General features: G+C 42.9%; 14 protein-coding genes, 1 long non-coding RNA gene and 1 pseudogene across 56 annotated transcripts; 11 read left to right on the top strand and 5 right to left on the bottom strand.

Moving 5' to 3' along the window:
• The first annotated feature begins 3,818 nt into the window (after positions 1-3,818).
• On the top strand, positions 3,819-72,873 carry ABCC9 (ATP binding cassette subfamily C member 9). Of its 15 annotated transcripts, none has more exons than XM_079303006.1 (43): positions 3,866-4,003; positions 5,378-5,421; positions 10,504-10,571; positions 12,079-12,241; positions 15,312-15,453; positions 15,818-15,939; positions 16,824-16,990; positions 17,253-17,495; positions 21,517-21,711; positions 24,230-24,394; positions 25,911-26,066; positions 27,898-28,032; positions 29,327-29,489; positions 30,121-30,161; positions 31,173-31,315; positions 34,780-34,888; positions 35,993-36,103; positions 36,665-36,737; positions 38,614-38,719; positions 40,295-40,333; positions 43,641-43,679; positions 45,502-45,603; positions 46,958-47,042; positions 47,518-47,598; positions 47,981-48,118; positions 48,606-48,731; positions 49,347-49,443; positions 50,364-50,611; positions 51,519-51,667; positions 52,425-52,494; positions 53,246-53,403; positions 55,505-55,597; positions 58,182-58,284; positions 60,506-60,607; positions 63,422-63,542; positions 64,474-64,604; positions 65,171-65,249; positions 67,609-67,717; positions 68,554-68,657; positions 69,400-69,533; positions 69,803-69,865; positions 71,000-71,179; positions 71,943-72,132. In XM_079303006.1, exons 4-42 carry the CDS (start codon positions 12,097-12,099, stop codon positions 71,135-71,137), a joined length of 4,725 nt encoding a protein of 1,574 aa, XP_079159132.1. In that variant the 5' UTR covers positions 3,866-4,003; positions 5,378-5,421; positions 10,504-10,571; positions 12,079-12,096; the 3' UTR covers positions 71,138-71,179; positions 71,943-72,132. The 15 variants fall into 15 exon arrangements, with proteins under 15 accessions (XP_079159127.1, XP_079159132.1, XP_079159129.1 ...); XM_079303003.1 differs by having other exon boundaries at positions 12,076-12,241; XM_079303004.1 differs by lacking the exon at positions 5,378-5,421 and having other exon boundaries at positions 3,875-4,003.
• A 7,589-nt stretch (positions 72,874-80,462) lies between these two features.
• KCNJ8 (potassium inwardly rectifying channel subfamily J member 8) lies at positions 80,463-86,395 on the top strand. 2 transcript variants are annotated; one of them, XM_079304277.1, is made up of 3 exons: positions 80,463-80,510; positions 81,265-81,711; positions 85,195-86,395. In XM_079304277.1, the coding sequence occupies exons 2-3, from the start codon at positions 81,347-81,349 to the stop codon at positions 86,093-86,095; spliced, it is 1,266 nt and encodes a 421-aa protein (XP_079160403.1). In that variant the 5' UTR covers positions 80,463-80,510; positions 81,265-81,346; the 3' UTR covers positions 86,096-86,395. The 2 variants fall into 2 exon arrangements, with proteins under 2 accessions (XP_079160403.1, XP_079160402.1); XM_079304276.1 differs by lacking the exon at positions 80,463-80,510 and adding an exon at positions 80,517-81,027.
• A 48,275-nt stretch (positions 86,396-134,670) lies between these two features.
• Positions 134,671-135,540, top strand: LOC306801115. The gene is made up of 3 exons (XR_013773992.1): positions 134,671-134,836; positions 135,124-135,207; positions 135,487-135,540. It is a non-coding gene; the product is annotated as an uncharacterized lncRNA (long non-coding RNA).
• A 901-nt stretch (positions 135,541-136,441) lies between these two features.
• Positions 136,442-146,785, top strand: LDHB (lactate dehydrogenase B). 2 transcript variants are annotated; one of them, XM_079303820.1, is made up of 8 exons: positions 136,442-136,615; positions 137,884-138,015; positions 140,803-140,920; positions 141,410-141,583; positions 143,301-143,474; positions 144,663-144,780; positions 145,614-145,737; positions 146,440-146,785. In XM_079303820.1, the coding sequence occupies exons 2-8, from the start codon at positions 137,890-137,892 to the stop codon at positions 146,605-146,607; spliced, it is 1,002 nt and encodes a 333-aa protein (XP_079159946.1). In that variant the 5' UTR covers positions 136,442-136,615; positions 137,884-137,889; the 3' UTR covers positions 146,608-146,785. The 2 variants fall into 2 exon arrangements, with proteins under 2 accessions (XP_079159946.1, XP_079159945.1); XM_079303819.1 differs by lacking the exon at positions 136,442-136,615 and adding an exon at positions 136,806-137,129.
• Positions 146,786-156,234: 9,449 nt separating this feature from the next.
• GYS2 (glycogen synthase 2) lies at positions 156,235-197,526 on the top strand. Of its 2 annotated transcripts, XM_079303781.1 has the most exons (17): positions 156,235-156,428; positions 156,820-157,045; positions 165,366-165,547; positions 168,052-168,243; positions 168,722-168,907; positions 177,249-177,393; positions 181,482-181,599; positions 182,008-182,128; positions 184,784-184,890; positions 186,853-186,912; positions 187,561-187,639; positions 188,294-188,407; positions 189,928-190,054; positions 191,331-191,426; positions 193,745-193,908; positions 195,018-195,098; positions 196,618-197,526. In XM_079303781.1, exons 2-17 carry the CDS (start codon positions 156,925-156,927, stop codon positions 196,837-196,839), a joined length of 2,115 nt encoding a protein of 704 aa, XP_079159907.1. In that variant the 5' UTR covers positions 156,235-156,428; positions 156,820-156,924; the 3' UTR covers positions 196,840-197,526. The 2 variants fall into 2 exon arrangements, with proteins under 2 accessions (XP_079159907.1, XP_079159908.1); XM_079303782.1 differs by lacking the exon at positions 156,235-156,428 and having other exon boundaries at positions 156,463-157,045.
• Positions 197,527-200,743: 3,217 nt separating this feature from the next.
• Positions 200,744-204,874, bottom strand: SPX (spexin hormone; the record flags this gene model as incomplete). Its single annotated transcript, XM_079303096.1, has 6 exons — positions 200,744-200,802; positions 202,051-202,134; positions 202,767-202,829; positions 203,680-203,737; positions 203,871-203,951; positions 204,869-204,874. 6 exons carry the CDS (start codon positions 204,872-204,874, stop codon positions 200,744-200,746), a joined length of 351 nt encoding a protein of 116 aa, XP_079159222.1.
• Positions 204,875-209,046: 4,172 nt separating this feature from the next.
• Positions 209,047-245,161, top strand: IRAG2 (inositol 1,4,5-triphosphate receptor associated 2). 2 transcript variants are annotated; one of them, XM_079304202.1, is made up of 40 exons: positions 209,047-209,215; positions 210,757-211,354; positions 212,112-212,222; positions 212,749-212,929; positions 213,130-213,206; positions 213,285-213,363; positions 214,313-214,471; positions 215,562-215,679; positions 215,989-216,039; positions 217,090-217,167; positions 217,717-217,773; positions 219,514-219,573; positions 219,658-219,722; positions 219,809-219,908; positions 222,435-222,548; positions 222,805-222,906; positions 225,496-225,659; positions 227,028-227,121; positions 227,532-227,694; positions 229,444-229,505; positions 230,431-230,496; positions 231,289-231,394; positions 232,533-232,680; positions 233,446-233,527; positions 236,924-236,970; positions 237,054-237,118; positions 237,209-237,325; positions 238,731-238,813; positions 238,933-239,005; positions 239,715-239,769; positions 239,851-239,878; positions 240,424-240,564; positions 240,946-241,080; positions 241,498-241,645; positions 242,492-242,535; positions 243,111-243,188; positions 243,297-243,361; positions 243,789-243,890; positions 244,028-244,132; positions 244,504-245,161. In XM_079304202.1, the coding sequence occupies exons 2-40, from the start codon at positions 210,778-210,780 to the stop codon at positions 244,745-244,747; spliced, it is 4,344 nt and encodes a 1,447-aa protein (XP_079160328.1). In that variant the 5' UTR covers positions 209,047-209,215; positions 210,757-210,777; the 3' UTR covers positions 244,748-245,161. The 2 variants fall into 2 exon arrangements, with proteins under 2 accessions (XP_079160328.1, XP_079160327.1); XM_079304201.1 differs by having other exon boundaries at positions 209,048-209,215; positions 231,286-231,394.
• Positions 245,101-498,356, bottom strand: LOC306801299 (dynein axonemal intermediate chain 7-like). Of its 2 annotated transcripts, none has more exons than XM_079304249.1 (7): positions 498,345-498,356; positions 248,273-248,460; positions 247,469-247,613; positions 246,999-247,213; positions 246,257-246,424; positions 245,967-246,080; positions 245,101-245,445 (listed from the first exon to the last, which is right to left on the bottom strand). In XM_079304249.1, the coding sequence occupies exons 2-7, from the start codon at positions 248,330-248,332 to the stop codon at positions 245,170-245,172; spliced, it is 978 nt and encodes a 325-aa protein (XP_079160375.1). In that variant the 5' UTR covers positions 248,333-248,460; positions 498,345-498,356; the 3' UTR covers positions 245,101-245,169. The 2 variants fall into 2 exon arrangements, with proteins under 2 accessions (XP_079160375.1, XP_079160374.1); XM_079304248.1 differs by lacking the exon at positions 498,345-498,356 and adding an exon at positions 262,091-263,359 and having other exon boundaries at positions 248,273-248,427.
• LOC306801301 (lactosylceramide 4-alpha-galactosyltransferase-like) lies at positions 258,814-276,293 on the top strand. 3 transcript variants are annotated; one of them, XM_079304251.1, is made up of 4 exons: positions 261,609-261,839; positions 269,737-269,842; positions 273,944-274,052; positions 274,524-276,293. In XM_079304251.1, exon 4 carries the CDS (start codon positions 274,560-274,562, stop codon positions 275,649-275,651), a length of 1,092 nt encoding a protein of 363 aa, XP_079160377.1. In that variant the 5' UTR covers positions 261,609-261,839; positions 269,737-269,842; positions 273,944-274,052; positions 274,524-274,559; the 3' UTR covers positions 275,652-276,293. The 3 variants fall into 3 exon arrangements, with proteins under 3 accessions (XP_079160376.1, XP_079160377.1, XP_079160378.1); XM_079304250.1 differs by lacking the exons at positions 261,609-261,839; positions 273,944-274,052 and adding an exon at positions 258,814-261,320; XM_079304252.1 differs by lacking the exon at positions 273,944-274,052.
• LOC306801300 (lactosylceramide 4-alpha-galactosyltransferase pseudogene) lies at positions 279,088-283,944 on the top strand (annotated as a pseudogene). 2 transcript variants are annotated; one of them, XR_013777935.1, is made up of 4 exons: positions 279,088-279,112; positions 279,143-279,392; positions 280,343-280,451; positions 282,303-283,944. The product of XR_013777935.1 is annotated as a lactosylceramide 4-alpha-galactosyltransferase pseudogene (transcript). The 2 variants fall into 2 exon arrangements; XR_013777936.1 differs by lacking the exons at positions 279,088-279,112; positions 279,143-279,392 and having other exon boundaries at positions 280,196-280,451.
• Positions 283,971-293,640, bottom strand: LOC306801305 (poly(U)-specific endoribonuclease-A-like). Its single transcript, XM_079304258.1, has 8 exons — positions 292,586-293,640; positions 291,876-292,004; positions 290,396-290,507; positions 288,013-288,134; positions 287,812-287,924; positions 287,369-287,522; positions 284,443-286,943; positions 283,971-284,030 (listed from the first exon to the last, which is right to left on the bottom strand). The coding sequence occupies exons 1-7, from the start codon at positions 292,595-292,597 to the stop codon at positions 286,686-286,688; spliced, it is 900 nt and encodes a 299-aa protein (XP_079160384.1). The 5' UTR covers positions 292,598-293,640; the 3' UTR covers positions 283,971-284,030; positions 284,443-286,685.
• Positions 300,819-315,583, top strand: LOC306800912 (NADH-cytochrome b5 reductase 3-like). Its single transcript, XM_079303395.1, has 9 exons — positions 300,819-300,907; positions 303,489-303,620; positions 306,606-306,678; positions 307,979-308,085; positions 308,888-309,022; positions 309,886-309,964; positions 310,089-310,174; positions 311,937-312,036; positions 313,609-315,583. The coding sequence occupies exons 1-9, from the start codon at positions 300,887-300,889 to the stop codon at positions 313,779-313,781; spliced, it is 906 nt and encodes a 301-aa protein (XP_079159521.1). The 5' UTR covers positions 300,819-300,886; the 3' UTR covers positions 313,782-315,583.
• PPFIBP1 (PPFIA binding protein 1) lies at positions 336,013-457,847 on the top strand. 15 transcript variants are annotated; one of them, XM_079304212.1, is made up of 30 exons: positions 336,013-336,167; positions 364,457-364,530; positions 412,382-412,542; positions 414,368-414,573; positions 424,449-424,535; positions 425,736-425,849; positions 426,388-426,519; positions 430,358-430,450; positions 430,933-431,025; positions 432,737-432,851; positions 434,054-434,086; positions 435,381-435,442; positions 436,195-436,279; positions 437,380-437,534; positions 438,450-438,580; positions 439,868-439,921; positions 440,544-440,604; positions 441,682-441,711; positions 443,480-443,648; positions 447,212-447,353; positions 447,610-447,738; positions 448,286-448,436; positions 449,665-449,776; positions 449,907-449,995; positions 451,753-451,875; positions 452,588-452,713; positions 453,508-453,696; positions 454,209-454,388; positions 455,003-455,068; positions 455,513-457,847. In XM_079304212.1, the coding sequence occupies exons 3-30, from the start codon at positions 412,479-412,481 to the stop codon at positions 455,597-455,599; spliced, it is 3,078 nt and encodes a 1,025-aa protein (XP_079160338.1). In that variant the 5' UTR covers positions 336,013-336,167; positions 364,457-364,530; positions 412,382-412,478; the 3' UTR covers positions 455,600-457,847. The 15 variants fall into 15 exon arrangements, with proteins under 15 accessions (XP_079160338.1, XP_079160341.1, XP_079160331.1 ...); XM_079304215.1 differs by lacking the exon at positions 430,933-431,025 and adding an exon at positions 445,050-445,082 and having other exon boundaries at positions 336,014-336,167; XM_079304211.1 differs by lacking the exons at positions 336,013-336,167; positions 364,457-364,530 and adding an exon at positions 445,050-445,082 and having other exon boundaries at positions 412,378-412,542; positions 436,195-436,270.
• On the top strand, positions 458,688-459,447 carry REP15 (RAB15 effector protein; the record flags this gene model as incomplete). Its single annotated transcript, XM_079304270.1, has 1 exon — positions 458,688-459,447. One exon carries the CDS (start codon positions 458,688-458,690, stop codon positions 459,423-459,425), a length of 738 nt encoding a protein of 245 aa, XP_079160396.1. The 3' UTR covers positions 459,426-459,447.
• BMAL2 (basic helix-loop-helix ARNT like 2) lies at positions 468,883-498,895 on the bottom strand. The gene is made up of 17 exons (XM_079304231.1): positions 498,743-498,895; positions 490,624-490,771; positions 489,370-489,405; positions 486,719-486,757; positions 484,211-484,368; positions 482,896-482,975; positions 481,812-481,904; positions 479,803-479,920; positions 478,832-478,975; positions 476,993-477,233; positions 475,973-476,079; positions 475,274-475,424; positions 474,022-474,077; positions 473,112-473,220; positions 472,584-472,671; positions 471,207-471,315; positions 468,883-470,221 (listed from the first exon to the last, which is right to left on the bottom strand). Exons 1-17 carry the CDS (start codon positions 498,801-498,803, stop codon positions 470,085-470,087), a joined length of 1,875 nt encoding a protein of 624 aa, XP_079160357.1. The 5' UTR covers positions 498,804-498,895; the 3' UTR covers positions 468,883-470,084.
• Positions 498,896-504,282: 5,387 nt separating this feature from the next.
• On the bottom strand, positions 504,283-548,417 carry STK38L (serine/threonine kinase 38 like). Of its 5 annotated transcripts, XM_079304241.1 has the most exons (15): positions 548,335-548,391; positions 540,167-540,328; positions 521,995-522,139; positions 520,309-520,360; positions 518,980-519,102; positions 518,356-518,439; positions 516,802-516,925; positions 516,108-516,262; positions 515,123-515,225; positions 514,462-514,523; positions 512,851-512,968; positions 512,565-512,688; positions 510,375-510,470; positions 509,438-509,529; positions 504,283-508,267 (listed from the first exon to the last, which is right to left on the bottom strand). In XM_079304241.1, exons 3-15 carry the CDS (start codon positions 522,126-522,128, stop codon positions 508,140-508,142), a joined length of 1,395 nt encoding a protein of 464 aa, XP_079160367.1. In that variant the 5' UTR covers positions 522,129-522,139; positions 540,167-540,328; positions 548,335-548,391; the 3' UTR covers positions 504,283-508,139. The 5 variants fall into 5 exon arrangements, with proteins under 5 accessions (XP_079160367.1, XP_079160365.1, XP_079160369.1 ...); XM_079304239.1 differs by lacking the exon at positions 540,167-540,328 and having other exon boundaries at positions 548,335-548,417; XM_079304243.1 differs by lacking the exons at positions 540,167-540,328; positions 548,335-548,391 and adding an exon at positions 547,710-547,733.
• Positions 548,418-572,799: the final 24,382 nt, after the last annotated feature.

Raw genomic sequence — 572,799 nt, 5'->3', positions numbered from 1 at the left:
TAGAGATGAACTCTGAGGTCTGGGATTTTCTCATACTTCTCCATATAGAGTTCTTTGCTACTTAAATGGCTCTGTTGAGATTTTGCTGTATATATTTTCCACAACACTTTTCCCCATAGAAACCAGGCATGATAACTTTTAAAAAAAGCTGTGGAAAATATTTCAAATAATACTAAGCTTCTACTGCTTCCCCCCTTCAAGCTTAATAACAATAAATATTTTAAACAGATAGAGAAGTAATCCAAAGACCAGGCTGCATTTTCTATGACATTAAAAAAAAAAAAAAAAAAAGTCTTTGGTACTTCATTTCAATTTTCTTGGTAGATTCATCAATTTTTCTTTAGAGAGAAAGAACAATATGCAATTAAAAGAAATATAGCAAACTTTTTTTTTTTTAAAGTAGGATTGTAAGTGTAAATAAAATTTATCTTGAAATCTGTCTCAGTCTGATCTTTTTATATGGTGGCATGAGTTCTGACACAGCACTGTGGGGATTCTGTCACTGTGACAAATTTAGAAGCAAAATAAAGGCCTGATAGTCCATAACTTATAATTGACTATGATTTTTTTTGTATTAGCATAAAGCTCTGGTATAAATTATGCAAGTTGGTTTAAAATCAGTCAAAGGATTTATCCAGCTCAGCACAATGAGAGGTTTTCTCCAAAACATCTACTTTAGTGTCAGCCTGCACAAGTGGATGAAATGATAGTGATTTCAGCTCTTCACCTAAGAAATGGAAAAGACAAGGAGCCTGCAGGCATCTCCCTGAGTTTGGGTAATGAGTGGAAATCGTTATGGTCCAGTGCTTTGATTGTTAGTGTTGGACTGTCATAAATGCTGTAAAGGGGGACCCATGGATTGGCCCACAATAAGGGAAATGGCAGAGAGAGCTGATGGCAGCTGACATCAGAACATTTTGTTGTGTGGACAGGGTCCAGAGTGCAGCCACCCTTCCTTTCCTGGTTAGTGAGTTAAATAAACCAAGACACTTCAGGTGGAGAGTGCTCAGCCAGGACCTGTGGCAAATAAATCCACACTGCAGCACCTGTCAGGCTATTTTCCTCATGTTAGTGAGTCCTAATTTATGAAAACCTTTTCCCACACATGCTATTCCTCTACCATTTTGGTTCTTTTGGGCTCAGCTGGTCAAGCTGATGGAAGCCCAACAGAGTGTGGAAATCAGTGCCAGCCGGGCTGTGGATTTCACAGAACGAAGGAGCCAAAACTCAGCGGTTTTGTTAAGATCTGTTTAGAGCGTTGTGCATTGTGCCTCTCCCTCCCCAAAGCCATCAGGTGAAGCAGCTTCTGCCTTTAAGCTGCCCATCCGCCATGGTCAGGCACTCCCCTCGCTCCGGGGCCGCGGGGCCGCCAGCCCGCGGAGGGACCCCCGCCGCCGGTGAGTGCCCGGGGCACCGGCGGGCGCCCGAGGGGATGGCGCATCTTTCCTGCATCCTTCCCTGCATCCTTCCCCGTATCCCTTCCCACATCTCCCGCTGCATCCGTCCCTGCATCCCTTCCCGCATCCTCCACCCCCCCTCCCCCGCATCCTTCCCTGTATCCCCTCCCACTTCTCCCCCTGCATCCTTCTCTGTATCCCTTCCTGCATTCCTGCTTGCATCCTCCCCGCATCCCTTCCCACATCCCTCCCTGCATCCCTTCCCGCATTCCTCCTACACCCCTCCCGGCAATGCCCCCCCTTCCCTCCCCGCCCCATCCGCTGCCAGGGCGGCGGTCCCGGTGCTGGCGGTGCCGTGCCCGGTTCGGTCCCGCGGTTCCGGTTCCCGGTTCGGTCCCGCACCGCTGGCACCTCTGCAGCTGAATCACCCCCGGCCCGGGGAGATGCCGGTACCAGATCTCGTCTTCTGGAGGCTGACCGGGAAAACTGGTGACGTGCGGGACGTGGCGGTACCTGAGGATCGGCCTGTGGTTGTTTGCATTCATTTAAACGTCCAAACATTCCCTGAAACGTTTTGAATTTCTGTAATTACCATTTCCCCCCACTCCTTCCCCCATCCCTACCTCCCTCTGCCTGAAAATCGAAAAGCCCTGATATAAGATCAGCCCCTGATCAGGGCTGATTCTTCTGACATTTCAGAGCTTTTCATTTTTCCTAATACTTTTAAAATGCATTTCAAAACACTTTAGCTTGTCATGTAGAGAAATGAAAGTGCCCCATTTAGAAACAGCAAAATGAAACGTGCTGGCTGATTCCATGTTCATTTTACCTGATTTTTTTCCTTCCTTTTTAACCAATTTTGTAGAAAAGACAGAACTGAGTAACAATGAACTAAATATTCATGTTTTGGTGAAGAAAATTGTGGCCATAAATGTTACACAGTTCTGTCAGGAACTAAATGTATTTTCAAAAATATTGCATGACAATGCTATTTCAGATGATTTGATGGGTTAAAACTTTTTTTATTTTAAAAAAAATCTTCTTTAACAAACAGAAATATATGGCAGAACTCAGAGACCCCTAATCTGTAATCTTTTTTTTTCTAAAACATTTCATGAAAAGGGAAGAAATAAAAGGAAAAAGAAAGTAATCATAAGTCAAAGATTTCATGTGCCTTGGAGAACTGATGTGGTCTGTCTAAGCTGTGTTGATATTTCAAATCAATGGGAGATAACAAAATATACTAATTATCTCTAGCTCTGAGGTTTCTGATTTCTTATTCCTACAAGAGTGAGGTTTGAAACATCAGAGAAAAAGGAGCAGTCTGGGTTTGCCAAGGTTTTGATAAGACCTGCAGTGTTTGCTCTCAGCTATTCAAATCCATTCTCAGCTCAGCATTCTCTGTAACTCCATTAATGGAAACATGGAAACATTTTTGACCTCAACCCCTTGGAAACCATTTGTTCTCTAATGATCTAGATGCAATCCCTGGATTCTGCAGGGTCTAAGCAGAATTCTGTCCCAAGGCCCTCCAGCTCTAGTACCAAATGACTGAACAGGACAATCCCTGTCTGGATGATCCTTGTGTGTCCCTTCCAGCTCAGGCTATTCTGTGATTCCAAAACCACCCTGCACTGCCACATGTCCTGTGCTGCACCACAAGTCCCAGATCTTTGCAATTTATGGCCTCAAGTTGTAGGGCTCAAGTGAAACTGTCACGGTGGAAAAATCCAAATATTGGTTCATCTTTGTTTGATGGCACTGTGAGAAAATGAGCAAACAAACCAACTGGCCACATGTGGGGTCTCTTGGGACTCCTTTACCTCTAAGTAAACATATACAATGGATTTTGCAACTAAAAAATGTTATCCCACGTAAATAAGGGCTATTGTATTGAAAACTATATTCCTAGTACAAACATCAAATTAGTTTAGAATTTTATTTCAAGTATTAAAAACGCCATTTCACAAGAAGCAGACCTGTGTGGTCAAAAAGTGACATTTGGTCTCTGTTTTAGGCAGAAGTGCTGGAGGGACTTAGGTAAGCGAGTAAAGTAAAATATCTGAGTAGACTTTTCTGCTTAATATGGTGGAAGACATGCAAAATCATCTTGTCAAATTCTAATTATCCAAGATTAATTACAAAGGAATCAAAAGCTGAATCTCTGCAAGCCTGCCAAAAGTTAGACTACCTCATCTATAAATCAATTACTTCACAATAGCCATCTGCTAATAGTCCATGTGCTGCAATGCAGCTTCTTGGAATCTTACTGCTCCAGAGAGGGAAAAATGAAAATAAAAGCAAGCAGAAGAAATCCCAGGGGACGGTAGCTTCAGGAGGCAAAAAATTGGTGCTTTTTGCTTGCCTGTCTCTTCCCAGTTTCCTGCCCCCTTCAGCGTATGAGCAAGGCAAGAAGAGTTTGTGCACTTTGGAAACTCGATAGGAGGCAGCAGCTGATCTTCCCATCACCAGCCTAAAAATAATCCACTCCAGGGCTTGGAGCGGCTTCACTAAGTGGAGGAAAATCCTGCCATCGGGATGATATTGATCACATAGCACAACCGAGTGACACTTTGGGTTGGTATTTTGGGGTTGTGTTTACAAAGGTAAGCTGCAGAGTTTGATCTAACATTCAGCAACCAAACGGGGCATGCGATGACCCTCCCCCCATTATCTCCCACTAACCACCTCCTCCTCCTCCTTCCCTTTATATCTGTGGGACAGGGCTGCTCCTCGTTCTTTCCTGGGATTACAACTCCAATCTCTTTTTCCTTTTCCATTCGCAGGCATTCTCAGCCTTTACCGTCCCCTCCTGCTGATGTTTTCTTTGCTGCTGTTCACAGGGTTATGTTTCTTTTTTTAAACTGTCCTGTCTTGGCAATGTGAAGTCGAAGGTTTTACAGCAGGCAGCGTAGCACGCTGGTGTTGGGGATCGCATTGTGTGGAGAAGCTTTCCAAAAAAGAAAGAAAAAAAAAAAAAAAAAAAAAAAAGCGATGCCTTTAGATGTGTGAGACCACTGCAGATGTTTGTGTGAAATGCTTTGCAGTGCCAACAGCCTGTTTAGCACCACTGCCGTTGTGATTTTCCCTGTGTTTGGAGCCTGATCCAGAAGGCTCCCGAAGTCAATGAGATTCTTTGCATTGACTTCAGCACCGTTTGGATCAGGCTGTGGCGCACGGCAGTTAGCGCTGCGAATGCTGACAAGCACCAGAGGTAATTCATCATCCTGAGGCCCAGGGCAGCTGGGACCGTGCTTAGCAAGGAAGAGGGGTCTGTGGAGCATAGGTGGTCACAGCTTAAATAAGGAATAAAAAGAAAGTTGTGTTTTGTACCGGGTCATTTTTGATGAAATAGATTTGAAGGGCACAGTGTTTTCTGCCGCTGCCTCAGCAGAGCTCTTTGCAAGGCTGTCGATGACATAGGTTGGGTGAGAGTGCTTTTAGGAAAGTAAGAAGAGCAAACTAGAAAGGTTAAACCTAGAAAGCAAAAGGAAACAGAGCACTAACCTAATATCTGTGGAAAACCTCAGACTTAGGCCTTCAATTCAAAGCTATAAATTAACCATTTGTCCTTAGTTAAAATTTACTATGGAAAATTTACTATGGAAAAGTCTGTAAGGAAAGACTTTTGTGATTTATTCAGAAGATAAGAACTAAGTACTTTTGTAAAACTCAGAGTATTTTCTTCATCCTGCACCTATATGCATACACATATGTATATACATACATGTTTATATGTATATATGGGCATATAATGCACAGTATATATAAGACGAAAATGAAATTTAATCTGAACTGAGACACAAGTACGCTCTGTAAACAGATATATTTCAATTAGGAAGTGCAACTATCAATCTATATCTATATTTTTTTTTTTTAAGTATGGACAACAGAACTACTGCAATAAATATTTTCAAAATATTCTTATTCCCCCAAACAAGCTCCACCTGAGGAGTGTACTTATACTCTTTTTTTTGTAGTCATAAGTACCTTGCAGAGCATGACGATCAGAGTGATAATTCAGGTAAGATGAAACTCTTGAATATGAAGATTTTTAAGTCCACTTTAAGAGACCCTTAAGGTAGTTAAAATGTCTTAAATTAGGATTCTTATAGTTTTGTACTTGGTGAGGATGTTCTCATAATTTTAATGGAAATTTAGCTTATCTACCATTTTCCCATTGTCTTCTTCAGAATTGCTTATGGAAAATATATCTCATGAACTGGCTTAGTGCCCTGAGAATCCCCATTTATGCTTGTTAAAATGAGATTTGTGAGTGTTTAGGTTCAGTGTTTTGTCATTTCCATGTTTACAACTTTGACCTATTTTCTTTCTTCCCAAAACTTCTCTCCTCTTCACAGTGAATGTTTGTTCATGAATGACTTTTGTGCTGTTTTCTGTTTATTCTCTTATGACTATGTCTGTCCACCTTAGCCTAAAACCAGGAAGTCTCAACTTGCCAGTAATGGAGATCTTAGCATAAAAATTTAAATGCTTAAAGGAGATGAGGGTTTTTTTGGCTATTTCATTGAAGGATGAACTGCTGTTCAGATAGTTCACATCCTCATTAAAGTAAACCAACAGGGAATCAGATTCCCAAATGATGCAAAGGAGAGCTGAAATTTGCCTTCCACTGGTACCAACATGGGCCCATCCTCCTGATTGTTCTTTCCATTCCCCTCCTCTGTGGAGTTTGGCTGATGGCTTTAGCTCACACTGACTATTCAGCACAGGTCAGTCTCAAAGAGAAGAGGAAAAAAACACCTCTGAAAATCTCTGATGAGTTGTAGAGTTCATAAAGACAGAAGCTAAAGGGGTAATTTGACAGTAACTAAGACAGACAAAGGCCTTCCAGCCTACCAGTGTTAAAAAATTACCTGGCACTTGGCACTCCTGCTGGGTTTCTGAATGTAGCTGGTGTCCTCAGATGGCACATGCTTGTTATCAGGTGATCTTTGTCCCATTACTACATTTCCATGTCTGAAATTATAGATTAAACCTAGGCTTGCTTGGTAACTTTTTATAATGTGTAACATTCCTGCTATAATTCACTGTGAAGCAAATTGTGATGTGCCCACATAGGTGCAATTACCCCAGCATAACTTGTTGGCCTACTGTATTCAACAGCAAGTGAAACTTTCTCTGGGAAATCCATTTTTTGTAATGACTATGAACAACATTGTTTTTTAAAATGAGTTTATGAGCACTTCAACAGTTACTCTGAATGGCTTCTGCTACCTGATGAGAAGTAGTGTTCATGGCTGTGGATGAGCAACAAATTTCAAAATAACTTGCTACCCCTTTGTCTGTTTTCTCCAGAATATTCACTTTTAGGTTACACAATTTCTTTTTTCAATGTGGCAGTTAGACTTGCTCCCATTTTGTTCAGATATTGTTCCAGTCACAGTCATCTTCCTATAGAGAAGCTTTCAGGTCAAAAAATTCCAACCTGAGTATGAGCTTAGAGAAAAGGTCGATCCATAAGGGAAGAAGAGGCCTTTGCTTTCCAGTGCCTCTCCTTCCTTTACCCACAGATAAAGTTTTGCTAAGAGGCTGGTGGACATTTCTCCACTGATATGTCCTTGAGACAGTCCTGCATGAGCCAGGGAACTGAAGTAGGGCAGCTGCAGCAGTTCAGCCCTGATGCTGAGCTTGATGTGAGCAGGGGTTGTCTTGGGAACAGCACCCCAGTGATTAGGACTGTTAATTGTGAGACTGAACTGTGTTTGTGTGGCTCTCTACTGGACTGTGAGCCCACAGCAAGGCAGGCAGACTGCTGAGGGTGATAAACCCACCTGGCTTTGCTGCTTAATTCACCTGTGTACCCTTCCAGGCAGTGCTGTTTCCAGTGTTCCCAAGGAAGGGTCCTGGCAGGTGTAGGAGGGCAGCTGCTGCTGTGCAATGCAATAATCTCTCTGAGATGGAGGATTAAAGGCTTTAATCTCTTCCATCCCTGTTACAACAGAAATATCTTTGAATTTCTCCCCCTGTGGCTCTGCAGCCACAGTTTTACCTCCTTGCTCTCTCCCCACATACTTACTGTGGCCTAAAAGCTCTGTCTCCTCATCTTTGGGAAGGAGAAAATGACCCTTGGCCACAGGGTGGGAAAACTTGAGTCAGCTCTGTATTCTGATTTGTTTAGGTCAAATTCAAAGACCTTCAGCATTACAGGTTTTGCTTCTCTGTGATCAACATTCTGTCATTCTTTTGTGGGAAAAACAGAATAAATATTCAGTGTATTTAGTGTATTTGCATAGTGTGGAGGGAAACAAACTGCACTTCCTCACATGAGCAAGATACCTGTTTTTCCCTCTCTACAGATGTAGTGCTGACTGAAGCCCTGTATTTGCCTACTAGAAGAGTAAAAGCCAAGGGAAGAATAATTTAATAGTTTAATTTTTATTCAGAGAAACAAATTTGATCAGTAGTCAGTCATAGAAATGTTCCATCTTCCTTTCCTACTGCATTTTCCAATGAGTTACAATAGTAAGCACAACAGCAATTCTTCACTTCTTAATGTTTTGGCTTTGTTGGGCTTTTGTTTTGTTTTGTTGGGGTATTTTCGGTGGTATTTTTTTATTTTTAATTTATTGGTCTTAATTTTCATATTTTAATTTAATTCCATGAAATCTTATGGTTGTACAGAAAGAAGGGAATGGTGTACTCATTGAAAGCCAGTGTAGCTGAGGCCTTTTAAAACTCTTTAGAATTCTTAGAATTATTAAAGATCTCTTTAACTTTAACTTGCAATACTGAAATACTGTTAAAATGCAACCTTGATTATTTAATTAGTGTGAAGCTTACATTGTTTGCTGCCCTAAAAATGTGTCCTTCTGTAGCTACACTGAGTTTTCCAAGGATGGGATCTGAGCATGGGCACAAGAAATTTTGCCATTATATTGTCATATTTTTATTTGAAAAAGATTGAAGGCTGCACTGTTTTCTTGAATGAGAGACTGCATCTGAAAACTTGTCATGGTCCAACCCCTGTTATTTTTAGTTGAGCTGCAAAAGTATTGTTGAAAAATGCCCTGTACTGTCTAGAGAAATTAAGGATTTGTTCATCTACCCTAGGGGCTTTTCTTTCTGTCCTCCTTTGGAGAAGAACACAACTTGTTAGACTTTGAGGTAATGAAAATGAAATTCTGGGGGGATGCCCTGATACTGCAGAAAGTAATGGCTAATTTCAGCTTCAAACCAAAGGGCACTGACTGTAAATGCAAAGCATCCTCCCTTTGATATCAGCAAAACTTCATCCACTGTATTTCCCTTATCTAGGAAACTTGAGCCAAGAGGTAGGAAGTACATTACATGTTTTATTCCAGGGGGTGATGGATCTGTGCATCTCTCCAGCTCCAGAGTCTCCTCTGTATCTAAGTTTTCCAAAAACCAGAGCAAGGTCCAGCAGTTTGAGACACAAAACTGTGGAGGGTGTGTGAGATCTGCCTTCAGAACCAGAAATGGATGGGAAGGGAAGGATGGAGTGGTTCCTGTCTCCCCACAAGGCACACTGGAGATGACATTATTTCTCTCTTTATTAGAGCTCTAAGGTAGTTCAGGGTGTTTTCATACACCTTTCTTGAAGATCCAGAGAACTGCCAGCAGCAGAAGGTGTTATGAAATTTGGAATATGCCGACAGATGCAGAACATGAGTCCTCCACTTCCAGCCACAGCTCGTTCCCAGACAGTGGAGATGGAAAAATGGGTGGAAGGAGGGAAGAGAGGAAGGAAGGATCACAGGACTATTAATGCTTCCACAGTTCTTATCTCCTCTATTCCCTAGCAGTGCCAAACTGTACTGGATATGAGTCCTGAACTGCTAAACAGGGAAGTTTATTTGGCAATTTATGACACCAAAGTTGCATTGGGACAGCACAGCATCACAGCACTGATCAGAAGATTTTTATAGATTTTAAGCCTGTGGATGTTGAATGAGCATGGTCGCTGGATAAACTGATTCATGATGAAGCTTTCTGATCAAAAATCTTAGAAATTTAGTGTCAATTATCCTATCTCATTTCATTTGCCATACAAGCTTTTTTATTTTCTGGGAATTTTTACAAACTAACCAACCTAGGCTTGATTTTTCTCTTTTAAGAGTAGGCAATGAAAGCCTAGTTCACTTTTTTTTTTTTAATTAACAGAAATATTGTAAATAGACTGTGCTTACCTTCTCTTGAAAAATATCACCTGTATCCTGGGCACTGTCTCTATATATATTAACTAGTAGGACCAGGCTATTTTCTCAGTCCTGGCAATGCTCAAAGGACAATTGATTTTACGTGTGTTACTGGACATACTCCATCACAAAACTAGGCACAGATTCTTGAGAAAATTCAGATGGGATTCCTCAAAGATGCATCTTGCACTAGAGGTTTTAGCAACTATTGTTTGAGGTGTGATAGGAAACCTCTGCAAAATGATGGTGGTCTTTATTTGGGAGAAAACACTTTTTCTGCAGTTAATAGTCCTTCACTTGAACATTTGCTGCCTCCATTCTATTTTCCTCCTAAAAAAATAGGAAAAAAACCCAACAGTTTCTTTAGCTTCCCTTGGATGTGGTTTTCATTCTTTCTCCCAGATTGATTTTTGACTAGAAGCCAAAAGCTACACAGGGAGTCAATGATTGAGTGCTCATCTGAACCCAGGATTCTCCTGCCTTTCAGTACCAGTGCAACCACTAGACCACAACAGCATCTTGTGCTGGTTCAGAAGAGAGTCATCCTTGTGGGAAAGGGAGGAAAATTCCCAGAAGAACTCCCTTGGACTTCTGACCTTCGATAAAAATGAGGAAACAGCACTTCTGATTTTCAAGAGATTACCATTACCATTATGTTTCCCTTAAAGAAGACATGTCAAGCTTTCACAAATTAAACCCAAACAACCTCTGTGTAGTTTTTTTTAAAGTTCCTTATTTGTTTTGCTAATAACTCCTTGATATATTCAGACAGATCCCACATTAACAGAAAGTTTATTCTTTGTTACTAGCCTTATGCATTTATGAATTTGTTTTGGTAGAAAAATAAAAATTATAGAATGATAGAGGTCATATCACTCTATTCATTATAGAGAATGGGCCAAAATCTCCATCAAATTGTGTTACAGCACATGGACTGTTAGCAGATGGTGGGTACTGGAGTCTGAGTCGGTTGACCCTCAGCTTTTGCCTCACAGTGAGTACATGAATGCAAATTATGCCTAACTGCTGGTAAATCTCAGCCATAAACTGCTGATATATTTGGGAAAGGTAGCAGATTTATCACACTCTTTCCAAAGAAACTCCTCTTTGCTGATGTGTTTCAATAGGGGCTGTGCTTTTCAGACCCAAAAAGAGCTTGGTTAAAAGCTAATGGGGATTTAGCAGAAGTTCAAAATGCTTCTTTGAATTCTGTGTTTGTGTGAAGATCTGCATGTTTATTCTGTCTCCAAGGGACTACTTGTGTAGTTTATGCTTACCTTGTTATGATTACCTTGTTTAAACTTCAGAACTAATCTGAACTATTTGAGGAAAGAAGGAAACCTTTTTCTCCCCATTCATCTGACTTTTCTTTTTGTTTTTAAGCTGCATTTATGCATTTTCTGCATCCCTATCTTGTTCTGGTTCTGAAAAAACTATGAATGCCAATGTTCTTGCAGACAGATGCTTAACTGGATTAAATATATTCCTTCTATTTTAGAATGTGGAATTTGAGAAAAGAAAAAGGTGTGGATAAATGAGTTTCCACAACTTATTCTACAGCACTATGTTGCTCTGTGTAAGTCTTAAGCAAAGAGATGAGCAAGGAAAGACTTTGTTTGCAGTCCTGTTTAATCTTCTTGTAAAGAAGACTGTAAAAATAAATGATGCACAGGTTGATTTAAGCCAGAACCTGGCCATAACTCTGTGTTGCTTTATGGCCCACACTCTGCAAGCAGGAACACAGGAACTTATCTTGGTGTACAAAGAAAATCTCACAAGAAATCATGGAAGTCAGAGGCTGCTGGGATGAGTCTAAGCACATGTATAAGGGTTTTCAGGATCAAACATAAATGCTGATTTACTGCCTAGGCAATCTTCAGTACCACCTACTTTGGCTAAAAGTTCCTTATTTATCTGTAATGTCTGGTGTGTGTGGCCATTGTTCTATGTGACAATGAAGAAATACAAAGTATCAGTGGCAAAGCTGCCAGATCACAAATACCAAAGGTTCAGAGCTTGCACTGGGAATGCAGTGAAACAAATTGTTGGAGATATTGAACAGACAGTGTTGGCTCACCAAAGAAACGGCAACACACAGGTCAATTTATGTCAATTTGGGTTTTATTATGAGAAATGGAAATGTTAATTTTTCAAATCTTCTATTTTCAAATCTTCTACCTTCTTTATATTCTCACAGAGCTTTTGCAGCATAGTGTTTATGCCTATGAGCATTAGAAGTTACAGCATAATGTATTTAAAAATAGCACTTAAATAATGAATGCAGCTAAATATAAACAATATTACAAAAATATAAATAATACTAATGTCATATCAACACAGCCTTCTAATGTACTTGTATTTGCCTTAGCCAGAATAACTTCCAAAATACAACTGTGTTATTCTCTATGGGTTCTTCAGTGCGCTCCTTCCACGTCTCTTTATTATATTTATTTTGTCTTTAGCACTCTTGGTAGTCAACATTTCTCTCATTTCTGTAGTAGCCAGACCCTCCAGAAGAGATGAGACTCGCCTTTTGTGGCAATGACAATGCCTCAGCCTACAACATCAGTGCTGGTGTCCTCAGGAACGTCTGCTTTGTGGATGCCCTCAACCTGGTCCCTCATGTCTTCCTGCTGTTTATCACCTTCCCAATTTTGTTCATTGGTGAGTTATTCCCTGGAGCTCTGCCATCCTACAAGCACTCGAGTGTGTGTTTATACTCAGTCATGTTTGCATGGGCTTGGTGAAACCATTGGATGCTTTGGATTTATGAATTCTGGAAAAGAAGAGGCAGAATGGCTTTACCCAGAGGATGTGAGACCAACCTGCTGAAATGTGGGAATTTTAGATGTAAATCTGAGCTAATCAGCAGGAAGAGATGGATGAGAACCAGAGAAGTCAGATCCAAATGCTATGAAGCTTCTCTTCACATTCGAAATTGGCAACTTGCAACCTCTGTTATTATTAGATATTAGAAGACCTAGAGTAGTGGGTCTGAGTTACCTTGAAGCCACATGAATTACATAGAATATCCAAAATGTTCACCTTGGATCTAAGGCTGGGACAGGTGTAGTAAATATTTCAAATAGAATAATTTCTTCTTTTGCCAACATTTGCGAACAAAAGTAGAGCAGAGATAACAGAGATAATTTTTTTTCCAAACAGGAATAAAAAATAAGAAATGATAAATCACTCCTGAGGCATTTAGGACAGTGGAGGGGCTCTAACTCACATAGTCTTGTGAAAAACCCCATTTATGCTAGTACTAATGATAATTTTTTCTACAGTTGTGTTTTTATCCCAGTGAATTTAGAGTGGTGAAATAAATACAATTTAATACTTTTACAGATAGGTCAAACAGTGGCATTCTAACTGATCATAAGAGATTAAGAGACTTGAATTACCATAAAAAATATTAGTGAAAATATTCTCTCAACAACTGCATGAGAAATGCCATGTCAGTTCTCCCATGTTACCTTCCTGGTGTTGCATGTGTAGATGGTAATGCATTTCTTCCACAAGGAAGATTTGAATTTAGGACTGTATTTGAATATGAGATTTAAGGGCTTTTATCATGCAAAAAGACTCCAAAGCAGTTGAATAAAATGCTACAGGAATCTGTGGGCTAAGACACTCTGTACCTAACTGTGACATGATCCAGTGACTAAAAACTAAATAAATAATTAGCAAGAGAATAAGAAACAAATTCTAACAAATTATAAAGACTAGAAAGAAACCTCAGGGTTATGGAAACTCTCTCTAACAGTGCTGGATTTTTACCTCAGTGCTGGCTTTTCCTTTGAGGTGAGATGCAAACTGTCCTTGAGGTACAAGGCTTTGTTCAGAAGTATTTGATAAAAGTACAATGTGAGGTCTGAGGGCAGAGAAAATATTTTAGAACACTCTAACATCAAGTGCTGCTTTGATTTTTTTAGAGTTATTAGCCAAATAATTTTGAAATAGTATTGCAGCTGCTGAAAATTCCCTCTATTTGGTAACAATCTTAGGAAAAATATAATATTTTAAATTGCATGTTATTTATGTAAGTATGTAATTATTTTTTTCTATTTTGTATGTTAATTATCAGGGCAAATAGTTGTTGAACAGAGCATTAAAAACTAACTGGAGTCCATGGTATAGACTGACTCCAAACCAGAAATTTGGTGATGAGCTGTGTTTGTGCAGATGTGTGGGCAAAGGAAAAATGAAAAGCAGCTTGGGGAGAGACAAAGACAGGAGCAAGGTCAAAGAAAACCACATTAGATTAGGAAAGCCTTAGAGAACTATAGAAAATGCTTGAGATAGCTATGGAGAAGAGAGAATAATTTGCTCTTGCAGTATTTTGTGTCTTAAACAAGGATGAAATGGTGGCATGCTTACAGTTTGCAAGCATGAATAAACTTAGGGTTTGGTTTATGTGTTCCTGAGCCACCGGATGAGCCTGTGAGCCCGATGAGGTGCTGTGCCCTTGTTAAAAACACATCCTGGCTTTTAAACCCATCAGAGGGGATCCTGCCTGGAAAGGGCAGGTGACACAGGAGGTGATGCCATTATTATAAATGAGAAACAAAGTCTCCATATTCAGCAAAATTGGATTGGTTTATTTTATATAGACAGAGCAAGCAGCGCTGGGGAAAATGTGAGGGATCACCGCCCACTCCACGCTCCACCAAACCTGGTCTGCAGCTCCCTTTTTATAGGATGGTTTTCCTTGTAGTAATCAATAATTGTTATTGTTTTGTTGTACTAATTCTGCAAGTTAAGCAGTGGTGGTGAAAGAAACTTCCAAACTTCTGTGGGACAGCTTTGGGACAACTGGTCATGTAACCATCTGGTCTTGGTAGATAAAAAACAGAAGTGGGAAGTCTGATCTTTAGCAGAGTTTGTGATTGATCACACAAAGGCAAGAAATCAGATTCTGCAAAAAAACCTTTCAGACTTTTGGAAAACCCTTTTTTTTTCTTTTACAAACTGGTATACACACTATTCATAACAGGGGGAATTAAACAGAGTGGGTTTAATCATATATTTCCCTTTATCTTTTCTTAAGTATTCTGGTTTATACAAACTCCAAAACTTCTATGATTAACACGAATCATTTATCAATTACCACACCATGGAAATAGGCTTCCAGTTTAATTAGTTGATTAATTAGAGTCCTGGCGCCGTATGGGAGCTGTGCAGGGCCTGCGAGGCCTGAGGGAGGGAAGCTGTGATCACCCCTCAGCCTCCACACAGACTGTGCTCCCAAACAGGCCTGAAACAGATAATAAATGTTTCAGTGTTTCAAATGTTTACTTGTTTCAAGTAAATGCATCTCTCCAAGGCCTTATTTGAGGATGCAGCTTTTGTATCAGTTGGGAATTTTTCCTGTTGTTGTCTGTGACTGTGAAAGATGTGAGGACTCTGTCACTTCAGATCGGTCAGTCCATGCTGTCTGAGGGTGTCACTTGGGGTGGTTTTATTGTTGTTGTTTTCTTATCGTTTTTCTTGGCCAGGAACAACTTTTCCTTGATTGCAATTTGGAAAAAGTGTTGTCTCATTGTCTTCAGGGCTTGATTTAAATTACAAGGCAGCTGAGACACACCTGGCTCATCTTTTTAATATCAACATCCCCTGTAGTCTGTAGGGGGGTTGTATCAATTGCATATAATGTGGCTCAGAAAACTGATAACCAGATCAATCACTGATTTGCTGTGTGATAACCTTTGTCTTTCCTTGCCATCATTCCCAGGCTGGGGAAGCCAGAGCTCCAAAGTGCAGATTCACCACAATACCTGGCTGCACTTCCCCGGGCACAACCTGCGGTGGATCCTGACCTTCACCCTGCTGTTCGTGCACGTGTGTGAAATAGCAGAGGGCATTGTGTCTGACACGTAAGTGGCAGAGTTTGGTGGATAACCATGCTAATTGCATTTGTTAATGAACAGTGTTAATGTCTAATGGGCTGGCTAGTGATGCATGAGGAGGGTTTTCCCCATAAAATTCACAGAATCTTTTCATGAACTGTCTAGGTTTTAGTGGGATGAAGGTGAAGCTGTTCTTTGCATTTCTTCTTCTCTCAAGCTGTAATGGCAAGCAAATATTGATCAGAGTCAAGCACTCATGAAGACAAAAATCTTTTCATCTCTAGGAAATTGTTGTTTGTCCTCTTCAATAGATTAGTAGAACACCTATACTTTCACACAATGGTGAAAGAAAGGCACCAAAATCACTAATTTATACCTTATTTATTATCAGGCAAATGAAATCTCGCCATCTGCATCTCTTCCTACCAGCTATAATGGGATTTGTGGCTGCCACTGTATCCATAGTCTATTACCATAATATTGAAACATCCAACTTTCCAAAGTTACTGCTGGGTAAGTCTAAGTCTGATATTTATGTACTCTTAAAAATCCCAGTAATTTAGCCAAAGTCAGCTTGTGTAGGTTGAGAAAGATGGTGGAATGTGTGAGAATATTAAAACAGAGAGGAATAGCTCTCTGATCTTGCAGCTGGTAGTCTCATAGGAATTACTGCACCTTTCATAAGGTACACACTGACAACTATTTTTAAAATTATTATGAAAGAGAAACCCTTGCATGCCTTTTGCATTTCTATAACGAGTTTTTTTAACACTGCTGAGGAAAAACTTGTCTTCATTCAAAAGGGCTATTTCAAAAGGCCACTTTGAATAGTGATCTGATAGTAATCTGACCACAAACTCTCCTGTGCAGATGCTGCTCTTTTTTTGCAGCTGATTCTGAGATGATCCCATCTGCTCTCTCAGTCAGGAGATGGTCAGACCAGACATTGCAGAATAATGTTCCATACAAGTATATTGTCCAAATTGCCTGCAGTTGAACCATCTGAACAAGCCCCTGACAGATACCAGTCAGGATGCAGGATAAGACTAAATTCCATCAATTCTTTTTCAAAATGAGCACATTTCTATATTCTCACTTGGGATGCATCCTGCTTTTTCTAGGAGGCAATATGACTTTTGTTAAGTTTTGTGCCTTTTCCTTCACTTGAATAACAAAGTTCCCCTTCAGATTAAGTCCCCTTCAGTGGATTTTCATACCTGAGTGAAGATCTGCCATTGTGGATCTGTTTGAAGGGTTATGGCTCAGGAAAGAAAACAGTGGCAGGTGACATCGAGGATCACTGTGCCTGCATTGTATCAATCTGTGGAAGCTAAACTTCTGTAGGTACACTTATTTATTAATTATTTCTAAACTATGCATGTGCACCTGTTCTGCAGCCCTGTTCCTTTACTGGATAATGGCCTTTGTCACCAAAACCATCAAGCTTGTCAGATACTGCCAGGATGGGGTGCCCTTTTCTCAGCTGCGTTTCTGCATCACTGGAATCATGGTCATCCTCTATGGGCTGCTGATGGCTGTGGAGATCAATGTCATCCGAGTCAGGGTATGTGGCTTCTTCCTCAGGATCTGGAAAAATATCAGTGGTACCATGGGGCTGAAGATGGTTCCTTAATCCCAGGAACTCTGGCTTGTGTCAAGTTTAAATCTTTTTAAATGACTACTGATTTCCACAGAATTAACCAAACCTTTATGGCTAAGCCAAACTTGGGCCTGAAACTGTGGTTGTCTTGCACATTGTTTTTGCTAAAAAATTACTATCAATAGCTAATTTCTGAGCCCATGTTTGTCTGTTTTCTCCTCTGCAGAGGTATGTGTTTTTCATGAATCCTCAGAAAGTAAAGCCTCCAGAGGATCTGCAGGATCTGGGGGTGAGGTTCCTGCAGCCATTTGTCAATTTGCTCTCAAAGGCAACTTACTGGTGGATGAACACTCTCATTATTTCTGCTCACAAGAAACCTGTGGACCTGAAGGCCATTGGGAAACTCCCAATTGCAATGAGAGCACTGACAAATTATGTCTGTCTCAAAGAAGCCTATGAGGAACAAAAGGTAATAACAGGTGTTCGTGTCACCGTTCAGCCTTAGAAAGACAAAGTGTCAGTTTGAATTTCTTCAGCTTTCATGAAATCCTAGTTTTAGGAATTTTTGAACTTAGAACTGTTTGTTCCAAGGTGAAACACTGGTGTAGGAAATTACAACCCAATAGTCACTGTTTGGTTTTAAGTGAATTTATAGCAGGAGAAAGTTGCCAAACTGAGTGCAACTGGAAACTAAAACCACAACGGAATGATCACTTGCCAGATTTTAATAATGGAAGATTTGTTTAAATCTTAGCTACTTATGAAACTGGAAGATATTCTGTCCATAGTTTTCAGCTGGAAACACTCATCTTCCCCCCCTTTTTTTTTTTTTTCTTAGACAGAGAAATAACCAAAACCACACATCGAGAGTAGCCAAAACACTGGTGTCTTAGCAGTGATTTAATCACCAATCCCAAACACAGAACCATACAGGCTGTGGTGAAGAAGATTAACTCCATCCCATCCAGACCCAGAACAGAAAGCATGGTTGGGAAAACTCACTGGGTAGGGCAGGATTTTCCAGGGTAACTTCTGGATGCATTTAGGCAGCTCTTTCCTCCCAGCTGCTAATGGAGCTGCAGGCTTCTTTCTGTGCTCTCTGAGATGAAACAATTATCAGTACAATTATTTGTATTTTAACAGATATAGGTTGCTTCTCTTTCCTTCTGAAGTTGAGGATTACAGAGACCAGAGATCAAGATCTTTCTGCTTTAGTCAGAAAGCAGCTGAGGTTTTGGAGCTGAGCTTTTCACAGCAGCCTGGGAGAGGTACATCCCTTAGACCAGTCCCTTAAGGTGCCCAAACCCTACTTAAGGAGGCCAAAGAGGAATATGCACTTACTTGGCCCAAGGACCTGAGTCTGTGCCATTTTTGATGACAGGCATGACTGCTGGGTGCCAACATTTGTCTGTAACTCATTCACATCTGCAGGTACTATCAGTGGCTGCACAAAAATGCAGTTCAGATGCCAAAAAGGCAAGTTAAATGTGCATTTCTCATGTGCATGAGCACAAACTTTCAGCATGTAGCTTCCCTCAGTGTATGTCATGAACATATAAACAAACACTTGCATAAATGTTACACATGCAGTTACACTCACCTACATTTCTGATGCTGCCTTACATCAGATATTTTGTGTTCTGTAGCTGTCTAAAGTCTTGAGATTACCACGGCCTGTAGCACATTTGTGCTACTATTCCAAAACAGGCTGCCACCCTGAAGTAAACTGGTATTTTGTAGATAAAGTTAAAGTAAACTGAGTGGCTAAAGCAAATCCAAGGAGCCAGGCAGTGGGACTCACTGCAGTAATTCCTGTGGAGAAATGAGTTAGCTTCTGCCTGGTTGGGCTAGAAAACAGCCACAGAATTAGGAAAATTCTTCAGACTGGAGTGTGGTCTGCAGTCTGGAGGAGGAGATATGCCCCTGTCTCTGCTACCAAATGTATATCTTACACTAATCTCCTGCAACTGGGGAGGGGAGCCCCACAGCCTCCTCTGGATTACCCCAGCCTGTGTCTGGAGACAGCTGATCTCAGCTGTGCTCCATGGCCCTGCAGAGAGAAAACTCCTGCTCCTTCCCAAACCCTTCTCACACCTTGATGAAAGATGCTGAACATGACCCTGAATACTCTGTATTGTGAAATGCCTTTGAGATAGCTCACATGACATTGTCTTGCTATCTCTTCTGCATGCTATGAAAATGTAAATAATTGTATCAATTCTCACCTAATTCCATTAACCCCCCTAAAAAAAAAAAGTGATCTTCTTTCTGTTGTTGCTTGGCTTTTGTTTCAGTTTCTATTGGAGCAGTCTAGATGTTTCATATCACATATCAGTGCATCATATATCATGCATCCAAAAATAGATTTACTGCATTGATATTACATTTGGCTTACCCCACCAGCCTAAATCCTATATAATTTGTCCTGATGGTCAATAGCAGGCTTTTCTTTTGGGCACTTAATAGAAAAATCAATTTTTAAAGTCAAGGACCATTAGTTTCCTATGTCTGCTATTCATGTGCCACTATGGCTCTTACCTGTTAGGTAAGAAAAGGAGGAATGAAATAGTGTGGACTATCAGTCACAGGGACAGGACACTGCTTTCAGCAACAGGTTTATACTGCCAGCTCCAGAGCTATGGGAACAGTCAGGTTTCCATATTTACTGAGGCAAACCTTATGGGTGACTTGATTTATCAGCAAGCACTGTCTTACTGCCCTTTATTCCAACTGTGGCATGCCCAAGGTAGAGAAAATTACAGGAATTTGAAAGGAAGTTGGCAAAAATAAGGAAAACCTAATCAAGTGGGAAAACTGAAAACAGCAGCCCAGACTGGTTAATTAATACCACAACATTCTATGCAAGCCCATAACACTCAAGGACCATTCTGAAAAATAAATTATGATTAGAAAAAGCTCTTATTTCCTGTTACATGCTTTAGCTAATATGAAGTTCTGATTTAAAAAAAAAAAAAAGAAGAAAAAACAGTGTTCACCAATAAATTAGATAATACTATTTGTATTTTTTCCAATTAAAAGGAAACAAATTTCATATAGTGATGATCAATGCATGAATTGCAGTAACAGTGAAAATGCTTATTAATTTGTTATAGAAATAAAGATTTTTGCCATTTAACAAATTTACTATTAATTGGATGCCCACAATAATATAACAATTTTTTTTCCCCAAAAGATGGCAGCCATTTACCCAATAAATTAGCTTAGGTCCTGTCAAGCTGTTAAAATTATTAATCATTTATTTGAGGAGGGTGATCAAGCTCAAAACCCATTAGGCCACAAATTCAGAGCCTTTTGTCTGGGCAACTCACACAAGGCCCTTGTGCTCTTTCCCTCCTGAGAGGAAGCAGTTTCATTCTCATCCCTTTCTGAAATGGTAGCTCTAATTCAACCCCATGGTGCTTATTTCTCCTTCCTAAGCTCCTTGGCATTGGCCTGGCCTTGTCTCTGGCAGCCAGCTGATCCACCTGCACACTTTTGGCACCATGCATGTAATCCATCTCACTGTGGAAATGGCATAAAAGGGAAAAATTGAGAAAAGAGGAAAATTAAAAAATACATGAGGCAGCCAGGCAGGTTACAGGCACGTCTGCTCTTTGGTGAACTTACTGGGGCAGGGGGTGGTTGTTCCTGGGCTGTGCTTAAAATGTCTCTGTGCATGCTCAAGAGGGCTTGGCTTGGCTTGCAGTTTGCAGGCATCTGTGCTACTTGAGAAGTGACAGATGCTTGTTTAAAGTGTCAAAAGCTGCTGCCTGAAGTGCAAGAAAGCACTCTGCAGAGCACAGCTCTGGTCAGTAAAACCCTTCCTTTGTTAAACTGAAAGGACGTCAGAGATATCAGAACTCCTCTGATTACACAAATCTTTATCTGCTGGTTGGTGTTTTAGCCAAGAGCTGTGATACTGTGTAAATTCACAGAGCTGAAGGCTAGAAAGGACCCCTAATTGATTTAATCTACCTCCCATCCTGGTCTTCTGCTTTCATTTTTTGAGAACAGTTATCATTAATTGATTGAAGTGTGTCACCCTGGAAGGCATCCAAGGGATGGAAAAAATTCCAGGCAAATTAAACAAAACTATATTCTTGTAATTGTAATGTATTTTTCCTGCAATCAGAAGCCTTTACAGCTTGTGAAACCAGGATTACCCATGTGAGAAAGGGCTGAAAGGTCAGACTTTCCCTGAGCACACGTGTGACAAGGAACAATGGCTGCCTGCTGGGATGATAATCTGTTAGCATTCCTGTGTTCACATGCTGGGGAAAGTGGTGGGATATAAAGATGAGAAACCACAGTTACCAATTGGAATTTGCTGTGAAGAATGTCTGAAATCTGTCAATAATTACAACATGTTTGCTGTCTCACCTGGTCCAAACCACTTTTCAGGAAACTTTTGGGCATCCAGACAGGAATGTTGCCATATAAAGCCTGTGAGGCTTCTCTTAATGCACTGTGTACCTGTTTCTGTTTTCCAGAAAAAAGTGGAGGACCATCCCAACAGGAGTCCCTCCATTTGGTTGGCCATGTACAGCGCCTTTGGACGGCCAATCCTGCTCAGCAGCACCTTCCGCTACCTGGCTGACCTGCTGGGCTTTGCTGGGCCACTCTGCATTTCTGGCATTGTCCAGGGCTTCCAGAACACAACCAATAATACAAATAGCACAGAAAAGGTAACCTGGCAATGTGGATTGAAAGGCTCTGGTACTAGTTTTAGAGTCATATGAGGTATTTAAGCTGACTGCATGCTTTGATAGGTGTGTGGTCATCACTGTGATATTTCATGGTGTCTCTCAAGCAAATTGAGTATGTCTGTTGTGAGAGACAGTCAAGTTATAAACCTGAGCAGAGGGAGCCCTGGGTAGGGGTGGAACACAGCTCATGGAGGCTTGCCCCAGCTCCCCAGCCATCTGTCCTGACGGAGTCATCCCAGCAGTTCTGGGAAGAAGGAATTACTTTTTCTGCTCCTCTTCAACTGTGCCTGTTTCTTTCAGGCAGGACACACACTGGTGGTGCCTCAATGATGCATCCAGCCTGGGAATTTTCCTTAATTCCTGTCCATTTGTCAGTTATACTTCACTGGCAGTTTTGAGTTCTCTCAAATCTGCTCTTTTACTGTGAACCTGACAGTAGCCAGTCCCTGTTTGTGACTGTTTGTATTGATGGCTGCTGTGAACTGTGCTGGCACATATTATGAAATTGAAAAGTATCCACTTTAGTCAATGGCGTTCTTGACACTAGAGATGTAGAAGAGATGACTGATAGTGCTCATTTCAAGTTTCACTGAGACTGAACTTTCAGGGATCACCTCTAAATGCTGAGCAAGCCTCTGATACAGAACATTTTTTATCACAAGAAAAAGAATTTATGAGTAACTAATAAGATACAGGTAAAATTATTTTACTGACAGCAGAGAAGAAATGACAGACATTTTCCTGCATTTTTATTCTGATAGAGAAACATCTCCATAGATGTTTTGAAGTGTTTTATCTCTGAATAAGCAGATAGGTATGGAATAATGGAATAACATTTTCCTCTCCAGATAAAGTATTTGACTATCATCACTGTCCAAATATCTTTTTCTTGGCTGCTCACTCCTGACATTAATTTTCTTGACTGATGGTCTCAATTTGGCTTGAGGCTTTCTGTACTGAACAAGATTTTAATTGTACAGCTTATTAAATAAAGCTTTTTATCATCCTTGAACCTACACGTGCTGGATTTGAGCCACACAGTTAAAAGACAAAGTGCATGTTTTGCCTGCAAAAATGTTGGAGTTTTTTGCATGGTGAACAAAGAGTATTTAAACTTGAAAATAATTTTTAGATCTCAGATTTAGGAATCTGTACCTTGTCTGCTTCCTTTATCTTTTGTTCTCTTCAGTGTAGTGGTTTCAGTTGTGACTTCTTTAAGTTTTAATGAGCATTGGCTAAAGGGAAGATTGGAATAATTGGAGATCTTGAAAGCACTTGGCTTGGTGACAGTCACTGTTTCTCTTGGATGCATTTCAGAATATATTTGCCTTTCATTTATGGTTTTTAATAAACTTTCTCTTAGTTGTTCTTGCTATTAAACATTTCTCCTTTAAATTCTTTCTAGTTCCAATTGATGTGAATACATTTAGTTTTATGCTTGTTCTGCCTTAATTCCTGAGAACTCCATATACATTGAAAAAAGGTATCAAAAAATGTCATTTTCTTATTGATATCCCCACTGTGAAAACAGGGAGAATTTAGATGCAACAGAACATTAAGAGAAAAGTTTTCAAGTATATTTATCTCACCATTTATTCACTTAAGCAACCTTTTTTTTCAAGGAGTCTTGGGCAGATGGCTTTCTTTCTTATATTGCCTATACCTGTCATCTCAGAATCAGGCTGGATATTTCAGTAAAATAGGCTTTTTCCTTCTTTTTTTTTTTTTTAACTTCTTTTTTTTCCCCTGTAAGAATTCCAGTACATCCTGCTTCCAGCTGGGTCGGAAATACCAAAGCAACAGTCTTCCTTGGACAAATGTATTTTGGTACATTTGTTTCCTTTTCTGCCTGAAACAGAGCAGAGCAGTGAACACAAAAAGTAGAAAATGAAAACAAAGGGCTTTAAACAAGATTTTTTTTCTCTTCCATGTTGAGGTATTTAAATCTCATTTTGTGCAGAATACTGGAATGTATAGTCATATATTATTCAGAATTTATGGGTATCACAGACTACATTTGTGGAAGGAATTGTTTCCATAATATGCAAATGCAACATAAATAACTAATCCCATATAATAAAAAGTATTTTCTTGCAGCTTCTCTGTGGAGCAGGTATAAACGAGCTTTAATTTCTACTGAGGAGCAGTCAGTAGAAAATATCCTACTATCCTACAAGTCACCAGAATTTTATGGGGCAACTAAAGACAAGGCAGATATGGTGATCTTACTGTTCCTTTCCTGCTATAACTAAGTAATTTTAGAATTGCTAAAACATCTCAGTCTTCAGTCTTTGGAATGGGAATGGAGTTTTAAATTTGTATCCAAATGATTTTGGTATAGAGGTCAGATGAGAACTCTCATTTCTGTAACTTTCTCATAATGGAATCAGTATGTTTTATTCTATCTAATGCAATGATTATATTTGCTTGTTTCTAGCTTCTTGGGAATATGCAATCCCTCCTATGGCACTTGCATCATTTTTTCCTTTCTTTTCAGGTGAAGGATCCATCAAACTCCTACCTTTCATCAGAGGAATTCCTCAGGAATGTTTATGTCTTGGCAGTCCTTCTCTTCCTGGCCCTCATCCTGCAGAGGACATTCCTGCAGGCCTCCTACTATGTGACTACAGAGACTGGCATCAATCTCCGGGGTGCCCTACTGGTGAGCAAAGATCTGCCAGGAGATTCACTAATAACAGCTCCAGCTTTTTGCTTTCATTTGTCTCGTTCTTTACCTGAAGACTGACTTGAAATGATGGTTTCAGAGAAGATGTGTGCTGTATTTCTGTATTTTTATACAGAAAACTGGACAAAGTAGTGCTGGCAAAGTGCTGGCAGCAACTCCTTTTGCTAAAAACTAATCCCATCATTCTAACCTGTTGGAAGTTTAACACCAATAAAAAACCCATGCATATAAAAATACATTACAATCAGAGATAGGTGAAGATCAGCTGTGTCATTTTGGCTCTGCATCTGCTTCATTCATTTGCTTATCAGTTTGCTTCTGCTGACTGTGGACAGAGTCATCTGCAGAGTGTCCTTGTTTTATGGGAACGCTGTGCATGCGTCGGGAGTGATGACTCTGGATATTTATGCCCTTTAGCACAGAGCCCTGTGGGATGGGATGGGAGTGATTCATCTGCAGAGCTGTGTCTGTAACCCCAGCATCCCTTAACCCTCTGTGAGAGCCTTGTTTATGAACTGGAGCCAGCAGCTCCAGCCCAGCATGTTGAGGGGGGTGTAGCAGGGCTCTGCACAGACCAAACTCCACAGGCAGCAGTAGCAATCCAGAAGCTGGAACTGATGTTTTGCCAGATGTAACTAACCATGGGAATATCATCTCAGCATGGAAGCTTCTTTTTTTTTGTACTTGCTCTGATTGATGGAGCTGCTTGAAACATTTTCTGCCTTCTCCCAGGATAGATGGTACAGACTTGGGGATGAAAGGGCACCTGATTATTTCCTTTTTGCGACTCCTTTTTGTGATGCCCACTTACCAAAATTGGGAATGTTAGGTCCATATGAAGCTGGTTTAATTCACCAGGCATTTCTGATTAATTCTACAGGATATACTTTATTATTAAGAAAATGGGTCAAATAGACAAATTCTTTTTAAATCTTCCTTGGGGCTGCAGTGTGTGATGTCTCATCATAGCTGCAAACTTGGCTCACAAAATTTGTCTTTAAAATTGAGTAGGTGTAAGCCCTGATTAATTTTAAACCATGTTAAACTCCTACAAATTTTATGGAAAGGAATGGACAGGTAAGGAAGAGAAACCCAAAGGAATACATATCCACTCTGATGAAGCTTCACAGCATAAATTTATCTGCCTTATCAGAAACAAGGATCTCTTAGACAGAAAAGCAACTTCACCAAATGCTTGTTAAAAATATTCTTCGGCTTGTTTCCTAAATTTTGATATTTTGTTGTCATTTTTTGTTCTATTTTAGGTCTGCATTAAGCAACAAACCTTTTAAGAGGAATTGGAGTTTTTTAAAGTCAATTCTCTCTCTTGTGCTTTCTCTCACTCTGTCTCCACCTCTCTCTGTCTCAGGTGAGAGACTGGGAGAAGGGCTGCCCTATGTAAAGGCTGATGATGCAGTTTGAAACATCCCACTGCTACTCTTCTTTCATAATTACATCATTTAATAACTTCCTTTTTTCCCCTTTCTTACAGGCAATGATATATAATAAGATCCTGAGGCTTTCTACATCCAACTTGTCCATGGGAGAGATGACACTGGGACAAATCAATAACTTGGTTGCCATAGAAACCAACCAATTAATGTGGTTCTTGTTCCTGTGCCCAAACCTGTGGGCAATGCCTGTTCAGGTAGAGCATCCAAGTGGGGGCCTGATTTCAGAGATCCTCCAGCCTGGCTGAGGAGAGTGCATGTCTGGGACACTGCCACAAAATTCAGAGGGGAACCTGCACTTCTCACTAAGATTAACAAGCAGAAAGGTGGCCAAAGGGCTGACAAGATGTCTTTCCAAGGGCCAGTGAAGAGAGAGGGGTCTATTATCAGGATTTCTATGGCTGTGACTTGAAGAATGAGGACCTGCAATCCTTTTCCTGCTCATATTTCTTCCACTGTTGACATAAATCCATTGCTTTTACTTTGCCACCTGGCATCAGCACTAAGTATTGCTTCTGCAGTGTCCACTTGTAACTGGGTTTTGTGGCAGGACCAACAGCAATTGAATCCTGCTCCATGACTGACATGAGCACTGACAATGCTCAGAGGAGCTCTCATCTAAGCAAACTTAGTCACTGAACACACCTGCTTCTTAACAAGGCTGGGAAAGAAATGGAGGCAGATCTGTAGGAAGGAGAGACTGAGATTATTTAGCTCAAAAGAAATCTTAAAAAGTACCAATGATTTAATGACCTGAGACATGCTGATTTTCCATGAAGCTTGGACTCCTGTAGCCTCTTCAGAAATTTAGCTCAGGATGTGTTTGGCATGGTTCTTACCTTTCAGTGATCCCACTGAAATTAAAGAATTTTTAAGGGGGTAGAACTAACTATTAAAGTAGATCTGTTGTGCTGAATTTCCTGAAACTGTATCAGTTATCTATTTTATTAGACAATAATTACTACAACTAATGGATTGGGTAGGGTTTAGAGTGTCATGAAATAGTTTAGGAAAAAAAGGCTATCTGGAAACAGAAATTAGAAATAATATATACAGTTTTATTTCACTGTTTCACATCCTGTGAAGTGGATGAAAGTGTTGCTATCAATACTTTGAAAGTTGTTAAATGAACAGGTGATCTGATTGCTGTGGCTAGGTATGGCAATTTGCAGTACAGGAGCCTGAAAAGCTGAATGTTGCTTTAAAAATGCTAAACTCCGCTGATTCTTATTTCTGATGTTGTATAATAAGAAGGGAAATTTAAAGACAGACTTGTTTCAGAGATGGAAGTATGAGATATGCAACTAATTCTGTATGTCCTCTTATCACTAAGGACATCTCTCTACCACAAAACAGAGCTTTTAATAGAAATATTTATATAGCAGAGCTTGAATTAACTCAGGAACCAGAATCACAGCAGCCACATTCAGCCATTCCCAGGTAACCTTCTGTGGGAAATGTTCCCAAACCCTTTGCAGGGCTAAGGCAGCATTTTCCTCCAGAGCTACATGGAATTGATGCCCAAGTTCACTTGGTGTCAGTCCCAGCACATCTGCCTCATGCTTCAGTGCCTGTCTGTGATGTCCCTCTGCCTGCAGTTGCACAGGGACACTACAACAGAATGCAACTGTGATCCATGACAGCCCTAAGACCTCTGAATGCTTCCAGAGTGAGGTAAGGAACTCTAGTGTAAACAGGACTTGAGGCCAGGAGCCCTGTAAAATGCCTTGGGGCAAGCACCATCATTTTAGTGCTCCTTTAGTTTTATGGAAACTCAGACAGGAATTAGAACTACCAGGCACTAACACAAACTATTTAGTTAATGTCAAAAAGAAAGGCTTCTGGGTTTATTTCCCACACTTTCCAAATGTGACCTCCTGAAGTATGGGCTCAGCTGATTCCTATGAACCATTTAAGGGTTTATTAGAAGAACAAACATTTTTCTCTTGGTGTGGTTCTGGCATATTGAAATCTAACTTTTTTTTTTTTTTTTTTTTTTTTTCTCTTGTGTTGCTTTTCTCTTCACAGATAATAATGGGTGTGATCCTCCTCTATAACCTGCTGGGAGTGAGTGCCTTGGTTGGGGCTGCTGTCATCGTGCTCTTAGCTCCCATCCAGTACTTCATAGCCACCAAGCTGGCTGAGGCTCAGAAGAGCACCCTTGTAAGTGAATTATTTCAGTGACATTTGTGATCCAGAAATGAGAACAGGATTTCTGGGTTCTGTTCTTGTAGTTAGTGAAAAACACTGTGTGCATTTGGGCAGGCCATCCCTCAGTTTCACTGTCCCTGTCTGTTTTTCTGTGGCTCTGTGTCTCTTCCTTCCTCACAATTTGTCAGAAGAAAATATCAAAAAAGTATGTGGGCCTTGACCTGCCTTTTCTGCAAAGAGTCTTTTTAATCCAACCAGCACAAGTCTGTCTGAATTCCACTCCATGAAAGGGTGTTATTCCCACATGCAGATGGTGTATTTCATGGGATGTTAACAAACAGTGCAAATGACTGATAAATTATAGCAGGAAAGTATTAAAGAATGTGCACAACCTCCCACAGTAAAGTCTAGAGATTTTTTACTCTCAGCCCAAGCTTTGGTATTCTCTAAAAATCAGTTTGCATCGCTGGATTATTATCTATTAATATCTAAATTCTTCAGTGCTGTAAGTTTATTTTTCTTCCTCATTTAGTTCACCAATTAGAAATGTTTTCTGATCCTTTGTCTAATTTTAAACTTTATTACTGTGACCCTTGAACTTTAAAAATAAGCCTTTGATGTTTAAATTGCCAAATATTTAGAGATCCTTTTGATCTTAATAATCAGTAAGCAAATTATTGATGCATGGATCTAATTGCCAGCACACTTCAATCCTGTTGAGTTGTAACAGTTTTTATAACCTGTACGAATTGTACTGAGGATTTACCTTTGCATAATTTTGGGAATACTCTCAGTCCTTCCTGCTGCTCTATTCTGACTTCCTCTGACTCGTATATCTTTTGGATTATTTTTTTGCCAAAACTCATGATTTTACCAAAACTTATGATTACTGTTTTCTGATGAGGGGATATTAGCTAAATACATTGATAAATATCTCACTTATTTTCACAACTGTATCCCAGAATGATTCTTGCATCAGCAAATGCACACATTTAAGTTTCTGTCAATTGTTGTGGACACCATTGGCCTACTAATGCATCTCCCTGAATTTCACCCTCTCTTGAAGGGTTGGGAAGTTTGGAGTTATTTTTCTTTGCAGAAAAGGGTCATATGGTTGTATATACTTTAATTTCTCCAAAGAAAATGAAATTTTATATTTTTTTTCTCTGTATGGTACCTGTACAAAATCACTAATGAACAAAATTATTTTTTAATTTAATTTAACGACAGAAGCAAGGAGAAAAGAGGGTTGTCATTAATACTACCAATGGTTACAATTTTTCCCTGGTTTTCTCTTGAAATAAAGGATTATTCTACTGAGAGATTAAAGAAAACCAATGAGATACTCAAAGGCATTAAGCTATTAAAGCTGTATGCCTGGGAGCACATATTTTGTACAAGTGTGGAAGAAACAAGAATGAAAGAGCTCACCAGTCTCAAAACCTTTGCACTTCATACATCTCTTTCCAGTAAGTAAATGTGTTTTTAGTGCTCAGAAAAATGTCCTGTTTTTCATGTCAACATTCCTCTCAACTTCAGCTAAAGAGAGATACAGCTGTGCCTGTGACACTTTTGTCTGTGTGTAATGTCATTAAAATAAAAAGGCCTGATAAATTGCATAACACAGAAATTCAAAAGGGTAAAATACATATTGTTGGGTTTTTTTATTGCAATAAGTTTTCTGTAACCTTCATTGTGACATTACAGTTAGGAGTTGCTCTATAGTAAGAAGGCTCCAGATAATATTGTCAGCTCTGAATGCAGCAAAGATAAATTATATTTTCTGCATATAAATTGTGTTTTCTGCAATGTAGAAGGGTTGAGTAATGTTATAGTATTTTGTATTACTTTTGCACATAATGATTTTTATCCCAGTTTAGTAGAGTAGACAAATGAGAGAATTCCATGGCTTATTTGTTGGTGTGTTTAAGATCTCTGACTATCAGGGAAGGAAATTTCTTGCTGCAGACTAATTTTCCTTTGGGAGTTTTAATTACTTGAATTGGACGTAACTGGATTATTTTAGTGTCATATACTTACTGTAAAATTGTTTTTGCTCATTTTCTATAATCTGATGCTTGTTTTATTTCTCTTTCTCAGTTTTTATGAATGCAGCCATACCAATAGCAGCTGTTCTTGCAGTAAGATATGGCTTTTTTCAGTTTTCCTTATAAAAAAGGGAGAGGAAAGTGGGAGGAGGGAGTTTAAAAAGGATAAAAGGTCAGCATTGTTATTGTAGGAGCTATTCTTCATAAAATCAGCAGATGAATTAGGGTGCCCCTGCTAACTGCAGGAAAGCATGACACTGAAAATTTTCATTCCCAGAAAGTGGGTTGGTAAAACCAAAGAGAAAAATATTTTTTTAATATAAGAAAGAAAAATCATTACATCTTGAATTTTTTACTGAAGGAAGGAAAGAAAGAAAGAAAGAAAGAAAGAAAGAAAGAAAGAAAGAAAGAAAGAAAGAAAGAAAGAAAGAAAGAAAGAAAGAAAGAAAGAAAGAAAGAAAGAAAGAAATACCATTACAACTTGAAAAAAGGCCTATTTTGAAAAGGGCTTTGAGTGTCTTTTCTTGTCTCTTTAGCAGCAAAACTCATTCCTATTTCAAAATGCATTATGAAGCACCATTAAAATTTTCAAGAAAGGGTACTCTACAGTTTAAAGAGGAATAAATTTTGCTTGTCCTCTAGCCAGATTTAAGTCTCAGCCTCATGCACTAGAGGAACTATGCCATACTGGTCAGTAAACTTTGAGGGCAGAGTATACTGAGACTGTGTACAAGAACTGGAACATTTATTACCAGAATTCTACATCTGTGAAAAAAACCCCTAAGATTTGTTAGATTGTTAGTGGGCTTTTTTCTAGGTTGTGTATTTCCTGCAAAACTTAAAGTCAATTACAAAGTTGTAATCAAACGCTAGATTTTACAATGAAAACTTTTTCACTCTTTAATGTGTAAACCTCTTGAAATCACTGGCAAGATTTTAAAATCCATTTCAGTTTAACAGAACACATCTTTCTCTTCAGTTTATCCTGATTCCCAGTGAACTGAGATAGTTATTAGCCTTACTGAGCAAAATATTTTGCTTGCTGTCCTTGTCCATCTTGTTCAAGAGTCCTTGTCCTGACATGTTCTTTCCCTGATGTGACAGACCTTTGTGACTTATGCATACACCAATGACAAGCCTCTGCAGCCTGCCCAGGCATTTGCATCCCTGTCACTGTTCCACATCCTGGTCACTCCTCTGTTCCTGCTCTCCACAGTGGTTCGGTTTGCAGTCAAGGCCATCGTGAGGTAAGTGGTCCTTCTCCATCCTCCAACTCCTGAACACTCATGTTCAGTACCACAAAAGGTTGTTTCTACCTGCCCATGTGTAAGAGTGTTATGAGGTGGGACTCTGATGCTGAAGATGTGTGAGAAATTAGAGTGAGCTTTTCTTTTCATTGCATGACACAAGAGACAAAGAAACACAGCACAGAAAGGACAGGGACCTGCTGGAGCCAATCCAGAGCAGGGACACCAAGGGCATCAGAGGGATGGAGCAGCTCTGCTGGGAGGAAAGGCTGAGGGAATTGGGATTGTTCAGCCTGGAGAGGAGAAGCTTTGGGGTGACCTCACTGTGGCCTTCCAGTCACTGAGGGGAGCCACAGAAAAGATGGAGAGAGAGTCTTGACAAGGGCCTGGAGTGACAGGACAAGGAGGAATGGCTTCACACTGACAGAGAGCAGGGTTAGATTGGATATAAGAAAGAAATTATTCCCTGTGAGGGTAGTGAGGCCCTGGCACAGGGTGCCCAGAGCAGCTGTGGCTGCCCCTGGATCCCTGGCAGTGTTCCAGGCCAGGCTGGATGGGGCTCTGAGCAACCTGGGATAGTGGAAGGTGTCCCTGCCCCTGGCAACAGGGTCAGAATAAGGTGGTGTTTGAGATTCCTTCCAACCTATGCCATTCTTTGATTCTGTGATTCCTAATGATCTATTCATTTTACAATTTCACTAACTTTGGCAGCTTGGATTCAGAGCTGCACTGTCCTGCCTTGGGAGAGGCTCCTCCTCTCACACTGTGGCCACTCACCACTGCTCTTCCCTTACACTCTTTGGGTTTTTGTCAGCACTGAGGGGGTGAGAAAGCCTGGTGTGAAGCTCTCTAGCAAGACCAGCCCTGCTGAAGCAAGGAAGAGTAACTGGCTTAACCCTACCTCCACATAAAGTATACTTGGTTATAAGTGAGAATTAAATGAAATCCTGCATCCTGGTGCAGGTGTTTAAACCCATAAAACAGCCCAACAGAGCAGCTTCCTTCATGCTGGGCTATACAGCACTTAATCTTGAAGGAGCAGATTGGTATAAATCAAATTTCAGGTTTTTGGGTGTTGTGTCAGTGGTCTGTATGGACAGAGTCACAGCCAGAGGGTAGTTATGCGAACCTACACACTGCCAAGGTGTTCCAAGAGGTGCAAAGTGACACCTGGCTGGCAGAAGAGTGTCAGATGCCAAGCACTAGCAGGATGTGAAGACAGAACTAACCTTCCCACCCAGAAACATCATTCTTTCGTGGCACATTGGCAAGATACTGCATTGCTGCTATCACTGCCTCATTTTGGGTAATGGGTACCAAATTGTAATGGTAATACCAAACAGCAGCCAAAGGGACTTCAGGCTCCACGGCTGTCATTTGCCAGCACCACACTGACTTTAAAAACAAAAATAATTAAACAGAGTTTATTTTTATCAAAGCAGCAGGAGGAGCAGGGCCACATGAAACGTTTTCCCTAGATTGAAAATGATTTCTGAGTAGTGGAAAATCTCCAGGCTCCTCTATAAATCATTCAAGCCTCTACATCTCTGTACTATGTTTAGCACAGCCCTAATACCAAAATGGTGTGTACATTTTCTTTAACACTGCTAACCACCTCTCAGGGCAATATTTAAAGACCAGATTTGCCAAAACAAACTGCATCCTTTGTCAAACTCATTTCCTAACATCTTTCTCCCATGAACATCATGTCCCCCAAGTGAAGGATCAAAAATAAGTGTTTGGCCACTCCATGGCTCTATCCTCAATCAAATACACATACAAGTATGTGCTTATTATTTTTGTGATTAAGGGCTTATATTTTGGTCAGAATCTCAATTTTCTGTTCAAGAGTAGTTCTAGTGCCAACAAAACTTCTGAGGGTACCTCATTCAAATGCAAAATAAAGGCTGATGTAATTTTAGATGCATGATCAAAACAAGGTCTTGTATCTTCTACAAGAAAATAAATTATTGCTTAGCCCCCTATGTAAGACTGAAATTCTGATGTGGAAACATATCAGAATTTATGAGGCACATAAATTTTCTGTTCAGGAGAGGGGATAGGAACAGGCATGCTGGCAGGAGGAAATAATGACAATAGTAGTGCTTTCTTGCTAACTTGTCTCTCTGTGGCTTGAAGTTGTATTAATAATTTCATACAAAATACACAGGCTTGGAGATGGACTACTTTCCCATTTGCAGATTAATGTTCAAATCACTGATCTGAAGGCATATGTCCTTCTGCTTTCCCAGTCTCTGGCCCAAAGCACCTTGATTTTAGTTTTTGCAAGGTAATAGCTTCACCATGACTGGTGTGTGATTTTGTTCATCTCTTCTCCAAAATGATAAAGACCCAAATGCTTATGGCACTCTGAAAGAAATGGGGACAGAAAGGGGATCAAATCCTCATGTGGTGAAAAATGAATTGAACCTGTCCACTTTATTTCCTAGTGGACAATTTTAAGAGGCAGGCAAAGAGTTGCCATGGCTGTGCTAGGGTGTGTAGTACCCAGCTCCTGAGTGCATGCAATGCATGGAACCATGGAATCCCAGAATATGATAAGCTGGAAGGGACACACCAGGATCAAAGAGTCCAGCTCCTGGGCCTGCACAGAACACCCCAGGAATTCCACCCTGTGCCTCAGAGCATTGTTCAAATGCTCCTTGCACTCTGTCAGCCTTGCAGCTGTGAACACTTCCCTGGGGAACCTGTTCCAGTGCCTGACCACCCTCTGGGTGAAGCACTTTTTCCTGATATCCAACCTAAACCTCCCCTGACACAGCTTCATGCTGTTTCCTTGAGTCCTGTCACTGGTCACAGAGAGCAGAGATCAATAATTGCTCCTTCACTTCCTGTCATGAAGAAGCTGCAGAACTTTCCCCTTCACTTCCCCTAGTGAGGAAGCTGCAGAATTGCTGTGAGGTCTCTCCTCAGTCTCCTCTACTCCAGGCTGAACAAGCCAGGTGATCTCAACAGTTGCTCATACAGTTTCCCCTCCATACCCTTCACAACCCTCATGACCTCCTTTGTACAGTCTGTAATAGTTTTAATGTCTATTTTTTACATTATGCCAGAGCTGTGTCAGGATGCACCCACTGCCCTGGCATTTCCAGAGGATGGATGTGGGTGAATGACTTATTTCTGCATCCTGACTGCACCAGCCTGAGAAAGGCACAGCAGAGATAAGCCTGCCAAGAGGGACCCATTCCCAGGGAGCTCCCTTGGCACCCTCATGACTTGTTCTGCTCTTCATTCCCAGCTACCAGTACAATGCCTAATTATTTTCATCTGTCCTTCTTCCACACACATAAATCTTCATTTGCCATCAGGGTGGCAGATAAAAGTATCCCATGAACTTCTTTTGGAACATTTCTGATAAATCCTTCTGGCATGACTGCACAAAAAAGGAAATGTATTTGTGGAAACCTGGGTTTATGTAACTCACTGTCCTGCTTTCTTTCAAGTGTACAGAAGCTGAATGAGTTTCTCCTGAGTGATGAGATTGGAGATGACAGCTGGAGAGGGGGGGACAGCTCTGTACCTTATGAATCCTGTAAGAAGCACACAGGACTTGTAAGTTTTGCTTTATGACACTGAATTTCAAAGCAGAGAGGCCATATAGCCCCTTACAAGGCCAGTGACCAAGCTGACAGAGCCTGGAAGCTTTGATTTCTAGCCTGGCTCTAGTATTGACCAGTTTTGCCTCTTTTATGTCCTAATCTCTGTGTTTTTTTGACATACAGGGTCCTCAAACACACTTAAGCATTGCTAAAGTGTCAATAGTAAACAAAAACAAAACCTAAATCAATCATAATATAACAACATATTTAAATATAACTAAAATTCAACCTGCTTCATTTTTATAGAAGGCCCAGGTGGATTTCTTGTGGTTATGGGGTTTGTTCTGTATATTTCCTCTACATTCCATCTTATACTGGACATCCTTAGGGAGGAACAATTCCTGCTTTGGGAAATTCAGAATTAAAGGTGGGAAAAAGCAACACCAAACTTTGTGCAATAGGAATTAATTCCAAAATGCTGTTTCTGAAGTACTAAATATAGAGTGAATTTGAGTAAAATTTGAAGACAAAAAACCACAATGAAGATGATTTGGGAAATGGTGTTTTTTTTTTCATTTTCACATTTTTATAAAGCCATATATTTCAACAGTTTCAAACTGACTGTACAATTTGAAATATGATGAAACTTGAAGATGGCAACAAAAAGAAAGGATTAGCACAAAATACTATTTTAGCTTTCCAACTTGAAACAACCTCTTTCTTGTTTTTCTGGGCTAACAATGATAATAAAAGAAACAAAAATTAGATTGTTTCAGCTTTTATTTTATTTGTCTTGTCCACCTTTTGCTTAGTCCTACAGAGACTGTAAATGATGAAGAGAGAGTTTTAGAAGGATGGTAGAGATGAAATTTGGGATGGTTATGTATGGGAAGCAAAAAATCCCAATATTTTCTGTGCTTCAGTTAAGGGTGTTTAAAACATTTAAAATGTGTGCATGACAGTGGTGTATCTGTATTATCACACACTGAAAAACACTGGCTGCTTCTCCTGAGTGGGAGTGGTGGTAGGAAAGGGAATGGATTGTTTGCTTTACAGGGCACCAAATGCTGTCTCCTTGTGAGGATTCCAACTTTTCTCCTGTTTTCTCTCTGTGTAGCACACCAAGGCCATCAACAGGAGGCAGCCCCTGAGGTATCAGCTTGAGAGCTACGAGCAGCCAGCAAGGAAGCAGACACGGCCCGTGGAGATCGATGATGTGGCCATTAAGGTGGTTTGGAAAATGTTTTCCCTCATGAAAATAGGGAGCAGGTCCTCCTGCAACAGTCCCTGATGGTGCCCAATTGCTGCTCTAATTTAAAATTTTCCAGAGCAAGAGCAAATCCTTAAATAAGTTGGCACTTTAGCCAAATTTACAGAGAAGAGTGAGCTTCAGAGCAGTTTTTACAGTTATTTGGTGTCTTCTCAGGAAACAAAGAACCATCATTAATCTAACATCCAAGTCTTTAATCTCATATTTAACAGAATGAAAATATTTGGGAAATGGAGCTCAGCTCAAGATCATTCATTTATTGCCTTACAAACATTATGTACATTTGTATGTACATATGTACAAGCATTATGTACATTTTATCTTTTCTTATTGACACTTTTTTTGGGTTTGGCAATCTTTGCAAACTTAGCTTGCTTTTTTCTCTGTGTGTACAACCATACCACAACACGTCTATTAATCACAGATTTATTTTATGAAGGTATTTTAATTCTAAATTAATTATTATAATTTTTTCCCCTCCTGTGTTTAAATGTCTGATTTGTGGTAATTGTTTTGTAGGTGACTAATGGATACTTTTCATGGGGAAGTGGTTTAGCTACACTGTCCAACATAAACATTAGAATCCCAACAGGTAGGATGAAAGCACACCTTAAACATGAAATATGTAATGTCAAATTATTATTAATTTCACTTCTTGATGTTTTGAAATGCACAAAGGTACACATTTAAAATTTTATAAGAAAAAAGTAGAGGTTAAAATTGTATACAAGGTCAGGAGCTCTATTGTTCATATACTAATATAATTAGATAAATTATCTGGCTTTTATATATCTATATAGTTTATATAGTTCCATAGGAGCACAGACTAAGTAAAGAGTTAGAATAAAAATGAAAGATTATTTTAAAATATCATTATTATTTTTAACAGAGAAGTTGAAAATAAAGAAAGAGGGAGAGCTCCAGACTCAAACCAAGGGTCCATCTAACATAATATGTTATTTTCAGCAACACTCATGTATTATACTTTTCCTGCCATTTATCATCATTACAGTCTTCCAGTTCACAACTATTTTCTTTCAGAAGACAGAGTTTTTCTGTCAGGAAATCTTTAATTATTTTGTCTCTCAATTAATTCCTCTTTATCAAGCTGAGTGTCTGTAATTCCTTGCATCTTCAGTGTCTCTGGATAGAGATTCTATAGGTTTACAAAATGCTGTTTGTTTTAGAATATTTATATAAAAAATGTGAAAAGTAGCAATTATTATTGATAATAACAATGATAATTTTATTTTTTTGTTTAGTCAATAATGCTGTCGTATTCATAACACCATCTGCTGGCATTTCATGTTGCTAAATAGTCTCATGCTTTATTTTGATGTTGTATCAAGGGCTTTGTTTTAAAATAGAGTATTACTGTATGTTGCTGCCACGTGGTTATTTAGTAACCCCCCAAGCTTGTATGATTTGTTTCCATGTAGCATTAAGTGCAACCAACAGGATGTCTTTGCTCCAAGGAGTTTATAGTCTGAGGCCATGGATTCCCAGGCTGGGTGAGCCATGATTTGCCTCCTTTGGAAGGAATAAGACCCTTGGCTTCCCAGCTGGAGAGAAGCTTAACTGGAAAATTTCCAGTACCTAAATGGGAGCTACAAGAAAGATGGAGAGAGGTTCTTGAAAGGGCTTGGAGTGACAGGACAAGAGGGAATAGCTTCACACTGGCAGAGTAAAGGTTTAGATTGAATATGAGGAAAGAAATCTTCCTTGTGAGGGTGGTGAGGCCCTGGCACAGGGTGCCCAGAGCAGATGTGACTATCCCTGGATCCCTGGCAGTGTTCCAGGCCAGGCTGGTTGGGGCTCTGAGCAACCTGGGGTAGTGGAAGGTGTCCCTGCCCATGGTAGGAGGGTGGAATGAGGTGATCTCTAAGGTCCCTTCCAACACAAACATTCTGTGAGTCTATGGAAGGCACTGGCCAGCACAATTAGTGAGTTCAATCAGTTTATGGGAAGATCTGAGAAGCATTGTTGTCACTGCAGTGGAGGACTGGAGGAAAGGAAGTGTCTGGGGAGGGGGTGAAGGAGAAGTACAACAAAGCAGAGAAGAGTAATGGGTCTTCTTTCAGTTTATTTATTATATTGGCCCAAATTCATTTCAGTTCATTTATTACATTGGTCCAAATTTTCATGGAACTCCAGGCTGAGTAATCACTCCTCACCATATATCATTTGACTCTAAATAACTTTCATAAAGGAACATAGTCCCGTAAAACAAATGTTAATATAGATGAGAGCAAAAGTCTTATTCCTTTGGAGATTTAGTGTGTTACTGCAATCCATTAATGTTTCCATAGATGAATGCATGCAATATTGCCCATTTATGTAGTGGAAAAAAATTATTGAATCTGTTCAAATGGTCTAGAGCTGAATCTAGCTGGGCCTTGTGAACTATAGTGTAACTGGCTTTTTTTCTCTTTTTAAAAAGCATTTTGTTGTTTTTACTATTACCATAGGTCAGATGACAATGATTGTGGGCCAAGTTGGCTGTGGCAAGTCTTCACTTCTCCTTGCTATATTGGGAGAGATGCAGACCCTGGAGGGAAAAGTTCACTGGAGCAAGTATGTTTATATAGCTATTAATTTCTGTATTCATTTAAGGAGGAGGCTGAGATTTGCTGTGAGAAATGTAAACTTCATGCCTCAGAGCTGCATGCTGAGAGATTACCATCACCCAGATCCTCTCTGGAATGCATCACCTGCAACCTCAGGAAGGATTATTTATTATTTTGTCACTTTCAGAGCAGGCAGAGCAGAGTGCCCCAGGAAAGATAAGAGGCTAGTCTGGTGATTAATATCTAATATACTGGCCTAGCAAATGATTTGGATAGAAAGCATAGGCTATTCCTTTTATCAAATAGGCTTCAGTACTCACTGTAATTGAAGTCAGCATTGTCACCCTGTTCCTGTACCCACCAACGAAAATGTGGAGCTTCTCCAGCCCTGTGGGATGTGTGGGCTGCCAGCCTAAAGGAAAGGTTGTATGTCCACTCAGAGCTGCTGCTACTGCTGGCAGAAAAAACCATGTAATTACATGTGAGCAATGCTTTTCTCCTTTCCTGGTACCTACCCAAGCCTCACCTATGGAACAGTGTCACTCTTCACAGAAATATACTCAAAAAGCAGCCTGAGAACACCAAATACCTTAAAAGTAAAGAGTGGAAAAAAGCTGTTTCTGAAAGGAGAGCTGCCCATGAGGTCAGGCCTTGGATCCAGAACAGTGAATGAGAACTTCCCACAGAAACTAAAGTGGGGCAGTAAGCATTCTTCAAGCCTAGGAAGGGCAGAGACAGTGGAAGTGATTTGCTGTAACCCCAAGAGCTGTTCTTTGGTTTTAAAGATCAGTTCTGATTCTTTAAAACTACCAAGTCAAACTCCTCTCAATTATCTTTTTGCTGAGAAAAGAGGGAATTTTGTCACAGAGACCAATATTTTTTGCCCCATCCCTTGACTAGTAACCTCATTTGTCGTATTTTTCTTACAGCAATGTTGTAAACTGGATGATTTTTGCTTTTCCTGTGATAGTATCCATGGCATTTTTCTCTCTAGCTATGCTTCACTTTCTGCTATTCTAAACATATGATCTCACTGGAGTAACAGGTACAATTGTAGCCAAGGCTACACTAAATTTAGTTTAATTATATATTAATTTAGGCTTTGAAGGAAGAAGAATATGGGACCTACCACAGTTAATTTCTTTGAGATATGCAATTAAGGTTTTTATACCACAACCGGGCATTGTTTTTCTCAGTAGATAAAAAAAAAAAACAAAAAAAAAAAATAGGAGTAAGTAGAATGTACCTTGAAATTATTCTTAAATTTGTTTTGAAAGAAGTACTTGAGAAAGACTCAGATTTTTTCTAGATAAAGATATTGGAAACCTTGGAAAGATTAGAAAAATGAGAAATCTTAGAAACATAATAGATACAGCTTATTAAATGTTTCATAACTATGAAAAAATTAAGTTTAATATTGTTCAAGAGATAGAATCATGCTTTTTCAGTTGATTAGTAGTCTGTACATCACCACAGCACCAAGAAACTCAGGTTTTAGCAAACACCTCATATATTTTTCATTGCACACTATAATTATGATACAGCTGATGCAAATATGGTTATATTTTGCTGGTAATTTCAGACTGCCTGGCAGACAGATGAATACAGAAGGATACTTCAGGTATTTGACTAAGTGGCTCCTGTATTTTGCAAAACCATAATAAAGGTCCTATTTACTCTTTTAAGTCCCTTTCCATGTAATTCTCCATGCATGACTAACGCAGCTACTGATCCAGGGATGAAATGCAGGCTAGGTGAATTCCTTTACAAATTCAGTTGTAACAATACAGGAATTGTAAGCATAGATAAGATTGCTGCCCCAGTTGTATTGGGACAATCATGCTAGGCATCACTGGGATTCAAATACCCTGTTGCTGTGGAGGCTGACTGCAGTGAGAGCTGCTGTGTCCTACCAGGGTTGTCACTGCTTTTTGGCATCTCAGGGAAATACAGCATGGCAGTGTCTGTTTCTGTAAAAGATCTTGGCCAGGGCAAATCTTATGGCTGGGTCTCAGTTTTTCCCACTTATGTGATACATGGCCCAGAAATGTGACACCTCCTTAGACATGGAGGTGGGTTTTTGTTTTCCCAGTGAACAATCATCTTGAGAGGCTTGTTAGACACTGGTGCATAGGGGTGTCTGGGTGTAGTCATATAGCCAAGCCTGTTTCAGATGAGATCTATTTATTATGAAGTTATTTCTTAATAATTTGTGGGAATTATGCAGAGACATGTATTCCCCTCATGCACATCAAGCCAAACAGTCAGAACCCTATTAGATTGACAAGCAAAGAGGGGCTAAGTGGAACTCTTTTACTTGTTATGTGGGTTTTTGAACATTGAAATGGTTTCTGTGCAAACATCTTGTTGTAGTCTCAGTGAAAAGCTCAGAGAACACAAGAACTATTAAATAGATCCTCAAAAATGGCCTGTTTTGTCCTCAAGCATCTAGAAGGATGTGACAAATACGAGAAAAAGTCAGTGATCCCCTCAGAAGGATTGCCAAGTATAATGCTCACCCAAAGATTACAACCACAGGAGCTCACAGAAAGCACTGAGGGGCATAATGAGCACTGGAGGGATAAAAAATCATTCACATAAATGGTAGTGGCCAAACCCAGCAGAACTAGCAGTTCAGTTCTGGTTGCAGGGATAGGCATAAATTCCTCTAAACTCCTGTATGGAATTTGTGTAGATGCTTGGTCCTCATCTTGCCTCAATTTCCTGCCTCTATTAGAGGAAATGGTTCATTCTGTGGTTGCAGGGGTATCCCAGAGATTTTGTGCACCTTGCTTCTCCTCTCTCATTAATTTGTAGGATGAGGGAATCAGGGCCAGGCTAGAGAACCTTTAGTTTCTTTAAAAGAATTATGAGTGACCATAAAAGTGTCTAAACCTCAACAAGAGGTCTTTTTTACTTTTTCTAAAAACCTTTATTTCAATTGATTTCTTCTTCTTCCTTTTTTTTCCTTGTTCATTTTGGACAATATGTTTATTTTATAGTACAGCTGAAAATCAGTATAAATAGTCACATTTCAATAAATGAAGTAGAGGAAATAAATGCTAATCCCCGCAGGCAAATAAAATACCCTTTTTAGAAATCTCAGGAGCTTCAATTTCAGCCCACTCCCATGCCCTGAAATCACATCACTCTTTCAGATTCAGCAGGGTAATAAAGAATAAAACCAAATACTTAATCCCCTTGCTTCTGAAGGCCCCAGCTCACTAAAGGTCTTCTCTGTGTTTATTCATGGGATTATTGGTGAATATGGGTTCTCACAGAAATCTCATTCATAATTTGGGAGAATCAAAGTCAATTTGTCAAGCTAAGCCGGGAATGAAATTTCTAACCAAGAAAAAAGAGTTTAAGACACCAAGCTCCTAGAACTAGTCCTTGCCCGTTGAGAAACTCTGTTTGGTTATCATGGCAAGCATATTAAATCTGGTATGGAATTACAAGAAGTCTTGCAAGGCTTGTGCCCAGTTATTTTTAACTGGTAGTTCAGAGGGTACTCCCAAACTTATACATGTAAATATTTTCTCTTTCTCTAACACTGCAGTGCTGTCCTGACAAAAGTTTGAATAGAGCAAATTTTAGATTTCTTCTTGTTTGCTTCACCTAATTCCTAGCGCCTTTTCAATCTCTCCTTAGACTCCATCTTTTGCTTTCTTGTAATTTTTCCCATTGTAGAGAAGACCAGAAGGTTTTGCTGAATGAGAGACCAAGATTTGTGAGGAGCTGTCTGTTTTGAGCCTCAATGTGTGGCTCTCTGACACTTCTGAGACTTATTGCCCTCTGATGCAGCACTTTCTCTGGCAATTAGTGTATGAAGAAAACACAGACTGTGTATTTTAGGAGGCCTGAATTATCCAAGTCCTCAGCTGATGTGCAGCACAGAAAACAACATATCTCAGTTCAGGCATTTTGGGAAGATTCTTAATACATGAGTCTGGCATCAATCTGCTTGCTATTAGAATTTTTATGCCCTTTCTAGACTTGGATATCCTGCTAATGAGTGCAGCTGCATTTACTGGTATCCCAGCAGTCAAGCAGTCATTTATGTCTAAGCATTAAAGTGTTTGATCTGGAGTGTTCATAGGCCTGAGATAAGAGGGTTTGTTTGTTCATAGCTTTTTTTAAAGTCAGGAAAATAATGTTTTAGCATGACTTTTTTACCCCTTCCAACGCCTGTTTCTATTTATAGTATAATCTCTTTAAGGTTTTGCACTTTGCAAAATGCATCACCATGCCTGAGTGAGCACCATCACTGGTCCAAAACTGCTTTCCCTGACATTCCAGGCACTTGGTACTCTTAAAAAGTCAATTAACAAACAGAGGGAGCTGCAAAATCATTCCTGTCATTGCTGCCATTTGAATGCTCTTCAGAATGTATTTCTTAAGGATTTGATCCTTCAGAAGTGGAGGATGACAAGGAAAACCTACATGTTGTAGAGCTGTGCACAGCTTTATGTGGCCTTAGTACTACCAAGATATTTAAAATCTGTTCTGATCCTGCAGTGTGGCTGCAAAGCTCATCTTTACTCCAGGGAAAATTTGTCATTAGTTATCAAATTCTGCAGGCCACTGGCAGAACTGTGTGGAAAAACTAACTTATTGCTTACCTGGCAATATTAATATTCTAATTTTTAATAGGTTTTATGATACAATTTTCATGTTTAATACATTTTCTAACTACATAATTTTCCTGTTTAGTCCCTATGCCTTCAGATATGAAACTGTCACATTTTAAAAAGTGTTATGGTTTTGCTTATACCTTGTTTGTTTTCCCTTCAAGAACATAAAAACCCAAATTTATGTTGAGTTCTTAAAGTGTGTAATTAACTCCAGGTTCACTGTATGTAAAACTAGCACAAAATGTTATTCTTTATATTTCCTGCTTACTAAATGTCATTTACCATAACTTACAGTGTAAATGAAACTGAACCTTCTTTTGAAGCATCCAGAAGGTATTATTTCTTTCCTAGTGTATCATAAAACATTAATTTCTTCAGAATTTCCCCAAATCCTCATCTTTGTGCTCTTCAATCATCTCCATGTTTCCTTACCATGTTGATAATTGTTTACTGTGGGATTAATTGATAGACTGCAAACCCAGTGAATCCCACACTTCTCCAGCCAGTGAACCACTACCTCTATATTGTCTGAAAGATGCTCAGCTCCCATCTGACTTCAGTGGGAGTTCAGTGTGCTCCTTGTCATGCAAGACAGGATCTCTAGGTGTGAGGCATCATTAGGTGTCTCCTCCCACCTGTTTTTGAGTTTTCTGCCCAGCATTGGGTTCCTCGTGGTGCCTAACCTGGGATGGGATGGAGCAGGGCACAGAGGGAGCCAGCTCAGCTCCAGCTGACACCAAGCAAGGACTCCACCCTTGGCTGCAGGTTTAAAAAAAGGACAAGCTCCACTAAAAGTATGTCATAAATGACCGAGAGGTAGTGGCACACAGAGCTGTAGTTGGGAGCCACACCATGGTTTGCTGCCTCATAATCTTGAGGGTGTATTTCATACGAGTGCATATGAAGAGCTAAAACTCCTGGAAGTTTTGGGATATTGCTGACAGCTTCTAACCAGTTGTTTCTCCTACCTTGGCACCCCCTCTCTCAGTAGTAAATCCTACATGCTTGCAAATGAAGCCAAGCAAATGTTTTGATGGAAGCAATACCATCAAACAAACCAAGAAGGAACCTCATTGTGGTTTTCCAGAACTGGTAGGGAGCCTAAAGGAAAGATAGAGAGAGACTCTTGACAAGGGCCTGGAGTGACAAGACTAGGGGGAATGTCTTCACTCTGACAGAGAGGAAATTTTAAAAAATTCATTATTGTATTTGTATGGTACAGGTTGCCATACATATACAATGCAGGTTGCCCAGAGAAGCTGTGGCTGCCCCATCACTGGAAGTGCCCAAGGCCAGGCTGGGTGGGGCTCTGAGCAACCTGGGTTGGTGGAAGGTATTCCTGTCTATGGCAGGGGCTGGAACAAGATGATCTTTAGGATCCCAAACCACTCCATGATTCTATGATAAGTGTTCAGGTTCATGAGCTGGTATCTGTTCACACCTCCTTCCTCACATCATCTCAGGCATCTCAGAAAAATGTCTGAAATTACATGACCGTTTTTGCTGCTGTACATTGGCAAAACAGCCAGAAGTAAAAAACATTCATGTCCCTATTGACAAATGTCATTAGGCATTTAGACACATTTAAACTATGTCTAATAATTCCTTGGGAGGAGGCCTCAGTGATTCTTTCCCAATCTGTATTAAACTGTCCTCTTTTCCAATATCATTGAGGATCTAATAAACTGAAAGGAAGAAAAGTATTCACTGAGAAAAAAGTGTTTTATATACTTGGCCACATAAAATAATCTCACACTTCAGAAAGCAGCAAGTCAAGTGTGCCAATGCCATTTGAACAGTGCCTTTTCACTACGTGTTTTGATGTTAGAGAAAATAATGCCAAGTAACTATTCCTGTGAGAATTTAATATTTCTTAGTATCATTTATAATTTGCCTTTGGATTTGAATTGCAATTACTTGATTGAGGTAGGTACCAGCCTTATTGTAGAATAGAATACAACCTAGCTATCAGGGGAGAGAGTGGGTGCTGTTCTAACAAAAGCATCAAATTTAAAACTCTTCACTTTGTTTTGCTTATGTGTTTCCCTGTGTTTTTCTGAATGCTCATTCATGAAATTAACTTTAAAAAACCTGAATACCAGACATTTCATAGTGTGAGGACTTTGTTTCTTACTAAAGCTCTGTCTCTCTGCAGTAGGAACAGGTACTCCGTGGCTTATGCAGCTCAGAAGCCGTGGCTGCTCAATGCCACTGTGGAGGAGAACATCATCTTTGGCAGCCCCTTTAATAAGCAGAGGTAAATATCCAACTCCTTGCAAAAACACCTGGTAGCTCCTTTTAAAGAAGGCTTGTTGATATCTTCTGGAGGGAGCTTGTAGATTCTGGAAAATATCAATCAGTGCATGCTAAACCTGGGGTGGATTTAGCCAACCTTTGTTCACCTCAGAGGAAGGTTTCTGGTTTAAGTTAGGTTGCTCCTCTAACCAGAGCACATGTCTAAGATGTTTGTGACAAATCCCACACTGGCAGTGGCTCTCCATGGAACACAGCTGAAGCCATTTTTGTCATCTCCAAGGTGTGATTAATCCCATCTTTGGAGACTACTTCAGTATTCTTCTTTTGTTTAACGGAGCCCAAGATTGCCAGAGGACTCTGGAAACAGGGATTCTAGGCATGCTTCCACTGAGTTATGTGCTAATCCTGCTGTGATCAAGTTACTGGAGCAGCCACTTTCCAAAAACAGCATTTATGAAGATGGGGTGCCTCAAGGGAATGGCCTCAATTCTTCCTTTAGAAATACAGGAGAAGGAAATGTGAAAGCTGAGATACACATCTTCTATTGTGCTTACCCAGCTTCTTCCATCCTTCTAAAGAGTCAATTAACAAATTTGGGAAAAGTGACTGGATGTAAGGAAAATGAATTGCTGATGTTTTCAAAGGCAACATTCTCTCTGTTTTCAGTTATTGAAAATACACCTTGTTCCTCTCAGTCTGTGCTGTGTTAGGATGAATGACTCCATTAACAAAACCTAACCATGACAAAATGCCTTGAAATCCAGAAAAGCACCAAAATTTCAGGGACCAGATTCTTCAGCCACTGCATCCATCAGCTTGTCTCACTAGCTTCAAAGGGGCAAGGCTGAATTTCATCACTCAAAGAGTTTGATCACATCTGCTCATCAGCAGGTCACCTGCTACAGACTCAGAAATCTCACCAAAAAAATTTCAAAATTTTGCATGTGGTTTGTTGGTTCTGGTAAGACCAGAAACACTGTAAGGATCCTTTGTTCTGTAATATCACTCCAAAGAAAATGAAGAGGCACTTAAAGGGGGAAGAATACAAACTCAGTGGAAAGTAGCTTCAAACACTCTGGAGTCCCATAAAACAATTCTATGATAGAGAGGAGTGTACTCAATAATTGACATAATTAAAAAGCAGTCTTGCAAAAAAGGTTTCTAATAAAGATGTAATTTTTACAATGCTTTATTTACAGTATTCCAGGATAAGTTCTCAATAATCATTTTTTGCCATACTTATTTTTACAATTATCCAACCATCACAGAGAAATAAAAACTTTGTGGTGACATCTACCTGGAGGTTTTTGTGAGCGGCTGAGTAAACAATTGCAATGACCATGTTGTTTTTCCAGATACAAGGCTGTTACAGATGCCTGTTCTCTGCAGCCTGATATTGACTTACTGCCATTTGGAGACCAGACAGAAATTGGAGAAAGGGTAAATAACGTGAATGCTTTTATCTCTTCTTGGCCTTTGTATTAAGAAGGCACTCTCTGATGTCATTCAGACAGTTCTAGTCTATTTTGGGCTGCCAGACTGGTAAACAATTGTAATTCACCCAAGTTCACTACAAAAAAAGTTAACATTTCTTCTGTTTCTTCAGCTATTTCTCAAATGGAATTTATAAGCCAAAGTCTCCCATTTTTTTCTTGCAGAATTTGATGCTATTATTGCTTACACTTTTCAATCTAAAAAGCCTACTGCGCTCAGAGCAGCTCTTCATAATTTAGACTTATCATGAATAATAACTTTTCTGATATTATATAAGGACTATGCTTTTTATCAATAGAATTAGCATTTTAATGCAGTTTTTTATTTTTAATGGAACTCTATAATTGTAAAAATCACGTTTCCAGAGGCCTGTCATAATGTTTTTCAAAAATGCCTATTTCTGATCTATTTGAATCATTAGGGGATTAATTTAAGTGGAGGCCAACGACAGAGAATCTGTGTAGCTCGAGCACTCTACCAGAACACCAACATTGTCTTTTTGGTAAGAATTTTCTTTTTCACATGGAGCGTGCAAAATCAGTAATTAAAAAAATAATAAATAAATTGGGCCCAAGTTTGGCATTGGATCCTGGCATTTTCAAATTTGGATGGGAAATTTCAGTTCTGGTGTTCCTGCACTCTGTCAGTGAGGCACCTGCATTACACACATCCAGACACAAAAACCAAAACTGAGTCCATTGCTATGAACTGAAGAGCAGTGGATTCCACCTCACTGGAGTGTAGCTCTCTGACTGGGTCCTAGTCACTAGAGAGAGATGAAACTACAGTAAAGACAGATGCTTTCTGTTTTAAAAATGCTATTTTAGGAATAAAACTCACTTTTGCATCCTGTTGTAATATTTTTCAATTTGATGTGGTTGCAGGATGACCCATTCTCTGCACTGGACATTCACTTAAGTGATCACTTAATGCAGGAAGGGATTTTGAAGTTTCTGCAAGAAGACAAGAGGACTCTTGTTCTGGTGACACATAAATTACAATATCTGCCTCATGCTGACTGGGTAAGAGAAGAGTTAGTGGGGGAAAATTTGCTTAGGATGAATGTACACTTGGAGTTAACACCATAACATTTAATGGGATTATAACTTTTCTCTACAATAGAGTCTCTCTTCAATTCCATATGCCATGTGGCTAACTGCCTCTTTAACTAACACAGATTTTACAGTGGAAAAACTATTTTATTTTTGCATTATTTAAGTAGATTATTTTTTTGTTCATTGGAAGGCCTGGAGAATTTTGATTTAATTGCAACTAAGTCTATCCCTTCTTTTCAATGCTTTTTAATATGTTCATGCAAGCATGACTTTCATGAGTTTCAGTTTATGAGCTGTGCCAACAAACTTAAGAAGTTATTAATGAAATATTGAATAAAAGGAAGACAGAAATTTTTATAATTGTATTGTCACTAATGGTGAGACATATCTTGCAGGATCCAGGTCAGTGATTTTGGTATCTGTGTTGTTGAGTTCTGGGTGCTTTCTCCCCTAGATCATAGCAATGAAGGATGGAATGGTGCTTAGAGAAGGTACATTAAAGGATATCCAAAACAAGGATGTTGAGCTATATGAGCACTGGAAAACTCTGATGAATCGCCAAGATCAAGAGTTGGAAAAGGTAAATAGGAGCATTTGGACAAGGATGACTTTTCTGCAAAGAAATATTTGTTATTCAATTTCAAAAAAACCCAAACTATGTCTGAAGCAAGTTTTCAACTTGACTTTAGGGAAAAACAACATGACCTGTAAGGAATTTTAGGGGCTGGAATAGATTGTCAAGTAAGTGTGTGATATATCCATCCTGCATGGTTTGTAAGGACATCTTAGCCAAGAAACCCTTGGAAATGTAATGCACAACTAATCCTTTGGTGGGGCAAGGGTTGGACTCAGAAACTTCCTATGGTATCTCTTATCATTTTATTCTTTATTGCCACAAACATTTAGGATTCTTTAAAGACTATTTTTGAAGTTTTTACCATTCTAGAAGAGCAGGAACAAAAAAATGGCAGAGAGAGGGAAGGAAGTGGATAAATTCTTTGAAATTTAAATAGATAAATACTGTGTTTTTCCATTCTGTGAGTTAAATGATCCATCCACATAAAATCTCTTTGAGGTTACTACAAGCACTACTACAATTGGTGAAGAGCTAAGATTTCAAATTAATACATTAGCTCTCAAATTAAAAACTTATTATTAATTAATAATAATAATAATTATAACCTAAATATTTCAGGATATGGAAGCTGACCAGACAACTCTTGAGAGAAAGACCCTTCGAAGGGCCATGTACCCCAGAGAATCCAAGTCACAACTGGAAGATGAAGATGAAGGTTTGTTTTACAATTTCACTTTATTTAATACCATTTTTCATTGCCTTTCCACCTTTATAGCTGGCAGCTCTTAGCAGCAAAGTATGACTCTATTGATGGCACTTGGTAATAATAGTGGAAAGTCCAATATTCTGACCTGTTTACAATAGGATTTGTTTAAGGAATTCTCCATATATTTCCCATAACATCATGCAGAGATAAGGGTGTATCAAAACAAATTAATTTATTTGCTAACTCACAATGCCTGGAGTTATTAAGGGATGAGATAGAAGTACAACAACAGAAAAAATTGTAAAGGAAAAAAAATGAGGTAGTTGTCAAAAGCATGTCAACATTTCCCTTCCTCAAGTGCAGCCTGTAGGCTATGAGATATATGTTTTTATTATCTGGGATAAAAAAAATTAGATTGCATGTTTGTACACCTCTGAAATGTATTTTCCACAGCAGAACTCATCCACCATTTGTGTTTCAATAGAATGTGATCAATTATCATTTTAGTACTCCTGATTGAAGGGAAAAATCTAACTTTTTCATGCAAACATGATGAATAGTTGGATGGAAAGGTTTGGAGGGTTTTCTAAAATCTTCCAAATTGCTCTGCTGACTATATAATAAAAGCTGATGAACAGATTGAGAAAGACATGGTCTCTGCTCCAAACAATAAGTAGTGAAAACTTGGTTTATAAAATTTTTTCTTAACAAAACTGTGACAAGATTGGCAAACTATAGAATTGCTTAGAGGCACAGGGGAAGTCTTATGAAAATATGTCTGAAGTATTTGCTGTTCTTAAATGACAAATCGAATTTTGACTTTAAAATTTAAATTCAAATCAGAAGAAAAAATAATCCAACAAATCTGGTAAAACAAGGTATAGTTATTATTGAATTCAAGCTAACTTGATCAAATGTCTGAGTCACAGAGGAGGAAGAGGAAGAAGATGAAGATGATAACATGTCAACTGTCTTGAGGCTCAGGACAAAGATGCCATGGAAAACCTGCTGGAGATATCTAACCTCTGGAGGATTTTTCTTGCTCTTTCTGATGATTTTCTCCAAGCTGTTAAAACACTCAGTTATCGTGGCCATAGATTACTGGCTTGCCACATGGACATCCATAGACAATGCAAATGAAGCCAGGAATACTGATGAGGATAAGGGCACAGAGAAGGTGAGCCAGACCTTGGAGCCTGATAGAAGAAAGAATGAAAGAAAACATGTTCTAAAATAATTATTTGCTGTTCATCTAGAAGTAGCTGGATTGAAATGACAGATAGATTATTATACAGGATGGATGTATTCTTAATGTTAAAAGAAGGCAAATCGAATTTTATCAATCTTTCTGACTATTCAAAACTGAAACAGAAGCATATTCGAGGGTAGAAAAATAACTGGCCTTTCAAAGTAAGGAGTCTTACACTAAACTTTTCCATCTGGATTTTACAACTGGTCTTCTAAGTCAATGACCCCACTTTCTTAAGTACTGGCTGTCAAGTATTGTGTGGCCAGAAAAAAAAAGGAAGTCTTCAATTGTACTACTTAAGTAAAGTCTGCTTATAGCTGTAAATTTGACTCAAGTACAATATCTCAATGGAACCCACAATCCACTTGCTAGACTTTCAAAAGGTTTAAATGTGCTATAACCCTGGCAAGTCAGTTTAGGATTTGCTCTGGGAATTTCATTATGCTTGAACTTAATGAAGTGGAACTTTCCAACATCTCTCAAATTCTTGAGAGGTTCTACTCTATTTCCCTAAGTTTCTTGGCTAACAATCCTTTGTGTTTGTCCACATAATCAGTCTTCACAGTTCTAAGAGCTACCATTTCAAGATCTTAAGGGGTAGAATAGGATGAGGGATCTTAGAACTGCCAGAACTTCTAATTATGTGGATTTAAAGACTTGCAGTCCATCACTGCAGTTCCATCATAGTTATTTTATTTCCCAAAGATGATATATAATTATGTAATACAAGAGGTATGATATAGTAGCTGATGGACACCAGGTATTTTGGGAACTTCCTAGCAGAAAGGAAAAATGGGTGTTATTTCTAGGACTGATGTATTTGTTATTCCATTAGACTTATCATGTAGCTGTATTCAGCATCCTCTCGGGAGCTGGGATTGTCCTTTGCCTCATCACATCCCTGACTGTGGAATGGATGGGCCTCACAGCAGCCAAGAACCTACACCACAATCTCCTCAACAAGATCATCCTTGGTCCAATCAGGTACTGTAAAAATGATGTCCCTGAAAAGCTACATGGTCAAATCCTCTTTGTAACAGCGAGGGTACTCCTAGGAAAATACTCTTGTATTTTACCTGTTTCCTCCAAGGACTCTAAAAGGGAAAATAATTAGTGAGATAATCATGGGGGGAAAATATTCTGTGAAATTCTGCCCCTGATTTTTATCTGGCTGAAATGTTTCAGAAAGCTGACACCCCTTCAGGGGTGGGGGATCAAGGACAGCTCTGAGGGCAATTCAGGCTCCAGGGCACCCAGCTCCAGCTCTGAGCAATAGCTATGGTGTCAAAACATTTGGACACCAAGATTTCTTCTGTGCACAATACCCAGCATCTCACAGGCAGCAGGATAGCCAAAAGGATGCCTGAATAACAAATGAATTTATCACAGTGCTTCCATGAAACATCTGGGGTTGGTGCCCATTAGAAGGAGGCTGAGCAGCAGCCAGGAACAGGCTGTGATCTTTGGAAGGGATCTTAAGTCCTGATGGAGCAAGAAGGAAAGATCAGGACACAAGACAGCAGGTTTTTGGAAGAGGAGACAACATTTTTTTCAGAGGAAAGTGCCAAAAGAAGCATCTAGACAGCCAGGATGCAGATAAGATGATCTGGGATGTTACTCATATTTATTGCTTGGTTTTAGGCAATGGCTGTACACAGCTCTGTGTTCTGTCTGACTGGAGTTGAAATCCAAAACTGAAATTCCTCTACAGGTTACTTTTTGGTTTTAATTTGTCCAACAGGTTCTTCGACATGACTCCACTGGGGCTAATTCTAAATCGTTTCTCTGCTGATACAAATATCATTGATCAGGTAAATGTATCAATCTATTCTGTTTTATTATCCTGACTTTACAAATTTTCATGTCAAATCTGAATAAGATGATGTACTAAAATATTCAGTAGATAAAGGCATAGAAAAAGGCTCTGGGAATGATAATAGGGACACTCAAAGTAAAAAGTACACACATTTGTAATAATGAGGGCAGGTAACCATCAAAATCAGCATAGTGGGAGGTAGTGGCTCTTAATTTCGTCATGTGTAGACTGGTTGATTCTGTTGGAAGATCTGGATTAAGATAATATCAGATTATGGGGTCAAAACTGGAAACACAGTAGAAAATAATAACTTTGAATATATGGGAATAGGAAGGGCTTTCACTCTGACTATATATTAAAATTTTTGGATGAACAATAATCCTGAATGTAAGGTTGATGGGAACATGGAATAAAAGTCCATGAGACTCTGAAGCAGAGAATTCTACTTCTCTAAATGTCTGGCATATCAAGAACAATTTTCTCTTCATTGCCTGATATATAAATGAGGTTGAAATGGCTTCTATTTCTCCATCTTTGAAATGGTGATTTTTAGAAAACAAAACTTTCTGATTCATTTTTTTAACCCCTGTACTTTGGTCTATGAGACCCACAGAAACAGAAAGACTCCTGATATTAGGAGAATATCAATGAGTGCATAGTAGTATGATTCTACTTTTCCTATAGGAAAAGGTTAATAGTGGTGCTATCAGGGATTTTTTTCCTCATGGATGTTTTTTTCTCTCTAGCACATCCCTCCCACTCTGGAGTCTCTGACCAGATCCACCTTGCTCTGCCTGTCAGCCATTGGGATGATCTCCTACGCCACTCCATGGTTCCTTGTGGCCCTTGTGCCCCTGGGCATAGCATTTTATTTCATCCAGAAATACTTCAGGGTTGCTTCCAAGTATGTATTAAAGAACCATCCTGAAAGTTTCCCCCATGAAATATTGTACATAAAAACTGTGGTGGAGTGTGAGGAGCCAAAAAAGGGGGAAATGGCCGTGGCATCCTGCTTTTGATCCTGAGGCATGAATTAGAGACATGCACTAGGGAATATTTGACAACTGACCCAGCTATAAATGGGATATCTGGGGAAAGTAACACCAACTGAATCGATTTTTTTGGCTCCAGAGTCAGATGAACATGAAGTTTGTTAATCAACTGAGCCTGCATCTGGTCAAAACTCCTCTTTGACATTTGAGGGTTAGTAGAGAACAGAAAATAACTCCCTAGATTAACATCAATCACTACTTTTTCTTCATAATGGGGGGAAAAAACTCCATAGGAAGTAATTTCCACTGTGCAGCTTTTCAGGGTGGTTTGTCTGGGTGTAAAGAGTACAATTTTTTTTCAGCAAAAGGAAAGTCATACTTCTGGTGCTAAATTAATTCTATAATGTCATAAAACATCTTCAGCAAGCCATTTGAAGTGTTTTCTTAAATTCAATCCATTAGTCTTTTGTTATCAGTCAGAATCTTCCAAGAAGATTTATTTATAGGAAAACTCTGTAATCAGAATTCACAAACCAGAAATGTTTAAATCTGAAACAATTTGCTTAACTTCTCTGAGATTTTTCAGAAACCTTGTTCTTGCCCCACCAAACCTCCAAACTGAAGCTGTGTGTGGCAGTACACCAGATCTCAAGGTGGCTGACAAATCAGGAGACCTGGTTTTCACTCTCAAATTATTCTGTTAAATTAAACTCTTTTAAATCACTCGAGATGTGACTTGTGTTCTTTTGATGGACAATAGAAATTAAAACATCCAATTTGTTTCCCTTGGGAAATGTAGGATGAAGGAATAGATTCAGTCAGTATTTGTAACTCACTTGCATGCAGTCCTTTGCAGGCATATAAGCCTCACTAATTTTTAGAAATGCAAATATTTACAGTATTTCTTGCAGCACTTTGACTCTTTGTTGGATTTTCCATTACATCTTTCAAAAACTTCTGTGTGTTTTCCATCATAAATTTGAAAGATATTTATCATCAAAACATCAGCAGCAAATTCAGTTCTGCACACTGCAACATTCAGCAACATCCAGCAGTTGTTCCTCCTAGCCTATCTAATACAGTATGCCAAATTAGTAGGATTTTGATGAGAAATTTTAATCTCTAATGATCTGGACTTCCTTCTGTTTGTACAACTGGCTGCTATGCAAATAGCAGAGTATTACAGAAAGATGTAATTTTTCTTTCTGTGGTTTGGAAAATGTTCCTATTTTAAAAGACTGGAACTTTTTGGACTTAGATATTGTTGCTCCATGCAGGTCTTGGAAGTGCCATTGCTGAGTAATTAGGGAAATTTATCACTTATATTATTTTCTCTGTCAGTGCTGTTTCTGCTACAATCAATGTCAACAGCACAAAGAGAAGATCTGCTGTCATCTGAAACATTTTACTTTTAACATATTGTGGTCCTTCCAGATATGGAAAATGAGGCCAGGTTTATGTGGAAATACAGCTTTTTTTTTTTTTTTTTTTTTTTTTTTTTTTTTTTTTTTTTTTTTTTTTTTTAGACCAGCCTTTATGATAAAATACATAAACTTCCTGATACACAGACCCTATTATATATCTGACCTAAGAGTAACAAATAACTTGCCACAAAGTTTAAAATTAATGATTTTGAATTTAAGTTAATTTTATTAATATATCAGAATCTGTGAGAGTAAAAGTTAATTAGGATCTATCTAAAATGGATAGCAGGTCTTTATCCAGGAGAGACATGATAATGTCATTTTCCCTGGGGGGCACACAGAAGCTTAAAGTAACCAAAAGTAGATGGAGAGTGCAGCAGGGAGATCATTCAAAGGCTTCTGTGGCAAAAAAAAAAAAAAGAATGTTATATTCCCATGCCGGTGTCTTTCTGTTCTGTAGAAATATTATTTTGTGTGATCCTGAAAAGAATATGTGCAATACATAAATTCTTGTCTGCTGTGCAGCAGCATTTTTACAGACAGAAATGTTTACATTATAATGGACATCTGTTGTTTTTTGTACTCCCAGGGACCTCCAGGAACTTGATGACAGCACCCAGCTCCCTCTGCTGTGCCACTTCTCTGAGACAGCTGAAGGCCTTACCACCATCAGAGCATTCGGGTAAAATTTGTAAAGCAAATTATTAGAGGGAGGGTTGGGGGTCAGGCTGGCCTGTTGAGCTTCCTTGGAGCATTTCTGAGGGCAAACAGCTGAATTTGAAGAACTTTATTAAGCTAGTTCTAGAAAGGAGAATAGACATTTTTTCCTGTTGCTTTGCCATGCCTCTTAAACATTTTGCAAATTTTCAGTAACGTGTGTTGATGTTCCACTGAATTAAAGATTATTACATTTTTAGGATATGATATTTAAACTTTTAATGAGTATATTTTAACCATGCCTTTAACCTGGACATCAGGGAGCTCTGTTTTGCCAAGCAGGCAGAGTCACTGCCCCTTCAAAGCCCCAAGTGTCCCTGAATCAGCTCCGTGTCTAACCCACTTCCCAAGCAGGGAGACATCATTATGGCACTCTCCAGCTGAAAGGCAGTGTGCAACTTGAGAGACTTTCCAAGAAAACTGCAGCAGAACAGGACTTGATCTTAATATTGTAAACCCTCCCTTTGTTAATCAACTGAAAAATTAATTCTGTAAGATTCAGAGAGTTTTGCTAGCTTTCCATGCATATATTTTCTATCTACTACATGAAATATAGACCAAATGCTATGTTCATTCAATCATGGTTACTGCTCTGTCAAAGTACCAGCTTGAGGTTTTTTCCCAGTAAGTGCACCTTGCACTCATTCTGCACTATGTAGAATTCCGAACCAGATCAGATCCCACTGCAGTGTCATTTCCACACCTATTTGATCAGCTTAAGGCTGTTTCCTCAAGCTAAGCTTTAGGACCTCAGCTAATAGCACAGAGTTTTGCAGTAACACCTGTGGAAGAACAAGCAAAAACGCTGTTGTGTTGAAGAGGTGTGAGCCAGTGGTCAACAGGAAATGCTTTAATTAGCTTTATCAGCAGAATGATGTATTGAAACAGGAAGTCATCATTAGGGCCTGATGCTGATGTATGCTGAGTACTTCTCAAGAGGTTCAGAGTGGCCTTTCATCACCTGAGGAAGGTTATGAACTCAGGTTATAACCTGAGTTATCTTCTGAGGGTATAACCTGAGGTTGTCTCCTGAGGTAGATGAAGGAGCTTAGCACTTTCTGAGGGGTTCAACTCTTGCCTCACAAAAAGGGAATGTGGACTTGGATGGCAGAGAGCAAAATCCAAGGGCACCACAACAACTGAGGGTTTTTTTTTATTTCTGGTGCTAATTGAAGCCATTTCATTTCCCCGCCTGTGCTCCACTGCCCACCAAACCTGAAGTCTCCTGCATTTATTGTCTGCAAGCTTGTATTTACTGATGATCCTGTTAGTCATTCTCTCAGTTTGGGTTCAGCATGTTCCAGGATAAAATTGAACAGCTCCTCACATAACTTACTGCAAAGCAGTGCAATTGGACCAGGGAGCAATCTCAGTGACCTTTGCTGTTCGTCATCTGACAGGATAAAAGTCTGAAAGTGCCCAGAAGATGAGCTGAACGTGGATGAAAACACAGATTGAGCATGTCAGATTTTCCATTAGGAGAGGAGCAGTTTTTCTGCCAGGAAAGCAGAAGAGCAGAGTACTCAGATAGATCCTTGTTCCTCTCCACATCATTACTGTTACCAGTTGTTCTGGGAGGTTGCTTGTCATGTTTACAAGCTGCTCAGAGAGAATATCAACAGGTAATAGCAGGCAGAAAAAGAAAGATTCTGGAAGAACAGGATTTAAAGGTGCTTCACAGCAGGGCCCTGAGATTTTGAAATGGAAGGTAAAACTGATACTGAGCTGCTGACTGAAGTTCAGCTGGTTTAATCAAGTGAAGTATTCACTAGGCAATAGAAAATGGAACAACAAAATGATTTCCATCTGACTGTGCAAGTCACCATCAATTTAATACATCTGCACCAATAGAGACTTCCCCCTTCCTCTCCTCCCAAAGTGCTCCTTTGGCTCTTCAGTGCTCTGACATCCTTGCACTGGTTTCTAAATGTGATGTGCATTGTGTGGGGGAGAGAGGAACGAGTGGCAGTGGAGGTAACACCACTCATTTTTTCAATTTAGAGGTAATCTATAGCTCTCCCTGATTGAAGTTTCCCAGTTGTTTAGGCAAAGTGTGACTGACTGAGAAAACAGCTGAGCTGAGTAGCTGAAAGGTTTGATTTGCATATCACTCTACATCCACATTAGGGATGTCACCCCTGTTGAAGAGCCCTGCAGCTGGACAGGTAACTTCTGAAATCAGATTTCAGCTAACAGGTGAGCCCTCTTCCCTTGTTAGTCTGTGAGGAAATTCTGAGGGGCTGCAGCAGCACTCACAGCACTGTGGCAGGAGTGGACTACAATCCACAGCTATAAAAAATACATCAGCTCCAGGAAACAAAATCTGTCCCAGTACCCTGGCACTGCAATCTCTTTGGGGCAGTCTCTGGTCCAAACCCTAGTCCAACAGAATTGCTTGTCAAACAAATCCAATCACTCTGGCTATGGGCAGACAGAAGGGCAAAAAGTTTTGGGCTGGGGGGGGAGGGGAGAGAAAGCAGAGTTCATGCTTCACCCTTTTGTATGTGAGTGCCTAATGTGTTGTAATGTAACAACTTTGGTCTCGGCAGGCACGAAGCCAGATTTAAACAACGTATGCTGGAGCTGACGGACACGAACAACATTGCCTACTTATTTCTGTCAGCTGCCAACAGATGGCTGGAGGTCAGGACGGTACGTTCAGTTTTGTTCCAGCTATGGTTTTGAAACCTTGGAAGCAAACAGAGACTTTGCCTGATGCAGAGAAGATAATAATGAGTATTAATCTCGCAAGGAGATTATACACAGAGGTCCTTAAAATAGATCAGGATTGTTATGTTAAACCCAGAGGGTTTTTTCAGCTTTCTTGGCCAGGAGTAAGAAAATGCAAGTCTGCCTCATCTTCTGCTGCTGTGCTGTCTAATGTCTGAAGGGAGTGCAAGAACAAACATTTACATAACTTCAAACAAGACTTTCTCTACTACTGTTCAGCATGCACAGACCTGCTACAGCAGGAACTGCTTTCAAGGCAGAATGTGGCTTTTCAGTGGCATTATGAACTGTGCCATCCTTCTTCCAGGGTTGTTTTAGGCACACTGATATTCCAGGTTTTGGAATATCTCTCTAGCAGCAGATTTAATCCCACAGCTGCAAGCTAAACCCTTGTAGGGCCATACTGTTTGTGGTTTTATTGTTTGATATCAGGAAGGATAGCAGAGCTAGACTCCAGTAAGAAAATGGTAGCAGGGCACAGTGCAGCCACTGGCAGTGACATAGGCTCCTGGGTTTTGTGGGAGCTCTCTATGAGGGATTTTCCTGATCTGTGAGGCACAAAGAAGAAAGCAAAGTAACTGTGATGCCCTTATTTATCTGAAACATAAAGAGCAGTGAATAAACAGAGCAGTGGCCTGATTCTGTTGGACATAAATAGCAACAGGCATGAGTAATCCTCACATCAAAGGCTGTAGAACTCACCTTCTTTTCCTGTTGGAGCAACAAAGTCATTCTCCATTTTTTATGATGGCAGTGCTTTCCCTTGTGCTCAAAGCTTTCAGTTTCTTACAGCATTCAAGATCAGCTGAAATTGCTTCCATATCTAAGGCAGATAAATAACAGAGCAACAGCCAATCCTGGAACAAGTCTGTTAATGTCTCACATTCTTAGACTTGCTTGCATGCAGAATAAATTTGCTCCAAGAATACATCTTCCCTGATCAGAGCATTAGAAATAATGTGGTCTTGCCAAGGAATAGTTCATCTAGCTCTGACTAATGGCACGGTGGTACTAAGATCACCAAAAAGTCTGCAGGACTTAAGAGCAGCTGTTAAGTCCTGTTCAAGCTGATGATGGAAACTCAAGACCATTATACTCCATAGGTGTGAGTCACAGAATCCCAGTATGATTTGGGTTGGGAGGGCCCTTCAAGCTCATCCAGTTTCACCCCCTGACATGGCCAGGGACAGCTTCCACTATTCCAGGTTGCTCAGAGCCCCATCCAGCCTGGCCTTCCAGGGATGGGACAGCCACAGCTTCTCTGGGCAGCCTGTGCCAGGACCTCACCACCCTCAGAGGGAAGAATTTCTTCCTCATAGTCGATCTAACTCCCCCCCTCTGGCAGTTTGAATCTTTTCCCCCCTAAAATTTGAGTGTCTATTCTGCTCATCAACACATTTTTTAGACAGATGAACTAGGTAGCCCTCATTTCAAATCTCAGAAGAAAAGATTTCTGATAAGGTATTATCAGACAGGAGGAGCAAAATGAATGAAAAAGGTGATCCAAAGTAAATGTAATGCAGTGGGAAAGTGGGAATACCAACTATATCCCATTAATCAACATCTTGACTCCATGAAATGACATGTGGCAAATACTTTAAGCCTGAGGTAGCATCAAGAAAATGGATTCCAGCTCCTGCAAAGCTTCTGCCAATAAATCATGTACATGACCTGTATAAATTCTGCCAAAAAACTTTCCTGGACTTTGTGAAGTCTATGATACTTCCTTTTTTGAGAAGGCAAACCCATATTTGAGAAGACCTGAAGAAGAATGGAGAAAGTGGGATTGATTTGTTTTAGTGGTGGGAATTAGAGGTGTCACTGTTATATCCTTCTCATTATTTTTTTAGAATATGCTTATTAAATTCTTTGATCCCTGCTCTTTTTGGGGTGGTCACTATATAATGCCCTAGCCCAAATGAATTTGCAGCAATTACTGGCCTGTTTCACTAGTGTTCAGCAAGCTGCTTTGAGTATTTCAGGTTGAGCATCCCAACCATGATGTCTTCCAGAGAAAAAAAACAAACCAAAATTAAGGGCCAGGTGTCATATAAATAATATTGGTAAAGCAGAACTGCACCACAGGTAAAGAAACGCTCTGGTTGCTGCATTTTTTTTCCTCTTTTGTCCTCTCTCATTCCAGGACTACCTGGGTGCTTGTATTGTCCTGACTGCTGCCATCACTTCCATCACTGAAGGGCCACACTCGGGGTTCGTGGGGCTGGGTCTCCTGTACGCTCTGACGGTACGTGCCAAGGCCAAGTGTAAGAACTTCCAGACCAACACATTAATTTTATTATATTTTTATGTGTGCATGCTCATCTCCCAGCTTTCTTAATCTTGAAAAAAAGAATCATGCAAATAATGGACTCAAGCCAAAGTTGAGAGAGTTCAGGGCAACTTGGACTTGCTTCAGGTTTTATGAGCCAATTAAAAAAACACAACCATTCCCAGGCCCTGCGTGCTCCCAAGCAGAGCAGGAAAATTAAAAATGCGTAAGAGGACCTGCTGTGCACTCTGTTTTGTACAACATAGTGCTGGTTCCACCTCTACATGGCAAAACCTGCCAGGAAATACAGATTATTATCTGGGTCATCTTTAACCGACCAAATAAAATAATTACCGAAGAAACAGAATTATCAGTTTTGCCCTTGGAGGGAAATTACTGAGATGCCCAAGATTGTCCATGCAATTATGAATGGATTTGGGATTGGGATCCTTGTAGGCATGGTTCATCATGCCAGGTAGCAGTAGGAATGCAGAGGAGATGGACTTTGGGATGATAAGGTTGTGGTGATCCAGTAGCTGGTTCATTTTGCCACTGTCATTAGCAGTGAGGAGAAGGAACAGTATTTTAGTGTACCTGGCTGCAAGAGAGGCTGAGTGTTCATCATGAGCACAGAGCAAATGACAATTACCACAGAGAGTAGAAGTATTCATGAATTAACCAGGAGAGGGGGGACAAAAATGTTACTGGGTGAACCACAAGAGTGGGGACAAAGGTAGGATGATGGTAGCGGCTGGAAGAACTTTTGAAACCATGGCTGGCATGGCAAAAATCTGTCTGCTTTGAAGCACTGGTATGAGGAAGAGAGAAAGATGTGGGTCTAACCCTGAGATCTGGCTTTGAACAGGAATGGCTTTGCTGGTGAGCCCGTGGCTACAACAGAAAGTCCTCAGCAGCTGCCTTGGGGTGACCTTAGATCCCCCTCAGTGCTGCTGTTGCAATAGTGTGAGAATCTGTCAACAACTGAGAATCAGTCCCAGGGCTGCAGCTTCACTCTGAAAACATTCCTGGTAATGCTGCTTCATTAGCAGGGATCTGGAAGTGTCAGGATGTCTGCATCATCCTGAGCTTCTTTGATTTTAGCCTGTTTGCAAACAGTTCATTCATGTGAAATAGGCATGTGCTGAAGTCTGGCACAACAAGTGAAGAAGAGCTGTAGGCACCAAGTGATCACCTGTCTCTCTCCTGCCCCACAACAACCCTGATGAACTTCTGAAGGCAGCTGGATCATTACCTGTGTCCCCTGACAAAACTTCTTTTTTTTGTTTTTTTTTTTTTGGTAATTACTCTTTGAAGCTAGAAGAAGGCTGATGTTTGGATCTGGATGAAAGCAAACTGTTTGTACTAATGTTGTGTTTGCAGTGGATATCCTGAGCTTATTCTCTCCTCTTCTACAAATGCTGCCAACTTCTTTGCACAACTGTGATGAAGCCTGAATTAATGGGAAGAGCTTTCTGGGTACCAGGCTGTTACCAAATCTGCCAGATCTAGGATAGCAGCCTGTCACTGCAAGCAGAAGTTTCACAGTGTTTTGCTTATCTGCAAACTTTCCCATTTCTCTAACTTCTGACTCAAAAGCTGGACATCAAGTAAGCAGGTTTCTGATCAAAGCAGGTTTCTGAACAAAGAGGAGAGAATGCCCCATCAGGAACTCTATCTAAAGGATAAAGCAAGTAGACAAGTCCTCTAAATTTACAACAATTTTTGCTGAATGTCAGTGAAAATTATTTTCTGTTTGCTTACAGCATCAGTATTAGGTTAGTGGTAAAGAAGTGAGGCAGGTTGATTTATTCTTAATCAAGTTCTTATTTGGCACTCACCAAAAAAAATGGCAAAGCCTTTTTCTGAATATGTTTGTGCATAGGGTGTTTTTATTTCAAAGTTTCTAAAACTTCATTCAGGTACATAAAATATCTCAAGTTTTAAAAGTTCTTAGCAATCAACTCTTCCTAATAAGATCAGTTCTTCCTTATTACAGAAGCACCTAAATACAGACTTAGGAAACAGATTTACAATTTTCAACCTTAAATAGTAAGTGCTGCCTAGAAAAGTGTTTGTCTAAGCTACCGAGTATAGTTAGAAAGCTTATAATCAACAATTATCTATTAAAAGTAATACCCTTACTATTGATTCAACTGTTGATCAAATCCTTTTCATTTCAAATGAGAATAAAAACCAGGAAGGAAATATTGCTGAACTGATAACACATTTTTTGCTTCATTTATTTCTATGCTAAAAAACTTCTCATATTTTGCACAAAGAGAAATGGAGTATCTAAATATGCAGAAATGAAATGATCATAAAATCTTTTCAATATATTTGCAAATAGTGAATTTTCTTAATCTTCAGTTGCAGTCTTTAAAGGATCAGAATATACATAATACAAAATATTACCAAGCAGCACTTTCAATTTTGATTATTTTCTGTGTTTGTGTGCTGAAAGAAGACATCTGTTAGCACTGGTTATTAGATGCTGAAATCAAGAGATTCCCTCCGTCAATTTATGTGCAACTTTTCCATGTTTCTTCAGAAAAACAAGGATGAGAATACCAAGCAATTGCTGTCTTAGGGCTAATTATGTTGGAATATGACTGGCTTCTTGTGGATTTGATGCTGTTGCAGTGAGTCTTGAATTGTTGCAATGTTAAAAAGAGACTCACTGGGCTGAGTCAGGTGAAGGATTTTCACAAATATATTCAACCTTTATTTCCAAATGGCTAGATGAACAGAAAGAAGGCTGAACTCTGTCCTTGTTTTCATTTTGTGATGCAGATAACCAACTACCTGAACTGGGTAGTAAGGAATCTGGCTGATCTGGAAGTGCAGATGGGTGCAGTGAAAAAAGTACACAGCTTCCTGAACATGGAGTCAGAGAACTACGAAGGCTGCCTGGGTATTGCTCTTAATCTTTTTGGGGTTTTACATGGTAATGTGAAAGAATGGTGGACTTGGTCATGCAAAATGTACACACCTCTCTGCCCAAAATCTGTTCTCACTGAGGTGTAGAAACTGCCACTGGTGTGAATGACAAGGATATCAAAAAAGCAGCTATGAAAATATGTTGCTCATGTTAGTCAACATGAAAAAAACCCTATCAAATGCCAGGGAGACAGACCAGGACCCTGTAGTACAATCAAAAATACCACAGTTATAGGCAAGAAGAGTAAAACATCCATATAAGTTATTTAGAAAACAAAAATAAGGATAAAAATTAGAAATGTTACATGCTCCAAAATCTCTGATCTTTCTAGCAGATGTGGTCTAAAGATAGGCCCACTTTGGCAAGCAGACCTCAGCAACCCTTCTCTGAGCTGCACATTGGAATTTGTGCTCCACACACTTCAAATTGGCTTTGACTGTTACTTTAGAAGTGGTTGGTCAAGAAGCTTCCCTGGAAAGCCAAGCTCCTCAGTCCAGAGACAAAACCTGCTGTGTATTTGCTAATCAGGATGAAACTTGAGCTGTGATAATGTCAACAGCTCACACTGTGTGTCAGTAACAACTTCCTTCCTCAAGCTGCCCTTCCTGTGCCGGCCACTGACCCAAGGCTGTGCTAACACTGCCCTGACACCACGTTCTCTGCTCCTTTGGCTTCCCCTGCTGCAGTGCCAAGAGATGCTTTAGTGTCTCCCTATGTGTGCAGATCTGGAAATGCCTGCCAGGCAGTTCCCAGCTCAGCCTCCTCTTGGCAGGGAACTGGAACTCCATTTCTCCAGTGGCTTAAAGGAAGGTGCCCAGGCAGGAGAGAGGGGGAAAGGGGACTGTTTTAAAGGGTGACCCTCTGGCAGCATTCATTTCAGTTTGTTTTTCTGTAACTATTTCAGATCCCTCTCAAGTCCCCAAAGACTGGCCCCAGGAGGGGGAAATCAAGATTGAAAATTTGTGTGTTCGCTATGAAAATAACCTGAAGCCTGTTCTGAAGCATGTGAAGGCCTATATCAAACCAGGACAAAAGGTACCATGTCAAGCAATTGCCCATCATCCTCATTCTGCTGCAGATCCTTGGTTACTGTGTTTTCCTCTCTAAAGTGGCAGAACAAGATCAACAACTTGCAGTGGCAGATATATACATTTGTCTCTCTCTGAGGTCCCTGAGCATAGATCAAGAACTTACAGATAAAAGCTTATTCTTGGCTGGGATCAATTTTTCTTCTGAATGTCTCATGTCTTTCCAAGTTCATCTTCCTTGCATAAGAGTGAGCCTAGATGGCAGATAAATTAGAGGGACACCAGACTGTGTAAAAACACAAGAGTGTCTCACATTTCAGCATAGTGTGTCATTGGCATCTAGGCCAAAATGCTGAAATGCTCCAGGGATAAGTCCTTGTGATGAGGGGCAGAAAGAGGAGTGTGCTTGCTGTGCTGTTTTGTGTTTTCCCTGGTGTGTCACCTGCCATTGGGAAGGACCTTTCTACTCACCAGCAGCACAATCCAGTGCAGCTTTCCCAAAAGAACTGCAGGTGTAACCAAGGAGTAAATGAGTAAGAGTACTCTGTAAGTGACATCCTCCATTTTTTGCAGGTTGGGATCTGTGGTCGCACTGGCAGTGGCAAGTCCTCTCTGTCCTTGGCTTTCTTCAGAATGGTGGATATTTTTGATGGTCAGTTTTTCCTGGAATACGTTGTCACTCCTCACCTGCTTCCCCCTAATTTCCTCAGAAGTGAAGAGCCTTTTTGATAATTTATAACCTGGCTCTCTGGTTCAGGAGATATTTGATTAAAAGTGTTATACCTGATCCTTCAACACACAAAGTGCCCTATTGTGAATAACAAATGGTTTTTCCAGGAAGTGTTGTGCACAGATGATATTTCTAATATTTTGTTTTTTAAAATTTGCATATGGTCTGACAAAACAATATGCAATTTTTGAGACAGGACAAAAAATCTGTAACTCTCTAGAGCGTCTAAATGTTTCCCTAAAGAATAACTGCATTAACTTATTATAGCTGTCAAAATACTAGCAGAGTAGAAACTAGAAATCAACAAGTCCATTTCCTTGATTTTGTTTTTATTTTATTGTGTTTTCCCACAACTGCAGCAGGATCTGACTTAAGGGTTGGAAAAATATTGCTGTTTTCACCCCTGCAGCATTTAACTGTCCCAGCTAACTGGCATGAACACCTTTTCAGCATTTATAATACAGAAACATGTGTGCTGTTGAGGGAATATGGAAAACCACTAGAAAGTCATATTTTTGTTTCAAAGATTTCTATGTTTCTAATTTAGCCATTGTGCATGGAATGTTTGCCAGGGAAAGCCCAGTAGGATGTGGGAGGATAAGTGAGTCTGATACAGCTAATATTTGCTTTTTTTGTGGTTCTGTGCCTATATGTATCTATGGTCACAGGCTTCTGATTCATGACCATGATTCCTGGATATAAAAATATTGCAAAGAAATAATAACCATGCTTATGACCAGCTTGAAGTTTCTTTCTACTTAAGTCCTCTTTCTGTATATTTTCTTTGTCTGCTTCTCCTGTACTCATGATTTTTCCCAATGGGAATGTCTAAGCCTCTTCTAATCAAGCTCTGTTTATTCTTTGTGCACATCCCTCTCCCAGCTGTACCCATATTTGGCCTCCATGCTGATCCACTTCTGGGTGGGATCCTGACTCTAATGAAATTGCATAAGTTTTCTAACAACTTTACTAGAACCAAAATTTCATTCATGCTTTTCCTTAGGTCTTTGTTATTACCTTAAATTTTTATCAGTCACATTTTATTTCCCTACTTTTGCTTTGTTCTTTAGCATTTCCTTTCTCTTGCCCTCTGTGCAAACAACTTCTCATTTCTCTTGTGTCTTGGTTGATCACTCCTCAGTCCTTTCCCAGTTACTCAACTCCTCTCAAACTTACTTTTTTCTTTAGGTCCTCTCATCTCCTCTTTTCCTTGAACACCCTGCTTCTATGAAATAAGCATTTCCCTATTCCTCAGGCATGCCATATTTATTTTTCCCTCCTTATTCTACCTCATTTTCTGCTAACCCACTCTAATGTCCTTGTTTGTGAAGAAAAGGAATTGCTTAAGTTTATGCAACCACCAGTGTCTCAAGCAGAAGTCTTATAACCTGATTTGGAATTTCTTGAAGTGTGAAAATAATTGAACTTTGCACCTTACAGATAAAATCTTGATTCTTCTGGCCATATAATAAAAAACATAAAGCTACAATAATAGAAGTAGTCCAGCTAGGGGGCTGATGAAATCTTCCACTGGAACAGGGTAACAGAGAACAATCTACAAAATGCAGCATCATGACAATGGGAATGACAGAAGGGGCACATGCACAAAGCTCTGAATATCCATGTACCTGCTGGTTCATGGTTAAGTTCTCACTGTTGGGAGAGAGAACTGATGAAATTAATGCTAGGTATATCTCAGAGAAATGCAGCTGCCTAGTGAAGCAATCCACCTGAAAACTGCAGAAATACCTGAGGGAAATAGCCCTTACCTCATATCCTCATTTGGTTTGCCCTGGCCCATCCCTTTCCCACAAACTCCAACCCCCCCATAATATACATGCATCTATTATGAAAAAGAAATTGTGCCCCTTCTTAGAGGAAATACCTTCAGCAACTGTTGAATTCAAGGGGAACAAAGAAAGGCACAGCAACATAAGTTGCTCTTGTTCTTGCTCTGTTTGGCTGTAATTGACCCAGAATAAATTATCCTTCTGGTGCTATCATTAATCACATAGAAGGGAAGACATGTAATTTCCCTTAAGGGAGGGTGAGGGGAATAAAATGGAAAAGAGCAAGGTGGCAGTGTCATTGATAAGCTGGCTCTTGTGACATCCCTGGATTGTGTTATTAGATACATTCACTTTCCCCATGTGTCTGACAGAGACAGTGTCCCATCATCCAGAGACCAGCTCAGAGGGGCTGTTATACCTTCCCACCTGCTAGCTGTGGATCACGTGCTTTGTGCAATTCCCTCACATGTTCTGTGTGTTGTTTGGCACAGGGAGGATAGTGATTGATGGGATAGATATCAGCAAACTGCCTCTGCACACGCTCCGCTCCCGGCTCTCCATCATTCTCCAGGACCCAATCCTGTTCAGTGGCTCCATCCGGTAGGTGTATGCCAGCTGTGGGACAGGAGAGCATGGAAAAGGCAAGGTGCTGGATCCCAGAAACCTGAGATTTTTCAGCTTTCTGTGCTTTCTAGCACAAACCCCCTGAAAAACACTGCTTTTGATCTAAGGCCTTAGAGAAAGCTTCCAAATTTAAATGATGAAGTTAAAATCACGTGTGTGTAGTTAAATAGAAGTATGTGCTTTCACATAGTGAAGGGTTTTAAATTTAAGGTTTTTTAATTAACTAATAGGTATGGAACAAGATGGAGGATTTTAAAAAGTGTCTTTTCTGGTGCTCATCTTCCTTCTTCCTTGCAATTGCTAGTAATAGTTTCTGGTTGAACAATTAGTGCCACACTGAAGGTTAGAGAAATTTAATTATTAAATTAAAAGTATAAATAATTTAGGTGTTATTTCTCTATTAAGCTGTTTAGCTTTAGGAGACTTTGTAGCTAGCTAGATTCATCTCAGTTTTGCTCGCTTCTAACTAGGGGCTAGAAGTGTTGCTATACTTGCTGTACTTTTGATAAGATTTAATAAACATCCAAGCCCAAACACAAAAAAAAATCAGTTTCCTTATTTTTTAATCCTAGCTCTGAGTAAAAACAAAGCAAAACAAAACAAAACAAAACAAAAAAACCCCAAAAAACCCAAACAAACCGCTAATTAAGTAGTAGAAAAAACTCCTCCACCGTTACAGCAAGGAACCTTCCTAGCTCAGTCCAATCCATCTGCACAGCCTGCTGAGTGACACACAATACCAAGGGTGTTAATTTGCAGAGAACCTCAAAGTAATTGCAGTAACAAGACTCCTGTTATGGTTTTCTTTGCAGCTTTAATTTGGATCCTGAGTGCAAGTGCACTGATGACAGACTCTGGGAAGCTCTGGAGATTGCTCAGTTGAAGAACATGGTCAAGTCATTGCCAGGAGGCCTTGGTATGTCTGAACCGATCTCTGGGATCATGGGCCAAAAATGGAATCATGTATGCACACAGATAAACAGATCCATCCCATCTGACACTCTGGATCATCATGTAGGAGTGACAGGCACATAATGAAGAGTCTCTTTTCATACTAGGGAGAATATTCTTATTAAAAAGCTGAAGAAGAGTCTGGTTTCCCATGCACCATGGAAAATCCTGCAACACCTCAGTGTCATGGTGTGATTCTTGGGGCTGTCCATGTCTTGGGCCAGGAGTGGATTTTGATAATCCTTGTGGGCTCCTTCCAATTCAGTGTATTCCATGATCCTATGATCATAGTGAGATAATTAGTAAGAAGAAAAAAGAACAATTTTTCCTTCTTTAGCAGAAGCTGGCTCTGCCAGCAGAGCTGTAAAAACACTGTCAGAGCATTTTCTTACCATTTCAGATCCATTTAATGAAGGAAACTCACACATTTATTTCTATATCAAGTATATTTCATATTACTAAGATATTATCCTGCAGCCTACTAGATTTCCTAATAATTTGTGAAAACTGTTTGTTTGGTAATATATTTCTCTTTTCCCAAGAGGCTGTGCTCATTTTTCTTGGTATCCCTCCATCCCACTGGTCAGTCAAGGTTATGGTTATTGGCTTTTATGGGGATTTTGCTTGGCCCTGAAGTAGTGAACAGCAGAGCTCTCAGGGGCAGCATTTCAGGGATGCAATGTTCACAGAAACTGGTTTTGTTACAGATGCCATGGTCACAGAAGGAGGGGAAAACTTCAGTGTGGGGCAAAGGCAACTCTTCTGTCTGGCTCGAGCCTTTGTCCGCAAGAGCAGCATCCTCATCATGGATGAAGCCACAGCATCTATTGACATGGCCACAGTGAGTACAGCAATTAGTTAATTAAGGATCTACCAGGAGAAAGGCATCTTCCCTAAGTGTCAGCCACAAAGCTGTGAGATCTCTGTAGCAGAAAAAGCTGGCAATGTTTTTGTTTCTCTTGGGATAAAATGAAACACTTTAGGGAACTCCTGCATCCACAGGTGTGGCATTTTCGTGTTGGGAAAGAGCTAGTGTTGAATATTCTTGAAAACATGTGAATTAGAATATAACAGGGTGAAGTAACTGGAGTGAGCCTTTTTCTCTGACAGGAAAACATCTTGCAGAAGGTTGTGATGACTGCCTTTGCCGACCGCACTGTTGTAACAATAGCAGTAAGTATTAAGCCAGAAAAAGTATTTTTTCCTCATTCCTTAGTCAGCTAACCTTGCCATTCACCAGCTAAACACCACTATATAAAACTAAAAGCATCACAAAATAGAACTAAACCACGAGGCCAGAATATTTCCATGATACCAGAACAAGTCAGACACTCACTATCAACCTGAAAATTTGCAGAAAATGGTGTTCTGCTATCAAACTGAAACACTTAGATCTGAACAAAGACTTTACAGGCAACTTCAGCATCTGCACTGTCTCCAACAAAGTTTGAAGTCATTCTCACTAAAAAATTGAAACCATTGGTTGAACCATTACTGAAAGTTGCATCAAAATCTAGGCTTGAATTTTGACTCTGAAGACTATGTATGCGTAGTGCCTACAAACGTGGCACAAATTCATGAGTTGAGATTTCATAATATTCTTGGTGTGATTTCTCAAGTTGGGTTATCTTTGTCTCCTTTGGAATGAAAAGCTGGGTTTACAAAAAGAGTTTTAAAAACTGGAATGAGTGGGATTTACCCCCCTAAATAATATATTTTTAGCTTGGGGTTTATGATGTTCTTTTCCATTTTTCTGCCACTTCTAGTGCCCAAAAGTTCCATATATCCATGTATGTTCATACATGCACGTGCACAGACACGTGGTGGATACCATTAAGGATATTTCCACCTGTGACAGCAGCATTAGTCAACAAACAGAGGTTTTCTCCACAAGATAAATACACGTTTCAACAGCTGTTTCATTTGCCTTGTCTGGAATCCAGTCCTGTGGTTAGAGATTACAGTCAGGCCTCCTGGAATCTGCTCTCAAGCCTGTCAGCAAGTAGTTTGTGTCAGGAAAGCCACTTAACCCAGCTCATTTAAATGTGCTCCAAGGTCCTTGGCTGTGTAAATGCTGAAGATTCTAGTGGTGAGATTGTTGATCTTCAGTTCCACGCTGCATTGTCCTTCTGTCTGAAATCCCACTTTGCTTTGGCTTTGCTTTTCCAAAGTCAGTGTCCCAAGTGAAACACACATTAAGCACACATTAATATTTAGCTTTTCTCATGGACCTGACTTCATTCCTTCCTCTCCTCATTCACAGCTGATCCTTCCTTCACCCACCTGTTTTTCTGTTCTTTTTTCCAGCATCGCGTGTCTCACATCTTGGACGCCAATATTGTCCTAGTCCTTTCTGAGGGCTTTCTAGTTGAATGTGACACTGCCTCAAACTTACTCCTCAAAGAGGACGGCCTGTTCACCACTTTGGTGAAGACTCACAAGTAGACTCTCTCAGTCCACACTGTTCACAGGACTTCTGGCTCTTTGGTAGTTATTTTTGCCTCTTTAGTTTCCTTTCACTCTGCTTCCTTTCTACTGCTCAGCTTCTGAGAGGACGGTGCAAGAAGGTGTTTCTTGTGTGGTTACTGGGTTTGTTTAATTTCATGGCTATTTATGCTGATCATACCTAAATCTTAGACATGCAGTTGACATTGAAACTACCAAGTCAAGGGAATCCAACCCATGAATGGTCTCTGTGAAATATCTCACTTTAAATTGTTCATCCTATCTATACCTGACTGGCCGTATTCATACGATCTTGAAATTAAACTCAGACTGGTTTCAAATCTGTAGCCTATGAGATTAAACTGTTGCCTGGAGCAAACTCAGATTAGATCTCAGAGGGTTTTACAGAAGGTAACAGCCCAGGAGTGCCCTGAGATAGATGGAGAGCAGACTGCTGGGGTGCAGAGAACAAGGAGCAGAGCAGGATGCTAAGCCACCTGGCAGTGCAGGATGCTTCTCATCCCTATTTCCCATGAGGGAAGATGTGTTTCAGTGGGGCCCTAGGATTTATTCCAACATCCATGCTGTCCATAATGACAAAAAGTGAAGTTAATGCTGAGGTATTTTCAGTCTTGATGGCAGAGGCTGTAAAGTAACTGAGGATCTCTTCAGGTTAAAGTACAAGGATTTATTCCAAATATCGCTGTGACAAGAACAGCCTTTCCCTGTTGGGTTTTGCCTTGCATGAGGCCCATTGGTGAGAATTATCCAAATGAAACCCTCTGTTTGATTTCCTTCGTGGCAGCACCGGGTTCACACCATCCTCACTGCAGACCTGGTCATCGTCATGAAGCGAGGGAACATCCTGGAGTACGATACTCCTGAGAACCTGCTTTCCCAGGAAGATGGCATCTTCGCTTCCTTTGTCCGGGCTGACATGTGAACAGCCACACTATGCATTTTAACAGCTTCTTTTTAAACAGATGCAATGCAAATATTTTCTACTCAGTGTAACAGCACTTTTACCTTTTTTGGTTTGTTTTGTTTTGGTTTTTAGAGCTTCTTTCTTCACACTTCCGTCTTCCAAAATAATAAAGCCTATTGCAATACATGTATGCCTTGAAGCAATAAAAATGTCACTTTATTCAAAGCTATTAAACTTCACACACACACACACGCACACAAGGAGGGAGAAGTTTTTACTTCCTGGGAATTTGGCATTTTCCTCAGATTTTTTATTGACTTTATTATTGTTTAAAGAGAGAAAAAGAATGCACTGATCTTATAAACTGCATATGTTGTGCTGGAGCCAGCAATAAAATCGTGCAGTTTGTCAAGGAAGCAAGAGGTTCCCCAGATGCATTTTATCCCCAGAGGGAAAAATTAGGAAAAACATCCACGCCCATAATACTTGGGGCAATCTGCTGCATTCCAAAGGCATAAACTTTGCTCTCCAAATTGTAGCAGAGGGGCAGTGAATGAGGGAAAGGAATTTCATCAAGAATAAGGACATTCTTCCTGTCCTTCACTTTAATAAGCCCACTTCAGTTGTGACAGAACCATTTTCAGTGCAATGATGGTTTATTCCTAGAGTCAGTTCCTAAATCCATATTAATTCTTCCAACTTTCATTAAAGATTTAAACCATCCTATGATTATGCATGCTTTGATAGGCTTATAGAGGAATTTTGTACAGTGTTTCAAGACTTTGTATTAAAATTGATCTGAATTTATAAACTTGATATTAGCCAATCCTTTATTCATGTCTACTAAAATATTCTGCTTGAAATAGCATGTAATTAGCCAACCACTAACTGTTTTATATGTCTTTAGTTCTTCAAGTTCTATTTGGGGACAACGTTTATTTTCTTTCACACATTTGTGGCCTACCTCTAAATCAGATCTAGTGCAAGGAGGTGTGATTTTCAAATCATTGCTATATCCTCAAGAGTGTAGATGAAGTTAGACACATATTTACATCAGGCAGTTTTGCAAAGGTTGCCTGCACCTGACTTTCACACATGGTTAAGTCCTGATCCATGGGCAGTAAATACCCAGAAGAAGTTTCACAGATGTATTTTCCAAGAGATAGCTCGAGAAATCAGCTTCACTGGCAATGTTCAAGGTGATTCTTGCTCACCTGCTGCTACAACATTTAAGAAGACCACTAAGTGCATTTAAAGCCTACTCTTGGTGTCATTAAAATAACATAAGGCACAGCATTTGCTCCCCTTCCCCCAAAATGCAATAATTTGTAGGACTTGAAAATGGGATTGCATTTAGTCTCACAGTGTAAAAAGGATAGAGTGGTTTATCTTTTAAAATTGATTTTTGCACGTTTTTATTTTCACTGAATTATTGAAAATAAATCTGTGTGACACAACTAAACAAAAGAGCTCAGTCTTGAACATTTTATGAGGGGAATTCTGTGATTTCCCTGTCTGCTGCTGTGAAAATATTTTTGTTCTTTTCTGGATCAATTCCCCATGCTATCCTATGTCATTCAAATAAAATACATTTTTAAAAAGCAGATGCCTGCAGCAGAAGCACATATTGTTATCCAAATTTCACAGCCAAAATTATTCTTGATTTAATTTAGTTGTCTTCAGCAAAAAGATAATTGGATTCCCTGCTCTCAGATTGGGTATAAAGAAGAAATACAAAAAGTTTTATTGATCTGTGTGTCTTTGATGATGACATAATCCTGATTTATTTTGTGGTGCCAGCCAGTTAAATGAGATCCCTGTACCTACTGCATTAAAGGGTTGCCATGGGCCTGGGACTGTGTCTTGTAATACTTAAGAGAGGCCAATAATTAGCACCTCTTTTCTCTTAGTTTTGTCTCAGAGCCATTACAGGTGTGAGAAGCACTATGAAGTTCTTCCTTTTGCAAAGGAGCTTTGAATGTGAACACTGGCTATGTGTAAATTTAACTGTGGACAGAGGAAAGTAATCTCTGTGGTAGATTCTAAATATTATTTCTCATTCCATCTGCATTATTTTTCTGTTAACTGTTTCTGAGAGAGAAACAGCAAAGCAGGAGGAGTAGATCTTCTGTTGCAGATCATAGAATCACAGAATGGGTTGGGTTGGGAGAGACCTTAAAGCTCCTCTTGCTCCATCCACTGCCATGGGCAGGGACACCTTCCACTACCCCAGCTTGCTCAGAGCCACATCCAGCCTGGCCTTGGACACTGCCAGGGATGGGGCAGCCTCACCTTCTCTGGGCACCCTGTGGCAGGGCCTCACCACCTTCACAGGAAGGAATTTCTCCCTGATATCCAATCCAAACCTACACTCTTTCAGTTTGAAACCTCCTGCTACTGCACTCCCTCACAATGTCCCTTTCCATCTTTCCTGCAGATCCCCTTCAAGTACAGAAATTGGCTGTGAAACTTCTTATAGAGCCACTGTAATGTTTCTTAACCTTTGGCTTACAACCTGTTGGGTGTCTTTCCCACTCCTTGAGCCAGGTCTAAGGGCTGGCACAGATTAAACTGCTCCCTTTCTGTCTGTGGCCTTTCATCAAACTCATCACAGCTTATAACAGCTCATCCCTGCTTCTTCTAAACTAGAAATATCCCATACAACCTTTACTGAGCCCAAACTTAATTGTGCTAGGAAACACTGGAACTTCTCCTGAGCAGTTTGGGGGGGGCTCTGTTAAGCCAGGGGCATAAGCAAGGCAAAATCTGCAGGGAGAGATCTCTGCTTTGTTAGGCCAAGTGATACACACAAGAGGTATATCAAGTGTTTATAAGTTCCAGTCTCTCTGCAGGCTTGAAAAAGCTCTTTATTTGCAAGAGTGTGCCTGCTTTTCCCAAATGTATCATTCAGCTGAAAGAATATATTCTCCAATGCTTCTCAAGCACTTGGACAAGCCTCTTTTAGGTTTGTTATAGCAGAACACCTCTGCTATAAATTCATACATCTCCTTGGAACTCAGTGAGTACCAGCAGGCATATAGCCCAAAGAAGTTTACCTCTCAGTGTATATAAAACCTCTGCAAAAAGCAATAATATTGAATTGTGTTTTCTTAAAATAGAAATACAATTTCAAATGTGGTCAGGTAGTAAAAACTCCTTGTACAGTAAGTTGTTTCATGTAATTGATTGCATTCTTTTTGCTTCCCAAAGCAACGGGCTGTTGTGATTTATTGTGTAAAGGTGTCAATACACTCACAAGCAATTTTGTTAATGCATCGTGAAAACCTAAAGGAAACCTCACATGAGCATTTTACACAAATGCTCACAGAAATGTTATCAAAAAAATAAATGGAGATATAATGCAGTTGAGTCAACAACTACCTTTATAAAAAAAACTGTGGTCAGGGGCCATGTTTTCAATATCATGTTTCCATTATGTAGTGTCAGAAGTTAGAGTATATTCCCCTCAGAAGCACATGTTTCCAGTATGATACTGCCAGTCAAAATCAACTCTAAAATATCCACTGAAACCACAGTGCCAATTGTTAAAACCTCTCTGGAGCAATGATTCTCCCACTAAATGTGATTAAAAGCAAAAATTAACTCAGCATATTTCCATCCTCAAGTGGCATCTTTTAAAAGCCTTCTTTAAAATTGAAATATGTTATGTAAATTCTCTGATATGAATTCCATGGTGGCATGTGAAGAACTCTTTCATTTCTTTGCAAAACAAATCCTTTCAGAGGCAAAACTAAGAGACTATTAAGAAAAGTCTGAAAACAAAACTGTAAATCAAATTATTTGTTGCCATGCAAACATCTCAATCATTTCCACATTGGCTTTTTACTGCTATGTTTTTTCTTCACTAGAATTGACCTCTGTGCAGAACTGTGGGGAAAAGCTATCAGGTATATAAATGACGAAAAAAATTGTCATGAAGCAGAAGTTAGCTGACTTGAACAAATTAGCAACTTGCTGATGCTGATTTGTTTCTGGCAGGAAAGCTTAAAGTATTGGCTTGAATGAAGCCAAGAAGCTTCCAAGTGTAATCTGTCAAGAGAAGAGAGATTTTTAGAAAATCTATTTACTACAGTTACTATTAATTGTTCACTATTGATAGCATTTGTCTGCAGCTAGATACTAACCATGCAAACAGAACAGACATTCCTGGCAGAGGCTGATCATTTCTCTAATATAATTGTCCAGATTCTGAACACTATAAACAAGCAGTTATTTAAAATATATTTTTAATTGGTTTCTATGAGGTGTAATTGCAACTGCACAAGATGCCTCCTCCCATTTTCATGGAACACTTGGAACACATGGAACATTTTCATCCAATGAGCTGCTATATAATAATGCAGCATCCAGCTCACAACAGCTCACTGCACATTTCAGTGCCACTGCAATTCATTCCCATGTTTGTATATTAGTCTGCTTTGTACATAAATACATTACATGGTTATACAACCTTTGGATTAAAGGTATAAGTAAGTAATGAACAGTCCCAGCTAGGACTGCCCAGAAGAGTTCCTCATAGCTATTCCCATGACATTTCTTAATTCTCCCTTTAATTTATTTCAGGATTTTCAGGCTATATCCATAAATATCACTTCAGAGTGCAGTAAAATATTTAACCATGTAACTAAGGAACTAATGCAGCTTTGTGTAAATGACATGGTCCAGAACCACCTCCCTTCAGGATCACAGCTACAGATGCCTCAAAGCAGCATATTCTTCCATATTTAATGGTTATATATGTTTTTATTCTACCAGCCACATTAGGCCCTTACTCTTTCAGCAATATGACCATTAGACTTCTCCATCAGAGGCAGGAAGGTGGGAGTCTAAGAATCTTTGAGTACTGCAGGTTTTCATGGCTGAATCATTCAAATTTGGGGCATCTACTTATTCAGGTCCCACCAGAGCATTTTGAGATTTGAAGGCTTGGAGTTGCCAAGTTGTGATGAGATCTGAAGGTGAGACATGGCATCTCCCTTCTGTCACTGGCACAATCTTAATTTAACTCTGGAAAAGCCAGAGAGCTAGAGAGGGGAAGCACCTAAGCGACACCACACTCTAGGAACATAGCTAGAGACTCACTGTAACCATGTTCAACCTACCTAGATTTACAGCCTCCCCATAAATTGTGGCACAGGGAACCAAGGAAACAACCCCAACTTGGGGTTGCTCTTCCCAGAGCTTCAGGATAAACTGCAGGAAAAGGCATGTAAAGAACAAACTTCACTATGCAACTTACATTGGATGAGGGGCACTCGTTACATGTATTCTGCTGATAAAAACTATTTTTGTCCTGCTGCTCTTGCATGAAACAGGGTGGGGGGAAAGGAGCTGTTTCAGGGTAACAGATGCCCTTAGTTTGCAGTTTCTGTTCTTTCATGTTTGATGGATGTCCTGCCAGCTCATGTAGGGAAGAGTTCACCCACGCTATCCGAATATGGCTTATCAGCTTTGTGTGTCTGTGGAAGCCTCACTCTAAGTGCATGACATCTCTGGACGCCTGCAAAGTCATCCTATCTCTAAGCTAAGATTAGAATTTCAAACAAAACTTATTACAAAGCAGGATTTTCTAAAAGGGCTGGACACAGCTCTAATGTGGAAATTTCAGATTCATGTCTAAGTGCGTTATTTAATCCTGTTTTTTAGATAGGCATAATTGTGAAGTGATATTTACCATAATATCAGTAATGCTTGTGGGTGGAGGGGAATGAAACAGAGAGGAGACACAAGAAGGGCTATAAGAAAACTGGACCTAAAACTGCCATCAATTCTGATCATTTTTTTTCCTGAAAAGGCTGTGTTCACAACACTCAGACACTCTGTTCCTTACCAAATGGGTTAGGAGACATTTTAGGAGATTTTCCCAGCTATTACTTAAATCTCAGACTCAAGTGTGCATGTGGCAACCAAGCAAGTATTTATAAGGTCAGAGGGGAAGGGTTTTAGTAGCTGTCACTCTCCAGAGCATATTCATACACTGGAACTTGGGGAAATGGATGCTGTGCTCAGAATTATGTCTGGAGCTCCTGATCCTCACATCCCTGCAGTTAAGGCCCAGCAGGCTTCCTCAAAACTCATCTCCAGTAGAAGTTAGGAGGAAGGCAACTCTTCCTGTATTGAACAGTCAGAGAGGAAAAGATGGGGTTTTATAAGCACTTTTCCTGCAATGTATGATGGTGGGTGAAAGGATCAGTAACTTTTGTTCAGCCACACTGGGGCTGTGCCAGGATTATTTGTGTGTGTTTGATGGATCCCTTCCTATCTCAGCTACAAGAATTCCAGCCTCTGCATGGTGCCCAGTTTAGGGGGAGGAAACCTCCAACAAGTTAGTGGGGAGCACGTGGGCCTGAGAGCTCACAGGGGACTCCTGACAGTGCCAGTGCTGGCAGCAGTTTCTGTTCCACTTGAGTAGCTTGAGGAATGTTGCTCCTTGTTCCCCCTGCCTTCAAAGATGGGTTTGATCCATTTTTCTAAACTAGCTGCTAAACCACACACTGTGTGTTCACACAGTTGCACTCACTACCAGCAGAGATGAGGCGGGGAGCACAGCAGCTTCTTGAGGGGCTGCGTGAGAAGGGGATGAGACTGAAAACAGCCACACACGTGGGCTATGCTCTGAGGTGGCAAGTAAACAAAGCAACTTTTCTTGGTGTTTGTGTGCCCCTGATTATAAAGCTGGGGATTTCAAGAATTTCAGAGGAAAGTGGGTAATTTGGCATGTGGCATGAGCTAATTTGTGTTAGAAGCAAAGTCACGAATGAGTCACCCCCTCTAGAGCTGTCTCTGCCACCCCCTTTGCAGAGGGATCATTGCCCAAGTTCTCCCAAGCCTGGCCCATGAACACACCAACAATGCTGACACTGCAGATACCCACCCAAGTGACTTTATGTGTTTGTACTCAGAGTCTGGATAGATTCTAAAGGTATTTGGCTTAGACCCTGATTTTTCACCTTCCCATCTGCCTAAAGTTAATTTCACACATAAATATTTAGCTAATTGCCTAATATGACTGGGGCTTTGTGTATGTCTCTCCTCTGGCTACTGGGTATGTGGTATTAGCAAAGGCCAGTGCTGGAGAAGTTTCCAGGAACCACTCATCTATTTAAAGTTAAGCACGTGCATGTGTTCAGCAGGGTGGATATCTTCAAGCTGAGGATTACACTGCCTGTCAAATGTGCCTTCTCAGTTTTTCCAAGTCTGAATGTGCTTAAACCCTTCCTGACTGCAGAAGGCCTGTCAAGCTTTTCCCTAGTTTACAGAGTGGAGTGAGGCATTTTGTTCTGTAGGAATTTTATACCCCACAGGTGATTCACTTGAGTGATGCACAGAAAAGTTTGGAACCTCCCTACCATACACACACAGACACAGACACACACTCTCACTCTCACACTCCTTGGATGCACAGGAGTTAATTTGACACAATCTCTGCACTTTGCTTCATAAAAATCTAAATTTAGATATTTTTATAAAGTTGATGTACTGTTTATTCTTCCCATTACAAACCCTAAGACTTCAGGACAAAAAAAAAAAAAAAAAGAAAAACAACAAAAAACTGCAATTTCCAAGAATGCAAGTTTCCATTAAACACAAGAGCCAAAACTGTCAACCTCAACCAGTGGGAAAGAGAAAGAACTTCAGGGATTTCGCTGCGGAGGTGGGGGAGAGGTTGTCATTGTACATAATTCCTCCTATACCCACCCCAATACAAGTCCCAAAATACAAATCTGCCAGTGCCTATTGCCCAGCTGAACATTACAATGGGCCTGAAGCTGCTCAGCAAGGGCTGTGACCCGTGAAATGTCTTTTCTTCCTTTCTTGCAGAGACAGGTAATTAAATTTGTCCAAAGCTGCAAAGGTCATGAGATTCTGGCTTTGGTCCTCCAAACACTTACGCACAAGCCTCGCTTCCTCTGTCTCAGCCAGATTCGAGAGAAGATAAGGTTAGGAAGGCACAAACTCTTGGCTTTGTGTAATTATTGAAATGGCACAGACCAGCAGTGTTAGCACCTTACTCCGCTGTTTAAGGGGCTGCAATCTGCCTAAAACCCCTCCAACCCATTGTCCGCAGCGCAGGGAGCGTGTGAGCCCGTGCTCCGCATCCCGAGCCCCGCACGCCCAGCCCCGGCCCCTCCCCGACCCCGCATCCCGAGCCCGAGCCCCGCATCCCGAGCCCCGCATCCCCAGTCCGAGCCCCGCATTCCCAGTTCCGGCCTCTCCCCGTCTCCGCATCCCGATCCCGAGCTCCGCACCCCCAGCCCCGGCCCCTCCCCGGCCCCGCATCCCGATCCCGAGCCCCGCACCCCCAGCCCGAGCTCCGCACCCCCAGCCCCGGCCCCTCCCCGGCCCCGCCGCGCATCCCGAGCCCGAGCCGCCGCCCCGTTCCGCCCGCCCCGCTCCGCCCGGAGCCGCGTCCCGCCCCGTTCTGCAGTGAGTGGCGGCGGGTCCGGGGGCTGCGGGGGACCCCGCGAGGCGCCGGGGGGTCAGGCAGCCCTGCCCTCCCCCGGTAGGACGGGCCAGCCGCCGAGGAGCCGGGCTTTCCGTGGGTTTGTTCTGTCACCCGTTTGGGAACAAAGTTTGGGAATAAAGGGAGGGTTTCCCCGCCTGATCCCGGAAGGGAAGGAGAGCTGCGAGGGAAAATGCGACCGCCTGCTCCGAGGAGTCCCGTTCCCTGCCTGCCGCACCTCCAGCTCGGCTCCTTCTTGTGATGCTCTCGGGGGACCGGGCAGGGACTCCCGGCGGGCTGCTGGATGCGCTGCGGGGCTGCAGCAGAAAGGAGAGAGTCTCCACGCTGTCTCCGCAAATTAACTTCGGCTCAAACCACAGACGTCTGATTCTCCAGGTCCTGAAGGATGCGAATAACTTAGTGCTTCGTGTTCCGGTCCGCATCTGAGCACTGCTGTCTCCCGGAGAAACAGCCTGAGGAACCGAGCTGGTGTCTGTCACGGTACTTTACACCGACTTTGTGAGACTGCTGTGCAGCCTCCCTTCCTGCAAGGAGTCTCCAAATAGCATCTTTCATTTCTGCTCCGAGCTGATACCGACTGCTCATGTTAAAATGATGGTGTGAGAGAGGGAGGGCACTGTAGAAGCAGCATTTAATGTAGCGGGGCTTGGCAGGGGGTACCTAATGGGGTCTTCTTGCACAGGTGACAACTCTGACCAGGTTCTCTCTATTTTGCAGGGTAAAGCGAGCCCTGCAGAGACTTGCTAGAGAGACCACCCCCCATTTCTCATCCTGCTGAGTGGACTATGGTGGCAGGAAGATGTTGGCTCGCAAGAGTATCATCCCTGAAGAGTATGTGCTGGCGCGGATCGCTGCCGAGAACCTGCGCAAGCCGCGCATCCGCGACCGGCCGCGCAAAGCCCGCTTCATCGCCAAGAACGGCGCCTGCAACCTGGCCCACAAGAACATCCGCGAGCAGGGGCGATTCCTGCAAGACATCTTCACCACCCTGGTGGACCTGAAGTGGCGTCACACCTTGGTCATCTTTACCATGTCCTTCCTGTGTAGCTGGCTGCTCTTTGCCATGATGTGGTGGCTGGTGGCCTTTGCCCACGGCGACATGGACCCGAGCACAGAAAACCCTTCGAACAGCACGAAGTGGACGCCATGCGTGACGTGTGTCAGGTAAAGTAGAGTTTGGTGGGATGAAGGAAGGGGGGGGACAGAGCTGCCAGCTGTCCTGGTGTTGTCTGGAGTGCAGCTTTTGGTTTACATGAACCGTTGGGTTTGGTTGAGACAGTTGAAAAGTGCAGTGTTTTCCTCTAGACTGCGTAAACTCAGCAAGCCTCCCGGGCTTGGAATATACTGTACTGTAGATGTCTTTGATTCCTTACAGGATCTGAAAGAGAGGGAGACCTGCTGCTTTTCATGTGTCTCCACACTCTGTGGGTAACTCGATTGCCTGTCGAGATAAGAGCCTGCTGCAAGAGTGGGTATGTGTTATATGTATTGTAACGTTGTCTACGGCAGCGGGAGCATCCCCAGCGCCACGTCGGCCAGAGGTGCTCCCTCCAGAGCAGTGCCCAAGAGGCAGGGAACCAGCTCTGGGTGTCAGGCAGGGCACCAGTCAGAGGTGCCAGGAAATGTGTCCCTTAGGACAAAATTCCAAGTGTGTTTCAAGATGACTCTCATGAGTGTTAAATATGTGGGGCTTCAAAATGTTTTTGTGAAGCCATAGGCCAGCAGTTGGACCGAGGAACACTTTCCACACTGTGCATTTTTGTCAGACAGTGAAAGCTTAAGGGATGACTGAATGCCACCTGTCGAACTATTTTGCTCTCTGTCCCCAAAGCCACAATTGTCAGGGCACTGATAAGCTGACACAAACATATGTGGAAGAGAAAACTGTGAACTGGAGGTGGGGTAAGCCATAAGATCACTTCAGGATTTCATCAATTAAATCTGCATTTTTAGCACTAGGTTTTTAGGTAGAAAAGTCCTGTAGAAAAGTTCTGTACCACCAGGCTGCCCCAGATCACCTGCCTTTATACATTGCAGTGCTTTGAGGGTCTGGGGGCTGCAGGATGCTCTGAGACATCAGCAAATCCATTTCCCTTTTCTCCTTTCTCCCACAAGTATCTGTATCTTTGTATCTGGCTCATGAAATAGCAGAGATTTAACTTTCCTTTTGTTTTGACACTTTTTTTTCTAAATGGGGATTTTCCAAGGTAAAAGAGGAGGGGATTTTTTCCAAGCAACCCTTCACTAGGATGGGGGGAATTGGAGCAGGGGTTGCTGTCTTCTTTCTTTTCTGATGTCTGGCCACAAGCAGTTTCCTCTGAAATGAGATATCATGACCCAGCTTGCACCCGCAGGAGCATTACCCCCAGCATTTCTGGGATTTGTGGGATCTGTCCAACTGGAATCAGTGAACAGCTACAGCCCTGCAGCTCTCCAGGGTCAGCTGAGGGGACATCCCTGTGCGTGGCTGGTGGCTCCCCTGGCGTGGCTGCTGTGTCACCCTGCAGATCCTGAGCTGGGGGCTAAGGGCTTCATGCCACTGGGGCCAGCCACATCCACAGCCAGGACTCTGCCCCTGTTCCCTCCCACAGCTGCCTGTGGCTCTTCCAGGACGTCTGCTAGGAGACACAATGCATGAATCAATATCATTACAGGTTTAGCCCATGGCAGAGAACACACACCCCTCCCTCGTGGGGTGTCCAGGCAACAGCTGCTCCAGCACCCAAAATCTTTTCTTTTCCTAGGGAAATCTGGCTACCACTTGGGTCCAAGTCATGAAGTAATGATGTGATTGCTGACATCTTTTAGAATGGCAAGTTTTGGGGTGTAAAATACCTTTAGTATTGCAATGCCAAAATCACGACGAGTCATTTTTAACCTACTCCCCTGAGGTTTAGGCCCACAGAAATTTCAGGAGCACTTTCTTGGGTAGGTGCCATCGCATATTTATGGGAAAACGTGGCTTTGGAAATTTTAACCAGTGCCTAGAGCTTGCACAGCTCTTTCATTCTACAAAGCAGAAATTTCTATGCCTCACATCTCTTTGCCACAGAAATGAAACATTATCCAAAAAGGAAAGCTGCTACACAGCCCTGAGGGGAATGACCTGGGAATGATGTGATTTGCACTTTCTCTCTCCCATTTCACATGGTTGAAATGCTTTCCAAACTTGCTCTTTCACTTACTTCCACTGTTAAAAAGATGGATTGCCATTTTTTTTTCAAACAAAGAAAGGGTATTGCTAAGGGAAGTCAGACTATTTACTGGATAGTTTTAAGCTGAATTAAGCTGACTGAATTTGAATCCAGAAGCTTCATTCTGCATGAAACTGAATATTCATGATTATAAGAAATCATTCCATGGATTCTATTAATTAACTCCTTCGTCCCTGATTTCTTCAGAGTGAAATACAAAATAAACCCCCTCAAAACCAAGGAATTTGTTAATGACTAAGAAAAATAGAAAAGACAAAAGAAAGTTATTTCAAAGATATCTGTGCAGAGACTGGTTGGTTTTCTGAAAGATGGGCTTTCTGATTGCACAGAAAATTATCATTGATATAACCTAAGCTACTTAAATGTGTCCTCCATACCCCAGTGAAAATATGTCTAAAAAAGAAAAAAATAATAATTTAGAAGCAGATTAATTGAAAAGCAAAGCAAACCAAATAAATTATTTAGACCCATCTTCGTGGGCAGGATATATTTTCCACTGGTATAGCCCTGTAAGCATTGGATTGCTTCAGATTTATTGGATTGCACTGGAAGGATGTATCTGGAAGGAATAGAGGAATAAATAAATATAAAAAGAAGTTAAGGACCCTGATATATACAGGGGATATGGCTTTGTGGCTACAATAAATAATGTATTTTGGGAAGTTTGTGGACAGCATTTTGTGATTCCCATCACCATAGCATTGTAGTGTATTTAACTTAACCCACTCTTCTACATCCCACTTCTGTGCTGAAATTTTCCACCTGGTCTTGCCCTGACAGTGAGCTGAACCCAAGCCCTGGGGTCACAGCACTGTCTGCTGCCACGGTGTGCAGGGGGATACTGTGTGGGCCACTGGCCTCCCTCTGTAGCCTCATCCTGCTCAGTCACAAGGTGAGCAAGGGTTTGGGAAGTATCACACATCTGGGAAATCCCCTTTTCCCCCCATCAGGAAATTGTGGGTCATGATTCAGGTAGCATGAGTGAAGTGCTGCAGTTTTCCCTGTTTCCTTTCCCTGCACAGGCTGGTGGAAGGATCTGTGTTCCAGCTGATTGTCCATGCTTGCCAAAACCACCTCTCTCCACCGAGGGCCTCATGGCATGGAAAAGGTGGAAAGCCCAGCTGTTCCAGAGCTGTTCACTAAGCCTGTGGGCAGCTGTGCTCCTGGACAGAGATTCCCTGAGCTGCTCAGGGTCACCCAGATGGTCTCTGAGGAGCTCAGGCTCTGAGGTCTTCCCTGCCACCATTAGACACCACACCAGCCACACAAATATCAGCCACCAAGCATGCAATGCTTTGGCTGGTGTTAACAGAAGGCTTATGTGTGCTAGAGCCATACAAACATGTTCTTAAGTTTGTTTCTGGGAGCTTCTCAGCTTCTCAGTCTGTGCTCCACGTTCTGAGAATTAACTGGGCGCAATCTTCCCCTACAGGTCTTTCACCTCCGCATTCCTCTTCTCCATCGAAGTCCAGGTGACCATTGGCTTTGGGGGCAGGATGATGACCGAGGAGTGTCCCCTGGCCATCACAGTCCTGATCCTGCAGAACATTGTGGGGCTGATCATCAATGCTGTCATGCTGGGCTGCATATTCATGAAGACGGCGCAGGCTCACCGGCGAGCCGAGACGCTGATCTTCAGCCGGCAGGCGGTCATCGCCGTCCGCAACGGCAAGCTCTGCTTCATGTTCCGGGTGGGGGACCTGAGGAAGAGCATGATCATCAGTGCCTCAGTGAGAATCCAGGTCGTGAGGAAGACCACGACCCCTGAAGGAGAAGTCATACCCATTCACCAAGTGGATATCCCCGTGGATAATCCCATTGAAAGCAACAACATTTTCCTGGTAGCTCCCTTGATCATTTGCCATGTCATAGACAAGCGGAGTCCTCTTTATGATATCTCTGCTTCCGACCTGGCACTCCAGGACCTGGAGCTCATCGTGATACTGGAAGGGGTCGTAGAAACCACCGGCATCACAACACAGGCAAGAACCTCCTACGTGGCAGAGGAGATCCTGTGGGGTCACCGCTTCGTGCCCATTGTCACTGAGGAGGAGGGCGTGTACGCCGTTGACTACTCCAAGTTCGGCAACACCGTCAAGGTGGCTGCGCCGCGCTGCAGCGCCCGGGAGCTCGATGAGAAGCCCTCCATCCTCATCCAGACCCTGCAGAAGAGCGAGCTGTCCCACCAAAACTCCCTGAGGAAGCGCAACTCCATGAGGAGAAACAACTCCATTCGGAGGAGCAACTCCATGCGGAGAACCAACTCCTCGCTCATCGTGCCCAAAGTTCAGTTTATCACGCCCGAGGGGAGCCAGAGTGCCTCAGAAACGTGATGCACAGCTTTGTGCCAGGCACTGGGCTTCAGAAGGAGGCACCTGTGGTGTTTTGCTTCAATTTCCTTTTACTTAAAAAAAGAGAACACACTGCAGAAGAGAACCGTGCAAGAACTATTTATTCCATTGCTTACTGAAAGCACCACCTAATGGCATTAGAAAACACCCTAGCACTTAGTGTATGAATTAATAAAAATGGCACGTACACTAAAGAAAACACACTTCACTCATGTAATATAATGTGTATTTATACTTGTTTTAATGGCATGCTGATTTTTTTAATTGTATTTTTCCCATCAAGCATCTCTTATTTTCTGCTGGCTGTCACAAAATGTGGGGCTGTCCTATGCCAGTGCTTCACAAAACTTCTGTATTCAACAAGGATTTGTATTCCCAAGGATTTTGTGCATGGCATTTGGATATTGATCTTTTTGTGTGAATTCCTTGTTCTCTTAAAGGGAATAACTAAATTCCTCAAGGATTTCACTGGAGAAGAGCTACCATTTCACCTATGGTTTCCCAGGATTTTTCTTTTGTGTTGGTTTTTGGCAAGGGCATTTTGAGAGCAAATTTGGATCAGGTGAGTGACCTGTCCACCCCACAGGAAAGCTGGAAAGGCAGGAAAACCAGTGAAATTATGCAGTCCTGCTCTTCTTCTCAAGGTGAGGTACTTGGCTGCAGGACAACACACATCTTAGACTAGCTGTAGCCCAAGCTGAAAAATCCCAGTCCTCCTGTGTGCCCACCTGGGCATCTGTTTCATTGAAATTATTCAAGCTGGAAAAAGCAGGTGCCTCTTTAACATTCTCTTCATGTTTTGTTTTTTCTGATAGATTCATACATGGAAGGAAACATATTTATTTGCTTCACTTACTTTTCATAGGATTAAGTCTGCTTCCTCTAGAAGAAGGTTATTTTTTACCAGTGGGAACTCATGAATGGGAATGAGAGGGAAGCCTGCCAGTAATATTAGAGATAGTGTTTTCAAAACTATCTTAATTTTCAGGGGGACGTGGGTGCTGCTCCTGAATTCCTGTTTTTTAGCAATGCTTCACCCTTGTTCTTTATATAATCTGGCACTGAGAATTGGTGTGAAGAAGCTTTCCTCTTCAAATTAAAATGGGCATTTCTTACCTGGAGCCTTCTCAAAAATGGCATCACAAGTTTTTCTACAGGAATACATGAACGTAAGATAACTTAAGTCCATCACATTTGGTAATCTAAAGTGATACATGTTTTTTTCCTGTGTGAATTAGCATAACTATGGACAAGTTCCTCTTCAAATCTCCTGCAGAAATTCTCTAATGTCTGTGGCTTGAGAGAAGTACTATCCTTGTTCTGACCCTCTAAGCCACTCAAACATTTAAAGTTTGCTTTTTCCTGTAAGGTGAAACAGTCAAAAGCAATGCTGGATTCTCATTCTATTTGGAAGTAGCTCATCAGCAGTTGTTGGGTGGATGTTTCAGGCTTCATGAGGTGTTGGATGGTGGCACAGAGGGGCATTGCTCAGAGGTGTGGACTCCCTGCATTTGGAACAGGTGGTCTCCAGAACAAAAACTGACAAAATACTTCCTCTGAAGCAGCAGATGAAATGGAAATTTCTGCTGAAAGCATTTATTCCCTGGCCTGCCTATTAATATTCTGGAAGGATGGATGGTGAACATCTGGAGAAATTAATCTGTCTGTTGTGTGTCCAAACAATGATCAGCTACGGCTTCCAAGAAGAGTCAGAGTGATGCGCATACAATTTGTTCCTGTCCTCCATTTCCAGGACTGTGAATTTCTCTGAGGCTGTCTGTTGGATATGTGGTTAAGTCAGATGCTGTGCAAAAGCAGGTTTTATACAAAATAATAATAATAAAAAGTTACAATAATGTCTTGGTTTGAAAGACAGATGTCTGCCAAGGAAGGCAGGAACCTCCCTTGGAATGGAAAAAAATATGACCCCCTTCCCTCCAAATTGTTACAACTTGAAATTAAGTGGTTTTCAGGCGAAGATATGGGAAAAGGAATAACAGTTCTTTACTAGTATGTATAACCAGGCAAACAAACAGCAGCAGCAGCAGCACAAAGAGCAGCACAAACCCAGTCCCAGCCTCTCTCTCGGCGCTTTCCCCTTGGTGCAGTTCCGGGCAGCGCCGCCAGGGGCGCTGCTGGCTCCCGGCAGGCTGGGGGCGGTGATTCCTCCGAGCCTGCAGGGGGCGCTGTGGCGCGGGCGCGCCTCCCTCAGGCGGGAATGGCGGGAATGGCCGCAGCGGGAATCCCCCGGCAGCGGCTGGGGCTGCAGGGATCAGCCCACACCAGAGTAGCAAAGGAAATGTACCAGAAACTCTGCAGCTGTAGCAGGGGCTGCAGGGTGTCCTGGCAGGCAGGCAGTGTGGGTTAGAGTGAGCAAGAGGCAGCAGAGAAAGCAGCAGGCCTGGGCAGCAGCAGCCGGGCTCCTCCTATAGCAGCTGCCCCACTCAGACGGGAAGGGAGTGAGGGTTGGGGTTGGGTTTTTCCCCTGAGGTACTCATATAGATGGTGAGGGTCCCTCCCAGTCAGATTGGGTAACATTAGTAAGGTCCCAGTCCAACAGATGCTCTTACGAGCAAAGGCTCACCCACAGCAGGAGACACAAGGAAGGCCAAAATCTCCATTGTGGCAGCAAATCCTCTGGGCAGTGACCACAGATCAGCTGTGCCTCCTCCGATGCCAAGGGCAAGAGAGCAAGAGGAGCCCAGCCCAGCCCCACAGCATCCAGCCAAAATCTCATCCTTACAAAGAGAAAACTTCCCAGGTAAGACAGTAACCAGCTGCACACTTTCCCCACCTTTTTTACCTCTCTTAAGTACTGGTCATTATTGGTTCTTAGCCACAGATGGGATAAAACTCCATGAGAGAAAGAAGCAAAAGGAAAAATCCTAATCCCCAACAAATAATTATTTCTTCTATCTCTGATTTTTGCCTATTCCTTTCCTTTTTGTCTCTTTGTGTTCTTCATTCATTCTTCTATACTCTTGGTCCTTCCTGTATCCCAGCCTTTTCCATGGTCCTTTTGAATAATAGAAAGTCCTTCAGTGCAAAGCCCCTTTCTTGAGCAAGTTTTGCAGCCCTGGAAGAGGTCAGGGATAGAGGTCTTGGGCCTGGGAGCTGCTTTCTTCACTGAAAGGACAGATTTCAGACCTGGCTTTGCAATATTATTGCATTTCCTTTCAGGCCCAGCCTTGCCCACTGAGAGGGGATCAGCTGGCAGCACCACAGCTCAATACATTTAATCATTTATTCTCCCTGGCAGCTTTATCAGAAAGGGGCTTTATTTTAAATTTGAAGCCTTCTGTTTGAAACACAGACTGACAAGTTAAGAATGAGGGTGAGATTTCTACCAAATAGTGCTGACAGTTCATGTTAGCAGTTCACCATCCATCTCATTGATAATAATTTAATAAACTAGATTCAAGAAGGTATCAATATCATCCCTTCACACTTATCTGTGTCCCTACCATTCCATCCCCCTGCAGCATGGTGTAACTAGAACTGCATCATTTGAATTACTTATTCTGTGCATTTAATGTGCCTTGGCTCTTTGTACAGCCTACCAGAAGAGCAAAACTATTTTCTAAGCTTAGAAAAATAACTATAAAGTACTTCCAGGACAGACATAATGTCTGGGATTGCATTTTTTTTTTTCTTTCTAGCTTTCACCTAAGGAGCTTCTCTGTTTTAGACAGAAAAATGGCAGTAAGACTCTTTGTCCTTGTTTGGGACACCCAGAAGATTCAGAGTTACTGTGGTGGGGACACAGAGCAAACAAACACAGACAGTGCTTACAGGGGATATAAAGATTAATGCTCCAGGGTCAAAGCCAACATCTGAGTTACAGGACTTGGAGGAAACTTTCCCTGTTGGCAGCTGATTCTGTGGCTGTCACCTTCAGGACTTCTTGCACTCTCTTTTGCAACGTCTGGTGTGAGCCAGGGACAGAAGCAGGAGCTTGGCTCTGGAAAGGCCCTGCTGCTGCAAGCCACACTTTGAATCTCTCTGCTGCACCTGGCATTACCTAGTAAAACAATTCTGTCCTTGTCAAACAATTCTGCCTTTGTCAAACAGTTCTGCCCCTTGAGCATTTCTTCATGAGCATGTTGTCCCACAGCAATCTGCCCTGGCCTATACAACTGCCTGGTTCTTTGCACAGAAGGGTTACCCTGCTTTCTGGGCTTTCTGGGGTACTCAGGACATTGCAAAGTGAGAGCCAGAGGAATATTCAGATTCAGTTAACACCTCATGCATGTCATAGGCATTTGTCCTAAAGCCTTGTGTCACTCCAGGCCACAGGGTCATTTCAGAGGCTTTGCCTCACAGCAATTGGGAATGAATTTCATAAAAGCCTTTATCTAGACTTCATAAAGTTCAGGCGAGGAATCATGCTTTTACTTGGCAATCTGGAAGGCAGCATGGACATGCTATTTTTTTCTGATTGAAAATAAAAAAGATGGTTAATTCTCCGCATCTTTTTTTTCTTCACAAACTAGAAACTGAGGACATTTTGTGAAACCAGTTTCCAAGCACTCCAGAGGTTATTATTAGCAAATGTTTTTTTGCTGCAAGCTGCAAAAGTCATTAGTCCAAGACCAGAAAGGAGCTTTGACAGGAGAAAAAAACATTAGATATTATATGATGAAAGGAACACAGCTTTCATTATTTGCACAAAATATAATCTCTGCTGGGCCTGGTCTTTTCAAAACACTGATAGGGCTTGCTTGAATAGCCAGGTGAGAGTTAACTTTTTCTCCCTCACATGCTTATATTGAAATATTTTTCCCTATATTTGTGTTTACAGGACATCCAGACTAATCTAAGATGATAAGCAGGAATTTCTAATACCCTTAGCATATTAATAATGCTTCTCAGCCCTATCTCCCTGAATTGTGTTTCCTATTTTCCCTTAACAATTCTTTGAACTTAACAAAAAAAAAAAAAAAAAAAAAAAAAAAAAAAAAAGATTTCTCATGTGATAACTGGACAGTAAAGATAAGATACGTTCCCATATTCCCTTACTGGATGCTGAAGAGGGATTTAGCCTTCAGAGACAAGATCAGTGCTGTCCAAGAGAAACAGCCACCAGGATTGAGGCACTCACAGTCAGGACATATCACCAAGGGCTTGGATTAAAAGAAATATTTTAAAATAATAAGTTTTGTGGGGGTTTCTGGCAGGGGATTCTCAGAACAGTGATGACTTATTGCCTAGCAGTGAAAAGAATATTCTAGGACTATCAAAGAAATGCTTCAATGTAAGGAAGACAAAAAAAATGCATTCAAGGAAAATATAGTCCATACTTCAGTTATTGCTACCAATTGTTTTAACATTTAGGTTATTAAAAATTCAAAGAGACAAGCAAAAACATAGTGAATTCTGTCTTCACTTTTAACAAAGGTTTAACTCCTTTTTTTGTACTCTGGAGAAGAGTTGATTCATCTGAAGACATCGCTCCCACCACAAACGTGCTTTAATTATCTGGAGGATAAGTGTTAATGTCTACATGATGTCATGGCCTGTATTGCTCAGTATGTCAGATGGGATGATCTAATGGTCCCTGCTGCACTCCGAATTTATGGATAGGGAGAGGTTTTTGGTCAAGAGAAAGCTTTCCTCTGAGTCTTAAATTAATCTTCTACAGAGAAAACAAACAAACATGGGGGAACAGAAACTCCAGCAGAGTTAGGCATCCCCAAATGGTTGATTTATTTTGACAAATGCATTTCAGTGCTAATTATGGACTCTTCAAACAGCATTGACAAATGTCCCTGGGGAGAATTTATAAAAATTAGGGTATCTCATTGTTACAGGAGTTTACTTGGATTCCTGCTGTTATTAAATTTTGGCTTAGTAGCAAGGATGAAAAAGCCAGCTTTTGTGTGGGCCCAAGTGAAGTTATATTTCTCAGTTTTATTGTCTGAGGTCTACTACAAAGACCATAAAACTGAGGAATGGCACTGGAGTGACTGCAAAGGGCTGTTGTGGTTTGGGGCTCAGCATCTTCCTCATACAGAGAACATCATGCTTTCTTTAAGTGCTTTTTTTTTTTCTTTTGTAACAATAGCCATGAAAATTGATTGCATCCGCCCATGGCCCAGCCTTGTGATCCTTCAGGGTGCACTAGGTCTTTCATTCTGGGTGATCTGGGTTGATCTGTCAGAAAGGAACTGCTTCTGCTGACTGTCACAGTTGTCAAATTCAGTCAAGGGCAGGACATGAAGCAAAACTGAAGAGTTGTGACACACACTGAAAGAAGCTCTGCTGAGTTTTAGCGAGAGCAAGTGGCAATTGTTTGCCCCTTGGGTGGTCGGCTTTTCATCTCATAGCTTTTCAAAAATATATCCAGTACTAATAAATGTTGTCTGCTCAGCCTTAGCTGGTGTTTTAAATCATATTATAAACAGATACTATTCTTGGCTGATCAGATTAAATTGTTTGGGATGTGCTATTTTTTCCATATACAAAATCTCACTGCATTCTTTAAATATTTTGTGTTAAATTAAGAGTAATAAAATCTCTTGACTGAAGCTTTCCTTATAGTCAACTCCTTTATACTGTCAACATCCTCATGAAAAATGTAATACAAAACTGAATGTGCTCCATGAAATATTAAATTTAACCTAATTTTAAAGATGTGACTATCTTTCAGTTTATATTAGCAGTAGGTATGGTGTTATCAGTCATGGGTGTTTTCCTTAAGGGACAATAATCTGTTCAAATATCAATTCAATACTCCTGGTTAAAAATAAAGAGCAGCAGGTAATGAGTCCTAATTTAGTCATATCAATTCCTAGAGGAAAGGCACAAAACCAGAGAAATAAGAAGTTCAGAAGACTGAAATAAAGATTTCTTTACCATGTACTGAATGGTAGGTGGAATAGTCTTCAAAACAGAGGTGCCAGAGACTTTACAGGTGGAGATGTTTAATCTGAAATCCTGCACAAGACATGTGCAGGCAAAATAATTTCGCATGGGAACATGCAATCAGTCATATCTTAGTAATTTCAAATGTCAACATCTGAGCACTCACTCACTGAGAGGCTTTTAGTGGTGTCCACAAAACAAAGATTTTAAGTAGGTAGCCAGCCACACCTTACACAGTGTTTGCAATCCACTGCAGATCACTCCAAAACCATGCATCTCTGTATAACAGCACATTCTTTCCTATTCCACTCAAGCACAGAACTATTAATTCATCAGTAAAATCCTTCAACTTAAGTTCTCCTTGGGCACATTATCAAATCAAGGGAGAAAAAGCTTGTTTAACTTGGTATCTATCTATCTATATATATGTACACACACATCTATATAAAGAAGCATTTGCACTGCCAAATTTGACAGTAGGGATTCTCCAAGTTATTTTTACTTTGGTTTTCCAGCCAAAAAATTCCATCATATATATATACACACACATATATAATGATTCCTCATTCTCAGAGACTCCATCATGCTTTGGGGAGAAAAGACCCTCACTAAGATGGACTTCTCTCCCACCCTGTGCCTCAGCTAGCTACACTGACATCTGAGCAAATCTTCCAGCTCCATCTCTTCTGGCAGACATTAAGGAAGGTCCGACACAGCAGAAGATGCATTTTTTTTGTTTGGGAGAGCAGGCTCTGAAGTGGGAATTTTCATCCTTATTAGGTCAACCTAGCAGTGATTAATGTGACATGATGTCACAGGAGGAGTGCTGGTTTTGAGACCGGTTTTTGTTTGCAACTCTTTGCAATGTGTTGGTTTAGATTTCTGTTAAGTGTCTCACTGAGTTTCTTATGGTCACTTTCCTCTTGGAAATTTTCAGCTTGACTTAGATTTACATGCAGTAATGGAGAAAGGCTGGGAACTCATACCCCCATTAGGATTTCCAGGCATTTCTTATGTGTACTTTGGGAATGCCATTTGGGATATAACCCTGGGGAAAAAAACTGCAGAGGGAAAATGTGTGCATGTACAAATGTGTGTTTGCAAATACATATCCAAAGCGTGTTGATGTTTTGTTCCTGTTTGAAAAGGGGAGGGGTTTTCTTAGTAGCAACAGAGTCCAGACCTCCCTTTGAAAAACCTGTCTACAATAATTTGGTGCCTGAAATCATGAAGAGGCTATGGCATTTCAGCTTGGTAAAACTGCCACAAATGTGGACCCATCAGCATCACGCACACTCACAGAAGAGGGTAAAAATACCTTTCAAGGGGTGAAATGTTCATTAGCAAAGATCTGAGATCTGAGCTTTTAAAGAGTAGCACTTACTCTAAGTGCTCATTCGTGCCCCTGGGGAGCTCCCCAGTCATGGATGACACCACATGGGAGCTGCAGATGCCGTGCAGGACATGGAATTTGGTCATGGAAATCGGCAGCGAGCACAGAGCTACGTGCAGCCCCTTCAGGCAGGCAGGGACTCGCTCCCAGCTGGGTCACACGCCGCGGCCATGCGAACTCCCCGCAGCAGCAGCGAGGATCAGCCTGGCTCCTCCTGCTCTCCAAAGCACATGTGCCTGATGTGCCCCCAGGGAAGGCTCGCTCCGAGCTGCCAGAGCACAGTTCAAGGGGCTGTCAGAGGCAAAACAGATTCCTGCTTCCATTCCTTGGATTTTGCTTTTCCTTCTGCTGAGAAACTGAATATGGGATGTGAGGGTCTTGCACACATTCTGAACGTTCACAACTTGGATTCTCTGTGGTAAACAGAGAGTGAATGCTGAAACAATTTGGCTGGGCTGCTCCAGTGAACCAGCTCAACAAAGTGCTGTTGGGCAAAAGGAAGAATAAAACCCAGCCATCTCCAACACACATGGAGTATTGTAATGGACTATGACCAGACAAGATGGAAAAGAGCAGGGATATCAGAGACAGCAGACTTGAAGGAATTTGTCAAACTAGGATGAAGACAGCTCCTCTAGGGAACCAGGCAAATGTGGAAATGCTCTGAAGAAGTCAAGGGATGGACAGTTTTTAAGGAAAGCAGAAGTGAATGTCAGCTTGTCACAGTTTTCGAAACATTTCTTAGTAAATGTACTATTCTTTCTGGTGAAGTAAATTTGGTTTTGATTTCTTTCAGATCAAAGGCTTCTGAAGGGGAGATCTGCAAGTGCTGGATTCCAGTTGTTGTTTTGGAAATCACTTGCTAAGACATATGTACCTAATAAATTGAATTGTAGAGTACTGTCTGCTAATATGAATAAATAGAACCAAATTAAAACACTGGAAATGCTGTTACCCACTGAGATAAAAAGTGTTCAAGGTCAGGCTGGATGGAAATGTCAGCAACCTGGTGTAGTGGAAGGTGTCCCTGCCCATGGCAGGGGAATGGAACTGGATGAGCTTGGAGGTCCCTTCTAACACAAAGTATTCTGTGATTCTGTAAAACACATGAGCACCTCTGAAATCCTAAACAGTTCAGCAATCTCTGTACTCTTGTGTGAAGACCCCTCCAAATCAGCAGAATTCTTAAGGATCCTGCAGTTAAATATCTACTTAAGGAGTCCAGGCAGGAAGAGCATTCAAAGGGAAAAGTGGCAGGGTCTCCAGAGAAGAAATCTGTCTAGCAGGGGGAGTTTTCCTAATCCTGAAGCAGCCCTTCCCAGGCAGCGTGGGTGTGTGCCTTCCAGCCCCAGGGAACTCTTTAACCCTAAACTTCCATACAACCACAAATGTCTTTGTTTAGACATTTCAGTGCATCCTCTAATGGAAAAGGAAACAGCAGTAAGGCTCTAGCTGCCCATTCCATATGGTAGTAGTCTACTTTTATTTGTAGGTTTTCTGCTTAAAAAAGGGAGGAAGATTATGTAGCAACAGAACCTCTCTTTATAATGAAAAAAGATACATCAGTAGTCCAGTAAGAAAACAAGATTTGGTGTTACCTAATATAATATCTCATGGTTCAATACTGGTTTTGAAGTACAGTTCAGTACTCTTTTTGGAGGCAGACCTCCAGACACTGCAGGGAGGACTGGTGCTGTTTGAAATGCCAGATGCAAACACTGTACAATGAAAATAAATTTAAGTAGACTGTTTGGATCACTTGTGTGCATTTATTAGATCTGTCCTGCCTGTGAGCCTGCAAAGTGCCTTCCAAATGCTGTGCATGTGAGCAGCTCCTATCTGAAAACACTATCAGGTGCAAAGAAGAGGTTCAGGTTAGCTAAAATTTGTGAGTTGCTTGACATATTCTGAGCATAATCTGAATCTGGTGTTTTGTGGAGGATTTCAAATTTTCCAGATGCCAGCTCATTATATTTTACAGCCTTTATTCACACTAATTCTGCTGTATTTCCAAAAAATAGAACAAAGATCTGTTTTAATTTTATAAACAGGGCTTGTTTCTGGTTGAAAAATGTAAGAAGTACACCCTACTTTTCCTTCAAGTATATTGGTTCCTGGATTTGCTGTGGGAAAATGTATGAGAGCAGGGATGGGCAATGAACAGGGATTTCCTCAGCTTGCTGTGCTACTTGCCACCAAAACATGGCCAAAGTAACACTGCCCAGCTCAGCCTGGCTCAGAAAAGCTCTGGGAGGACTGTCATAAACCAGTTTAGCCTTAAGCCCTACAATTACATAATTACATGTACTACTTGTAGCCAGGGAAAGAAAGATGACTTATCTCATCTGAGCAAAGGTCCAGTAGTCACTTGAGAAACAAAATGTCAAGCAAGAAGAATCTCCAGGGTACTGAGTATTCCCAGAGGAAGCAAGGGACACGTTTCTTCTCAGGAGATTTTCCCACCGTTGGAAAGCCAGAACGTCACGCAGTTTACATAACAACAACAAAAAAAGGACAGATCCCAGCAGTAACAGATCAATTGTGCTGGTTTGGCATGTGATTGTTTTGGTTTGGGTTTTTTCCTACTTCATAAACCTGAAATTAAATATCCACAAACAGTATTTTATATCGTTTTCCTGGTGGTACAGCTTTCCCTTTGCCATTTGAAACAGAAGAGCCAGGACTGCAATACAAAATCTCACTGGTATCAAAACCAGACCACAGTGCACACATCCCCTTCTGACATACATTGCTGTGCTATATGAGAGGAGTTGGAAAACATGATAAGGATGTCATAACTTAATTTACAGGAATTGGTTTTCTGCTGAATTCTCCCATGGAACATGGCCCAGAATACAGGAAAGGGAGGCTCTGTCTAGTCCCTCATGCATTAGTCAAAACTGGATTTCTCACAAAAATGGAGAAACACCTAAATACCCAAAATATATGTCCTACATTGATATAACTTTATGATATTCTTTACTAAGTGCTAAACCCCAGCATGCTAAGGGAGAAGGATAATACTTTGATTATTTTTTTCTGCATAATAAAATTATGTTCTTGAAAATTACCTTTCTTTCCCTATTACCTTTCTGATAGACTGCAGGATAGGATGAAATGACAGCCATAGGAATGCATTCTCATTATTGATCAAGCCTGGAGGCTCTTTATCAGACTGGCTTTACCAGAAACCAAAGCCTAGAAATCCCCAGGCATTCATTCCCTTCCACACAGTACAATGTTTTGGGAGAGTGGAAAATCAGAATAAGCATTCTTTACTCTGTGTGTATATCTCCACATAAACACATGTATACATAGCTCAAGGAACAACTTGAGAAGCAAAGATTAACAGATATCCTACATAAGTCGTGTGTTGTTCTTCTGAAGTCTCCAATGGATTTCTTCTGAAAGCCTTGAAAAGATGAATCCTGAACTCTTCTGCACTGCTGCCTGGTTGGAAGAGGATGCAAAGCAGAGCAAGAAATAAGAAATACATATTCTTTCTGGTGGAACAGTGTTAAGAAATAAGCCCTGGGCACAGTATCATCCTTCAGTGATAAGCAGCTATTGGATCACACTTCATGCAGAGGGAAAGCCATATGGCAGCTTATTTCATGGTGCACTCATCAGTAAAGAAGGGCCAATCATTCACCACATATTTTGGCAATCCATGCTCTGCATTTCCCAGCAAACATATTTTTTTGTGATTTAACCATGTCCTACGTCAGTGGTCATTTCTCTTAGTGACACATATGTGACAGAACTCCAGTGGAACTTGCTTGCCTTCTTCATGCTTTTCTCCCTGTTTTGGCTGAGGCAGACAGAGCTGATCAGGACAAATAGATTCAATAAATACAGCCATAATTTTGTTTGATGAAGAGAAAAATGAAGGGTGGGTGGATAAACAGAGTTCTCTGACTATTAAAGGGTACTTGGGAGCATTGCATTCTTCAGTATCACTGGCCTGGGGAGTTCATTTGCACATAAATCAAACCTTAACCAGACAGAGGAAAACTGTTCTCACTGTTACAAAGGAGGCAGCTGGCCAGCTCAAAAGGACAAAATCTCTATTCCTCTGGGACATATGGAAATGGTCATTACAAGACAATATTTATTTATAAACACACTTGGCCCCATCAATTGGGCTTGAATATATAGAGGAATGGAGCTTATTAGTAAGATAAAGCTTTCCCATGACCTATAGAGGACACTGCATAGGGACCACAGATGTTCTGTATTAAAAAAGCTGGAAAATTTATGTCAATGGCCATGAAAAGCTCAGTTGGAAAATAAGTAAATAAATAAATAAGGAGGTCACCAGCAAAGACAAGGTTAAGGACACTGGAAAATGGATCTTCCAGGATACTTAACCTTTATTTATTTAATTAAGCAGAACAGATCATGACCTCAACTGCATCTCTCCTGAGCAGCTCTGCTGAAGTTACCCAAATTCTTCTGGATTTGCACCACCAGATCTGAGCAGATGGCTGGTTTGTCACACAGGCAAACAACCCCATGGCAATGAGATTCACACAATTAGTGCCAGGAAAGGCTCAGGGAAGAACCGTGCTTTGGAAGTACAGGCCACTTTCTGATGCAGGTATGGAAAAATCTCTGTCCCTATCAGATTAACTTGGACCCAGCTTCAGCTGTATAACCTAAATCATTGAGCTTCTTAGCACAGAATTTGTAGCCTATTTTGAGATGGAAAGCCAGAAAAACGACAGAGATGCATCACAAGAGCAGATTCACTTTTTATTTACCAGAGCCTTCACATCACAGAATCAGAGAATACCCCAAGTTGGAAAGGACCCACAATTCTTCAGTACATGGCCCACACATATGGGATCAAACCCACGAGTTTGGTGTTATTAGCACCAGGCTCTGACTAGCTGAGCTGATCTAATGCAAGCTGGGCTGTCTAAACCCACAGATCCTCTCTGCTCTCAGCAGCTCTGAATGTGCCCCCAGCCAAATGCAAACAGATCCCCATCCTGGCTGGCCTGAAGCCTTGAATCCAAGGGTTTGTGTACCTGTTCACTCTGTGGGAACTGTGAAGCACAGGTGATGTTGTTTGAACAGCTGTGGGCTTGCTGAGCACCTGCAGCCTGGCTCACAGCCTCTGCCTGCACCTCAGCTGCTGCTCCCTCCAGCAGACATGGATGGAGCATCACATCATCTGCATGGCCAGGGGCTTTCCTGTCACACACCAGCTCCTTTGGTCCCCCCATCTGCCAGAGGAATGCCTTCCCTCAGAGCCTGCTGAGAGACATCCAGCAGGGAGTACTGATTCTTCCAACCATTCAAATGGATGTCTTGTGTTCACGTGTGCCAGAACACTCACTGACACACCAGAAACTAGGAAAAAAAATTCCTGTTTCTTCTTCTTCTTTCTAAAAGAAGTCCCATTAATGGTTTAGGAAGAGGAGTGAGGCCACAGAACACTGGCTGTAAGATGAGGCCCCTTCCCTTCAGAGTTTCCCAATGAAAATGCTACAGCTGTCAGGGCACCACAGGTGTCTGAGGGACTGACTGACCACCATCAGTGAAGTCCAAGTTCTTGTAAACCCTGAGGGTGCCGCGGCAGGTTTCCATCTGTCCCTGACATCAGAAGGCCTGGCAGGCATTCACACAAGCACAAAAATATGGGTGCACCTCCACTCTTGGTTTGCCTCCCTTTCTATTCTCCCCTAAGCACATGATCCCACAGGTGACCTTTCAGCTCCCTGTATTCCAGAGCTACCCAACTTTCTCCCAGGCATGAAGAAGCCAGGATATGCTCTGGATATCCCGGAGATACGAGGTCAGGCTGTTGTACTCCCATTCTCCTGGGGCACACCGGCTTGGACCTTCCCAGAAGATGGAATTCCTGAACCAGGGGCAGTCACCCTGCATGTGGTTAGGCCATGGAGGAGGCAGGGGACTGTAAGTACCCAAAACTGGAGCACCTAATAAACATTTGAAATTACTGCTAAAACCCCAAACAAACCACACTGCAATTCAACATTATCTAGTATTGTTTCCCGTGGTAGAATAGATATGTCAGTCTGATTACTGCAAGCTAGGTTTACAGTTACTGAAGAATTTTTTTCTTTTCCTGTGAGCTTGGTATAGTTTATTCTGAGAGAAAAAAAAATCTCACAGTGTTGTTTTACAGAGTCATTTTCCTTACATTTGTTTTGTTTCAACTTTTCTAGGGGTGGTTTGTGATTTTTTTTTTTTTTTTGAGTAGTAAGAAGGAACAAAACAAAGCACATATAACCTCTCTGGTTTATGAAAATGCAAGAATTTCCCACTACTTTTCCATGCTGAGGTGAAAATTTTCATCTGGAGTGTAGTAATTTCTGCAGTATGGATTTAGCTGAATATGTTCAGTTCAGCCTTTGATCCAGTGAAACTGCATGGGGACTTTTGCAACTAGAAGTGAAACAGGATCCATGATCATTTTTTCTTTGCAATAAGAGAAAGAAATCAAATTATCATCACTTTTATAGATCCTTAACAGAATTTCTAAGCAGTGTTGGCCCCAGTATGAATTCCAGGTGCACACCACTGGTGACTTGACTTCATGTCATAGATGCGAAGTGTTTGATCCTGAAGGTCAGACAGTTTTCAGGTCACCTCACTGCCCACCTGTCTAACCTCCACTTTGCCAGTTTGTGAGGTTATGAGCTTGGTCAGGCATGATTTGTACATCTGTGCCTGACTATTCCTAGTCACCTTCCTGGCCTTTAGATGTTTGGAAATAATTTTCAGGATTAGTTGCTCTGTCACCTTCTCAGGGATTAAGGTGAGGCTGGCTGGCCTGTAGTTCTCCAGAAGGGCCTTCTTGCCCTTCCTGAAGATCAAGGTGACATTTGCTTATTCCAATCAGGAATCTGCTGTTTGTCACAACTTTTCAAAAATAATTGAGAGTGGCTTCACAATAACATGGGGGAACAATCCATCAGGACCTATGGGCTTGTATATGTCCAGTTTGTTTGTTTTGACATTTAGTCATTTGTTTTAATCATTTTTGGACTCATTTCTCTGCTTCTAGAAACAGTGGTGCTGAACTTGTCATCTCACAGTCTGCAAGTTTTTAAGTCCATGCACCATCCCATTAACAGAGTCAGAAGTTAGAAACTTCTCCCACACTGCAGTCTTTACTCTCTGCTTCATCCCTCAAGGTTTATAGTTTATAAAATATAAAGGAGATTAAATAACTTTAATGTTGTTCTCTCTAATGAGAGCCCAGAGCCATGTTTGTGCATGTTATTTACTCTGGCTCCCCTTGAAACAAGCAGCAATGTTTCTAAACCAGTGCTGTATTTGGGGCTAACCTCTCCAGTTCTCACAGAGGCTATCCTGGGTGGAATTAGAAACACTGATTCATCCCAATTATCTGTGCTTAGAGCTGTTCCTCATCTTCCCATGCAAGATTCTGAGTAACCCACAAAGGGAAAAATACTATCACAATGCAACCTTTCTTTCCAAATCTTCCACTGTCCCTGGATACCACAGGAGCCCATTTTGACCACAGTAGGGACAAAGATATTTATTTTGATTTATGCTTTCCTATCTGCTCTGCCTTAGCCACAAGAAACTGATCTCCAAGAAGACACATCATCGCTGTGTATCTCTGCTCCCCAACCAGACAATGACCTACTTCAGAAGTCAAACTGAGATCAAATGTTACTCTCTGGTTCATGGGTGGAAAAAAAAAAAAACAACCAACTTTGAATCACAAGAGGAAATAAAGGGAAAAGATGTCCATCCTGTTCACTGCTGTGTTCACAGTGAGTACGGTTGGTTCCTTTCCCACACATCTTGGCTGTTTGTTTGTTTTTTGATTAAGCTACCATGCATTTCAACAGCTGCATCCCTGAGAGTTTTAAAACTTGTCTAGGAGTAGGCTAACCCATCAGCAGGAAAATAGGACTGGGAGAAAGAAAAATTGTAAGTCATGACAGATGCTGAAGCTTGTTTTTCTTGTTGTATGGTGAGGTAAATTAAAGTGCAAAAATTTCACAAAGCACACAATGACAACAGCAAGTGTGTCTGCCCAGAAAAACTGTGGATTTGTTATCGCTGAGAGTGTTCAAGGCCAGGTTGGATGGAGCTCTGAGCAAGCTGGGATAGTGGAAACTGTCCCTGCCCATGACAGGGGGATTGGAATAAAATGATTTGTAAAAAACCCTTTCAGTCCAAATCAATCTGTCATCCTATGATTCTATGAAATGTTAATCTGTGAAAAAAAATAGCCTCTAGAAGAAAAAGAAAAATCAGAAAGCAAAGAAAAACAGGAGGAGAATAAGATGGAGAAAGAGAAGAAAAAGGAAATTTAAAAAGCAAAAGGAAATGGGAAGGGGAAACAGAAGGGGAAAGGGAAGAGGAACGGCAAGAAAACAGAGATAAAGGCCTCAATCATCCTTGTTTCAGCAAATTAAAGCTGGAGCCATTGACCATAAACAGTTATAATTTTGGGTCTGAGTCCCAAAGCTCATACTCATGTTAGCTCATGGTCAGACTGAGGCTTTTAAATCAAGGTACAAAAATTCCACAACAATAGAGCCTCCCTATATTTAAGATTATTTAGAGCTGAACCCTATAACCTCAGCTTCTTGCCAAATCTCCCTTTCTGTTGCACCGCTAAAGCTTCAAGGTTTTCTTTTATCTATGAAAAATTATTGTCTGCACTCTAAGGCCACTGTCATCAAAACATCAATTAAATAAACATTCTGTTTCTTTTCATTCTCCTTATAGAAATAATGCAGAACTTTGCCGTAATAGGGACAGATTAATTGCGTCATGTCTAAAGTCTGCTTTTTGGATGACTTGTCTTACACACCACATGTTATGGTCATTTGTCCTAGATGGAAAGCAGTGAACTTAAAAAAAAGTAGGTAGAAAAGGGACAGATTTGGCTGAGAATTAAGCAAATTCATAGTACATACCCTAAAACTGGCCAGCCCAAATCTGTGGGGGGTTTTTTATGGCTGCTCATATCCCTGGTATCTGAGGTGTGAAGTTGTAATAGAGGCCCAATCTGGTTAAAAAAAAAAAAAAAAAGCACATTTCTCACATGTGTGTGAAAAAAATCACAGAATCATTTAGGCTGGAAAGGACCTCCAAGATCATAGAGCAACCTGTGACCACCTTGTCACCAGCCTAGAGCACTGAGTGCCATGTCCAGTCATTTCTTGAACATTTCAGGGATGAAGACTCCACTACCTCCCTGGGCAGCCCCTTCCAATGCTTGACAATGGAAAGAAAGGCTCTGCCTTTATGTCAAACACTTCACTAGCATGATCACTTGGCCAAAGATTGTTCAACCTTTGAACACCAGAAAAACAGGGTTTGGAGGGAGAAAACCACCAAATTAAAACCTTCCTGAGCAGTCTGCTGTGGAACAGTCCAGGATATGAGAGAGACTCATTCAGAAAAAGATCACTCAACCTATACAAAGGATTTTTGTGGTATGTTTCAACCATGCCATTCTTCTCCCTGCTGTCCAGTGACAGGACCTGAGGGAATGGTATGAAGCTGTGTCAGGGAATGTTTTACCTCGGGTATCAGGAAAAGGTTCTTCACCCGGAGAGTGGTTGGGCACCAGAACAGGCTCCCCAGGGAAGTGATCACAGCACCAGGCCTGACAGAGTTTGAAAACACGTTCAGGTTCAGTTTCCTTTGTAAAGCAATGAGACAGATACAGGGGTTTTCAAACCATTACAACTTGCCAACCAGCATCATTAGGTACTTGAAGAGTTGAATCCTGGATCTGATTGAACAAAATCTGCAGAGACAAGGTAATGAAATCTATTATTTCCACTTACCATGCTACTTAGATTCAGGGCAAAGTGCTACATGGTAGTTAGAGCTGAATAAATTGCTTTCTGCATCAGCTCCTTTGACAGCCTGGTGAGTTAGAAAGAGGATTTTCTCTTAACAGAGCAGGAGAGAGAGGTTTATCACCCAGTTTATTACCCGAGTAGCTCTGGGATAAGCACAACAGAGCAGGTTCAGCACAAGTGAGCAGGCACCAGCCCAGCTTCATCCCCAAAGAGGTGCAGGGAACACTGCTGAAGGGTCATACCAGGGGTTGTCCCCCACAGCCTCTTATCTCCCACAGACTTGCAGCCTGAGGATGCTCCTCGATGGTTGTTGAGCCTGCAAAGTCTCTCTCAGCTTGTAGAGCTGCTGTTGTTGAGCAAAACCTTAATTTACCTGCCAAATGCAATGACAAATGATAAAGCTTCAGTGTACTCTGGCTTATTTGTTATTAGCCATGGTGTGAATGTTCCAGGAAAACAGTGTTTAATACCCCCATCAGCCAACAAAGCAGCTCTTTCACCACTATTTACAGGAAGGGCTCATTTCCCTCAGTAAGTTTGCTTTGACGTTATTGGGAGACGTTTTGTGGCAGATATTTACACTAGGCCGAGTGGCTGTGGCATCCTCTGAGCATACATGACACAGGCTGGGGATCCAGGCTGCCAGAATATAAAAGAGCACTTCCCACAGCACCTTAGCAATTTGTTGTGCTGCCTGAGTGGCGTGATTACTTTTCCATGGCCGGGAAGGCTGACTAACCCTCCCTGAACCATTAATCTTGGGACAGCTTGAACCAAGAGGGATTTCTGTAAAAGTAGACCACAAAAAATGCACTGGAGACAAGAAGCTTTGCGTCTTTTACAGCTTCTTGACCTCCTCTGGCTGGATTTTTTTACTACTGGAGAGGATTAAAGGGAATATCCTGGAGCCCCAGCGCAGCGCAGTGACCGATGTGCACAGCTGCGCTCAGTCATGTTTCTGAGCAGTGGGGCTGCTCAGGCTGTGCTGTGAAGCACACAGAAAGGGCCTGACTCATTGCTCTTCCAACTCAGTTTCTGTCCAGTAGCTCAGATTTTCTGGGTCTCAAACTCAGCCTTGATTTATGTTCGTTTTTTAGAAGCTCTGGAACCAGGCTGGTGAAAAAAGGGAGAAAAAGGGCACAAAGGGAACACCTGAGAAGAGAGCTGTTTTCCTAAATTATAACTTCTCCATAAGTGGTGACTAGTTGAGGTGGCAGGCCACCTGGCTCCAATAAATCACAACATTGCCTAATCATTGCACACAGAGTAGTATAAGATTCATGATAATAAAACAACTGAATGCTAATGAAACACATCCTGCAATTCCAAAAATACTAAATGCATGGGACAATTTGCCTCAAACTAGGAATAAAAGCCTTCTACTTTTCATAACTGTATGTGTTATATAAGGTTATTTCTTTGTCAGATATTTTATTTGATAGCATAAAATAGAATTTTATATTTTATATAAAGTAGCTTTTATGTTCTGGGAAAAATGCACTCACTTTACCAACTGAGTCTCAGAAGGCTTCAAAAATTTTCAAACTGAAGTAGTAAATATTCTAGAATATGGTTCTTTAATCAAGGTGAGTGCAATAATTCAGTAAATCTTCATCTCAGGTTGCAACTCATCATATATCAGTGTCACTTCCTTCACATTCTTACACTTTTAGCTACAATGTCAAATTTACTGTTAAGTGGAATGAACACATTAAGTAGTTACACCAGCTAAATGCTTTTACCAACAAATATATGTGCTAATTTAGACATAGAGGGAATTCAAATTTTACATTTCAGTATGATTTTTGTGGAGGTAAACCTTGATTGGTAGTGTGATGCCTGTGCAAGGACCTGGCTGCAAAGGTGAAGAAAGACCATATGCAGAACAATATTTGGACATTGGTCCAATGGACACAGATTTAAGTTATTTTGTTTGCTGAGTTTTCTGTTTGAAATGACTGTTTAGAGTATGCAAGAACAGGGAAGTGTTCAAAGTACATTTAAATGTTCATTAGCTTAAATTTTGTTCCACTGGAACCAAACCAATACTGCAGACATACTCAAGCAACAGTAAGAAAGATCTTTTCTGTCTCCTCTCTATATTATTATTTTTAATTTAATTTAAAAAAGAAAAAAAGGAATTTGGTTGGGCCTTCAGGTCTTAAACCTTGCACCATCCAAAGCTGCTGCAGCATCATCCTTGCAATACATGGGTGCTACTGCTAAAGTGAGACTATAACCACGAATCTAAACCCTCCAACCTTTAAATACAGAAGAAAAACAAAGAAAATCTGTAGCAAGCAAAGAAAACGACCCCTTCCCTTTGCAGCCAGCTGCTCTGAAATTAGAACTACATCTACAGGGTTTGTGAGGCAGCTCTTTGTGTCTGTTCAGGGGGAGCCACGTTCTTCCCCACTGCTGGGGAATGAAACTGTGGTTCATTATCACATCTGAAGCCTGATGGGGAGCACATAAAGTTGTCAATCCTTTCCTTAAACAACAACAGCAAAGAAACCCCAAAAAACCAAACCAAACCAAACAAAAAGCAAACAGAAACAATCCAACCAAGAAACTGTGTTTTTACTACCATCTACTGGTGGCCTTAGTAGAATTTCAGGGAGCACTTTGGGATGCATTGGGATCATCAAGTCCAACTCCTGGTCCTGTGCAGGACACCCCAAGAATCCCACTGAGTGAGCATTGTCCAAATGTTCTCTTTCCTAAGAAAATCCCAACCCAACCTCAAAGCACTGGGCACTAACATCTTTAAAAATGCAAACTAGATTATACTGTGTGAGAAATCGTTTTTAAAATATGACCACTTGCAGTTTCCTTTTCCTCATCTTTCCAGATATTTTTGGTCTGGTTGTCTTCTCTCTAGATATTAAAAGAAGTTAAAAGAAAATATTATGGGAGTTACTGCTAAGTTACTTGTTCATTTCAGAAATTCAGGCTGAACAAATTAATAGAATATAGCAAAGGAGGGTTGGATGCTCCTTTTTCTTATTTCTTATAAAGTAATAAAGTGAAAAGGCACTTTAAATTATTTTTTAAATAACGTGCCTACAAATGTCTCATATCTTGTTTAATTATGGTAGGCTCAGCAGATAATTAAATAAGATATGAGGCACCTGTTGGAACATTCATACCTTCCAGAGGAGCTTTAAATGTGAAAATTTACACATCTGTGCTTTGGAACAGGTGAGACTCATTAACTGACAGGCACATTATAGTTCCACATTTTCTCTACGTGTTCTCTTAATTCTTCTTCTGAACCTGACAGAGAATCTCGCTACCTGCATTTCCCGCTTCCTCTGTTTATTTCCTTCCCTATTTATTTGCAAACACAACATGAGACAAATATTTGCTAAAACTGGATCAGATCCTTAATCCTCTGGTAGCAGCTCAGGTAAATTTTGCTTTGTGCCAGTTTTTCCACTGCAACCTTGAGCCAGAATTTCATAGAACATGGATTTCCATGCTGTTCCTAACATGAAATTACAGCTCTGCTGTGAGCGCAGCTCATCTAAAGTGATCTGCAGTCCCAAAGCTCTGGGTAATAAAGTCCAGGTGTATAGGGCTGAACAGAGTGAACTGGGCAGTAATGGATGATGGTGCCAGTGGAGTTTCTGCTTGGCTTTCTTGGGAAAAGGGCCCTAATGTCACAATATGGGTCTGGATTCAGTGTTGCTGAATGAGAGGAAGCTCCAAATTTTGTCATTATCATTAAAATAGAATCAGAGCGGAAGCAGTTCCCACGTGCTAAGGCTGTGGTTTTTAACTCGGTCAGTAGATGTCAGTGATACACACAAAAAACCACGCATGGACAAGTCCTGAAACCAGAATGCCCCAGAAAGAACGGCAATGCTCTTTTTTTCTTCTTGATGTCAAGATGCAGCTGGTGGAAAAGGGGATGTATTTTAGAGGGAAAATGTTCCTGAGAAACACTGGAGATTCCTGTGTCATACATACGATGAAATAGCACAATTGGGTAGTGACAGATTCAGGACTGACGGATAATTTCAGTGTGAATTTTGGAAAGCTTTCATTCATTCTTTAAGGAAAACATTCATTCTCACCTTCCTTTTCCAGACTAGTACCCCCTACACAGCTACACAGTTAAAAAGTATAGAATGTTTAAATTGATGGGCTAATCCTAAATCCTTGTCTACTGAAAACAAATCAAGGACTAACTCATTACATTTCAACCCAGTTTATAGTAGAGTTTATTAATAGTATGGTTTATTTTGCAGCATAGTAAATCCAGACAGGCAAAACTGAACATCTCATTCAAGAATAAATTCAGTGTGAGCCTCCAGAACCTCCATAGCTTCACAAGTTGCTGAATTGCTACAAAAAGCTGCAAGTCTTTCCAAAAACCAGTAGGCCAGCCCAGAAAGTCTTGTGATAATCAAGACCTGACATTCCTTTTGGTGTTGGGAGAAACCCAGACTCAAGACTGGTCAAAAGGTTTCCAGCAATGAAGACAATAAAGGGAAACTCATATATTAGGAATAAAAGGTTAATGCATGCAGACCAAGGAGGGCATTACTAGAGGGTATTTGGGTCAGTTTGGTCAATGCAAAGGAAGTTTGTTAGGTAATCACTATTTAAACTATCTTTGACCTGAAACTCAATTGTAGGTCCCACCCCAAGTTTAGCTGGGTACATGAATACTACATCTCTAAGCACAATTTCCTCATGCAATATTCACAGCAGACGCACAGATTAAAAGCAGTTTAGATCTTGTGAATGCTCTGATGTGGCCATACAGGTTTAGCAGGGCTGTCTGAACACAGCCAGCTGAGTCCAGCACCTGTAATGCCTCAAATGAGGGCACTTGAAACATTTGCAGGCACATTAATTCTCTCCTGACTACAAAGATTCCCACACCTGCCACAAATGATCCAGACCTGGGCCAGGTCTGCATTCCTTTCACAAATATTTGGGGAATTTCTGATTTTTGTCCTAAACCCACCAACATTCACATGTGAGTATAGATGAATAAATGAGGGGGGTTTAGTATTGCTTGGATATTATTTCTCACCTGCTTCTGTTACTCATGGCCCCCTTGGGCAAAGAGACCAAGCTGAAGAGGGAAAACGCTCCTGCTTATATCAGCTACCCCTCATCTGCAGTCAACACTAAGTGGTAGAAGTGAGTAGTTTATTGGGATCATTAATACATTTACTTTTAGGAATATTTTCACATCTTTACTACGTGACTGCCTTGGCTGTCTGTATTTCAGGTAACTCTGTCTCTTAAACACAAACCCCAAAGAGAGTGTTCCTAACATTCATCTTACCCAGCAACCATTGTTGAAACCCTGATGCCTGAAAATTTCCTATTTTTTTCCACAAGTAATTTAGTAAAAGAGTAGCAATCCCTGCAAGTCTAATGTGCAAAGTGATGCTTCACAGAGTATTTCTGGTGCCAGCATAAAAATATACACCAGGCTTTCCATGATATGGGGGGCATCACTAGTGATTCCTTGGCACTGAGTACTTCAACCTCTCAGTACTTTAAAATCAAAAACAAAACGTTGATGCAAACTTGCTGTGCAAATGCCACGCTTGTTTTGTGTTTCATCTTTTGTGCATGCTTCACTCTCTTCCAAAAATTCCTCAACAGCCTGAGTTCCCCTCAGAGGAAGTCATGTGCTTATGGATTGAGACCATTGGAGAAATTGGCATCAGAGGGAAAACATTGTTGTGATTTGGCACTGTGCAGATCTGGGATGCCTGGCCTGGAACAAAAGGTACTTTAAACCCCTGGAGCTCAGCACTCAACCTCTGAGAGCAGATCATGAAGCCACTTTGTTGGCAGCTGTCTGTGTACATCTCCATTAGCTCTTGCTGCCCTGGCTGTATCCCTAGGGGACCATTCTACAAATTAATTGCCTTGCCAATTATTTTTTCTAAAATCCTGTCCCACCTTGGAACACTCAGATTGGCTTAGAGACCTTGAAACTTCCAAACTTTTTCAATATGCAAACCAGCATAAACAGTCAGTGCAAGAATTGAATTTTCCATGAATTAGCCAACAAAACAACGTCCCCATGCTTTCTTTTCTTAGATCTTGGTACACCCACATATATATGTGCACATCCAGGTGTAGTACCACAGACCCCAGTTTGAAAACAGATTTTCCTGAAAGGTTTTTTCTGAAGGCAATCATTGCCAAACATTTCAGAAGTATTAAAAAAAAATAAAAAGGTGACACATATTCATTGAGGAAGCTTCTTACTAATCTGATGCCATTAGAAAATGACTCATGCTTACAAATAAGAATATATATTTCTCATATCCCTCTAACTTTTAGAGTAAATGTAGATATTAGCCAGGTATACCAAGTATTTTTCTTTTTTTCAGCCTCCTCTTGCAAACTGGCCTTATTTTCAGACGTTGTAGTATCAAAAAACAGTCCCACAGGCTGACTGAGCACAGGCCCAACAGTTTTCATTTATCTCCTTTTTCATTTGTGTTGTTAATTTGAGAACACCTTGGAAATGCTTCCTGGAGGACAAACCTGTTAAACTGAGAGAGGAATATATAAGGATGGAGAATAAGGAAGTGCATTTGGAAGTCTCATGCTGCAAGCTCTCTGCAGAGCTGTGCTGTCAGTATTCAGCCCACTCTCCTGTCTATTTTTAAACCTAGCCTGACTAAAACCTCCTTTCTAACTATAGTGCAGACCAGTAAGATGGAGCACTTATGAGTCAGACTTTTACACCCTTTCCTTTTATTCTAACTGTTTTATAGGAATTTTTCCTTTTTAGTGGGATTTTTCTTGTAGCACCCACATTTACATACCAGCAGAACTGCAGCCAGGTAAGTCACCCTGGAGAATGCTCAGGCTTCATATATGACATTATCATAATAAATCACTCCAAGACAGTATAAACAGAAAGGATTTAGGGAAAATAGGGATATGGAGTGTTTCCAGTAGGGTTATAAAACAAGTGGCATCCGAACATGGAAGATGCTATAAGTCAGGGTAAAACATCCCAGCAGGACTTTTTATTTTCAGTCTTGATGATCAGCTCCTGGTGTTTTAAGTCATTAAGCAGTCCACAGCTCTAGAATCAGTGCCATTTTATAAAGACCGTTTTCAGTTGTTGCCCTTAGTTTGACACTTGGTAAAATTACCTGGGCATTTTTCAGCTTTGATTCCTTTCCCTTGCAGAGGGAGGGAAGCTAGAAACTACCTCTTCAAAATAAAGCTGTGGCTGTCTTGTGCAGATGGATAATTGAAAAAAAATTAAAAGGAGAGCAGGAGGATATTCTATAAAAATCCTTACCTGGACTGGGAATGGCTTCAGCTGGAGCAGATTTCCCATTTTTTTTTTTTTTTTCCTTCTCTGTCATTTTATAACTCCAGGACAGCAAACTGGCTTTCATGTCAGGTTTTTAGGGTGACGGTGGTGAGGCCCTGGCACAGGGTGCCCAGAGCAGCTGTGGCTGGAAGTGACCAAGACCAGGTTGGATGGGGCTCTGAGCAACCTGGGATAGTGGAAGGTGTCCCTGCCAGTGGCAGGGAGTAGAATAAGGTTATTTTTAAGTTCCTTTCCAACACAAACATTCTGGGAGTCTGTGATTCTGTGTGGGTTGTATATTCCTGCTTAGCCCTCATAGGTTATTGTAGTGCTAATTCTATTTTCTACCTCTCTTGAGTATTTTTGCAGATATTCCATATTAATTGTATGCTGCTAAAAGAAGATCCAGAATTAATCAGGATCATTGCTGCTAAGTGCAATAGATCCATCAAGTTGAAAGGTACAGCTTTTATTTTTCCCCAAAGCTATTCAACACCTGCAGTGCTTATCTTGATGATAATGATGCATTTGCCTGCTGCAGCTAATTAAAGAATATTTTTATCAAAATCTTTTATCTTTAACTCTGTCAGCTAACCAACTTTGTAAGCATTTCTATGCTGATATTACCATATTAATGGTCTATATATTTCAGAATTTTTATGTTTTTACAGTATTTGCCCATTTCTATTTATGCTGGGCCATCAACCATGTGGATAACAAATACTTTCTTTCTGCACGTGGAAGACTGAATTGTTATAAAACATGTGCATTCCTTGGGCCTGAGCAGCTAAATTTTCTGTGAATTCCCCACTCCATTTGTGGTTATGGCATTCCCACCAAGCAGTGCCAGGCCCCAACAGGAGCCAGTATTGGGTTGTGTGAAGGACTGATGGACAGAGGCAAATCTGAAGCAGTTTAGAAATATTATGTTGTCTTCTGTGGTTTTGCTTTGTTTTGTTTTTGTCATCAAAAAAGAATAAAAAAAGGAAAAAAAAAACCAAACCCAAAACAAATCAGCAAGAAAATAAATCTGCAAGTTCTCTCTTTCCTCAGTAGGTTTATCTTGCCATCTGATGGCTAGATTGTGAAAAGGAGGAGAATGACACTTTGCCAGATTCTCATCTGAATATTGTCTTGCAGACCCTTCCAAACTTCCCTTGTCTGAAGTCAGAATCAGTAGCAGCCTGTGTCCACTGCTGGCTGGTTCTAGATGAGATTTTCCTCACATTCCCTACAAAGGCAATTGTGTTCCCAACAGCTGGAGTTGTGCTAATCTACTATAGCTCTCCACACTTCAATGTCCCACCAGGGAAAGGAGGATGCTGAAAGGACAGGAGCCTCTGCCATGACCACAGGTGAGGTCACCTTCCCTGGAAAAGTTGTCCTGCTCCATCCCAGCCCACAAAATCTGCTCTAAACAAGGCTTGCCCAGATGCCAACCCAAACATGAAATAGCATCAAGGTAAAATGACCTTCCTGGAGTTCAGGTTGATAGAAACATCAGACCCTACTTTAAGTATGAGAGAAAGGTTGCCCAGCTTTAGTTTATCCATAATTCTTCATGTAACTATAGAAATATCTGGTGTTCACTCACTCCATTGTCCATTCAAATTTCCAGGCATGTTTTCAGCCTTTATCATCTGAACTCTTCTTTATCTATTACTGTCACCTGAAATCTCAACAAAAAGAAACCCTGTAAAAGAATGTAAATTATATACATCTTACTTTCTTTTGACAATCCTCTTAAAAGCTTTGCAAAGAGATGGTTTGGCTATTTTTTTCCTTTTTCTTGTTTGCTGTAAATTGCCCAAGCTTTGTTGCCACAAAAATGAATTTTAACAGATGTCCCAGCGCTCACATGAAGCTATGAAAATCACATCCAGGCCCACTCCAGAGGCTTGGTGGAGGCTGGGAGCTGAGCACCTGGTTTTTTGGCAGGTATTTGATTTCAAGTAAAATGAGGCAAGAACCCCAGCTCTTGCAGATACAGCTGCTCATTTGTGGTGCCTCTGTTTGGGGACACAACAGATGTCCAACCCAAACAAATGCAGCACAATACTGAAAACCAGGCTTCTCTGTGTTGGACATGTAATTTTGCTGGCAACACCCGCTAATTTTTTTTCCTTCCTGTTTGTGGCACTGCTTATCTTGCAATAGGTGATATGAAGTGGCTCAGGAGGTGCTGTGAGGCACAAATAATGTGTGTTTGTAAAGCACTCCAAGGCACTTGGACTGAAAGCAGGCAGGAAAGTGTCACCCCTGGATACCAGCAGGGTCAGGATTTCCACAGCAGCCTGGCTCTGGTAGCAGTAATTTCTGCATGATGACATACCAGGAGTCACTTATTACATCTCAGGGCTGCTATCTCTGCCAGGCATGTGTCCTCTTTGGAGTGGCCACTTGACACGCTCATTAAGGCTTCATCAGCTGCAATGGACTGTACATAGCAATGCCTGAATGAGAGAAAAACCTTCAACTCTGAAAATGTGGGAAGTGGCCACTCTGATGGCTCACCTGGCCTGAAATTGATCTAAAATATCCCCACACTTATTTTCATGTATGCCCAGAGCATTTATAAGGCACTGTAGGGATCAGGACCCCAGTGCATCAGGAACCATCCCCAGGCAGAACAAAGCAGCAGCTTGTAATAGAATCATAGAAATTATAAGGTTGGGAAAAACCTCTAAGATCATCGAGTCCAACCATTTATCTAGCACTGCCATGTCCCCAAGTGCCACACACAGGAGGCAATAGAAGGGGGCAGGTCACAGGGAAAACAGAAGGAAACAAAGAGATGGGATCAAACAGTGCAAGTTATGTCACCCTGTGCCTTAAACACATCCCAAGCTTTTGCTGGCATCCCTGCAAGAAAGATCAGATGGGACATGGGAGTGGGAAGGGAGGGATGATAGTTTGTCTGGATGCTTCTCAGGGGCATCTTGCAGGCAGGCTGGGGGGGAAAACACACAGGTGCTGCTCAGTGTGAAGGAAACTACAAGGAGTTACACCAACAGAGGGGAAACAATAGAAAAGCCACAAGACACAGCAATGTTACTAAGCAGACACTAGCTGGATAAACCTGGGAAACTTTTAAACTAAGTTACCAAACAATGAGAGAAAAAATGTACCTTTCTCCCCAGATGCTGCAGTGTCCAGGCAAGCAGCCCTTTGCTATACAGTTTCTGTAAAGGAGCTGTATCCCACAAATATGACTCTCATCTGTTTCTCCCTCAAAAGGAGGCCTGAAGGCACTATTGGAAGTCCCCTCCTATGTACACTGAACTCCTTAAGGACCAAGAACAAAGTTCTTAAATCTCTGCACATGAGGAGAATGCAGGTCCCAACTCAACAAGTGAGAAAGAAGCACTGCAAGATGCAAGGTATCTCTGCCAGCCTGGGATGTACCCAGGGCTATAGCAAATAGCAATAGCAAAATCAGTCACTCCCTTACAGGAATAGCAGCCATTCCCACCACTGTGACCCAGGATGAAAGTTTGGGTGGGTTTCTCCATTCTCACTCTGACATGAAAAAGCAAGTAAAAAAGTCAGTAAGTCTTTGTCTCTTAATTTTAACTGCTGAGCTGTCTGCCTTCCAGCCTGGCTTTTTCAGAACACAGTAGGAACATTTGCTTTTCCTAAACTTTAAGTGAGATTATTTTTCCATACAGTCACACAATTTGACATGCCATAGACTTCAAGAAAAATTGTGTGTGTGTGTCCTGAAAATTGTGTTGGCATCATTGTCATTTGGAGAACTTGGACTCTTTCATGTGGGGACAAAGCTTTATAGGCTTCATCTCTTATTTCATTTCAAACACAGTTCCTCATGTGTTGGTCACAGAACAAATAACCACAACTCTGTAGAGTCCAGCATGTCCTTTATTTTCATTTTCAGGGCAGAGTCTGTTCACAAATGAGATCTTGGCTCTTACAATCAGTTCACCAAAAGCTTAAATGCAGTCTGTGTCATGGAGAAAAAAGTGGGAAAGACTGGAGACCTCTGCTCTGGTTATATCTGGATATCAGCTGTCAGATCTCATTATTCTTGGGATAGCAGTGTGAATTTTCCAGCACAAATGCCATTAGTAGCATCAGAACAGAGGCTTTGATAAAAAATGAAATAGCAATAGCCCACATGAATCACAAAACAGCTAAAGAGTAAAAACTACGAAAGAGAGTTACCCAGAAAATCACTTGATTAAGAGCTAAAAGTGGCTACTGTTCCCTTAGGAGAATCTGTTGGTAGCAGAATATCAAGGCACATTAAAGATTAGAAGATAGGTAGTTATTGAGGGCAAAAAGAGCTCTGCCCACACAACTAAGATGTGAATTAGGAGCACAGGCAAAGGAGAGAGAAGCTCATCTGTGGAACAAATGACAACTCAGATGGGATGGACTCAGTTAAAGAACCACGCAGTTAAAGTCATTGGAGTCACACCTATATAGAAGTGCTTCAGCCTTCCATGCACTTTACAGAGTCAGCTACTCAGCAACCTCTGCTTTCCACTTAGAGTTATTTGGAATGATGTGTCTCATAAGGAAATCCTGCCAGAGCAATGGCTGATGTATTAGGTAGTGATAGAGGGAGACAAAAATCAGTGTAAACTGACTGGTTAAAATAATTGTTTCTCTTTTGAACCTTTATAATTCTTTCCACTTGCCCCATTTTACTTTTGCTGCTGGGGATAACAGTGTGCTGATATTTTGATGATGACTCTTGATGCAAATCTTTTCTGGAGCTGATTTCATAGGCCATGGCTGGAGCAAAAGCACTTTATGGAAGGATAAATGCTTTGCTGAGTGCTGTTAAAAGTCCTGCAGAACTCATGATCACATCCAAAATTGTTCTCACTGAACCAGAAAGGCCAAGCTTGCACCTACCCTGCTCCAGCAGGTCCCAGGAGTAGAGGGAAGAATTCTCCCAGCAGCCAGAGGCAGCCCACAGCTAACACACCTCCTAAATCTGCTTGGAAACCATGGACAAGGATGCCTAGTTTTGGCAGGGATAATTAATTTTCTTGTTAGGAACTGGTACAGTGCATTGTTTTGGATTTAGGATGAGAATAATGCTGATAACACTCTGATGTTTTAGTTGCTGCTGGGCAGTGCTTACTGCAAATCAAGGACTTTTCAGTTTCCCAGGCTCTGTCAGCAATCAGGTGGACAAAAAACTGGGGAGGGACATGGCCAGAACAGCTGACCAAAGCTGGCCAAAGGGATATTCCATGCCACAAAACATTGTGTTCAATATGAAAACTGGGGAGAGCTGGCTGGGAGCTGCCAATCCCTGCTCAAGAGCAGGCTGAGCATCAGTCAGTAGATGGGGAACAACTGTAACGTGCATCCCTTGTTTTTCTTGCCTTTCATTCCTCCCCCTCCTTTTAATACCTCCCTTTTCATTACTTTTAATGTTATCATTATAGTTGAATTTATTTCAATTACTAAACTGCTCTTACATCATGGGTTTTATTTCTTTTTTTCCCCCTTATTCTCCTTCTCATCCTGGTGTTGAGGAGCTGCTTCATGGTGCTGAGCTGCCATGTGGGGTTAAACCATGACATAAGGAAATACACAACTCCCTGGCAGGAAGCCTGGGCTGGGCTGGCTGTGACAGCCACTGGAATTACTTTCTTGCAATTTGTCCCATCAAGACCAACACATCACGGAGGAGGAAATGCACAGAGAATCTTCCAAGGTCACTGTATCTGCAAAGGCAGAAATAGGAACAACACTCCCTTCTGTTCCAACAGAATAATTATTCTGGTCAATTTTATTTTTTGAGTGTCATCAGGACACTGCTGGGAAAAAAATATGATGATTAAAAGACAGTAACTATTGGGATATAAAGTGGAGATTATATGGAACAAAGTCTTCAGAAAAATACAGGGAAATTACAAGTTTAACCACAAGTGAAACAAGAGTCTGGGCAGAACTAATCACACCTCTGAGACCAGCAGTAATGTGAAAGAAAAACCTGCAAGAAGGGAAATCTTAGATGAGTGACTCCCATGTTACTCATTCCAGGCAGGGGAAGTGACAGGCTGCAGTGAGAACCAGTCACTTTTCTGGCTCCACAGCCATGAATGCAGCTTAGAGGGTTCATGAATGAGCCCAGAACTCTGGAGAGACTCGAGGGCTCTGAATGAAGGATTTTTCCTACACCCCATCCATAACAGAGCCCCAAACACTTGTCAGGACCTCTGGTGTCTGTCAGAGCAGTGTGAAGTGAGAGTCAAGAGTAATTTGTGCATGCAGAGCTGTGAATACACAGCTGAAATAAACCACCCAACAGCAGTAAATCTGCAGTAAATAAAAGAAGCAGAGCTAAGAGACTGTGAAAGGGGTACCCCTGCCCTCCCCTGCCCTTAGGAGGAGGTCAAAGGCTGGTGCAAATCCCTCTGAAGTTGAAGGAAATAACTGTGTGTTGCTAGGGAGCCCCTCTGACTCCTTTGTTTCTAACTCAGCTCTCAGTGATATAGCAGCAGTGCAATTTAAGGAATATAAGGAAACCAGAGGGAGACTTTCCATGGTTTCTTTGACTAATGTTATTTGTTTGTTTTCCCTTAGGTCATCTGGGATACTTCAGAGACTGTTCATATGAGTGCAGAAAATAGCAGAAAGACAGCCACTCACAGAGAATGGAAATGTCACACTCTTAATGAACGCAAATCATTCAGGTGACTGGAAAGCCCTTCAATGTCAAAGGTTATGAGTAAGAGGAGGAAAAATGGTCTCTGTAGTCTGGACTATTCAGTCCTCTTCCTCTACCAGTCCTTCACATAATTAAAACTACATTGACTGCTATGTTCTCTACTAAGAAACTGGAGGTAAAGGAACAGGAATGGTAAGGCATAACCCTTCAAGTCAATGGAAAGTAAACCTGGTGAGGCAAGAGAACTTTTCTTCACCCCATGCCATACTGCTAACCCCAGGATCTGGAGTCTTAAAACACATGCTGTCAATATAGTCAATTTGCTCTGCATGAACAGGCCCCTAAATGTACCAGGTGTCCCCTCTCCCAGCATGTCCCCAGCAGACTTCCCATTTTGGAGCAGGTCCAGGTGACAAACCTCAAACTTCAAATGTGGTTTCCTCCCCTGATATTACTGACAGTGACGGTGGAGTGAAATTATCACAGGATTTTCCTGCCTGGAACAGAGGGAGGGCTCAAGGGAGACAAGAATTTGGACAAAAGATTGCTGCTCTAGCCAGTCACCCTCTCCTATCTGTAATTTAGATAATATTCAACAACTTCACAAACAAAGCCATGCGACTGGTAGGGATTTTTATTTGCTGAGAGAATCATTAGCAAGTGTCTGTCTTTCCAAGGCCTCTCTTACCTGTAAAGCTGCTTTAGGATTGTGAGATGGTTCATTTGTGTATATTTCTTAAAAAAATGCCTCCCACACCCACCATTTGTGTGGTCCAGGGCACTAAACAGCCTCAGGTTAGCAATCCTTTAATGATCAGTTTCTGAAGGGCAAAGCAATCTGCCCCAAGCAGATAGGAGAGGCTTTGATAAACAGCCCATTCCCCTTCCCTCTGACCTTTGCAGGAGGACGTGCAGAAGGATGTTAGGACTGTGTTTTGGGCATTGCTAGGAAAACAGGCTGATTTTGCCAAGGCTTCATTCCCTGATGTGCTCCCTATTGCTTTGCTAATTCCCTTTTTGATTCCAAAGCCAGGAAAGGGAGCTTCCCCATCAGTGCTTTTTACAAAAGAGCTGGGGTTAACAGGCATTAATGCAAGCTATGACCAGCATTGAATTGCTCTGTTTGTGTGGCATCAGACAGTTAATATGAGATAGAACTCTATTTTCTTTAAAACCCACATTATTTCACATGTGCATAAGATATAATTTAAATTCCAGTTGATACATAATGTACAAAACCCTTCCTAAACTAGAAACAAAACATAAAACCTTGTCCAATAGAGTAAAGGACTCCTGGGGATCTTTATCCACACAGTTCTTATAGATCAGGATGTCCCATGGATTTTCTCCCAACTCAGGGGTTCTTTTGCTTCCACCCAACAAATCTCAAGTATTAAAACCACCAGAGCAATGACTTAGTCCACATTTCACTGCCTCCACTGGAACAAAGGTTTCTGTGTAGTCTTCTATCAAAGCAAGCTACAACCTCTGTCAAATAATTATGGTCACAAGGAGAATTTTCAGGAGGACTTTCCAAGATGTATTAAAAGCTATTTATTTATGATAGCACAATTAGAAAGCTGAAACAAAAGCAGGAACAAAATAAAACCCCTAGGAATAAATGATCTCTAGGAAACTTCATCAAGAGGCAGTCCAGAAATATTTGTCCTGTAGGCTAGGACTGCCTAAACTGTTTACTTCCTTTTTATACATCTGTGGTTCCATCCTTTTTCATGCATGAATAGGCAATTGAAGTGCTAAACTAATTCTGCACAGAGAAAATAAAAAGAAGCATGCTAGCTGAAACAAGGCTCTTCTATTTAACATACCCATCCCAATTATTTGCAAAATAGGACTTCCACTGTTAATTACATGTGCAATAACAATTCAGGTTCTTGACAGGAAAGAATATATAATAATTGCACAGGAAACTCAAATGGGTGCTTTCCAACCTTCTCTCTGAAAAGTTACAGATTTCTAAATATCATAGATCTCCACTGTGAAAATTATACATTTCCACCAAAATAACATGACTGGAGTTTTCATCCTGTTTACTCACCTGATGTGTGTCCTGATATGGAAATATTACATTTCTTGCCAAAGTTTGCAAAACACAAGCACTGCTTTTGACTCTCAAACAGCCTGTTTTGCTCCCAAATAACAGCACATCTCTTTTTTTTTTAAGCTCAGATACTTGATTCCAGCAGATGAGAAAAGAAACACTAACATAGCCTACCAAAGTGTTGTTCTTTGACTCTGTACAGCATCAGAGCAGAAAAAGAGGTTATGGAATGATCATCCACAGCTGTTTCAGTGGAACATTTTTTCAAAACCAAGAATGTAACTCGTGGAGCTGCTGTCATCCCAGCTTCTGCTGTGCCATTGCACACCCCTACAAAACAGAATTAAAATTTGAGTTTTGTTTCCCAAGGTTTGGCCTGGAGTTAGCTCTGTAATTTGAAACAGCCACACCTCACCCAGCAACAAAGCTGAAGGGGAAGCTGCCAAAGGTTAATCTTTCCTCTGGTATTTCTGGGGTTGTCCTTGGGCTGAATTGAGTAGGACAATGAGACTATTAAGAAGTTTGGCTTTGTTCTGCACTCTGTGGAAACCCTAACTCCCTCCCAGGAGAGGATCTCTATAACAGAAGAAGCTGCTATTAGCATTTGCAAGAGAAAGCAGCAACCTCTCCAGGGAAAAGGAACCTTGCATCCCCTGTTTCATATTGCTCAGCTCAGGCCGCTCCTCACCAGTGATGCTGGAGAAGCTGGAGTCTTTAAGTTTGGTTGAGTTAAAATGAGCGAATATTACTTCATCTGTGTGCACAGAAAATATTTTATCTACTAAATATTTTACCTAGAACTAGTTGTACTTTCCAGGTTCTCTTCCCCGCTTCTTCCTGTTCTGTATTTAAACTAACAAAAATTGTCATGAAGTACATTTTAAGTGAAAAGTGATTCCAAAAGGATATGAAATCCTTCATGCCTGATGTGAAATCAAAGGATATTACTTGTAGAATGCCTAACAAATGTTTTGAAAAGAGCTAATCAGGCTTAGTGGCCAAATGCAAAACAAGGTCTGAGCAATACACCCAGCATTGCTCCATCTGGTATCCAAACCCCACGCTGTTCCCAGTCCAGCTCTGACTTCAGGCTCAGTCCAACTGCCAACCCACTGCCTAGCAAAAAATATTCCTCTCCAAAATGTCTGGCCTCAATAATACTGGCTGGTTTCTTTCCTGATATTTTTTTTTCTCACTTTGTAACATCAAACAGTTTCTACTAAGAAATGCTGGACAACAGCCTGGCTGGAATAAAACAGTTTAAAGGATCATATCCTTCTGCAGAAGAGAAGGAGGATTCCTGCACTACAGCATGAGCACGTGGAGCCCACAGGGAAACGGAGATGCTGTGAAGGAGAGCCCTGACAGACACAAAGGCACATTCAAGCACAGCAACAGGGCATCAATAATCCCCCCCTGATTAGGGAACTTTTCATCCATCCCCAGGTACAGTTGCATCTCTGGAGCTTGGCTTGCATCACCATGTTTAGGATCCCCTTCTTTGGACAAATGCTGGCTCCCAACCTGATACTCCTTCTCCAATGTTAAAGGTGGATGTCATATAGATGATGCCAGGATTTTTCCATCTGAGAAACTTTCTGGCCCTGGCTCATGAGCTGCTCTGCATGTGGATCAGGGCAGAGGTGTGGCTGTACCTGGGGCAGCTCAGGAGGTTTGTGAAGCCAAATGGGCACAAGGGCTTTGATGAGTTCATCTTAAGCCCAGGCACTGTCAGGGCTTATACAGCACCTGCTCCCAGAACAAGCCCAGTTATCACTGCAGAGCCAAACAACTTCAGAGGCTGTTGAGAGGGAGCTGAGGAAGGACATCGGCACCATCCACAGCTCACCTGTGTCCCCAGTCCACAGACCAAGTAAATCTGCCTCTGGCTGGCCACACCAGAATCCTACACGTGGAATTCCAGCTCATCACTTGGCACTGCCCACATCTGAACCTGCAGCTTTGTCACTCATCTCAGCCCACACGTTCCTCTAAAACAGGCTCTCCCTCATTCTCCTGGCATGGGTGCTGCTTCCAGGACAGTGTCAAAATCACCTCCTCTCATGGCAGGAGGATTCCTAATGGTGTTAAATGAAATGCACACCTCTGGCTGCTGTGATGCAAACTGGGTTACTATGGTGCTGATCCTCCCAATTATTTTTGTACACTTGGCAGGCCTCACCATCCACCTGGAACTGACACAGCAACATCAGAATATAATGGAGTAAAGATAAAGCCTCTAGAGGACAAATATAAATTACTAATAAGCTATTTGCAATGCCAGTGTGTGCCAGCCAGACATATTAAAGAAAAAGCTCCCTAAAGAAAAAGCTTCTGTGCCTTCCTCCCCTGTGCAACATAGGGGTTTCCTCCACCACAGACAATTGTGGATATGATTTCACCCCACTGAACTTCACCACGCCCAAGGGCAGCTATTTTTTTCCAATTTACTTCTGGAAGCCAATCCATCCTAGAGCTGCATAAGGGATAGCAAATGTGATTATTCAGTGCACACTGACAGATGGCACAGCAGAATGAAAACTTGAGTCAAGAATCTTCAGAATTCGCCTTCCTAAATATATGCTCATGCTGGAGGCCCTCATGCTCAGGCTCAGGTCCATCAGGCACTCCAGTTGTTCTGGCATCTTGACCTAAACAGCACTGGGGGTTTTAAAGACTGCTCCAAGTGCTTTCTTGTCCATATAGAAACTGCAGGGTGCTGCAAGCTTGAGTTCTCCATACTTGTCACAGCTCAGGGTGCCCTATGTGATCACCTCTGCATCCATACCTGCACATACACAGCCTGCATGGAAAAAAACAGCTGCCACAGGAGCCACAGACTGGCAGAAAGGCTGACATCGCTGCTGTCACTGAGCTTGTGCTGCAAGGGACTTGGTCCTGGCTTCCTCAGACAACTCCAGATGTGCACCCCAACTCCAGATGTGCATCCCAGCACATTCTCGGCACAGCCCTCTCTCTGACAAAGAAGATGCCTCAGAGGGCTCTGTGAAATGCAAATGTAGCTGGTTCAAAAAGAAAATGAAATTCTGAGGGCTTGCACAGGAAACAGCCTGGGGGCGGAGAAAGGCGGCTGAATGCCTTTCATTGAAATGCAAAGAGGAAATTTTCTTTCACAGGAAGAGCAAAAACCCCCCTCGGGGTGATAATTTTGTTAAGGTAGCAGGAGAGAAACCGGCAGCAAAACTTATTCTAGACTGGTCCTGAGAAACCGTGCGAGTTAAATCATCCCCGGTGTTTTCCACTGCACCGCACTTCCTGCTTCTTTCGTTACTGCTGTCTTGAAATACACAGGAGGAGAAAAATTTTAATACACAGGGGAAGAAAAGGTCTTAATCAGAGGAGAAATTATGCAAACAGAAACCCCTCCAACGTGATCCCAGCGTGTCCCAAGCACATTGAGTACATCTCCCCATGCTCCCTCTTAGCTGGAGCCATTAATCGTTTCAGCTGCCTGTGCTGTGCTCCTTCTTGGTGGCTGAACCTCTTGCATACAAAACCATCACACTGCAGAGCTGCTTCACAGACAACCATTTTGCCATCCTTAGAAGCTTTTTTAGCTTTGCCAGGCTGTGCTTGAGTGGATTCATCACACCCAGTACATGAGGAAACAATGAGGAATGGGTTTAGTAGGCAGAAACTAAAGATTTGTCTTCATCTAAAAAAGAGAGACTCTGGTTCAACCCGTGGGGAGTGTTTGCTGGCAGAGGGAGCAGCCAAGAAGAATGTGCCTTGGAGGGGTCCTGGATTCAGCACAGACCAATGCCAGGGAGCAGTGGGCTGTCCTGGCAATGGGCTGTCCTGCAATGAGCTGTCCTGGCACATGGGCTATCCTGGCAATGGGCAGTCCTGGCACATGTGCCCACGGTGGAGGCACAGCTCCTGTCCCCGGCTCTTCTGGCGTCACTTCGCACAGGGCACTCGTAGTTCTCTTTAAGACTCACTCGATCTCCTTGCGCCGCTAATCGGCGATACATCCTCACACATCAGCCACACCTCCTGCTCTCATCTTCCAGCTTTTGTTTCACCCCTACCCTACCGCCCTGACATGACACATCCGCCTGTTCCTGTGTCACCAGGGCCCTGCCCCGACTGAAGAACAAAGGGACAAGCATTGTGTCTGCAACGTTTTGGTTTTTCCAACAGACTAGTAAACTTTTTTCTCTATTTTTCCCCCTCCTTTGTACATCCCGGACACCCAGTTTACACCACATGCTTCCGCCTGTATATGTGTACCAGCCCAAAACTTTTCTGTCCCTTCCCTGCAATGTCTCTCTTGCTGTCCTGTGATGTCACGAGTGACAAATTCTGCCTATTCTTTCATTCCAGCTTGTTCTGAGTACCACGCATGCTGAGAAATGCTGCAGAAGGCATGGAGTCTGTTTTATGAAATCTCTCTATCATAGGACTCTTTGATAGCTATGAAGAAATCAAACTTTCCACACAGGAAGAAAGCATGAAAAATTCCCATCTCTTCTGGTACTTTTTGACTGAGTGTGTAGACGGCCAGTTGGGTTTTGAGAATCCAGCTCTTCCCTCATCTGCTACTGAACTGCCCAGGAGTTACTGGTAGTTCTCCAGAGATAACAGAGTGACAGTCACCCACAGGCAGGGCCTGTAAAAATGATCCTATTTGGAGCTGTGATACCTTTTAGGAGGCAGGGTGGAAAATAAAACAAGCAGCCTTGGAGAGGAGGATGAAAGTACTGGAGCTTTTTTTCCTCCCCAACTCTAGTCCAGAGTGCTGGAGGAGGAGGTTGTTACCTTGCTCTGTTTGCTGGAGGAGACAGGGCTTGGGACAAACAACTTCAGTGCTGGTTTTCTGTTGACTCCAACAAGCAGAGCAACTACAGCCATCCTCCAAAGGGCAGGAGATAAAGGTTATCTCCAGTAAAAAGAATGCTGATATTTCTGGGTAGGCCTTATTAACAGAGAGGAATAGCTAAGCAAACTCCAGCTAAGCAACTGGACTTTAGGAAACACAAAGGCTCTTCAGAATTTATGTGTTGAGATAGGGCTCCTGGGAAAATTTTAACCTAACATTTCTCCAGCTGTTTGTTTTCATAGAAAAATCTATGTGTATCTATATGAAGAAATCTCAAGAAGAAAATTTAAAACACACACGCACGCGCGCACACACACACACACACACACATATATATAATTTGGGGGTTTTTTACCAAGTTTCACTTTCTACATGGGAATAAACAGAATCAACTCCAGCAGATCTAACTGGGAGATTACTTCAGTGATTGGGAAATTAAAATGTGAAGACATGCCATTCTCTTTTTTTTTCTCTCTCTCTGCTGTATTTCATGTGTATTTCAGGCTCTCATTCTGCCCTGCAGAAGATGCAGTTACTGAGTCTACTCACAGTTCCCGTGTGGCTATGTACATGGAACCACCTGTTGAAAAGAGAAGTCAGTTGTAAGCACTTAATTAATAATTGTATTTACATATTTCTGGATTACTAATACTTTTGGATACTCTATTTTACTAACACAATACATGAATAGACAGTGCTGTCTTCTATTTCTATTCCTTTTTGAGATGCTGTTTTGAAATCCTTTTCTGGATTCATCAAATCCAGGCTCTGAAGAAGAAGTGCACTGCTTTCTGCAGTTACTGTTTTCTCTTGAATTTCCTGGTTTAAATTCTTTGGAGCATATTTTTTCCTGATTGGCAGAATATCTAAATTAATAGTTCCTGACACATTAGGGGACAAGTTACTTTAGTTGTGAAAACAAGCAGATATTTGTCTAAGCAAGACTATAAGTGTTTTAAGGAAGTGAATACAAGAGTGGCTAGATATGAAATGCTTTTCATCTGCTAAAGAAATTTCTTATATTCATTTCAGGCAAAGACTACACACTGAGGTAAGTGATCTAAATAAGGGTAAGTGCTACCCAAAGTAAGGAAGTTTACAAGCCCCTGAGACAACAAGTTGCAGAAATGGCATCTTTGTCCTTGTGAGGGTTCATGTAAGCCAAGGAACATGGATTTACCTTCCAGAAGGGCTGGAAGCTACACAGGCACTGAAATTGCTTGTTTGTGTCAGTAAGCAGTTCCAAATGCCTCTGCTGATCACATCCCTTCAGTTGCTGTACTACAGCAGGACTTCTGGGTTTGCCTAATGGTTACTTCCAGAAGTATGTTAGTGGAGATGGTTTGTTAAGGAAATTTAAAACAAATTGTTTTATACACCTCTTTAGCTGTAATGTAAAATTACTACAAAGCAGACAAGCCATGAGATGAGATTTTTCCTTCTGAGGAATAAGCTTGAATTGAATGTTCCAGGCACTTTCCATGCTAAGATGCCAGAACTGAAGTGATCCAAATGTGTCTGGTTTAGATCTGGGGCTTCATTCTGAAGCAACTGTGGCCAGATCTCCCCAAGGTTTAACCACTGTCCCATCCTTCAGCTGGTGTTGCTTTGGGGACTCCTTGTCAGAGAATCTTAAGGAATTCAGCCCTGTGAATTCCAGCAATTGACAGATTTAGCAGCAAACTCCATCCCTAAAATACTGATTGCTGGAGGCTTATCTGTGCTCTGATTCTATGATTACCACTCTTCCCTTACTTACCTCTCTTGCTAGACCATGAAACAAAGTGGAAATAAATAGTAACAGAGGCTGTCATGCAAATGCTAATTAAGCATTAAATGCTTAAGAAGTCCTGAGGGGTTTTTTGGTTTTTTTTTTTTTTGTTTGTTTTTTTTGTTTTTTTGCTTCATGATAACAGTCTCGCTTTCTTCCTCATTTGGCACCAAATCCAATTACACATAATTTATAAAACCCTGGGTCTTGACACAACCTTTGCAGCCCCTTTTATATTGCTCCTTAGTCCTGCTGTCTTGCAGATGGACAAGCCTATCTGGAGCCATTTATTTGCTGTTGGTTTATATGCCTGCTGTGAAATGCTCTATTCCCTTTGTAAGATGCCTCAAGCTCCAACTCTGAGTTTGTGCTTTTGGACCACAGAGTCTATAAAACATTCTGGGTCTATGTTTTTCTGCACCTAGTGGATAGACACAATTAAAGATAAAAAAAAAATACACTTTCAGATAAGAAAAATAGTTGGAGCATGAGGAAAAAGACAGAGCAGTCAGTGCTTAGGTAAGGTTTTCTAAGGTTTTTTTCAGGCAGAGAAGTGATGAGCTTGAAGGGAGAACCAAAGGGAACTTAAATCTGGAGAGTCTATAGGAATCATTAAAGATGCCAAGCCTTTCCTATACATTACTGACACTGTGAGTGAAACAAAAATCTGTTCCATGGTCAAAACAGTAACTGGATGACAGAAAACACCATGAAAAGAAATCACTTGCAGAGTTGTGATCATTACAAATACTTTTGAGCTGGGTATACACAGCATACAAATACTACCCTGATACAGAATTCAGGACAGAGTAGGTTTCTCTGAGAACAGGGCAAAGCATAACTTAGGAGGAAGAAAAGATAGGGTGGAGATGGATGTAACGTGAGACACCATGATGTAAGATTGCTTGTGACATGATTGTGCCTGGAGACCTCAGACAGATCCTGTGATCCCACAGCATAAAATGCCATGTCCATTTCCCAGAGGCATTCCCCCTAAAAACTTTAAATCTTCATCAAGAGCACTGACACTTCTGTTCCAGTTTGAATTTCCATTGGCTTTTAGGTTGAAGCTACAAGTGGAGTAAAAAATACCAGTTGTGAGAATAGGCTGTCATCTTCTGTCATACTCTGTCACACTCTGAGCTGGCCAGCTAAAGAATTTTTCCTACCGGAGCATAAATATGAGGATGAAAGTTCCCAATAAGAACAGATTCCAAGAAAGCCATCCAACTGTATGGCTCTGATCTTCATTTTCTACCTTAAGGAAACCACAGATAAGTGCAAGCTGAGCCACTGTGGTTTTCAATCTTCAGACCAGCTGGAAAGGGGTAAGAATAATCAGGAGGTTCTGCATACTCTGAGATGGAGTGGCAGCAAAGAAGGACTTACATGAAACTCAGTAGGAAAGCACCCTTTACTTCCTGACCCAGATACCTGGAATAGGTGTGGGTTATCCCTGAGCCAGTGAGGGCAGCATAATGTAAACATCAGAGACACAGACATAATTAGTTACACAGCTGAACAGCCTCTGTAGCTCATGTAATTCACAATTACTTTTATAAGGGATGTTGCTGTTGCTGCTTGAGATAGAAATATCCATAACCTTTTGCAACACCAAATCCCACCTAATAAGAAATTTCACCAGTGAAGAAGCACCCTGGTCTAAATAAAACTCCCAGAGCCACTGTGTGAGGCCCTGAACAGCCAGAAACACTTAGAATTTTTCTTTTCCTATTTCTGAGGTAGCACTAGTGTATTTTGCATCCTGATGCAATTTTTCACATCTGCTAAAGAGAATATGACAGAATTCATCATAGCTGCAGACCAGACATGCAGCAGGCAGGCAGCAGAGGGAACCTGAGCTGGAGGTGGCACTCCTGGACCTGCTCCCTTTCCTTTGTTAGCCTGGGCACTCAGTGTTGCTATAAATACACAGCAGTCACTTGACCTTGGCAGTTGTTTGGCTGCAGTAATTCTCCTTTGCAGCTGGCAGGGGTTCAAGAGGAGCACATGCCTTGGTGCCCCTGCTGCTCAGCTGGAAGGAATGACCTTCCCCTTGCTCTGAAGGTGCAGCTTTGTGGCTGCCTTATGCTCAGCCAAGAAGAATTAATCCCAAAACAGTGACTGCACCTCCTTTTTCCCCCCGCTACATGTTCCAACTCACTTTTCAGACTGAATCAGACCAAAAATCAATAGTTTTTTTATCCCTCCAACAATTCAGCCCACTTTTAGAGTGAAGGGAAAGAAAATGCACTTTTAGGAATCAACTCATTTTTCCCCTGTGGAGACATATGACTTAGAACAGATGGGTCAAAATAACGCCTTTTTTTGTTCACTTAAGATGACTAGAGAACTAGAAGTGTATGCTTTGTTTATCTAAAGGTAGATGGGAGACACCCCATCATCGAAGTGTATATCCATCTTTCCTTTTTATAATTCCCCATTGAAAAGTTTTCTAAGCCAGCTGACCAGAATCCTCTAAAATCCTACTGGGAGGTGAGCAGCCCTGCAGGCACTTTGCCCTGTCAGCCTGTATTTTAGGATTAGTCATATTGCCCCAGGATCACATGTCAGGAGCTGATATTCTGCCACTAATGTCTGTCAGGTGCTGTGTTTTCTCCAGCTAAATTCCTAGATCAACAGTTCCCTGCTGAGCAAGCCCAGCATGGCTTCTGTCACATCAGGTTTCAGAATCACAGCCTCATGCCCAGCAGATCTTCCAATTAAGTGTTTTCCTTTGCCAAGGAACCATCCATGGGAGCAAAGGCTGCCCAAGGCCAGTGGCTACAGGCACTTTTCAAGGCAAAAACAAGAAGAAGAGAGCAGGGCTCTTTCTGCATATTTTTTTTCTGCATTCCTTTAATAGCCAACATCTTATAATGGTTATTTAGATAATAATACAGTTCACAAATGCTACATCAAAAGGCAACTGAGACATTGCCCAGAAGTCACAACTGTATTTTTTTTGTCATTTACAAAAAAATGAAGCAGAGCCCTGGCTGATTCTTAGAAGTGCTGCTGCAACAGCTAAAATCAATTTGAATTTTGTCAGAATACCACTAGTATAGTACCCCTACTGTACCAGTATCACTTACTATATGGAGCAATGTAATGATGCCACAGTGGAACAGTTCCCTTAGACATGTCAGGAGTCCAAGGTGGCTGGGCTGATTCAGCAGATTTTCTATGCAGAGGTGACATAAACTGTCCCAGAAACAGGAGGTTGTTCTACAAGATGAGCCTCCCTGGCTGAAACTCTTTCCAAAGTCTAACTGCACTGCCAAATCTTTCCCAGCACTGATGGAGTTTTAGCATGGGCAGAATTAAGAGGGAGAGAGAGAGTGCAAAGAGAAGAGGAATAAGCACTTGGTCATCCATGCTCGTGCAGCTCATTCAGTTGCTCTCTGGAAGGCAGGAGAGAAAAACTTGATTATTTTATTAAAGGTTATTAAAATTCACCTTGTCCAAACAGGGACAGAAGTTCCTTCATTCCATGAAGGATGTGGGGCTGAAGATGCCCTCTAAGTGTACTTCCTATCAAAGGGCAAGATAATTTAATTATGTTTTGTACATCAATGGAACAACTGGATAGAGAGTGGAATGCAATTTCTTTTGTGAGTTTATTTGATTTGAAAGGTGAGCACCACATCTCCAAGCAGTTCCAGCAGCTGCAATGGTATTGAACATCACTTGTGACATAATGTGGGCAGGCACAACATAATTTGAAATGTATTAAGCAGCATCACACTTTCAGTAATTTCATTGAGGAATAGGTTTGCAGAAGTGAGTGACTACAGCATGCATCAGGAAAGGTAAACAATAAGTTTAGGAAATCACATCATTTTAAAGGGCTTTTAATCTACTCACTGAGGAAGAAATACATGAGTGTGATGATCACTGAAGGCAGCAGTGAGAAAAGCACCAATCTGTAATTAGAGGGATGACTTGGGAAAAAATAAGGGGGTTGACACCTATCCCATAATGTTCATTAATTGTTTGTCTTCAGTTCTATGAACTTTTTTAAATAGCTCAGATAAGGGCCTCCATTACTCAGGTATAGATCCAGCCTAGCCCAGCCCTGTCACAGTGCAGTTATAAAAAAATAAGACTTCACGATCACACAAAATGCAGTTTTTATCTGCTTACAGGATCAATTTCATGCAAAATGCTTCACTCTTTTGTAAAACTTTTAAGATAAACCACTTCTAGTTGAACTTTTGGAAGCTTGAAGCCCCTGCCATTTAGCATGCATCCTTTTAAATGTATTAATTTTAATTACTAGTCCAAGTACCAATCAATAAAACTAAAATCCAGGCAGGACAAATTTCTACCTACTTTTCTTAACATGCTCAAAAGCAAATCAACAAACTGCAGGAAGCCTATGACTTTCTGAATGTGTCTCAGCATTAGCCTGCAAGTTTACAATGACATGGAGATTTTGGGAGTGCAAGCTAAATACACACAGAAAATCTCTGGCACATATCAAGGAAAAAAAATTTGTGGTGCTTATCTAGCCAATGTAGCTCATATCAGTGTCAGGGCTGATTCAGGACAATTTACAGCAGGTTACGTGCATGGGTTACTATTAATAAGTGTTGGAATTACAACATCGGGTACAGGAAGAGGCATCCATGGACACTAAATTGAGCTGAGTGAAGCCATTCTGTAGTCTGTGGAAATGTAAGCTTCTCTAGAAGGCAGCTCAGAGCTCGAGCCTAATTCAGACTCAAGTTACAGGAGAGGCAGAGAACTGATTTAGTGTTTCCCAGCCATGACACAGGGAAGGGACTGTCCCTGTGATTCTTTGTCCCAGGCCTCCCTGAGCCGTATCTGGTATTCACTGGGCACATCACCAAGCACAGTCAGTTGGCTAATGAACAAAAAACTGCTTCAAGGAAATAAAAGTGATAGTTTCCTGCTGATTTAATGAACTGAAATGGCTCAGCAAGAGATTAGAGAAGCTTGTGGGTTTAAGGGATAAGCAGGGGTTGAGGGCAGCCCTTTGAGGCTTGCCTGATCCCACAGAGCTCAGCTTTGGATTCAGCTCTGCTGGGAAATATCACCTTTGGCTGCTGTCTTTGTGGGGAGAAATTTTAAGTGGGCACCTGTTGGATACAAATCAAAGATATCTGTTGCAATCATCCTAAAGTTCCTGTCTCACTTGGCTTTGCCTACAGCATTACAAACCAAAGTGGAAGCTTGATTGGTTGAATAACTGAGCTATGTTTTTTAATTTGAAGGAGGAGATTTCAAATGTGTCCACAGATATATTCCCTCACCTTTTATGCATCACCCTCTAGGACCACTGCTGGAAAATGTAACTCTCATCATTTCACAGGGAACTTGCACCTGTCCCCACTTCCAGCAATGATTCCCCACCTGCAACCCCTCTAACCCGAAGAACAGATTTGCAGGGTCAGGTGAAATAAGCTGTGACTGAGGACACTCCAAGAGCCTTCCTAGCATTTGGATGGAGATTGACACTGTTTGTCAACAGTTCTCTTCTTCCTCCCCAGGAATCCAACACCATCAAGGGTAGGATGCTCCCCCACACCACTTGATTGATGGAATTCTGCCAAATTCCATCAAGAAATCCCAGCCACTGTGGGTTCCTGTGTATTCAGTGCAAAGTGTGCCCTTCCTAGACACAGGACTCAGATGCAGTGATGGAGGCAAACCTCCCTCAGTACTGGGAAATGTTAAATAATGTTTTCTGGAAGCTCAGCTGTGTCCACAGTTTTTTTTCTGCAGAGCTTGTGCTCTGTGGATGGCAGTGCTAAGGGTCCAGAGTGCAATATGGCAAAGGTTCTTCAGATATCACTGGATGCTTCCCAAACAGGAGGGCAGTCAGTCAGCCTTGACCCTTAACATCAGCAATCTGCTTCAAAGGCACTGGTTGCAAGCCTGTGACTGCTCTGGAGAGGTTTATGTAAACCACAGAGGTTTCTGTGTAACAGGCAAAAATTTATTTGGTCTGTCTCCAGAATGACTTTTAACTGGGTAAATTGTGAGATCATGTAAGTAAAAGTCTAGGTGGGAGTGGGAGCAGTGAGTCTGTTCTCCAGTAAAATTCACTGTAAGCAATATCCAGACATGGGTGTTCAAATGGCATAACTTGGAGTTTCTTCTCCCAGTACAACACACATAAAAGGAAACCTGGATTCAGCTTCTAGAGAGGTCCTATAGCTGTGGAACTACTTGAGAAGTCATTAAAGGCACAAGATGTGTTTCTATGTGAAGCACAACTGAAAAATCTACTGTAACATGATGTATTAATGTACTGCAGGAGGCAATTCTTACCTACTACCTCACTGCTATTACAGTAGCAGTGAACAGGACTACTACAAAAACCTTTGAACAAAGATTAATTGAGGTGCTACACACCAGATATGTTACACTTTGTATGTGGTTACAGGGAGGTGATTGCACTCATGTCAAAAACTCTCCAGCATGAACACAACCTTGCATCTGTGTCTGGAGAGGTGTTAGCCTAACAAGGCCATATTCACTCCTTTAGACATACAAATAAAACCACTAAATCCACACTTTAAAATCTGAGGACTACTAAGTTTTCTGAACAGTTAACCAGTTCAGAGAAAAAAACCCCCAAACCATCCTTATTGTATGGAAATTCATATATTGATAAAAAAAATCATTGTCTATCTGTAATTTCAGTTTCATATATTTTTGCATGCATATGCACTGTTTGCCCCACTTCTGTCTTGTCACTTTGTTTAGCAGCTATAGTTTCTCCTGAAATTTTTAATGACCAGAGCTTATTAAATCAATGCAGTTTAGTTCTTACAAACTGGGTGCTATTACTTAACTAATTGTCAAACTTATCACCATTTGTTTCCTCTGGTATCAAAGATATTAATTAAATGAGATCATCACATATCACTCCTTTTGCACTGTAGCCCCCAAGCTCATGATGTGTTTATTAGGTTTGGTTTGGTTTTTTTTTATTAACTCCACTATAAAGCACTTAACTATTATGAGTGGGTTATCTGTTTACACTGTCTAATCTTTAAACAAAAATTAAACAGAAAGTTGGCTCACTGCCAAAATTAAGGAGCTGTTCCTTCAAAAAAAAAAAACAGGGAAAAGAAGCTTGCAAAGCTTCTGCCTTCTTGCACAGCTTATTGCCACTCCAATATCATTTTTCTTTTTTGTGTGATGTATTTTTCCTCCAAATGGCAAATCCAAGTGAAGAAGCACAGAATTAACATAGGTGGACTAGAATTTTAATTCAGCATTTGCCAGTATTGTGTGTGACAGCACTTAACAATTTCCAGCAGGTTAATTCAGTTCTCTGTATTTTGCAAAGCTGAAACATCTAATTATTTTCCCTCCATTACATCCATGTGCAAAAATGCTTGAAACATGTCCATGCTGTAGGGCAAGGACCTGATCCACCAGGTCTAACACAGTGAGAGAGAATCTTTACATTTTGTGATGTAATGAGTTCCTTCAATTCTGGGTTAAATTCTTCATGACAGGGCAACAGCCATCATCAGGTCATGGCCATCAGAACATCAGCATCTTGCTGTGTGAAACAGTCCCATGAATAGAGTTTTTCAACTGATATCTCTCTTTTTTTCATCAGGTTTAAGGGTAGTTTTGGAAAAATGAAACAGCAGGGAAATCCTATCTACTTTCATTTTGGGAAAATGATGGGAGAGATGGGTGAAGTATCTCAGACTTATCTAATGACACACTTTGTATGCAACCCAAAAGTTGAAAGTAATTAAAACATATACACAAAACATGTTGTAACTGCATGAAGGTTACCAGGCAAATTTATTTACACTGTGTCCCTTAACATTAGGATTTGTTTTTCTGGAGAACTGCACTGCATCAAAAATGCCTATGTTGCCAAACTGGAGCTGAACTTTGAAACTGTGACCTGTCACTAGGAGACTTTGCATGTGACCCTGGGGAGATCTTTTCACCTCTCTGTGCCTCAATCCTCCATCATCTGGAACAATAAGTAAGTAAATAATAAAGAGAAGGAAGAGGGAATAAGCTTCTTTTTTCTACTCACTGTCTTGCTCCTACCTTGTCTATTTAGATGGAAGGACTTCAGGGGGGGAGTAAATACCCTGTGCTTTTAGCACTGCATGCAAAATGATGCCTGATCTAAATGAGTGCACAGAAGAGCTGTTGTAATCTGTCCAGTCTGCCTTTTAAAGCTTTAACATCTTGCAAATAGGAATGTGGCATTTCCGTCTCAATTCCAAATGCTACTGTGATAATTGATTGTTGAAAGTTCATAAGGAGAGAGAGGGATCCTGTCCAAAGAAGGCAGAATGCACTGGTGAACACTCCTCACAACAGGCACTGGCAGGACAAAGACCATTGGTTATGGTTCAGAAATTAAAAAACTTTCCTCTGGTGCTTCCCTAATCTCTCCAGAATCTCTTTATCTCCCTTCCTCCCTATTTCATTAAATTTCAGCTGTGCATGTTCCTGTGGTGTTTATAGAAGATAAATTTTTCTGACCCTTACATTTCATTGTGTAATTATTATTTATCTCCAGCTCCCATTGCAGCCATAATTTCAGTCTTGAATTGATTTTCTTACAGCAAGCTGCTACCTAAAGTGTCATGTGGATAGCTTAGCTCATTTCTGTCCCTGCAGGGGACCCTTTGCAACGTCAAACAATGTGAAGAAGCAAAGTAGGCCACAGTTAGAGAGTGGTTTGAAGCCAGCATGGGTCTGTACTGATGTGCTGCCCAAAAAAGCACGTTTCATCCTTTGCTCACCACCATGCTCACCACCTCTCTCATGCTCACACCATCATTTGTTTGGCTGATTGGTAAGCCACAGGAAATTAATCCAGTTATTACTAAACCTGGCAAAAGATCTGGGAAAAAAAAAAAAAAAAAAAAAAAAAAAAAAAAGAAAAAAAAAAAGAAAAAAAAAGAAAAAATCAATAAAACCTTAAACTAGCCACAACAGGAAAAAAAAAAAAAAAAATAGCCCTAGTCGTAGGCAGGCAGTGCTAGGCTCTCTGCCTAGTCCCATTTAACCCAGTGACTTATTTGGGATGACTCTGGAATCTACTGTTCTGTTTTCCCTCTTGTGAGAGAGACTAAATCACGTGTGATGAGGAACTTAAAGCTTTCTGGTTTCTTCCCCACTGGAACTAATGGCATACCATTCAGTGTTTTCCTACTGCTATCTTTCTTTACAGCTAGAAAGACGTAATGTTACAGCACTAGATGAAAACACTGTTTGCTACTATTCTGTATTTTGCTTGCTTTGGTCCTGGAGGGATTCCAAAAAAATCACTTCCTTCTCCGCTCAGCAGCACTGGAATCGTACACGCAGATTTTCAGTTTGTGTGCCGTGGGTCTGAGGAAAAGGAAAATATAATCTGACTCTTATTACTACTTACAGTGCCGGATGTGCTTATTACTTGAACAAGGCGTTTAAACCGCATTCCCCCGCATTGCCGTTTCTAAAGGATGCCCTGCTGGGATATCGTGAAATAGAATGAGCATGATGTGGGTCTGGCCGAAGCCGAGGGAGAGGGAGGGGGCGCGGTGGTGGCGGCTCTGCTCAGATTACATTCTTTGTTGGCCTGCCTCAGGTTACATCCCTTATTCCTGCCAAGGCATCGCTCGGTGCCTCCACGAGGGATTCGTCCAACCACCAAAAATCCAACCGGAGTCAGCCTCAGGCCAGAAATCAACGAGCGCAAAAATCAGATACCCCTGACTGAGGAGATACCTCCAATTTGAGCAACTTCTCCCCGAAAGATCAGGTAAAATGCTTTACTTTTGCCATATTTTAAGCTCGCTTGTAGCGATTCTGGCCAAGCCTGTGGCTCTGTGACTCTCAGGGACCAAAAGCCCCGTTGTCCCCTGTGAAAGTGCCGAGACCACCAGTGTCCAGTGTCGCACGGTCACCGCCGGCCGCGGCAGCATCGCTGCTCCCCGCGCACTCAGCGGGGACACGGCTCCAGGGACGGGCCAGCAGCGCGGGCCCTGCGCCACTGCGGGGCCGGGGCGGAGCAGCGACATCCTTGAGGCTCCGTCCTTGGCGGGGATTGAGCGCGGCCGCCGCCTCCCCCCAGCCGCGCCGCCGGGCCCGCCCCTTCCGTTGCGGAGCGCTCTTTGCCGGAGCCCCGCGCCCTGCGCTCCCCTCGCCGCTCCCGCGCTCCTTCTGTTGCGGAGCGCTCGTTGCCCGAGCCCCGCGCCTTTCGTTGCGGAGCGCTCCTGGTCCAAGCCCCGCACACCGCGCTCCCCTCGCCGCTTCCGCGCTGCTCCCGCTGCCTGGTGCGTACACCCCGCTCCGGGACGGGGGATGCTGGATGGCCGCGCAGCCGGCTCTTCACTGCTCCCCCGGGATGCTTGATCCTGCCGGGCTTCGGCTGCTGCTGTGAGCCGAGCATCCGTGCGTGGCCAGCGGGTGATGCCTGGGGTGGCCGGAGCCGGGGTGTGGCCCCCGAGCATTGGGGTTCGGGGTGGCCGGAGCTGGGCTGTGGCTCCCGAGGGTTCACACTGGGGTTCGGGGTGGCCGGAGCCCGGCCTGGCTCCCGAGGTTAGCGTGGCCGGAGCCGGGCCGTGCTCAGCGTGCCCGGTGCCGCCGCGGCCGCCGGCTGCCCTGCGGTTTGGCGCGGCCGTGGGTGGCCTCGGGGCCCGCGGAAAGGAGCGGGGGAATCCCGGCCCGCTCCCTGCAGCCCGGCGGGCTTGTGGAGTCCCGGCCCGGAGCCCCGGTGTGCCGAGAGGTGAATGCCCAGGGCCCGGCAGCGCTGGTGGAATTTCCCCCTCCGGCGGGCGGCTCTGGGAGCGCCATGAGCGGGGTGTGCGGCCGGATTCGCCCCCGTTCGGCCCCTGGCTGGGCACAGGGAGGCAGCGACCTAGAGCTCCGTGGATAGTGTGTGGTGGGAAGGACCCCTGCAAGCAAGGGCAGTGTACCCGGAGATGCCTTAGGTAGACCTGGCTGTGGAAGGTGACTTCTCCATTCAGAACATGCCTTTCAGCTCCCTCTGGCTCAGTCTGATGCGCATCTCTCCGTCTCTCCTCGCAGAACACCATGGCCACTGTCAAGGACAAGCTGATCAGCCCCGTCGCGGAAGGAGCCAAGGTTCCCAACAATAAGATCACGGTTGTGGGGGTTGGCCAGGTTGGGATGGCCGCTGCTATCAGCATCCTTACAAAGGTACAGCTCAAGGACAGCGTGCTCTCCAAGCCCCCGTGCTGTCGTGCTCTGCACTGCCTGTCTTAGCAAAGGGTGGGACTTCTGGGAGGTTGGCACAGGAATGAATCATTAGCAACTCGGGTAAGCAAGCAGTGACCTACAAGCCTGACCTCCACATTCAGTCTCTCCTTGTTCTCTCACCTTTCTGTCTGTGCCTAGCAGTAAATGTCTCTTTAGGCTTCCAGGCTTCTGGAAAAATGTACGTAGGAATGACTCTGCAGCCTCTGCCAAACTTCTCATTCTATTCTTAATTTTTTTATTCTTCCTCAACAAGGCTGGAGTCTGCTTGGTGAGGGAGCTCTGCTGGGCAAAGAATGAGGACAGAGCAAAAACCTAGGTGAAATATAGGATAGGAATCAAAAGAGTTTGTTTTTTATTATTTTAAAGAATGTGTGCTCTAGTAGCTGAAAATACTGCTATCCCCTTCAGCAGCCTCTTGATTTCTCTTAAACCCTTTTTCCTTGTTATATGACTTTGTTTTTTCCAGAGAGGTGTTAGCTAGTTTTTAAATAACTAAAAACAGAGGGCTGGACTTGCAGGTTATTATGACTTTTTCTGTTACTGGTTTGTGGGTTATTTTTGTCAATCTCATGGTGCAGTCTTTGAGCAAAGTAAAGGCTTATTAATCAAGGAGGATGTCTTGTACTTTGCCCTTTATTTTTAGAGAATATTGTGAATTTATTAAATTTGAAAAGATAGAAACTGCAGACTTTTTTTGTTTTTAAAAGAAGGCATCAACAGATATGCACTGCCTCCTTGCAGGGGCAGATCTTAAATCAGGTAGCTCACAGCCAGATGAAAAAATCTTGTGTGTACAAATAGACCAGATGTATTTTGTTTGTAGATAACCCTCCAATGTATTACCCTGAGGATGCATGTTTAATTGTAAAAAGAAAAAGTAAAACCTTTTACTTGCTGATATTCATGAGCCCTGTGAACAAGGAAAAACTGACAGTAAGAACAGGCCACAGTGAAAATAAGTGTGAAAGTGATGTGAAAGTGGCAAATAGTTTTTAAAACTAATAAATAAAGAAGAAATTGATTGGAAAAAATAGTGCTAGTTCGTTGTGGGCATTTATATTTTTAAGCACATGGCTGCTTCTCAGGGTCTGAAATCAGTTGGTTTTGAAGTGCTGTAACCTGTGAGGGTGATGTTAACACAAATTGAACCACAATTCAGCATTCATTCAATGCACTTCTCTAAGCAGGATCTGACTGCATTGTCAGATATCTAAACAAAAAGTTTTACTGTTAATGAACAGTGTGCACGAAACCAAGAGTAAGAACTGGTTTTGAATTCTTCAAGCATGGATGATGACATGGAGTTTATTTCAGTCAGACTTCTGCTTTTACTCTCTCACAACTATAAGCTGCAGTGTAAAACATTTTTGTAATAAAACCATCTGGTTCTTGTAACTGAATTATAATAATGTAATATAATCACGTGGGCTGGAAAAGATCTCTTATGATCATTAAGACCAACCATTAACCCAACACTTTCAAGTCCAGCATGTCCCCAAGTGCTGCATCTTAACGTTTTATAAACAATCAAGGGATTGTGACCCAACAGCTTCCCTGGGCAGCCTGCCTCCATGCCTGCCCAACCTTCTGTGATGAATTTTTTCTTCCTATCTAAACCTCCCCTGGCAGTGTGTATCCTGTGCCTGTTCCCTGGGACCAGAGCCTGACCCCCTCTTGCTGCCCCCTCCTGTCAGGGAGTTGTGCAGAGCCAGAAGGTTCTCCCTGAGCCTCCTTTTCTCAAGCTGAGTCCCCCCCAGCTCCCTCAGCCTCTCCTGGTGCTACCCCAGCTTTGTTCCCTTCTCTGGACACACTCCAGCCCCTCAGTGACTTTGTAGTTTGGGAATGCAGGATTTGAGGTGTGGCCTCACCAGTGCCAAGCCCAGGGGGCAGTCACTGCTCAGGTCCTGCTGGCCACACTATTCCTGATAGAGCCAGAATGCCTTTGGCCTTTTTGGCCAGCTGGGCTGGCTCATGTTCAGCCACTGCTGACCAATATAATGTAGGTTTGACTTGTGCAAGATGCTTGGCTCTAATACTGATTTCAGTTTGTTGGTGTGGTATTAAATATGTAAATTTGCATGGCTGAAACTTCCATGTTGGTTATTTAGTTCATGCTCAGTTAGAGACAAGTCATTGATGTTGCCACACTGATTTAGAAATGGAACATAAATCTGTTCTGCAACCTAAATATCACACAGTAGCTCCTGCAGAGAAAAATAGCTAAAGATCCTTTTCCTTTCAATTTTAGTGTTGAGAAAGTCTGTTCCCATTGTGTATTGTTGTGAAATTAATTGATTGGTGGCATGTTGAAAGAGAATAATTACTTGATAATTATATGGTGTGGTCTTTCAGATATTTAAGTATTTAAACAGGCCTATTTGCTGGATAGATTTAGAGGGTTTGCCACAACTCTGAAAGATGCAACTTTTTTCCAAAGGCAATAACTTAATTAAGAAGTGCTTTCCTAGCAAAGGGTTGGCTGTGCATTCAAACTCCTCACAAATTACAGCTTTTTTGGAAAGTCTGAGTGAGTTTCATGAACCTGTGGTCTAGGAGCCTCTGACTTTGTGAGATGCATCAGAACACCAAGATAGTGCTGGTTTATTTAGAGGAGAGATGCTTTCAGATGGGTGAAACGTGTTACTTTAAAATGTATTTTAGTTCAGCTCTGGGTTAGTTTTAAAATGCATGTGAGCTCTTCATTGACTCCAAATTTGTTGTTTCCAGGATCTTTGTGATGAGCTTGCTCTGGTTGATGTTATGGAAGACAAACTAAAAGGAGAAATGATGGACTTGCAGCATGGGAGCTTGTTCCTTCGCACTCACAAGATTGTGGCAGACAAAGGTGCACCTCAGTTTGTTTGATTTAACACTGATATTCTGTGACTTTGCTTAAAAGTGGAGAATTAGTTGTGCAGTCCTAAAAAACTTAGGATTTGGCATTGACAAAGGTCAAGTGTGTGAGTTGGGGTGAGTTTAGATGAACACTGTAATGGGAGTGGCTCAAGCTGGGCTCTCTCTTACATCTCTTCACAATATGAGGCTTGTTTAGTAAAATTGATTTTAGTGAAACTGTATGTAGAGGAAATAGTTTTATTTTCATAGTGGAAATAAGAGTCAGGATGGTTAAATGTACTCTCAACACCCACATATTGATATATCAGGTCAGTGTTACAACATGGTGCTGGCTTTCAAACTGATGTCTTATGTTTTGGGTTTGAATGCAATGCACAGTGCAGAAGCTCCCTGTAATGCCTGTATTAACACAATGCTACTGGAATTAGTGGGACTGTTTTAAACACACTCTGTATCTTTTCCCCTGTGCTCTGGTTAGACTATGCTGTCACTGCCAACTCCAAGATCGTGGTGGTGACTGCAGGAGTCCGTCAGCAGGAGGGGGAGAGTCGGCTCAACCTGGTGCAGAGGAATGTCAATGTCTTCAAATTCATCATTCCTCAGGTTGTCAAGTACAGCCCCAACTGCATCATCCTGGTGGTTTCCAACCCAGGTAAGGCAGTCTTTTCCTAAATACTTACAAATTTGGTTTGACAAGATAAAATGGTTCTCAGAAAATACCTTCAAATACAAATTGTTGAAACTTAATAGCTTGTTGTGGACATCTGGGAGTACAGACTCTGTACTTTCTGATGCTCTTTATTCAGAATTTGTCATGGTGTCTGTATTTTAAAATAATGCTTTGTGATAAATACTCAAGTTCTTTGTGTGCTTTGGCTTAAGCAGTAGAAAGCTTAATTTTTTTGTCTCTAGTGGTTAACTTTTGTGTCTGGATAGGATAGGGCTGTTTCTCAGCATGAAGAACTTGCCCTACAGTTGTGGCTATATTTTCAGGAAAAGGAATTTGCATGCTGAAGCCTATGGTGAAACAAGGGCTGACTGAACTTCACAGTTCAGTTAAAACAGAAAAAGAGTTAATTATGTGTATTTATGTTCACTTGCAAGTGTCTCATTGCACTGAGACAGCTTGGATATTTGGATGCCTAAATGTGACTGTTAATGTTCTGGTGTGTTTGAAGGGTGTTCCTATAGGGTTGTCTTTGCTTAATTCAACATCTGAAGTACTGAAGAATTGTGATTGAACACTGCTTTTAAAGATAACCTGGCAGAGTGGAACCAGTGCATGCTCTGTTGGGGGTTGAGTAATTAGCTGGTGTACAATTAGCCAGTGTTCTGAGCAAGTATGGGAACTTGAAGCAGTTTTAAGCACTTACCTGAAAACCAAACTGAGACAAAGATCAGACTCTTGTTCTAGCAAGGCTGAATTCAAGCTGTTGACTTCTCTCCAGCAGAGTGGCTGCAGGAGGAGAATTTCATGTTGTATTTTCAGAATTATTTTATAATCCTATGTTTTCTCAGTGTGTGGAGTTTTGTCCACTAGTCTTATATAATGAAGGTTATTGTGAGCCCCTGAGAAGGGACTTTGGGTATGTAACCTTGATGCCCTTCCCTGCCCCAGCTAAAGCTGTTGGGAACTTGCCACTTGAGAGGTATGAACTGTGCTTTGGTGCCTGAGCAGAGCAAATGTTGCATTTTAGATCGTGTACACAAATATGTTTCCTCCTGAGAACTGCCTGGCTCCTCACAGTTGGAGTCAGTTCCTGCAGCCTGGTTATTGCTGTTGCTTTGAGCTATGGATTAGAGTTATTTCTGTCTGCTCACATCCTTCTCTCTGCCCTACCTAGCTTTGGGTTTTTTCCTAAAACTTTATTTTTAGAAACACATGCAGCTAAAGCACATTGCTCATCTGGCCTTTCATGGTAGATGCAGAAAGTGTTTAGTGCACAAATCAAGAAATTAAACTGAAGGAATTAGCAACTACAAAGAGTATGTAAATATCAGACTCTTGATTGTAAATTGTTTAACCTGTTGTAGTGATGGTGAGCTGCAAGGGAGCATTTTTCAGGAAATTGCTGGAATGCTTCAGCCACATGAGATCAGTCCCAGTTCTGAATGCCCTAGGGCTTTAACTGTGACCAAACAAAGTGTGTCCAACTTTATCTGGTAGGAATCCAATCTCTAAAGACCTTCCTTGAATTTTCTTAGGCTGCATCCATTTTAATCCCCCAAACAGTCAGATCCAGAAGTCCTTGACCAGTGAGCACAATTGTGTTTTGAGTCCTCCTGATTGCCCTGCTACGCTCAGTAAGGTGCTGGAGCATTCTTGGTGTGAGTGGAGTTTCATTTGCCATGCATGCTTTTCCTTTCAGTGGATATATTAACCTATGTCACATGGAAGCTGAGTGGGCTGCCAAAACACCGTGTGATTGGAAGTGGCTGCAATCTGGACACAGCCAGATTCCGTTACCTGATGGCTGAGAGACTTGGGATCCATCCAAGCAGCTGCCATGGCTGGATCTTGGGAGAGCACGGGGATTCCAGTGGTAAGGAACAGCTCTGACCTCCTTGAGAATAAGCAATACCATATCAGAGGTTGAGACTTGAGGTTTGTTGCAGGATTCTGAAAGAACAGCTGCAGTTGAGCTTGAGAAGTCCAGGAAATCTACCCACACATATTTAATAAATGTGGTTGTGGCTATATAATTAAAGCTTGGACTGAAAAGAAAGGCCAGTTTTGTGAGGTTGTGTTGTGGAGGCTGCATCTTGTTCCTTCTCTTTATCCTCAGTTTTTGGAGTACCATTCCATATAGCCTGTAGCACTGTTCTCTGAAAGCACTTGCTAGGTCAATAGCAGATCTTGTTATTCTGGCAGTCCAGATTCAGACTAACAAAATCATCCCTTACCTCATTTTATGACTTTCCTCCTTGCTATTAAAGTTTTAAAATGTGAAATCAGACAAGTTTATCTGTCCTAATTCAGTTCATGTATGCCAAGTCTGAAATGCTGTAGCAGAATGTTTATGTATATTGTTATTGCTTTATATTTTTGTGCTGTGTATTTCTAAGGGAGCCACCTCTTCATTGTCACATTGCATTTGATCAAAATACAGAATCAGATCAACACAGCAGTTATTGTAGCCAGCCCTACACCAATGAAAGAAGAGTTGGGCTGAGCACTTGCAGAGCTTATCCTGTGCCTTTGTCACAGCTGCTTTTGCTTTGAAGTAATTCCAAATTCCTGCTTCCTTCCCAGAAACAGAGACTGAGCCTACCTCTGAGCTTCCAGAATGCAGGGAGAAGTGCAAATTCCTGATATTCTAAGTTTGCCTATTGCTACCCTCTTATTTGCATAAATAGGAGTAGACTTCCTGAAGGCTAATCCTAATACTGATTAGTGAAGTTGCAAATGCTGCAGTTTTGAGTAAAATCAGTTTTAAAAGGCTGGGTAGCTAAAATATGCCTTTTTACTAGAATTTGATGTTTCTGACTTCAGAAACTTCCAGGGTCTGAAAGTTTTTCTGTCACATGTTACAAGTCACTTGTAAAAGTTCCAGTACTAAAACAGTCTCATGTTTGACAGATTTAACTGTAGCTAAATAAAAACTCAAAACCTGCCTCAGCCATTGCTGTGATTGTGGCTGCTCCAACTTTGTTTCCAATTGTTTTAGTTAGGAAAGGTGGAGGGGGAGTTACCAAGTGATGTTGGCACTGATGTCCTGCCTCTGTTGCAGTGGCTGTTTGGAGTGGAGTGAATGTGGCAGGGGTTTCCCTCCAGGAGCTGAACCCTAACATGGGAACTGACAAAGATCCTGAGAACTGGAAAGAGGTCCACAAGCAAGTGGTTGCAAGGTATGATGACTGAGGAATAATGTGGACTTTTGCCATGCTGACAACCGTTTGCACTCTGCCTCTGTTCTGGTGCAGCTTTGGTGCCCTCTGAGGTAGAGAGTTGCTTGAGTGACTGGGACTGCTTTTTTAAAATGCAGGATTTCAGCTGGTAAGATTTGTTATCCTGCAGTTTGTTTATCCTGTTTGTTATACATAACAAACCACCCAAGTGCTGGAGCACCTAGAACTGTGGGTGCTTGTTTTCCCACATGGAGCTTCTTCAATGGGCAACTTTGTTCAAAGGGCACAAGCCTAGGAAGAGGTAGCATGTTTCTGTGAGCAGAGTGTTGGAATTGGGGAAAATTCTGTTCATGGATGCAGGAGAGTTTGTGTACAGCTGACTACATGTTGCTAAGTCTCTTGTGAAATGAGTATATACTCATTGGGGTAAAGTGTGTGCAGGCGTTGGCTAAAAACCTCAGGATGTAGTGGTGCTATTGCTCTAAATGTTTGCCTATTCCATTGTGCCCCCTGCTGAAACAGAGAACTTGTCAGGTATAGGTGTGGTTTTCTACTTAACACTAACATCTCCTCCTAGATGGGAGCTCATTTTGTTTTCAGTTAATCCTGTAAGAACAGCAGGGTTCTTTATTATACATAGGGGATAATGTAGATTTTATAGTTCATCCTCTGATGTTGAAACACATAACTTGGACATTTTAATTCCAAAACTTAGTGTGTTTCAGGAGTTTGAAAATTTTTAAATAGCTAACATTCACTGGTTTTAAAGCTTGTAATTTGCAGTGACTTGCTTGAAGACATCTTAATGAAGTTATATTTCAATATTTCCTTAGTGCCTATGAGGTGATCAAACTAAAGGGATACACAAACTGGGCTATTGGCTTTAGTGTGGCTGACCTCTGTGAGACCATCCTGAAGAACCTGAACCGAGTTCATTCAGTTGCTACTCTGGTAAAGGTAAGAACTGGGGGCTAATTGGACACTCTGGCTCATTTTATTGTTCTGGACAAGCTAAATAGCCTCAATTAGCAAGGTGCTGAATGAAGGAAGCTTTGTTGAATTTCAAATGGCAGCTTACTATTGCTGTTTCTTCTAGGCTGGCCTCTTAGCCTGCTCCTCTCACAAGTACGGAGCTGAAAATAAAGTTCTCTGTGCAGAACTGCCCTTGTGTGAAGCTTTGCCATGTATGGCATATGCAGATTCCTTGAAAGGAAGTTTAATTGTAAAAGTGGAAGACTTATTGAAGGCCTAGCTGTGACTGCTGGAACCACTGTCCTTTTATAGCTGGTGTAACTGGCTGCATGTGGTCTGTACCAGCTCCACAACCTCTGCTGCAGCAATGGCTCTGAGCAGGGGGAGCTGCTCCCTCTGTTGGCCTGTCCTAATCCTGTGTCTGAATCTTTTCAGCTCTCTGCTGTACAGAGCTAAAAGTAAGAGAGATTTGAAGGTGGGGTTTCTGCCATCAGCTGTTTGGTATTGCCAGGCATTTGGTCCAAAACAGCTCTATGCTAATTATTTTCTTGAATACATTGTGGCTGAAATTTTTCTGCAGGTTGTAAAACAATGGTTTTTGAGCTCTGCTCTGAGGAGATTCCCTGAACATAAACCAACCACATATGTGTGGTGACAGGCCTGTCTGATCTCTTCTGTTTGTGACAGGGCATGTATGGCATTGAGAATGAAGTCTTCTTGAGCCTTCCTTCTGTCCTAAGTGCCTCTGGCCTGACGAGTGTTATCAACCAAAAGCTGAAGGATGACGAGGTGACCCAGCTGAGGAAGAGTGCGGACACACTGTGGAACGTCCAGAAGGATCTCAAGGATCTGTAACTCAGGAATGTTATTTCCAGCAGTAGAAAAACAGCATGTTGTTTGCAGATGTGGGCTGTACTCACCATATATCTCAAAGGTTAACATGAAATGTTCTTCCTGACTTTGGTCCATGGGTAGCTAAACTTACGCTTGCTGTAACGCACAAACCTTACAAATAAAGCAATTTTCAGGCGTCCTTGGTTATCCTAGTGACTCTTTCTCAGTATGTCTATTATCTTCCTTACCCTGGCATTCTCCTTTAGTGTTTGCCACAGCCTGCATAGAGGTGTAGACTTGATGTGTCCTTCTAAAAGGTTCGAAGCACAGTTGTAAGAGTGAATTGGTGGGATTTCCCTAACACCACCTTCATGTGAGGCTTTTCTCAGTCCAGACCTCTTTGTGATAGAGAGCTTCATAGTTTTACTGATGGGTAAAGGAAATGGAATGAGCACTTGGCTCTGTGCCACCAGCCAAAAATATGTCAACAATAAGTTTCTGTATTTCACTGGGATAGAAAGAGTCCCATAGATCTCTATTCTGGATTAAATTCTTTGCTTGATAATGGTGTCTAGTTCTTATAATTCAAAAGCATTCTCTATTTGATTATCCAAAATTCAAGTTTTTTTCTAAACTTAGATTGGAATGTTGTGGTATTGGTCTTGTTTATTAAGCAAGCCAAGTTGGGTCTTAAATCTAAATTCCAGCATGATTGTTAATCTTTATATACTTGGAGGGGGAACAGAATAAAAAAAAAAAGCTGAAGTTTATTTCTTAATCTATGGAGTAAATATTAACCATAAAATAGAACTGCTCAACCTAAATATAAGGGGACAGCATCAAATCCACCTGTCTTGTGGAGCCTGTAAGTTTTATAAAATAACAAATGGTCTGAGACTATGCTGGAGCAATTTAAAGCTCTTTTCTATCTGTATTAAAATGCTTTGGATATTGGTCTAAAACATTTTCATAAGTAAGTAGCTTAATTTTTGTAGTTCCTTTTGAAAGGGAAGATCATGCAAGTGTTGTTATATTGCAGGTTAAATTCTGTGATTCAGTAAGGATCATGTAGTTACTGAAATATGCATGGGATGCTGCTGGCAGCATTATTTACAAAGGGTATCCCAGGGAGACCTCAGGAGATGTTTTATTCTTAGCTACAGGCTAAATTCCAGACTTCTTTGCCAATAGGAGAGAGAAAATTACATTCTCTGCTTTCCTAGCTTGGTGTGGAGATCTTACTGGAAGGCTTTCCACAACTGGATGGATTAAAGTTCCTGCTTTGAACTGTTGATGATCAGCTGGTTTTAGCAGCATAAGGTGCTGCTTTTTTCAGGACACACCCATTGGGCAAATTCACCTGGGCACACTTAGTACTGGAACCTTGCACAGTTCCTTCCTGGCTTTGTTCTTATACTCTTCTCAGTCAATGAAGTAATTCAGAGTTGTGTTGTGGGATCTTATCTTGCAGGATTCTTGAGTGGTGTGCATGAAGAGGCATCAGCTGTCTCAGGGAACAGGGGGTGGGCCCTTTCCCCTTCTGGTGCTGTTGTATATTGATTTTTTGAAGGTCACCTGCCTGTAGTAAATGGGATTGCTCACTGATTGCATCCTTACCCATTAAGATGTAGGGTCAGACCTTGTTCTGTGGTTGGCAAACTGAGACCCAAAGGTACATTTTGAGCATACATGGCCCTGGTGGTCGAGCTGAGGGGTTCTGTCACTTGCTGTCAGCTATTTCAAACCCCTCCAGGTCCACAGGGGAGATTTTTTTGTTAGTGATCACAGACTTAACAAGATCTTTGGTTCCCAGATATTAGGCAAGCAGAGAACTTGTGACAAAATCTGTTCTGTTTAAAGATTAAGTGCATACAGGTGAAGGAGGGAACTGAAGGAATGAAGAAAAAATTGGTTTGTGTGGTGAGAACTTTTCTTGCACATCAGCAACCTCACTGTACTACCCTTTTTATCTTTCTACTTTTCTTTTTTCCAATTTCTGTTTTTGGGGATGTGACATCATGAAGAAAAATTCTGAAAAAGGCAGCAGTGAGTAGGCATCCTGATGTTATGGAGGATTAGTTCAAAATGGTTAAATAGGAATGAGTATCCCAGGTTAGTGGATTTTAAGCTTTTATAAATAGGCCCTTCAGCTATTACTTTCTTCCACTGATGTTTGTAAGCCCTATGCAAGTACATCAATGATACTGTGATTATTTTCTCTTAGGAATCTTACACACACAATCTTTGATCTTCATGGCAGCTGCATGGCTGCGGAGTGGCTTCCCTGTGTGTTTATACAATACCAGCCTATCATGTCCTGTTACTTGGAGCTATCCACAATTTAATATCAACCATATAAATTCCTAAATAACAATATTGCTATAGGACATCTGTGGGTTTTTCTCCAAATATAATAAGCTCATGTTTATCTTCTATATGCTTTGTTTGTCCAGGCCATTGATACACAAACTTTGTTTTATCCCAAGAAAGGCAGTACAGGTTTTTAGCCACATTTCTATGGCTATGACCAGAAGTTCCTTGGTCCAACAGAGAACACTGTGGTGCTGTTAGACAGAGTAGTGCAGCCAGCAAGAAGAAACACTTCAGGAAACTGAGGACAACCTCTTCTGCTCACTCACACAGGGTAAGATCAGCAATGTTATTTTAATTGCTACAAGGTTATAGACCCCTTGCATTTGCAGGCACACAAGTACTGGCTGCAGAGCAGAAAGTCTGATTACCCTGCAAATGTATATGTTGACAGACAACAGGCACAAGGAATTTTTTATTAGTCAAAGGATAAAATTGAGATAGGGAATTGCATGCATGTTTAAACACTGAGACAGTGTTAAAAAGAAAACAGCTGCAGAGGGATGAAAATGTTTTATAAGTGTATTTTGAAGACTTGTAGTGCTTATGTGACTTTCATGCCATCTAACTTAGAACTCTGGTTTATGGTAAGTGGGTGACTTCAGTTGCTCGCTGAGTTCCTGTTATCTTGTATTTACACATTTCATGTTAGCCTTGTCTTGCAAAGAAATTATTTGCAGGTATAAGTCAGAACAATTAAGCCACAAACTCTGTGGAATGTGGATGCTGAGGTCCTTGATGTCAGTGTGATGAGTAGTCCAGAAACATTTTGGAGTCAGATCCTTACATTGTGCTTCTGTCACAATGTCTAATTTTGGGCATTTCTTTCTTCTATAAACAATTCTCCCCTAATGCATGTGTGTGAATCCAGCCTTATGCAAGGCAAAACTTCCAAAGCCTTTCAGACTACAGTAGCCAGGGCCTTCCTAAAATCAGAACCAGTGCCTGTGGTGTGGTACATTTTTATAAACTGTTCCTGAGAGACCATTGCTGTGTGAGTTATTCTGTGCCAGCAAGGGAGTTGTGCAAATCATTAACTTTGAGTGTTCTGTTGGAGAGGTCAGGCTCAGGAGGGTTGGATTTGCTCAGTGTTTGAAATGAATAATTTACCTGCAAACATTTACCTGCAACAAGGACCAGGCAGTGGCTACACAAAGTAAAATTTCTGAGCCAATACTTTCTTCTTTATGATCTTCTCTTTCATAGCTCTTCAACATTGTTTAGGTGTGTTTACACATTCAATACCTGAGGTAAAAATTCCAGAAAATCTGTCAAAAGAGCGTGAAGGTGGATTCCTACTAACACCAATTTCTGGAAGGGAATTTTAATAATTTTTGCTCTGTGACATATGCTAAATGAATATACAAAGGGAAGTAAAAAAAAAAAATTGTTTGAGACACAGCCTTCTCTATGATGCTAATTCTGTATTTTGGGCAATAAGACAGAAATGCAATGATTTCCAAAGTCTCTGTTTACTCAGCAGCCTTCACCAGTAGTAGATTCTGGAATACTCCCCCAGTATCACTGGGAATCAGTCTAAAAACATCAGACTTAATTTTCCTAGCCACAGTAGTGGAGTCCCTGATAATCTGACTGAAGATCAGTCAAAGAATATTTGTTGAATTTCTGTTAGTTTTTCAGAGTTTGTTTTTCCCATAGCAAATTGCTGTGCAGAAGGAAATAATTTTAACATTACTTCTGTACAGGTCTGATTCTGTGCACTGCAGGGTGTTTGGTTGGTTGGGTTTTTTAAAGATAATAGAAGAATAAGCAGAAATATCTTGTTTTAGTATACTCCAAGGGCATTCAGGTCAGTAGAGTGGCTCTCAAGGAGGCAGAAAATAAGTTAAGATGACACTGACCTTAGCTCAAGTGCCTTTATTGCACAGAGCAGAGTTTATGCTTAAATGGTTTGTTGAATGGGGTTAAATTTCAGTATGTTAAATTTTAATTTGAAGGGTTGTCATGGCATAGCCTGTTTTTTGTAAAGTCCTCACTATCCTTCCACGTCTGAATGAATGGAAATGGCTCTTTGAGCACTGCACCTCTGTTTGCAGCACAGTCTTTCAAAGCACAGAAACCTTGGTTTGCAGCCAGAGGGATAAAATGATGGCCACTTGCTGCCAGCCCTAACAACAATTACTATAAGGTCACTCAAGATAATAGGTGTGAGAAGAATTCATACCTAGTCTGAGCTTTTTTTTCCTGAACGGGAAAAAAATGCCAACCCAACCAAAAAAACCCGAAAAAGCCAAAAGCCCCAAAAATCGCAACAAAAAAACCAAATCTGGAAAGAGTTCACTTGATGTAACAGAAAGAAAAAAATAATTGCCTTAAGCAAAGGAGTCAGAACAAAACCAGAAACTTCCAGAGCATATATTTACAAGAGCAAAGAGTGACAGGACAAGGGGCAATGGCTTCACACTGACAGAGAGGAGGTTTAGGTGGATATTGGCAAGAAATTGTTACCTGTGAGGATGGTGAGGCCCTGGCACAGGGTGCCCAGAGAAGCTGTGGCTGCCCCTGGATCCCTGGCAGTGTCCAAGGCCAGTCTGGATGGGGCTCTGAGCAACCTGGGATAGTGTGAGGTATCCCTGCCCATGAAAGTGTTTGTGTCTTTGAACATGAGTCTGAATTATAGGTGGGAGCATGGCATCGAACAGTAGAAAAGAGGCAAAACAGTGTATTAGTCTTGCATTTTATTTTTCAAGTTACAGCCATATCAGACATCACACAGAAAATCTTGGTGTCTCTCAGGAATTGTTTTCATGTGCCTGTGCATTTGTTTCCCAGTAGAATTAGTGGGATTTTGTTAGTCTGATGCCTAGTGCCTGCCTGGAGATACAGACAGGGACACTTCTCCCTCTCCAAGACTGTGAGCTGTATGTCCTTCCTTTCTTAGGAGATCACTTCAGGTGCCTGGGGTGAGGTGACTTCAAAATTCCCAAATCTCTGCTTACATGGGAAAATGGCATGCATGAATTGCAGGATAGATTATGCATTGAGCTGTCCTGTCCCTCAGAGGGATACCTGTCATCACAGCATTTATTTTAAACTTTAAATAAGGTCATGGCATTCTGATGCTTATCCAAGTTTCAGGATCCAACTTAGAGGCGAAGCTACTCTGGCATAATTTTCTAAAGCCAAGTCCAAAAAGATTAACCTTAAACTTGCCCATGGCAAGCTGGTATTTGCAGGATGTCTCTTATTGTCATTCCTGGATGAAACAGCAGAGGCCAAAATATCCTGCAGAGCTGGGAATGTCAGCCTCTCAGACCAGCTGATAGGAATGTCTTTGGTTTGGTGTGTCCTGGAGTCTATGGACTCCCAAATTCCTAATTTGGGACAAAACATACCAGGTGTCACTGAGAAAAATCCATTGTGTCCCATCAAATGTTTTGTAGCCCTCTCTGCTTCCTGGCTATTTCACATTATTACTGCACATGCCTGTCCTCTAACTGGAAGGAAAATTCTCCACTTGTGGGAGATTCGGAGCATTTTTTGGCTTTGCACAGACAGGGCAGGAACCTCTCAGCTGGAATGAGGTGAACTTGCTGCCAAGTAGGCAATGAGGCTGTCCCTAGAGCACTTCTGGGCTCCTCCCTGATCTTCCTTGAATTCTGCAATGACAAAAGTTCTCCAGTGAGAGGGACACTGGAGAACTCATGTGAACACCGTCAGTGCCACCTACTGTTCTGTGTCACAAGTACAATGTGTGTGCAGCCGTGACTGCTACAAACCCCTGTCCTTTCCTCCTGTCAAATTTGACTCAATGTCTACAAGCATTTTTAACATCCATGTCTGATTTTTTATCTCCACAGTTAATTTTGGCAAACCTGGAAACCACAGTTCTGCTCAAAGCAAGCCAGTCTTAGACAATTATCTCCTCTTAAACTTCCACAGGTGGAGAGTGTTTTTCCCTTACAGGCACCTTCTCACTGCAGCCAGGGAGACTGAGGTTGATATTCCAACAAGAAAAGCTTGTCCAGAGTGGTTCTGGTGGAAGGACAGTGGTGAGAAGGCAACATCCACAATTCACTTCTTGGGGTGATATACTGAGTTAGTTTTTGCAGGAAACTTTTCTCTATGCAAACAGGAGTTGGATCAAAGTGTGCAGACAAGACAACATCCCAGAGGTAACAGTTTCAAAATGAGATTTAGGCAGGGCAGAATGCAAGGCATCATCTCTGCATCTCTGCATTGCTCTCTCCGGAGAACTCTAGGAAATCTGGGGAAAACAATACCCACTTTGTGTATTTATCTTCAAAGACCTTGCAAGCTCTGCCTTCTTATTGTCTAGTATTTCTGCAAACAAAATTATTTCACTTCTGTGGGCTGAAAAAGAATTTGGTGGGGTCACAACTAGTGTCTGGCAGAATTGCAACACAATGAATAATGTATTACCAAAGGGCATGTGTATAGTTTGTGATAAGAACAATATGAGAAGCTAGGCTGGACTAAAAACCAGTCTCACTGGTTTCCAGATTTCTGGGAAATATTTAAATCAATGTTATATTTTATAAACTAGTCTTTCTGGTATTTTTCTATCTTTCTGCTTCAGCAACTGGCCTCTGTTTGGTGTAAAAGGAGCAAATTGCACGATCATAGTCCCAACCTTTCCCTGCCTCTGTGACAAAAATGACACATTGTTCTAGTGGCAGCAGTGTCCCTTTCACCACTTGCACCTCACTGCACTACACATGGAGGACAGCTAAAGGTTGCCCTTCTTAATGTCAAAATACAAATTTTCTTCTGAAGAGCTTTTATTTTGTCTTACTATATGTGCACAGCAACACACAACCTCTTTTATGGCCCTAAACCCAGATAACTCCAGCTGAACCCCAAATATCCCACAGGTAATCCTTGCAGGCCATAAATTTAATGAACTGGGCCCTTTGCCCTCTAGCAATTAAGAGCATTTGCAGGGATGAAAGTTTCTGGACTACTGGTTGGACCTCACCTTTTCTGGGCATTTGAAATACTTTTCCCTCAATAGCAGAAAAGTAGGAATTTGGGATGGCATTATGTGAAAAAAAACCAAACAAACCTCCTTCTTTACGACATGCAGATTGAATAAAATGAAATGTACTCAGAATAGAAAGGAGTGCTGATGTTCACTGTGCTACTTAGCACTTTTTATCAGTTAAGAGCTCCATTATCTCCCAACTGCCAAAGGTGAGTTACTCCTAGGTTCACTCAAGATTGGCATTGCCAATTGTGGAATTATCTCATAGTATCTGATCATTCTTTCTAACTCATTTGCCAAGGTTCAAGGAATTTTATCATCTTCTGTCAAATTCAAAGAGTAAAAGAATTATCATCCTATTACAAACAGAAGCTGGAAAAACGTGATACTCAAGAATCTAGAAAGCCACAGACTATGTAACGAGCTTGAAAAATTTGCTGCTACAACTTTAGTTCATTCTTGTAAAATTATTTGCGTATTTTTCAGGCTTTTGAATGCTCAGAGACAGTGGTATGTCAGTGAACCAGTGCCACTGGTTATCTGGCATCACCTAGAGGTTTTCTTTAGAGGGATGGAACACCTCTCCTATGAGGAAGGCTGAGGGAATGTTCAGCCTGGAGGAGGCTCTGGGGTGACTTTATTATGGACTGAAGAGACACTATAAGAGAACTGCAAAGGGACTTTTTATTATGGCCTGGAGTGACAGAACAAGGGGTGATTGCTTTAAGCTGAAAGGCTTGGCTCAGGGAAGCTGTGGCTGCCCCATCTCTGGAAGTGTCCAAGGCTGGATGTGGCTCTGAGCAACCTGGGCTTGTGGAAGGTGTCCCTGCCCATGGCAGGGTGTGGAATGAGATCTTTAAGGTGTGTTCCAACCCAAACCATTCTGTGATTCTGTGGTCCCTGGAGAGGTAACTGATGTGAAGTTTTGGTTTCAGCACCTTGAGAGCTGTGTGAAGACCTGCAGAGCACAGTGGTACCCAGCCAGCAGTGGGGATGGGGCCCACACACCCAGAAATCCATCAGGTTTCCCTTGGGGATGCTGCAGCTCCTGGTGGTTACTCACAGTGAGGGTGATCACACTCTTAGGGGTGGCAGCTGTCACTTTGAAAAATAAGAAGTTTTCTGTGCATTCATTTACACAGAGTGAGGAAAACCTGTGGGGTGGGGATGACTGGTCAGCTGCTTTGTTCTCTATTCTCCACTCCTCACCTGAGATGGCCTTTGCTCACCTGGCAGCTTTAGGCCTCATCCTCAGAGTGACTCTCCCAGGAAAAGCACAGAAGTGTGACTTGGTCAGATTTGATGTTCAGAAATAAAGTGAGCCTTAATGCATTACTGGTTTCTCATTTTTGCTATGGGATGATCTGGTTTCCAACCTACTCCAGGTAGCAAAATCCACAGCTGCTCCAAAAATAATGATTCTCAGCCAGGCTTTTTTTTAGAAACTGGTGAATAAGACAACTCAAACCGTTTAGACAAAATGACACTTGTCCAAGGCTTTTTTTTTCTGAGACAGCTCCAGTTCTTAACTCTGCAAAAAATGTTTTCTGCACCCTTAGGTTTTTTCAGTGAGCTGCACCCAGCAGCTCAGGGATGGGTTTGACTGCTATGAATGCAGAGAGGGCACAGAGTGTAGAAGTGGAAGAGCAAGTCTTTTGGAGGGTAGGTAGTCTTTAAGGCAGGCTCAGCTGTGCCATGCATTATGTATTATGTCTAAGAGGCTACTATGCTGATGGGCTGGCTGTCTCCTAAAGCAATTGTCTTGGACTTGTTTTGCCTTAGGTGAGCTCAGAGCCTTTCCCTCTATGCCTGCTGGTGCAGTGGTATTCTCCACAGAAATGTCCTGGAGCTCACCCTAAGGTTTTGCTCCCTGCTGCACTGTGGGTTTTGGGCAGGTTGTGCTCTAAGCTCAGAATCAGATTCAGCTTGCACAGCTATCCTAGAAGCACTGGCTTCTCAAACAGATGTGCAATATAAGGATCTGGCAAGCAGGCAGCTGCTCTGGGGAGCTGTGAGGATCTCAGGCTGTGAGTTAGGGACCATCTCTGTAGATGTGTGTTCACTGCTTTCAGCATCCTAGCTCTGTGCTGGAGAAGACGGGCATGCTGTGCCCTGACTTAGTACTCACCAAGCTCCCTGGGTGGAGGACATGGGCCCAGAGGCCAGGAAAGACCTGTCACACAGAAAAACTAAAAAAAAAAAAAAACAAACAAAACAGGTGAAAAGTCAGGGACAGGCCTGCAAGGAGGGGCAGAGTGCATGCCAAAACAGGGGTAGAGCTTTTGTACTCTGTAAAAGCTGGCAGGGCTGCAGAGCTGCTGAAGCAGCCAACAGCTGATGCAGCGTCCTGGGAACAGAGCTGTGAATAATTGTGGAGGTAGGAGATGAGGTAAACTCGGGCTCCCAGACTGCTGAACTGAAAAAGAAGAGGTAACAGCACTTAACCTGGCAAGGAACCCGAGAGACATGGTGTAAAATGAGTCTGACTCCTGCAGATGGCCAGCAGGTAGGAAAACTCCGGGGTGTAAGGGGAGGGTGTGTCTCGAGGGGAGGACTCAGGGGCTGGACTCAAATCAGGTGGTGAACTCAAAGTGTCCTCCCTGTTGGAGTTGGCTCAGGGCGGTGCTGACTTTACAACAGTCCAATGTCAACTGTTCCTGAGGTGCTGGTGGCTCAGGAGCTAAAACCATTTTTACCTCTCCCTGAGAGAAGGAAAAGAAAGAGCTCTGGCCCCAAAAGAGTTGAGACCTTTCTCAGGTCAGTCTTAAATTCTTACCTCTCCCAGCAGCTGCTTCTCAAGCCCTGAGGATTTCACTGAGCCAATTTAATGCTGGTGGTCAGACAGTTTAAACCCATTAGCTCCCAGCTATCTGAATAATTTTCTCCTGGGATCCCAGCACACGGGCAGACTGCTCTAACCAGAACTGCAGAGCCCTGCCACGGGACCTGGACCTTTGCTGACTGCTGTGGCCTGTGTGGTGAGCACTCAGGGGCTGAAGAAAATGCCACTGGGGAGATCCCTGTCCATGACATCTCTGAATGGGCTTCCTCAGTGTGAGGATGAAGACCTGCCCGTGGAGGATTTGTTGCTCTTTGAAATTTCTTGGGAAGTTACCAACAAAGGTTTGTACCACACTTGGGGGTTAGTGTTGCTGTTTTCTCATGAGTGGAGGGAGGGATGAAGGGCTGGAGAGAGAGGCATTCAGAGGGAGATGGGAGAGGGCTGCAGAGCTGCTGGATTGGAAGAAGTGCAGGTGTGTAATTGTGCATGCTGAGTGTGGGCTCCACCTGCCTGGGCTTGTGTGGGATGGGCAGAGCCAGGATGTCTCTGTGTCTTTTTGTGCTCCACCACCAGGGAGAGGGGATTTGAACATCTAAGTGCTAAGTCTGAGTTTGAAGATATATATATATTGCTTTGTACATACTTAGTTTTTGCCTTCCATGCAAATTCACTTGAGAATGTCATGCATGGAGATGAGCTGTAAAACAGGGATCAGATGCAGAGCAGTTTGGCAGTCCCCCCTCAGCCTTCTAGAGCAGTGTGGAGAAGAGGCCAGGCCTGGAAGGGGTATAAATAAATAGAGCTGTGTTACAGCCACTGAACAAAACCCAGGAGTCAATGACCAGCAGCCTTTGTGTACCAGCTGAAACTCTTCTGGATTGCTCTTTGCAAACACAGGTGGTGCCAGACAGGGGCTTCATTTGTTCATTGGTTGCTGCTGGTCAGGCAAAGGGCAGGCTGCTTATTGGGCAAAAATCCTCCTGCCTCCATTTCTAATTCATTCATCAAATCATCCCCTTTCAGGTAGGTGTAGTTCTGCCAGCTTCCATTTTCACTGCAAAAGTGAGTTAGTATTAGGATGAGTAAAATATTGACCCCATGTGTGTTATTGTCCTGGCAGATAAATAGAGATTGGTCAGGAGAGGGGACTGTAATCTGTTATGAATTTAACTCTAAAGGGGAAATGTGTGTGAGAAGAATGGGCAGTGCTGGGGTTTATCCCCATGGGGAAACTGGAATTACTGTTCTGTGATAATTTCTGCTGGTTTGCATTGCTCTTTTCAGAGTGGTGACCCCTATCAATACCCAGAGGTGGGACAGAGTAGATTTGGCAGTTTGAATCCATTTGGGCTTATTTTTCAGTAGTTCCAGCCAAGCTTTTAGAGTTAATTTACTAAAACCACACCTTGGAGCATGCAGCATTCTCTTTTGTGTCTGCATGATAAGTAAGGCTCTGGCAAGCAGATGGCAGCAGAAATCTAGGAAATTCAGGTGTTCTCACTAACTTCTCTGAACTCCACAGCATATAGATTTTCTGAGTCATCTGAACCCAGTAATTGTAAATACCACACTTGACATTTAAGAGAAGGTAACCAATTAGATTTTCCCAGAGCATGGACAAAATGTAGTGAATAATTTATTCATCCATAGAACTCTAGCTGACTTCACTGGAGCCAAATCAACCAACACTGCTAAAATTTACTATTCACACATTTTATGAGAAAATTAATATTAATAAAGTCAATTTTATTCAGTGTGTTTAAAAATAAGGTGCCTTTGCTTACACTGCTTTGCAAGCCCATATATTCAGACAGGGCTGAAGGAACCATGGAAAACAATTTCTTTATTAGAATCTGACCTTGTGCAAACTTTTCATTAACCAATCACTACTAGAAACATCTGTGCAAAACCCCTTTTATGAGCCTGTTTCAGCCTATTTTTCTGGTAAATTCTTGATACTGAGGGTTTGGGAGGGTTTTTTTTCTGTATTTCCCAGGCAATAGAATATATAAGTCATGTGGTGAGAACTGTTCCCTGGTGACCTAACTTATATAAACAATTCTGGAAAAATGTTAGGGTGCTGTGAGAGAGAGCAGACAGCAAAATACAGGGAGAGTCATCACAGAAGAACATAGGCTTAGGAAATAATAGCTTGTACTGTATATTTCCTAGCTCCTTTAGCAGGAGTAATTGTTCATTTGATGAAATAAGCTGAGCACACAGATTTAGCTCTGCTGCATGTTTTAGTGTTTCTGCTACTGTGTATGTTCCTGACACAGAGATAACATTAGCTAGATTTATTTCCTGACAAGCTAATTTTGAGCATTTAACATGAAGGTTTCTTTGTTCCTTTCTGACAATGCAAAGGTGTGTCAGAGGAGCACAGCCTGAAGGTTTTTTTGCATTTCTGAGGTGGTGTAAAGCTGCTGCTGCCCACAGGAGCAAGTCCCAGTCTTTGTGTTAATTTTGTGTGCATCACCAGGTGCTTGGGTACATTTCCTCCTTGGCCAATGCTGCTTCTTAGTAATCCCTCCATTTCTCTTGTGGCACTGACAGTCAGGCTGAATTGTCCTCTTTGCTGTGAGGAATGTGATAGCAGAGCTCACAGGTGAATACCCATCTCCCCACACTGTAACCAACAACCTTTACAGCTGAGCTGAACCTCTTCAGAGCCAGAGGATGGTGAGGGGGTCCTGAAAATTGAAGTTCAATTTCTGATTCTGTAGAGGGAGAGGGTCTTCATGTGCCCAGCTGCCCATGGGGAGCAAGCATTCCCTGGGATTTCCATGATGGTGCTGGTTGTTACTGAGGCATCAGGTGCAGCTATAGGGAAGAACAATATGGTTGTATGAACTCAGGGCTCTGAGATCTACAAGTATCCATTATTTCCAGAGTCTCATCTCTTCTTTGTCAGCAGCTGGAACAGGGAAGTTGTCTCTCCTTTTGTTTTAAGGATAGATCATTTAACACATGTTCTAATAAGGCAGAGTTTCTACTTCTCCATGGTTCATTTTTGTATTTTCTGTCCTGGCTGCAGCCTGTGCTAAGTTACAACCCCTGCATGGAAAACATTGGCCTCTCAGTTACTGCTCTCACTCTTCTCTGTCTGGAACAAGGAAAGATAAGGAGAAAATGGGAAATAAAAAAGGCTTATCTGCCAGTGCCACTTTGCCTCACCCTTCCCTCAAGTCATATGAGAGGGAACTTGCCACTTAAACCAAAGACAATATTGAAAACCTCTGGCATTGAAAGTCTTCTGCCAAAGAAATGAGAAATGTGTAGTTTGTTTTGTGAGACTTGCCTCACTTCAGCTGGCTTTTCCCTGATGGGCAAAACCCTTTGTGAAGTGGATCTACAGTATTTCTGTGACAGAAGGGGAAAAATGCAGGCAGTGAAGGGCCCCAGTCCACTGCAATGCTACAAATCTGGTGGTAATCATGGGGGAGATAAGCATTTTTAACTCTTCTCTCCTGGCCATCATGTTCTAGTAAAGCCAGGTCTGGTCATATAGCTGTGGAAAAAAGGACTGGTTTCTTTCCTCCACAGCATGAAGACCCAAAAAAGCTTTAAGTACAGCAGCAGCAAAGTAGTGGCTACCAAGCTATGAAGATTTTGTGCCTGAGTTGGGTTTGTCTGAAGTGGGTTTTCTGATATATTAGTTAGAAGGGCTGAGAATGCTCAAGATCTGCTCTTTTCTCTAGAAAGATGTCTTGAAAATAATTCCAGTGATATTTAGATTAGTATCCCTTGATGTACCAGTCACAGCTTTTAGATAGAAAGTAGAAGAATGCTTAAAAATTGCTGGGCAAAAAGCCAGCTTTTGTCATCATTCAGCTGTGAACAGTTTAGCTCAAGAGTCACTGGTGTATGAATCTCAATTTTTTTTTTCCCCATCCCCATTGGAATGAAGATTGTGCTAAAAACAAAACTTGTTTCAGCTCTCCCTGGAGCAGAGATCTTGGTTCAGTTTCTGTGGTGAAAAACTGGACTTTTGGAAATGAAATACTGAATCCCATGAAGTTGGTAGGACCAGCATTTTACCTCCTCTATGTCTTCCCATGATGAGACTTCCTTGGGAGAAGGTGATTACTGTAATTTGTGATACAGCTGAAGTAACACCCTTTGAGGAGTGGGGATGTGCTGGCATAAACTTGGCATAAGCACAGCCTCAGAGCTCTGTGCATTTATAGAGTGGGGTGGAATATCAATGTCAAATCAATTCCAAATGAAATGCTGTGCACTGGGGATGATGCACACAAAAATAGCTTCTTGATTGTGGACATCTGTCATAAATTTCAGCAGCTCAGTATTATTTCAGAATATGTTTGGATATGTCAGAATTTCAAAGAGTGTGGGGATCTGCCTTTTGAGGAGTCCTGGCCACAAACATAGCCCAAAAAACCACAGGAAAAATATCTGCTGGCTGAAGATGCCAGTTGTTTTTTCACCTGACACATTTTACAACCTGATTTTATTAATGGTACCTCAATAGACAATCAACCAATCAGATTCCAATCAGATGCTAGAAACAAGTTCAACCCAAATTTTTATCACACCTGTGCAGACCAAAGACACATTCTGAGGAGAAGGATGTAGCAGTTGATGTAATTGATGAGTGGTTGTGGCAGTGAAGTCAGTTTGAATCCCAAGCCTGGGGTCACGCTGCTCCCATGGATCCTGTGGCTCTCATGGTTCTCAGGGAGGATTTAATGCCCTCAGAGTGGCCTGGTCAGGGTATGGCAAAGAAGCTGCAGAGCACTGGAATCGTCCTGATCCTCTCTCTGAGTGGCAGAGGTGTGTGGGAAAGGATCAGTGACAATCTCCACTTAGCTCTGTCTCACTTCCATAACTCACTTCCTATTTCACTCCCTCTTTTTTGCTTTCTGCTGCTCCTTCCCTCTGTCCTTCTGCAGCGTGGGGTGGGTGGGAGGACAAGCTCTAACTGCTGCTTGAATTTTAAATATACAAAAGAAGTAATGCAGCAGGGCTTGAAACAAGAGAAAAAGAAAATGCTGGAGTGATGCAGAGAACTCCTTGAGACAAATTCACAGTAGTGGTAACATAGATAAAAATGCTTAGACCATTAAAATAATTCTATGGAATATTTTCTGAGAAAGTATTTTTAAAGAGGTCATTAAAAAGAGGTGAAATTTCCCTTAAATTAACAAGATCCTTCTTTCCCAAATATCTTAGCTCGCCTTTCTGGGCCAGTATATTTTTTCCCTTAGAAAAAAAAAAAAAAAAAAAAAAAAAAAAAAAAAAAAAAAAAAAAAAGGAGAAAGAATGAAAGGGATACATGGGGGAAATATTTGTTGTTGATTTCCTTCTAAACTTGATTTCATTTATTGATGGAAAGGTTTTAAGCATGTTTTAAGAAAAAATAATAGAAATATATTTCTTTCAGGGATGTTTTTAAATTACTAGAACTTAATATATTTGACTAAAGCATTTTATTGAACATCAGAAAATGAAAGTATTCCTGAATAAACATTTTACTGGTAATTCCCCTTGTCTGTGATATTCCAGACCAGTTCTCTTGTTCTGATCTCTACTGATTCTCTGTTTCTTATTTTGTCATTTCTTGTTTGTTTTTACCCTGTTTCAAACTTCAGAGGCAGCATAGGGAAACTTGCAACATTTTGGTACATCCTTGTTGTTTGGAAAAGTTTTGTGTTTATAATATGACCTAAACCATTGCCTTAGAGAAGAAAAAGAAGATTTACCAAATTGTTGAAGCAATTTGAGAATTCTGTGAGGTGAATATGTAAACCCCTACTCTGTTACTCAGTGGGATATGTAATGTTTTGCTTACTGGCACCAGGTATTTTTAGGGAATTCAAAGCAACTGAGCATATAGAAGCTACCTCTTAAAGATATATAATGTGTTCCTTGAGTTTGCTATGGGGAAGTGTAATTTCAGAAGTCAATACATTATTCTAGACATTGCTCTGTTCTTCTCAAGATGTCTTTTTAAAGTTATACCCAACACTTCCTACATACATAGTTTCACTTGCAGTTTCCCTCCACTGTCAATTAAACCTTTTGCACCAACATGCTTTGTGAGTCATATTTCCACAGTAACAGGAAGACAAAAGCAGATCTGGGGGCCAGGTAACACTGCTTTTATCACAGTTACCTTCTGAGGAGTTTGAACAGCCTGTAAAATGTACTCTTTGGATTCTACCATAAGTGTTTTTCATTGCATTTCAGGCAAAACAGTGCCCTGAAATGTTTTTTACCTTGCTGTGCAGCAGATTATGACAGCAGAGCACAGCACACTCTCCATCCTTTCCCCCATAAGGGGCCTCCCATACATCTTTGGCCCTTTAGGGCACACAGGGATCCTAAGGATAACCTTGTGGACAGAAAACACTCAGATGCTGGCTGTGCAAAGGTCCAGGCTCTGCCCAGCCCATGAGCTGCAGCTTCCTCATTTCTCTTCAAATCCATGATGTGGAAGCTCAGCTACATTGCCAATCCCAGTGTTGAACCCTTTGCAGTATGGAAGAGATTGATCCACACTCCTGGGATGGGGGAAAGAGCTTTGCTTCACTCTAGGAATATACAGCTTTATCATGGCATTTAGTGGCTTTCATCCTGCAAGTCATGTTTTCTCTTTTTCCTGGATCACCATGGAAAAAAAAAATCACTAAAATCTTCCCTCATACTAAGCTCTGTATCCCTGCCAATTCAAACCAGCCAGTTTCATGACTAAGATTTCTATCAAGCCTCATATTTATCCATTTTGGACTGAAGCCCCTTATGGTCCTATAATGAATTTACCACGCCATAAAAACAGTAACTGTTGCTTTATAGGTTGAATGTTCTGACTTGTCTCATATAATTAAAATGTTATGTTTATCTGAATCCAGGCTATTCAAATAGACTCTCTCAGCTTGTGAACAGAGGGACTTGGAGGGAAAATAGAGAGTTATTTATCTAAGATTGCTCTAAGTCCTTGTCCAAAGCAGCCATGGAAGATATGATGACTATAAATTAGATTCTCAAGCTTTCTGGCCCTGCTGGAGGGAAGAATAATAGTCTTATGCATAGGTTTCCTTCTGCACTTCCATGTCTACATGATGTAAAACTCTTGAAGTTCATTTAGGAACAGACATCTGTAAGGCCTTAAATTATTAAGGGTAATAATTTATTGTACTAATTCTACTTAACAAGCTCATACATTGGAACTGCACTTTTTTTTCTCTTTGTAAATACCTAGAATCCTGAGATGTGAAAATATTGAGACTAGGGATCCTTCCAGTATTCAAAACAAATGGGATCTTTGTAGAGAAAAGGCATTTAAGTGAACAGTTTCTTTTCTAGGAGCATAATTAAAACTGTACCTCTGTCATTTGGCTCTTCAGGGCTTCAAGAACAGCAGGCTTTGCAGAAGGCTTTCTGTAATTGTCAGGGGATACAGATTAATTAATCAGGGATCTAATCTCCCAAAATGCTGAGCAACTTCAGGTGCTGTATTGTACATAGCAGTGGCAGAGTTTTAAGGAGAATTAGGTAACTTCTCAAGGTTTTTAATTCAATTGGATGTGGTGCAATGGCACCTGTGGATATCCCAATAGCTTTAAAAGGGTGAGCCTAGAGTGCCAGCTCTCAATCCCTGGCAGCTTTCAGTGCTGACTCCATAGGTGATTTTGATATCACTGCTGGAAGTGTTGCCAAAGACCTCCAAAGCTTCAACATTCCATGGAGGAAGAGAATTTTATGTAGGAGCACCAGTCCCTTCTGCAGTGTTTCTTTTGCTCTTTGTACCTGTTGAGCTCCCTCTCTCTCACCTTGCTGGAGCTATTCTCATTGTCTCTGATGTGTAGCAGCAGCTGCGTGGGTTCAGATTTTCTTTTCCCTTGCCATCCCTCCCTTTGCTGGATTCAAGCATGCCCTGTTGTTCCTCTGACTTGGTGGTGTGTAATGTCTGGGGACTGGGGCAAAGGCAGGTTTGCCCTGCCAGTGTGTGAATTCCAGGGCTGGTTATGGAAAACTGTGGGGAAGAGCAGCTAAGGAACTCTTGCACACCATGTGCAAGACTGGATAGATCTGTATTGATTTGGCAAGGAATGCTGCTGGATGCTCTTAAACATTTGAATGCTGTATTTGTTTTTAAAGCAGACCATATTTTGGTGAAAGATGCTACAGACATTTATATTGTCAGTGTAGGCTACATTCCAAATGGAACAAGATATGTTTGTCTTTATAAACATACATCCTTATGCTTTGAGGATATCAGTTTAAGTCCATTTTTATAGCCAGTAGTCAATGAAATCCATCAGTTCCTCAATTTCTCTTAGTGATTTGTATCAAGCAAGCTCAGTTCTTACCATGTGATGAGAAGTAGGTTTGAAAATTATAACTGTGGCAATAAAACAAAAGCAGAAGACTGTGCTTGGGATGCAGCAGAATCAAGATCAGACCTGGGAGAGTGCAAGTAGGAGGCCCAGGATTTTAATCTCTCAACTGAACTGAAGTTCTGATACCATTTAAAAGACTGAACTATTTATTTGATTGAGGCTGGACTTCACTTAAAACCTGCATAGGTGAAGGGATTTAACTAGCAGTGTCTGATCACCAGGTGGGTTGGAGCTTAGTACAGAGATCTGTGGCCTGTGTCCCTTTCTAATTTTTGTTCTTTGTGATCTTCCTTTGCAGTGGGAGGCATTTACACTGTGATCCAGACAAAAGCCAAAACTACGGCAGATGAATGGGGTGAAAACTATTTCCTGATTGGCCCCTATTTTGAGCAGAATGTGAAGACTCAGGTGGAATTCTCTGAACCTCCAAACCCTGCAGTTAAGAAGGCAATGGACACCATGAAAAGCCAAGGGTGTCAGGTAAATCAGATGTGCTGCTGCTTCCCAGGGCAACAAATCTGACTCTGAGGAGATTAAAGTTTGGGTTAATGCTCTTGTCGTTCCACTTGACACAGCAGTCCTGGTCAATGTCACAATGGGAAAGGCTCGGAATCCACTGTTAGAACAGCAGAGTCAATTCATTAAAGGTTATTTTTGAGGAAGAACCAGTTCATCCAATTAGGGGTTTTAACAGTCATTTATCTGCAAGGCTGCTTAATTGGATTAATGACTTATTTATCTGGTCTCTAAGTACGGTGAGATTTTATTAGATATAATATGACCTTACTTTGAGCCCTTTTCACATTCTTGCATGGGAATGAGAAGAGTGTTCCATTAGCTCTCAATTTTTCCAGTGTACCATAATATTGAGCTGAAAACCAGAAAAGGATTTGAGAAAAGCACTGAGGTGGCAAAGGATCCACTTCCTCAGTTCAGTGCAACCAGCTGTCAGTTCCCTGGAAGAGAGGTTAAACCACGACACAAAAAGTGGATTCATCTTTCTTTCCAATATAATTTTTAACCAATATTTTCTGTGTGATCTCATAGCCCTTCTGAGGCTCAGTTTCTCCAACAATGAAGTAGAAATAAACTTCTTTCTATACAGATTACCTGCCAAAAGAAATGGATTATCTGCTGTGTTGATGGGCAGTTACTAAGCTGCAGGCAGCTTTGGTTATCTGAAAATGGGTGGAAGGTAACTCGTGCTAAATTTGACCTCCTTTCTTGAAGTCCTCATCAGAGATGTAGAATTCACCTGCACTCTCAGTGTTGAGTGCCTCAGAGATTCCAGTTTGCAGGAGGAAAAATTATCTGCTCATAATATGTGCTGAACAGATGTGGAGAGCATGGAGAGGCAGCAGCAGGGAAGCATTCTTACTGTTGCTGAGGGGATTAACACATTTCAGTGTAGAAATTCCTAAATTTCTTGGGCTGTGGCAGTGACAGTGTGTTGTGTCCCTTTGTAAGAGCAGTTGGGCTGTTCTTAGGATGTACTGCCCTGGTATGCAGATGTCTTTTGTTGGATGAGTGCCACAGCTTGGGGGAGTGCTGGGGACACTGAGTGATGCTTGCATTGTACAGGCTCAAATTGAAAGGTCCAATCTGCCATTTCTTATCTTTATCAGATTTTCATAGGTGACTGGTCAAGTTTTCCATGTTGCCTCTGTAACACTCCTTTGTCTGGAAAAGAGCTGAAGAGTTCTGGAGCAGATTGGTTGCAATGCTTTATGTTGTTCCAGCAATGGATGCAATTTAGTCAGCCACCTCTGCCAGCCCAACATGTGCATGGTGCTGCTGGAGTATTCATACACAGCAGCAAATCTGTCCCAGGGATGTCAAATATAGCTTTGATCTCCAATAATGACGCTCTAGTTTCCAGGAGCTGCACTTATCCTATTAACATTTATGTCTGGATTTTGCTTATGCATCACAATGGATGGTTTTAAACCAGGGGACCTAGGAATGCCTCCAAACTTCTCAGGTCAGGTGTGTTCCTTGCCACAACCTGACCACATATTTAGATGAAGTCTGGATTCCCTGCTTTTTAACCTCATTTTTCTGAATAGCAAATCTGGACAGTCTGAAATAAATACATGAGGACTGAAAAGGAGCAAACCTGTCTTTGTTATGCCTTGTACTTTTTGTGAAAACAGGTCAAGAGCTTTTATCTTACCTGTTTTCAAGACCTGACCTTTCTTCAACTCATTTTAGCATTAGGGTTGGGTTCAACCCCTGAGGTCCCAGCTGTTTTGATGGCAGATTTAATGTGAAATAATTTGACTTTGCAGACTGTAGTGTGGGCTCAGCTGCATTAGGCAGGCTGGTGAGTAAGAGTAAATACTCTTAGAAATGTTTCACTATATGGAGGCAGAGCAGGAAAGCTGCATTTTTAGCCTGATGTGATTTTAGGTATTGAAATATCTTCTGATTGATCCTTCCACTCTTCCAAATGGAAGTGGAATCCTTCTCCTCTGTGCTGCTTGGGAAGAAGGAAGTGTCATGGTAGATACAGACACCAAGCATCAGTCCTACAAAACCTCTCCCCAGTAATCCAGCATGAATAGCAAAAGACTGGAGACAAATATGAGTGAAAGGTAATAATAATTTTAAAATAGGAACAGAATTTCTTATTCATAGAAGACCTTCAATAAGAAGACCAAATTATTCAAGCAAGTGCAGTCTTCCTAACTTTTTTTTTGCCTGTCATGGAAAAGAAGTTACTATTGCAATAAAAATCTAAAATGAAAGTCTTAAAAATAAATTGTCCCTAAAGATTATAGTTTGTTTTTTGTTTTTTTTTTTCCCAGTATTACTCCATGTATTTTGCAAGGAAACTCCAAGTCCTGGATGTGTAGGACTGTGAACTCACATTCTTTGTGGGAAATACTTCAGATTTGATGGATGAAGATCATTGTGCTAACTGGCCTTTACATTCACTTTAACATTTTCTTTCTATCCTTCTCATCCTTGCCTCTTTCCCCTAGGTCTTTTTTGGAAGATGGCTGATAGAGGGCAGCCCATATGTCTTACTGTTTGATATAGGATCAGCAGCTTGGAACCTGGACAAGTGGAAAGGTGAATTTTGGGAAGCCAGCAACATAGGGATCCCTTTTCATGACCGAGAAGCCAACGATGCTGTGATTTTTGGATCATTAACAGCCTGGTTTTTGAAAGAGGTACAGTTTTTAAATCTAGAGATTTGCAGACCAAAACTGCCTTGGGATGTGGTTCCTCTTCTCCAGTTTGGAAACAAAGATTTTTTAGGATATTAAACTCAATGTTGATCAAATTTGTATTTTAAACTTAAACATTAAGTGGTCATTTAGCTATATTTTTTCAGAAGAAGGGCAGTGGGGCTGTCCAGTGTGGAGTCTGAGTGACTGTGCTTGCCAGAACCCTCTGACACTCTAGAAAGGAGTCTGTTCTGAGGGACTAGAGAGGTACAGGTTTTTCTTGGGCTAAGGATTAGGGCTGATGGAAATCAAGGTACATGACTACTTAAAATTGTACTATTTTGTCACAAGAAGGAAAGCAAGCACACAGAAGACTTCACAAACAAACAAAAAAAATAGAAAAGTTTTTTCTAGGGCTGAGATGATGGACAGGATAATGTATGTATGTATGTATGTTTCATATATTTCTTTCTATTTTCAGCTTTCCTGTCAGTTTGATGACAAGCCAAATATAATTGCCCACTTCCACGAGTGGCAGGCAGGAGTGGGTTTAATCCTGTCTCGATCCCAGAAACTTCCTGTCGCCACAATTTTTACTACCCATGCAACTCTGCTTGGGAGATACTTGTGTGCAGCCAGTCTTGACTTTTACAACAATCTGGACCAGGTAAGAGACATTTCTCATTCTTCTCTGGTTTTTCTAGCTAATCATCTCCTGGCTCCCTTTCTGCTTACTGTGCTGCACCATTTATTGTATTTTCTGTTTTGTGTGATCACTGATGACTGTGTGGTGACTGACCCACAGCTGGTTGTTGATTCCAGATCATGAGAAATGGTGTTTGTAAGATCATGAGGTGCCTAGGTATGAGTGCTTTTGTGACATCTGATAGGTCTGAAAGCTCAGTGGAAACTTGTAAAACCTATTCAGCTCTAGCCAACATCTGACCCTTCAGGTGCAGCCTCACAACACTTCTTAATCTAACACTGCAGCAAAAATAACCAGTAGCCCTCGTCTTGGAAAAATACCTGGGAATTACAGTGGATGATGGTTGTTTTGAGTTTTTTTCCCCCCAGCCAGCTTCATAATTTTTACACACCATAATAATTCCTAGTCTGTAGGTTAGGTTAAGCCTAATTTGTAACTGGCAAATGTAGAAAGTATTTTCTGAGTTCAAACGACCCACCTGTGTGTCTTGGAATCTGTGTAAACTGTCTATTGATTTTGATTTGCACTGATCTCTTTCCACTCAAAGCATAACACAAGCCAATGTCTCAAGGACCAAAATGTTTTTAGCACTGCTCTCATCAGGGTACTTTGCATGATCTGGGATTTCTCATATAGTCACAGACAAACCTGAATTCAAGAGGTTTTTCCATTCCAGCATTTAGTGAAGGTAGAGTTAGATAAAAGAACCACATTGTTCATGCACTTCCTTGGCTAAAATCACTGAAGAAAATTACATGGTTGGTAATTTTCAGTTGGATGTTTGAAGCTTGACACATTGGGGAACACAGAAACAGAGAATCATGGAATGGTTTGGGATTTTTTTGTAAACATCATCTCATTCCAACCCCTGCCATGGGCAGGGACACCTTCCACTATCCCAGGTTGCTCAGAGCCCCATCCAGCCTGGCCTTGGACACTGCCAGGGATGGGGCAGCCACAGCTGCTCTGGGCAAGCTGTGCCAGGGCCTCATCACCCTCACAGGGAACAATTATCCATCATATCCAATCCAGACTTCTTCTCTGTCAGTGTGAAGCCATTCCACCTTGTCCTGTCACTCCAAGCCCTTGTAAATCATCTCTCCTAGTCTCCAAAGTTAGTTATGGTTGTAAGGTGCATTAATAAGGCTGCATAAATATCACAGTCCTGCTGTGTAGGAGTCCAGACATTCTTGCTCCCTCAAAGTCTCTTTATGTGTGTATATGCATAATGTAGAATGGTTTGATTCTGGCTAATTGAGTAAGCTGCAAGCAGTCTGGAAAGTTGTCTTTTTTCTCTCAAAGCAGCTGTTTTTTTCTCTTCATGATGACTTTTCGGGGCCTCACCCTTGTCTGTGTACTCAAAAGAAAAGCTAATGATCTCACATCTGAGGCAACCTGCAAAGTTTAATATATTTATAAACTGGCCATAGTATTACTATATTTTTTTTTCTGTTCACACATGACATGGGCATCTTTATGTGTGAAGGCACTGTCCTTCCTGCAAAGCCTCACAAATCCCATTGGTAACCATCAGCTATGTCACAAATATAAAAATGTCTATTCAGATTTTATCTATGAGTATGTGGAATTAAACATAAGTATCAATTTCATATATTATTCTAAATTGCTGTACATAATATTTAAGGGAAGAAAATTGTGGATTTCTAGGCTGTAGTGCTTTATACTCTCTCTGGGTTGACATTTAAAGGTGCTAATAGAGGAAATGACGTCAAACTGTTACACAAAACATTGTTTAATATTTCTATAGGGTACTAAAACTCTTTCTGGAAAAATTAGCTATCTAATGAGGGCTTTTTTTGCTGTGAAAAGGTCACCTTGGCTTAAAAGTCACTTGAAACACAAGGAGCTCAAATACCCTAATTAAATATCAGAGAGCTAGATCTTCAGATATATTCTTGTTATTGCCTTCTATCAGCAAACTGTTTAGGTCAAGCAAGCAATTTGTCAGTGAAGAAGATTCTTTAGGGCTTCCTGATGTTTAATCTTTAGAGGAAGCAATATTTTTTTAGAGAATTTCACCCCCTCCCACCCCAGAATAAAATAGCTGGGTTTTTTGTTTCAGTGCTGTTGCATAAATGTTTTCCTTTGAAGTGTAATGCAGTTCTCACATTTGCCCAGTGTTTCACAGCTAAGGCACAGTTCCCACCAGAAGCAGCTGAGATGGGGGCAAAGATGCAGCTGCAGGATGTGTTGTGTCACAGGCAAATGGCTACAGCACAGAACGAAAGTGCGTGGCCTGATTGTGCCTAGACACAGTCAGCATGTACAGCTCACACAGAGAGAAGAGGAAACCTCATGTCTTTGTTTAGAATCCCCAGCACAGCCCACAAAATGCTGAGTTAGGATGCCTAGTAGACAGTTCTACACTGCCCACACAGTGCAGGACTCTCCCAGTGCTCTGTCAAACCATCCCCAGAGATAAGCAGGGCTAGAAGATGAAAGAACAGTAGAGTCCTGAACTGTAGGCTACTAAAACTAGGGTACATGTCAGCCTGTCATCTGTAAGAAGACATTTTCTGGGCTCTGCAAACCCAGTCAGCCTAGTGGAGGAGAGCTGTGGATGTCTGGGAGATGGGAGGGTGCATTTTGGATGTAAGACTGACCTCTTCCTGAGCCATCTGCTCTTTGCCTCAGAGATGGGATCCTGGTTCTTAGGCAGCATTACAGCTTAGCAACTGGCCATGGCACTCAGGGCTGTGCTTTAATTGGCAAGGTGCTGGTTGGTCAAAGGTTGGACTCAGTCATCTTGGCGGTCTTTTCCAACCTTACTGATTCTGTAGTTAATGATACAATTTTTCTGTTCTTACAGTTTTCACTCAGTTCATCTGGAGTGGCTGGAATTTATCTCCCTCTGCTCCAGTGAGAACCTGCGTGTTAAACTCTTAGCAGGTGCTCAGGAGCACAGTGACCACCAGAAGTAACACTGTTGTGTTATTTAGTGCATATTTTAATACCTAGATTCATATTTAATTCATTCTCATCCTGGACAAAGGAAGGGAGGGAAAACCAAAAGAGCAAAACAGGGGGTGACATGTACAGTAACTGGCAGTGTCTTTATTTTAAGATACTTTTAGTTATTTGAAGAGCCCTGGGTAGATGACTGGGCCAGGGACTGCTCACTAGACCTATGGGTTACTGGCTTGAACTCTTCCAAACTCAACACTTCCTAATTTCAAAAACAAGCAGGGTTTGTTATGAGTTGGATTCCCAAAAGAAGTTTAAGAACTTTTGTATGTCTAAATAGTCCAACCAACAGGGCATTATCCCATTGTCTCCATGGCCAGTGTAGCTTTTACATTGGTGTGTGAGATTGTTCGTTGCCAAGATAAACTGAACCGAAATTGCTAAAAGTTAGGAATTTCTGTGAAAAAAATCTCTGAGTCTGTGGAGCCTTTCTCTCTTCAGGAGGAATTGGCTTCTCAGCTGAAGATTGAGTATATTAATGTTATTGTTTTTCCCATTGTTCAAGGGGACTGATTTAGTTTTTTGCTTGTTTTGCATGGGGATTTTTTGGTATCCTTTCATCCCTCTAGAGTTTTAAACAGACTAGCACCTTTCATAAATTGACTGAGACACTGATGATCCAGACAAGTTCCTAGGTGAATAGATAGCTCATTTTGGGAAATGATTTAACCTGGAATTTCATCTGAGAGGTCATCATCTGAAATGATTTTTGAGACCACTGGCTTGGCATCATGGAGAAGTTTGTATGCTTCAGCCTCCAGTGCTTGTTACTTTAAAAATCACTTTGAGTTTTAAGGGAAAAGTATTCTAGGGAAAAGGAAAAAAAGGTTAATCATAATCTTCATTGCCTGTTTCCTTAGGCTGCCCTGCTGATGTGTAACACTTCTGCATAGAACTTGGAACATTTTCATTCACCTCATGCAGGTGCAGCTGAATCCATTTCAAAGTGGTAGAAAATCCTTTCCTGAGAAGTCTAAAAGGAAAAGTACTAAAAATCCCATGAAAATGGATAGTCAAGAGCTTTTTTGCTGAGAATATCTCACTCCACTTAGTGCTGTACTGTCCAGTTTGGCACCGAGCTCACTGTTACACAAAGCTAATCCACTTTGTCAGCAGAGCAGCTGATGGAAATCTGATTTAAGCCAGGAAGTGCAAATTTTATTCTCTTTTGGCCTGACAGAGCTATACCAGAATGAAAGTTCTCTTTGCACAAGGCAACAGTCAATTGGAGGTAAATTTGATGTAAACTGGATTTAAGGGAGTAGTTCCTACCTAATTCAGACAGTGGCAGCCAGTGAGATTATGCTGGAAACAAAAATGTTTCCATTCTACCTTCTAGCAGGTGAGGAATTTGGACTTCAAACCAGTCTCTGACTGTTCCTTGGTCCTGCAGAATCAATTTGAACTTGAGTGTACCATTGTTTTAAAAGACCAAGAGAGATTATTTCAATCTCTGTTTAAAATTTCATGTATCAGGCCTGTACCTTTTATCTGAGTTATAAAATACTTACAGCAATATTATCCACTCGTGAGGTAAGGTTTGAATGGTGAGGGTAGTCTGTATTATTTTTGCAAAGGTGTTGTAATGTTTTATTTAAGAAAATTACATATATTAATTCCAATTTGAGTTTGTATTGGTTTAACTTCTGTTGGCTTTAACTATACTTTTTTTTTTTTCCATTAGGAAATCATAGCCTAACATCAGTATCTAGAGATTGTTTGTAGACTGTGTCGAATAATTTGTCTTTCTTTCAGACAAGTATTTAGATGGCTAACATAGTCCTACCTCATTTTCCACTCTCAAATTATTCTTGTGTTTTGGAAACACTTTGCAATTCTTTATAATTTTGAAGAAGGAAAGGCTGATTTGGATTTACTACTTCAGTGACTGTTTCCAGAAAAAACATAACTGCTTAATATTCTCTTCTTTTTCATTCAAAGTTCATCTTAGCTGTCTTAAACACGTCATGCTGGGAGGCTCAGTGATTACCTGCAGTGCCCCCTAACATGTTGAATTTTAAAACATGAATGAGATGTTGTGCTCATTGCATGGATCCATGGAAAAGACAGAAATGAACTGTAATATTCCCTCAGGACTGCACTGCAAAAAATGCAGCTTTTGCTCCAAAGCATTACACCTGTGGAACATCTTCCTCTTTTGCTTTGAGATTGGAGTGACCTTACAAAGGAGTCATTTCCCCTTCTAATCCTTGCCATCTTGTACACTCTAATAATCTGCTTGGTTTCTACCAGTCAGGGAAGGAGAGGATCCTCCAGTAAATTCACAGAGAAGTGGATATTGAAGTTGTGGGTTTTTAAATAGCACTGAAATGATTAGACTCAAGGATCTTAAGAGCCTCTCCTGCCCTAAAGGGTTCTGTAGGCAGAATCTGGCTTAGATGTTTTTTTTTTCTCTCGATGCAGCTGTGATCTGTGGCTTTGCTAGTGCTCCCATTTGCTGATAACAGCAGAGGAACAAAAGCAGGCGTGATGCACGTCACGGGTATCTCGCTTTGCTCTGCTGAGCACGAGGGATGTGGAACAGAGTTCACAGGTGCCTGAGCTGGGCTGGACACAGAGCAGGGCCCAGTGTTGAGCAGGAACATTGGCTTGGGGGTGAGGAGCTGCCCTGCTGTCATGCTGGATGCAGCACATTGTCCCGTGCCCCTGCCATCCTCTAACTCTGGAGATTGTCAGAGCAGGCTCAGCTGTCTTTGCACAGAGCTAGGTGGCTTAAATTTGTCACCTGCACTGTCTCTTCAGGTAATTTTCATTTAACCTGCCCTTCAACTTGGCTAAGGCTCTTTTCTGAAGTCACTTGTCTAGCCTGCTCAGAAGTGCACGGTTCTGACTCCACATTGAGGTCAAAAGTCAAGGTCTTGATTTACTGATTGGTGCTGGAATCTGATGGAGTGGGAGCAAATGAAATGTGAGAGCCCCGTAACCTCTGTTTGTACTTCCCAATAGATGAAGAATTAAGTACCTTACAAAAACTTGCCAAAAGTCCCACAAGCACATACAAAATAAAATGCTTCCCATTTATAAAAGATGGAAAAAATGACTAGCAATGAAGAAATAAGCACTGATATGTGTTAAATATGTAAAGTCTTCATGCAATCAGAGAAATAATAGTTAGCTAGAAATAAGTCATAGTGCTTCACAATCTTTTTATGAACCTTTGTCCCAGCAGTGTTACAGGGAGTGTTCATCCACAGTTAGTGAGCATGTCCCAGATTTAATTTTTAATCACATTTTGTAATTAAAACTCATTCTTGCTCAGAAAGGGAAAAGAGAATAAAAGCCCTTTGATGTTTTACCAGCAATTTCAAAAGTATTTTTAATAGCAAGCCAGATGTGTTTAAAAAACTTGCATAGATCTGACTGTGTGGTTGTGCCCATCCTATTCATGTGTTTGTCTAGCATGCTAAAGAACTGTCCCATTTTGTATCTTTTTTTGCACAGAATGGTTTGAACAATCAAATATGCAGTTAAGAGCTGCTTGTGAATCAGTTTAGTGTAAGCCAAGCATAATGCTGTGACATTATAAGGAGCCAAATGAATTCCCCTTTATTTTTCTCTTTGTGCTCTTTCTACCACTCATCTTCTGTGGCAAATGAGATGAATATTCTAGAGAAAATATCATCCTTTGTATGTAATGCTCTAAAATTCTTATGGGGAATGCAGAAAATACGATATGTGAAGATACAACTGAGAAATGGTATCACAATATTTAGCACATTACGTGGTAAATTATATTTTGCAAATGTAAAAAAGCTCTTGATACAGAGGATCATCAATACCAAAATAAAGTATCTAGTTTCTTTGGAAGTTTTCAGCTGAGATTTTTCAAGATTCCTTTCTTTTGGTCACACTAGGATGGTTAGATTGGCACTTCCAGCTAACACAGTGGAAGCCACTTTTCCCACTCCCATGAAGTAGGGTAGCAGTGCTTCAGAATTAAAGTGGATAAAAGCAATTAACTTTCTCAGCAAAGCAGTTGTAAGATGTCTTTATATCTACTGTGTCTACACCTATCTAAGTGAAAATAAGAAGTTGTTTGCTTCACTCTAGTTCCCTGCAATGGTTCACATTGCATCAGCTTTCTCACAATATGTTCTGTACCAGCATTAAGCTTTGCAGGACAGGTCACAGTCTAAATAGCTTTGCTTCTGTCCAAGTTCTGGAGTGCTGAAAGCAGGTGGCCATGGCAAGGGTCACACAGTCCTAACTATAGAAAGTGCTGTCTGCCCTGCCTGTGATAAGGGTTAAATCTATTATGGTCAGTGAAGTTACACAGTCAAATGCAATCAGTCAGGCTGTGCAGCCAGCATTAGGCAGCGATCACGACAGAGCTCATTGGGAGTCACTGTCACCCTCCATGGAGCTCACACAGGCCATTGGGTGCCCATGCTGCTGACCTTAGGGGCTCAAGACTTCTGTTTCCAGAAGTGAAACATCATGGAAGACTAAGAGGATTGTCATTTAATTGACAGCATTGACACCTTTTTTAGACTACTTGTAGCGATTTTGCAGTGGACACTTAGTGAACATTTGAACCTTTAAGCGTGGGCTCAGGGGAATTGTGCATTTTCTTTGCATCAGGATAACATAAGCTCAGTTAAAAAAAGGGTAGCTGCAAGATTGAAAGGTGATTTAGAAATACTTGGGTGTTTGGAATGTCTTATCTAGCAGTTTAACTTGCATCTGCCTCTAAAAATTAAGGGAGTTCAAACTGCAATATAAGAAGCAGCAAATAACAGTAGTAAAGTTGAAGAACATCTCTGAGTGTTGGAAAATATCTCATTTTCCATTTTATTTTTTCCTTGGGATTTGTGACTGAGTCTCTCCACCACAGTTCCATTTCTTTCTCACCTACCTGTGATTCCCACCATTCTACCAAGTCCCCAGGTTCTGTCCTCATACCCATTTCTTTTTTCTTCTCTCCCAGCTACCAGCAATCTCCCTGCTCTCCCAAATTTGCCAACAAACCAGGGGAAGCTGCAGCATGATACATTGCCAGCCAGCAGGCCAAATTCCACAGAGCCTTACCTTTCATGGGAACATTAATCTAGATTTCCTTCCATGGCAGAGCTGCCATTTTTTCAGGAACAAGCAGGATCTGAGAACTCTCTTGCTCTTTCGACCTCCTTGAAGATGATAAAATAATTCAAAAACCAGAAGGACAAAACAGCAACATAATAATATGTTTTTCATTCCCTGGGGAAATGGAGCCTAGCAGGAAAAACCTTCCCTGAAGGAGACAGTCTGAGGGTGGTGTCACACAGGTGTCTTTTTTGTTTGTTTTGTTGTTGAACAGTTTGACATTGACAAGGAGGCTGGAGAGAGGCAGATTTACCATCGGTACTGTATGGAACGGGCATCTGTGCATTGTGCCCATGTGTTCACCACAGTCTCCCAGATCACAGCTACAGAGGCAGAGCACATGCTTAAGAAAAGCCCTGGTAAGACCTGATTTATTTATTTATTTATTTTACTGTATTTCCTTTGAAAGCCTGAATGGACATAATAGAGACAGGTATGCAAACATGAAGAGAAAGAACACATGCATAGGTGTGTCTGGCTGTGCTACAGGGATCAACCAATTTTCTATGGATGTTAGGCTGTTTTTTTGCCAGGGCTCCTCAACTTCAGGAATTTTGTCTCTGGAAGGGTTTCCATGCTTTTAGAACTGAACCATGATAAGCTTCATATAGATAAAATATTTTCTATTAGGCCAACAAGTAGAGTTTGAAAAATAGTTGTGTGCCCAATAATTTGTCTGGTTTTCCTCTTGATATTTGTCTCATAAAATATGAAGCTTAGAAACCTCCTCCTGTTCCATGCATAGATTTTGAGTAAGGTCATGATCCCAGTTTGATGTGTCACCAAAATTCTCTTTAAATCATCTTAGTGCTTTATAGGGATAAATCCCAGTACTCCATCTGCAGGTAAGCAGCATGAGGGAAAAACTGCACAAGAGTTTTGGAGACTGTTTAGCAGGTGTGTTTGGATCTTGGTTATTTAAAATATAACAATGCTCAAAATTATTTTCCTGGTTTGGTTTGGTTTGGTTTTTTTGTTTTTCTTTGAGGGCTTTTTTTGTGATCATGTTTGGGGTTTTTTGGGTTTGTTTGTTTGTTTGTTTTGTTTGGTGTTTGTTTGGGATTTTTTTTTTTTCTTTAGAGTTATTGGTTGATTTGCAGTGCTAATTACAGTTTGAGGTTGTTATCCTGGTTAACTTCAATGCTTCAAGCCACATTGTGGTTCCTAAACCCAACAAAAGAGCTGTTCATGGAATCCTTTGCCTCATTCCTGACGAGCTGTCAGTAGCATGGTAGACTTAGATTATCTTTTTCATTGTATTTTGAGCATGAAGGCCATGTCTTAAACATCACTGAAGTTCAGTCATTTAAACTGGGATATCTCTGAAAGGTCTCAATTTTTACAGGGTGCAGAGCACTCTGAAAATCAGACTTTTGAAGCTTTTTTATATAGACATGAGGCTTCTCCCCACCACAGCTGCCATTGAAAATCATAGTCTGTGTTTTGGGATTTTAGGAGACTGAAATGAATCTGAATCCAGTTTAATTTGGGGAAGAAAATCTCCAGACTGCTCACAGATAAAACATCAATTGAAGCTGAAGAGAATTCCATGCACAGAGATTCACAGGCCTGAGCTTTTTGTGATTATTCTTGCAACTTTGAAGAAACCATGTAAATATACTTAATGTTTGGGTTAAAAAACTACTGACACATGTCATGCTTCGTGTTGACATAGCTAGAAAGAAATTCAGTAGGAATTGTCACCCTAAATCCTAAGAGATTACTTTAAGTGGAAATCATTTTCTGAGGGAAATAAGTATTTTAATAGTTTCTCTGAATCCAAGATCACAAATAAATTGTGGAGGAACCTATTCTCACACTATTTATTCTCTCTGAAGTTGTGAAATATGCATGGACATTGATTTTTTGGAAAGTCCAGCAATCCTTCAGTAGGTCATTAAACTTGAATTCTGAGAAGGAACATGAATACTGAAAGCATGTGTACATTTCTCCATCCACTTTAAAAATAAACCTTTAAAAGGAGGATGCTGAATTGGCACAATTAACTTTTGTTTGCATTTATTGAGACACAGATTTTGTAACAAAATTGTTAGCTAAAAATAACTCATAAACATGCTAAATTGAGTTGTCTCTGCTACTCCTCTTGAGCATCAAACTTGGATTATAATTTAAATTATAAATCTCATCACTTGGACAAGTCCCTTTAAAATGTAATAAACCTGATTGCATAGAGAAGTTTTGCAGCAGGACAAAGGCCAATCCAAAGCTGGCAGAATGACTGCTTGCATTATGCTGCTCCCACTTGCTGCAGTTGTTATGTGATCAACAATTTACCAAACCTTTATTTATCAAAAGCTTGAGTATCTTTGGTGTATCCAGCAAGATTCTGTCAGTGATGATAAGTTATATTCTTGTGACTTGAAAACTGATGTTACGGGATTTCTAATGTTTTCACTCAGATATGGAACATAGTTCTCATTATCAGTAGAGAAGATTGAATCAAAATCCCAGGAGACTCAGGTATCAGTTCTAGATCTGGGCTTCCTGTCTCTATATATTTGATCAAAATCACAGAAGGAAAGTGAAAAAGTGCAAGTCAACTCTGAATGTTAGTGATCTCTCAAGAGAAAACTTCATTCTGTGCTAATATTACTTAAATCAATACCAGTTTTTTTTTCCTAAAACTGCAGAAGTCAAACCATTCTGCTTTGACCTACTTGGGACCATTTTTCAAACAAAAATATTGTTACTTCATTCAACAACAACAACAACAACAAAACCAAAAAACACAAAAAAAACAAACAAAAAAATCAAACCAGTTAGCATAGGGACCAAGCCCTCTTTCATCCCTTCATCCCTCACACATGTTCAAAATATTGCAGAAATAGTGAACTGGGTTCTTTGTGCCACCACATCTGTCATGCATCTCAAAGCCTTACACAAGGGATGGGTTGAGTCCCAATCCTCATGGCAGGGTAAATGAAGCTGCAGTTAAATAAAAGGAAATGGGTGTAGGTTATACACAGGCTGCTGCTGGTGGGTGAGACTCTGCAAAAGTCCCTGATTAATCAATGTCTGAGTGGAAGGAAGCTGGCCAGAAATACCCAGGGAAGGGATTCTTGCTGTGTTGGGAAGGTTTGAGGTGGTTGGAGCCTCAAGGCTTTGTCCTGCATGAGCCAGTTCTTCCCTGCAGAGCAAGAAACAGGTCAGAGGAGGGAGAAGATGTGTTGTTGCAAAAGACAGTGGAGGATGTTTCTGCTCTGTTGCCTTCCCCCAGAGATCTTTGAGAGAATTCTTAAGTGTTGGGAAGGAGAAGGTAAAAGCACAAGTTTTCTCCTCAGGTCCTCCATGACTGTTTTGTCATTGAAAACCAAATCTTAAGTACCTAACAAGTAAAGATTTCCTGGTCTTTAGTTTCAAGAGTGGTATTCCAGCAAGATCCATCAAGACTTGCTATCTCATGGTTACTACTAAAGGTTATATTTTTATCTGTTGCAGTTTAACCTAGTGTGTTTGAGGACATTTTACAGGTGGAAGTTTAATCAGAGATCACTTACATGGCAGGGCAACACATATACTGTTGAAGCAGACTGTAAATTTCAAAGAAGAATTAAAAATGGCTATGGCATTTGCATAATGTCAGGCAAGCATCATAAATTAGTATAGGTCTGTTTCAGTCAGTTGTGTTGCCATGAAACACATCTGCTGAGGAACTGGCCTTCCCTTTCATTTCCATTCATAACCCAGCTCAAGGGACAGAAAATGGTGTTCTTTCCATTTACTGGGACTGGATTTAGGGCAAGCCTTTGAACAGTTGCTGTGATGTACCAGCAATGCTAAGAGTGATTGAATTTCAGTCCCTGTCCTCTGTGTATATCCTAAAACTCTGCCTTTAAAATGCTGGAAATGAACAAATTTTAATTGTAAGATTCTTTGGGATCTTGGAGGGAGAGCAGCAATAAAAATGTAAAGCATACTATTCCATGGCTGTTTTTAGGAGAAATGCAACCTAAAAAAAAAAAAGAGGCTGTTTTATAAAGGTTTCTTATATGCTCCCTTTTTTGATAAATCCTCAGAAGTTCTGATAGAGTGGATATCTCTTGTGCCATGCAGCAAACACATGCATAGCACAGTTACTGCTTCCAAGGGCTCTCAATCTGTAGTGATAGCAGGCAGCAGTGATACCCAGGATAAAGAGGTAAAGGGCAAGTTGCACAACAAACTTACAGCTCAATGGAGACATTGCTGGAGTCTTGACAGGACAAAAGGGTGGGGTCTACCCGGTGCTGAGGGCAGGTGAAAGCTGCTTTGATGCTGCAGACAGCAGAGAGCCACGTGCAAGAGCGCTGTGGAGGCAGTGCTGTTCCCTCCCCTTAACACAGTGACATAACCTGCTCATGTGAACTTGAGAGACACGTTGGTTCTTTCCTTAAAGATTTCTCTGACTCTGAAGATGTCTACCTCTGCCTTTTCTCTGCTTTTCCAGATGTTGTCACCCCAAATGGCTTGAACATTAAGAAATTTTCAGCAATGCATGAGTTTCAGAATTTGCATTCCATGTACAAGGCTAGGATCCAAGAGTTCATTCGAGGTCATTTCTATGGGTATGCTTTTACTTTTCAAACATTAGCAACGCTTGTCCAATGCTATTTAAAGCAAGAACCAAAGCAGGAGGACTAACAAGCACTTCACAGAGGAGTGGAAATGTTGAAACCAGCTTATTCAAATATCTGTCTGGGATTTCTCAGTCAGAAGCTAAGGGAATTTTAGACACCAGATCTGACTCTGCTTTTAACAGATTGTGGTATCAGACAGCAGATCTTGATCTATTTGTTATTTACCCAAAAAGCAGTTTGTCAGATTAAGATAGTCCAATTTAAAGCACAGCAGAAAAGCCTCACTTTCATTTTTCTCTTGGGATAATAAGTTCTTCCAGATTAGAAAGCTGTTGTATGTTTTGTTTGATTGTATCTTGAGAAATACTTTGTTCTTGTCTGTTTTCTTCCTTTCAGCCACCTTGACTTCGATCTTGACAAGACCTTGTTTTTCTTCATTGCTGGGAGATACGAGTTTTCCAACAAAGGAGCTGATATGTTTCTAGAAGCCTTATCAAGATTAAACTTTCTGCTGAGGGTAAGAAAGCTTACACAGCTGTTGAAAGCATAGAACTTATGCTCAAACTGACCATACTGTGAAAATCACCTGCAAGAATTCCCTTCCAATACTCTGGTTTATAGGAAAGTAATTATGGGATACTCACAGTTTCCATGAGGCTCTCTTCCTGAGCCATCAGAATAATGATCATTTCAGACAATTTAAAAATAATTGATTATATAATTCAAGAAGTTAATGCATGGTTGCCTCCCTGGTTTTTAGAGTGAAATAATGAAAATATTATTCTAGAGTTTACCCTGATGGTTTGCATATTATAATGGAAATAAAAGTAAGTCTTTAAGCTGCATATAGAAAACATCCTTCTAAGCAAATTGCTTAATTCATTAGGACCTGTTCATGGTCTTTTAAATCTTTTAGTTCTGCTACCCCACTGGATGGGAATGTTGCATTAAAATTCACAGAGTGACAGTGGCCTGGTGGAAAGCAATGGGAAGCCACTCAGTTCTCCATGGTTCTTTTTCCTCATCTGCAAAATGAGTGCAATATTTCTAAATGCCTTTGTGGAGTACTTCAATGAAGATAAGAGCAAGACCTTGTTAAAAATCACCGAGCAGATTACCACCTACAACGAGGGCATTGAAAATGTCTCCATATGTGTCCCAAAGACTGGTAAATTGAAAATAAAGTCCAGTAAAAAAAAAGTTAATTGGTTTTCAATCATCTGGCAAGGATCAATCAGCTGTTGTCCTAGACTCTGTCTTTTGTACTCTTATGAATGATATGAGAAATCTGGATAAAAATTATGATATTGCACTGTCAGCAGGGATGAAAGAATCACTAATGTTCAAAGCCCTAAGTACACTTATTCTACCACCACCTTCTATTAATATGCCATTTAGAGCCTCTGAAATTTCTGAAAATTCTTAATCCCTTCATTCACACAGATCACCTCACAGAACTGGAGTATTTCTTCCACAGCAGAAGTCAGTTTTTGGTGGTGCTGTGCAGTATCAGTTACCTGTTAATGGTATTTACATGGCTGTTACCTGTGAATGCTGGGCATGTGGCAGGTCTTGTGTGATAAGAGGGAAAGAATTGCCTGAGCAATTATTGCGGCAATCTGTTATTGCGGCTAACTATTTATATCACAGAATCATAAAATCTTTAAGGTTGGAAAAGATTTCCAAGATCCTTGAGTCCAACCTTTGGCCAATCACCAGTTTGTCAATTGGACCATGGTACTAAGAGCCATGTCCAGTGGTTTTTTGAACACTTTCAGGGAAGGTGATTCCACCACCTCGCTGTGCAGCCCCTTCCACTGCCTGATCACCCTTCCTGTAAAGAAATTCTTCCTTATGGCATCCATGGAAAACAAGGGTGATGGAAATTAAAGGAAACAGGCTAGTTTTCTCAGGCTCTATAGAAATGTGTACTGTTGCTTCTCCCATAAGTTGAGCCTGGATTTAATGCATTATTCTTCCAGTGTGAAGAATAGCTGACATCTGATTAGCTGTTCTAACACAACACTTGTTCTTGCATTATTTCAGGAGGTGATTCCATTGGCAGTAGCAGACTACCTGTACTAATTACAAATCTGGAAATGGTAGTACTTCCTAAACAATTCCCAGTGGTGTGCCTGTACCTAAAAAGTACATAGTGTTGCATGGAATTGTTTTACTTTATAGAGATGCTTTCCTCTGCTCATTGAAAACCTTACTAAAATTTTGCAAATAAAATATGGATGTTGGGAGAGATTGTTAGTGCACTTTTGGATCGTGGCATGGTGGACTTGGAACCCGCTTTGAAGAGAGGGAAGGGAAGAACATTAATTAACATTAACATGATAAATTGCTCCCGTAGATTATTTTATGCATTTCCCTCTCTGTCAGTCTGAGAGAAGGCACACTGACAGCATGTTTGTGCATCTGAAATTTGAAATGGAGGCAATTCAAAGTAATTTAAATTTTTACAGCTCTGGACAGAGTTCAGCCTTAGCTTTTCATTAAACTGTTCATGCACACTGCATGCATTCATGCAGCGACTGTTCACGCCTGCAGCACGGATTCATGCAGCAATGAATGGACCTGGTATTTTGAACCTTGTTCTAATAGCACGGGAGAAGCTAACAAGTGAAACCATCTCAAATGAAATAAAGGGTCAGAATTTACAAAGGCAGTGCTTTCTGCCTTTGAAGTAGGGGGAGATGAGCAACAAGTTGTGGTTTTTTGTGAGTCTGGCAGGTCCTTTGCTAGGGTTTCAAGTTGCTCTCTCTCAGCCCATATACCTGCTGCTGTAAGAAATCCCTCATCTCATGCCTAGGCATATCTCAGCTAGTAAACCAAACACTCACTCCTTTGAGCCAGCTCAATTTGTGTCAGGTGAGAAAGTGTGTAGGACTTTTATTTTTCTGCTGTTTATGTGCACATCCAAAGGCGTGTTCTCTAAACCATGAGAGCTCAGGAAACTCTGGTAGCCCAAATTGAAACTAGGTGACATCTTTGTCTTGATCTCTGATTTGACAAAACTTCATTTGTAGCAAGAGCTACAAGATTTGAGCCTTCCTGGAAAACCAAAGTGCATTTGGTGTTTCCTGTGACTAATTCTTAAAGTTGGCTGTGATACCCTGTATGAGATTTTTTTTTTTTAATTTAAAATCCATTTCTTGTCATGTAGGTTCACAAGACTGATGTCACCGTTATTGTGTTCTTCATCATGCCAGCAAAGACCAACAATTTCAACGTGGAAACCTTGAAGGGACAAGCAGTCCGAAAGCAGCTCTGGTAATTGCCATTCCCACCCTGCTACTGTCTGATGTGGATTCATGCTAAAGTCTCAGCTGGAGAATCATGCTCCTTCTTTTTGCTAAAACTGAGGATTGTGGGTAGCTAGAATGTATTTCAGGGATCAAAGAGATGGGAAAGATAAATAAGGTCAAATATTTCTCCTTTTAGGTATTTTTTTTTTTTGTCCAAAGTTATTTTTAGTTAAATTGCTTTGCCATTCTATTAGTGAGTATAACTTGTTTTGCAGCAAAAAGTCAAATGCTCTAGAAAATACAGTGTTTTTGATGTCTTCTGCCTGTTTCTGGTACTCCCTTTGGACATGCTATGGAGCTCCCACAAAATAAAGACTGCCTGCTCATTTTTCACAGAGAACTTCTCTGTGGGAAAAAGAAATCAATCAAACATCCTCTTTTATTTAGAAATATGGAAATTGCACTTTGTGATCCAGCAGATCCACAGTTGATAACAATTTTCTGTAGTTTTCTATATGGACTACAACAAGCAGTGACCATAACCAAGCAGTGAAACTTACAGCTATAGAGGGAAAATTGTCACAGCCCTACTCATTTTGCAACTTTCCAAACAAAAAAGCTAAGCAGGAGCAGGATTAACCTTTACTTCACTTAAACTGCTTTGTGATTCTTTGTAGGAAAAGATTGCTTTCAGCTGCTCTTCTCTGTGAAAAGCAAGAGACTCTCTGCATCACTGTTTGCAACATTTTCATGGTCGTAATCTGAACTCCAGGATAAACCCACCTGCTAGCAGTATTGCATAATAATATCAAATGATTTTCAGGATGCCACAGAAATTAAAAACAAGAAGAGGCTGGCATTTATAAAGGAATTCAGCACTTACAAATTATTATGTGATGGTTGATTGGGGTATAAAATCCTTGTTTTCCTCTGCTTCTGAAAAAGCAGCCTATCCCATCTGGGTAAATTACAGATATTGTGCATGGCAATCTATGAATGTGTAGTCATACATAGTGGGAGCAATCCTGCTGGGGTTTGGATCAGTATGGCTTGACATTTGCCTGCTTTTAAACTCACCCAAAATTACTCATCCACTCCTGTGTCTATGTGAGCTGGGAGAGAGCACCTAAAAACAAGTATATGGGTTCCCAGCTTGGTAAGGTTTAAGATTTCACTTAACAAGTTTCATCTTAGCCTAAAGTATAATTAGAAATCAGAAAGGCAGGAAAGGTTCTGTCAAGTGGAACTTCACTCACAGTAGATTTACTCAAATTTAGAGTGCACTTGCTGTTTTGACAGCAGAACTTTCTGCCACAGACAGAATAATAAAAATGACTCTTTGCATGCAGAACAGTGGTTCACTGGAGTTCTTCCTTAGCTAAAATATGACATTTGTCTGACACGGGCCTCATTAATAGCTTAAAACTTGACCTGAGCTTTTCAGGAAGTTTTTTGTTTTGCAAACTAATTAGGACAAGGTACCTTTTAGTCTAATACTTGTTTCCAAAAGTCTGTGAGTTGGGAAATAGGGCAGAAATTGAAGGGGGAAGCTTGCTTTGAAAATCCCTATTTTGATTAATTCTTATATCTTACATCTCTCTTCTAGGTCAAGAGAAGTTGGAGATCTTTCTGTCCATTATTAATGGTCATGTTACAGTACCTAGGGTCATATATATATTCTCTTTTTTCACAGCTGACATGTGGTCTACTGATCAGAGAAGAGGGTTAGAAAGAATCCCTTATAAAGCCTACCCCTGGCTTTCCCAGTGCACTCATCTCTAGGTGCAGGTCAAATCTTCAGCTCTGTTGGAATCCATCAGAAAAACTGCTGGCTGGGGAAAGGAACTTTGAGAACCAGACCTTTGTTTGCCTCTGCACCCCTGGTTCCATCAGTATATCAGTTTAATTTCCAGCAGCATGAATCTCTTTTATACTGTCTTTGTCCTGGATTCTCCTGTTTTGTGCATATATTTATTTATCTTCCTAGGGACACTGCACAATCTGTTAAAGAAAAGTTTGGAAGGAAACTCTACAATGCCTTGCTGAGGTGAGTGAATAAGTTGCTTTGCTCTGCCTTGCAGACCCTCATGTTCATGTGGCTTTACTTGTGCTGTTTCTGTGCTTCTGCTCTTTGTGTAAGGAATTTTGACATCCATAGGAGGGCATGGTAGAAAGATATGGGACCATAAACAAACTACTGTTTAATAGGCAAATGACAGACAAAAAATAAAAAGGTATCAGTAGTTTGTGGTGGAAAGAGTTGTTAAGAGACACAGGGGATGTCTAAGTAATGCAAAGGTTTATCCACTGTCCAAAACAAGGTACTTCAGCTTAAAAAAGCAGCAGACACAAAGTAAAATGTGCTAGTGATTCAGTCATATAATTTCAGAAGACAGTTGGAAGTGAATGATCCAAAACATGGGTGAGATGGCTGGAACTTCAGTAAAAACAAGCTTTGTCCAAAAAAACAAAAGAATCCAATTATTTTCTTTTTTTTTTTTTTGAAAACTAATGGCAGATCAGCAAGTATATGGTAGAACACAATATAGGGAATATAGAAGAGCCATGAAAACAAAGGAAAGGTTCATGTTGATATCAGCAAACTTCAGATCAGACCTTGTAGGCCATTTCTTCATTTTCTTTACAAAAAGAACAATGAGTCATTTGGTAAATTGGTTGTGTGTTTCCTTTGCAGAGGAGAAATCCCAGACTTGAACAAGATTCTTGACCGAGATGACATAAGCATTATGAAAAGAGCCATCTTTTCAACTCAGGTCAGAAAATATTTATAACATATCAACATTCAACATTTATATTATTAATAGAATATTAATTAATGCATATTACAATATTAAAATACATAATATAATGTTATAAATCAATATATTATTATTAACATATGGCATTAATAATTTATTATAAATAATGAATGTGATGATGTAAAAGGATTGTGTATGGCATATAGCAATATATGTACATTGGGAAGATGTTTTCAGCAAATATACTTCTAATCACTAGCATTTAAAATCAGCTCTGATTGTTTTTAATGAGAGTATGACCCAAACTAATCTTTTGGGGAGTCCAGGGATACTCCTTCAGTCTTGGATACTCCTTCAGTCTCATGCATTCCCAGTTCTTTTATTCTGAACTATGTGTGAACTTTGAATTGTTCCTGAGCCTGGATTTTTCCAATTTTAGTAAATATGTGAAATCAAACTCTAAGAAGATACAACATTGACTAAAAACCTTCAAAAATAAATGCTGGGCCTTTCTAATAGTTAGTACAAATTAATTTTTTTGAGGTAAATTGAGCTTATTCACATCAGCGAGTAAAAATCTGCCACTGTCTTCCAGTAGCTTTAGGAAATGGCAACAGGACGGTTTGCCAAGAGTTTGTGTGATTTATGGATTGCCTTTTCTGTGTTCAGAGACACTCTCTGCCTCCAGTGACCACCCACAACATGATTGATGACAGCAACGACCCCATCCTGAACACCATCCGGCGCATTGGGCTGTTCAACAACCGCACCGACCGCGTCAAGGTGCGTGCTGGCCTGTCATTGCTCTGGGCATCCTCAGTCTGCATCCTTAGCATGGGGAGTGCAGTTAAATTCTTGATGGCTGGTATTATACTGCTAGAGTCCTTCTCTCTTCCTCCCTTTCCAGGAGTAACAGCTTGGCACTGCACAAGGTGCTGTTTAGCCATGCTAATTTTGATTTAGAAATGTGAGGTTAGGGAGTTGTTTGCATTGCTGTCTCCTGCACTGAATGAGGAGCTGCTACTCCTGAAATCAAGGAAGTGCCATGGGTCATTTGCATTCAGATAGAAAACTTGGACATAGATTCACTTGCTGAAAACTGGAGGTCCCAGGTTTGAGCACAGACATTCCTGGAGTATTGATTCATCTCTTAAGAGCAACACCCTGATACTCAGCTTTTGTTGTAAAAGATTAACCAGTGGTTTGATCCTGAGCAGAAAGAATTTCTGTTCATGCCATGCTCATGCCTGTATCATCTGTAGAAACTAAATTTATGCAAAGAACTCCTTTCCTTACTTCCATGTTTACCTTGTCAGACTACAGAAATGATCACCTCCTGCCTTCACAGTCTACCAAAGCTGTTTTTTCTGGCAATCTCTAGCATTATAACTATGACTATCTCAACATCTGTCTAGTCAAAGTTGAACCTAGTATTAAAAATTCTTCCTCTTTCAAACCTTTTCTTTAAAACCAGATCCAAGGTGTCTCTAACAATGACATATCACTTATTCTCAGTTTCTTTTTAAGCTATACCTGAGTAAGTATTTTCTTACACTTCCTACTTGCTTCTTCTTGACTTAACATGTGAGCATTAACTCCAATGAATTCCAGGATCATAATATGTTAATAATACATGAGATATAACAAAAGTAGGGGGAAGCATGCACTGTGTACAAAAGTGGTAAAAAATGCCTCAGAATGAACTGCTTGAAGGCATTACAGAGCAGATAAGATATAACACAGCAGACATCTCCTTCTGCTTCTCTGCAGAAGTCAAGTTTCTAAAAATCTGTCATTACCACTGAAAAATTACCTCCTGCATGAACAGGTTTAATAGTTAATGAGCTGAATAAATTTTTTTAAAAAATCTGTAAACTTCAAATTTAAAGTGATTTTGAGAGAAGCATAACATATCCAGGCAGACTCATCTGGCAAGTGAAAAATACCCTCAGCAATCACTGGGAATCACTGGGATCAACTAAGCTTGCAAAATGAGTTTACAACCCTTTTACTCTGGTTGAGTACATTCATGTGTTTGCTCAAGTGAGTAGCATGACAATCTTATTAGGAAGGGATAAAAGCATATCTTGGGCATGGAATAATAGCTGTGGGGAGATAAACCCAGAGCAGTTTAAACCATGCACACAGGCAGGATGTGTTATAGTGTGAGAAGTGGGGTAGATAACAGATGGGTGGTCAAAGGAGGTGTTGGCCAGGGTGAGTAAGTTGCCTAAGCTTATTGATAATTGAAATATATCAATAATGGTTTTCTTCCACCTCTAACAAAAGTCTTGAATATCCAGGTGATCCTGCATCCAGAGTTTCTTTCTTCAACGAGTCCCTTGCTGCCCTTGGACTATGAGGAGTTTGTTAGAGGCTGCCACCTTGGTGTATTCCCATCTTACTATGAGCCCTGGGGCTACACTCCAGGTAGGAATTCTGTACCCTTAACTAGTGTAGACAAATGAGCACTCTTCATTGATGCAGCCAGTTCCTTCTGGAGTGCTGAAAAAACTCTTTAGGCTCTGTTTCCTCTGCCATGCGAAGGTCTTACTGCTGGCAAAATTGTCCCTGCACTGGACTCTTTCCCTTACTAATGTGTAATCTTTTGATTTTTCTATGGCTTTAGAAAAGGAAATTAGTTTTAAAACTTATTCTTGGTTGAAGGATTTTAAAAGAAGGTGTGCAGAAATGTAAATATTCAAAAAAGCAGGGCAAGAATTCTGATGCTGGCAGCTGGCAATTCAGTGGATTTAATTCAACATAACAAGTTTGAGAGAATTATGTAATACTCTAGCTAAGTTATTAAACAGAAATATATACAGTGATAGTGAATCTCATTGAATTAACTGGAAATTTCTTAAAATGCAGAGAACATATAGATTCTGACTTAAAATATTTTCTTTGTCAATACACATTTAAGTCTCCCATAAACATGGAGTGCTTTTTTAATGGTATATTTATAGCTATTTTATAGACACCAGTTTTATTATCATATGAATAAGGCCATGTAGATGTCTTTTGTAAGACTAGAGTCTGCATGGTGGTTTAGGTTAGGCTTTGGCCCCGTGGCAAAAACTCTTTAAGGAGGGTAAGCAGTTGTCCTTACTCGTGGCTGTGACAGGAAAACTATAAAAAAAATGCATACATTTTCTTATTTTATAAAAATAGTTCCACATCTACTGTAAATGTATTCCTCACTTAATGATGGGGTTTGTTGTTTTGGGGTGGGCTTTTAATTTTGTTTTGTTGGTTTTTTTTTCTTGCTGTAGAGATCTGTTGGCAAACCATCAAAATCTAAAGTTTGATATGCTTCTGCTCCAAAGAGATTGTAAAATTTTGTAAAGAGTTGTGAACAACTAATGAGCATAGGTGTACATTAGGCTTCAAATAGTTCTGATCATATATTGGGGATCTCTGATTCAAAACTGCACTCCCAGAAAGTTTTCAGTTTAGCTGCTCTGAAACTCAAACATATGTTTGCAAACACAGGGAGAATTTTGAGTTTAAAACTTCTTTTTATTTTTTTCCCCCATAATCCACAACAAAACACTATTATAGTTTTCACTTGGCATTTTCAGAGCAGCTTTACTATTATGGGACTTTCTGTCTTCCTATTTTGTATTTTTTTCTCTTAAGGTGAAAGCAATGCACTTGTATTGCCCTGAAACCCTTTTTCTTTCTGTTTCCCTGTTTCTTTCTGCAGCTGAGTGTACTGTGATGGGCATTCCCAGTGTAACCACAAACCTCTCTGGATTTGGGTGTTTCATGCAGGAACATGTTGCTGACCCAGAAGCTTACGGTAAAAGCTTTAACAGCATATCAAATATCACACCTGAGTTAGAAGCAAAAGGCAGAGCAGCCATGCTGTTACTCCTTAAATTCGTGTTTCTCTAGGACAAAGGAGTTCATTGGGGGAATATATTCGGGGCTCTGAATATCTTTTTAAATTAGACAAGTGACTTCAGCTTTCATATTTATCCAAACCCTTTCCAGGTTAATTTTTTTTGTCTCCCTTTACCCTTTTGTCTGCTGTATCCTTCCAAATTAATCACTGCTCATATCAGTCTAGAGTCTCCCAGCACTTCCCTTTAGTGCCTCTGGTTGCATTAGAACACTCTGAGCCTTCCAAAGAAGCAGGGAAAGTCTGCTTCTCATAATAGTCTGGGACTTTGAGACCAGTGACATGACCCTTCTCGGGGAAAAAAAAAAAAAAAAAAAAAAAAAAGAGACATGGAAATACAAGGAATCTGCTTCAAATAATGATGTGCTCAGGAAAGTTCATGACTGCAGTGCCAATGCCTGGTATGTCAGGACAATTCTGCCTTTTGAGTTGTCCTCTGCCTCAGTAGAGCCTCATTTTAGTGTTGATTGTCACTGTTTTCAACTTGTGCAGTTGTCACTAAAATCTGTGGCCTCCCTGGGGTACAGAGCAAGGCACAGCCCTCCCTGTCCTTTCCTCCTTGCTTAGCCAGGGATAACTGGATGCCCCATCTCTGGAAGTGTCCAGGACCAGGCTGAACAATGTAGAGGCAAAGCTTACCTCTGCCCTTTCTGTGCCAGAATTGTCTGTTGAATGATGTATGTGAGTTAGCTGTCTCTATGGAAACACTTGTATTTCTACAGAAAACACAGCCTCTCTCCTACAGCCTGATTCCAGCCATCCATACTTGTGAATTATACAGCAAGCTAGGAAAACATTAGATTGATTATGTTTTCTTTGAGAAGTCATTATTTTAAAATTATGGGAGATAGAAATGATGTGTCTTTATCCAGAAACTCAAACCCTTTTGAACATACTTACACAGCAGCAACAGAGCCTCTGGGTTTTGAAGAATTTGCTGAATTTCAGCCTGAAAAGTAAAGAAAATTAAAATTTAAAAATAATTTGCATATTCCTCTGCACCTCTGTCACTGTTGGGGCAGACACGACATATGCATAGACACACCACATTTCAGAAGGCTAATATCCCATTTATTACAACAACATGCTGTCTTTTATACCCTCTACAAAGTTTACACTTTGTTCATTGGTTACAGTAGATCAACATAATGTTCATTGGTGTAAAACCATCTCCACTTCTGTTTTTCACAAAACTCTTCTAGAAATACTATTCCCAACTGCTGGTTTTGTTTCCTGCATATCTCCTTCTCTTCTTGGTCTCCAGGCAAATGGCCTTGATAAGATTCCTTTGAGAAATAAACCTTATTCATTAACCCTCTCTGGCTCACAGATCAGCTGTAAGGGTCTTTACACATCTCTCTAGTCCATCAGAATGGTAACAAATATTCCAGCTGTAGCTGCCTTTTAGCATTAAAAAGGACATGCTGCATGTAAAATCTTTAAGGCTACGTGACAGAATGTCCATTGGCAGTGTAGGAGGTCAGATCCCATCTCCAGTCCTGTGAGGTTAAGTGTGAGGTACCAAGGCACTAACTTCATTGGGTTGTTTTCTAAAATGAGCAAAGCAGCTAATAGTTGCTGAAAGATTATTGCAGAAGCACATCAGTCTCAAAAGGCACAGTCACAGACATCAAAGCTCATGCTAAGTTTTAGTTTAGAGTCCCAAGTAGAAGCAGAAGCTGCTCCCTGAGATCCTGGTGGGGCTGATGATGCTGCAGCAGCTCCTATCTTCTTCTTCAGTGTTGAAGTTGATGGTAAGCAAAAAGAAAAGCAATGGCAGGAAGAGCAGAAAATATGATGGCAAAAAGCACCAACTTTCCCAATAAATACTCTTGTATAGAATCTTCCCAACAAGCTAAGACACAAACTTGGACCACCACCACTCCTTAACTTATTAGAATTCTAGTTTCTTAACAGCCATGCATACGACCTATCTTGTTCTATCTGAAAAATGTAAGCAATATTCTTACTATAGCTCTATTATGTCTAAGCAACTGTCTACAGCTATGGTCCTGGAGCCTCTACTGAAAACATCAGTGTGTTTTTCAACCTTCACTAGAACTTGCACTTCTACTTTAATATCTAAACCTTTTACTTACTAAAAGCATTGGAGCTCATACTTAAAACTTACTGACGGAGTGGGTTAGTATACTTCAAACCCCAACTAACTGACTCCAGCACAGTCCCACTAACCTTGGCCTTCTCATGTCCCTCAGGGATCTACATCGTGGACAGGCGGTTCCGCTCGCCGGACGAGTCGTGCAACCAGCTGACCCAGTTCCTGTACGGCTTCTGCCAGCAGAACCGGCGCCAGCGGATCATCCAGAGGAACCGCACCGAGCGCCTCTCCGACCTCCTGGACTGGAAGTACCTGGGCAGGGTGTGTGGCTGAGAGCCCCAAAATGCCAGGCTCACACCAGCACAGTGCTGCAGTGTGAAGACACAGCCCCCTGCTGACATTCCCCTCTCCAAGGGGCTGAAGGCACATTGCACTGGAATCCTTTCATGCTCCACGGCAGGGACAGACTGCATAGCTTAGGGCAGAATCCAGCTCTTTCTGGTGCTAAGCACAATGTGAAAATCTTGTGTTGCTGGTACAACCTACACCAAAGAGGATTTGTGCACCAAAGCTATCTGGACACTTTCAAAAAATCCTTCCTGTCCTGCATGAAATGTTGCTGTGCCCTGTGGCTCCTCAACACTCCTTAACTACCTCTGTGCTTTAAATGCAAAATACTGTTTTTAATTTGACACAGAGAGCACTACAGTACCATCTACTAAGAAGACAGTAGCAAAGTATTGTTCTCAAGCCTGCAGGACTAAAGAAAGGGAAGCACATATATGAGTTTTGTAACTATTTTGGATCTTTTCCTGTTCTAATACCTGTGTAAGAACATTAGTATTTATATGGTTCCCAAAACTGCATAAGATATAACAAGATATTTTTTTCTGTGCATGTGCTTCAAACTCAGGAATACAGTGGATCTAAAAATATTTTTGTCAAATTCTTAGATACCAAGCATCAGTGAAATCATAAATGTTACTTCTCTGTCAGTGTTACAGATGCTTCTGTGCAGTTCAAAGTGACTTTGAATGAGTCTAAAACTTATGTGTAATACATATGCATAGTTTAAGATGTAAATTTTCCTCGTTAAAAAATCCCCAGTTCTTTTCTGAGGGATAAAGAATACCTGTCACTCGATAGGAACTGCACTGACCAAGGCAAATCCTAGTTTCCATCCTAATACATCTTATAGGCACCTTATTCAGCTTCTGTTCCAGACTTCTTTGGTGGGAATCTGTCCTTAATTGTTCATCACTTCACAGTACAAGCAGTGATACCAGCTGGATTCTGCTTATCTGAAAACACATTTAGCCTTTGTTCAGCACTGTCTTTTAGAATATACTCACTTTATGTTCCTTTTCCCTCCTTGCTTAAATCTATCCAGTATTTCTATGACTTGTAATGGCTTCTCTGTTTTGTTGCAGTACTACATGCATGCCAGACACTTGGCCCTCAGCAGAACATTCCCAGATAAATTTGAGATGGAACGAAGTGCTCCACCAAAGGTAAAGTCTGCTGTTGGAGATGAGTTAATTTTAACTGCTTTACAAGGAGAAAGAGGAAGAGTGTGAGGGAGAAGAGAGTTAGCAAGCTTGTGTTTAACTAAAGGGAAGTAGGAGTTCCTAATTAAAAGCTTAACAGGTTATAGACCCAGTCTCCAGTCAGGAGTGTGGTATTTTGGTCTGGAACAGAGTCAACTTTTCTCACAGCAGCTGGGCTGTGTTTTGGATTTGTGCTGGAAGCAGTGCTGATAATACAGGGACGGTTTAGTTCTTGCTGAGGAGGGCCTGCAAAGAGCAAAGAACTTTTCTGCTCCTCACCCACCTGACCAGTGAGGGGCTGGGGGTGCACAGGGAGGAGACACAGCCGGGACAGCTGACCCTAACTGGCCAAGGGGACATTGCAGACCTTGTGGCATCATGCTCAGTGTATAAAGCTGTGGGAAGAAGGAAGAAAGAGGGGTGTTCAGAATGCTGATGTTTGTCTTTTCAAGTAAAAGTTATCTGTGATGGGACCCTGCTCTTCTGGGGATGGCTGAACACCTGCTTGCCCATGGGGATGAATTCCTGGATTTCTTTGCTTGTGTGCACAGCTTTTGCTTTCCCTACTGAACTGCCTTAATCTAACCCATGAGCTTTCCCACCTTCCCCTTTTTTATTCTCTCCTCAACCCCTCCAGGGGGGAACAAGCTGAGGCTGTGTGGGGCTGAGTTTCTGACTGGGGTTAAACCACAACCTACAGGTATCAGATCCAAACACAGGGGTTACCAGGTGTGACACAGGAATCATCTTCAGATGATTTAGACTGAGCTGGATGGGACTATGCCACTTTGGACCAGCTGAGGAACTAACCCTTGAAATTCCTCTTGGAAGAATGGCAGCTTCTAATTTTTGCTTCTGCTAAATGCCATGGAGATGTTCTGCACTAACCAAATAGAGGGAAAGGTTGTTCTAGGGAAAGCAAGGCAAAGTATTGCCTTCATCTAAAACATGGTGTGTTGGTTGGAGCTGCAAGGGGTCACTCCAAAGGCACATCTTCAAACAGCTCTTGCCTAGTCCACATCAGTGCCAATTTGAGAAGAGAGGCTGCTCAGGTTTTTACTTGAAACCAAACCTCCAAATAGCAATTCTGGTTTTTAGTAAGGAGAGAGGAGGTTCAAACCAAAAACCCCTCGCTGGGTTCTGGTTTTGCAGATGCTGACATTATAACTAGAAAACTGTTTTGAATGTACAGATTGAAGCCTGAATTTCAGCAAGCATATTCTGACTACAGAGTACAGGAGGATTTTGTGTTGTGCTGATTGTTTTAAGGCTCAGTAAAGATAGCCATGTTTTTCAAAAAGCAGTGCTGGAAGGGCAGGATGTTTTTGTAGCATCTGTAAACATCTGTCATACAGGTGTGTGCTTACTGGCAGAGGAGGACTGAGAGGATCTGAGCTGAGGGATTAATCTGAAGTGATGATAGCTGTGTAAAACCCCTGGAGGGGTTCAGTTAACACATTCCACTTGCTTGTGTGTCTGGCAGACGGAAGGGTTCAGGTACCCCAGGCCTTCCTCAGTGCCGCCATCACCCTCTGCCTCCCAGCATTCCAGCCCCCACCACAGCGAGGCCGAGGACGAGGATGAGGATGAGAGGTACGACGAGGAGGAGGAGGCTGAAAGGGACAGGCAGAACATCAAGTCCCCCTTTTCCATTGGAGCCTTGCCACAGGGGAAGAAGAAGCAGCACGGAGAATACAGGAACTGAGCTCGTGGTCTCGCCCTGGCACTGCTCCCCATGCACTCGACAGTTCCTCCTGTAGGCTTGGCAGGCTTTGTGTTAAGGACAGTGTGCTGTAATTAGGGGAACCTTAAATGTTACTTGAGCTACACTTCTGGGAATAATATTATTTCACCTTGAAAGTAGTTTAAATGACGATTTTTCTGTGCCCCTTTGAGGTAGAAGAGATTTTTCAGGCTTAATAAAACTAGAGAATGAGACAATCCCCTCAGGAGCTTATACAAACTGCAGATCATACCTTTGTCTGTGGAATCATCTGTATTAATCAGTCTAGACAAATAGCTACACTTTGGATATCCCAAATGAATTCCTACTTCATTTATGTTTCCCCTTTTCTCCTCCTAAATTAACATGAACTTTAAACCAGAGCTCAAAAAATTAAAGAAAAAAAGTGTTACACTGGAGAAATTTGGAAGAGTTAAAAAAGATACACTGAAAAAAATGGTCTTTCTTTTTCCTGATGCTGTTTATTGTAAGCTTGCATAATTTAAACCACTTTCTTTACAGCACACAGAAGTGTCTTGATCCAGTGGTAAGAAATACTTCCTGTGGAACAATATAATGTCTTATGCAGTGGGCATTTTAGAAACAAATGAAGTCATCTTTCTGAGGTCATTTAGACCCACAATAAACAGCAGACTGTTTATTTTCTGATTCTTCTGGTATGTCTCTTTTTTTTTGTTTGTTTTTCATCTTCTTGTAGATTCTAAGTTTGTTAATAAACTGGTTTGGGAGGAAATTAATGTAACTTGGCTAAAGTGAATGATAAAATTTCCTTCAGTAGCACCTTCCCCTGCAGACAAGAAACCACAGACCAATGTGACAACATTCAAGAATCAGTAATTTCCATTAGGCCATCCTCTATTTCACTTCTTCTAGAGGAGACCTAATCCTAATAAATAATGCTAAAAAAACATCCAGACATAATTTTGAAAAGCACCTGAGACTTCAAAGTTCTTGGGGAATAGCTGATCCTCACAACAAGAACTAAACATTTCATTTGCCTTACAGAAAGCTTTTAGAAGTATTTCAGGTCCTAGAGATGCAGAGAGTGCCTGAACATGCTCTTCAGAAGCATATCTTGACATGAAGATGTTAGGAAGGAGATCAATCTCTTGGTTTTCAAGTTTGTGCATCAAAAATTTCTCACGCTGCTCAAGAAAAGACATTTCCAGAACTTTATTCAGCCTGTCCTTCAGCAGGTAGGACAATGTAAGCTTTGGAGGTATTTACCTTTCCTGTCAACCCCACGGGGAGCCTAGATGTCCAACTTTGGATAGACTCCTATCTTTCAAATGTTTAACCAATGCTGGATGACATGGTTCTGACTATAGGCCATTTAGAATAAAAGTGACAGTGTGCCTATTTGTATTTTTGGCCACCTAAAATCAGTTTTAAAACTGGACTTTGATTCTTGAGCTGATTTGCATACTTGTAAGAATATTCTCAGAAGTCAGGTTCTGATTTTTATGATAAAAACTTACTTGGAATTAAAAGGAATCACTATTTCTTTATCTATTTAAAAGGCAATGAAACACTGTTTAATTTTTCATATAAAAGCAAAGATACTGTAAATATTTTCCTTCACACAGTTTACTACATGGCGAGCAACTGCATTTTGTGCTTCTTCCACAAAGTGCTCCCCATCAGAGCTCCCTTACAGAGTAAAAAGATGTAATGGCTGAGACTCCCAAAGAAAGAATATATCAAACAAATCAAGAAGTCTGTATTTATTGCTTGTATTTCAGAGCTCTGTTGTAGAGCAGGAAAGCTGTTGTGTTTCAGCCCACCCACATGCTTTGAGCACCCTCCTGGTGTTAAAAAGTGCCCACCTTTTGAGATGGGACTGATCTGAATTCTCAGATTCAGGTCCTGCAGTGGCCAAAGCAACCCCTGCCCCACGCCTTGGGCTCTTGTTAGTTCTGCATCAATTCCAGGATTAACCATTAGTGAGAAGGCAATTTATCTACAGCAAAACACTTCTGTATGTTGAATTTATAGCACTGGGGGAGTGGCTTCTCATTCAGCCACAGCAACAGATGGCCTGAATTAAATGCCACACATTCCCAACAGTTACTGGCACCTGACAAAATTGGTAGCAGCTATCTGTTACATAAGGGATTGTCTTCCAGATGGAAATTACTGGGGTTTCACAAACAGCTCACCAGCAAGGCAGGAGGTTTATTCTGTTTCATGGTATTTTTATTTAGTTATTTATTTATTTTAATAATTATTAATTATTATTGATTAATTATTAATTATTAATAATTAATCGTTATTATTTCTTGTTTATTTATTTATTTATTTATTTATTGTGAGGGATTGTTTAAGCTTGAGACCTTCAATCAGGAGCACACACAAAAATCAGTCAGCTGGGAATAGGGTGAGTGCAGTTTCTGTATCACTGTGACAGGCAGAGGCATATAAATAAATAAATACACTGATAAACCAAAGGATGTATAACCCCTTTTCACTTTTCTAGTGGAAGGTGTCCCAGCTCATGCCAGGGCATTTGGAATTGGATGATCTTTTAGGTCCCTTCCAAACTAGGCCATTCTAGAATTATGTTCTCTGATTTTATGCTTCTTTTTGTCTGAGCACTGACTGATGATTCTGTAAAACATGCTGGAAAATTATTTAGATGTGCCTGAGATATTCCAATTACGCTCAAAACAAAGGGCAACTACATTAATGAAAGGATTCTGGTGGATGCCACTGGTTTTGAGGTGAAGTTCATAATGAATGTGTTCTGTCATGCAACAAACACTGCCATTGGAAGAAATATTAGTGCTTAAAAATGAACTAAGCAGGACACTGATTTCACCAGTTTTGTTCCTGCATGAAGTGATACAGATTATAAACAATCAGTAAAGGTGCCTCTCACTCCTTGAAAGAAATGAATTCCTTTAGCTGTGCTTCTTTGTGTTGAGGAGATGCATCATAGTTAGTGTGAGTTAGAATTAATTAGCAGTGTTAGGAGAAAGATCAGGGGAATTTAACATTAGAAGATGAAGAGCATGATTAGGGTAGGTTAAAAAAATAAAACAGGTGCTTGGACACAGAAATCATGTGGCTATTGTTTAATTATATCAGAACTACAGAGGGCTTTCCAGTAAGATCACAGAACTATATAAATAATACAGCCTTATCTGCACAGAATGATAATTAACAGATTTATGCATAATTCCAGTTCTGCAACTCAGAGAGAAAGAAAAAAAAATGTACAATCACAATGTAGTTGTTAATGAGGCCCTGATAGTGCAAGACCTGTCCCCAAACTGCCTTTATGTGCTGGGACTTGCTCAGCAGGATTATTAAACACTGCTGAGTATTTCTGCAGGAGTTAACTGGGCAATAAATGCTGCTGCCTATTCTCTGTGCTGACTGATATCTGCCAAAAAAACCCCTCAGTCTACAGTCACAGATAGCTGGAATGTTTTTACACCTCATTGAATTTTTGGACCATCAGCAGCCTACAGGGCCACCAGTGAAGTGGTAATGGAACCTGTTTTTATCAGACTTTAAAAAGCTTGAATATTCAGCTGAGTGGAAGGTAGTAAAAGGTTTCCCAATGGCAATTGAAAAACTCTTTAATGAAGTGGTTGTCCAAAAAGACAGTTTTAATCATCTTTTCAGGTGAGATGGTGCCATGTATTTTGAATTTCAGGTGGGACACACATAATGCTCTAAAGAAAGCAGAAACTTTACAGATGCTTTCCTTATCTGAACTACTACCTTTTAATCCCTTTGCAAAAATTTTGCACTGTGAAAACACCTCTCCCTTTGGGAACTTCAGTGAGAATGGGTGAAACACACAAGTTATGCTTTCAGACTCAAAGCTGTACAAATGTTAAAGACATTTTAAATAATTTCACCAATTTGATAGATTGTCTGTCAAGTAGCCAGGGTGATCACTGTTTTCTTCTTCCACTGTAAGACAAGACACAATGGAGAGAAATAAGTTGTAGATAAAAGGAAGTTCAGCCAGCCAAAGTTTTCAGCTTTCAGATGTGCCTTAAACAGATTCAGTGCAGTGTGACTGCTCAGCTGAGAGAGGCAGCATCTCTGAAAACAATCATGTCTCCTCTCATTTTTAAATATGGGAATTTTTCTGTTTGCTGAAAAAGTACAAACCATGTCCAGAGGCAAAAATACAAACTGTGTCCAGAGGGGTAAGTTAGCACATGGCAAAAAAATTTGATGCTGAAGAAAATAATGGATTTGTTCTTCATTTGCACATTGCCTTAGACAAGTCTAGAAGCAGCAGATCTGAAACTGCATGGCTTACCCAGGTTTGACTGGTTATTTCCTACCAGAGTGATGGAAATATTATTCCACATTGTTTTTTTCAAACAAGGTGCCAGTTCTGCTTATCTCTCAGATATTTCACCCTTTTTTTTTCTCAGTTGCTGTCCATCTCCCCTGCTACAGCAAGAGCAGGCAGGAAAATACCACTAAAATTTGTAAAAATCCACCAGAGGATTTTGTGGGCATAAAAATGACACTTTCACTGATTTAACTTTAGAAGTGCTCATCTATTTTGTCCAAAGCACTATGCTCATTTTTGATTCTTTCCTTCTCCAAAATGCCACTGATTTTTTTTTTCCAGAGTTCTGCCAGATCAGGGAAAATAGGGCTAAGTACAGACCCCAGGTCCATTAATTAAAAAAAAAAAAAAAAAAAAAAAAAAAAAGTCTCTGGTTGCTGAAGAGGTGAGTGATTTTAAGGACAGAAGACATGGAGAACAAAGATTTAGGGTTTCAGCCTGGGGATGTGAAACCAACAGCTCCTCTCCTGGGGTTTTTAATGATTCTTTTAAACCTTTGCGCCAAATCCAGTGGAAGAATAAAATTTTCACAAGCAAACAATATTCTATAGAAAAAGTAACCCCAGCAAAGATTTGTGTTGGAAAATTCAATTTTAAAATAGCCATTCTCTTGAATCCAAATCAGTAAAACATCTGAAGAGAAAATTAAAAGCAGAATATACAAATATTTACCTGCTCTTATTATGTGGCTCATGTTGTAATCTGTGTAAATGTGCACTCCAATTCAGAGTGCTCTGTTGAACAGTATCTCAGTTCAAAACAGACCTTTTAGATTAATTGGCTAAATTTGTAGTAAATTAAATACTAAAAAAACACTTCTAAAAAAAAATTAAGACAAAAGGTGCATTTACCTTCTTGTGCTTTCTGTAAGGCAGTAAGGAATAGTGCAGCAGCTTCAGGAAGAGGTAAAGGATTTGTGTTATGGCTGCGTGTTTCTGGAATGAAAAAATCAGAGATGCATGGTTTGCTAGTGTCTTATGGCATTTCTTTACTTTGCTCTTTGCTTTTTAAATTATTTCTGTAACTAGACACTCAAAGATTAGAAAATACTCTCCTTCACTCTATGACATGTCAGCCTGATAATTAGCACAAGAGAGATTAGCAATCTTTTTTAAAGGGAGGTTATTTCAAAGTCCCTCAGAAGGTAGAAGGAACATTTTCCTTTTTTGGAAGTTCCTAACTTTTTTTACAACATTCTGTTCCCTCCAGAAACATTGCCTAGTGTAAATTGATGTTGTCTGCCTCTGTTATTTGTCACTTCAGCACAATTAATAGCTTGATCTGATTTTTTTTTCCTGTGCAAAAAGCAAGTCAAAAGCACTGATGAAAATCCCACCTAGCAACCAGGTCAGTCTGGAAATTATGTAAATGAAATCACACAGGTGCACCAGAAAGCAAAGTCACTCTTTGTCATGTGCTGGTTGGAATGAAGGGACTGAAAAAAAAAGGGGGGTTAGTTGTTTCCTTGGCTGTGATCCCAGGTAAACAAATCCCTCCCATTTCCAGGGATTTCTCCCATAGCTGGGGAAGGTGGATGGGCTGCACAGCCCTGTGAGGATGGACTCACCAAGCTGCACTCTGCCATACAGGTCCTTCCTCTGGCTCTCATCTGCGATGAAGCGACGTCCCTCTACAAAAGCAAACCCCACATTTGTTGTAATTCCTACTTCATAATCCCTAAAGGACTCTCTTCAATTTTGTATATGGTCAAGAGGCTTCACTCTCTTTGCTGGACTACAAAGTATTGTCTTTAAAAGTGTATTTCTATTTAAAAACAAAAAAACCCAACCCAAATCCCAGACTAACAAAATAAAATCACATTGCTTCCTAAACATCAATAAGAATGATTAAAAGCACACTAGGGAAGTAACACGATGCATTATTCAGTTGGAAGAATTTTTTTAAAAGAACAAAAAGGGTCAAAATCTTCACTTTTATTTAGAAATAGCCGTATTAATGCCACTAGAACTTTCAGTTATATTTACAGCTGTTTGGAGCTTATATTTATTTTGTGTTGCAATTATTTATATTGTCTCTCTTTTGCATTTCTCTCAGGATTATGACCTTTTTTTTTTTTTTTTTCCCCTCTAATTTACTGGGAGCTTTTTTTCTTCCTCTCTTAATACCTGCCCTCCCAGATATCTTTTGATTTTAAATCAACAATTCAGAATTGAGTTTTTCATATTAATATATCTGTTAAATTTGATTATTTGGATCAAAGGACAAAATCTGTAAGCACAGAATCAGAAAATATTCTGAGTGGGAAGGACCCACCAGGACCATTGAGTCCAAGTTTGCAGTGAATGGCCAAAGGTGTGACCAGGACATAATTAGCACCATGCAATTAGCACATCCTCCCTGCAAGCCTCAAAACTTCTACCCCCACAGCATCCTCAGGATCTCCTGCTTGTGTGGAACCAAGGAATAATCCAGGGGTGGGGAAAATTATCTCCTCAAAAGGGAAAGAGCTCGGGACTTACGTGCACCCTTCAAATAGAGCATGGCCTGAGGAGTCCAGTTTCTCCTTTGGAAATGAGCCTTTATGCCAAAAAAAAAAAAAATAAATAAAAAGAGGGAAAAGAGACATGCCAACATTCCATGCCATTGCTAATTAGTGCAAATACTTAATGGCACCAAGCTCTGAGCTTCATGAGCTCCAGCCTGAGCTCACCTGAGGGGCACTCCAGGAGAAGGTGATGAAGGATGCTGCCAGGAGCAGGGCCAGGGCAGATGCTGTGAGTTTATGCAGCCCCTGTGCACAACAGAGAAGCACAAGGTGCTGGAAACACCTTTCACAATTGCACATCCTCCCAACTTCACATCTAAACGTGAGAGTGTTCCCAGCTGCTGCCTTGTCCCTGTCTTGATGCCAAACCTCATCTTGCTTAGGGGGTGTTTCAGTGTGTGCTGATCTGATCAGAGGATTAATGTTAAACAGAATTTTATTCTTTTTACTCAAACCCATTCCATCCTGGTGAGAACTGCCATCAAGGCAAGCACCTTTTATGCTCCTATTTACATCAGATCCTCCAGAAATGAGAATAATGTACAAACAAATGGGCAAAGATGGTATAAAATCTACCTTGAACTGTAGACAACAAGCAAATGTAGGGGGCTTGTCATTCCAAACAAACCAACCAACTAACCAACCAACCAACCAAGAGACAAAATATCTACTTCTTCAGGTTAAAAAAAGTAAAAAATGTTTTAAATTTAGCATCCTATCAATATCAACCATGATTAACACTAGTCACAAGACAGGTTTTTTCGATTCTTGGAGTTAGTTCACTGATGCAGCACATGCAAATGGAAGCACTGAGCATGAATCCTCTATGCACAAGTTGCACCTCTGCTGTTCACACTGACCATGTTGTTATTCATGTCTTGATAACAGTGATGGGCACCAGAGCATCTAACTTTATGTTTCACAGTGGTTCATTTCATGCTGGGTTTGAGAGGTTGTGCTATTGTTGTTTTTTTAAATGCAGCTGTTTAAAATACACATTATATATCTATGTGGATATTTCTTTCAGCTGACTTTTAAGGAAAATTTCTGAAGCCCCCCTGCAATTCCTAAATATTGCCCTCACATAAAAAAAAAATAAAATAAAAACCAAAACATTAATTGTGAAATAAATGTTTACTACAGACCAAAAAATTCTCACATACCTTCATACTTATTTTGGTGACAAACCTTCAGTCTTCTTTCCTCGGGATGATGTGTCACAAGATCTCCTTCCTGCATGTCCAGGGGCCCCTTTTTATATCTTTGGAGTGGAGGTGCCCTCCCCTTCTGTGGTGGGGCAGAGGAGTCTGGAGGGATCTCTTGTCAGCCCTGTAGATGGGGAAGCAGAAGGTCTGATGACTCCTGAGGGAAACCTGCAGCCTTGCAGGAAGCCCTGATTGAAATGATTGAAAGATTGGAGATGCACCCCATTAACCAGGTGAACACATCCTGAATACATCAGCATCAGCCCTGTGTGCTTGCAATGCATCACCTTCCTGCTGGATGATCAATAATCACAGCCAGAGTGGTATTAATAAGGATGGTGAGAGTTTACTCAGGATAATCTACAATATAGCAGATTGGTATCCATTGTGGGAGCTGGAAGAGCTGCTAAGTTACTCACCAGCATCAAGAAAAAAGTGATTTACTCAGTGTCACTAACTTGAGGTTATCTCTTGCATGTATTTAGAAGATGTAGGTTATGGTTTGATTCTCTAATGATCTTTTGCATCTAGTTTTCTTACACACAAGTAAAAGTACAAAGCTCAACAACAAAAAAAGAACAAAAATACCCAAAACCCCCTGAATTCCTAATAAATAAACCCTGAACTGAGAAACACTTTTCTGTCTCATGGATTGGCTGGAGTAAAAGTCTGGATCACGGGCTTGGATAGGTCAAACAGTGGAGCAGAAAAAGTCTCTCTTCCAAACCTGGCTGCATTCTGAGTCCCACTGGAATCCTTGTGGAGACTGGGACTTGTTTGAGGCTGCCTGCAGGGCAGCAGGGAGCTGAGCAGAGCAGATCAAAATCTGAACTGCCTTAGAGTGGGGGCAGGTGACCATCAGTTCAAGAACAAAAGCAGGATTTTGACAGCATCATCTTAAGTTAAATGGTTTTATTGCTGTACCATTAGATGCCTAAGAACCACCAGGGTGCCTAAAGGTCAGGAGTTTAGTTACAACCTGTAGCAAGAGACAGCTGACCTTGACCTTTCACATCAGGTGAAATGAACCCAATCTTAAACTGCATTTCCATAATGGTTTGGGGCTTTAGGATTTTTGGTGGATTTTTAAAAAGATTTTTATTTTTCCCTTAATTATCTGTGCCTTTGTGACTTGTGGCTCTAAATCTATTTATTTTTACTATAACAAGTGACTCCAAGTTGCTTCAGTTTTCAAACAAAAGTGTATTTCAGAACCATCTCCTTGGAAATGTGTAAGGAGACTGCATGCAGAATGAAGAACTCCAGGTTCGTCAATTCTGCTTCAGGGATCATAATTTAAAAGACTCAGCTTCTCCCTTCAAAGCTTTTTCTTGCTATGATTCTATGAGAAGGTGGCCATCTCAGCCTTCCTAGAAACCCAACCACTTCTGGGATGGCATATGGGACACAGTTTATTTGTAAACAGGGGCAGGAGGCAGTGTTTTGGGAAGGCAGTGCAGGTACTGAGGGTGTTTGCATTCACAAAAGAGCTGGGGCTCTGTGTGGGCACATGTGAGCTCGTACCCTTGAAAAATGAAGCAGCCTATAATTGGGTTATGGATCACAACACACTAAAAAACTGTGGCACTTTGGGATGATGAGCTGTGCACCAAACATTGTCAGTGCTGCCATTTCTCAGCTGATTCACCTGGAGGAGGAAGTGGCTCTGGCATGTAATCAATACTCTGAGTGAGAAAAGTGGAGGGAAGCTTGCTATAGCAGCAGGACCCCTTGTTAGAAAGAACATAACCTATTCTTATTCTTGGAGCTGATCTAAAGGGCACAGGCTGCATATCCTGGTGCTGTAAGTGATAAGAAGCTGATTTCTGGCTTTGAAGTTCAGTGCTGAGGTGAGGGGGAAATGTTCTCGTGTGCTGGAGTTTTAACCACTGGGGTCAAACTTACCTCATTGACTAGCATCATAACTGTGCACTTTCCCAACTATTTCCCTGGAAATACAGGCTCCACTTTTTGTGGCTGTGTATTTTTAACTGCTGGTAAGGACACCAGTGATCCATGGCTTGTTCCTGAGGAGAAGGTGCAGCTGTCCTGTGTCCAGGTGGGCAGTGGGCACATCAGCAAACACTGGTGCTGTCAAGGTATAAATCTCCCAGAACTTGACTTTGGTTTGTGCTTGTTCTCATTTCCTTTGGGTTTGGTTTTTTGTTTGTTTGTTTGTTTGTTTTTTTCCTGTTAGTTTGGTAACTCCCTGGGAAATACATCCCACTTCTGTCTGGCACCTGAGCAGCAGCACCTTACTATGTGGCAAAGTCAAATGTAGATTTCCCTGGAAGGATTTTAATTTGTTATCACTGAGAAACTCAGAGAATAGATTGGACAGCACATTTTTAGGATTCATTGCCCAACTGATCCTGCCCAGACACATGGTTATGAGCTGTATGACCTCTTAATATCTTCTTTTTGGGCTGTTTTTTTTTGTTTCTGTGATGTTTCAAAGCTGACTCTGAACTTTAACCCCATATATCCCACTCAGACTAAGGAGAAATTTGTGTACAAGTTCTATATTTGCCAGGGAAAAAAGCAGCTTGGATTTTCTCAGGCTGCTCAAGGAGAAATTATAACAAAAATTAAGCACAATTAAGAGATGTGATGCTTTTGTGAAAGCCTGTTCACCAGGGGTGTTACCTGCCTTGCACCAATGAAATCTTCTGTCCTTGCTGCCACGATCTACTCTATATAAGTGTGATTTGATTCTTTAGTAAAGAACTTTTACTTCTCTTCTGCATAAAATAAATTTGTTGCTACATCCTTTTCACTGCTGTCCTAGCCCAACAGCAACACATCAATACATTTTATGCCACACAAACATGTTTTTCAGTGTTATTGATTTTCATAATAGACCTTAATTTACAGAACCATAGAACAGTTTGAGTTGGAACACACCTTTAAAAGTCATCTATTCCATTCCCCTACAAAAGTAGGGATGTCTTCAACTTCTCTGGGAAGATGAATTTTCATGGTGCAGCTCTGGAGGGAAGAGATACTCCCTGGTGTAAACCAGGTGCAGGATTAGAGAGACCATCAGTTGCTGGCCTAAATTTATTTAATTATTCTGTTGCACATACAGACAGCACCACAATGTCTGTGGCTGCATTTCAAGCACTGCAGGTTTGCTGGAGAAGCTTTTTCTCTTTTCTTTTGATTGTATGAGAAGAACTGTGCTAAAACTACTTGAGGTAGAGAACAAGGTGTAGAAAATTCAGTCTGTCAGAGATCATGTAAATGCCTCACACAAAGAGAGGTAACAGGGATTTTGTTGAGGACTTAAGTGTGGGCAATGCTGCAGCCAGGTCCAGGTTCAACTGTTCTCACAAGTGTGTTTGTGGAAGAGAAGCAGCTTCAAGGGATAATTATAAGCAAAATTTAAATGTATTATGTGTGGTGAGGGGTGTTTGAAAGCATCAGGAAAGAGAGTATAAATTTTTGAAAGGTGTAAGCATCTCAGAAAGAGGTGTTATTTCTGAAGTTCAGTGAACCACAGGATGGCACAACAACTGTCCCAGCAATGGACAGGTCTCAGGCAAGCACCAGGTGAAAAATACCAGCTGAAAAACAGTTTTCTCCAATTTGCAGGTTGTAAAGGAGATGTGGCCATCTAAGCATGGGCATTTACAAGGTGCTTTAGCAGGAGCTGTACAGGCTCTACTGCATGTCTTGATAATTTAATACAAAAAGGATTAATTAATTAAGGGTCCTGATGACAAATTTATTTATTTTTTTCATAGAACCAAGGGCAGAGCTGACAGTTAACAAAGAGATTATTTAAGACACTATCAGCTCAAGAGACTTCAACACTTCCTTCCTTTCAAAAGCAGTGAGAGTGATGAAAACACAGTTCCTGTATTCCCTGTTCTAACTCTCAGAAATTAGATCTGTTCCTGCTTGAAATTTTGCTGTAGGTGGGAAAAGCAGGAAAGAAACATCCCAGAAACCAGAGTTTTGACACAGCAATATCACAACCTATATCACAACATTTCTTCAATAATTAGAAGAGATGGGAGACTTCAAGTTGCACTGAAATTACAGGCAATTAATTTAAGAGCTACAGAAGAGATGGGAGAGGGGGGGAAAAAAATGTAAAAAGGCCAGAGAGCAGGAGCCTGATGCTTGAGTAGAACCTGGCTGCAGCTGAGTGGAAGCAGCTGTACCTTGTAAAGCTGATTTTCCAGCAGAAGAGCCCTCTGCTTATTTAAAGGCTGAAGTTCAGTCAGCTACTACTCCTTAGTGGAACAGCTAAAATTGCTGTGCTGTCTTCTTCAGAGAATTATTTTCCCATATATTAGTGTAAGTATAAGGCTTTTTGTTTGGTTGGGTTTTTTTCTGGTATGTTACAGAAAAAAATCAAATACCCTTTAATACAGTGTTACTTATATTTGCTTGAAAGTTCTTGTGTACTTAACCAGCAGTTTTTTTGCAGTGGTATTTAAATTTCAATTTAAAGGTAATTCATCTATCTCTTTAGAAATAACACGTCTCTAATAATGCATCTCTAATACAGAAGACTGCTTCCACTTCCTGGCACTTATTTGAGGATTAAATCTTTTAAGAGACACATAGTTTAAAAGAAGTCTCTTCTCTAAAATTGCTCTGACCTTCTTTTTTGTTCTTATTTTTTTAAGTATTACTTAAGTCCCTACAGAAATGTTCATTAGAGTGAATGTTATTACTTGTAGAAATATTAGAAAAATGAGCTTAGAGATGTTGCCTCTGCTTATATAGAACAAAGTTGCTGCCATGCAGGCAGCTTGTAACAAAACAGATTAAATTGAACTACTAGTATTTATGTTTATTTCAATCTAGATTAATAATTACTTATATATGATTTTGTTATTTGCTTCAAAATATTATACAAGTGTTAAGAGCTAGTGAGGCTTGCTGCTGCCCTTGGGGAAAGGAATTAATTTCTTCTACACAAAAAATCACTCAAAATCTGATTCTTGGGCACTTCACCAAGCTTCACTTGGAATGCTATTATTATATTTAATAATATAGCTCCATAATTTTGATGTCACTTCCTAGTGGAATTGTTTCCCCCTCTTGTTTCTTCCTAATGACAAAGATTTAGCCAAGCTGGGGATGCCAGTCCTGGAGCTCTGTCCCAGGCCTGCTGAGGGCATCCCCCAGTGAACATTCTTGGTGCTTTGGGGGGTTGAGAAGCTGTGGGTGAAGTCCCCACTGTCCCTCGAGAGCTCCCAGCTGATCAGTCCAGGTGCTTGTGAAGGTTAGATGTGGAAACCTCTGGGAATGAGGATTTATCCCTGCAAAATGAACCTCCTGTGCCTTAGTCACACACAAACACGCTAATCATGTAGGAAATAGCTTTTTAAGTGTTGCCTGGCAGAATCGATAATAAAAATGCACACAGGATGAGGTGCCTCTGCAGGGCATGTTTCTTGTGTAATTCCTGTGGCTGGTTAGTACAAGCAACACTGGATTTTGAAGGTTTTAGTTCTTGTAGGCTCACAGAAATGCTGAAACTCACTTTTTGTGCCTTCACCCCTGCCACACCCAGTACAATTAAAGTGCTTCCTTTAATTTTAAAAGCCCTCTACTAATTTGTAGAGTGTCCTCCTTTTATTGTAATTCCTCTTTGCCTCCCATTATGGTACTTAAGAATAAGCACTGGAAGGTCAGGAAGTATTTCTGTCTTTCTTTCACATCAACTTCTAGTTCCCTGGACATCAAAATGTCCTGGCTGAAGGTTTCTGTCACAGCTGGTAAGTGGAACAAGGGTTTCCAAAGCTCCAAGCTGTCTGCTGAATGGAAAAATTGGTGTAAATGTGTGAGTTGATCACCCTCTTAGATCTTGTCCCTGCTCTTTGCAGATATTTGGCAAGAGAAGGGAAATGAAGAAGTCTTTGGAATGTGGAGCTAAGAAACGACACCACAACCCAGTGGACAGCATCTGCAAGAAGATCAAATCCATCCAAATGATGGACCGAGTCTCCAACCCGGCTTTGCAGATACCAAAATTTCAGTCGCGGAACTTTGACAGCCCCCAGAGCAATACTAAAAAAAACCTGGAGGAAATACTAAAAGGGAGAACCTGCAGAAGCCAGGAGAGCACCTGCTCACCCCTGGCCTGCCCTGGCAGTGGCACCATTTTCGTTGTAGACTCCCCTTGTCCCTCCTCTGACTCCTGCCCTGCCAACGCCACCTTCTCAATCCTCAGGAGCACCGAGAGACCCAGCAGCTCGTGGGTGTCTGACTGTCCCACAGACAATTCTTCTCCATTCTGCTTTGGACCCAGGGAGGCCAATGCCCAGCACAAACCCTCAGCAAATGCTGAGCCTAAAGATGTGCGGCCCAAGCAGAAGTATCTGACGTCAAGTCCAAATGTGTATTTCTTCCCATCTGAGAAAAAGCCAGGAAGTGCTGTGGTCCAACCTCCTGTGCCAAAGACACTTCCTTCAAGGGAAAGAGGTAAAAACCCTGAAGAAAAACACCCCCTAATTCAGAATCCTAGAACATTAATTCTATGTACATGATGTTCATTTACCACTTAAACTTTTAGTAGCAATCCAGTCTTGTAAGACTGTAAAAAGAGATGAGGCAAATATTAAATTTTCTCTAAAAAATACTAATGTGAGTGTAAAAAGTGAAGAATTAATAAGGCAAAACTTTTTAAAGTTTGTTGCTTTCCTTATTTGTTTGAGAGATACTTTTAACAATTTGAGATCAAGATTAGTGTTTGGCTAGTACTATGGCATTTATTTTAATAGCAAAATTTTATTTGGCTCTTACTTTAGCCTATGATTTGTCCATCAGAGAGATTTGTGAAGATACATAAGTTTGGGTGTTGCTCTTTGTTTTTATTTGGATTTTTTGTTTGTTTTAGAGATTGTTTTCTTAAGTTAACTCTAATGATTTCTCTACAATATATCTGGAGAGGGAGGGAAGAAATACCAGGCCTTTAAAGATGTGCTATTCATATGTTTACTATATGAGCTATGTTCATGTTTTCTATGTCCATAGAAAGAATAACCAAGTTTTTCCAAAAATGCATGTATAAAAGTAGATGCATGGAGTATTTCCAGCTCTCACCAGTCCCTGTTGTTGTTTAGCAGTAAAATATTTGTTTTCATTGGAAGGGAAGCTGTTTAGCTGGTTTTGTTGTTTTAGTCATCTGGAATGAAAGCATGAGCAAATAAAGATGGGCAATAACATTTGTTTTTCACAGGAGGGAGGCAGACTGTGGGGTACAAGGCTGACAGCATGTACGATGTGAGCCTGATCTGTGAAGAGGACCTGCTGACCACCATCTTCTGTGCATGTGACATCCACTGCACAGGTTTGCCAGGGATTTTTCATTGCTCTCTGTTGTTCTCCTTTCTGATTTCCAAGGTTCAGTTTGTGTTATGGTCCCTGAGAGATGCCAGGCTCTGATGTGTAGGTGCCTGTGCTGTGGCAGATGCAGAATAAGTGTGTAAATGCCTGTGCCTCTTTTGCATGGTGCCTGACCCTTCTCCTGCTGATCTTTGCAGAGCAACACACTTCCAGCAGTTATTCTTATTGCAGATCACAATTCCTTTCTTTCAGCTTTTATCCTGTTAGAAACTTGATAAACTTCAGAGCAAGAGACAGTTCCTCGAGTTCCACCTCAGGCATGACTAAAAGTGGTAGAATCATGCAATGGTTTGGGTTGGAAGGGGCCTTAAAGATTATCTAATTCCATTCCCTGGCCATGGGTAGGGACACCTATTAAAATCCCAGATTTGCTCAGGGCCCCAAATCAGTAGTGTGGCCTTTGACAGTTTTGTTTGGTTTTTTATGGTGCCTTGCCAGGCTTTGGAGTCTGACCCCTGTTTCTGCTTTAGGAAAAGTGGCAGTGTCCAAGATAGTTGATTATTTGAGACATACAACCAGCAGGGGATCAGAGGACAGTGGCCTTGAAGAGCTGTGCAACATGCTGGACCCCGAGCACAAGGACATCTCCATAGACCTGGAAACATATCACGCTGTCATGGGAGAGTGGATTGAAGACTGCAAGAGAAAAGGGTAACAGCATTTTAATAAATCTGTCTCATAAATCTTCTGTGGGAACAGGAGATTAACTCCCCCGTGGCTCTGGAAAGAAAGTGGTGTTGGGATACCATGTCCACAGCATTGGGTTTGGCTGAAGTTTGATGTGTTACAAAATTGGTAAGCAGTGTCCTGCTGTTTTTATGACCCTGACCCCTGATGCTCCCTTCTTTCAGGGAAGAAAGTGCTACTGAGGGATCATCAGCAAGCATGGAAGACCTGGAGTTTCAAGTACCTAAAAACATCTCTGAAGGTGCAGAACATTTTACTCTGTTTCTGTTCAGGAAAGCTCCATTTTCTTGTTCTATAACCAAACCCCCACCTCTTTCAGCCAAAAAGACTCATGCCAGGATGAATGTTACCTCAGGAAGCCTGGAGGCCTTTGGGGGTGATGTGTCTAAAGGAGACATGTGAGTGCATTTAAGCAATTCTTCCTCAGAATGTAGCACTCCTAGCTTTAAACCACCTGACAGAAATTCCAAGAACCTTTATTTCAGATCACTATCCTTGCAGATTTCAATGCTCACCTCAGTCTGCAGGAGCTCTTCATGCTGTCACCTTCTTCCTCTCAGCTTCTGCTCAGACTTAAAATAAAGCCAGTATTTTTTCCTACTGGTAACTTTGTGCTTCTGTGTTCATTTTCCTTTTTAATCTGTCCAGATGTTTGTTGTATCTTTCCCTGTTTAAACTGGTCCTTCCCTCCACCAAATTTTTAGTTGTCTGACAATATGAAGATATTGTCCTGAAAATCTGGTCTTGGGTTTTGTTTGGGGTTGTTTTCCTTATGATAGGGAGTTTGGTGAGAGGCTTTTTTGTAGTAGCAGTACCAATGTTTGTGATTTGGACTCTGTTAATGGCAGACCACTTAACAAAGAGCAGAAGTTTGACTTGCAGTCTATGCCTAGTCAGAAATCCAACATCTGCTCTGCAATGCTTCCCTATAACTTCTCAGGATCTCAGAATAATGATCCTCATTTAAGTTTTGGTCGAAAGTATGAAGTGACTTGAGGCAAAATAAAGGACACAGAAATTGCAGAGTGAATACAGAAGCATTAGTGGCCCAAGAGGTGATTAGCAAAATCTTAACTCTAAAGCACTCTCATGCAAGCATCCAGCTGTAGCACTTTGACAGCAAACTGCAGCTGTAGGGAGCAGGAAAAAGTGCTTAAAACAAGAACTTCTTGGTGCCCATAAAAGTGGTTGCAGATGCTCCTTTATCTCTTGCAGAGCAAATGGCTGGACACTGCAGCATCACAAGTTCTCTGTGGATCTCCCTAATTAGTGCAGTAGGATGTTTTACAAGTCTGGAGTAGATGAAATCACCTTTCTCACTCTTTGCTGGCTTTCTCACTGGGACAGGGAGACCTCTGACTTGATAACCTGCATTGCTGACCTGCAGTACAACAACCAGAAGCTTCAGGAAGAGAACAACAAGCTGAAGGTCACCCTGGAAGCTGTGGATGAGACCAACAGCAAGCTCCTGGCAGATAACGAGAATCTACATCAGCAATTAAAGAGGTGGGACACCCTGATTGCCCCTGGCCTGCCAAGGGCAGAGCTGTGATCTTCTAGCCTTGCTCTCATGCTTTTCTCCCCACCATTGCTTCATCTCAGTGGCTTTCTTGGCTTTATGCAATATCTGTAAGGTTTAGCCCTCTTGCCTGCTTGTTCTGCTCTGTCCCCCCTGGTTTTTATAAAATCATTCATCCCAGAGCCAGCTTCCTGCAGCATGTGCTGGTGTGGGTGCACACACAGGGAGAATCTCAGGCTAAAGCAAACAAACAAAATAACAAATATTTTAAAACGCATAACATTACTAAAGAAAGAGCCAAGCACTGGAAGGCTTCCAATCCTAGGCCACATTCTTGTTGCAGAGCAGAGGAGAAATGAGTGTGTAAAAGCTGTTTTGCTCCTCATTGATGGACTGAGGTGAGTTGTGTCCCTTGTTCAGCCTGCCTGTAGCCTATCAGTGCCATGGGTACAAGCCCATTTTTCATTGCTTATCTGGCCTAATTAATTGCACTGTAATATGGTTTGGTCAGCTGCCAAGCTGTTCCCAGAGTTTTCAGGGGAGTTTAAGGCAAGGGTTCTGCAGGGTTTCTGGCATGGGATGTGTGCCCTTATGTGGGACCACCTGCTCTGGGATGCTCTGCAGGAATGAGATCAGAAAAGCTTTAATAATGGTTTGGGATTTATCAGATTAGGGTAAGAAAATAGTGCAGAGCTCATCCTTGAATACTGAACTGAAATAGTTTCCCCAGCTGTAAACCATGAAGTGTTGTAAAGATGAATTTTGGCTCAGGTAACCTGATATATTTAACTGCAACAAGGTAAATTTTTAACAAAGCTTTGTTTGCATTCACCTGTTCTGGATGGGGTTTCATTCCTCATTGTAAGAGTGGAAGGGGGTGAAAAATAGAAGTAGAACCATGAACTTTTGCTTTCTGGATGGAAATTATGGGCTTAAACTTGGTTGTTGCTCTTCTGTTTAGTATCTGTGCCAACAAAAAAAAGTCCCTGGTGGCTTCTAAAAATACTTATTCCCAGCCTATCTAAACAACCAGCATGAACTGGCTGAAGTTTCTCTGGATTTGCTTCCCCTGTGCAGTGTCCAGCAGTCTGTGTTGAAAGCCAAATCCCTGGAAGAAGAGCTGGAGGAAGCAAGAAACAATGTGAACGTGTCAGAAGAGAAGAGAGAGCAGGTTCTTGTGCAGAACAAGCAGCTAGTAGGTTCTCTTCCTTCTTGTTTCCCTTGCACAGCACCTCACACCTTGATGTAACAGTTGCGTGACTGCTCAGGCTGTTAAAAATCAGAATTAAGACCTTCTCTGGACCTTTAGTGGAGGCCCATAGGCTGCACCAGCCTCAGCTCTCCCCTTTTTGTGGGCTCTCTGAAAGAAAGATTCAGCACCACAGCTCTGGATGTGTTTGTGGCCTGCTGCTTTTTGAGTGTTAAATTTGCCATGCTAAAAAGAACTATTCTGTTTTTCTCTATTATTTATTTTATTTTATTTTTTTCCCATAAACTTGATCAGGAAAAAGAAAACCAGTCTCTCAACATCAAAGTTACTTCTCTCCAGGAAGAGGTAAAATAAATCATGTTTTGACACTTTCTTGCCTAGCTAAAATTTGCCATTAAGAAACGAAATGTTTGTCAGACTTTGAAGCCTTGCATGCTAATTAGGTTATCAAAATATCTAACATTTTAAAAGGCAGATGTGTCATAAAACTTCATATCTTGAGGTTTCACTGTGCTTCATATTTTCCACTTGCTGGGTAAGTAAGGATGAGATTAGGGAAGCATAAGGACAGATACAAACTGCTTTTCCCCCACCACCACCTTTTTTCCCCCAAGATTTATAGGCAAATTCCATGTATTCCTGGTTCCCAAGGCTACAGATACACAAACTCTATATTGAAACAATCTCTACCCAACACTTTATCATTTCATATTCACTTCTATTTTCCTCCCTTAAGATCCAAAGGAGGAATCTTGTATAGAGCTGCAACACCAAAAATCTGTAACAAAAATAATAAAAATATTCAGTGTCTGGGGTCTCCACTCACAGATGGATCTATTGCCACTGGCCAAGGATCTAGAGAAGCTTTTTTGGGGGGGAATGCAGCTCCATTTGCAGTGTATCCCTAGGCTTTTCATTTAGAGAAGAGTTGTTCTTTTTTTTTTTTTTAACTGTATCATGTTCTAATGCTTGCTTACAGACTGTGCTTCAGACTATTCAGGGGGAAATGGAGAAACAGGTTAAATCAAACATAGTAAAAAGAAGCACCTTAAGATCATTCTTTTTGCAAAGTTCCTTAGTCCAAATAGCTATTAAACCACATCTTTCTGAAAACAATTTTCATGCTGCAGGGCTGACTTTTCTTTAGCTTTCTCGGTCTGCTAGTGATTATAAATCACAATTTGAGGTGTTTTCTCTTTTACTGGTGCTCTGGGTGGGAAAAGGAGCAGCAGCAGCAGTTTTGGTGGGGCAAACACATGCAGTGTATGTGCAAAAATGCTGGTAGTGCTCAAGAGTAGGCAGCAGCTTGGGGGTGGAGATGTCATTTTTGCCTGGTTTCTTCAAGGAGAAGCTGTCAATCCATTCAGCTGTGCCTAAACACTGTGTCTTGTTTAGATTATTAAGAATAGAATGGACAATGATGGGCTGCAGAAGAAGCTTTTGGAGATGTCTAAAAACACAGCACAACTTCAAGTAAGCATTTCAAAGCTGAGAGGAATAAAAGGTCAACCTGGATTTTTTTACTTGGGCGAGTGAAGGGGGAATTTCTGCTGCTGGAAGGCAAACAGCCCTCAACCTCTCTGTTGAAGGACTGCAGTAAAATAGTAGCTTGGAGAGGGTGACAGCTTTTACCAAGGAAGTTCCTGTCTGGAGGCTAAAAGCTGGGCTGGTAGCAACAATCCACAGTTTTATTCTTTCCTCCAAGTTAAACTTTGGGATACCTTTCCCTCACTGTTCAAGAAAATACATAAAGGTCATGCTTTGAGGGATGTTGCTGAAAATATTGGCCTTGACAGACAAGAGGAAACAAAGATGACTGAAAGTCAAGAATGTTTTCGCTCTTTCCTGGGTATAATACTTGTACTTTGAAACAAGCACCACACAAGGTATTCCAAGAAGAATTTTATTTTTTCCAAGCAAGAAACATGGATAGTCTTTTTCCCTTCCTAGTAGGAAATAGGAACAGTGTTTTGTTAGTCTGTACTAATGGCTGGGTTTGCTTTTGATCTTTTCATTCTTCAGATCCAAGCCCACATCTATGAGAGCACTGTGGTGAATAAAGAGGCAAGCCTGATCCAGGTTAGTTGCTTTTACTCCATTACCAGCTGAAAACCACAGAATCACAGAATGGTTTGGGTTGGAAGGGACCTTAATGATACCTTGTTCTGGGCCAGGTTCCTGGTCTGTACTGATGGGATATTTGTAAAAAGGCAAGGCAGTAGTATTCACTGTGGAACTTTTATTTCTACTCTTCTCACACTGCAGAACCTGATCCTATAAATGGCTTCAAAGTAGGCGAGCTCTACTTTGGGACCTGGTTATGAGTCAGCATAATTAAAGGTTTCAGGATTTTACTTGCCTTTTTTTTGTATTTTAATGTCATTGCTTATTAAAACAAACTTGCAAACTTCAGACAAAATATCCAGAAACTTCTAAAGGCTTTGTTCAGAAGGTCTTTCCCTTCATGTCTTTTACTGAAATTGTTTGTGTCAAACTAGAAATGGTGACTTGGAGTCCAATGGAAAAGGAAATCTGTCCTTTTATTGCTCATGTGTAATTATCTAGGTTTTGCTGAGGAGTGAACATTTCTGATGTTTTTAAACATTGATTTTTATACTATAAAACAAAGATATGACTATATAAATGTACTGGCATTCTCTGGATTAATGAATTATGCAAAGGGCCTTCTATGCCAGTGGAGTTTCTACATGGCAGAACATGCTGTAAATCTCCTGATAAAATATTTGACTATTGGGTTCACTGCAGAGTCCTACAGCTGAATTCAAACAGCAAAAAAGAGAACTTATCCTCTAGATAACACCAGAGTTCAACTTTGTAGCTGAGTGTTTTAATAGGTTTGATTTGATTGGTTGCTTTATTGGAAACAGCTTAAGGGCACAATTTTTTTTTTTTTTTTTTAAGTAGCTTTCACTTTCTCCTACTTGAATTATTCAAAGCTTTTGTTAGCTCTCGTATCATTTTATTTCAATAAGACTCTTGGTGTATTGACTAAATGGGAATTTTGAAAGACTGCTGGATAACATGTGAATAAATGTGAGTGGTTGAAGAAACAGGTGTGGAAAACTGACTTGTTGGCATTAGGATAATCTGATTCTATAACCTCACTTTTCCTGCTTAGCTTTCTGTGCACTTGATCTCTTTTAAAAACCTCAATGGTTTTTTTAAAGACCGAGTAGGAAGAACTCATGCAAGTGTGAGAGGACAAGAGCTCCTACTTGAAATTCCTGTTTTCTCTTACAAATCCTCTGCTGTCTGTGCAGTGTCTCTTATTGGAATGGCATAACCTGACTGGAACTCTTTGCTAGTTGCTAAGAAAGGTGATTCTTCTACCAATTCCTCAGTCCTACCATGGGGGCTGACTCTTTTTCAGCCTTTCTGTGAGGTTGTGTTTAATCTAGGGAGTGCTAAACTCTAATAGTGAAAGATAAGTCAACTCAGAACATTACAACTTGTTTGAAGGGTGAGCTGGGATTAAAACTCCTGCTGTCATATAACCTAGACCATGTTTTAAGCTAAAACTAGAGTGCTTCTGTCTTTAATCGGTTGGACCTGAAACCAGGTGAATAATAACTTAAAGTACAGCACCTGGAAAAGAGGGTTTGTCTCCTTAATTTCAGCCTTTAGGTAGGAAAGTTCATCTGTTAGTAAATATGCCAGGTAACTCACTGTATTCTTTTAAATTAACAACTATTTTTGTCATCCTCAGATTGCTGCTTAAGCTAAATCATACATCTTACTGCTGTGGTGGAGGATAGCATCTAATTTTGTTGTTGTTATTTTTCCCCACAATCTCTGCAGAAGGAGCAGGACATCAAGGAACTGAAGTTAACCATTGTGGAGTGTTCCTCCATAATAGAGGTATGGGTTTGTTTGGGTTGAGTTTGGCCTGTGCTGATTCTGCATGGCCAAGGCAGCCCCAACCAAACCCCATGGATGTTTTAGACACTGCGGACTGAAAAAAACAAACTGCTGGAGAACATCCAACACATGCAGCAAGAGCTCATCTCGTGAGTATTGTGGCCAAATCCCAGGAAAGGTAGCTCATCAGAAATTCAAAAAAGACTGAATTTTTTTTTTTTTCTGGTCCTTTTAGGAATGGGCTGAGTTTCCCGTTGCTGTATAAATTTAACAGCAATATTCCTGAAGAGATGAATTCGCTGCACTGTGAACTGGAGCTTGCACAGTCTTCTGAGGTATGAATTAAACCTTCAGTTAATCTCTTCCCAGTTGTCTTGCATCAGCAGAGGCAGAACAAAGCTCGTTCCCTGTAGATGATTTGATAACTCTGGAATTTGAAGCCATAATTCTTAGTATGTAAGCACAGAATGAGAAGGTTGCAATATTGTTCCAAGTGTCTTGGAAAAAGTCCAAAGAAGAGCAAAACAAAACACTTGTAGACATGAAAAATTAATTGGTGGTACCCTAGAATGGCCTGGGTTGGAATGAACCTTAAAGATCATTCAGTTCCAGCCCCCCTCTGCTCTACAAAGTAAATCTAGAGGAGTTTGGGTCATGCATTTAGCTGGCAGAAGAATAGTCTGATGGGAGAAGATATCAGCTTTCCAATATATAAAGGCTTTCATGCTGTGGAAAGTAACTGACAGTCTGCTTCTGGTGCTGCCTACACTAGATATGAACATTGTTTTTTCAGTTCTGAAAGAGGAGACTTCTTTTTCTTTGCAGTTGACTTTAGTGAGAAAGGAAATTCAGTGTGAGCATCTTGATAAAGTTCTTGGATCTTAATCTAATGTATTGTTAAGGAGCTCTGATAAGAATCTCTGGCAAATGAAATATATTTTAATGAATAAAATAAGTTCTTTATGTAAGTAGAAGATAATAGTAAGGCCGAAAAACTTTAATCAGAATTATTTACTCATAACTGCTTGTACAGTGCACTAGCTATTAATCCAATAATTTCCAAGCTAATAATTGTTAAATGGATTTTGTTGGTATTTACCCATGTTGTTCACTGTGGACAAATCTTTTGTTCAGCTTTGAGGAGTAAGTTTGAGGTTGTCCCCACTTGAGGGAGGGATCCCCACACACACCCTGCTACAAGGGGTGTGTCAGAAGCCGCTGGCTTTAAGAAGTGGGACTGGGTTTTTTTGGTTGTAATGGTTTGAAAGCGAAACCAGTGAAAGACTCCAAGTCAGAAACACAATTTAATAGGTAAAAAGAGAAAAATAAAATACATGCAATAGTACAAAAGGAAAACCACCGACAGAGTCAGAATATGACCTGACACCCTGTTGGTTAGCGTGGTGGTAGCAGTCCAGGTGAAGTGCTCTTGTTGACATAGTGATCCTGTAGAATGGTCTGGTAGCTCTTGCCCTCTGGAAACCAGTGGGTAAGAGCAGCTTTGGTGTTCCAAATCTCAGTTTTTATCTAGATAGGAAATGTTTGGCTCCTCCCCCTGGGTGGAGCATCTCCCAATGGGATGATATAATTTTATCAGTCATGCAGTGGGACTCCGTGGCCCATTAACAGGAGATATCTCCCTGGAGGAAGGATGGGTTGTGGGAAAGATAAAGAACATTGCCCCACCTGGTTTTTAACAGATGGCCCATTAGCAGAGGATATCTCCCCCAGAATCAAGAATCACTGCCTGCCTGGTTTCAGCAGATGGTGATAGAACACACACTTTTGGGCACATCTTTACACTAACCTAGGACCATGATATAAAGTGATTGACTGTCAGATCTTTCCAGGCCAGCTGTGCCAGCTCAGTTGGGTCCTTTGTCAGGAGCTTTGCCTGCCACTTCCTCGCTGGTACCAGTTTCTGTCAGGAAATATTGTTCTTCACATCCTCGGAATTTTTAATTTTGGGATCAAGGAATCAGGCTGGTCTTGGCATTCTCCAATATCAACAACAGCATAATCTACCACTGATAATTTTAGCAAGTAGGGTATTGAAGCTGTTTTACACCAGTTTAGGCAGAGCATCCTGCTACAGTTATGGCTTTGGTTCTGATTTTAAGCTGGGCTATTCTGTTCCCGTTCCCTTAGACAATCTATGAAGTCCCATCCTTCCCTGTGTGCTGTTTTCCCTTCAGATATAAGCTGTGCAGCACAGGTGACAGCAAAGAGATGCTGCTGAGTGATTTCTGCTTATTTTTGTACAAGGTGCATTTGCAAAGAGTTAGCATATATAGCAACAAGAACAAAAATGTACAAATGGGCTAAATCTTCAGGGCCAGAAAGGAGAGGTAGTCTTGGCTAGGCAGCTTTGAAGAGTGAAGGTACCATCCCATATTGCAGCTCCCCAGAGCCCCAGTGAGTCACTGTTTGCCCTTCCAACACTGCAGTGAGGCACGATTCCACCGAGTCACCTGTGAGGAAGGGCTCTGCTTACTCATCACTTGGTAAAGACTCCTCTGAATAAAGATAACTAATTACTGACTTCCTCTTGCCTACCCTGACATGAATATTTACACTGGATCACTCAGCAGTTTGGCTGGCTTTTCTTTTTTTTTTTTTTTGGGGGGGGGTGTTTTTTTTGGTTTTTGGGGTTTTTTTTGTTTGTTTGTTTTTTGTTTTTTTTTTTAAATCCTCATTGATGCAATGATTTTGAAAAAGATTTTCCAAGACTCAGGTTCTGGTAACTGACCTTCCAGTAAATGCAGAGCAGGGGTACTTCAGGAAAGTCTAAATGTCACTGATGCTGGTTGGTAATAAGGGGATGTCAAAACAAACTGTCTGGCTCTTCCATCCTTTCCAAGATGATCAGGACTGAATGGACATCCCTGGATGAAACACTGGACCGTGAAGTGCTGCTTTTGCTCCAGGGGCCTGAATATGCAGGAGAAAAATTCAAGGCTATCATGCAGAACCTGGTCAGTGGCAAAGCTTATATGGATAAGGGTGTTGTCTTTGATCAGCAATTTAATTAGGAATTCTCCAGATTGTTTGTTCCTTTTGAAAAAATAATAATAGCTTGAGATTGGAGGGTATCATAGTTTAACAAGATCACTTGGCACCTACTCTAATACTAATTTATATCCTGGGTAATTCTGGGCAGAGTTCTTCTAGATAAGCACTAAAAATGCCAGGGTTTGAGGACGTTATTCTGGGATTTATTTTCTTTTTCAGCAAGAACAAGCCTCTGCTTCAGAGGAGCTTGTCATGGCTTCATTAGAATGGGTGAAAGATCCTGATGAGGACATGCAACAGGCCTGGGAAAGAAAACTTGTGGTGAGTAACTGTTTCTCTGAAGCATTTAGTGAAATAGTGGGGCTGTGCAGAAGCTGCACGTGGGTGTCTTGCTCTGCATGCTGTGTGTTTATTACTGGAGGTCAGTGTCCATCTGTGGGTCATAGATGGCTGCATGGAGAGAAATAACTTCTTTTACTGGGTTTTTTTGAAGAGGAAGAGGATGATTGGTGTCTGCTTACATGCTGTGCTCTTGCTGGCCTGTCTTGTGCAAGAGCTCCCTTAGTTAAAACTCTGCTTGAAAGGGCAGATCAACCAGACTAATTAGCAGAGGAGGCTTTATAACCAAACTTCCAAATCCAGACCTCCATAGGGTTTATTTTGTTGTGAAAGGCAGAGTTCTGCTCTTACAGGGTATATTCCATAGGAAAAAATTCAATGAAATCTTATTTTACAACTTAATCTTGCATCATGTATTTCTCCTACTCCTTATATCTCTGGTGAAGTTTGTAAGCTCAAGGTACTGTAAAAATATCTTCCCTGTGTAGTAGTAAGTGCCTGTGGACACAACACTTTTGTTCCCTTCTCCTCTCTCCTATAACAGTTCAATTTCTGGAATTTCCATCATATTGGATGTGGCTTTTTCTGTAACCTGCTCCTTTCTGCTGATCTGTTTTTAGGGATGCTCCAGCAACCCCAAGCTGTCCATTCATGCTGTTTTTCAGCTCCCTAATGGATGTCAGCACCCTCAATTCCCCTCCCCTGGGTGACAGCAAGTGCCACCAGGGGATGTGATGTGCTGCTTGAGAATGGTTCGTTGGGCAGAAAACTACCCTTTTTTCCTCTTGTGCTGCAGAATGGTGTAGCTGAGCTCTTAATATTTCCTGGGCAGGGCTGGAACAATCATTGGGAGCTATCCAGTCCTGGAGACAATTTTTGTTTGTTTTAATAATTTTTCTTCAGGTAAATCCTGAAACCTTCCCCTTAAGAGAAGGTGCAATTATCTCACTCTTCACCCAGATGTGACTTTGGGTTAAGCTGCTGGCTCATGAATTGCTATAGCTCTTTGCTCTTGACTGAAAACCTCCTCCTTGAAAGCTGTGCGAGCTGAAAAATGCTTGTGAAGTTACTTTCACATTGGGATCATATTCCTGTTAAACATGTGAAGCTAAAGAACTTTTGGTATGGGGGTTGCAGTTGATTGTGGCAAATGAATCCCATTCTGGATGTGAGTGATGCATATGGAAACTAAGCTAACAGAGGATCAAAAAAGAACAAAGTACTTTAAAAATAAAAGGTACCATCCTTTAGGGTCTTGTGGGGGCTGGGAAGTGACTTCATGTCAAAAATTATCTTCACCTAGACAGAACAAGCCAAATATGTGTCAAATTTTGTGTATGGAGTAGGATACCAGTAGATTGAAAAGAGATTCAAAGTAGTTTATTCCAGCCTCAGAGAAAGCACATGGTCCAAGATTTAATTAGTTTATCAACAAAAGCTGTCACCAGAACCCTTGCCCACTGTTTCCTGTGATATATATTATGGACATGTTTTGCTGGGGTTTAGTATTTTCAAAAACATTTTTAAGCATATTAGACATATGTAAAACCAACTTAAATATATGTATATATGTACAAAAAATAAGTATATATAGTGACAGCAAGATCTTTTTCACTCTTCTACTGGGAGATAAGACTGGTACATGTTCCCTGATAAGCCTATACCACTTCAGTGTTAAAATCATATTTCTATGAGGGCTGCCTACCTTGCCTGAGAAACAGATTCTCAGGATGTGGGCAGTTGCACATGGTCACATCCCATGTCATCCTAGTAAACCTATCAGCAAAAACTGCCTTTTTAAAGTATAATACTTGATGTATTTGGGTTTGGTTTTTGTTTTTTTTTTTAATTTGAGGCTCGTGAGCATCAGACTCCAACTTGCAAGCAGATAATGTGCCTGTGTTTGTAAGATTGATGTTTTCCCCTTAGAATTGCTTTAAAATCTTAGGAATATAAACTTCATTCTTTCCTGCCCTCTGTTTGACTCTCATTAAGCATTCTTTAAAAGCTGAGGATGCTCTTTCGTGTGTTCTGTTGAGCAAGGTCAGAGAGAGAGCACTGGATTCTTCTTTCAGTACTTTATACTGCAAGTCTCTGCTCTGAAAAATAGAGAGGTCTGTGCTACCTAACAATTAATTTTTACTCTTTTCCTTCCTACAAGCCAGAGGTAAATCTAAAAGCTTTTGTGATGGGGATAATCCCTGGGATAGATCATCTAGGCATGCATGACAAATGGAAAGATGGTTTTATTGCTTCTTGGTTATTTCATTTATTTTGCTGCAATACAAACTTTATTTGGTACCAATTGTACTTTGAGAAAAGGGCCACAGAAGCATCAATTATGAATTTTAGGCCTTCCTGAAAGATCTTCATTAGAACTCCCTCTAATGAGCTATAGTTTTTGTTGCTGTATCTGGGCACCTTGCTGGTGGAGTTGTATCTTTACTCTGAAAGTGTGGGATGTAGGTGATGGTATTAATTGGTGGAGCAGGGAACTCAATTCTCACCATGAAAACTGAGGCTCTGGCTCTGCTCCTCCTTTAACCACATGGCAACTACAAAACTCCACAGGCTCTCAAACAAGAACTAGGAGAAAAAAGACATCTTTGGACCCAGAAGTTGCAGATTTTGGAAAAATGCAAGGAGTCCTTAGACAAGGATTTTATTCGAGTGGCAGGCAACCTGAGGAGAACCAAGACAGAGCAACTTCACCTGAGGAAAGAGCTTTCTGCTAGGTATTTAAAGCTTGTGTATCTTTTTTGGGGGGGGATGTTGGGTTTTGGTTTGGTTTTGGGTTGGTTTTTTTTTTTTTTCCTGGTTGCTTAGCTGTTTAGTGTTTTATTTTGGGGTGGTTTGGTTTTTTTTGGTGAAACAAAGTCTACTGAATTCTCAAGATTTTTTTTTTTCAGAGAGGAAATGATCTTCTGTTTTGGAGAGTAGATCTGGTTTTAGCACAAGGTCTACACTGTGTGGGAGTTAAGGTTTGTCTGAACTGATGTAAAGTCTTGGAGGTGTCTTTGAAACCACCAGGGAGACCACAGATCAGAAGTTAAAGCATGAGGACACTGCCTATTGAGCAGGTGTAGCCATTAAAAAAAAATTGTTGAGTTTGTGTGAAGCAAGATATTTAATATCTGGAGGTATTTTTCTTTGGGATGCAGTTGCTAGGCTCGGGGAAGACAATGTCTCAATTTCCCACGGATGTAGCTTCAATGAGTTGTCATCAGATATGAAAATGTAACTATTTTTTTCCATATGGCTCCTTCTGTGAATTGTAATATTTGAAATAAAATAGTCTGGGCTTGAATACACCTTAAAGATTATCCAGTTCCAAGCCCCTGCCATAGACAGGGACACTTTCACTATCCTAGGTTGCTCAGAGCCCCATCCCTGTGTTTGGGATGTCCTTAGGGCTTGGCAGAGCTGGTGCAGAGCAGTTGTGCCATACTTCTGCCTGAATTACTGTCCACTGAACCACCCTACACCTGAAAATAAACTGATTAAAGTACTGATGGCTTGGCTTCTTAAAGCTGCCTCTGTGTCAAAATTGTTTATGATGAAAGCAACAACAGAAAAGGTGAGATGAGTTAGAGAGGAAATGGGCAAAGCTTTCTGCAGTGGAAAAGAAGGGTTTCATTGCAATCCATCCTCTTCAGCACCAGTTCTGATGGCAACTGCTTGCTGTCAAGTGAAATTCCTTCTCAAACACTAAGAAGTCAATCCAGTGAAGTAGTAATAGCTCCAGGGTATCTTTTTCTAGAATGACTGACTATACCCATCCACTATTTCTCCCAAACCTTGAGGAAACACATTGTGTTGTCCAGATTGTAAAAGCTTGCTCCACTCAGCTCTTGCTCCTTGACAGCTCTCCAGTGATTCCCCTGTGGTACCCAAAAAACATCATGGAAAGCCTTCATCCCCTTCCTGCTGTAAAAAACCCGTGTCTGATTCCTTGGTACAGCATCCTGGGGGGCTGCAGTGTGTGACAGCTGACTTTTGGTGCAGGTCCCAGCAGCCAGTGTGTGTCACCTCCCAGGCCAGCCTACCCCAAAATGTCACTGTCGTGCTACATTCATTATGGTTTGTGCTCTCTCACCCCACAGGCAGCACCAGATAGAAACTGCCAAACAGCTACAAGAAGCAGCTGCTGGCCAGGCAGAAGCCCTGCATTTGGAGCTGCAGAAAGCCACCAAGCATGTAAGGGACAGCCCAGCTCCCTCTGTGCAGGAGATGCCAAGGGCTGCATCCGACGGGGATGGGAATCGCGCCTTGGGAATGGTGTGCCTCCCTGCAAAAGTGGAACCAGCAGAGGAAGTAAAATTTGAGGGGGTGGTGACAACGGTTTGCTGATGAAAGAGGCAGTGTTGCATATTTGTGGTGTCTTAAAAAAAAAAAGAAAGAGGAGGAAAAAAAAGCACCCAAAAATAGCTTCCATACACAGTCCACCCCAACGTAAAAATGCAGAAGTTCAGAGGGAGCTTTATCACTTCCTGAGAAAGAACAGATGCAGTTTGGTTTCATTTACATGAGCTGTAGAGGCTCCTTGTGCTATCCAGGCTGCTTTATTTTATGGGGTTTTTTTTCCCTAAATAATGTTTTGTGCTTAGGCAGAAGATCAAGCTGAAGCATTTCACTGTGCTCGTGAGGAAGCAGCATCCTTGAAGAGCAAGTTGGAGGAAGCCATTTCTGAGCAGCAGAAGCTCAGGGATGTGAATGCAGCTTTAGAAAACACTTGCCAGTTGCTTCAGGACAAGGTGGAAGACTACAAAAGTGAGTAACTTTTGGCAATATGCCAGTATTCACTTTTTGTACGGGCAAGTACTTTAGGGTTTAGTTACATCAAGGGAAAACAGGATTGATCATCCAGTAAATGCTCTGCGGAGTCTTCCTTGTTGTTTTGGGAATTCTTTTCCCCTTTTTTTCCACTTTTCCTTCTCCTTGGAGAGATCTGCCACCATCTGAGCCGAGAAGCAGGTGGGATCCCCAGGACTGGGTGATGGGATCCACCAAAGCTTCAGAAGCTCCCAACAAAACCCCCAGTCCTAGGAGGGGAGGTCAGTAACTCCATGGGTGGCACAGGTACTCCTTGATCAAAAGTGCTGTTCCCTACCTTATCCCTAACAAAGCCAGTCCTCTTTATCAAGCTTCCTGAACCAAATAGACTTGATTTTTGTGTGTTCTGTTTTCTGCTTGTGTTTCCTCTGTGGTTTAGAATATCTGTGTGGTGTTAGGCTACTCTGTTTAGTGGAAATCAATCCTGTCACTGCCTTGTACACGTGCAACTTCTGCCACAGAGCCATGGAAACTTCACATTGCCTCTTTCTTACTCACTTCCTGACATCAGCACCTCAATCACCTGGGCAATTAGATAATGCAGAGGTCTGAGTGCAGAACACGTGGTTTTTTTCTTTCCTGACCTTGGAGTCTGATCACTTTCTTACAGAAAAAGGATTTGACTGATCTATGCACTTAGCATATATTCTCAGCATATATGTGTGCATTGAAAACAACTCTATGTGAAACCACAGTTTGTCTTGCAGGAAAAATTGCCTGGGACCCTTTGCTTTAGCTCTAAAGCACAACTTTGCACTGATACAGCAGAAACAGCCCCAAACTGTGCTTTTCCCCCTCTGAGCAGTGTTTTGGTGCTGTTCATGTGTGTGTGCTCATGTTGCTTTCATGCTTCCCTCAAACTGTGCAGCTGCTTTTTCTGCTCTTAGCAAGATGCATGATAGTGGAAATAGTTTGCTACTTTCCAGCTCTGAATAGATGAAGCTCTTCTGCAAAGTGAGCTTGAGTAGGTTGAGAGAGAACACCAGATACATGAGACTGGTGCCATTGTAACTTAAAAAAAACAAAAAAAACCAAACCCACTTCCCCTCCCCCCAAAAAAATCAACCCCAAATAAACACCACTATCCTGAAAATGGCTTTAAATTACTCTAGTTACTTTACAGAAATCTTTCTGTAGATAAATAAATTGACAGATGTGTAGAGAAGTTGCAAAGTGTTATGAAGAACAGGGCTGACAAACAAAGCTAGCACTAAAGGAAAGAATAAAAATCCTTTATGTTGGTTCCAGAGATCTGGTGCCTCTTCTGACTGAGGAGCTGGGCTATGATCTCCTCTCTACCTACCCCTGCCACCCCCCCACTTCCTCCACCTGCATAGCAGGAGGAGAAAATGCTTCCAAATACAAAGCCCATGGACTTTACAACTTCTGTACAGGATGTCAGGTGGAAAGGCCAAAAGCTTCTCCTCCCCTAAGCCATGAGTGAGGGATCTGTTTCCACAGGGAGCTGTGGCATCCCAACAGGAATGATATGAGGAAGCTTTGCCTGTGATTTGCAGGTGAAAATGTCCAGTGTTTTCTCCTTGCTATGAAAAGAATGTTGCAGGCTTAACCAGACTAAGGCCAAGTGCAATAAATTCTGATGAGTAGTTAGAGATGTTGTAATATTGGGTTGCTTGTTATCAAGTTGTAAGGAGCCCTGTTAGACTTGTAAATGTCTCTTTGTAGTAACTGCTAATGCCCTGAGATGGGAACTGCTGCAGAGGAGACTCTGTGAATTGCTGTGCCAGGTATGGTGCCCTTTGCTGGGAGCAGGAAAGGTGGGCTTGCACAGGAGGGAATCTGCTGGAAGGACAGTACAGCTGAGACCAGCTGGAAATAATTTGGCAGCACCTGGTATCTTCTTTTCTAACCTGTACATAAAAATCTGCACATTGTTTTACCTATTCAGCCCTCTGGGAAAAATGTGTCAGGACTTACAGGTGTGGTGTTGGTCTTCACTGTGAGCAATTCTTGGTGATTGCATCAAAAGGGGCTGAGGGACACCTTCCCTGATGCACTGGTGATTTGTCTCACAACCAGCCCTCACTTCTGCAGACAGGCTTGAAAATAAATGTTTAAAATCTCACATGAGATTTTTGTCAGTACCCAGACACTGGAATAGGCAGTGAAACAGTTATTAAGCATTTGTGGCCCTCTATGGAGGAACACATTGGAAATTGCATAATTCTGGAGTGCTTTGCTTTGAATAAAATTATTTACTTCAGCTTTGGAAGGTTGTGGAGAGGAAAACATTGTGGAGAGACTTTTTTTTTCCCCTCAGCTGCCTCTAGTAAGGAATGCTATAGCTCAGGATCTGAGCACTCAGGATTCAACAGAGATGAACAAGGTCTTTAACAGCAAACAGGTCCTGAAATGTCCCCTAGTCTGTGACAGGGGCATCAGACCAGCAGAGTCAAAACTGGGCCAGCTGCACCTGAATAAAACTTGTATTTGTACATGAGGGTCTGCAGAATTGAATGCTGAAAGTAGCAAGAGGAAACAACTGCAGAGTTTTGCAGCTGTAGTTGTGCAACTGAGAGCTGCAAGTAGTTCAGTTTGAAAGATAAAGTTGCATTTTGCTCAGAATCAGGGGCTGTGCTCCTTCTCCTATTTGTGTTGTTTTTGTTGGTTTTTTTCCCCCTTACCTGCCTTAAATTCTCTCTTTTACAACAGTGCTGTGCAGAGTTAGAATCTGACTACACTCTGCTGCCCACGTCAGCTGAACACCTAAAAAGGAAGGTAGGGGTGCTTGCTATGATCATTGCTGTTCAAATGGGGTGCTGGGTTTATTTGGATGGGTTCTTTTTATTTTGGGGGAGGCTTTCTTCTCCTCCACCTCAGACAAATAAGTAACATTCCTCATAGGAAACTTTGAGTTAAACATTCACTAAAAATAATTTGAGATCAGTATCTGTGTGTATGTGCATGCAGGTGTTTACATGAATACAAAAACATGTTCCAAAGTTTTTTGCAAAGCCAGGTTCCCACTGCCTCTGAAGCACAACATAGATGTATGATAAGTTCCTTTTTGAGAAGGATCAGAGTCTGAAGATGGCATTTCTTCTAATTTCTTTTCTATTTTTCACTGTTTAAGCAGTGTTAGGTTAAAAACAGCTGTGCACGTGTTGCTTCAGAAGTTTTCTCAGATGCCATCTTCAGGTGGCACCTCTTGGCTTGGCTTAAATAGTGTGTTTTGGATTTTTCTTTTTATCCTTTCATGGGGTTTGAGTGGCTACTTTGGTTCTCCTCTCAGGCTCATCTTGCCTGGTTTTGTAGGATTTATTTTCAGACCTAGGTTGAACCAGCACATTTTGTTGCAAGTGTCAAGTTGTATTATCCTGCCTCTTCCTGTAACAGTACTGCCTGTTAAAGATATGAGCCCTTCTGCTTTTCTAGACAAAAAAGCCACAGAAGATGTATTTGTGTAACTGTTGGTGTTACATTATGCAGATGCCTGTGTGTGGGGGGAGTTGGTGGCATTAATGTATTCAGTGTGGTGGAACAGCAGCTCTTATTTTTTTCAATTAGCAGCTCCATTGCTCCAAAGGACCATGGAGTGAAGGACACACCTTGTACACTGGCTTTCACTGGGCCCTGCCCTCAGGTGTTTCATACTGGCACAGCTCTCCTCTGCTAGGTAAGACCTGGTAATGTTGGTCATTTGTGTCTTTCACCTGAAATATAGCAAGAGTCACCAGAACAGTCTCAATAATAGGGCTGAGTGTGCTGCTGGAGTGTGGAAAATGTGTTGTGGGCTTTAACCTATTTCTGCCTGTAATCCAGGAATCTGAGCCATGATTACAGTGCTTGCAGAGAAAGCCTGAAGAGGTGGCTCTGCCACCCTGACAGACTGTTCCCAAAATCTTAAGGAATTATTGGTACAAATGATTCATCCAAGTATATTCCTGATAGGATGCTGGTCGGTCTGGATGCAGAGGGTGTGAGTTCTGTTCTTCCCATTCCTCTGGCTGAGATGTCCTGCTCCTTGGCTGCTGAGCTGAGGGTAGTCCTGGCTTAACAACCTGAGCAGTAATAGAGCTACTGAGAATAAAATCATAGTGAGAGAATAGTTTGGGCAGGGACTTTAAAGATCTGCTAATTCTGTCCCCCCTGCCACAGGCAGGGACACTTTCCACTATCCCATGTTGCTCAGATCCCCATCCATTGGATACTGCAAGGGATGGAGCATCCACAGTTTCTCTGGGCAGCCTGTGCCAGTGTCCACTCAGCCTTCTCTCCTCCAGGCAGAGCCACTCCACCTTTCCCAGCAGATTGCACTCGTTGCTTTTTCCTGCATTCCTGAGTTATTTGAACTTCCCTGCAGCTCTCAAGCCTTACAAGGATTGGAAGCAGGCACTGACAGCTAAGCATTGCAGAGCTGCAGGCTGCTGCATTTGGGGTTTCACACACAAGCATTTCTCCCAGCAGTGAGCTGGTACCACACAGAGGCTCTTCTCATACAGACTATAAATGTTCAAGTGTAATTCCAGACCATATTGATGGGAATGCAAGCAAATCTATCTTTGCATGTGCTCTTAATCAGAGCATTCTGCTACTCTGAGAGGGTTGTTTCAGTTTGCTAAACTCTCAATCTATGGAATAAGTTGAGGCCACACAACCAAACCTTTTCTTACCAAGACAGAAGTTGCTTTATTATAAATCTTTGCTTGGTTGGTCTGCTTCTTGATTATTTTAGAGTTAGCCCAAAAAATTGACTTGTAGCTAAATTAAATTTTCCAAGGATCAACTCTCCTGATTCTTGTCCTCCTTAACAGATGCTCTGACCTTGGAGATCTCCTGCCCAAATAACCCTCCTGGGCACAGCTGGGACCAGCCTTGCAGGCAGAGCCCTGGCAGCTGCACCTTGGAGAGGTGTGATGTGGGACATGTGTCCAGCTCAGATGTGACATCAGGAGAGGGCAGGTAAGGTGGCAGAATAACCTTTTTGGGATGAAGGGGGAATAGTCCACAGGGTCTAGCAGATTCCATGTGCTGGGTTCAGCTGCAGGGGCCTCCCTTAGAGGAAATGCTGGACACCTGGTGATCCAGGGCAGTACTTTGCTTCTGTTCACAGCCACCAAAACCTTTTACTGGAGCTGCTGGTAACCAGCCAAATACAGTGATGGGGTTTCTATTTCATGCTGGAGAAATGAGATGTGATTTAGACATTCTCATCTCTTTTCTGTGTTTAACTCCCAATTGATGTTGCCATTAGGTGCCAAAAGCCTGTTGGCTTTGAGGAGTCACTTTTCCTTTTTTTTGCAGAGCTTAGAGCAGAAATTCTAAGGTCCTTGCCTATCAAGCTGCCTCCTTAGATCTTTAAAATAGAGATTGAACTGCTTGAGATTTTGAAAGCTGAAGTGCATTGCAGTGAATATTTTAAAAGATAAAGATGTTCCTGAAGGTGCAGAAGCAGGCAGTCTGCAGCAAGAGGCTCAGCAGCTCTCAAAGCTTTTGCCACTGGTTTTCTGTAGAATTGTGCAGTGTGGAGGAGGTTGGGAGAAGTGCTGGTGGTGGTTCTTGCTGCTTGGGGGAGGAGGGATTGATGCTGGTGATGAATTTGTCTTTCCCTGAGAGACCAGCTGACTGCACAGAGAGTGGTGACTTCAGTTGTTATGTGCTTAAGGAAAATGGGCACTCTATCTCTCTGTTGTTTGGGCAATATGCAAATAAAGCCTGTGTTGCCAGGTGGAAAATATGCTCTGCTGATGACTACACTGATGCAGACCTTCCTGTTTCCATTACAGTGATGGACTCTTCACTTGCCGAGGTGAGTGCTGGCTCTGCCTGAGATGTGGTTTGGAACAGGCTCGAGCATTTTGTGCCTTGCTCAGACCCAGCTCCAGATGGCTCAGCTATAAATCAGCACTGCTCCACAGTGGCTGGAGCTGGCACCAGTCAGCAGGGTGCTCTGGGGGGTGTTCCCTTCTGTTTGGGCATGTTTCTGCTATACCTTGGTTATAAAACTAGATGTCTTGGTGTTCACGTACAACTGGGTCGTGCTTGTAGCTGAGGAGTGTTTTAAATGTGGTTTCAAGGCTGGAGGCAGCCCTGGTTCTGCAATAACAGTTCTGCCAGGGAGGAACTGAATGTTTTCTTTTTTTCTCCACCTGCAAGGAGCCACAGGATGCTTCAGTTGGGAGTGCTGCCTTTCTTTGCACTTTCTCGCACGGGCACCATGTAGCAGCTGAAAAATGCCATTTTTGCTGTAGAGGATCTTTCCTTCAGCTGGTGTACTCAGCTATGCCTTCTCTGCTGCCCTGAATCCTGCATTTACAGCTTGAGTGCAGCTTTCTCATGGCAACAGCAAGAGAAACTGCAACTCAGCACACCTAGGCTGTGCCTCAATCCTCACTACTGAAATCTAGACCTCAGCTCCACCACACAAGGCTTCTAACGAGCTTTACCAACTCCAGTGTTGGGGATGGTGGAAGAATATTGGTCAGTGGTTTCTGTGAACACAGGAATAACCTTTGGGATTAAAAAGCAGCAAGGTGATCTGGTGTGTGGTACCTGTGAGTGCAGCATGGTCTGGTTGTAGTAAATCAAAGCAGAAAGTGCAGTGTGGGTAGAAAGTAAGAGTGCTGGGGACTCTGTGGTTTTAGCACACTGGGGTAGAGCAAGTGAAGAACTCCCAGCTTGTGCTGCTACTACTTAAGTGCCCTTAAAGAGGATCCTCTCAAGGGTTCCTATTTGATCCAGTCCTTCTGGAAAGTCACAGCTGTGCAAAGGTGTGTGAAACACCTGTGCTCTGTTCTGCAATTCCAGCTGGGCTCCAAAATGCCATTTTCCATTCTTGTTATCACTTTTTAGTGTAAGCTTTGCACATGAAAGTTCCAAAGGGGGAATATGAAGATGTTAAAGCTTGCCCTCAAAGAAAAGGCAAATGGGCTGTGGCCATTTTTGTTCTAAACACTGGCATGTAGGAGAATTTGAATATCTTTGTTCAATAGAAAAAGTCTCCCTAGTTTTCTTCTTTGGGGTTTTATTACACTGCAGTTGCAGATGTATTTGAGCAGATCAGCACATAAGTAGCTCGAATTATTTGTGTCAAATCATTGTTACCATAGAAGCTTAGGGACTATTTAGTAAGGAACATTTGTGAGAGCCAGTGAAGTTTGGGCTTTTCATTCTTGTTTTGATTCATAAGTGTGGAAGTCATACCAGAGTCTGAAAACCAGACAGGTCTTCCTAATGTTAATGATTGTTGGGGAGGAGTTGTATCAGACTGTGGCCAGAATTTGTGGGCTGAGATAGAGAACCCTTGGATTATTATGCTAATTAGGGGGATGGAGGTGGGAAAAGTGTTTAGGGATGGGCTTTGGAATCTTTTTGCCATTCTATAATGCCCTGTGTAAACAGATTTTACAGTGAGGGTGGTGAGGCCCTGGCATAGGTTTCTCAGAGCAGCTGTGGCTGCCCCATCCCTGGAAGTTTCCAAGGCCAGGCTGGATGGGGCTCTGAGCAACCTGGGATAGTGGATGGTGTCCCTTCCACTGGTTGGAACTTTAAAGATCAAAGTCCCTTCCAATCCAAACCACTGTAAGATTTTGTTTTATTAAGAAATCTAGAATGTGGTGTTTCTCTTTTATTGGGACTTCCCCCCACCCCCCCATTTATGTGGAATCCATGGGAGTGTACAATCCTGGTAGTCAGCTTAGTGTTTTTAAAACACTGAATTGAGGATTTTCCCTCTATTGCAGACAGAAACCACTGGTTATTGTCATGGGACAGGTCATGTAGCATAATGTACTGTTTCAGCCACTTCTAGTGATGCAAGAGCTTTTGTCTACTTGGATGCTGTGTGTAAGCTTTAAAAGCCCTTTAGATTTCTTCCCTTTCCAACATGAGGTTTTTCTCCCACCCCAATACTCCTGCAGACCCAATGGCCTGAGCAAGGCAAATGCATTGCTGCACTTCCTCAAGCTTAGGAGGGAATTCAAATAACAGTAATAAAAATAGCCTGAATTTGCATTAGAAGAAGCATCCACCTGGCTGGGGCTGGGCTGTGCAAGAGCAGCCCAGCTCCAACAGGTCAGGGAGGAGGGAAAAGGCACTTCTTGATGCTGGGAGCAGTTGGTCACTCTGAGGAGTGACCAGGGCCCTTGGATACCTCCTGTTGTCATTTGCTGGGTTTCCTGTGTCCTCTGAGGGCATTTGAGTGGGTAGGAAAGATACCAGAACACAGGCAGTCACTTGCTGGTGTGGTTTTTCTGTTGTTTGTCCACAGACACTTGAGCAGTGCTCTTGGGCACTTGCTGTGCAGGGAGCTGTCTGGCCTCATTCCTCCTCTTCTTGCAGAGAGGAGTTGGTTTGGGCTGGTTTTGTTTTCTGCTCAGCACTTTTCTTCAGCAGCAGATGTAATTCAGCACAAGTCATTGCCAACTTAAACCTTTAAACCTCATCAGTTCCCCCTGTATTTTCACCCATAAAGAGAGACCAACCTAACAAGTGAATGAGCCAGCTGGAGCTTTCCAGGGTGAAATGCAGAAGAGGGATGTTGCACATAGAGCACCTCCCTCGAAATTAAAAGCCTCAAGAGGATGTTGGTTTTGCCTGTGATGTGATAAGACTTGGGTCCAAAACCGCACTGTGGCAGTAAGAGGAACATCAGCAAAACTGCCAGCTCTTAATTGCTTTGTTCCTCTGCTGTTTGCACACCAAGGAGGCTCAAGCCCTCTGAAGGGGCTGGGTAATTATTATATATAATATTGTAAAACTGGACCCCTTCAAAGGCAGTCACTAAGATGTACATCACAGCACACAAGATTTCTGTGTTCTGAACCACCTGCTTGTTCATACTGTAGCTTTAACACTTGATTTACCTAATGAGTCTGATCCCTACAGCCTGGTGAAGCTCTGTGCACCTCCTTTGTAGGTTTTGAGCTCCATACCTTGAAAATGGATCTCTCCTGATGCACAGAGTGAAGATGGAACAGTCGTGGTGCAGAAACACATTTGTTGGTCATTGGAAATGTCCTTTAGGAGCAAACCATGGAGTCAGGAACCAAAACACATCTCTGAGTACAACATTGCTGAGATGGCTTTAGATTAGGGGTGAATGTGTGCACTTACCAGCTAGTTCTTCACTGCTGGAACAGTTTTGACATTCAAGTTTTATACTGGCGGTTATCACTCTAATACTGACTCTTTTCTCTCTCTAAAGATTGACCGTGGGGAGCCAACACCAGCAACCACTCTGATCCCATCCAGGTCAGGTCTTGTGCAAGGTTTTAAATCCTTTATCAAGATCTGTATCACGTGGATGAGTATCTGAAAGGGTTTTGTTTTGACAGTGATCACTTAACATCAGCCCCAGAAACTCTTGCATCCTCAGTGGAAAGCACAGCACCAGCACCAGGTGAGTCCTTAATTTGGGACACTGGAAGTCATGGATGTGCACAAGTCTGTGGTTACTGGACAATGAAAATTGTGTTTTCTGATGTTGCAGACTGCCTTGTTATGGAGGAAGGATCATCCAAGGGCTTGCATGAGAGAGGGGAAGATGTGCCAGCCTCTGTGGCAACAGAGGCAAGCAGCAATAAGGATCCAGCTGCTCCCGGGTCAGGTACAGTGGCTGCTCACTCAAAGGGTTTGCTTCCAGCACATCTTAGAAGTGAGGAGGCTGAGTAAGAGCAACAACATGAGAATTGCTATTTTTGCAAGTATTTTCACCTGCTATTGCTCTCAAGCTTCCCTGAAGCTGAGTAGGAATAAAGTCTTTTTATCCCCTGTACAATGGCACTGCAGGCAGGGAGCATGAAATGACTCAGTGAGATCTTGGGGTTTGCTCAGCTGGTAAAATACTGAGTGGGTACAAAATCCCAGACAATTTTGACAAGAGAAAACATGTTTTTATGGGTTCAAACAGTTATTTAGTAGAACAGTGCCACTAAACACTTTCTTCTTTCAAGGCTGTTACACAAGAAGCTAGGATGGGTCAAGAGGAAAGATGAGGGTTGAGGCATTTTTGTATTGTTCTGTCTTTGCTAGAGCCATAAACACTCACCAGTTTCTTACCAGATCTGATGGTTTTCTTCCACTGAAAAGCTATAAAACCAAAACTAGAGCATGTGTACACACTGTATTTAAGCTGTTTTTGTAAAGCTGATCTGAATAAGCAGCACAGAATACCTGTGCATGCTTGTTTGTAATTTTAAAAAATCTTTACCTCTATAAAAGACTAGAGTTTCTTGCTTGGTTTTGTTTCTTTCCTCAGTACTATCTTCCTGAAATCTAATTCTGTCTTTTGATTTAAAAGTATTTTCTTTCTTTTCTGTTAATTTCCCTCTACTGTCAATTTTCATATGTGACTCAGGTGCCTTTGGCCAAGAAGAAGCAGATATGTAGAACAAGTTTTAAAAGTCCCAATAGCTTCAAAGTCTGAGAACCCAGCAGCCTGTTGCACATCTCTGAAAATAAACTGTTCCTAATATTAGAACTGATCAATCTCTCCTTGCAGGCCTCAAACCTGAAGCTAGAGTTTTTCTGGGTTTTTTGTTTTTTGGGGTTTTGTTTTCCCCTGTGCCATTTCTTTGGCTCACAGCTGAATGACTGCATAAACAGAAGAGAAAACAAAATATTCTAGACCTTCTAAGAGGTATCAATATTAATTAAAAGCTGTCTCTTTAAACAGCAAACACAACAAAAAACCTGCATGCTGGTAGCAAAATAATAAAATTTATCCAAAGGAATATTACTGTAACTCTTGCATCTTCAACTACAAGAAGCACATTGTATTCTCAGCTGTAGACATATAACACTTCTTAAGGGGATTTTTTCCAATCATAACTCTCATCACACTTTTTCCTATGTGTCTTTATAGTGTCCTTTGCTGCTTCCTCTTTTTCTCAGCTGTCTTTCATGGCATTTGGGGTGGTTTGAGCCTGGCTAGCCAATGGCTAAAAATGGTAGATGTAGCTCAGTGTGTTGTATTAATGGCTACATTTGGGTTTGGGAATGTTGCTCCACAGGGCCAAGTCAGATCAAGAAGGAATCCTGCCTGGTGGTGGAAGAACACAAGCCTGTGTTTGAGAATGTTTTGAAGCAAGACCTGGTAAGAGTGCTGGTGGCAGGGAAAAGCCCAGCTGGGCTGAGCAGTGACAAAGGAGGGGACAGACACCTCCGGGGTGCTGTGGCTGCTCCCCTGCTCTAACTGCTCTGATGTGCCCTTAGGAGGTGGAGCAGGAAAAGAAAAATAATAAAGAGCAGAGTGAGGAAGCACCAGCTGTGGTTCCCAGCAGGAAAGGTAAGGGGATTTTGCTGAACACCTTTGTTACTGGAGGGAAGCTGAATCCAGAGCTGTGTAGGGAGCTGCATGTCTCACACCAAGTATCAGAGGCTTTTGTTTTAGTGCTTGGTACTTGCAGTTGGAGATCAAAACAAAGACAAGAGCAGTGTTGTCATGTGAAATCTGCTGCTCTGATTTCTGCAGACACTGATCTAACCAGCTCCAAATTCCTCTAGACAGGAGGAAAATTCTTAGCTGTGAAGGAGCTGGGATATTTGAAACAGCTCTGGCACTCCTGCTGTCCCCAAAGATTTGTAAAAAGCATCTCTGATATCCATGATATAGAGGAGCAGGATGTTGTTTCTCCTTAGATATCTCCACTTTTCAAATCACCTCCTCTTTTGCCTTTGGAGATCTCTAAAAACTGGTGAGGTAGTAAACCACTTAACATCCTGGAGCCAAAACCTGCAATTAACCATTTCTGTGCTAGTAAGATGCCAACTGAAGTCCCCTGAACATCTGACTTTTGGGGCTTTGTACAAGTGCAATGCTGTGCAGCCTCACAATGAATAGAACTTGAGGCCCATGAGTTATTTTCAGTTGAGAGCTTAACACTGCAAATATTGTACACAGGCTTCTGTGGGAGCTTAGAAGACTCTCACAGGTTGGTTTGGGGAGGCTGTTTTTCACTTTGGTCTGAAAACAGTTTATGTTGATCTCTTCTCAGGGAGTTCACCCCCTGCAGGTGGCATTAAAGGAGATAAAACCAAGCAAAACGAGCCGTAAGTGTTTTGACTTTGTGTCAAAACTCAGGTATGAATTTAAAGCCACAGTCTTCCATGGTTCTTTTTCTTCCCTTTCAGTGATTCTCCAAATGAGAAAGAAGTGGAGGTAAGTCTCAATTGTTTGTATCTAAAGTAGTTCAGATAACAGATCTTATAGATAAACTGATTAGTATCTCATCCTATATAAAAGAATGATCCAGCTTAAACTGGATATATTTCTGTAGGTTAACTTCTGAACTATCTTTCCAAGCTTAATGGAAATTTTTGCAGGAGATGGGGTGGAGAAAGGTGGTAATCTGTAAAACTGAACAAAGACTTGTCACTACTGTGACATTTGTTTGCAAGCTTGAAGGAGCATAGCTGTGACCTCCTCCCTGGCAGAATGTGCTGATTTAAGACAGTTTTGTCAAAAGGCACAGATGGCACAGGGTGCTGCCAGGATGTCACCTCTTGTGGCTGCAGAACATTGCACCCATCACTACAGATGGGAAGACCTGCTTTTAAGGAAGTGGGTCATGTTCACTTATTCTTCTGTATCTCTCCCAAATTTCAGTCACAGGGTATAGTCCCAAATGTCATGTCAGTGTCCAAATCTACTTAAATCACTGAATCACTTGGATTCCTCTGAGATCTTTTCTTCTCCCATAACAGGCTGAATTTCTGAGGCTGTCTTTAGGTTTTAAGTGTGACTTGTTTACCTTGGACAAAAGAGTGAAGCTTGAAGAGAGGTCCCGAGACCTGGCAGAAGAAAACTTGAAAAAGGAGATAGCAAATGCTGTGAAGATGTTAGAGGTTGGTATTGCCCAGGGCTGGTAGGGTGGATGGGATAAGTAGATGTGAGTGTCTCCCTTAAAACAGCCCTTTAAAGGAGGGGGGGTGTGTATGGGATACATGATGAGCAAATATTAATGAAGTTCTGGAGCAATGCAGTGGAAATATGAGAGATGGTCCAAGTGCATTGTGTGCTCAGGCAGTGGGGATTTTTTCTGTTGCACAATCATCTGACCCCTGCTTCAGCTGATTTTATGCTCCAGTCTCTGGAGCTCTCTATCCAAGTTACACTGGTTGAGGATGTTGATGTGGGCCTGAACACAGTTCCTCAGTGTCACCAGCTCAACCCTTCATTCTCTGTTAATAATCCACACCAGTTCTCTCACCAATGTGTGCTCTTAGGCACTAGTTCCTTTGTGTGAAGAAGATAACCAAGCACAGGAGATCATTAAGAAGCTGCAGAAAAGCCTGCAGTTCCTCAGCCAATATGCAGCTCGAGTTGCCAGCAGAGCAGAGATGTTGGGAGCTATTAATCAGGTAACACTTTCCATCTAAAAGTATTTTGTTCAGAGCTGACATCATCTAGCTGCCAAGGGATAGGCACATCTGCTTGCTGGGCTTCTGTTCCAGGATTGGATTTGGGAATCTGGTGTGTGTAGTGTAGACTGGCCAGGACAGCTTAGTATGACTTGGCAATACCAGCAACTGTATGGTGGCAGCTGAGACTGTAGATCAGAGGAGGTGATGATGAGTTGTAAGGGCTTGGAAAACTGAAGACTGATTAATTTATTTTAGAACAAGAGTGATCCCCAGAGAAACGAAACCTGCATAGCATGTGCCAGGGCAAGGGTTGTAGTGAAGCTTTGAAAGGGAGGATAGAAGTGAGATGCCAAAGGGGGAAATCTCCAACCCTGAGGCAGCTGCTGAGAGCTGCTGGTTTCCCTGCTCCCCCAGGAGAGGCGGGTGAGCAAGGCTGTGGAGGTGATGATCCAGCACGTGGAGAACCTGAAGCGCATGTACGCCAAAGAACACGCCGAGCTCGAGGAGCTCAAGCAGCTCCTGCTCCAGAACGAGAGGTCCTTCAGCTCCCTTGGAGACAGAGGTAACCAGGAAAAGCCTCTTTCCCCATGCCAGCACCTTCTAGCTGCAGAATAGTCATATAATCCCTCCATGTCTTAGGTGATAGAATTATATGGTTGTTTTCCCTTCTGAAAATGGGAGGGAACAGCAATACATTACCACTGTTAAAAGCAGCTCTCTGAAATTAGCCTTTTACCTAAACTATCATGGATCTCAGGGTGTGTGTGGGATCACCACAAATACACAGGAATGTGTTCTGGCTTTCAGCAAAATGCAGGGCATGTTTTGGTGATAATCTTATTCCTTGTGAGCAGTAAATTTGGGTGCTTGTTCACAGCAGCTATTTCTAGGTAGCTGAGCTTTGGCTGCTCTCTATAGATACATCCTGCCCTTTTCTGCATGGGAATTACAAACCTCTAAATGCATGGGGCTTCTATTTCCCCTTCTAAGCAGCCAGGTTTGCAGCCAGTGCTGTGCACCTGTGGCTTTGACAGAGAAGTGTTAAATTCTCCTGAAAAATAGGATGTTTTTAAAACATATCAAAAGGGAAGTCTTCCACACCATAAAATCTTTGCAAGAGCCTTTTGAATTACAGTCCTGACTGTGAAAGGCAGTCCTGTAACAGGACACTGCCTCCATAACAGAGTATATTTGATAGTACTGGCAGAAGATGATTCTTGCAGAGGATGGGTAATGTGTCAATGTTATGAATTTGATGAAATACGAAGCTTTTTCCTGAGATCTCATTTCTGCTTTCTGAGAGTGCATTGCTTAAACTTCAAGTCAGGCCTTAGGCTGCAAATTAAACTCACTGTACTCCTGTAAGCAGCAAAGTCCTCCTGTAAAGCTCTGTTTGATCTCTTCACAGATGAACCTATGAATAAGAAGCTACCAGGTCCTTTTAACTTTAAGGTAATGGTCCTTACATGAAGTTTCAAATTTTTTAAGTGTGTGTTTTTCTGTGTTTTATGTGCTGGTGCTCTGCTGCATGCTTGACTTGGTGCTTTTCTGTCACAAATATGGGCTGGTGCCATCAAATATGAGGATTGACTTTTCAGGCACCCTACCAACCTTCTAAGTGATTCTCCTTTAAAAGATGAAGGTGAAATGGTTGGGATATCACTTACTGATTGTAAGTGATATTGTTCATGTTTGGCTTTCTTGGAGTTAGAGGAGGGCTTAGTGTAGGAAACTGAGTGTAGGAATTCCTGTGAGTGAAGTTAGGGGTATGTAGTTAGATTCAATTTTGGTACATTGCTGGAAGCTGTGCAGCCAGCCTCACTCAGGTGGGCAGAGAGCACTTACTGTGGAAAGATGCTGCTTTAAAGATTAAATTAATCTGCACACTTGAGCTTGGATTCTTTGTGTGTCACTTCAAGCTAAGTGTCAACATCTTTTTGTACTACAGTTTGTATAAAACAGATGGTATTGTGTGCTCAGTGGGTAACCCAGTTGTGCCTTGCCAATAATGCCTCTTATTTGTACAGCCCTCGTCAACCCTGCGGAGAGTTAGCATTGCCACAGTGCCCAGGAATGTTGGGAATGCAGGGATTGGGGTGCCACTGGTAAGTAGGGGCTGCTGGAGGGATGCTGAGGTGCTTCAGCTCCCCAAAACTGGCTGGGATGAAGCATCAGAATGCCAGTGCAGTTAATGTGGCAAATTTCTGCTCCAGGCCCAGTTCCATGAAACTGATGGGGATGAACGGAGTGACAGATTCAGCAGGAGATCAAGCAGTTGGTAAAGCCACCTGAGCTTGTCTTTGAATGGGGGGAATATTTTCTGATTCTGTGTCTGTAGTAAGCAGTTTATGGAGCAGCTTGGGGTAGGATAATGTTTAGGCTACACCTTTTGCATTAGTTTTATGTGCTATAATAGGTAAATGACACTTAAGAGTTCACCTTTATTTATTGAGCATGGAGACCTTAAAAAAAAAAATCCTTCAGCTTTCTTGCTTTAGAGCTAAAATGCAAAATCTAAATATGTGCAGTTGATGGATCTGTAGTTTTGTTAGGTTTCATTTGGTTTTTTTTTTTTAATGATCCTAATTCAAGCAATTAAATTTGTAAATTATTTGTCTGAGGTCAACCAAATGAGTAGGCTGCTGCTAAGTTTGACTTTTTTGCTCTGTGCTGGGGAAAATGAGACAAATTTGCTTGTCTGGCAGGGGCAGGCTAGGGGTGAAGCAGAACGAGAAGCGTCCTTCTCTGCAGAGGTTCCTCAGCACCTATTCCTGGGCAGAGTATGAAGAGGAGCATTTTGAAACCAAGTAAGTTGAGCAGCAGCCTCCTCCCAGGTGTGCTGAGTTGGTTTTAATGAGCTTTTAATTCACCCCCTGGCCAGGGCTATCAAGCCAAGCTGTTGAGAATTTGGCAAAGCTTTGGAGCTGTTGATTCTTGTTTACAGAAATGAGCAGTTGGAGTCACCTGCTGAAGTACAGGAACAACCAACTAGGAAGGAAAGTGTCTCTGAGAAAGGAAAATGCTCATCCAAGTGGACCCTGGAGTCAACGTAAGTTTCTTAGACAAGTTAAATCTGTGTTTGGGAGGCTCACATGGGAAGAGGGTCCAAACAAAATGCCAAGACCTTCAGTGCTTTCTGAAACTGAGATTTCTTGCAAGTCAGCTTTTCTGAGTGCTCCTCAGAACATTGTGAGGTACAGGGAGCATGGGTGGGCTGGTGAGCTGGGACTGCTTACCAAGAATTTGCTTCTTTGGCTGTTTTACGCTCAGAACCAAAGCTCCCTGCACAGCTCCCAAAACAGTGACAACCTGTCACTTTTGATGGTTGTGGGCTCTGCTTTCCTTCAAGGCTTGGTGGGGTGGGAAGAGCTGCATGTTCTGCAAACACTGAAGGGCTCTGTGCTTTCCTGCCCTGCCCAGGTGCAGTTTGGTGGCAGCATGGGCATCCCACTTCAAGGCTTCCTTCTGCCACGCCAACAAAACCCTCTGGGTGTCAGTGTCCATGCTGGTGCTGCTGGCTGCTCTCACCAGCTTCCTGACAGGGCTGTCCCTGCAGAGGCCAGCAGAGGCAGCCCCTGTGGGCACTGGGGACTCCTGGACATCCCTGCAGCAGCTGCTGTGGCCCTACACAGGACTGCAGCACCACGGCCCTCCCCCGGTATAGCCCGGCCCCACTGCAGGACGGGTGAGGCTGCCACGACTGCAGGGCACGTGCTGGGCTTGCATTGCTGGGCTCGAGGGATTTTGTGGGGGGAGAGGAGTTTTTTTTCTTTAAAGCATGACTTGAAATGGAAAACAAAAGTATATTTTTCCCATTCTGACAAAAGTTGTATTTAAAAGTAGTTAAAAGGGTCTCAGTTCTATTGAGGTTTACAATAGAACGGCAATTTTGAACGTAGCTAACAATAAACATGTCTAGGTGGTTTAGCCACTAGAGAATAAAGAATTTATTTTGCTTGAACAAAGATAAAATGTTTGCATTTTAGATCCTGTTTCAATGATTTGAATAGAAAAGGATTTAAGACTTGAAATGTAACTTTATTGAAAGCTTTTGATAATAAAGTTTTAAAGGAAAGCATGCAGTATCTAAGAGTATGCTAAAACTCTGGTAGCATGGAGCAGCTGATACACAGAATCAATAAACAGAAAGCCAGCTCTTTCCACTTTATCCATGGCTTTGCTGCTGGCAGAATCCTTGAGCATATGGTAGAGTGTGGAGTGAAATTCAGACTCTTCTTCCAGCTCTTCTGAAAAAGCTTCACTGGTTTCATTGAGCTTGAGGTTTTGTATTTTCTCACCACTGAACATGTAAAGAGACCAATTGTTGTCTTTGGCAGAATCTGCTGTAAGATGTTCACTTGCCTATTGCAGGAGAAAATGCACAGTGAGGTGAAGCCTGTGCCATGGCCAGAGTACAAACTCTAATATTTGTGTCCCATGCTGTTAACCTGAGGGTGAGAGCCACTCCATCAATGGGCTGTGTTACCTTTCTCCAGCCACACGTGGGAGTGTTTGGCTGGCTGGGAGAAGTTTTAACCCTGTGCTTTAGTTCCCAGGTGGAGACAGATGAACACTGGGGTTGCTTATTCCCTTCTTTGCAGTAGGGAGCAATAGAAACCCTACAGGAAGAAAACCAGACTGCTGGTTTTCAAGGGGCCTGTGAAGAGCATGAAGCTCTGTCAGCCCAGCTCTGGCTGAAGCCTCCCTTGGTGCCTGATCAGTTCCCTTCTCCTTGGCAAGTGTCTTGCTGCTGAGACTTGTGTCTCCTGAGAGCTCTCAAGTGCAGTCTGTGACTGAACTGAGGCAGGGGCTGGAGCCAGCCTGGGTGAGTCAATTCTTTGTCTCACTGGGGAAGGGGTCAGTGCTGGGCTGACTCCACAAACCTTGAACACAACTTGCTCTGGCCCTGCTTCTCTATTCCACTTGCTGTGAGCAAAAGCAAAGGCAGCTGCCATCAGAGCCATCTGGTCATAGGCCTTCACCTCTGTCAGGGCAGCCTGCAGTGCACAAGTACAAGTCAGACACAGATCTCCCTCCATTTCCCTGTCACAGCAATGGCAGAGCCTGATTTACTCAGTCCTGGCTCAGCTGGCAGCACAGCAGGGCCAGTGCAGGAAAGGGGGACCTGAGAGAGAAACAGGGAGAGAAACCAGCAGGAAACTCTGGCACTCACCTTCCTGGGCACAGGCACATACTCAGGAGAGTACTCTGCTGGGAAAATGTTCACTCCAGCTCTTTTCAAAGTTTCCCTGAGGGCAAAAGGACTCATCCATTTTCCTGTGATGTGGGAAAGCACCTTCTCTTCTTCCACCACTACTGAAGACAACATACACTGATTATCCTGTTGTACAAACCAGTGAAAGCAACTTACTGGTCAGGGAAGCTCCTTTCTGGTTTAGGTTTCAAGTGTTGATATTTTTGCTGTACTGGGTCATACCCACATAATCTGCTACTCTGGGTTGTGACCTTTCATTTACAGATCCTGAAGAAAGACTGCTTTGTGTAGGAATTCAGAAATGACACTGGTGTACTGATTTGCACACCAGTGAACAGATGGATAATCATGAGTGGCTTGAACTTTGAGAAGAAACAAGGAGCATTAGCAGCAGGCTGCTAGAAATCCTTGTGTTTCTCTTGGTAGAGCTGGGAGGGGAGAGGAACAATTTTCAGGTGTCTGACAGGTGGAACAGACCTGAATGCAGCACCAGCAGCAAAGCACTGACAGAGTTGCCAGAGCAAATGCACAGATGCTCTCTCATGGTAAATAACTGAAATTAAATAACCAGTGCAGTGCTTGGAAAGGAAGAGACATTCAACTTGCTCTTGTGGAAGCATCCCAGATTCTTAATCAGGGACACTGTAATAATTATGGGGTTTTTTAACTGCAAATGTTTGACTTAAAAAATTGACAGTACCTTAATTTGTATCCGAATGGTTGCAAAGACTGCAGTAACTGTGAAGAGTCCTTCATCCACAGCAGTAGGGTGCAATTCCCAGGCCTGATAGGGCAGGTTCAGGTGAGCATCCTGAAGAAGGGCTACTGGATAAAAGGCACCCATCTGAAAGGAGATGCTCTTTTCTTCTGCTTCATAGGTTATGTTGCTGATGCCATCAGTTCTCCACTGCTGGCCTGGACAAAGGGTAAGGAAAGATACAGTGATGTCCATGGAAGGCTTCTGCCAGTAATGCTGAAGTAAAACTAACCAAAGCAGTTAATCACAATTGATTTGGGGATTTTAAGGTGTTTTTTTTAACATTGAAGTCCCCAAACTATTTCTGTGTAGCAAACTGGCCTTTGTCTTTACAGCTGGATTGTAGCAACAGTCCACTCAGGTAGAAATTCCACTATTGAATTTTTAAATAAACTTCTGTCCTAAGTTCATACCTGCAGGCTCCCATCTGGCTACCACAGGCACTTGAAAATAAATCACATTATCAGGAAGCCTCAGGGTTATCTGTACTGCTTCCTGTGTGCCATCTTCAGCCTGTCCTGGGGAATATGGAAACACCTCCAATCCAACATCCAGCAGCTTTGACAAAAGAGGAAAAAGACAGAGAAGAGTTTATCTGAAAATGCAGGTTTTTTTCCTTGGAGCTCCTCTCACCACTGCAGAGTTCTTTACTGCACTATTTAAAGGGTTTGCTAATATTGCACATTTCCAACTCCAACTTTGAAGGCAATAGAAGAGCAGCTGCCCTGAGACCTTGGAGCCCTTCCAGTGCTGCTGAAGGCACCCTCAAGGCAGGGTGGCACAGCCATTTCTGACAGAGCCACAGCCTCAGACAGCAGGAGCAGCTGTAATTCCACTGTCCCCACGGAGTCCCAGGGAAGGAGAGGTCACAGGGGGCTGGGGATGAACAGCCCAGGCCTCTTCCCCTGCCCCCAGTCCTGCTCTCTGAGTCTGGCTTATGGGGAATCCTGCTAATTAAAGGTTTCCAGCTTCACAGTCTGGGGAGTAGCTCAGCACCAGAGGAAGCCAGAGCCCAGTGCCCACAGTCCTCAGCCAGCCTGGAGCTGAGCCAGCAGTGATTTTTGGTACCACTGTGCTTTTACCTCTCACATATGAGAAGCTGGTGATTGCAGACCTTGCCTCGTTGGTTTGCTGCTCAGGAAGTCGTGTCCAGTGCCTGTGGCAGCAGTGACAAACCTCAGGAGCAGCTCCCAGGGCTGCTCCCTGTCCTCCCTCACCTGCACCATGCTCCAGTCCCCGACGTCCTGGGGCTGGGGCGGCAGCTGCAGCGCGTCCATGTGGTACACACCCCCCACGGGCACCAGCTGCTGCAGATCAGCAACCCTGGGCGCCTCTTCTCTGCCTCCTGCCTCCTCCTGCAGTGCTTCCTCTCCTGCAAAATTCACCAGGCAGCAGCAGTTAACCTCTCCAGCTCCCTGGCCTTTCCCACTTTGCTGCTCTTCACTGTGTGTGCTGGAAGAGCTTCACTGCAGCAGCTCAGCCCCATCTGCTGGTGCTCTTCAAAAATCACTGACCTGGGGAAAGGCAGAGAGCTGGGCAGTGAAAAGCTCTTCTTGGTTTGGGCTGAGCTTTTGGATCTGTGGCCAGTTCCAAATGTTTTCTATAGGAATGAGGTTTTACTGACAAAATGAGTCCAATTACCCACAGGAACAATAATACAGTAGGTTCTGGACAGGTTTAGTAAGATTGTATTGATATGAAAAGAAATAAAGCCTATAATATAAAAAAATAAATAAAAATAAAGTACCAAAAGTGGGCTGAAGATGAAAAACATTATAATTATGAAGAGCAAGAGGGATATAACATGAAACACAATATCCACATAAAGGTAATTATGCATAGTAAAAAAGAGTTATGTATATGTCACGCAAAAAAAAATAAATTAAGGTTTAATTAATTGGGAAACGTTAGTAAAAGGCAGAAACACTGTGGACAAAATAGCCATAAATTTTCTTTAAAAAAACCAAACCAGCCCACATCAAACATCACAGGGCACAGTACAGGAGAAGTTACTGTTGACAGAAGTCAACAAAAAAAAAAAAGTGTTTAATACTGCAAAAACAGCTACTGTACTTGTTATGGAATTTGCTTTGAGAGAATGAGATAAAAAAATGACAATTCTAAAAGTCTCTTAAGTGGAGCTAAATTATGCCAGTAATTTTAAGTCAGTACTGTTTTATTTAACTGTTGTTATTATTATTATTTAACTATTTTACTGTTTTATTTAAGTCAGTACTGCAAAAATACTCACTCTTATTAAACCAAAGGGCACCACCATGTGGGACAGACAAATAATTTTATTTACTAGAATTAGGCCCTCTTTTAACAAGGTTTAAGAGCAAGTATCTCACTTTAAGCACCCATTCAGGTAATACACAAACACCCCATACTACACCAGTGCCTACCATGATATACACTGGAATCATTCATTTTCTGAGGAAGTAAATATCCCCATAGCCTGGCAGATTCATAAAGATTATAGATGAGACACACAGACATACGTATAATAATACACATATGTATATAAACATTATAAACATGTACATAAGCATAAATAATAAAAATAAGTGTGAGGACAAACTCTATTTTCCTATCTGTCCCATTATCTCTCTGCATTTAACAATCATTAATAGAAATGTCAACAAAACCCAAGTTTATCAAAACATCACAATATTTATAAACTTTGTTCCATTTGTGGAAGCACATCAGTCTCAGAGACAAGGAGACCCAAGTGTTAAAGTCCATGCTAGAAACTTTCTGGTACAGAGTCCTGAGCAGAGGTAGAAAGTTGCAGCAGCAGCTCTTTTCTTCTTCCAGGCAGTGATGATGGCAGTGAGGAGAGAGGGAGAAAGGGAATCTCACCCCAATGCACAGATTGTTTAAAAATTTATTTACCCTATGAGCTAAAAACATGAATCTGAAGCATTTCTTCTAAACCTATTAGAATTCTAGTTCTGTAATGTGAAAGTTTATGCATAACTTCTGCATATAGCCTATCTGTTCTATCTGAAGAATGTAAGCAATATTCTTATTATATTACTTTTTATTATGTCTAGAACTATGTTTTTGAGCTCTCACTGAAGCTTGTTTTAGAAGTTTGTTTTTTACGCCAGATTCTGTCTTTTGCTCTTTAAGGCACTTAAAACACATTCTTACTTACTTAAAACTAAAGATGACACCTCTGTTTCGTGTCTGAGCAGCTTAATGTATTTTAATTTGTCTAGAGGTTTTAATTCAAACCCTGCATTTTGATCTCTCTCTGAGGAACTCAGAGAATCCTCTGTTTTTTCACACTCCAACCCTCCTGGATCCCACTGTGTGCTCACTGACCCATCCAGCAGTGGGGTGGGAGCACCAGGGACAGATGAGGAGAGGCAGAAAAAGGGAATGGGAGCAGAGAGGACACAGGAAGAAAAGGAAGAAGAGGGTGCAGGATGGAGGTGAAATAAAAACAACTGGGATGGGCAACATGATAGAGAGGGATTTAAAAAGAGAAGGGACAGAGAAGGGAACAGAAGGATCTAGTGAGAAACAATGGCACAGGCAGCAGGACAGAGCAACAGGGAATAAAAAGGAAACTGAGTGAGGCATGGAGAAGGAGAAATAGAAAGATAGTGGTAAACACACAGGAAGGACAGAGGGATACAAAGAAGGAAACAAGGACAGAGAGAAAAAATGACCACAGCAGTGGGATGGAGAAAGAGAGGGATGGGCAGCAGGACAGAGGGTTATAAAGAGAAGGGTACAGTGAGGGAGAGGGACTGAGCAGCAGATACAGACAGGTACAGGCCAAAGGACAGTGACATGGACAAAGGAAAAAGAAGAGGAAGAAGAAGGAAAGATAAAGACGGAGGTTTCTCCCTGCTCCAGCTGTGAAACACACCCTGGTGATTTCTGGCTATTATGGCCAGCCTGTGGGCTGCAGCCTGGTGTCTAACCCAGCTTCACAGGACTACATTTCATTTTTTTTAGAGGGATTCAGAAAGAAAATTTACTCTGCACCATTCAAGTAAATCCATGTGATCTGGAGGCAAAAGCTGGTCCTTTTCTCCTGTAGAAATTGACACATGCCCACAACTCTGATAACATGGATACAGTCTAAATGTGCCCCACAAGGAAATGCAATTTTGTCTGCTTTCTGTTTGTTTGTTTGTTTGCTTGCTTGCTTGCTTGTTTGTTTTTAAAAGAAAAACTAGCTGGAATTAAAAACTAAAGTTCAGTAGGTTTCAAGAAGGTGGAAAACATCACAGTGAAAAAGAGTTGTTTATTGACTCAGCTGGTGCCTGTGGTTCAAAAGCTGAACAAATTAAGCATGCTAAATCCCAATGGTAAAAGTTTACATTTCATAGAAACAAACTGTTAAAAGCAAGAACTGAGAAGAATGTTCCAATGACTGAAGTTCCAAAGAACACTTCTCTCTAATAAAGTATTTCAGTATTTCTTGACACCATGCAGCCTGAAACACTGAAGCTCTGCAATAAGATTTTAAAAATCAGACTGAACCTGACTGAATAGAACTAAACCATCTTTATTTCCTGTTTTGAAGAACTTGTAGGAAAAAAAAAAAAAACAACAGGCTAGATAAGGCAGAAGACACTAGTTTTAATTTTTAATGTAGCTACCACACAGAAGACCTGCTTTGAAGCGCACATGCTTTTGGATGGATAGGATTGCTGGAAAGAAAGGCTAAAGTTTTTTACAAATGCCTGTAACTCATGGACTAAGTATCAAAATTATTTACACAGTATCAGAAAGTTGTATTTAATTTTTTGCTTTTCCATCCGTTTGGGGGAATGTTGAAAGAGCCTGCAGGGCCCAAAAGCTGGCAAGGCTGTGAGACTGCAGCACACAAATGCCATGAGCACAGCCTGGCTCCCCAGGAGGAAGGTGACTGGGGCTACAGGTGTGTTCCCTGCTGGCTGTAGGGAAGCGCTCCATTTCAGGACCACAAGACTCAGAGAGAGGAAAGAGAAAAATTGGCATTCTGAGCAGGCAGCAAGATGCTTGCATTTGTGCCAAGCACATCCTGGAAGTGGTGGGATCCACTGATTTGAGGCTGTCTTTTGAAAGAGACAACAGCAGGAGGAGCACTGGACAGCTCTTCCCTTCCCCCCTGCACCTTCCTGCATCCATCCATTGAGCCTGGACCAAGTTCAGTTGCAGAGAAAGAGAAGATGGAACTTGATATAAGACCCTGCAGAAAGAATCTGCTGTCATTTCATCATCCAGAAGAAATACAAGGTGCTGGATATTCCTATGGGAAGTTCAGTGTTTTGCCAAAAAAGAACAGACTCCAGCTTTTCGAATCTGACACCTAGCTGCAGGTCAGCAGAATAGAATGTGGATCCCAGGCAGGACTGGCTTTGTGCACTGGTCAGGCACTGGAATTGCTTATAATTGCTTCTCCTCTTCTTAACTGCAGACAGCTGAACATCAAGGAGTAAATCCTTTCTTTTCAGTTCCAACATCCTCCTTCTTTCAGTCCACAAAGTGCTGCACTTAAACAGTCAGCCCAAAGCACGTGGAAGATGCAGGAAGATGCAGGTGTTAGAAGATGAAGTGATAACAACTGTTTTGTTATTCTCCACTTGAAGGTACTGTCCTACTCTGGAAGAGCAGTACAAAACACAGGGGATAAAAAAAAACAGAAAATAAAAAACCACAAAATGAACAAACATGAGGACTTCCATATTACAGAACTCTGCTTAAACTTCAAAACTGTCAGGGGACATTTCTCCCACCTCTCCTCTCTGCTACCTACATTTGTCCCCCAGCATGGGGCTCACTATTGTTTCTCTGTCATTTGCAAAGTACCACATCTCAAGGGCTCCCAACCCAATATTTCCCTCCCTCCTTTGGACTGGATGATCCACATGGGTCCCTTCCAGCTGAGAAAATTCTGTTCTGTGATTCTGTGGACAAGAAGAGGCTGTGTTGCAACAAGATTTTCTACACTCCTGGGAATGATGAGATAAACCTCCAGTGGGAAGGAAATATAAGATAAAGCAGATGGTTGGTATTCTACACACTTCCTTTGGGAAGACAGACCTGAGCTGGGAAAGGTCAGCCACGTGCTCTTGGTTTAGTTTCCATGGCCATAATAACATCACACCCTGGAGCCACTCTAGGTAGTGCTGCAAAGGGAATTCTGTCCATTAGTTTACAAACTGAGAGCCTGAAACCACTTTGGACACACAGATATGTACATATCTGCCCATCTAAAGAGAATATTTAATTTTCCATGAATAAATTTAGCAAGCCTGTAATGAGAGCTGGCTGAACTTACTCAATGGATTTTCCTTTCCAAAGGCAAAGGTAGTACTTTGTTCAGTGGGTTAGATTCAAACAGTGAACCATAACCTGAACTGCTCAGCTGAGGGGAAGGGTGAGAAACTCCTTTGAAATGACTCTATTTTGTGTCAAAAACATACACCCTTTTGAGCATTATATGGTTTTATGGAGCAGATTTGGGGAAGGGACTTAGGGGGAGCCTGGGCTTGTGAAGAACTGGTTTGGCTGCTCCTGCCTGCTTTCCAAAACTGGCTGGATGTGTAAGGATCATGGAATCATAGAATGATTTGGTTTGGAAGGGACTTTAAAGATCCCAGTGGCCCCTCCTGGGGCAAAGCCATGCACAGAGATTGGGGGAGGAGACACTCCACTGCCTTGCAGCTTCTCCTTATTTGTTTGGATTGTGACAACATGATTTACTTTATCTATAAATATCCCTCTGGCACAGGGAATAATGCACTGGATGATGTTTTCCAGATGGTCTCATGTTCCTAGGTGAGGTGATTCCCCTGGCATCATTAGGAGAGGGAAGGAAACTGGGTTTGGAAGCTCACACATCATTGTGCAAGTGACCTAAAGTAATTCCACATCCCTCCCTGCTCTCAGGACAAAGCAGGAAGAGTCAATTCCCTGCATTTTATTGTGATGCCCAGGTTGAGACACAGCACCCTCAAAATCCACATCCTGCAAAAAAACTCTCAGGCACACAGGAGTCAAAGGCTTTTTTTTTTCCTGCTTTTTTGCCCCTCAGCCTTTCCTTCATTTTTCTTCAGAAAAAAAATGCTTTTTCTTTTAAGTGGGGGAGAGATTTGAGAATTAAGAAAACGGAAAACTTTGCTGCTGTTCCTTTTTATGTCAGGGTTCTGTTTGTTTGGGTTTTTTTAAATTTCTCACATTTATTACACCACAAGGAGCTGTGCAAGGCAAGTGTTTGAAGTCACCACTGCTGTTCCAAGCACCCAGTGTTTTTCCAAAGCCTTTGGATGGGGCAGCCTGACCTGGCAGCCAGTGGACCATGCCATGATTTAGCTGCCATTAAGTTGTGCTGGTGAAATGATCTGCCTCCTGTGGCAGGACAGGCAGGATCACCTTGGCTGCATTTTCCAGGAACCCCATGACATTTCTGCAGGGTGGGACAGAGGGGACAGCTGGAGTTGCAGAGCTGGGAGCTGCAGGAAGGGCTGAGGGCAGCATCCTGTGCAGGACCAAGATGTGTGCAAGGAGATGTTCTGTCCCTGCACCTGGGATACCCTCTGGACACACAGGGATGCTCAGGAGGAGCTGCTCTTGCAGGAATCAATGGGGTATGGAACAACCAGACCAACTCCCTGAGCAGACTCCTGTGGGTGGTGTTATCCCACAGAATCCTGTTGGATTTTCCACTCCAGAGCTGCGTTCTGGGGTGGAAAAGAACAAGCAGAATTAGCCAGGTGCATCATGCAGGTGTGCAGCAGCTTTGTGCTGACCACAAAGGCATAGGCAAAACCCTGGCCAGATTATCCAAATATGTTGTGCACATCCAAGCATGTTTTCTTTTGTGCTGTAATAACCCTATTGATTGGTTGATTTATTGGGTGGGAAAACAGTAGGTGAGCCAACAGGGGGAAACAAGTAAATGCCTCTGGGTGGCTGAGATCACACCTCTAGACCTCCAGCTGGGACACAAACCTGCATTCAGCACCGAGCCTGAGAGAAATAAATCCTCAGTGTCCAAAATTGGGAAGCTAGCAGCTGGAAACCAAAGATGTCCCTGTGCCTGAAATGTCTTGGGTGTCCTCACAGCCCCAGGAGAGCAGGAGGGGTCTCCAGTGTTATCTTTACAGATTAGTGGAGTATGTAAAGGCATCTGGTCTCAGTGACTGTGACAGCTGAGAGCACTGGGGAGCCCCCTTTGGAGCTGTCATGGTTCACAGCCTGGCATGCTGAGAGGCTGTCCCAAGTCAGCTCCTGTTTGCTTTAATTCCCTGTTCTTTTGGGAGCTTCTTCCCAGGGGTCTGCAGCTGCCTGCAGGGCAAACAGAAGGGGCTGGCAGCAGGTGCCATTGTTTATTCCAGTGGTTACCTTGTGCAGCAGCAGCACCGAGGTTTTGGATGGCTCTCCCTCCCCAGGGCTGCTGGAAGAGCCATTTCCAGCTGTGGGAGCAGTGGGGTGGCTGTGCCCTGGGCAGGAGCACCAGCCCTGGGCAGCAAGCAGTGCCTGGCCACAGTGCTGGCTCTGGAGCTGAACAGAGCAGAAGAACTGTAAAATAAAACACAGGAGAGGCTTTGCCTGGTGCCTGTGGTGTTCCTGGTTGGAGAAGAGCAGCCCTGGAAGTATTTAGGAGGATGCACTGAGAGAGACCAGCCTGGCCATGCTGCAGCTGCCTGCTGTTCACACCAGGAGCATTCCCAGCTCAGCCACTCTGGAAGGAGCTAGAGCTGCCTTTTTTGGGTGCCTTTGCTCACAGAGTACAAGGGCTGGAAGGAGGCTGGCACAGGGGCTCTGCCCTCAGCAAGGGATGGCTCCAGGGAGGTCTGGGCTGTCAGTGCTAGTTCACTGCAGGGAGGTTCCCACTGTCGCTGCTCCCAAAGTCAGATGTTCCATCAGAGACAAAATTGGAGCTGTGGCCCCTGCTCATCCTGCCATTTGCCACCTTAGACTCATTTGATGGAAACCTGGGTAGGGTGTGAGTTTCTGTGCTTCCCCTGGAAATGGAAACCATAGCTTGGGAAAGATCCTCTGGACTTCACCTGCTCACAGCACCCACGAGAGTGACCTCTCCTGACCATCCCCAAAACATCACTACCACTGTGCACAGCTCTGCTGCCTTTAGCTTCACTTCATTCTGGGTTCATTTTATTTTGGTTAACCTGCTCCAAACTGGCTGTTATTTTCTCTCTGGAGCCAGGGAAAGCAAAACCACGCAGGGCTGATGGAGGCTCTCAGAGGAGAGCGAGCCCTGAGCAGCTTCAGGGGAAAATGTGGTCACTGCAGTGTCACAGGGGTGGGACACAGCCACGGGTCCCCTTCACCATCCTGAAGGATGCACCTGCTCCAGGCTCTCCAGCCGGGAAAACGGAGTGCAGTGTGATTAATCCCTAATCCTAGGAAGTGTGATTAATCCCTAATCCTACCCGGCTGCTGTAGCCAAGGGTGTTTTCCCTCCTCCTCTGGGTTTAAGGCAGCCCTGCCTGCTGGCAGGTGAGCTCTCGCCTTAGGCACTGGTCAGGATTAAGAGCCCTGCCGTGTTTACCGACTCCATGGCTACTATGGAAAACCGCTCCGGTTTTCCTGCCCGCTCCTCTTTCCTTATCAGTCCAGGGGTGGCTAAGGATAAATGATTAGAGGTTACAGCAAATATTACACCCGTGGTACCAATTCTGCCTTTCAAATGGAAATCAAACAGAATTAAACTGACACAATGCTCAGGAAGGACGCTGGCGCTGTTGAAAGACCATTAAGCTTTAAGGAGAGGATGAGTTGCAGAAAACGTTCCGTAATTAACTCAGCCACCCACAGCCTGCTGGAAACCCGGAAAACCTCAGTAAACAGTCCTGAGAGTGAACAAAAGGACTCTATTTCACCAGTTAAATACTCCCTCTAAACTTGGTAAGTGCTGTGTGCTGGCATTGGTTGGCTCGGGGGGAGTGAAAATTTCCCGTGGACCTGTTTTTCCCTGGTGTTTTGGTGGGTTTGTTGATCCTGCTCTCATGCCCCATCCCTGAGCGGAATAAATTTCCCTGGGGATGAGTAGTTTCTGCTTTGCGTAAGTGTTGTGGGATTTTTGGCTCGTACAGCACCTCTAGCACCTGGCAAGGTCAGTGCTTAAGCATCTGCTAATCCTTGAGACTTGGGCTCTGGCCTCTGGCTCAGCAGTCTGGAGCTCTGCCCAGCCAGACCAGCACGGACCAAAGGGGGACTAAGGAGGGATGCCACCAACAGGGAAATCAGACAGGTCTGCTGGAATTCACCCAGACAAATAAAAAAAAAAAAAAAGAACCCTAGCAACACACTAAGAAGGCAAAATCTTCGGTGAAATGATATTGTTGTGATGAGCACGCAATGTACCCATGCCCATTCCTTCACTTTTTGCCTGTTTCACCAACTAGTTTTGGTGGCTCAGAAGTCTCAGCCAGCCACACACTACTTTCAAACTGGTACAGGTTTCATACCAAAATGGTTCACCTCCTTCAAGAGGAAACAGTTAAGTGAAAATGTTCAAATCCCCAAAGCTCCAGCACTCAGCCTAGACCATCTTCTTCTTGCATTAGCACATTGGAAGCGCAGCCCTGCATCCATGATGAGCCAGGCATGTTTTTTGAAAATGGACTTTCACATCTATATTTGTATTCCTAAATGTATTTTGCTTCCAGATAGCCTCTGAGTAAAGAGTAATTCCCTTCTGAAAAGTCATGAAGTGCTGTAATACAGCAAATATCCTTAAAGACCAAGGGAGGAACAAAAGGTTTACAATGACCTTTATTTGTTTAGGAACACAGCAGTCAGTTTGGTCTAAGATGTCCTCAGTGTTTTTATTCACCTCCACACACAACGGTGGGCTCAGTGTGAAGCACAGAGCATTTTGTTTCATGCTGCACTCATGCAGCTGCTTCCCTTCCTCCAGGAAAACCCCGCTTTGTGGCCGGGAATGGCAACATCAGTGCGACAAGAAACAAATGTTTACAAATAAATGTAAACAAGGGGGTGGGGACAGTCAAATGATGAGCATTTGTAACTTGATCTTGGTCATCAGGATCACCTGATTTATGGGAACTGGCAGCTCTTACTGACCACAGCATTACAAATTTGGGTTCTTATTAGTAGCTATGAAATTTGTCTATTGCTGTAATTGATGAAGTTACTTTGGGATTTTCCAGTGATTCAGGGCTTTCTGGCATTTTTTACAAACTGGGGTTCTGGCAGGAAGAAGTGACTTTTAATGAGTATTGAAACTAAAGGGAAATATGGTGATTTAAATAAATTATTTAATTTAAAATACACAAAAATTTTACAAATTGGACATTTTCTGTGTAAACATTTTCCCTCCTACTCAAAACAAGTGCTCCTTTTGAAACAGCATTTGAATTTTGAAAATAGTTAAATCTATTTAAATGTGATAGAAATTAAAATTATTTTATTACACTTTACAATCTGATCCAACCCAATTTGACAGTGATGATTAATTCAATACTCTCTAACTTTGGGCTTGGGCCAGGGAAAGCTTTTGCAATCTCAGGCTCCTACAGAAAGGGACAAACAACTACTTCATCTCCATGTACTCAAGTGTTTCCAGGTCTCCCTGCTGCCAGCTGTAGTTACAGGGGAATTGCCCTTAGGGATTCTTGGAATGGGCAGAAAGCTGAAGCAGAGACCTGCTAGGCCATTATTGTGCAGAGCAGGGGGCTGCTGGCCTTTTGTCTGTGGTAGAACACCTCACTTTGGGTTTAAATTATGTAGCAGCCATCCTGCTTTCTCTCTGAAGGTACCACAGTGTTCCAATTTCCCTCACATCACATCTCCATTATTAATCCACTTGCTGGACATGATGTTTATTATCACGCTTGACTCAGCTGCCAAAATGTATCAGAGTGCATAAACCAGGGCTGGTGCACGCTGATCAATCAATATTATAATGTCCTAATGCCTCTAAAAGGATTTATCTGTTTCTGCCAACTTCATTTTTTTTTAAAAAAAGCTCTTGGTAGAGGCTCAGGAACTTCATTCCAAGGTGTGAGCGTCTGCTAGCAAAGCACCCACTGGTTTTATGCTACTTCTTTCCTCTCACAGAAACTTGATCAAGAAAACCTGGGAATGGGAACACATTCCAGTGCCAATCCCATGGAGGCAGACTGGGAATACCAAAAAAGGCAGGTGTTTTAAGGGTCTCAATCTGCAATCTGGCTCCTGGCAGGGGAGCACCAGACAAGGGCTGCTGGCTGCATCACAAAAGGGTTTGATCTCTTTGCTTTTCCAAAGAGAGGGGAAACTTCTATTTGGCTAAAACCCAAGTCAGAAGAGACAGCAAAACACCAGCTGAGGCTGAAAAGGATGCGGGAGGAGAGCAGGTATGAGTGTCCTTCAGCCCAGCCAGGGTCACCACCTGCAGCACCCCAGGACGAGCTGCTCCCTGGCAGGACCCCAGGAGGAGCTGTTGGATGGAAAGGCAGGAGCAGGGCTGCAGCAGAGCCCCTGTGCCTGCAGGAGACTGCTCTTAGGCAGGAACAAACAGCCCCAAGGGCAAAATCTCTCCTTGGTTATACCCACTGACCACGCTGCGCCTTGCAGCTCTGTGCACATCTGAGCTGAACCTGTCCAAGGTACGTGAAACATCTGGGAGACATCCTGCGAGGGCTCAGCACGTGTGATATCTGGGAGACTGCTGGCTGCCCGCCTCCCTGCCATCCCCTGAGCTGTGTGCGTGTCCCCCCTGCCCTGCCATGTCCCCAGCCCTCTCCTGACACAGGACGGTGCAATCTAATCACCGGTGGCAGCCACACCGCGCCCTTCCCCTTCCCTCCTCCCCGGAGCCCTTTACTTGTGCCGGGCTGGCAGAGCAGCGCCGTGACTCTGCTGCTTTCACAGGAATGAATCCTGTGGGAGCTCTTGCCAGCAGCAGGGCTCAGCCCTGGCCAGCAGCTCGCTGATTCATTTGAAGCAGGGACGAGGAGGAGCCGTCCGTATTGTCACAGCAATCCCTCCCAGGTCACACTGGAGCCGCCTCACCGCCTGACAGATGACATAAGGAGCTGCTCATCAAACCAAAACGGGACCAAAAGCTTGGAAACTGTTTTACTCAGGCGATTGGAAGCTGTCGAACTAGTTCGGAGGTAATGATGCTACTGCTCTGACGGGTGCTTTGGAGGCTGATTTACACCTTGTTATGCTCTCTACGGGGACTCGGGGTGGATTATTTGCTTCCGACACCCAGATTTGGCTCCTTCAGACCCCGTATGCTCCAGCCCAGACCTGTGAGTGGTGCTGGATGGCATCCTTGGAGTACTGACCTCCCCTTCAAGCTTCAGGAACTGATGGTAAAACAGGCCAGTGGCACACGTGTGATCTGAATTCTGCTAGCTGGATCCATCTCCATGTCCAGAAACTAAGATTTCATCATCCCTGCTGTAGTAGCCCCATGGGACACACATGCTGGCTTTGGCACTCTTGCAGACAGAGGTCTGGGCTCCAGACCCTCCTTCTCCACTTTGTCACCTTCCCACGGGATGTCTGCGTGTGGCAGTGCTGCAGGTACTGCGCTTGCCCTACGAGCCCCCACGATCCAGCTGCTGAATGCTCCCATGGGCTTCACAAAGCCCGTCCTGCCTCCCACTGCATCCCAGGGCTGCTCTCAGTCCAGGGACCAGACAAGGAATGGCATCCAAGCAGGATGCTCCAAGGAGGACAAGCATTGACACCTTCGCTAGCAGCGACTCTCTCATTAATTTAAATTTTGCTCGGCTGCACAGACAAAAATATCTTGAAATCTCTTTTAACTTAAAATTTGATTAAGACCTGCTCTGATAAAAGAAATAACACATTATTGGTGGGGAGAAACAATTTCTGGTTACTTGATGGCGGGGAAAGCGCTTTTGTTTGAAGCGGTGTCAGTTCTGCGGTGGAAAGGTTTGTCACAGGTACATTTGTAGCACATTAGTAATACATAAATACCGTGGGATTCAAAACACAGGGCTGCAAGGCATCTCTAAAGAACTCGTGTTCAACTCTTGTTTCAGGTAGGATTATCTCTGTCCAAACCATTCTTGATTATCACCTAACCTGCTTCGCAAACTCTCTGGTGATCTTCCAACGCAATTTACTCCACCCTATAGCAGTCCAGCCGTCGAAGGCGCTTTTCTAAATGAAAGCCCAAATTTCCTTTCTTTGTTCACGCTCATTAAGAACTTGTTAAGCAATCATTGCCAGGAATAATTTAACAGCAAAGTTCCTCCTGCTTGAGGGTACGTTGGAAACTTGCTTTGCAACACGTCAGCAGCTCAGGTACGGGATTGCTTTTTTTTTTATTATTATCTTTAGTTGTTTGTTTTTTAACTAAAATTTTCTGTTTTTCATCTTTAGTGGAAAGCTTTGTAGATGATCTCAACAGGTGTGGGAAGCCTCCGCCTCCCCCTGCTCCTCCTCCTGTCCGCAATTAGCGGCCCCTGAGGTCGGGATGTCTCTGCCCAGGGCGGGTCACCCCTGCGGGACAACAGAGGCGCAACTGCTCGGGAAACACCAACTCCTGCCAAGTGGGAAGGACCTAGCGAGATGGGGAGTAAAAATCCCTAGGGCAATTGTTAGTGGGAATTGCAAACCCCGGAGCGCCCGGCCGGCAGCGGCAGTGCCGGGGGTGGGGCCGTTCCGCCCCGGGGCTCGGGGAGGGGACAGATCCCTGCCGAGGGATGGACCCGACCCGACCCGAGCTGTCCTGAGGGGCGGCCCCGGGAGGGGCAGCTCGGTCCGCTCCGGTTCGGTCCGGTCCGCTCCGGCGCTGCGGGACGGAGCCGCGCTCTGGCCGAGGTGAGCCCGGCGCTGCGGGGGATGCGGGGCTCGGCTTGTCCCGGGTGTCCCCTCGGGGAAAGGGCTGCTTTAGCCCGGGGGAGGCGCGGATCGGACCCTGTTAGCGCCGGGCCGGCTCCGTGCGGCTCAGCGCTCCCTCCCGGGGTGTGGGGCAGCCCCGCTCGGGTCTCCGCACCGCTGTGGGGTTTTGTGCCACTGCGGGGACAGTGGCGGAGGGGAGATGAGGGTGGCAGCTCGCACGTCGTGCCCACCTGTGCCGCAGGCTGCGAGGGCTCCATCCTGCCCCAGGATGGTCCAGGAAGGTCCGCGAGGGAGTGGGAGGGCGACGAGGAAAGGGTCAGCTGGGAGGGAGAACAGCGGAATTCCGCTCTGCCAGCGGTGACTAAGAGGTCTGGCTTGGCCACGAGGGTGGAAAGACATCAGAAATGGTGAGCGGGCAAGGTGCAGTTGGCTGCCGCGTTCCCGGGCAGACGTGCTCTGGAAAACGTCGGAGTCTGGACAGGGATAAGGTCAGAGGAAGAAAGATGGAGATTCACAACAGAACTGTAGGAGAGCGGGAAGAGGGCACCTACGAAAAAGGCATAAAAAAAGCACAGAACTCCTGTAACTGTAGTAACCTAAAACTATTATTGCTGCTGCAAAAAGACAAGTTTAGAAGCTTTGGCTAAAAATGAACCATCCTGGTTAAGCGAACATGTTGCTCTCTAATGCGTGAGAGGTTTCTCAGAATAGACTGGATGTTTCTTAACTCTGAATAAACCGGTGGATTTGCGCTATTATCCATGGGGTTTGTTGCAATGGAAGCCAGAGCAGCAAATCTCAAGAAACTCAAGTATCCCTGCATTTGGGTTTTGTAGCAACCCCAGCAGCATCTCGGGTCAGTGGTTCTGTAGGAGGAAGCACTGGCTGGTGAGGCACCTGTGAACGCCCTTCTCTTGTTCGTGTGCCCTGTTTGGCAACACACAAATGGCCATTACCCTCGAGGGCAGCAGTGTGTGAGCTTGAGTCAAAAACAGTCTGCGTGCCACGTTTAGCTTCAGGTGTGCAGTTTAGGGAGCAGCTGTGCCTGTGCCTCAAGGTTTCCTTCTCGTGGGATTTCTACTGACTCTAGCCAGTGGTGGCTCTAATGAGGTTTTTCCTGCTCAGGGATATCATTGTGCCAGGTTACCATGCACTGACGTTTAGAAGGATGCAGCTTTCTGGATGCCTGCTGTAGAATCTTCCTGTGCTAATTTGTCTGTCTCACCAGCACCTGTGCCACAAGGAAGAACATTCAAACTTTCAGCAGAAACAGCTTTTTGCTGCTTTAGCTTTAGTAAGGCTGGTCACAGCAGGTTCAGAGGAGCACACCAAGGAAGAGCCTGAGGAGGGAGGGAGTGGGGCCACATCCTTCAGCAGCAAGCAGACATCACCTTGGCTTTGCCATCAGCAGATTCTTTGGCACAAGGTGCTTATGAGTAGTTCTTCCATCTTATTTTGCTTTGTTTGGTCTCTAGGATAGAGAGGAGCCTTTGTGCCAGTCAGTCACATAAGTTCCCTGTTTAGAGGTGAGACCAGAGGAGCTGGATATGCCTTGCTGTCAGTGCCCTGGTGGTTTGCATCAAGTTGCAGTATGTGATGGCAGGGACACTGGGGACACCCCTCTTGTCTTTACTGGCAGTCTCCAGTAAATCAGTGTAGCAGTGCTGTTACTCAGCTCCCTAAAAGTTTTCCTGGGTTTGTCAAAAACTTGGGCTGTGTCTTTTGGCTTTGTGGTTCCGTTTTTTGTTCTCATCATGGGGTGTGTTTTATCCTGATAAAATTAACTAAAAATAACTAAAACCTCAAGTTTCTGGGTTGTTCAGGTTCTAGAACAGATTTTCTTTTGGGTGGTGCTTTCTTTCAGTGGGAAACAGGTGATACACTACCAACTCACTTCTTGTAACTCATTTCTTCACTGTCTTTACTGACTTGTACAATTAAGCTTGTACCTTAACTTGTACCTTAAGCTGGAGCTGGGTTACTCTGCCCAACAGTTTAAATGAGGTCTGGTGGAACTTCACATTATGGCAACCAACCACTCCCCTGTCAGTGAAGGATTAAGTGCAATCATGTTTATTTAGATTTTTTCCCTTAGAAAGGAAAATGTTCACACTCCCTTTTGAATAACACCTCCTGTCTGTGCAAGGTTAATGTATCCCAATCTTTAGTAAGTTCAGCCTTGCAGTTGTGCTGTCAGACAGGAAAGTACTTCCTCAATACTTGTAGGAGGAAAGTTGTGAGACAACCTCAGATCCTTGAAGAGATTTAGACATCAACTTCACTGTAATTTCAAATCAGAGGTGACACTTCCTGCTACAGTTCTAAAAGACTTGCTCCTTGGTCTGTAAGAAACCTATTCCAGAGCAGCAAAATAAACAGAAGCCCCCTAAATCCATGTAAAGTCTGCTGTTAGACCATCTTGCATTGTAGTTAGCAGTGAAACTATGAAGTAACAGAATTTTCTGACTTCCTGATCAGGTGGAATTCTGGCTTCTGTGTTCTCACGGTCTCCTCAGATGTGCCACCAAAGTGCAGCTCTTTTCTAGCCATGTATCCTCTTGAGCTGTGAGGGTTAAAACAATGTTTAGTCTTAAATTTTATACCCCAGCACATAAGAGTCTGCATGGCTTCCTACAGAAACACAGTAACAGGAAACTACTGTTTGGAAGCTGTTGGTGCCACGGAGCTGTATCAGTTTTCCAGCTCACCCACTGCTAGCATCTGTCCTTTTGTTTCTTTGCCCTTTCCAGCAGCTTTACACAGCCAAATTCTGCCATTACTTTCATTTTAAGTATTGATGAGGGGTTTATGTAGTTGCTTCCTGAAAACTAAAGGCTGTGTGGTACAAAGCTGCTCCTTTCAGTTAAAGAAGATTCAAAAGATGGACTACAAAAAATAAGTGCTGGGAAACTTTTCTTGACAGGGTACTGAGAGTGATTCTCCTGTGGTTTAGGGTGGAAAGTGATACCAGAGCTTACTCCCCTGTTGTGCAGTTCCATTTTCTGTCCTGCCTCACAGCTCAGGGTTTGTGGGTTGCTGGTCACCTCAGATTCCTGAAGCCATCCTTCAATAGCTTCTGCTCCCCAGTGTCTCCTCTGCTGAGCTCAAGGGCTGTGGCAGAGTGGGGAGGAAGGTGTTGAGCAGAAAAGTTTTGGGAAATTATGCAGCTGCCATGAGAAGTGAGGGGCCCACAGCCCATCCTGAAGGGGGTGGATGAAGGTTCAAAAAGAGGAAAATGAGCTGGGAGGCAGCTCCCACATCACTGGCATGCCGTGCACTGCAGCAGGAAGGGCTGCCCAGCTGTGCAGTACCTGCTGCTGGGGCTATCATGGTCTGGCAAGTACCACAAGAGATCACAACAATTTTTTTTTCCAAATACATTAGTAGCAGAGAGCCAAGGAGACTCTCATCCTTTATTGCATGTGAGGGAAAACATTGCCTCCAAGGATGAGGAAAAGGCTGAGGTTATAATTTAGGTGCAGGGTGTGTAAGAAACCAAGGCATTTGAAATGTGGTAAGGACAGTTCCTGGTGCAGCCTTGGGAAAGGCCCCTTGATTCCCCCTTAGGCTGTGGTAGTGGGAATGTCACTGCAGCTGCTCCCGTGCTGCCCATAGTGCTGGGACAGGACCAAAGGAGCACAGAGTGCTGAGCCCATCTCCCTGCTGCAGTCTGCCTCATCCTGAGTAATTCTAGAGACTGGCCCTGACCACAGCTCTCCACAGCACGTGGCAGCAATTCAGAGTATCACTTCCAATTCTGCTCTTGGCAAACATGCTGGACTGGAAAGAACAAAGGGGTAAAAGCAGAAGGTGCAGTGCAGGGCAGTTTTGACTGGGTCTTTGGAAAGAAAGAACCCACATGCTTTGCTTTGTGCAGTCAGTAGTTCTAGGAGGGTTTTTTGTAATTTGTTCTTGATTAAAGTTTTGAAATCTTCAATTTGCCACTGTGCTCAAAAGGAAAAAAATGACTGTCTGCAGCTGCTCTGAAACACAGTGACTGGGAACTGATTTATGTAAACTTTCAGCAGCCAGTTTTTTTGGGTTTTTTTTTTTTTTAATTTCACTTAAGGGTGCCTTAACACCAAATGTATTTGCTGGGGATTACGCCCACTGGTTATTTCTAAATTGCCTGAGCTCTAGATCCAAGATTAGTAGGTTTAATTTTGGTGTACCAAATGTTATTTAAAAGTCTGCCTTGACAATTGTGTTTTTATTCTAGTTTGAGATTTTAAGATTTTGTGTGTTTTCTTGTGATTTAATGTTTCCACTGGCTTTTAAAGGAAAAGCTTAAAAAAAAATAAAAATCTGGCATTCTGGGGAAAAACAAAAGCAAGGGTGAAGCCTGTTGGAGGGTAGGAATGGAATTACAGATTTGACCTTCTCCATGAAGCAGCAGCAAAAAGACTCTGGATCTTTTCTAATGTTAATCTGGGAAAATACCCTAGACTCAGTATCAGGGACCATATTTTACAGATCACTTAAACCCAGTGTTTCACCTACCCTGTGTAGAAATGCCCTAAACTTGTCTTATATCACCTGGAGTGGGTTGCAGCCCTCTAGAAAAATTTGGGATGGATGTTCTGTGCCTTGCTGAGCCAACAGCACATTGCTGCAGCTGTGGGTACCCAGCCCTTGGGGCTGGGATGGGATGGGCTCTGGCAGTGTGGGATAGCTGGAATTACTCCTGGGATGTGGCACACGGTTCTGCACAGCAAGTGCCGCACGAAAGGGACTTTAAAAAAACAAACAAGTTTATTCCTTGCTCTGTGTGGCACAGGAAAAGCACTCAACAGGTCAGTCCCATGGAAAGTGCAGCCTGGGTTTGGTGAGGGAGGACCTGGCTCTTGTCTCTGGCTGCTGTGACACCTCTTTGCTCCCAAGTCATCTCTGTTGTCACAGCAAAGTCCTAAAGCGCCTCTTTCTGACAGGGCCTGGGAACTTACTAATGTTTGCTTTGCATTTTGGGCAGGCACAAAGCACTGCTAAGGTAAAATAGGAACAGATTTCAAGCAAACACAGCTGCATGTTTGCATTGGTGTGGCAGTCATTCCTGTGCTTGTGGTCTTTCCTCTTGCTTTGTTTCTTCCCTTGAAACTGCTGGATGGAACCTCGGGGCTCCATCACCATCAGCTCTTGTGTAGCTCCTGATGAGACTTCATCAGAAGTGATGGGAAATAATGGAGCTTTTCCTCTGGCTTCAGAGGTGTTTGCAGTACCCCAAAGGACCCTGTGGTTTCCTTGCTGCTTTCACTGCTGTTGCTGAAACACCTTTTGGAACCTGCTGCTCCTGTTAACTGTCTGAGATACTTCTATATTTCTCTCCTATCAAGCTATGGAATGTCTTTAAAAAAAAAAAAAACAAAACAAAAACAAGCCAGATCATAGCTATTTCCATGCTGCTTGTGAGGGAGAAGTACTGAGGGAGCAGTAGTGTTCTTAACTATTCTCCCCCCCTCCCCAGCTGGGCTTCAGTCAAGCTGTTCTGTGGAAACTAAAACTTCAGGAAAGCTCCATATTTATTTTGTAGTCAAAGTTTTCTGCCTCGGATTACTGAGGTAATCCCCCCCTTTGTTGGGCATCTTCTTGGGTTGGTTTAGTTGCAACACAAAGCCTTGCTTTCTGGGAAGTCTTCACAGGTGTGTGGCAGTGCTGGGATGTCCCCATCTGCCTGTTCAACTGGTAAAGAGCCCTTTGGTACATGCTAAGGAACTGCTTGGGATAAGCTCTTGACAGGTTTAAGCAAATAATAAAATATGGGATGGGAAACCATCAATAAACTGTTGGCAAGACTTCTGCATTCAAGTAAATGATGACAGGGCACTTGGGATCATTTGTCTTCCTTCTTTAAAGAATTGGACAGGTAACTTTTGGAAATTGAAGTTACCACAAAGGGAAGGAAAATAAATATATGAGTCATTCAGTAAGTCAGTAATCCTCACCACCTAGTTTCTTTTATTACCAGTTTTGTTTGCACTAGTGAAGAACAGCTCACCAGTTGGTAATCCAGCATTCAAATCCAAGTTTCACCTTTACAGAAAGAAAAAAAAAAAACCTTTATATTGAAACATTGCAAAGTACTCTGAGGCAGAAACTGCAGGTTTGGAGAGCCAGGGACTGCAGGGCTCACCTGTGTGGAAAGGGCTGTGATTCCAGCTGGTTCCAACCAGTTCCAAACTAGAAAAACTCAGCCCATTGCACACCAAAGCTGCAATGGTCAGAGCAGCACCCTCTGCCTCTGCTTGAACATTTTTAAGAAAGGGTGGAAGCTGCTAGGGACAGGATGGTGGGGTCTTGCAGTATGGACACAAAGTGTGTGTCACCCCTTTAGAGTCCAAGGAAAGCAGAGAGTCAGGAGGGAAGGGCAGCTAAGCTGGGGGTGGCTGCTCCCACCAGGTGATGTCAGGTAGTGTAGAAACACTCCAAAGTGGCCAGTCTGAGAGGCTGAAGGTGTCTTGGAAAAGTTATAGAATAATAAGGCTTTTGTTCAATAAAGAGGGAAAGAAAATGAGAGAGGGAAAAAATTCTCAGCAGAGAGTTTTCTTCTTGTTTTCAACTGAAGAGTGATTAGTACGAAATGGAAAATTCTGTTATCAAGCTGACCCATAGCTCTCTTTAGGAGGCAAAGTATAGTTCTGTTACATTATTCACATTTCTGGTTTGTCTGGCAGAACTTCTGTTTTTACTGTTGGGTTGTATTGATTTTATTTCTTTTAAATTATGCAAAGTTTTATCAAAAGATAAACAGCGATTAAAACAGAGGAGACACTAAAATGTTCTGCATCTTCCAAATAATTTTTTAATCTTTTCCTTCAAAGGATATATCCTTTGTGAAATACTTCTGAGTTTTTAACTTTATTAAGAGCTAGGCACTTTTGAGAAAAGTATTGTCACACTAATGACAGTGCCTTTCAATTGAACTGTGTGTTTACACAGCTTATTTTATGTCATGGCTCCTGTCCTAGGGCTCATGAAGGTTAGCTGGTATATGGGTGCTGTTCCTCAAGGGTGGGGCTGGGGATGCAGAACTGGCCAGTGCAGCAGAAGAGGACCATGGAAGGATCAGGAATGTAACCCTGCATCCTGGGAATTGACTGAAGGATGATTATTTTCTCTGTGCTGCCTGAGAACTCTCCTGTGCCAGGAGCTCTCATGTTGGGGGCATCCAGGACACACAGTCAGGAGTTAAGTTCTGTAGGGCTCTTTTTTCCTCCTTGTTATTTTCCTTGTTTTATCTCCCTCCTCCCAAAATGTGTAGTCTGGGAAAGCCATAGTGCAAAGCAGATTCTTGTGGGAAAGTGCAGTTATCTATCTTAATCTGATATATGCTGGGGACAGCTCTGCCTAGGGCTGATGTGTCCTCAACAGGAGAGAAGAGGGAAAGCAAAGCTCTCCCCATGCTCTCTTTGGAGGGGATTTATGAACATCATCCCTTTAGTCCTTCATAGATACTTCAGGTTTATCTCTCTCAAGTGATCATGACCATTCCCTTGTTCACTTGGCTTGTAGTCTCTGGTTTTTGTGTTATAACCATTCCTGGAATTTAGATGAACAGGGAGAGTCCAGAAGAGAGAACTGCAGGAGGAAGTCACTCAGCTGCACCCTGCCATTACAGCCCAACTGAGATCTTGACATTTAAATTTGTGTATTATGATGAAGCCCAACAGCATCCTGTAATGTGCTGGCAGAGGTATGAGAAGTATAAAACACTCTTCAAAGTGGCATCTATAACCAGGGGGAAACTGAAGTAGGCATGTGAAGTCTGGCAAGTTAAATATGGCAACACCATGAGACCATAGAAAACACTGTTTGGAAACAATTTCTAAAAGATAGTAAAGCTGTCAATATTATTAATCCTTTTGGGTTTTGTTTTTTCCAGTTGCAGAAGGAGCATGAAGCCTGCCATAGAGGCAGAAGGTCGATAGATTGGGAGTTCAGAGATCACTTTGAAACAACCCAGAATTAATTTCTACATCTGGCTACAGGTAAGAGGACCTTGGAGATGCTGGGCCCTGTTGTTGGTGAACAGAGGAGGGCTGGTGGGAGATGTGATGGTTGGAGTCTGTCTTGGGCACAGTGGTCTTGAAATGAGAGTTTTCAATTCCTGAAGAAGTGTTGAATGTAGTCACAAACCTTCTACCTTGGACTTCCAGACTTTGGTCTGTTCAGGTCATTGATTGAGGCAATCCCTTGGGAAGCAGTCCTGAGAGGCAGGGGGTACAGGAAGGCTGGATGTTCCCCAAGAACAACATCTGAAAGGCACAGGAGCACACCTGCCCAATGTGCCATAAGACAAGCCAGCAGGGAAGAAAACTGGCCTGGATGAACAGGGAGCTTTTGATTGAATTAAAAGGAAAATAAAAAAAATACCAACTTTGGAAGAAGGGGCAAGTGGCTCAGAAGGATTCCAAGGGTGTCATTGGGTTATGCAGGGAGAAAGTCATAAAGGCCAAAGGCCCAGCTAGAATTTAGTCTGGCAAGTACCACAAGAGATCACAACAATTTTTTTTTTCTAAATACATTAATAACAGAGAGCTAAGAAGACTCTCCATCCTTTATTGCATGTGAGGGAAAACATTGCCTCCAAGGATGAGGAAAAGGCTTGATGCCTTCTTTGCTTCAGTTTTTAAATGAAAGACAAGCTATTATCAGGGTCAAACCCTCTGAGCTGGAAGATAGGGACAGGAGAACCCCCCTGTAATCCAGGAGGAAACAGTGACCTGATGCTCCACTTAAAACTGCACAATTGTGGGGTCAGGTGGGATCCACTCAAGGGGACTGAGGGAGCTGGAGGACGAGCTCACAGAGCTGCACTCCATCATTTGCTGGCAGCCCTGGGGAATTGGGAAAGTCCCAGATGACTGAGGGTTAGCCAATGTGACACCCATCTACAAGAAGGCTGAAAGCAGGATCTGGAGAGCCTCAAGTCCATGAGCCTGACCTCAGTGCCAAGGAAGGCTGTGGAGCAGATCATGCTGAGCATGACCACACGTTCACAAGAGACAGGTCCTGCTTAGCAAACCTGATCCTACAAATTTCTGACTAAGTATAGCAGCATTACTGACAATTTTCCCTTCATCTTGGGCTCCTGCTTATTGTATTCAGGAAGGCTGATTGCAACATAATGATGTTGCCATGTCTGGCTTATCTGATTTTCTGTTTGTGGCCATTAATTAGGTACGTCATTGGTATGCTCAGTTGCAAATAACAGAGCCTGTAGATGCTTTTTCTGGACAGCTTCAGTGAGATGGCATCATATCTGTGGCTGCTTTGTGTACAGTGGTCTGGGAATCAGCAACTATCAAAACTGCTGTATCATTTCTTCCCACAGTCTGTTTGGGGTTTTTTTGTTGTTTTTTTTTTTTTTTTGTAGAAACTTGCTAATCTCATTCTCTGACTCTTTGCTGTAGCTTGCTTTTAATGCAACTTATCCCACTGAGTGTCTATCCAGCATTTCATTACAGCTATACAAGAGGGTGTTTATACTGCTTGCTTTTATTTCAGGAGAAAACTTAGCTCTAAAACCACTGTAAGTGAATTGGATATTGCAGGGTTCATTCTGGAAAGATGAAGTCATGACAAATATAGAAGATGCAGTTAAAGACAGGTGCCTTAAATGTCCTCTGTCTTCAGTTGCAGTATTTTATTGGTCTAATATATTCCATTTAAAATATTTGCTCTCCTCTTGCCTTAAATATTAACATATTCTTGGTCTGCTGTCCTCTCTGGGTTCAGGAGGAGGAGCTCTAAAGCTGTTATTAAAATGCTAAAAACTAATTCCCCTAAATACTAGGGAATTTGCTGGTCATGCTTCCCTGTTGGGCACCACTCTGTGTTTCTGTGCCTAGCACACTGATTAGTCACCTACTAAATGCTGTTATTGTCAAATCTCACCTCTTCTACTCTCATTAGTAATGTAAATATGGAGGAAATTGAGATATTCAGCTGTTTTCTGATGGGTCCCCAAAATTCTTCTATCAGGCTGCATGTGATGGGTGATATTTATTGTTCCAGACCCTTAGCAGCTACCTAGGTATGCAGCAGTACTTTGCTGGACCTTTCCCCTTCTTCTCTGTTATTTGTTACCAAATTTGTAGCAAATTTACAAACACCCCCTCAGGTGTTTTGCAGTTCCTATGTCCACGTATTCACTTGAAAGAACATCACTAATCTCAAGGGTATTTGGTTCCTTACCCTGAAGACAACAGGGGCTGGTGCAAACACTTTTTCCAAGGCTAACCAGAGAAGTGTTGCTGTTTTTGTTGATGTACCTTCAAACACAGCTTTTTTTATTTTAATGTCATAAAATAGTTGAAGTCTTGATAAAAATACACAACACTAACAAGCAGTAATAAAACAAAGAAAGAAGTGAAGCTATGCCACAGTGTACTTGCATTTAGCCCTTGAAGAATGGATGTTCATGACAAATTCTGGTTGATCTGCTTTGCTACCCCAGCAGTACTTTCCTTAAACTAAGGATATTTTTAGTGCCCAGAACTGCAGGAATGGCCACAAGAGGGCACAGCTATTGCTTGAAAACATTGGGATCAACCAAAGCATCTGCCCAGACTAAGATGCAAAATCATCTCTAACCATTTCTCTGCATGTTCTGAGGTGCAACAAAGAATTGCATTGCAAATCCATTTTAGTTAATATATATTGTGTATCTACAGATACATGTATATTTGCTAATAGTTAGATCATCCTTTTGCAGCTTCTTTCCTGAAATTTTCTGCCAATTTGCAGGCCTATCCAGCTTCATAGGCTAAATCTCTTAATTACTTAGGTATAAACTGTATCAATTAAATCCTAGAAGGGAAACAATAGCAAAGTCCTTATTGACATGCTCCATTTATATTCCGTTTTTGAAACAACACATCTTGTTTCAACAACATTGCACTTCTGCAACAGATATTCCCTGTCATATCTGATCACCTCTGGCTGAAACACTTGTTTTTACTTGGTATGGTAAGATTTAGGCCTGGAGGTTTTGAGACCTTCTGCAGAGCTCTGAGAATTACACAGTTCTAATGTAATTCTGTAAAAACAATCCTAATTGCTTTCAGTGCAAAGTGAGAATGGAACATTTCATTCTCTGACATCACTAAATACTTACCCTTAAAGAATTTTTGCAGTTCATTTCTTCCATTTGTTGCCACTATTTGAACTGTCATGTGGATCATATGATGGTTTTTAGGCATATTACTCAATGAAATTTTTTTTCATATTAGAAAGGATTTGCCAGGTTTCAGGACTTCTGTTACAATTTGAAAAGTTAAAGATTGGAGGGGAGTGCAAGATGCTTGTTTTGGCTCCATGTAATTGGCTTCATGCATAATTCATGTTGTACCATCAGTCAATCATTCAATTATCATCTAGTTTGGATTGTTTCCCTTTGTTGTTGTCTGTGATTTTGCTACCAAGCAAATACCAGTGAAGCACTGTTAGTCATGTCAGGCAGGAAATCACTTTGCTCAGGGCAGGGTGCACTAAAAGTAGGTGTGACCATGTGCAGATCCAGCAGCAGGCTGGTGGCAGTCCTTGCATGGTGGAGTTACAGGATCATCTGTGGTGGCAGCCCTGTGTCTGTTTCCTTTGTTTTAACCCTTTTGTGCTTGGAACAAGGGATCCGTGGTGATATTTAAATATCAGGGTTTTCATGGTGCAGTGAGGTGTATCTATGCATTTTGCTGTTTTACTTTGGACACATTTTTGGTTTCCATAACTCAAGCCCTGTATTGGTTAACTTGGCTTTTCAATTTAATAAACAAAGCTATGAAAATGTTAGGCAGCATTTTGATGAAAGAACCTGGGCAGAAAAGGGCCTGGTGGTTCCCTGGACCACAAGCTGACCAGGAGGCAGCAGATGTCCCCACAGCCTGTGGAGCATGGCCAAACCAGTCTAAAGCTCAAAGTGTAACAAGAGTGGGGTTCCAATTTCCTCCTTTTTTTTTTTTTAATTACCTTTTAACCAACTGATTTGCTCACAGTGTAGATGTGTGACCTTTGTATCAGCTACTCACTAGAGGTGACTGATGTCACATCCTCCCTTTTTCTCTCCCGTTTGCTCAACGTTTCTTTTTCAGAAGAAGGAACTGCCAGACCATAGAGTTGTAGGCATCCTCACAGATTTAACTTGTTAAACATCTATTCAGCTGAGCAGGGAATTCTGTGATGTGTTGAAAGCAGGGACAGGTGAGTTTCATGCCTTCTCTACGGCACCGGCTCTGTCCCACCAAGGCTGTGCCTCTTTCTCTTCTACAGATTAGAAAATGATTTACAGGGTTAACCCAGCTTGGTGTGGGGGATGGGGAATATAAAGGGTTGGAGTTCAGGTTAGGCAGAGTGGGCTGGGTTTTGCTGCCTGTAGCACTGGCATTTCCGTGCAGGAGGTAAAAACCTTTTGGGGATCCAGAGCTGATCATTTGTCTATGTGCCAGCTGGGTTATCTGTCCCATTTCCTGCATATTTGATTTCCTCCTCACAGAGTTTTTTGCATATGTGTCTCAAGTTCAGAATGACCTGAAGTTCTAGAGGGTGACAAATGAAGTTTCTAATGGTGTTCCCAGAGTTTGTTGTGCATCACTGTGAAGGTGAGACACACTTGTGAAGAAGGCTCATACTCTGCTGCCTTGTCTGTCAGGTTTTTTCTTTCCTTCCCTTCAGGCTATCTCGGGAGAGCAGGCTCTGGCTGGAGAGAGAATGTTCAGGATGCCCAGCTGCCTCCTAAGGCTGATCAGGGTGGTGCTGAGCCACAAGCCCTGGGCACTGTTTACCCTCATCTTTGTGTTCGTATCCTTCGCCTACATCAAGCTGTATTTGGGCATCTGGGAGGACCCAGAGAGCAGAGTCCCCACCTATGGCTCGTCTGCTGAGATCAGCTGTGCTCACTCTGTGCCTTCTCCTCTCAACATCACCCGTGGACGCTCTCCTTCTGCAGGAAATGTGTTTTTTGTGGAGACCTCAGAGCAAACTACCCCAAGTTACCTGTTCTCATGCTCAGTGGAGTCAGCAGCCAGGACACACCCTGCATCAAGGGTCATGGTGCTCATGAGAGGCTTGGCCAAAAAGAACACCTCCTTACCCAAGCACTGGGCTTTCTCCTTGCTGAGCTGCTTCCCCAATGTGGAAATCCAACCCCTGGACTTGACAGAGCTCTTTTCTGGAACACCTCTGAAAAGGTGGTTCATGTGGCCTCTGCGGCATTGGGAGCCTTATTTTTTACCTGTCCTGTCTGACGCCTGCAGGATTGTCCTCATGTGGAAATTTGGTGGCATTTACCTGGATACAGACTTCATTGTGCTCAGGAACTTACAGAACCTCACCAATGCCCTTGGGATTCAGGATTATGATGTACTGAATGGGGCCTTTCTGTCCTTTAAGCCCAAGCACAAGTTCATGAAGCTCTGCATTCAGGACTTTGTGCAGGAGTACAATGGCTGGGTCTGGGGGCACCAGGGCCCAGAGCTCCTAACTCGTGTCTTCAAGAAGTGGTGCCCCATCCGGACTATCAGGAGTATGCGCTGCAGAGGTGTGAGGGCTCTTGCCCAAGAAGTTGTTTATCCTATTCCCTGGCAGGAATGGAAGAAGTTGTTTGAGGCAGTCAATGCCTCAGAGTTTCACAAACTCCTTAAGAACACCTATGCAGTGCACATATGGAACAAACTGAGCCATGGGGCCAAGTTAGAGATCCCCTCCCAGGCTCTGCTGGCTCAGCTCTATTCCCAGTTCTGCCCTGCCACCTATGCAAAGATGAAACACGACTCTGAACTGCTGTCAGGGGCTGCAGTGTGACCTGTGGCCCCTTGGCTGCAGGGATATTCCCCAGACTGAAGGAAACAGAGTGCCTTTGACCTTCCCCAAAGCTGGTTTGTAGACCCCAGAGCAGATGTTCTGTGTGACAGCTCTGTGGCTTTGTGCCTAATATCCCTGGTATCTGCCTCAGATCCTCTGTGTTTCAAATTTACAGCAGAACCTGAGTTCAACCTCTCTTGCTGTCCTTCGTGTGACCTGTTGCTGCAGGGAAGGTTGAACTTGTTCATCAACATCTCTCAGCTGCTCCTCTCTTGGTGTTCTCAATGGCTCCTCCTGTGGATCCCAGGCTGAGCAACCCCTTGTGGTGTTTCAACAGCTGTAGGGACCCTTGGCTTGCTCTCTGTGGAAATTCTGCGTTTGTAAATCACTGTCAGGCAGTGCCAAAGGGCACAGTTTGCTGAAGCTCAGAACAGAACTTCCTGGATGGCAAAGATCCTTTAAGCCTGTGGAAAAATATGAAGAGTATATTAAAATTGCCTTAAGAAGCAGAAAACATTTTAAATCCTTGCATGGCTCTGTGTGAAGCTCTTCAAAACTTCTAAAGTGAGAAAAGTTCAAATGATACTTCCAATTCCACAGGAGAGGGATGACTTTTCTGGGACTCCTCAGGAAAACAAATAATTTCTTTTAGGAAGGGAAATGATAAAGATCCTTGCTCTGTTGAAGTGATTCTTGTAGGATACCAACATCTAACCAGCCATTGTCACACTCTGAAGAATCTCAGCGTTGCCTGCTTCTGCAGTGCTGTGAGGCCAGTTACATCCCTTTCATTGGAATATTGAGCCCGTTGTGCAAGTCCAGAATATGACCTGCCCACACCAACAGAAGGACCGGGTCCAAGGTTCAGAGCGGTGCTCCCAGGGACAAAAGTAAAAACTCGGAAGCACATGAAGGTGGGAAAAGACCTCCAGGATCATTGTGTCCAACCTTCAATTCAGCATCACCATACCCACTAGCCTTTATCCCAAAATGCCATGTGTTCTCATTTTGTGGAGCACTTCTAGAAATGGTGACTCCACCACTTCCCTGGGGAGCCAGTGGCACACTGCTTAAGCACTCTAAATTTTCACCTCATATCTGAGCTGAACCTACTGTGGTGCAGGGACTGCTGCATCCAGCCCTGGGCCCAGCACAAGAAGGACAAGGAGCTGCTGGAGCCAGGCTAGAGAAGAGACCCCAAGGGATCAGAGGGATGGAGCAGCTCTGCTGGGAGGAAAGGCTGAGGGAACTGGGATTGTTCAGCCTGGGGAGGAGAAGTTTTGGGGTGACCTCACTGTGGCCTTGCAGTGCCTGAAGGGAGCCACAGGAAAGATGGAGAGAGACTCTTGACAAGGGCCTGGAGTGACAGGACAAGGGGCAATGGCTTCACACTGGCAGAGCAGGTTTAGATTGGATATTGGGAAGAAATTGTTCCCTGTGAGGGTGGTGAGGCCTGGCACAAGTTGCCCAGAGCAGCTGTGGCTGTCCCTGGATCCCTGGCAGTGCCCAAGGCCAGATTGGTCAGGGCTTTGAACAACCAGGGATATGGAAGGTGTCCCTGTCCATGGCAGGAGGGATGAAAGAAGATGATCTTTAAAGTCCTTCCAACCCAAACCGTTCTACTGTCCCTTTTTTCCCTGGTAGCAGAGTTCCCCTTCTCCTGTCCCTGTTCCCTGGGAGCAGAGCCTGACCCCCCTGCTGTCCCCTCCTGTCAGGGGCTGTGCAGAGCAATGGCCCCCCCGAGACTCTTTTCCTCCAGGTTAAACACCCCCAGCTCCCTCAGCCCCTCCTCATGAGGGCTGTGCTCCAGCTCGTTCCCTTCTCTGGACACTGCAGCCCCTCAATGTCCATCTGCAGTGACAGGCCCAGAGCTGGACACAGCGCCTGGGGAGGGCTCAGCAGTGCCAGGACAGGGGGATGGACAGTCCCAGCCCTGGTGCTGTTTGGCTACACCATTGCTGACTAGCCCAGGTGCCACTGGCCTTCCTGCCCCCCTGGACACAGCTGGGGAGCAGCAGCTCCAGCCCTTCCCTGCTGGGCTCTGCCAGCCACTCTTCCCCAGCCTGGAGCTGCTGGGGGCTGTGACCCAGGGGCTGGAGGTGGCACTGGCCCTGGTTGAGCCTCAGAGATGTGAAACAGGACTGGCCCTGACAATGGACCCTGGGGCACAGCACCAGTGAGCTGCTGCCAGCTGGATTAATTCCACCACCACTCCCTGGCCCGGCCCTCCAGGCAGTTTTTTCCCAGCAAACAGGGAACCTGCTAAATCTGTGAGCTACAAGGACAATGCTCTCCAGGAGAACACTGTGGGAGCAGTGATCACAGGCTTTACTGAAGGCTCAGGTACACAATGGCCACAACCTTTCCCCATCCATTAAGTGTTCATAGGAGGAGGTTGAGTCAGTCAAGCAGGACCTGCTCAAACTCGTGCCTGATGCACACATTGTGAGATTGCACTCCAGGTCATCTGTTCCATACCCTTCCCTGGCACTGAGGTCAGGCTCACAGGCCTGTGGTTCCCCCAGTTGTCCTTCCAAGCCTTCTCATAGATGGGTGTCACATTGGCCAGCCTCCAGTCCCCCAGGAGATCTCCAGTCAACCAGAACTGCTGCTAAACAATGGAGAGTGGAGCTTCGTGAGCTGCTTCACCAGCTCCCTCTGTAGCCTTATGGGGAAGGATGGCATCTCTCTAGACTTGTGCATGTCTGGGCAGCACAGCAGCTCATGAACAACTTGCTGCTGCAGTGTGAGGACTTCATTCTGCTCCTGTCTTCCAGCTCTGGACATGCAGAGGGTAACTGTGCTTTTGGTTAAAGGCTGAGGTCAAGAAGGCATAGAGTACCTCAGCCTTTTCCTCACTCCTGGAGGTCATGTTCCCAGCCCAGTATGCAATAAAGGATGGAGAATCTCCTTGGCCTCTTTTTGTTATTAATGCATTTGGAAAAACATTTTTTCTTAACTTTTATGCTGGTGGTCAGATTCACATCTAGCTGGACTTTCACCTTTCTAGTTTTCTCTCTGATTAACTTCATGACATCCTTGTAGTCTTTCTGAGTTGCCTGACCATTCTTCCAGAGCTGCTAAACTCTCTGTTCTTCCCTGAGTCCTAGTGGAAGCTTGCTGTTCATCTGGGCCAGCCTTCCCTGAACCAGCTTATAGCACATTGGAATGGGCTCCTACTCTGTCTGTATGACCTCTTTCCTGAGGAATGTTCAGCCTTTCTGGGCTCCTTGGCCTGACTGCCACCCAAGGGATTCTCTCAGCCAGTGGTCTGAACAGACCAAAGCCTGTCCTCTACAAGTCCAAGGTAGTGGTTTTGCTGACCCTCTTCCTTCCTCCCACCTTTCACCAAGAACTGAAATCCTGTCATGGTCACTGTACCCAAGATGTCTCAGGCAATCTCATCTCCCACCAGTGCTCCTCTGTTTGCAAACAGCAGATCCCCTGGGACACCTGCCCTGGTGGGCTTGCCTACCAGCTGTGTCAGGAAGTTCTCTTCCACGTGCTCCAGGGACCTCCTGGATCCCACCTGTCTGCTGGGTGGGATTCCAGACACCTGGTAAGTTGAAGATGTCGCTGAGGATGTCAGCAGTGGATGATGTGCGGTCATCCATCTACCTCCAATGGAAATCCTTGCCCACCACTCAGGACATCTGAGACACACCTGGAGGACTGGTTCTGGAATCCCAGGATGAGGGAGGCGTGTCCATACTGGAGCAAGTTCCACAAAGGGCCACTAAGGTGAGAAGGCGCGTGAGCAGAGCCTGGGAGAGCTCTGCTGACTCTCCTTGGACTAGAGCAGGCTGGGCTGTCTGCTCAGGGTGTACAAACACCTGACTGAAGGTGGGTGGGTGAAGGACACCAGCAAGACTCCTCTGGTCAAGGCAGGGATGGCAGGAGACACAATGGGCACAAACTGAAGTGTGGCAAGTTAGAATGAAAGGAATGCTGGTGAAACACTGCTTGAGGTAGCCCAGAGCAGTTGTGGAGTCCCTGTGCTGGGACAAGAGTTGCCATGAGTCCATCCATGGTGCTGCTGTGCATGGAAGGATGTGGGGAGAGGAGAGTGATCTGGGATGCTACAGAGCAATATTTGTTTCAGGCAGCTGAGGAGGAACTGCAGTAAACCCTAAATGTAGTGGCTGTACTGAAAAGGGAGGGATTTTATGAATGTGCCTGTGTGTCTCATGCAAGGGAAGGTCAGCCACCCTTGATCACAGGGGTAGGGGAGAACTGTCATAGAATGGGGGACACCTGGATGTGGCAAAGTCCTTCAATGAGATCCCTGGCATGTGAGGGAGTATTCCCTAATGATGTGTAAGGTATTTAGTTAAAAGAGTGTGTTTACAAGGGGGCCTTCTGTACTTAGGGCTTGGGGGTGGAAGCAGGCAGCTCCATGGAAGGGTCAGCCCCAGAAGCAACGTGAGCACTGGAAATTCTTAGCAAAGGAGGAGAAAAAGAAAACCAGAAATTTTCCTGGCTCAGATTAAAACCTAAAGTGTACTGACAATGAGGTCTGAATTTCTCTATTTTTTTTACAATTGTTTAATAATTATATGGGTTCTTTGCAACATTACGTACATCCTTTCTATGAGCTGCTCACTGGAGAAATGACTGATGTCATATCCTTCTTTATCTATTGTGTTTGTCCACATATCCAGACTGTTTCACTTGTCATTTCTTTTCAGAAGGAGGAAGTGCCAGTACATAGCGTTACAGGCGCTCTCAACAGACGCCAACCTCTTAAAACTCTTCTCCAGCTGAGCAGTGAATTCTGTGGTGTCTTGAAAGCAGGGACAGGTGAGTAATGTTTGCACTTTCTTTGCAATGGCCCTCGCATTTTGAGAGGAAGGGACAGAGGCAGGCTTCCTGTGTTTGTTTCGTTTTGGCTAATGCGGTGTCTGAAGCGTTGCCTTATCTGCTCCAAAAGTAGAAACGTGTTCCTAACTTTATAGAGTTGTGATGGTAGTAAACTTCTGTCTTTTGCTCAAAATGCACTGAACGACCTTGAACCTTGCTTGTGATTAGCCTGGCGTGACACTTTCCTGCCCCTCTACCACACAGGAACTTTCCCCCAAGCACACTTCTTGTGCTCACAAAGCAATAAATGGTTTACAGGGTTAACTCAGCTGTGGTGTGGACGGTGGGGAGTGTGAAGCATCTGTAAAAGGCAGGGTGGACTGGGTTTTGCTGCCTGTAGCACTGGCAGCACGAAGTGACATTTCTGTGCAGGAGGAGAAAACCTTCTGGGGATCCAGAGCTGATCATTTGTCTATCATCTGCCTCTCTGTCCCCCAGTGCTTGGTGCAGAGTGGTGGCTTCATGTTCTGATATTTGGATGCCTCCCCGTGTGGCTGGCAAGTCATTTTTGGGTCCATATGTGACCCAGGCACAGTGTTTGAGGGAGAATTGACAAACAGGACTGTGCAGCTGGGTCCTCTCTTGTGTTCCGTGCCACTTTGGTTGCAGCTATTGGATTAAATTTTTCTGAACTTTTCTGTCCTGGAGCATGGGGCTTTGGAGATGGAGCTCATGGAGGCAAGAGAAATGATTGAATGCTTTAGCATGGGAGAGACCTTGGAGATGCTTGAGTCCAACCCCAAAGCCAACTCTGCCAAGTCCACCACTAAACCAGGTGCCACACATATCTCTTAAATACCTCCAGGGACAGTGGCTGCACTGCTTTCTTGGGCAGCCTGTGCCAATGTCTGATAACTCTTCCAGGGAGTAAAATCCTGAGTAAAGTCCACTCTGAACTCCCTTGCACAACTTGAAACCATTTCTTCTGTTCCTAAAAGCCACATTGTTCCTCACTGCTTCTTCACGTGCTCTTGCCCATCAAGCTTTGGGGCCCAGTGGTGGGCTCAGAGGTGCTGCTTCTGCTGTCCTTCACTTTAAGGAGAGGCAAGGGCAGCAATGCTGATGCTAATGCTGAGCATGGAGCTAGACTGACTTATCTGTTTGTTGCTGCCTCGTTAATAATCTCTTCCACTGCATCCCTCCCTTTTGCCAGAAGAGGAAGTTAGGGCAGGAGAGTGGAGGATTTTCCTGTCCACCAGCAGGATCCACTGGGAGAGCTGAGCAGGTCAGAGCCAGTGTGGGCTGTGCGGGGCAGGGAAGCAGCCTTGGAACTCCCTTTACAAAGGCAGTTCTTGACCTTATTGTCTGCATCTGCCTCCTGAGCTGCCCTGTATCCTTTCCCACCCTCCATCCTGCAAGGCTTTGGTGCCATAAACAATGGGCCAGGCTCTCCACAGGAGCAGGTGGTTGGTTTGGAAAGGCAGAAACTGCCATGTCAACAACCTGGAAGACTGAGGCTTGTGTTTCATTGGGGGGAAGGAGAGATTAGGTATCAGGATAATTAGGGTATCAGGAGAGAACCACTGCTCTCATGACAACCAGCGGGCAGCAGCTCCACACAGTGTCTGCTCACAGGGCTCCAGAAAAGGTCATAAGGAACATTCCTACTTCCTCCTGCCAGGGCTTTGCATACATGTCTCATGTCTGGTGTTCACAGTGACCTGAAGTTCTAGAGGGTGACAGAGGAGGTTTCTAAAGGTATTCCCGGAGTTTGTTGTGCACCGCTATGAAATCGGGACACACCATGAGGAAGGCTCATACTCTGCTGCCTTGTCTGTCAGGTTTTTTCAGATCATGATGGCTGTCTCGGGAGAGCAGGCTCTGGCTGGAGAGAGAATGCTCAGGATGCCCAGCTGCCTCCTAAAGCTGATCAGGGTGGTGCTGAGCCACAAGCCCTGGGCCCTGTTTACCCTCATCTTTGTGTTCGTATCCTTCGCCTACCACAAGTTGTACTGGGGCATGTGGGAGGACCCAGAGAGCAGAGTCCCCACCTATGGCTTGTCTGCTGAGATCAGCTGTGCTCACTCTGTGCCTTCTCCTCTCAACATCACCCGTGGACCCTCTCCTTCTGCAGGAAATGTGTTTTTTGTGGAGACCTCAGAGCAAACTACCCCAAGTTACCTGTTCTCATGCTCAGTGGAGTCAGCAGCCAGGACACACCCTGCATCAAGGGTCATGGTGCTCATGAGAGGCTTGGCCAAAAAGAACACCTCCTTACCCAAGCACTGGGCTTTCTCCTTGCTGAGCTGCTTCCCCAACGTGGAAATCCAACCCCTGGACTTGACAGAGCTCTTTTCTGGAACACCTCTAGCACAGTGGTACTTGCAGCCTCAGAGGCACCAAGAGCCTCATTTTTTCCCTGTCCTGTCTGACGCCTGCAGGATTGTCCTCATGTGGAAATTTGGTGGCATTTACCTGGATACAGACTTCATTGTGCTCAGGAACTTACAAAAACTCACCAATGCCCTTGGGATTCAGGATTATGATGTACTGAATGGGGCCTTTCTGTCCTTTAAGCCCAAGCACAAGTTCATGGAGCTCTGCATGCAGGACTTCGTGGAGGACTACAATGGCTGGGTCTGGGGGCACCAGGGCCCAGAGCTCCTAACTCGTGTCTTCAAGAAGTGGTGCTCCATCCAGACTATTGAGAGCATGACCTGCCAAGGTGTGAGGGCTCTTGCCCAAGAAGTTGTTTATCCTATTCCCTGGCAGGAATGGAAGAAGTTGTTTGAGGCAGTCAATGCCTCAGAGTTTCACAAACTCCTTAAGAACACCTATGCAGTGCACATATGGAACAAACTGAGCCATGGGGCCAAGTTAGAGATCCCCTCCCAGGCTCTGCTGGCTCAGCTCTATTCCCAGTTCTGCCCTGCCACCTATGCAAAGATGAAACACGACTCTGAACTGCTGTCAGGGGCTGCAGTGTGACCTGTGGCCCCTTGGCTGCAGGGATATTCCCCAGACTGAAGGAAACAGAGTGCCTTTGACCTTCCCCAAAGCTGGTTTGCAGACCCCAGAGCAGATGTTCTGTGTGACAGCTCTGTGGCTTTGTGCCTAATATCCCTGATATCTGCCTCAGATCCTCTGTGTTTCAAATTTACAGCAGAACCTGAGTTCAGCCTCTCTTGCTGTCCTTCAGGGCCAGGGAAGGTTGAACTTGTTCATCAGTGTCCTTCAGCTGATGAACTCTCTTAGTGTTTTCCAATGGCTCCTCCTGTGAATCCTGGCCTGAGCTGCCCCTTGTGATGTTTCAGCTATAGGGACCCCTGCCTTGCTCTCGGTGGCATTTGGAATTTTTAGAGAATATTCTGTGTTGCAGGGGACCCACAACCATCATGTGTCCAACCCCTGGCCCTGCTGGGGAGCAGGACAGCCCCAACAATCATGTCCTGAGTGTGAGAGCTTCCTCCTTGGAGCTGTGACCATTCCCTGGTGACTGTTCAGTGCCCAACACCCTCTGGGGAAGAACATGTTCCTGATATCCACCCTGATCCTCCCTGACACAGCTCCAGCTGTTCCCTGGGTCCTGTCCCTGTCACACAGAGCAGAGATCGGAGCCTGTCCTTCCTCTTCCCCTCATGAGGCAGTTGCAGAACTGCTCTGACCTCAGTCTGCCCTTCTCCAGATGAGTAGACCAAGTGACATCAGCTGCTCCTTGTATGGCTTTATCTCCATGTCCCTCCCTTGGACACTCTCTGAGAGCTTTAGATATTTCTCGTATTGTGGCACCCAAAACCACACTTAGTATTGCAGGTGAGGCCAGCCCAGCCCAGAGCAGAGCAGGACAATCCCTCCCTGGGCTGGCCGGCCATTCTGGGCCTGGAACCTCCAGGACAGGGACAGGGATAGGGATGTCCCTCCTGGCCCCAGGGCACTGCTGGCTCATGTCCAGCTGGCACAGGAACCCCCAGGTCCCTTCCTCATTCCCCACTCTGTCCATGCAGCCAGGGCTGCCCCATGCCAGGGGCAGAATCCAGCCTTGTCTTTGTTAAACTGCACCCAGCTGGAGATTGCCCAGCCCTGTCCTTTATCCAGTGCTCTCTGCAGGGCCTCTTCACCTTTGAGGGAGTCAGCAGCTCCTCTCAGTTTTGTATCATCTACAAGCTTACTCAGTATCCCTTCCTGTCCTGCATTGAAGCTTTCAATGGGGGTTTTTAAGAGGATGGGGCCTAAGATGGTGCCCTGTGGAACCCCACAAGTGACAGACTGCCAGTCTGCTGTCACCCCAGTTGCTGCCATTCTTTGTGCTACACCAGTGAGCAAGTTGCTCACCCATCACACAATGTGTTTATCCAGCTGTGGGCTGCACACTGATAGACCATGCCCGTAGCTTTACTGAAATCCAGAAAGATTACATCTACTGATGTTTTTGATCAACTGGGTGCGTTACGTCAGCATGAAAGGAAATCAGTTTTGATAAGCAGGGCTTTCCTCTCAAGAAAATATGCTGGCTGTGACCAATGACTGTGTTGTCCTTCAGTTGTTTTTCAATACCTCCCAGAATAATCATCATCATCTCCATAATTTTACCAGGCACTGGAGTGAGACTGACAAGCCTGTAGCTTCCAGGGTCATCCTTCTTCCCTCTTTGAAAACTGGGGCCTCTCCAGATTCCCAAGACTGTTCAAAAATTATCAAGAGATGCCTTGTGATGATATCAGCCAGTTCTTTATGTATTCTCAGATTAATCCCATCACACCCTATAGATTTATGGGGATCCAGCTGGAGCAGCAGATCCCTCACACCTTCAGGGTTAACTCAGAGTTTATCATTCTCATAGTCACTCTGGCTCAGAGTGCTGGGACTTCCTTAGACCATGATCAGTGTTGAAGACAGAGGCAAAGAAAGTATTAAACAACTCTATCTTGTCTGTGGCCCTGTTTGTGAGGTGACCATCCTCATCCTGTAATTATATCCTGATGTGATTTCTGCACTGCCTTTTGCCATAAATGCATTTTTTTAACCCTTTTTTTATTGTCCCACACATTTCTGGTGGCTTCAATTGCAATGGAGCTTTGGCCACACAAATTCATCCCCTACAGTGGTGAGCAGCATCTTCATATTTCTTCCACATCACCTGACCTTGCTTCCACTGGGCATACACCTTCCCTTTTTACCTTTTCTCCAAAAGAAGATTCCCATTCAGCCAAGGTGGCTTTCTGCCTCATCTGCTTGATTTCTGATTTTTTAGGAATTGCCTGTTCCTGTGCCCTCAGGAGCTGGTGCTTAAAAAGTGCCAGTACTGATGGACCCCAGGACCTTCAAAAGCATTTTCTGTAAATAAAGAGGGGACTTTATTTACTGATTCCCTGAGCAGCCTGAAGTCTGCTCTTCCCATGTCCAGGGTTGAAGTTTTCTTGGTACTTTTCCTTCTGTCCCCAGAGATTTTCAACTCAGTGGCTTCATGGTTGCTGTGGCCAAGACAGCCACCAATCTCCACTCAAGAGAATCACAAGATCCTCTCTGTTGACTACCAACAAACCAAGGAGGGTATCTTTCCAAGTCAGCCCTCTTAGTACCTTTATCATGAAGTTACCATGCAGGTGTTTCAGGAATACATAGGGAGTATGTCAAAATTGGGTTAAGAAACAGAAAATATTTTAAGGTTTGCTGTGGATCTGATGACTATCTCCCTACCTAAATGTGTTCCCTGTGTGTCTAGGTCATTGTATTGTAATAATGCATTTGAAATTAACCTCTTATGAAATGACAAGAGGAGACTAAAACACCCTGGAGTCCTGCCTGTGCCAAATCAAAGCTTCTGTCTGGAAGGTAAAGTGTAAGCAATGTGTGATTATTGCTCTTTTAGATATGCAGTGACTAAAAAATAAGAGAAATATGTATATCAATTTTAATGCAACCTTTTCCTATATGCCATTATTTGCTGAAAAGTACAGTGCTATCATGCACAAAGGAAGACTGATGTAATTTAGATGTAAATTTAATGTGACCAGGAGTATGTTTCATGTTTTCTCAGTGTCACAGCACACTACTGATTAAATACTCCACTGCAGACCAAAAGAGACAAAGTCATCAATTTTTACTTGGAATGAGTTGGATAAAACAACATATTAACTTTGCTATCTGGTCCTGTCCAATCCCCCATGCATTCCTCCTCTCTCCACCACTCCTCCTTCCCTCCAATTTGAAAAGAAAAATTTTCTGTTCACTCCACTAGTCTTCACTAGTGGTGCTGAGCAGTACAGGGTATGCTGTTCCAATGTGGTGCCCATGGCGCCACACAACCACCTGTAGCTCATACTCATCTATCTTCACTGTTTCACGTGAGACTCTTTCTTCAGACAGCAGGAAAATGACTGTGTAAAGGGCAAATTCGAACTCTGGGCTGACACCAATGAAGGTGCTTCCAACTGGCTTCACTGGGCCTTTCCAGCTGAACTGGATGCTCAAAACTTGGTGATCCTTGTCAGGCTGAAAACATAAATGGAACAACAGAATAATCTCCAACACAGTGTGACTGGACAGATAGAATTTCTGATTCCAGATTTTTGAGTGCTTTGTAAGATTGAGTTCATCCTTGATGTGCCTCAATGCTATAGCTGGAGCACAATCTTTTCCCTGACTACTGGAGCATACATGACCATTTATCCCAACTAAACCTCAGTAGTGTTGCAATTTTGTAAAAACCAGCACTACTTTTTAAAATAGTTTTTTTGCAAAAAAAAGCTGGAAGACATGCTACTATTCATTCTTCTTATACAGTTATGTATTGGATATACTTATTACTGTTCAAAACACTGAGCCTATGATTATATCATTACACTTGTTTTGTTGCAACTGTTATCTCTGGATATATTTGTCTTACTTGCTAAAATCCCCCAAAGGCTTGTTCTTACCCTGGTTTTGTTCTTCCGAGCCACGTATCCCTTGTAATCAATCTGGTCACGCTTTTCCTGAAGGTAAAATTGCACCCAGTTGTGCAAACCTAAGATCTCTTTCCCATGCCTTGTTTCTCCAACAAAAACATGTTCAAAACCACAAGAATCAGGTCTGTAATGAATAAGGAAAAAAAAAAAGAAAAAATAATATACAGGTTTTTTATGTTTCATAGAGGCATAGAATGGTTTGGGTTGGAAGGGATGTTAAAGCTCATTTCATTCTGAACCCCTGATATGGGCAGAGACACCTTCCACTAGCCCAGGTTGCTCAAAGTCACCCACTCTGTCATTCTGAAGACATTCTGAAGCTGTCTTCCAGTCAGATGGCACATGGGCTTACATTTACCTTAATCAGAACAGCACAGAGATTATCAGTGCCAGTACTCATTCATCAAACATACCTGTCTCCTTCTTTCCTGGCATAGAGCTGGAACCAGATATAATAAAGCTGACGTTTGAAATCAGCAAGGTTTGGTTTTGCTAGGTTTTTTCTCAGCAGATAGGCATGAGCTAGCTGGGGGATAGAAAACCAAGATACAGTTTACTTCTTTAAGTAAACTTTATTCAGTATTTCCGTGACAAAAAAGATCTGTGTTACTCACTCTCATGACTTCTGTTGCTAAGATAGCATCAAGGAAACAATTGTTTTCAACTATTTCTTCCGGAGTCACTACTTCTGCTACACCAGTTGATGCCTCATAGTTGTCCAATAAGGAAATAAAGGCTGCAGAAAAAGATAAACTTTCAGTCTGCTCATATGCCTGATGCAGGCATTAGAGTGCCATCATAAAAAGTCATCACAGAATATGCCTTGACAGCCCTGAGAGAAAGCCATTCCTTTATATGTCAGGTTCTACTCTCAGGTATACTGTTAAATGTAGGCTTCAAGGTGACTCAAGGCCAGATCAGTGCTATACTTACTAAAGATCTTTTTAAAGATAAACAGCTTCCTTATGAAGCCAAGTGCTGAAGTAATAATGACCTTCTAACAAAACAAACCACATCTGGCCACCACAATTACAGGTATAGACTTAGAACCTTGAGCTATGCTGGCACAAGGTTTTGTGGGCATTATTTCAGTAGAGGAATAATAGAGCATAAACCTATATCAGATGTCTTGAGCTTGAGAAAAATTAGGGAAGGAAACATGCATTCATAGACAGGGCTGAAGTATAGCCCCCAAGAGAAATGCAAGACTTAGCTGTGGGTTTAGGTCTATCTGAAAGGGCTTGGAAGCTACGAGTAAAGATCAATTTGGTGCCTTTTTCAATGCATAAAGTCAAATAATGGTTTGGGTTGGAAGAGACCTTGAACCAGTTCAAACTTCCTGCCATGGGCAGGGACACCTTCCACTATCTCAGGTTGTTCACTGCCCCGTCCAGCCTGGCCTTGGACATTTCCAGGGATGGAGCAGCCACAGATTCTGTGGACAAACTGTTCACCACTGTGTCTCAATGTCTCAACATCCTTGAAAAGCAGGATATGACCAAAAGTATGTGTTCTATAATCATCTGTTGAAATCAGGTGAGGCAGTGATTCTGATCTCTGGAGGGGGTTATCTTCTGATAATGGGCTATTTGTTGAAACCAGGTGGGGCAGTGCTCTTTATCTTTTCCACAACCCATCCTTCCTCCAAGGAGGTATTTTCTGTTAATGGGCCATTCAGTCCCACTGCATGGCTGATAAAATTACATCATCCCATTGTTATATGCCCCACCCAAGAGGAGGAGCCAAGCCTTTCCTACCTAGATAAAAACTGAGTTTTGGAACACCAAGGCAGCATTTTCCACTGGATTCCAGAGGAAAAGCCAGACCTTTCCACATCCTCCCTGGACCTTCAGAGGAAAACTGCACCTTCTACAGGAGCACTGCTCCAGCTGAACCACATCTGCCACTGCAGGAGGATGCAGCCACCATTTAATGGGACTGCTGCCAACAAACTGACTGACTGACAGGGTGTCAGGTTGTATTCTGACTGTCAGTGTTTTGGGTTTGTTTTTTTTAAATACTGTATTTCTATTTTAATTTTTCCTAGTAAAACACTGTTATTCCTATTCCCATATCTTTACCTGAGAGCTAATTAATTTCAAAATTATAATAATTTGGAGGGAGAAGGTTTACATAGTCCATTTCAAGAAAGGCTCTTGCCTTTCTTAACAAACACCTGTCTTTCAAACCAAGACACTCAGCTGCCCTCAGAGGAAAAAATTTCTTTCTAAATTCTAATATAAAGCTCCACTCAGCCAGTGTGAAGCCATTGCCCCTTGTCCTGTCACTCCAGGCCCTTGTCAAGAGTCTCTCTCCATCTTTCCTGTGGCTCCCTTCAGGCACTGCAAGGCCACAGTGAGGTCACCCCAAAGCTTTTCCTCCCCAGGCTGAACAATCCCAGTTCCCTCAGCCTTTCCTCCCAGCAGAGCTGCTCCATCCCTCTGATCCCTTGGTGTTCCCTGGCTCCAGCAGCTCCCTGTCCTTCCTGTGCTGTCCCAGGCTGGGTGCAGCCCTGCAGGGGGGTCTCAGCAGAGCAGGGCAGAGGGGCAGAATCCCCCCTCCCCTGCTGCCCTGGGCTCTGCCTTGGGGCAGGGCCAGCTCTCACCCACAGCACCCCCCAGTCCTTCTGCCAGGGCTGCTCCCTCTGCTCATCCCCAGCCTGGATTCACCCCAGGGCTTGTCCTGACCCAGCTGCAGCACCTGCACCTGATCTTGTCAAACCCTGAGATTCCCTTGGGCCACTTCTCGAGCTTGTGGTAAGTGTCTCATCCCTTTTACTTTGTATTGGAAAGTCAGAGAATTCAGATTTTGCTTAAGGCACAAAAGGATGTTCCTCCTGAGGCTCGGGTACAGGTAATCTCTCCCTTCAATCATCTACAGCCTGATGATCCTCACCACCACCCAAATTATATACAATGTTATATTTTAGGCAGTCAGGTTGAAAATAGTACAGATTTTTTATATCACATCCACGATTAACAAAAGAACAGGCCTCACTTGCGAAAGTTTTTATGCTCCTCAGGCGTTCTTCATTTACATTGTGAAACAGACGTCTGGCTGCATTGTCCTGGACAGCACTGTCACCTTGCTGTGCTGGACCTGCTTTTCCCTAGGAAAAACATCAGAGGAAAACAATGTCAAGAGTGAATTATCCAACCTTAGAGGAGACAGTGCCTGCCTTTGTAATAGTCAAACCCAACCCAATAAAGCTATCAGGATTCTTTGCTAGGAATTGTCTTCCTATGAAACAAGAGAAGGTATTACAGATCTGACAGCATAAAGACCACCTCTGACAACTGTAAGAGCCTGAAATTTCTCTGTTGACTCAGAGATGATTGTAATGGCCCATGTGGTAGTTCAGTTCTGCTCAGTAACCAGCTGTACTGTTATACTATATACATCACAAATGGTAAATAGAAGTAATGTAGAGCAAGGGCTCTCTCCCACCACAAATAAATAAAAAGGAGATTTGGGCACTTTCTGTCACTGCAGTTTTAAAGAGGCTTTCCTGATAATTTTCAAATTTCTATTTCATAAAGGGCATTCTTAAGGAAAGAAGATAGATGAGTAGCAGCTTGTTAACACAGGTAAGAGGTACCTAGAGCCTTGTTCTGACAAATGGAGAAACCATATGGGAGAAGTTTTCCCCACACAATTCGGCCTGAGGTAAGTACCACTATTTTATCAGCAACAGGAAATTATCTGTTATAATATGATGCAACATTGGAATAAAGTGTTTGAGTAACATCAGAATAAAGTGAGTTCTTGTGTGAGTACAAACCTAGATTGTGAATATTCTGGCCTGTTGCAATTTGTGGCCGAAACACTTGGCCACTGCTCTCTCAGAGAAACCCAGGAATTTCTCAGATTCCTCCCTTATTACCCTAAGAATGACCTGGGACCTATCTCTCTTTCTCCCTTGCTGCAAGTCACCCAGACCACACACACAAGCTGCCATTCACATGCTGAAATACACAGGGTGGAGCAGAACACCTCTAGTGCTGCTCAAAGTGTGGTTAACATTGAATTCAGACTCTGTTTCTCAGGGTGTCATCTTGTTTGGTCTTGAAAACCTCCAGAGATGGAGATTTCACAGCCTCGCTGGGTATCCTGTTCCTTTGTCTTTATTGAATTTCCTGATGTTCCTCAGCATGTTCTTCCAGCCTGCCTCTGTCCAGTGGAAGAGAAGCCCTGCACCTGAGCATACCAACTTCCCCACAGTTTGCTGTCATCTGCAAAACTGGAAGGGTTGCACACTAGTTCTTCCTCCAGCTCACAGACAGGGAGATGAAATATTGCAGGAGCCAAAACAGACACTTGAGAGACTCCACTTGTAACCGAAGTCCAGGTAAGTGTGAACCATTTGTGGTCTCTGTACCACTCCCTCTCCCAAGGCATGCTTTCCTCACTGGACATGACACAGCATGGACACTTTTTCAGCAAAAGGCACTTTTGGAGTGACTTGGCAATTGCTTACCTGCACATCAATGGTGTAGTCAATCCCAGGCCTGAGGCGGTGGACATCTGCAGCCCACATCTCATTGAAAAGCTGAGAAAGCTCATGATTTAAGGCATTTCTGCCAAGAAATACAGAGAAATACATGTGCTAAAAAAAAAGGCATTGTGCTGTTATTTCTGCAAGTCACTTCTAGAGTCTTCTATTCTGGATATCAGCATGTCATCAAGTTGCTCTTTTTCCCCCTCATCTTCCTGTCAGTGCTGCTGTAAAAACCACAATCTTATGGTCCAAATTCCTTTTTATAGAATGCAGGTAACCTATAAGGAAACCTGAGGCTTCCCTTAGATTGTCAGACAGCAAAGTTCTTGTTGATAAATCTTCCTGTGATTTCCATGCAATGAAACAAAAAGGAAGATGGTCGTGTTTCATTCCCAAGGATTCTGTGCACCTGGTGTATATGCTCCCTGCCCTTATCTGAACTCATGAACCCTTTTAAATTTTTTTTTCTCTCCTCTGCCCAACTGTGATAGGGGAGGGTGAGGGAATCACTCTCCTGGTGTTTGGCCAATGTCAAACCACAACAGGTTGTTGTGAGGAAGTGCCCAGAGGTAGCTCCAGTTCCAAGTACATTGTGGCCACACTAAGAGGGGATCAGAACAACAGTGTGGAGAAGAAGAGAAGTGCATTAATCTTTAAATGACTGACAGTGGAATCAATCAGTTACAAACCAGCACATGCATCAAAGCCCAGAGAAGAACTGCTGGATAATTTTGAATTCTCCTCCAAAAGAGAAGTTTTCCAGAAAAGAAGAAAAATACAGAAATCTGTCAACAACTGGCATTTCTTTCAAACAGCTCTTGGGGAAACTTGACATGATTTTAGCAACTGGTTCTTCCACACTGAACCAAGGCACCTTCAATCCCAGCTCTGAACCTCTGATCAGTGTTATGTCTTCTCCTTCTGTTCTGGCCAGGGTGGAGATAATTCACTCCATTCTCCTGCCAGTGGCAAATTCCGTGTTATCTAGCAGAAAGAGCAAACAAAGAACATGGCAAAGGCACAAGGGGAGGGCAGATAATCATAACTACAGCAGCTGCCACACCTCCAGAGGCACCCAGAAGATTGTTACCAGCATGCAGCAACCCTGCCAACACAACAGGAAGCAAAAATCCTCTCTACGATGCTTTTATAGCAGCAATCTTATAAACTCTTCCCTTTTTCCTTCAAGCAAGATTCCACACAGAATGTTTTCCTTTGCAATTTGATTATGCCAGCATAAAGGTAGTGGTGACAAAGGGTGAGTAAGGCTCTAAACGCTGCGTCTGCATACAATAAAAATACCTCATGCACTGATCTCTGATGCACCTACCCAACCTTCTCTACCTACCCAAGCTTCTCCTTCCCTTACTTGTAATGGAGTCTAGTCCTGTATAATTGTGTACATCTGTGCATTTGTCTATCAACAAGATTTATAAAGAGCTGTGTGTTGGTTTTGCATGGCCTGGTTTTTGGTAGTGGGGGGGCCACAGAGGTGCCTTCTTCTGTGAGAAGCTGCTAGAAGCTTCTGCTCTGTCCAGCAGAGCCAATCCCTGATGCCTCTGAAGATAGACATGCCACTGGCCAAGACTGGGACAATTAGAGACTCTGGGAATGCCTGTGATAACAACTTTAAAAAGAAAACCAACACAAAGTGGGTGCAGTTCTTTTCCCAGCCAGAGAAGAAAGGGAAGTGAGAATATGGGAGGGAAAACAACATGAAGACACCAAAGTCAGAGGAGAAGTGGGAGGGGAAGAGGTTTTCCAGGCACTGGAACTGAGATTCCTCTGGGTCTGTGGTGAGACCATGGTGAGGCAGCTGTGCCCTGCAGCTCCTGGGATTCAAGGGGATGCAGAGATCCCCCCACAGCCCATGGAGGAGGTGCCCACACCAGAGCAGGTGGATGCCTGGAGGAGGCTGTGATCCAGTGGGAGACCCAGTGAAGAGAGGGGGACCTGATTCCAGGCTGGAGCAGCCTGTCCTTAGAGGACTGTACCCCATGGAAAGAGAGACCCACACTGCAGCAGTACTGGGAGGACTGTGTGCCCATGGGAGAGACTCACATGCTGCTGCTCATGACATGCTCATGCACTTGGTGTATATTCTCCCAGTCCTTATTTGAACTCATGAACCTTTTGTTAATTTTTTTTTCTCTCCTCTGCCCAACTGTGATAGGGGAGGGTGAGGGAATGATTCTCCTGGTGTTTGGCCAATGTCAAACCACAACAGGTTGTTGTGAGGAAGTGCCCAGAGGTAGCTCCAGTTCCAAGTACATTGTGGCCACACTAAGAGGGGATCAGAACAACAGTGTGGAGAAGAAGAGAAGTGCATTAATCTTTAAATGACTGACAGTGGAATCAATCAGTTACAAACCAGCACATGCATCAAAGCCCAGAGAAGAACCTCTGGATAATTTTGAATTCTCCTCCAAAAGAGAAGTTTTCCAGAAAAGAAGGAAAATACAGAAATGTGTCAACTCGCTGCATCCTCCTACCAGTGGCAAATTCCATGTTCTCTAGGAGAAAGAGCAAACAAAGAACATGGCAAAGGCACAAGGGCAGGGCAGATAACCATAACTACAGCAGCTGCCACACCTCAGCCAGCCCACCTGTAACTTTGGATCTGAGCCACTGTGTTCCAGAACAATGCTGGAGGCAATGACAGTCCATTTTCCCTCAGATCCTTCAGTACTTTAGGATATTTGTGGATGAGAAATCTAAAAGTTCACTTGAATTTTTAATTGGGCTTGAACATGTGTCAATGCCTGAAAAAAGGAAAAGGATTAAAAATTCCAGAGCCAACGGATATGGTTGTAGCCAAGGTTAATGTGAAGGAAATTTGTGCTTGGAACAGGTACCGGCTCGGATCTCACAGTGGAGAAGAGGCTGTCACAGAAGAGCTTCATTCAGCCCCTGCCCAAACCCCAGGCTCTGCCTGTACAGCAAGTGGGGCTTGTGGCATCACATTGTCAGCACTGGCTGGGCAGCCCAAACAAGGCCCCTGCTCAGTGTCCCAGGGAGCTGCCTCAGAAGACACCAAAAGCAGCAATTTTTTTTATTTAAAGTCATTCTTCCATATTCTTTCTGGAGTCTTATGGAGAGCAAGCCCTTTTCAAAAGAGTTTACCAACCAACACCAAACAGGAAACTGCTCACTCCAGCAGCTCAGCTGGATGCCCAAGGGCAGCACTGGTGAGTTCACAGAACAGTACTGGAGATGTTTTCCATGCTTCAAGCCTTTACCTTAGACTGCCCTAATTTTGTTGGATCACTTTGGTGCTGTGTTCTGGACCCTCTTGCTGTCTGCTTCTCTGCGTCAGCTTATCCTGTCTGAGAACCATCATAATATGTTTAAATGAGTTTTTACTTTGGAAGGAACTACTGCTGGTGAAAAGGAGTCTGCTGCCTGCTCAACATCCAAGGTATGTGGAACATTAAGGAGGGTGTCATTTGGGTTTATTATAATGGTTTTTTGCACAAATACAGTATTTTATATACATATCTTTTAGTATGTGTGTATTTTGGTAATAGTCACCTATCTAGGAGGGATTTGTCACCTCTTTAATACCCACTTGCTCTCAGATTTGTCCCGTGTTTATAATGCACTGTAGGGTCCTGTTTGACCTTTCCTCCTTTAGAAATACTATGAAATATCACATGAGCTAAAGGTGTTTACTCAGGAGAGGGTTACAGCAAGAATTTACCTACAGAATTAAATCCTTATTTTTGTTCAATAAATATACTTCTAGATACTACCACAATATCATGGACTTTTCCTCTCCTTTTTGTTGTCCCTTTAGTTCTCAAATAGAGAGAGCACCTGTTTATACTGTAACTGAAGACTGAAAAAAAAAAAAATAATAATACTCTTGCTAAAGCAAAAAACTTGTCTAGCAACTTACACAGTCATCTTTTAAAAACTCTTTCTGAATGGTATTTCTTTTAAAAGGGCCATAAATTTAGCTTGCACATACAAGGTGAGACAACTTCAATGAGAAGATGCCCATCACCTTCATGCAAATCTATGACACACCAGCATGTAGGTAAGGTTGTCCTGGAAAACTGTGTTGCATATTTTCTCCCTGCTTTTCAGCACAATGGCATGGGTGACTCAAAACAGAGATTTTTATCATCAATTCTCAAGCTCTTCCCTATGGTGAAAGCTCTGAGTTGTTAGTTTTATGCTTGCACATAGAATTAATTATTTCTGTGCAAAGTCTGGCCAATTGGATTTTGTCCAGTTGGAGCCTTGCTTGGATGTGCTGACATGAGCAAAGCACCACCCCAGTAACAAAACTCAGCCTGCACTTTTAAGAGTTGAGAAAACCTGGGGGAGGCTTTTTGCAATAGTAACTGCTGCACCACCAGTGTGCTTAGAGCCAAAGAATATAACATCTCTATGTTATTGTTCATTCTACCCAAAACAATGCTCCAAGAAGAATTTATTGCTACAAATCAGAAATTACTCAAGACATGAAGAGAATTAAAGGTCAGTGGCAAATAATGTGAACAAGTCAACAGTGTCAAAACAAGAAAAACAGGTATTGCAAATGGGGCACATGAAGCCCTGCAAATAAAGTCTGATTGAACACCTTCTCCAAAGTATATCTACTTTCAGAGATCCTTCCAATAACTTGCAATTTTAAACAGCCTTTAAACATTACATAGAGAAGAAAAGGATTTGGAATACCTGATGGGCGGCCATTTACAAGAAGTTTCCAACCATTTAAAAAACTTGGTTCAAATGTTGTGAAATACATGCAACAGCTTTTATGGCTAACAGAAGATAGAAACAATTCTCTAGATTTTCTTCTTAGGCCAGTCTTTGTCTTCTATTTGAGTCCAGTTATTCTTTTGTTTTTTTCCATTTAAAGCTAGTATTTGAAATACCTAAGGATAAATAAGGTAGGTTTTGTAGGGGTAAAGGAAAAGGCAATTTCAAGGGGCAAACATGAGAGTGGAACAATCAGTCAAGGTCCTGGGCAGCTGTTGGAAGAGCTGATTCTAAGTTACCAGCTATGTTTAAGCACAATCTGATTTTAGCATCACCACCTTTATTTTAAGCTAATAGCCTCACCGAAGTTTTACACTGCAGTGAGCCAGTAAAACAGAACAGAAGGAGGAAGAGGGCTCTTGCTGTGCTGCATGTCATGTAATATTCACCCTTGTGCAGACAAATATATCCCATCCCCCCTTTTCTTCCCGTTAGTATGATTGCCTCTTACCCACTCGCCATGCCAGGAAGATTTTCTCTTGGGAAATACTCTGAGCAGGCAGCCAGAAACTCAGCAATACTCCTGCAGTCCAAGGCACGGAGCTGTGCTCCCCTGACACTCCTCTTGCCTCTGAGGACTGTCACTCAGCCCAACAGGAAGGCACAGGAGAAGCAGGCGGTGCCAATTCCCACAAGAGTCTGAAGACAAAACCACAACTCACGCCACAAAGTCAGAGGCACCTGTAGCAGGCTCCTGCCTCACCTTATCTTGCATCACAGATTGTTTGCCAAACGGATTTTATATCCTGGATGAAATTTGAGCCCCAAAAGAAGGACTGCAAGTCTGAAAGCTTTGAAATGGACAAGACGTTCTAGTCTTGTTACTGTGCAACCAGTTATTATTTGCCAATAGGAGGGAAGATGATAATTAATCTGAGATCAAAAAAAATATCAAAGGTGGTGAAAAAAAGAAAACCCAGCAAATGTTTCACTATTTAAATGTGATCTTGTGAATATTAGGAGGTGTTATAAGCAGGAAATATTTTAGAAAGGCAGAATTTTGCATGTGCCACTGGAAACAAGTGGTGGCAGGTGCTGGTAGGTGCAGGTACCCACTCCAATGCCTGTCCTGGAAAGCTTGCAATCATTATGTGGCTAAATCAACCTTCACATGGTTTAAAACTTATTATTGCTCAGTTGGTACTTGTAGCATTTTCTTCTTCATCATAATTAATTTCTGAAAAGCACAGCTTTGTAGGGTGATTGAAGGATGTGGACCATGCTATGCAAATGAAGCCAGTTTATTTCACTCACCACCAGTTACTTGTCTAACATCCTTACAAAACTTTCCGCTCAACCCCTTTGCCTCGTTCCCTTAGCAACACAATCTTTTTGGTTATCAAGTCCCTGTTACATTCTCTTGCACCAGCACTGTCCTTGTTACATCTTCTCTCATCAGTTAGAGTGACCAGACTGATGATATCTTCATTTTTGTTCTTGCCTTGAGTTTATCTCTCCCACAGCCTCCACTGTACCAGGGCCAGCAAGTCTGCAGTGCTACCAAGCTCAGCTTTGTAGCTGTCTGATCTTCCACAGCTTTAGGTCTAAATTTGATATCTGTACATAGAGAAGCCAGAATGGTTTGATGCTAGCTACCAGTTATACAAGTGGTTCTGCACCTCTGGTCCATGTACCCCTTCAAAGAATCAATTTAGGGCCAAATAAAGCCCCTGGTGATGAAGACACCTGACACAGAATTGCATAGGGAACAAGACATGCAGCCCAACTAAAACACTTAAAAGGAAGCTTCCTTCTGACACTGGTAGGGGAAATTAAAGTATCTAAAAATTGAATATCCTTAATTTTAACAGAATTCTTTTTACCATTTTTGGTGACTGTTTATTGCAGTTCTGGGTAAACAAGGTAAATGACCAAAAAACCAACACCCTGGATTTGTCAACTGCCCCAGTTTATCAACTGAATGCAGGAACTCTTCTTCTGTTCTTTCATTTAAAATACAAAATCCTGTGGGCATAAGAAAGTTGCAGCTTCTTTACTCACATTAACAGATAAGAAAGAGCCCAGGGAATTTTCACTTACAAGCAGAATCATCACTGGAGTAAACAATTTGAAGTCATTCTTTCATAAAATTACAGCTCAGTAGCATCCCCAGCAATTTCACAACCAACTTTGTACTTATGTCTTTTAAAATTTCTATCTTTTGATTTGGACACTGATATAACAAAAATGCAGAGATCCTGAGGAAAGTGAAAGGATGTGTTTGCCAACAGAAATGAAGCACTGATCAAAGGCAAATTAGATCAGCACAGAATCTGGGTCATTCCCAGTTCTAATGCAGAAAAACAGAGTGTGCAGAGAGCAGCCTTGGTGTCTAGATGGGTTGGCTTCCTCTGCAGCAGAGCTCAGCCAGTGCTTTGTCAAACCCATTGCACAGGGCAGGGGACGTGGTTTTTGTGCAGGAGTTGAGACCAGGCTGCCTCTGAGCTCTGTTCCTCTTTTTGTACCAAATGGGGAGTGTTTGGTGCTCATTCACACATGACCAGCATTTCCAAAGGAGTGGGGCAAAGAACTTGTGCAAGATGCTCTGCCTGACAAAACCACCACCTCAAGCATCCGATACTGACCTTTGCCAACATAAAGGATCAAGTTGATCCTGGCAATAAATCATGTTTCTAAAGCACATAGGCATCTCTGTGGATTTCTGGTCTAAATATTTTGCTTTTTCAGTGAGGTGGCAAATAGCTGTGTGTTTTACAGGTTTCCAGACCAAAGCAGCCAGAGGGATCACACCTGCACAGAGGGGATGTTTGGGCTGGACAGGCTCACTCAGGGAGACAGAGTAAAAGCTGCCAGTTGGAACAAACACCCTGGAGATTCATAGCAAACTCAGTGCTTTCCCAGGAAAAGGCAGAGCAGGCCTTTAGGTCACATAGATTGACTTCTTAAATTAAGTCTGGGGTCGTTTTCGTGGGGAGGAGGCTTAAAAGGAGGAAGTAAGGTGAGTCTTCCTCACCTTAAACTCTTGACCTTTTCTATCAATGACAATACAAATGATTTCTGAGGATAGTCCAATTTTCCAAAGAATGGGTTTCTGTGTTCCTTTGGATCTGCTCTCTAGTTTCATCTTTTCCCATTGTAAGTGCAGCTGGCAAACATGAAATGACAGACAATCAATTATTTCAGTGTCAGATAACTACTCCCTTCTAACTTTTAATTATTTTCAGCAAGGTAACTAAAATCCTAATTTTCTAAGATTAGTGTTTCAGTTTTGGCTATTGCTGCCAAGTCCCCAGGAGCTGCCCTATGCTAAAAGCAGTGCAGCACGGCCTGGGCTGGCAAATTGGAACCCAGTCAGGTCAGAGCTCAGTGAAAGTAGAGCAGGGGGACACCGAGGTCTCCACCCGTCCTTAAATATTAAGATTCAAGTTGGAACCTCTCCTGGCAGATTGTTTCCCACCAAACTTTAGGATCCCTGAACCTCAGTTATCTCCCTTTTCCTAAGCCTCAGCCTCTCAGTCCTGGAGTCTTACACCTTTCTTAATTTTGTAAGGAGAAACTGTCTAGGAATCATCGAAGACATTTTAATTAAATAAATTTGAAGTGTTTCACGTTTAGCACAAAGATACATATGGCTATTAGTCACTAATTTTCACACATTGGTGTAAACCAAAATCTAAGCGAGCCTGGCTGAAATATCATATCTTATTGCAAAGCTGAATTCTGGTGCTTTTTTGATAAGCTTGTCATTAAGAAATCCTGAAAGCTGAGAGAACTGGGATTGCTCAGCCTGGAGAAGACTTTGGGGTGACTTCATTGCGGCCTTCAGGGAGCCACAGGAAAGATGGAGAGAGACCCTTGGGAAGGGCCTGGAGTGACAGAACAAGGGGAATGGCTGCGCACGAAGAGAGGAGGTTTGGACTGGACACGAGGAAGAAACTGTTCCCGGTGAGGGCGCTCAGACAGCGCGGGGGGTCCGGGGAAGGGACCGAGCCAGCGCCGCGGCCATGGCGGGGCGGGGCGTGACGTCACCCGACGGGGGCGGTGCAGCCCAGCGCGGTGCGTGACGTCACGGGGCGGAGCGGGGGAAGCGCTGTTCAGCGCGGTGCGTGACGTCACGAGGCGGGGCGGGGCGCTGTTCGGCGCGGTGCGTGACGTCACGAGGCGGGGCGCTGTTCAGCGCGGTGCGTGACGTCGCGGGGCGGGACAGGCGCGGCTCAGCGCGGTGTGTGCCGGGGCGGTGCCGCCGTGTCGGGGCAGCCATGGGGGCACAGCTGAGCGTGGTGAGTGCCGGGGGGCGGACGGGAGCGGGGTCGGTCCCTTCCTGCCCGGGGGCGGCTCCGCCCGCAGCGCTGCGGGGCGGGGCGGTGTCCGGGGGGTTTTGCAGTCTCTGCTCCGCGAATGTCTGCTGTGTTATTGTTGTTATTGTTGTTGTTTTTGGTTTTGGAGGCTCTGAGTGCTTGTGGTGTTTGCCCCCCGTCGGGATAATTTCAGCCTGTGGGAGCGTGGGTTTGGAGGGGCTGAGGAAGAAATTGTTCCCTGTGAGGGTGGTGAGGCCCTGGCTTGCCCGGAGCTGTGGGTGCCCCATCCCTGGCAGTGTCCAGGGCCAGGCTGGATGTGGCTCTGGCAGCCTGGGACGGTGGCAGGTGTCCCTGCCCGCGGTGTTTGAACGCGATGATCTTTAGGGTCGCTTCCAGCGCAGTCCGCTCCACGGGTCTCTCCGATCGTGCTTGCTGGGCAGTGACTCTGCAGCGCTGTCATCTCTGGCACCGCTGCCCTCTTTTCTCTGTGCCTGTCACGGTTCTTTGCTCCTGTGCTCAAACCCTTCATTCCCTGGGTTTGTAGAGGGGCAGGAGGGAGCAGCATTTTGTGCTCGTTTGGGTACAGCTGCTCCTGAGGTGCATTGAACAGAGGAGACGAGGCTCACGCTGCACGAGTGAAGAAATCCCATTATCCTCCCGTTGCGTTCTGAATCAGGCGAGAAGAGTGTTTAGCTGAGGTTACTCCAGGAGCGGGGTTTTGGCAGCCGGGGTCGGAGGTTTCTCATGCCCAGGCAGGGTTTGGTTTGTGTGTTTGTGGGGCGAGCCCTCAGCTCGTGTGCCGGGCCGGGCCGTGCTCACCACGCCCTGGCAGTGCCGTCTCCGTGGCTTTTCTCTTTGTTATCACACAGAGGCCTCGTTCCATTAATAAAAATTCCTGCTCGCTTACTAATTCTGCCTTGTCCGTTCGCAAAGATTTGTGCAGCTGGAAATGATGAGTCACAAGGTCCCCGTTTAGTGGTTCCCAGGCCCTGTGGTCAGCCTGTTGCTCGCTGATGCTCTGCAGTTATCGTCATTAATATCTTGGTCTGCCCTGTGGTGAGAATACATGGGCTACTTTTAAACAAGAGAATGCTTTTCTTAGCAAGCATGGCTTTTTGAAATCGTTCAGCCTTGAGTTCTTCCCCTTTTTTCTGCCCACCTGGTGATAGATCTGAGTAAGGGCTAAAATAGCTTTCTGAATTAGTGCTGTTTCTCTCCAGGCCAAATCCCAGGAGACTTTTGCGCTCATCGACCATGAATAACAAATTGCCTTACATGAGGTTACCACTGTGTTAAAATTATTTCTCATTGCCTGACAACAGCAGCTCTGTTTCCTTATTCATTTTAGATAACCACATTTGGAAATTAATCTAACTTATTAATGTCTCATTTGAAACACCTGCTGCAGAGTCAGCTTGCTATTGCCACCAGACCCCACTCACATGTTAATTTCTCTTTAAGAAGCTTGCTTGCTGCTCTGTCACTTTGAACAGCTTCCCTCCCTCTGCCCTTTTTTGTGACTTAGTAACAAAAATTCTTCCCAGAGCAGTCATCTCGTAGATCTATGAGAATTAAGGAATAATTTTCCTGTAAATTTCAGCTTCTTCAGAAACAACCTATATAGAGCTATTTCAGTATTCCCAAATAGCAGTGAAAAATGTGTGTGTGCCCTCAGGCTGTACAGTGATGATACATTTTAAACCTGTACAGCAGCATTTTAAGAAGAGAGAATTTATGCTGTCCCACAGTTTTATTATTAATAATGTAGGAAGTTTTCATAGACTCCTGAGGAACTGTCACAGTTGCACAAATGCCATTCTAAAATTATGTTCAGGTCCCTTTAAAAATAAAATGAAAGTGAAAGCTAAGTAGGCTGAACTTTGATTTTTTTTTTTTCTCTAGTCATGCTTTTCCCCTCTCCTCTGTTGGAGTGCTCAATAATTACTGAGCCAGAAAGGATTTTTATAAGTAGGTGTGCAGTTTATTCTCCTGCCCCAATGTGAAGAGAGGGAGGTGTGGTGTCAGAGCATAATCTGTTCCTGTCTTATAGGGTTTCCGATGTGGGGAAAATGATGGTAAAGTGACAAGAAGGGCTGTCCCTTGGCTGTGCCCTGCAGCTTGGCTTGATCAGTGTTTAGGTTGGATATTAGGAAAAGGCTCTTCCCCCAAAGGGTGGTTGGGCACTGGAACTCCCCAGGGAATGGTCACAGCCCCAAGCCTGAAGAGTGCAAGGAACATTTGGACAACATTCTGAGGCACAGGGTGGGATTGTTGGTGTGCAGGGCCAGGGGATGGACTGGATCATCCTGATGGGCCCCTCCCAGCTCATGATATTCTGTGATCGTTTATTTGGACACATGTGCTCTGTGCCTGCTGGAGATGGGGATTCAGCCTCCCTGTCAGGGGACCTGGAGCTGTGACAGCCTCTCTTTGTGTCCAGCTGCCAGTGTGGCAGCCCCGTGCTGGTGTGCAAGTGGCTCAGCACAGGAGTGATGCTGTAAAGCCAATCTGTGATAACTCTGGCTCTGCACTCGTGTCTGACACTGTTTCTGTGCCGCTGCAGCTGCGTCAGGTTGTGACATACCCGATATGGCTCATCTACAGCACTGTCATGAGGCTCTTCAGGAATCCCCGGCCTGCAATCACCCTGAAGGACCCAGAAGTGAAGTATGCACTGAGGCTGATTGATAAGGAGGTAGGTGCAGGTGTAGTGCTGAGCATCACCTCTCCATGGGCACTGAAATGTTCACAGCTTCTGAAGTCTAGGGTGATGTCCCAACAGGGTGGATACTTTTGTCTTGAGGCTACAACTTCTTTATAAAAGCTCTTTGAGTGTTGACTTCTGCAGTTCTGCATTCAGCTTGTTTCCAAACAAGAGTGGAGAATGCTGCTTAGCAATGATCAAACTCACAGTCATATATCTCATGTTGTGGAGCACATCAGCAGAAATTCTCAAACTGTGCAGCACTGGCTGGACTAAGGGACACAAGTCCTGCTGTGAGGCAGAGCAGGCAGCTTTTTCATGGTCAGTGGCATTCAACAGCAGCTGTCAGGTTCCTGTTACTGGATTGATGTACTGGAATGTGTTACAGGAAGGAAGGTGTTTAAGTCATGCAGTCCTGACATCACCTGAGCAATCTCAGCTTCTATTTCTCTCTGTTAAAAGTAAAGCTTCCCAGTACAAAATTAAATTCTTGCTCAAATGGGATACCAGAGGAAAGTCATGATACTTCCAGGGATGGATCTTACCTTCTGAAATTGGTAATTAAGCTTGTGGGAAGCGAGCCAAAACCACCAAAGTTGAAAAGTCTGGATTTCCCTTGGATAAATCAACCATCAAAAGTATGAGAGAGAAATCTTGGCTTTTTAGGTATAAAGTCACACCTGAGGATATTTATAGTGTTGACTTTTTAAGGCTATCGGCTATTCAGAAATTTATCAGAAGACTTTGGACTGGAACTCAAGAGTTTTGTTTGATGTTTAGAGGGTGCACTGATAGCTTGGCTTTCATTGGTTCTGCCAAAGGAAACAAAATTAATACAGTCATTTTGAATCCTGGATTTGTGGGAACTGGGAGCTTCCCTGTGACCTGGGCTGGGCTGCATTGCTGAATTTATTTCCCAGGTGTTCTGCAACCACACTGTTATTATAGACTCCGTACTTCTCATGAGGTCAGAAAAGGCTGGGAGAATTGGGATTGTTCAACCTGGAGAGGAGAATGGGATGTCCTCACTGTGGCCTTGCAGTGCCTGAAGGGAGCCACAGGAAAGATGGAGAGAGACTCTTGACAAGGGCCTGGAGTGACAGGACAAGGGAGAATGGCTTCACACTGACACAGAGAAGGTTTAGATTAGATATTAAGAAAAAATTATTCCCTGTGAGGGTGCTGAGGCCCTGGCACAGGGTGCTCAGAGTAGCTGTGGCTGCCCCTGGATCCCTGGAAGTGTCCAAGGCCAGGCTGGATGGGGCTCTGAGCATCCTGGGACAGTGGCATGTGTCTCTGCCCATGGCAGGAGGATAAACTGGCTGATCTTTAAGGTCACTTCCACCCAAATCCTTCTATGATTCTGTGGTGTGTCTTTTGAACAGAGAAATAGGAGTCTTGAGGCTGCTTCCTAGTGCATAGCATAGGAAAAATATTCTTTAACATAGTTAAATGTGCTAATTTAGTTCTTACCTTAAAAAAGCCAACAACTTCAGTTTGGTTGTTTGGTTTTATAATGGTGTGCATAGTTAACTTGTTGCCTTTCAGTGAGTGGCTTCAGCAAAGCACCAGCCTGCAAAAGCTGTTCTCCAGCTTTGCATTTGGCAAGGGTGGCAGACTCCTTGACACTTGAGCCAGAAGAGACAGAAATGTGTGGCCAAGGGCTTCCAAATGCTTAGGGCAATGCCAGAGGGCAGTGACCTCCTGCTGGAAGTGCATCCTGCTTCAAGGCTGTCTGTAATCCAGCCTTGATGACACCTTGCAGAGTGGCAGGCTCAGTGTCCTGGCTGTGTGACAGAGAGAGGCACAACCCTGCTTATCTAGGTATTGGGGATTCCCTGAGCCTCTTAGTTTCTCACAATTGCACCAAAATACTTGCATTTAGTCAGCTTCATATAAACTCTCTCCACTTTAATTGGTGAGGTGATTAAGTGGGAATTCAGAGCTTTGTTCTGTCTGCATACTGTTCAAGACAGCATAATAAAAAAGCAGCATTATTGGCAAAATCCAGTGATTTCCATACAGTGCTGAAATCCCCATACAGAAACAGCAGCAGTGTTAAGTCCACATCAGTTGTCCTTATAAAGGAATTTTCAATTGGAAGTTACTGCTCCTGAATAGACATAAGTACAAAGAAGCCCTTTTGGGACTGCCAACCAGTTCCCTTCTTCTTTCAGGATTTTCCTTAAAATGAGGTACTGTGAAGAAAATTTCATCAGTGTGACCATAGTAAGGGAAGGTGAGACAAACTGTGAGGAAGAAATTGGTCTCCATTGGTTACTTTAAAAACAGTTAAGCAAACAAAACCCTTAAAAACAGTCACTGGATGAAGCATTAAGCTGTATGCTGTTTCTTTCTCTTTTTTTTTTTTTACTGTCTTTTTTTCCTGTGAATATGACATGATTTTTCAAACATAAAATTTGCATAATATAAGAAATAAGACTTAATTACTTATTGCCAAAATATCATTCAAGACGTGACTTTGCTAGTAAATATTAGAATAATTATCCCAGCAGGACTGCATATATTGTCATAATTTTGTTCATATCTAAATACAGTGCTCTTTTCAATTTCATTTATGGATTAATTCAGGCTAACTAATTAATTTGTGCAGGGGAAATATTTTTAAGAACCTTACCATAGCAAAGGAAATGAGGTTTCTACTTCCACTGAAATGATTTATTAATGTGATTTTGAGAGACGAAAATCAAAATACCTTGGCCTTGAACTGCTGCATATTTAAACTTGAAATGAGAGTTGAAGAGCTAGTTATTTTTTATCTTGTGGCCTTCTCACAGGAGGCAGTGTAAATGTCCATAATATTTGGAAAGCTATCACTTAATCTGCACACAAGTATCATTGTGTCATTAATTCTTAGTCCTGCAGGATGCCAGACTTGTCTTGTTTTAGAAGTGAAATCACAAACATTAAATCCCAACAGCAGAGCTGACTGTTGTTTTGATTTTCCTCTTTCAGGAAGTTAGTCATGACACAAGGAGATTTCGATTTGCCCTCCCTTCCATGGAGCACGTTCTGGGTCTCCCTCTAGGTATGTTCTTTATGAAGAATCCAAGTGTTGCTTGCATTCATTATATTGTAAGAGATTTTGTGGGGTTTTTTTTCCCCTTGTGTTTTGAATTTGTAATGCTGTTCATGTGGCTGGAGCTGTTACTGAGAGCTCTGCAAGGTTATCCTCGTGCTGTGAGTAATCTGCAGTGTATGTGAGTGAACATCCAGCTTGTTTCTTTGGAGAGAGTAGTAGCAAACACAGGTCTTCACTTGTACTTTTCCAGTCTCAGCTTTCCAGCTTGTATTATTCCTGTGGGGCTGAATCCCTGCAGTCCTTTTCCATGCCCTGAGGCACCACTCTCATCCACTTCTCCTCTAACCCTGTGGTTTACCAGATGATCTACTCACTTCTGAATTTCATGGAACTTTTGAATCACCCAGGGGTAGCTGTTTCCAAAGGCCCTTCCACAGGGTGTGGTGCCTTCCATAACAGCTTAGTGCCATTGTTTCCTTCTGCTTGTATTAATAGCATTTAATTGTGACTTGTGTTTAATAGGACTTCCACTTTAACAAGCTGCTGCAGTGATCCCTGGCTCCTGTGCTTTATGGTTGTTGTCAGCACCTTTTCCAGGTGTTAAATTCTTGTTTGGGGTGTTAGAAGTCTCTTGATCTTTTTAGTATCCATGAAAGCAAAGCTTCTTTCTTAGAAAAAAAAGAAAAAAAGATGTAGACATTGAGAAGAGAACCTGCTGTAGAGAGCTCAGAGGATGAGTGACAGATGGAAACAGTTGCTGCAATCACATGTTGAGCTTGAGGAATAACAGGGTTAGAAAAGTGCTTTGTGTCTGGGCAGCCTCAGCAAAGGCAGCTGGAGAGCTGCTGGAAAATGTGAGGGATCTGTGGTCAAAGCAAGAACAGCTACAAGCTCAGTTTTAACTAAACTGTGGCAGTTTAAAACATTAATAAAGATGTGTGAATAGCACTGGGCAGTTTTCCCCTCCTGTGTCCCTTTAATTGTCTGTACAGGAGAGACAAATCCCATCTTTTGAAAGACCTCAGGTACAGTTCAGGCTTTGGTGAATGTAAATGCATGAAGTTATGATTGACACACAGGATTAGCAGTGGAGTTGTCTGTCCTTCCAGGCAGATCTGTGCATGGCTAACAACTCTAGCAAGGTGTTGCTGTGTCAAGAAAATAAGACAAGAGGAAGTGATGCCCCAAAATAAGGTAGTTAGAGCTTTGAGGCTGCATTTCAGTCCATGCCAACTCAGCACATCCACTGAAAGAAAAACCTTTTAAAAGAAAACTAGTTTTTGATTGGTTTTTTTCCCTGCAACAGGGCAGCACATCTACCTGTCTGCACGCATTGATGGAGCTCTGGTTGTCAGACCTTACACTCCAGTTTCCAGTGATGATGACAAGGGCTTTGTGGATCTTGTTGTCAAGGTAAGAGTGTCACACTGTGTTCCCAGGCTGGGCAACTTCTGAGCCACCTTTACAGTGCCTTTATGTGAAGTTTGGTGTGCTGGCTTCTCTTCAGGAACTTGCCATTACCTACAGTCCATGTGGCATTTTGCAGGCACTTCTTTACTAAGGGTGTCTCATGAGATGCTGCATCATTTTCCAGCCTCTGTAGACCTGCAGATGTTTATACACTTTTTAATCTTTCTGGAATAAGGAATTGACCTTGCCTGAATGAGCAGCTGCTTCTGAAGCTAATGGAATTCAGTCATTATGCTCACTGAGAGTGGTGGTCATTATCATTACTGATCCAGGCAGTGGGAATGACTGATTTATTTGGTAAGAAAGTGATTTTAACTTTTGTGATCATGTACTTCTGTTTTGCCTCTTGATAGCTAGATTACCTATCATTTAAAGCTGTTAGGAATTTAAAATATTCATATCTGCACTGGATTTCCTCTTAGAATTTTGCTTTTTGGAATCACAGTGTTCTGGGTTTTTTTACTATTTTTCTAGCCCCTTTTAAACTTGGGTGTACATTATGTTGATTATTATCAATATTTTCTGTGTTGCAGAATTACAGTGGAGAAATCACTGGTCTCTGTCCAAAGATTGGGGCAGGAGTGGCATTTTAATCTTTTGTCAGTCAGACATTACATTTCTTTATGTAGTAATGGTGTTCTTTGCACAAAGAGTATTTTTACCTAAAAATTGGAAGGGTAAATGCTCTTCTCTGAGCTGTGAGATTAAATTGCTTGTTATTATTCATTGTTATTATTTTTAACAGGTCTACTTCAGAGGTGTCCATCCCAAGTTTCCTGATGGGGGAAAGATGTCTCAATACTTGGACAGCCTGAAAATAGGGGACACCATTGACTTCAGAGGACCAAGTGGCCTCCTTGTGTACAAAGGAAAAGGCAAGGCTGGTTTGGGAGACAGAATTTACCCAGACTAAACAGTATTCTGGAAAAATGTCTTAATTACTCTAAAAATGCTTTTTATTGATGCTGTTCTCAAGTAAGGGATGGGTTTTTTCCATGCTTATGTGGACATAGTTTATACACTTGACAAAAACACTGGGTATTTGCACTGTCCACTGCTAATTCCCCAAGTAAAAATGAACTTTGTGAGTAGGCATTACTTTTATGTCAGTGTAAAATATCTCATGTTAGTATAATGCTGCCACAAATGCGTCACAAAAACCTTCTGGCAGTTTTGTGTGGAGCAGGACTCCAACATGTGGTTTTCCAGAGCTTTGTGTGTAGCATTCATGTTATCCGAGATGAAGAGAGCTGTGAATACAACACAACATTTTGGGGAGTTTCAGCCTCTCTGTTGTGTTTGGCTGAAATGGGAAAATCAGCTCAAAAGAGAAAAATTTTGAACACCCACCATACTGAGTATTTTATGTTTTCCCTTTAAATAATCTGCTCAGGGAAAATAAACTCTCTGAGCAGATCAGTTCCTTAGTGTTTCCAGAATCTGGGCTTATAAATGTCACTGGGGTTATGGGATGTGAGCAAATTGAAATAATACAGGTGGTGTATTATGTAGGCTGTGGTCAGGGAAGTCATGACTCATGTCAGTGACTGATGTTACCACCTCATGTCTTAAAACCATCTTTAGGATTGCCTTCATTCAGGACATCTTCACCTTTTCTGTTCTCTGGGAGGCAAGGGTGACAGGGCTGAAACAAGTCAATTTAGCAGGATGTGCTAGAAAGGGATAACAGGAGGAGTTCCTGCCTTCTTCAGTGTTCTCCATCTCTTTCTCTCTTCAGGCAAGTTTGATATTCGGCCAGAAAAGAAAGCTGAACCAGTTACCAAGACAGTGAAATACGTGGGGATGATTGCAGGGGGGACTGGTAGGTATCTGTAAGGATGCATCTGTGGTTTCTGACAGCTGGTAGATGCATTTGCTCACATTTTCCCCCCTGTCCCTTCTTTCATTCCCCATCCTCACATCACTGACCTGCCTCTCTCTTCCAGGGATAACACCTATGCTGCAGATCATTCGAGCAATCATAAAGGACAAAGATGACCCCACCATTTGCCAGCTGCTGTTTGCTAATCAGGTAATTCTGTCCTTTTTTTTTCTGTTTGTAGTGTTTTAGTTACCTAGCAGGACTCCACTCAGCAAATGAAATCACAGAAATGCAAACCCTAAAGAGAAGAGTGAACTGAAATGTTGGAAACATCCAGTATAAAAGTCCTGTGATAAATTGAGGGTTTAGCATTACTGCAGAAATGTTTGCTAATGTTTGCCTTCCTGTGACTCATTGCTCTGTTTCTAATCCAGTTTATGAATGTTAAAGCCCTGCATTCCTTTGTGCAAGTTGTTCATGTTTTTACCAGACTTTCAGAGCCATCTTTCTGAGTGGAAACATGAAAGGGCTGGACATTTGTCTCTTCCAGCAATTTTTACTCCCCAGCTTTGCAGCAGTATTTGTCTGTGGACTCTTTCTGTCTGAGGACATCTTGGGTGAGGCTAAAAGTAACTGTGGTCCCAGTTACAGAGCTATGATTCTTCTTGGCTGTCTGCTTTCATTTCCATCCCCTCTGTCTGTTTTTCATGTGCTTCACTTGCTCCTTGAGGTGTGGCATCCTGCATGCTGGCCAGAGAGAAGCTCTCTCATCCATGGAATCCTTGCAAGAGAGATTTTTTTGATAACCATATGTTGGTTGGTGTGCTGCTGGGCAGCACCCCTTCTTTGCCTGATGTTCTTCTGCTGTGACTCTTTCTGCCAGTGCTCTCTGCTGCTGGCTGGAGCCCTTGGATTTGGCATAAAGTGCAGTGATATCAGGGCAGGAGGGCTGGGATTTGCTAGGGATGATTCAGAATGGCTAACACAGAGTTGGAGCTGCTTTAGTAGACTGGGAAACCCTGCAGCTAGGAGGGAGATTCTGGGGAACAGTGTCCTGCCTGTTAGCAACAGTCTATGGAAACATCAATCCCTGATTTAAAGAGTTCTTGCACCCAGTAACTCAACCAATAAAAAGCAGTTTTAAAAAAATAGTTTAAAGTGTTTAAAACAATGTACATGGGCTCCTACTGTGCTTCTGGGTGGCACACTGAGTTGGCCAGTGCCACTAGGGGATTTTTTGGAGCACCCACAGGTGCACATCCAGGAATAGCAGCTTCTCTGGAATGGCTGCTGCACATTTCTCCTTATCCCCACAGTTACAGACTCTGTGCCAAATAACTATGGCTGCAGGGGTGGCAGCACTTTCAGTCCCTACCCTTTTCCTTCCTGCCCAGACTGCAGCTGCTCTTAGGGAAATAAGACTTTCCTTTGGCCTTCAGTGATGTTGCAGCAGGGAGGAGCCAAACCTGATACCCTGAGTAATGTTTATTGTTCCAACTAGAACTTGATACCCTTTTGGTTGTTCATTCCACATTCTTTTTAAAAGCCAAGCAGTCTCCCTATGGCAGTGCTGATGATACTTGAATTGGCAAAGGTGAAAAAACTGGCATTTCCCTGTCTAGGTGGCACAGTATGAAGGGGTAGGGAGATGTGTAGTCATGATTAGTTTTCTGATGTAATAGTGCTAAAAAGGGCTTTATTCCTCTGATTCCCTGATTAAGTGATGGTTCTGCTTCATTTTATCTTTAGAGGGAAGGCATTGCATGGTCAGGATTTGGGAAAGTTACAAGCCTTTTATTAGCTCTGCCATGGGCTAGGCATGGAAATAACTTGGGTTTGGTCTCTTCAGCCTTTAAAACAGAGCTGAATCACCCCTTCCATCTCTCAGGGCTGTGCAGTGGCTGCTGCTCTGTGGCCATCTGAGGGCTGCACTCACATGCAGGGTGTGATGACTGTGTTCCTTGTCCTGCAGACTGAGAAGGATATCCTGTTACGTTCCGAGCTCGATGAGATCCAGGCTCAGAATCCCAATCGCTTCAAGTGTTGGTACACCTTGGACACAGCACCTGAAAGTAAGACCTGAAGTGTCACTTTTTGTGGAAAAGTGTTCCCAAAGCTCACCTCAGGCCAGTGGCAGTGCAGTGTTCCTCCCATGGCTACACCTGAATATTTACCATTCTCTCCTGTGGAGGGTGACCTTCTTTTCTCCTTCCCCACAGATAAATGTAACTTGGTATCCTTGTGTTTGGAGCCTGCCCTGTGGCAGCTGCAGTGCCAGAGGCACAGATCCCTGCCTGAACTTGCTGAACAAGGAAGAGTAGGCTTAACAGTGCATTCCTTGTTTTCCTTTCTTACCATTGTCCTGGTTTGAAGGACAGGTCTGCCAATAAAGGCAGGAGCTTCTTTTTGAGATGGAGAATGTAAACACCCTCCCTCCAAATGACTATAATTTTGAAATTAAGGGGCTCTCTGGCAAAGATATAGGAATTAGAAATAACAGTTCTTTACTAGGAAAATTAAAATAGAAATACAGTGTTACAAAGAACAATCCCAAAACACTGACAGAGCCAGAATACAACCTGACACCCTGTCAGTCAGTCAGGGTGTTGGCAGCAGTCCCATTAAATGGTGGCTGCATCCCCCTGCAGTGGCAAATGTGGTTCAGCTGGAGCAGTGCTCCTGTAGAAGGTGCAGTTTCCTCTGAAGGTCCAGGGATGACGTGGAAAGGTCTGGCTTTCCTCTGGAATCCAGTGGAAAGAAGGTACCTTGGTGTCCAAAATCTCAGTTTTTATCCAGGTAGGAAATGCTTGGCTCCTGCCCCTGGCTGGATCATCTCCCAGTGGGATGATGTAATTTTATCAGTCACACAGTGGGACTCAGTGGCCCATTAACAGATGATATCTTCCTGGAGGGAGGATGGGTTATGGAAAAGATAAAGATGATTGTCCCAGCTGGTTTAAAGATGGCCCATTAGCAGATAATATGTGCCACAGAGATAAGTGTCACTGTCCCACCCAGCTTCAACAGATGGTGACAGAATGCACATTGCTGGCCACATCCTGTAGTGCAACCCAAGACAACCATTCTTTGTCCTGACCCCCCACAAATGGATAGATTCACACTCACATTCAGTGGGAGTTTGGGACAGGGAAGGAAAAGCCATATGCCTCCTCTTCCTTGTGACCAAGAATACACCTCTGGCATGCTGAGGGAAGGATCTTGCCCTCCCTACAGTCTGTTGCTGTTGTGTCATCCACTGCACTAGGTGTTCTCCTGGAATTTCTGATTGCCATTGCTTCTTTGGAGAAATTGTGAACTGATCTTAGCAGTTGGGATAAAAGTTCCTCTTTGGGCCTCCTCAAGACTATTCTGCAGACTTTGACTGTCATAGGTGAAACCTGACCAAAAACTGGGATTAAAAATGTGTCAATCTTACGGTGCTGAGAAGTTTGGGTCAGCAGCAGCAAAAGTTTGTTCTGCATCCAGGCTGGGGATGTAAAAGTTAAATCTGAATCTGTTGCTGTAAATGTTCCAACTGGGAATAACTTCATCAGCTGGATTTCTCCTTTCTAAAGTGACTTGCATCTCTCTTTTCCTCCTTTTAACCTCATTTCCCTTCCCCTACATTTCATTTTTTTTAACAGATTGGGATTACAGCCAAGGATTTGTGAACCAAGAGATGATCAGAGACCACCTGCCCCCACCTCAGAGTGATGTTCTCATCCTCATGTGTGGACCTCCTCCAATGATCCAGTATGCTTGCATTCCCAACCTGGACAAACTGGGCTATGCCAAGGACATGAGGTTCTCCTTCTAAACACAACTGTTATTCAGGGATCTTGTGTAGAAGGGAAGAAAAAAAAAAACATCTAATGGGGAACAGGACAAAGTTACAGAGGTGGCTGATGCACAGTGCTGGGAAAATACATTTACATTAAAAATGCTTCATATTTTCAGACTCTCTGGCAAGTAAGACACATAACTGTGCTAAACCTGTGTGTGGAGAGGTGGTGATGCCTCGTGCTCTGTGTTGTGTGCTCCATGTCCAGGGAGGACAGTGCAGCTGCTCAGGGCAGCACACACTCACTTATGCTTTTTCTTAGTGCTGTAATCAAGTGGCAGTAATATCCTACTTCCTAACACTGTGCATACCCAGGATTTTATTCAGTATGAACTATGAAAACAATGAAAAGTGTTGGATTATTCACCTTGCTTATGCCAAATTGTAATCCTTACAGAGCTCTGAGGGCCAGGAGGGTTTGCCTTGTGTCCATAAACTTTGCAGCATCAGTTTGAAGATGCTTGTTGAGTTGAAGGATGCCAATTAACCATTTATGGCTGAAGGTGTTGCAGCTGCCTCATTAATCAAAACAGAGAGGTAGGGCAGTGATAAAAAATGGGTTTCCTTTGGATTTTGGAATAACTTCTCTTAAGTGCAAACACTTTTCCATCTGGTCACAGTTCTCAGCCCTGGACAATGAAAGAAACTACAAAAGGTGGCTTTGAGTACTGTTCCACAAGTACCTTGAATTTTTTGCTTGATAATGTGTGGGATACTGAAAAAAAATTCTTAATTTTGTATTTACTCCTAAGTACTGGGCGATGGCATAGGAGTACAAAAGCAGTTCTGCATGTCCTGTGCAGTGAAAAAAACTGCTGGGTGGAAATTGGGTGAGATTTTCTTGTTAGTTGTTCTCCAGAGATGGATTTGTACTGAAGGGAGCCCAGGTTTCACTGCCAGGGGGTTTTGGCAGGCAGCCCTGCTCTGGGTGCAGTAGCATCCATTCACCTCCGTGTCTCAATCAGGCAAAGCTCCCCAGGGTTTGCCTGGTAAGGATGCATGGGAACAGCCTTAAATCACCAAACTGACAGCAAATTCAAGTGTCTCAATAAGTCTAAAACTGTTTCCTGGAAGCTGTTTACTACAGCTTCAATTCTTATTTTTTTAATATCCTTTTTTTACAGCAGCCTTTTACCTAGTTTTTAGGATGCAGCAGGCATCTTGTGTGCCCAACTTTCTGCTTCTGACCAGCAGAAATGCTGCTGAGGTAAGAGGTGTCCTGCAAGGAGTCTGGGAAACTCAAAACCTTATTCTGGTGATGACATCAGAGTGACTGAAAGGATATTTAGTCATGTATGAACTACTGTGGGTGCTGAGGTAGCTACAGGTGCCAGTGTACAATAGCAATTTTTACAGATTGGGTAGGAATTCGAGGTTATAGCTCACTGTGTTTTCTTTTGTGCCCATACAACAGGTGGGTACTGTGTACTTAAAAGGTTCATTTTTCATCAAGAATAAAAGGCAAAGATACTACATTTAATTTAAGGAACTTCAGCTAGATAATATTGGTATTATTAATTTGACATTTGCCTCAAGTCTTGAATTTTTGATGTGTGTGTCTGAAACTTGTTCTTTAATATTATGCTCCAAAGCTGAAATACTACTAAATTTTTCAAGTTTTAGTCCCTTTTTTTGAAAGGCAAAAAGTTGAAATATGAGAGAAGTGATCTTGCTGCTGGTCTATATCACTGTGGGATTTGCATAGATTTTTTTCATTATTGTATTTGCCAAGGTCATTCCCATCTTTTTTTATCCTGAATAAAGTTTTGGAAAGCTGAGTTTCATGAGAGCTGGTTTGTATTTTGATTATTCTTAACTTGGATTTTCCCTTGACACCGAAATCAGTGGATAAACCTAACATGTCCTTGAAGGTCCATAAGATCCCAGATATCCAATCCCCTGTTCCCTCAGGATTTGTTCATTGAAGGTTTTCAGGGTTGATTTAGAAAATTTAAGGTTTTAGTGATTTCATGATCAAAACAAAAATAAATCTGAAACTTAACTAAAGCTGTCTAAAAGGGGTCCCTGCTGATGACTAATCAGAACAACTTATTAAAAAGGAGGTAGGATAATAAAATAATTCCTGTCTTTCCAACACTAAAAATGCAGTACTGAAGGGTTCTGTTATCCCAAGGCTTTGGGGGATATTTTGCAAAAATTTATGGTGGCCCAGGCTGGACTAAGCTTTTAGCACTTCTGGATTCATGGGATCAGGCATTCATTCCTGTGCACTGCACAGGTTTGTTCAGGGAAATCCCTTGATCCCCAAATCCATGAGAATTCAGAGCAAAAACCCCTGGAAGTTGAAGGCAGCAGGATGCTTCTTGGGCATTTTGAAGTGTTTGCTGTCCTAAATGTTAGGTTTGAATTATTGCAAATTTTCCAGGATTGTGTGTTTGGAGTTGCTGGTTTAGGGATGGCAAGGTCTGGATTTGAGTTTGTGGGCACCCAGCACTCTTTGTGTCAGCTTTAGGTCTGGAATGGTGGGAATTGTTGGAGGAAAGAGAAGGGAATGGAAATGCACAGATCCATTCCTGGAGAAATGATCAGGACAGGAAAACAGAGGGTGTGGAACTGCTGGGAGTTCCTGGAGTGAGGGAAGGGATCCAAGGATTGGAAGCAAAAGCTGTGGAACAAAGCCTGAAAGGGGGCAGGGAAAAGGGGAGAGAATCCCTGCTCCAGAAATCCAGCAGGGGCCAGGAGAGGATCATTTTCCATCCACCAGCTCTTGGTGAAATCCTAATAATGGAGGTCAAAGGAAATTATTTGTTTGTTATTATGTTTGGAATGAAAGGTGCTATTCCAGAGGGGAATATTCACCTGTTAAAATTCTGTTGGATAAAGGAAAACAGGGAGGAAGCAGCTGAGGAATTGACAGGTGGGTTTTTGGTGGATACAGGGTAAGATGTGGGAAGGGGCTCTTAGGTAAAATACACATCATGGGTACCACCAGGAAAATCCCCAAATGCCCATTTTTCCAAGCCCTGACATTCCAGAGGGGCAGCCAGTGGTTCTGTTTTCCTTGGATGCCCAGTGCCTTGTTGGAAGGAGATAATATTTGGAAATGAACAAATATGGGGAGGTAATTAATGATAAAAAAGCCCTGGGGGCCCAGGTTTTGATATTCTTACAGCAACCAAACCAAAGAGAGGGAATACTGGAGGAGGTGGAAAACACTGTCACTGTTGGTGGAATTCCTGGGAAAAGGAAAGCAGCAGAAGGACTAAGAACAGAGCTGGAACCAGACTCCAGCCAGGTAAGGCAGACACCAAATCCTTGGTAATTAGAACTGGGCAGGGGTGAGAAGAATTAAATGCTAAATTTGTACCCCATGGATTCCTGAGCAGGATCCCAGCAGGGAAACTCCATGAGAAGATCCAGACTGGGGACTGTTCCCAGATGGGAGCAGTGAGCCTTGGAATTGTCTGACGGGAAGAAAGAGGGATCTTTTCAGCACAGGGATAAGCTGTGAAACATGGAGGTGTTTCCAGAAAATGACTCGGGAGTGTTTAGTTCCCAAACCAAGTCATTCTCCTGCCCTGTGAAGCTCAGAAATCTGGGAAGACCCCTACTAAAGCTGGCTAAAAGAGGTCCCTGCTGATGGCTAATTAAAACAACTCATTAAAAAGGATGTAGGATTTATTCAATACCCACAAACCCATCTTGCCAAGATCAGAGTGCTCTGCCCACCAAGGACCCAGCAACCAGCAGGGACAATTCTCCCACTCTCCAGCAGAGACCTCCTCCCTCCACACCCAGGGAACTGCAGCACTCAGGGAACACCAGCTTAGACCCGGGCTGGGAACAAGAGAGGGACAAGGAATATGACCTGGGAGAAGGCACTTCCCACAGCACTCTTGGAATTTTCTTCCCTGTCCCTTCCAGCTTTGGAAGGTTTCTGTGGGAGCCTGACTTATTTGTGCAGTTCAGAAGCTGCACATCCCTATAGCATTCCCTTGGGAACATGAAGCTGCCTTGTGTATTTCATTTCTTTATCCCAAATATTCTCCCCAGTTATCCACAATGTAGAAAGAAAAAATTCCCTTACTTTATCACCACTGATTCCCTCATTTTTACTTCAAAGTATTTACTTAATGGAGCTGTTCTCAAGCTTTACCCCCACATCTTTCCCTACATGCCCACTACTCATCACCTCATCTTTCTCTGGAAGTGTTCATTCTCTCCCCCAGAGATTTTATCAGGTTTTGCCTCCAAAATTTTCCCTACATGTCCACTACAGAGTTCCTCATTTTTCTCCCAAAATATTCATTCTGTCCCTTACAGATACATGCACAGCTCCATTCCCCTGGGTCTTGTCACCAGAGAAAAAAGATCAGTGTCTGCCCCTCCTCTTCCTTTGTGCTTTATATATATTTGATTTCCAGGTCTTCAAGAAAATATTAGGATTTTTTTTTTTAAATCTGCAAATGCAGTTCCAGTATCAGATACTGTTTTCAGTACCACTGGAAAGACCATAAATCCTTATCAAACAAAAAGACAGGTGAGCTTAGTTTTGTTTCAGCAAGCTACAAACAGCTTCTAAAATTTGTTTCTGAGCAGCTCTGGGCTGCCTGCATTTCTGTCTTCACCAAATTTATGTTCCAGCCCCTCTGGTGTTCAGGATGCTCATTCTCCTGGGGGCAGCAATGGACACAGGCTGACTCCTAAGAAAATTGTTGCAGGAAGATCTGCTTCTCCTCTTTTGGGCTCCTGCTAGTTTCATTTGCAGATTTCTGTTTGATTTGTGGATTGCTGCTTCTGGAGCTGGGAAAAGCCAGCAAAGAGTTGTTTCTTATCTTCTGTCTCTCTGTTACTCATGACTTTAAAGGCTTTAGAACTTCTTAAATCACAACAGTTTTCAGAGCTGCCTGGCTTGTGGTTTATTGCAGTAATTTACTGCCTGCTCCTACCTTGTCTTTAAAGAAACCAAAACAATGTATTTAGTCTCATGTGGTAATTTTTATATATTTTGTATCCAAGTTCTGTAAGGAATGTGAAGTTTCCAATATGAAGACACGTGTTGTATATCTCAGGAATCAAAGGTCATTATTGCAGGGTTCTTACAGTTGCTTTGGTAAAGAGCCATGGGAAACACTCCCATGTTGTGGGAGCTTGTAGATAAACAGAAAAATCAAATGGGATGAAACTCCAGATGCAGCTGCAAGAAACACACATTTGCCATCAAAAAAAAAAAAAAAAAAGGCAGGGGGTGGCAGAAAGTCAAGACAACTACTTCTATAAATAATCTAAAATAATTTAAAATACAATTCTATCCCATGCTGGAAGCAACATGCTTGTATGAGTGTGTGGTATGCTGCTCCCTCAGTTCCTTTGGGATAAAGCAAAAGGGGATGGATTGTTTGCTCCTCTCTCCCTTTTCATCTTTGCTGCATTTAAACCAAATATTTACTCATTCTGGTAAACATTCTCATCATGGGCACTTTTCTGATGTTCCAGGTTTGGTAATGAGGGTTGGTAACTTAAAGTGGTGAGCAGCTGCAAGGGAAGGTATTTCCAAGGGGATTATTTTCCCACTTAGTCTATTCCACACCTGCTGTGGCAGTCCCATCCCTGGAAGTGTTCCAGGCCAGGTTGGTGTCCCTGAACATGGCAGGGGTTGGAACTGGGTGGGCTTTGAGGTCCTGCCCAACTCAAGCCATTCTGTGATTCTCATGGGGAGTAAAACTTCAGAGTTCAGGCATTTCAGTCTCACAGCAGGATGATTTTCTAACCTGTTCCAGTAGTCCTAAAGCAGTCCATTAGATGTCTCTGGATGTGGCACTTACACACATGGTGGACTTGCCAGAGTTAGGCTTAGTTGGACTGACTGATCTTGAAGGTCTTCTCTAACCTAAATGATTCCATAATTCCAAGAACAGGTTACAGATGTGGGTGTGGGATGGCCAGATTATCTTTTTCCTCCAGGTTATCAGACCTTCATAGGTAGTTTCATTTGGTCACTGATGGGCAAAGAATTTTATGGCACTGGTATCTGTAATTCTGTGAAATGCCCAATTTAATCTTGTGTGCAGCAATGAATGATTGCACACTTCCTTTGTCATTAAAAAACCTGGGAATCATCTTCCAACCCTACAAATGCAAATGGAAGATGAGCTTTTGTTTCTTCTGAAAGTTGAGTTTCACTGAGCATGCAGACCAGAATTTACAAGATTTTTAGTATGTCCTAAGTGAACTTTCAGATTGCAATTGATTTATACTAACAAAAACTGAGTACAAACTTGACCCCACTGCAGTCAGGGGGAATCTTTGCCTTCAGCATGGCCAAGATCAATATTAAGAATAATTGCAAGGTAGCTGCTAAAACTGAAGTTCAAGGTTGAAAAATGGGCTGGGTATAAATTCTCTGCAGACAGGCTGTATTTTTCCCCTTGTTCTTCCTCTGCAGTTATCATTGCACAGATTTATGAACATTTAGACATATAAATCCATATTTACTTCACACAGGCTGCAGATGAGATAATTGTAACAGAACTTGCTTTGACTCTTGCAGGCACAGTAATGCATCTCTTAATAATCCAAACTTTCTAAATGTTGAGACTCTTAGGAACTGAGAGGTTAAAGTTATGTTCAACTCTTAATAATGAAGAAGCAAAAAATAAATGTAGCAATGCTCACATAATACACTCCAGGTCAGTGCCACAGGTAATGGCTCAGAGAACAAGTCAGATTCAAAACCAGCATTTGGACAAGAAGTTTGTGTCAAAACAATGAAATTACTTCACATTTCACATTGTTTATTTTGTAGAACTGGAAATGGCATAACCAGTATTTTTTGTAAACCTGCTCTGAATGGAAGGATGTTGTTTATTTTTGGAGCATTTTCTTGCAGAAAGATCCCTGCTTTCCTGATGCCACCAATGATGTGATAATGCTGTGTAGCACTGGCTTGAGAAAGCCCAGGGCTGGTTCAAACCAGGCTGCTTGTGTCTGGCACAGTACAGCACCATCAGCACACCAGTGAGTCCCAGAAATAATCCAGTTACAGGAGCAAAGCCCACCAGATCCACCTAACTGGCTTATTTCCCACCAGCTACTTCCAGATCCAGCTTGGGATTCTCCACACAGCACTCTCAGGATGGTGTAAACATTTCCTAGAAGCTTAATCTGGCAGATATTTTAATGTAAGTAGTTTTATTCTGGACTAGCTCTGTTTAGAATTATCCCCGTGTTTAAATAAATATTTACTCTTGGAGTGTACATGGTAAAATTAAATTCCACAATTAAATTGCTGCATTAGTGGATGGTTAAGTGGAAACTCATGGCAGCACAGTAATTCTGCACTGAAAGTAAAAAAGATACAAAATAAGAAAAACAGGTAGAGCCACAGGCAAAAAAATTAATCAATTTTTAGCAAATATTTACAGCATCTTAACTATATTGAGATATATGCAAAATTACAGAAAACTTAAATAGAAGCAATCCCTTAAAACTTATAGAGAAGTGATCTGCCCACAATTTCAAACCTACTTTGATTTTCAATGCAGCAATTGTAGGTGAAATATTTCTCCAAGAAACACACAAGATCATTAACATTAGGAAAACACTGGTAACATTTTCTTAAGAATGTGTAAACAACTAACAAATTGCTGAGTTCTTTCTGCATCAGAGACAGCACTTGGGAACTCAAGGGCCTTTTGCTGAAATTCCAGGACAAATATTAATGGTGAGCTGAGCAGAGCTTCTATGGAAATAGGAAACTTGGCTGCAGAGCAAAGCCAGGATAAACATGTGGATTCAGCCATCATTTGGCTTAAGCAAAGCCACACAAAAATAGCTGCAAACTTTAGTGAGCAGATGTGACTCCCCATCTGTCAACTTGGGATAGCACTTCCACATTTTTAACTTTGCCTGTTGGTTCTCATTGTTACAGCCATTCTTATGATTGCTGTGCATTTTTAGCCATGAATTTACTTTCCCAAAGCCCACAGACCCAAATGGAAATGTCTTCTGATCCTGCCTGTTGAAAGTGTGGCTGTGTGTAGGAATAAGGGAAAGATTCCTGGGGCCAGGAGGAGATGAGGAAGGCAGCACAGTCCTGTTCACAAGGAGGAATGAGGCTCTCCACATGATGGAAACTGTTCACTGGCTGCTGAAGTTGGTGTGTTCTTCCAAATAGCTGACATCTCTAGGTAGGCGTGAATTGTGAGGAAAATTCAAACTAACACTCTGTTGGGATTTGAGTTGCCCAGCTGGGATTGCTCCACACATTCCTCAAGCCTTTCTTTGGGAAAGGATTAGGTCAGTACTCTCCCTTGGCTTGTGTTTTCAGTGATGGAGTGACATGATGCCTCTGCCTGCATTTCCAAAAGAATTGAGGCCCTGACCCTCTCACACTTGAGAAATATCCACTCTCCAATCACTTGAATGTGCCTGTGCCATTCCATATGCAGCAAGTCTTGGTGTAAAGATGAGTCCAGATTAAAACAGGCACTCAACAAGCCTGACACTTTTGTGTTGTCCAACCCCGTGGTAACTCAGTGTCTCACCTCATCTGCCTTCTGAAATAAGGAGGATTCCAATGGGTTTCTACTTAGTCTTTATAATGAGAAACCTGGACTTAATCTGCAAAATCTCATTATCTGGCTTTTCGTTTGGGGTAATTTGTCAGTGGCAGAATTACATCACTTAAATGAGTGTAAAGCTGAGAATAGGAATTAGGCCACCAAATCTGAAACCTTGATCAGATAGCATGGGTGTTACTGCTGTTTGGAGCTCACTGAATCCCAGTGATGTGGGGTTTACCTAGAGTTTGGGAAAGGGAGGTTTTGCTTCCTAATCTGTTACTAATGCTGAAATAACCTGGTTTGGGTCCCCACTTATGTAGCAGGTTGTTAGCCAAAGGGTGCTGTGCAGAGGAGTAATTTGTAATTTTTGGTTCTGAGACTCTCCAGGTAAAGGGTGATCCCTGCCACCAGTGCTTCTGAGAGCAAGCAGAAAAGAAAAATGCTGAGCTGAGACAAAACAAGCTAGGAAAACTTTTGGGGCTGGGATTCCTCAGATTTTTGTTTGAAAACCAATGAGGACCCTAGAGCTAACATCAAAAACCTTTTTGCCATTTTCATTGGCATGATGAGGCTGAAACCACCAAGCATGTCAAGCTCTATTTCTCATAAAATCCTGTGATTTGGGGCATGGGGGTGTGAGTTCTGACTTCAGCAGCTTTGCTTCTTGGCAGTGGCTGGGGATATGGATGAACTTCAGTGCTTTAGCATCAGTGTCCACAACATCATTTGCCTCACAAGGGCAACTGAGAGTTCCTCAGCCTCACAGGGAGCTAGAGCAGGCTCCTTGGGCACACTTTGCATTCAAGGATGGGTGTTGGTGCAGATGCTGTTGTAAGCCCATGAAAGAAAAGGAAAATAGAAGGAAGCTCTTTCCACTGTTGTTTTTATTCTGCCTCACATCATATATACAGGAATACTGAGTTCAGCCATTGTGCATTTTAGACAAGGAGTCTGGTGTTGGGATCTCTGTGTTTAGTCTTTCAGCTTTGCATCCTGGGTGACCTTTGGACTTCATCTGTTGTCTCTGTTTCCCACCTGTGAAAACACAGCCCAAAGCACTCCACACTTCAAAGGCCTTTCCTTGAGAAGAATCAATTCACTGTTACAGTAGGAACAATCATAAAGTGCTCAAAGCTAAGAGAAGGCTTCTCCTACCTGGGAAGGTGCACAGATGGAGAGTTAATAATTGCCAAATGTAATTATTGTCAAGCTGAGGCTGCATTTCTGAGCAATATTCAGGGGGCAGACAGTTAATGCCATAAGGAAATCAGTGTCACAGCTTGTACTGTAGCTCAGGTGTGGGATGGAAAGTTCTTGCCAATTTTTTAATGAATTGGTGTGCCATTAGGATAAAACAATAATGAGGTGTATCAGAGAAGAGTGGAGTGGCTGGACTAGAAGGCCTGGAGAAGCAGTTTTTTCCTGCTGCTGGCTCTCCTTGCCTGACAAGGAATGCTGCTGCAGCCTCACAGTGATGATTTTGTTGATAGTTCTTCCTGAAAAGCAAAATAAGCACAATGAACCAAACTGGAGTCTGAGAAGCTGAACTTGCAAGCAGAGACACCCTTTTTCTGCTTGATTAATTGAAATTTAATCAATAGCTGGGACACAGCTGCTGACTAGAAAACCAGCATATGGAGTTGATCCGTGATCGTCTGAAGAAAATAAGAACTTGTGCACACATTGGCCCTGCACTGCTGTTACATCAATCTCTGTTTATATTTAAACCTCATCAGATTGACAGTGAGTGTGAGTTCTTACTGTGACTTGACTTTTGAAGGTTTTTGTAGAAAATGGCATGTGGAGATGAACATTGTGCTATCTATAGGATTTCCTGTCTCACAATAGCCCACCCAGCTGTCTTCTCTATAGTTGAATATTCATCCCCAAGTAATGATGCACTGAAGATGTAATTCTGCAATGCAGCAGAGTGCCAATGGCAGCTGTAGTTTTGTTGTCCCCTCACATTAGTACAGAATAGAAAGTCTTTAGTGTCCTACTACAAAGAACTGTGTGGCCAAAGTGTCCTTCTTGCAGGTGTACCTGGGTCATTGCTGGGTTTGTACTTGTAATTGTCCCTTCAGGTGATTTTAGCATGTTCCCTGTGTTGTGCAAAGTGCCAATTGGTGTTATTCCCTCAGTCTGAGAGAGGATTGAAATCTCTAGAAGATTGTATATAGGTTATATACATGTGTATATGTTATATATATGTATATAGGTTGTATGCCTGCTTCTGCACACTTCTCTCAGGGGGTTGGAGCTAATTTCTGTTTTGATCCTGGCCTTGATAATCAGTGAATGGATGGAGCTGGAAGGGACCTCTGGAGATCACCCAGCCCAAGCCCCCTGCTCAAGCAGGTTGCACAGGATCACACCCAGGTGAGTTTTGAATCTCTATGGAGAAAGAGATTCCACACCTTCTTTGGGCAGCCTTTCCCAGTGGTCTGTCACCTGCAAAGTAAAGAATTTTTCCTCATGTTCAAATGGAGCTTTCTGTGTTCCACTTTGTGCCCATTGTCCCTTGTCTTGAGCCTGTTCCCCTCTTCTTGACAAACACCCTTAAAATATTTGGGCATATTGGAAATATCCCATCTCAGTTGTCTCTTCTCCTTTCTTCCTCATCAGCTATTACTGTCCAGACAGCTACTGTGAGATATATCTTGGATTAAGGGATTCTTAAATAAAAATCCCAGTTTTTTTAAATGAAGTTCCTGAAGTCAGGACTTCCAGTGCCTTGTTTACAGCCAGTCACTGAGCTGAGCAGTGCTGCCTTTGAAAGAGTCCTGTAGAACATTCCCACCAGGCAGAGCTCACATTGGGCCAGATGGTGGTCCTGATTACCAGAAAGTAAGTGGGAACAGGAGATTGACCATGGTGTGCGTAGCAGAAGCTGGGAATGTGCAAGGAACCCAAATATGTCAGAGAGACCCTCCCTGGGTGCTGCACCTGCTCCCCAGCTCGCAGAGCCAGAGAAATCACAGCAGTGGCACTGTCATCCTCAGCATCTGGCCTGGTGTCACCACAGGGAACCTCTGGGTTAACTGACAGGCAGGGATGGCCACAGAGACAGGTAAATCCCAGTGAGGGCACCAGTGCACAAGCAGGGAAATGTTATTCCAGAGTTTGTCCCAGCTCTGGTTCAGAAACATCCCCTGCAGACCTGCCTGCTCTGCTGGGTAATGCTTCTCTTTAAATATCATTCTGTGCTAGTTTGACATTTCCCCCTCCTGCCAGCTACAGAGCTGGTCTAGAAAGCTGGAGGGGCTTTTTTTTTTTTTTTTTTTGTGAAGTGGGAGCATTCAAGCAGAGAGGCAGATCTGCTGCAGGGCACCAACAAATAAATGATACCAGCCCTCACCAAGCAGAGTGCAGATGGAAATTTCAGCTGTCAGAGAGATGTTCTTGCTCCTCCTGCATGGTGTTTATCTCACCAAGACAGAGGCACCCTGGTGTCCTCCAGCTGTAGGTTCTCGCCTTCAGAAGCTCTAAGACAAATACCTACAACAGGTTACAACAAGGGATGGAGGGCAAAGACAAGCATAATATGACTGGAGGTTGCCATTTTGTCTCTTGGCATCTCTTCTTGCTGTGACTTTTTTCTGGGTTTTGTTCAAAATTACATTATCTTTGTGTTCTCAATCCCCCTTCTTCTGACACCCCCTTTTTGGGAATGCCATGGCTGCCTTTGGGTTTGATGAGACAAATGTTTTGAAGGAATATTTGCCTGAAACTCATGTTGGTTGAAGTCACTAGGGGTCCATGGTAGTTTTCCAGCTCTCCTTTGATTTTTGTCTCCCAGCTTGTTAATGCAGGGGCAATCAGCTCCATAATTTTCATGGAAAGCAGGAGGGCAGCTTGCCTTCCTATGTGCAAAATATGGCATGTTGAATTTAAAAATGTCCCCCCACACTTAAGCAGCTTTGGTAGCTCACTGGGGGCCCACACTATTGCTGCAGCCCAGGGGCATTCTGTGGGCTGAGTGACAATGGGGGACAGGAGAGACCTGTGATTTTTAAGTCCTTTTTCCATCCTACTTAATCATAAGAAATGTGTTAATGGAACATTCCCATGATCTCCTGTGTTTGCAGGAGAGGGGAGCTCAGTTTATCTCCTGCAGGGACATGGCCATGTATCACATGTTTATTTATTTATTATATCTGACTAACCTGCCAGAGCATTACAGGCATGCTGTCCACACAAGAACCCATGCAAAGCTCATCGCTATATATTTTTTCATAAAATATAGCTGATTTAGATCATTTACAGGTGGTGAATCAAAGTGCTTGCTGCTGGCCAGTATTCCTCAAAATGTAATCCTGAAGAGAGGTGGCACTTCCGTTCCCTGCTATTATTCACAGTTCAACCAGGAACACAAACTTTTGGTGAGTAGTCCCCAGCTATTTTCTGAGCTTTGAACTTATTGCTATTTCTGTTTCAGATTACTCAGCTTGTTCAGCTCCAATATCCTTTCTGCACATGTAGGAAAATCCCTTTTTATCAAAAGCTGGTTCACTTCAGCCAATTCTTGTTCCAGATGTTCAGATGGTAATTCCATCAGCTGGGCTGATTTTATGTTCTTTAAAACTTAAGTAGCAAATGTTCATTATTTTCACCTTGAATTTTATTTAATTTTTAAGAATATATATTAAACTTATGTTTTAATAATCAGTGTAAGAATTTCATCCATTATTTTAAATAGGCTTACATCTTAAGTATGCTATTGAATTATTAGTGAATCCAGCTTAAGTGTTTTCTTATGTATATGTAAAAGTATAGACATATACTTTAAAAGAGGATTTTTAAAAGTCATCCAGTCTAAAGCCCTGATTCCCAAGCATAAAGGAGGACTTTGGTGTTTGAAAAACACTTGCCAGAAGATAGTGATTACTTCTGACTTGTTTTATCTTAAATGTGAAAACATCATTCCTCAGATGCCTGAAATGGATTGAAACATCTTTTAATGTCCCTTGCACGTGTTTTGTGTATAAATGAAAGGTCTCATATTGGAATTTCCTGCCTTTTTTTTTTTTTTTTTTTTTTTTTTTTTTAATTTTCAGGTTGTTTGTGTACAAATATAGCAGTGCTGTATGTAAGTATGCAAGAAGTAATCTGAGTAAGGGGAAACAGAGATTAAATTATTTGGAAATGCTGAAATAGTTATTTCCAGAACCCAGGACTAGAGAAAGTACCCACAGCAGTGGGTACTTCGATCACTTACATTTGAAACTTCTTTAAAGAACCTTTGTAAGAGAAAACCATTCTTTTAGGAACCAAAGTTGCTTTCCTGGAAGATGGACTCAGCTGTTCCCTGAAACTGGAGCAGACCTTCTGTTCTTATAGGCTTTGGTGAAACCAGCTTGGTGCCCTCTTACCACTGTCTCTTTAAAGAAGTTCTCAGGAGTTTTTTGGCAAAAGAGGACAGGATGTGATGCAGGATCCCTCGTGCCTGTGCATTAGCAAATTGGGCATTAATGAGCTGATAGGGCTAGTAAAAGGTTCTGCAGGAGGCATTCAGCCAAGCAGACGTGACTGCCGCAGGTACTGCCATGAAACTGAGCTGCCAGGGGAGGTGTGGCTCCCATCCTCAGCAAGGTCAGGCTGGGGATGTCATTAATCTCATCTGAGATGCATGTTTGCTTATTTGCCTTTGCCTTGTGCTCACCTGCTTTCTGTGCCTTGCTTTTTCTACTGTGAACGTTTGAGCTTTTATCACTCACGGAGTGTGCTGCATCCAGGCTGTTCTTGTCCCTGTGCAGGAGCTGCAGTGGCAGCAGGACACCTTAAATGGATGCAGAAGGTACAGCCAAACTAGACAGAGGGACTCTGCAGCCTGGCAGAATTCCTGTGCTGTTGGCCCCAACATTTACCTCCTCACTTGGTCTCCCACCATCTTTTCCAGGCTAACCCATGGATGAACGCACGTGCAATCCCATGAAATAGCTTGATGTTTACATTGTGATTTTCATATTCTTTTGCTTAGCTGCTGTTCTTGGAATATTTGCTTTCAGGGAAATCGTAAATATCCATCTTTTCATCCCAAATGCATTTCTCTGTTTCTCTCAAAATGTTAAAATCGATGCTTTGTCAGGGGTGGAAGTTAAAGTGCTTGGCCAACTTCAAGAGGGACATTGCTGAATAAAGTAGAATAATAAGAATAAGAATAAGAATAAGCTGAAAAAGTAGAAGTATTGTTTCCTGTGAGGGTGGTGAGGCCCTGGCACAGGTTGCACAGAGAAGTTTTGGATGCTCCATCCCTAGAAGTGTCCAAGGCCAGGCTGGATGTGACTCTGAGCAGCCTGGGATAATGGAAGGTGGGCTGGAACTGGATGGGCTTTAAGGTCCCTTTCAACCCAAACCAGTCTGTGATTATGTGACATCCAGGTTTTGATTGTGTAATGACTTCAGTGAGATATTCAGGAACTTTTGTGGGAAGAGGCAACTATTCCTCCAATTCACCAGCAGGCAAATGAAATTCAGTCCATCTTCCACACCTTCTGGCAGGAATGCTGAAGGTGATTTTAGTTTTTACCCCATTGTTTATCTCATGGAAGGTTCTCAAATAATTTGTTTTAAGTATATAATGTAAATATTTTAATTTTATAGGTTTAGTCAAGTTCTATTTATAATCTATTCCTATCAGCCATACTCACTCAGACATGACTTGCTTCCCACTTAAACAAAATCCCTTTCTTTCTTCTTCTACTTACACTTAACACAAAAAGACAGGGCTCACAAGTGAAGTGAAGAACAAGGATCATTTTGATGTCTTTTCTAACTTAAAAAATAGATATCTTTCATGAATGAAAGCTTTATTCTCCACATCTGTGGAGAGAGAGAGAGAGATCAAAACCAATAGTACCTAAACTGATGATCACCATTTCCTAGTGCTCCCTTGGAGCTGTATTTTCAGTGTTTCTCTCTTCTTTCAGGACAAAATAATCCCTGCTTTCTGGCTGTCTGTCACTTTGCTTGGAGCATGGCAAGCACTTGACTGATACAGTCAGACAGCTCAGTGACTACTCCAGCCAGCCCCTAAGACTTTCCTTATCACTTCTTGTCTCTCCAGAGCAGAAGATTCCACTAATCTCAAGTGATTAACTTGCTTGGGCCCTGCCACCTGATTGACTCAGCCTGGTTTGGCTTCCCACCTCAGTGAGTCACCAGCAAAAGGCATTTCCAGAGAGGTCAGCCCAGGAACAAACGATGTGGACACATCTCTAGGAGCTGGGAAGCAAACGCAGTTCCTGCTCCCGTCTGGGCAGGATGCTGCCGCCTTCCTCCGCAGCCTCTCAGCCCGAATATTTCAGGAATGTCTGAAGCGCGTTGTTTTCCGCTCCCGAAGGCCACTTAAAGCCAGAGCTGGCTCTGACACTGCCCCATTGTGCGAGTGTGCCGGGCAGGGACATCCGCGCTCGTCCCGGCTGCTCCTGCCGGGAGCGCACGGGGGATGAACCCTCGGGCTGCTCCGCTCTGAGGTTCAGACCTCCGGTGCTCTAGGCACTAAATTCATCGGGGAATTCTCTAAAAAAGCAAGCAGCTCATAGTTGCTAAAAAGGTTGTTTATTGCAGAAGCACATCAGTCTCCAAGGCTCCGTCACAGACATCAAAGTCCTTATTAGGTTTAGTTTAGAGCCCCAAGTTAAAGCAGAGGCTGTTCCCGATGTCGGTACGGCAGCTCCTATCTTCTTCTCAAGTGTTGACGGCTGTAAAAGCAATAGCAGCAAAGCAGAGGGGCAAGAAAGGCAAAAAGCAAAAGCACTATCTCTCCCCAATACTAACTCTTATATAGGGTTTTCCCAACAAACTCGGACCACCACTCCTTAACCTATTAGAATCCTAATTTCTTAGTACATTAGGTTACCTATAAACTACACATGTGACATATCTTGTTCTATCTGAGAAATGTAAGCAATATTCTTACTATAGCTCTATTACATCTAAGTTCTGTCTACAGCTGTGGGCCTGGAGCCTCTACTGAAGATATCAGTGTGTTTCAACCTTCACTAGAACACACTCTGCTACTCTGGCATTTGAGACCTTTTACTTACTAAAAGCACTACAGCTCCTACTAAAACTTACTGACTTACTTCTGCTTTATGTGTAAGCAGCTTAATATACTTCAATCCATCCAAAGGCTTCAATTCAATCCCTGCACCTTGATTCCTCCTTGAGGGATTCAGAGAATCCCCTAACTCACTGACTCCAACACTCTGCAGCACCACAGCCCCATCGTGCTGCTTGAGATTCCCTTCAGAGAGGTGCTTCAGGGCTGTCCTGGTGCTGCAGGGGGTTGGGGAGTGCCTGTCAGCCTGGTTCTGTCAGGATTGTGCAGAGATCCCTTTGAGCAGAGCTTCAGGTGCTTCTTCATTACCAGCTCGAAGCTGATGCCAAGAACAAACCAGGGGATGTGCTTGGGTATCTGAGATACTTCAGGAAAATTTAAGGAAAATATTCACACAATCCCCCAGGCAATGGGCATGTGGAAAGATATTTTGAAAGGAATGAAAGAAATACGTGCTCATAATTAGTGGGATGTGAAAAGTGAGAGTTATCCTGGTGGCTGGGGAGCAAAGCTAAGGTTAGGATGTCATCAGCAGCCAGGCATGGATGAAGGGTGGCAGTGAGGTCAGCTGTGATTAACTATGAGTGTTGTGCAAGGGATGAGTTTGGCTGTGGCTGGAAGGAAAGTCTCCTCCAGATTAGGCAGATGCTACAAAGGGAATTTCTGGTAGGGTTGTTATGTCCTGCTGCATCCAGCACGCCTGCTTTGCTCTGATAACACTTTGCTGTGCTTCACAGGCTTGGGTATGTGCCTTGCTGTGCCAGCCACGTGTGTGCATTTCAGTGGAGAGGTGCTTATCTGGGACATTCCAGTGTGGGGGCTACCAGGAAAAGTTATTGCTGGCACCTCTATGCCTGTTCCTGACTCCTCTGGTGAACATTCTGTCCTGTGTTTGAAGTTGAACACTTTGGGTACCCGAAGGGCTTCTCTTCAGCTCCATCGAGCTCTGACTATACCAGAAATCCTCTCCTGAGTGTAAGCAACAATTATCTGCTGATACTGAAATTGAGAGAATGCTGTAGAGGATTTCAGCCCAGTTAAGGTGCACTTAAACCTAAATTACTGAGTGGGATACCTCCAGGAAGAGGGAAGAAAAATCCTTGGTATGCTTGCAGAAATTTAAGAATGTAAAACTTTCTCGAAGTGTAACCTTTCCTCTCCTGCTTGTGATGACAGCAGTGATTCAGGGTAATGGGAAGACAATGGTCTGGAACACCCAATCTTTTCAAGCAGCTGTGCTATTGCCATGGTATGGATTCCTCCAGCTGAGTCTGATGTGGTTCCTGCTCATGTCAGGAGGTTTTCTCTTGCTCACATTTTACATGAAATATGCAGCATCTTCTGATTTGTAACACTGCTCTTTGGGATTTCCAGATCCATGCTGACACATCTCTGAGGTTCATCCTCAGTGTTCATGCTGGAGAGGTTTCTGCAGCTAATTACTTTTGCACCCTCATGGGAATGTGAAATTTAATAGAAAGCTTCCTTGTTCATTCAAAAAGGAACTAGAGTTTGCTTTTTCTTGATTTTCAGGGGCTGGAACACAATGTCCCTGATCAAATACACAGCTGTTCATCTGAAACTGGACACTTGAAACAATCTCAAGTGCTGGGGCAGATTGGTCACTTCTTAAAGGGCCTTCTGCTTTTTGGAGGGTTGGAACTAGAAACTTCAGAACAGAGGAACTTTAGAAACTTTGCAGCAGAGCCAAGACAGGACAGCATCTCTTCCATCAGCTCAGCAGCAGGTTCAGTGTGCAGGGCTTTTCTTTGTGTTTTCAAACACTGTGGGAAGAGCCAGGGATGGGACAGCTGAGGTCAGAAGTTTGACTGTTCTAGGGGTACAGTTTGGGACCATTTTGTACTTTAGCTGCTCTGGGTTATGAATCCTTTGGGCACTGAATCTCTCCTGTCCTTTTTCGGAAGGGATTGGAGGGGAATTTAAACACGAGGAGAAAGGTTCAGGTATGGATTTTACAGCTAGAAATTGTTTGTGCAGTGCTTTGTCCCAGGACTGAACATGGTGTCATACTGAAACTCAAGGCCAAAACAATTTGCACTGTTGAGTATTTAACAATCAGGATACTTCAGGTAGCTGAAAGCCAGGACAGCTTTGACAGCCCAGCTACAATAGTTGGTCAGAAGAGCAAACATTTCCAAGATAATGGCTTCTAAGAGTAGAATGTGCTGCTGCTGAGAGAGTGAATTCCACCTCCCTCATGTGAAAGAAGCTCCCAGGACAAAAGATCCATTTTCTCTGCATTTACCTCCATCTGCACAAGGTGCTTTTGCTGGCACAGCTCTGCCTTCAGAGGATCTTATCCCAGCCCTGACTGACACAACTGTGCCAGCAGAGTTGGTGGTGGAGCCCTGACCTGAAAATACCCTGGCTCAACTGCAGGGTTAATTCCCAGCTGGGAATAAAAAGAGGGACTCACTGAGTCCACTTTCTGAGCTGTCCTGAAGTGAAACCCATGCACAACCTGGGTGGGAAACCATTGTTCTTTGGGAAGGAGATCCCTCAGCTCTTTCAGATACTGTTTTTTGGGGAATGGGTTTGGTCTAAAGGAGAAACTTTGGGGCCCAACAAAGTGCTGAATTTATTTACATAAATTGTTAAAAATTGGCTGTGATGTAGATGGCTTGTTAGTGTGTTTCAGTGCCTTCCCCCTGAGCTAGCACTGATAGAATCATAGAATTATAGCATTATAGCATGGGTTGGGTTGGAAGGGACCTCAAGGATCATCCAGTTCCCACTCCCTGCCCAGGGCAGGGACACCTTCCACTATCCCAGGTTGCTCAGAGCCCCATCCAGCCTGGTCTTGGACTTCCAGGGATGGAGCATCCACAGCTTCTTTGTGCACCCTCAGCATTCTGATATGGAAGAATTTTTTCTTAAAATCATCTGCTTTGTGCCAGGGATCTTGGAGCTCATCTGCTCACCCCACTGACCCAGCTGAAAATTAACTGCACTAGACATTATTCCTGGTTGTACCATGCCATGAGTGTGTGGGAGATGGGAAGTACTGCCCAAAGAAAATCTTGTAAGAAAGTGCACACTGCTCCTTCAAAATGCCTGACAGCTCTTGAAGTACTGGGCTTAATGCCATTTATTGCTTTGTAACCACGGAGACAGTGCATGTTCCCAGTGTAAAGTGAGGGAAAAGCTCTTTTCCTTCACCTCCTCAAGGAGTGAACCATGCTGGAAAATGCTCTTACTCTTTGTAACCTCCCCAATCCCTCACAGGATGAACCAGCAAATTGTTTGCCTTCTTAGAGGCTGCTGCATTTTCACAAAGGTGAAGAAAATCAACCATTCCTTGCAGAACCAGCCTGGAGCAAAAAGGGCTAAGCTATTCTGGGAGATGAGAGATAAGCACACCAGAAAGCCTTATCAGAGATTTGTCTTAACTTGCAAAGGTATTTTCTTTGATGAAAGAATCCAAACAGTTGTTTGAAATGTTCTGGCTTTCTAATATTTGTTTTCAGAGAGATCTCTCTCACATCATCCTGACAAATGAAGCCTTTCTGCATTAGGTTTTTAATAAAGATCTTCACTTTCTGAATTAAAAACTCAAAGTGCAAAAAACACAATCAACAGAAAATTCAATTCAAAAAACAAAGTCTGAAGAATAGTGGATCCATATTTGTTCTGAGTGCTTGTTATTGGGCAAGTCTAAGTCCATTTCAGGAAGGATGGAATGCTGGAGTGGGATCCCTGTGATTCAGTCTGGTGTGACCTGGAGTGTGATCAGCACTCACCCACCAGCTGACAGCAAACTGGTAACATTTGCTGGAGAACTGATGAAAATTGGAGGAAAATGGGCAAAAAGACCAACTGCAGAGCATCTGAACCACAGGTAGGCACCAAAGTTTTGAAACAGAGGCACTAGAAATAGAAGGTACCAAAGAAACCCAGGTAATTTTAAACTGTCTTTCTTTTCTCATAGTCTAAAATTCAGTCCTGCTGTTTAACCTGAGACACACTGGAGCTGTGTGGCCAATGTGACAAGCTGGTAACTTACCAGAAAAAAAAAAAAAAGTGTTTTGGATTGACTTGTCTGCTTTGCAAACTATGCTCAAAAAGCAAATTATACCTTTCCATTTTTGTTGGGAATTCAAAATGTTTGCTTTCAACCTACAGTTTCAACATATAGTTTCAACCAATAGTTTTTCTATTTTGAATGGAAACTCCCACTTTTTTGCATGTTGTGGTCAGAAACAGAGTACCCACAAATTGTCTTTTCCATGAAGAAAACATGAAAAGTTTTCTCTAACCCAGCTCTTGGAGAAGGGATGGAAGGAAGAGTTTTGAGTCAACTCCAACAAAACTAAGAGTTAGTTGGCTGCACCCCTTGGTCTGTTATTTGTGAATGTAGCAAGGATTACTGCATTAAACCCTGTACCAGGTTTATCCTCACACAGAGGTAAACTCTGGCATGGCACACTGTTGGAGTCAGTGTGTCAGGGGTCTCTCTGAATTCTTCAGAGGGAAATCAGAGTGCAGGGATTGAATTAAAGACTTTGGATGGATTGAAGTACATTAAGCCACTCACACATAAAGTAGACATTTAAGTTATTAAGTTTTAGGGTGAGTTCTAATGCTTTCAGTAAGTGAATGGTTTCAAATGCCACAATAGCAGAGTGTGTTCTAGTGAAGGTTGAAATATTCTGATATCTTCCATGGAGGCTCCAGGCCCACAGTTGTAGACAGAACTTAGACATAATAGAGCTATAGTAAGAATATTGCTTACATTTCTTAGATAGAGCAAGATAGATTCTATGCGTAGTTTTATATGTAACCTGGTGTGCTAAGAAACTAGAATTCCAATAGGTTAAAGACTGGTGGTCTGAGTTTGCATCTTAGCTTGCTAGAAAAATCCTATGTAGGAATTTGTATTGGGGAGAGATGATGCTTTTAGCCATTCTGGCTTCTAGCCATTCGCTTATTGCCAGGTTTTTGCTTTGCTACTGCCACCGCACTTGCCATTGCATTTGCCATTGCTTTTTGCTATTGCTTGTCTGTGTACTGTTGAGACTGATGTGCTTTGTAATAAATAACCTTTTAACTATTATCTGCTTTGCTTATTTAAGATAACCCGACGAAGCAGGAGCCCATAGAGCTCCCGGAGCTGGTGCTTGGAGCACTGGAGGTCAGAGAGCCTCGCAGAGCACAGCAGGTTTATTTAAGTTTATTTAAGTGGGTGCTCCTGAGCTGCAGCACCGGGCCCAGCGCCGCGGCTCTTGCCGAGGAGCGATTGGGGGATCGGGGCTGCTTCACACCGGGGACACTGTGGGGGTGCCGAGGGGCAGGGCAGGCAGGTCCCCCGGTCACGGCTCCCGCGGGTGTTTGGAGCCTGGCCGCGTCCCTCGGTGCCAGGGTGAGTTCGCTCCGCGCTGTTCAGCCTGAGCACTCGCCCGGCCCCAGCGACGCCGCGACCGCCCGTGAGGGGCACCGGGAAGGCGGCGGCTCCCTCACTGCCGGCCCGGAGCGGCGGCGGGCGGCGCCTCGGCCGGGCGGGGCAGAGCGGCGGCTCGGGGCCGGTCCCGGGGCCTCGGCCGGGCGGGGCAGAGCGGCGGCTCGGGGCCGGTCCCGGGGCCTCGGCCGGGCGGGGCAGAGCGGCGGCTCGGGGCCGGTCCCGGGGCCGCGGGCGGAGCGGAGCTGGGCGGAGCGGGGCGGGCACCGAGCGGAGGCGCGGGCGGGACGGCGGCGGGGGCTGCCCGGAGCCGGCGGAGGCGCGGCCGCCCGGGAGGGCTCAGCGCGGTTCGGCCGCAGGTAAGAGAAGTTCCCGGGCCCCGCTCGGAGCCGACTGCGGCAACTTCGCGTCCCGGCGGGATCCCGCCGTGCTCTGCCCCAGCGGCTCCTCCTCTGCCGCCGCCATGGCCCGGGGCCCCCGGCAGCGGAGCCGGAGCCGCCCGGGCACGGGAGCGCCGCGTGTGCCCGAGCGGGGGAGCTGACCCGGCGCACCCCGCCAGCCTCTGTCCCCTCTGCGTGGCCCTGTCCCCGTGTGTGTCCCTGTCCCCGTGCCGCCTCCCAGTGCTTTCGGCGTTCCCGATCTTCTGTGCCTTGTTTCTGTGCTGGACCTGACGTAACTTTTCGGGAAGTTTTGGGCAGAGCTTGGCGGTCTCCGGTTGAATCTTTTCAGCTCCAGTGGGACGCTTCAGGCACTGGTGCTGTGAAACTGCAGTTAGGAGTTTTATCTAGAGCTGACAAATGTGGTTTGGTTGAAGGCCTGGGGTTCTTACATCCTGTAATTATTTTTCCGAGGTCTGTGTGTGCTCGGGCTGTCCTTGGAGAAGCTGCGGTAGCTGTGCTCGCTCACACCGTGGCTGGGGGCAGCTGAGCTGGGAGAAGGTGCTTTACACTCCGGGCTGTTCCTGGGGGAAGGGGAGCTCTGTGTTAAACGCTTGGAACACGTGTGTGCTCCCTGTGTGAGCGAGCAGGAGCACAAGGAGGATTTCAGGCTGGGCTTGGCTGTGCCTGAGCCCTGGGAGGCTCTGCTGGCTCTCCTTATTCTGGCCCGAGCACAGCCCCTGCAGCAGCACCGTGTGCAGGCTCTGAGTGAGTGCTCGGGCAGCACATGGAGCAATGCAAGAGCTGCTGCATTCCAGAAAGCAAACAGCAGCAATGGCAGTGGGAATATTCTCCATGCTTACACCGTGCAGCTTTGGGGAGAAGGTGTCCCAGAGTGTCAGCTCGGGATTTACTGCCTCTGTTATAGGGAGCAGCTGTATCTTGAGGATTTACATTGGTGAAGGATGATCTCTGTTTCAAGTGCAGCAAAGATTTTGGCCTCTTAACTTCTTCCCATCACTAAGACATGAAGAGCCAGAGCAGTCCCTAGATGAGTTGAGTACCCATCCCAGGGGAGTTCTGGCTTTAGCAGAGCTTCTTGAGCAGCTGTATCAGAGATGAGCTGCTGGCAGTGACGGTGCTGTCAGTGCTGTGCCGTGGTGCTCTCACGGGAGGATTGATGCTCCCATGCCAGGAGTGTGGAGTTGGTGTTTCTCTCCTCCCTGAAGGCAGCAGGAGCCCCACCTGCTTGCCTGGTGTGAGGGGCCCTGAGGAGCAGGTTCCCTCTTGGGCAGCCCCTCTCCTGCCTCGAGCCCTGGGAATTCATCCCTGTGCTGCAGCTGGGTGTAAGAGCTGTGCTGAGGAACGCTGAGGTTGGCTTGTCCTGTGCTCGTGTGTCTGCAGCTCCTGAGCTCCAGGCTCGGGAGGGAACTGGGTGAGGAACATTCCTGCTGTCCCTGACACGCAGGGTGGAGCTCCTGGAGACCAGGGATGTCACTTGGGGCAGGAGCTGTGGTGAATTCCATCTTTTTCCCTACTCAGATGGGAGTCCTGTTTCCTTTCTGGGTTGTGCTGCCAGTGCAGTGTGACACACACTGCAGGGAGCAGAGGGATGATGCTGGAACTGTCTGTGCAGGTGCATGGGGAGGCTCTGCCTGTGACCCCTGGCAGCAGGAGGATGATTGTTAACATTCCTGCCATGGCAGCCATTCCCAGCAGGCTGAGGCTCCCAGGTGGTGCTGCCAGGTCTGGTCCCATTGCTCCCAGTGTGAGCAGGACACAGTCTGGTCGCTGCTCCCTGCCAGCTCAGGGGGCTGAGGACAGGCAGGGTGTGTGTGAGAAGGTGCTCAGTGCAGTGTCCTTCAGGAGGTTTTGTCTCTTTAATCCATCCCAGTGGGGGCTCTCTGATGTTTCTTTCCCCATTAAAGGAACACTTTCAGTGGAGTGGAAATCCTTCCCCTGGAGAGCTTTGAAACCAGCCAAGGTTTAGTCACTTTCTTGTCGGTGGTGTGATTGCATCAAACCAGCCTTTGGCTTGCTGAGCACAAGGGAGTTGCTGTAAACTCTTGTTAGTTTCCTCCTTTGAGGATCAGGCTGATGATTTACTTTGTTGTCTTTTGCATTATTTGTTTTTCTGGGAAGGTGGAGGGAGCACAGAAAGGGGACCAGATCCCAAATCTGGGACAGATGTTCCAAAACCATTCTGCTGGCTCCTGAGGTGGTGCAAAGCCCCCAAATGCCTCTGGTTGGGGAGTTTGGTGTTCTGCAGTAGTTTTAGTCAGAGAAAGTTGGAGCCCAAATGTTAGGCAGGATTTTGGGGGCTGATAAAACATCCCATGGTGTTAGGGGTGGTCAGTAAAGCCCCTGTCCTACTGCTGAATTTGCTGCCCTTCCTTAAGGAGGTGCTGGTAACTTTTGCCTCAGCTGCTAAATGGTGATGTGCAGGTTAGGTTGGTACATCTGAGAGCTTCTTCTTGTACTTACCATGGTGATTGTCAGGGCTTATGTGCTGAACTTATGTGGCTGCTTTAAAGTGTGCAGTTGTGATCTGACCTGTGTCTGCCTGGCCAAACCACATCTGTAGAGTTAGAAAAGTAAGGAACAGGTTTATTGGAAGGTTCAGGCAGGTTTTGTTGTGCTCATGCAGCTGTGCATTAAGGATACATAAAAACACTTAATATCTTCATAATTAAAACCACTTACTACCTTCCTGTACTTAGGCTGAATAGTGAACCCTTTCCCCCATTAGTAATTGTGAGATCCCATTAGTCATCCCATTAGTGATTTTGCTTTTGAATCCAGCCCAGGAGAGGTGAACTATGTTGCCTTGCCTCATGCTGGTGTTTATGCCCACATGTTTATTTAGCATTTACTATAAATTCTCACCCTGGTTTAGTGAAGACAGAGTGAGTGGTCATTTAATGACACCTTCAGAAATCACAGATAGCTCTTTGGAGATGTCTGGCTTACAAGGATTAACCTTTGCATCATACAGAAAAGGCTCTGTGCTATTCTCCAGAGATTTCATTTTTTGCTCTACGTTTGGAAAAGTCAGTATTTAATCCAGAATGAAAACTTGGTCCTCTTGGAGGTCAGTGTTTCTCTTACCATGGGTTTGTTACCTGCACTTGTTGTGTCTTTTGAATTTGAGGCCACTTCAGCAGAGGTCACAATGAGCCCTGACAGCTCCCAGTGGGTCTGTGGTGGGATCTTTGGTTTGGATCTCCCTCTCCCTAGGGAGGCTGCTCAGCTGGGAACATACCTTGAGATGTAGGGAATTATGCATTTTTCTATTCTCTCCTTTTTATTCCCCCTCTTCTCTCTCATAAATTGACCTGTGTGTTGACTCAGCTCATACTAAAGACAGTGGCTGTTTGTTACTTTTCTAGTAGTGCTTGCTGCCAAAATAGTGCTTTATTTGTGCTTAAAGGATGGAATTTTCAATTAAAAATTCAGTCATCACACTGGATTCATTCAGTTGCTTGCTCTGTGTATTTCTCTTGCTATGGCACATACAATTTCCTGGTGTCCTTTAGCTTCCAGAGCACTCTGTTCCTCTGTGACTTCTGCAGTACACAAGGAAAGTGAGCAGGGTTAAAGCTTTCTTTTTTTCCCTTGGCTGTCCTTCTGTTTCTGTTTAAAGGCCAAGATAAACCAATTGTGTAAAATGCTGATTTCTTTCTTCAGTGGGACTGACTATATTTAGCTACAGGTTTTGCAGCCCATTGTAGGCAAAGCCTTTCTGTTCCCTGCCCTCCCTGTCATCTTTATCATTTATCACAGAATCACAGCATCTATTAGGTTGGAAAAGACCTCCAAGGTGAACGAGCCCAACCTTTGATCCCCAACTTGTCACCCAGCCCAGAACACCAAGTGCCACATCCAGGCCTTGCTTGAACACCTCCAGGGATGGGGATTCCAAACCTCACAGGGCAGCCCCTTCCAATGCCTGAACATCCCTTCCATGAAGAAATTCCTGCTGATGTCCAACCTGACCCTTCCCTGGCACAGCTTGAGGCCATTCCTCTCATCCTGTCCCTGTTCCCTGGGAGCAGAGCCTGACCCCCCAGCTGTCTCCTCCTGTCAGGGAGTTGTGCAGAGCCAGAAGGTTCCCTGAGCCTCCTTTTCTCCAGGCTGAGCCCCTTTCCCAGCTCCCTCAGCTTCCCTTTATCAGACTTGTGTTCCAGCCCCTTGCCCAGCTCGTTCTCTTCTCTGGACACTGCAGCCCCTCAATGTCCATCTGCAGTGACAGGCCCAGAGCTGGACACAGCGCCTGGGGAGGGCTCAGCAGTGCCAGGACAGGGGGATGGACAGTCCCAGCCCTGGTGCTGTTTGGCCACACCATTGCTGACTAGCCCAGGTGCCACTGGCCTTCCTGCCCCCCTGGGCAGGTGTTGGATCATGTTCAGCTGCTGTTGAGCAGCACCTCCAGGTCCTTTTCTGCTGGGCACTGGGACTGGACACTGCCCCAGCCTGGAGCAATGCAATGAGGGAGGCAGGGGAGAGCTTGGGAGATGTTGGGCTGTGTAGTCTGGCCTTACCAAACCAACTTACCTGCTGGCTGTGTGTGCTGGGAGCTCTTGCCATGGAGTGCTTGGTCCCTTTGTGCTGACAGAGCTGATGCTTCTGGAGAGAGCTCCTCACTAGTGGTGCTGGCTGCCAGGAATTGTTTGTGCTCAGGTGAGGATGCTCCTGTTCCCTTCTGTGCCTCTGCATCATTAAGCAGTGCAGGTTGTGTCCAGGAGCAGCACCAGAGGCCACTTCAGCAGTTTCTGGCTTGTGCTCTTTGAGGGGAGATAAAAATAACAAACCCAGTGACTTTCAGCAGCCCTTGGCATACATTTTGATGGGAATCCCTGTTCCAGCAGGCACAGTGTTGTAACTCGTGCATGGATAAAATCCCCTTGCCAAATGGCACCTGTGCACAAAAGGCTCCAAGGTCAGGTGTGCTGATGCAGAAGTTAGTTTGCACTTGCATCTTTCCTTATAGACTTTTTCCCTAATTATTAGTGGAGAGCTGAAGTCTGAGACTTGAGCTGGCTGCTGCAGCATCTGAGCTCCAAGGTGGAGAATCTCTGTGCTGCCAGACAGCTGCTGAATTGTGTCACAGATGGGAAAACCCATCTGATAACCACTAGTGTGAATCAGCATCTTTTAAATCCAACAGTTCTCATGGCTCCAAATGTGATGGATTTGGGAGAAGAACTTTGCTTTCTTTGCTTTATTGATTTGTTACAGACACATGAAAAGAAGAGGAAATTATAATGGTCAGGGCTTGCCTGCCTTGTCTCAGGCTGATCAGTTCTGAAGCAAAAGCATAGGGAAAAACAGAGTATATTTTATATGTCAGTGTAGAATTAACCCAGATAGTTCATGGGCACTGCAGTGGTTGTGAAGGGAGATAGAACACACACAATTTATGATTGGTAACAGAAAAATAAATTTAAAAAAAACTGAAAAAAAACCCCAACAAAAACAACAACAAAAAAAAACAAACCAAACAAACAAACAAACCCAAAACAAAAAAACCCCAAAACAAACAAAAAAAAAAAAGGTCAAAAACAAACCCTAACCCTCATTTTCAAATCTGTCACTTGCTGTGCTCTGGAATGGAGGACAGAAATAACATACGTGCATTTTCCCAGTCAGCACCAGGATTTGTTTTGGGGACGAGGGAGGGCAGTTCCTTTCCTTGGTGCCATGGCAGTTGTGCACACAGCTGTCCATCTGCTCTGTCAGCAGGTGTGGCCATGGGAGTCTGGTTCTCTCCCAGCTTTGTGGTTCATGGGCTGAGTCTGTCCAAAGAGTCCAGAGTAATCCAGAAAGGCTGTTGTACTGAGTCTTGACTTAGTATTTTCTCTCTAAAGTCTGTGTACTCACTAGTTACAACCAGGTAAAAGGTTTTGACAGAAATACAGCCTTTGTGAAACATGGGAAAGGTGTGAGCACTGTTGAAGGAAATTAGCTAATTAGACTAGCCCAGGTCATGCAGGGTGTAAGGGTTGAGGAGAAGAACTTGCATCCTGTTTGGAGGCTGGTCTCTATGTTTTTAGGTGTCATGAGGTTGGCATGTGAAGATGTCTGTAGGATGAAATTAAGGTTCTGCAGAGTGTAGTGCTGCTAATTAATGTCTGTCTTTGAGAGCAGGTGAGAAGAGCATCTTTTTTGTAAAAACACCCTGAACTGTTGGTGTGTTTCAGAAAATAGTTATGATCTCATGTGGCTATAGCCCTTGTGATCTTGGGTTCTGTTCAGCTTTGCTGTGTCCTTTTACTGCTGCCATGGGTTGGTAAAAATCCCTCTGGCCATATGGAGTCTGTCAGAGTCTGTTCTCTGTTAGGCTTGGATCAGGTGGGCTGCTCCTATGGAAGAAGTGCTGTGGAGGCAGGGAAAGGGAGCAAATGCCTTGGGATCCTCTCAGTGTGAGGGTGAGTGGGTACTCATAGATGTCAGCTGGGTGATTGTGTTTTGCATGAGTTTGGAACATTTTCTTGTGTCTTTGAAGCATCCATCTCCTCTGTTCTCCTGGTTTAGGTTTTAGACCTGTGCTAAAAGTAGCATGGATTCATCTTGGTCCATCCCCATCTGTCAGAGAGTGTGCTGTCTCTGAGAGCTGCTGTGTGCAGGATGGTGGGGCAGCCAAGGGCTGGGGTGTGGCTGAGGCTGTGGCTGTGTGGGAACAGGGAGCATTCCTGGTGCTGTAACCTGCATTCCAAGCTGGAAAACACGTGGGAGGTGGTGGTTTGATGGCCATGGTGCTCAACCTTCTTGCTCTCCCTCCTGCACTGGAAGCATCTCTGGTAGACTTCTGTTCAGTGGTGGGGGAGGGATGGCACACAGAGCTCTCTTTGGAAGAACCAGACAGAAATTTTATTTCCCCCAGGAAAAGCAAGGTGCTCCATCCCACAGCTACCAAATCCTTTGTGTGATCTACACCCTGGGACATCTGTGCAGTGAGGGGGGACCCCCACATTGCAGCTGGAGGCTGAAGGAGCCATCCCTGGTGACTTACCTCAAGATCCAAATTCAGATGTCTGTTCTGGACCTGAATATGCATCACAGCCAGTGTCAATGTGTTAGTGCCTGCAGAGAGGGAGGGGAGGATGTGTTGGAGCAGCCAGGACTCACTGAGTGTTCCCCATTGCTGCCCACAGCTGCTGCACAGTGGAACAAGGCTCTTGCTGAAGAAGAGGTGGGTGTGTTGAGCAGCTGGTCTCCAGGAAAGGCTTGTGGCAGCTGGGTGGCTCCTGGTGGGTTCAGGTGCTGGCTTTGTTGTAGTATCCTCTGTCCTGCTTCCAAACCAGGATTAAGCCAAGGAAAATATTTCTTTACTCTTAATTTAAATCCCTGGGAAGTTGGTTTTGCATCGGAGCAGACTTGAAAAGGCTTGTCAGTCGGATCTTAGAGCCATCAGCATTTTTTTCTCCTCCACTAAACCAAAGCTGGTTTAATTTGTGACAGCACTTTTAATTTGTTATGTTTGTAAAGGAAACATCACAGGGGAAAGTTCAGAAATGCATATTTATATTTCTTGCCTGAGTTTAAATTGGCTCTAAGAATTTTTTTTTGTATTTTTATAAAGAAAGGCTGGTTTTTGTTTTTTGGTTGGTTTATTTTTGTTTTCTTCTCCTCCAGAAGGAGCATATAGTGGCTTACTTTGGTGTCCACCTTCTCTTGGATGTGAAACCTGTAACTAACAAGTCCTAACCAAAAGCACCTTCTCAGAGGTTTCCACACTCATGGAAATCCATCACAGCTGGTGATGGATTTCCTGTGCTGGGCAGGGCCACTGCAATCTCTGATGGTGCTGGACAGAACTGTAATTTCTGGGATAGCTTTAGAATGTGCAGCAGGAATTTGGGTGCTGTGGGGGAGTTGCACCACTCCCTGCCCCCCTCCTTGGGAGGACTGGAGCCTGTGTTGGTGAGGGATCCTAGGGAGGTGTGTGCCCTGCTCTGGGTGAGTGGGAGGACTGTGGCTGGGTTTGGGGTGCAGATGTGCCCCCCTCCCTCCCCAAAGCCCTGGGGGGGACATGCAACCATCCAGCAGCAGTGGCTGAGGCTGGGACTGTGCCCCATGGCGTGGGGACACTGCAATCTCATGGCTTGCTGCTGGCAGCTGCTGGGTAGTGCTACCAGATTTGTACTGCTCCAATGCTGGGATGCTGCTGGCAGTGTTGGGGTGCTGGAAACATCTGGGAGCAGCTGGCTATGAGATGGGGTGAGTCCTGGGGCTTCCCAATGGCATTGCCTGTCCTCAGCCAGCTTCTTGGGGAGCTTAGAGGATGATTAATTCTTCCCCTGTTTCAAGCTTTGACAAGAGTTAAAAAAGCAGCATTGAAGATGTTTCTGCATAGGAGGACAGAGCAGTCATGGGTTTGTTCTGCAGCAGCACCTTGCTCTCTTTCCATTTGCAATAGTGCTTGAGACTGTCCTTTTGGTGAGCAGTCACAAGGCTGTAAATGCAGTGTGGAGATGAGGAGATTGAGATTTGTTTTCAGGGTGGTGCTGGTAAACTTCCTGCAGCTTGTAGTAGAGATAATTCTGCAGGTTCTGACTCCATTGTTGTGGCTGGGTCTAAAGTGAATTCAAGAGAAATGTTTTGGTTGAACAGGCTTTCCTTTCTGTTTTATCCAAAGGGAAGTATCTGTTCAGAGCCTGATCTGTTGTTCTCATTACTGAGGGAGTTTCTGAACAAGACCTAAATCCATGATTATTTGCACGTCCTTATCTGTGTGACACAGAGTTTTCCAGGTCAGTATCTCATGTTTCAGATTCTCTACAGTGTGTGGTCTTAAATTTGCATATGCAGGTATAATTTATTTTAAAGGGTCAGTAAGGTGAGAGGCATTTCTCTCAGCATAATTTTGAGCAGAATCAGAATTTCTGCTGAGGACCAGGAGTACTGAGCTCACAGCAAGTTCTTGGGCTGTTGTTGGAAGGAAGGAGAGTGAAATGCAGAGCTGTCCTGTCCATCACAAAGCTGGAATACCTGGTGAGGGTGGAGAGGAGGCAGTCATTACCTGAGAGGCAAGTCAGGGATGAGACTTCCTGTAACCTGCTCACAGGGAGAGGGAAACATCTTGTAACCCAGCATGACTGCGAGGATGGAGGCTCACCATGCCTCCAGAGAGATTTGTGTTGTTGCAAAACCACAGCCTGGCCTTGGGGACGGCCTTCTTTTGTGCAGGGTGATGGCAGTGGTAGCTGGAAATGTTTTTCCTTTTGGAGCTTGTTGGAAGACAATCCCTGTTACATGTGTGTATGTGTTTACCTCCTTTTTTTGCAGAAGTACCAAAGCAGGACCAGATTCAAGGCTATCTTTTGCAAGGAACCTCTGTGCTGATATCTCCATCTGAAATCTGTTCCTATTTTCTTCAGCTTGTTGCTCTCAGACCTCACGGCATTTGAAACTCCCCCTCCCTTCCCCACTCTTCTAAGGAATTTTGCAAAGAAATCAATAGCTTTCTAGTTATGACAGCAAAATGAGAAAGGCTGTAACGTCTCCATAGCTACCTAAAAAGTACTTGTAAAATGCTGGTGGAAGAGAGTGCCCTGGAATTATCCCATGCATTCCTTGCACGCAGACTGAAAATCGTTTGCATTAGTTAAGTAATCGCTGCACGCTTGTCCGGTGAGCAATGTTTGGTTACTGCAATAAATTCTTGTTCCTTAAACCCTGTGAAGCTGAAAAAATGAATTTGTTTTACATAGAAAATGAACTGACCTGTACTCTCTGCAGATGAACTGATTGTAAATGGACCAGCTTAATCCAGCTTGGTTTTTTTCTCGTGTTTCATGTAGCATCTGAAAAGAGACAGCTTGTGGCAAATTAGCCAGGGTGAGACTACAAAAAGATTAAATTATTCCTGTTTGAACAGTTCCCAGCATGTGAGCACTTGCTGCTTGGCTTGTACATCATCTGGCATGCCAGGGCTGCTGTGATTGAGGTGAAAGTAAATAACCTCCAACTGGAAATCTTGCTTTTGCCTTAAATGATGATTTATTCGTTCACCAGTGAAAATAACAGAGATATGATGAACAAAAAGTGTAGTTGCTGTGTGTTTGGCTTTCTTGCAACAGATGTCTCTCCCTGTTGTATTTCTGAGCAGAGAAGCTGTTTGACATTCTATCCTGTGCTGTTCTGGGAAGTAATTTTGCTTCTGGTGGAACCTGGTGCTGGTGTGGAAATGCATTGTCAGAACAGAGGTGTTGTGTTTGGTGTGTGTGTCTCACTCTGGGGCAGGGCAACAGAAAAACAGGTGGCAGAATTGGACCTGCCCTGTTTAGGCAGGCTGAGTCTGGGGTAACTGGAAATGCAGGAGGAGTTGAAACAAGGGGATGTTTCTGTGGGGGCTTGAGTTGATGTACTAGTGTATCTCTGTGCCTCTTTCAGAGAGGAAGGACTCTGCAGTTTTGGGAGCCACAATATAAGAAGGATGCAAAGCTCTCAGAGTATCCAAAGGAAGGAGGTGGAGATGGTAAGGGGCTTGGAGATGAGGCTACACCAGGAGCATCTGAGGACACTTGGTCTGTTCATCTGGGGAAGAGCTGACTGAGGTCAGAGCTCACAGCAGTTCTGCAGCTTTCTCAGGAGAAGAGCTGAGGGACAGGCTCTGATCTCTGCTCTGTGTGACAGGGACAGGACCCAGGGAATGGCTGGAGCTGTGTCAGGGCAGGGTTAGGGTGGATATCAGGGTAAGGTTCTTGCCCAGAGGATGTCAGGCACTGAACCCAGGGAATGGTCACAGCCCCAAGGCTGCCAGAGCTCCAGGAGAGTTTGAACAACAACCTCAGGTGGAGGGGAGGGATTCTTGGGGCTGTCCTGTGCAGGCCAGGAATTGGACCTTGATGATCCTTTTGGGTCCCTCCCTGCTTGGCTCCTTCTAGGACTAAAAAGGGTAGAGAAGCTACAGCACATGTGGTGGTTTGGGATTGGCTACCCAGTTATTTAGGATGGTGTATCCAGCTGGACTGCTGATGCTAAATTGGAATTTGGCTGTGATATTGCAGTTAATTTCTCTCCTTACTAAAAATGTTCTCTATAATTTTCCTATGGCTGTGGTAATTAGGCCTGGCTTTGCTGTTGCACATGGTGAGGAACAACATTTCCCTTCCTCAGATCCAGCTGTGTTCATGTAGCTCCTGCAGAGTGTGCATTTAGGAGCAAAACAGGGACTTTGTTTGTCTGTGTTAAAAGGAAGGAATGGGGTCCTACCACCATCCTTCTCAGCCTTACTTTGTTGTGTCTTTGCCCTAAGATGTGGAGCCACTTGTGAGTGAGGTGTTACTTGCTATAAGCAGGGTGAGAAATAGGAGTGCTTTCCATTAAATACCTGCTAGAGCCAATGAAAGTACCATTTCTGCTTCTAGTCAGAGTCCCACTTTGCATTGCTTGACTTGCCATGTGGTTTTATAAAAAAAATTAGGTGTTGGCTCTTCTTCCTTTTTGTTCCTTCTTCTTCTGGGTTTTAAATAGTAGTTTTGGTTGGATAAAAAGTACCACACTGCAGGTCACAGGTGTTTGGTCATTGAGTCAAAAGTATAAATAATATAGATGTTAGCTTTTGATTGGATAGTTAGGCTTTAAAAGACCCTGTAAAGAGCAAGATACAGCTCCATTTTCTCACTTTTAGCTTGTTAGCTAAAAGTGCTGTAAAAGTCACTGTACTTTAGATAAAAATCAATAAACAACCGAGTCCAAACACGAAAATTCATCTCTCGTGCTTCAATCCTGTCTCAAAGTAAGGACAGAGAAGAAAAGAGAAATTAGCCACTAACAGGGACCCTGCTGGCTTTTGGCGTTGGCAGTGCCAGAGGGTCCATCCTGTCAGTGCCTGCTCCTGCCCTCCCACAGGCACATAGGGAAATTCAGAGTACTGTAATTTGTGCTGTCCTTCCTTCAATCCTTCTTCTCTTGCCTATGCAGCAAAGCTTTGAGGCAGATGTTTTCCTCTGGTATCTAGATCCTCATGCCTGGATTTTGTTGGTGTTTATACAGAAGTGTGAGGGCAGCCAGAGGTTCTGGCGGGTCTGATAGAAGCCATACATGAAATTAATCCAAATTAAACTGTTAGTCATTCCCTGATAAATAGGAGGTTACAGCACAGACTCAACATGTTGCATAGCTTTGAGAGTATGAAAAATGAAGCATGAATCCTCCTCTAAAAGTTGGCTGTCCCTGTCTGAGGCCTGATGAGGTTTTGAGACAAGCCAGTACGCCAAGCTCGCTGTGTAGGCGTTTGTGGGAAATGAGGCAGATTTTTGGGAGGGGACTGTGGGGACATGGAGGCAGAGGAGTGCTGGAGATGAACTAAAGTGACTAACAATCTATGGGGCTGCTCAAGGTGAATGTGTGGACCTGCAAACTCCTCCCTGTGGAGTCAATGGGCCAGACTGGAGCTGCTTTGCCTACATGATGGGATTTTGTATGCCAGTCTGTCTGCCAGCTTCCTCCTGGTGCTCCACAGCCATGGAGCACGTGGCAGGGATGTGCAAGGCAGGGGAGAACAGTCTGGTCAGGGCAGCTTTCCAGTGAGTGGGTGACAGCCCCATTCTAGATGCAGAGCCTCTGGTGGGGCTCAGAAAATGCTGGAGGTTCATTAATGAATGGTCAGACTCTCAATGGGAAGCTTGGCATTCCCCAGGTCAGTGAGAAAATGTGTTTCTGGGACTGGCTCTGGCCCTTGCCCCCTTTTCCAAGCATGGGGTGAAGGTGTTTTGGGCCTCCCAGCAGTGGTGGCATGAAGGAGGCATCATAGGCTGGAATGATTTTCCCTGGATGGAGCCAGAGATAGCTCCCAGAGGCATGGGGCTTTGCTGGCTCATGTCTTTGGAGTGGACAAATTTCTCCCAGTGAGGCTTTTAGGCCTCTCAAAGAACAAAAAGTGTACAAAGATGTGCCTGCTCAGGAAGGTGTGCTGGGAGCAGTGGAGGAAGAGATGGACCATTGTAATTTTGCAGATGAGTTTGTTCTGGCTTTGAACTGTGCTCCTCTGGAGGGTTTACAGTGCCACCTGCTTCTTGTAGGGCTGGGAGTGGGGCTGGATGCTGCCAAGGAGTTTGAAACTGCAGGGCAGCCCAGGAATGCAGCAGTGCTTCTCCAAGGGAAGGAGCTGCCTCTCCTGCCCTACAGAGCTGGGGTTGGTCTGGTGGCCATAAATAGACCTGCAGCCTTTCTGCAGAGCTCTGATGGCAGCTTCTGAGTGGGACACTGACTCTTAGCTGTGATCCTGTGTGCAAACACAGCCTGGAGAAAAGAAGCAATTCTGTATTACAGTCTTTATGTCATACATATTGATCTCTTTCAGCTCTGCTTGGGAATAAAGGATCAAGAAAACACTGCTGGTGGCAAGGAAGGAACTTTGTAGCTCTGTGCTTGGGGGTCCCTCCTTCCCATGGGCTGTATGCTTGGCACTTGGACCATACTAACTACTTGTGTTTGGAATTCCAAAGAAGAGGCTTCCCCTCTAGACTTCCTGTTGCCATTCACATCTGTGAATCTGAATGCAGATGCTGCTGGCCAGGCTGTGGAGATTCATGTCCAGCTGTGTACGTACAGAGGGGGAGAGATGTTATTTTGGCATCTGCAAAGACTGCTTACTAAAAATAGGCTAAAGCCCATGAACCTGGGAGTGAAAGTAGTTGTCCCATAAGTCTCACTTGATGCATCTTTGATTTTTTTCTGCCCTGAGGAATATTTATTTGGAGTATGCCCCATGTCTCAGCGTTTGCAGAAAAACCAGTTGTGCTCATGCTGGAGCTGGTGCTCTGTGGATGGGGCCAGACTGAGCTCTTAAGTCCACCACTCATTGCATTTGAGGCTGGGATAAGTTGCCTTCCTTGTTTTCACTACTTTCCTGCTATCAAGGCTTTTGTCTAGCTTCTTAAAGCCAGACCAAGTCCTGTCTGAGCAGGAGCAACACTTTTTGGGGAGGCACTGCCAGTCCAGTGGCATGTGAAGAGGTCAGTGTGTTTTTCAGGAAAACAGAATAAAGCAGGTAGGTATTAACTTGTCCTCACAGAGCTGCAGCTTAGCTAGGTCATAGCTGGTAGAGAAAGAGACTTCCAGATTTTAATGCTGTGTAGAGAAAGCCTGTGCTTGGCTGTGTGTTCATAACTGTTTTCTGTCATTAACTGCACGTCTGGAATAGTAGGAGGTAATGTTGCATTTCTGGACAAGGCTTTGAACAAGATGTGCTGTCAGAGCAGCTTGATAAACTGCTTACTGTGATGCAGAATGTTGGCCTGTCATTTTGCAGATTGAATTGCTGGAAAGCTCTTATGGTTATTAAGAGATACTTTGTGTTAATTTAATTTCCTGTGAAAGACACAAGCTGGGTGATTTAAAGAAACAAAGCAAATGCTTAATCAAGGTAAAAGCAAAATCTTCATATCTGTGCATATGCAATACTTAAATATTACATACTTCTAATGGCATTCTATGCAGGGACAAAGTAAAGAACTATACATAAAGCCCCTGTATTTCAAAATTTGTCAGTTTTGAAGAAAGCTGGAAAATGAGTAATGAAACCCAGGCAAAGCAGGAACTAAGAAAACATTGGTTTAATATGTTCTCTGAGTGATGAGAAGCAGGAAATTTTCCCCTCATTGTATTTTAAATGAGTTTAAAACTGTGTTCCAGACAGCTTGTGAACAATCAAGGTTCAGGGGTGGTTTTGTGAGCAGAAGGGCTATTATTTGGGCTTTCTGGCTAGGTTCCAGCTCAAGGGATCTCAGCTGGGGTGAAATGCCTCCTTGCTATAGGCAAGCATAACTGTTGCCTCCCACTCCTGTTCCTCAGGGGCCAGCAGCCTCTCCTCCCCTTTTTTTCATGCTGATGTCCTTCAGAGCTGAGTTAAGCTCGAGTGATCTCGCCCACATATATTGAACTTGACTCCTGCTAGCAGTGAAAGGCTTGTGTGCCCAAAATTCTGAATAATTATCTGGCCACTCTTCCCTGGTGAGTGGCTCAATAGAGGTGTCCAGTGGAGCTGGCCCCTCCCAAATGAGTCAAACATGGGGGATCTTGGGCATCCTTTGAAGGAAGGATGCTGCTCTGGATAGCAGTAACTGTGCTTTTAAGGATGCCAAGAGATCTGAAAGCTCTGCTGTAATTATGTACAGCACTAAACTTTTAAAACAAGTATATAAAAATATGTATACAAATGTTGTGTCACTTTCTGAGTTTATCCACGGGGTATGATGGAGTTGGATTGAAAATAGTGGGGAATACTTTGAGAGCTTTGGGGTCCCTGAGTGTTGATTGCCTGCAGTGATGCTTAGTTAAACATTTGCCTGTGTCTCCTGCCAATTGAAGTTAAGTATCATGCTCAAATTCAAGAGGTAGATGGGAGGGCAAGTCAGGGACAGTGCTGGAGCTAATTCTTCAATGCAGACAAACTCTCTGGCAATTAGTGTGTTTATCTAAGGCCTGCAGCAGTTTAGCATTCCTGTTCTGTCATTCCCTTTGCCTGTACTCTCCCCTCCTGCTGCGCTGCTGTTCAAAGTCCATCTTGCCTCAGAAGTGGCTCTGCCTATCAATAATACATCAAGTGATGTTCCTGGGGCTGTGTGTGCTTTATAAAGTCTATTGTGCGGGTAGCTGCTTGTATCATTTCCAAATGCTTTTCCTTGCAAGAAGCCTGCTAGTGCAGCATGGCTCATCATGAATTTATCACTTAGTGATGTTTCTCTTGCAAACACCCAACCCTGGGAGCAATGTTGGTGTGTGTATCCAGGTGGTGTTTTATTAACTGTGTTGCTAAAGAGCTTTGCTGTCTCCTGTTGCTGCTGACTCTGCTCTAAAGGAGTCATAGAATTTCCTGGGTTAGAAGGGACCTTAAACATCACCCAGTTCCAACCCTCCTGCCAAGTGGACACCTTCCACTGTCCCAGGTTGCTCCAAGCCCTGTTCAGCTTGACATTGGACACTTCAGGGATGGGTCAGCCACAGCTTCCATGGGCAGCCTGTGCCAGGACCTCACCACCCTCACAGGGAAGGATTTCTTTCTAATTTCCAGGGTAACCCCATACTCCTCGAGTTTAAAGCTGTTCCCCCTTGCCCTGTCAGTAAATACCCTTGTCATAAGTCCCTCTCCAGCTCTCTTGTAGCCCCAGGAGATGCTTTAAGGTCTGCCTGGAGCTGCTTTTTCTCCAGGCTGTGAGTCTGGAGAGAATCCTGTGCCTTGAGCAGGTCCCCTTTGCAGGACAGCTCTGAAGCTGCTGGTTCCCTGTCCCTGCAGCCCAGGTGTCTGTGGTGTGGGGGGTTCCTGTGCTGAGCTCCATGTGTGTGCTGTCCCCAGGCTGTCACCCTCCCAGTGTCCCCAAACTGAGCACTGCAGGTCACAGGAAGTGCAGCTGCATCGCTTGGAGTCTCCTCAGTTCTTCAAAAGGATTTCCTGGGAACAAAGGCTCTTATTGCTCTTTTTCTTCAAGTTGTTTGTTGTGTGGTTTTTTTTTTTCTTCTTCTGCTTGCTAATAATCTTGGCTTCTTGTTCACTGTTCTCTCCCTTTTTAAGAAGGCTGGGGAAATAATGGTTTCCTTGTTTTTTTATTCTGAACTGAAATTTGCCGTGGTGTCTGTAGGGCAAATAAATCTCCTTTTTGCTTCTTCCTGGCTTAAGAATTCCTTTAATTCAAGAGAAACTATAAATCTGAAATGACAAAAATTACAGTTTGACCTTTATTAGTTAGGAAAATAGTGATGTAATGAAATGGCTACTGAGGAGGATCTGTGGGAACAGTCATATGGCCCTTTACTTGTCATTTTCCTGGCTCCACTTTCCAGAAAGCCCCATGCTTTGCCAAAATTGGTTCTTAGCCACTGCAACTCTAGTGCCACATGGGGCTTCAAGTTTGCTTTGACATCTGCCCTTACCCAAATGATCAGTTCCATCAAATTTAGATTGAGTAAAGGCAAGAAGGAACAACTGCTGAGGGGTTGCAGCAGAGTTCCCTGCTGTCCCATCTGTCCCAGAGCAATCTCATCCCACTGGAGCTGCCTGCCAGATGTGCCTGCCTGCAGCACAGCCCTTCATCCCCCTGGCCAGGCAGTCTGGAGCAGGAGGGCAGGGAGATGCTATGCCATGGGGATAACCTGTCCTTGCAGCCCAGGTGAAGGGGAGGGCTCTCAGGTGACCATACAGCCTTTTCCCACCCTAGCCTGCCCCTTCACATCATCTTGGGGATAATTCCAGCTGTTTGGGGGAGCAGAGAGCTCCAGATGCTGAATCAGTGGGCACATGCATGTCTGAATCATTCTCCCTCGGGGTTTGGGACTAGACTGCATCTTCACAAGACTGACTATAAAGGATCTGGGACATGAAAGCACTTGGAAAACATTAAAAATTAGTTTAGCCCTGCCCTGGCACCTTTTCCCTCTGCTTTCATGACATGCAAGTGTGAGCATCAGGACTTGGCTTTCTGGGACTAATCCAGCCTTGGCTCAAGGAAATGGATATTTAGGTGATGCTCCATTAGATCTGTGCTATAACTTTTTACAAAGTCCCTTTGAATCAAACCTGGCTCCTTTATGCTGAGACAGAGGAAATGGTTTGTGTTGGCCTGGGTTAGCTTATGTTGTTCAGTGCTCTCTCCCCTCCTTGACTTTACTGTGCTGTCGTGTCATGCCTCACTTGGGTCCTGTGGTTTGCATGGCTGTCATGTGGGAAATCAGCTGCAATCCTCAGTCTGCTGCAAATCTGATGGAAAACTTTGTTCAGCTTAAACAAGGGTTTGGGAATCCTTGTAGTGGCTCATTGACCCTTTGAAAACACACTGAGGATGGATTGTGCAAAGTTCAGTCTTCAAAACCATATCCCACTCTCTGTGTGTGTTTGTTTGTTTGTTAAACCTTTGTTGTGTAAGATAACAAAGCTTATTTTAAATTCTGTATCAGCATCCTTGTATGGAGGCTCCAGTATTACCTCTGGATTTATTACAGCCAACTTCACAGTGTCAGATTTGCATAGGTTTAACAAGGTTAAATGAACAAGTTTAATTAAAAGTAGTAGAGCCTTTGGATAGGAAGTCAAAACCTCTATTGTTAATACAGTACAATTAAGTTTCTCAGTACCTAGCTAGTAATTATACAAAATTCATGGCAGTATGGAAGGACTGTTTGGAAACAGAGAGTCATGTAAAAGGAGGCTTTTGCAAATACCAACTGCCTGAATTGTTCTACTCTTAAAAAACATTTTCTCCCTTTTGTCTTGAATAGTACTATTTTTGCTGTTTGGGGTTTGTAACTGCAGCCTATTCCTTTGCTTGGCGTGGGTGGTTTTAAAGAGCTAAAGCTCTGAGGTTTGTGTGTCATGAGGTGCTGCAATCCAGTCATTCATTTTCTCTTCCTTGCTGAGTGTTTACGGAAATTTTGAGGGCTCAGTGAGGACTTGGACTTACCCAGAAGCAAAATCATCTGTTGTGTGAGCACTCTTGGGTTACAGGGAAGGCTGGATACAAATCTATATTCCCTGTTTTCAGCTAACTTGTAGGGAGTGGTAGTGCAAGACAGTGATTATTTCAGCAGTGACCTTTTAGCATCCAGCATATTCATTGTCCAAAAGCTGTTGGAAAAGCTATAGTGAGATGGGTCTTTAAAGACTGGATTGCACACACAGGATTGGAGCCTAAGCACAGAATAGCAGCTCTGGGTTTAGGCTGTCTTTTGTTGCTTTCCCTGAGGGAAGCCTGGAACAATGAGGTGGAGAGATGTGCTGGAGCTCCTGAATGGGTTGGCAGCAGAGCCCTGAACCCAAAGCCAGAAGCCAGAGCATGCTGCAGTGTGATCACCAGACAGGAATTCTGGTGCCACAGCTCTGGGCAGACACACAAGGGCATTACTCTGCATGTGGTGCAGGTGTCTGTCCTGCTCTCCTGAGATCATTCTGAGCACTAGGGAAACTCCATTCAGCCTGCTCTGTGTGGAGAATTTAATTCTTCAGTGCTGCAGTGGTGAGGTTTTCTTTTTTTGTTTTGTTTTGTTTTGTTGGTTTTTTTTAAGAAGGAAATTCATGGATTTCTTTTGGCAAGTAACCAAGTAAACTCAGAGATGTAAAGCTTTCAAAATTACTCATCTTTCCCATACAAAATGTAGGGCTTGTCTCAGACATTTTCTAATAATCAAATGTATCTGGCTTTAAACTGACTATCTGAAAGAAACTTCTGGGAAGGAGAGTCTTGGAATAAACAGCAAATGAAATCACTTTACAGCCTTCTTTTATATTACCAGGGGAGGAGGAGAGTGATTACTTCTTAGCAAATTAGGCTACATAGAAGAACTCTATATAAAGATTATAAGTGCCCTAATGAGTAATAATCAGTGATGCAAGCAGAAAGGGGAAATGCATTATCACCAGCTGCCACATCTGTGAGGATTACTGGGGTTTAATGAGGACCTGCAGGAAGCTTTTTAATTCCATCTTGCAGGAGGTGATCTCTCAGTCTGCAGGTCCCCAGGTTGCCTGAAGAGCAGGGAGAAATCCTGAATTAAAAAACAATGTGGTGTGTGTTGGGAGCCCTGTGCTTGAGATTCCTTTTCTGCAGTAGAGAGGTAGCAGGCATCTCTGCATGGCAAGTTGTGCAGTGCTGCACACACAGCTCATAGAGATCTTCCCAATTTCTCCTTCTCTTCCCTGCTCTTCATTTCCTGTGTTCTCCTGGTTCATCTAGATCACCCTCCATAGAGCACTGCATTGATGTAGTCCTCTCTTATGCTCATCTTTACCTTCAGAGCTCCAGATTTAGAAGAAGGTGCCTGTTCAATGTCCCCTAGACATTGCTGGGTTAGAGAGATGCTGGATATCTAAGGAGGAATGTGTGGCAAGTGAAGGTTGTGTTGCAGCTCAGCAGCTGAAAGGTTTCATAAAAATCAAAGTTTTTGCAATGTTTTTGCAAGTGATGTCTTGCCCTGTAGATAAAGCAGGAGCAATGTTTTACTGTTTGGTCATGTATGGAAGGCTATTTTCTCCCCTCATAAATTTATAGGATTCTTAGAGGAAATTTCAGGATAAAAACAACTGAGACAGAAGCCCTATGAATGAATCAATCTCTCATGTTGTGTGTGGAGGGGTCTCTAATGAAACTAAATGACTGTGCACAGTAATGAGGGTGGGTTTGGATTGCAGGAGGTGATAGATCTGGTGGAAAGACCTTCTCCTGTCTCCATTGCTTCCACCATCCCTTCCATGGGACAGCAGCATGTGCTCCTGGCTATGGCTCAAAGGGACAGACCCTGCAGCCTTCCAGTGGGAGGCTTGGGTTTCACCCAGCCCTTCTGCAGAGGGGATGCATCTCCCTTTGCTCCACTACCTTTCCTGAAGATGGTCCCTTCCCCAGTTTCCTTGATGGAAAATAATCAGTTTAGGTGATTTTGGAGTATTTCTTGCTGTCTCCCAAATTTTACATAGCAGTTAAAAATCTGTTTGGCTGAATTGTTGGATTCTAGGAGCATCTGTTTGTAGGATGTTTAATAGAAATATTCTTGTGTGGGATGTGTCCTGCTTCTAATATTAGCTCTTCCCTGTGGGATAGATGGTTATTAGGTGATTTATAAATGAAGATATAACTCAACAAATACTTACTTAGTGGTGCACTTGTTTACCCTCAGCATCTTCTAAGTAGTTCTTTCACATCTGACCTTTAATTATGGAGTCTAAGCGAAGTTTGTCTCATTAAAAAAACAAACAACTGCTCTTCCACAAAACAAGCCAACCAGTCAAGTATGAAATATTTATTTATCCATATTTCATGTGAAATATGAAAGTGGCTCTCACTGAGCTGGTTTCTGCTTGGCTGCCATGGTGGGTAGGGCTTGTTCTTCCATGAGAGGGAAAACTGGGTGGATGAAGTGGGAGACTTTCTTGTACTGAGTTGAGTGGAAAGTTCATAGGTGAAGATGCTGTTTTCTGGGGTCAGATGTGCAATCATAGACTGGTTTGGGTTTGAAGAGACCTCGAAGATCATTCAGTTCCAACCCCCTGCCATGGGACAGACAGCTCTCACTATCCCAGGTTGCTCAGAGCCCTGTCCAGCCTGGCCTTGATATCCCCATCTGACTCTGGTTCAGGATGTGCTACAATGAATTTTGTTGGTTGAAATTCATTGTGGTTTAAGACTTATTGTTTTTGTGGAGTAACTTCACTTTTATGCCCATGCTCTGTCTTGTTCCCAGGCCCAGTGTTTGGAAGCTCTTTTCCATAAACCTCACCACCTTGCTCCTGACACACTGCAGTGCTTGGCTCAGAGCCCTGGCCTGTGGATGCCAGCTCCTGCTGTTAATGAGTGGAGCCAGACTATCCCAGCTGGAGAGAGATCCTCTCAGCACAGGACACATCCGTGCTCCTGGCAGGACCAGCATTTTCTCTGTGCTGCCTTCAGGACACATGTTGCTCTTGACCTGGCTCTTTGCAGGAGCAGTGGAGCTGTTGTGGCTGTGCTCCTGTCTGGAGGCTCCTGAAGGGGTGGATGTGCTCTTGCATACTGTGACCTCGGAGAGCTTGGGAAAAGCTGCTGCTGGTGACTTTAACTTGCTGTGTAGTAACATTTTTTACTACTGGTGGCAACATCCTTGTTTGTTCCTTAACTAAAGTGCTGTAATAGGTTAGTTATAAAGCAGATTCCTGAATAAAATTAAAAAGTGGAACTAACTATATTTGCCACTGGTGGCCATGGGACCTAACCTGAGGTTGCTGGTGGAGCAGCTGCTGGGCAAAAGGAGGGAATTGCTGAATTCCTGCAGCAGAATCTCATCCTGTGGGAGGCTGATTTGGATGTGTCTCCTCTACCTGCATAATAAATTCCCCCAAAGGTGTAGGAATGTGACACCTGTTTGGATCTCTTTGCCTTCTGCCAGATGTGGTCAAAACTTAGAAGCAAGTTGAAAATTTAATGGGGTGAAGACTGACAAACAGCACTACCACATAAGCTTAATTTCCTTAAGAATCCAGGCCAGAAATATGTGCTGAGGGTTTTATTCTGCAGTCATGTGCTTTAAAACTGTGTGGAACAATGTGATTAGTAGAAATGGCATTTTCAGGATCATTTGCAGAGCATATGAAAGCAGACAGCTGAATCCTGTTGTGTGCATGTGTATTAGCATGTAACCAACTTAAAAAGGCTGAAATAATCCAAGTGTCTTCTTGGAGAGAAAGCAAAATATGTGTATAAAACTTATTGGTGAATCTGGTAAAACATCTAGTTAAGTTGATCTTAATTTCTAGAATTTTTAACTCTAATCCTTTGGCTTCCTCCTGCTGACAGCAGCAAAAGAATGTTCTTTTGTTCATTTTCTTGCTAAGTGCTTTTGTGTTTTGCTTCTTGCAAAGCTTCCTCCTCACTTTCCAGCTCTGGAAACATAGAGTTGGGCTGTGTGTGCTTCAATAACAGGATTCTGTAAGTTTGTGGTGATTGGAGCTATTTAATTCCTTTGAAGAATGTCCAAGTATTGCTGCAAAAGTGAAGGACACCCAGAACAATTAAGGGTAAGTGAAGGGCATGTTCCTGGAAAGTGTTATGGGGATCTTTATGTGAGAGCCTGATGCCTTTTTGTCAAGGAATATCTTGTGCTTATTTTGAGCACAGTTGGGAAAGAAGACAGAAAACAGTGTGGCAACAGCAGTGAGGCTTAGGAGATGAACACCACTGATAGAGCAGTGCCTTTTGCTTTTGATGGAGTGTGCCAGGATTGAAGGGATGAGGGACATGGAGGCTTTTCCTGGCTCTTTTGCATATGTAGTACAGTAAACCAAACTGGTACCTGAGAGAGAAAACACTTTGTTAATCTTTCTGTGTTCATTTAGTGATAGCAGTGCTTAACTCTGATATCCTGCCCTAAATAAAAAAGCAGTCTCCTCTAACAGAACTCTTGCAGGCTGTGTATGCTTTGGGTTGCTGTCTGATTAACAGGGTCCATGGCTTTAGTCACCTCAGTGTCAGCAAATGTGACACAACTGTGAGGGGAGAACACTGACAGCACCAGCACTTGCTGCTCTCAGATCTGTCATTCTCTCATATCTGCTTCCACAGACTTATCATCACCCTGCTTCAATAAAATGGATTTTGGGGCATGCGATCTTCAGTTAAATTATTTAAATAGTCTTCCATGGTTTTCAGACTGTTCTGCATCTTCCATCAACTAACATCTGCATTTTCACAGGTGATGAACTGCATAATCTGTTGCTTTGGCTTTGGTTTTTAGAATTAAAACAAAGCACTAGCTTTGCTTGCAGTGGCACTCCAATTCAGAGATGGACACAGTGATTAATATAAAATTAGTCATAGATTAGTCATATTTTTTCTCTGTGTAAATCATGTATCGTTTCACTTGATATATGGTAAGTTAGTGCTTTGGAAGCTTTTATTTGAACCTTCTGCAATTGTTCTTGCTGCTGGTCTTACAAGTACTTCATTAAGATGGTCTATCTTGTGTTATTAATCTCTGACTCATGGGATTATTCAGAATATTTTATTATGCTTCCAGAAAGTGTTTCTTTGCAGTGGTGATTGGAGATGTTGTCTGTATCCTCCAGTGGTGCTGTGTTGATTCAGTGACTTCTGTGCATGTACATTGTTCAAATGTACTGTTTTGTGGTAGGAAATGTTGTGTGAACTATCAGCTGGTTGGGTCACTGGAGTTAATGATGTGGTTAGTTTTGTCCAGGCCCTTTTAGTTGTGCCAGACCTCCTGGGTTTGGATAGAAACTTGTTTTGTAAGCTCAAGGCTGGCACTTGCAGATGCACAAGTTTTGGGTTTCAGGCCTTGCTGCCATGGGTGCTGTGTGATTTTTGCCTGTGTCAAAATACCTGCAGCTTTTTATTAACCAAAAATAAAGATAAGGACTCAAGCATGTGCTTTCTGTTCTTGCCTGATTTGTCTGAGTGCAGCTAGCCTGTCCCAGGATAAATGAGAGATCTGCCACATGCTCTGCAGCAGCTGAAAATGCATCCTGGGACAGGGTGATTTAAAGGTGAAGGAGGCTGTGTTGGTGGCTGAGACCTGGATGGACAGTGTATACAGATGTGAGGAAACCATTCAAGCTGCAGTCCTGATTGCTTCCATTCAGATTCTAACCAGCCTTTGCCCAAAGGCGTTTTACAAAAAAACGTGCCATTAGTGTTCCAAAATAAGACATGCATCAATGGCTTTTTCCATGGAAAGCCATTAGCTCTCCAAATCATTCAAACTGTTACTGTTTCTTCATTGCTCTGCTTCTTGGCTTTGAATCCTCCTCCCACCTTTCCCAGGCTAGATAGCTGGACACAATCACCTAGCATCAGTGACTTCCTTGGAAGGATACATGTTTATAATTTTTTCCTTAGTAATTTTGAATCCTGTTGCCTGTGGATTTTTTTTCTTTTTTAATGTAGGAAGGATGTCATAGTAGCTTTTAAATTGAAACAAAAACAGACACACGTGAGGCAAGTGTGTGGGAAGGAGCAGTAATTTGAATTGCGCTGTGACTACCCAGGTCCCATGTTACAGAGTAATTTTTTATTTTTTTAGTAGAAAGGAGGGGTTTTCAGATCTTGTATCTCAAAGCCCTGCTTTTCTTGATCAGAAATGGTTAGGCAAAACAGATATTTATTTTTATCTAGTGAAAAACAGACATGAATCAGACTATTTGCTTGCAGTGCTCTTGCATTCTTCTGGAAATGTTCCTGAAACAAAGCTTCTAGGACTAACAAAGCAAAGAAATAGTGCTGCACCTCTCTTGTTAAGCTGTGCCCCTAACCACAGTGCAACATGTGAATTTTTCAGGTCTTTGAGCACAGGGCTGTGTCCTGTTTAAATTCACACAGTGTGTAATTAATTGCATGCAGTATGCATCTTGAATTTGAAAAAGAAATGGGTGGCTATTGCAGAAAACATTTGATTGGCAAGGTAAAATATTACTGATGAATATGCAGGAATGTGGGATTAGGATTTGCAATTTTTTCTTCCTGGTTAAGAAATTAGAGTCTGGAAAAGAAAAAGGAGACCATATCATGCACCTTTCTTTTCTTTCCTGGGGATACTGGAGAGGTTCCCCCAGGGCATTTATACTTGGTGATGTTCTCTCTATGAAAGCAAAAATCTAATTTACTCTCACCTGGTTTGCCTAGTCCTGCTCTTTTTAAATGATCACTCTTAATGACTGGCTCTTGGTTATGAGTGTGGTTTTCTGGGATGAGGTTTTCTTGGGTTATGAGTGGGTTTTCTTCATACTGAAAGTGAACTTGGATTGAACTCGGTGGAGGGCTTTGCTCTTGCTGTGAGGCTGGAGAGCCCCTGGCTGGCTGTGTGCCCTCAGGTCAGGGCTGTGTGTGACATGGGAGCAGCTATTCCCTCAGCTCCTGTTCTTGGATGATAATTTACCCTTCCAGTTAAACCAGAAAAGCCTCACCCTTTCCCAGAAGTCCTGACAAGTCCCAGTTTTCACTCACCATCCTGAACTCCAGACTTTCCCTGGGGGCTGTCAGCCTTCCTGGCATCCTAATGCAGGGATGAAGCCTCTTGGATCTCTGTGTCCTGTGCCCTGTTCAGGCTGGAGAAATGCTGGGATGAGCATCACAGCCAGTCCTATAGGAAATACTTCTGTAAAAGTCTTCAGAGGTGAGGGTGTACAAGAGGGGTTTCTTTATCTTAGGTGTCTGGTAGGGTTGGTGTTGGGGTTTAACCCCAGCCAGCAACTAAATCCCAAAAAGTCACTTGTTCACTCCTTTCCTGGTGGGATCAGGGGGAGAATTGGAAGGGTAGAAGTGACAAAGCTTATGGGTTGGGATAAAGATGGTGTAATAGGGAGAGTAAAAGCTGTGCACACAAGCAAAGCAAGGAATTCATTCTCCACTGTCCATGGGCATGCAGGGGTTCAACCATCCCGAGGAGATCAGGGCCCCATCACAGGTAAGAGTGACTTGAGAAGACAAACACCTGCACTCTGAACATCCTCCCTGAGCTTTATGTACTGAGCATGGTGCCACACATGGTCTGGAATGTCCCTTTGGTCACCTGGGGTCAGCAGTCCCAGCTTTTCCCCTCCCAACTCCCTGTGCACCCCCAGCCCCTCACTGGGGTGGGGTGAGAGCAGGAAAGTTCTTGGCTCTGTGCAAGCCCTGCTCACCAAGAACTAAACCATCCCTCTGTTATCCCCAAATCCAAATTTTAGCCCTTACTGTCCACTGTGAAGAAAATTAACTCTGTCCCAGCCAAAACCAGCACCGGAAGTTCGTTAGTCAAAATTAAACGGAGTTTGAGGAAGGAAGGACGCGGGGGAATGGGAAATGAAGCCCACTTCCCTAGCAGCCTTGGGAACAAACTGAATCCTTGTGTTGCCAGGATGTGAGGCATTTCATTCCCTTTTGAGGAATGCAGGGACATGTTCCCTTCCTCACCAGCCAGCCAGTGGCTGTGCAGCTTGCCCGAGGTGTGGGCTGCGGGTGTGTAACTCTGACTCTGTCGAGAAGGAAATGACTAAACTTGCTGTCAGACCACAGTAACAAAGAACATCTTTGATTTACCAAAATAGTGGTGCTGGAGAGGCTTGGGAGTAGCTGTGGTGCCAGCTGTGACAGGCAGTGGTGGCCAGTCCATGCAGCAAAGGTGCAGCTGCAGAATCCCACAGAATCCCACACCTCACTCCTCATCTCCTTCCCCCTGCCCAACCGCTGCCTGCATGTCCTGGCAGCCTGGGCAACAGGAATCCCAAAGATCCTATCAATCTGGGAGCCTCAGCTCCAGCCAGATATTTGTAATGAAGGGGAGAAGCTCCATCTAATTATAGGTTTTCCATTTCAACCCTTCATATTACTTTAGACTGGCTTAAAATAACACCGTTAACTAACAACTTTTCCATGGCTTTGCAGTTTCATACATGACATTCTGCAGTGCCCTTTATAGAAACCTCAAATATTTTTTTTTCCTCGCCTACCACATTTTGTGTCTTTTTCCATCTGGCAGATGTTTTTTCCCTGCTTTGCACAGGGCTCAGTACATAATTAATCTGTTGCAATAGCCTGGAGCCCCAGTCCTGTGACAGAGTCTGCTTGCACAGGCTCCTATGTCCTGCTCAGTTCTGTGTCTTTTTTTCTTCCCCCTGGTGGTTTTGTTCAATCTACTCTAAAAAACTGTTCTGACTGTTCTGGGTATTCTAATGAGCACCTAATCATTTGTGTGCCTTTAGATTATAGCTTTTTAATGTATAGCCCTGAAAATGTTTTGGGTTTTTTTTTTTTCCCTCCCAGTCATACAAGCACAGAATTCTCTCTCTTCCAGTTTACAGCTTCTGGATATTGGCAGTTTGTTGCCACAAGTCAACAATTAGTTAGTCAGTGTGCCTTTATTCCTACTTTTTGAAGCTGATTCTTTGCTTTTTGATCATGTTACTTGCTTGTCTTAAACCCCTGCTCTTGCTCTTGGCATGAATTTTGTTTGGAGAGCAGTGTCTAAGTGTGTCAGTGAAGTGTCCCAGGTGGGAGCACACTGGGCTGTTCCTGGTTGTTTCCATCCTTCTACCAACCATATTTCACTGAGCACTCGTACTTGAGTCACTGATTCCTAAGCCTCTTCTAATGGGAGCTCATGTAACTGCATAGGCTTGGGAGTTTTTAGTTATTAGCCCAAACTTCTCTTTTACATTTCAAATTCAAAGCTTACCCAGAACCTTCTCCTGGAACAGTTTTGTCAAACTTCAGATAGCTCCTCTTTTCGCCACAGTCTGTAGATGGGAGCATCCAAAACTAAAACTTTCTGTCAAACCACAGGAACAGAGAACATCTTTGATTTACCAAAATAGTGACAGTGAAGAGACTCAAGAATAATTTGGGAGTGAGTTGTGGGGTTGGTTCAGTGCTATGGGCTGCTCTGACTTCTACTGGCTTTCCTTCACACTCTGATTTTCAGATGTTCAGCAGTGTTGGGTGCTTGTTTGTGGTTTGTTTAGGTGGCAGAAGTGAGAAGGAAGCCTTGCCAAGCATTACTCACCTTTGTTTTGTGCTGTATGTGTGTGAACAGCTGGGGAGGTCAAGGGCAGGCACAGGCCAACTGTGTAATGTAGAGATACTGAGAAATAATGTTGCTGGGAATTATTTGGAATTAACAAGCTCATTTCCTTTTTGTACATCAGTTGTCATCCTTTAATCTCTTGGTACTAGCTTTTTTTAAATGCTGTTATGTACATCATCCACAGTGCTTCCTGTATCCTGTGTCACTTGATAATAAACTTTTGCAAGATATCACTGTTAATTCATCTCAGGCTTTGAGTGATTAATCAAAATCTCTATTTCCCTTTTTCTCAGTGTTGGAAGTTTATATGGATCAGTGGTACTTGCTCGAGTGACAGTGGAGATCAACACTAAATCTGCTCCTGTGGGTGAGTAATCTAAAGTTACTGCAGTGCTGATGTCTATTATCTACTATCTGCTGGTTTTTTGCTTTTTGATATCTGACACAACAGTTCCTTTGGGCTTTCATTGCAAATGTCATTAAAATGATGCTGTATATGACTTCCAATAAGAGTTGTAGAAGAAAGTCAATCTGCTTCTGCAGATATCCATTGGTTTTGTATCTTTTAAAGGATGGTCCTTACTTAGTCTAAGCTGTTGTTTAGAGTCAGAGAAGTGTGGACACTGTGTTTCCACATTTTAATGACAGTGGATTTAGGGTTAATGTGTGGCCTCTGGCAGAGCAATGAAGTATATTTGGATTATCCAAGAAGCAAGACTGAAATGAGCACTGGAGCTGTTCTGTGGCATATCAAGGGTTCAAGCAGTGCCAATGCACCCCAATTTGGAGGGTTCAACTCCAGCACAAGATCCCCCTGGACATGCTGTGACTGAGTGATGCAGCTGTGCATGTGCAGTTAATCTGACTCAGCAGGCCTATGGCAACATGCTGAGAAACTGCCAAGAGCTTTCAGATTACTTGGGCAAGTTTTTGAGAAAATGCATTCAGTAAAACAGAGTATGTGTTGTGAGATCCTTTGGAAGTGTCCCAGTTCTGTTGGCTTCAAGGAGTAGCATTTTGCATTCAGTCTAGACTGATTTGATCCAAATAACCTAGTGCATGTCAGAGCTGGCAGTCTTGTTCTGGGAATGGTTATCCCTCATCTACCTTGTTTTGGGTATTATGGTATGATTTAGCATCCTAAATTCCAGCTGGAGAGCTGGATGACATTGCTGAGCCTGCACTTGATCCATGCACCCCATGGCTGGGATGTGCTCATCCCATAACTCCACAGCTTGGCTCCCAGTCCCACAGGATGTGAGGACTGGTGTCTCATTTAAAATACCATTTCCCTTATTTTACTCCCTTTTTCTGTATAGTCCATGGAGTGTTTCTTCGTGGCTCTCCGACCCTTCCCACACTAAATCACTGTCCATGAGCTCTCTCTGGGATTCATAACTCCCCAAGGTCTTGCACCAGACCTGGAGGGAAGTTGATGTTGTTGCTCCTTGTTTGTCAGAAGCCCTAAACCCCACTGCCAAAAGCTTTTATTCCCTGGGTTTTAATCAGAGGTCTGCAGGCTCCCGGTGTGGTTGTCACTGTTGCCTCCCATCCTGGTCACATTTGTTCAATTTTATCACTGCTTATCAGGGTTGGTGGGATTACACTCCAGCTGGATGTGCATCCATCATGGCTCTAAAAACATGGTTAAAAGTCTGATGCTGGCTGGCAGCCACGTTTTGCTGGATGTGTGTTTGGAGACTTTCAGTGTGTTGGCATCACCATGTGAATATCTTGCCTTTGCTGGAAGTCTCTGTCTCTTTGGTCTCCAGATGCTGTGCTGATTCCCCTTCTCTGGGAGCAGCAGAAGGCCTGGGACATAAATCTGCCTGGTTTTCCCTGTCACTGGTGCTGCTGCTCCCTGTGTGTGTCCACATTCATCCAGGGCTGGAGTAGCAGGTGCTCAGTCCTCCCTTCTCCATTCCTGTGGCTCCAGTACTGGCAGGTCTCTGGCACTTGGAGGAGTTGGACCTGTTGCCCTCAGCAATCAGTCTGAAAAGCCTGATTTCTCCAGGTGCTGCTTGCTTGCCCCATTAAACAGATAAATAAGAGTCTCTCCTGAGGAGGTGGCAGGAAATTCCCGTGCCTGACTCAGTGCTGGCAGGGGGCTGTGTTTGGGGTGCTGGCTGCTTCTCCCTGATGGAGAACCTGGGCTTCTTTGTGGGGTTACCAGAAATTCAGCACAGATGTCTGACCTCCAGTCTCACCACACAGAGTACACCAAAGTGTTCAGAGTGGAGTTTCAGTGCCTCTCTTTATCCATAAAAACATGGATTTCCATCCTGCTGTTCTCTCCCTGGCCAGCTCCATGTTAAACATGCTGCTGCCAGTTCAGCCTTGTCCCACAGTAAGGCCACATGTAAAAATAATCCAGAAAAGCTAAATAAGGCTTTTGAAATAAGCCTTTAGCAGAGACAGCTGCTTCAGCATGGTGCCATGAAGACAGAAACTTGGCTAAGTCCATGTAGCCAGAGTCAGTCTTACTCCCTGCAGCTTTTGCTCTTTCCTGCAGGTGTGTCTCCATCCTCCTCCACAAGCTCTGAATTAGGTCTGTGCTTGGTGGCAGCAGGTTTTTGGTGTGTCTAAAGATGAGACAGAGCATTACATGCAGCACTGAAATAGTGTGCAGTCCACTCTCTTACAGTGCCTGTGTGCAAGAGGCAAAAATCAGTATTTGTTGGGTTTTCCCCTGCTCAATGTCCTATTGAATACAGAAGGGAAAGAAGCACAAGGCTACTTCTATGTATTCCATTTATTGGCACTTGATGGCTTGTCCTGCAGGACCCAGCCCACACACAGCTTTTCTTGGGCTTTTAATAGTTGTGCTAAACTAAATTTGGCTCCAAATAGTAATAATTTCAAACATTTCCCCAGATCCTGTGGCTGTTCTGCATGTTTATGGGAGGTGCAGCACTGCCTGTGGTTGGGGCATGGAAGGGTCCCCAGTCACGCTGTGATAGGGATTTTTGTGGTGTCTTTTCCCTCCCCTTCTTTTGAGAGGAAATACTGCTGCTTGCAGAAAAGAAACATGTTACTGTCCATTTGCTCCTCACATTTTATGTGATGTGGTTTTGGGTGACCTTAATGTAACTTAAAGTTCTGCTCACCCACAGTTCTGATGGTGGCTCTTTAATATACATAGATCTGCAGAGAGGGGGATGTATTTATCTGTAAACAGTGAGCAGCCTGCCCTGTTTATCCAGCATGTGACCCCTCTGCTCCACACAGCGTTTTCCTGCCTCCCTCCCATCCGGTTCTTCTTATTTTATTGACTTTCACAGTCCTGGAAATTGCTTTATATTCAGAAAACATTAATTCATCCCTCACAAAGCTTGCAAATCTGATTTTCAGTTCTTCACTTCTTCTTTGAAAAAAACCCTCTTTTTGCTCTCTTTAAGACTGAAAATATACATTTTTCCTGTTTATTTAGACAAGCTTATTTTGTCTGCAGAAATCTTGTCTAAAAGCTGTTTCTTTGCTTGCATTTATAATCCTCTGAGGTTTATGTATTGGGAATAATCTTTGTGAGCTGGAAAAAGATTGTCCAATCCGTTTTAAGATGTCCCACTTTTTGAGTATTGCATCTCATTAGGAATGCAGTTGGCTGTTTGCATGGCTTTTTTCTTCCTCTGTATAGCTTGGGGGAGAAAATATCTCATTTCTTTATCTAGTAATAATGCTTGGCACTTTGCATCTTCAAAGAACTCTATGGCTGTGGATTGAATAATTCCTGTAACATTCCTGTGTAGTAGTTTCTCATTGTCATTTCCCCCATTCTACAGATGAGCAAAGTGAACAAGAAACCACGTGAGCTTAGGCCATGGAAAGACAAATAAGGTCAATTTGAGTTCCCACCTTCCTGGCTTCTACTAGAGCAAAGGAAAGTTTGATTCAGTTTGACACAAAGGGAAATGTAATGATCTTTCCAAACCTTCTTAACTACTTATTTGAGTGCATTTGCTGATGGTGTTTTTTGGTGTTGTTGTTGGTTTTTTTTTTTTCCCCCTAAATAACTCTTCCAGATGACTGATGTGGTTGTCCCTTCTTAGTGAGTGGTTGGAGGTGTGTGAGGAATTGCCTGAAGTTTCATACCAGTGAAGCAGCTTGTTAATGGGATTAGGTTTGTGGGGTGTCACTCACTGCTGTCTGGGGGATCTCTCTGCTTCTTTCCTTCTCTTTCCTCTCAAATCAGAGGCAGGGGAGATTTTCTTCTGTATTATCTGGGAATATTTTTTTCCCCATCTTGTTTTCCATCTGAGACTAAGATGGGAAGAGTGAGCCTCGAAATGGGAACTGTGTCAATACATAGCAGCTGATCTTTCTTGTTTCATCCACCACATGCCATGCTAAGATATTTTTTTCCCTCCCATGGACTGTAGTGGAAGCTGTTGGCTCAGAGTTCTGTCTGGAATGATGTCATTCCATAAATAATTTCATACAACTGCACTAGGCTAAAGACCTAGATTTACAGCTGCTTAATGAGCTGACAAGACCCCCAAAAGTTTTGCATGGCGTTTAGAAAAGGTGAGTGCAGTAAACCATGGAACAGGCACTCTGTTACAGAGGAAGTCATGGTAACAATTTTGTTGCCTATTTGCTGTAAGTTAGTTAAAAGTTACTTTTTTTTCAGGAATTCTGGCTTTTTACAATGTTGCTTCAGAGCTCTGGGCACTGTTAGGACAGTTTAGTCCTCTTGGGGAGAACAAATAATCTGCTAGGTGCAGAGAGGCATGGAAATCACATGAAGAATTCCTTCATCTTCCTTAGGAAAATCTCGTGGCTGCTTCTCTGCAGGCTCTCAGAGGTTCTCTGGCCACCTTCTGACTGGCTTCAGATGCCTTGTTTGATAAACTTCCAGGCAAAAAGCCTTGCATGGCTTAACACAGCTTCATTCTGGGCATGCCTTGCTAATGAAGGCCGTGGAGAAAGCAGCTGTCTCCAGCCATGTGCTGGTTTTGGGGAATGCAAAACTTTGCAGAGCCTTTTTTAGGGGCTCAAGATTTAGTTCCAAGATTATATTTAGTTTTCTGTTTCTGATGGGTGGGGCAGGTATCTTGATGCCTTAGATGAGCCCTTCAGTGATGGACAGCAGCACCAAGTTATCACAGCCAGTATTTTTATTTTCATTTTTCTCTGACTTCCTTAAATAGCTGATACCTCATTTGTACATGCTCCTTCCCAGTGTTGGGCAGAGCTGTCCTGAGCCACTCTGTGGTACCAGGGCTTTGGTTTCATCCTCTGCTTCTCATGACACCCAAATTGCTGATTGTTTGTCTGCTAACTTTTTAAGGATCTGAATGTGGCTTTTCATGAATCTGGATGTTTTTCCCTCCCTGGGATTAGGAAACCCTCAGGGCTGAGTTGGGACCTGGACTTTGCAATATTGAGTGCAGAGCAACTGTTGAAGGCTTTCCTGCCTTGCCAGCAGGGTGTGAGTACTTGTGGTGGGGGTCTTGGTGTCTCTCCTTTGTCATCTGACAGCTTCTCTCACTAGATTTTGATTTCAGCTGCTTAGAAGAAATGTCAGCAGCTCAGCATGTGGGGAACTGCATGTGCATCTGGGGTTGTTCTGTTGTGTTTGTTTTAATTTTGTGTTCTGTAGGTTTTTTGAGGTATTGCATCCAAAAGTGGTGAGCAACTCCAGTAATGTGCCCAGGGTGAATGGCTCAGATCATGCTGATACCCAAGGAATTTTGTTGAGATCCTTCAGGATTTCTGGGTGTTTTTTTTCCAAGAAGAAGGGAAGAACTTTAATCAGATTTGCAAGCTTTGTGAGGGATGAATTCATGTTTTCTGAATATAAAGCAATTTCCAGGACTGTGAAAGTTAAGAGGAAGGGACCAACTGGCTGGAAGGTGATTGCCAGGGAGGGTTGGATGAGTTTTTTGCTTTGGTTTTATTTTTCCCCTGGGGCATCAAACAACTGTCAGAAAGCACTATGATGTTCAGTGGAAAACCAGCTGTTGTCATTTTTACCGCTCTCCTCACTGCAAAATGGTGAGCTCCCCATTTCTCCTTCATTTGAAAGGCTGAGGTGGCACAGCCCAAGTCTGTCAAGTGATAACTAGGGAGCCTGGCTGTGTTCTCTGGGGGGATTCCAGCTGCAAGCTGCCCCTCTAAAATGAGCAAGGAGGTGGCTTCCAGGCTGAGTATCTGGAAAATATCAAGGGGTAGGTGACAAGGTGTGAAAGGCAAGGGCCCCTCTGTGCAGTGAGGGCAGCAGGAGAGGTGCTGGATGCAGCTGGAGATGGGCTGGAGCAGGAGCTCTGTGTCCAGTCTTTCCCCTCTTCCTAAGGGAGGCTCAGACCCACCCTGCATTAACTTGGTCACTACAGATGTTTTCTTATCTAAAAACCAGATATGCACCTGAAATTGTCCTTCCAGGATTTGGAGCTTTTTTCATAAATCTGTCTGTCTGCCAGTGTTTTCAAGGACACATCACACTTTAAATAGTGGCATTAAAATAATTGCTTTTGAAATGAAGGGACGGTCATGTGCCCTACATCAGAAATTCCTCTTAGTGCTTATTAATTTGGTATATAAATGTCATGGCTTACATCCACAGGGTGTTTGTATTGAATTTTTAGCTGCATCAGTATCTCTTTCTTCTCAGAATAAATGCCATATAATCTGGTAATGAGCAATATTCTTAATTTAGAAACCAAAAATAGGACATAGACAAATCTGAGTTACTGGAAGAAAGTAGGAAATAGCCTTACCTCATGAGGGGAGAGCAAATTTAGTTGAATCATCTAGTGTTCAGTGTAATGGTAAGACCAGAGAATTCCATCTGTTTCACTAGGATGGCACAATAATTGCTATATTCCAAAATCCTGATCCTTGTCTGGTACACCCCTTCTAAGGTGTGTAATGGGGTAATTGGGAAACACCCTTCTTTCCCACTCTGAGTAGGTCAGTGCCCACCAACTGGAGGTACATTAAAGAGGAGGGATTTAGGGTTATGCCCTCCAATACCCTGTTTGAGGGAGGTGAAGTTGTTCCTCTGAGATCTCCAGTGAGCATCACTGGCTAGGACAAGATGAGAATTTGGGAGTGGAATCATCCTTGCTGTGGCATGTGGGCATCATCCAGGATCTCTAATGTATGGAGCACCTTCCAAGCCAGCAGTCCTACACCTGAAGGAGGTGCTTTTCCTCCTATCCTAAGCAACTGTTCTTGAGGAACAGTGGTGGAACCAATGGTCATATAAGCATCAGTGGCTGATAAAGTCAGTCCCTGATACACTAAGGATGGCAATACTGCAGGATGTCCCCATGGGGTGATACTCAGTGGCTAGTGCTTGTTTTCTCCTCACCATGAGGGGCACAGGCTGTTAACTTTTAGCTCTGGTGCTGTCTGAGTGCTGGGCAGATGGGTGAACTTTGTTCAGTGGAAGTTTTCTGTGACTCATTCCCTTTTCCAGACACAGCCTGCTCTCCCAGCCTGTGAGCTCTCTCAGTGCAACAGAGCAGCACTTGTTTACCTGATTCACTGGGTGATTTTTGGTTTGTGTTCTATATGCAGTAACAGTGGCTCTGTGTAACCCTAAGTAAATTTTGCCTTGAAATATCTTGGTAAAGAAGTTGCCTTTATATGCGATGGTGGTGTCACACTGAACCAGAGTGATATGGGGCAAGATCCATGTTGGAAGTGAACATGTCTTTGTTGCAGACTTGGTGTGAGTTTTGGAACTTCAGTGTTTCCCTTGATCCTAAACACACACACACACACACACACACACACAGTCCCAGAGCTGTGCTCTGGTGGTGCCTCTAAGTGGAGAAGGAAGGCAGATTGTGGCCACAGTGATCAGGGTGTTTGTGGAGATTTGCTTGTGTTGTGTTTGTGGCAGAGGCTGTCTGTCAGCAGATGGTTGAAGTCAGTCAAGGTGAGGAGAGCTGGTGTTTTACTGAGGACCTTACACAGAGGGCTGCTATTTACTGCTGATAGCAGCCACAGAATCTATATTTTGAGGTCCTGTTTTGGTCACTTGGTCAAACAGGCAGCAGTGTTAAGCAAGTTCTCAGCAGCATTGACTTCAGTGGCATTAGAAACATGCTTGACATCAAATGTGGTCTTGTGCAACTTGCTGGTCTCAGGCTGGGTGGGTCTTGCTGAAAAGCTCCTGTGCCGACAGAGAGACTGTCGCTATTTCAGGCTGTGGTTCTGCTCAGCTGTCAATCCAATTTAAGGGGACCAGATTATAAACACTGTGAAGTGCTGAGCTGGTGCAAAGCTGCTTTGCTGATAAGGAACTGTTCAAAATATTTGGAAAGTTCAACTCTGCTGCAGGACTGGGCAGCCATTGCTGGCTCCCCTCCCAGGCTCCGTGCCAGGGCTGTTCTGGCTGCTGTCCCTGTTGGCTGCGTGCCGAGCGGCCGAGGCTCGGCGTGCCCTGGGTGTCACTGTGCCTGAGGGACACTGGGGGATGGCAGGGTGAAGCAGCCATCCTGGTTCTGCCATCTGGGCAGGGGACAGCTGTCTGTCCCTGTGGGGACAGAAGATAAAGTGGTGCATCCCATCCAGTGCTGCAGCATTGCTGGGAATACCAAAACTGAGCTTACAGCAGCTCTGGTCCCATTTTATTTGTTCCTGGCTCCCAATACAAGATGAAGCTGTGATAGGTGGGAATGCCACATCCTTGCCTGAGGAAGAGCTTTGTTGACTGTCAGTGTTTCAGCCCCAGAATAGTCTGGCAACAGAGCAAATTGGCAGCTTGCAAGTGCTTGCAGGAGCCTCTTTGTGGATTTGGTTGCTTTTTGCTCCAAGACCTCAGCAGAGATTTCCACGGTTCCTCCCTTGTCCTGGCCCTTGCCCTTTCCCACCCTGTCCTTTGCAGTGCAACAGTGTGCTAGTGTTTTATTGCTTCCCTTGCAGATTTGGGCACTGATGGAATTTAGAGAACCAGAGGATGGTTTGGGTTAGAAAGGATGTCAAAGCCCATCCAGTTCCAATCCCCTGCCATGGCAGGGATACCTTCCACTATCCCAGGCTGCTCAGAGCTCCATCCAGCCTGGCCTTGGACACTTCCAGGGTGGGGACAGCCACAGCTGCTCTGGGAAACCTGTGCTGGTGCCTCACCTCCCTCACAGGGAGCAATTTTTTCTTAATATCCAATCTAAACCTGCTCTCTGTCAGTGTGAAGCCATTCCCCCTTATCTGTCACTCCAGATCCTAATGAAGAATTCCTCTCCAGCTTTCTTGTAGGCCCCCTTCAGATACTGGAAGGCTGCTATGAGATCTCATATTTTTGTTATCAAGGGGTGTGTCATGTATAAACTGAACACCTTTGCATTCTGTGAGTATCTAGAGTAGCTACACTTGCATGTTCCTACTCCTCTGTAACCTATCTCATAATTTCCCTTAGGGACCTTCTTTGTAGCTGTGCTGCCATTCCCAGAATCTCTGCCAGCTGTGCTGCAGTGCTCTGGGCAGGGAATTGGGAGGAGTGATGTGCACAGTCCAGCATGAGCATGGTGGTGTGTGCTCTGGATAGCTCCTGCAAGCACTCACCTGGATCAGATGCCTGGTGCCAAGGGATTTCCTGGTGCCTGGGTGTGATGTTAAGGTGTGTTTTCCTGTTAGCAGGATGTTGCCAGCCAGTGATTATCCCCCTGTCACTAAAGGTAGGGGCAGCACTGCTTTGAGCAGCTGAAATAGCTGCCTCTTGGGAGGATGGGGAAGCCCAACAGCATTGCTACATCAGGAGAAACTATGAGTGCAGTCAGGTCTGACAGGAAGAAACTGTGTAGGTACACTGCAGACAATAGTAATGGGCTGCATCTGTCTCCTCTGGTGCTTCCCCTATCTGATCAGTTGTCAACATCTGCTAATCTCTGCTGCCACAGAACATGCAGACAGCTCTGAGGTTTGTGTTGTTAAGGGTGTGTGCTGTGTATAATTCACAGGGTGTTGTGACAGCTGTAGGGAATGTTGTGATCCAGCATTGGGGTATGGCTGTGTTATCTCCTGGGTTATCCAGGAGGAGTTTGGATCCTTGCTGGTGTTACAGCAGGAGAGGAAACGTGTGTGGTCATGTTACCCTCAGCAGACATTTGCATGTGGCTCCTTGGAGCACCCAGGTGCTGGCCCACAGCCACACTGGCATCTTGGGATCCTGTCAGATCTTGCAAGCAAAGAGCACCAGGCTGGGTCACAGCTCTTGGACAAGAAACTTCCAGGGAACAGGCTGCTGATGCAGATACCACAGACATCCTCGTGGTGCCCTGTGTGTTCTGACATGCATGCTGGGTGTGTTTCTCTTTTTCTGTTGTCACTTGGTCTTTTCTGAGTTCAAAAAGAACTACAATTCTAGTATCAGTGAGAAATAAATTGACTCTTTTCTCACCCATACCATGGCCAGTTGTAAAGGATTTGAAATGAGTGTTTTGAAATCTGCAGAGGGGAATAACATTGATTGTGAGATAAAAATTGCTCAGGCACAAGTTGAATATCCACTTGCACTGAGCTTGGTTTTAGCAGCAGTGTGGAGCTGTGCTTCACATTCCTGGATGCTATTGCCATATGGAATAGTAGTTTTTTCCTCACAGGTGCAAAGTTCCCATGAGTGAGATGTTCACACTGGTGAGAATTTTGCACTAAGTTGAATGTGTGCTCTACCTGGGTAGGCTCACCCCTTAAAATAGCCATGAAGACCAGAGTAACAGGAGCCCCACTCAGGTGAGCAACTTCTAACCCAAGCCCTTCAGAGTGACTGGTTTAGCTAAGCTATTTCTTTTGATTTAATGCTGTTTACTTCACCTTCATATCTGTATTCAGTCAGGTTAGCTCTCTTGAGTTTGGCAGCTGGAATTAGGAAAATAATGGCTCTTTTAGAGCATATTATTGGCACACTGATGTGTACAAGTTCAAAATTGTCAATCCCACCTAAGATGTAAGTTTACTATCTTGGCCCACAGTGCTGCAGTACCAGGAGAGCCCCTTGAGCAGGGTTGTGTGAGTACAGAGTGTCACTGACATCAGCTCTTGTTTCATTGATACTGAAACTTAGTTTAGAAAACCAGGATGCCATGGAAGTAATTGTTTTATTCATGTTACCTTCTTAAATCTTGATTTTTTAGATGCAATAATGTGACAGGGAATTAAACCCCTACTTTTTGGAAGGTTTTTAATTAGCTGACAGTATTGATAAAGATCTTGCAATCTGTAAAATATTGCATATCATGCTACTACATCTTGGGAAACACTCCATTTTCTTTTTAAAGACAATTTAAATAGAATATCAGGGGAGAGGAAAAAACAAAATCCACCCCAAGCCAGAGCACAGAAGTGGCAATTTAGAATTCTTGACATTTCTCAGAAAGCTGCTTAAGATTATCTCCTTAAAATGGCAGATTTTGCCTGCAAGTCAAGTAGAGGAGCAGGAACTGATATTTCATTAAAATACTAGGAGAGGCCTAAATGCACTTGTGATCATTGAGACATTTGCAGGAAGCAGAAACTTAGAGCTGCTGAAAGTTTTAATAAAGGGCAAAAAACAAATCCTAAAATCCAACAGCATGATTCAGATATTTCCTCTGCCAGAGATCTCTGCTTGTTAGCATTCAGAGATACCTGTTCTGGCATTTTTTCCCTTCTTTTTCTGTGTGTGCTTGTAAAGCCCCAGCCCAAACTTCCTGACACAGGTCTGTGCTGCTCCCCTGATCACCAGAGAGAAGAGATCAGTGTCTGAAACATTCTAAAGACATTTCTGTAGTGCAGGATTTCCAAGGTGTTTCAGTGTTTCCAAAGCTTCAGTGTACCAGGAGGGAGCACCCTCGTGTTAAGGGCTGCACCCAGAGCCCAGGGCAGCAGGGGAGGGGGGATTCTGCCCTTCTGCCCTGCTCTGCTGAGACCCCCCTGGAGGGCTGCACCCAGCCTGGGACAGCACAGGGAGCTGCTGGAGCCAGGGGACACCAAGAGATCAGAGGGATGGAGCAGCTCTGCTGGGAGGAAAGGCTGAGGGAACTGGGATTGTTCAGCCTGGAGAGGAGAAGCTTTGGGGCCACCTTACTGTGGCCTTGCAGTGCCTGAAGGGAGCCACAGGAAAGATGGAGAGAGACTCTTGACAAGGGCCTGGAGTGACAGGACAAGGGGCAATGGTTTCACACTGACACAGAGCAGGTTTAGATTGGATATTGGGAAAAATTTCTTCCCTGTGAGGGTGGTGAGGCCCTGGCACAGGTTGCCCAGAGCAGCTTTGTTTGCCCCTGGATCCCTGGCAGTGCCCAAGGTCAGGCTGGATGGGGCTCTGAGCAATTGGGATGGTGGAAGGTCCCTATTCATGGCTGAGATTGGCTTTGATGTCCCTTCCAACCCAAACCGTTCTCTGATTCTGTGATAGGAACTAATTTGCAAAAATAACAGAGTTTATCAGCAAGACCTGAACTTCTCTGAGGTAAGCCACCATGGTAGCTGTGTCTTCCTAGCGAAACCTTGTGGTGGATGAATCCAGGTATCTAGGTTGCAGTTTGGTGCTGTAAGGAGGGTGGTGACTGAAGGGGTTTTGCAGCACTGCTGGAGGGCTGGGTGCAGCAATGGATTTTTCTGTGAGCAGTTCAGTGTGCTTGCCATGTAGAGCTGTCCCCATTTTTTTCCAGGGACTGAAGTGGCAGCCATGCAGAGCTGCCAAATGCCCCTGCTGCAGCCTGTGTCCATGGAGTGGTAAATAAATGTTGAGCTATCCCTGAGAGGAGCTGTTCTGTGACAGGAGCCCTGTGTGAAGGTGTGTGACAATTTCCATCCTGAAATAAGCGATGCTTCTTTTCCTAAAAGGGATGAAACTGCAGTTCTGTTGTATGTGTAAAGCAAACATTCCTGCCAGTTTGGGATTTACTTTTCCCATTTTAAGCAGCAGGATCATCATGGCTGAGGCTTTGGCATCACCAGTGTCTTCTGCAAGCTCAGACTAGACTTGACTCAATCCTTTTTTATGTTCAGCAGAGTTAGTGTATGATCCTCCTCTAAGGGAGGATCTCTTCCTAACTTTAGCCAGGGAAAGAAAGTCTTTAGTCCTTCAGAGCTAAATATAACCTTCCAGAAATCATCCCCAAACACATGGAAAAGTACTCAGGCACAAAAAGGGAAGTGCAGGATGCAATTATTTAAATAGTTATTTGTATAGGTCTTATGTATAAAGCAAGAACCAACATTTTAAAACTTATTTAGTGCTTGAGAACACACAAGATTATCTCCAGGTAACTCCAGTGTCTCCATGTATACCACAAGGGATTTGGCCCCAGATGTTTGCATGGTGGCTGAGGAAGCTGCTAGTTCATGACGAGAAAATGCAATGATTTGTTTACTTCTGTTATTCGGGGTGGGCTTTTGCATTCTTCTGGTTTGTTTGTTTCCTGTGGAGTTTTTCTGGCATGGTAGTAGAGGACAGTTCTAAGATCATCCTTTTTTTTCAATGGTTCCAAAAAAGGTCTTTGATTGAAGCACAAAACATGTTACATCTTGCCAGCCACCCCCTATCCATTTTCCAACCTCCACAGTGTTTGGGAGTTGAGTTTTTCCCTTTGTCTCTTAGAAAACCATTGAAAACAATCAGCTCACCCCAATTAGATCACATAAGGCCTTTGCCAATGCTGGTGTACCTTGATTTTGTCCCAGTCTCCTCCCTTCTGTTGCCTTCAAGCACTGGGCACTTCTGTTAATCACAAATTCCCACTTGATAGCAGCAAGTCAGTTTGCATCCTACAGGTTAAACCTGTGTTGTTCTTTGGGACCAGGATCTTCAGCCTCAGGCAGGGACTGGAGGTGTGCCCTGGTTGTGTTTGACTTTTGATACATGAAGAACTCTTCCTTGGCCAGCTGCTGTAGTGAAAATCAGCCTATAGTTAATATGTACCTTTCCTTCTGTGAGATTGAGTCTTGCCCCACCATCCCTCAAATGTTGGGAAAGTGTGAAACACTTTTAGTGTCTGCTTCTTTTATCATCAGTTGTCTTAATTTGATTTGTATGTAAGTAGGAAAACTTTGAAGTGTGGTCAAAATACAAAGGGAAAAATACTTCAAAGAAATGTAACATTATAAGTGTATCTGATCCCTCAAGGTTTTTGAAGCTTTATCTTGAGATTATGTATTCAGGGGAAGATTTGTATGGAAATACTGAGGGTCATTAATGCATCCAAGCCTTTATGAGTGTTGGCCTTGAGCTATTCTGTGCTAGTTGTGCTTTCACATGGTGGCAGGTGAGGGTCCTTCACCCATCTGTCTGCACTGCCAGTGTCCCTGACAAACAAAAGTTAACATGATCTCTGGGAGGGAAACCAAACCAAAGCTGTTGCAGAGTGAGACTTGTTCAGCACTGTTATTCCATGGTCTGTGATATGGCTGAACAAAACCACTGTGTATAAACTCCCCAAACTTCTGATTTGCATTGTTTGCTCTGCTGGAGTCTGAGGTGCTGGATTACAGGTTTGTAATAAATACCTTGAACTTTGGGAGAGTTCAGATCTTGGAGCTGAGCTTTGTTTTAGGGTTGGGCATCCACTCCTGTACAAACATGCCCAGCTGTGCTGGAGGAGAGTGGTTGTTGTTTTTCCTTTTGGCAAACAAGGATTCTGGCATTGAAGATTTTAATTGCAGGAATTATATTAGCAGTTCCCAGTGCTCTAGGGATGTGTGTGTATGTGTGCAGGAGGAGCTAATTAGATGTGTATAAATAATGGGCTTGGGAGCTTTTAATCCTAGATATGTTGTTCCAATATATTGTTTCATTCTTGCTATCACCTCTTAGAGTGGGAACTGTGGAAAGTTAGAAAAGTATGAAGTTACACAAGAGCCACTTCTTCCCAATACAACTTTGAAACAGCAGTGAGGTTACTTTTGGTCTATGTCATAAAAACATCTTTGAATTCAGTATTTCAATAAAACCAGTAAATATTATTTTTATATAGTTTTAAAGGTTTATTTTAATTAGATCTGTAGATTGAGGGAACGGAAACAGTTAAGCAGTCAAGGATTTTTTTTCTCTATTACAGACTTTAAAAAGTCAGGTGATCCTGCTTCCCCATGCCTTCCTTCCCTTCTGTGCCTTACTGTATTTCATGTCAAATAAGGGCCTTTCTGTGTTCAAACTTTCAGGATATTCATGGATCACAAAACTTCCTTCAGCAACCATGTGCCTCAATAACGCTGTTCTTTCTTAATGAAAACTAATATCCCAGTGGAATGACTCCTCTGGAAGAATTTGAGTTTTGAGAGGGTTTGTGGAGTAAAACTGGCTTTCCAAAAGAGTCTGTAAACCTGGCTTAAACATGTGGCAGATACTTGATGGAGAGGGCAAGTTCAGCTCTTGCATGTCATGGTATTTCTACATTATTGTTGTTGTGGGATTGAGCCACACCTAAGTTTGCTTCAGACTTGTTGACTTGGATCATGGCCCCACTGGTGCTGTGTGCTAACCCATCCACTGCTGATCCCGTGCCTACAAAGAAAGTTTTGTACCCCCTTGCTCAATTAGACTGCTCTGGATACCCAAACCAGGTGATTTGTAGGTGTATTCACACTGAACTGCTGCAATTACACTGTAAACTTCCTTGTAAACTGCTCTTAGAAGTTATCTTCTCCATTTTAATGTGTTACAGCCCCATCTGCTAAAGGCAACCCACTATTGGTAAGGTCAGTAATAAACCACAGTTATTGCTGTATCTAAACAAACAGGCATTTTTCATTGTTCTATATAATAAAAAAAATTGTTTCACACTTAGAATACCTGTAGTTCATAACTCCAGTCTCAGTGCCTTGTTATCCCACAGAAATCCATGTTGGTTTGCAGCAGCTGCAGTTCTGCCCCAGCTGGGTATCAGACATCTCTTGATGCGACCATGTCTTAATTTTCTGAGTGCTAAGATTTGTCCTCATCTCATGGACTGCATCTTCCTCAACTGCAAAGCCAGCACTTCCTGCTCATCTTGCTGATGGGGCAAGGGGTGGGATATTCCCCCCTCCTACATATGCCCAGAGGCTTGGCCATGGGGTGGAGAGTGCCTGCTCCCTTCTGTCCCTAGACCTTTCTCTCTTACTGGGGAAGCAGCAGAAAGAAGACACTTTCTTCTCTTCTGGCCTTTCTTCCCCCCAGTTTCTCTCCTCTTCCTGCTGCAGGAGAAAGAGGAGAGTGTAGGGCTGAGCCCAGTTGTGTTTAAAGCTCAGTTCCTGCAGAGGCCAGAGCTGCTGATCTGCTGCCTCCCTCTGCCTTGCTGGTGAAACCCTCCCACCCTTCATCAACCATATTATCCTTACCTGAGTAGCCATCCAGCCCACCCCAGCATTGTTTCCATTCCCCTAGCACCAATGTCTTTGTCTTGTGAGCTCCTCTGAGCCCCAGGCACTGCTCAGCCCCTGCTTCACCGAGTTTTTAGCCTTGGGTGATGCTGGAAGCTGCAGGGCACCAGGACTGAAACCACCTTTCTGCAAGGGATGGTGAGGAGGTGCCAGTTGTGCAAGAGGAGGATGGAGAGCACAACATCTCTACCCCAAAGAACCATCTGTAGGCTTTCAGGAGAAAGGAATGAGCAGCAAAAGAGCTGATTCCTGTGTCCTGGCTGCTAAATTTCTTCTGTGCTGAGGAGCAAAGTTGACACAAGGGTAGGCAGGACACAGGGCTCCCCAGCCAAACAATGGTGTGGGCAGCATATGGTTCCTTAAAGCTGCACTGTAATAGTGGAGTTTTTTGAATTTGTTTGCCTGCTACTCTCCAGTACAGCATTCAGAAGAGAAAGGCCCTCTCTTGGAGCTGAGAGCACACAGCTTTTGTCCTTCATCTCTTGGCACTGGGACTTTGGTGTTGAAAAAGCAAGACAAAATCAACAGCACTCTGCTCCCTGGCTGAAAATAAAAAAGAATAAAAAAACTTTGCTTACTCCAGCGTTACTGAAATCCCTGGGGCTGTGCTTTCCCAAGGGATGTGGGGAAGAGAAGTGGTTGAGAGAAAGTATGGGAAGGGCAGCACTGAGAAAATACCCTGCCTGTGTGTGCCTGTTGTTCACCCTAACATCAACAATGGCTCTGGAGCTGGGCACTCAGCACAGGCTGTGTCCCAGGGCACAGACAGGATGGTTTTGAGGGGCTGAGGGAGGGAGTGCATCCCAGCAGAGCCACACTGCCTGGCAGTGCCTTGCCCTGCAGGGTCTGTGGCAGCTCTGGCTGGCTGTGGGATAGCACACTCCACAGTTATCAAACAGCAGAGGTCCCTGTTTGAGGAGAACAAACACTTTTCAGAGTGTTATGCCCATGTACCACTTATCCCTTTAAACAGCTGAGAACTAATGCAAAATTTGAAGTTTATGTTTTGAACCCATATTGAGTATTTCAGGAATGTCAAAGGTAAAACATCCATTTTTAATAGTGATTAAAGTCCATGTGCTGCCTAAATCAGCTTGTCTTGGTGTGGACTCTCAGATTCCCAGTTGTGCTACCTGAACAAAGGCTATTGGCAAAGGGCTTCAGTTTAGGAGAAGCCCTAAAGAGGTCCACAAATTTTTGAGGGGAAAAAGTGAAAATCAGAGGGGAAGTTAGCCTACAATTTATAATTTTTCACACTCATTAAAATTCAGTCCCATTCTATTACATGGCAGAAAAAGGATTCCCTAACCAAATTGAATTTTACCCTGCTTCATTTTTAAAATGCCAGGAGAGTTGAGATGGAGAATCATGTTGTGGCAGTGGTGCAGTGGTGGTACTGGCAGCCTCAGTTTCTCAAATATCATGAATCTTTGAGAAACAAAAATATCCTCACACACAGATGTGTGCTTCAAATACCACACTGTTGTTTTTCATATTACTCCTGAAAGGTGAATCTTAACACAGCACAATCAGAGGCAGACAGAAGGGGAAGGATACAATATGTACACAGACTTTCCATGTGTAATAGTTGCTGTAAAATTACAAGGCTTTGGATTTTTTGTTGTTTTCTACAGACAGGTATTAAAACACTCTTCAGGCTAAATGTATTTTATTCATTTATAGACTTTTTATGGATGGTGCCCTCTATTTCTGCTTTGTTTGGTGTCAGCTCTGCAAGTGTGCATCCAGAAACCCTTAGACTTGAAGGTCCAAGTTCTAGAGCCAAATCCTTGTGAATTTGACCATTGGGTGCAGCTCATTGAAAGAAAGTGGCACAAGCTATGAAATGGGCTCTAAATGTGGGTCAGTGCTCTCAGCCCTCTACCAGGACTCAGGTGGGTTTTAAGGTATTTTTAAGAGCTACCTTTTGGCCTGTCACCCAACAGAGCCCCTTTTGTTTTGTAGCCTGTGTGGCCACAGTGTGTCAGTAACATGTTGCTGGGGAATGCGAGGCATTTCCTTGCTTGCATTAGCAGTCTTGGAGTCAGGGATGAATATCTCATTTGTTTTTCTAATCAGTGGACCCAAGCAAAACAAGTGAGAAAATAATGTATTGGTTCTCAGGCTCTCTGAGGTGAAAAGTTGAAGACTATTAAACAGTTAACCAGTAAAACAGGAACAGCCTGAAGTGGTCTGTGGGGGGTGGTTTTTGTTTTGTTTGTTATTTTTTTTCACAAGACTTCATTTGACCTTGGATTGCTTGTGAGAAAAGAGTGAAAGTGAGTCTGAGGAGGATGTGCAGACAGATATTAGCATCACACAGCTGCTGTGCAGGTAAGAAGCTGCACTCAGAGCCCACAAAACAATATCACCTGACAGTGTAAAACCTGGGTTTTTAAATTCCCTTTCAATTGCAACAACAACAACAAAAGAGCTGCTGGAGGAGGGTAGAGATAAGCAACCAGAGTGATTTCAGTGCTGGAGACCCAAATAAAGGGTTTGTTTTGTAAATGGATATGAATCTAAGCCATAAACCTTGACTCAAAGAGTTGGGGTGTTTACATAAGCTGTTTGCTGTGCATGCATCTCTGTCAAAGGATCTCAAGGATGCTTGTCTTGTTAAGGCTCAGCTTTTGATTTACAACCAGAGCATTTAACAAATTTTATGGCAAAGTGCTGAATTCGACTCAGCTGGTTTGTAGTAAAAGTCGTGTGATTTGAGGTAAGTTTTTCCCAGGTATAAACATTTATATTTTGGAAGGACTTCTGTGTTTTGTGCTGTTAAAGCACTTTAAAGTGATTACTACAGTTTGAAACCTTTTATCTCGAGACATTTCTTATGTACTATGGGATGTGCTTTTATCCTCAGTGTGCTTCCACTCATTTTTATCAGTTAAAGGAAATAAATAACGTTTGTTGTATAATAAAGAAATAATGAAATTCAGGGAACAAAGAAAGGATCTAATCTTAGGGAACAAAGGGACATTTGTTGTTTTTTTTCTAGTCCTGCGTAATAGGAGAGCAGTATTGCTTTGATGTCATTGACATCAGCAAAATTCAAAAAGAATTTTATTTATAAAAATAAATAGACATTATCAATTTAAAGTAAGCCTTTGCCAACATTTGGGTTGTTTTATCCATAATAATGTTATGGATACACCTGGAGCCACATGGTGACCTTGGGTAAGGGGGACAATGTCTGAACTACTTGGCCAAAAGCCTATCTGGGACCTTACTAGATTCCCATCCCTGCCTCAAACTAAGATATTTCTCTATATTATTTCCAGTGAAGTATTTCCAGCATTTCCTAATTTAGCTTTTAAAATTTAATTTCTTATTTTCTTTCAAAATATCAGAACAATGTATTCAACTAGGATCCATTTTCTTTTTTGATTTCTTCTTCCAGGCCTGGAAGGAATGAAATGGAGTCATCATTTACATTAGAAGAAATGTTAATGACTCCAAGTGTAAATTACCCGAATATATTCATTAGTAGGTGTTAAACTGCTAGTGACTGGTGGCACTGTAGTTGAGCATCTTCAAAACATCCCATGAGAAACTGTGCCAGGAATTTGGATTGAATTCATTTGAAACTGTTTGCAATTGTGATTGAAATGTATTTTGTAAATAAGTCTCTGTGTGTTTGTGTTTTTCTTCTGGCCTGCCAGAAAAAGCAGAAATAGATGTGTCTGAAATGGCATTTGTCTTCATGAAATAGAGCTTTATTTTGTAAAAGTTAATTGCTAAGGATGTGTTGTTTTAGTATATTGAGGCAAGAGAGATGAATTCAGAAGTTGCTTTTGTGAAGTCATCTGGTACATGTAGGACTGAGAATGCAGGACATGGATTTTGACAGTTTTTAGGGTCTTATTTTTGCTGTGGAACAGGTTCTTTCCCCCCACCCTCCCCAGAAAAGATGACTCCAACTTCTTAGCTTTTTCATTTTGCTTTCATGGTAGGCTGCTCTGGGGTCCTCTTTTACTCTCAACAGCTCTCTGAAACAAGCCCTAATCAAGGTTTTTTATTTCTGTGTATCAGAATTTCCTGGCTTAAAGGGTTTCATGTGTGAATGGGAGAGCTGGGAAACTTAAGTCATCCATCTTACTGCATCATGCCATAAAAATAATCTGTGGCTGATGCTTTATTTCCCAGCACTGAGCATTTGCAGCCCATGTGCACAAAGAGGAAGGTGAGTGGGACAAAAGGCCAGCCCTCCCTTCCTCAGGGCAGTGACATCCAGGGCACTGTGTGTCCTCTGGGCCTTCAGACCTGCCAGCAGGCAGCTGATCCCCTTTAACTCTGAGAACCTCTGGGCTTTAAAGCCTGGTGTGTTTTGCAGGTGGAGATCCAGAATGAGACCCCCCCCCCCCAAAATAGCAAAAATATGGGCTCAAAGATGTTGCCCCTCGATGCCTCTGTGTGTACTGTTTGATCTAGGAAAGAGGCAGCCTCTGGGTGGGAAAACTATAATTTCCTACATATGTAAAATGCTTAAGCACTTTTTTTTCCCTTCTTTTTTGAAGTCTGCCATCTTAATTAAATATCAGATTTTGAAATCTATACCCAGGCAGCTTTCCTGTTTTTATCCAACAGCCTGCAGTTCCATTCACAGAGCCCCTTGTTGGGTTTTTTTGTGGCTTTTTTTTTTTTTTTCCAGCTTTCCTTGTGTTTATTTGCAGGGCAGCATTTTGTTTTCTCTGTAAGCCGTTTGGAATATGTCTTCACCAGCGCTGTAGCCAGAGGGTTTGTATGTCATTCAAAAAATAAAAATAAAAAATCTCCACCTACTGAAAAGTGAACAGCACAGCCCTAGCAACCGGCTGGTGCCTTTGAACCAGAGGAAGGGACATTAAATAAGTAAGACTACTCTGTTACAGCCAGGGATGTGGTAGAAATGCCAGCTAGTGATAAGATTAATCATAAATGATAGTGGAGAGAGCTGCATTTGTATTTTATTTTGGTTTTTTTTTTAATGGTGGGTTGTAAATAGAGGCTTGACGAAGCGATGCTTGTTCTTGCCGGCATGAGCAAGGTATTCAGCTGGGAGCTCTAAAAGGGGGATCTGCCTCTGTGCAAACAGCCCCCCACACCCCACCTGGCACTGGCTGTGCTCACAGGAAGGTAAGTGTTGTCATTTTCTTGGAAGGCAAGAGAAAAGTTATTTTAAATTGTCTGTCAGGCAGGGCACTGTCAGTGCTTTCCTCTCAGGTGTGTTGTCAGTGACGTTATGCCAGGGGTGGATTTCATACATCTGCTACTCTGTCTCCTGTGTGCCTCTTGATATCTCATTCATCTGCCATGCCATAGATCCATCTGTGTTAAAATGATGATTTTCCCCTTCCTGCTTTTGTGGATGAAGGGAATTTAAACTGCTTGTCATCTGCTACATATTATTTTCCTAAGGAGCTTCATTGCACTCCTCCTGGATGGATTTTGTTCATGTTACCTGTGTGGTTTTCCTTAATCACTGCCAAGAAAAAAACCCCAAAGCCTTGAGTTTTCTCTTAGGTTTTATTTGTATTAGACCAAAGCCATAAAGAGGAAAGAGTGGACCATACATACTGGAAAAGCTCTGCTGCATCAGTGCCCAGCTGAGGCTTCTCTTAAAGTTTGTGAAGTCAGAGGGTGCCCTTCAGGAGGCACAGGGATTAATCTGCTGGTGTTTTATTGTTGTCCCCCTTCCTATAGTCCACAGAGGGCTGTTGATTGCTTATTTGTGTTTCTTTGGCTCCCTCTGCACCTTCCCTTTCCCCCCTCTTCCTCCTGGGGTTTGTTGTCTTTCCTGAGTCCATGCAGATTGGTATTTTGCTCCCCTGATGTATGAGGTCCTCTTTGCCCTCTCCCCAGCCCCTCCCCACATGCCACTGATAGTTCTGCAAAGACCAAAACCAATTCTACACCTTTTTTAGGGAAGGATACTTCCACTTTTACTTCCTGACTGCTGGATGTGCTGCACTGTGCTGGGAAGGTGGCCAGAGCAGGATGTGCTGTTCCAGGCTAGTTTTCAATGACCACTTTTAGGACCAAAACAGGGAACATGGGATTTTGTTGCATCATCCCCAGCTGTTCAGCTTGGGGGCTTTTTTTCTTTTTTATTTCACCTCTCCAAGTTTCTCAGCTGTGGGCTTGGTCAGGCTGCCAACAGCTGCTTTGTGAGTGGGGGAAGAGTTTTTGGAGGTCTGTGTGTTTGCAGGGTCTTGCTTCAGTAAGTTTTATCTTAAAATTTCTCCCTGCTGCTCTCAGCAGTGCAGCTCCTTTGGGAGTAGCAGTGGAGGAATCTCTGTGGAGCCAATGTGTCCTTCCTTGGAGGCAGAGCCAGGTGACCTGGAAGTCTCTTGGATGCTGTTGGTACCACTGTCTGCTCCATCAGTAGAGCTGTCTTAGGGATTTCTGACAACCATGGACAAACCCCTTGTTTAGGAAAGCAAGGAGTGCTTTTTGCAAACATGAGGAATGGTTGTACCTGGGTGAAGTGCAAGGACAGTGATTTTTCTGTGCCTACCAGCCATGGCTATATTGTATATATAGTATAAATGAGCAGTTCCTTGTCCCTAGTTCATGCATTTCCTAGCCAGAAGGTGAGAATCAGGAGGTGCACTGTGAACAAATGTGGTTAAGGGAGCACTTTGTTCCTTTGTGTGTTTTTAGTCTACAGAGGCTTTTCCTACCAGCTTCCAGGACTGTGTTTAATGCTTGATCATGAGCAGCACTGAGATCACTGATGCTGAGGTGGGAAGGAGATCTCCAGCCCAGTTCCTGCCCAAAGCAGGGATGTACAGGACAGGCTGTGCCATGTAGGGTCCAGCTGGGCCATGAGTAGCTCCAAGGTTAGAGACCCCCAAAAGGGCAACCTTTTCTATTACTTGCCATCCTCATAGTAAAAAAGCTTTAAAAAATTATTTACTTTTTATTAAGTTGTTTTTTTTTTCTCTCTCCTATTTTAATTCTATCCCCTGTGTTTTTACATGTGCCATTGCTTCTTGCCATGTCCCTGGGCACCTCTTGAGAAGAGCCTGGCTCTGTGTTCTTCACACCCCATGTTTATGCACTTTGAAAAGCTCTGTGCACTTCTGTTTCCCAGTCACTGATTGGCTTCTCTGGGTTTGCTTTGTGCTGTTGGTCTTTTTCCACTTAGAGCTGTGAGAAATCAGTGCTTTGCCTGGGGCTGTAGAAGCCCCGGGCTTTTTTGTGTGTTCTTTGCCCACAGCAGATTGTTCACACTCTGCCTTCATAGACACCCATATTTGAACAGGACCTGATATCAGAGCCAGGAAATCTTAAGCAGATAAAAAAAAGACTGTCTTCAGTGTTGCCCCAGTGAATGTGTGTGCAAAAGCTGCATTTTTCTGCTCATTTTCATCAGATGTGGAGGCACAGAACCAGTTGTCTTTAGGATCTGCATGTTCTGGCAGGTCTTATACTGATTGAAGCTGAATGTTTACATTGTGTTTAAAACTGAGAGCTTCCTCCTTGAAGGCTGAAAGTCTTCAGTTACCATGTTGCTGCTTTTTTAAAGATTTACAGCATCTTCACTTACAGGTATTTTGACTGTTTGAAGTTCTCTTGGTTTTTCTGACTCTGATAACCACGTAATAAAACCAGGCATTTGCCAAAAGTGCAGCAGCCTTTGTGCCTTTGTTCAAAGGTTACCTTGGGTTTGGGACATACTTCACGTGATAAAAATGTTGTTGTGGAAGATGAAATGTTTGGTGGCATTTTAAGGATACATTTCAGCAAAGCTGGCTGGCAGCCTCCAATAAGAGCTCCTTCCCAGCTGGGTCAGACCAATAAGGTGACTCGTAGGAGGGAAAAATCAGTTTATAATGGGGATTTTTGCTTAGATTTGTTTTTAGTAGACTCTTTTCCAGGACTTATGCCAGAGATACCGTGAACTACTTTCTTAATTGCTGGTCTTGGGGCAGATGTCAGCAGTGGTGTAGCCTAATACAAAAACCAAATGGCAGGGCATGCAAAGGTTAAAGTGAGTTTTCCTTCCTGGTGTTGTTTAGCTTTGTTCCCCGGCTATATTTATAGCAGAAGCAGTCTCATGTGTATTAGACTAAAGCCAAGGCAATCTGGGCAGTGTTGGTGGTTTGTGTGTCTGTTGTGCTGGGCTGCAGGGATTGGGAATGCCTCTGACCCCTGCAGCTCCACTTCAGCCAAGTTCCTAAGCACCTGCTGAAATTGTAGCCCAGCAGGATTTCTGGTCTTAGTTCACCTATGGGCAGCATGTTGAGCAGGTTTGCTTTTCAAGGCTGCTGGAAATACTCCTTTGGGCACCACTTCTGGCTTGTAGAAGTTTGAGAGTGAGATCAGATTGCATTGTTATGATGTGAGTCTGCTGAACTCAGAGCCTGGATAGTCAATGCATGCACACTGCATCCAGTGAGCCATGGGCATCTGAGAGATCCTGCCTGTAGGCAGACAGTTCCATGTCTGGAACTTCTGGGTTGTCAGATACCCAAAAATCTCAGACAAGTGGTCAGACTTCTCTTTTTCTATTTTTTGGGGGGAGAAAATTACAGCAGACACATGTATGGTTTGTTGCTGAGTTGCAGCTCCCTTTTAGTGATAGAAGATCTGTGTCTCTGTGAGGTTCTTGGAAATGCCATGTGGGATTTCTGAGGTGTTCTGTGGGATGCCCTGTCAGTGGCATGGACCTGTGGGCAGAACAGGCCACTAGGAACTGGGTCATGAGGTTGATGCTCTGATTCCTCAGTCTCAGTCCATGCCTTATGGTGAATACCTCAGGGTTTTATTGCGGTCAGCAAATGGCCCCAATCTTCTTTCTGATTTGACAGCAGTGCTGCCTGAATTCAGAGGACATGCAGTGTAATTAAATTCTCTTTTGCAGATTAAATTGCAGACTTGAGGCTCTGGACCAACTCACACCATCAGCATTTTGCTGCTCCTTATGGTGTAGCTGGTGATTGTTCCTGAGAAGAGAGAAGATGATGAGTGATGCAAGTGACATGCTCGCTGCAGCCCTGGAGCAGATGGATGGCATTATAGCAGGTAAACATCTGGGGCAGGTGTTTAGTTTGCTTTTTGTAACCTCCTTTCTCCCACCAGGAGGACAGAGATCCAGACAGAGAAGGGAATATGCTGGGAATTGCTTTCAGTGCCTTCCATTATAGCTTAGACTTAAATAACCAGAGTGGAGGGAAATAAGCCTTTAGCAGAGACAGCTGCTTCAGCATGGTGCCATGAAGACAGAAACTTGGCTAAGTCCATGTAGCCAGAGTCAGTCTTACTCCCTGCAGCTTTTGCTCTTTCCTGCAGGTGTGTCTCCATCCTCCTCCACAAGCTCTGAATTAGGTCTGTGCTTGGTGGCAGCAGGTTTTTGGTGTGTCTAAAGATGAGACAGAGCATTACATGCAGCACTGAAATAGTGTGCAGTCCACTCTCTTACAGTGCCTGTGTGCAAGAGGCAAAAATCAGTATTTGTTGGGTTTTCCCCTGCTCAATGTCCTATTGAATACAGAAGGGAAAGAAGCACAAGGCTACTTCTATGTATTCCATTTATTGGCACTTGATGGCTTGTCCTGCAGGACCCAGCCCACACACAGCTTTTCTTGGGCTTTTAATAGTTGTGCTAAACTAAATTTGGCTCCAAATAGTAATAATTTCAAACATTTCCCCAGATCCTGTGGCTGTTCTGCATGTTTATGGGAGGTGCAGCACTGCCTGTGGTTGGGGCATGGAAGGGTCCTGAGTCAGGCTGTGATAGGGATTTTTGTGGTGTCTTTTCCCTCCTCTTCTTTTGAGAGGAAATACTGCTGCTTGCAGAAAAGAAACATGTTACTGTCCATTTGCTCCTCACATTTTATGTGATGTGGTTTTGGGTGACCTTAATGTAACTTAAAGTTCTGCTCACCCACAGTTCTGATGGTGGCTCTTTAATATACATAGATCTGCAGAGAGGGGGATGTATTTATCTGTAAACAGTGAGCAGCCTGCCCTGTTTATCCAGCATGTGACCCCTCTGCTCCACACAGCGTTTTCCTGCCTCCCTCCCATCCGGTTCTTCTTATTTTATTGACTTTCACAGTCCTGGAAATTGCTTTATATTCAGAAAACATTAATTCATCCCTCACAAAGCTTGCAAATCTGATTTTCAGTTCTTCACTTCTTCTTTGAAAAAAAACCCTCTTTTTGCTCTCTTTAAGACTGAAAATATACATTTTTCCTGTTTATTTAGACAAGCTTATTTTGTCTGCAGAAATCTTGTCTAAAAGCTGTTTCTTTGCTTGCATTTATAATCCTCTGAGGTTTATGTATTGGGAATAATCTTTGTGAGCTGGAAAAAGATTGTCCAATCCGTTTTAAGATGTCCCACTTTTTGAGTATTGCATCTCATTAGGAATGCAGTTGGCTGTTTGCATGGCTTTTTTCTTCCTCTGTATAGCTTGGGGGAGAAAATATCTCATTTCTTTATCTAGTAATAATGCTTGGCACTTTGCATCTTCAAAGAACTCTATGGCTGTGGATTGAATAATTCCTGTAACATTCCTGTGTAGTAGTTTCTCATTGTCATTTCCCCCATTCTACAGATGAGCAAAGTGAACAAGAAACCACGTGAGCTTAGGCCATGGAAAGACAAATAAGGTCAATTTGAGTTCCCACCTTCCTGGCTTCTACTAGAGCAAAGGAAAGTTTGATTCAGTTTGACACAAAGGGAAATGTAATGATCTTTCCAAACCTTCTTAACTACTTATTTGAGTGCATTTGCTGATGGTGTTTTTTGGTGTTGTTGTTGTTTTTTTTTTTCCCCCCTAAATAACTCTTCCAGATGACTGATGTGGTTGTCCCTTCTTAGTGAGTGGTTGGAGGTGTGTGAGGAATTGCCTGAAGTTTCATACCAGTGAAGCAGCTTGTTAATGGGATTAGGTTTGTGGGGTGTCACTCACTGCTGTCTGGGGGATCTCTCTGCTTCTTTCCTTCTCTTTCCTCTCAAATCAGAGGCAGGGAGATTTTCTTCTGTATTATCTGGGAATATTTTTTCCCCATCTTGTTTTCCATCTGAGACTAAGATGGGAAGAGTGAGCCTCGAAATGGGAACTGTGTCAATACATAGCAGCTGATCTTTCTTGTTTCATCCACCACATGCCATGCTAAGATATTTTTTTCCCTCCCATGGACTGTAGTGGAAGCTGTTGGCTCAGAGTTCTGTCTGGAATGATGTCATTCCATAAATAATTTCATACAACTGCACTAGGCTAAAGACCTAGATTTACAGCTGCTTAATGAGCTGACAAGACCCCCAAAAGTTTTGCATGGCGTTTAGAAAAGGTGAGTGCAGTAAACCATGGAACAGGCACTCTGTTACAGAGGAAGTCATGGTAACAATTTTGTTGCCTATTTGCTGTAAGTTAGTTAAAAGTTACTTTTTTTTCAGGAATTCTGGCTTTTTACAATGTTGCTTCAGAGCTCTGGGCACTGTTAGGACAGTTTAGTCCTCTTGGGGAGAACAAATAATCTGCTAGGTGCAGAGAGGCATGGAAATCACATGAAGAATTCCTTCATCTTCCTTAGGAAAATCTCGTGGCTGCTTCTCTGCAGGCTCTCAGAGGTTCTCTGGCCACCTTCTGACTGGCTTCAGATGCCTTGTTTGATAAACTTCCAGGCAAAAAGCCTTGCATGGCTTAACACAGCTTCATTCTGGGCATGCCTTGCTAATGAAGGCCGTGGAGAAAGCAGCTGTCTCCAGCCATGTGCTGATTTTGGGGAATGCAAAACTTTGCAGAGCCTTTTTTAGGGGCTCAAGATTTATTTCCAAGATTATATTTAGTTTTCTGTTTCTGATGGGTGGGGCAGGTATCTTGATGCCTTAGATGAGCCCTTCAGTGATGGACAGCAGCACCAAGTTATCACAGCCAGTATTTTTATTTTCATTTTTCTCTGACTTCCTTAAATAGCTGATACCTCATTTGTACATGCTCCTTCCCAGTGTTGGGCAGAGCTGTCCTGAGCCACTCTGTGGTACCAGGGCTTTGGTTTCATCCTCTGCTTCTCATGACACCCAAATTGCTGATTGTTTGTCTGCTAACTTTTAAGGATCTGAATGTGGCTTTTCATGAATCTGGATGTTTTTCCCTCCCTGGGATTAGGAAACCCTCAGGGCTGAGTTGGGACCTGGACTTTGCAATATTGAGTGCAGAGCAACTGTTGAAGGCTTTCCTGCCTTGCCAGCAGGGTGTGAGTACTTGTGGTGGGGGTCTTGGTGTCTCTCCTTTGTCATCTGACAGCTTCTCTCACTAGATTTTGATTTCAGCTGCTTAGGAGAAATGTCAGCAGCTCAGCATGTGGGGAACTGCATGTGCATCTGGGGTTGTTCTGTTGTGTTTGTTTTAATTTTGTGTTCTGTAGGTTTTTTGAGGTATTGCATCCAAAAGTGGTGAGCAACTCCAGTAATGTGCCCAGGGTGAATGACTCAGATCATGCTGATACCCAAGGAATTTTGTTGAGATCCTTCAGGATTTCTGGGTGTTTTTTTCAAAGAAGAAGGGAAGAACTTTAATCAGATTTGCAAGCTTTGTGAGGGATGAATTCATGTTTTCTGAATATAAAGCAATTTCCAGGACTGTGAAAGTTAAGAGGAAGGGACCAACTGGCTGGAAGGTGATTGCCAGGGAGGGTTGGATGAGTTTTTTGCTTTGGTTTTATTTTTCCCCTGGGGCATCAAACAACTGTCAGAAAGCACTATGATGTTCAGTGGAAAACCAGCTGTTGTCATTTTTACCGCTCTCCTCACTGCAAAATGGTGAGCTCCCCATTTCTCCTTCATTTGAAAGGCTGAGGTGGCACGGCCCAAGTCTGACAAGTGATAACTAGGGAGCCTGGCTGTGTTCTCTGGGGGGATTCCAGCTGCAAGCTGCCCCTCTAAAATGAGCAAGGAGGTGGCTTCCAGGCTGAGTATCTGGAAAATATCAAGAGGTAGGTGACAAGGTGTGAAAGGCAAGGGCCCCTCTGTGCAGTGAGGGCAGCAGGAGAGGTGCTGGATGCAGCTGGAGATGGGCTGGAGCAGGAGCTCTGTGTCCAGTCTTTCCCCTCTTCCTAAGGGAGGCTCAGACCCACCCTGCATTAACTTGGTCACTACAGATGTTTTCTTATCTAAAAACCAGATATGCACCTGAAATTGTCCTTCCAGGATTTGGAGCTTTTTTCATAAATCTGTCTGTCTGCCAGTGTTTTCAAGGACACATCACACTTTAAATAGTGGCATTAAAATAATTGCTTTTGAATGAAGGGAGGGTCATGTGCCCTACATCAGAAATTCCTCTTAGTGCTTATTAATTTGGTATATAAATGTCATGGCTTACATCCACAGGGTGTTTGTATTGAATTTTTAGCTGCATCAGTATCTCTTTCTTCTCAGAATAAATGCCATATAATCTGGTAATGAGCAATATTCTTAATTTAGAAACCAAAAATAGGGCATAGACAAATCTGAGTTACTGGAAGAAAGTAGGAAATAGCCTTACCTCATGAGGGGAGAGCAAATTTAGTTGAATCATCTAGTGTTCAATGTAATGGTAAGACCAGAGAATTCCATCTGTTTCCCTAGGATGGCACAATAATTGCTATATTCCAAAATCCTGATCCTTGTCTGGTACACCCCTTCTAAGCTGTGTAATGGGGTAATTGGGAAACACCCTTCTTTCCCACCCTGAGTAGGTCAGTGCCCACCAACTGGAGGTACATTAAAGAGGAGGGATTTAGGGTTATGCCCTCCAATACCCTGTTTGAGGGAGGTGAAGTTGTTCCTCTGAGATCTCCAGTGAGCATCACTGGCTAGGACAAGATGAGAATTTGGGAGTGGAATCATCCTTGCTGTGGCATGTGGGCATCATCCAGGATCTCTAATGTATGGAGCACCTTCCAAGCCAGCAGTCCTACACCTGAAGGAGGTGCTTTTCCTCCTATCCTAAGCAACTGTTCTTGAGGAACAGTGGTGGAACCAATGGTCATATAAGCATCAGTGGCTGATAAAGTCAGTCCCTGATACACTAAGGATGGCAATACTGCAGGATGTCCCCATGGGGTGATACTCAGTGGCTAGTGCTTGTTTTCTCCTCACCATGAGGGGCACAGGCTGTTAACTTTTAGCTCTGTTGCTGAGTGCTGGGCAGATGGGTGAACTTTGTTCAGTGGAAGTTTTCTGTGACTCATTCCCTTTTCCAGACACAGCCTGCTCTCCCAGCCTGTGAGCTCTCTCAGTGCAACAGAGCAGCACTTGTTTACCTGATTCACTGGGTGATTTTTGGTTTGTGTTCTATATGCAGTAACAGTGGCTCTGTGTAACCCTAAGTAAATTTTGCCTTGAAATATCTTGGTAAAGAAGTTGCCTTTATATGCGATGGTGGTGTCACACTGAACCAGAGTGATATGGGGCAAGATCCATGTTGGAAGTGAACATGTCTTTGTTGCAGACTTGGTGTGAGTTTTGGAACTTCAGTGTTTCCCTTGATCCTAAACACACACACACACACACACACACACACAGTCCCAGAGCTGTGCTCTGGTGGTGCCTCTAAGTGGAGAAGGAAGGCAGATTGTGGCCACAGTGATCAGGGTGTTTGTGGAGATTTGCTTGTGTTGTGTTTGTGGCAGAGGCTGTCTGTCAGCAGATGGTTGAAGTCAGTCAAGGTGAGGAGAGCTGGTGTTTTACTGAGGACCTTACACAGAGGGCTGCTATTTACTGCTGATAGCAGCCACAGAATCTATATTTTGAGGTCCTGTTTTGGTCACTTGGTCAAACAGGCAGCAGTGTTAAGCAAGTTCTCAGCAGCATTGACTTCAGTGGCATTAGAAACATGCTTGACATCAAATGTGGTCTTGTGCAACTTGCTGATCTCAGGCTGGGTGGGTCTTGCTGAAAAGCTCCTGTGCCGACAGAGAGACTGTCACTATTTCAGGCTGTGGTTCTGCTCAGCTGTCAATCCAATTTAAAGGGACCAGATTATAAACACTGTGAAGTGCTGAGCTGGTGCAAAGCTGCTTTGCTGATAAGGAACTGTTCAAAATATTTGGAAAGTTCAACTCTGCTGCAGGACTGGGCAGCCATTGCTGGCTCCCCTCCCAGGCTCCGTGCCAGGGCTGTTCTGGCTGCTGTCCCTGTTGGCTGCGTGCCGAGCGGCCGAGGCTCGGCGTGCCCTGGGTGTCACTGTGCCTGAGGGACACTGGGGGATGGCAGGGTGAAGCAGCCATCCTGGTTCTGCCATCTGGGCAGGGGACAGCTGTCTGTCCCTGTGGGGACAGAAGATAAAGTGGTGCATCCCATCCAGTGCTGCAGCATTGCTGGGAATACCAAAACTGAGCTTACAGCAGCTCTGGTCCCGTTTTATTTGTTCCTGGCTCCCAATACAAGATGAAGCTGTGATAGGTGGGAATGCCACATCCCTGTCTGAGGAAGAGCTTTGTTGACTGTCAGTGTTTCAGCCCCAGAATAGTCTGGCAACAGAGCAAATTGGCAGCTTGCAAGTGCTTGCAGGAGCCTCTTTGTGGATTTGGTTGCTTTTTGCTCCAAGACCTCAGCAGAGATTTCCACGGTTCCTCCCTTGTCCTGGCCCTTGCCCTTGCCCTTTCCCACCCTGTCCTTTGCAGTGCAACAGTGTGCTAGTGTTTTATTGCTTCCCTTGCAGATTTGGGCACTGATGGAATTTAGAGAACCAGAGGATGGTTTGGGTTAGAAAGGATGTCAAAGCCCATCCAGTTCCAATCTCCTGCCATGGCAGGGATACCTTCCACTATCCCAGGCTGCTCAGAGCTCCATCCAGCCTGGCCTTGGATACTTCCAGGGTGGGGACAGCCACAGCTGCTCTGGGAAACCTGTGCTGGTGCCTCACCTCCCTCACAGGGAGCAATTTTTTCTTAATATCCAATCTAAACCTGCTCTCTGTCAGTGTGAAGCCATTCCCCCTTATCTGTCACTCCAGATCCTAATGAAGAATTCCTCTCTAGCTTTCTTGTAGACCCCCTTCAGATACTGGAAGGCTGCTATGAGATCTCATATTTTTGTTATCAAGGGGTGTGTCATGTATAAACTGAACACCTTTGCATTCTGTGAGTATCTAGAGTAGCTACACTTGCATGTTCCTACTCCTCTGTAACCTATCTCATAATTTCCCTTAGGGACCTTCTTTGTAGCTGTGCTGCCATTCCCAGAATCTCTGCCAGCTGTGCTGCAGTGCTCTGGGCAGGGAATTGGGAGGAGTGATGTGCACAGTCCAGCATGAGCATGGTGTTGTGTGCTCTGGATAGCTCCTGCAAGCACTCACCTGGATCAGATGCCTGGTGCCAAGGGATTTCCTGGTGCCTGGGTGTGATGTTAAGGTGTGTTTTCCTGTTAGCAGGATGTTGCCAGCCAGTGATTATCCCCCTGTCACTAAAGGTAGGGGCAGCACTGCTTTGAGCAGCTGAAATAGCTGCCTCTTGGGAGGATGGGGAAGCCCAACAGCATTGCTACATCAGGAGAAACTATGAGTGCAGTCAGGTCTGACAGGAAGAAATTGTGTAGGTACACTGCAGACAATAGTAATGGGCTACATCTGTCTCCTCTGGTGCTTCCCCTATCTGATCAGTTGTCAACATCTGCTAATCTCTGCTGCCACAGAACATGCAGACAGCTCTGAGGTTTGTGTTGTTAAGGGTGTGTGCTGTGTATAATTCACAGGGTGTTGTGACAGCTGTAGGGAATGTTGTGATCCAGCATTGGGGTATGGCTGTGTTATCTCCTGGGTTATCCAGGAGGAGTTTGGATCCTTGCTGGTGTTACAGCAGGAGAGGAAACGTGTGTGGTCATGTTACCCTCAGCAGACATTTGCATGTGGCTCCTTGGAGCACCCAGGTGCTGGCCCACAGCCACACTGGCATCTTGGGATCCTGTCAGATCTTGCAAGCAAAGAGCACCAGGCTGGGTCACAGCTCTTGGACAAGAAACTTCCAGGGAACAGGCTGCTGATGCAGATACCACAGACATCCTCGTGGTGCCCTGTGTGTTCTGACATGCATGCTGGGTGTGTTTCTCTTTTTCTGTTGTCACTTGGTCTTTTCTGAGTTCAAAAAGAACTACAATTCTAGTATCAGTGAGAAATAAATTGACTCTTTTCTCACCCATACCATGGCCAGTTGTAAAGGATTTGAAATGAGTGTTTTGAAATCTGCAGAGGGGAATAACATTGATTGTGAGATAAAAATTGCTCAGGCACAAGTTGAATATCCACTTGCACTGAGCTTGGTTTTAGCAGCAGTGTGGAGCTGTGCTTCACATTCCTGGATGCTATTGCCATATGGAGTAGTAGTTTTTTCCTCACAGGTGCAAAGTTCCCATGAGTGAGATGTTCACACTGGTGAGAATTTTGCACTAAGTTGAATGTGTGCTCTACCTGGGTAGGCTCACCCCTTAAAATAGCCATGAAGACCAGAGTAACAGGAGCCCCACTCAGGTGAGCAACTTCTAACCCAAGCCCTTCAGAGTGACTGGTTTAGCTAAGCTGTTTCTTTTGATTTAATGCCGTTTACTTCACCTTCATATCTGTATTCCGTCAGGTTAGCTCTCTTGAGTTTGGCAGCTGGAATTAGGAAAATAATGGCTCTTTTAGAGCATATTATTGGCACACTGATGTGTACAAGTTCAAAATTGCCAATCCCACCTAAGATGTAAGTTTACTATCTTGGCCCACAGTGCTGCAGTACCAGGAGAGCCCCTTGAGCAGGGTTGTGTGAGTACAGAGTGTCACTGACATCAGCTCTTGTTTCATTGATACTGAAACTTAGTTTAGAAAACCAGGATGCCATGGAAGTAATTGTTTTATTCATGTTACCTTCTTAAATCTTGATTTTTTAGATGCAATAATGTGACAGGGAATTAAACCCCTACTTTTTGGAAGGTTTTTAATTAGCTGACAGTGTTGATTAAGATCTTGCAATCTGTAAAATATTGCATATCATGCTACTACATCTTGGGAAACACTCCATTTTCTTTTTAAAGACAATTTAAATAGAATATCAGGGGAGAGGAAAAAACAAAATCCACCCCAAGCCAGAGCACAGAAGTGGCAATTTAGAATTCTTGACATTTCTCAGAAAGCTGCTTAAGATTATCTCCTTAAAATGGCAGATTTTGCCTGCAAGTCAAGTAGAGGAGCAGGAACTGATATTTCATTAAAATACTAGGAGAGGCCTAAATGCACTTGTGATCATTGAGACATTTGCAGGAAGCAGAAACTTAGAGCTGCTGAAAGTTTTAATAAAGGGCAAAAAACAAATCCTAAAATCCAACAGCATGACTCAGATATTTCCTCTGCCAGAGATCTCTGCTTGTTAGCATTCAGAGATACCTGTTCTGGCATTTTTTCCCTTCTTTTTCTGTGTGTGCTTGTAAAGACCCAGCCCAAACTTCCTAACACAGGTCTGTGCTGCTCCCCTGATCACCAGAGAGAAGAGATCAGTGTCTGAAACATTCTAAAGACATTTCTGTAGTGCAGGATTTCCAAGGTGTTTCAGTGTTTCCAAAGCTTCAGTGTACCAGGAGGGAGCACCCTCGTGTTAAGGGCTGCACCCAGAGCCCAGGGCAGCAGGGGAGGGGGGATTCTGCCCCTCTGCCCTGCTCTGCTGAGACCCCCCTGCAGGGCTGCACCCAGCCTGGGACAGCACAGGAAGGACAGGGAGCTGCTGGAGCTAGGGGACACCAAGAGATCAGAGGGATGAAGCAGCTCTGCTGGGAGGAAAGGCTGAGGGAACTGGGATTGTTCAGCCTGGAGAGGAGAAGCTTTGGGGTGACCTCACTGTGGCCTTGCAGTGCCTGAAGGGAGCCACAGGAAAGATGGAGAGAGACTCTTGACAAGGGCCTGGAGTGACAGGACAAGGGGCAATGGTTTCACACTGACACAGAGCAGGTTTAGATTGGATATTGGGAAAAATTTCTTCCCTGTGAGGGTGGTGAGGCCCTGGCACAGGTTGCCCAGAGCAGCTTTGGCTGCCCCTGGATCCCTGGCAGTGCCCAAGGTCAGGCTGGATGGGACTCTGAGCAACCTGGGATGGTGGAAGGTCCCTATTCATGGCTGAGATTGGCTTTGATGTCCCTTCCAACCCAAACCGTTCTCTGATTCTGTGATAGGAACTAATTTGCAAAAATAACAGAGTTTATCAGCAAGACCTGAACTTCTCTGAGGTAAGCCACCATGGTAGCTGTGTCTTCCCAGCAAAACCTTGTGGTGGATGAATCCAGGTATCTAGGTTGCAGTTTGGTGCTGTAAGGAGGGTGGTGACTGAAGGGGTTTTGCAGCACTGCTGGAGGGCTGGGTGCAGCAATGGATTTTTCTGTGAGCAGTTCAGTGTGCTTGCCATGTAGAGCTGTCCCCATTTCTTTCCAGGGACTGAAGTGGCAGCCATGCAGAGCTGCCAAATGCCCCTGCTGCAGCCTGTGTCCATGGAGTGGTAAATAAATGTTGAGCTATCCCTGAGAGGAGCTGTTCTGTGACAGGAGCCCTGTGTGAAGGTGTGTGACAATTTCCATCCTGAAATAAGCGATGCTTCTTTTCCTAAAAGGGATGAAACTGCAGTTCTGTTGTATGTGTAAAGCAAACATTCCTGCCAGTTTGGGATTTACTTTTCCCATTTTAAGCAGCAGGATCATCATGGCTGAGGCTTTGGCATCACCAGTGTCTTCTGCAAGCTCAGACTAGACTTGACTCAATCCTTTTTTATGTTCAGCAGAGTTAGTGTATGATCCTCCTCTAAGGGAGGATCTCTTCCTAACTTTAGCCAGGGAAAGAAAGTCTTTAGTCCTTCAGAGCTAAATATAACCTTCCAGAAATCATCCCCAAACACATGGAAAAGTACTCAGGCACAAAAAGGGAAGTGCAGGATGCAATAATTTAAATAGTTATTTGTATAGGTCTTATGTATAAAGCAAGAACCAACATTTTAAAACTTATTTAGTGCTTGAGAACACACAAGATTATCTCCAGGTAACTCCAGTGTCTCCATGTATACCACAAGGGATTTGGCCCCAGATGTTTGCATGGTGGCTGAGGAAGCTGCTAGTTCATGACGAGAAAATGCAATGATTTGTTTACTTCTGTTATTCGGGGTGGGGTTTTGCATTCTTCTGGTTTGTTTGTTTCCTGTGGAGTTTTTCTGGCATGGTAGTAGAGGACAGTTCTAAGATCATCCTTTTTTTTCAATGGTTCCAAAAAAGGTCTTTGATTGAAGCACAAAACATGTTACATCTTGCCAGCCACCCCCTATCCATTTTCCAACCTCCACAGTGTTTGGGAGTTGAGTTTTTCCCTTTGTCTCTTAGAAAACCATTGAAAACAATCAGCTCACCCCAATTAGATCACATAAGGCCTTTGCCAATGCTGGTGTACCTTGATTTTGTCCCAGTCTCCTCCCTTCTGTTGCCTTCAAGCACTGGGCACTTCTGTTAATCACAAATGCCCACTTGATAGCAGCAAGTCAGTTTGCATCCTACAGGTTAAACTTGTGTTGTTCTTTGGGACCAGGATCTTCAGCCTCAGGCAGGGACTGGAGGTGTGCCCTGGTTGTGTTTGACTTTTGATACATGAAGAACTCTTCCTTGGCCAGCTGCTGTAGTGAAAATCAGCCTATAGTTAATATGTACCTTTCCTTCTGTGAGATTGAGTCTTGCCCCACCATCCCTCAAATGTTGGGAAAGTGTGAAACACTTTTAGTGTCTGCTTCTTTTATCATCAGTTGTCTTAATTTGATTTGTATGTAAGTAGGAAAACTTTGAAGTGTGGTCAAAATACAAAGGGAAAAATACTTCAAAGAAATGTAACATTATAAGTGTATCTGATCCCTCAAGGTTTTTGAAGCTTTATCTTGAGATTATGTATTCAGGGGAAGATTTGTATGGAAATACTGAGGGTCATTAATGCATCCAAGCCTTTATGAGTGTTGGCCTTGAGCTATTCTGTGCTAGTTGTGCTTTCACATGGTGGCAGGTGAGGGTCCTTCACCCATCTGTCTGCACTGCCAGTGTCCCTGACAAACAAAAGTTAACATGATCTCTGGGAGGGAAACCAAACCAAAGCTGTTGCAGAGTGAGACTTGTTCAGCACTGTTATTCCATGGTCTGTGATATGGCTGAACAAAACCACTGTGTATAAACTCCCCAAACTTCTGATTTGCATTGTTTGCTCTGCTGGAGTCTGAGGTGCTGGATTACAGGTTTGTAATAAATACCTTGAACTTTGGGAGAGTTCAGATCTTGGAGCTGAGCTTTGTTTTAGGGTTGGGCATCCACTCCTGTACAAACATGCCCAGCTGTGCTGGAGGAGAGTGGTTGTTGTTTTTCCTTTTGGCAAACAAGGATTCTGGCATTGAAGATTTTAATTGCAGGAATTATATTAGCAGTTCCCAGTGCTCTAGGGATGTGTGTGTATGTGTGCAGGAGGAGCTAATTAGATGTGTATAAATAATGGGCTTGGGAGCTTTTAATCCTAGATATGTTGTTCCAATATATTGTTTCATTCTTGCTATCACCTCTTAGAGTGGGAACTGTGGAAAGTTAGAAAAGTATGAAGTTACACAAGAGCCACTTCTTCCCAATACAACTTTGAAACAGCAGTGAGGTTACTTTTGGTCTATGTCATAAAAACATCTTTGAATTCAGTATTTCAATAAAACCAGTAAATATTATTTTTATATAGTTTTAAAGGTTTATTTTAATTAGATCTGTAGATTGAGGGAACGGAAACAGTTAAGCAGTCAAGGATTTTTTTTCTCTATTACAGACTTTAAAAAGTCAGGTGATCCTGCTTCCCCATGCCTTCCTTCCCTTCTGTGCCTTACTGTATTTCATGTCAAATAAGGGCCTTTCTGTGTTCAAACTTTCAGGATATTCATGGATCACAAAACTTCCTTCAGCAACCATGTGCCTCAATAACGCTGTTCTTTCTTAATGAAAACTAATATCCCAGTGGAATGACTCCTCTGGAAGAATTTGAGTTTTGAGAGGGTTTGTGGAGTAAAACTGGCTTTCCAGAAGAGTCTGTAAACCTGGCTTAAACATGTGGCAGATACTTGATGGAGAGGGCAAGTTCAGCTCTTGCATGTCATGGTATTTCTACATTATTGTTGTTGTGGGATTGAGCCACACCTAAGTTTGCTTCAGACTTGTTGACTTGGATCATGGCCCCACTGGTGCTGTGTGCTAACCCATCCACTGCTGATCCCGTGCCTACAAAGAAAGTTTTGTACCCCCTTGCTCAATTAGACTGCTCTGGATACCCAAACCAGGTGATTTGTAGGTGTATTCACACTGAACTGCTGCAATTACACTGTAAACTTCCTTGTAAACTGCTCTTAGAAGTTATCTTCTCCATTTTAATGTGTTACAGCCCCATCTGCTAAAGGCAACCCACTATTGGTAAGGTCAGTAATAAACCACAGTTATTGCTGTATCTAAACAAACAGGCATTTTTCATTGTTCTATATAATAAAAAAAATTGTTTCACACTTAGAATACCTGTAGTCCATAACTCCAGTCTCAGTGCCTTGTTATCCCACAGAAATCCATGTTGGTTTGCAGCAGCTGCAGTTCTGCCCCAGCTGGGTATCAGACATCTCTTGATGCGACCATGTCTTAATTTTCTGAGTGCTAAGATTTGTCCTCATCTCATGGACTGCATCTTCCTCAGCTGCAAAGCCAGCACTTCCTGCTCATCTTGCTGATGGGGCAAGGGGTGGGATATTCCCCCCTCCTACATATGCCCAGAGGCTTGGCCATGGGGTGGAGAGTGCCTGCTCCCTTCTGTCCCTAGACCTTTCTCTCTTACTGGGGAAGCAGCAGAAAGAAGACACTTTCTTCTCTTCTGGCCTTTCTTCCCCCCAGTTTCTCTCCTCTTCCTGCTGCAGGAGAAAGAGGAGAGTGTAGGGCTGAGCCCAGTTGTGTTTAAAGCTCAGTTCCTGCAGAGGCCAGAGCTGCTGATCTGCTGCCTCCCTCTGCCTTGCTGGTGAAACCCTCCCACCCTTCATCAACCATATTATCCTTACCTGAGTAGCCATCCAGCCCACCCCAGCATTGTTTCCATTCCCCTAGCACCAATGTCTTTGTCTTGTGAGCTCCTCTGAGCCCCAGGCACTGCTCAGCCCCTGCTTCACCGAGTTTTTAGCCTTGGGTGATGCTGGAAGCTGCAGGGCACCAGGACTGAAACCACCTTTCTGCAAGGGATGGTGAGGAGGTGCCAGTTGTGCAAGAGGAGGATGGAGAGCACAACATCTCTACCCCAAAGAACCATCTGTAGGCTTTCAGGAGAAAGGAATGAGCAGCAAAAGAGCTGATTCCTGTGTCCTGGCTGCTAAATTTCTTCTGTGCTGAGGAGCAAAGCTGACACAAGGGTAGGCAGGACACAGGGCTCCCCAGCCAAACAATGGTGTGGGCAGCATATGGTTCCTTAAAGCTGCACTGTAATAGTGGAGTTTTTTGAATTTGTTTGCCTGCTACTCTCCAGTACAGCATTGAGAAGAGAAAGGCCCTCTCTTGGAGCTGAGAGCACACAGCTTTTGTCCTTCATCTCTTGGCACTGGGACTTTGGTGTTGAAAAAGCAAGACAAAATCAACAGCACTCTGCTCCCTGGCTGAAAATAAAAAAGAATAAAAAAACTTTGCTTACTCCAGCGTTACTGAAATCCCTGGGGCTGTGCTTTCCCAAGGGATGTGGGGAAGAGAAGTGGTTGAGAGAAAGTATGGGAAGGGCAGCACTGAGAAAATACCCTGCCTGTGTGTGCCTGTTGTTCACCCTAACATCAACAATGGCTCTGGAGCTGGGCACTCAGCACAGGCTGTGTCCCAGAGCACAGACAGGATGGTTTTGAGGGGCTGAGGGAGGGAGTGCATCCCAGCAGAGCCACACTGCCTGGCAGTGCCTTGCCCTGCAGGGTCTGTGGCAGCTCTGGCTGGCTGTGGGATAGCACACTCCACAGTTATCAAACAGCAGAGGTCCCTGTTTGAGGAGAACAAACACTTTTCAGAGTGTTATGCCCATGTACCACTTATCCCTTTAAACAGCTGAGAACTAATGCAAAATTTGAAGTTTATGTTTTGAACCCATATTGAGTATTTCAGGAATGTCAAAGGTAGAACATCCATTTTTAATAGTGATTAAAGTCCATGTGCTACCTAAATCAGCTTGTCTTGGTGTGGACTCTCAGATTCCCAGTTGTGCTACCTGAACAAAGGCTATTGGCAAAGGGCTTCAGTTTAGGAGAAGCCCTAAAGAGGTCCACAAATTTTTGAGGGGAAAAAGTGAAAATCAGAGGGGAAGTTAGCCTACAATTTATAATTTTTCACACTCATTAAAATTCAGTCCCATTCTATTACATGGCAGAAAAAGGATTCCCTAACCAAATTGAATTTTACCCTGCTTCATTTTTAAAATGCCAGGAGAGTTGAGATGGAGAATCATGTTGTGGCAGTGGTGCAGTGGTGGTACTGGCAGCCTCAGTTTCTCAAATATCATGAATCTTTGAGAAACAAAAATATCCTCACACACAGATGTGTGCTTCAAATACCACACTGTTGTTTTTCATATTACTCCTGAAAGGTGAATCTTAACACAGCACAATCAGAGGCAGACAGTAGGGGAAGGATACAATATGTACACAGACTTTCCATGTGTAATAGTTGCTGTAAAATTACAAGGCTTTGGATTTTTTGTTGTTTTCTACAGACAGGTATGAAAACACTCTTCAGGCTAAATGTATTTTATTCATTTATCGACTTTTTATGGATGGTGCCCTCTCTTTCTGCTTTGTTTGGTGTCAGCTCTGCAAGTGTGCATCCAGAAACCCTTAGACTTGAAGGTCCAAATTCTAGAGCCAAATCCTTGTGAATTTGACCATTGGGTGCAGCTCATTGAAAGAAAGTGGCACAAGCTATGAAATGGGCTCTAAATGTGGGTCAGTGCTCTCAGCCCTCTACCAGGACTCAGGTGGGTTTTAAGGTATTTTTAAGAGCTACCTTTTGGCCTGTCACCCAACAGAGCCCCTTTTGTTTTGTAGCCTGTGTGGCCACAGTGTGTCAGTAACATGTTGCTGCGGAATGCGAGGCATTTCCTTGCTTGCATTAGCAGTCTTGGAGTCAGGGATGAATATCTCATTTGTTTTTCTAATCAGTGGACCCAAGCAAAACAAGTGAGAAAATAATGTATTGGTTCTCAGGCTCTCTGAGGTGAAAAGTTGAAGACTATTAAACAGTTAACCAGTAAAACAGGAACAGCCTGAAGTGGTCTGTGGGGGGTGGTTTTTGTTTTGTTTGTTATTTTTTTTCACAAGACTTCATTTGACCTTGGATTGCTTGTGAGAAAAGAGTGAAAGTGAGTCTGAGGAGGATGTGCAGACAGATATTAGCATCACACAGCTGCTGTGCAGGTAAGAAGCTGCACTCAGAGCCCACAAAACAATATCACCTGACAGTGTAAAACCTGGGTTTTTAAATTCCCTTTCAATTGCAACAACAACAACAACAAAAGAGCTGCAGGAGGAGGGTAGAGATAAGCAACCAGAGTGATTTCAGTGCTGGAGACCCAAATAAAGGGTTTGTTTTGTAAATGGATATGAATCTAAGCCATAAACCTTGACTCAAAGAGTTGGGGTGTTTACATAAGCTGTTTGCTGTGCATGCATCTCTGTCAAAGGATCTCAAGGATGCTTGTCTTGTTAAGGCTCAGCTTTTGATTTACAACCAGAGCATTTAACAAATTTTATGGCAAAGTGCTGAATTCGATTCAGCTGGTTTGTAGTAAAAGTCGTGTGATTTGAGGTAAGTTTTTCCCAGGTATAAACATTTATATTTTGGAAGGACTTCTGTGTTTTGTGCTGTTAAAGCACTTTAAAGTGATTACTACAGTTTGAAACCTTTTATCTCGAGACATTTCTTATGTACTATGGGATGTGCTTTTATCCTCAGTGTGCTTCCACTCATTTTTATCAGTTAAAGGAAATAAATAACGTTTGTTGTATAATAAAGAAATAATGAAATTCAGGGAACAAAGAAAGGATCTAGACTTAGGGAACAAAGGGACATTTGTTGTTTTTTTTCTAGTCCTGCGTAATAGGAGAGCAGTATTGCTTTGATGTCATTGACATCAGCAAAATTCAAAAAGAATTTTATTTATAAAAATAAATAGACATTACCAGTTTAAAGTAAGCCTTTGCCAATATTTGGGTTGTTTTATCCATAATAATGTTATGGATACACCTGGAGCCACATGGTGACCTTGGGTAAGGGGGACAATGTCTGAATTACTTGGCCAAAAGCCTATCTGGGACCTTACTAGATTCCCATCCCTGCCTCAAACTAAGATATTTCTCTATATTATTCCCAGTGAAGTATTTCCAGCATTTCCCAATTTAACTTTTTAAATTTAATTTCTTATTTTCTTTCAAAATATCAGAACAATGTATTCAACTAGGATCCATTTTCTTTTTTGGTTTCTTCTTCCAGGCCTGGAAGGAATGAAATGGAGTCATCATTTACATTAGAAGAAATGTTAATGACTCCAAGTGTAAATTACCCGAATATATTCATTAGTAAGTGTTAAACTGCTAGTGACTGGTGGCACTGTAGTTGAGCATCTTCAAAACATCCCATGAGGAACTGTGCCAGGAATTTGGATTGAATTCATTTGAAACTGTTTGCAATTGTGATTGAAATGTATTTTGTAAATAAGTCTCTGTGTGTTTGTGTTTTTCTTCTGGCCTGCCAGAAAAAGCAGAAATAGATGTGTCTGAAATGGCATTTGTCTTCATGAAATAGAGCTTTATTTTGTAAAAGTTAATTGCTAAGGATGTGTTGTTTTAGTATATTGAGGCAAGAGAGATGAATTCAGAAGTTGCTTTTGTGAAGTCATCTGGTACATGTAGGACTGAGAATGCAGGACATGGATTTTGACAGTTTTTAGGGTCTTATTTTTGCTGTGGAACAGGTTCTTTCCCCCCACCCTCCCCAGAAAAGATGACTCCAACTTCTTAGCTTTTTCATTTTGCTTTCATGGTCAGCTGCTCTGGGGTCCTCTTTTACTCTCAACAGCTCTCTGAAACAAGCCCTAATCAAGGTTTTTTATTTCTGTGTATCAGAATTTCCTGGCTTAAAGGGTTTCATGTGTGAATGGGAGAGCTGGGAAACTTAAGTCATCCATCTTACTGCATCATGCCATAAAAATAATCTGTGACTGATGCTTTATTTCCCAGCACTGAGCATTTGCAGCCCATGTGCACAAAGAGGAAGGTGAGTGGGACAAAAGGCCAGCCCTCCCTTCCTCAGAGCAGTGACATCCAGGGCACTGTGTGTCCTCTGGGCCTTCAGACCTGCCAGCAGGCAGCTGATCCCCTTTAACTCTGAGAACCTCTGGGCTTTAAAGCCTGGTGTGTTTTGCAGGTGGAGATCCAGAATGAGACCCCCCCCCCAAAATAGCAAAAATATGGGCTCAAAGATGTTGCCCCTCGATGCCTCTGTGTGTACTGTTTGATCTAGGAAAGAGGCAGCCTCTGGGTGGGAAAACTATCATTTCCTACATATGTAAAATGCTTAAGCACTTTTTTTTTCCCTTCTTTTTTGAAGTCTGCCATCTTAATTAAATATCAGATTTTGAAATCTATACCCAGGCAGCTTTCCTGTTTTTATCCAACAGCCTGCAGTTCCATTCACAGAGCCCCTTGTTGGGTTTTTTTGTGGCTTTTTTTTTTTTTTTTTCCAGCTTTCCTTGTGTTTATTTGCAGGGCAGCATTTTGTTTTCTCTGTAAGCCGTTTGGAATACGTCTTCACCAGCGCTGTAGCCAGAGGGTTTGTATGTCATTCAAAAATAAAAATAAAAAATCTCCACCTACTGAAAAGTGAACAGCACAGCCCTAGCAACCGGCTGGTGCCTTTGAACCAGAGGAAGGGACATGAAATAAGTAAGACTACTCTGTTACAGCCAGGGATGTGGTAGAAATGCCAGCTAGTGATAAGATTAATCATAAATGATAGTGGAGAGAGCTGCATTTGTATTTTATTTTGGTTTTTTTTTAATGGTGGGTTGTAAATAGAGGCTTGATGAAGCGATGCTTGTTCTTGCCGGCATGAGCAAGGTATTCAGCTGGGAGCTCTAAAAGGGGGATCTGCCTCTGTGCAAACAGCCCCCCACACCCCACCTGGCACTGGCTGTGCTCACAGGAAGGTAAGTGTTGTCATTTTCTTGGAAGGCAAGAGAAAAGTTATTTTAAATTGTCTGTCAGGCAGGGCACTGTCAGTGCTTTCCTCTCAGGTGTGTTGTCAGTGACGTTATGCCAGGGGTGGATTTCATACATCTGCTACTCTGTCTCCTGTGTGCCTCTTGATATCTCATTCATCTGCCATGCCATAGATCCATCTGTGTTAAAATGATGATTTTCCCCTTCCTGCTTTTGTGGATGAAGGGAATTTAAACTGCTTGTCATCTGCTACATATTATTTTCCTAAGGAGCTTCATTGCACTCCTCCTGGATGGATTTTTGTTCATGTTACCTGTGTGGTTTTCCTTAATCACTGCCAAGAAAAAAACCCCAAAGCCTTGAGTTTTCTCTTAGGTTTTATTTGTATTAGACCAAAGCCATAAAGAGGAAAGAGTGGACCATACATACTGGAAAAGCTCTGCTGCATCAGTGCCCAGCTGAGGCTTCTCTTAAAGTTTGTGAAGTCAGAGGGTGCCCTTCAGGAGGCACAGGGATTAATCTGCTGGTGTTTTATTGTTGTCCCCCTTCCTATAGTCCACAGAGGGCTGTTGATTGCTTATTTGTGTTTCTTTGGCTCCCTCTGCACCTTCCCTTTCCCCCCTCTTCCTCCTGGGGTTTGTTGTCTTTCCTGAGTCCATGCAGATTGGTATTTTGCTCCCCTGATGTATGAGGTCCTCTTTGCCCTCTCCCCAGCCCCTCCCCACATGCCACTGATAGTTCTGCAAAGACCAAAACCAATTCTACACCTTTTTTAGGGAAGGATACTTCCACTTTTACTTCCTGACTGCTGGATGTGCTGCACTGTGCTGGGAAGGTGGCCAGAGCAGGATGTGCTGTTCCAGGCTAGTTTTCAATGACCACTTTTAGGACCAAATAACCAGGGAAATGGGATTTTGTTGCATCATCCCCAGCTGTTCAGCTTGGGGGCTTTTTTTCTTTTTTATTTCACCTCTCCAAGTTTCTCAGCTGTGGGCTTGGTCAGGCTGCCAACAGCTGCTTTGTGAGTGGGGGAAGAGTTTTTGGAGGTCTGTGTGTTTGCAGGGTCTTGCTTCAGTAAGTTTTATCTTAAAATTTCTCCCTGCTGCTCTCAGCAGTGCAGCTCCTTTGGGAGTAGCAGTGGAGGAATCTCTGTGGAGCCAATGTGTCCTTCCTTGGAGGCAGAGCCAGGTGACCTGGAAGTCTCTTGGATGCTGTTGGTACCACTGTCTGCTCCATCAGTAGAGCTGTCTTAGGGATTTCTGACAACCATAGACAAACCCCTTGTTTAGGAAAGCAAGGAGTGCTTTTTGCAAACATGAGGAATGGTTGTACCTGGGTGAAGTGCAAGGACAGTGATTTTTCTGTGCCTACCAGCCATGGCTATATTGTATATATAGTATAAATTAGCAGTTCCTTGTCCCTAGTTCATGCATTTCCTAGCCAGAAGGTGAGAATCAGGAGGTGCACTGTGAACAAATGTGGTTAAGGGAGCACTCTGTTCCTTTTTGTGTTTTTAGCATACAGAGGCTTTTTCTACCAGCTTCCAGGACTGTGTTTAATGCTTGATCATGAGCAGCACTGAGATCACTGATGCTGAGGTGGGAAGGAGATCTCCAGCCCAGCCCCTGCCCAAAGCAGGGATGTACAGGACAGGCTGTGCCATGTAGGGTCCAGCTGGGCCATGAGTAGCTCCAAGGTTAGAGACCCCCAAAAGGGCAACCCTTTCTATTACTTGCCATCCTCATAGTAAAAAAAGCTTTAAAAAATTATTTACTTTTTATTAAGTTGGTTTTTTTTTCTCTCCTATTTTAATTCTATCCCCTGTGTTTTTACATGTGCCATTGCTTCTTGCCATGTCCCTGGGCACCTCTTGAGAAGAGCCTGGCTCTGTGTTCTTCACACCCCATGTTTATGCACTTTGAAAAGCTCTGTGCACTTCTGTTTCCCAGTCACTGATTGGCTTCTCTGGGTTTGCTTTGTGCTGTTGGTCTTTTTCCACTTAGAGCTGTGAGAAATCAGTGCTTTGCCTGGGGCTGTAGAAGCCCCGGGCTTTCTTGTGTGTTCTTTGCCCACAGCAGATTGTTCACACTCTGCCTTCATAGACACCCATATTTGAACAGGACCTGATATCAGAGCCAGGAAATCTTAAGCAGATAAAAAAAAGACTGTCTTCAGTGTTGCCCCAGTGAATGTGTGTGCAAAAGCTGCATTTTCTGCTCATTTTCATCAGATGTGGAGGCACAGAACCAGTTGTCTTTTAGGATCTGCATGTTCTGGCAGGTCTTATACTGATTGAAGCTGAATGTTTACATTGTGTTTAAAACTGAGAGCTTCCTCCTTGAAGGCTGAAAGTCTTCAGTTACCATGTTGCTGCTTTTTTAAAGATTTACAGCATCTTCACTTACAGGTATTTTGACTGTTTGAAGTTCTCTTGGTTTTTCTGACTCTGATAACCACGTAATAAAACCAGGCATTTGCCAAAAGTGCAGCAGCCTTTGTGCCTTTGTTCAAAGGTTACCTTTGGGTTTGGACATACTTCACGTGATAAAAATGTTGTTGTGGAAGATGAAATGTTTGGTGGCATTTTAAGGATAACATTTCAGCAAAGCTGGCTGGCAGCCTCCAATAAGAGCTCCTTCCCAGCTGGGTCAGACCAATAAGGTGACTCGTAGGAGGGAAAAATCAGTTTATAATGGGGATTTTTGCTTAGATTTGTTTTTTAGTAGACTCTTTTCCAGGACTTATGCCAGAGATACCGTGAACTACTTTCTTAATTGCTGGTCTTGGGGCAGATGTCAGCAGTGGTGTAGCCTAATACAAAAACCAAATGGCAGGGCATGCAAAGGTTAAAGTGAGTTTTCCTTCCTGGTGTTTGTTTAGCTTTGTTCCCCGGCTATATTTATAGCAGAAGCAGTCTCATGTGTATTAGACTAAAGCCAAGGCAATCTGGGCAGTGTTGGTGGTTTGTGTGTCTGTTGTGCTGGGCTGCAGGGATTGGGAATGCCTCTGACCCCTGCAGCTCCACTTCAGCCAAGTTCCTAAGCACCTGCTGAAATTGTAGCCCAGCAGGATTTCTGGTCTTAGTTCACCTATGGGCAGCATGTTGAGCAGGTTTGCTTTTCAAGGCTGCTGGAAATACTCCTTTGGGCACCACTTCTGGCTTGTAGAAGTTTGAGAGTGAGATCAGATTGCATTGTTATGATGTGAGTCTGCTGAACTCAGAGCCTGGATAGTCAATGCATGCACACTGCATCCAGTGAGCCATGGGCATCTGAGAGATCCTGCCTGTAGGCAGACAGTTCCATGTCTGGAACTTCTGGGTTGTCAGATACCCAAAAATCTCAGACAAGTGGTCAGACTTCTCTTTTTCTATTTTTTGGGGGGAGAAAATTACAGCAGACACATGTATGGTTTGTTGCTGAGTTGCAGCTCCCTTTTAGTGATAGAAGATCTGTGTCTCTGTGAGGTTCTTGGAAATGCCATGTGGGATTTCTGAGGTGTTCTGTGGGATGCCCTGTCAGTGGCATGGACCTGTGGGCAGAACAGGCCACTAGGAACTGGGTCATGAGGTTGATGCTCTGATTCCTCAGTCTCAGTCCATGCCTTATGGTGAATACCTCAGGGTTTTATTGCGGTCAGCAAATGGCCCCAATCTTCTTTCTGATTTGACAGCAGTGCTGCCTGAATTCAGAGGACATGCAGTGTAATTAAATTCTCTTTTGCAGATTAAATTGCAGACTTGAGGCTCTGGACCAACTCACACCATCAGCATTTTGCTGCTCCTTATGGTGTAGCTGGTGATTGTTCCTGAGAAGAGAGAAGATGATGAGTGATGCAAGTGACATGCTCGCTGCAGCCCTGGAGCAGATGGATGGCATTATAGCAGGTAAACATCTGGGGCAGGTGTTTAGTTTGCTTTTTGTAACCTCCTTTCTCCCACCAGGAGGACAGAGATCCAGACAGAGAAGGGAATATGCTGGGAATTGCTTTCAGTGCCTTCCATTATAGCTTAGACTTAAATAACCAGAGTGGAGGGATTGCACAGACTCTCAAAGGCTCCATGGATTGGGTTTTCTCCTACCCTCTCTCAAAGAGCTGCTGGAAGTGGCTCAGTGATGCAGTTCAGCTCCTGCATGGAGCACCAGGAGAGTCAAGGACAGTAGTGGCTACTCTGAACTTCCCTCAACTCAGAAGAGTTAAAACATTAATTGACTGAATTTTCCTTTTTTTTTCTTTTTTTTTTTCTTTTTTTTTTCTCCTTTGCAAAATTGGAATGCCTTGAGTCCAGACATTTGGTTTGGAGCTGCCTTGAACATCTGGATTTTTTATAAGTACCTCTAAATTGTAAGTTGTCCAGGGAGAGGCATCACAAAGAATACAAACTCTGGTTTTAAGCTGAGTCTAGTGAGTTAGAGAATAATATAAATACCCAACACGTAGGAGGGAAAGATCAAGAAGTCAATGGTCAAAAATACCCTCACAAATATAGCAACACAGTTATAAAATTTTTTTTGTAGTTCCACTTAAGCAATTTTCCTTAGGGAAAAAATAATCATACAGTGTGTGCTTTGTTTGAACAATGACTCTTCCCTGCCTAAGATATTAAGGACACATAGCAGGAACTCATGAAAAGGGGATTCAGTTTGATCATGATGATCTTTAAAAATACATGTAAGCTGTGACTCCAGTAATTTCTATAAGTAGACACTGGTATTTGGATCTGATCATGTATTTGTGTTTCCAAGAGCCCAAGTTGGTTATGGTAGGATGAGGTTTAATATAAAAACAAAATGTGATGTTGGGAAGATTTAAGTCACCACAGACTTCATTTACCCATGTCTGTGAATAGATCTGTAAAGGAATAAACAAAGGGATATCAGCTCCTGTACTGTTGAGGTTATTTTTCTCATTATTGTTTTCAGTGGGAATTTAACAGAATACTTGGATTTTTGTGGCTTGCCAGATGGGGTGAATGAAAGTTCATGGAAGTGCATAAATGGCATATCCATGTAGTTTCTAAAGTTGACAGCCTGAATGAATGTCTGTCATGAACATGTCTCATTGTGCCGAGGTATTACAGAATTAAGGTCACAAATCAGTGCACTGGAATTACAGTTGGAATTAGCTAGGTTGATTTAAATCAACCTTAATCCTAAATTCACAGTTTCCTTTCTTACTTAATATATAGCAACTTCTAATGTAGGTCAAATATGCATCCTGTGAGTTTATGCAAATGAGAGATTTCTCTCTTTATTAACATGCAAATGTCAGTGCTACTGTGTCAAATTTCTGGGTTTAAAATTTATTCCCGTGCAGAAGCGATTTGGTCTTTTAATTTATCTTCATATTTTTATTATTTTTAAAAATTTGCAGTGCCTTGGAGCAGCATGGAAAGTGCAGGGCATGGTTTCCTCTGGACACCAGCACTGGACATTCAGTGCCTGCAGGGTGACTCAGGACACTGGAGGATGTTCCATCCCTGGCAGCACCTTCTGCCTTGGGAATTCATCCCGGGGAGCAGGATGCCTCCACCCCACGGGCAGATTGTGGCATTCCCATTCCCTGAGCACCAGCCCACCTTGTTCCTGCTGGAGCTTCCCTCCCCGAGCACCAGTGCTGGGTTTGGTTGGGATAAACCCTGCCAGGAGCAGCCCCCACCCTTTCCCACCCCTCGTGCCGTGCCTGACCCCGTGCCATCTTGCTCCCTGCAGGTTCCAAGGCGCTGGAATACTCCAATGGCATCTTTGACTGCCAGTCCCCCACCTCCCCGTTCATGGGGGGCCTGCGGGCGCTGCACCTGGTGGAGGATCTGCGGGGCTTGCTGGAGATGATGGAGGCGGACGAGAGGGAGGGGCTGCGCTGCCAGGTGCCCGACTCCACGGCCGAGGCGCTCGTCGAGTGGCTCCAAAGCCAGATGGTACAGTCTCACCTTGCTTCACCTCTGCCAGGCTCCTTTTGGGTGGTGACTAGACTGGCTCTGTTTCACACTGCTGTTTACAGAGGTTGTGTTTTGGAGATGCTGCTGCGGAGTCTTGGAAAAGCTGGTGCTAACATAAGGGAGCAGCGTAAGCTCTGCATCCCTTTAATCTGGACACCAAACCAAACTTTTATTGTCTGTCTGTGTTTGTGAATCAGCCAGTTTTTGTCACCCTGCTTTAAAAATACACAGAAACATAACAACAAGGCAGTTCTATCCCCAAGATGGTTTTTCCAAAAAAATCAAAGATTATCTGTGTGTAGATTACTTAAGTCTGCCCAGGGAAATAAAATGTTGTACTTACCAAAAGGTGAATTAAAACAGTATCATATTTGAAGAAGCTGCTGGGTTTGCCTCCAGGTGACCTGTGACTGGTGACTTCCAAGCAGGGCCAAGAACTTGTGCTCATGGTTTGTGGCAGAGTTTGTGTTGTGGAGGTCCAGGTGTATGCAGGTTTTGGGGAAGCTCCAGTAATGGAAGTCAGGAGTTGCTCCCAGAAGCCACTCTTCAGTTTTTAAGCCTCATCACAGCTGTTACAGTGACAGCAATGGGTGTATATTCAGTCAAATCCACCCTGCAGCTGTGGCCAGGTCACACACTAGGCATTGGCCAAGGTGACACTGTGCTGCTAAAATTGGGGTGCCAGCCCTGGTGAAGGATCCTGCAGGACTGTGGTGGCTTTGTGTTCTGTGTGCCTGTTGGGACAGGTGACCACCATCACCTGCTCCCTTCCCAGGATGGGCACTGCACCCCCTGGGAGGGGCTCAGTGTCCCTGGAGTCATGACTGATCTTACAGAAAGCATTTTTATCTCGACAAATGGATTGCTGGGTGCAGGGCTGTGTTTGCTGTGGCTGGCACTGGGCAGCCCTTTGTGCCATCTGCTGTCTTGGGGGCTGAGCACAGCAATGCAGGGACAGATGGGCACCTTGGACTGTTGCTGTAGCCCTTGCAGAAAGATCTGAAGGGAGAGCCTTCTTTTTCCTTTTTAAAAAATCTTTGCTTTGAACTACTCATTTGGAAATGCTTGAAACTTAATGAAGCACATGGGAGCTCTCCCACTGCCTCCAGTGGGATTTGGATCTCACCCCCACTATGAAAGTGTGGCAGCCAATGCTGAGATCAGGAGGAGGAGACAGGAACGACATTGAAGTCAGATCTTTAAAGCAGGCACAGTTCCTGCTAACATCAGCATTCCCTCCCTGTAACATGCAGCCATGAACATCGCTCTAACTACTCGCTGCTCTCTGTGGCCATAACAGGTTTCATGCAACTGAGGCCTTGATAAAGAAAAAAATATGCCAAATAAAATAAACAGTCTTGAAAACTGCACTCTCCCATGATGTTCACAATCATCTTTAGGCCATGTTTAGTGGTGCTGATCCCCTGCAGGTTGTTCTGGAGTGAAGGGGCTCAGCAGCATGGCTGAGGCTGCAGTGCCTGCTGAGATTAATGAGCTGGAGACCAGTTGTTGCCCCTTGTGATGGCAGGTATGTGATTTAGGGGTGCCTGACTTGTGGAGCCCTTCAGACCCACACAGTGTGGATCACCTAAGGGCAGTGAGACAGCAGTGGGGTTTTATTGCACCCATGGGCTCAGTGGGAGAGGAAGGGCTCTGTTGAGCCATTCAGTTCAGTGCCTCCCAACCACTGGAGAAGATGTGCAGGGGTTGTGAGTACCAAAGATTGCAGAAAATTGCTATTCCATTGATGCCTCAATTGCTCCTTATTCTGCCTCAAATTATTATCCTGTATGGTCTGTCCTCCTTAAAGCCTCTTGCAGAAAAAACTTAACATTCCACTTAGAGTGTGCTACAGCCACAGGATTTGCAGGTGTCACTGGTGTCACCAGTCCCCATCTGAGCAGGGAGGTGTCACATGAAGTGCCTGGATGATTTGCAAGGTTTTGTGCAACTATGCCCCTCCTTACAGAGGAAGGGCAGACACCTTTTTTGTTTGAAACTGGTTTAATCCTCCATGCACCTCATGCTGTTTTTTGTTTTTTAGTGGGTGGGTGCCAGATGACCATATGACACCAGAGCACACTGCAGTGCCCGGGCATCTGGCACAGACCTTCCAACAGAATCCATCATGTGGTCCCCAAGGGGAGCTCAGAAAAGTTGTACATGCAGCTCTCTGCTGCACAGAGAAGTCAGTTTAACTGGAACATGTCACTGCAGCTCAAAACTGATCTCTGCTGCTGAAACCCTGCTCACGTCTCCACGTACATATCATGGGTGAAACTACAAACAAGGCTGTTTGTTCTGAGTCTGGAAAGGGACTGAGACCTTTCTGAGCTCAAACATGTTTGGACTCCATGCTTTCACTGGGAGCCAGGCCTGAAATCCATAGCTAGGTCATAACTATTCCCAAGTTCTGGAGTTTTTTCAGCATACTCTTGGTCAGAAGAAATGTGTAGTGTGTTTCAGTGTGTGCCTTAATAAGGCATGTGCTGTACTCTGTGAAAATGGAGCTTCTGGCTTCAGTACAGGCAGTGTGTGAGTAATCTCTAACATCAGCACCAGTAGCAAAACCATTTTAAGCAAAAACTCCACATTTTGCAAGACCCTGTTGTGTCCAGCTGGAAGCTGATAGATCCATCTCTTGAAGAGTAATTCTCACAAACCTTGCTCCCAGCCATGAGGGTTGCTCCAGTTTTTCTGCAGTTGAAACAAACAAGAGACAGTTTTCCTTCTGGTTATTACTTTTCTCGAAAGTGGTTAGGTTTTTGGTTTTTTTTTTTTGCATTTTTTTTTTAAATACATCTTATGCAACAACTTTCCCAGAAAGAAGAAACCAACTGTGTCTTGTTAAAAGAAGAGTGAAGAGTAGGAGTGGGTGGACAGTGCCTTCCCACAGCTCAGAGCCATTTTCCCTGTGCTTCTGATCTGAACTTGTGTATGTGGGTCCTGATGTGTGTGCCTTCTCCTCTTTAAAGGATGTGCCCCTGAAGTGAAAGAGCCAGGATAACATAGTATTTTTTCTTTAAAACCTACAGCAAGTGTAGCTGTGGCTTTATCTTTGGAAGTGACTTTCTGAATTTAAATATATATTTTATAAGGCATATTTTAATAATTTTTTCCGCTCCATAAGTGGATTTCTGAAATTGACTTTAGGATCAAGCAAAACTTTATGGCCTCCAAAGTTTTATAGAATCATACAAACTCATAGAATCATTAAGGCTGGAAAAGACTTTTAAGATCATCATCAAGTCCAACCACAGAACATTTTCAGCTCATCTCAGGATGATGGTTGAGCTGTATCCATGGTGGCTCATGCAATCCAATGTGCTGCTGCTGCCTCACAGACCAGCTTCAGATTTTCACATTTTTAAAGCTGGTTCTTCCAGAGGGTAGCTGGAAGTAATGAGAGTTAATATGAGGGGATATTAGCTTTCAGAGAGGAATTTTCCTTGCTCAATACATATACCTTTGTAATCTTACAGAGATGTGCTGATCTATTTGGACAAGAGGGTGATTTCCAAGTAGAGAAAGCAGTTTGGTTAGCCAGAAGTTATCTGTTATTCATGGGATAAAAATATAAATCTTGTCTTCAAACCCAAGTTTACTGTTTGATTATCCTAGTGTGGGTGTACAGTGCAGTCATTTGATTCAGCTTCTGCTTATGTTGAGTTTAGGTATCAAAAGGCCCTATGCTAATGTGTGGCACCAGGGTGTTACCACCAAACAGTTTGAGATCTCAAGTTGCAATATGAAAGGAATCTTGTGATACCTTGTCAGCCTGTCATCCTCCACTCCCTGCTGGCAATGCCTTTTGTCCCTGAGAGATGCACCTCCCAAAGTTCTGGAAACACAGGACCCTGCTTCTTGCTGAAGGTGATCATCCAGATTGGTGTGTTTTTACCACTGGAAGATAATAGGGGCTCATTTATGGCACGCCTTGGCGTGGCATCTTCTTGCATCAGGGATGAGTTCTTTGGCAGTAAGAACAATCCATCAAAAATCACCATTCTCAATCCAAAATGAATCAGTTTGGCTTAAAAAGCACAGCTTCTACTTGTCCTTTGCTCTCCTAATATCTCCTGAGTTACTCAGCATTCATGGGTTTGAGGTTTTTCTTTATCAGTGGTCACTGTAGATGTTTCATTTTAGTAATAAGAGTGTTTTTTAGATAATCACAGGACTCTCAGAGCTGGGCTCTGTGTCAGAAATACTATGAATTTGTCATGCTGCTGCTGTTAGTGGGTCAGTTGAAACTTGAACCAGGGACAGAGGTTGGTTGTTATTGTTGTTTCTTACATCATTCTGAAGTATAACATAAACTTGGGACAAGCCACTTGTGAGACCTGGAGCAGCTGAGTCAACTTTTTCTTCCAATTTTTTTTCTTGGCGTCTACAAGTGAATTAATTACATGTGTTCCTGCAGCTTTCCCAATTACTGGGAAAGCCCCTGGTGCTCAGGTGAAGGGGTGGGAATCGCTCTTTTGGGTCGGATGCTTTCCGGGAGGGTCCGGAGGAGGAGCGGGCTGCGCTGGTGACAAGAGCCGGGTGTCACCTGCGTGGGGCTGTCCTTGCTCCAGCTTTATGCTGCTCTGCACCTCCCTGAACGTGCCGGGTTGGAGGAGTTTGTGCCGGGCTTTGATGTGTTAATTCCCCAGAGCTGCTCGCTCCGCCTGAGGAGCGCTGCCGCTGCTGCTTCCCGCATCTCCCGCTCCGCTCGCCTCCATCCTCGCCTGGGCGAGGGGACCTGCTGGCACTTAAGCTCGGCTCAGCCTGGGCTTCTGGCATCCGTGAATGCTTGAAAACAGGCATGACCAGCATGGAGTACAGCTGGGACATTCACGGGCACTGCGTCTGGCTAAATAAGGTAAGGAGATCTCTGCCTGTGCTGGCTCCTGCGTTTCTCCCAGTGACAAGCCATAGCTGGGCAAGGCTGGCAGTGAGCTCTCCTCCTTCTCCTCTACCAGGCACCAGCTGGGCTGCTGCTGAGGAAACAGAATATTTTGGAGAGGTTGCATCTTCCCTGCTCAGCAGCAGGTTGTTTATGCTTACAGAATGTTTCAGGTAAATGCCTCAGAGTGAAGGGCTGTGTTCAGCTGCTTTTCTTGCAGAATTCACTTTTATTGTAGTGAAGCCTTTAAAATGTAATGTGGGAGGCTTTGAGTGGGTTTGTGGTTGTTTTTCTTTTTCCCCTTCTCGTTCTCTGGGGAGGAAGTAACCTGTAAACTTTAGGAAAAGCTTAGCAGCAAGTCTGCTGCTGGAGTGTAAATACTGTGAGCAGGGAAGTGGGAACTGCAGGAGAGGCTGATTTGGGAGGGCAGAGATGGGCTCCCACATGAACTGATTACACACCAGCTCAGACAGTGTGACCTGTATGAATTTGGGATGGGATTGATGCTGACAGAGAGTAAAGCTGTCACAGGTCTACATCACAGGTGGGGGATACTTGGCTTGGGAAACCCAGAGGCTCACCAAGTGATGCTGAGGTAGCTGAGGCTGGAGGAACCCTCCTGCAAGGGGCTCTAAAGCTGAGGGAACAAGGAGAACAGCAGCAGCTTTGTTTAACTGAGCATAGGTAATGTGTATTGTAATGGTCTGAACCACGTAAGCATGTTGATGAGCTCCAATTTAACTCCAGATGGTCAGGAAAGAGGTGTTGGGAAAGGCTCACTTGCCCAACTGTTGACTTGACTGTGGTGGTCCCAACAGTCAGTGCAATCTGCTGTACAGGGAAATTATGCTGTGGAGTGGCAGCTCCTTCCATACAAGCCAAACTGCACATACAGCAAGAGCAGTGTGATTTGTGCTGCTTATTTCATCTCCAAAGCAGAAGAGAAAATGAAGGAAAATGAGGGTATCAGCTGTGGTAGGCTAAAAATGAGGTTTATTTTTGAAAGGAGAGTTCAGCAACTGAGAGGAAACAGATTTTTTAAACTTCTTTTTTTTTTATTATTAACTCACTTCCAGGGAAAAAGGATTAAAGACTGAAGGCAGGCAAGCTGTGAAAGTTTGGTGATGCATCTACTTACTACAGGAGTAATTCCCTCCAAAGCAGCGTGGATTTTTACACTTAGATGATTACAGACAAAGCTTTACACACATGTTTAAGAGATTAGATGTGGATTGATCTTGCAGAGTTTATAAGTGCACTGGGTCTGATCTTACAAGGCATTTTAAGTAAATGCTTGACCTCAAACTTCTGTGAAGCCTCAGTGGCATTGTGACAACTATTCTGACAACTGTTCTTTTGTTTTTAGGATTAAAGTTGTTATTGGTAAATCTGCATTCTCTTCCCATATAGTGTTTTACAATTAATCACTAACATTGAAAACACAAGCAAAATCTAGCTGCTTAATCGAAGATACATTTTAAGTTGCTGAAAAGAGCCTTCTTCAGAAAATGGAAAGCCTTTTTTACACAGCTAGTAAAGTATGTTAATCCTTTATTGACTTAAACTATACAAATTTGATCCAGAACTACTAAGTCCCCTAAATATGCTTGCAGATGCTGTCCAATCAAATATTTCCTTTTCTTTTTTGCTTCTCTTACTGTTTCATTTCTTTCTTTCTCCTCCCAAAGCAGAGCTGTTGCCCTGCAGGGTGAGTAGTTGCCAGAGTCAGTCCCAGGGGAGGATGCAGATTCCCTGGTGGAGAGATGCTTCTTAGGGACACACTGAGTGTTGCTCACCCAGGTTTTGCACACACCAGGTCTCCTGATGTTTTTCAGACCTCCCTGCAACCCATTTCTTCATGCTGGGGCTCCTTCCATCCCATCTCCTGATGCACTGCTTTCCTAAATCCAGTGTTTGAGCACATTCCTGCTCCTTTTCTCTCCAGTCCTACTCACTACCATTATTGCTCTGTTCTTTTCATATCTTTCATTTCCCCTCTTCCTTCCTTATCTCTCTGGGAAGAATATCATGCCAGGAATCAACTTTTTACCTTTGAAGACAGTCCAGAGCAAAGATCTGGGAAAGTGCCACAAGTCCAGTGCCTGCAGGTCCTGGGGCTGTGCACTACTGTAAGCAGTGCAGCTCTTGGAAATACCTGCCCTGGTCTTTCTCTATCATCCATTCTCCAACTACCATCATTTTCTCCACTGAAACCAAAGCCAGGGGCTTTCTTGCCTTTTCATACCTCAAATTAAGTCACAGGTATTATACAGAAGTTACAACACTTCAGCAAAAAGCAAACAATTCTTGTGTTGTACACAGAATTTTCTGGGTTTGTTGTGCTACAGGAGGTCTGATTTTATGCAGATTTTAGAGAACATTTCTGGCAATACCCAGAAAAGAGGTCTTTGCACCCAGTACATGCAGCTCTGCAAAGGTTTGTCCCAAAGAATAGATTAGCTGCCCTAGGTGTTTGACAGGATGAGAGGAAATGGCCTCGAGTTGTGCCAGGTGTGGGATTAGGTCAAATATTATGAAAAATTTCTTTCCTGAAGGGGTTATTAAACATTGGAACAGGATGTCCAGGGACATGGTGGAGTCACCCTCCCTGCAGGGATTTAAAAAATGTGTGGATATGGCACCTGAGGACATGGTTTAGTGGTGAACATTTAGTGCTGCTGGGTTTGTGGTTGGGCTTGATGATTTTACAGATATTTTCCAACCTTAACAAATCTGTGATTCTGTTAGCACTGATTTTTTGTTTTGTGGGATAAATTTGTCCTGTTTGGGGTTCCCATCTCCTCTTTCTGGTGGCAGGGTGCAGGTGCAGCCTGAACTCTCCCTCTCCCAACACTCCTACTTTAAATCCAAGGCTGACCTGCTGAGCCAAGCGGATTTTTCCTGAGAAATGTGAGCAGAGTTTAACAACAAAGGTGTCTTGGAAAGGTGCTGTGCACAATGACTAACATTCTGCTTTCACACCTCATTGGTTTTCACAGACATTTTAATCGTGCTGTGAAACCAAAGCTTCCCTCCCCACACTTTCCTCCTGCAGTCGTTGGTTTTAGTTCATTTGTGTCTGGTTATGCTGACTGGAGCTATCAGGAGAGTCAGTGGTTCAGGTGTTGATGTGGTGGTTGGGAGACAGGGAGTCAAGTCTCTGCTTTGGCAAGGAATTCCATGTTACCCCAGCAGCATGGAGAGGTGTGTTTGCAGCTGTGCTGCCTGTAGTGAGGGATGGATACCACCTTCCTACACCAGACACATGCACTGGATTGATAAATGTGTTGTATATTACAAAATACAGATGCTGTTCTTATGCAGGCTGAGTAAGTGATTGAGATGTACTGGAGAACTTAAAGGACAAGGGAGCTGCAGGGCAGCAAAAGTAGATAAAACCCTCAGTTCTGTTTTCACAAACAACTTAGGTCACAAAATCTGAAGGATAAGCCACTAGCTGAACAGGTAAAAGGTTTATTTCATTTTTAATTCTTTCACCTAAATTGAATAGTTACAAAACAGAAGATCTCATGACCTTGAATGGCATGAGTTAAATTCTGGTAGAGATCAGGGGTAAAATGTGACAAGCTCTGAAGTCTGGAGGAATTTTGCTCTGGGGTTTAGTGTCTGGGTGGTCAGGTGGCTTAGTATTGTGCTGCTAAATAATTCAGATACAAGGTGATAATTCAGATCATTGTGATGAGGTGCTGGTACAAATTACTAGAGAGCATCCTTTCTTAGTCTGCTGGAGCAAATTTCAGGGAAGATATTGTGGTCACCAAGTGAAATTTCATGCTTGAGAGACACTGTTGGTACTGCTCAGTGGTTTAAGACTTTCCAGGACTCAGCCTGATTTCTTGAGAGCACGGAGGTGAGGTCAAACACTTCTACCTCCTCCTGTTTGCTTTGTGTCTGATCTTTAAGTGGTGCTGGAGGGAGTTTTATTGTTTCAGGCTCAAGCAAGGCAGTTTCTCCTAGCAGCCAAGGTCAGACATGTCACTTAGGAGTTTTAGCCAGGAGGTTTCCTGAGGTATCTTCTGTAATCAGGGGGGATTCAAAGCAGGAGCTGGAGGCTCCTGGGTGGTGGTGTCCTCTCAAGGCAGGGTTGTGCTGCAGGCTCACTGGGGCACAAGGATCTGTCTCCCAGTTTCTTTTCATCACATATTCAGGAGGAAAGCAGAGCCCCTCAACATGGTTGGGTGTCTCTGCTGAGCACCCTGGATTTCAGAGCAGCTTCTCAGACTCCTCTAAGTGATTTATGCCATGATGGGAACAAGACTTCCTTTTCTGAGCTGAGATCTGATTGTGGCGTGGATCACAAAGTGCTTCGAGACAGCTTTGAATATGGATAGAATAAAATCCTTCCTGCTGCTCAAGAGCATTGAAATTATTATGAAGAAAGTTGCTGATTCCTCTGAACTCTCTGATAGCATTAACATGTATTCTTGTTTCTCTCTAGCCTCAGGCAGCTTTACAAAGAGACGTGTTTAGAGTGCAGACATTCACCCATACCCAGCAGAATGTGCCTGATGTAAAAGGATGTCTCTGGCTGTGTGTATGACTTGCAAGAAGCATAATACACATTTTGTAGATTGTGTGTTTGGCTTTTTTCACTTGCTGAATGTCTCAGGGTATTTGTCTCTGCAAGTATGGTTTAGTGTTGTATAGCAATGAGTCCAAGTTTTGGAAGCAAAATGCTGAATGCACAGTAAGTGAATTTTGCAGAACTGGGTCACCATAAGGTTCTTCCTTTCTCATCTTTAAGCCCCTGAACAGTTCTCTCCTGAATGGTGGTCATGTGTTCTTTGTTGACAGTTTATTTGATATGTAGCCCTTAGGAGGCTGCAGAATACTTCAAACCTGTTCTTAAACTGTGCAGACTGAAAATGCTCATTAAGTGTTTTGGTAACGTTGGATGACACTGTGGCACAATAGCTGACTATGCTGTATTTGTTGTCTTTTCCAGACTAATGGACACATATCTGGGAATGGAGATGTTTATCAAGAAAGGCTGGCTCGTCTGGAAAATGATAAGGAATCTCTTGTTCTGCAAGTGAGTTGTCACCCAAATTATTTTTTTCTGCTCTTGCATTCACGAGACTGTCTGACAGTATGTGATAAAACCTCTGAGAATGTATTGGAGTTGTGATGTCTTGGACAGTGTTCAGAAGACTTGCTGGTACGTGAGAATTAACCCAGATTAAGGAAGGGTATGAATTTAGATTGCAGGAAAAATCTAAAGGTCCTTCTTTCTTTGTATCTGTTCTCTTTGAATTTTGTTAGCAGAGCAGGTCTGCAGAGCAACCACCTACTTACATCCATGTGAAACCTTAAGATCACCATTTCCCAGGGCTATTCACATGATGTCTGTATCAGGAGACAGTTGTGCTCTCCTTATTAAAGGTGACAAAAGTGGCAGGGCTGGCCAGCAGGCAGAAGGAGACAAGCAGCTCCTTGGTGGTCCTGCTCACCTGCTACTGGGCTAGATCAGGTCAGCCTGGCTGCTCTACCTGCTGGCTTCCTCTTGCTGTTTGAGCCAGGAATACCTGGCACCCTTTGGACTGCACAGGTGGCATTCCCTGATGTGGACCCAGCCTAGGGGCTGTGACAGCACTGAGCTCTGCTTTAGGCAGCTCACCCTCCTTCCCAGCAGTACTGCAGGAAGAGCCTGTTGAAAATGAAAAAATTCATTCAGAAAAGGCAAAATGGGAATCTGTCTGCAGTCTTAAAAATTGTTGTCTTGGTCTTACCCAGCCTCTGGCTGTGTGTTTTAACCTCCTTTGCTTTTATTGTTCTGAAAAGGGAAAAGTGCTTGTTATGGTACACTGTGTGCAATCACTTGGGAAGGAGAATAAATTATAAGCAGTGAGGCTTATGTGGTGGTTAAGGTAGGAGCTAATGAGTTGAGTTAATGTATTGTCACAGCAAAGCTGTAATTATTGGTAGTAAAATGTAGCAGCTACCCCTTGTGAAAACTTTCAGTGAGGAGGGGAGCTGCAGAATTGCAGTGTGTGTGCCAGAACTTTGGCTGAAATTCTAGTAAGTGTGAGGGGAGAGCCTTCCCTCCTCTCCTGTTTCCTTTGCCAAGTGTTATGTCCACTGCAGAGCTCTGCTTCTCCTCCTCTTCCTCCCTGCATGGTCCCAGTTAGTCTTTGGCCCAACCAGCACTGTTGCTCACCTGCAGTTCTTCAGCTGACACACATGGCACAGGTGCAAGGTGATAAACACACATCCCTTTCTTCCTGCTGTCCAGGTCAGTGTGCTTACAGACCAGGTGGAGGCCCAAGGAGAAAAGATCAGGGATCTGGAGTTCTGCCTGGAGGAGCACAGGGAGAAGCTGAATGCCACAGAGGAGATGCTGCAGCAGGTATTTCACAGCTCCATGTCTGTCTTGTCTTCCTTCTGCCTTAACAAACCTTGGTGAGGGCAGTGCCCTTCAAGGTGTTACAGCCCTTGATGTCTCTAACTAAGGGGTAATTTTCTACCATAGTGGCTTTAAAGTCTTTGTACTTAGTAATGTCAGTGCTGCTTTACACAGCAGGAATCCAGTTGTGCCCTCCTTTGAGTCCTTGCCCACTGAATTTCCAAGAGCCTTAGATGAAAGCCTCTGGCAGGATGGGTGGATTCCCCTCACAGCTCCTTGCTGCCCAGAGCAACTGTGATGACAGACAGGCTTTTTTCTTGTGCTGGCAGCCAGCCCCTGATAGTGCCCCTGTGATCCCAGATGCATCCTAGGTGCCTGGAATCTGTCAGATGGATAATAGCTGTGTCTCAGGACTTCACATAGTGCAAGGATGAGGGTGATGCTATTCCCCATGAAGGAGACCTTTAGCTGTCAAAATAAATTACTGGCTTCTTCCCCTTGGGTAAATAATTCCATTCCCTTCCTCTTTATCTCGAATCAGGAGCTTTTAAGCAGAACAACTCTTGAAACTCAGAAGCTGGATCTTATGGCAGAGATTTCCACTCTGAAATTAAAGCTTACATCTGTAGAGAAGGATAGATTGGACTATGAGGACAGATTCAGAGACACAGAGGTGAGTAAATCCCAACAGGATAAATTGTGAAAGCTGTGTGTGTCTTCACATTGCCTGAACATTTTCTGGGGTTTTTTTTTTGTTTGTTTGTTTGTTTGTTTTGTTAGGCAAGAAAGGGGCTCATCTTTAAGGTTAGAGCATGTTCCTTTTAAAATAAAGATTGTCCTCTCTGTTAAATTCTGGTTTTACAAAGAATGATTCCCAAAGGCAGCTTTTGATTCTGGCTGTCAGGTCTCAGGAGAGATGGATTTAGGTTGGATTTAAATAAAATCATGAACATACTGCACTCTCCTGACCCCACAACTGTCACCTTCTGAGTAAAGCATGTCTGAGGCAAATGCTTCAGCCCAGTGTGAGTACAAAAAGCAGCCATGTGCAGAGACACAGCACAGTAAAAGAATTTTGGGGTTGGTAACAGAGTGAGCTGACTCAGTGTGGGGCTGTTGGGAAGCCTGACTTCAGACCCCAACCTTAAGGGAGCCCAGGACCAGAGGCTTGGGGGGAACAGAGCCAGGTGGAGCTGCCATCCCTGGCAGTGCTCTCCCAAGGCATTTCCCTCTGTGCTGCAGGTCTGTGTAGCTGAACCTTGGTTATGTTGGAAGCCAGAAGCCTCAAAGCAGGTGGGCAAACCCAGAAAACCCCAAGTATCAGCTAAGCTGTCCTGACAGGGTGATAGAGTCCAAATCAGAAATACCTCAGTGTCTGTCTGTGAAGCAGAATGAGTTTCCAGTTCTGGATTCACAAATGAGCTGAAATATCAAGTCATGGTTATGACTGTGGATGTTCCAGGTGTCATTTGTTTCTAGCAGGAAAGAAACCATATTGCCATGAGAGGACACAGAATTGCTCTTTTCCACTTCTGCAGTGGTTTCCCAACTCTTCAGTTTCCAGTGAAGCACCATTCCTCACTTGTATTGCAAGCATAAGAACAAAAGTCAGACTTGCTTTGGAATTGCTCTTTGGGCTTGTCTGAAGTAATCTGCAGACCCAAAGTCCACAGAGAGAAAACTAATGACTTGTATCACTTTCAGATTTGAAAGTGATTCTTAGGTAGTGACAGCAGTGTTCATTTCTGCACATTTCCTTGGTGCTGCCAAGCTGTGGGATGGGTTCCTGTTGCCTCCTGTCACCTTTCCCTCTGGTTTGGTAACAGGTGTTATGTGAAGGATCACAGCACTGCCTTCAAAGCAGCAGATCTGGCAGTGCAGGAGATCTCTCTGCCTGGCATTGCTGGAGAAACTGGCAGGGGGAAGGGTGGAGGGAATCACTGAAGGTCTCCTGCATCTGTGGGAGGTGTGTGTAAGAGCTGGCTGCTCTCACAGCTCTCCTGGGACTGCCCACACAGAGCTGGCTCTTTCATGAATTACAGCAAATAACTCTCTGTGGGCTGACACTTACTCTAAGCAGCCCAAGTGAGAGATAAACAAGCTGGCACCAGCAGAACATGGGTGTGGGGATGCAGGGTTTGGTCCAGATGACCATGGGGGCAGGTGCTTTCCTGCCTGGGTTCTGTTGTATCTTCATTTACAAACACCCTGTGGTTTCTTGTGCTTTCCAGAACTGTTAGCAAACATGACTGGGCTTTGAGTGATCTGCTTCCTCTGTATCTATCCTTATTTTCACTGAATATTGTAGAGTTCTCCTAGACTTCCCCTTTCTTTGTTTCCCCCTGAACTGCAGTCTCTCCATGGCTTCATGGCACAGCAAGGTGGACATGGAGCTGCAGGTTCCCAGAAAAATGGTTCCAGTGTGGGGAGTACACCACAAACTGCAAATCTGTAATCTCTGTGCAGGAGGTTTATCTTCTGTGAAGACTTCTTCTTTTAAATACTTTGAAGTACACCAAATGCCTCTGATAAAAATAACCTAAATTTTATTTAAATTGTAGGTACTGTAATTAGGGACTATATGGATTTATATCAAGGGTATTCATGCCAAAACTAATGAACTATTACTAAGATGTTTCTCCCTCCATTTGAAAACCAGAATGATGCAGTTTAGTGTATATATATTATTATTGTTTCTTCTTTATTTCAATGCTTTAGGCTCAAACACTGAAAGGGATATTATGTCTAAATTTCCATTTGGTTTACTGAAATTATGAATGTCTAATTAGCTTAAAGGGTCTCAGCCCTTACAAAATCTCTAAAATATATTTTGGAGGCAGTATTTATTCAGAAGTACACAGTATTTTATTCAGTGTTGATCTGATTATATTGCTGTTTATCAATTATTTCAGAAGAGTATTTAAATGAATATTTAAAATATTCAACCCTAAAACACATTATGGATTTATGTGGAGTGATTGAAATGGAAAAAGATTCATAGTCAACCTAGGAAAGTAAAACTATGAATATTGCTTCTGGTTTTATTTAGGGAAAAGAAAAAAATGGATGTCTGACAACTTGTGGAGCTACTGTCTCTTACAGAATTACCATTCTGATTAAATCCTTCATATTATCCATTTGTTACTTATGTCTGTCATTGCAACTTCCCATTCCAGCTTGGTTGGTTACTCATATTCCCCAATCTTTGTCTAAGGAGATGCCTCACTAGATTTTTGTTCTCTAGGATTTGCTGTTTAGATGTTCACAAGCACCCAGCCTTTTCAAAGCTAATTGTGTGCTTAATAGAGATTTGTAATTGTTCTGTTCTTTGAATTATTCCAGTATTTCCACTTTCTCAGCAGACACCAGTATTATTTTCCTTGAGGAACACAGGTGGTCTGAGTTGGGCTGAGTTTATGTAAGAAAATATCCTGCATGGGAGTTTATTTAGGAAGGAGTCCATAGCCAGACTGGTCCTTTGAAGCAGCAGCCAGAGGGTAAAACTGGCTCAGTCACAGGGAGTTCTTTGTGATTTATCCACCATCACCTCCAATCTGGTTGCAAGATTGTTTTCTGTGCCACACTGAGTATTTTAAAAGTCACATAGTGCTAGTGAGAAATATGTGGAGAACAGTCTCAGCAATGAGTTCCACACAGCATATTTGGACATTGGATCATGCTGCAGAAGAGAAAAGCCCCAAACAAATAAATTGTTGAGGAATTTCAGGTGTACCTGAGTTAGGAAGTCACAGATTAGAAGTAGTAATTACTAAAAGCATTAAAATGTTCTGTATTTTCACTTCTCTTCCAGTTCTGAGAATTGAACTTGGATCTTTCTGAAGAAATACAGATGGTGCTCTCTTAGCATCAGGTTCATTAAGCACAAAATTAATAACCAGAGGATTGTTTGTAGGCTTAGGCACTGTGGTGTGGGGCTGGAAGGCAGGTGTTATCAGGGACCCATGAATACCCTCTAAATGTCAGCTGCTGGCTTGTTAATTTATAAATATAAATCTCTGTTACTATGAGCTCTGAAAAACTGTGCTTAGAGCTGTTAGCTCAATGTACAGCATTGCTTGACATGGGTAGGGTTTGCCTCAGATGTAGGAAGGAAAGCAAACATAAGGACCATAAAAATTCCTATTTGAGGGTGATGAAGCCCTGGCACAGGGTGCCCAGAGCAGCTGTGGCTGCCCCATCCCTGGCACTGTCCAAGGCCAGGCTGGATGGGGTCTGAGCAACCTGGGACAGGGAACAAAACTTCAAATTATGTGTCCCTTTGTCCTCTGCCCTCTTACATTCCGTGCACTAACACAGAAACTGAGAAACTCAGTTCCTGGATATTTAGGAAGCTCTGAGTTGCTTGACTTACTGATGGATTTGGATGGTGTGGTTTTGTGTACTGAGTTTCTTTCATGCCTGCTTTTCTTGTTGTTACAGTCTTAGCTGTTCTTCTGTTTTGTTTACTGAAGGTCTTTGTTGTTTCTGGTTGTCTTTTTCCCTCCACTCAGGATTTGATCCAGGAAATAAATGAATTGCGGTTGAGGGTGGGAGAAATGGACAATGAAAGACTCCAGTATGAGAAAAAACTGAAAACAACCAAAGTAAGTGAGGCTGAGGGGAGAGGCAGAGAGGGGTGTAAATCAGGCTTTAGGAGTTCACTCTTTTCCCTAATCCTTGTCTGTACCCTGCAAAATCCTGAGCACTCTCAGGTCCTGGGGTTTCATGGTTCTCACCTAGCAGCATGGCTATTCCCAAATTTCATGCTGTGGTTTTCAGCTTGAGCATTGTTTTTTGTGAAGGGTAATTTACCATGCTGTTAACAGTAAATTTATTACCTGTTTAGACCCTGTTTCACATGTGTGTCAAGAAATACCAGTTGCAGTATGTAAGGTGTATGCCACAGGTTAAAAACAGCATTTATTTTCTCCTAAATGTGCTAAAAATAAACCACTTCTGAAGAGAAAGCATTCACCTAAGTGAATTCTAGCAGCCTGTTTCTCTAACTGTCTAACTTCTCTTTTCCATTTAGCCTTGTCTCTTTTCTACCTTTAGTTTTCTCTCACTCCTCTGTCTCTGTTACCAGTCTTTAATGGCCAAACTTTCTAGCATGAAAATCAAAGTGGGTCAGATGCAGTATGAAAAGCAGCGGATGGAGCAAAAAAGCCAGATGCTAAAGGTGTGGTAGTTTCTGGGTAATGCTGGGCCTGTTTTGAATCCTTCATGTTCCACCCTTTACTGGTCTGTCCTGCATTGTGCTGTCATGCTCTGTTCTTCATTAATTGCTGTGTGTCAATATGCAGTGTGCCCTTCCTCCTTAGATGTGGAAAGCTCTTTATGTAGATATTCCTTGTAAACAGCTTTTATATTGCAGGGGAGAGGATTTTCCTGCTCTGAACCTTGCATAGGTTACACATAATGGCATTAGACTTGGGTTAAAATCACTCCCCTTCCAAGGGAAGATTGCCTCGTCTGCAGCTTGCATCCATTATTCAAACAGAACTTTTTATCACTCTTTTAGAGAAAATGTATTCATGAAAACTAGCTGGGAAATAGTGATTCTTTTATACCATCCCCTCTCCCACATATAAATTTGCATATCATGTTTCTAATTCAGGGGAAGAAATACACATTGACAACCACATGCAGCTCTAGTTGCCTGTAGGTTTAACAGCAGCTTCTCAAGTGACCAAGAAATGGTCTTGTTTTGGAGCAGCATGGATCCTACACTGGCAGAAATCCCATCATAATCTGTGCCAACTTGGAAAATTGCAAATATTGCCCAGCCACTGTTGTGGGAAAAGCTTTGATTTCTTGACAATTTTAAGATTGATCTATTTTTATTTTTTTTTTAAATGATACCTCAGAGCAAACAGGAACCAATTTCAGGAGATTCTAGTGTGGTTTATTCCATTAAGGATTCAAAACATCCTTTAGAAGCTGTAAATGCCAAAATGATGAGTCTTGCCTTGTTTTGCTTTGTTTACAAACTGAACAAATTAAATTTTCAGTGTTGGGTACAGTTGCAGTGAGGGTCCTGTCTTGATGATGCTGTTGCACAAGATATCCTCGGACATCAAAGAAACATGTTACTAAACTGGGTAGGATTTGACTCAAATTTTAAAAAGTTAAATGCATGGATCTGTGCCAGTCACTTGCTAGTGCAGATGGTTGAATCTAAGTTAAAACTTAACAGCATTTTTCTAATACACCCCAACTCCCCCAAACACCATCTGTCTTGTTCCCAAGAATCTCAGCTCCAAGCTTTCTTTCCTAATGCTTGATCAGCAAACTCAAACTGTGGCAGAGGCACCACATTTTTCTCTGAACTGCTTTCCAGTACGTGTCCATGTGCTTGCTGGTGTTGTGATTGAATTTTTTTCCATAAGAAGCAGTGGTAGTTTCTGAAACTGTCTTCAGCCTGGTATGAGCTCAGTTTCAGAATTGTTCAGCTTCAAACATGCAAAATGCCCTATAAATACAAAAAATATATGGAAATGCTAGCATTCAGCCTTTTCACCTGCATTTTTTCCTATCTCTGCAAGATTAAACTAGTAAGAAAACTGCTTTTTTTTGGTGCTTTTTTTTTTTTTTTTGGTCCCTTTATCTCTTTTGTCTTTAAATTTTGATGTGAAATTTCTTTCAAATTATACATGACACCAACAATTTCAGACCACAGACCCCCTGGTTTTGCTCTGTTGTGGGCTCAGAGGTCTGTTGGGCTGTTCAGAGTCACCTTGGTGGGTGCACCCTCAGCAGTGTTAAATGTCAGGGGCCCTCAGTCATTTCCACCAGCTGAGGACCTGTCCACTGTGCTTCCCAGGAGGGAATTGTGGAAACATCTCAGCTGCCTGTGGAAGCTGTCACTGAGTGGCTCTGTGTCTTTACAGGATGAGCTGTCAGCTCTGAAAGACAAACTGGAGCAGAAGGAAGCAGAGGTGAAAAGGTTGCATGAGAAACTGGTTTGCAAGCTGAAAGGAGAAGGGATTGAAATCCTGGACAGAGGTAAGAAACAGGGACACAGCTCTGTCACCTCATCTGAGATCATGTTTCCTTGTACAGGAAATAACTGATAAAAGCCTCAATTTTCCTGAACTTTGTCTTGATGTTTACCTCTTGAATATATTTAGAAGGTGTTGACGATGCAAGTGCTAAACTTACTGTCATAGCAAGGTCTTGGTCAAATTTAAACAAGGCAGAAAAATCCCTAATTAGCTCCTTATGTGGATTGCATGGGGCCTCAAAAGATACAGTTTATACTGGCTGAGAAATTTTTTAACTAATTTCAACAAATGCTCCAAAAACATTGTGTTGAAAAGGAAACTTCCTGGTAAGGCAGGGGAAAAAACCATACTGCAGACCAAAGTATGATGTGGACCTAGCTGTGAGTAGGTGAAATCAAGGATTGATTCTGGATTTGTGTGCTCATTAAGTCTAATCCTTAATTAAGCTTGAATTAGCACAAAATTTTTAACCTGCTGGGTGATTGTTTTATTGCCTTGTAAAGAAGAAACTATTAGTATTTGTTAGTATTTATTTGAGGGAATCTTGGATTGAGGACTTATTCAAAACCAGAATTTTTTTGTTAAAACATCACAGAAATTTTCCACAGACTTTTTTGTCCTGCTGCAATTTCAGTTCTAAATATATCTCACTGATAGTTACTGCTGATTTTAAGATTGTGCTTTTAAAGTGTGTTTTTTTAGAAAAAGAACTGCACAAGAGATTAGTCTCCTCCCCTGACCTGAGGAGGAATATGCTGTGTGTAGATTGTCACATTTTATTTCATGAAATGGTGTTTTCAAAACCACTGCCTGAGATCACTAAAAGTGACCACAATGAACTGTGATTCCATTTTTTTTTTCAAAGAACATTTAAATGTGAACAGAGTCTGACTTCACTGCATTCATGACTACTTATATAGGGCTTTTTTCCCTGGGGAACTACTTGAACTCTCATTACCCTCTGGTCCTCAGCTTTATGGTTTTCAGTGTAACTCAGCAGAAGATCTTTTGCTGTGATGAAACATGTTTTATCTGCCTTGGACTGATACTAAAAAATGCTGTTTGCAGATAAAAAGTTATCTGCCTCATTAGCTGAATGAAGTGAGGAAGAGTTGATTCATTATGTATCAATAATGTCTTAAAAGTTATTTCATGTCATGACCTTCCTGCTAATTCCCAACCCAATGGATTTTCCCTGCACAGATGAAAATTGTAAAAAGAAGCTCAAAGATAAAAGTAAGGTTCTTGGTGTCTTTCCATGAGCATTTGCATTCCAGAAATGCTTTCCAGAATAGTTTTCTGCATGTGTTTGCAAAACTGCTTTTAACAAACATTGTTAGGTTGCATCATCTATAACCCTTAGTTACACTTGAACTGGAGAACAGGGTTGGGTGCATCACACTTAAAACACAAAGTTATCTGAAGAAAATCTGATAGATAAAGGAAGATTGGGTTTTGGGAAGGCTCACAAAACAGTTGTCTCTCAGTGAAATGCAATTGCAATCCAGTAGACCAGTTTTTCAGCCAGCAAAACTAAGGGAAAATCACTGGAACTGGATCAGTTGCTGCTTTAGCCCAATATGTCTAAATGTCTTTCATCTAGAAACCAGCCAGGCAGCTTCTTTTCTTCTTGCATTTCATTAAGGAGGAGAATGTTCTTCCTGCTCTGTTTGCTTTCCATGAATTTCTAGGAAGCTGAAACAGGGCTTTTTCACCTGTGAGTTTGGCCACCTGCCTACAGTTGTAGTGAAATTTGATTTTTACCTCATTCATGCAAGGTAGATATCTAAGAAAAGAATGGAGATGATTTCCATTCTTTTGGAATTCCTATCCCACCACACCTCCAGAACATAGATGTTCCCATGTATTTATACTTCTTGGTAAATAAGGATTATAGATGAAGCACTGTTGTCTGTGTTAGGAGCCTCTCCCAGGCCTGAGCTGCAATGTCATATTCCAGCATGACTGCTCATCACAGCAAATACCTGTTTCATTCCACTGTGCCCCCCTCATTGCTCCATCCATGCTGGATTAGGGCTGAGCATCACTGCACCATGCTTCCTTCATCACATCCATTAATCCCCTGGCTTTGTGACATGCTCTTTGGGGTGCTCATTTGAACTGTTGTACTGAGGATGTGTTTCATTGCATTCCAAATGTAGTAATTTTTTTTTAACTTCTTGTTTTGCAGATATTTGATTATTTTAAAGATGGAGATAGTGAAAGTCAAGCAGTTGTGTTACTCTGTGTGTTTTCCATTCTTATAAGGCTTGGAGAGGGGTGGGGGGAGGAAGGAAATTTCCTGGATTTCATCATTTCCTTGATTAAAATGTCAAAGAAGAGGTTTTGAAGACAAATAGCTTCTTTCTTTGTGTTTGCATCTAAAAATAATTTAAGTGGCGTATGTTTTGTCTGGAAATTTGTCATTCCACTTTCAGATATTACTGAGTTGCTCGTAGATTTTGTGTTTTTCTTATTTCCTTACACTGTCTTATTTAAATTGACTTGGAGAACTGTATTGTGTTTTTAGATATAGAGGTACAGAAAATGAAGAAGGCGGTAGAATCTCTAATGGCAGCAAATGAAGAGAAGGTAGCAAAGTCATTATTTTTTCAGTAATCATTCATCAGATTGATTTAAATCTCTAAGAAAAACTTCACATGTGAGCTTTTCACAATTCAACTCAAAAACAGATTCGTAAGCAAATCTGCAGTCAGATTTGTGAGAATCAATGATTTTCTGCAGTCAGAAAGATCAGATTTTGAGAATTGATGATTTTCTGCAGTCAGAAGCACTGCAGTGCCTTTAAGGGGCTGTGAGCATTTATGAGCTCTGTGCATGTGCACAGGATCTGTACAGAGTCCTTACACTGTTGTTTTGTTGAATTCAGTGTGGTTAATTTGCACTGTGTTCTGCAAATGTAAAAATCTCCATATAAGTGCCAGATCACAGGCTGCATTTCCAAAAGGGCTTTTCTGTGAAGTATGAGTTATTTTCATACATGGTTTTATGCTTTCATATGCATGTGCATTTTGTAGGATGTTTTCTTTTGATCACCAAAGCCCTAAATCCTTTGTACATGGCAAATTTATTATGCTCTACCTTTGACTTAACAAGGGAGCTGAAATCCACTTTCAAGGCTGGGATGGTTCTGGTGATTAACCAGATGATAATTTTTGCTAAATACAACTTTTGATATTTCAAAGCCTCTCAGCATTCTGAGTCCTGTCCCATCCACACTTCCCATTTCTTTTAGTCTCACAGCCAGTTAAACGAAAGGATTTATTATTTATACATCTTATTTCTGGGGGAGGAAACAGAGTCACAACTGCCTTTTATTTTAGGATCGGAAGATAGAAGAGCTTCGGCAATCTCTGAATAGGTACAAGAAAGTCCAAGACATGGTGATACTGGCTCAAGGTAAAAAAGGTATTGTACAACCAAAAAAAAAAAAGAAACTCTGCTGTCATTTAAACACCAGGTGTGTGGTGAGCTTTACTGTGTGACTGATGCAGCTGAATCCATACCACAACATGTAATGAATGGGCCATTCCATATATTTTAAGACTGGTGGAGGTTTCCAGACCCCTTCAGAGGGTGAAGATTTTCAATAGCCCAACAAGAGCAAGGAAGCAAAATATAAAATATTTTTGTAGTATTGGGCTCACACCATGCTGTGTTGGAGAGGGAGCAATTCTTAAATAAATATTGCCCTTTCTTGCAGTGCTGTGCCTTCAGGCACAGGAAGGTGTTAAGAACAGACCTTGATTGTATGGGAACTGTGCTCCGTGGTCACTTCATGATTCAGGAGATTTCAGGCAGTGAAAAATGGGCAAGAGAGGTGTGAACAGAGCTTCATTTGTGTTTTGGTTCTTTGGCAACGAGCACTGGATTTCTGCTCACCTTTTAGAAAGTTTTGGTTGTCTTTCACAACCAGTCCAAGCCTTTTGGCAGCAGTGAGGCAGTTCAGGAGCACTCAGGGTGGAAGGAGCAGAGGATGGCAGCACTGGTCTGAGCTTCAGCACTACCTAAATGAGACACACTCAGTTTGTGGAGGCTGCAGATTTCTTGTGGGACTTCTAGGCTGGTGAGAGACTCCTGAGCAGAGAGCTGCATTTTTCCTCAGGGTACCTTGAAGGTACCACAAAGAAATCTTAAGTTTCAGGCAGACTGGACCTTCTGGTCTTTTCCTTAGTAAACAACGGAAACAAAGTATTTAGAATGAAATTCCAGAACAGACGGGGAAAGAAGTACTCCAGTTTATTCAGCTTGGTGAAACTGATGCCACTCAAGATGTTTGCTGGGCTTTTTGACCTCTTTGTGTTCCATCCCTGCTGTGTTGTGATGGTTGAATTGGGAAGTGACACTTGGCCATGACTCCCTTTCTCCTTTTGTAGCATCCTAAAAAAAACAGCAATCAAATCTTTCAATTGTTGCCCCATAACTGAGCACATACAGCTGAGCTGGCTACATCTTATGTGGGAGCAAGGGCTGTAAAACCAACAAGTTTCCATGTTCTCTCCCTTCAGGCAAGGAAAGTGAAGGTGAAGACTTGAATTCAGGGTCTGTTTCCACTGGTTTATTGGACACACCAAGTCTGGCTGACCCAGAGAAAAGCCCATCCCCAACCCCAGTAACAGCATCTCCAATCCATGATGAGTTCAGTGTGAATATTCATGAAGAGGTAGGGTTTGTTTGGGTTTTTTTGCTTTATTTAATGCCATGGTTCCTTGAAAACACTGCTTGTTCTGAAATCATATTGTATGTGAAAAAACACAAGTGTCCAAAAAGATTTTTTTTCTGAGTTTCACAGTTTTTTGTAATGTCTCATATACTTGTGGGGAACATAGTTTTCTTGTGAAAACTGCTGAGGAATTTCAGTTTAAATTACTTTTCTTAATCCTCATATGGGATCAGGAGACAGCAAATATCTGTATTTATCATGAGAACAGATTTGAAGGACTTTTTCTATTAGACATAGAAATTATTTTTCTTACCAAACGTAGCTGTACATTTACTTTGGCATAAACCTGACATAAATATGTTGGGACTCGCTAAATATATCTTGTATTTAAAAGGATGCAATCAAAATTGCATCCACTCGGTTAAATGATATGTAGGTTGTGGATCAGTCTGATTTTTACAATCAGATTTTCCAGTTAAAAAAATACAGATCTCTTCTCTAAGCTGCAAGTCAGAGCAGGGTCCTGACTTAGTTAAACAGCAAGAACATACTATGAAGAAAATTAAATTAAATTAAATGTTTAGCAGCTTTTTTGTATTCTCTGAGTGTCTGAGGACAGGATTAAACCTGAAAAGTGGATACCTTTCATGGTGTCTGTGGTAGAGACAGATTTAGCAGGCAGCCTTGGGAGACTTGTGAGATTTTTGTATGTGCTCTAGCTTAGCTGTGCAATGATTCATGTTTTATCTGCAGTGCCATCTTTCAAGGAGTAAATCATTATATTACAATAAGGAAAAAATCACTTTTGAAACCTTATTTCAGATCCTTCTCTTATTTACCTATTACTACTTTTTCATTTGTGATTGCTTAATTTCAGCTCAAAAGATTGTAACCCATATTCTTCCTTCTTTTCAGAATTCCTTACAGATCCACACCAGCATTTTACAGATTTCAGTCCCTTCCTTTTCATCAGCATCCAAGAGCTCAGAAACTGTTGCAGAGAGACTGAAAACACACCCTAGGCCAGATCCTGCAAGTGAAATGAGGTATCATGGTTTCCATGTATTTTTCAGCTGTAAATCCAATACTCTATGACATTTAAGGAGAGCAATAATCTGTCACTGAATTATCAAGTCATTAGCCAGGTAAACAAGGCTAGGATTGCCTTGGCTAGCTGCAGCAAACCAAGCTAATGTTCCTGAAGTGCATTGATTAAATCCTGAGTAAGCAAGGGCTAGTTTGGTTGCTGTTTAGGCAGCACTCATGGTCTGTGCCAGCTGCTCCACAAGGAATGAACAGAAGGAGAAGGAAGCTGATCTAGTGTAATGAAGGCCGCACAATCATTATTTGTGTCTAGGTTTGCATCATGGAAATCTGGCTGACATGGCATTGGCTCTGCTGGTGATTTGTGCTCAGACATTTTTCACAGCTGCTGAAGATGGCTGTAAGGCACTGCCACAACAAAAGGGCTTCCAGCTCCATCCTGAGGAGGGGAGGAGGCCCCAGGGATGTGTGGCTGCAGCCTGGGGCTGTGGCTGAGCTGTGGAACCAGTGACAGCTGCTGGGTGAGGAGTGGCTGTCACCTTCCACCAACATTTCTAATCCTGCACCCTCCTTGTCCTGGGAGGAAGCCCAGTCCCTGCAGACCTGCACTGGCACTGCAGGGAGTACAGAGAAGCACCCCAGACTCACAGCTCAATAAAGGCTCTTCTTGGGCTTTTTTCTTCTGGGTCCAAATCCCTGGCTTTATCCTAAGGAGTATCAAACACTCAAAATCCAGAGGCAAGGAAATTGTTGGCTTGAAACAACCATCAGTCTCAATGAGAAACATCAGTGCAAGCTCAATTTGATGTGGGATTTTTCCAGTTCCATTTGAGGAAAGGATCCTATCCAGAAGCCCACCTTTAGTCATTTTGTGCTTTGAGGAACAGTTTGTGTTCCTCATGCAGCTTGAACCATCACCAGCAGGGATTTCACCTGTGTCTCCTTTTGGTAAAAACCAAAGCAAGCATTAAACTGCAGCCAAGTGCCTATGCTGTGGGTGGTGACTGGGAGATGGTGACCCCCACACCTTGTGCTGCTGCAGACCCTGCTGGAACCTCTGCATTTATTGAAGCTGAATACTTCAGTATTGTCATCATCTTACAGTGAGATTTGTCTTTTCTGGAGCTCTTGAGCTCACCTTTGTCCTTTATCTTTTACAAGACTTACCACCATAGTGGGGAAATTTGCCATGGGCTAATACCATAAGACCTGAAGTGGAAACAGAATTAAATAGTCTGGGATCATAGGATTTGTCTCAGCTTTTTTCATATCTTTTTTCTTTTTTACAGTGAAGGAAGATCAACAGGCTCCTCCCCTGAAACTCATCTGTGTGATAGCCCAGTGTAAGTGCCATAATCAAACTGCTCAGGGGACATATTTAAATGTGATGGCCAACTTGAACCCTCACAAAGCACCCCCCATATTTTACATACATATGTAAATAGGTCAGTTAATTCTAGCCAAGAGGGTATTTGGTGATGGTAGGTTTCTGCTCATGTCCCATGCTTTCATAATCATTATTTTCCAATGCTTTATTTGGGCACATAGTACTTCCTGTTGCATTGTGAAGCATTTCTAATTTGGTAGTAGACTATCAATAGACTTCAAAATGTATAGTTTTCCACAGTCCATGCACACATGATTTGGTTTTTTCTTTTGCTTGTGGGGGAAAGGTGATCAGCTGACTACAATGAGAAAATAATTTTAGTTTCTGCCACATATCCATATTCCCTAAAGCAGCAGTTATTCCAGTGTGGAAGTTCTTACAGTATCTCATTAAATTGCATGGGCTCTGATTACTGCATTTACTGCACTGATTACTGCATCTTAATTCAAAATATCATTTGGTTTAGTGTATCTCATCATGTATTGTAATGCTGTCTTTAAAGCTGATTCCTTTGAGTGTCTTTATCTTAGCAAGTTTAGTTCTAATAACTGAGCTTGGTTTTTATGTTGTTGTTTCAGAATTTCCACACTGCAGAAGTCCAGCAGTCTGAGCAGTCTGAGGAAAGAGGCATCTGAAGTGGTGGGTTTGGTGTTTTACTTCCTCCCATATCCTTGCACATAGGTGTGACATCTCTGCTGTGAGCCTGTGGGTGTTGTGTTGCCTTCTGAGAAATTCTGAGTCAAAGCAGAGCTCCTTGTGGCTTCTGTTGGCAGTGATCACACACATGTGACATCTTCACATTCTATTAAAGAAGAAAATCTGTCCTTGAAAGCACAGTTTGTTTTTTTTTTTTTACCTCTTTTTATGATGCTTTTACCTGGGACTCTCTTACTGTGTTTTTGTTCAGATAATGAGATAAGATTTTTTTACTGGATATGCTTTTCTGATTTAAGACCAAAAAAAAAAAAAACTTACACCACCACTTCCTATTCACCTGCATTTAAGGTGAATCATTTTAGAAGGGCATGGAATTAATGCACTATCAAATGCAGTCTGGGCTGACTGTGTGTTTTAGGTAGTCAAAATCCTGAGCTGTTGGATGTCTGGGGATAGCTTCAGTTTAGGTTTCTGTGGAAGTGACCAAAGGCAGCTAATCTCTAGCAATGCCATCAAATCAGTGAAATCCGTGTGCTCTTTTGTGACAGCCTGAGCTCCTAGAAGCTCCTGAATTCCCTGGTACCTCTTGTTCCTGGCAGTGTAAGGGGGAGGCTGACAGGACTGAAAATGTCACCAGAATCTGAAAAGAGCTGGAGTTCATGGGTTGGGGATCTTTGGTTTTTTGTTTGTTGGACAGACAAGGAGTAGAGGCTGTGGATGTTTTATCTGCTTGTCTTCTGCCTTGTCTGGTTCCTGCTGTGGGTCCCCTCAGGCAGCTCTGCCTGTGAGTGCCTTAACATTCTGTGTGTTACTAATCGTGTACATAGCTAATCCTTCACAAAATGAACCAAAGCAACTCTATTTCCATGTCAGCTCACTGACCTCAAAGCAAACAGGGCTTAATCTGTGTGAAATACAGCTCTGAAGGGATTTATTTTGGGGAAAAGGAACAGCCAGGGAAGGGTATTTCAGTCAGAACTTAACTCAGGGTAATCATAATGAATTGTATACTGGCTGTAAACCATGACTTTTAAAAATGTCCTAATCTTTCCCTAACAGGACAGAGACTGTGCACAGAAGCCAGCAGAGGTAATGTGTGTGTGTGGTGATGTGTGTCCTTGGAGAAACATGGGCAGTGAGCAGGTGTTGGGAGGCTGGGAGGTGTGGAATTGCAGTTCCAGAGGGGGAGTGGCAGTCTTGCAGACAGGACAGTGAGGAGTCTCTGGTGGGTGTCACCAGCAGTGACACTGCTCAGTGCTCAGCACTTGCCTCCTCACACATGGATTATCTTCCAGTCTGTTTGAGCATGAGGTTACCAGCTAAGCTAATGATTTCCCCCCAGTAGATAATTAGCAAAGCTAACCATTAAGCATTTTACTGACTCTGTAATTATCTTTGATTAGTGTATCTTTAAAAACCTTTGGGTTTCTCAATTGTCTTCTGTGAGTAGCAAGAGTGTTTCTGAAAAGTCACCCTGTGGTACCTTAAGGCCACATCTTGCAGTTCTTGTTCTCTAGGAGCACCTGAGCAGAGGTGACAGACCTCAGATACCACTTGTGGGATGAATGCTCTATTAATACAGCAAAAGCCAAAGGATTTTTATGTTTTATATATGTGGGCTGTGAATAGTTTTGCTTCCTTCTTTCAAAGAGAGAGACAGTGAAACAGCTGGCAAGGTTAAAGTACTGTTTTAAATTGGCTAACTGGAGTATCTGGTATCTCTCTTGGCACTTATACTCCTTGCTTGATATGTAATTTCCTCCTTTCTTTGGCAGTGGACACAGTCAATTAATCCATTAATTAAGGAATTGCAGAGCAGTGTCAGACAGAAAGAGCTCTCTGACACTTGGCAGAGAACCAATGTACTGTGGGATGTTGTCTCTCTGCTTCCCACTGACTGCCCCTACAGCTGCCAGTGGGGGAGACAGAGACTCTGGAAAACTGGAAAAGTTCAGAGCCTTGCAGGACTCTGGTTTTACCTTTCCCATACCTTTAAGTCAGCCTTACAGAAATTGAGGAACATCTTAAAGAACACAGCTTATTCTTAGTGAGCAGTGATAGTAATTCTGGATCCTGAACATGTGTCAGGGTTTAATCCCAGCTGACAACAAAGGACCCCACAGCTGGTCCCCCTCCCTGCCCCAGTGGGATGGGGAGGACAATCAGCAACAAAAAATAGATAGAACTTGGGGGATGAAATAGAAACAGTTTAATAATTGAAACAAAGTAAAATAATAATAACATAATAATAATGTTAAAACTAATAATAAAAGGGAGAGGAAGAGAGAGAGAAAACCCAAAAAAGTCAAGTGATGCACCACAATACTATTGCTCATCCCCCATGGACCAATGCCCAGCCCATCTCCAAGCTTCAGATGGCTCCCCTTCCCAGTAGCTCTGTAGTTTATGCACTGGGAATGGAATTCTGTGGTGTGGAATATTCCTTTGGTATCTCAGGTCAGCTGTCCTGGACATGTTCCGTCCCAGCTTCTTGTGCAATTCCTTGCTGGCAGAGCATGGGAAAATGGAAAGTCTTCACTCAGGGCAAGCACTGCTCAGCAACAACCCAAACATCCCAGTGTTATCCACATTATTCCCTACTAAATCCAAAACACAGCACTGAACCAGCTCTCAGTGTTGAACTAAGAAAAGTTAGCTCCATCCCATCTCAAACCAGGACAACATGTTCAAATGAAGATCTAGTTTATGTTTTTCTTTATGGTTTTTGCCTTCTCTAGTCTTGCAGTGACAGATGAGAAGGACTTCCCAGATTATCTGCCAGTGGTCACTTTGCAGGCTCTCAAAAGTCCTTCTGCAGTTCCCTTACACTGACTCTTTATCTCCCTAATTCAAGCAGGTTAAACCTGTGGAAGGCAATAGTTTTGCAACCCTGCCTCCCAAGTCTCCTTCTCACGGTGGCACAGGTGACGAGGACAGTTTTGGCACCCGCAAAGCCAGATCTTCCTTTGGCCGAGGCTTCTTCAAGATAAAGAATAACAAGAGGACTGCCAGTGCCCCCAATCTGGGTAGGTACCATGCCTCTGCATCCAGATTCTGTGCACTTTGAAGCATCTGTAACTGCCTTAAGAAGTAGGAAAGCCAGCCTTAGTCTTGCTGTGACTTGGTGGCACTTCTGACATGTTTGGAAAATATCAAACAGCAAGGAAAGAAATCACTGCTGTAAGGAAGTATTTGATGTGGTTCAGACTCTGCTGTGGTATCTCCCCTGGGACCTTGTAGGGGCTTGCTGCTGTATGAGATGTTGTCTGTCTGGCAGTAGTTCACACATGGGATTTGTGGGCTTTTTTTCCCCTGGCTCCATCCTCAGTTTATCTTTCATAAGATTTTCAGATATACAGAAATAGGACAGCAGCACTCAGTCTTCTCTCTTTTTTTTTTTTTTTTTCCTGTTTTAACTTAAGCAGCCTTGCAAAAGAGGTGGTGACAACATGAACAGTATTGGCAAGTCATTCAAACTCACATTGATTTTTTTACCTGTAATGTTGGTGGAGTGGTATTTTGGTATTGTCATTTGGTGACATTTACATATGACAAAGAAATAAACAAAATGTTCTGCTTAATGCAGAAGTCACTATTGCCACTAACTGGAATTTTGCTTATATTTACTGCTCCGCTATAGCAGCCTTTCCACTGATCCAGTTCAAGCATCCAGGGAGTCCCTGCATCAGATCTACTGCCAGACATCTGAGGTGTTTGTTTTTCTCTTGCAGGAGATTTAGGAATTTAGCTCTTTATTTCAGAAGCCTGAAGGGGGATAGCTTCTGCTTTGTCACTTAGTCCAAGAGAATTCTTTTTGTTCAAAATAAGTAACATACCTAAAAATTGATGATCTGCCTGTGCCATACAGGCTGGGAAGTTGCTAGCTTACTTGGAATATATGTACAGTCTGTTCTGAGGGTTGGACTCTTCACTTTGGTTTATTTCATGTTTGCTTTTGTCTAATCCCATTTAGTCCTGAAATTAATTTTCCTAACAAAGTGCAGTACTTGTGGTAAAGGTGTGGAAGATGGACCATCTAAATCAGGGTGACTTTGAGTAAGTTATGTATGTTATCCAGGTTTCAGTGCTTCCATCTGTAAAGCTGCTGCCCAGACATTTGCCACCTCACAGGAGCAGTGGGTCCTGGAGCAGGTGACCTCCTTGCACTGAAGTGACTGCGGTGCCGTTTTTCCCTCCCCACCACAGAGCTCAGCTCCACTCCTCTCTTGTGAAAGGGAGTTTCCCAGGGGATTGCTGATCCTAATCCCGTGTGAATTCAGCATTCGTGTGCTTGTGTCTCACGTCCCTCCCTCCTCCTGTCCCGTACTTTGTCACTGTGAGTTTTGGACTGTGTTTGACCTTGTGCCTCTGCGTGTTCTCTCCCGTTGTGCTGCGTGTGGGTTTGTGCCTTGTGTGGATCTCTGAAGATCGCAGTCGAAGTGCCAGTGCACCTACCTTAGGTACAGTAATCCTGCATGTCTGCCCGTGCCAGCCCTGTGCCCTGACTGCTGCTAAAGCTGCCACACACACCCCAAAGCACAGCCAGGCACCTGAGCTCTGCGTGGGACCTTCTGCCCCTGCTAGAAGGAGTTTCCATGTAACACCTGCCCTCTGCTAAAAGTCAGCTGTGCTGCTCCTGAGTAGCTGCTACTAATGAGAGATTGCGGGTCAATTTGCAGAGACTTTGCTGTGACTTTGAGCACAAAGTTACCCCAGACCGAGGTACCAGATGAGACTGGTGACACTTAGTTACCTTTGTGCTGCCACCCTAAGAGTTTAAAGGGTGGTGAAGTAGGGGATGAGCTGTATTTCCCAGGCATTCATTAAAGGGAGTTCTGTAGGGAAAGAATGTGTAATTCATCTTCTAGATGTAGTTGTATTTACAATAAAGTAAAACAAATGATAAATAATTGGAGCAGATAGGGAAAGAGCCATTCACACAGTAAATAAAAACCAGTCCTGTGATCTGAGCATTCCCTGGGTGGTTCTGGCAAGGGCAGGTGGTGGCAAAGAGACTGAGTGCTCTGAACCCTCTCTTTTTCTCACATGGCCCCCTAAATGTTATCTGTTCTATGGGGTTGTGTCAGTGCCTGGAAAGGAGCCGGGTATGAAGAGCAAACAGCACAATTCCTGCAAATCTCTGCTACTAATGCACCCAGCCTTGTCCTGGTGTTCTCTCTTAGAATGCCATTTATGTGGTTTTGGTTTTGTTCACTTTTCTTTCTACAAGTAAAGCAAAACCCACGAATGCCACAGCCTGGTTCAGTGTTAGTACTGTCTCTCTCTCTGGCAGGATCCCTGTGTTCCATAGTGGCCAAACCAAAATGCCTGGAAATTATTTTTTTGTGTGACCTTGTTTCACTGCAAGGTTTGACAAGGTGGAAAATGGGACATGTTCATAGGTATTCTGGCTGAACCATCTAAGGTTTGCCCAGCAGAAGGATACACTGGCAAAGCCTAGAGTTTGTTGCTGGTCATGGCCCTTTTGTGGCCATCTCAGCATTAACTCTGTGGCTTGAGACCACATGTCCCAGCAATATAAGCTCTGCCTCAATGCATCACTTACTTTTCTCCTGGAAGTCTGAAAGTTTCAGACACAAGTGATGGTTATTTAATTACAGCTATATTAAAAGATGCTGCAAGTGATTCCAGGCCTGACTGCCTTGCCACAGCTGCTTCAGCTGAACAAGCTCATGCTCTCACTGTTCCCCAGCAAGCAACTGGCATAAACTCCACGTGGTAGTTTTATTCAGCTATCTGGCACTTGCTAGCACATTTCTGCTTATGTAGTCCAGTAGATGCTGCAATTTTATTAGTGTTCTTTTTAAATGATCTTTAAATTGTTTTTTCCTTTAATTGTTTAGTTTTTGTGGCAATTTTCCCTTTGGGGATAGGAGCCCTCAGGTTTGTTGTGGAAAACAGCTAAAGATCAAGGATTTAATGCTTTTACAGTGGGTGGTAATGTTGAGAGGCTCTGATCAGAGGTGCTTTGTTCACTCAGAAGATACAGTTCAGACAGAGCCTAAACTCCACGGTGTTCCTCTGAGGAGGAGCAAAATATTCCACAGTTTGCAGAAGTGAGGGGAAGTGGGTTCTCCTTGTGGGTCAGGAGTTTTGTTGCTGGAATTTCCTAGCCAGGGCATGAAATACTGCAGGTTATTTGGAAAGATACCTGCAGGGATGTTATTTGGCTTTCTGTGCTTTGGGGACTCCTGGTTTAGTTCCTGCCACTGCACTGAATTGTTTCTGGGCACCTACATGCCTTGGCTCTGTCTGTAAAAGCACTGTAGGAGCACTCCCTGAGGAAAGGTAAATTTGGGGTTTAATTCACTGCTTGATTCACGAGGTGGATTTTCCCACCTTGGATGCAAGGCAGTTAACTGAAGCAGAGCACTGCCTTGGACCATTATCAGCCAGGCCCATGAAGGAGCAACTTGTGGCATTTCTCATGGATTTTCCCATCTCTCCTTGCCCCATTTTCTTGACATGGTGGCTGTCAATAATTTAGCAGGAGTCATTCCCAAGGTCAGGAGCACCTCTGTACAGTCCTGCACAAGAGGGTCTTGACAGAGCTTTTGTTTTCTAACAGCTGAAACAGAGAAGGGATCTGCAGACCACTTGGATCTGGCTGGCTTGCCCCCTCGCCCAAGAGAAGCAGATAGTCTGCAGATGACACCACCTTCTCCAGATTCCAGGAAAAAGGCCAGGGGAATCAAGAAGTTGTTTGGAAGGTAAGTAAAAATGAGAGATTCTCCAGAGCTGGGGCTTGGGCAGGGATTTGCTGGGAATACACCTTTTCTTTCTCCCCTGCTAGCATGTGGCTCCATGGTTGAATATCCCAGGAGCAGGAGCCTGTGTGGTATTTGGGAGAGATAACAGTGGGTTGGGGGCAAGGCTACAAGCCCTGGGGGAGATCTGTGTTGGCTGCAGTGGCAGCAGCAACATGCCTTTTCCTTAGCCAAATGTGAATGTGCTTTCTTCCTTTAGGCTGAAGAGAAGTCAGTCCACCACCTTCAACCCTGATGACATGTCTGAGACAGAGTTCAAGAGAGGAGGGACAAGAGCCACGGCAGGGCCCCGGCTGGGCTGGTCTCGGGACCTGGGGCAGTCCCACAAGTAAGACACCAGTGGGGCCAACGTGCCAGGGCTTAGATCTCAGTGGTTCTAGCAGAGCATGGGGCCCAAAGGAGGAGGGCAGTGCCAAAATGAAACATCCCCTCTCTCCTGTCTGAGCAAAACCAGGCTGCTTCCTCCCCTGAGAGAGGGTTTCTGCAGGGCTGAGGTGGGCTGGGCAGTGGGGTCCTGCTGTTGAGCTCTCGCCTTTGCAGCATGGCAGCAGGAGCCCTCATGTGGCAGTGACAGATTCCTTTCCTGCTGCACTTCCAGGGATTGAAGGAGAAAGAGAAACATTCTGGGCTCACTCCAGAGCTGGAGCCATGCTGGGCAGCAGAGGTGGCTCTTTCCAGTGGGATTGTAGGAGGCTGTGTTTGTTGTGACTGGCAACAGATCAGCAGCACCCAGCACTTCATGGTACTGATGGTTCCCTCAGAGATTGTCCCAGCTCCCACAAGATGTGAATTAGGCTTAGCTTTTAGCCTTCTCATTATTTATGAGGTTGGAAGCACAGGATTTATCAATCTTTTTTGGGTAAAATCTCCTGCAGTGAGCTGGACATGCCATTCGCAAAGTGGACCAAGGAGCAGGTTTGCAACTGGCTCCAGGACCAAGGGCTTGGCTCTTACATCAATAATGGCAGGCACTGGATATTGTCTGGGCAAACACTTCTGCAGGCTTCTCAGCAGGATCTGGAAAAGGTGAGCAATACAAGAAACACCCTTTTCAAATAAAGGTGAAAAAAAAAATCACCGTTTCCGTGCATGTGAATCAGGTCTGTAAGGAGCACCTGGTAAAAAAAATGTAAACTAGGTGAGGTTTCAAAATACTGTCACCTGCAGTGATGCCAAATCCATTTCTTTTTAGCTGGAGTTTTGTAGAAATGTAATGCTCTGTAATGAAGCTAATAATTACAAATTCCTGATTTAACTGCATTAAGCATGGCCACATCAATTGAATGTAGCATCTTCTAAAAATATCTGTGAGACTGCCTCATTATCATATGGGTTTGTAGCCCTGCTTCATTAGCACTCATGTGTGCTACAGTTATTTTATGTCTTTGTGAGAAGGGTGAAAAAAGGTGCTGTTTTGGTCTGCTTGTATTTTTTGTTTATTTTATACAAAGAGGAATGAGGATTTGTTATCACAGGTTGATCAGTGTCTGTCTTTAATCATTGCAGAATTGCTTGTCTATTTTTAAAAATGAAAAACAGAAGAAAAGGATTCAATTTAATCCATAGTATTTGTGGAGGTTTAAATTTTCAGCTTTTAAAAAATCACTCTCCTCATCCAATAGTAAGCCTGTTGTCTCAACTGGGTAGTTACACTACAACTGGAATAAGAGAAGTGTATTGTGAACACAATGGCTTGTAATAGTGTTATCAGAGGTGACATTAACCAGCAGGCACTCCTGAAAATGAAAATGGGAATAAAGAGATCCTGGAATGGCTGCACTTGCAGCTAAACTGGGGAATAATGTTATGAGTTTGGAAGCATTCATGAATTTCAGTAATTCCTGGGACATTCCCATGCTCTTAACTAAATAATTATTTTAGCTTTACTTGCCTAAGTGGGAAGGGAGGCATTAACCTCAGCAAGTATTTAACTGCTAACAATTTTATTATATTGTGGGATTTTTTTTAACCTGGTATGAGAATATTGTTGCCAACATTTTAATGCAATTTGGAATCCATCACTCCTTGAAATGAATCCACCACTCTGTGAAACTAACCCACCCCAGTGAGTGGGCCTTTCCCTAGTGCTGAACATGTGCTAAAATGGTGCTGAAATTCAGAAAATAGAACATGTGCCTGCCAGGTCACCAGCAATGCTGTGGAAGTGTGGCTTCTCAGAAACCCTCTGTCATTCAGCAGAGGGAGGAATAAAATAGCATTGTCTCTGGATTTACTGCTTTCCTTGCTTCCACAGGAGCTTGGGATTAAGCACCCTTTGCATCGGAAGAAGCTCCAGCTTGCTCTGCAGGCACTGGGATCTGAAGAGGAAAACAACCATGGCAAACTGGATTACCACTGGGTTACCAGTAAGATTTGACTGCATGCTGAAGCTGTGGCTTTGGATAGGGGTCCCTAACCGTGGCTAATTGGGGATGGGGCAGTGAGTGGTGCTGGGAACGTGGCTGCCACTCTAACAGAGTGTCTGTCCTGCCCTAGGGTGGCTGGATGACATTGGCCTGCCCCAATATAAGACCCAGTTTGATGAGGGGAAGGTGGATGGTCGCATGCTGCACTACATGACTGTGGTGAGTAAATGGTTTCTTCCTCTCCTGACATCCTCTCCATGTTCTTGGCTTCTCGATGTTCAAAGGACCCCTTTAAAATCTAGTGAGTGTCCTGTGTTAATGCCAATAGCTGTAAGCTATGGAAACCAAATACTACTGCCCACCTGCAAGCATTTCCCAAGTTCTTTCCATCTTTAGAGCTACTAGATTCAGGTGGAAGAGCAAACACAGTAAGACTTTGGACTCATGTATGAGAAATGGGAAATCCTGAGCTGAACAGTTGTGTGTGACACCAGTGGCTCAGGCAAGGCTTGTACACAAAGGTGTGCAAATGCTGTGGTTGCCATTCATGCTTTTGCTGTTCTATTAATTAACAGAAGCAGGTGGAATCCTTTTCTTCAGTGAGCAAGCATTCTATCAGCTTGCTTGTTTAGGTGGATGCTTAGGTGGAGAAAACCCAAGCAATTTCCTTTGAAGAAAATTGCAGTTCTAAGAGCCAGCTTGTTTGAAAGCAGGCTACACTTAACAGCTTTTGCATTTCAAAGTGCTTAGCACAGGCATCACCTCCCCACTCCCCTCTTCACTGCCAGTCAGGTTTCCTTGTGAGATAAGACCTTCCTTCTCTGGGGACACAAATGCAAATTGAACATCACTAATATTAATTCTTTCTGTACAATAAAGAAGAAATCAATCACAGCCCTGCTCTCTCATGGACCATGAGTTACCTTTCATGCCACACTTGCATGTGTTTTGCATAGGTTTTATGTCATGGTTTGCAATTTTATTTGTTATAAGATTTTTTCTTTTCCTTCTTAACCCTGGGAGGTGTGATGCCATCAACTTCCATTGAGTTTGATGTTGTGTTGGGAGACTTTACTACCATTGTCACTGCCCTTTAATTGTAGATAACTGGGGATATTTTTAGAGCAAGTTTAACCATCAAATTATGACAACACAACAGATTTGCTATAACTAACAAATAAAATATTCCAAATATTAAATTAATACTTGTTATGATCTTTTGAAACTACTCCAATACAACATGAATAATAGCCAGCATTTATTATTTTATAATAAATGAAATAGCAAAACATGACATAGTAACCTATTGTCAAATTTGTTCAACTAACAAAGTTAGCTGAACACAGTGAGATGTTTGGGTAAGCAAAGAACCTTGTCTTAAATATCTGACAAAATAGATTCCAGTGCTCATAACATAAAAGTAAAACTGAAAGATTAAGCCAGGCTAACCCTGGAACAAGGTTGCATAAATTTATTTAAGTTAGCCAAATTGCACTTGGATTTCGAGACACTTTTCTTCTCTCTTTTTTCCCCCTAATCATAGAGAATGTCCCAATTTTCAGGGTAATTTGTTGTTTTCAGTTAAACTTCTAGCTGGACATTTGAGGTATTAAAATTTCTGGCAGGATCAAATGCCAGGTGAGTCTAGTGTTAGTGCTGTCCTTGTTCTTGTCCTGTGGCACTGAGGATGTGTCATCTCACCCTTTTTCCCTCCTTGTTACCCCATGTTTCTTGTACTAAGCTCTCTACCCTGTGTGAAAAACATCCCCCAAGAGCTAGTAGAGTGCAACACAGGAAGTTTTTATTTTGGGACAGATGGTTTGACATGAATCACCTGTCTGACATATTAAAATCTTCCCCCAGATGTGTCAGATGTGCCATTGTAAGCCAGGGGCTAAAGCAGTCCCATCCAGGAGGATGCTGGTCCCATGGATAAACATGTCTGTGTTTATTAACTCCCTCTTGCTCTTTGACAGGATGACCTGCTGTCCTTGAAGGTCATCAGTGTGCTTCACCACCTCAGCATCAAAAGAGCCATTCAGGTTTTGAGAATAAACAACTTTGAGCCCAACTGCCTGCGCAGGCGGCCATCTGATGAGGTACTGCTTCACAAGGAAGCTGTGAAGAGGAATCCTCTAGGGGTTTATCCCTGGTTTTGATTACTCCTGCTCTACTCCCTTGTCCTGTGTCCCCATTCTGCTTAATTTTTAGTTTCCTGTCTCTTATGTTGTTCTTTTAACCTCAAGCTCTGACATCACTTTCTTTCCTCTACCTGCCATGGCCCCAAACTCATGTCCCCCTTTCAGAGTCTCCCACTTCTCCTCCAAGCCAACAGCTGGCTGTTTTGGCCCAGTCTCTGATGTGCTGTCTGGAACACAAATCATCTTGAAGTCAGTGCACTGTTGCCACAAGTCTTGTGCAACTCTCTGGAATACTGATAGCTGTGTCAAAATTTTCTGTGTAAAAGGAGCTTGGCGCCGTTACCATGCAAGAAGGAGACTGCCATGATTGTGTTTTGGAAACAGCAAAGGCTGGGGAGGGCAATAGATGACAAACAACCCAGACTCTTGGATTTAGATTCACAATGTGTACCTGCAAGAACAGCACAGCAGCTCATGGAAGCAGCTGGATTTTCAGCTCTACTGGTAGAAGTGGCAAATTACCCCAGTGCACAGCACAATAACCAAAGGACCTGACACACCCCTGCCCCCTGCCCAGACCCATCCCTGTGCTGCAGTTCCAGTAAAGATTGGGGCTGGGATTCAGCTGATCTGGGGTGTCTCCTTACCTGCCTGTCCCTCCTGTTGGCAGAACAACGTGACAGCTTCCGAGGTGAGCCAGTGGACCAACCACCGCGTGATGGAGTGGCTGCGCTCCGTGGATCTGGCGGAGTACGCGCCCAACCTGCGGGGCAGCGGAGTGCACGGGGGGCTCATGGTGAGCTTTGGGTGCCTTCCTCCCTTCCATGGAAAATAAGATGGCTGGGAGTCACTGGACAGTGTTCTGACATGATCTTTGTTGCACATGCCTTGTCTGCTTATTCTGCTTAATAAGGTTTAAATGATATGAGTGTCTCGAGGGGAAGTATTGTGGTTTAGTATTCTGTATTCCCTTCCCAATTCTGTTTGGGTATGGCATTTCCCACCTTCTGTCCTACAGTGCTGCCATTCTGAACAGCCACTTCCTGCCTTCCTAATCTGGATATGGTTTTCTTTTGTGGGGGAAGCTTGTTACTTTTGTAAAATTTGGGATTACACTGTCAAACCAGGATTGTTTTTAATTGCTCCAGCATCAAATACTCTGGACAAGAGACTTATACCTGCAGAGGTTTGTTGTGGTGATTAGGAGTTACATCCCTGCTCTACACATTTTGTGCCTGTTTATTTTCCATGATTCCTCTGGTTGCCTTTTCCAGAGTTGGCAAATTATGCTGGATAAACATTTTGTGGCAGCTTCACACAGTACTTCAGTTAAGGATGGATTTATCTGTTCATTTCTTCTTACCTGCCAATTTGTTCCTATTTATAATTCCAGAAGGAAAGCCTGGATGTAGCATTTTGGGAATCCTTTAACTAGTTAACTCTCTTTCCTTCTTTTTTGTGTATTTCTTCGAAAATGCAAACAAAAATCCCAAAGCAGCCTTAGGGAGTGACCAAGAAGGGCCTAGATGTCCTTGTGATCTCATCAATCACTCCTGGCTTCAGCTGGATTCTCTGTGATTGGATTCCCAGGTTTTGGAGCCCCGTTTCAATGTAGAAACCATGGCCCAGCTGCTGAACATCCCACCCAACAAGACACTGCTGAGGAGGCACTTGGCCACTCATTTCAACCTCCTGGTGGGGCAGGAGGCCCAGCAGCAGAAACGTGAGGCCATGGAGTCCCCAGACTACGTCCTGCTGACAGCAACTGCCAAAGTCAAGGTAGGCCACTTGCTCTGGGAGGGGTGGGAGGTTCCAGGGAGCATTTAGATCTCCAGTTTTACCTGTGCTGGGGGGGCACTTCAGTAAGGGCTGAGAAAAGGGGTTGGCTCCTAAAGAAAGAAGCATGAGAGCAGGACCTGGCAGATCTGGGGTTGGCACTTGTGTCTGCCATGAGTTGGCCACTTCTTAGCCTGTCTGACATGCACAGACAAGAGGTAGCACTCGTCCTTCTGTGTGTACTGAGAGATGTTTAGGAGGGAGACTGTCCCTTACTGTATACAGACTCATGGTTTAATGTGGAATTTTAACCTCATTTGGGGTCTGTTAAATGGTGATATCTTAACAGTGTTAGAATGAGAGGACACATTGTCCTTTGAGATGCCACTGTCATGAAATTCAGAAGATCACTGGGGTTTTGAGCTTTCATCATGGAAATACAAGAGGGCACGGGTATGCCTGTTAATTCTTTGCTGATTCTCTAACTCCTTGGCAAATTTCTCTTCACTTTTAAGCCAAAGAAACTTACCTTCAGCAATTTTGGGAGCTTGAGGAAGAAGAAGCAGGATGATGTGGAGGAGTATGTGTGTCCAATGGAGCTGGGGCGGGCATCTGGCAGTGGATCAAAGAAGGGCTTTAAGCCTGGCCTGGATATCCGAGTGTATGATGATGATGATTTGGACAGGCTGGAGCAGGTAAGCCAGTTCTGACAATTCTGAGTCTTTGAGCTGTCCATTTGGTAGGAAAACTTTCCATTTCCCAGGGAAGTCTTCCTTTTGCTTTGGCCATGAAGGTCCTGACTTCTTGCTGTCACACAGCATGAGTGACAAAAGTCCTGCTCCCAAGGAGGTTGAAGCTGTAAATGCAGCACCTGCAGGGTCTGCTCTGGAGTAACTCTCCTCTCCTGACAGGCCATGCTTCCCCCTTGGTCTGAACATCTCAGGTGTAATCAGTAAATTGTGTGCTGCACTTAATTGTCACTGTCATAGCAGGACAAGGCTTCACACTGACAGAGAGTGGGTTTAGATCTTAGGAGGTTTAGGATATTAGAAAAATGTTCTTCTCTATGAGGGTGGTGAGGCCCTGGCACAGGTTGCCCAGAGAAGCTGTGGCTGCCCCTGGATCCCTGGAAGTGTCCAAGGCCAGGGTGGATGTGACTCTGAGCAGCTTGGGATGGTGGAAGGTGTTAAACATAGAGAATTGGACTGAGATGACTTTTAAGATCTCTTCCAACCCAATCCATTCTATGACTCCACTCTATGATACAAATAAGTTATTATTAATTAATGTTTGATTCTCTTTATTATAGATGGAAGATTCAGAAGGGACAGTGAGGCAAATAGGAGCATTTTCTGAAGGCATCAACAACTTGACAGTAAGTCTGTGTGTGGGGTCTGTGCAGTAAGGTCTCTGGCTCTGTGGGATGGGTGTGAACCCCTTGGCAGTCGTGGTAACCAGAGTCAGTGAGGTGCTTTGGGTCTTCTGCAGGGACAGAGGGCACAAGAAAACCAAGTGGTTCAGGAAGGGACCTGTCCAGCCTGGTGGGGAGGTTTGGTGGCCTGTGCTGGCTCCCCACACAGCAGGGAGGGCAGGGGACACAGCCCCCATTGCCCATGGTCAGTGGGTTTGCAGCTGGCAGTCAGGCTGCATTTTCTGGGAGCCAGCAGACTGCAGAGAGCTGTTTTTGCAGCAGGGTGGGTGAAAACCTCCCTCAGCAGAACAAAGCAGTGGCTGGCAGGCAGTGTTTGCTGCCCAGCACAGGACAGGTGACTGGCTCCAGTCGTGAGAACCCTTAACTCTTCCCTCCTTTCCTTTGCAGCACATGCTGAAGGAAGATGAAATGTTCAAAGACTTTGCCACTCGCTCTCCCAGCACCAGTATAACAGACGAGGACTCCAACGTGTGACAGTCACCACCAGGCACTGACCAAGGCTCGTTCTCCTGCTGCAAGGACATCCCTGTTGCACTTAACAGGCAGCACATCTTGGACTTTGCATTGCTCTTGCTTCTGTTTGTTAGAAGTAACACTGAGGGGTGGAGAATTTTAAAGAGAAAAGGAGAAAAAACAAGGTGCCTACTTAAGTTGCCATAAAAACCACCCAGACACTGGTGAATGGTAATTGTTTTAACTCTATTTAATGTACAAACTGGTGATATGTTTCAGAGTGTTGCATTGAAATTGATGTGGTATGATAGTGCTCCTTTTGCTCATTCATGGCCTCAGATAATCCTTTCTACTGTTTGAAAAGAACAAGGTGTTAGGTAAAAGTGTTGCAACTGTAGATACTGTGCATCAGCTCTCTGCGCTCTCAGCTGAAAAACAGAAATTACTGCTCTTTTCTAGGTGCTTTCCTTTGGCACAAACACCAGTTCAGCCCTGTCCAATGTAGGATTTTAGTCATCTGTGCCCTGTGTAAGCTCCCCAGTAGTTCTTGACTGTTGCTCCTATTTTTATACTGTTTTATAAAAAAAAAAAAAAAAAAAAAAAGAAAAAAGTATATGAAGTACATATAAAAGCAAAAAATTTAAATTCTGTGAGATAGAGTGATGGAAAGTTGAAGGTGTGCGAGGGAAGGGGAGAAGGTTGTAAAAAAATTATGCCAGTTTGCAAACCAGCTGGTTACTGGGAAAGGCAGGCTGACCTTTGGAACTGTTTGCTTTCATTGCTTTTTACTGAGTGCACAGTTTAATGATTTTCCATTAGAGATGAAACAATTCTAAAGCATGTTTCTTCTGGCAGTGACTTATCCAGAAACTGCACATTTTAAAGTGTCTTCTTCTTGTCCCCAGCAGCAGTAGTTAGTGCATTCAACAAGGTTATTAACACTTCCATGACTTTAAAAATTCCCTTAAAGTTGAGAGTACTCCCTGCATATGGAAGGGATATTTCTGTGCTGTGACTAACGTGAAGATGGTGTAGTTGCAAAAAAAAAAAAAAAAAAAAGTTATATAGAAAAATGTATAGGAAATATATTATTTCATATTATTAAGGCTAAGGTGGGACTTTTCCTCCAAAATTCAGATATCAAATGTGTTGCTCAGCATTTTGCCTTCTTAAAGCACAGCTCCTCTGCTCTTGAGGATCATCAGGTTTTAAAATTCCTAACTAAGCAGTGGGAATTTTGTGTCAGACTTCCAGTATTGTGAGGTGTCCTAGCCAAAAGCAAACCAACAAACAATCAAAAGTAACTTTTCATTCCAGTGGTCATTTGTATGGTGTTGAACGTTGCATGTATTTTAGCACAATGGCATGAAGCTGCTTTGCTCTGTAAAGGCAAACAAAAGTCCAGCTGGAATTGTTCCTTGCAGTGGTGTTGCTTTGCCAAGTGTTTTGTCACTTGTTTTGTCACTCTCCTTGCTGGAAGTGAGACCATTCCTGGTGTTGTGCAGGATCTGGGGTCTGTGCTGACTTTGGGGGTGTTTCTAGAACACTGTTAACAAAGCTAGGAAAGGAAGAAAGGTTCTTCCCAGGATTTTCAGGGAACTCCCCTCATATCAGAGGGATATTCCAGCATTAGAATGATGTAAGCTGATAACCTGGACCTTTGAAGGATGTGCAGTGTAGGTGATTACTGATGTACCAAGATGCAAAATTTAATGTGGGCAGGTTTAGGGTGTAGATGCTTGGGATGTGGATTCAGGGCTCCCTTTCTGTGAATACTCTGTAATATTGTTATTATTTACATGGAAGATGAACGTAAAACCCTGTGGAAACACTGGGAAATGTAGTGCAGGCTTCCAAACAAAAGTGTTCCTCTGGATGGCTCTCACTAGTCACTGGCTACTGGACAGGACTGGTTATTCACAGGGGGGAAAAGGGAGCTGTGTGCTGAAATAGCCACAAGCCCTCTCCAGTTTCTCTGGAGTGTGATCAGTGAGGGCAGTGCTTGTTTATTTAAGTGCAGTGAAAGCAGCATTCTGCTCCAAACAACCCTTTCCTGGCAGCCAGGTCATCCCTCAGAGCTGCCATCTGAACCCTGGTTGTCTTAGGGGGTGGGGACGAGAGGTGATGAAGTCAGGAGGTTTTTATGTGTGTGTGTGTGTGTGTGTGCACACTGTCCATACCGTCAGGGTGTTTAACTGGTTTGGAGAGGGCAAACTGTAACTGCTGTGTATTGCCATGTGAAATCCAATAAAGTCTGTGGAAAATGCCACGTGCTTCTGAAAGCTGGTTCCCTTTTTCACATGTTCTCTTTTTTTTTATTATTTTATTTTTTTCTTATTTTTCCAAGAAAGGTTGTTTTGTTCTCTTCAAAAAACATAGGAGGGAAAAGGGGAAAAAATCACACTTTTTTTTTGTTGACTGAGTAATTCGTTTGTCAGTAGTGCCTGCAGCAGGGCTCGACTAACAGCTAAGAAGTCAACTCTATCAAGACTTTGTAGTTATTTCTGGGATCCAGATTTGAACCATCTTGGGTTGTTTTGGTGGGGTGAGAAGTGGCATCATCAGATCAACTATATCAAGACTATGTAGCTATTTCTAAAATCCAGATTTGAACCATCTTGGGTCGTTTGGTGTGAAATAGCATCATCATTGCTCAATATGTGTTCCACAGGGAGAACTCCCAAGGTGCTCTGTCCCTTCCTGCTGTAAAAGAGACTCTGGTCCAAAGTGTTAATCTCCCTTCTCTGAGAGATTAAAAGAAAAAGGTGGTTCCATCTCCAGGCAACACCCTGTGCCAGAAGAATGGTTTCTGTGCAATAGTCCTAGAAAGGAGATCCGAGGAGATAAGATCAGACTGGAATGAGATAACATCAGCCAGAGCAATGGTGCCGGAATTAACAATAAGGAAAACAAGCAGAGATGAATTCAGTAAGTGTGAAAGCCTGTTGGGCTGGTCCCTGCTCAGTCAGCTGTGGAGAAACACACCCAGGAGAAAGCCCAGCTCACGGAGCTCGGCTCTGCCATCACCTTCACCAGGAAGGCTGCAGGTATCCATGTGCAGCTGAACAGCTCTGGCTGAGCCCGTGTGGAAAATAAAGGTTCGTCCTGCATGTGGAAAGGACCTCCTGCAGCAGAGATGGGCCAGAAGGTCTCCCAGGAGGACAAGCAGGAGAGCAAGGCTGAAACTGTGGCCATCTGTGAAGTGTTCAGCCAGGGTGTGCTCCACGCATCTCAAAGGCTGAAGGACTATCTCGGTTTCGTGGATCCTCAGAGCAAATTCCAGCCGGCCACCAACACGCTGAGCGAGATCTTCCTGGTCAACTTCATCAGCTTCTGCGTGGGGAAGGGCGTGGAGGAGCAGATCACGACCAGCAAGATGACCCAGCAGCAGTCCTCCCTGTTCGGCGTGGACTGGCTCTGGACTCTGTGCGGCTCCGACAAGCAGGTGAAGCTGCAGATCGCCGTGCAGGCTCTGCAGCCGGCCGAGCTGCTCCAGGGCGAGCGCCCTGCCGAGCGCTGCTGCCGCGGGGCCGCGCTGGCCGACGAGGGCTTCCAGAGCATGAGCAGCTTTGAGAAGCTGGCCCAGTTCTGCCGCCTGGTGGGACGGGACTGCCTGGGGCTCTTCGTCATGTTCGGCGTGCCAGGGAAGCCCAAGGACATCCGAGGAGTCCTGCTGGACAGCGTTGCCGAGGAGGAGCAAAAATGCCGCCTGTCGGGCAGGAATGCGCTGCGGCGATTTGTCACCAGCACTGACAGATCCCTGCCCACTAAAGACATGCTGGAAAATTGCCTGGGCACCAAAAACGGGCTGAAGGACGTGGGTAATGCGTACATAAACTTTGTGTGAGCAGCTGGGCAGCACCAGGGGCTGTGTGGGGCTCAGCTCTGCCCCTCTCGCTTTCCCCCCCATGCTCCATTCCCTCCAGCTTCCCCTCGACCCATTGCGTTCCCCGAGCTCCTGCAGAAGCCAGGCTGAGTCAGCCTCTCCGGGTTTTAAAACAACAAGATGGACCTGCCAGAAAAAAGTGTTTATAGAAGGCACGACACTTTTCCAGAACATTTTGTTCGCCAGACATGAAGTCTTGGCTGGAGCTGCTGAAAGCTTTATCAGCCAGAGCTCTGGGGAGGTCCTGGTGGATTTGACTCGGAGCCTTTGTTTGCTGTGGGGCAGACTCGTTTCTGTCCTAGGAGGGTGAGTCTGTGAAAGGGAAACGTGCTGTGCTGGTCAGAAGAGTTGCAGTGAGTGTGAAGGACAGTACCAGACCTTAACATGACTGATTTGAAGGAGTGAGCTGGTTTCAATTCAGAGGAAATTAAAGGGAAAAGAGGAAAAGCCCTTCCCAGTGCTAGAAATGGGCTCTGAGAGAGAGACATTAATTACCTGCCTCCTAATTAGTGCCAGGCTCCACAGGGCCTTGGGGCTGTGAACAAAAGGCAGGGCTGGAGCCAACTGCAGAGCTTTTCTCCCTGGGTGGCTGTGTCAGGGCAAGGTGTGACAAGAGCCAGGGGCAGGTGTTTAAGAACACTGGGGGAAATCGAGCAATGGGGACAAAAACCAGCCCTGATGTGGGTGGGACCTTTTCATAGCAACAGAGGCAACCCCTGACCATTCACAGCAGCGAGCAAATCTGGAGGAGGCAAGATTATTTCACTTGGAATTTCTTTTCAGTAGCTTAGCAGCTGATGGCATTTATGGGCTTGATTTATTCTATTTCTCTCAGCTTTTACTGGACTAAGTGAGGCTTTTGGGTTGTACAGTTATAATTACTTGCTTTACTGTTAACCAGTGAAGGAGGACTGATCCATATTCCAACTGGTAAACTCACTTTGGTTATAGCTGTGTGAATACTCTTGTCAGTGCAAAACTCATCTGCCTCTAATTTTAATATAAATTCAAACATTTAATGGAATAAAAATAATTTTGAAAACATATTCATCTTTCACTATATACTATTTGAGTTGTAAGGTGGGGGCAGCTGTGAGAACTGAGAATCAGAGGCTGTTAAAGAGCCATTTAAAAAGGGCCTAAAGAGGCTGAGGCATCAGTGCCATGAGTGCAGCATTCCATGGCAGAGGCTGAAAAGGGAACTGAAATAAAAGCAAACACAGAGAACTGTGACATTTTGCTGAGTCACAAACGTAGCTGGGTTTGGAGAAGGGTGACCTTTTAGTCCTCAAACATTTCATTGAGATAGAATTGCTTCTAAAGAGCTGCTGTCACTGTATTCTGTGTGTGTGACTGGGTTTGGGGGGGCAGAGGAGACAGTTCTGGTGTGTTGCATAAAGAACCTGCATAGCTGTGGGGGATTGGGTTTTTTTTGCCTGTTTAAACTAACAGAATAATGAACACTGCAGCAGGATTGATACTGGTTTATAAAAGACCTGCAAAAACTTTAATTTGGCATTAAACTGGTATATTGTAACTAGTGTGACTTCACCTATCCAGTTCTTTAGAAAAGCTGGCTCACTTGAAAACTGGGCTTTTTTTTCATTTGCAAGCTTTCTCAATAATAGAAAGGGAAGGGGAAAAGCAAAATATTGTGGCTGTGTAGAGTTTGAACTATGAGAGTTACACACTGAGGCAGTTGTTGATTTGATTTGTGTCCCTCAAAGGGCTCTGGTACCTCAGAGATATCACATAAGCTTGGTGTGTTATTTTGGGAACTGGCTTATATTGCCCAGACTGCACCACACTCTGGCCCTTTCCCTTGTGAGCTTTAGCTCAGGCCTCTGGGCCCTCAGCCACGGTGGGAATTGGCCAAGGCTCTGGATTCTGGCTAACAACAGTGAGAAGTATTTAACCATGTAACTCTGGCTATGTTCATCCACTCAGCCAAGCTGGAGCCACAGCTCAGGTGGCTCACAGCCATCCCCAGGCTTCTGTGCTGCACGTGCTGATGGACCAGCTAAGGTGCAGCCCCCAGCCTGTGAAATCCCAGGGCAGTTTGTGTGTTTGTCCTGGGTTCTCAAGAACCTGGAATTCACACCTTTGTCCCTTGGCAGTGTTTTCTGTTCCAGTGTCCCTCTGAACACTTGCTGCTGGGATACACAGGGAAAAGCCCTGTCCCTGCATGGAATGGAAACTCCTCCATGTCTCACCAAGGGGTTCAAAGCCCCTTTGGTTTTCTGAAGCACTCAGTGACCTCAGCCTCGCTCCAGGGCCTTGCTCAGAGGGTCAGCATTCCCTGTGCCTGGAGAAGGGGCAGGGAAGGACACGCTGAGAGCATCCCCTTGGGGAAGGTTCCACCTGCCTGCCCTGCAGAAATGGGTGTAGAGCCCAGAACTGCTGACAATGAGGGGTTCAGGGAAAGGCAAACTCCCTCTGTGTGCTGGGGGCTCTGTGATGTCCTTTGGGACATCAGAGACTGCCCCAAGGCAGTGGGCAAAGCTTCTGTTCCTACATCCTCTCTCTCCCAAAGGACCAAGAAAAGGAACTGCCCTCCCTCATCCCCAAAACAAATCCTAGTGCTGACTGGGAAAATGCACGTATGTTATTTCTGTCCTCCATTCCAGAGCACAGCAAGTGACAGATTTGAAAATGAGGAAGTTGGGGTTTGTTTTTGCCTTTTTGTTTTTGTTTGGCAGTTTGTATACTTTTACAGTTATTTTTACAGTTATTTTTAAATTTATTTTTCTGTTACCAATCATAAATTGTGTGTGTTCTATCTCCCTTCACAACCACTGCAGTGCCCATGAACTATCTGGGTTAATTCTACACTGACATATAAAATATACTCTGTTTTTCCCTATGCTTTTGCTTCAGAAGTGATCAGCCTGAGACAAGGCAGGCAAGCCCTGACCATTATAATTTCCTCTTCTTTTCATGTGTCTGTAACAAATCAATAAAGCAAAGAAAGCAAAGTTCTTCTCCCAAATCCATCACATTTGGAGCCATGAGAACTGTTGGATTTAAAAGATGCTGATTCACACTAGTGGTTATCAGATGGGTTTTCCCATCTGTGACACAATTCAGCAGCTGTCTGGCAGCACAGAGATTCTCCACCTTGGAGCTCAGATGCTGCAGCAGCCAGCTCAAGTCTCAGACTTCAGCTCTCCACTAATAATTAGGGAAAAAGTCTATAAGGAAAGATGCAAGTGCAAACTAACTTCTGCATCAGCACACCTGACCTTGGAGCCTTTTGTGCACAGGTGCCATTTGGCAAGGGGATTTTATCCATGCAAGAGTTACAACACTGTGTCTGCTGGAACAGGGATTCCCATCAAAATGTATGCCAAGGGCTGCTGAAAGTCACTGGGTTTGTTATTTTTATCTCCCCTCAAACAGCACAAGCCAGACACTGCTGAAGTGGCCTCTGGTGCTGCTCCTGGACACAACCTGCACTGCTTAATGATGCAGAGGCACAGAAGGGAACAGGAGCATCCTCACCTGAGCACAAACAATTCCTGGCAGCCAGCACCACTAGTGAGGAGCTCTCTCCAGAAGCATCAGCTCTGTCAGCAAAGACAGAGTACATGTACAGGAAGAACATGTACAGAAGAAGAACAAGAACAAGTACAGGAAGATAGTAAATGGTTTTAGTTATGAAGGTATTAAGTGTTTTTATGTATCCTTAATGCACAGCTGCATACACACATTCCACAGAAGAAGAGTGAACACAACAAAACCTGCCTGAACCTTTCAATAAACCTGTTCCTTGCTTTTCTAACTCTACAGATGTGGTTTGGCCAGGCAGACACAGGTCAGATCACAACTGCACACTTTAAAGCAGCCACATAAGCTCAGTTTTGTTTGAAGCCCTGACAATCATCAAGGTAAGTACAAGAAGAAGCTCTCAGATGTACCAACCTAACCTGCACATCACCATTTAGCAGCTGAGGCAAAAGTTACCAGCACCTCCTTAAGGAAGGGCAGCAAATTCAGCAGTGGGACAGGGGCTTTACTGACCACCCCTAACACCATGGGATGTTTTATCAGCCCCCAAAATCCTGCCTAACATTTGGGCTCCAACTTTCTCTGACTAAAACTACTGAAAAAAGCAGACTCCCCATCCAGAGGCATTGGGGGCTTTGCACCCCTTTTACACCACCTCAGGAGCCAGCAGAATGGTTTTGGAATACCTGTCTCAGATTTGGGATCTGGTCCCCTTTCTGTGCTCCCTCCACCTTCCCAGAAAAACAAATAATGCAAAAGACAACAAAGTAAATCATCAGCCAGATCCTCAAAGGAGGAAACTAACAGGAGTTTACAGCAACTCCCTTGTGCTCAGCAAGCCAAAGGCTGGTTTGATGCAATCACACCACCGACAAGAAAGTGACTAAACCTTGGCTGGTTTCAAAGCTCTCCAGGGGAAGGATTTCCACTCCACTGAAAGTGTTCCTTTAATGGGGAAAGAAACATCAGAGAGCCCCCACTGGGATGGATTAAAGAGACAAAACCTCCTGAAGGACACTGCACTGAGCACCTCCTCACACACACCCTGCCTGTCCTCAGGCCCCTGAGCTGGCAGGGAGCAGTGACCAGACTGTGTCCTGCTCACACTGGGAGCAATGGGACCAGACCTGGCAGCACCACCTGGGAGCCTCAGCCTGCTGGGAATGGCTGCCATGGCAGGAATGTTAACAATCATCCTCCTGCTGCCAGGGTCACAGGCAGAGCCTCCCCATGCACCTGCACAGACAGTTCCAGCATCACCCCTCTGCTCCCTGCAGTGTGTGTCACACTGCACTGGCAGCACAACCCAGAAAGGAAACAGGACTCCCATCTGAGTAGGGAAAAAGATGGAATTCACCACAGCTCCTGCCCCAAGTGACATCCCTGGTCTCCAGGAGCTCCACCCTGCGTGTCAGGGACAGCAGGAATGTTCCTCACCCAGTTCCCTCCCGAGCCTGGAGCTCAGGAGCTGCAGACACACGAGCACAGGACAAGCCAACCTCAGCGTTCCTCAGCACAGCTCTTACACCCAGCTGCAGCACAGGGATGAATTCCCAGGGCTCGAGGCAGGAGAGGGGCTGCCCAAGAGGGAACCTGCTCCTCAGGGCCCCTCACAGCCAGGCAAGCAGGTGGGGCTCCTGCTGCCTTCAGGGAGGAGAGAAACACCAACTCCACAGTCCTGGCATGGGAGCATCAATCCTCCCGTGAGAGCACCACTGCACAGCAGTGACAGCACTGTCACTGCCAGCAGCTCATCTCTGATACAGCTGCTCAAGAAGCTCTGCTAAAGCCAGAACTCCTCTGGGATGGATACTCAACTCATCTAGGGACTGCTCTGGCTCTTCATGTCTTAGTGATGGGAAGAAGTTAAGAGGCCAAAATCTTTGCTGCACTTGAAACAGAGATCATCCTTCACCAATGTAAATCCTCAAGATACAGCTGCTCCCTTTAACAGAGGCAGTAAATCCCGAGCTGACACTCTGGGACACCTTCTCCCCAAAGCTGCACGGTGTAAGCAGGAGAATATTCCCACTGCCATTGCTGCTGTTTGCTTTCTGGAATGCAGCAGCTCTTGCATTGCTCCATGTGCTGCCCGAGCACTCACTCAGAGCCTGCACACGGTGCTGCTGCAGGGGCTGTGCTCGGGCCAGAATAAGGAGAGCCAGCAGAGCCTCCCAGGGCTCAGGCACAGCCAAGCCCAGCCTGAAATCCTCCTTGTGCTCCTGCTCGCTCACACAGGGAGCACACACGTGTTCCAAGCGTTTAACACAGAGCTCCCCTTCCCCCAGGAACAGCCCGGAGTGTAAAGCACCTTCTCCCAGCTCAGCTGCCCCCAGCCACGGTGTGAGCGAGCACAGCTACCGCAGCTTCTCCAAGGACAGCCCGAGCACACACAGACCTCGGAAAAATAATTACAGGATGTAAGAACCCCAGGCCTTCAACCAAACCACATTTGTCAGCTCTAGATAAAACTCCTAACTGCAGTTTCACAGCACCAGTGCCTGAAGCGTCCCACTGGAGCTGAAAAGATTCAACCGGAGACCGCCAAGCTCTGCCCAAAACTTCCCGAAAAGTTACGTCAGGTCCAGCACAGAAACAAGGCACATGAAGTGTGGGCAGCCCAGAGCAAATTTTAGAAGCTTGCTGAAACACTAAGCTCACCTGCCTCTTTGTTTGATAAGGGATTTATCATCTCTTCAATGGTACTGAAAACAGTATCTGATACTGGAACTGCATTTGCAGATTTAAAAAACAACACAAACAGCAAAAAAACAACCATGTATTCTTAAAATCCTTGAAGACCTGGGAATCAAGTGTATAGAAAGCACAAGGGAAGGGGGGAGGCAGACTGATCTTTTCTCTCTGGTGAGCAGTGACAAGAGCCAGGGGAATGGAGCTGACACAGGTCAGGGTCAGGCTGGAGATGAGGAAAAGGTTCTTCCCTCAGAGGGTGTCAAGCACTGAACAGGCTCCCCAAGGAATGGTCACAGCCTCAAGGCTGCCAGAGCTCCAAAAGTGTTTGGATGACACCCTCAGGCAGAGGGTGGGATTTTTGGGTGTCTTTGCAGGGTCATGAGTTGGACTTGCTGATCCTGATGGGTCCCTCCCAAGTCAGGAGATTCTATGATTGTATAATTAAGAAATCAATTTGCCTATCCGTGTGACAAGATGAAGTCTAAGCATGGAACCACTACTCTCAAAGAATTTCTACCCACTCATCTGAAAGTATTTTGCTAAATACTAAAGGCCTTCTCTGCAATACCACTTGATCTGTAAGGTTCTGAAGGCATCAATGTTTGAAGTCAGATTTTGTTTAAAAGCATTGCACGTTACCTGAGCTGTTGTAGAGTTCAGAGTCCTGCTGCTCACCTTACAACACCTTCCAGGAACACTCTGATAAACCTCACTGTTATCCATTAACAGTGTTAGCCAAGAGCCCACTAATTATGGGACTGTCTCTCCCTTGTGCCAAGGTTCTCTGAGTGGTGTAGATGTTGGGTTACAGATGTTGGGTCATGCACACTTGGAATCTACAAATACCAGGGAAGAAAAGTTACCACCCAGACAGGGTCAGCACTGTGGCAGCAACAGCCAAGACAGAGCTTTCCCACAAAACTTTTAACCATTTCCAATGATTGTGTGATTATTTTTGATTCCTTTGACATGAAAACAAATAAAAAATAAAAAGCTCTGTGCAGTGGCCGCATACCTGAATGTACCTTCAACTGATCAGGCAGGCTGAGGTGCTGCATTCTCTTTTCTGTTCCACTCTGGGTCATGAACAGAAACCCTGCTGTGGGCAGCCACTAAAATGACTTCAGCCTTTTGTGCTTGTGAGTAAACCACATTTTCCAGCATTCTAAAAAGTGTAAGATAAGATCTACAGCAAGTTCCAGAACTACAAAGCACCACAGGAAAGAAACCTGGAGTCAATCTCTGCTTTAGACTCATGCCACAGCACTGTACTTGACCATACTCTACAGGGGAATCCCAAAAGCACAAAAAAGATCCTCCCTGCCCCCAGAACATCAAGTGACAAATGTTCATAGGTACACAACAGTTTAGGTTGAAAAAGACCTCAGAGATCAAGTCCAGTTATAATCCAGGACCACCAAATCCACCACTGCCCATCAATGCCACACCAGCACATCTTTTAAACATCCCCAGGAATGATGATTTCTCCACTGCCCTGGAGAAGAAGCCTCTGTCAATGCTTAATAACCCACTTTTTTTGCCCCAACATCCAATCTAAACCTCCCCTGGCACAACCTGAGGCCAGTTGCTCTCATCCTGTCCCTTGGCAGCAGAGCTGACCCCCACCTACCTCGTCATGGAGCTGCAGAGTGCTGAGGTTCTCCAGGCTGAGCATTCTCAGCTCCCCCAGCTGCTCCTCACAGGCCTTGTGCTTGCAACAGGAAATGGAAAAGTTCAGGGTTCCTGTCTGGACACCTTCAGAGTTCATTCCTGGAAGGTACAAGGGTGCTCTGAAGCTCTGTTTGGATTCCTAAAAATGCACATTAGCTTGGATTACAGGCTCTCCCTGCCTGGGGAGCCTCACACTGAGCTACCAAAATCCACAGGAGTTCCACATCCCTGTTTGTGTTTTTAGGGAAGGAGCTGGGGATCTGAAAGAACAAGTACTTTATATTTCAGTTCAGCATTAGACAGAATTGCCAGCAGACTAACAGCAGGGCATCAAAATAGTATTTATTGACCTGGTTTAACCACATCCTACCATTACCTGCACCATGCCAGGAACAAACTGTCAGTATCTTACTAGAATTGTGTTGTTATACAAACAAAGATAAGCACATACTATCTCAATTGTATTAAAAAATATCTACTAATTTCACCAGGAATATTTACAAGTGACACTTTTTTCTTGAAAAGGCTGCTTTAAGCCAGAAAAGAAATTACAAATACTAAAGGGAGAATCTAATAAATGAATTGAAATTCACAATATTTTTCATTGACTGCAAAAGAATCAAAGTTACATTTTTGGTTTTATTTTTTAGGGACAGCCAAGAATCCAAAAATAGTGGTTTGAGTCTAGACACTTATACAAATCTTGTGAAAGAACTGATCTGCTCCTGCAGTAATAACAGCTATCCCATTTCCAAACTAATCCATTTTAAAAAATTGTTCTAATAAAATCCGTGTAATTTTAAGTTATGTAGTCATTTATCTATGAGCTACAGTATTTGCTGGTTTATTTAGAATTTATTTCTAGAATAGAAAAGAGAAAATGCATTTTACAATGGCAGGATCTCAAACTCTCAAATTTCATTTACACAAATAGATTTCTATCAGTTCTTAGAAAGTGCCTGTTTATTTCTCCCCCTTTGCTTCATGATATAGCCCAAAATTCAGAAAAAGCAGAAAAGTTTATTCTAATAAAGCAAGAGAACTGATGATTTTGGCCCCATGTCTGTAAAAAAGAGATTTGAATGCAGGAAATGCCATCCAAATTAAACGCGAAAAAAAAAAAAAGTATCTGTGGAGTTAAGAAAAAGAAAAACCAACCCAAGAAGCCATTCTAGCAAATCTCCATCACCAAAAATGCATGGTTTGCAAAAGGAGTCGTTATCTGTAAGATACAGAGCTGCTCTGCCAAGCAGAGGCAGCCACCTCATGTGCAGATGTGTCCTCAGAGGACAGGGTGGCTCCCCAGCAGCACAAGGGTGACATCTAGTGATGGCCACATCCATGTGTTCCCAACTCCAGCCTTCCCAAAAACACCAGCCAGGGCTGCCACCCTCACCTGGAGTGAGAGAGGTTAGGGTTGTACCTACGTTTAAATGTCTCTATTAAAAAGATGCACATGTATCAGATATCTTCAAATGCTTTCCTTTCATTACCTGAATTAAAAAAACAAAAAAAAAACAACAACAAAAAAAACCAAACCCAAACATGAAGAAAACATGAAAAAAATCTGTATTTTTATGAGATATTATCTATGCAAAAATTTGTTTAAACCTTCAAAACCAGAAATAAAAAGTTCCTCTTGCTATATTAGTTCTATGTTGTTCTAATGCAACCCCTAAAGTGCCATGTTCTTGAGTAAGTTGCTGTAACTGGGATACAATCCTTGCAAAAGCTGTTCCCAAAAGATCATCCTGCATAGCATTTGCTTACACAGCTATAGTACAGAGAGATTTTAAAAAGTCACACACTCAAGCAGTAGAAAATTCTCCCAATCTCTCCAAAAACATAAAAAATGCTCTAGAGTTTTAACATTTTTTCACCAACACAGTGTAAACCTCACTCTGGAGTCAAGACTATCCATTCAAATTTCTCTAGTTAGTAAAGAACCTGGGACAAGACCAAAGTGCTTTATTACAAATAGAGCATTATTTTTCTCTGGTTGTACGCACTGCCTCTTTAATAATACATTACAAATAATACAAAACAGTAATTAAGAGTTTGTTGCTGTTTTCTTATACCCTTCTCATGTACTGGGGAAATGAGTATTTTTCTCAAAACACTTTTTTCTGTTTATTAGGGTGATCCAACCCCAATCCTTGCTCCCAGAACTATAGGCTTCATTTTCACCTTTGACTGCAAAAACTGCACTGCTGAGAAGTGCAAGGAATCACAAACTGCATCATTTGAGAATTACAATACCTTATCTTACAACTGTAGTGTGTGCAAATAATTATTTCAGTTAAATTTAATAGCTACAAGTATTCTCAAACCATGTAGGTACAGTAGGTTCTACAGAAAGTATCATAGATAACCAATATTCTGAAACTTGAAACAAAAACAATAAATAAAAGTCTGAAGTATTAAAACTAAGAAAAAGTAATCCTGTACATTGTACAGTACCTTTTGGTTAAAGCTTCTTAGCAAAAATATACTAATGTGTTCTAAGCATTCCAGTTACAGATGGTTCAATATTAAAATTTCAAGGTTTCCTCATCATGAAAAAAATATTGCATTTGTCCATAGGTGCAGCAGAAGATGTCTCTCTCTGAACAAGGCTTCAGTCTTTAAAAACCCAGAGACAGCCAGTCTGAATTCAAAGGAACCATTACAGAACTCCAGTACAGTACAGAGGATGTAGGGTTGTTGTGCATGAGGGGTTTTTGACATTGCTTACTCCCAGCAGCAGCTCTAGAGAGCCCACTGGATGTCACTGAGGTCAGCTGGGTCCCCCAGGCCCCCGTCAGCCTCCAGGTAATTCATCAGAGCTGTCATTGCAGTGTCGTCGTTCCCGCAGATGGCATCGAAGTCCAGCTGAGAACTGCCACCTACAGTGACCCAAACAGGGGCTTTGAGGCAGGCATGGGCATTGTAACATGCAAAACACAATTGCTTTGAAACAACATCTGCCTTTGAAGTCAAGGCAAATATTTCTATGTCAAAAAAAAACCCTAACTTGACTCCCTTTTAGTTTAAAACCATTACTCCTTATTCTGTGTTGATGGGGTTGTTTTTAATCATTTTTTCCTAAACTTTTATTAGAGGATTAGTTTTTTTTCCCCTTTGTGTTTCTTTTTCAGTGTTTTTCTTTTTTGGTTGGTTGGTTTGGGGTTGTCAGCGTTTGGGTTTTTATTTTGGAAAAGGCTCACAGTTCAACTCAAAGAAAGCTGTAGGTTATAAATAAACAAATAAATGCCTGGTAAATGAGGGAGAACAATGAGATGGAAAAGTTTCTAAGAGCTGATATATAGGATCAGCATAAACATGGCTTATACATTATTTTGCCTTTATGTTAAACAGAATGCAGTGGCATTTTCTCTTACAGGGCCAGGGAATCCTTATCCAGACAAACTTAACAAGGGAAAGAAAAAAAAAATCTTTCTGAACCATTTTGAACAGTCCTTTGTATCAACTACTCCCAGCTTGCAGCCAAGAAAGAGGTAAAGTGAGAAAGGACAATAATTCACAAATCCCAAGAGGTTCCCTCACATTGCATTGAAATATTTTTTCCTCCTCATCTCTGTCCTGGAGGGAAAACAGTCAAGTGCCTCACAAAAAGTGTAAGAATGTAATGGTAAACTTTAGTTACAGATGTTGTTTTTTGTCATGAGATTGCCTCACTGATCAAATTTTGCTGTTTGCCTTGCAGCAATAACATGTTTTCAGAGTGCTCTCATCTTCAGACAGACAGACAGACAAATCTCTTTAAAATTTATACATGGTTGTAAAGGGGTGCACTCAGAAATTACACCACTGATCAGAAATGTCAGCCCCTGCAAGTCCCAGAATATCCCCAAGAGAAATAAATCTTACTGAGGAGAGGTTCATTGCTGGGAAATGGAATAGCACCCTGGGTTTGTTCTGAATTCTCTAGAGATTCTGTTTCTGAAGGACATAACTGAATCAACTCTTTATTTGGCACCTGGAAGAGCAGAATTGGTAGAAAGAACAGAATTAGATCCTAAATTTAGTCACAAATATTACATTAAAAAAATCACAGATTGCTGTCAAATTACTAAGAACTAAATAGAGAAAGTGAAAAATTTACATCATCAAGCAGATACTTTGCATTTAGAAACCAATTTTTTAGTAGTTCATATAGCACTGGACCTGGATTAAATAAAACTTGTGACTTACACAGCTGTCAAAGGTACCTCACAGTGATGGCACTGCCTGAGGGTCTAACTCAGTGTTCAGTAAATAAAGCCAGCACCAAATGTACTGGTTTGCACTTTCCACATCTACTACCACAAACTCCAAATTCCCAGTGACCTCATGTTTGTCACTGTCAAAACATTCCAGTTAAGAGATTTCAAAAGCCCTCATACCTCCTTGGTGTGATTAAACTAATTTGACCATAGCAATAGAGATGGAAATCATCCTAATCAATAAAAAAAGCTATTGTTTCCCTGATATTTGTTCTATTTAACACATACAGGTAATTTAGCAGAAGAGATTCCTAGGATTGCCTGACTTGTGTATATTCTACCAGAAAATTAATAAAGGTGAAATGCTTTCCAAAATTATTTTAGGAACAAATGGGATATCAAAGCCCAGAATCAAGAAAAATCTTCAATGAATATGATGAAATTATCTTTATAATGAGACATTACATGATTTAGAGAGCTCAGCTTAAGTCAAACAACTCTTAAGGAGAAAGATCTGTGGTAACACAGGGGACAGCAGATCATAAGAAAAAAAGTCAAAGCTGTTCCTAGACTAGAATAGTGGGGTTTTTCCATAGGAAATGAGAATTGCAGTGAAAAGATAAAGTGTTTTTAGCAGGAAAAAAATTTGCATTCAAAGAAGAGCTGTTGGAGAAGTTTGTTCACGCAGTGTCCAATACAAAACATACAACATATTCACTAAGAAGATATGTTAATTATTCCTTAGCTATGGGCAGTAACTATGTTAGTTATAGTCTGTAGAGTTACAAGCACTAGCAGATTTACAAGCAGTACTAGATGAGCATAACTATCCATTTTTAGAAGAGTAATGAAATACCTTCAAAGTCACAATTTTAAACCTTTCAAAACAGCACAGATTTTTTTAGAAGTCTCTTCAAAAACATTAAGATTAAAAGCATACATTCTCTGACAAAAACAAATCAGGGCAATCTGGCTCAAACACAGGTTCTGAGCTGACATTAACCTTTCCATTTTGGATTTTTACAGGCAGGGGCATACTCACATCACTGCAGTTTATGGTTAAAGCTGGAGAAGGTGATTTTCTGAGGAGATGTGAAGGACTTAACTCTCCAGAGGGTGAAGAATGCAACCTAAAATTGCATATGTTTAGTTGATTTATCAGGTCACATTAATCAAACACTGAAAAACAGGCTGTGTGGTGCAGAACCCACCCAGTGACAAAGCATGAGTCTGATAATTTGAAACAATAATGTCTTAAATTCTCCTGAAGATTCTAAACTATTCTGCTCCAAGTTTTGGTAGCAAAAAACAGAGAAAAGATCAGAAAGGGCCATGGGTCACAATTCCTTGAGCACACTTTTCTTCCTCTGTTGAGGAAGATGTCAGTGATGTGCTTTGCCAGGCATGAGACTGACATTAATTATAGTGGCATCTCACAATGCTATTCAACCTAAGAAAAGTTACACATACAATACAATAAAAGTGAAACTGGAGCAACCCTCACATAATCATATATCCCTCATCCCTATCTTTACTTAAAAGCCTAATGATGGTGTTATGCATTTATTACCTTTGTAATTCTAGTATTTCATTTGCAATTTTGGTTCCTATACTTCCAGCACCAAGAACTGTTCCAGAGGACATTCCAGGTACACTTACTAGAGACTGTTTCACAGCATCTGGAGATTAAAAAAAACAAAGTTCAAACAAAATCTTAAACCCAGAGCACTTTCACTGCAGAGCAAGGATTCATTTTAAAGCAGCTTTTGTTCTAGATATATATATACACTATATATATATATATATATATTCATCTATATATTCAGAAATTATATTCCTTTAAATACTGATTCATGGCAGAGGCTGTTGCAATATAAAGTGAATAATCTGTTTGTGAAAACTGTTGTTCTCCAGTAGTGAAATATATTTAATCACTGCCACCTCCAGTGTCTCTCACAGACTTTGCAAAGAACATGAGTTTAAAAAAACCCTTGAATTTCTCATCAACTGAAATGAGTTACTGAAAGAACATTTTGAAAAGCAAATATAAAGCCTTGACAGCAAGATAGAACAGCATGCAGAAAGCAGAATCTATGCACTGCAGAAAAATAATAACAAAATATGTTCTGTATCAGTATTATCCTGTATATTATAGATAAACTCTGCACAATTGCATCTGTTTAAAACCTGGGGAAAATATGAAGGGTCTGTGACAGAAGCACAATATACTACCAACCAAATCCCCAGCTCTAACAGAAGCTGCTGAAAATGAAAAGTAGGTTATATACACTTCTTTTTATTGTTCTGTGAATTATATCAGTTAGGACTCTGTAAGTAACTAGACACGGAAAAGAAGTAGCTTTAAAAAAAAAAAATAATCCTTCCTTGCACACAGCCTAGAATAAAAGAATCCCTGGACTGGATAAATCTAAACTGAGTGATCAGGAGATGCAGCTGTGATAACTCTAAGTGACACTTGCCTTCTGCAGGTTGGGAACTGTAGAGGACCTCTTCTTCAGCTGATTCCTTATGACCTCTGAAATTTAAAGAAATGAAAAAAAATCCAAAACCACAAAAAGTCAGCAGGTATTTTTTCAAGAGCAAAATCCAGCATATATTTATGTTTAATTTCAATAATACTTCACACAGAACCAAAGCTAACATTCTCCAACTAGGGAAATATAAGATATTTCTCACATATTTTCCTGTTCAATTCTTTGTAATGTTTCTGAGCAGTGGGTGAAATACTAATTTCCACTTACTCTCCAAGTGAAAAAGAAAGCCAGCAGGCTTGTTTGTGTTCTATGACAAGGGAATAGGGCTGTCATTTTTAGTGTTAGGAGGGAAATCAGGTAACCAGGAACAAGGACAGGGCAGTGGCTGCCTGATGCCAGCAGCTGCTGCCCTCCTTCCCTCCTGCAAACAGCAGCAGATGCCCACATCTCCAGAGCAGGCAAAAAACTGTCCTTGGGCTACTGGCCAGCACACACTGTCTGAACTGCTTTTCTCTGTTTTCTTGGGGAAAAAAGATATGAGCAAGAGGTGGGTGATGCTGACTTAAGGCATGAACCAGGATGGGCAAAAGGCCCCTTGACAACTTTGTTTAATGGAAATAAAATCCCCTCTGTCCCCTCTCAAAAGCCCAAGCACTGGCAAAGATCCTCAGATGCACTGGAACAATCTCAACTACAGCTCCACTGCAAGATGCAGAGAATGAAAACTGAACCACAAATAAAAACAAGAAATAAACACAAACTCCAGGCTCCATCCTCACAACCTGTCTGGAGATCTTTCTGTCCTGCCTTGCATTTCCACCATCTATCAATTGTGCTCCTCCACCTTCTGACACCTGGGAGTAGGGCAGCACTTGGAATTGGGTCAACTGACACACAGAGGGTTGTAAAGACCAGAAGCAAAGTAGAATTCACTTGACAGTTCCATTTATTCAAATCTACTTTTCTTAAAGATCCTTCCCTTCTTCCTTTAACAAGAAACTTTGTCACCTCATTTTCTCCTACTGGGAAACAGTATAGTTTTCAGAGTCAAATCCACAACTTAGGCCTGAAACAAAAATAGCTGGTAAGCACCAATAAGTTGATTGTCCAGGTTGTTCAGCCCCTTTTTGTGCAGGGTTGATGTTTTCTAGCCTTGTTCTGTTTCTAAGCAGGTTATTTTCTGTTAGTCCTAACTGTAATTATGACCAAAAAATGGAGAGTCATATAAATTACTTACAATACCACAGTGTTGTTTGATACAATGTACTCCAGCTCTTTGGTCCAAGGATTCATGAAACTAAACCACTGACTCTTCAAAGTAACAAAAGTTCCATCTTTTGCTCTAAATTTGTAGGAATTTGTAAATACTTTTTCTTTATTCTGCAACACTAGATAAGAAAAGCAAAGTTATAATCACCATGTTTAAGCATAGAAAGGTAAAGTTAGAAATAGTAAATCTGTTTTATACCATCATAAAATCAAAATGTTTCTGTTGGCCAGACATAGAATAACATGCCAGGACAAACTGGGACCTGTTCTAAAATCAAATTATATAGTTTCAGCAGGGTCATAAATCTTAGATTAAAAAGCAAACACAAACCACTAGGAGACTCATGGCTTGGTGAGCTTTAACTCCTGCCTTTAATTATGTTATCAGACACATCTGCTCCTCAGGATTCCTTCCTCTTCCTTACAAAGAATGGAAGCAGAGGGTTTGACACATGCACTGACATTATTCCCCCACCACTAAGGCCCTGCACCAGGAGCCAAGACAACACAAGTTTCTCCCTGCTTTTATTACAAGCCTTACACAGGTTTGTCTTAACACAGGCATCACAAAGGGCAGTGCTGAGGTTGGGGAGTTTGGGTTTGCAGTGTTTTCACTTGCAGTTAACACACAGCTGTAAGTACTCTGGCAGGGCCAACTGTTTTGTACCTTCTTTGTGTTTCTCAGCTAGGTGATTGTGATCATCTTGATGGCAGTACTCATAACAAGAAGTTCCTAGAAGCTCTTGTGGCAGATACCCTAAAATTGCTGTTGCGCTGTTAGAGATAAAAACGTGAACTACAGCGGATTCAAAGCTGTTTTCTTCAGTATCAGATAAAGCAGAACATTAATATTTAAACAAACAGATGCCTGTTCATGTTTGGGGAAAAAATATAGCATTAGTACAGCTCTAAAACAACAGGAAATCTTTTTCACAGCAAATTATCCCTTTGCAATGAATGACAATTCAAAGGCAAAGTAAGTGCTTAAACATGCAAACCACAAAATATTTCTGTTTAGTGGCTTCCCCTTAGCCAGTCACAGTACTGGTCACACATACGAGTCAATAAAAAACTCAGTAGCTGAATTTTGCTCTTCCACTCAAAGGAATTAGTTTTAAACTGACACTTTTAGTTGAAAGAAAAGATTGAAAGCAGTTACATTTGCAGTGACAATGAAATTCAAAATGCAAAGTGGTAACGAGGTCTCTGCAACAAATAAAAGTCTGTTTCCAAAAGTACAGAAAATGGGAACTTAGTTCTCACTTCTAAGGAAATAATTTGGTATCTCATTTAGATAGAATGTATTTGTTACAAATGGTAAGACTCTCTGAAGTAATAATTTTTGGTTAAATTGATTACTTCAGTCACGTGCAAAGCTATGAAGCTCTAACTTGAGATTTTTTTATGAATGAGTCCATTTTTTATAGGAAAATACATTTCTACACATTATGCATTATTTGACAAAAAACAAAGCCCAAGTCCACATAGTTTAAGAATTAACTGCTTCTTGTGTAGAACAGAAAAACATGCTGAAAATTAGAAATTTTTAATATATTTTTAAAAAGTTCTCAAAAATGAGAATTTGAGTTAGAACTTCTAACCTGCTGGAGAAATTACAGTTTGGACAGATTATCAGAAAATGGAAGCAGTTGTGTCATTTCTCTTCATTAAAGAACAAAACGCTTACCGCTGATCTACATAAACAAATTTTCCATCCATGGCAAACCGTGTAACAAATTCTGTTGCTTTGACTTTTATCTCTCCACTCTTTTGTGGAACAATATAAGGGTGTAACCTCCCAATTGCAACAAGACAGTTAAAGTTACTACTGTCTTTTTCTACATCATTTTCCTCTTCTACTCCCACCTCATTAGGAGGCCAGTTCTTCAAATACCCAGTACAGTGAATGGTGCAGTATTTTCTGTGATCTAATAGAAAGAAATTAAATAAGAAGCAGTTATTGTTCAAAGAGTAAACCAAAATACTTATTTTATTTTGCTGGCCATGAGACCAGTAACTACATTTCACCCTTACCTACACCAACTGTACAAAGCTACAGATCATTTTACAGAGTATTTCTCAATTAATTTTGTTCTGTTCATTTTGGGCTTACCTGTAGAGAGAGCTTCTAACTCTGTGTAAGATTTAGGAAGATGAATTATGCGTGTTGGCAGTTCAAACACAAGTTAGACAGAAAAGAAAGCAATAACCCACAGATCACTTTGGTTTTACATGGATAGGGAATTAAAATTAACCTGATGCCCTCTGTAGCTTCCAAATCAATTTACCTTTGCTGAGCACAATGATCTGAATACATGCTCACTGCAGTTCTTGAAAGAATCAGTCAGGAACAACCCAAAACAATCCAGCTCATTTTCTACTTATCACAGGTTTTTTAAGTTTTATGGGAATGGAAATATTTTAAATATCTTAAATTCCAGCATACACTGTCATTCACCCCTTTTTGCTCTCCAAATAACATGCAAACACCCTCATAAGCATCAAGGTTTGACATCGTGTGTCCTACAGTAGCTGTCTTTCCAAAAAAATGCCAAAGCATTCTCAAAATCTCTATGCTGAACAGGATGCTTTCCACAGCTTTGATTTTCCTCTCTATTACAAAAAACACAGATCAGCTCTGCAAAATGAGAAACTGAGTTATCCCACTATATTTTGTCATAGTTGCTCAAGTGCCTTCCCTCAAAACTGCTTTCCCAAGAAACATTTACTGAAGGTAAATTCTTATCTCAGTGAGTTATGTGTCACACCAAGGGATATCAAATTCTATTTACTTACAATCATGGGGCTCTTAAAATCTGTGGTGTATCTCAACAGTAACAGGTTACATTGAAAAACAAACTTGGAGGATTTTTTCAGGATCAAACAATTTCAGCACACCTTTGCAAAAATCAATACTAAGGTATTAAACAAAAACTGGAAATTGCATTTTAAAATTGAAATTTAAATTTTCACTGGAAGCTTGACAAGAGTATATTGCTCTATGGATGTACAAAAATAGGAACTAAAGTAAAATTACTGGGAAAATGAACGGAATTAACTTTACCATGAAAAGGGGGAAAAAAAGGAAAATTCATACCTTTAAATACACACAACACAAAAAGCAAATCAGAAAATAAAGTTGGTTTACTTGCTTTTTTCCCTTCAAAATAGTAGTTTGCAGGCTTTATTCACTCAGTTATCTTCAAGACATAAGTTATTTAGTTTCATTCTTCTGATCTGCTCCAGTTCTTTCAAATATGTCCCTGAGACTTCTCAAAACTGACAACAGACCACATGCTCCTATAGAGCCACTGTACCTCAGGTTCCTCCCTCCCTCTTTCCAGGAGGGCACCAGGAGGAAAAAGAGTACAATTAGACTGTTTCTCAAAAGGTGTCTCTGGTTCATATTTACACTGCTCTACAACTACTTGGTGAGATCAGTAGAAACTAGAAAGTCATCAGTGACTAGGAATTTAAACAAGTTTCAAGAGAGAAAGCCCCCACTTCATCTCCACTCTCTGAGTACCTTTCTTCTTTGGGTTGGGCAAACACTCCTTCTCCTCTTTGACTGTGGTCCTGCTACACTTTATCCGACAGAAGAAGGAACGTCGAGCGCCGGAGTTCAGCCGAGCTGGTCCAGCTTGGAAATCTGTGTGTACTTGCAAGCCAGCTTACAAAGATTTAGTAAAGTAGTTTAAAAACCCCAAAACCAAGCAATAAAACTTCAGAAAACAAGATGCTTTCTGCATTTACGTCCCAGTACATTGTCCTTACTGCTTTTAGCTGCCTAAATTTTGTCCTTACAATTAAAAATGTCTAATAGTTTAAATAGGGCAAAGAAAACATGATTGACACAGATTCCAAAATTAGAAAGAACTATTAAACTATTTTCAAACCTTTTTTGATATTCTTAATAGAATTTTACTAAAGATGCTTTATAAACTTTCACCTTGTATTAGACACAAGGAAGAACTGCACAGATGCTTATAAAAGCCAGTTATAAAATAGGCATTAGCTGCATAGTAGACAATGCTTTCCTTATTAGAAACAACTGTAAACTAAAGAAGGTGTGGTTACATTGGGATTGACACTTAGCATTTTCAGAGAAGACAGTGATTCTTGATATTGAAGTATTTTTTCCCATGTTCGACTACATCAGGTCTTTTGTATTGACAAGACCTAGCAAATACAAGAAAAAAAAGTAGTATGCTGGTAGGAAGAATGTCAGACCACATCCTGGTAAATGCTTAACAGTGATTTCAGCAATTTAACAGAATTTCAGCAATTCTTATGATCTAAAATCAAGTCTTTTCTGGCTTAGCTTTTCAACTCTAAATGCATTTTAAGCAGCAGATATGCATTCAAATGTCTGTCTCACAGAAATACCTCAGGTTTCTTCATCCACACATCCATACAAATACCTGAATACATCCTGACTAATATTTAGATTTATTAACATCTCTTGGAAAAATCTGAGCAAGTCCAGCTCTGACTTACTTTTGCCATCTACAAGCTTCTCCCTAGGCGAGATGTCCGATGAAGAAAGTTGCTCTTTAACTTTTGCAACATCTTTTGGATGTAAGTAATCAAATAAACTTTGTCCAATTAAACTGGCCTATTAAAAAACAAAACAAAACATCAAAATGCATAAGAGATGAGAACCACACCATTTTAGAACAGGACCCCACACATTACTTATCTCAGGAAAACTATCTACACCTACACTAAAATAAAAGTCAATACCACATTACTCCAAACATCAATATATTGTTTTAAATTTCATTTGTCATTGTTTAATATACTTTTTATTTAAAAGGGTAGTAAAAAACATAGTTTGTTAGTTCCCTTTGAAAAACAGCAGATTTAGTTGGAGATTAAACAAGTTCTGTACAACCAGATGCTTTATTTATGTAAATAATGCAATTCCTGGTCCTAGCCAAAGAAGGTTATGCACAAACTAACTCCACTCTCAGATTATTGGGGAAGGAGGCAAGAAATAGGAAGGAGGATAAAATATTCACCTAATGACTCTGAGCTCTAATTTGTTTGGACAAACTGGCACCACTGAGCCAGGAGCAGGCTGGAAGCAGGGCTCAGCTCACCACAGCACTCCTCAGCAGAGGATATTTACAGGGATGTCTCCAGCTGGGAATGCCTTCTACCTGCTGCTCACTCTGCTCATCCCAAGGAACTGACTTGCTGCACCACTTTCTTTTGGAACAGGAAGGAATTCTCACACAAGTGGGCTGGTTTGCATTTTCCACATGGTTACTTGAAGCACAGCAGCCAAATTGAAGGAAAAAGGAGCTGTGTTGACAAACTCTACTCTAGGCTCAAACTAAGGATAAACACCCAGTCTCCTGCCTTTTCCCAGTCCCCATTTAATCTAAATGCAATGGGAAAATCCTGAGTGTTGCTGAGAGAGACTAACAGGAGCCTTGCCAAAATACACAGGTGTAACAAATCAGATTAAACTGCAGCATGGGATTCAGAACCTAGAACAACTCCCAAATAAGCAAATAAATCCATGGGTTTTATTAAAGTCAGTCATGTCCTCTGAATCTCCTTGTCTGGAATAGAGGAGATCTTAATGCTCTGGAAGTAGGGTATGTCTAACATGAATGACTCCAGAAAGGCACTTTTAGTTCTTGAACAAAATCAGTGTAGAAGTACAAAAAAAAAAGAAACAACTCTGCTTTATGCTTATTCCCCTACGATGATTCATTTCACGTTAATGAAAAAAGTTTTGCACTTAAAAAAAATAAAAAAGAGATAAAAATAAATCTATGAAAGAGTCCAGATTGGTTATCTGTACATTTATAAAAAAAATGAAGATAGCACAAATGGTTTGATAGTTACAAAAGTGGACAGATGGCAGCACTATTTTAGCCTCTGTTTGTGAAACAGAAATCATTGATACAAGAAAAAATTATCATCCTTTGATTATTTGCCCATCATTTTAAACACCAACTAATCGAATGTCCATCTATTTTTCCAATTTCCCTTATTCTACAGGTTAAGCTGGCTCCCACTCAGTCTCTTTCAGGTTAAGGGTACACACTTGGATAGTTTTTGTGGATGATGTGTTACGTGGTGCATCTGAGCATAAAGGCATCACCAAGGAAAGCTTTGATTAACTTCCACTGCTGAACTACCCATTTTCCATGGCCTAAAAATAAAACCCCCAAATCACTTCACTGTGTGAAAGAAAATCTCTTGCACACAGAAATTAGGACATCTTCAAATTATCTCTTCCTCTCAGACTGGCAGTTTTCTTAAGGATGATCAGCTGAAATCTGGTGCTGTTCCTCAGGTTGGGAACACTGATGTACTTGCACTTATTTTCTTACAGGATATTCAGCATTACTCTGAATAAGGGTAAATCAAAGAAATTCCAACAAATTATAAACAAGGACTGGATTGATGTAATAGAGACTGAAATATAAAAGTTTTAAAATTCCTAAGAAAGTGCAAGGTAAAAGCAAATAAGAAACAACAATAACCACCTGATCATAATTAAGTATTTTGCAAACTGATTCCGAGACAAACAGAATTTTTCCTCTGTTGCATCCAACCACAAACAGGAATCCATCTGCAGCCTGAAAATACAAAGATAGTGTGTTTAAAAACACACAATTAAAATAAGCAATGAATATTAATGACTACAACAAAGCACACTTTTAAACCTGATTTTTAAAATTAAATACAAGAAAGCTGGAGAGGGACAAGAGGAAATGGCTTACATTTGGAAATGGCTTACATAAACCCACTGACAGACAGTGGGTTTAGATTGGATATTAGGAAGAATATCCAATATCCAGCCTCCCTGTGATGCTGGCACAGGGTGCCCAGAGCAGCTGTGGCTGCCCCATCCCTGGCAGTGTCCAAGGCCAGGCTGGATGGGGCTCTTAACAACCTGGGATAAGGGAAGGTGTCCCTGCCCATGGCAGGGGTTGAAATGAGATGAACTTTAAGGTCCCTTTCAACTCAGGCCATTCTGTGATTCTATAAAAAAAGCAATTAAGATTGCAAGGGCCAAATGAGGCCTTCAACCACACACAAGCTGAAGTTTCTAAAACACAGCTCTGGCCAAAGTCCAGCTTCTTTTGGGACACATTTACAGATCTTGGCAAAGCTTTATTGCAGCAAAGGAAAAAACCATGAGCCTAGCTGTGAATGAGGTGTGTGGGTTTATGATGAAGTGTGCAAACAAGAGGGAAGATTTTACTGCAAGTGTTTTCTGTGCCTTTTTTGAAACACATCTTTAAAAATGTACATGAAGGAGAGCCAGCAACTGTGATGATGTTCCTGCATAATTGGCAGTATTCTCTGCAGTTCCATGAAGTTTTTAAGAATGGATGTATTAAACAGGTGGGCTGTACACAGATTATTGTCCCTTCCAGGGCTGCTGCTGCCATGCTCCCAAACCATACCTGCACACCTTCATGAAAGCCTGGGGAGTGCATGGGGTTTAAAATCACTACAACAAAACACTTGCTTGAAGGAAAAGATGGGAGAAAAAGCACTGTCCAATTAAAAACTCAAGCTTTAACAAGGGCAGGATTTATGTGAGAGTTTCCTTCCACTTACCCTAAGGATTAACTGTCGCAGTTCATCATCCTTCAAAAATGAAGGTTTATACCGGACTTCTGAGTAGGAGCTACTGGAACCTGGAAAATGGATGATTCACAGAGATCATGTCAAAAGTTACAATTTAAATCAACTTTGAGCAGGGTTATACTTGTTATGTCTTTCAGAAATTTTTTCTATGACTCCAACAGCTGAATTTAAAAGAAAAATTCAAAGTTCTAGAAATTCTAAAAATAAAATGGAAACAAATTGCAAACATAGACTGGAGATGAAACAGACAAACAGTTTTTTTCTTGCCCTTTACTTAACACAAACCAAGGAAACTTCTGTTCAGATACTAACAATCAAAAAATCAGACTGTTGTAATTAAATCAAATGTCTCACTAAACATAGTGAGACTGACTCACTGCATGTACTGTTCTAGCACCCATGGCAAGTACTCTATAAAATAATTTTTGTCCATTCTATTTTTATCCATTACATTTTTATCATTTTTTCTTGTTACACTTTTTGAGGCAAGTAGCAGTTGAACATTGCAGCCAATTCCATCATTCACTGTAACTCCATATAGTATCTTGTATTTTCTTAAGCCATTTGTTTTGAGCTAAATAGAACTGTGCTAGGTGAAGTCCAGTTTTCACATTCTGTTGTTAAAATACAAATGCTTGAGCTGAAAATTTCTTGTTTAAACTGCAAGTGCAGTTACTCTCTGCTGGTTTGTCACATAATTTCTTCTTTATGATAAACTCTACAATATGCAAGTGGTATTTGGAATTAGTTTTGGAGGGGGAAGTAAAAAAAAAAAAGTCTCAAAACCTAGCAATAGCAAAAGGAGAGCAAAGACTATTTCCTGGGTTGATCCCCAGACTAAACCATTCCCCAAGATCCAGGATTAACTTTGCTGAGGCTGCCAGAAGTTTCTGTTTCTTGCTACTCTCTAACATGTGAGGGGTTTTAAGACTTTAATGTAATTAAATTCATTGACCACTTCATTAAAGTATGTTCTGTCTTCCAACCTTCCTTTTGACTCCTGTACTTTGCAAAAAGAATCAAGGAGTGACCCAAGAGCAAGGCATGCCCTGAGAAGACAGAAAACATCAGACACTGAAGGGTGGCTTTTTACTGCTGCACTAAGCAAAAATTTAAAATTAAGTTCTGACAGCTATAGACATGTACATTAAATAGAAGCAGACTGGGAACTAAATACGAGGAAATGTAAAAAAAAAAAATAGTCTTGATTTATTTAAAATCCAGGAAGACACACTCTAACTCCTACTGGATCAAGGATTTCCAGGATGACATTTCCTAAACTCACCTTTTAAAGATTTCAAGTGCTGCACAGCCATCCGTAGCACTGTGAGTTTGTCCAGCTTCCGGGCCATGGGATTGCACTGTGGTATCATGGCAGATAATTCCTCTATTAAATTATTCATTTTGTCTCTTCTTCTTTTCTCTGTTTGACTGTGAGCCTCTCTAAGAAGAAAAAATTACTTTTAAAAAGTGACGTAGTACACATGATTTCCCCCATAATATTCAGTTCCAGTTTTTGATATGCTACTTGTACTGGACAATTGAATTGGATTCACCTCAACAAAGACAAAATGGTCCCAATAATGATGTGAAATACTGAGGAGAAGAGATAAGCAACAATTTGATTGGCAGGAACCAGAGGTTATGAAGACTTATAAAAGTTAAGCCCTTCTTGTGACCCTTGCCATGCAAGTGATGACTTGGAGACCCCAGTGTATCCCAGAGAACTCCTGATGTCATTGGGAATCAATGAAAGACATTGCTGCTCCACCTCTGCCTGGCCTGTAACTAACAGGGGGTGTTCCTTCTGCTGCCTTTTAAAAAACCCCACAGCATTAAACAGTGCTTTTTCAATGCTTCTAAGAGATGGAGTGCAAACCGAAAGAAGCAGCAGTGCCTCTTGTAATTTACCAGAAGTATCTCAGAAAGCTTTCCCTTTGCTGGTAAGGAACAAAGGCTGTCTCAGGTTTCATCTCTTGGTAAGCCTGTCAAGAACTCAGCCACAGAAAGAGCTTCTCTTCTTGGCCAGTTTTCATCAGAAAACTCCTTCAAGGCCACATGACTGCACATCACAAGTGCATTTATAGCTCAGGTCACCTTTTCTTTACTTCTTTCTAGTGAACATTGTCAGCTTTTCAGCCCATCTCCTTCCCTCTAACACCCTCCAGCAGATCAAGGAAAGTTTCATTCATTCTCTTCCTCCTTACCCAGAAGACAAGCCAGCCACTCAGTTAGAACCCAGATGATTTTTCTTTCTGATTGAAGCCAAACACAGTAGTATAGTTATGCAAAATGAGGGATAAGTTTTGGTTAATTGATCTCCAAAGCTTTTCCTCATTGGCATACTGCAACAGAAGCTATTAAAGGTAATAAAGTTAACTACACCTGGCCTGTTGAGAAAGAACAAAGTACAGTTTGAAAGATCTGACTACTATTTTAATTTTTTTATTTCAAAATAACTTGAAAGCCTTCACCACACAATAAATTCTGGGACACTCTGCCAGACATTCAGATTTTCTCTCTCAAAAGCCTTTTTTTAGATTTGATTGTTTGAGTTATGCTCAGATCTATGGGTTCACCCTACTCTTCCTTTATGTCAGGTAGGAACAATCAAGTAATATCCTGTGTATGCTCCTTGAACTGTGAACCTCAAGAAGACAAATACAAGCATTCCAGGAAAGGGAACAACCTTCCACTTCTCTGAGGGTCAATAAGGAGTTATAAAAACTGAACAAGCACGTGCAGAAATTCAGGAGATGACTGGATGATTGAAAAAGCCTTCTGTTGCTTGCCCCAGCCACAAAGGCAAAGGGAGAAAACAAAAGCAGGTTCCACACTAAGCTAGAGACAAGAAATACTGGAAGGAGATAACTGATAAGCAGCCTCCAGAGATATTTGTATTGATTCTTTTCCCCTCCACCTAATGCACCAAAAAGTAAGGGAAAAAAGTTAACAATGCCACATAAAAGCCATTAAAGCCATGTATAACAATCTTACAGAGCAATCTGGGATGCTCTGTGAATCAAAAATAATTCTGAAGTGAAACTGTAAATATATCTTGGAACATTTTAGTTTCTTTAATTTTGTTTCAATTACAGGAACACTTCATAATTACTAGCTAGCACACTATATAAATAATACTTCTGACAGCATGTTGAGTGGATTATGTATTTCTGGTTTGACATCTCTGCTCACAGGAGAAATAAAAGATTTATTTTTAAATTGACTTTACAGCACAGCTCTGGTTTTACTATGTGGTTCGTCTGTAGTCTAAAATATTTGTTTGGCTGAACTGTGGTCACACATTTCAAATCTTGCAAGTGCTCTATGTGAATTTCAAAGTTCAATGGCTAAATTTGAATAATTCCCTATACAAAAGCTTGTTCTAGAACAAGAAAACTTTGTTGTGCTTTAGCCAAATCCATTTCCATGTGGAACAAATTCTAAATATCTCCAGAAGATTCTAGACAAATCAAGAAAAAACAATTCTCAAATTCATACAGATCAGCTCCTTATAGATGACTTGGGTGTACTGCATTTAATTCACCTTAAATGCATTTAATTCTCACATGTTTTTGCTAAACCATCCGAGATATCCTGCAGCAGCTTCTATCAAAGTTATTAGTAAATAAAATCCTCAAGGGGGCTTTAAAAATTACTATACATTTAACAAGGAAAAGCAAAAGCTTACTGTCAAATATTGGATAGTTTTAATGAATGTTACCCACAAACTCATATTTTACTACTGTGAATACATTCACTAGCAAAATGTATTTCTATTGAAAATTAGTACCTGAAATCTTTTACTTTAACATGTTCTTCATCTTCACTCCTAGAAAAAACAAGATACAGAGTTTTACATATTTAATACTAGGCACTTCTTTCCTCCTACAAATTCCAGAAGAAGAAAAATGCTACCAATTTACTGTGAATCCAGCAAAAGCAAACCTACAAAATCTCTAAACCATAACTGACCTAGCAAGTGATGCATAACAAAAAGAGACCAGAGCACAACTGGCAATATTCACAGTTGTGTGAACATATTAAAGGGATAGTTCATAATTATGGGGCTTTTTTTATTCTGGAGACAACAACATTATTGGGACATTCAAATACCTTAAACCTAGACTTGATTTTATCTGCTTGTTTAAAATTTTAAAAGAGATATTATCTATTTAGGTTTTTATTTCTAATATCTTACTGTCAAATTATAAAATAAGCAATTCTAAATTATATTTTTTAAAGAATAGAAAAAAACCCAAGGTATTTCCTATACAGCAATGAGTGGGAAGTCATAAAGTAATAAAATGGTAAATGAAACACAGTCATAAGTGTCTGCAGCACAATAAAAACTCTGCAGTGTGGAGAAACAGGAAACTAAAAAGGATGATTCAAACAAGGGCAATGAGCTTTTCTTTCCCTATGACTGTTCACCACTCTTTGTGAAGAATTCATGGCCTTGGTGCCATGAGGATAAAGAGGAGAGTCCAGGCAGGTTTGGCTCACAACACCCCAAGACTTTCATTCTGAAATTGCTTCAGATTCAGATGAGTTAGCAGTAACTAGTATTTTCCTTCCATTTTAAAAGAAACTTACCAGAAATATCCATATACTGTGAATTCCAACTGAATTTACATTCTCTGACCATAAGAGAAGAGGTAAGGAAGAGCCAGATCAGATACAATGCAACATGTGGCCTATTAATTAACTTTTCTTCTCCCTCAAGAGCTCTACTTGGGGAAAAAAATCTAGCACAAATTTGCTGTTCAAGGAATCAGTCCCAGCCTTCAATGGATTTATACAGCCTCTGTCCTAACAGCTGTGGTGTTGCTGATATGAATAGCTGAATTAAAACTACCTTGACTACATGAACAGAGGCTGAAATTCCACTTTGTGGCTATAATGTGGGTATATTTAATTGGTACTAGAAAGGACAGAATGGGTATTAATCAAAAAAACAAACAAACAAACAAACCAGCATTTCTCTACTTTCTCAATTGATTTATTAAATATACTTCCCCATTTCTTGAGGCAAATGTTTTAAAGGCAGAAAAGAGGGTTTTTTTAGTCACACTTCCAATCATGAGCACCATGGAAAAAAATCCATGATGAAGCAACCAATTCAAACCCAAAGAAAGATTTTTACTGTACCCTTTTAGGTATGTATCAAAAAGTGAGTTTTCTGCAGAAAGGCAGCTGGAGGTGCTGGCTGACAGCAGGCCCAGTTTAAGGCAGTCAGAGGGCAAACCACATCCTGGGCTCATCAAACACCACATGGACAAAAAGGTGACTGTCCTGCTGTCCTCAGCACTGCTGTGCCTTCACCTTGAATAGTGTGAGCACATCTGGGCCCCTAAATGTGAGAAGGTGTCTGGTGAAGATGGGAAGGTCCCTGGATAAACTCAGAGGAAGGCAACAAAGCTGGTGAAAGGGACAGAAGGAATGTCCTGTGGGGAGTGGCCAAGGACTCCTGGTTTGTCTAGTTTGGAGAAAAGGAGGCTGAGGCACCTCCTTCCTCCCTGCAGCTTCCTGAGGAAGGGAAGTGCACAGAGAGGTGCTGAGCTCTTCTCTCAGGTCTCCAAGGACAGGACACAAGGGAATGGTTTAAAGCTGTGCAGGAGAGGTCTAGACTGAACATTAGCAAGCATTTCTGTACCAAGGAAGTGGGGAAACACTGGAACAGGCTTCCTAGAGAGAGGCAGCCTCTCTCTAGGAAGCCTGTTCTCTCTGGGACACCCCAGTCCTGTCAGAGTTCAAGAGACATTTGGATAATGCCCTTTACAATGTGCCTTAACCTTTGGTCAGCCCTGAAGTGCTCAGGCTATTGGACTGGATGATCTGGTAGGTTCCTTCCAAGTGAAACAGTCTATTCTATAAATACACTGCATGGCTACTTACAAACAAATATTACCCAAGTAAGGTATCCAGATACAGAAAAAGAAACAGCTACAAAATAATCATGTAATTAACAACCCTCCTGGCACATATATTACACAGAGGGTTTGTTATGCTGCATAGTCACCCTTGTAACAATTTTTAAAAAACTGTTATTATAGTTCTTATTTAAAAAGTGTTTAAAACAACCAAACAGAAATGTTTACATTCATCAGTCCTAGAAGATTATGAGAGCTTTCCTTTGCCTCTCTAAGCCTTCTTAGTAAACTGGTACTTTTCACTCCTTCCCATTCTAAACTTCAATCAACACTATAAGTTTGGTAGAGTTGGAAGCAGAACATCATCTTAGACAGAACTATCAGGAACCCTTAACATTGGATGGACCTGTCCATCCTGTTCCTTAGCTGCATGTTTATCACTTGTGCTGTACACAGACCTGCCCTGGGATGAAGCACTCCTCAAGGAACCCCACAGCTCATCTAGGCAAACAGCCAAGTGTGACAAGCACACAGAACTCAAAACAGAAATGGACTCATTCATAAAAAGTACCTTTTCTGAGGATCACCATCAACTTCAACTGTATCCCTGCAGAAACAGATCATAAAGTAAGCAAAATGCAGTTTGAAGTGTAACAAGATAACTTGATAGACCCAAAAAACAAAGTCACAGAAAAATTTTAATGGTAACTCCACTTGATTGGTTACTTCCAGCAAGATCATTAGTCCTAGAACCTAATTACTACTTCTTATTAACCAGTATTTTCTCAATTAATTTTTTCAACTAGGACATTTTTTTTTATCAGAGATAGCCAAACTTCAGGGAAGCATTACTGAGGAACCAATGCTTTTAGAACAGGTAAAAATCAACAAGTGCTACTGAAAAAGAATGGAGACACTTTTTTTTCCCCAGAAACTAACATATTGCTGGAGTTTTTCAGTTACCCACATGATACACTTGAATCTCCAAGCTGACAACTACATCAACACCCACAGTACAGCTACACTCTGTAGATCAATGGACTACATAAGGAAGAAGCAGTGATTAAAGAGAATTGCTTTAATAATCACAAGTACATGTAAATCTCCTATTCCCCACCTTTTAAAATATGGATTTTCCAAATTAGTTTGGAGATATTTGTAGTGCATTGCATCCCTTACTTCTGCCTGATTTACACAGCTTTGAACAGATCACTTTTTTGGTTAACAGACATCTGTTTGGCAGTTACAGAACAGGATAAAACAGTTGACAGTGTCCTCAGCAGCCAGGACTGACCCACTTAAAAAGAATGAGCATTACAAGAGGACAGTCCTCATTTTTAGGTCACAGATCTGTCTCCACATTTAAGGAAATGGCTGCTCTGGTCACTGAAGCAGCAGTTCTAGATCAAACAACTTAACCAGTAATCTTGTTTCATGCTTGAAGGTAAAATTCTAGTATGTACCTGGGAGACTTCAAATAACTTAAGAACTTGCCTTTACTAGTAGGCAAAGAAGGAGAAAAAACCTAAAAAATTAGGACTGAAATTTTAGCATTAGAGACACATTATCCAGACAATTCAGGCCAGGAAATGGCATTACAGAATCCTACATATATCCCTTGGATTTAAGGATTACTTTTTCTATTTTTAATAATTGGGGAGTGTCACAGAACACAGAATTTGGAAGATATTGTAAATTTAATGGCAACAAACAAAAGACTAGAAAGGAGGAAGGAAGAGGAAGAGCAAAGGCAGTGACCATGTTGCATAAATAACAGAGGAATGTCTGAGATTCAGGCTGAGGCACAGAGATTTGATTCACTTACTGGTTATCAGAATCACTCCCCTTTCGTTTCCTTGGAATGTCAGGCATGGCAGCATTGAAAGAGGTGGTGGTGGCAGGCTTAGTGACTGGGTTCATGAGGCTGGGCCCTCCACAGGCAACACACGGGCTCCCATCCACAGAGAACTTCTCTGTCAGCAACAATAAAGGGTCAGTGTCCAGCAAGGGCTGCACCACTCTGCATCCATTCTCATCCTCACTGTGACAAAAAGCTGTCTGTGCATGCCTTCTGTCTCTGACACAAAAAGCCAAGGCTGCACTGCTAGAAGCCAAGTCCAGCAGAGAGTGCACCACCTTCCCATGGTGCTGCATCCAGCCCAGCCCAACCAAGGCAATGCAAAACTGCTCTCCCTTCACACAACCTTTGCACTGAAATGCCCCAGCACCCCAGACATCCTGCTCTGAAATCACCACCTCAGCAGATCAAAATACTGTGGCTCAAACCAAATATATATTAAAAATATATCGTGAACTATGTTTTTTTAATCAAGTGGGATATCCAAAAAATGGAAGTTTGTTATAATCACAAACCTGACATAAAACCCACAACTGCACAGAACATCTGCCATGGAAGTTGGAAGAGTCTCAAAAACTTGACAAGCTCCCTTCACAATTCTCCTCTTAAGGAAAACTGTTGTTTCTGGGAAGGACAGAAGAGAAGTCACAAGCCAAAGGAATCCTAGCAACCTACTGGGAAAGGAGAACAGTCTCAAGGAACATAAGCACTATTACACTGTTTTTCTGTCTCAGCACAGCTTTCACAAAGAATCACCCAGCTGATGTTTAGGCAAAGAGCCAGAATTAATTCTGTTTCAGCAAATGTAGGAACTCCTTTAGGCTACATGTGCCAGTGAAGACAGATGAGAGATGAAGAGATGTCATTTAAGGAAGTGAGCATCTCCTGCTTCTAGCACAGAGCAAAAACCAAGAGGAGCACTTGGAAAATCCAGCAAGAAAAACTGGATGCTTTCTTGTGAGCTTTCTTTCTTTTTTAACATCTGTGCTGTTTGCAAAAGTGAAGAAATATACAAAAACAACAATACAAAGGATATTTTTTCCCCCTCTTAGATGCAAACATATCTCACAGCAGAAAAATGACCTTCTAGGTTTTCATTTGGTGTTGGAATACAGCTCTGGAGAGTTAAATGAAAATAGGCTAATACTCCAACAACAGCTTGCCTGGTCTTCCACTAATCCTCTCTCTATCAAATCAGACAACACAAAGTCAGCCCCTGTTTTATTTTAGAAAGCTCTTTAACTCATTAAGTCACACAGGAAGTTTCAAAAAAAGAGGTGGAAACAAAGAATCAACAAATAGTTGACAAATAAGTGACAACTTTTGGACATCTGAGACAGGAAGAAAATCTAGTTATTTCAAATACACATCACATTCAAATTAGCCATGTTAAAATATATTAAAAGAAATTACATGATAAATCTGTAAGTATTTATATAAGACAGTGGTAGATGTCTGGAATATTTGTATGATGAGTCTCCCCTAAAAGTCTTGTTTTATATTTCTGTTATTAACACAATTCCAAAACAAACAAAAAATGCCGACGATTCCAAAGGAATTGTTTATTTTAAAGAAGCAGTTTTAATTTGCCCAGGTCACAGCATCCTGTAATTCCTGATTAAGTTATTGAAGTATAATCAGCCTTGATGAATATTCATAAAAGAGTACTTACTAAACTGCAACCTACATGGTTGCAAGACCTGAATGCCTTCAGCACAACAGATCCTTTCGTCCTGGAACAAAGCAGGACAGCACAGACCCACTGACCTAAATACTGCTCTGCACACAGATGGTCAGCCTGCTTTCCAAACACTTCCCTTTAAAGGAACAAAATCCAAGGCCTCTTTTACAGGTTTTTCCAATTTATCTTCAATATTATTAAACAACTAGTTTTTTTCCCCCACACCCAAGCAACAAATTCTGAATAGTGCACTTAATCTCTACTACCTTTACTAACAACACCCATTTCTGTTATTCTTCATTGAGAAAATAAAATATGTTCAGATTACCAGTGCCATTAAGAACATCTACACTACAACTATGAGGTGATAAACTGGATCCCTAACACTATTCCTGGAACAAACTAAATGCCAGTAACTTGGGTGGTTGATCTTGGACAAAAATATAAGGTTTAGAATCTGTACTGATCCCTGACATGCTCAGCAAGCAGCTTAAATTCTTTTTATATATATATTCCTTAAAAACCCATGAACCAATCCCAAACCTTCATCAACAATGCAAAAGGAAAGAAATACAGAAATACATTTAAAGCTTCAGAAACAACCAAGCATAGCAGAACAGTGATTATGTGGAGTTTAACAGAAGAGAGCAAATCTTTTCAATACCTACCACTCACTGAGAAAGAAGTGGGCAGAAACAGCTCCTAAAGCCAAGGCAGCTTTGAGAAGTCAGGAAGGGTGATGGAAAATAATCCCTGAGGGCTCCATAACAGCCATCATTGTGATACTGGGTGATTCCAGGGTGCTCACTCTCCCTGGAGAGTGTCCCAGCCTTGTGTAGGCTGTGAGGGAAGATTTCTTTCCCTTTCTGGCTGCACCACTTTGGGAGAGCTGGATAAAGGATTTCATAATCTTTGGGTTCACAAAGAGAACGGTCTAAAATGTACCCCAACAACCAGAGTGGGATTCTGTGTTCAGAAAAAGTTGGATTTTTACCTGTCATATGAGTACGTGGTTGAATTTCTTATAGTTGCATTTTCTGTGAATATTTTCATACCACTGACATCAAAACAAACACCTCTAAACACCTTCTGCCTGATTTACACAGCTTCAAACATGAAGCAAAATGAAATCAATCCAAATTTCACAGCTCACTTGCTTCATGAAAAATAATATCCAGAAAGACCAATCTTTATTACAAGTAGATGCTTCTGTAAAACCAAAATCATTAGTAAATTGTAAAACTACTAGAAACAGTTCAAGTCAACTAGGATGTTTTGTTTTACCACCCTAAAGGCTGTTGTTTACACTAGTCTGGTTTGCAAGCCAAATAAAATTGCAGCTAAGAAATGACATTTTTATTACTGCTCATTCCATTGCTAATGCCCTGAAATACTGATAACCAGATTTTAATGGCAAGTGAACAGTTCCTCAAATACATGACTATTATAATCTATGTCTGTCTCTCAGCATTAAGCCTATATCCTTATCTATATTAAAAATATTTTTAGAGCATATTATGCCCATTGGGACAGATAAAAATAATGAGAATAGTACTCTCCACTGGACTAATTCTCTGTGAAAAGGCAAAGACCATCCAAACAGTACAAATACATATGGAAAATACTTCCTTCCTAATAAGTGTATCAGAAATGAAAAAAACCTGTTAGTTCAACACTACTTTTATTAGTATTTCATAACTGGGCAAACATTGGGCAAATATTTAAGGGTGGTTATCAATATATATTTCTCATAACAAGAACATCTCCTATTCTTGTGTTTTTCTACATGGAAAATAAACAATAAATAGAAACCCCAAGGGGTTGGCAAAGAAGGGAACAACTGCAAAGGAGCTGCATGAAGCTGTTGTTTGGGGAAGAGATATAAAGACAAACAAAATCAGCCATATCCCTGTGTCAGCAAAGTTTCTGTGTCAACCCCATGCAAAGCACTGAGAAACAAGGCTTGGGAGACTCCACATTTTCCCAATTACTGACAATAATATTTTCTAAGCCCATGCCACATTCCTGAGCTGCTTTCTCTACCAACAGTTTTAAGGTTTTCAATTCCTAAGCAAACACAAGCTTTTAGGAAAGGTTTATGGCCAAACTCCACCAGCCATGAAAAGAGAGATTCTTCTGAACCAAAAATGATGTCCACATCTTTAGTAGCCATTCTGGTCCTTATGGGAGGGAGGAAGACATTTCTAGGGTGATTCATCTCTCCCCAGAATAGATTCCTACATTTGGCTAGATGAAATAAAACAGTTCTAGGGTGATTCATCTCAATCTAAAATAGATTCCTACAGTTGGTTAGATGATATATAGCCCAAGAGTGCCTATCTCTAGTCAGTAATTACACAGGGACCAAAGGAACTGCCTCAGACTTGGACATCCAAAGATAAGTGAGATGAAACCCACCCCAAGAACAGAAATATCACACAATTCTTAAAACAAAACAGCCACAGACAGCACCTGTTAGCATCACATGCACCAAGCTCAAGCCCAAGACAGGCTTTCCAAATTATTGCCCTAATTAGGCACTACCTCAAGACCACTCACCCCTGGCAAGGTTAGCTTTTCTGCCTAGGTTTGCAGGATACATATTAGCTCTCCAAAAATCAGCAGGAAGATACCAGTCATGTAGTATTAATACATTAATTAATTAACTAAAAGGCCTGTCAGTCAGCCCTCATTTAGCCAGTTTAAAAAAGAACACCCAAATTCAGCTACCAAGCTATTACAGTAAAATGGGCTTGTAATAAAGTATCACTGAAGAAGTACATTTATAAAGCTCATGGTGACACTTTGCATAGTCTGGGAATATGTGAGACTTGGAGAAATGTGGCAGCTCTGCAGCTGCCTAAATTAATAATGTGTTAGCACTGGCACAACCTTTCCAAAAATAAGGAACTTTTAACACTTTCAGAGAAAAGGAGAAGATGCTGATTTGAATTCAGATTTCTAAGATCCTGGACACCATATACTAAAAGGTGCAGTTTCCAAAGGTATGTACCTGGTATGCACAAAACCCTTCAGCTGGGAATCTGAGCTTTGCCAAGTTTAAAGAACTCCAGAGTGTGGTGGAAGTGAGCATGAAGTGGCACCTGAGGATTGTGCAGCCCAGCCAAAGCAGTTCTTTTTAGGCTGTAAGGTTCTGTCACAATCAACTAACTGGATTTTGGGGGGTTTTGGGGGTTTGTTTGGTTGATTAGTTTTTTGGTTGTTTTTTTTTGGGGGGGGGGGGGTTGGTTTTGTTTGCTTGTTTTTGTTTTGGGCTTTTTGTTTGGTTTTTTTTTTGTTTGTTTGTTTAATTTTGTTTGTTGTGTTTTTGTTGGGGTTTTTTTTTTTTTTTTTTGGTTTTGGTTTGTTTTGGAAGATGTGAGATGGAGCAGCTCTGCTGGGAGGAAAGGCTGAGGGAATTGGGATTGTTCAGCCTGGAGAGGAGAAGCTTTGGGGTGACCTCACTGTGGCCTTGCAGTGCCTGAAGGGAGCCACAGGAAAGATGGAGAGAGACTCTTGGCAAGGGCCTGGAGTGACAGGACAAGGGGCAGTGGCTTCACACTGACAGAGGCAAATAACTCCACACCATGTAAATTGTTTTATTTTACCATGGAGTTACTTTCCTAAAATTTCAGTTTATTTTAATGAATTCTTGCTGCAGATATTCATTAGAGAGTGTGAAAATGACAGACACAGCCTACACACACACACAGCAGAGCATGAGAAAGTTACAAGTGCTGTGATACCAGCTGGAGGCCCTGCACATCTGAACACCTAGAAACCAAAGAACCATATTTTCTACACATAGCTAAATGTTGTACTTAATATTTTTTTGAATTTACTTATTTCAGACCTTTCAAATAGGTCATGAAAAGCATCTTCAAACTACTTACAGCAAGTCTGGCATCAAGATCAACACCTACAGTACCTCTCATTGGAAGCTGGGACAACAGTCTTTGGAAAGAAGTTCTGAAAACAGTAGAAATGTATGGACTAAAGCAGCTTATTCTTACCCCAAATTTTATAAGCACATGTAATGCAGGAGCAAAATACAGAGAATTCGATAATGAAAACATCTTATGAACAACACTACCCAGAAAATAAACTCTTCTATGTAAAGAACCTTGGATTTGGTTTTAATCTCAAAAAGAAAAAATTAAAACACTCTGAATGACAAACATTTAAGTCAAATAATAACACAAGCAACTGATTACTGTCTGCTTCTATTTTTACTTGCTTCCATCACCAGGAAGAAAAGCAGTCAAGAATCACAACTTACCACTTGAATGACACATTCACTTAACAGATTTCAAAGATGGAATATTTGGCCAAAGCTATTAGTGTATTAAAAAGTAAAATAAGGCAGGAACCAGCTAATGAAAAGATCCTCCCCAAGGCCTGGAAAGGGAACCCTGCTTTCCCAGGCACTTTCATGTTCACACCAGGTAGAAAGCACTGATAGGAATCAGGAGTCTCATATATCATAGTTCATTTCTGAAAAAAAAACAAAAAAACAAAAAACAAAACACCAAACAAAAACCAAACCACAAATCTTCTTCAGTTATATACTCCTAGAGGAATGGTGGATAGTTGTTTCCTTGTAAGTTTTGGAATCATTGCAGAATGCTGAGTCCTATCAAGTCAGCTGCAGAACTTAAATGATTTTAGCTGGCCCTGCAGTCCAAACAGGGAATTCTGAGAAGTTCACTTCCAAAAATCACCCACCAAATTATTTCTTCTTACAATGAATTTGATTCTTGGATGTGAACCATCCAGTTTAGAGTTTGTTTTTCGTAATGTGCAAATGTACCAACAAGTAAATAAAAAAAACAAACTTAAAACCTATTAGGCAGGTAACTTTATTGTGGCCCCATTCCCACAAACAATTAAGATACTTTTGCCTTAAAAACAAAGAAACACAAACTTATTTCTTTAAAATTCACTACAAAACAGGTTTAAACATAGATAGCAGAAGAAAGCAGGGATGGGGGTTTATCTCCAATAAAATATGAAAGCCTACGGTTTTTTGAATTCCCAAATCTACTTGTAAGTGGAAATGCCTGTGTTTGGAGGTTTCTTCAATGTGATGATTTTCACTCCTTTCAGTATATGCATGATACAGAAACAATAAATCTTAAGTTTTAAACACAGTTTAGCAGACTGCAAAAAACACTACATAAAAAACCCCACCAACAACACTTGGTTTTCAAACACTACATTATTTGCCACAATTTTTTTACAACAGTATTTATAAACAACCAAGCGGCACAGAAACATGTCAAGGATTTGAAACAACCAGGATTCCCTCATACATTAAACCACACATAACTCAAGAGGCATTTTGAAAACAACTACTAAACCTAGAAGAATTGGTGCTAACTACACAGAACTGCAGGGATGGCTCAGGAGGGACTGGACCATTCCTGTTTCCCCTTATCCCTTTAAAAACCCCCTTCTCCTCGGAGAGGGGAAGCACCCCACTCGTTTCCAAGCAGGAACACGAGCAGCAGCTGGTGGTTTACAACCAGCCTTGATTTAGTAGCAGAAACTTATGATTAAAAACACGGAAAGATCAAACCTTGGTCGCCATACAAGCGTGGGCACACACACACAGAAAAGATAGAATTGCTATACCTAAAATACTAAATTATGTTTACCTACCAAAAAAAAAAAAAAATCATTCTAGAGTTTTAGGAAGGCAAGGCTATGTGTGTACCAGGAACAGTGAATTACAAACTAAGTTTTGAAATAAAAAATAAAATAAACAAACAGATTTTCAGTGCACTTCACATCAGTATAATGACACATCTGTCACAGCAATACAGCACAGTGACCATTACACAGAGGACGGTGCCAGGCTCCTTTCACTGCTGCCCAGGACAAGGAGCAAGGGACAAACTAAACACGAGAAGTTCCACCTCAGTGAGAGGAGCAACTTTGCAGACTGAGGGTGGCAGAGCCCTGGAGCAGCTGCCCGGGGGGGCCTGGAGTCTCCCTCTCCGGGGACATTCCAACCCACCTGGACACGTTAGTGTCACCTGCTCCAGGGCTGCACTGGACCATCTCCAGAGGTCTCTTCCAACCCCATTCCCTGATTCTGTGTTTCCGTGTGGGCGCTCCGGGTAGCTCCACTGAACTCCGCCGAGCGGGAGCAGCGAGCGAGGGAATCAGGCACGAACCCGAGCGGCGCCGGGCAGAGCAGCAGCCCCGGGCTGCTCGCGGAAAGGCGGCGATGCCCCAGGGGCGCCAGCCCCACAACAACACCGCCCGTGCCACATCACCGAGGCGGGCGGACAGACAGAGACAGACAGACAGGCAGACACACCCCACACACGGCACCCGCCATCGCCCCCCACGCCCGCAGCAACGCGCGGCAGGGAGAGGGAGACGGGGACCCGCTCCCACCTTCCGCCGCCCGCCGCTCCTCCTCGGCGCCCTCGGCGCTTCCCGCTCCTGCTTCGGCCATGGCGGGCGGCCCCGTGCCCCGCTCCACAGCGCCCCCGGCACCGCCGGCATGCGGGGGGTGAGCTGAGGTGAGCAGAGGAGGAGCCGCCGGCGCCGGGGAGGGACCGCGGGCTGCCCCGCCAGCCCCCCCTCAGCGCGCCCGCCCCGCCATGTTCCCGCCCCGCCGGCCCCCCTCAGCGCCCCCGCCATGTTCCGCCTCTCGCGAGATGTGCGGCCATGGCGGCGCCGCCCCGGCCCCTCAGGGCGGCCCTGCGGATCGGGTCCATCCCCGGCGGGCAGCGAGCCCGCAGCTTCAATTATAAAAATGTAATAAAGGCCAATTACTCGAGACACACACCGATGGCTTATTCCAGTGCTTGCCCAGTCTCTGTGGTAATACCGCAAATCAAACACTGCCACCTTTTTCATGCCGTTATTTATACGCGGAAATGTGTTTTCTTCATATCTTTCACAGAGGTAGGCAGAATTCACTGGTCTAAACTCCAAACTGTAGTCCTGAGGGTGGTTCCTCAGGCACAATCCTGAACTCCATTTGTGACATATTTATTAATTGTTAGCTGCCAGCACATTTCCCGAAAACAACTAATTAATTAAGTGTGCATTAATGCACACTTATTTTATTCATATACCACAACTGATACTAAAAAAAAATTATAAGGATTTATTCCCAGGAAGCTTAAATGTCATCTTTTGTCCTGCTAAAATATTGTCTTGCCCCAGTTTTGAAGCTGGGAGCTCCCTCCTCCAGGTTTGCATCATCAGTGGACACCCAAATGTTAAGGGGATTTCAGAAGTGAGTTAGCCACACTGACTGAAAATGTTTCAGGGACTCAGGAGCCACAGAAAGCTGAAGATGGCTGTTGTTATAAAGCTCGATGAGTTAAAGATTCCAATAGTTCCCCAAAACTATTTTAACAAACTTAATAGCTAAATAGCCATTAAATACAAGTAAATACTATCCACACAGGAACATTAATGAGGACATTTAATTTTTATTTTTTTTTAACTAACTCGCTAAAACCAGAACTACTGTACCTGATTCAGATTTTATTTCATATTTTTTAGTGCAGTTGCAATTCACTATGGAAGTTTTTGGCACCAGGTCAGGAAATCTTGTCTGCCTGTCGTGTTCCTCATCCATGATCATGTCACCTGGCACTTGGATAATTCCTACAAGCATAGAGCTCTGCCAGGTCATTAACACAGACTGGAGACATCATTTATTATACTTGTTTCTTATTCAAAGGTGATGATTGGGCTCTTCACTGAACCTTTAATACGTGACTGGTGTTTGTAGCACAGTTTGCAGAGCAGGCAGAGCAGGATCCCAGTATATGTAAGGCACTGATTTTGAGTAGGCCACACTTGATATTTTTGCCCCATTTTGAGTAGCTTTCAGCAATAAAATAGGGAACAGAATGCTTTATGTAAGCCACAGATAGCCTCTTTTCTCCAAACAACTTACACAACAACGTGCTAAAGGGGTAAAAATAACAATCAAACCTCGGGGCAGTTAAATAATAGCCTGAGACCTGCAGTTCAAGTGTCTGTATTATTCCTCCTTTTTTCCTCTTCTGTCACATCCAAAAGCATAGCATGCCTTAGCTGTTTCCCAGGCCGTGGGAGATGCTGTTCTGAAATGTGGATTTCTTTGTGTATTTGCTGGGGCCAAGCTGGCTCCACACACAGGCAAAACTTGTGAGAAGGGACTCTGGGAGTCACTCTCCATTATTAGGGGGACTTGTGTCACCTCTCACAAAAACACCCCGAGGTGACTGCTCAGGGCAAGCCAGAGAACTTTCTTCTGCTGAAACTCAATAGCAGGAAACTGAAGTGACTCAGCTTTGTAAGCACAAATAGAGATTTTTCATAACCTTCTCTCCCAGAACACAAATATTTATGGTTTCTCCTCTGACTGTGGTCTTACATGGCTGAAAGTAAAGAATCAAGTGTGGTTTTGTAGAGGGCATGTGAACAAGTTAGCTAGTTACAAGAATTAATATTTTTAATTTTTTTTCAAATCTATTTCAATCTTTATTTGTATTTTATTCAGCTTGAAGATCACTGGATTACTTTTAAGGGCACCACAAGCAATTTACTGACTTTGCTACAAATTCTGTGCCTTTGAATTAGTTTAATCTGCTGTCACTTTAAAGCAAAAATTCTTCCCCAAATCAGAGAGTCTTTTGCTTCAAAAATTATATAAATAGCATAACCACACTGTCATTGGCCAACAGTAAAAGTAACTCTTTAAAATTATTTGTGCTCAATAATTACTATGGAAGCTCCTCTAAAGAATTTCTAAAGCCCCTCTAAATAATTACTAAAGAAGCCAAAAACAGCACCCAAAAAAAAAAAAAAAAATCAGGCTTCACTAGCAAAGAACTGTGCTGTGCTGGCCCAATACCAGGAGCATGGATTATGTTCTGCAGTATCCAATTGGACTGTGACAGGGATATACTCTGTCCTTGGACATCTGGGAATCATGGACAAATTCCTTGCATGATGAAACAAGTTTAACTTGAGAAGAGCATCTGAGTTCTACTTGCTCTCCCTCTCTAATCGCAGTATTGGAGCCAGCAGGATGATAATGTAGTGTGTGATTTTCTAACAAAATTACAGGCAGTCAAAAGGATTAGCATTTTACAAAGTGCCTGCTTCATTTTGGAGTCTAGGCTGGTGAGGTTTTTGTCCACAAAGTAATTCACTTACTTGTAAATCTCTTACCCCAAAGTCTCTCAATTTCATGGTGCAACTTCTGATTTGAAAACAAAATAATCTTCAGTTTTGAATTAGCCTTTTTATTCCTGGTAGTTTCTGAATGCCTAATGAGAGCCTAAAAATGGGATTTAAATAAATTTTACATTTTGCAAAGCTTCCTCGAGGCATTAGTTTGATTTTGGTTTTTACAAACCAGGTAATATTGTCCTGTTTAACAGCAGAAGTGCCATGTGAGTTTCTCACCACCAAAAGCCTCCTCCCCACAAACTGCTTTTCATCCAGCTGAGTTGTATAAACAGTGAAATCTTTTTGTCTCATTTGTAAAGAACACCAAAGCATGGCATCAGCAACCAGTTTGCTTTGAAGACCATCCTTGTTCCTGGTTTCTTTGGGATTCAGATAGGGATCTTTGGCTGACGTCAGTGGGAGTTGGATGACACCTCAGAGAAAGCCTGCTGGGCTGGAGATCTTGATGTGTGTGTCTAGATTGCCAGTGATTTCACCCTGTCCTGATCAAAAAAAATCACTCAAGTTCTTATCTGATCATTCACTAGTATTAAATAGACATTGTGAAGTCAGAACTGGGAAAATGAAGTGTCCAAAACTGTTGCAGTTTTGCACTCCCAGTAAATCACTGCTCCCGTTTCCAGTTGATTTTGTGCATGGCCACACGTGCCCAGATGAGGTCGGGTGAAATATCTTGGCATCTGATTCCTGTTGGAGCTCCATCACCCAGCCACAGGGAGGGAAGGAAGGAAAGGAAGGAAGGAGTTAACTCCATGTGTCCGTAACACCTTCTGTAGCTGCAGTCTCTCCTGCAAGACCTGGAGCAGGGGCTGTGGTTACACTTTTACACAACAGCTTCAAGGGCTGCTGAGGAGCCACTCTCTCATCATTCAATTCCAAGGGCAGGGAAATGTAGAAGCAAGGGGAAAGATTTTGTGTTTGGAGCGGGGAGGATGGGCAGAGGCACCTGGAGGGGAAGGAGCTGCTGCCAGTGGAAGGGAACTGCCTGGGGACAGCAGGGAGAGCCAGCACGTATTCCTGGAGGAGGGAGAAGCCGCAGCAGATGGTGGCTCACTAGAAACAGACTAAAGCAGCTGCTACGGAAACAAGATGTGGCACCCGGGGTCGGTTCAGATCTGAAACAAACTGTTCCTAGCAGAGCTCGGGCTTGGTTGGGAAAGGAGAAACGTGTGCTCATTCCCTCAACACTAAGAGTGTGGTCGGTGTGCCCCCTCTGTCCCGGGAGCAGGGGCCTCAAGGGCTCAGGTAACCTGAGGAGTGGCACTGGGAGGAGCAGGAGGCGGTGGGATGAGCTCCCTCTGCCATGGAGAGATTAATTTCCTCTCACACCCACTGCAGCAGTGTTCCTGAGTGATGAAGTGTCCAAACCCTGGTGCCAGTTCAGTGTGTGACAGGCACAATCTGCCCTTCAGCTGAATGCACTTGGAAGCAGGTGGATTTTTGGAGCAGGCATTCCATGCTGCAGAGCCTGGCATGGCTGAACCCAGTGTGCCTCACAAGGAACAGGGCCTGCACCCACCTCTAGAACCCCCTTTCACCTGGGAAATTCAGCTGGGGGATTTTGTGATATTGAAAATTTACATGTGTGATGAATCACATCACCTTAAAGAAATGGAATCACAGAACCACGAAGGTTGGAAAACACCTCCAGGATTGTTGGGTTGAACCTGTGAGTGATCCCCACCTTGTCACCCAGACCACAGCACTGAGTGCCATGCCCAGTCCTTCCTCAAAAACCTCCAGGGATGGGGACTCCAAACCTCCCTGAGCAGCCCCTTCCAATGCCTGACAGCCTTCTACATTTCCAAATACTTTAAGCATTTTCTGAACTGCAAATAAATCCTTGCCTAGTCTAGAGCTGGGAGCCACTACTGTCCTCACTCCCAGGACAGACAGACTTTGGATACTCTTCCCTTCTTCTTCCTTAGGGAAGATTGTCAGAAAAGGCCTTTTACTGCCTAAAGCATTATTGTTTGCTTATGTACCAGGCACACTTTGTAAAAGAACAAAGAAATTAAAAATGTAGATATTTGCAGTATGCTTTATAAACCCTAAACACATGCTTTTTCTGAGGAATATCTGATCTAGTAATGCAAGGAGGTAAAGAACTAAACCTGTATTTCCTTATGATGTGTAGCTCTGCCATACAATCGTGCACAGTCAAGGGAAGAAAAGGGTGATGCCATTTAACAGAATTTGCAAAATTGTGTTGCATTGTTGCCTTTACTGAGAGCAGCAGTTCTGGAGTAGAGGGAAGGAGAGCTCCTGTTCCTCTCAGGAAGGCTCCAGACAAGGCCAGGCAGTGTCTGCTCCATTCTCTTGGCTTTCAGCTGCTCCACTCTGATCATTTTTTTACACAACTTTCACTGCTGCTACTGCTCTGAACTTGGCAGGGAAAGTGGAACAGTAGGACAGAAAGGTTTCTACAGTGGATCAAAGGATACAACTGCCCCTGGAAGCTTTTCCTGGATAAATTACAGCCTATGGGGAAGGTAAGACTCTGGAGAAGATCAGTAACCATTTGAGAAGTAGCTTCTTCATGTGACTGCGGGGACAAATCAAACAATATTTGCTTTCTCTACTTTCTGAGTGTAAGAACACTGGGGTGTTTCATTGTCCGTGGAATTCAAGATGAGAATCCACAAAACAGGATCTCAGTTCCTTAGATGTCTCCTATATGCTGGAAGAGAAATCCAGTACATCGGGGTGAAAGAAACAAAAACCACCACAACTTTACAAAAAGAATGCTACTTTTATTTTCAAATGCTGTAAAAAGCCTCATATAAATTTTTATAATGCTTCTATGTAACTTTCCCAACCACAACTAATGAAACAGTCTAGGAAAAATATAGCAGTTGCCATTTTGACTCCAAGAACGAGCTGCTGTGAGATCCCAACAGTAAAAGGACAAGGTACAGTGTGTTACAATTGCTCGTGTTATTGAGAAAGTGAGAGCACTTCCTACACATCACCTGGGCTAGACTGCAGCATTCCCTGCTTGCTGGGCACAGGAGGAATGTCACCCCTGGGGCAGGAGCTGACAGCAGAGCTGTGTGCTGTTCCTGGTGCCCATTCCTGGTGCTCCCCAGCTGAACTCTCCCCAGCAGGTGCCCCTATCCCAGACTGTCTCCCACGGCTCAGGTGGGGAACAATTGACCTATAAAAATAACACCTCTATAACTCTCCAGCAAGGCAAATTGAACAGTGCAAATGCAGTATCAAGATTTGATTTCTGAATGCTGGCAATTTTTTTTTAAACTCCTTTTGCACATGAGACAACCTCTGCTGATGTCCTGTACCTAAGGCCACTCACTCATGCTGATTGGAGATGGAACGAAGTGCAAAAGCTCAGCTGCAGTTCCCAATTCAACCTTCCTCCCCACTCTCAGGGAATTCCAATCCAGAATTTGGATTCAGGCTCTCCACTTCCATCAACACTCTCAAGTTTTCCCTGCTGGAATAGGTAAATGTCCCAGCAAACCTCTGATAACAATTTGCATACACAATTTCACGTTTTAACAGAAGTTTAACAAAACATACTTCCAGAAAATAAATTTTCACATGGTTGCAATCATCAAGCCATTTCAGGATCTTTGGTACTCCAAGAATAAGAAAAATAAATGGCACAGTGACAAACATTGCTAAAGGAAAACACACAACCATCCAAAAGAATCAGACAGAATTAACAAAATTAAAGATATGTTGCACTTAATCTTTTTTGAAAGCCAGTGTAGATTAACCTGCTGTTCTCTTTAATCCATTACAGTGTCACAGTTTCACCTCGAAAATAAAACCCCTATCATCCTAAAAGCAGTAGTTAATATTGTTTAACTTGACTTACTGATTAAAATAATGCTATGTTTACAAAAAAAATTTAAAAACTCAACTACCACAATACAGGAGTTTATGCTAGATAGGCTGCAGGCTGTTTCCTTATGGATATAACTCCTATGTGACCACTGATATGATTAATTATCTGCAATTTTAAATTAGTATTATCTTTAGTGTTGCAAATAGAAGGGTTGAGCTTCTTCCAGAGTTTGTAAACCAGTGAGTATGTACAGACATAGTTGTTTAATAGATAGCTTTAAATTAAGTTTGTATTTCTCTGCCCTCCCCTAAGCCCCACAGGAAAAAAAAAAAAAAAATCACCAGTATCACTGAGCATTTGCAGTTTCCATGAAACTGAGTTTGTCTCAACAAGTTTGAGCAAAGACTTGTTTGTAGGTCATGTTAATGGGGTTACTGTGCTCTTCTGAAAGGTGGTGTTGGCAGGAATTCCAATTCCAGTGTACAAGGTGCCCCATGGATGAGACTGGAAATTAAAACCAGTGAAAATTGTTTTGAATAGCAGTGTCCTTTGAGGCCAAGGTTGCATCTCAGGATTTGCTTTTTTCTGCCTGAGTTTCCCTATTTTGGAGTCAAAGCCTTAGGAAAGGAAATTTCCTTTCCTGAGAAGGAGCTGTTGGGGCACTGGCAGAACAATGCCTGCAAGGCAGATTTAACTGAGTTATTGTTTTTGTACAGCCTTTGGAATGGCCACAGATTGAGCCTCAGCACACTGACAAGGCTAAGAACAACACTGGAGAATTTTTAAAGACCTTGCCCCGACAGCAGCACAGGGATGTGTAAGGTCTGGGAAGGGAGATGAAGGAGCTGTTCCCACCTCAGTCCAGCATTCAGGCTCAGCTTAGCTTTGCTCTGATACAACTCTGGATGGGCCTGAGGCAGTGGCTACTCCTCTTTAAGGAGCTGAAGACTGAAACTGGTATAAATAACAGATATTAGATGCTTCAAGAGAGACAAAACTATGGAGGGAAAGGCTGCATCAGGGATCCTGACTGGATCAGGGAAGACTACCTGCTCAAGACAGGCGCTGATGCACAGAAATCTTACTGACAAAAGGGCTTTTATGCAACAGATGAACATCCCAGTATGTTTTTCAGAGCATACAAATAATTCAGAACAGCTGATACCACAGTGTCTAACAGCAATAAATATTTCTCTGATGGCTTTATAACAGTAGTTTCTATATTGCTACAAAAGTCTGTCCAATGGAATCTTTGCTGCTGTATGCCAAAACATCCTGTGCTCCACTCAGAGGTGGCTGCAGAGGTTTTAGGATGCCTTACACTGGTGTTCAAAGGAGGGAGACAGCAACAGAGACTCTGCTTGTTCAGCCACTGGGGAATTGTTCATTGCTGTACATCTCTTTTGACCAGAAAATGACAGCAGAGATCTCTGCTGTGACAGATTCAAAGCCCAGCAGATAAGATGAGCACAAGCAGAGAAAGTCACCAGTGACCAGATAATTGCAAACTGCTCAGTCCTGAACTGCTGCTGGGCTGATGAACAAAACCAGAGCCTGGAGCTGTTTCCTCTGCCCAGGGGAAGGAGACCTGGCTTGGCTGTCAGGTTGTCACCATCCTGCAGACTGGCCACAAGAACATTCAGGTGGTCCCTGGAATTTGGGCTGCAGGCTCAGCTAATCCCTTCTAATCCCATGGCCATGCCAGGTGAAGATCCTGGAAGAAAAGGAGAGTCTGAGTCTAGTGGGAAACTCCATTTCCTCTATGTGAGGAAAGGGTGTGATTCCAGAGAGGTTACAGCAGGATCCCTTCTGCCTGCAGCTGCTCAGGTGGGGGGGAAAAAAAAAAAGCACCAATCTGATCACTTCTGTAGAACACATTTTGCACAGAGAGAAGAGAATGTTTGAATTATGAGCAGCTTTAGAGCAGAGGCAGGAATGCAGTCTTGGAAGCTCTGCCATCTCCTCAAGAATTTGCATCAGAGCATTTCCCTTCTGCTAAAAATATTGACACTTTTTATTCAGATTTGTTTTTCCTTCTGAAATTGCCAGCAGGCATCATCACCTCTAACAGCAATGCTGGCAATGATCATTTAAAGCAGAAATACCACTAAAAAGATCACAGGGACTGCCTCACTGCCACAACCTGTGGGAAAAGAGACAAAAGGGATCATGATAAAGGGCTGAAAAAGTCCTGGACTGGCACACAAGGAGGCCCAGAGGACACTGCTATTTAAAATAATTCCATATGCTACACTCATGGGGGATCTGCAGACCACAAATGGAACACCCTGGAGCAACTGCTCAGAGAGGTTTGCAAATATGGGCAGTTTTCTTTATACTGCATATCTAAACCCCACCAGGTGAGCAGTACAACAACAGTGCTGCATCAAATGATATGTTTCCCTCCTGGGTGGATTAGATGGTTTACAGTACAAACAAAGCCACAGTACAGAGAGGCATAATTAACCGTTATCCACACGTAGGCAGTGCAGGAAAAGCGATGCATGTTCCTTTTATTCCAGTACCTTTGTATAATAAAGTTAACAAAAATATTCAAATATTAAAAAAAAAAAAAAAGAGGAAAGAAAAAAAAAAAAAGCCAGCTGGCACTGCCAACTAATTCCTGTAGTAGTCTTAGAAATCCTAATCCTGTAGAATTTCCGTGTGAAATCGATGCGCACCAGAGTCGATGTGTTGATAACTAACGCCAAGCGGGCCTGGTGATGCAGCTACCTGAGGTTTGTGTTTGCAATTTCCTTTGGGGGGTTGTGTTCTGCTTCACAACTTCCCAGCTTTCATGTAGGAAGGGATGGAGCCACGCTGGGTGAGCCCTTCAAACCTCTTGTAGGTGTAATTGAGGAAAACCCAGTCTTTGGATTTGTAGTCAGGTTCTGTCGTGTTTGGCACTAGAATTCAGAATAAACACACAATTAAACACACTTTGAAACAGTTAAATCCAGGCTGTCTCTGAGAAGACTTTTCACAGAGCTGAACAGCCTTGAACTCTTACTTCCTTAGTCAGCAGAAACTCCTGGAAGAAATCCTATTTCTAAGCAGGGCAGTTGCCTTTTCTCAATGGTCTGAGTTATAATTTCAGGATAAACTCTGAAGCAAAAAAAAGTTTGTTTGGGTTTTTTTTACCTTTTTTAATATTATGTCTACACACTCTATCAGGTTTCCATACCTTGAAGCATATAACACACCCACAGAATACACAGTTCCAAACCCCATGACATTTCTGATGTTCTGATTTTTAGGTATCTATATGTACAGTACCATTTTCAGTGGGTCTGAAATGCCAAAATAATACCAGTGTTCTTGGCATTATCCAAATATGGACTTAACCAGCTTAGGCACTGGAGATGAGTTGCTTTGCATCAAAAGGACAAACTTCTTCACCATTAAATAAAAGCTATTTCATAAAAAAAGAACCAAGGGCTTTTGGATAATTCTTATTGCTGTTAACACAGCTACATTTTGCATACAGCAATTTATCACTGTTAAACATGTGCTAGTTTTCAAGTCACTGAAAACAGTGGGACCTGGGATTATTTGTATGTCACAAAACTAAGCCTTTTACATATGAAAATTTCCTCCAACTTGCCAAGAGAAATCAACAACTAAAAAAACCCTGAAGTAATTTACAGAACCACTCAACTTCATGAATTACTGTGTTAAGTAATCAACTGTCTGAAAATTCTTACCCAAAAATATCTCAACAATTGTGTTTGGCACAAACCTCAAAAGTCACTGAAGATGAAAAGCAGATCAGTGCATGATGTTTTACCAGGATCTAGTTAGACAGACTGCCTGGCAGCAAACTCCACTGCTCTCTGTGCTCACTGCCTGTGCAAATCATTTTTACCAATGGCTTTGACTCTTAAAATCTCTGGGCTTTGCAGCTATGAGAGATCACACGTTTACATTCATATTTCAAAGAAAAAAAATAGAGACTTGATCTAGAGACTAACTTGATTGGGGCATCAGAAAAATTAGTACAAACAACAAAAAAGGCATCTGTGCAATATTCCGGCATGTCACAGATGGAGACTTGGAATTTACAATGGCAGTCTCACCTGGCTGTAAAATGTCTGATTCAGGAAATTCATCAAAGTTGGAAGTGTCATCAATACTTTTGATTTCTATAGGGATTGCAGCTGGTCTTTCCCTGCAAATAAAGATAAATGCCAGAAGAGTGAATACTGGGAAATGAGACATGATTTTCCAGTTTTAACTTAGCTTTTTACACTTACAACTTCCCTTAATGCACAAGGGTTCCTCTGAGTGCATCACAGATGACTCAGACTCTCCTGTTTGCTGACACCATGGGGAGATTGTTTGGTTCCCTGTCCCCACTGGTGTCTTTCTGGCAGGCTTGGGACAAACATAATTTTCCCATTAAGTGAGAGAGCATCTCACACTTATCTGCCACACAGCTATCACCCTGATCTTGTCACCAGCCACTACTGTGGTTACTCTGTTTCACAAACCCAGCCCAGCAGGATTGCACTTGCACCCAAAGCTTTACAATTCCAGTGCTCATCAGCCTGGACCTCATCCAAAACCTTTGGACTGTAGCTCCTCTTTGTGACACTCAGCATCTCTCTCCCAAACCAGGCTGGCTCTGCTTTAACACTTTCACAGTCAGAGAGCCCTTGAAAGAGTTTTAATGTGGCTTTTGAAACTGTGCCACCAAAATGTTCACAATGGGACACAGCACTGTGGGAATAGCAGTGATTTACACTTAAAATTAAGTCCACAGCCACCCTACAACAATTTTTTTTATTGTGGGCAGGCTGGAGCAATCTGAGGTATCTCAAGGCAGTTAAACTCTGACCATTCCTATGAAGGTCAGCAAGGCCAGAAAACCTTCAGTGTCACCCACCTACTGCCAGTAGCTGCCTTTCAAAATGAAAGGTAAATTGGAAATAATTGTCCTTGACATTACACTACATGAAATTCCTGGCTTTTCATGGCTTTTATTCTTCCTCCAAAATGTGTGTATATACATACCTGATATGTCCCCAGTCTACCCCTTCAAAAAATGGATGACTTTTTATTTCCTCTACTCCATTGCTACCAATTCTGTTTTCTGAGTCGATACAAAACCTGAAAAAAGGGAAAAAACAAAAGAAATGTTTTATGATAAATTGAGACAGAAGCAACAGTATCCAGTATCAAGAATTTCAAGGAGCTATTTCAAATTGCTCCACCACTTGGGGTAATATCAAAGCAGCCCATTGCATCTAGGAGAGAAGGGAAATAGAGGCAGAACATTGTTAAATCCCAAAACAAAAAGCTATGATGCCAATAACTAACACTTTTCTAAACTGCTGCATCCCCATCTCCCAGGTCTGTGAAAGGTTGCTGCATGTTCTGGTCCTGTAAGATCAGTTTGGAATGGAGGCTTAAAACCCTACTGCTGAGAACTCCTCTGGAATGTTCTCAGCTATTTAAACATCCCTGTTACAAAATAAACAGACCCTGAGCCTGTTTCTGCTACAGCCCTGCTGCATAACCTCAGCTCAGACCCCACCAGAAATTGTCAGTTTATGAGAAGCAGCCATGAAATAGCAGGAAGAAAAAGGTGAAATGGAGACAGAGACAGGATTGGTGAGATGGGGACAGTTACCTGCTCCAGCAGGCCTGACAGGAAAAGCCTAAAATCCTAAAGAAGGAAAATAGGGAGGTGGAAACTCTCTGACAGCAGCTCAGTGACCTGAGGGATTTGCTCCAGGGAGGAGCAGAGGCTGACCCTTCTCCCCTGGATTGGAAAAGCTCTTCAAGCATCTCATCCAGGAGATGGGAATACCAACATTTGCCTAGGAATTCATGAAATCCCAGCCATGTTCTGTATGTGTAGCACAGCAGGTTAGGCTCTAAACTGTCCCCAGTTATAAATCAAAGTTGTTTTGCTTGTAGTTGGGTGTCAGGAAGAACACCTGCCTGTATTTGCATTGCAGTCTGGTAGGATGGGTGATGCCAAGGACTAACAACAGACCTCAAACCCTGTAGCAACTCAGCCACAGGATTTGTCAGGCTCTGTCTGAACTTGAGCTTATTTTAGTTCAGATTTATCTCTATCCATAACCCTTTACCTTCGTCTGCATCTCTCTTTAAGCTACAGCACATGATGCCCAACTTGTCCAAGCTGTAATGGACAAAGTACCCAAAAACAGGTGATTGTTGTCCAACCTGCTTTGACCTCATTTTAATAGTTTACCTATAACTAAGATGTTTTATCCCAATTTTAACCCTTCTCCTTGTGGAGGCAAGCTGATAAATTCAAGTAGTTATTGTGTAAGTAGATGCATGAGCAAGACATGCTAAGAAATACACTGAAATCTCTAAAAATTCCCCAAGCACAGCCAGGATTGAGGAGGAGGGAATCCTCAGCAGTAATACTGTACTCTGTTCAGCAAAGAACTTGGGATGCTGACAAGGAAGGTTGAGCAAGATAGAAATAGATACTGAAAATGCAATATAACTGTTTTACACAAACTTATTCATGAAGGTTAGCAATAATTCAATTATTTGAGCTGTTAGTATCACTAGCTGGATGCAGGATATCTGTTTCTTGTATTTTATGTTTTTGTAGGTTACTGGAGCACTGCTCCAGAACTAATAATAAATTCTAGTTTTGTAAAGTACATTCCCCTTTTTGCCTGTAACAAAATTACATCAGGCTATAACATTAGCTTTGAAAAGGGAAAAAAAAAGGAAAAAACAAAATCAAACCCAAAACCAATGTGCCCCCTAAACCCTCCCAGAAAAAGAGAGCATTCCTGCCTGACCTTGTCACTAAAACCCTCACAAAAACCTCAGAGCAAACTAAAAACTGGGATTTTCAAAGAAGTGAGTAAATCCAAAATACCCCATGATTTCTGTTCAGCACATTAAATTCTGGTGAGTGGTTATTTTCTTGTCACCTCAGAGAAAAAAAAATTCTGTGTTGATCACTTTATTTTTGGTCTGCTCTGTTTTTCCTTGTATCACGGTACTAATCAAGATCATTCCAGTTTATTCTTTCATGTTAAAGAAATGGCAAAGGGGAAAAAAACTTGAAAAATCCATCAAGGATGGTGACAAAAGAAACCAGCCTTCCTTCCAACATAAAGCTTCCTTCACACAGAACAGGAATTTATCCTGATGGAAGATGATCCTGGCTGGGCAAGAGGCCAGAATTGGGTTTTTCTTACTGACCTTAGAATTAAATCCTTTGCCTTCTCTGAAATGGGCACCTCTGGAGGAAACACCAACGTTTCTTTCCAGTTCATAACTTTCCTGTAAGTCTCTTGGGGTGTTTCTGAGCAGAAAGGTGGATACCCTGCACAAACAAATCAAGAATTAATAAAATTCCAGGAGAGCAGTGACCTGCTTTTGTCACTGGGGCTCCCAAATTTAACAAGTATTAGCCAGAGGTTTTCTCTTCTGAACAAATGGAACCTGTTACCTTTGAACAACTCTTCAGTTGGGGTTTTTAACATACCTATTAGCATTTCATACATAATCACTCCCAAGGACCACCAGTCACACAGCTTGTTGTACCCAGTCTGCATAAACACTTCTGGAGCAATATAGTCTGGAGTTCCCACAGTAGAATATGCCTGGAAAAAAGGAATAATCTCTTTAAAAGTTAAATACTGCAGTTTTACATTTTGCAATACATTTTCCTGGGGATTTACATACAGGATCTTGTTGTTTGGGTGAGCAAGAATACTTAATTTGAAAATTCACAGGAACTAAAATCCCAAGAATATTATTCTTTCATATTAATAAACACAGAGAACCTAAAAAAATAAATGGAAATCATCTTCTTTAATGTGATGAAATCATAGAAAATTGCAATTGTTGTATCAGAAGGTCATCTTAGCTAAAGTTTCAGGTAGCTGCATTGCAAAAATACCCAAGAAGTTCTATTGTTGTGCTCTTTGTTTATTTTTAAAGGCATAATCAGTGGTAGATTCCCAGGTGTGACACTCAGGATACACAAGCTGTGTATTGGGAAGCTCTCTTTACTGATGAAAAATCTTCCATGGGGCAAGAAGGAGAGAAAAAAAACCCAAAATCCAACAAAAAATGGTTCTCAAAGACAAAAAAAAAAAAAAACCTCTCAAAAGCAGTTTTGCCACAAAAATATTTTACTTTCATTTGTCTGACCAAGAAAAGAAACTTTGTTTGCTGCGAGATTTAGGATTGAACCAATGGAAAACCAAAAACATGGCTCCTTCTCCAACAGTGTTGATGCAAGTTGTCATTTTGGCTTTTTATTATCTCTCTGGGACTGTTCTTCATCACACAGTCCTGCCACATCAGCCTTCACTGGACTTGAGATAAAGTTTTTTCAGGGATTAAATTCCAGGCTGGAATAAGGCTGTGAAATACAGCCCCATGAGGCAGCATGGTGGCTGCAATGTAATCTCATTATGTCTCATGAGGAAAGAAGAGACCACCCTAAATCTGTATGGGCATACTGCACTAGATCACTTTTTAAAAGGGAGTGGAAAAATAAAAGGTTGCAAAATTTGACAGCTGAGATTTTTTGGTGACAATCATGGGCAGGGATGAAGTCTGAAATGCCATGGCTGACAGGCACATGGCTTTGGTTCAGTTTATGCCACAGATCCCCTGTTATGTGACCACTGCTCATCACACACCCAGGCTGGAGCACTGCAGCACCAACATCCTCCCACAGCCTTCCCAGCACATCAACATTCAGCAGGATGGAATTCCCCACAGGTCTCTAAAAAGGAATCCTGCAGCCACACATCTGCTGGTGACTGAGCTGCAGGAATCAGAGCCAGGAGCCCACATGATCCACACCAGATTCCTGCTCAGAGCTCCAGCTTGGCCATGGGGCTGAGGACACCTGAGGGCTTGGGCCAGATGCTCACAAAGGCACAGAGAGAGCAGGGTCTTGCTATTCCCACCTGGACTCCCTTCTTTGAGTTATTTGTGATTTTGGGAGCTTGTAGAGAGCCACATATGAGGGCCTTGCATATTTTCAAAACCAGGAGCATTAGCAGTGAGGTTTAATTTAATGCTTTCTGCAAATAGTTTAAAAGCAAAACAAGAATTATGCATTATTTCATTAACTCACCAGCTGTCGCCTGTTCTTCTTCCATGTTTCTGCTTTCCTCTTTGAGTTCATATTCTGAAATGCTAATTTGCAAAGTAGTTATTAAATAACAAATGCATTTGTGAGAATTAAGAGAAAAAAGATTTATAGGGCTCCAGTTTAAAGTAGCTATTTTTTACATTTAGAATCCTTTGGTCTAGAAACAAATACTTGATTATAACTGGAAATGGGAACATGAGAATGACTACTGCCCAATGCACAGCTGAAAAATCACATAAGTAGGACACATATCAGCAATTCTAAATTAGAACCTGCTAAAATTTTTAGCTTCTGTAAAGTTTCATGAGTCTGTCACTGAATTCAGTCCTTTGTCACATGAAACCTGTGTCCCTCATGAAAGAGCAGTTCTGTAACTTCACTAACATTATGAAAAATACATTAAAATATAGATAAATTACATTATGTGTATTTATGTCTGTGTATGAATGTGCAAAAATATATGACCACTGTAAAAACCATCATTTCTTGCCTGTGAAATTCTCCCATGACCCAGGGAACAAGCATTTCCAGTTTTCCAGTTAAATGCAATCAGCCTGTCCCATCTTGCTTATCCCAGCAGAAACACAGGTACAGCTGCAGCTCAAAACCATTTACATGTTAAACTAGGACAGCTCATACTCACAGAAGTCACTTGGTGGGTTGTGTGTGAGGTTCCTGTAGAACTCTGTTCTGTGAGCTTTCTTTAAACCTGTGCAGAGCCCAAAATCAGACAGCTTTACATGACCCTAAAAAAAATAATCAGAGAACTTTAAAACATTATTTAGATAGATAGTGCTTGGAAAAAAAAAAAAAAGTGTTTTAATCACTGCACATGCCCTCTCAGGCCATGATGGACTGGCACAGGACAAGCAGGGAAGCAAAGACTGAGCCTTGGTGTATTGGAAGGGTCTGTTTTCTCTCCAACAGGCTATGGCCTCCCAGGGATGGTTGTATCTACAATCCCCAACAGCTGAGGGCAGATACTTTGCCTGGTTTTGTTTTGAACTGGATACCACTGTGACTGAGAAAGCCTCCAGGACAAAATTCCTTTGCTTTGCTTTGATGGTAACCTTGGCTTTAATCAGGTTTCCAGATATCAGTGCAGATAGAACCCATCAAACCTGACAGACCTGTGCTTGCTGTGATAAGGCCTGGCCTCCATGATCTTAAAGATCTTCTCCAGCCTAGATAATTCCATTATTGGGTGATGCTTACTGGGTGCATTTCATGGCCAGAATGGTCAGTCTGAGGGAGTTTCCACAGGTGAGTGGGTGATGAAATAAATGTAACTGTAGGAATTGAACATTTAGCATTGTCTGAATTGTCCACAGTGACTTCAAGATGCATGAAAGGAAGGCTACCACCTTTTAATGTGTATGAATATCAGCATATGGTCACCCTGAGTGGGTTTTCTCCCTTAAAAGCCTTGCCTTAAAAAGGTAAAAAGGTTTCTGAGTAAGATTTAGCTTGGTTTGATCATGCTGCTATTCTCCAAGAAAAATACAGTGGCCATTCCCTGTTTCCCTCCAGCCAGTTTAAATCTCTGGGGTGGCTCCCACTGCTCAGCAGCAGGATGTGCAGCCTGGGATCCTGGGAACACCCAAGCAGTTGGTGAGCCCAGTACATGCCTTGGCATCCAGCAGGAGATTGTCTGGCTTGATGTCCCTGTGGATAAATCCCAGCTGGTGAATGGCATCGATGGCCAGCACTGTCTCAGAAATGTAGAACTGGGTCTCCTCCTCTGATAAAGTGTCCTTCTTCATTAGTAAGGTCATCATGTCACCTCATCAAAGAGAAGAAAATACAGCTTAGGAGTCAGAACATTTTAAATCACAAAGCTACAAGAAACCCCAGTAGAATCCAAATTTAACCTTGCAATTTGCCTTACAGTTACTAATCATAAAATTATTACTGCAAGGACCTACAAACCCAACTTACTTTTTTAGCTGAAAAGCCTAAACAGGAATTTTAATTGAATGGCCCAGGAAAATACAGTGGATTTTATACACATTAAATTTATTGCACAATAAGGGCTTTTCTTCTATATTGCTTTTATTCTTAAGAGATTCAGTCATAAAAAGCAGAAACTTCTAATAGAATAATTATTTAATTCAAGTGTATTTAATACCCCATCAAGTTTTTTCCTTCCCCTAAAAATCAGGAATGACCATTCCTGAGTGACTGGGACTTCATTTAAAGGAGTGCTAACATTTTTATTTTCACAAAATACACAGCATGCTTCTTTCTAATATTTTACAAATCTGCCAACAAAAGCTAAGGAAGAAGTACCTGTATCACCTGATGCCACAGCACCCAGCTTACCTCCAGGTAAAAACTCCATGATCAGGTAAAGGTTCCTTTTATCCTGGAAGCTGTAAAACATTTTCACTACCCAGGCTCCATCTGCTTCAACCAGAATATCTCTTTCTGCTCTGATATGGGCCACCTAAAATTTTTAAATTATTATTAGTAGTAGTATTATTATTATTAGGCAAATATTGAAATATTTCAACAAGGAACATCACATTACACTCCTAGCCCTACAGCATATTTTCATGACCTTTAGCAAAGGAACTATTTTCTAGCTCTTTCCATCCTCATATTTTCCATTATCTTTTTACAAGATCCTAGGGTTTCTCTAGAAACACAAAGCACAGCTTGTTAAGCTGGTTCTGTCTGTTACCAAAAAATAACAAAGCTGGTGGAAAAAGTGCAAGTGAGTTCAGGAATATCTGACCTGGCTCAGGTTATTCCAGTTCCAACTAAGGCTTTGGAAAATATATGGAAAGCTGCTAGCCCATAATTTTCTGGAAATGAAGAATAATGGAGATTGGAGGAGAAGTGTGTTTTCACTACAATGCACCCTCATCCTGGAGGAAAAATTAAAGACATATGCATGGAAAAATATTTCTTGACAGCTGTAAGAAAAGCAGCAGTCTCCTGCATCTGTTCCCCAGTTCTACTGGTGAGGAACTTCTTTACATGAATCCTCACAGGGTTGCCTGGGGCAAAGGCTCTCCCTCTGCAGGAGACACTCCAGCCTGGATTTGTCTAGTTTTATTTTTAGTCTCATTACAAAGATGGGGTTTTTTCCACCCTCCACTCCTCAGTGCAGCTCTAAAATACAATAGGAAAACTTTGCTTTAAAAGAGACAGGATTTTCCCCAGATTTTTACCAGGCTTGGAAAAAAAAAAATACTAGAAGATGTGGGCTTTTTTTTTATGTGTGTCCTCTGTTGCTGTCCATGGAACAAGCCAGGCAATGACGATTCCAGCAGATAAACACTCTCCAGGGAAGATCACTGTCCCAGACTGAATGTAGAGTGTGAGCTCAGACTCCTTCCCACATCAGGTCCTGAAATGGGGGCAGCACCACACAAATCCTGGCTGCTCTGCACACTCTGCTGCTCCTCTGGTTCCCTAAATTCAGGGCATGGGCTGCAGGAGACAAAATAATCTGTGCCAGGAAAAAAAAAAGACCACTACTGCAGGGACTAGTATGAAAAAAGTCCTGTTATCTCAAGACACCCACCCTTGATTTTTTAAAAAGAAAACATCAAAATACCTCCAATTTTTACTTTGGCACAAGATTATTTTTCCAGAAGTACTTCCCCTTGAAATGCAGTTTTACAGATTCAATACTATAAGCTCTGCATAGATAACAGGAGAAAAATAAAACTTTTGTCACTATTCCAAATGTGCTGTAAATAAGTATTTTTGAAATGCAGTTACATGACCTGATTTCCTAACTTCTGCTGCTTTTGTGCTGTGGTAGCAACCCTTTGGACTGCCAGACCATTGCAGGGGCTTTCAAAGGTGGAAAACATTTTCTAGACAGGATAGGTTTGAAATTTAGGGGACTTAGGGATCACAAACCTGCTCTTTCTCCAGCATATCTGCTTTTCTCAGTATCTTCATTGCATAAATGTGACCTGTGTCCTTCTTCTGAACGAGGCGGACCTTTACCAAGAGAGAGAACTCAGTCAGTCTTCTCTGCCTCAGAAATCCACTGGAAGGCTCCCAGTTGCCAGGCATGGAAAAGTTCTCTTGTTAAATATTCAAAACCACATTTCGATATGTTAAATATTGAAAAAGGAATTATTCTGCACCGTGTACAACACTAACACAAGAGAGGAACAGTTTTTGTTTTAGGAGAAGTCGGCAGGCACAGTGATTTCCAGGACTGTGTAGGTTAAAATCCAGGAGGAGAAAGAACTCAAGTGACACAGGGCAGAAAGGAGGTTTATCAAGAGGACTGTGCCACTGCAAATGGATAATTTCAGAGGGCCATGTGGGCATCAGTATGGGAAGCCATGGGAAACTAAGTGTCCTTCCAGAAGCCTTGGGAATCAATGCCTACGATTAATCACTTATCACTTGGAGAAAGGCACAAATAGCTGCCATTCTGCAATATGACAATTCATTAAATTGCAATTAGGATGTTTCATTACAGTGGTCAATCCCATTTTCATCTCCTGCTCAAGCAAGAATACCACAAACCTCCCCAAATGCTCCTCTTCCTATGACTTTCAAGGACTCAAAGTCATCCAAGCCGAGCCTGGTCCTCTTGAGGCGCAGGAATTCCGTTTCCTTGCGAGCGTGCTGTGACCTGCGCAGCTTTTTCTGGGGACACAGCAATCTGTCAGTCACCTGACAGAGTCAAGATATGCACCCTCCCTTCCTGGAATCCCAACAGGAGAAAGACTTCTCCTTCTACATTTCTTTCTGAATTTCTCAAAGTATTATCCTCAAGTATGGTCTCTTCTACAGAAGCTTCAGGCAGAGTTTCACTTGTTTTGGGTGAACAGTGATACTTTATTTTTGTTACTTAGTTATTTAAAAAAAAAAAAAAAAAAAAAGAAGAAAAACTACCATACTGGTCCAAACAAAGTGTATCAGTCCCAAGGCCACCCACTGCCTGAAGCAAGGACTCTCCATTCAATAAAAGCTGAAACTTGTACCCCACCAAAATAACTGATGACAGGCAACAAGGAGCTTAGCAAGCAGCAGAGGCTCTGGTTACAGAGCTATAACAAAATCCATTTGGTTTATAGCAGGCAAGAACTCAATTCTCAAAGAAAAACCTGTCCAAATTCCATAATCTATTTTGTCTGATGAAAATGTCACCAGGATTCACCCCTGCTCCCAAAGATGCTGAGATGTCAGAGACTGCTAAGGAGGTCGCTGGATCAGGCACCTGCCAGATTCCTTGCTGGGATTCCAGCATCCTTTAAGGCCACAAGATGGCAATACACACCCACACTCAGTTTCCCTCTTCTCAGGAGTTACAGCAGTCACAGAAACTCCAAAAGGACTGGGACACTCTTCCTACTTATTTCCCAGCTTATCCTGAAGGCAGACATGGTGCAGTGGACCTCAGAAAAGCAACTTATTGACCAAAGTTCTAAGAGGTAGCAGACTGGGATTCCTCCTAATCTGTATCCAAAAGCAGCAACAGTGTGATGGCTCATTGTTAAAACCAAGAAAAAATGGTTCAGCATTTTGCTTTCTACCCACTGTCCACTTTTTTTTTCCTGCCAAATAAAACAGCAAACAATTTTAACCTTTGAAAAGCTTGCTAGATACTTGCTGTGACCACGTCTCATAAGAACTACAGGTAGCATGAAAAGCCTTGGAGAGCTATTGCAACTAACAGTCAAGCATATTCCCAGTTTCCCTAATAAACAGGTTATTTACATGGGCAACATTCAAGTACAAAATAAAGCCTTCTGTCATGCTGGCTGATGTTTCTGTGAGCTCTTCAAATGCCCATTGGAAGCAGTGGGACAAAAGCAAAGCAGTCTGTAAGGCTACTCAAGCAGCATTTACCTCCTCATCTGCAAGGCCTTCCTCTTCCATAGCCACTTCCAGCTTCTTCTGCCTGCCAAGGAGAAACAGGGAAATGCACCTTTCATTATTTATTAAAACCAAACATGACCCCACAGCAAGTTAACACCTTTGCTTCACATACTCCAAGTACTGAAGAATTTGCCTCAAATGGAAATCTGAAGGCAGACAGCCCCACTCCACCCAGTTACTCATTTGTGAACAAAGCTGAGGAAAACGTAGAAGCAAATTTAAGCACATCCTTATGTACCTGCAAAATCAGGCATTAAACATATATCAAAAATCATGCCATTAGAGTGATTATATCTTGTTGAATTAAGGTTGTTTTTATTAGTTAGGATTACAAGCCAGAATAAAAATGAGGTTTTTTACTGTTTCTATCTCAGCTCCAGCTTCCATCCTCTCTGTGTGATCACCTCACACCTGGTCCTGCCCCACTTCCTCCCATGCCAACTAAACTCTACCCCCTGGATGCACCATCCTCTGCCTATCAGTGTCCTGCCCAGCCCAGGGCTCACAGCTCCAACTCTTCCACCAGTGCCATGCCAAGCTGGGAGGCTCTAAGAAGGCAGCAAAGCCTGGAAATTCCCCACAGGGGGCAGGGACACATGGCAATGTGGCTGCAGGACCCCTTCCTGTCCACCCACAGGATGCTCCTTTAGAGCAGCCAGGATGCAGCTCTCTGAAGGCTGGTTACCCCCTGCAGCAGGGAAGAATTCAAAGGCTTGGAGCCAGGCTGCTGGTGCCTTGCTGCACTTTGGGAAGTACAGCAGGATTCTCTAAATTGCAGGCCCCATCTAGAAGCAACTCCATTACATGGAATAATGACTAAATATGATGAAGAGAGAAACCCTGCTGCTTGACTGAAAACCCTTCAATTAAAAACCTATTACCAGGGGGATGATAATTCCACACACTAATGACAATCCAACACAACATTCATTATAATCAAACACTTGGTGCTTTAACACTTAATTCAAGTGCCACTTCACCACCTCACAGACAGGACTGGGCACTGCTGGGAGAAGCTGAGTGGTGATGACCACCCCATTTTCCCATGCAAGGAGTACCAGGCAGCTCCACCCAAGCAGCATTTACAGATTGGGAATTACATTATCCCCAAAAGTCTCCCTGCCCACCTGAGGGCCTCTCAAATCCTTCATCATCAACCCCTTCTTTCTTTGCTGCCCTTTATTTCCATGCCAGCTCTTTGCCTCCTTTCCTGAACCCATTACCCCATCAAACACCTCTCAGTCCTGTTCCCTGTCTCCTATACACTCCCTCCTGCAGGGTTTGGGAGTCGTGGCATGAGCTCCACACTGCAAAGCAGGAACAGACACCACAAGCCACTGCCTTACCCTCAGACTAAGCTCCCATCTGCAGAGTTCATTCCCTGGGGCACATGCAGAACAATCAGAGGTCAGCAACCTCACACAGAAGGAGAAACCTCACATATACTGCAAAATAACACTGCACAGAGCAGTTCCCACAAAGTAACTGATGAAGACATCAGCAGGGGAGCTCCTTGATGCCTCAGTGACTGGCATGTTCACAGGTCCCCCAAAGACAGAAAAACTACCTAGAGCTGTCCCATCCCTGGGGATTGAAGTGCCCTTGAGCAAACAGCAAGAAAAGCTGCAGAGGGGTGAGAGGAAGCAGAGGCAGCACCTGGTTTCCCTCTCCTCGTGCTGGATAATGAGGTTGCTGTAGAAGTTCTCCAGTGTGAGTTTGGCCACCGTCACTCTCTCCCGGGTGTGGTTACTCATGGGAAAGGATGTTGTAGTCCCTGCAGTCATCGCCATGGTAACATGTACTGAAACAGAGCAGGGCAAATCATTACTCACTTCAAAAAGAAAATCAAATAATATATATATTCCTCTTTCCCACTCTCCATCTCCAAATTTTTAGGCACTCCTGAATTCAGAGTAAAGGCATTGTTGTTTAGATGTAAGAAAAGTCTATTAAAAGCTGCCTTATAAAATTATCCCAAGATAGCAGGAGGATGTGCTACCCACTCTCTAAAATAACAACATGTTGGCAAAACAAAGAGTGAATCACAAAGAGTGAGCACTGCATGCTCTGGGCAGCTCACCCAGCTGTGCTCATCCACAAATAAGGAAAATGTCCCTCTGGCAGACCTGGGCCCAGCCTGGGGGAGGGAAAAGGGAAGGAGGGACAAGGATCAGGCAGCTCTCAGAGCTGGACTTGTCACAACTTTAGACTCCAAAAATTCTAGATGCTAAAAAATAAATAAAAAAAAAGGATGGCATAAAATGAGACAGCAAATGGACCAAACCCCTAACCATAGTCCAGAAGAGAAGTTATTTCAAGGATAACCATCAAAAATATTTGAATTTTAAAGCTGCTCCACAAAGTTACACATGGCAAGTGGCACTTAGGACTTAGGACACATGATAACTGAGAAGAAAAAAAGCTGAAAGTTTGCTCTCCTTGAGAGCTTTCATCCTGAACCCAAAGAACTGGGATGTACTGGAACACTTTTTAATGCTGGAAAAAGACATCTCAGGGCAGCTCTGAATGTCCTGTAGCTAATCCAGGAAAGTCAGGGGAGATGAAAAAAAAAACCCCAAAAACCAGCACAGTTTGTTCTAAGATTCATGCCCTACCTGGAAGTGGGTTCAGGCACTTCAGGAGAACCTCATGGAAGGAAAGCATGAAAAGCAGCATCTCAGCCCCACTCTCATTTGGTCAGGTTGTTTTGAGGTTAGTTTTGGAAAAATACACAGAAGTACACATCACAGCACCATGGAATGGCCTGGGTTGAAAAGGACCTCAAACACCTTGTCCTCCATCCCTGCCATGGGCAGGACACTTGCCACTATCTCAGGTTGCTCAGAGCCCCATCCAGCCTGGCCCTGGGATGGGGCAGCCACAGCTGCTCTGGGCAACCTGTGCCAAGGCCTCACCACCCTCAGGATAAATAATTTCTTCCTCATATCCAATCAAACCCTGCTCTCTGCCAGTGTGAAGCCATTCCTCCTTGTCCTGTCACTCCAGGCCATTGTCAGGAGTCTCTCTGCATCTTTCCCACAGGCTCCCTTCAGGCACTGGTGTTCCTTTTTATTATTTATTTAATCCTTCCATTTCACCAGAGGATTATGTAGAAGACAAATCCTGAATTAAGCTTAATTTAAGCAGATCTTAATAGCTTTTAAGGTGAGCTGATTAAGGGTTTCATACAGAAGAAAAATGCACGTCCACACTGAGGCAGGAGGATGGCTGAACTCTGCTTCAGGCTTTGTTTTGATTCTGCCTGCTGCACTCTGAGAGGGTGGGACTTTATCCTGTGGATTTTTCATGGGATCTGATGTGACAATAGGATATTTGTTGCCAGAAACGCAGCTGTTGTGTTACAAATAAAGGCATTTTATAGCATCATCTAGATATTATTTTAGCTGGTTATTTTGAAGTGCACAAGACACCAGAATTCTGAGAATAAAAATATATCTCTTCATAAAGGCACAAAGAGGTTTTAATAGCACCACAGCTGCTTCAAAGTGATGCCAACATTTCTATTTTTTCATCCATCTTTCATCCCTTTCAGTTTTCTACTAAACAAAGATGAGATCTGTCAATTCCTAGTAGTGTTTACTAAAAATTAGGCAGTTCTATTCTTCACACAGAGACATCTCCCATGCTGGACATGTCTCCAAAGGCTGGAAGAAGTTAGCACTGGTCTCACTGTTGTGTTTATTGTACAATTTCACACTTATTCCATGAATAGGAGGGAAAAGATAACCACAAAACAGTTGATAAGAGCAAATCAAACAGAGCTCAACTGCTGACCACACACAGGTATCTGTGACTAAGTTATTTCAAGAAATGACCTAACAGAGCAAAAACTTGCCTTCTGATAATTTTGGAACATGAGGATAGAGCAGCATTAACCCAGGCTTGGAATGGATTAACCTTTACTTAAGGTATAGCAGGAACACTCTCATACCGGATATTTCTCCTTTGCTTGTACTCCTGGTAGGATAGAACAACACTGCAACTTGATTTCCTGTTGGTTTGTTTTCCCCATGCTCTACACTCACAAATGCAGGCACTGCCAGACAGCAAATCCAAGCCACTGGGCTTTATTAAACTTGTAAAAGGGAGAGCTCAGTTCCAGCACTGGCATCCCACACTATGAACAGCAGGGCTGTTGAGTGCTTTCCTCTTGTGCTTCACAGCAGGAACATACAGGTGAGTGTCCCCAGTTAGCTCTGCCACTGTGGGGAAAACACTAAGCACTACAAACAAAATATTTGTAAAACCAAGAGATGCTTCAAGCTCTCCCGAGTCCCCAAAGTAAACAAAAAAGAGCACAGACCTGGCAGGAGGTGCAAGATATCCCACAAAATCCTATGTGAGCTCACAGCTGAGAGAACCTCTTCAGATTTTTTTCCTCCTGTGTCTCTGCTTCCACTAACAAGCTCTCAAACACAGCACAAATACACATCCCAGAAAAATATCCAGCTGGGAGTCACCAAGTACAGTCCTTAAGCATGACCTTTAAAAACAAATGATGCAGAGGGATGGGGGTGGGAAGGAAGGAGCTCCAAAATAGGACCTTTTATTGACAGCACACTGCTTGTACTGACCTCATCACAGTAACGGGAATGCTTTGAAAAGGTGCCACCCATAATTCTTGGAAATGCCCTCACAAGCCTACTAGTTCACCCAAATTCATGCCACTTCCATAATGGAACAATTCCACTCCTGCTGCATCACCGGAATTACTTGAGGCTCCCTGGACCATGAAGAAGGTCGTATCCAACCAGCTGGCCACATTTAGCCAGAACTCCTGTGGCTGGCAGGATGGTTCTGAAGGGTCTGGAACATCCCCAAGTGTGAGGAAGAAAGACATCAAAAGGATGTGATGGACAGGAGTCGGTGATCCCGCGGGAGCAGGGATGCCATATGCGCTGCCTGGCCCGGGAAATGAGCCCGCGCCTCCCGCGGGGATGGCTCAAATCCCAGCCCGAGCTCTCCCGATGCCTGCTCGGCACCGGGATAACGAGCCATGCACGCACGGCAGCCGGGAAAACCTCACCGCCAGAGGCAGGAGCGGGAACAGCACAGAGGGGAGCAGAGGAGCGGTGTTCCCGAAGGATTAGGGAGAGCAGGGAACAGCTGCGGAAAGGGAAGAGCAGCCAAATGCTACTGAACTGGAGTTTGCAAGAGATGTCTGCAAGCAAGTCTCTCCTGATCCATCACTGAGTAGGACATGCCAGTTGGAAGGGTCCTCTCCCTCCTGGTGGAAAAATGTTGCCTAGGCAAAGCATACATTTGACCTTTTAGATCCTAGACCTTTCCTGACTGGGAAGCAGAGAAAGGCCAAGCAGCATTGACTACAACTTCAGTCTGCACTGCCATTTGTCACAGCAGCTCTAAATCAAACTCTGCATCTGTTTGCCTGGAGTTTCCACTGTTTAAACCCCCACACCCAGATTCTGCTACACCACTGGGAACTCCAAACCCCACATCCTCTCTGGGGTGCCTCTTGGCAGCTCTCACAGCCTGTCATTCATGTTTTCACTAAACTATTAGATTAAGTCTCCTGTTAATGAGTGCAAAAATCACTGAGGCATCCAATCCCACTGGCTGCAGCAGCTCTGAAAAGGAGATGGAAGAAATCAAAGCAAATGGAGAACTACCCTGTCCTGAAACACAGGACTTCACAGGATCACTTTCTAATCAGGAAGGGATAAGAAGATAGAACCCAAGTCTCCTGCACAGCTGTGCCAGTAAGAAAAGCCACAGGATCTATCAAATCAGGCTGGAGTTATACTATCAATCTAATCTGAACTTAAATCACACTATGGGAACATTATTTTTCTTTTTGAAGCCACGTGTGTAGCACAGTTATACAGTAGCCCTAGAATAAATTTACTCAGGACTAAGTAAGTATTTAAGTTAGGGAGCAAATCCCACATCCAATTCTGCCAGAGAAAAAGACCTTTTTTCCACATGACAGAAGGGTGCTGCCAGGTGTCCCATTTGGATTTACTATGCCAAGCTACACACATGTTCAGCAGGACAGGGAAGAGCAATCCTCCCTCCAAATTGACATCAATTCACTGAAAGACTGATAATATTTTTAATTTATCCACCCAAGCATGCCCCTAAAGCCCAGCAGTTAAGAAGGCAGTTTGCTATTACAGTAAAAACTGCCAAGTTTATGAAGTTTCCATTTAACATTCCAAGAGAATTTGCCTCTTGAATCAAAGCCTCTAGATAAGGCAGATACTGAAACATGCTTTTGGCTTTCAAAATTCCCATTGTTTCAGCATGACATTGAAGTTGCTCCTGAAATGAAGTATACAAATGGCATTTTTCAAGAATTAGGAAGTAAAAGAGAAAGGAGAGATGAAGCAAACACACAGAGCACAATAAAGTGGGTACCTTCAGAAATTCCAGCTGTCACCACCGTGCCCAGAGCTGGGACTCTTCTGGGTAAGAAATGAGAGCAGACTCTGGCTCCTTCCAGACACAGCCCAGCAAGCCACCAAGCTGGGCAGTAAAACTCACGGCTGACAAGGATTATATAAAAAAAATGACAAGGATTATATTTTTAAAATGAGCTGCTATCCAGGAAAGCAGCACGGACACAGCAAAGCTTGAAGCACAAGCGCCAGCCCCGCAGTCTCCGAATTGTTTGAATTCTCCTGAAGAGAGACAGGATATATATAAAACTGAAAAGAACCAACCCACCATACACAAATAACAGCATGATTCACACCAAGGGGCAGTGGGCAGGGCCAGACAAATTAAAAAAAAAAAAAAAAAAGCCCAAGGCTCAGCAGGATGATGTGGTGGGACGTACTCTGAGCAGCTTTGGAGATGTGCAGCCATACGTGGGGTGAGCAAACAGAGAGCAAAAATAAAAATGCTGTACAACAGCTGATAGTTCTAGTGAGGGAACAGAAGGAGAAAGTACCACCAGCCCAGAGGGAAATTACTTTCTGCAGTACAGTTTCTGCTAGCACAGGTTTGGCAACTGTGCTGTGCATATTTTTACCATCCAATTGTTTATGCTGAACCTCGTCCTGTTCAGGATCACAGAATGGCCTGAGCTGGAAAGGACACTAAAGACCACTCAGGTCCAACCCCCTGCCACTGTCCCAGCTTGCTCCAAGCCACATCCAACCTAGAACACTGACAGGGATGGGGCAGCCACATCTGCTGTGGGCACCCTGTGTCAGGGCCTCACCACTCTCACAGGGAACAATTCTTTCCCAATATCCAATCTAACCCTGCTCTCTGCCAGTGTGAAGCCACTGCCCCTTGTCCTGTCACTCCAGGCCCTTGTCAAGAGTCTCTCTCCATCTTTCCTGTGGCTCCCTTCAGGCACTGCAAGGCCACAGTGAGGTCACCCCAAAGCTTCTCCTCTCCAGGCTGAACAATCCCAGTTCCCTCAGCCTTTCCTCCCAGCAGAGCTGCTCCATCCCTCTGATCCCTTGGTGTCTCCTGGCTCCAGCAGCTCCCTGTCCTTCCTGTGCTGTCCCAGGCTGGGTGCAGCCCTGCAGGGGGGGTCTCAGCAGAGCAGGGCAGAGGGGCAGAATCCCCCCTCCCCTGCTGCCCTGGGCTCTGGGTGCAGCCCAGCACAGAGGGGTTCAGTCTTCATTTTCTATAACCCACTTTAAATCCAATTCCAAAGCCTTTGATTAACCTCCAGACACATCCAAAACTCCCCAGCACCCTGAAGTCTCTGAGCAGCAAGCTGACAAGAAAACCCAACTAGTCTCCTTTATGTCAATCACAGGCCAGCATTTTTATACAAGGTATGAACTTAACAACTGTGTTATTTCTAAATACAGCTTTTTGTGCTTAGACAAGAACCTTGTCCAAAGTTCACTCATGTCAACAAAAATCCCCTTCAGCTCAATAGATTTTGACCTAATAGTCCCATTCCAGCCTCAGGATGATGCTAACTGCTGTTACTGAGGTTCATAATTATCTGAGCAGCATGTTTGCCAAGCACTGCTCTGGGGTATGTTTCAGACAGAAAAATAAATATTTTGTTCCTCCATAATTCATGTTTTCAGGAATATCACCATTTACAAGCCCCTGTTTTATTTAATCTGCTACCTAAAGGAAGCAACATTCCCAGCCAGATAAAACAAATCAGATATTTCACGTGCAGATTCTTCTTCAACATTATTGCCATGACCAGATCCTCCCGACACCCTTCAGTTTTTACAACAGTCTCCCTTTGGGAAGGGAAAACAAAATAAGACTGCAACATGGCATCACTAACACTTCAGAATTTCATTTACCTTGTTTATTTACTTCATGTCCTTTAGCTTTCCTTCCCCAACATGCATTATGGTAGAGTAAGTTTTGTTACTTTAAAGTTACAGAATTAATTATATTTGTTCTATTTAAAGCACCACTAAGAAACCAAGTAAAATTAGCCCCATTGGAACAGGCTTTGCTATTTAAAAGCCAAAGACATTCAAATGTTTTAGCCATTTTCAGTCATTCTTCCCCCATGGGGCAGCTGGGTGAGGCACTTGTTACAGTCCCAGCTAAAAGCAGAAAGTGGCCCATGACTCCTGAACCAAAAGGAGTGGACACTCCCTGATCCCCATGGCTGGGAGAAAACCCTGGGGAGGCACTGCCAGGCACACGGGACTGGGGATGCAAACACTGCACGAGTCCTGCAGCCACTGTGGTGATGGCAATGATGATGATGATGACACCAGGGAAACCCAGGGGACAGCGAGACCCACAGAGCATTTTGGGGTGCCAGCAGCCAGCTCCAACAGGCCCCCTAAACCCCTGAAGGCCTTAATGCACTCCAAAAAGATATTTTCAAGATGAAGGAAGGTACTTTCCTGCCTTGAGGTAGATTCCTTCTAAACCTAAAAACATCTCAAAATAGCAGTGTGGAGCTCTGATCAGTGCAGGCAAAAAATCCCTCTGCCAAACAGCAGGAAGCCCTCCCAGCCCAGGCCAGGGCTGTGTGTGTGCTGTAAGCTGGCACAAGGCAGGAGTGTCTCCAAAAGGAGCCATCCTATTTTCCATCCAACCATCTGTTTGTTTCCCTCCCGCTGCCGCTCCGTGCTTTGTGCCAGCACAAGAAGCTGCACGACCAACACTGAGGAACCATTACCAGGCTGAAATAGATTATTTTAAAAATACTTTGGGTGAGGCTGGTTTCACCTGCAGGGATTGACAAGGGCCACCCTGCCCCAGGCTGAGCCCACTTAGTCCTTCCCATGGAGTCAGTCCGAAAGGGGGAAAGAAGCGGGCAAGGCCTCCTCATCTTTTAATTTGGCTCACAGAAATTAATCTTGGAAATCATTCCAACACACCCACAGTAATGATAAGGAAATATTTCCTAATATGGAATAAAAACTGAATATTGGAGTTGTGCTGCACTCCAGGATTTCCTGCTATTCAACACAGCTGAGCAGCAGAAGTCTCCCATGAACAGTGGCCGAGATTCTGCTCTCTGCTGCTTTCGACAAGCAGCGAGCACAAATTCACTTCCCTGGCAGGAAAAGCTACAGCCTGGAACTATGTATGGGTATACAGGGGAATACATTCATAAACTAAGTCTACCTGCACCTATGTAAGGTCCAGCAACTATGTTTATTTCCCTTGAGAGGCAATCTTTTGTCCATTTTAAATAGCAAAGAAACTTTTGATCCAAACGTCATAACCTTGGCTTTCACAAACAATGGGAGACTGGCCATCCAAAGTTTAGAAAAGCCAATCCACTAATAAGGTCATTTCCATCCCAGCTCCACTTGCCTCAGCCTTTGGTGATACAATTACATTCTTTATGCTCTACTGTCAATAGCTCTGTCCCAAAGAGAGGAGCACATTTGGAGACATTCTGTACCTAAAACACTCAGCACTGAAGGACATGCAATGACTTACCAAGATCTACCAGAGCTCAGTTCTTTCAAATAACTCATTTTATTTTCTGTCCTTCTTAAGACAATCCTGCCATTGGGGTTTAGCAGTGCTAAACTGAGTTTAGCCTCAGTGTGCACGTGTGTGTGGGCAAGACTCCCCTACCCCATGGACAGAGGGGACACACAGGGGTTGTACCTCTGCTCCAGCAGCCAGGATGGAGGGCTGGAGCCAGGAACAGGCAGCAAACAGAGGTGCTGGTGTCTCCACACACTGCTGTCTTTCAGGGAGTGCTCCAAGCAGGAGGTCAGCTCAGGACAACACTCTGCATGACTAAATGAAGCATGAGACGTGATGAGGGAACCAGACCTGCAGTCCCAAGCAGCCACTCCTTCCTTCCAGTGTTTACCACTGGGTGCATTTCAATTTCCTGGGGACAAGAGAAATCAGTAGTTTGCTGCAAAGCCAAGAGTGCTCTGCAGTGAAATAGCATTCCATAGCTTGCTTCACCTCACTTGCATCTGTCCTTTCTTCTGGCTTACCCCACGTTTCACAGTGCTGCAAATCTTTGCTCTCTCAGAAGTGTCTAAAAACAGGAAGCTCTTCTATTTACTGAAGTAATTGCATTCCTGTGCACTTAAGCATTTTCAAAGCTTTTAGCAGGTACTTGCATCCAGGCATAAGAAAACATTGTTTTAAGACCTGTTAAATTAACTGGCATAAAAAAACCCTGTGCTAAATATCTTGCTGCAATGTTTTGGATCATGAAATAATTACAAACAGAGCAAGGTCAACAACCATAAACCTGCTTCCTCCTCAGTTATTGGTTTTCTAGATAAAGTCCTACTCAGGTCCAACAAAAATATGTCCCAATCTAAAACATGTACAACTGTCCAAAGGTAACATTCAGTCTCAGGGAATTTCTCTACATCTTTTGTGACTGAGAAGCACAAGTTAGGACAGAAGCTAAGAATAAGCAAAGAAGCTTCTAGGAAACTCTATTACATTTTCAGATGCCAGCAAAGAAGCTCTACTCTCAGATTTTAGGTATTTTGTAAAGTCCTACTTCCTAAGCAGCCTAGGGAAGCAGGACCTTTGGGAATTAGGAGGGATTCTTGCACTGAAGAATGCTGGAGAAGAAGGCATCAAGTTTGCTTTTCTTTTTCACTGATCTGTGTTCAAATCCCTGACTCTTGCCAGGCTCTTTTTAGATCACATCAATCAAATTAAGCAAATACTCATGATAAGTCTGTGCCAGCAAAGGAGCTGACTGCTAAATGAGATGCAGAACATGGGTGCCCAGCCATGGCCTGTGCAGTGCCTCCAGTCAGGGTTAATGAGCACAACAGATCCCTCTGGCCCTGCAAAACTGTCAACACAGGTAGTGCTTGTTGTTAGTGTACACAACACTGAAGAACAGATGTTTGCCCACTCAAATCCCACTGCAGCACTTCATTCCTATAACTGGGATATTTGGAACAGCAGACAGCTGCTGGCACACAAAGCAGACTAACTTGGTGAGGCCCAGAGATAAGAGATGTGTGTGGCTTCCTGATGTAAGAGAGGAGCACATGGTACCACCCCCTCCCCAGTGCCTGAAGCTGGGAAGCAGATTTGGAATGGTGGGGATGGAGCTGAGCCATACTCTTACCAGCAAATCACCAGCACCAGAGGTGGAGAATGAAGCATTATCTCATAAAGGAGCCATAATGACAACCCCTAATCCCCACAGTGATGATAAGGATAACCAAGAAGAGAAAGCTTCACCACTGTGCCTTATCAGACTGGTTTAGGGGAGAGCAGTCAATACAACTGTGGCCTTGTATTCAACATTTCCATCACATTGAGAATGTATATATCACAAACACATAGCAAATGGGTAGCTGGGGCTTATCCTTCTGAGATTTAGAGGTTTAAGTAGAGGGAGCAGCTCTTGCAGAGGCAGACTGCCTCATGAAATCTCAGAGACTTCCTGCAGCCTTTCCTTCACATCCCAACTGCTCATCTCCTCCAGGGCTGAAGGGCACCAGGAATTCTTTGTTATGACAGTCTGTGTGTCCACATGATCCCTCCTACATAACTGCATATTCACCCTTCTGGGAGGAGAACAAAAAGGCAAAAAAGGAATTGCATGTACATAAAATATGATGAGGTTTGTGGTGGGCATTAGTTCCCTGTGAGTAGTAATTCTCCAGCCTTGGCCCTGGGAAAGTTCATTCAGAATGGGTGTTGTTTTCCTTTAAATTAATCACAGATATTTGATTCTATTATCTGGTTTCCAAGTTAAAGAGAAGCAAACCAGGGTGTGGATAAAAGCACTGGCTATATCCAACTGCAAGGGAGGAAGAGGGGAAAAGAACAGAAGACATCTGCTTAAGTTCCTACAAGATATTAAGGCTGTATGTTTAACATGCATGAAAGGGTAAATTTCCAGATTAGAAATAAATAAATCAAATTTAAAGAGCCCAGTTTCCTATGCTTACAAAATGAAATAGATTATGGCAAGAAAAGCAGAAAAAGATGACAAATTCTCTAAGAGCAAACCTTTCCCACCATGGAAGCCCGCAGAACAGAAAGCCTTGGAGCATGTCCTGAGGGCTAAGCACTCTCCTGACTGAAAAAAGGAGCAAGACTCATCAGTAAAAGAAGGACTCTTCATGGAACAGGGCTCACCTCAAGCAAAGGAGAAGAAACACTAGTGTCCCTACAGAACGGCTCTCACTGTTCCTTTTCAAGGTGAAAGCCTCTGCTGCCCTGTAAGGTGACCAAGTGTCATTGTGCCTCCATTTCTTTATCAGTCAAGTGCAGATAAATACAAGTGGAGTTACCTGCAGGAAATCTGCACGGAAATACCAGTTTTGTACAAACAATGGGTCAAGATGCAGACTGGTGGAGTGGCAAATAAAGACAACTTTCAGGCAGTGCCCTGGATTGCTTGACAAGTTGCACACAAGCAGCTATTTCCCATAAATAGTAACCAGAGAAAAACCCAAATAAGCCGTAGGAAGAATGAGATCATTTCCACTTTTGAAATATTATTTAACATTAACATTTCCTTATGGGGATGGGCCCTATGCTCAAGGCCCTTACACAGAAAGGACAGACATTGCTGCCAAGTCCTGCTTCAAGGACTTGTCAGTGCAGGTCTACAGTTGGTTCTTAGAAAGAAGAGTCCTTTCCTCTCCACTGGGCTGATCCCTCAAGTCCCAGCCACACACTCCTAAAGTTTTCCTAATAATGCAGCTGCAGACCAGTTAGGGCAACTCAGCAGCCTGACAAAATTAAGCAACCAACCAGGCCATGCTCTTGTGAAAAGGAGACCATTCTTCCATAAGATCAGCAAATTGGTTTGTCCCATCCTCCAATTCCACAAATTCAGTGAAAGAGAAGCAATTAAATAGGGACAGGCACAGAGGACAAGGGGGAGAACAGCACTGCCCCTTTTGCAGGCAGCCAGACTTGGACTACATCCCAGTGAAGTTTGGATACACTTGTGGCAGTGGGAGGACAGGGCTGTCCCTTTGGACAGAGGCCATTTATGTCAGTTTGGGTGCAACAGAAACCCCAGAGCCCCACGGTGACAGCTGTTACACAAACATTGACTCCCACCAATGAGTCACACCCCTCTTGCCCCCACTTTGGCTGGCTCTGTTTGGAAATGGGCTGGTGGAGAGGAAAGCTGTGCAAAACTCAAAACACAGGCTGTAACTACTTTCTGACATTCCCTTTGCTTCAGTCTGCAACAGTACAGAGCACAATCCACTTGATTCTGATGGAAATGGTCAAGGTGAGGCTACTCATGATGAACAGCTGAGCACCCACCCATGTGCTGCACTCTCCATGATCACCCCAGTCACATTTACAAAGTCTAGGAAGGGTTTGTACCATGTGCTGAGCTCCCCCAAGTTCTCCTCCTGGGACACTGCCTGGTTCCAGCATGGACAAAGCTCAATAGCAAAGCTGAGCTGCAGCAAAGCCCACCCTGCAGCAGACAGACACAACCTGTACTTGAATCTGAATAGTTTCATGGTCACTCAAAGACTTCAAGCAATGATGTACCTGATCTATGGGAACACATCAGGAACATTCACTTAAAGGCCCATCCTAATTTCTCACTCATTCCTTAATGCATCTCCTCTCAGTCTATTCAAACATTCTCCAAGAATAGCTACCAGCTCAGGTATCCCTAACAAAACACCTAATGGTGACTTCAAGTGGAAAAATTCTGCAAAATAAAACCAGATTAAATTGCTGTCATTTGCCAATGATGCAAGTATTGAAGTAGTGAGTATCTGGAGTTTTCTGTTTCTAATTGCAGATGATGTATGTACAGAGGAAGGATGCTCTTGTGGCTACAACACAGGAAACTGCATTAAGTAACAGATGATCTGGATTCTACTTTATTTCCTATGTGCAGAAACAAACCATACAGAAAGAAAAAGAAAACGTACTTAGGGTGTGCCCCAGTTACCCTACAAGAAAGCAAACATCATTCCTGTAGCCAGCAGGTCATGTTAGGGGGTTTAAGGAGTTCACAGAGACAAAGGACTAGGGTCTAAGTATTAAGAAGCTATTGGTTAATTCTGAAAATTCAGTATTTAACCTAAAACATGAGACGTGTGCCCTCCTTTGTGTGAGCTGCCCATCTGAGGGCTGCAGCCAAGCACTGATCTGAGTATCGTGGGTTTGGAAGGGTGTGTGGCAAGATAAGCACCTGAGATGGCTTGCACTGTTCCAAAAACAGGGCTGAAATCTCACTGTGAACTCAGAAACAGGGGGGAAATACATGGAAAAGAGCAACAGGAAGAACCACAAAGTATCAATGCTCTGCAAGAGGCCAAATTCGGTGATGGCATTTCCAATCTGATCTTCAGCAGCCTTGGAGAATTGCTGCTCTTGTGAGTCCAGCTGAGAGCATTCCTCCAGTGACTCCCCAGTGTTTACATATTCTGCTGCTCATATGCAAATAACATTAATCAGCTGCCTTTTAAAGCACTGATAAATAGGCAACCTTTGGAAAGTTTTACAGTTTCCCAGTAGGCAGTACCAGGAATGTGGTTTGTCACACTGATATAGCACAGGGTAAGAGACAATATGCCCCAATTTCACAAATCACAAGGAAGCAGCTGCTCTGCTCTATTCTCTTCACTTTGGAAAATGTAAGGTGCACCAAAAAATAAAGAGAAAGTCTAATAAAGTAGTATTAGCACAGAATCAAAAACATTTACATCTGTGATTCCTCAGATGATTAATTATTGCTTCAACTGAGCCTTAAAATATGTTTTAACTTGCACTCATTTACAAAATGAAATCCCTTATTTTAGAACTACCTCTGGCAGTCAGAAAAGGTCTGACAGAAACCAGCACTATTTATTCCATTGATACTGAACCCTAACTCCCTACCCTAGGTCCATAATAAAAAATTCATTTCTCTCCCCAGATCTAAGATGGTAACTTGGGATTGGAAACAAGACCTGGAGGCTAGTCTACCTTTTTTTTTTTTTTTTTTTTTTTTTTGCATCCCCTTGAGTAAAATTTTGCAAAATCAATTATGGAAATTTCAGTAAATCCTGAAAGCAGAGGGAAGCTGCTCTGCTGGCAGCCTCCAGGAGGGAAGGTGTGCCCTCCCTCTTCCCAGCATGCCCAAAGCTGCAAAGGTCTCTTGGGGTTGCTAGCAAGCCTCAAGCTGCTTTCCTCTCCTCTGGGTTACCCCTTGTGTTAACAATGCCAGAAAGATCTCCAACATGCAATGAACTGGAGCTGCAGGCTTGATTCTGTTTCCCTGTGTCATTTACCTTCCTCCCAGCCTTCAACCAAATTATGTTTTGCCCCTTTAAAATATTTTCAACCAGATCTCCAGGTGCTTTGCAAAACTGAAACATAAAACACATGATCTTGATAATGCAAGTTGGCAACTGTATCACCTGCACTGAGAAGGAAATGAAGCAAACCCAGCCTTCACTACTGGCAGGATTTTGAAGGTGTATGAGCAAGGGAAGATCCCTGATTTGTAACAAGCATCTACAGCAGCCTGTAGGGAACAGACCCCCTTCATTTAGTAGCAGAAATATAGCAGAGAATCCCAGAGCTATCACTGTTGGAAAAGACCTGCAAGATCAAGTCCAGTCCTTGACCAAACACCACCATATCAACTCAACCAAAGCATTAGGTGCCACCTAAAATTTTCTTGAACACTTCCAGGGATGGTTCTCACACAAAGTTCTCAAAAAATGCAGACAATTTCAGTCTGATTTCAGAAATGCAGAAAGCAAGGCTTAACCAAATTAATCACAGTCACCAGAAAAAAAATTAACTCAAAAGTTAACTATGCAGCACCAGCATCTGAGGCACCAAGAGTAACTTGCAGAACCTGTCAAAAAGCTGAAGGAAGAGCTGAGACACAGAATTAGTGCACTAGTCCTGAATCTCACCTTGAGTTTAGTATTACAGTCAGATCAGGTCAGCACTGGGCAAAGAGTCTCCTCTGGCAAGGCTTCACACAGACACACATTTGAAAAAGAAAGTGTGTGCACTTCAGGAACATAAAAACACTTTATGGAATCCTATTTTTAACACTAAATGCCACAACGAACTATGGGAAAATCTAGAATTACAGCAGGAAACAGAAGAAAAAGCTCAGTTGACCTGAGCCCAGGGATTCTTCAGAGGTGCAACTGCAGAGGATCACAGGAGCCCTGGGGCTCTCACAGCTGCTGTGGAGGGAGCACATTCTTCACGCTCCTCTGGAGAAAAACAAACAGATCCTGGCCATGCTGCTGGCAAAACAAAAGGAGGCTGGGAATTCACAAGTTCTTGCATGCACCTGCAGGGATATCTGACAAAAGTGAACCCACTAGATCTGGTTATTGTTGACATTTCATCTGCCACGGGGAGCTGCTCAGGAGTCACACAGCACTATCAGCGTGTTCATTCAAGGCAGCACAACTGCAAGTCCAACCAGGCTTTCCCTGCACCCTTATTTTTCTCCATCTCTAGTCACTCTTGCAGGAGGCAGAAGCAAACACTTCCTCCCAGTATTTTTCCAAGTCCACTGACTACCCCAGATTGTTAAGATGTCAAGCTGCTTTGGATGTGCAACTTTCCAACACCTAAGGCAGGTAGATGAATCCTGCCTGGCATCTGACACAATGCCAGCTCTTGTTGTGATGAGAATGAGTCTTTGGATTTAGCAGTTTGCTTCTCCTCATCATCTCCAAAGCCTCTAACAGGCTTCTCAAGCACCTTAAGAGACCCATCCTCAGCAAACAGATTTCACTTTCAGTTAAATTAAGTTCCAAAAGCCCAATGAAGCAAGCAAAATAGGTGGCATCCCTCCTCCCTATCTGCACCACAGGACACTGGATCTTCCAGCAGAAGAGGGCCAGACGAGTCTGTAATGTGGATAGGCACAGCTCCCACCAAATTTAAATTTGAATCCAACTGTGGCTTGAGCATCTTGTCATTTTCACAGCCTTTAACTCTGGGCACCTCAGAGACAGTAAAAATATTCTCCACATAAAGAAAGAAGATGAAGATCTGAAGCTCTATATATACAGTGCTTGCTAAAAATACCTCTTTGGAGACATCCCTTGCCAAACAGGTGCCAAAACTTCAAAGGCTGAATTATCATGTTGAAATATTTGAAATGCAAGTTGTTATGATTCTTCTGAGGCATGGCTGGCAGGCAGAGAGGACATCTTTCAGCTCCAAGACCTGGTCCAGGCAGTGACTGGAAATAGCTCTTTGGTGGCTTACATGAAATGAGTCAAGGGCTCTCAGTCCAGCAGCAAATTAATAACCACATCATAAAAGCATCTGTAAGAGTCACTTCCTTTGTTGATACCATTCTAAAGGCCAAGGACTGAATAAGGTAGGGAAAAAGAATTATCCTCCCTCAAAATAGCCCTCTCCTTCAAAACACAAAGTGCTTTTATCCAGCATCTTTTCGAAAACATCCCAGAGCATTTTTAGTAAATATGAACTAATCTAAGCATTCCTTTAAGTAATACTGGAATCCAACACTTTAGCAGTAGTAAAGCCCAAGACCTGCTGGCTTCCAATATGCTAGAACCATGCAAAAGGAGAGCAGGAATAGTCCCATCCCACCTTGTAACTGTATTTCTTTCTGGAGCCAACAAAAGTTTCAGAGCTCTCAAGTGTTTTTCTTTTAAGAAAATTTAGCACAGAAACAGAGGTTCACCTTGAACCAATCACTTTATTTCAAAGAAATCAATCACTTGGTATTTGACTTGTATCTTGCCAGTAAAAGGGCTTGAAGCAAGCAATACCAATTTAGAAAACTAAGTAACAATATTATAGACTCTGCTTTAAGCAAACAAAGTAATTTTAGCTGGATGTGTCATGAAAACAATTCATAGCTTTGAAAACATGGGTCGATTCCATTAATTAATGGAGCTTTTTGCATTGGGATGGCAGGAGGTAACTCAATCTAATCACACAATATTAGGGACTGGTGCTGCTCAGTAAATTCAGAGGTGCCAAGTTGATCAAAAAGAAAGAGTTTCATTCAGAGATGAAAGCCTTCTGAATTTTGGTGCTTTGTAAACAGCTGCTAAACTGATTGAACCATGCCTGTGAAGTACACAGAGTCAAATGTGGCCAGTACCTCAAAGAGTACCATGTTTCAATATTGAAAAACCACTCATGAAAAACATCTCAGCACACTCATATCTGTCTAGCACATCAAAAAATGTCCTAAGTATTCACAACAGGCAGGATTATTCTTTGTCAGTGCCCTCTCCCTCAAAGCTGATGAGAGTTATACCACCAAATTCAATGAGAGTAGCAGAATAATAAAAAAAAAAAAAAGGGGGGTTTTCTTGCTTACAATTAGCACTGAGGTACCAAAGGATATCAAGAATTACAAGAAATTCTTAGGTGTTTATTTTATTCATACATCAGTCAATACCATTAATCTGGAAAGCCACTGGAATGCATTCAGTAAAGCTTCCTTAGCTAAATTCTATTTCATTAAAGACCCTACAGTCAGGGTCAAACACAAACTACATTCCTGATCTATCCAAGGAAGGGAAAAGCAAAGGCAGGTGCTTGCTACAGCACAGGACAAAGCCCCTGTTTCCCTGCCTGGATGCACATCAATACTGGCAGCCCCCTTGTGTCAGTGACTCCATCCTGTAAAGCAGGTGCTTTGCTGACAGGATCATCCCCACCCCTGAACAGAAGGAAGCTGCACCCAAAGCACCAACTCAGATGTTCCAGACAGGAGTCTGGCCTTCCATCCAGGACAAGTATGGAGCTTGAGCTGCACTGCTCCTACTTGGGGTTTAATAGTTTGCAACATCTGAGGAAGATTTACTTGAGGATCCAAGGAGAAAAGGGGTGGGTGACCCTTAATTAACCAATCTTTGTGGCAAAGCCCAGCCTTGCCTTGGCACACAAGTGAGGGAGAGAAAGCATTTGGATTCCACACTGACATAAGAAAATCTCATTCTGCAACTGCATTCTCCAGCTGCACACAGGCACATGCAGATTTACTCTCCCTAATGCCCTAAGCAAGGATAGAAAGGCTTTTAGCTCCTCAGTCTGTACATCTTTAAAGATGACATGACCAATGAGCACTTCAGCAAAAGAACCAAGAAAATTTATGCTCTGGCTCTCAGACTGAGAAATTACAGGCATAGAGAAATGAGAAAGACACTGTCAGGACTAATTTCAAAAATCAGCTTCTACAACAAAAAAATACAAATAACACTAACATCTTTCAGTTTCTTGGATTGTTTTTCTTAAAGCAAAACAGAATAAGCAAAATTGTCATTATAATTCTTCTCTTGCAGCCCTTGCTCCCAAAGCAGCACAAGCTCATTCTGTGCCTGGGGGTCAACACCTGAAACTGGACTGAACCATAAAAAAAACTGCAACTGGCATTCTAAATATTGCTGTTTGTTTAACAAAAAAGGCAGAGAGAAAATTAGCTAAAACAACTTACCTTTATTAGAGTATAACTATCTCCCCCCCAATTACTTCATAATTACTTCCTTCTCTTTTCTGACTTTCCACTATGATTTCAATCCTCTCAAATCCAGTGATCCAAAGTACGCATTAAAAAAGTATGTGTATCCATTGGTCATTCTCCAAATGATCCATCTGACTGCAAAGATTATTTTACAGAGCAGAATGTTATTTTGCTTATTTGAACATTAAAAGGGCAAGTATATTTCTTCTTTGTACCCTCACAAAGGCCAGAGCTTTGCTTCTAACTGAGGACCAAAGGTGAAGGCAGCAGTATTTTTGGCAGGCTCCAAGGAACCTCTTTGCAGCAGAGGTGCTCAAAGTTATTCTGTCAGCAGCCAGGCTGCAGCACAAGCTGTGAGAAGCAGCTCCAGTCAGTGCTGTAGGTCAGTGTGTATTCAGACAGGAGAAATTCTCTCCTACCTGATTTTGGTGATACAATGTTCATCTCTTTCTCCTGAACTCTGAAGGGGATTTGTTCTTTCTTTTTTTATGTACCACTACAAAAGTGGCTTACGTGTCTGAGAGCAAAAGCAAACAGTTCACATGAATCAGGTGCCCTCTGGGATTAAATGGGGCTTAAAGGAATCCAAGTGTGAGCCTAAGACCCTGGAGTTATGAATGAAGCCCAGCTGCCAGAGACAATGCTTGCAATGCTTTCAGCCTGAACTGGGAGCAGGGAACAGGGCAGGTTGTACTCAGATGCCTCCTGAAAAACCAAGAGCAAAGTTCCTTTAGGTCAGCCTGCAGCAGCACCAGCAATCCTCATGGAAGGAGCTGGGATTAGAGCTGAAATACTTCACTTCAACATCCACATATTGCTCAAGCCCACTGACACATCCATGGCCTGAAATTCTCTGCATTGATCATATCAGTATGGCATTCATTCCACACTCCTCATCGTGACAAAGCCCAGAGCAAGAGCACACAAGAAACTTTTACACAAGCTCAATAGCATCTCAATTACATGCCAGGTACAACCAACCTTTGGAAGTGCCAGGATTTACCTGCTCAAACTGATTAGCTGGTAGACAGATTCTAATTCTAAATTCTCACCTAGAGACCTCCATACTTCCATATGACTACCACAACAGCACAGCTGGAATCCAAGGATTCACCCCAGATTTACTCTCCTGTAACACTACCATAGCCACATGGCCTCAAATATTGGAGACAACTTTGCACCTAGGGCTCACAGAGACTTCAGTGTGTTCCTTCCTGTTGAAGGAAAGGATGAATGTTGCCTGTAAACACTGTTGATTACTGAGAACTAGAGCAGTCAAGAACTGGTGCAATGTAAGAAAGGTAAAAAAAATTTCCAATTTCTTTGAAGATTTGCCAGCAAAGCTTGACAATTTAAAGAATTCCACTTTGTTCTTTTCCCTTTATCACTGGCTCATGGGGAAAAAAACCAAAAAACAAGGAGTAAAGAAAGGAAAAATAATTAATAAGGTAGAAGAATCCCCTCCTGTATTCCCTTCATCTTCCAAACAACTGGTATTGTTTTTCCAGATCTCCTTCTCAAAATCTCCCTGCAATTCAATCTCTTACCTGAAGCTATTTTCTCATTCCTACTACTACAGCTCATCATAACTTAGGGATTTCCAGCCTGTGGTCCAAAGGGCTGGAAGATGGATGATGGGCTGAGAATGTTTTGTGCCTTGACAGCAGTCTTGGCCTTACTGTCATTTTGTCTAACTTAAACTTCACTTTGATTTCACAAAGAACAACCAACTTGCAGGAGACTGATGTTCTTTCACATAATTTTTGTGGACTGTTGTTTTTTTTTTTTTTTAATGAAGGGAAAAAAGCCCACAGAAGAGTTTCTAATTGCTACTTAGGTAGTTGTGCAGTGAGGTCACCATACCCAGACTACAAGTGGGCTAAGATGCTCAAGTGATACAGACTTTATATGATCTCTCCTTCTCTGTTAAATTAAACACAAAGCAGGAGTGTCCATACAATAATTAACTATAAGAGGAACCATCTAATACACTTCAACATAAAGTGGTCATTTATATTCTTTGCTCACAGGAGATTTGAGAGATAATTCATGAGCAGCTCCTGTTTTAATAAACCTTGATTCTCCGCCCTTAGTCACTACTTTCTAAGACTACCTATGGCTGTGAAGATTGGGGAAGGACTAAACAATAAGACTTGACTAGAAATTGTGCTTGCAATATCATCAGGGTTGGTTGGTTTCTCTTCTCTCTCCCCAATAAACCTGAACATCAAGATTTCCTTTCCTACAGCGTTCATGGAAATGGACATACATGCTATAACTAACTTCATGAAGTGAAGGAAATAAATTAAACTATCACCAGACAGATGAGTTTAGCAAGATAAATTTTCTTTAGGCACAATAAAACTTTTGATTTATACATGTGAAATATGACAAGTCAGTCAAAGAACTTACTTCACAGAATCACAGACTGCTTGGGGTTGGAGGTCACCTTAAAGAGTATCCAATTCCAGCCCCCTGCCACTAGCCCAGCTTGCTCCAAGACACATCCAACCTGGCCTGGAACACTTCCAGGCATCCAGGGGCAGCCACAGCTTTTCTGGGCAACCTGTGTCAGGGCCTCACCACCCCCACAGGGAAAAATTTCTTCCCCATCTCCAATCTAAACCTCCCCTCTGTCACTTTGAAGCTCTTGTCACTCCAGGCCCTTGTCCAGAGTCTCTCTCCCTCTTTCCTGTGGCTCCCTTCAGGCACTGGAAGGCCACAGTGAGGTCACACCAAAGCTTCTCTTTTCCAGACTGAACAATCCCAATTCTCCCAGTCTTTTAAACTGCCTTGCTAAGTCTCACCAAGAGTATTTGCTACACCAGTGTCTGATAAGCAACAGCCTTTACTGCACTAAATGGGAATGTGCTTTAGCAGCTGCCTGTTACCTGTCTGTACCAGCCATGGCTCTCATTGCTGAGTGACTGCATCCCACGGAGAACCTCGTATGCTGAACACAAAATTCCCTTACAGTTCCAGATTTTACAGCTTGTTAAATTATACTTTTAATTACTGTTAAACAGGCTTCATTCAACATATCCAGTTGCTACTGTTTGAAGAAACAGGTACTCCCACTAAATCCTTAATTTGTTCTCCTTTCCCTCTCTGGAAACACCACAGAGCATAGAACAGAGGAATCTTTAACTTCAAGAAACAACAGCTGTCTTTAAACAATACAGTGCAATGCTTTTGTCTGGGGAGCTACTAATGTAAGCTCTCCATACAGGACTCAGCAGGATAAAAATTAGTGACATTTTAAGTGGAACAATTCTTTCATCATCAGGCTGATATTTGGCTGCCTTTCTGGTTACCTCCCTTATAAGGCACCAGCAAGAGGGAAGGGCAGGGAACACATTATGCAACTGTTCATTGTAAAAAGTAATTAAAACAAATTTTAAGAAATGCCTGTAATAAACACTTTTCCAATATACAAAAGACAAAAGGAGCCTGATGCCATTGGTCTAAGGTCTGCCATTTCTACTTGGCTAATCTGGGAAAAGGGATTTTCTCCTGAAAGGTAAGGTTTATCTCAATTTTTATGGGAAAGAGAAGAACATTGAAGCCTGTGAACTGCCCCTGCCTTCTCTAGAGACTGGTTCAAATCTAGCCAATTAGTCAAAGAGGCAGCTCTGCACTGGGTAATAAAGGGGCAATATTGGGACACCTGCAACCTGTCCCCTCCTCTGTGCACAGGTGTGATGCATGGAAATCTGAGACATTTAATTCAAAGTTCAGCTTCAAACAAGGGTAAAGAGATTCTGTGATGAGGCCATCCACATCTTGGCTGGTTTGTGGACAACAGCCCTCCTGAAGACAAGGAAATATCCTTTGGAATTTACCTATAAGTGCAGCTGTACGTAGGTTTTTACCAGTGAAGTCATAAAAACACTGAGACATAAAAACACAAGAGTCTCCAAGGTGGCAGTGATCTGGCAGGAAGAGACCCCATCTGCCTTCCTCAGTGATCCTGGAGGAAGCTCGTGGCACAGCACCAGCATGGCAGAGAAGCTGTCTCTGTCTCTCCCTGTCTGCTGCCTCAGGGGCAGGGATGGGGAGCCTGCACCACCAGCAGACACACCTGTGCACACACAGCTCCCCAGGGTGACAAGCTGCTCCTGCCAAGCCCCTCTCCTCTGCTCTTTCTGCCTTCAGCAGCCATTCTGGGGAGTTGGGTGTCTTACTCCAGTGATGACTTTCATCTTTGAACTTTCTGGGAAGGCCAAGTTTTCCAAGTGCTTGTCTGGGGGATGGTCAGCTTTTGTTTTCCTACCAGGAGATTTAATTGCTAAAATACCTGGGCACATTTCATAAATGCAGTACTTAATGTGACATTACACACAGTGCTCTCAGAACTGTAAACATCTTTTACAAGAAACTCTCTTTATTACACAAAGTAGAAAAAGATTTCACGACCTTTTAGCTGGTCAAAGATAAGAAAAATATTATTTTGTTTCCCCTTCTGTGGAAAGAAATTTAACACACTCCAATACACAAAGGTCTTTGCTAAGACTGCAGCTCCTCTACAGCATGTCAGTGATCACAGGCTCAAACTCTGGAACATAAGAGACACAGTTAATATAAGCTGTAATACAGTAAGCTTTCCTCTCCCATACAGATCTGAGTTATTCCTTGACTTCCTCCCATTCATTCTGTCACCTTTGATAAACTCCATCTGTTTGCACAACCTGCACACACCAAACTATTACTTCATCTTGGCTGTTCCATGCTACTGAAAGGTGAATAGTTGATTCTCTTTTTACTACTTCAGGACATTCTCAGTCTTGTGAAATCCCATAAACCCAGGCTAGCATTTTAATCAATCACTGCTCCTTTTACTGATAAAAACATAGAGACAACTGTTCCTTAGACAATCGAAATCCCATCTTCCAAATTCTAGGTGTCTCTTTCCTTCACATTCTGATCAATTGTCACTCTCATAAAACCATGAGTCAGCTAACAAATTTGCAAGTTTGTAGGTATAAATATTAAAGGCATGCAACACAAACCAAGTTGTAAGTCTACAGTTCGAACCAGAATATAAAATCCAACACCTAAATTACCAAGAAATCAGAAAATCAGATATTTGAAGCATAAAAATTAATATTCTTTCCTGACTCACCACTTTCCTTTGCTTTTTTAATCTGTAAAAAGTATTTAATGAGATATCAATGCACGCCTTACAAGATTACCTAATTTCACAACTAATGCCCATTTTAATGCTTCCCATACTGATCAAATTATTTATGACAAGGAAACGGAGTTTTTCTTGATCATTTATTTCTTCCCCTACTTCCTGTTTTGTTTTATATGGTTAAGAGGAAAATATTCCACTACTTCCCCATGCAAATACAGGAGCAGTGGGACTGCCAGAAGTTATTCTGTAGTTTTTAACTACAGACTTGCAGGATTTTCTGTACCAAATTATAAAGTCTGCTCTGCTACATTTGACAACTGATTTCTGAGTCTTCAAGACAAGACTCCGTCACCTTAAATACAGCTCACTATTTAAATTCATAACACGAAATAAATAGTTCTGATTTCCTACCCCACAATATTAAATTGGCTTACCTCAGTGTAACAATTTTTTGCACAACAAAAACTGTTATTCAATCACCATTCTTTGAAAAACTCTGCACCAACCTATCTCAAAAATTAGTCTCCAGTTATTTATCAAACCCATATTTTCAACCCACAGCAATGCAATTACCACTAGTGGCAGGTCTGCTCTAAGTGCAGCTATATGTTGAAATAAGCAACAAGAGAAGATTAAATGATTTTGTGGACAATTGTATGTTTGATTTATGTCAACTGCCATTACCCTAAGACACAAAGCCTCTTTCTGGGAGACTAAAAGCAAACCATTTACCATATAATATCAGCTTAGCAGGCTTTGTGCTGATGAATTCTGCATTCAGAGAAGCAATTCGTTTCATTGCAATTTCCATGTCTACCCTGCATCTCCTGGAATACAAATATCACAACTGGCTTCACATTTTAACTAAAGCTCAGCTTAAACTTGGTGGGAAGAACAACATTTTTATTGGAATAAACCTGAACTGAGCAAAAACTGAATCTGTAGGGAGAAGATAAGGTTTGAAAGCAAGACAAAGCCACTGCCTAGACAGATCCAGGGGACACACACAGTGACTAAGCTCCTTGTGGTCACCACAGGATTCAAGAGCCACCCCAAACTACAGCAGTAACCCAAATGAATAAAAACCTCCTACCCACCATTCAAACTCTGGGGACAAAATGATAGATGAGCCAAGGGAGGCTACACAGAGCTCCTGAGAAAGAACATGTTAGCAAATCCCAGCCACATGCACTGAGCTCCAGTGTGGCATCCCATATTGTTCCAATCCAGGAGAGTCCCACCAGGGACCCCACTGCACATCAGACCCCCCGAGCTCAGCACCAAAAAGCTCAAACAAGCAAGTCCACAACAAATCATCTGACAGAAATCCAAAATTTCTGTCCTGGGAACATTCCTTCACCAAGAGCACAGGCCTGGTCCAAGTCCACTGCAAGTTAATGATGGCATGTGGGTTTGGTGTCTGGTTTTTTAACACAGACTAACTTTCTAGAGAAAAAAAAAAAAAAAAGAAAGAAAAAAGGCAGAAGGAAATAAGGCATGATACCTGTCCTCTGTGAATACCTGCTTCTGAATTCTGCTTAGCTAGTGGCTAGGGATTTGTCTTCCCCTGAAATGTTTGAGAAATAAACGTTTAGAATTTTTTAAAGCTCTGCTAAACAAAAATATTTAAATTGAACATACAGTATGCCATGTACATTATGAAAAACAAATGAGTTAATAGAGCTATGCAAATTTGACTTTTCCTATCCAAGACACTTCTTGACAAAGGCAGGAAAATAAGTATACCTGTGGCACAGAAGGTAAAACTGCAGCAATTCTATTGGATACAGTAACAGATTTCTGACATGCAATGAGGGTGCCCACTGATCATCATCTCTCAGGTCAATAGTCTGTGGGTTCCTGTTTCTTTTCACTCTTCAGAGTAAAATTAAAGCCGATATTCTTTCATTCCTGACGGATAAGGAATGAAAACAATTTTTCAGATCCCTGTGTATATTCAGGCATCTTTTATGGAGCAGGCACAACAACTTAGTGAGATTTATTAGCGTTATAAACACTCATAAAAAAGATCCCTCTGCTTTAAGTGACTTTAAAAAACTGTAATCAAAACACTGAATCAGCACACCTGACAAACCCCGACATCTGGAGTCAAGACTCTCCAAAAAAGAAGGAAGAAGCAAAACCAATACATTCCACCAAATGTCACACTGAAAAAGCCTCGTTTAAAAAAAAACCAAAAACCAGATTCAGAGGCTCCAGCACGGCTCATTTATTCCCAGCCTGGATTTTGCAGAGGAAGCAGGTACATCAGCGGAGGCACGCGTGTGAACTCTGCTATTCTGACCCAAGGCGTTCCAGACCAAGAAAAACCAAACAACAGCTGCGAGACCTCGGTAAGTTCTAACACTTAACTTTTACCTGAGTCAATGAGAATTGTCCAAAGACACAACGAGACAAAGCGCGGGGGCCTCAGTTCCGGCTCGGCGGAAGGTTTGGGATTTGCTCCTCCCGCGAGTGGAAACTTGTGAAGGTTGTTTGCTTTTCTAAGCGCATTACGGAGATCATTTCGTCCCTTTATTTATTTATTTCTAAAGAGGGCAGGACACCCTTAAGCCCAGAGCCACGTTCTGTAGCACGAGCACAGCCCAACCCGGACCCTCCCGGCGGGGTCTCGGCGCAGCCCCGGCCCCGCTGCCCACAGCGGGCTCGCCCCTGTCCCCGCACCGACACCCCCGGGACAGGGGCACAAGGCACCCCGGGGGCAGGGGGACGAGCCACAGGTCACCCCAGGGACAGGGGGACGAGCCACCCGAGGGGCAGGCGGGCGAACCCCGACCGTCCCCGCAGCCGAGGCTGAGGCTGCGCTCCCACAGCCTCCACGGCGATGGCTGCTCCTGCTGCCTCACGGTGCGGGGGGAGGAAAGAGGGAAGGCAGGGAGGGATTCCCAGTCTCCAGCGGCTGCGCGCCAGCGCTGTTCCCGCGGGCAGCGCCGGGGCGAGGGTGCCCGGCTCCCCTCAGGACCCGGCTCGCCTCTGCACTCACCTCGCGCCCGGTCCGAGCGCGGCGCCGCCCCCGCGCTAATGGCAGCGGGCGGGCCCGCGGCGGGGGCCGATGTTTACCCGCCGGCTCTCGCGAGAGCCGCGCGCCGCCCAGCCCCGCGCCGCCATTGGCCGCGGCCGCCGGCGCGCGCCGCCATTGGCCCCGCCCAGCCCCGCCCCCTGGCGCTCGCCCCGCCCCGCGTCCCTCGCAGCCGCGTCCCGCCGTGGGGCGGCCGCGCCGGGAGCGCCGGGGCTGCTTCCCTGAGCCTGCGGGCGCACGGCGCTGGGCTGTGTCCGGACCGCTCTGGGTATCCCCCGCGAGGGAGACTCGCCGTCCTCTCCGCACTCGGTCACTGCACAGGACCCATGTGTTGTGCCCCATGTGCAGGTGGAGCCCCCTGGGCTCAGTCCCTGCCCGTGGCTCTGGTGCCATTGCTGGGCCCTGGAGCAGAGCCTGGCCCTGCTCTGCCCTCCCTGCACACAGGGACACCCAGGGCTCAGGGCCCCTCTCAGCTGGGGCTCCTCTCCAGCCTGGACAGCCCCAGCTCCCTCAGCCTTTCCCTGGCACAGATGCTCCAGGCCCTGGATCATCTCTGCAGTCAGGAGCTGACCTGGCCTCAGCGATGCACAAGGCAAATCTGTGAGCTCAGATTGGAGGAATGACAAAGGACAATCATCTTCTTCCATCGTGACATGGAGCGTGTGGAAGTGAGGGAAGGTTTGTCTCCTTGATTTTAGGAGAGCTGCTGGTGAGGAGGACTTAACAGGTGGATTTGATTTATTTTACCTCATTAGTCTTTATGTAGAGATAATTAACTCAGGAGTTCTGTACTCTAAAGCAGATTTCTTGCCCAGAAACCTTACAGCTTCAGGATCTACAGGCAGACCCAGAGAATCCACCATGGACCTTCCTGAGCACTGTGAACCTGCCTGCTAAGTCTTGGTTTTGAAAGCAATAAATTTAATAGGTTTGAAATAACAGAAGCCTAAAATTAGCATGTTTTAACTTGAATGAGGTGCAGGAGGGCTTCCTGAAGAGACTGACTATCCTTTGGGACATCTGAGCTCTGGTCCCACGTTTGAAACCTGAGGTAATGATGTTGTGCACTCAGATTCACCATGTTGGAAGCACGGACATGTAACAATTAGCAAGAGGGGAAAAGACACTCTATGATAAATAAATTCAAAATAAACTGGTTATGGATCTAGAAAAGTGGTATTTCACTAAATACCACTAAAACTCTCTTCCAGGAGCAAAAGTCCTTAATAATCTGTGTAACAGTGGTCAGTGGGAGTGACAGACATTCTTTCCCCCAGCAGGAATGGGGACTGGTTTTGACTGGGGATTTTGGGTTTTCTGAGTTTTCAGCTTTGTTTTCAGTACCTTGCTCCTGTCTGCTCCCCCAGGCTGCCACGGGGAAGTCGGGGGAGGCAAGGTCAGTCTGGGAGGGATGATGAAGCCCAGCTGTGACAATGAACACGGAATGAATGAATATTCACAGCGTGACGTTCCAGTTCCTGCCCTGCTGCTGGTGCTCCTCTGGTGGGTCCTGCCAGCACAGCAGATGGCAAGCACTGAAAGGCTCTTGTGCTAGTGGAAAATTACTGAGTTTTGTTGGTCCTGTGCATGTATGTGGATGTGTGAGGGGGGAAGTGGGGCAAACTTCCATTTATTTAATTATTTTCTAGAGAGAAAGGAAAACAAATTGCTCCCTAAGTCTACAAAAATTACTGGCATATAAAGAGCCAGTCTCTTGTTTTAGAGGAATGAGGCATGTCTGTTTGCATTTCAAGTTTTCTGTATGATTCCATATAACTTTCCTTATAAGTCAGGATTGTGAATTTTTCTAAATAAAAGTGCAATTAAAAAGAGAATAATTTAATAAAAGCACTGGCTGTTGCTTAACATACTTATGGAAAAACTGAGTATTTTTATGTGGCCATAAAAGTATTTATGTTAGCGGACATTCCATTGCAAAACACATAGTTTATTTTCATTTTCTAACTTTAAATATATATTTTTAACAGAGCTGTACACATAGAAGGTTATCTCACTGCTGTAAAAGTCTGATTAATGGGCTCACCACTGTCGCAGTTTCATGTCGTGAATATTTGAGCTTGTCCATATTCTTTGAAGGTCTGCACAGCTAAAGAAACTTCAAACCAAATGCTCATCCTGGAATGAACCGTGGCAGAGCCAAACCTCCAGTGTCTGTTCGGGCAGATGAAGTTTGTTTGTTGTTGAAGAAGAACTGACAGAAATACCTGAGGTTTTAACCCAAACTGTGACACAGTGTCACCATTACCAACAGCCCAATAAACTTTTGTTTCTGTGTTTTTCCCGAGTTAGCCCCTAATACACAAACACAAGCACCTATTCACCGCGTAAAAGGGCAGCAGCTCTTTGAAGCTGCCAGCTGTAAGAGTTAGATAAACATTTTGAAACAAAATCTTTGCACCGAGCGTGCAAACTTCTGCAGGGTGCTGTCCCCGTCCTGCAAGCTGTGACAAGGTCCTGCGCCCTCCCAGCAGCAGCAGCAGCAGCGGGATCCACCCCGCGGCGCAGCAATTAAAGGCAAACACAAAAGCCCAAATACCTCTTGTCAAATTCCACCGAACCTCTGAAGCCTTCGGAAAACTTAGGGGAACGTCTGTGGCAAAGCAAAACAATGTTGTCCTCGTTATTGTAGTTCAAAAGAGGGGGAGCTTGTCAGAGAAAGAGCATTTATGTGAGGGTTTGACATTTCTTTCTTTGCAGTCAATTGGTGTAACAAATCCAAATTGCTGTATCGGAGTCATGCTGGAGATGTCTCTTGGAAAGATTCAGAGGGGGGGTTTAACCATGAAAGCCCCTTCTCAGCATCAGAAATGACCTAGAAATGTTTAATTCACAATTAGTTTGAAACTAACTATCTAATCAACATTTAGGGTTACATTCTGACTTTCCTTTCTTTCTTTCTTACTATTTTCCTAATATAGTCCAGGTGTATTTGTTAAGAGTAAGCCAGAAAAATTCCATAACACTTAAGATTGGTCAGGAAATAATGCACAGCTAGGTAAGCATAGTGCAAGCCATCCAGAAACATTCCCACAAAATTTCCACTGGTTTATTATGACCCTTTTTGCTGCTGTTGATACTACTTGTAATTTAAATTTTTCTTGTAGCTCCCTAATCTGTCTGAATAACAGAAGTCTATGTTTTTTGTATTCAACAGGGAGAAGGCCAGGAATAAAAAACCAACATTTTAATCTGTTTTATGACACTTCAGCATTGTGCTGTGACACAATTCTGATAAGATTTCACACCTGCTGAGTGCACTGTAGATCTTCAGTGGCTTGATTCCAGTGGGGCACAGTAGTGAATCAAATGTTCAGAAAATCCTGCACCATGGACAAAAATGTAATTTCTTAATAGGTGGAATGCAAACATAAAGAAAGGCACGTATGATCATACTTCTCATGCAGTGTTTCACAGTTGAATTAAATAGTTAAAATATTGGGTCTGCAAACTCTTGAAGAATGAGACAACTCAGAAATTTGAGGTTACTTCTGTGAGACCATTTATAGAAGTAGCATTTCCTCACACAGTTGTTTCCTGCCATGCTCCATCTTTAGGAAACCATAATCAATATTTAAAAATCCCTAATGACATCAGAGTGTCTGTACTGGTTGAGAGCTGGGCTCTGTCTCAGTCACATTTCTGTCTTCCTGGTGATCTTGGCCTGACATCGGGGGAAAAGGAAGAATGGAAAAAAATCACAAAGCATTCCTTTAAAACCCTCTCACCCTTCAAATGTCACCATTCGATGTGTGGGCAAAACATGACTTTAACCAGGGGGATATAATTTTTGCTTCACATCTTATTCTAGAGGCAGAACACATCATTTGCTATGTCTCTTAAAACAGAAAGAAGTTAAATTATGTCAACAAATAAGTAATATTAGTTCAGTTTTAAAAATGAGGTGCCTTTTGAGGGTATTTGAAACAGTCCAGCTCTGTTCCATACAGGCAACCACAGACTGTTCTATATCCACACCCTTTCTGAGAAAGTTCTAGTTTATACTTTCCTGAAAGCCCAGCTAAATTTCTTTATATTAATAGCATCTATGTCACAGGGAAAACATTTATATTTCCATGTGTATAGTTTAAGGAACAAAGCAACTCATTCAGCTCTACAAAATCAAGGAAATTGATATAGTCACCTTACAGACTGTCAACTCATATCCTGAACATCTTAGCAACTCCCAGCAGCCCTTCCAAAACCAGGATTTCGCCAATTTTCAATACCATTGAAATTACCTCTTTCCTATGTAAGTAGTATTATTTTTTTTTAGCATGAATTTCTGGCTTGGCTGTGACTTTTGCAGGCAATTTGGAACCCACAGCATAGTTCTTCCTGGCACAGAGATACCAGATTCCTCAGGCAGGAGTTACAGATGTGACAAATTTGATTAGTTTTGTAAGCAATTAAAATATTTATAGCTGTGTTCTCTTAAACAACGTCATCCCTTAAAATATTATTCCTGGATTCTCCTTGGAGAAAATCTTTGGTGAACTTGCAAGAGACATATTTAGCACATGATATTTTTCCATAAACAAAGAAACATGGAAAGTCTGGAAGAAAACAGTTAACAAATACACTAATAATAACTATTTTTAGTTAAGGAAGCTCAGTATTATTCATCAGTTAGCACAGTCAACATTGTTCTTTCCTTAAAATTCCAGAGAAAAATGAAGGCAACAATTTTCCCAGTCAATCCCTTGGATACAAAATAATATACTAAACAAAAATACTCGTGTTTTCCAGACATCTTATTCTTAGTCAATATATTTTATCTGTTCTTACACCGGTTCAGCAGTGATCATATACTTCTTTCTTCTTAGCAAATATTCTCTGCAGATTCTTTGTTAAATCCATAGTTTTTTTCACATTATCCTGAGACATGGAAGATCACTGTGTGTTGCAAGCTTAACCACAGTCTGTCTTCTTACCCAACATTTGCTTCCTATATGGTGATCAAGTGCAGCTTTTCTCTCTGACATAAAGCTCCCAAAATAAATTAGGGAAAAAGGAAACTGGAACAAGATGTAAACAAAATGATGCAACTTGCTGTTGCATTCTGTTCCCTGTTTTTTGACCCGAATGCATCTATCTATTTCAGGGCCTGATACTGAAGTGCCAGGAGCTGTCCCAGTGAACACAGCTTCTGGAAGAGCCTAGGGAGAGGATGTTCTTGCTTGGAAGGGCTGGCTGGCATCACAGCCTGGTGTAGTGACACAGGAGAAGCAGGGACAGCAAAACAGGGACAGGATGCACAGCCTGACTGGAGCTGGAGCTGCCATGTCACAGAAGCCCACACTTCAGTCAAAGAGCACAGTCTGGCTCTGGTCCCACAGAATGGGGCTGAAGTGACAAGCTGTCCCTCTTGACATCTCATGGATTGGTGGTGAACTGCAGGAGAGTCAAAACCTGTGGTTCCAGAGTCTGTAGCTCAATGTATGGAGCCAGTATGGGAGATAAGAGGATGGAAGACAAGGGAATGGGATGAATCTCAGTGGGGCTGTGAAGAAGCACTTCTGGAGCCATGAAAGGTTTGTGCAAAAAGGACTGGTATAAGCTTAGACCATGAGCTTTGTGTTCAGGCACTCCATTGATAACATGAATGATCCAGCTGTACCTCAGAGGAGCTGCATGGAAGGGAGGAGAGTTTGGTGAGGAAGAGATCAGAGCAATGGGCAGAGATAACCTGAGAAAACCACAGGCCCAAGGATCAAGGAGCAGGGCTGCTGTTTCTGTGGTGGAAGAAGCAAGGACAGTGTAAAGGGACCACCAGAAAGAAGTTAGGAGGTTTTTCTAACCCAAAGTTAAGCTAATCCAAGGTTAGGGAAGCACTGCAAATCCTTCAGGGCTCAAAAACCATAAATCAGCTCTCCTGTCCTAAACTTTCACAAAATTCACAGAACCATGAGTCTAGGGAAAAAAAAACAAAAAAAAAACAACAAAGGGGACAGTGGTGATGAAATCCCAGGGTTTAGGCAAGTGCTTTGGTTATTTAATATTTTCTGCCCTGTTCCCCCACTACTCTCCATTTCAATGGAATAATTGAAAGCCTGAAAAACTCCATCCTAAATACTCTCACAGAGATGCAACCCCTGCTCTGCTGCATTCTTGGTTTCCATTTCCAGTCCTTTCACTCACTGTCTTCCAAGTCCATTGCCTAGAGCCTTCCCTGCTCCCTAAGTCCACTTAGCAGTCCCTGACTGTTCCTACTGCATTTCCCCAACCACTGACAGCCTGGCAGAGGTTCTTCTCTCTTTCCAGGGTGTGTGAAGCACGTTCTTGTCATGCCTTTCACCACTGGTTCTTTTTACTGAACAGGATAGGGGATGTTCTCCATGTTGTTTGCTGTTTGCTAGCAGCAGAAGTCTGTTCTAGATTTTTAATGCTAATCTGATCTTTGGTGACAAAGTTGCATAAAGAATATTGCTCCAGCCTAGACAGCAACCAGTAAACTTTGGTTCTGCTACACTAAGAGAGAGAGAGAGAAAACCCTTTGCAGAACTACAGCTCTTGAGGTCTGGGTATTTCTCACACATCAATGAAATGCAGAAAAAATCTTCAGGGTTAAAAAAAATTATAGTTCTCCATTGGGCAAAGGTCAGTTCTGAAATTGGCTTAGCCACCTTTAGCACCTAATGGGAAGCAGGAGATTCTAGGCAAAACACTTCAAAACCAAAGTGTAATTCTCATTTGAAATGGGGGTTTAGCAGCCAGTTTTTCCATGTCTCACACAATCACTATAAATATACAGAAAATTAATTTATTTTTAGGAGAAGATTAATTGTTTAGCTGATGAGGCCTTATTAAGCTATCAAGAACTGGTTCTCATTTGACAGAAATATTATGGAATCCCTGTCCATTTATCTGTCCTAGTTACAAACACATCCACAAACAATTACAATTCAGTAATTGAATCTGGCACATGAATATGTGAGTGCACTGCCCTAACCCAGCAAAACCTCTGGCACTCTGTAGTTTTAATGTCAATAAAGAACACATACCTTCTCCCATTCATCACTCTGAAGGTTTCCAGATGAAGCACCAGCAGCTCTGACATCTTCTCAACAGCTTTGGCATTCCAGCAAGAGCTTTCAAAGGTTGCTAAGGAGACAGACTGATCAACCATTGCATCTGTAGGTCAAGGACCTGTGAAATTGAGACAATTACGCTTTGAAGGCCAACCTACTCAATGGGATGACATTTTGGAGGCTCACCTGTGTTGCAGGCAGAGTTTGCAGTGATAGCAACATCTGCCCAGTGTAGCCTAGAGATTGTTCAGACAGCATTTTCTGCCACTTTTCACAGTAAAAAAAAAAAAACAAACAAAAAACCAAACTATGTAAACATGCTGTAATTTCCTTTTTGCTCCTTTTCTTTGTGAAACTTACTTTTGTTGCCGTCCTTTTTCACTACCAAAGTAATTGCAAGCATAAATTCTGTAAGTAGCCTTTTCACTTTTAATATACCACAACTGCACCCTGGAATACAATGATCTAAGCACAGTCTCTATCTGCAGAAGAGAAGAAAGTGTTTTCAAGCTAACAAAATAGCTACAAACTTAATGCAGCCTCACACTTGTTTAGACTACTAATGAGGGAGAGCAGGAAAAGGAAAACAATTCTGTTCCATTCCACTTATCTTGTGGGCTTGGATCTTTAAATGAAAATAATCCAATTAATTGTCACAGCATGAAGAAAGTAGTTGGGTCTGATAAAAACGAGGCAGAACCCTAAAGAAAAAATGTAAGTTCAAAGTCTTGGTTTAAGCTCACAAAAGATCTGGTTCCCATGGACTGGTTCCAGAGCCTTCTGTGCATTGTCCCTGAATGTGTCCAATGTCACAGAGAGGTAGAGCAGTCAGCTGGGGCACATTACACAGGGCCAGTTGGACCAGTTGTGTAATGCTGGATCTCTCTGGCTGTCCTGTTGGATGGAATCCTTCCAGAGCCCTCAGGAGCACAGGGCTCTGTGCACCAATGGGAGCAGAGCGAATAATTAAACCTGCAGTGCTGTGGAGAAAGGCCACAGGGGGCCCAGGAAAGAAAAGCTTTTTAAAACTGCATCAAACATCAAACCCCTGGAACTCTGTTCTTACCCTGCCAGTTACCAGTCAAGGATCTGCCACATTTTTCAGAAATTGCTGCCATTCAGAAGCACAGCAATAAGCTGCCAGCAGGGTGTCTGTGGAGCTGGAGCTGCCAAAGCTGTTTCTCAGGCTCTCCAAAGGAAGAGAATGTTAATCAATGCACTCATTTTTCTCCCTCCACTGTAATTAGCCATGCATGACCACAGATTGACCACCTGAGTTAACTCAAAACTGTGGAAAAAAATCAGTGTACTCAGGGTTACTGACCAAAGAGAGTAGCTATGGAAGGACAAGAAGCAATCAAATATCTGGCCTGGTTTGCTGAGGGTCAAAGAAACAGTCAGGTGATAGGGAGTGCATACAAAAAGGAATAAGCATGGACAAAAGCTCTATTAGGTTTCTATGGTTTAACTAGTCTCCTGTCTCCCTGGGACAGCAGCATTACTTAGTAAAAACCATAGCTCCAAGGCTATTTCCAAAGAGATTGCATATATTAGAGTTCTTCCACTAGCTGGAAATTTTTTCATCAGCTGCACTAACTAGGAAACCCTCCCTGCTCTTTCATGAGACTCCTGTCCTCCTTCCAGAGCAGCTGTGGCTGCCCCATCCCTGGCAGTGTCCCAGGCCAGGCAGGATGGGGCTCTGAGCAACCTGGGATAGGGGAAGGTGTCCCTGCCCATGGCAGGGGGTGGAATGAGATTTTTTAAGGTCCCTTCCAAACTAAACCATTCTGTGATTCTTTTCCATACAGAGGTGGGGGAACTGAACCATGGAGCAACTGTAAAATCACAACTGAAACTTTTATTTCTGCACCCTAAGTATTGGTTACTAAGAAAACATCATGGCAGTGAATATGGAGAGGAAAAATGCAAAAAATTTTGAAAGCAAACAGCAGCCAAATTCTTCAGAGAAGCTGGAGAAATTTCTCATCAGAAGAAAATATTTCAGAAGTGAACAACTGGTCAAATAGTTGAAGGAGAAAAAGAATATCTTAACTCACTTTCCATAAATGTTTGTTGCAATAAATAAGATCTGGAAGTTTACACCAACAGGATAATAACATGAAAAATGGGAGAGACACCACCACATCACATTTACCTGCTAGCTTAAATGAAATTACTCTCTAAATTCCCTTCTAGATATGCCTGTGCCTGTGATGTGGAGCACAGCAGCACTGGCTGGCAGGGACTCTGCAAATCATTATGTACAAATATCTACTTCAGCTGGGGCTACCACCAACTCTACAATGAGTTGTCTTGTCTAGCAAGATCCTGAAAACCTCCAAGGGCATCTACTGCAGTGCTTTTCTATCCTCCACCAAAAACATCCTGATGTCCAATCTGGACTACCCAGAACAGTTTGTGGCCTCCACATCTTCATATACCATCTTACAGTGCTGAGAATTTGGCTCTTCTTTGGCTTGGCATTTTTGAAGCTCCTCTCCAGGCAGTTTTGTTTCCTTTTTAATTCATCATTTTTTAATGGTTATGCTACTTTACAGGATGCCAAAACTGCTATGTGATCCTCTTTGTAACTGGTAGTGGGGAATGGGTCTCAACACAAGGAGTATTTGCTTATCCTGTGGCTGTTTGCAGGAGGAGCACACCCAGTGAGGTCCAAGGACATCAGTCAGAGAGAGGAGAGTAGAATGATGCTGAAATACTGGTTTTTCCTTAGGATGAAATGCCTTTTTTTCATTTTGAGGCATTTGTATTCTATATTATAAACCTATTAATCAACTGGCAAACATTTAAAACCTCATAGCTGGGGATGTGAGTTGCTTCTGCTGCTGATAAACTTCAATCAGCAGTGGCCATCAAGAGGTGTTGCTTCCCTGAAAGGGGCATTGGCAATAATCCCTAATAGCTCTGAGCATACCTGTGAACTCATTTTTCTACATTCTGCAAGAATCACAGTGCTCTCATCTTCTGTGATCACCTGGAAGCTTTCTGGAGAGTTCCAGGATTGGTGCAATGTGTTCCTGTTAAACCATCTGGCTGACAGATCTCTTTTTCCCCTAGAAGTTGTACTGGAATCTGAGTTTAGAGCTCTTGATGGCACACTGAATGTTGCACAGATTTAGTCAGGCCTTTTATTGTCTTTTATTGACCATTAGAGGTTTTCTGGCAATGGCATGCTGGCACTGAACTGCTGTCAATGTGTTCCTTAGGCTGCCCCTGAGGGTGGTTTTTCTTTCATCTTGTCTCATGTATTTCTGCTTTTTTACATGATTTTTTGCTATACAGCATCAGTTGCTGCCAAAACAGGCACAAAATGTACTTTGCAGTAAGCAGGTATTTAGGTGACACATTTAGTGAAAGTGGGCTCCACTGAACAGTTCTGTACCCTGAGGTTTGGGCAAAACCCAAAGCTGTGACTCTCCACCCTAAGTTCAGGTATAGTAATAGAAGATTTATCACAAGATGCTGATCACAGTGTTCTGCTTCTTCCTCCCCTCTCTGGAAGGACATATTTTATTACAATAATGTTAAAGTAATTCCTAATAGTCCTCTACAAAATATTGGTGAAACCAAACACTGCAGGCATGGCTACTTCCCCCTCTTTAAAGGAAAAAATCTATTTCAAGCAGTTTTTTATGTATCTACTGCTCTGGTTTGTCATACTAAGCCACACCATTAATTTTAGCCAAGTGACCACTATATTTGTGCTTTTTGGAGCTTGCTCTTTTATATTTATTCTTCATTTGATTTTGAGTTCTCATGCTGTATTGTGCATGTAATTCATAGTCTGCCAGGTATGTGAACAGAGCTAATCCTGTCAAAGAACTTAGTATTATTACATTATAAATAATTGTCTGTAGCCTGGTCCAGGATTTCTTCACTCTTCTTGATTAGGTAAAAAGATGAAAAGTTACTTTTCTTGCCAGTAAAAATCACATTTATGTAGCTGGACTTTTAAAAGATCATGATGTAGCACCACTAAACCCAAGAAGGCAGAGCTTATGCCATTGTGTTATTACCCTGTCCACTTGTGCCATTCCCCTGTCCAAGAACTACTTTAAATTGAGTAGAATTGCAGAAAAAAAAAAAAAAAAAAAAAAAAGACTCTTGAAAAATGGAATTATCACCAAGGAATAATTAATAAGTAACCTACTGATAAAGCTGCTTCATGCTTCAAGTATTGCCACATCTGGTCCAGCAATTTTGACTTATCTAATGGTAAAACTTCCTGGTTTTGTTTTAAATTGCTGCAATTTCTTCCCCTTATGTCTAAAGCACCAGGCAATGCCTTCTGTAAGCCAGAGCAAGTGGCCAAATGTCCCAGTTCTTTGTGGAGCAAAGTCACTTTTAGTGCAGTAACTCTGGAGTTGCCACACATTCTCCAGACATGGACTCACCTCACAGAGCAGATAGATACAAGCGCTGATAAAACAGGGCAAATAGCTGGAGATGTGCAAGATTAACATGTTATTTGTAAAACTACATCAGCTGTAATCAGGAGAGCACCCAGAGACTGGATGGCTGCCATGGCATGAAGCAGGTGACACATTTCTTCTGCTCTTGCCTGTAATGCTGCTCTGAGGTGCAGTAACTTCAGTGAGGCAATCAGGAATAAAAACAACAAATGCATCTCAATTAAAAATTTCAGGCAAGGCTACACCCTTTTGCTTGTGAAAATTTCATCACACCCTTCTTCAAGTGACACCTCTGAGCTAGTTTGGGGATCTGCCAGCTAAGGGAGTCCTTAGAGAGACAGCTCCCAAATGTGAGTGATTGACAAAAGGTCAAGCTATTGCAATATTTAAATCAGGCACTGAAACTCTCAACCCAGTTTTTTAATCTCTCTTAAAGACACTCTCTTCAGCAAGACTCCTGATGAGTGCCAAAACAAGATATTTTCAGGTAAAGTGTTGAGAGGAGCAGGAACCATACACATCATTGTCAAGGGCAGAACGTGGCAGCACTTACCCAGCTCCAGTTCACAGCTGAATTTCAGTCCTACCCTGTTGAACTCAGGGGGAGCTGCTCTTCTCATCCTGTTCCTGCAGTGAGGTTTTTCCCCTGTGGCACCACTGTGGGATGAAACCTCTCTGACTTCTGTGCACTGTGAGGTTCTGGCTTTAGTGACAGAGCTGAGGGCAGCAGCCACATCACTCACACATTGCCTCTTCTCTCTCATTAATGGTTTTATCACCACAGTGCCTCTTCTTCCAGTTGTGGACAGCATTTTAGAATGCCTGTGTGTGCATATGTGTATTTGAAGGAATCAGGTTTACAAATTAAGACTTTAAAAGTATCAAAATCCCAGTGCTGGTGGAATGAAGTTTGACTCACACTCCTTAAGAAGGGTGGAGTGTGTGGATTCAGACCTGGCCCTTTGGTTTATGTATTTCTCCATTTGGTTTTACTGTATGAGTCACAAAGTACCTAAAAATTCACAGATGGAAAAGGCTGAGAAATAGCACATCTTTTTTTATAATCAGCTGGACCAATTTACCATCCCAGACAGGAAAGACAATAAAATGAAATTAAAAATCTAACCTTTTAATGAAACTACTTCATGTATTCCCTCATTCAGTTAGGAAATATGAACTGTTCTAGGAGCCACCAAGAAACATTAAGTCATTTGTAAAGAAACATTAAGTCATTTGTAGAAAGCTCAGATTATTACATCATCTGTCTGAACAGAGATTTATTGCTGCTAAAATTCTGTGCTGCAGAAACACAGCACCAATAAATCATCATTTACCTTGTCAATAGCTTTAATAGCAGAGGGGACAGGCAGGAAATTTTTCTGGAAGTACAATATAAATTCTGAATAATGTTGGTTAAGTGTGTTGAGCTCTTTGCACAGCTATGGAACTGCTGTTTACAATGTGGCCTGTCTTTATGGGGACAGATTTAAAATTATTTGCTGTTCTCCATCTTGTTACTGTTTTTAAGGTAGTTACTGTGTAATTTTGCAAAACAACAAGACTGTAATTTTAAGGTTGGTAGGATGGCATCTATGCTCTCATATGTATTTGCCATTTCTTGCTTTTATACTATCCACTGATATATTGTCATCTTTTTGAGTATTCCCTTACTGATTGGGGATTTTGCTCCAGAAATGTATTCCTTTATCTAATTTTAAAGAAGACTGATAGGCAATAGGTTGTTTTCCCCTATGTGATACTTCTGCTTTTCATTATACTCATTAAAAATACACCCTACATTTAACTTTCCTTAAATAATATTGCTAGAACTTCTACTTCTGCACTCCCTTCAATATAGTTTTCATTTCTGATCTTTTTTATCATCAGAGTGTTTAGCAACCACAGTCAAATACCCCTCAGTTTCATCCAAAAGAAATCTCCAGTAAGGAACTGAGAACAAGCCTTGCTATTTCTAATGCCAAGCTATTTCACATCTGCTTTTTCATCAGAAGAGAAATTGAAGTGGAAACACTCAGCATCTTTCCTGTTTGCAGGTTGTCTTTAGAAAGGAGCTGAAGGCTGGAGTGGGTAGAGTGGCCCTGCATTTATTGATCTCACCTCAGTTGTCACCTGTCAGCTATAAAAGCTCTTAATGTATCAGAGGGAAATGCTTCTAATGCAACATGGGGATTTTACAGCAAGAAAATGGCTTTAACTGAACCTCAGGAATTGCATCATTAAGCAGCAGTCTCAATGCAGAGGTCACAATAATAAACTAATAATTCCTTGTGTTTTTTACTGCATCAGAGCTGATGAAGCTGCATGACTAAGGATTTATAAAACCAATCTCGTGGTGACTGCAGTCTTGAAGCTGAAGAAGGAATTTATGCTGTTTGCTCATATTCACAGACCTTCTGTTTCTCTCTTACTGTTTCAAGTGTTAGAAAACGTGAAGCTGTGGACATGGGGTTTGTAAAATTTCTCTCTGCTTTACATACTCTGGGACAGCAACCCATAAATGGGTTTATGCACTGCAGTAAATAGATATTGGAAAATAAGATTCTGAGAAAGCAGACAGCTAAGCAAGAAACTCTCCAAACCAGCCAGAAGGAAATGCAGAGAGGTGAGTGCCCAAAGTCAGTGCAGAGATCAAGTAGGTGATTCTCTGTGTGCTTCTCCCTCTGCACAAACTCTTGAGTCTGGTGCCTAATCCAGGTTTGCTCCTGGCATATTAAGGAAAAGGAAAAAGCCCAAACCCAAAGATAAATTGCATTCTATTTCAGCCTCATGTTAAGGCAGGTTTTAAAACACAAATTTACTGTTTTGCAGTGGGGATGTAAAAATAAGTCTCCTAATGCCAGTCTTGTTTGTGTTTTGGCCTGAGCCTCTTTTGGTTTCCATTGTGGGGGTTGCTTCCATTTGTATCCCTTATGAAAGGGTATTGGAGCAAGGAACTCTCCAAGGAACTGTCCTTTTCTCAAGGAAAGGGAGAACAGCAGGGCAAAAGGCACAGAGGACTACAGAATCTGTGTTCCCACCTGTAGCAGGTTTTTTTAACCAAATATTTATCAAAGGCAGGTAAGGAGCATTTGTTGTCATCCTGTGTATGGTTCAGGGTTTGATTTAATCGTTTTCCTGGGCTCAGAGCTGAACAAGCCAGAGCCAGTTTTGCCTTGCAGATGCCTCAGGGCTAAAGTGCAGATTGAGCACTCCTATATTTCTTTACAGGTAAATACAGGTGTGCCAGGAATTTATGGGTGCAGAAGGAAATGCTCATAGCCCCTGCAAGCAAGGGGGAAGAAGCTCCCTTAGGAAGCTTTGCTCTTGGCTGGGTTCTCTGTTCAAGGCATTTCATGGGAGGTATTCCATGGATGAACACACTCCAGTTCTGATCCCAGCAAATCCCACATGGAGCAATGCAAACCTATTGCATTTGATCTTACTCAGAATAAAACGAGGTGTGCTTGAAACCTGCACTTTTCAGACTTGGAGGCTGAAGAGCATTTCCATCAAACACAAAATTCAAGTAGACAGAGGAGATCCTTCAGGAAGTGGGAAAGCCTCAAGAAGTAGCAAAATTGGACTGGGCTGATCAGCCATCCAAAACATGGTGCTTCCTCTAATTGAAAGCTGATTCTTGACAAAAAAAAAGTCTGTATCAGGGAAAAACCAAAAGATTAGATGGATCTTATGGACCCTTATGAGTGTAATAAAACATTTATAGCTTCTTGTGGATTGCTGGCTCATGGTTTGGGAGAAAATCTTTAAAGGGAGGATGCATGTTCACACAGTGACATTGGAAAAGCAATACCTTTTCTGCAAGGGTATAAATTCTCAGCAGAGCTTGCTCTTTGCTTTCATCTAGGTTTTGGAGTGCTATGGTTTACCAGCACAGGTGCTCCATGCACTTTATTCTTCTTGACAGGATTTTTGGGGTTACTGAGTGCTCCTCATGGGATTTTAGGCATTCCTATAATCTCAAAAAATCAGCTGAACCAACTGAAAACGTAGCCCTGAGCAGAACAAGAAGGTGTGTGATGGACTTGTGAGAGCTAGATCCATGTGTGAGAGCTTGACCTCTGGCAGTCTGTGTTGTCAGGGACCAGAAGAAAACATCCAGCCTAAGATGGGAGCTCAGTGTGTACAGAGCATGATTAAACATCTCAGTATCTCTCCACAGGTTCTCTATGTTTAGATTTGATTCACACTCTTCTCCTATGTCCCTGATGAAAATGGGAACAGCATTTACAGTAGTGGGATGATGGCAGGAGGGGCACCTGTGGGCTGTTTGTCTCTCACTACTGGAGAGCAAATCCAAGAAAAGACAAAAGGCAAAGGCTTTCCTGTGGTGGAAAGGTTCAGCTTCATGAATGCTGATGCAGACCTATTTTGTTTACACACTTGCTAATTAATGGTGTTTGCCTAGTTGTCTCACTAGACTAATGGTTAGTTTTCCTCTGTAAATAAGACAATCTGTGGTTATAGTAGAACAGAATCTCTCACTGTGAGTTTGTTAAATAAATGCAGATTGTGAAATACAAATATCTACTTTGTCCTGTGAGCAAAAGCCCGCATTGTAATTCTGCAAAGAGTTGTCTGGTTGAGCAATAAACCTCCTGTGAAACACACAGGGTCAAGAAAATACAGGTGGTGAATTTGAAATCCATGACTAGTTTCAGACCTGGTTACATCCAGCTGGTTTGTGTTCCTGAAAGCATCATTGCTTTCCCGGAGCAGGAAGGAAGGGTGGAGTTATGGAGTAGATCACCCAGCATTTGTCTGATGAGGTGGTGGGTGCACAGCCCTCAGAAAATGCTGCAGACCAAGAGCTTTCATGGGATAGGGATCACAGGAAGCAAATATGGCTTTGCAGTGAGGACAAGGATGGTAATCCTGGAGTAAGAGTAAGGCAATACCATAAAATTCTGCTTGCTTACACGTTATGATGGTACTAATTTATATTTTAGAATGACACACTGCCTCTGCTGACTGCTTAATCCCTAGGAGAACTCAGCACCTGAAGGCTCCTGTGGCTCTTGCAAGTGGATATGAGCTGAGGACCTCTCCCCATCACCCTGAAAGCAGCTCACAGAACTAGTCCAGACACCTGGTATTTTAGGTGAGGGAAATTCCATCTTTGTGTGGCAGCAGCCAAAGCTGCAATGCAGAGCTGTGCAAAAGGGAGTTCAGAAGGTGCCTCAGAAAGCTCATGAGCAGCTTTATGTTCACCCCAGGCTTTTCCTGCAGAGCACTGTTCATATCTCACCTCTCCCTATCATGAACAACATCCTGAATCAGCAAAACTCAAGAATGAGACAACACATTAAATTGCTGATGTGCATGAGTATTTCAGAGACATTTCTTTTTTGGTCAGTGAGAAAAGCAAACTGAAGATGTGTCAGTGTACTCACAGCAGCATCACTCAGGAATGACTGTGCACGTGATGAAGCAAATTGCTTTCAGGGAAGTGACTCAGTGCTTTGGGCTTGCTTTTTTATTTTTTCTTGCATTATACATAATGAGCATATAAATGTGTTTTTGTTTATGGATGGCTCTGGGACAAAAATACACACTGTGTGCATCATCAGTTAAGTAATCCATGTCTGCCTTTATCCAAGGGTGCAGACATCAGGAAAGCACAACTAAAAGATAACCATCATGTAATAATTATGTTTCAGTGTCTCCTCATATTGAGCCAGATCATTTTGATGGAGGATAGCTTCTGGGAGATTGTTCTCCCTGAGCATCTCTAACAAGCTGTGAGACTCAGCATGTCTTGCCTTGCTGTGTTTATTCTGAAGTACTCAGACCTATCTTGTCCTGTTGTTCTGGTTAATTTGTTAATGGATAATTGATTTCAAGGGAGAGGAAAGTTTCCTGTTTGTAGTCAACTTTACAATCCTGCCTGCCTGGATATGTAGGATGGCAAGATACTGGCTCCCAGATCCTATTTCTGATCTTCCACCTCCTCCCAGAAGGTATCTGATGTCCTGGCTTACCACGTGTGCCAACAATTATGCTTGAGCAAGTCAATACTGGACAGGTGTCCCAGGGTGCAGCTTATCAGGTGCAGATTATCATCTCAGTACTCCTGGATTCAGGGGCTTGTATGCTCTTCAGATACACACAGCTAGTTGGTGTAGGAGAAGAAAGTTGGGTTGATGCTTTTTGTTTATTTCCCCCCACTAACTGGGAATTGAGAGCTGTCAATGTGACATTGTGTTTTATGTAAAACTTCCCACTTGGTCTGCAATAAGTCATTAGTTGAATTTCCTGTTGCCTGTAAAGAAATAATATTTCACTGCAGTTTGTGCCCTTGAAAGTCAGCCTTCAGTTCACTGGGCCTTTGTAGCCATTTGCAAGTTGTTTCAATTTAGGAGCATGGGACAAGTGTTAGAAATTCTCTCTGCTTAAGAATTCTCTGCTTAAGAACATTAAGAAGCATTTCAGTACTCATAAAAGTGAATGCTGAGCAAAGGTAATTTAAAAATTATTGCTGTGATTATCAAACTGCAGTACCAGTAAATAATGTGGTATCATAAATGTAGTAAATAATTTGCATTCAATTTCCACACAGCGTCTGTCTGGAATTTGAAGTGCTTCATCCCAGCCAGTTTCTGCAGCTCAGCCCTTGGGGGAAGATCAGGGTTTGCTGGTTTTCTTAACTCTTGAAAGCAAAAATCAAAGATGGCAATTGCACCAGCTTCCTGCAACCAGGGGTGGAGGAGGCTCCCCTCTCAATGGCTTCAGTGCCAAATTTAAATCCTCCTTTAACCCCAGAACCAAATCCCTTGAAGTTTATCCCTGGTTTTATTGCTGATAACCCTTTCATGTCTTCAGAGAAAATACTCTGTGCAGAAGGCAAGTGCCCAGGGCTGTATCCAGTCCAGCAAGGCAGCTCAGACGAGCCCAGCTGGCAGGACCTTGCTGTGCCAAGTGCATCCTGCTGGTGACTCACCTGTGGCTGGGCCAATGGCACCCTGAGCTATTTCCCTACTTACCTGAGCTGCAGCTCAACACACGTGGGATGCAGGTTCTGCTTTTGCTAGAGACAAGGGAAGCAAAGTCTGGTGAGTGCTGACACGGCCCCATGCTTGTGTTATCCAGAGGGTGGGAATGCAGATAATGGCTCTGCTCCTCATTTTCCATATGGCTGTCAGCTCAGGGAAGCCAGGGTCTCCAGCTGTCACACGTGGTGGCACAGCTGACAGCAGCATGTGGCTCGCTCTCCTCTTGCCCCCTCTCGAGATGTTCTGAGGTTGAACTGGATCTGTGTCACTGCATGCCATCAATTTACCACTTGGCTTGCCAAAAAAGCTGTCACAGCTGCTTGTGGCTGACATCTTCCAGTTGCCAATGGGAAACAGTCTCTGAGGGTTCACCGCTGAGTTCCGTGTCTGCCTCTGGGTGGTTTCATGGGAAGGAGCAGATAAGATTGCTTTGTCCTCCCACTGTGCCCATTGTGGTTATTCCTCAAAAGGCTGGGGCTGCTTTTCTGAGTTTATAAGAATGTAAGTGTAAGGGATGGCTCTGCAGGATATCAGTGTGCTCCCTCACTGTCATCCCACAGCACAAGTGGTTACCCTGAAGCAGTGGGATTGCATTCAGATGCCTGTGCACCTGTCTTGTTCAATATTTCCCCCCAACCATGACAGTCACCCCCTGCTTCAATATCTTCTGCTGTTTCTGTCCCAGGGGGAAGAGAATTTGCCCCTCCTCACCAGTGTCAGCATATCCAGTGCACTGTCACATGGTTTCTCTCTGAATTTCCTGCAGCTAGAGGCTGCCGTTGTAGGACACTGCAGCAGAAGAGCCAGATTCATCTCCACAGCTTCCTTCTCCTGGATTCTGCTCACACAGTGCTTTTGCAGGGGGATCATTCCAAGGGAATGTGTCAATAACCAGCTGTTGTCAGGATGGACCCACATTATGGACCCTTACTGGTCCCACATATGGCCAAACCAAGTTAAGGGGCAGCAGCTGATGCACTGCACACACCTTCCAAACCATCAGTACAGGTCAAATCTCCAGCATCCTTCAGCCTGGCCATGATAATGAAGATTCTATTGAGTGGGCAGACTCATAGATGCTTCTGCTGATCAGAATGTTTTACAGATTAAATAATCTACTCCATAGACTCACAGAATCTCAGAATACTTGGGATTGGAAGAAACCTTAAAGATCTCCCAATTCCAGCCCCTGCCATGGGCAGGGACACCTGCCACTATCCCAGGTTTCTCAGAGCCACATCCAGCCTGGCCTTGGACACTTCCAGTCTCTCTCCATCTTTGTTGTGGCTCCCTCCAGGCACTGGAAGGCCACAGAGGTCACACCAAAGCCTTCTCTCCAGGCTGAACAATCCCAATCTCTCAGCCTTTCCTCATGCCTCAAAGTACAGTGCATTGTGTCTTTAGGTCATTCTCCTAAAGGACCCAGTGAAGTTTTTGGTGAGTTGCTGGTATGTCAGGGGAACACAACAATCTGTTGATTGACAGGCAGCCAATTCATCAGACCCATGTAGGGGTGGTTTGTTCAGGGCATGTGCAGTAGATTTAACTGGCTGCTATAATGCATGGGCATGAGTCATTTGACCTGGATTTAGCCTCACACAGGTACAAAGCAGGCAGATCACATCCTCACCATGGCTACTCTGCTATGCTCTGGAGATAATTTTAGGACCATAACATAGTTGTAGATAGTTGTAGCAGATAAGGAGCTGCATTTGTGGATTGGTACCATCACCTCACACTGAGCTGACCCACTGTGGGAGTCCCAGAGCAGTGTCCTCAGCAGGATGGCCTGTTCCTCCAGGCATGGGGCAGTGGGATGCCAGGCTGTGAGTGAGGAGCTTGTTCTCCTTGCCAGGCTGTGCTGCACTCATGCTGAGCTGCACAGCCTCTCTGGGGACCCAGCAGATGCAGCCCTGTGCAACAGTGGCATCCTCCTTCTGCTGTGTCCCTGAACACATGTTCAGCACAGGCAGCCCTATGGCTGCCTTGGATTTTTGGGCTTCCCAAGTTGAGTTTAGGCACAAACCTAGTCTGGGCCCAATTAGGCTTTTCAAAGGGATCTAGGCAAGCCTGAATCCCTCTTTTTTAAGTCTTGTACTCACAGGCTTTATAAGATCCCAAACTGTGATTCAGCTTTTCTAACACATTGTTTATGCTTTTCCTCATGTTTTCCTCTTCTAATCTGAAAATTCACATTTTTCGTTCTGCATGCACTATTTTTTACTTTTCTTTACTTGGGTCTTGGCTATGCTATACAGGCAGGCTGTTAATGCTGGCCTTGCTTCACCCATCAGCAGCACTTGAGCAATCCTTCCATGCAGGACAGCAAGATCTGTTTCCAGGCCCCTTGTAGGATCTGGCCTCACCTTTTATAACACTTTTTGCCAACAGAAAGTTTTCATGCAGCCTGGGCAAGGGTTTTATGCCTGAGAGCCAGAGTCTGTCAGCTCTTTGTTCTAGCTGTTGAGACAATCTCTTTTCAGCATCAAATGTAGGTGTGTCTCGTGCTCTGGTTTCCAGCTTCTAACAACAAAAGGACAAAACAACGGGGCTTATGTTCTCAGATGGTTTCAGAATAAGGTGAAGTGCTCTATTTCTTGCAGTCATATCACTTAGAGTGATTTTGCCCTTGAGGACAGCATTACCTCACACACAACAAGAGAAGTCTGTGTGCTGAAATGTCAGGCCCCATGAGACACAGATTTCTCTTTGTAAGTGCTGTAGCTTTCCACAGTTCTCCCTCCCCATTGATATTTTATTGGTTCTTGTACACAGCTGTGCACAGGTTGCCTTAACAGTGGACAGTTTTTGTTTAACACAAGGGAGGGATCAGTCAGAGCAAGTGGAGCAGCCAGGTAAAACTGCTTTAACACCAGTGCTCTGCACAGCAGCCTGTTTGCAGAGCCCTGCTTCCCCCCTGGCACATTCTAGTTTAACAAATATCTCAATCTCTATGGCTCTGCTTCAGCTCTTGTTTGTCTTATCTTTCCCTGGTGCAAGTTCAAAAGGGCAGCACCTGCCTTCCTGTTTGTACATCAGTGCCTTCCCCTCAGCCAGGGGCTCTTGACACTGTGAGCTGCAGAAGCTGCATCTCCTGAGGCCACTGCTGGAGGATGGGAAGACAGCTGACATCTGATTCCCCAGTTAATCCATAGGGCCCATGCTAATTGCCTTTACACACTAGGCTGCACAGCCTAAGTGCAGGAAAACAGCTTGTGTCAATCCAGAGAACAGCTAATGAGAATAACCAGCCATTAACACATCAAATCAGATAATAAATGCTGGAGAGCACATCTGATGGCTCAGAGTCTCCTGTAATGTGTGAGAGTTGCTGGTTTTTTACTTCCCAGTAAAAGAGCAGTCACTCCTTCACAACTTGGCTTCATAGGAAGTGGCTTTTCTTAGGATTATAGATCAAATGTATAGTGAGTTACAGCAGCTGGGGTTAAAATCCTAGGCTCACTAATTAGAACTGTAGTTTACCAAGGCCATGGTTCATTCTGCAGGTCAAGAACTTCAGAGCTAGCTGGGGAAAGCTGGGGACTCTGTCAGTCAGAAAGCTGGGGAGTCTGTCAGTCTGTCATTCTGTCAGTCTGTCAGTCTGTTAGAAAGCTCTGCCAGTCCAAACCCTTTTACCAACAGGCTCAGGTGTGGGGACTGGGGGAGAAGAGGCAGAAATACAAGTGTGAAATGTGAAATGTGCCAGAATGCCCTTGTGTGCTGCTTTACACTGGCCTAACTCACACAGGGTTTCTGTATGTGAAGATTGCTTAGCATTAGTCCTTACTAGAACCACAGAGAAATTAAGGAAACACATGTAGAAATAAGCTCCCTGAGGCTAAAACTTTGGGAATAGCAATTGGAGGAGTTTTCTAAACTTTGGTTAGATATTTTGCTTGCCCATCTCAAAGCCCTCCCCAGTCAATTAATGCATCTCTGTGGTACCTCTGCACAGTAGAAATTGGCAATTGCTGAAAAGCCCTTCTCTTTGGTGTGGGAAATAGCCAAAAATCAGTAGTCAGGAGAGTATAAGTGCAGAAAATGAAGACTGCTGAGTGCTTTTTAAGCAGGACAGTGGTGAGAAGAGAACTATGTATAGGCAATGCCAACAATAGTTGGGATTTGCTGTACCCCTTCCAGATGAAGCTGCTGTAGGATCTGCCATGACCCATTCCTGGAGTAGGGGAGAACCTTTCAGCTTCTAACTTCATCCAAGGAAGGAGTCTTGCAGTGGCACAGAGCTGCTGGACATGTTTCTTGGGAATTTGCTCCAGCAGATGGACACTTGGAAGGGACTGGAGCTGGCTGCTGCCTCACCCAGCTGCTTTGCAGAGCACAGAGCTTTTTTGTCTTGCAAGTGTCTCCTACACACAGCTGATACCCTCCTGCACCATGTTTTCCTCTGGTAAACCACTGAGATTTTGGCCTTTCTCCTGCCTCAGGGCTGTTTTAGGATGGGTTTCTTCCCTCCTGGTACATCACTGTGCAGTAAGACACTGCTCATTTTGTTGTGTCTTTTGTGTGCATCCACTATGGGATAGAAGACCACAGTTCCCACCTAGGAGCAGAGCAACATAACAGGATCTGCAGCTGGACCATTTTCCATACAAAGCCATCTTCTAAAGGATTATTCTTCTTTTCAATGTACTCATGTGGTTGTAGAGCTGGAGTAATTTTGGTATGGTTTGGTATTGAGGCAGATTAATTGCATTCCAGCCATGCATTGTGCCAGGATGCTCTTTCCTGCCAGTTTTTAATGTCCCTCAGAATCAGCACATGCCCACAGCTCAATTTCTTCACCTGTCCCATGGCATTATTAATTTGGCATGATCAAGCAGTTGACAGCAGCTGCCTGGGTGAGTTTCACTGGAAGGACTGGCAGAAATATTTCCTCTTCCACCAGAGGACTTATTGGAAATACTGGTGGGTTTATAGAGCCTGCTTCATTGCACAGAAGGGCAGTGAGAATCCTTTCTTGGGGAGCTATTGAGAGATCCACAGATGAAAAATCCTGCTGACAAGTTTCAGTTGTCACTAAAGGGAAAAAAATACCACATTTTCCAGTTATTTCTCCTTTTGACAAGATCTGATTCCAAAATTAAAAATACCAGAGCAAAAGAAAGAATTCCTTATGAAAATTACAGGAAAATTTGAGGCCTTCAATTAGTCCTCATCAGGTCTTCAAGGGGCAGAGAATATCAATGAACAAGGAGAACATTTCCTTTTCTGTGGCTCTAACTTGTTTTCAAATTGCTTTGGGCCATTTCCAGCCAGCCTAAATTCAAGCCAAATGTCTTGCCTGTAGTGGGTTTAGTGCCTCTGGAGAGCAATTCAGAAAGCCTGAGGGAGGTGCAGAGTGAGTATTTTGAGTCAGACAGCAGGAAACAGGAGACAAAGATGACACTTGGTGGCATTTAAGCCAGCTGAATATGCCCATTTTCTTCTGTTTGTTTTTTCTAATGGTGATACCAGCTGGTGTGTTTAAACATTTATTTCTGTCCTCTCTTTTTTAGGAGATGGGCTGTGTAGGAGGTGGAGAGAATTCTTTTCTTCTAAGGAGCATAAGGTACAAACTCAACCTCTGTCCATGGTTCACATTGTATCTCACAAGGAAGTGGGACTTCTTCTAAGTGACAATAAGAGCAGCAATTCAGAAACAATAATCCATTTGAGCTGCACAGGTTAAGAGATAATAAATATTTGTACAGCAATTAGAATACAAAATACAAAGTTCTAGTCAGGAAGGAAGTGGGTGGTGCTATGTCAGAGTAACCCTTTGTGGTCTGGATCTCTGCACCCTCCTTTATGCAGTGCCAGGGGCTGTTGGGGCACTGGAATATTCTGTGGTTTCCTGGATTTTCATAGGCATGATGCTATTGACCACAGGAACCTGATACCTGTTGTCCTACCAGCTCTTCTCAGGAGGAAAATTATGGA

Source organism: Erithacus rubecula (genome assembly GCF_903797595.1).
Source record: "Erithacus rubecula genome assembly, chromosome: 4".
Lineage (NCBI taxonomy): Eukaryota > Metazoa > Chordata > Aves > Passeriformes > Muscicapidae > Erithacus > Erithacus rubecula.
Note: the sequence above shows the minus strand (reverse complement) of the source record. Positions and strands in the feature narration are given on the sequence as shown.

What these genes read in the sequence shown, in the direction of transcription:
- KCNJ8 (XM_079304277.1), top strand. Translation starts at nt 81,347, where the DNA reads ATGTTGGCTCGCAAGAGTATCATCCCTGAAGAGTATGTGCTGGCGCGG. An exon ending in CCATGCGTGACGTGTGTCAG is followed by an intron (nt 81,712 to 85,194) that starts GTAAAGTAGAGT and finishes CTTCCCCTACAG; the next exon opens with GTCTTTCACCTCCGCATTCC.
- LOC306801301 (XM_079304250.1), top strand. Translation starts at nt 274,560, where the DNA reads ATGTTCAGGATGCCCAGCTGCCTCCTAAGGCTGATCAGGGTGGTGCTG.
- PPFIBP1 (XM_079304204.1), top strand. Translation starts at nt 412,479, where the DNA reads ATGATGAGTGATGCAAGTGACATGCTCGCTGCAGCCCTGGAGCAGATG. An exon ending in GATGGATGGCATTATAGCAG is followed by an intron (nt 412,543 to 414,367) that starts GTAAACATCTGG and finishes TGCTCCCTGCAG; the next exon opens with GTTCCAAGGCGCTGGAATAC. An exon ending in ACTGGCTCAAGGTAAAAAAG is followed by an intron (nt 436,280 to 437,379) that starts GTATTGTACAAC and finishes CTCTCCCTTCAG; the next exon opens with GCAAGGAAAGTGAAGGTGAA.
- STK38L (XM_079304239.1), bottom strand. Translation starts at nt 522,128, where the DNA reads ATGGCGATGACTGCAGGGACTACAACATCCTTTCCCATGAGTAACCAC. An exon ending in AAGGCCTTGCAGATGAGGAG is followed by an intron (nt 519,103 to 520,308) that starts GTAAATGCTGCT and finishes CTGTGTCCCCAG; the next exon opens with AAAAAGCTGCGCAGGTCACA. An exon ending in CAACCCACCAAGTGACTTCT is followed by an intron (nt 514,524 to 515,122) that starts GTGAGTATGAGC and finishes TTTGCAAATTAG; the next exon opens with CATTTCAGAATATGAACTCA.
- BMAL2 (XM_079304231.1), bottom strand. Translation starts at nt 498,803, where the DNA reads ATGGCCGAAGCAGGAGCGGGAAGCGCCGAGGGCGCCGAGGAGGAGCGG. An exon ending in GCCCAACCCAAAGAAGAAAG is followed by an intron (nt 477,234 to 478,831) that starts GTACTCAGAGAG and finishes TCTTTCTATTAG; the next exon opens with ATCACAGAAAATACTGCACC. An exon ending in TAACCATAAACTGCAGTGAT is followed by an intron (nt 471,316 to 472,583) that starts GTGAGTATGCCC and finishes CTGCTCTTCCAG; the next exon opens with GTGCCAAATAAAGAGTTGAT.
- LOC306801305 (XM_079304258.1), bottom strand. An exon ending in GCCAGGAAAGAAGGAGACAG is followed by an intron (nt 287,523 to 287,811) that starts GTATGTTTGATG and finishes TATTCATTACAG; the next exon opens with ACCTGATTCTTGTGGTTTTG. An exon ending in CTCGGAAGAACAAAACCAGG is followed by an intron (nt 286,944 to 287,368) that starts GTAAGAACAAGC and finishes TTATGTTTTCAG; the next exon opens with CCTGACAAGGATCACCAAGT.
- LOC306801299 (XM_079304248.1), bottom strand. Translation starts at nt 262,259, where the DNA reads ATGTCTTTCCACCCTCGTGGCCAAGCCAGACCTCTTAGTCACCGCTGG. An exon ending in AGCCAGATGGGAGCCTGCAG is followed by an intron (nt 247,214 to 247,468) that starts GTATGAACTTAG and finishes CCCTTTGTCCAG; the next exon opens with GCCAGCAGTGGAGAACTGAT. An exon ending in CCATTCGGATACAAATTAAG is followed by an intron (nt 246,425 to 246,998) that starts GTACTGTCAATT and finishes TTTGTACAACAG; the next exon opens with GATAATCAGTGTATGTTGTC.
- GYS2 (XM_079303781.1), top strand. Translation starts at nt 156,925, where the DNA reads ATGCCACTGGGGAGATCCCTGTCCATGACATCTCTGAATGGGCTTCCT. An exon ending in GATTAAACTTTCTGCTGAGG is followed by an intron (nt 182,129 to 184,783) that starts GTAAGAAAGCTT and finishes CTTGTCATGTAG; the next exon opens with GTTCACAAGACTGATGTCAC. An exon ending in TGCTGACCCAGAAGCTTACG is followed by an intron (nt 191,427 to 193,744) that starts GTAAAAGCTTTA and finishes CATGTCCCTCAG; the next exon opens with GGATCTACATCGTGGACAGG.
- LOC306800912 (XM_079303395.1), top strand. Translation starts at nt 300,887, where the DNA reads ATGGGGGCACAGCTGAGCGTG. An exon ending in TTGTGGATCTTGTTGTCAAG is followed by an intron (nt 308,086 to 308,887) that starts GTAAGAGTGTCA and finishes TATTTTTAACAG; the next exon opens with GTCTACTTCAGAGGTGTCCA. An exon ending in GATGATTGCAGGGGGGACTG is followed by an intron (nt 309,965 to 310,088) that starts GTAGGTATCTGT and finishes TCTCTCTTCCAG; the next exon opens with GGATAACACCTATGCTGCAG.
- LDHB (XM_079303820.1), top strand. Translation starts at nt 137,890, where the DNA reads ATGGCCACTGTCAAGGACAAGCTGATCAGCCCCGTCGCGGAAGGAGCC. An exon ending in CTATCAGCATCCTTACAAAG is followed by an intron (nt 138,016 to 140,802) that starts GTACAGCTCAAG and finishes TGTTGTTTCCAG; the next exon opens with GATCTTTGTGATGAGCTTGC. An exon ending in CCTGGTGGTTTCCAACCCAG is followed by an intron (nt 141,584 to 143,300) that starts GTAAGGCAGTCT and finishes TTTTCCTTTCAG; the next exon opens with TGGATATATTAACCTATGTC.
- ABCC9 (XM_079303008.1), top strand. Translation starts at nt 12,097, where the DNA reads ATGAGACTCGCCTTTTGTGGCAATGACAATGCCTCAGCCTACAACATC. An exon ending in GTAAGAAGCACACAGGACTT is followed by an intron (nt 34,889 to 35,992) that starts GTAAGTTTTGCT and finishes CTCTCTGTGTAG; the next exon opens with CACACCAAGGCCATCAACAG. An exon ending in ACCACCATCAGAGCATTCGG is followed by an intron (nt 55,598 to 58,181) that starts GTAAAATTTGTA and finishes TGGTCTCGGCAG; the next exon opens with GCACGAAGCCAGATTTAAAC.
- IRAG2 (XM_079304201.1), top strand. Translation starts at nt 210,778, where the DNA reads ATGAAGAAGTCTTTGGAATGTGGAGCTAAGAAACGACACCACAACCCA. An exon ending in ATGCAGCAAGAGCTCATCTC is followed by an intron (nt 219,723 to 219,808) that starts GTGAGTATTGTG and finishes TGGTCCTTTTAG; the next exon opens with GAATGGGCTGAGTTTCCCGT. An exon ending in GTGACATCAGGAGAGGGCAG is followed by an intron (nt 232,681 to 233,445) that starts GTAAGGTGGCAG and finishes CTGTGTTGCCAG; the next exon opens with GTGGAAAATATGCTCTGCTG.